A 535,097-nucleotide genomic window follows, 5' to 3' on the forward strand; every position below is an offset into this window, starting at 1 on the left:
TTGTGTGTGTGGGTATGGGGGCCGTGGCCACGTGTATGGGGGCCGTGGCCATTACCGTTTGTGTGGGTGTGTGTGTGGGTATGGGGGCCGTGGCCACGTGTATGGGGGCCGTGGCCATTACCGCTGTGTGTGTGTGTGTGTGTATGGGGGTCGTGCCCGTGGCCATTACCGCTGTGTGTGTGGGTATGGGCGCCGTGCCCGTGGCCATTACCGCTGTGTGTGGGTATGGGCGCCGTGCCCGTGGCCATTACCGCTGTGTGTGGGTATGGGGCCCGTGCCCGTAGCCATTACTGCTGTGTGTGTGTGTGTGTATGGGGGCCGTGGCCACGTGTATGGGGGCCGTGGCCATTACCGCTGTGTGTGTGTGTGTGTATGGGGGTCGTGCCCGTGGCCATTACCGCTGTGTGCAGCATGCGGACGGATACGGTGTCAGGATGACTGACTGATTCTGCCCTTATTTCACTACAAGGAGCAGATCCTGTGCTGGTGTCCACTACACACCTCATCTCTCCTCCTCGCCATATTACTACTGGAGGTCAGCGACATACGTCGACATGACTACCGGTGGGATTGTGGTAAACTGTAACAGCTGCCGGAGCCGTCCTGTGAAAGTATAGATGTAAGAATATAGCTGCGACATCAGACAGTGGCTTTTACTTCTTAGGGCAGAGACACACGGCAGTATTTCTCGTGCAAGGATCGCATCATACACCTCCTACTGGCCGGCCGCCTGTCCTGACCTTGACAGCTGCATAGAGATCAATCACGCTGTCATGCTCAGGTCAGGAGAGGAGCCGGCCAGTGCGTGTAGCGCCATGCGATCATAGTACAAGTTAGCTCTATGCCCACGATCCGAACGTAGCAGCACTTTGGACGCAGCATATTTTTGCTGCGTCCAAAGTGCTGTGTTCTATTGAACGCAGGTAAATCCGCACTTGTTCACTGAACCATGCAGATTCACCACATTGAATACATTGTACTGATCAAATTTCTGTTGCGGAGACTAGCAACACCATAAATGAAATTGACATGCTGCGGGTCTAAAAGACGTGCCGGATGTCAGTGTCCACGGGTGATCCGCAGCCTCTGATGCACATGTGGAACCCCAGGGGTCTGGTTACCACAGTAATAGCAATATTACGTCTGTGAGCAGGTGGGAGGTCTCCTGGTCAGGAATCCTAAGCATGCCACACCTCCTGCCCAGTCCTGGGAGGGGAAGAACTTCCCCTATATAAACTGGGGCTGAGGTGGGGTTAGAAAAGAACACAGACAGACAGAGACATAGTCTGGTCTGGTGTGGAGCAGTTGCAGGGAAAGTGACAGCAGGAGCTCTGTAGGAGCAGGAGTGAGTGCCAGAGGCTGGAAGCTAGATAGCTCGCCTTGGCTGAAGAGATCTCACCGGACACGGAGTCCGAGGCTGTGGGGACTGTTCCATACCCAGCAGCAGAAACCGACCGGCAGGGGATTTCAGGTCCTCTGGCCAAGAAACCCGAAGGCACGGTCACACGCAAGGGACCAGCACCGCCGTCGTGGAGCGGAGGCTACCAGAAGGCCCCGAGTCACCGGCCATACGGGTGAGCACCACACGGTACACTCAGGTACGTGGGCTACTTTTACCTGCTTCTAGCAAGGTAGCCAAGAAGAGTACAGTTAGTTGGGGAGGCCTACAACTCCGCCTGGCCAGGGGAGATCCTGTCTGCTCACGGACTGACCAGACCCCGACCGCTAGCCAGTACTCCCGGGAGGGTCTATCTTTGTCACCAGTAAAGACCCTGAACTACACCGCACCGTCTCTAAGTGGTTCCTGGTGCCTGCGTGCAATTCTACCATCCCCATCATCCACGTCCGCTGCCCTGAGGCCATACCCCTCCCGTTGGGGGTTATACTACCCACGCTGCACAACTGTACCACCGGCCTCAGCGGTCTGCCCTGCAGCGGCGGTTTCGTAACCGCATTCAACGGGTGGCGTAGTCGAACAATATCACATCTGCCACTAAAAACATCGCCACTTAGTTTGACACCCTGGGCACGGACCGGGTCACCGCCACGAGGACTACCACCCCCAACGGATCCGGCTCCGGGTATTCCCCAAACATGGCCCAGGGGGTGCGTCACACACATAGTGGACATGGGATTTCTAGAGATCACATCCACTATGCTGTAACATCTGGACGCTGCGATATTGATGCTACATAAGGAGTACTGTAATGCATGCGATCAGAGTAAAAAATATACAAGTGCATCTCACTAAATTAGAATATCATCAAAAAGTTAATTTATGTATGGGGATGCAATATACAGGTGCTTCTCACAAAATTAGAATATCAAAAAGTTAATTTATTTCAGTTCTTCAGTACAAAAAATGAAACTCATTATATAGAGTCATTACAAACAGAGTGATCTATTTCAAGTGTTTATTTCTTTTAAATTGATGATTATGGCTTACAGCCAATGAAAACACAAAAGTCATTATCTCAGTAAATTAGAATAATTAACAAAAAATACCTGCAAAGGCTTCCTAAGAGTTTATAAAGGTCCGTTAGTCTGTTTCAGTAGGCTCCACAATCATGGGGAAGACTGCTGACTTGACAGATGTCCAGAAGGCAGTCATTGTCACACTCCACAAGGTCCCAGAGTCTGGAGGAAGAGTGGAGAGGCCACAATCCAAGCTGCTTGAGGTCTAGTGTGAAGTTTCCACAATCAGTGATGGTTTGGGGAGCCATGTCATCTGCTGGTGTAGGTCCACTATGTTTTATCAAGACCAAAGTCAGCGCAGCAGTCTACCAGGACATTTTAGAGCACTTCATGCTTCCCTCTGCCGACAAGCTTTTTGGAGATGGAAATGTCATTCTCCAGCAGGACTTGGCCCCTGTCCACACTGCCAAAAGTAACAATACGTGGTTTACAAACAACAGTATCACTGTGCTTGATTGGCAGCAAACTCTGTATTGTCAAGAGGAAGATGAGATACACCAGACCCAACAATGCAGACGAGCTGAAGGCTGCTATCAAAGCAACCTGGGCTTCCATAACACCTCAGCAGTGCCACAGGCTGATCGCCTCCATGCCTCGCTGCATTGATTCAGTAATTGATGCAAAAGGAGCCCCGACCAAGTATTGAGGGCATTTACTGAACATACATTTCAGTAGGCCAACATTTTGGATTTTAAAAACATTTTTCAAGCTGTTGTTATAAAGTATTTTAATTTACTGAGATAATGACTTTTGTGTTCTCATTGGCTGTAAGCCATAATCATCAACATTAACAGAAATAAACACTTGAAATAGACCACTCTTCCTCCAGACTCTGGGACCTTGATTTCCAAATGCTCATAGTCTTCAGCAGGTGTGTAAGGTTACACACCTGATGAAGGCTCTATGAGCAGAAACGCGTTGTGTGATCCTTTTTAAAGACCCCCTTCTCCCTTTCCCTTTTTTTTGTACATCCATGTCACTCATGTGTATTCACGGTTTTATGATTTTTTTAATAAACCTACAAAGATTAATCCCTTGTGGAATATCCTCCATGTGATTGCACCACATTTGGAAGATTCAACAATTTTTTTGGTTACTCTTTCTTCCACGGGAGCGCCTCCAGAATCCATTTGTCTCAACTGAATTATTGTAAGAATTGACGAATGGCACCAGAGAGATCCCGCAGAATCCCACCGCTGCCACCACTTGTGACGAATCCACACCTCGCCACCCGCCTGACGTCACAGTTACGTCAGAGGGAACACGTGATACGGATCTGCCTTTTGCACCAACGTGACGTTCCACACCCGCTCGGGGACGCGTAAGGGGTCAGATTGGTACAGTTCTACACAGACACCCCCTGTCCACACGGGTACAGGAAGGCATCGGGAGTGAGAAGACGTGGCCCACTCCTTCACTGACATGGCACCACACTCTCGCACCCATAACAGGCTGAGAGGCCCCTTCACTAGCCCCATTGAAGCAGAACCTTGTTGGCCTGCTAGAGCTGCCACCAGTTCCTATTAAATATAATTCCCGCTAGCGGACTGGGGGATTATATCGGGCCAGGAACCAGCCCCCGTAGCGTGTTCGTTGGACCGAACAACGGACCTGAATAGTTGTGGATCGAGCTAAAAGAGCAGCCCAGGTTAAATTATATATTTAATTGCCTTAAGGGCACACTAGACCATACACTATATACATAAGGGTTATACACACACAATGGTCAGAGATGCAAACACAATAGTACTGGTACAACAGACATAAGCAGATAGTAAGAGTCGGTTACCATTCAGATTGAAGGCCTGGCTTGCGGGTGAGGAGCTGCCACATGGGAGGCTTGTGGTCCCCTTTGTTGCGGGACTTCTCCCACACGATATGTCGTCGCGACCTCCCAGGAAAAAGACACTGGACTCTAGCTGCAGGAGCTCTTAACCTCTCTGAGTCACTCCCCTTACTGCCCCTAAATATCCACCCCTGGCCTCCCTCAGCAATGAGCTCCAAAAACTAAAATGGGCTATACTTCCTTAATGCACTGTCCTAGGGGGCCAGTTCTGGTGTCATCGGATCCAGCCGGGCCCCTTCTACGTGTGGAGACCAAACACAAAGGCCCTTGGAGTTTCCGAAAGGCTGTGCTGTGTATCGCCCTATCCCTACGCACTAGACTGTGCTGGAAGCCAGGGTGACACTCCTCATGTGCGTGTGATTCCAAAAATCGATTTTGAGTATCACTGGGATGTATCGCATTCCCATAACTCGGTGTTGAATTATACTTGTCCGACACAAAGGGAGCCGCATGGCTTGGGTCCATAGGGGGTCTTCCTGTGCAGTTCCACACCTGCTGGTGGAGTTTTGTCACTCACTGTCCCTCAGCCCCCTCCCTTCTTTAGCTGCAGAGGTGTCCGGTTACAGCTGTACACTGTAGACCAATATAATCCCCTGACAAACAGGCTACAATGATGGACATGGGATTATATCTACAGTATTCTTCACAACTGTAAAAAAATATTCCCAGATTTATCAAAAAGCACTGAGCACCAAATGGCAACCAAAGTAGTCACTAATGTATCCTAGAATTCACAAGTGTCCACACGAATTTACAGTCTGGTCGCTTTTTGTGACTGTACCTGTAGCCACTTTTTTTTTTTTTATAGCTATAGCAAAAAAAAAAAACTCCACTTTTTTGTGTGCTATTTGATGCATTTTTAATTATCATATGAGTGTATCCATGTAATGTGTTTTAGGCGTATTTCTGTTGCAAAAACCAACAGAAAAACACGTCAAACTCATTGTGAGCATACCCATAGAGCAGAATCCTGGTCTTTCTAGAAAATGTGGCCTCTCCTGCTCAGAATGTTAAATTATTTATATACTGAAATAAACCAAAAGTTTTAGTTGGCACCTGGATTTTTCAGTTTAGGATGCCTAACGGCTTGGTGCACAAGACCTCTTTTAAACTGCGATGAACCTGACTATTTTTTCCATGCAGAAGACCCTTCAAGAAACTGAACATGTGGACAGCCAGCGTCGGGACGGGGAGTGGCCAGGGTAGGCATCTGCCTGGGGCGCTACCTCCTGCCTACCGGAGGGGGGCGCACTTTGGGGCAGGGGGACAAATACTTTGGGTTACAAATACTGATGTGAAATACTGAACGTGGCCTTACATACATTAACATAGGTTTCCTTATTGGGGCTCATATCTACATTCCCTATCATTAGGTCTTTGGAGTGTGGGAGGAAACCGGAGAACCCGGAGGAAACCCACACAAACACAGGGAGAACACACAAACTCCATGCATTTGTTGGTAGGATTTGAACGCAGGACCCCAGCGCTGCAAAGCAAAGATGCTACTTACTGAGCCTCCGGGTGCTGAAAGACAAAATGACCTTAACAGTTGTTGAGCCTTAAGGCTACGTTCCCACAATGAGTTTTTCGTGAATTTTTTTATTTTTTATGCACCGTATTTTTGAAAAAAATGCTAGTAACCTATTTTACTTAATGCTTGTAAAAATGGTGCAGAAAATCCACAACACCAGAAGCTTACCATGGGAACGTAGCCTAAAGTTATCAAATGACCTGATGCCCGGGTAATATATGGGTATGCAGAGTCCTCCAGAAGTGCAGTAACTGGGGTGAGATGGGAATACAGAGCCTCATATCTGCTTTCCTTGGGGAGATACACTCAGTGAACACGGCAAGCAGCCACCGCTAGGTATAGTTTATAGATTTATTTTGCCCTGTTGACTTTGAAAGAGTATACTCCTGTTGTCTTGAGCAGTTCATAGCTCTGCAGTCTCCATATTCCTGGTCACTGAGGGGCAGACTTTCCTGCTTGATTGACAGTTCTGATCAGTAGCTGCTCCTGTGACACATTGTCTGTCATTGTTCTGAAGTGAACCCTATTACAACTATATTTACGTATAGAGATAACAGGGCATTTGAACAAGCACACAGCTCAGGAAAGTGAGAGCTGTGATTAGGAGAACTGTACTGCAAACTATGCTGAGGACCAGAGGCTTGTGATTATGTGGCTTTTGCCCAGAAGAGAGTGATAAATATAAGGTCTATTGTCTCATCAAAGTAAGGTCACCTTATTGTGGCTCTCATGAATTGGCCAATTTGTGCTCCAAGTACCTTAATTTTATAAGTATATTCTAAATAACAGTATTAACAGTTAACCCCTTCCCACCAAAGCCAGTTTTCACCTTCTGGACCAGGTCAAGTTTTTCAATTGTGACTGGTGTCACTTTTGTTATGGTAAAAACTTTGGAGCTTCTATATATCCAGTGATTCTGAGACTTTTATGACTCATTGTACTTCAATATAGTAATACATTTATATCGATATGATTTAGTGTTTATGAAAATCTAAAACTTGAAAATTTTTGAAAAGGCCGCAATTTTTAAACTTTGAATTTTTTATGCCCTTAAAACACAGTTCTACCGCACAAAATAATGAATAAATAACATTTACCACATGTCCACTTTACATCGCCGTCATTCATGAAACAACTTATGAATTTATCTAGGGGTGTAATGAGCATTTTAAAAGGTATCTGTCAGTATAATCAACCCTCCTAAGTTGTCTATATGGACATTTAGGTAATAGAAAGTTAAATCAAATTATACCTTGATATAGATGCAGCATTGTATAGGAAAATACGCATGCAGAAACGCACAAGAATTGGTCATGTCCGTATTTTTTCTGCAAGTAAAATCCACGCAGAAAAAATCCTGACCATGTGCACAGAACTTGCAGAATGTCATAGGAAGTCATGGGATAAGGTATGCAATGCGTTTCTGGAGAATTTACGCGCTGCAAATCCGCACCAAAAACGCATCGTGGGCACACAGCCTCAGGTTGGTGAGTTGAGGTGGCTAGGCTTGCCTAAACAGATGTGTTTTTAAAGCATGTTTGAAGACATGGGGGCTAGATATCAGTCGTATCGTTTGGGGCAGTGCATTCCAGAAAACTGGCACGGCACGACAGAAGTCTTGGAGACGGAGGTGTGAGGTTCAGATTAAGGAGGATGTTAGTTTTAGATCAGTTGCAGAACGGAGGGCACGGGAGGGGTGATAGACAGAAATGAGGGATGAGATATAGGGCGTTGCAGAACTGGAGAGCTTTGTGGGTGAGGGAGATGAGTTTGTATTGTATTCTGTGGTGAATGGGTAACCAGTGCAATGTCTGGCACAGGGTAGAGGCGTCGGTGAAGCAGCCTGATAGAAATACGACCCTTGCTGCTGCATTCAGGACGGATTGGAGAGGAGAGTGTTTGTTTAGAGGGAGACCGATTAGAAGAGAGTTGCAGTAGTTCAGACGAGAGTGAATGAGAGCGACAGTAAGAGTTTTTCCAGTATCGAAGGTGAGAAAAGGTCTGCTTCTGGAGATGTTTTTAAGGTGCAGGTGACCCGAGTGAGTGATTGAATATGGGGAATAAAGGAAAGTTGTGTGTCAAATATGACTCCAAGACGGCGAGCGTGCTGCTTGGAAGTTATGGCGGCACCACACAAGGAAATTTTAAAAGTCAGGTATAGATGGGTTAGTAGAGGGAGGAAAAATAAAGAGTTCAGTTTCGGATAGAGGGAGGACATGATGTTAGACAGAGGACAGACAATCACTGGTATTTTGTATTAGAGTGGGGGTGATATCAAGTGAAGAGGTGTATAGTTGGGTGTCATCAGCATAGAGATGGTACTGGAAACCAAATCTGCTGATTAGGAGACCTAGGACTGATACTTGTGGAACCCCGATAGTAAGGGGAAGATTAGAGGAAGAAGAGCCGGCAAAAGATACAGTGAAGGAGCGGTCAGAGAGGAGGAGAACCAGGAGAGAGCGATGTCCTTGAGGCCTATAGAGCGGAGCATAGTGAGGAGGAGCTGGTGATCCACAGTGTTAAAAGCGGCAGAGAGATCCAGGAGAATCAGCAGGGAGCAGTGACCATTAGATTAGTAGAGAACCTAACATCCAGGGGCGGTGTTGGCAGTGGCCCTAGCTGTTACATCAGGAACTCAGCCGAACTAGCGGCAATTGTGTGTGCATAGCTAATGCGCCTGAATAATTGCCAAGACGTACTGGTACGTCCATTTGTGGGAAGGAGTTAAATTTCATTTAGTAAATGCATACATCTTAGCCCTTACAGAATGCTACTCCTGTATTCTTTTGTGTAAAATATATATACTGTGTGCAGAATTATTAGGCAAGTTGTATTTTAGAGGATTATTTTTATTATTGATCAACAACTATGTTCTCAATCAACCCAAAATACTCGTAAATATCCAAGCTTAATATTTTTGGAAGTTGGAGTGTTTTTTTTTTTTAGATTTGGCTATCTTAGGAGGATATCTGTTTGTGCAGGTAACTATTACTGTGCAGAATTATTAGGCAACTTAATAAAAAACAAATATAATCCCATCTCACTTGTTTATTTTCACCAGGTAAACCAATACCAGTGCACAAAATTTAGAAATAAACATTTCTGACATGCAAAAACAAAAACCCCAAAAATTAGTGATGAATATAGCCACCTTTTCTTTATAATGACACTCAACAGCCTCCCATCCATAGATTCTGTCAGTTGCTTGATCTGTTTTCGATCAACATTGCGTGCAGCAGCCACCACAGCCTCCCAGACACTGCTCCGAGAGGTGTACTGTTTTCCCTCCCTGTAGATCTCACCACAGCCTCCCAGACACTGTTCCGAGAGGTGTACTGTTTTCCCTCCCTGTAGATCTCACATTTTATGATGGACCACAGGTTCTCTATGGGGTTCAGATCAGGTGAACAAGGGGGCCATGTCATTATTTTTTCTTCTTTTAGACTGTTACTGGCCAGCCACGCTGTGGAGTAGTTGGATACATGTGATGGAGCATTGTCCTGCATGAAAATCATGTTTTTCTTGAACGATACCAACTTCTTCCTGTACCACTGCTTGAAGAAGTTGTCTTCCAGAAACTGGCAATAGGTCTGGGAGTTGAGCTTCACTCCATCCTCAACCCAAAAAGGTCCCACAAGTTCATCTTTGATGATACCAGCCCATACCAGTACCCCACCTCCACCTTGCTGGCGTCTGAGTCGGAGTGGAGCTCTCTGGCCCATCCATCTGGCCCATCAAGAGTCACTCTCATTTCATCAGTCCATAAAACCTTTGAAAAATCAGTCTTAAGATATTTCTTGGCCCATTCTTGACGTTTTATCTTATGTTTCTTGTGCAAAGGTGGTCGTTTTTCAGACTTCCTTACCTTGGCCATGTCCCTGAGTATCGCACACCTTGTGCTTTTTGATACTCCAGTAACGTTGCTGCTCTGAAATATGGCAAAACTGGTGGCGAATGGCATCTTGGCAGCTTCACGCTTGATTTTCCTCAATTCATGGGCAGTTATTTTGCGCCTTTTTTGGCCAACACGCTTCTTGCGACCCTGTTGGCTATTTGCCATGAAACGCTTGATTGTTTGGTGATCACGCTTCAAAAGTTTGGAAATTTCAAGACTGCTGCATCCCTCTGCAAGACATCTCACAATTTTGGACTTTTCAGAGCCCGTCAAATTTCTCTTCTGATCCATTTTGCCAAAAGAAAGGAAGTTGCCTAATAATTAAGCACACCTTATATAGAGTGTTGATGTCATTAGTCAACACCCCTCCTCATTACTGAGATGCACATCACCAGATTTACTTAATTGGTAGTTGGCTCTCAAGCCTATGCAGCTTGGAGTAGGACAACATGTATAAAAAGTATCGTGATCAAAATACTCATTTGCCTAATATTTCTGCACAGTGTGTGTGTGTGTGTGTGTGTGTTATATATATATATATATATATATATATATATATATATATATATATATATATATATATATATATATATATATATATATATATATATATATATATATATATATATATATATATATATATAATAAATTTATATAGAGATAGCTGAAGAAGCTCAAAATAGTGAAAGCTGTGATTAAAAGAACTGTTCTGAAAACTGTATATACTGGAGGCCAAAGGCTTATGATCATGTAAGACTTATAACAGCAGCTCAGTCATGGGCTGAGAGGAAGGAAAAAAGAGGAGCAGCTAACTGTTGTATAGAAATCAATGTGATGAATCAAGCTGACTGGTTTCTCATGAGTTAACTCTTCAGCCTGGAATTAGGCTGCACTTACTTGGCCAGGCTCTGGTGGTTGATCTCCTTGAGTACACTATATAAGATAAAAGCTCTTAACAGCAGGAGAATGTGGGCATATAGTAAAAGCAAGTCAATTGCAAATGTGCTTATTTTGAGCTAACTAAAGTAATAACGTGAGAACAGGCCTTTGATGGCCGTTGAATAAATCTGTATGCTGTGAGCTCCTCCGACTGGCAGCAGGAGGTAGACAGATACATTTATTGCATGTCGCTGTGATGGGGGCATTCTTAGGCTATGTGCCCACGATGCAGAAATGAAGCAGAAAATTTCTGCAGCATTTCTGCATCTCCCTGGCAGAAAAAACGCATACAGATTGTGCATGCGTTTTTCCTGCAGAATACATGCTTAATACATGCGGATTCACATGCGTATTCACATGCGTTAACGCATGTGTTTCCGCATGCAGACTGACAAGCTCTTTCCAGGCGATAGCATCACTTGGAAAGTGCTTGACAACTAGGTCACACTGTATAAATCCATGCAAACGGCATGGATTTATACAGTGTGACCGTAAAAATAAAAAAAATAAAGCTATACTTACCCCCGATGCCCCGGCGTGTGCTGCAGCGCTGGTCCTGGCTTCTTCCGGGTTGCCGGCACATCGCGAGACAGCCTGCGGTCACATGACCGCGACGTCATCTCAGGTCCTGGAAGGAGAAGCGCTGCCGGCAAGCAGAGAGAAGCCGCCGGACAGGTGAATATAAACTTTATTTTTTAGTTCATTCTTTTTTTACAGGTACAATGGTACCCAGGTCTTGATGAGTCTCCTCTCCTCCAGAACTGGGTACCATCCGCACATAGAGACGCATATAATCCGCTTGTACAAATATACAGACACGGATTCTATGCGTCTCAATGCAAGTCAATGGCGGCGCTTCCGCAAAATTAATGAACATGCTGCGGATTTATTTGCGCTGCAGAAACGCTGCGGAAAAATCCGCAGCATGTGCATTGACATTGCGGAATGCCATTGGGGACCATGGGGTGCGGATTACCATGCGTTTTTGATGCGTTTCCGCTGCGGAAATTCCGCAGCATAAACGCATCGTGTGCACGCAGCCTGAAGTTTGTTTTGTTGTGTTGGCTATAAAATTCTCTACATTCACTCTCTATAGAGCTGCTGGAGAACCCCCTCATCCCTCCCATTTTCTGCATCGGTGGGGGTCCCAGTGGTTGGCCCCATGCAATTAGCAGGTTATCACCTATCCATGGTAGAGTGTAGGTAATGTGGCCTGTATTTGTGCTGAAGAACGTCTGTATGGGGTCTTCAGGTCCTCCACCCTTTCACTGCCAGTGTCATTTATACAATGGAGAGAGATTCCGGCTTTTACACTTGGTTTTACTTTCAGGAGCGCATGCTGCGTCCGCCCGGTGTGTGGAGGTGCAGGACTGCTTCCATGACTGCATCGGTCATTATGGAGAAAAACGTTTGGCGCTAGATGAAAGAAATTGTACTGGAGAGAACATCGCTAATAAATGTTGTAAGAGCTTCTGTGGGGACTTTCCATGTGACAAGGAGATCATCCTAAGCTGTATTGATACTAATGGGACTGAAAATAATCCACCGTGGACTGGTGAGTACCGTACACACCGTCCGTTGCTTTTGTGTCCTTCCCTTTCCACTTGTCACCACTGTGTGTGCACAGGATTTCCATCTAAATGTAACCAAGAAAGTTTCCACTTGCTGTCAGCCAGCGGAGGTGCTGACAATATATCACATATGTTAGAAAGTTGCTTAGTACAGGAATTAATCTTCATTTCTGTAACACAAGAGCCAATTCTTTATTATAATGTCCCGTAAATCTGAGATCCTTGCAGCGTCCTTCCTCCAGAGACTGCGCATCATGTAATAATCTATATACACCCGCTAACTGACACATAGTCACTCCCTACAGTCTGACATACAGGTCAAATTTGCAGAATATGCCATTGATGTCTGATAAGTGGGTTTTTCACCCCTATGGAGGAGAATGGGGTCAGGTTGCATAACAAACACAGGAGTGAATGGACAGCGCTGTATACATGAATGGCCCCCACCCAATTCAGCCTCCTTATCAAGCTTGTCAGGGGTCCAACCTTCCAATACTAGCTGAAACTTTGGGATTATCTTGTGGAGCTGTTAATATCTGAGTTTGGACCAGTCCTATAAGAAGTTATACAATGTATCACCAAATTCTACTGTACATGTAAATACTGATACAATCTGCAGAGCTCCTACTTAGCCAATCAGATCACAGCAGATGATTTCAGGAGTGTGGTCCAATACAACCCCTGGCAAAAATTATGGAATCACCGGGCTCGGAGGATGTTGATGTTCATTCAGTTGTTTAATGTTGAAAAAAAGCAGATCACAGACATGGCACAAAACTAAAGTCATTTCAAATGGCAACTTTATGGCTTTAAGAAACACTAAAAGAAATCAAGATTAAAAATGTGGTACTCAGTTAGGGTAATTGTTTTCAGACCAAGCAGGGGGAAAAATTATGGAATCACTCAATTCTGAGGAAAAATTATGGAATCATGAAAAACAAACACACAAAAGAACACTCCAATACATCACTAGTATTTTGTTGCACCACCTCTGGCTTTAATAACAGCTTGCAGTCTCTGAGGCATGGACTTAATGAGTGACAAACAGTACTCTTCATCTATCTGGCTCCAACTTTCTCTGATTGATTGATGTTGCCAGATCAGCTTTGCAGGTTGGAGCCTTGTCATGGACCATTTTCTTCAACTTCCACCAAAGATTTTCAATTGGATTGATATCCGGACTATTTGCAGGCCATGACATTGACCTTATGTGTCTTCTTTCAAGGAATGTTTTCAGTTTTTGCTCTATGGCAGGATGCATTATCATCTTGAAAAATGTCATCATCCCCAAACATCCTTTAAATTGATGGGATAAGAAAACTGTCCAAAATATCAGTATAAACTTTGGCATTTATTGAAGATGTAATGACAGCCATCTCCACAGTCCCTGGAGAGAGATTTTTGGCGACGAGGGGGTGCAGGGCGCGGACCGGGTCGTGTCATGGATAAGATATATAGATGACATTCTTTTCTTTTGGCTGGGGACGGTGGAGGAGCTCGACGACTTTATGTTAAGATTGAATTCTAATACTCATTCAATTAGACTTACCTATACCCATCATTCTAAGCGGATTGACTTTCTCGATATCACCCTTGCGGTGGATCCGGATGGTCGAATCCAGACAGATGTATATAGGAAGCCTACTGCAACAAATTCCCTGATACATGCCTCTTCGGCTCATGATTATTCCACCATTAGAGCCGTCCCAGTTGGACAGTTCCTCAGGATGAGGCGCATCTGCTCAACTAATTCGTATTTTGAGAAACAGGCTACAGATCTTGCTGATCGCTTTAAACAACGTGGTTATAGCAATCGATGTATTCGCCGTGGCTATAAGAGGGCCCGCAGCACACCCAGGGACCATCTTATTCATCCCTCCCCGGTGCCTAGACATGGGACATCTGAGAGGATCCGCTACATATCCACATTCAACCATGAGTGGGGAGCTATGCGGCGGATCCTCTCTCGACATTGGAGTATACTTCACACGGAGCCCTCCCTTCGGGACTGTCTAGGCGATTTTCCTCACATGACGCCACGTCGATCGAGGACGCTAGGGGACGTTCTGGTTTCCAGCCACTACGTCCCCTCGCGCCCCAATTTCTTTGGATCCCGCGGTCCCACGGTGGGTTCTTTCCCTTGTGGTCATTGCGTCGCATGCGCCAATGTCCTACGTTGTACGTCTTTCTCCAACTCTGATGGCTCCCGCCAATTTGACATTCGTCATTATATATCTTGTGGCACTACACATGTGGTCTATTTTGCCACATGTGAGTGCCAATTAATCTACATAGGATTAACCAGTAGGGAGCTTAGAATCAGAGTTCGGGAACACGTCCGGGACATTGGCGCTGCCCGCACTGCCACGGACCCCCAAGAGCTGAAGACACTACCACGGCATTTTAAGGCCGTCCATAACTGTGACCCCCGCTCATTACGAGTGCGGGGGATTGATAAGGTGTGTCTTGGCTCTCGGGGTGGGAATGCTAAACGCCTCCTCGCCCAGAAGGAGGCGAGATGGATCATCACCCTTAATACCCTGGCACCGCGGGGTCTGAATGAAAACCTTGGTTTTTCACCTTTTTTGTGACATACATTGTCCTTCCATTTTTTGTCCTGTGCCTCTATAGGAGTGATAGTCCCTACATCTTTTTTTTTTTTTTTTTTTTTTTTTTTTGGATATTATGGAGCAATAAATGTTGTCATTCTGACCATATTCCTGTTTATGCGGTCTATACTCCATTTTTGCATGCTCTCCCGTGGCCCCTCCTGTACATATGTTCTCAAGGTAGTGAGCCCCTTTTGCTTTTGCTGTTTTTAATATTTATTAACATTGATTCATTGTTTTTTACTTGTTATCCTTTATTGTCTACTCCTTTATTTTTACCTTTTATTTCTTTTCTAATCTTTTCTTCTTTTGTATATACAGTTTTTTTCTTGTGGACCTTGTATCTATTGTGAAGCCCGCTTCTAGTGATGTCCGCTGACATGGATTGGAGATGGTGAAATGGATGATCACTGACATCTTTGGATGCTGTCTTTAGATTGCCCTTGTGTCGTGGACATTTTTGGCTCCCCTTTCTCTACACATGCATTTGTTGTCTTTTGTGTGTCCTAATTTATATAATTGCATTGTCTGTATATGCTTTAGGCGACACTGGTCACATTTTGATTGGAATGTTATACATGTGTGGACATTAATGTCTTGGTGTGCACAATTGGCCCCCTTGTCTGGCGGTGCGCATGCTCGGGGCTACTCGCCTTCCGGGCGTCCCAGGCGCCTGTCTCCTTGGTGTCGGCGCTACCCCGGACTTTACTCCTTGTACTTCCGGGTTCGCGCCGACGTCATGACGGGCGTTTTGGGGGCGGGACGGTTTGACGATCCCCGCGCATGCGCCGCTTACGCCTTCCGGTTGGCGGCCATTTTCTTCCGGCCTCAAGTGTGCACATGTGACCTATTTTGGGGGCATATTTAAAAAGATGTCGGCGCTTTCACCGTGACGCCTCTTGATAAAGCAAACCCGCGAAACGCGCGTCGAGGCCCGCAGGTTCCACACTGGTCTGCTCCTGCCTTGTTCCCTGACTCCCTCCTTGAGCGCCCCTTGGTGACCTTTTTGGTGAGTGTATCCTATATACGGATTTTATCTACTTTGGCCCCATTAGGGGGAAAAATGGGATATGTATTTACCATTATTTAATGTACTGATATCCTTCTATAGATACCTCTCCTATCTTACCATTTATCAGCATATGCTGCTTTGGGTCGCTCTTTTTCCCCTCCCCCCCCCCCCCCCCTCCTTCCCTCCCCTTTTTCCCTCCATTACACTATCCTACCATTTTGGTTAGTCGTGGATAGTTATTACGTGCCCTTGTGGCTCCAGATTGTCTCCCTATTTGCGCCCTTGTGGCTCTGTATCGTCTCCCTATCTGCATCATTTCATTATATTTATAATATTGTGTATCTATACTTCTATTAATAAAGTCTTTTTTATATGCTGTATACTCAGTTCTCTCTTGTGTTTTTACACTCATTTTGAGTAAGCAATTTCTTGTGCGACCATGGGGTGTGAGTTGTGGTTTTTCCGCACTCCATATTCGTGATTTTCATTATGCTGGCCATAGTGTTTACCTTTACCTGACATGCAGCCCCATATCATCAATAACTGTGGAAATTTGCATGTTCTCTTCATGCAGTCATCTTTATAAATCTCATTGGAACGGCACCAAACAAAAGTTCCAGCATCATCACCTTGCCCAATGCAGATTGGCGATTCATCACTGAATATGACTTTCATCCAGTCCTCCAAAATCCACGATTGCTTTTCCTTAGCCCATTGTAACCTTGTTTTTTTTCTGTTTAGGTGTTAATGATTGCTTATGTTTAGCTTTTGTGTATGTAAATCCCATTTCCTTTTAGGTGCTTTCTTACAGTTCGGTCACAGACATTGACTCCAGTTTCCTCCCATTCGTTCCTCATTTGTTTTGTTGTGCATTTCCTGTTTTGGAGACATATTGCTTTAAGTTTCCGGTCTTGACGCTTTGATGTCTTCCTTGGTCTACCAGTATGTTTGCCTTTAACAACCTTCCCATGTTGTTTGTATTTGGTCCAGATTTTAGACACAGCTGACTGTGAACAACCAACATCTTTTGCAACATTGCGTGATGGTTAACCTTCTTTTAAGAGTTTGATAATCCTCTCCTTTGTTTCAATTGACATCTCTCGTGTTGGAGCCATGATTCATGTCCAAGGTGTGATCACTCCTTTTTAGATGCAGACTAACGAGCAGATCTAATTTGATGCAGGTATTAGTTTTGGAAATTAAAATTTACAGGATGATTCCATAATTTTTTCATCAGAATTGAGTGATTCTGTAATTTTTTCCCTCTGCTTGGTCTGAAAAAAATTACCCTTACTGAGTACCACATTTTTAATCTTGATTTCTTTTAGTGTTTCTTAAAGCGCTAAAGTTGCCATTTGAAATGACTTTAGTTTTGTGCCATGTCTGTGATGAACTTTTTTTCAACAACATTAACCACTTTACAACCCAAGGTGGTTTGCACGTTAATGACCAGGCCAATTTTTACAATTCTGACCACTGTCACTTTATGAGGTAATTACTCTGGAATGCTTCAACGTATTCCCCTGATTCTGAGATTGTTTTTTTTGACATGTTGTACTTCATGATTGTGGTAAAATTTCTTCGATATCACTTGCGTTTATTTGTGAAAAAACGTAAATTTGGCGAAAATTTAGCAATTTTCAAAATTTGAATTTTTATGCCCTTAAATCAGAGAGATACAGTACAGACCAAAAGTTTGGACACATCTTCTCATTTAAATATTTTTCTGTATTTTCATGACTATGAAAATTGCATATTCACACTGAAGGCATCAAAACTATGAATTAACACATGTGGAATTATATACTTAACAAAAAAGTGTGAAACAACTGAAAATATATCTTATATTCTAGGTTCTTCAAAATAGCCACCTTTTGCTTGGATGACTGCTTTGCACACTCTTGGCATTCTCTTGATGAGCTTCAAGAGGTAGTCACCGGAAATGGTCTTCCAACAATCTTGAAGGAGTTCCCAGAGATGCTTAGCACTTGTTGGCCCTTTTGCCTTCACTCTGCGGTCCAGCTCACCCCAAACCATCTCGATTGGGTTCAGGTCTGGTGACTGTGGAGGCCAGGTCATCTGGTGTAGCACCCCATCACTCTCCTTCTTGGTCAAATAGCCCTTACACAGCCTGGAGGTGTGTTTGGGGTCATTGTCCTGTTGAAAAATAAATGATGGTCCAACTAAATGTAAACCAGATGGAATAGTATGCCGCTGCAAGATGCTGTGGTAGCCACACTGGTTCAGTATGCCTTCAATTTTGAATAAATCCCCCAACAGTGTCACCAGCAAAGCACCCCCACACAATCACACCTCTTCCTCCATGCTTCACGGTGGGAACCAGGCATGTAGAGTCCATTCGTTCACCTTTTCTGCGTCGCACAAAGACACGGTGGTTGGAACCAAAGATCTCAAATTTGGACTCATCAGACCAAAGCACAAAATTCAACTGGTCTAATGTCCATTCCTTGTGTTCTTTAGCCCAAACAAGTCTCTTCTGCTTGTTGCCTGTCCTTAGCAGTGGTTTCCTAGCAGCTATTTTACCATGAAGGCCTGCTGCACAAAGTCTCCTCTTAACAGTTGTTGTAGAGATGTGTCTGCTGCTAGAACTGTGTGGCATTGACCTGGTCTCTAATCTGAGCTGCTGTTAACCTGCGATTTCTGAGGCTGGTGACTTGGATAAACTTATCCTCAGAAGCAGAGGTGACTCTTGGTCTTCCTTTCCTGGGGCGGTCCTCATGTGAGCCAGTTTCTTTGTAACGCTTGATGGTTTTTGCAACTGCACTTGGGGACACTTTCGGACTGACTGACCTTCATTTCTTAAAGTAATGATGGCCACTCGTTTTTCTTTACTTAGCTGCTTTTTTCTTGCCATAATACCAATTCGAACAGTCTATTCAGTAGGACTATCAGCTGTGTATCCACCAGACTTCTGCACAACACAACTGATGGTCCCAACCCCATTTATAAGGCAAGAAATCCCACTTATTAAACCTGACAGGGCACACCTGTGAAGTGAAAACCATTTCCGGTGACTACCTCTTGAAGCTCATCAAGAGAATGCCAAGAGTGTGCAAAGCAGTCATCAAAGCAAAAGGTGGCTACTTTGAAGAACCTAGAATATAAGACATATTTTCAGTTGTTTCACACTTTTTTGTTAAGTATATAATTCCACATGTGTTAATTCATAGTTTTGATGCCTTCAGTGTGAATGTACAATTTTCATAGTCATGAAAATACAGAATAATCTTTAAATGAGAAGGTGTGTCCAAACTTTTGGTCTGTACTGTGTGTCACACAAAATAGTTAATAAATAACATGTCCCACATGTCTACTTTACATCAGCACAATTTTGGAACCAACATTTTTTTTATTGGGGAGCTATAAGGGTTAAAAGTTGACCAGCGATTTCTCATTTTTCCAACAAAACCATTTTTTTAGGGACCACATCATATTTAAAGTCACTTTGAGGGGTCTTTATGACAGAAAATACCCAAATGTGATACCATTCTAAAAACTGCACCCCTCAAGGTGCGCAAAACCACATTCAAGAACTTTATTAACCCTTCAGGTGCTTCACATGAATTTTTGGAATGTTGAAGAAAAAAATTAACATTTAACTGTTTGGGCGCACGGCAGGGTGCAGAAGGGAAGGAGCCGCCATTTGACATTTTGAATGTAAAATTTGCTTGAATAATTAGCGGACGCCATGTTGCATTTGGGGAGCCCCTGATGTGCCTAAACAGTGGAAACCACCCACAAGTGACACTATTTTGGAAACTAGACCCCTCAGGGAACGTATCTAGATGTGTGGTGAGCACGTTGAACCCCCAGGTGCTTCACAGAAGTTTATAACATTGAGCCGTAAAAATAAAATTTTCACATTTTTCCCACAAAAATGTATTTCAGCCCCCACTTTTGCATTTTCATAAGGGTAACAGAATAAATTGCACTATGCAGTTTGTTGTGCAATTTTCCCTGAGTTAACAGATACCCCATATGTGGGGGAAAACCACAGTTTGGGCGCGCGACAGGGTTCGGAAGGGAAGGAGCGCCATTTGACTTTTTGATTGTAAAATTTGCTTGAATAATTAGCGGATGTGCCCCTGATGTGCCTAAACAGTGGAAACCCCCCACAATTGACACCATTTTGGAAACTAGACCCCTCAGGGAACGTATCTAGATGTGTGGTGAGCACGTTGAACCCCCAGGTGCTTCACAGAAGTTTATAACATTGAGCCGTAAAAATAAAATTTTCACATTTTTCCCACAAAAATGTATTTCAGCCCCCACTTTTGCATTTTCATAAGGGTAACAGAATAAATTGCACTATGCAGTTTGTTGTGCAATTTTCCCTGAGTTAACAGATACCCCATATGTGGGGGAAAACCACAGTTTGGGCGCGCGACAGGGTTCGGAAGGGAAGGAGCGCCATTTGACTTTTTGATTGTAAAATTTGCTTGAATAATTAGCGGATGTGCCCCTGATGTGCCTAAACAGTGGAAACCCCCCACAATTGACACCATTTTGGAAACTAGACCCCTCAGGGAACTTATCTAGATGTGTGGTGAGCACCCTGAACCCCCAAGTCCTTTACAGAAGTTTATAACATGGAGCCGTGAAAAAACAACAACCCTAACTCTAACCCCAACCCTAACATTAGCACAACCCTAACCCCAACCCCAGCCCTAGCATTTATTTTTTACACCGTTCCTTGTGTGGTATAAGTGATTAGACGACCTTATTCTTCGGGTCGGTGTGACTACAGAGATACCAGAATCATATCGGGTTTTTATGATTGACAGCTGTCACACACTAAAAGACACATATTTTGTAAAATCTAGTTTTTGCATCGCCATATTTTGAGAGCTATAATTTTTCCATATTTTGGCTGACCGAGTCATGTGACGGCTTGTTTTTTGCGGGATGAGTTGCCGTTTTTATTGGTGCTTTTTTCAGGCATGTGACATTTTTTGATCGCTTTCTATTCCAGCTTTTGGGAGGCAGAATAAACCAAAAACAACAATTCAGGAATTGTTTTTTTTTTATTTTTTTTATTCTACTCCGCATGTGGTAAAATTGATAAGGTAGCTTTATTGTTCGGGTCAGTACGTTTACAGTGGTACCACATTTATATCGTTTTTCTATGTTTTGGCGCTTTTACACAATAAAAACTATTTTGTAGAAAAAAATATTTTTTTTGCATCTCCTTATTCTGAGAGCTATAAGTTTTTGATTTTTCGGATGATGGAGCTGTATGGCGGCTTGTTTTTTGCGGGACAAGATGACGTTTTCAGCTGTACCATTTTTATTTATATTCGAATTTTTGACCGCGTGTTATTCCATTTTTTGTTTGGAGGTATGATGATAAAGCATTGTTTTTTGCTTTTTTTTTTTTTTTTTTACTGTGTTCACTGAAGGGGTTAACTAGTGGGTCAGTTTTATAGGTCAGTTCGTTCCGGACGCGGCGATAACAAATGTGTACTTTTATTGTTTTTTTTCATAATATTTATTGATGGGTACGTTTTTATATTTTTATTTTTAGTGGATTATTTTTTATTTTTATATTTTTACAATTTTTTTTAATTTTTTTTTTTTTTTTTTTTTTTTTTTTTTTTTTTTTTTTTTTTCTTTTTCCCCCACTTTCTGAGAGTTTTTTTTTTTTTTTACTTTGTCCCACTATGGGACTTTCACTTTTTTTATTTTGATCGCCTGCATAGCATAGGGATGGAGCACCATCCCTGTGCTATGCAGGCAGTCAGCGCTGCACAGTGAGAAGATAGTTTGGTCATGTACTGCGCATGACCAAAAAATCTTCCCGCTGTCTGGTGACCCGGATGTTGTCATGACGACATCGGGTCATCATGGCAACACCCGGGAAGCGGCGGCAGACAGCGCTGGAGGCCAGAAGAGGAGGTGAGTAATACCGATCACCTCCCCTTAGCCACCGCAATGCTGCGATCGATTTCGATCGCAGCATTGCGGGTGTTAATGTGCTGGGAGCGGTGCGGGACCGCTCCCTGCACATAGTACCGGGTGTCAGCTGTGACAATCAGTTGACACCCGGCGGGGATCGTGCCCGCACAGCCTGTGTGAGTGCGTGATCGCCATGACGTACTAATACGGGTCAGGCTCTTAAGTCCCAGGGCACAGACGCGTATTAGTACCTCATGGGCTTTAAAGGGGTTAAACAACTGAATGAACATCCTCCGAGCCTGGTGATTCCATAATTTTTGCCAGGGGTTGTAGGTGATCACAGACTGCCAGTCAGTGGTAGGAGCAGGATCCCAGCAGCACAGAGTATTTCTGGAGAGGAATGGGCTGATGTTGTGGTGGGAAGCCACCGTACATTCATGTTAGTGAGGACAAGGGCTGGTGGCACGATGCAGATGAGTCCTCTAGCTGCTCAGGTATTTCAGAAAAAAGTAACTTTGTGGTTATAGAAACCAGCTTGTTACCATAAAACATGTCGTGTTTTGTCTTGTCACTGATATTTCCCTGTTTCCTTTCTAGGATGTAAGGAACAAACGACTGTGGCCCCACAGAGTACCACCCAAACCAATGCGGTCCCCAGGAGTACCAGAGTTTTGAATAGTTTATTGTGGGATATATTGGTGTCTCTTTGGCAGAAAGGCAAGTTATACTAATCAGTATAATGGGTAAAAAAACATTGGTGAAGAGTATAAAAAAAAAAAAAGTAAAAGTCCATTCCTTAATGCCTTGTTCACAAATATGTCAGGCACAAAACATGAAAGTATATTAGTGAGTTTTTTTGGGCATGTAGTATTGAAGGAAAACCACTAACCAAGAATCCAGTAATCTCAGGGGCCAAATTTAAAAAAAAAAAAAAAATGCAGAGAGAAATAAAAACCCCCATAGTATTACTAATGAAAATAACCTGTATCCTCCAGCTGAGAGGTGACATGGTGAGTAACTGTGGGGTGCGGTCCAGCCTGGCATGCACTGCTGAAATAAGGCAGTGGAAGTGATGTAGGGCGTTGGTCTAGTGGCTGCTGTGGGTACTGCGGGGTTACACTGTGTGATGGCTGCTGCACAGTGTACAGAGCTCGGCCGTTCAGCTCCATCTAAAGTTTATATTAAATCATCCATCGGAGCTAATAGCTGAGCGGGGGTGGGGTTTTGGTGGTCGCATGTCTACCCATCAGATACTAATGACCTATCTGAAGATAGTTTATCAATATTACGTGTCTAGACAACCCTTTTAAAGGCACTGTCGGCACAGAATGACTGTTCAAACCAAGTGCTCGGTGCTTTGCGGCGCGGCCAATCCGTTATCTACACCTTCCCACCTGCTTGTTTTCCATCTATCTCATACCTTCTCTGACTCTATGAAGCCAGAGCTGTCAATCAAAAATTGTGGGGGGTCATGATGATGGTAAGGTGAACTTTAATGACTGGCAGTGCATGATGCACCGAGCGCCTGTACTTGGTCAGTGACAGAGTCCCTATAACGAAAGTCATCCCAGAATGCAGGGAATGAGGGATTGAGGGAAGAGGTTCTTCTCCATGTACATAATGCGCTGCAGGAAGAGTTTTTAATACAAATTCAGGTTCCTCACATTCAAAAAGATTCATTAGTATTGCTGTAGTGTGTATTTGCCGTGTGTCTGACAGATGCCAGAAGTTTGTGACTTTATTCTCCAATTTCTATTTAAGCAGTAACTTCTGGAGACGTTGTTGCCATCATACTTGTTCTCATAGGCGCGATCAGCCTTATTGTCCGTTATACCATCTGCAAGAGGAGGTAAGATCTTCACTATATCGCTCCGCTCTGTAATATGTGTGACGTTATCAGGAGATTGTCTGACGCCCCCGAGCTGACTAGTCATGACTGGTGGACTCGTGCCGCTCAGCGTAGTATAATGCTACACAGCAAGAAGTGTTCGGCCAAAGGAAACCTCCCCGGGCAAATTCAGCTGGTGGGCGCCATGTCTGGTGGCTCAGAGAATAAAGTACACCCTATGTGACTTCTATGGCTTTACATATCTGGTCTTAAAATGAGGGAACTACATTATTCACCATAACACAGGCCAAAAGGCAGAAGCAGTGTATTGAAAATTAAGTACACCCTGTGAAAGAATGGCTATTAGAACCAGCCTTTGCAGCAATAGCATGCGGTAATGGATTTCTGTATGACCTTATCAGTCTCTTACATCATTCTGGAGGAAATTTTGGCCGCTCTTCTCAACATTCGGCATTTTGTTAATACACTGCTTCTATAGGGTCCAGCCACAACATTACTATTGGGCTGAGGGCTGCACTGTGACTTGGCCATAGCAGCACCACAAGCCTTTTCTTATTCAGTCATTGTGATGTAGGTTTGCTGCTTGGGATCAGTATTTGCTTGCACGGCCCAGTTTCAGCCAAGCTCTATCGTTTGGATAGATGGCCTCACATTTCGCACTAGAACACTTTGGTGTACTAAGGAGGAGTTCATACTCTACTCAATGACTACATGGTGTCTGGATCCTGTGGCTGCAAATCAAGCCCAAATCCGCACCTTTCCACCACCTTGTTGAATAGTCGGTATGTGGTGCTTGTGCTGATAATGCCGGGATTGAGTTTTGCTACATATGGTGCAGGACATTATGGCCAAACCTGTTAACTTTAGTCTTGTCTACCCGAAGGACACTGTACCAGACGTCTCATGGTTTGTTTGGATGGAATTCTGCAATCTTTTGCTGTGCTGCCATGTTCTTTTCAGAAACAGGCTTTCTCCTTGCAATGCTTCCAAACAAACCATACCGCTACAGTCTTTTTCTAATTGTACTATCATGAACCTAACCATTAACATGCTAACTGGGGCCTTTAGCGTCTGAGCTGTAACTCTTAGGATCTTTGCGGTTTCTCGAAGCATTACATGATCTGACCTTGGGAGTGAATTTGCTGGGACATGCTTTCCTGGGACGATTGTCAGCTGCTCTGATTTGTTTTACACTCGTGGATATCTAATATCATTGCTGATGTCTTTCCTCCTTGGCATTGTTACCCCCTGAATGCGCCAAACCAGCAAATTTCCATGACTTCTACTTTTATAGTGGTTCTCACACCTGCTGGTGAACATTTAATTAGTACCCGGCTGGTTCTTAGCCTCCAAATTCCTTTGGAAGTAGTAAGGGTGTACTTGGCTTGCACACACTGCCTCTGCAAAGTCTAGTTTAGGCAGAGTAATAATGGCACGTGTATTTAGTCATGTATTCGTCTGCGGTTGGTTTTACCTAATTTGTAGACCTGTCCATACTACAATCCCTGCAACACGTATTGTGTAGGAGCAGAGATGTATAAGGCAGCGCAGCCGGATGGCGTCATTTGCATTTATTTAAACCAGAATCCCTGATGCCGGTGTGAACAGTGTTTGATGCAATGATGTGGCGCAGGCAGGCGATGGATGTATATCCATTGCAACAGGGCTGTGGAGTCTGAGTTGGTGTTCATTTTGGGGGGAGTCTGAATTGGAGTCGGTATAAAATGGACCGACTCCTGAAATAAATAGTAAATTGGGTACAGTAGTTCAATGCAGTTTGTGGGGAATATTTTTTCATAAGAATTTGGGAAAGTTATTATTATTTATTATAGCGCCATTTATTCCATGGAACTTTTCATGTGAAAAAGGGGTATACATAACAAAAACAATTGCAATAATCTTGAACACAATGTGACAGCGACTGGTACAGGAGGAGCGAGGACCCTGCCCGCGAGGGCTCACAATCTACAAAGTTATGAAATGTCCTATAAATGTCTGTCCTATTCCTGATCTAAAGGTGTAGACTTTTAGCTGAGATGAATCTGTGCTACAGTAAATTTATCACTTAAACATGAGCCGTGTATGAGGGAGTCGTGGAGTCGGTGTCATGGAAATTGAGGAGTCGGACGTTTGGCTTACTGACTCCACAGCCCTGCGTTGCAAGAGTTCAAATACTGCCTGCAATGGCCGGCACTGTCCAACCTGATACTTTTTACTTGCAGAGATGCATTGTAGTAAACTAGTGAAATAAAGGATTGTTCTGCTCATCTAATGGTCACTGACGATTGTCCAGAACTGTACAAACACTTATTTCTTTTATTTCCCGACTCTTTGGTGATTTAGGTTGTTCCCCTGTTCTGAAGCATGGATCTACGGAACTCGTAACCCTCAATGGCAACGGTATATGCCTCCTTCATCACCTGAAAGGAACATTTAATTCTGACCCTGTGGAGATTTCTAGACGTCCTCAAAGTGAAGAGCTAAATCTGTCAGTGGAAAATCCATATGCGGGTTTCCTATTTATGTTCCTCACTTACATAGTGCCATTAATTCCGCAGCTCTTTACAGACATTATCATCACTGTCGCCATTGGGGCTCACAATCTAGATTCCCTATCAGTAAGGTCTTTGGAGTGTGGGAGGAAACTGGAGAAAACACACGCAAACACGGGGAGAACATACAAACTCCTTGCAGATGTTGTCCTTGGTGGGATTTGAACCCAGGACCCCAGCGCTGCAAAGCAACAGTGCTAACCACTGAGTCACTGCCTACATTACACCAATTTTTTATTTTTTTTTTGGGATGGGGGGAGGGAGTTGAGAGAAGCCAATACAAACGTTATCCGTGATCTCAACGCTGCACGGTGACAATTCTCAACACGGACCCTCCTCGCCACGATGCTGCTGCTGAGTGTAGACCCTTAACTCTACTGTAATTATGTATAGAAATGTATGTAAATATCAAAGTTGTTTTTAATTCAGAAAATTCTGTAATTTATTCTCATAAAGAAACAGTTATGAAAACTCTTCTGTCTCTGGTGTCTTTACATTAGCAATTATCTGCTCTTTGCTCTGAAATCTCATGGAAAGGTGAGATTATCTGATCAGGTTATTTGATGACGTTCATTGAACCAGAACAACGGGAGCTTCTCTAGATCAATACCACTACAGCCATTCCAAACTTGTATAGGGTTTTAAATTATGTCAGTGGCTTAAAAATATATATATTTTGATATGGCAAAAAAAAAGTGATAAGGGAGGTGCGGCAACAGGACAAATGACAATTTTGGAGTTTTCCATTTTTATTGATATGGTTTACCTTGAGGGTTAAAGAATTTTATATTTGAAGCTTTATGGACATGATTTTACCAAATATGCACATTTTTAATGGGGGTGGTTCAAGTTTTTATACTTTTTTTTTTTTTCTTCTTTATGCTTAGTTTTAGCCTCCCTAGTGGGCTTGAAAATGCAATTGTTTATTTTCCTATATACTTTAATACTAATCTCTGAAGCTCAGCCTATTGATGGGCTTCACAGGCGTACAAAGATGGCAACTTAGGATGCAACATGTTGCGCCCGTGTGTTCGGAGTTATATACTTTTGACTTTGTTAGTGCAGTGGTAGCTTGTTTTTATTTGCTCTTAGCGGTCTTTGTACACTTTACAGGGGTGTACTTTCCCCACTTGCATCTTTTTTTACTCATGGTTCTTGATTCGTGAATACGCGCGGGTGTTATTGTTATTATATAGAACAATTTAAGGTGCACCAAAGTGTGAAGTGAAGGGGTCTGGACTAGTGCTCTCTCAATCGTCCTGGCCAGAGGAGGATAGTATTAATCCCAGATATTTGTCAATAGGTTATTGTTCTCCTGTGAGTGTGAACACGTCTTCCATGTATCTGTCTTCTGTATACATATCACTGCCAGTTGTACTGCATGCCACGCAGCGCCATCCAGTGGCCGACCAACCATACAGGGAAAAGGCAGGCTGGTCGGCACTCTGTATGGTTCTTGTGGTGCACGTGGAGGAAATGCAGATCAAACAAAGTAGGATCCAGCACTCACATGTGAAATAATTAGCCATTTATTGTTCTCTCAACATACATGTCATCAGATGTTTCAGCCCCTTGTGGGCTTTTTTCAATAATTTTTATTGAAAAAAAGCCCAGGAGGGGCTGAAACGTCTGACTTGTATGTTGAGAGAACAATAAATGACTAATTATTTCACATGTGAGTGCCGGGATCCTACTTTGTTTGACCAACCATACAGCACCTTGCTACATTTTGGTATACAGTGAAGAAAATAATTATTTGATCCCTTGCTGTTTTTGTAAGTTTGCCCAAGACATAAACAGTCTATAATTTTAAGGATAGGTTAATTTTAACATTGAGAGATAGAATTTCCCCCCAAAAAAAGAAAAGAAAATCACATTGTATAAATTAGATAAATGTATTTGCATTTTGCAGTGAGAAATAAGTATTTGATCCCTCTGGCAAACAACACTTAATACTTGGTGACAAAACCCTTATTAACGAGCACAGCAGTTAGATGTTTTTTTTGTAGTTGATGATGAGGGTTGCGCACATGTCGGGAGGAGTTTTGGTCCACTCCTCTTTGCAGATCATCTCTAAATCATTAAGATTTTGAGGCTGTCGCTTGGCAACTCGGAGCTTCAACTCCCTCCATAAGTTTTCTATGGGATTAAGGTCTGGAGACTGGCTAGGCCACTCCATGACCTTACTGTGCTTCCTTTTGAGCCACTCCTTTGTTGCCTTGGCTGTATGTTTTGGGTCATTGTCTTGCTGGAAGACCCAGCCACAACCCATTTTTAATGTCCTGGTGGAGGGAAGGCTGTTATCACTCAGGATTTTACGGTACATGGCTCCATCCATCCTCCCATTGATGAGGTGAAGTAGTCCTGTGCCATTAGCAGAGAAACACCCCCAAAACATAATGTTTCCATGCTTGACAGTGGGGACGGTGTTCTTTCGGTCATAGGCAGCATTTCTCTTCCTCCAAACACGGCGAGTTTAGTTAATGCCAAAGAGCTCAATTTTTTGTCTCATCTGACCACAGCACCTTCTCCCAATAACTCACAGAATCATCCAGGTGTTCATTGGTAAACTTCAGACGGGCCTGCACATGTGCCTTCTTGAGCAGGGAACCTTCTGGGCACTGCAGGATTGCAAACCTTTAAGGCGTAATGTGTTACCAATGGTTTTCTTGGTGACTGTGGTCCCAGCTGCCTTGGGATCATTAACAAGTTCCCCCCATGTAGTTTTAGGCTGATCTCTCACCTTCCTCATGATCAAGGATACCCCACCAGGTGAGATTTTGCATCGTGCCCCAGATCGATTTCGATTGACAGTCATTTTGTATTTCTTAAATTTTCCTACTATTGCACCAACAGTTGTCTCATTCTCACCCAGCGTCTTACTTATGGTTTTGTAGCCCAGTCCAGCTTTGTGCAGGTCTATGATCTTGTCCCTGACATCCTTAGAAAGCTCTTTGGTCTTGCCCATGTTGTAGAGTCTGACTGATTGAGTCTGTGGACAGGAGTCTTTTATACAGGTGACTATGTAAGACTTCTGTCTTTAATGCAGGTAACGAGTTGATTAGGAGCGTCTAACTGGTCTGTAGGAGCCAGAACTCATAATGGTTTGTAGGGGATCAAATACTTATTTCTCACTGCAAAATGCAAATAAATTTATCTAATTTATACAATGTGATTTTCTTGATTTTTTTTTTGTTTTGTTTTTTTTTTTGTTTTTTGGGATATTTTATCTCTCCATGTTAAAATTAACCTACCCTTAAAATTATAGATTGTTCATATCTCTGTCAGTGGGCAAACTTACAAAAAAACAGCAAGGGATCAAAATAATTTTCAACGTATATGTGAATGAGCATCATTGCTCTGTTCTAATGTGTAATGATTAATCCCTTCACAAGTCCGTATAATACAGATTCTGGGAAAATAGTACTGGTGTCATCAGTGTTTTGGATCAGTGTGCTATCTGTTTTTTTTTTTTTTTTTTTTTTTTTTTTTCTCTGGTATTGCTTAAAGCGCACCTGTCAGCAGGATTGTGCTCAGTAAACCACATACACTAAACCACATACACTATCAGGTGGGCGCCATTACACTGATTAATGATACCTTGGTTGATGAAATCCGTCCTGTGGTACTTGTGTAATCTTTACTTTCAGTTTGGAGATAATAATATGCCCGTGCTCCGGGGCGGCCTGTGGGGGGGCGCTCTATTTGGTGCTCTGCTTACATATTCATCTGTACGCTCTTATGACAGCTTGCTGTGCATTCACTGACATGCCTCCTATTTTACATAGCCCCACACTACTAGATGCATTATGTAAAATGGGAGGCAGGTCAGTGAAGGCACAGTATCCTGCCATAAGAGCATATAGATGAATAAGTAAGCAGAGCACCAGATAGAGCGCCCCCCACAGGCTGCCCCGGAGCACGGGCATATCATTATCTCCAAACTGAAAGTAAAGATTACACAAGAACCACAGAACTGATTTCATCATCCAAGGTATCATTTTAATCAGTGGAATGTCACCCACCTGACAGTGTATGTGGTTTGCTGAGCACAATCCTGCTGACAGGTGCGCTTTAAGAAAAATCCATTCTAAAGCTTTTCCTATACTGTGCAATGTTAAACACGTACAGCACACTGATGCCGTGTTTTACACTGCCCATACACTTGTATTGGTCCTTTTCATCTGTACTGCTGGTAAAAAAAAAAAAAAAAAAATGGATATGTCTGTGTGTATCTGTGGTATCCGTGAAAAAACAGATGCCACACGGACATGTGAAGGGGGCCTGAAACAGTTTTTGCTGTTTGCCTAAGTGTTGTTTTTTTTTATTCATATTACAGGTGTCATAGCTTTGGGGAAAAAATAATGTCTCATTTAAGACCATGTGCGCACGTTCAGGATTTGAAGCTGAAATTTCTGCAGGGTTTCTGCATCTCTTCGGCAGGAAAAACGCTGCGTAAAAAACGCGTGTTTTGCTGCAATTTTGATGTGTTTTTTAATGTGTTTTTGTACATCAATGAATGCATTTTGGAGCTAAATAAAGTTATTTGAAAAAAATAAATGTGAGACATTGCTTTAACCTTTTGTATTACCATCAGAACTGGGGTGAGTATATTGGTTTAATTTAAATGATTAAAGAATGTGTCTGTTGTATTTCAAATAAAGTGTGTGCTCTGTGTGTTTTATCTCTCTACTTTAGTTTAATTAGGTTTGGTAATGAAAGGGTCTGATTGACACCTTGTTATCACCACACAAAAGGGATAGGTGTCAGCTAATCCCATACATGTTAATCCCATTAGCATTCCTGTTCAAGTCATTTCTGGGGCAGCTGGGAGCTGCTATTTTTAGCCTAAGAAGGTGCTATTAGGCAAACATGTTCCCTGGCTTTTATAACAGCTCACAGCTGTTTTATTAGCTGCTACATCCCCCCAGTCAGCACTCGGCAGCTCTTTGGACACAGTTTATTTTTGCTGTGTCCAAAATGTGTTCTAATGCCGCACTTTTGTTGACGGTAAATGTGAATTCACCACATATCATGACATTTCAATCGGTCAAACTCTGCAGCGAAGACTGGCGTGTCCACTACAGAAATTGACATGCTGCGGGTGAGTTTGGTTACTTAGCCACAATCGGTAGCCGTAGCGGGTTTGAAGCTGTGTTTATACAACGTTGAACCCGCAGTGTCCAGATGTTACAGCGTAGTGGATGATATTTCTAGAAGTCCCATGTCCGCTATGTGTGCATCTGAGGCTGCGGACCACCCATGGACACGGAGATGCCGCACGTCTTTCAGGAGCGCAGTATGTCAAATTCTCTTGCGGAGTTGCTAGTCTCCACAACAGAAATTTGACCACTAGAATGTATAGAATTCGGTAAATCCGCAAGGTCCTGTGAACACATGCTAATTTACCTGCATTCAATAGAATGCAACATTTTGGATGCAGCAAAAATGTGTCCAAAGCGCTGCTAACCTGAATTTTGGGCACAGAGCCTAAAATTAACAAAAGAAAAAATGGCATGGGCGCCCACGTCATTTTCATAACCAGCAGAGGGAAAGCCGACTGCTGGGGGCTGATATTAGTAGGTGGGGAAGGTGCCATTAGCCAAAAATGTTCCCTGGCTATTAACAGCCCACAGCTGTTTGCTTAGCCTTTACTGGCTGGATTACAGGGGGACCCCAGAAAAAAGTTGACGTAGGGGCCACCTATAAAATCTAACCAGTAAAGGCTAAACAGCTGTGGGCTTATATTAATAGCCAGGGAAGGGGCCATAGATACTAGCCTCCTCCACTGCTAATAATATCACCCCTCAGCAGTCCCAGAGATGGCGCATCCATAAGATGTGCCAAATCTAGCGCTTAGCCTCCGCTCTTCCCACTGCTGTGTAGAGGTGGGGTAATCAGGTTGGGGTTCATGTCAGCCTTGTATTGGTGGCTGATACGAAGCCCAGTAGTAATGGAGAGGCCTCTATAAGAAGCCCCCATTACTAACCCCGTAGTAAAGTTTACAACGCTTTTCAATAAAAGACACGGCCAGAATAAAGTATTTTATTGAAATAAAATAACACACTGTTTTAATAATTTTTTTTTAGTACACGCCCAGTGCCCGAATCCCTCGATCTTCTGTATAAATAAATGATAAAAAACAACCATATCCCTCACCTGTCCAACGTCACGACGTAATCCAGATTATCCCTCGGCGATCCGGGTCACTTCTACAGCAGCCATATCAATGACTGATGTCAGTGCTGTAGAAGACTGCAATGTACACTGACAGGAGTGTAATCACTCCTGTCAGTGTACATGGCTCTGCTGCAGGAGTAAGGTCACATAGGTTCACCAGCTGATCAGCCCCGGTGACCTCGGCATCAGTGGTACATGGGAACATTCTCACGAATATTCCCACGCAGCATCGGTGCTGTAAAGTGAGGTCCTGAGCTCATCAGCTGATCTCCAGCTGTAAACTCACTCCTGCAGCAGTGATGTACACTGCCGGCCGCCGAGGGATCAGGACATCGTGAGGACAGCGGGGGATGCTGGACAGGTGAGCATAGGTGTTTTTTACATAACGCGCACAGTCCCGGCTCGGCTGAGAAGACTACTGCTCCCCTCAGCCGCACCACTCTCGCTGTTATCAGCCGGAGCGGCGGTCGGATGATGGGAGAAGTCATCCCCAGCCGACCCGGGTACCATTCTATGTGCGTTTTTGCAGCGTATTTGACTAATCAATGGGTTAGTCAAATACACAGCAAACAACCGCAGCAAATTCGCAGATATATTTATACCTGCATGTTTGCTGCGGTTCAATTAAAAGTCAATGGACGGGAAACTCTGAGTTTACACTATACAGAATGGCCATGCTGCGTATTTAAACGCAATGACAATCCTGAGCGGAAAATTCCGCATCATGTGCACAACACATCAGGATTGTCATTGCATTAGCTAGCAGAGGGATTTCATACCGTTTTTGATGCATTTCTGCGTGGAAAAAATGCCGCAACAACGCTACGTGTGCACTTAACCTAAGACTTTATTTTTTTTAATAAAAATTTTTGGGGGGGAGGTGGGATGAGTTGTATTTATCAGTGACAGAATTTTGAGGTTCATAAAGATTGTGAAAAGGTTTAATAATCTAATGGCATGCAAGTTTACTGGTATCAATTTTGGGTAGATATGACTTTTTGATTTCTTTTGGTTTTGTTTGTGTTTATGAACAAGAAACCATAAATCTGGAATGTGTTCACCGTGCAGTATAACTGATGTTGAGACGAGAAGAAAAAAAGAAGTATGCAAACTACACTGGGATCACCAAAAATAATAATAATAATGAAAATTTTATTAAGTACATAGATGAACATAGACAATTAAAAACATTTAAAAAGCCAAAATAGCTAAAAAAAACCACTTCATCTGATGTGTCCATAATGGAACAGGCACCTCTCCTCCAATATTACCTGAAACTATGGTAATGATATTGGTCCAAACAATAACCCAAACCTAGTCTGCTTATTAGGTAAAAGGCAGTAACACATGGCAAGATGTTTTCAATTAAAAAGGGCAATAAGCTGGATTCTTCTACGTAGTTCCTGCATCGTCTGCCCAACATAAATCTTTGGGCAAGTGCAAAGTAAAACATAGATGACATTTTTTGAATGGCAGTTGGAATAAAAAAGAGTTTCGATTGTATTGGGAAAGACAGAAGTTGCCATGCTTTTTCCCCCGATATTATGTGGGCAAATATTGCAACTGCCACACGGGTAGGTGCCCACCAATTTGGTAACCCTACCTATGGACCGGGTTGGACGCTGAAAGTGGCTAGAAAAGAGAGAATCTCCCAAAGTTTTTGCCCTTCTAGCAATCAACTTAGGATTCCAATTTAGAAACGGAGCCAGTTTGGCCTCACTGAGCAAAATATTCCAATTCTTTTTGAGAAGCTGGTACAGGTATCCCCAATGGTTGTTATAGTGAGTGAAGATATTGATGGTAGAGTTTGGCCCTTTGCTGTGATTGTAAGAGCATTGTGCAATCGCTCTGAACTGAGGACTGAAAAGTCTGCACAATAACCCTTTTAGGGTATCACCTGGCTCTGAAGCGCCCCGATAGATCTTTTGCTTTGATACGAAAATCATGGGGGTCACTACAATATAGGATGGTCACCCACTTACTGGAGAGAAATATTGGGTATTTGCTGGGACTGTTCTATGTGTTTGTCTGCTTTGTGGTTCAATAAAGTATTGCAACGCTGTTTTACCATCACCCTGTGTTGTCTGAGTAGCGTTACGCCCACGGAAGACCCCGGGTCTTCACATTTTGGTGTCAGCGGTGGGATACTACTTAGCCCAGCAGATCTGGGGGAGCTGCTAAGGGACTGGTGTTAGCACACACCATCAAAAGGGCTCCACAACCAGGGAGGCATGTAGACAGACCCAGCAGGCCGTAGGTGAGGCATACACAGCGGGTTTCGGATGCTACCATGTCCAACCCCACCAGCCCGTCCTTGGGAGGAGGACCGTCGAGGATATAAAGCAACTACAGGAGCTGTGCCAGCTTCAACGGATTGAATACCAGGCCACCGACACTCATCGGATTTAATTCAGGAACCACAGAATGTTGAGGAAGGCATGTGTGAATGCAATGGATACCAGTCTATTTTCATCAATTACGTGTGGAGTTTATTCGCAAGGAAGACATGCAATATGCTCTGAGGAAACTGCCTGTGCTTAAAGACATGCTGATGGACTGTCTCAGAACTGTTCTCAGTGGAGAAGGATGATTGGGATCCTATCATGTCTGGCTAATTAAGATTGGGGGAGCAATGTGACGATACAGCCTATAATCTTAATTAGCCAGATGATTAGATTTGTTAATCCAAGAGAAATACCTTATTGTGTTTTATTAGAGATTGCTGGCTGTGTTTTACTAATGTCCTGCTTGCTTGTCAGTTTATGTACACTATTTTAACTTGTAAAGTGTCCAGCATTCCACTAATCCTATTAGTATCTCAGCCTCTAACCATTGTTCAAAACTCGTCTAGGCCCATTGTGTAAGTGTTGAAAGAAGATCCGGCGGAGCCTTCACCACAGAGACTCTCACATGTAGACCCAGGTGATGAGGTCGACCTGAGAAAGATACCTCCACCAATGCACACTTAGCTGTGGAGGGGTGGGGAGAGCAGTCCTGCCCATTCAGGAGGCTGAGCTCAGAGAAGCAGAAGGGACATGTGTTTTTGTAGCAGTCAGACTTGGGAAGCAGAATCAAGGAGCATCAGAAAGACTTTACAAGGAGAATGAGAGACATCCTTCAGGACAGTAGATGGATTGCATGGCAGCTCCATGCAAAGAGACACAGATTTGGATTCGACATGATTCTGGCTTAAAGGTACGGCCCTGACTGGAAAGATATGGATCTGCTCCATTAACCATCAGAGAGACCATGGATATATTTGGGTGGGACGAGGAAGTCACCTGGCCCCATGGATATGTTGTTTGGGGTTGCCAGGAGGGACCCACTGGTCGCCTGGAACTCATGGAGACATTCGGAGAATCCAGATTGTGACCCGCAGGTCATCTGGCCCCATGGAAACTCTTGGAGAGGCCAGGTTGGGACCCTTGGGTCTCCTAGCCTTGTACCTCGATGGACTGCTAGCTTCCTAAGCTTGCCGCTACCTCCTCTCTGTGGGGGCCCGCCAGAAGCGGTGGGCCACTTGTTGAGGTAGTTGGCCCTGGAAATCTCCAAAGTCGCAGATGGTCTATCCCAGGCTGGCGGAGAAGGAAGGGTGAGACTGTGTAATGTTGTACCATCTTGGGTATTTGCTGGGTCTGTTCTGTGTGTTTATTGTCCGCTTTGTGGTTCAACAAAGTATTGCCACGCTGTTTTACAATCACCCTGTATTGTCTGAGTAGCGTTACGCCCACGGAAGACCCCGGGTCCTCACAATAGTGTCGGTGTACAGGTCATACAGTGATCACCAGTGAAATCATAAACAGGAGCTCTGTGTATAGTGTCTGTGTACAGGTAATACAGGGATCACCAGAGACATTATACACAGGAGCTCTGTACAATAGTATACAGTGTATAGTGTCAGTGTACAGATAGCACACTGACTCAGCAGTGATGTCTGTAGGTGAAGTCCCTCATCTTCGCTTTTCTGCTTCATCCAGCACAGACCGCCATCACTTCTTTCAACCAGGACTCATCTCTGCATAAAATAATAACACACAGTTATCTAGAGCACATTCCCCAACTTCTACACTACGTAGCTAAATACAGACGTGCACCCACCATTAATATATAATTAGTTATTATGCAACCCACCATTCCAAATATAAATAATATAAATTGTAATCCACCATTGCACCCCCAGTAACTATAAATAACCACTTTCCCCACCTAATAAATATATAAATTAATTGGAACCTGTACTCTTTCCCCCAATTCATTTCCAGTCACACTCCGTCATCCTCAACGCCCCCTCTCCCAATTCAGGGAGAAGTCCTGAAGGCAGGAGTGGGAGGTTCGGATTAAAGAGGATGTTAGTCTTAGGTCATTATTGGAATGAAGAGGATGGGTGGGGTGGTAGACCGAGATGAAGGAGGAGATGTAGGGTGGTGCAGAACTGTGGAGAGCTTTGTGTGTAAGGCCGGGGTCCCACTAGCTTATGGCACCTGATGCGAGAGCATTGGATGTGATATGCTAATTATTATTAATTTATATAGCGCCATTGATTCCATGGCGCTGTACATAAGAAGGGGATACTTACCAAATACAGATATGACTTACAGTAAACATACTAACAATGATAGACTGGTACTGAGGGAAGAGGACCCTGCCCTTGCGAGCTTACATTCTACAGGAATGGGGAAGGAGACAGTAGGTTGGGGGGCTGCAGTAGCTCCGCTGTTGTTGAGGTGGCAGCAAGCAAGGTCATGGCAGGCTGTAAGCTTATTTGAAGAGATGGGTTTTCAGGTTCCGTTTGAAGGATCCAGGTGTGGCGGATAATCAGATATGTTGTGGCACAGAATTCCATAGGATGGGGGATATTCGGAAGAAATCATGGAGGCGATTGCGTGAGGAACGAATAAGTGTGGAGGAGAGAAGGAGGTCTTGGGAGGACCGGAGATTACGTGGGGGAATATATCGGGAGATTAGTTCAGAGATGTACGGAGGAGAGAGGTTATGGATGATTTTGTAGGTCAGTGTTAGTAGTTTGAACTGGATACGCTGGGGAAATGGGATCCAGTGAAGGGATAGCAGAGGAGTAGCGAGGCGAGAGATGGACCAGTCGCGCAGCAGAGTTAAGGATGGACTGGAGGGGTGCGACAGTGTTAGCAGGTAGGCCACAGGGGAGGATGTTGCAGTAGTCGAGGCAGAAGATGATGAGGGCATGCACAAGCAGTTTAGTAGATTGAGAGTTGAGGAAAGGACGAATTCTGGAAATATTTTTGAGCTGGAGGCGACAGAAGGTGGCGAGAGCTTGGATGTGGGGTTTGAAGGACAGGGCAGAGTCAAGGGTTACTCCGAGGCAGCGGATTGTCGGTACAGGGGAAAGAGTGATGTCATTTATTGTGATAGAAAGATCAAGTGGGAAAGATATGCGAGATGGGGGAAAGATCATGAGTTCAGTTTTGTCCACATTGAGCTTGAGGTAGTGGGAGGAGAGGAAGGAGGATATGACTGCTAGACATGCTGGGATTCTGGACAGCAGAGAGGTGACATCTGGCCTGGAGAGGTAGATCTGGGTGTCATCAGCGTTTTGATGGTACTGGAAGCCATAGGATTTTGAGCTGTCCCAGGCCAATGGTATAGATTGAGAAGAGTAGGGGTCCTAGGACAAAGCCTTGAGGGACTCCAACATAGAGGGGGCGGGATGAGGAGGTAGTGTGGGAGTGGGAGACGCTAAATGTGCGGTTAGAAAGGTATGAGGAGATCCAAGATAGGGCAAGGTCTTTGACGCCAAAAGAAGAGAGGATCTGTGGTAGGAGGCAGTGGTCAACTGTATCTAAAGCAGAGGACAGGTCAAGAAGGAGTACAGAGAATTGTCTGTTAGCTTTGGCTGTAAGTAAGTCATTGGTGATTTTGGTAAGGGCAGTTTCGATGGACTGGTGAGTGCGGAAGCCGGATTGTCGAAGAGAGAGTTCGATGAGAAGTGGGAGGAAACCAGCGTGAACGTGTTGCTCAAGGAGTTTGGAGGCAAATGGGAGCAGCGATATGGGGCGATAGCAGGACAAGGCGGTTGAGTCGAGGGATGGCTTTTTGAGGATGGGTGTGATTGTGGCATGTTTGAAGGCAGTGGGAAGGTACCAGATGATAGTGATAGGTTGAAAAGATGGGTTAGGGATGGGATGAGTGTGGGGGTGAGGTTGGGGAGGAGGTGGGATGAGATGGGGTCGAGTGCACATGTGGTGAGGTGTGATTTGGAGAGAAGACGAGTAAGGTCTCTTTCCGTGATGTTGGGAAGGGAGGTTATGGGGGTAGAGCAATGGTGTGGAAAACAAAGGGGTTGTGGTGGTCAGACAGTAAAGACTTGCCGTGTTTGGTCAATCTTGTTTTTGAAGTGTGGCAAACGCCTCAGCAGAGATGACAGAGGTCGGAGGGGGCCGTGGAGGGCAGAGGAGAGAGTTAAAAGTGTTGAATAGCTGTTTTGGTTTGTAGGATAGGGAAGATATGAGGGTTGTGAAGTAGGCCTATTTAGCAGAGGTGAGTGCTGATTTGAATGTAGTGTTGCTTGTTTGAATGCAGTGAAGTCATCTTGAGTACGTGTTTTCTTCCAACGCCGCTCTGCAACCCTGGACGCTTGTCGAAGCTGTTTAGTGAAGTTGTTGTGCCAGGGTTGCTTGTTGACTCGTCGCGCTCTGCCATGCATAAGAGGGGTGACCAAGTCAATAGCTGATGCGAGAGTGGCACTGTAGAAATCAGTGGCGCTGTCTGTGTCATGAAGCGAAGATATGGATGTCAGTGGTAGAACAGAGTCAGAGAGTGTGTGGGTGTCTAGATGTGCGAGGTTTCTGCGGGGGTGTGCCAATTGCTGGACATGGGTGACAGGTGAGGAGGACAGGGATGAGAAAGTGAGTAGATGGTGGTCAGATAGGGGTAGGGGGGAGATTGACAGGTTAGACAGGGAGCAGAGTCTAGTGAAGATGAGGTCTAGTGTGTGTCCGTCTGTGTGGGTGGCTGAGGAGGACCACTGAGTAAGTGCAAAGGATGAAGTAAGCGATAGAAGTTTTGGATGCTGCTAACTTGCGAGTGTCAGTGGGATGTTGAAATCGCCCATGATGATTGAAGGAATGTCAGCAGAGAGAAAGTAAAGAAGCCAGGTGGAGAATTAGCCAATAAAGGGAGTGACTGAGCCTGGAGGTCGGTATATGACAGCCACTTGGAGGTTGGAGGGAGAGTAGATGTGGACAGAGTGGACTTCAAAAGAAAGGAGAATAAGGGAGGGAAGAGGAGGAGTAGGGCTAAAGGTGCAGTTGTTAGAGAGGAGAAGACCCACACCTCCACCATGTCTGTTACCAGGGCGAGGAGTGTGGGTGAAGTGCAAGCCACCGTAACAGCGCAGCAGGGGAGGCAGTGTGGAGGGTGTCAACCATGTCTCTGTGATGCCCAGGAAGGAGAGATGACGAGAGGTAAAAAGGTCGTGGAGAAAATGGAGCTTGTTGCACACAGAGCGTGCATTCCACAGTGCTCCAGAGAGAGGGAGCAGGGGGGTGGGTGTCAGGGATACCGGTTTTGTGAAGGAAGGGTTGTGGTAGTTTGTAGTTGGTTTGATGCGATAGGTGGGGCAATTGGTGGAAGGTGCAAGCTGTGGGGGTCCAGGATCAGGAGATATGTCGCCAGCAGTGAGGAGAAGCAGAGAGAGGGAGAGCAGGTGGGAGAAGGAGAGTGTCCGGCTTGTTTTATGTTTAGATAGGATCGATCTGAGGTTGAGGAGAAGGTCTGTAGATGAGGTCAGGTGGGAAGGTAAGAGGGAAGGAGAGATGATGATGTGGTTAGAGGGTGCTGGGGTTTGGAGATAGCGAAGGAGAGTGAGGATTAGTGGGACAAAAACAGTAAGGCCATATGTAAGCATGATGAATGTTAAGTGTGATTGAGAAAGAGAATCTAAGTACAAATAGTAGTACAGTGTCCATTTTAGGACATGATCAGATATCAAAATCAAACATCAGAATGATGTCAGTTTGAGGATAAATACCCTGTCTGACAAGGGATCCTGACAAGTGACTTTTACAACTGTAATAATAATAAAAAAATTCCACGTTCGCTGATGGGACTTGAACCCAAAACTCTACGTCTAGAAGCCAGTGCACTAACCAATGAGCTATAAATTCAGTTGAGAAAAGCTTAGCGTTCTATTTGGTTATATGATTTTCAGTTCAAACCTTGTCTGAAACTGATTCTGCTCTGCTGCGAGCGGGAGGCGAGTGTCAGTGCTCTGGTCCTCTTGCATCAGAGGATTGCAGCACAGCTGCGGTGGAGACGGAGAAATCAATTTCTCCATCTCCTCTGTTGCTGGCGTCGACGGGAATCACACTGCACTCGGGTGATATCCGAGTGCAGTGCGATGTTTCACACGCACCCATAGGCTTATATGGGTGCGTGCGATCCAAATCCAGCATGCTGCGATTTTTTTCCAGCCCAATAGCAATCCGATCGGAGCTGGGGAAAAAAAACACCACTGAGCACACCATCATAGGATTAAATTGGTCCGAATGCAATCTGATTTTTCTATCTGATTGCATTTGTCCGATTTATTCGCAAGAAAGAGCGAGCCCTAAGAGTGATAAGTTTATATTGGATTTTGTAGCGGATAAGCAACCAGTGCAAAGACTGGCACAGGGTAGAGGCATCAGTGTAGCAGCTGGGGTGAAACTGGCACCGGGATCCCCCAGCTCACGAAATAGTTTGGGATGTTTTTTTTAGTGGTTAGGAATTAGGTTATATGTACACCAAAATGGTGATACTAACCACTACAATTCACACTGCTGAAACCAAGCCTCATACAACTAGGAGAATGAAAAATTCAAAAAAATTTCTTCTGGATTGCAATTTTGAAAAAAAAAAGTGTGGACATTAATGGGTTAAGATTATAAGTGATCTAAGTCTATTCTCAATATACTGATATGAACACATTTGATAAATGTATTTATTGTTTGTCATGTATTATTTATTATTTATAGCGCCATTTATTCCATGGCGCTTTACATGTGAGAAAGGGGATATACATAGCAAATACACTTAGAATAATCTTGAACAAAACGAGTCAGCGACTGGTACAGGAGGAGAGAGGACCCTGCCCGCGAGGGCTCACAGTCTACAGGGGATGGGTGAGGATACAGTAGGTGGGGGTATGATACTAATTGTAGCATCATCACTGACCCTTTTACAGGTTAGGGGTGATGTCTTGTTTTAAGGTAGCTGAGGAAGGAGTTGGATCAACTTGGAAACGTGTAATACAATAAAAAAACAAACTTGTCATCTACCTGACTTTGGACATCCTTCATCCATCGCAAGTTTTTACTGATTCTCAAATGGACCCATTACCGGCATGAAGTCTATGTTCACACATGTTGGGTTTTTCAGCATCACAAATCTGCAGCAAAACCTAATCTCTGGCAGGAAAACAGCTGCGTCAAAAATGCAGGTTTTGCTGCTTTTTTTATGGTTTTTGTTCGTTTTTTCAGCGTTTTTTTCACTGTCCTTCTGTCTTTATTTATGTACTTAAAGTCCTGTGAAAAAAAAGAACCCCTTTCTATTTTGCCATCAAAAATGCTGAAAAAATGTTGATGCAAATTTTTGTGCGTTTTTTCAGCGTTTTTTTCCACCACCCATTACTTCCTATGGGTGTAAAACCCCTGAACGAAGTGACATGCTCTATTTTCCAAAAACCCAACCAAGGCACAAAATACTCAATGAAAAAAAAACCATGATGTGCGAACATAGCCTAACTATGAGCTATAAAGTGATCACAATCACCTGCTGAAGTATCACCTGATTAAAAAAGAAACCGACATTTTTTCCAATGTTTTTGCCAATTTTTACGGATTGTCCAGGAATTTCTGGAAAGTTTATATATTTGGCACTGGCAACCTTAGAGCACTTCTAATAGCAGACCATGCAGCCACCAGGCCCTTGAGTCAGGGGTGGAGGAGGCAGTGCAAACCGACATTACCCCCCATGTCCAGCATTTTGATTTCAAAAATATCCGCATACAGTTGAATACAATGGTGGGACCGGGAACCGTCAGCTCTCTGCTCCACCATTCAGCCGGATTGTCTCAATCGCCGCACAGAAGGCGCGGACCTCACTAGATGGTGCCTGCTGTGCAGAGCCTCAGTCCACACACTGCACAGAGTGGCGAAGCGCATCGGGGAAATAGGGTACGTTTTGTTTTATCATTCAATAATTGTGAGGTAATGTACTGTGGGGGCATCATACTGTGAGGGAAATTTGGAAGCCTCATATTGTGGAGGGGCACTGCGGGGGCATCTTTGTTGGCATCATACATTGAGGCTTTCAGTGGGGGCACCACTTCTGTGTGGGTGGCACAATACATGTCCCTCTTCCTATTTTAAAGAGTAGGGAGTTATGGCCTTCTGTGACTATGTGCCATTACCCCACATACTTGGCAAAATATTTGTTTTTTTATGGGATGGAGCCTGTGCTTTCTATCTACTCCCCTCCCTATCAACAATAATTAGCAACCAACGGTCTTCTGGCTTCCTTCCCTACTACACATTCAGGTTGCATAGAGACGAGTGACTCTTTCTACAGTAATTGCTGAGTGTGTGCTGCAGTCAGAATGTGTCTCCAGCTCCTGACAAGGGGGAAAAGCATGAAGAAGCAGAGTTTTACATGAACAATGGTATTCCTTGGCATGTGAGATGGCATTGAAGGAATCCACATTACTTTACATCGGTGGTGAGTGCCCCTTCTTATTTCAGAGCAATGAACATTCTGTTACTAAGAGATTAGATCTCATCCCTCATTTTTTTAAAATTAAAACAGGTTCTGCAGCAGTGGAAGTGCTGTTTCAGGGAAAGTTCCACAGTGCTCTCTCTGTTGCGGCGCTGGTCTGGATGATGGGTGCTTTGCTGTGTCACTGGTCTGGGTGATGGGTGCCCTCTCTGCTGTGGCACTGATCTTGGTGTTGGGTGCTCTCTCTGTTGCGGCGCTGGTCTGGGTGGTGGGTGCTCTCTGCTGTAGTACTGGTCTCGGTGATGGGTGCCCTCTCTGCTGTGGCGCTGATCTGGGTGGTGGGTGCGCTCTCTGTTGCGGCACTGGTCTGGGTGATGGGTGCCCTCTCTGCTGTGGCACTGATCTTGGTGGTGGGTGCTCTCTCTGTTGCGGCGCTGGTCTGGGTGGTGGGTGCTCTCTGCTGTAGTACTGGTCTCGGTGATGGGTGCCCTCTCTGCTGTGGCGCTGGTCTGGGTGATGGGTGCTCTCTCTGCTGTAGCGCTGGTCTGGGTGTTGGGTGCTCTCTCTGCTGTAGCACTGGTCTGGGTGATGGGTGCTCTCTCTGTTGCGGCTCTGGTCTGGGTGATGGGTGGGTGCTGTCTCTGCTGTGGCGCTGGTCTGGGTGATGGGTGCCCTCTCTGCTGTGGCGCTGATCTGGGTGGTGGGTGCTCTCTGCTGTAGTACTGGTCTCGGTGATGGGTGCCCTCTCTGCTGTGGCGCTGGTCTGGGTAATGGGTGCTCTCTCTGCTGTAGTACTGGTCTCGGTGATGGGTGCCCTCTCTGCTGTGGCGCTGATCTTGGTGATGGGTGCCCTCTCTGCTGTAGTACTGGTCTCGGTGATGGGTGCCCTCTCTGCTGTGGCGCTGGTCTGGGTAATGGGTCCTCTCTCTGCTGTAGTACTGGTCTCGGTGATGGGTGCCCTCTCTGCTGTGGCGCTGGTCTGGGTGATGGATGCTCTCTCTGCTGTAGCGCTGGTCTGGGTGTTGGGTGCTCTCTCTGCTGTAGCACTGGTCTGGGTGATGGGTGCTCTCTCTGTTGCGGCTCTGGTCTGGGTGATGGGTGGGTGCTGTCTCTGCTGTGGCGCTGGTCTGGGTGATGGGTGCCCTCTCTGCTGTGGCGCTGATCTGGGTGGTGGGTGCGCTCTCTGTTGCGGCACTGGTCTGGGTGATGGGTGCCCTCTCTGCTGTGGCACTGATCTTGGTGGTGCGTGCTCTCTCTGTTGCGGCGCTGGTCTGGGTGGTGGGTGCTCTCTGCTGTAGTACTGGTCTCGGTGATGGGTGCCCTCTCTGCTGTGGCGCTTGTCTGGGTGGTGGGTGCTCTCTCTGCTGTAGCGCTGGTCTGGGTGTTGGGTGCTCTCTCTGCTGTAGCACTGGTCTGGGTGATGGGTGCTCTCTCTGTTGCGTTGCGCGTCTGGGTGGTGGGTGCTCTCTCTGCTGTGGCGCTGGTCTGGGTGGTGGGTGCTCTCTCTGCTGTAGCACTGGTCTGGGTGGTGGGTGCTCTCTCTGCTGTGGCGCTGATCTGGGTGGTGGGTGCTCTCTCTGTTGCGGCGCTGGTCTGGGTGGTGGGTGCTCTTTCTGCTGTAGCACTGATCTGGGTGGTGGGTGCTCTCTCTGTTGTGGCGCTGATCTGGGTGGTGGGTGCTCTCTCTGTTGCGGCGCTGGTCTGGGTGGTGGGTGCTCTTTCTGCTGTAGCACTGATCTGGGTGGTGGGTGCTGTCTCTGCTGTGGCGCTGATCTGGGGGTGGGTGCTCTCTCTGCTGTAGCACTGATCTTGGTGGTGGGTGCTCTGTTACGGTGCTGGTCTGGGTGGTGGGTGCTCGCTCTGCTGTAGCACTGGTCTGGGTGATGGGTGTGCTCTCTGCTGTTGCGCTGATCTGGGTGGTGGGTGCTCTCTGTTGCGGCGCTGGTCTGGGTGATGGGTGCCCTCTCTGCTGTGGCGCTGGTCTGGGTGGTGGGTGCTCTCTCTGCTGTAGCGCTGGTCTGGGTGATGGATGCGCTCTCTGCTGTGGCGCTGATCTGGGTGGTGGGTTGCTCTCTGTTGCGGCGCTGGTCTGGGTGATGGGTGCCCTCTCTACTGTAGCGCTGGTCTGGGTGATGGGTGCTCACTCTGCTGTAGTGCTGGTCTGGGTAGTGGGTGCTTTGCTGCGACGCTTGATCTGGTGATTGTTGCTCTGCTGCGACGGTGGTGCAGGTGATGAGTGCTCTGCTGTGTCACTGGTCTGGGTGGTGGATGCTCTCTGCTGTGGCACTGTCCTGGGTGGGGGGGTAATCTCTGCTGTGGCGCTGGTCTGGGTGATGGGTGCTCTCTCTGCTGTAGCGCTGGTCTGGGTGATGGGTGCTCACTCTGCTGTAGCGCTGGTCTGGGTGATGGGTGCTCACTCTGCTGTAGTGCTGGTCTGGGTAGTGGGTGCTTTGCTGCGACGCTTGATCTGGTGATTGTTGCTCTGCTGCGACGGTGGTGCAGGTGATGAGTGCTCTGCTGTGTCACTGGTCTGGGTGGTGGATGCTCTCTGCTGTGGCACTGTCCTGGGTGGGGGGGTAATCTCTGCTGTGGCGCTGGTCTGGGTGATTGGTGCTCTGCTGTGGCATCTACTTTTCACGGATCCAGTACTATTATTAACATAGGAAACTGTATTTGATCTAGTAATTTTTTTGCAATTGTCAATATATAAAAACAGACATGCAGGAGACAGCAGGAGCGCATACAAATGGTGGTGTGGATGAAAAAATTAAAACATTTTTGTACCCTTGTGTGAACACTGCCTTAGACCATTAGGCTATGTGCCCACGTTGCGGACCTGAAGCATATTTTTTACGCTTCTCCCTGGCGGGAAAATCGCATGCGGATATTACATGCGGTTTTCCCGCCAGGTAGAAGCGTTTGTGAGGCGTCTTTGCATCCATTTCCGCATGCGGGTTATCAAGCACTTCTCCAATCATCACTTGGAAAAGTGCTTGACAACTTGTTCAGAATGGTAAAAAATAAAAAAATAAACTTTATACTCACCTTCCGATGCATTCTTGGCCCCGTCCGGAGTCTTGAGCGGCTCACGCTGTTGTGTGCAGGACCTGCGGTGACGTCATTGAGTCATGTGGTGGGTCACATGACTCAATGACGTGGCAGGTCCTTCAGACAACAGCGCGACGGAGGGAAAACATCAGAAGATAAGTATAAACTTTATTTTATTCTTTTTTTTTACAGGTTCTTTGGTACCCAGGTCTGGGTGAGAGTCTCCTCTCCTCCAGACTTGAGTACCATCCGCACATTGATTCCGCTGCGCTTCCGCAAAATTAATGAACATGCTGCGGATTTTTGACCGCAGCATATACGCTGCGGAAAAATCCGCAGCATGGGCATTGACATTGCGGAATGCCATTGGGGACCATGGGGTGCGGATATACATGCGTTTTTCAAGCGTTTACGCTGTGGAAATTCCGCAGCATATACGCTTGAAAAACACTATGTGGGCACCCAGCCTAACACAGATTTCCTTTGGACTCCTTTGTGCGTTTTTCCTGTGGTCTCTGACATCTTCTTATGTATTGGGGACACTTTCCCTTTCCTATAATCATCCTGATTTGGTGACTGAGGGTGGTCCTGGTTGTTATTTAGTAGCAGTGGTCTATGTAATTCGTCATTGACCTGGACCGTGACACTTTCAGGTTTTTTATAGCCAGGTTTATGATTTCAGGCGTTTATTCTTGGGGGGTAAATAAACGCAGAACCTTGTGCAGGCCGGGTCCAGACGTCTGTGATGTGCGGCTTCTTACATGGGGATGATGAGCTCGGTGGGATGTGATACCCGGACTCCTGGATTCGGTTCTCTGAGGGGCTTGAAGCTGCAGCCAGTCCGGTAGTGATGGGTAGCTCCTGAACGAGCCGGCTCTTTATAGTGAATCATATGAGTCGGCTCCTGGCAGGGAGCCAATTGAAATTTAAACGGCTCTTTGCCAGTTCACGTTCCACAGTCAGTCCCCTCTGGCCCCTCCCTCCCTCCCCTCTGGCCACACCCTCCCTCCCCTCTGGCCACACCCTCCCTCCCTCCCCTCTGGCCACACCCTCCCTCCCCTCTGGCCACACCCTCCCTCCCCTCTGGCCACACCCTCCCTCCCCTCTGGCCACACCCTCCCTCCCTCCCCTCTGGCCACACCCTCCCTCCCTCCCTCCCCTCTTGCCCCGCCCCTCCCGGCAGTAGTCACTCTGATCTTATCCAGGAGACTGAGAATGGCTGCTCCTCCTGCTGCCGCACATAGCACTGACTCACAGCCCCGCCCCCCTCCAATCTGTGACAAGCAAGCAGCAGTCAGGCACTTTATTAAAGGAACACTGACATCTGGATTTAGCCTGATTATAGTTGTTTACCGCCAGCTTGTAAATCCTCGCTGAGCGAGGGAGAAACAGCGGATGTAAATGTGCGTCCCTTGTTCTCTCTCATTCACTTGAATGGAAGAGAACAAATGATCCAGCGATGCATATGGGCAGGGCAGATAAGGATCTCCTCTGCAAACATACCATCGCTGGATTGAGCATCACTGGATCGCAGGCTCGGGTGCTGCATGGTCCATGCGGTCAGTCAGCGAGCGCTGGCCGACAACATGGTCGCATCCTGTGTGTCTTTTGCTGAATAGGGCTCCGGCACAGGACAACTTCCATGGAAACCCATGTAAACAGTTACATAGGTTTTTATGGAATACCAGCAGGATTGAAGCAGAATTTTTAAAATAAGTATATGGAGAATATACCTATTTTAAAAAGTTCTCTTCAATTAATGGCACTAATGCCCATGTGATCCAACCCCTTTAATGACATTATATTAGTGATGGCAAAAGACATTGGTCCTTGATGGGACACCAAAAAAACAGTCTTTTCCAAAACAGATAATAACAGAAGAAATAAACTGAATCAGTCCATCCAAGCTATGGCACTTAGTTTATCTATCCAATGGGCCCTAAAGACAATTTTAGGCTGCCTTCACACTTTGTGGATTTGCAGCGGAGTTTCCATGCAGATCATCAGCGTGGAAATTCCATGGCATTTACAGAAGCCAACAGTGGCAATGGTATTTATCCAAAACACATTCTCACTTCGTGGAAAAATTCAGAATCTGACATGAGGTGTGAAATTGGCTTCAGCAGCAGCATGTGAATATGTGCAGAACATCCGATATGCGAAATTCATTGCAGTCAATGGACGGGTGAATTCCGCAGCAAATTCCTGATCTAAATCCGCCTGGATGCAGATGCCACAGTTCACACTGCAGTTTTGCTGCAGACTGTTTGCAGCAGACAGCCCACAGCGAACTCGCTAAGTGTGAAGGTAGCTTTAAAATGTGCCACTGATAATTAGTATCTTGTTGCTATTTTGCATGTTCATTTTGTGTTTGTTAAAGTTTTTACAGCAAATAATATAAAATCTGGTTATTCTGGAAACTATTCTGTTTTATGTCATAAATTGGCACATGTGTAGATTTTTACTAAAAGGTAAACAATCATGGGTTAAAACATACCAGAATTTGGCTTCAAATTTAAAGCCAAAGGTAATAGGAAATGAAGAGCCATTTTCGGAGCCAAAAGAGCCGGCTCACCAAAAAATCGCATTTTACCCATCACTACAGTCCGGTGATGCGCGCGATTCCGCTGACGTCACGTGGCCGGCACAGTGTTCTGTAAGGAGCTCGTGCTTTTAGCAGGCAGTGTGTGGCGGAGGTGGCCGGAGGTTGACGGAGGTGGGCGGGGTCTGATGGGTGGAGCCGGCATCGTTCACACACCGGATTGCTGCTGCTGCTGCTGTTAGACGCGGGGATGAAGCTGCCGGTGATCGCTGCTCTGCTGCTCGGGATCCCGCTTGTCCTGGCGGCCGGGGAATCAGGTACCTGCGCTGTGCGGCCGTCCATTCTGTTAGCGGCTCTCGCTGACAGCACATGCTGGGAGTTGTAGTCCTGTCGATTTTGTCTTGTCGTTCCTTATTGGAAGTTTTTCTGCGGCTTGTGTCTTCTGTGACTTGTAGTTCTATCCAAATAGAGTTTGGCTCTGGGATGTGTAGTTATGTAGGTGTCAGATATCACGGGCCGGTGCCAGTTTCCGTGCCCAGCACTGGGAGGAGTGAGGAAGCGACACGTCCGATCCGGCGCTGCCCCGCACATAGGGCCTGCCGCCAGGTGTGGGGGCTCCGGGATGTCTCCTCTTAGTCCGGGAGAGATGACAGTGGAGCAGTATGGGAGTTGTAGTTCCCCCATCCTCTAGTGATCCCGGGTATAGATCTGCTGGGTCTATGAAACCAGGAGCCATTGAAGCGCAGACAGCTGCGAAAGTGCCATCCCCCGGTCCATGCGTCTCACTCCCTGCGGCCACTTTAATGTGATTTTAATAGGACCGGTGATTGCCACTATTATTTCTCTTCTTTCAATTGTCATGGACTTGATGAGATGAGCACCCGGTATCTGTAGGCTGATTGCTCCTTCCAATTACAAGTATATATGGGGAAACGCAAGGTTTTGTGGTGTCGGCTAATATATAATATATCATATAATTTAGGTATAATGTATATGCTAGGATAACTATATGTTTTGGATTATATATAAATATAAAATGTTAGAAATACCAAATTATTAATGTGTAAATATAGATTTCTAATTTTTATGTATTTTATTGTCTAAATTATTTTGTCTAATTTATATATTATATAAACTTAAGTTTATACAATATATTATAATGTACATGTTTATATAATTACGTGATTAAATTGTATAATATAAATACAATTTATATTACATTTTTATATTTACATTTTATATAAACTATAAAATAAATTCTATAATACAATAATAAATCTAAATGTACACACAATATTTTATTTACATGCTTTATAAATATAGTTATATTTAATAAAAAAATATATACATATATGTATATATAACAAATTATATACGCTATTATAAATCTTAAATTTATTTTATATTTAGATATTTAAAGTATAGACATTTGAGAGAGAGAGAGAGAGAGAGAGAGAGAGTATAAATCATTTTAATGTAGCTGTCTGCAATATGAATTGTATTTTTCATATGCATTTGTTTAGTAACTGTCAAACTTCCTTCTGGGTCTTGATCAGTAACTTTTGTTGGTCAGTGGATAAGGATCAAATGTCTTTATATTTTAATATCTATATTTTTATAAAACATGAAAATAAAATATTGTATCTACATTTATAATTTTTTATTGATATATTATAATTTATTTTTATAGTTCTTTATATAAAATGCAAATAAAAATGTATATACTATATAAAAAAATATATAAATTGTATTTACATTATATAATTTATTCTCATAATTATATAAATATGTACATATACTGGTATATAATTTGAAACCTGCATTTATATAACATATAAATTAGTCAAAATAATTTGGGCAATAAAATGTATAAAAATTAGAAATTTATATTTGCATATTAATAATTTGTTATTTCTAACATTTATTTTATATTTATATATAATCAAAAACATAGTTTTTCATAATATATACATGATACATTATTTATACATAATTTATTTATATAATAAAATTGATTTATACTATTCTGCTTTATTCAAATTATATAATATTATTTATATTTTTTTGGGTGGGGGGAGATGTGTATGCAAGGTGAATTGTATTTTTCGTATTTATTTTCTTATGGTAAGTATAACATAAATTAAAAAAATATTACCTTTCTGGAAGAAAATGGACCAAATCCAGTTCTTGCACAGTTTTTTTTATATTATTCATGTAGCATACATAATGTTATCTTTATTTTGCAGCCCATTAAGATTATGACAATATTTAAACTTAATTTTTTTTATGTTTTACTACTTTTACATAGAAAAAAAAAACATTTCTAAATTATTTTTTTAATCTCACCACTTTCTGAGAGCAGTAAAGTTTTATTTCACTTATGAAGCGGTAGACAGTTCGAACTAATGTTTTTATTTGTTCTAATTTGAGTTATTTCACTGTTTAGATCACTTTTAATTCAGATTTTTGCAAGGAGGCGGATGCGCAAAAGAAAGGCAATTCACTTTTGTTTGATCTTCAACAGCGTTTTCTTTGCCTTTATGAATATTTTTGTGAAAAAAACATTGTTTAATAACAGAATATATAAAATGAAATATGAACATTGGTTACATTTTCTCTTGATAAAAACCTGGCACTTTCCTGAGAGGGAGACGATCTCTTCATTTCCTGAATACAGCCCTTTTCTTCTCTATGATTGTGTCCTATGGAAATCACATACTTGCGGGTACGCCTGCCGCTGGCACTGGAGAATCCTCACCGAGGGCAGTATGTGTGATGTGAGGATTCACAAGTCGGTAGTCACATAGAATGACCGCAGAATTGTAGGCTATGATCAGACATCCCCTTTAAACCTTAAGTCAAACCAGTAACTTATTCAAATCAGTACAAAGTTGAAATTTGCTCACTTAGATGCCAGCTTTTTTTGCTCAGTCACCCCTCGGTCAGCCTTAAAAAAAAATAAATAAATAAATAAATAAATAAAAAAAATAAATAAATAAAATAATAATAATAATAATAATAAAAAATGGAATTTTCCTGTTTTGTGTTGTTAAACCAGGACATTAAACCCTTTCAAAACATCAGTTACTTATTCAATTCTGGGAAAAATTGCTATTTTGATGCCAGTTCTGATGCCCTGAACACATTTGGGCCAGGGTGAAGTGACCTGAATGTGATGTGGGGCACCCTGATCTGTGTGTCTGCAGTGTGAGATCAGTGACCCAAAGTCATTTAACATTTTCAATAACCCTCTTTAGTGCCCACTTTGATGCTAATTTTTGTGCCAGTTTTCTCATTTTTATAGCGGTTTTAAGCATATTCACATCACGGCACCTCGCTGCATTGTATTTTATTATTGTGATTTTTGTTGTTAAACCTGTAAAAGACAGAAAAATAATGCCAAATAAGAAACTTCAGCCCCGAATAAGAAACAGACTTCAGCATCATTCAACATTCTGACAGTGAACGGTTTTATAACTTTCTCCTGCAGCAGCTCAGGCACTAGGCAAGCCGATGCTGTCAATCACCAAACAGGGAGGCAAGGGTGTCTAAATTCAGGGGGTGGAAGGGTGCCCCAATACTACTTGGCTATGCCGAGGATGCACTGAGCACACTAATTAGCATATGGGGGGAAAAAACGTCTGTTTTTGCACACTACAGCAACAGATTTACACATTACAGGTAGTTTTATAATGTACTGAAAAACAGGAAAAAATCGTTGAAGTGTTGTGGAAAAAACCCCAACAAAAAAACACAATTCTGCCATTTGTTTATGGATTTTGGTTTTTAGGCTGCGTGCCCACAATGTATTTTTGCTGCGGAAACACTTTTAAAACACTTGGTAATCCGTGCCCCGTGGTCCCCAATGAAAATCCACATGTTCTGTGCACATGTTGCAGAATTTTCCACAGCAGATTTTCTGTGCGGAAAAATCCGCAGCATGTTCATTATTTGTGCGTTTCCACTTGTGGATTTGGCGGATTTGACTACGCAGTGCATTTGAAAAACTCAAGTCAAATCCGCATGTAAAAACACTGCAAAAACGCTTAAACTGCATCATGGGCACATAGCCTCACAGTATTTAAGAAGGGAAGCGTCAGTGCACATGAGCGTATGGAGGAAGGGGAGCATCGGTGCACGCAGGGGAGTGTGGAGTAATGGAGGAAGGGGAGCATCGGTGCACGCAGGGGAGTGTGGAGTAATGGAGGAAGGGGAGCACCGGTGCACGCAGGGGAGTGTGGAGTAATGGAGGAAGGGGAGCACCGGTGCACGCGGGGGAGTGTGGAGTAATGGAGGAAGGGGAGCACCGGTGCACGCGGGGGAGTGTGGAGTAATGGAGGAAGGGGAGCACTGGTGCACGCAGGGGAGTGTGGAGTAATGGAGGAAGGGGAGCACTGGTGCACGCAGGGGAGTGTGGAGTAATGGAGGAAGGGGAGCACTGGTGCACGCAGGGGAGTGTGGAGTAATGGAGGAAGGGGAGCACTGGTGCACGCAGGGGAGTGTGGAGTAATGGAGGAAGGGGAGCATTTGTGCACGCGGGGGAGTGTGGAGTAATGGAGGAAGGGGAGCATCGGTGCACGCGGGGGAGTGTGGAGTAATGAAGGAAGGGGAGCACCGGTGCATGCAGGGGAGTGTGGAGTAATGGAGGAAGGGGAGCAACGGTGCACGCAGGGGAGTGTTAAGTAATGGAGGAAGGGGAGCACTAGTGCACGCGGGGGAGTGTGGAGTAATAGAGGGAGGAAAGCACCGGTGCACGCGGGGGAGTGTGGAGTAATGGAGGGAGGGGAGCACCAGTGCACGCAGGGGAGTGTGGAGTAATGGAGGAAGGGGAGCACTGGTGCACGCGGGGGAGTGTGGAGTAATAGAGGGAGGGGAGCACCGGTGCACGCGGGGGAGTGTGGAGTAATAGAGGGAGGAGAGCACCGGTGCACGCGGGGGAGTGTGGAGTAATGGCGAGAGGGGAGCGCCGGTGTAGGGGATGTGTTTGCTCATCTGTAATATGACCCCATCCTTAATTTGTCATTAATCATTGCGTTTCTGTAGAAGTGAAAATGCTGGTTAGGGGAAGCTGTACAGCGGTGGGGGTGCTGACTGAAGGGGCACCTCTTCTGCAGCACTGGTCTTGGCAGCTTTGAGGCAAAGTAGTATATGGTGGTCCCACTATTTACAATGTTCTTGGGTTAAAATGTTTGTCCTGAGTGCTATAACTATATATTGTAATGATACTGGATATTTTTTTGCCTCTTGCTGTAAACTAGAATTACTTTTTTTTTTTTGGTGACAGAAAGCAGAAGCCTGGAAATGCTGGGTGTAAAAAGAAAGAATACTAGAAACAGTATAGCAGGACCCATGTTGTTGCACTTGTACAGTATGTACTGATACTTGCAGGACAGCAATCAGCCCTTTAGGGAGTGGAGATCTGTGTAGATCATTTGTTTTGTGGCCAGAAATGTAATTTAAATTTGCAACACATAATATTATGTCAGGAAAATGTATCAATCATTTGATATTTATTAGCACCCCACCTCCTCATGTCCGCACGCTGGACATGTCTACTAGACCCTCCTATGACTTGCTGCATGCCTGGGAGGAACAGCTAAGCGGTTATTTTGGTGACATTGTCTCTGTTGTACATAGTAAAGCTGATGATATTTTAGAAATGTAACTGATTTATGGCTAAGAATCGTATAAATATTCCCAAATTTATCCAACCACACACACTTCCAAATATCAACCAAAGTAGTCACCAATTCATCCTAGAATTCACAAGTGTCTACACGAATTTAGTCTTGTCACTTTTTCTAACTGTACCTGTCGCCACTTTTTTCTTTTTTTTTTTTTCTTACAGCTGTGACGCTTTTTTTCGTGGTTTTTGATGCCTTTTTAATTTTTATGGATTTATAAATGTGATGTGTTCTTGTCACATTTCTGCTGCAAAAACCTTGCCAAAAACTGCGATACAAGCAACATGTTTTGCAGCCATTCATGTGGGGAAACATTTGACGACCCTTTTTTTTAATCATTAAAAAGCATGTTTGGGGTAAAAATCGTGACCTGTGTACTCGAGGTCCTTTTTCTCATTCAGATAAATGGGAATACCAGTTACAAGCAAATTTGAAGCATTTTTTTTTAAATTCTTTATGTGGATTTTGGCGCAGTATCTGCTCGAACAGGAAAAACACAGTTTTGTTTTGTTTTTTACTGTTGATTTCTGGTCGTTTTTTTATTTTCGCTCCATTGAATAAGACGACAGCTGGACTTGTGAACAAAACCTAAAAAATTGTCCTTTGGGTTATAACCTTAGAGCTCTGCTCTTAAAGCACCACTCCAGCATTTTTTTTTTTTCAGCACTGGAGTGGCGCTTTAAATCTAAGCCCCCTTCCCCTGGTCACATACTCATCCTCCGGCGTCTATACAATTTTTATTTTTTTTGTGCCGCTCCGGTGCCCCTGCACCATCTTGTGAGCGCAGGTTTTGACTGTCAGGAAGTCTCTACATTTCAAGCTCTCAATGTACTTGTAAGTCTATGAGAGCTAGAACAAGGCTCGCATAGACTTGTATTGAAAAGTGACCTCCGCGCAGCTCCATGAAACACTGTAACTGCTGGCAGGTCACTTTTCACCAGAAGGTAAATATGAGACATGGGGCAGGAGCATTACATTTAAAGCACCACTCCAGTGGCGGAATAAAAAAAGTGCAGGAGTGCTGCTTTAAATGTCCAATCCCAACAAAAACTTTATAGGCAACATCATTTTGTTTTTTTTTCTTGTTTCTCCCACCTTTCCCCAAGGATAGAACACATATCCATTCTGTACTTAGGGCTGGTACCAATGAATGTGTTGTAAGTCCTTGTGATTTCTGTATACAAAATGGTTATCATAAAGACAGTGCACCGACCAATGCACCTCAATGGGGTAGGTCACATGTAAAGACCACAGCATGCAATAGTTTTTTTTTTTTTTAACTCAGACTCTCCTATTAAAATCATTGGGTGCATAAAAAAATGTCCTACAGATATGAAAAAACAGACACAATGATAACAAAGAAAAATAATTTTGTTTTTACAGGATGATTTTTCATGTCGCCTGAATGTGGCTTAAAACTGTCACACTACACCTAATTTAAAACAGACATTGAACATCATGGAATAAATTTAAAAAAGTTACTGCAATAGAATAAAGGAAATAAAAAACAATAGTGCTGTCAAAATTACCTTTATTTTTTTTTAACTATAAAAAAGTGTGCAAAATATAAAGCTCATCTATAAATAATCTGGTATCACTGTAGTTGTACTGGCACAAAGAATAAATTGTCTGGTCACTTTTACCACATGAATAGCGTAAAAATCAGGGCTGTGGAGTCGGTAAGCCAAACCTCCGACTCCTCAATTTCCATGACTCCGACTCCACGACTCCCTCATACACGGCTCATGTGTAAGTGATAAATTTACTGTAGCACAGATTCATCTCAGCTAAAAGTCTAGACCCTTAGATCAGGAATAGGACAGACATTTATAGGACATTTCAAAACTTTCCCAAATTCTTATGAAAAAATATTCCTTACAAACTGCATTGAACTACTGTACCCAATTTATTACATATTTTAGGAGTTGGAGTCGGTCCATTTTATACCGACTCCACCAAAATGGATTCTAACTCCACAGCCCTGAATAACAGCGACAACTCATCCCTCAAAAACAAGTCCCCATTCAGGGTCCATAATCTGCCAACAGTAAATTAGGGGGTGACCACATCACTGATGGTAAATTTTCCTAGATTGTTATTTGGGAGCCATGTTTCTCTTTCAGAGCCTGTGCTCCCAAATTCCCCATAATGAGCCCAAACCACACCTACCACCCACAGGTATGGCATCTCTGTAGTGGGGAGAATAATGTATGGGGCGTGTATCTCCAGAGGCACAAGCCGGGCACTGTGTACTGGGCATTACTATGGCAGATGTGCAATTCTTACTCTGCAACAACCACGATCTTCCTATTTCTGGAAAACGCCTATTGGGGCTAAAATTGTCACTGCACCCATAAATGATCTTTCTGAGGGGTATAATCTGTAACATGGGGTCACGTCTGGGGGATTTCTGCTGTTCTGGCACTTCAAGGGCTTCTCAAATGGCGCCCACAATCTGTTCCAGACAAATTTCCTCTTCAAATGTCACATAGCGCTCCTTCCCTTTTGTGCCCTGCCGTGTGCCCGACTAGAACTGTGTGGGCTGATCTGACACACAACGCCGCAGGCCGCCACCATCGGGTGAATTACTTTAGCATGGTTGACTAAAGCAGCTGCTGTAAATAATAAAAAATCTGTATACTGTGAGCTCCCCCTGGTGGCGGCTGGCGGTACAGATTTGTAATATTTCCTGTTTGATGATGCAGGGGGCACAAATATTTCCTGGGGGCCAGTTCTTAGTCATTTTGATGCATTTGATAGTCACTTTATTTGCTCAGTGGGTAAGGGTGAGACATGTCAGTAAGCCAAAGTTCTGACTTTTATTTTTTCCCCAGACTCCAACCCCTTCACAAATGACCAATAATTGGTAATCACATCTATATATATATATAATCGTCTTATCCCGTCTGTCTGTCTGTCCGTCCAGGAAATCCCGCGTCGCTCATTGGTCCGGCAGCGGCCAATCAGCGACGCGGCATTTCTGAAAAAAGATGGCGGCTGTTAGCGGCTCATCTGCGGGACGGAGATGCAGCCGGGAGATGACCGGCGCGAGGCGCTCATCTCCTGGCCGGTAGCAGCAGAAGGACCTCGACCGCCGGCGCCATCTGCGGGACGGAGATGCAGCCGGGAGATGACCAGCGCGAGGCGCTCATCTCCCGGCCGGTAGCAGCAGAAGGACCTCGACCGCCGGCGCCATCTGCGGGACGGAGATGCAGCCGGAAGATGACCGGCGCGAGGCGCTCATCTCCCAGCCGGTAGCAGCAGAAGGACCTCGACCGCCGGCGCCATCTGCGGGACGGAGATGCAGCCGGGAGATGACCGGCGCGACGCGCTCATCTCCCGGCTGGTAGCAGCAGAAGGACCTCGACCGCCGGCACCGCTGACCTCCATGCGGCTAGGGTGTGAAGGGAGGACTGGGGAGCAGCGCTGTGGGTCGGGATACTTCTGCTGCGAGCAGTCGCTCAACTCCCAGCTTCTCGCAGCGGAAGTAGCCACACAGGCAGCGGCGCTCCCCTCTCCTCACCAATACGATTCCGCTCCCCGGTCCTCACCAATACGATTCGATGATTTGTCGTGGTCTCCGGCCGCGACCAATCACTGACCTTGCCGCAAAAGTTAAACACCGCTGTGCTGATTGGTCGCGGATTCTGCCCGCGACCAATCACCGATTTGGGCGCCACATTTAAATAGCGGCCGCGACCAATCACCGATCTTGGCGCCACATTTAAACACCGCTGTGCTGATTGGTCGCGGGCAGCGTCCGCTACCAATCAGCGATTTTGGACACAAATGTCCGGTCCTTAGTAACACCATGCGGCTACTGTCGGGAGATCAGCGGCTAGCATGTCAAGGGAGGACCGGGGAGCAGCGCTGCGGGTCGGGATACTTCTGCTGCGAGCAGTCGCTCATCTCCCAGCTTCTCGCAGCAGAAGTAACCGCACAGGCAGCTGCTCCCCGGTCCTCACTAATACAATTCGCTGATTGGTCGCGTCCTGCCGCGACCAACCAGAGATTTTAACGCTAAATTCAAACACGCTGTCCGCTCCTTAGTAACACTGCGCGCAAGATTTAAAACCCGCTTCTATGATTGGTCGCGGACGCCGCCCGCGAGCAATCACAGATTTTCGCGACAAATTTAAACACGCTCTCCGGCCAATTACGCAAGATTTCAAATAGCTACGCCACCTTCGGGAGATAGCAGGGCTAACTCCGCCCATGTGGTCATGTGACTCACAAACTGCTCATAATGTACTGAGCAGGTTTTCTCAGTCAGACTGTGCGAGGGACTTCAGTCAGACTGTGCGAGGGACTTCAGTCAGACTGTGCGAGGGACTTCAGTCAGACTGTGCGAGGGACTTCAGTCAGGTTTACTGAACACGTTCTGCCAGTGACAGCGCGCTGAAGAGATACTTCTTTACGCTTCCTGTTTTATAATGGGTCGTAAGCGAAAATACGCCACGGAGGAAGACAGAAAAGCAGCAGAAGCAGCAAGAAAACCACAACGTCGAGAGCAACATACTGCCGCCAGACAAGCCTAGGATGCGGAATCTCACAGACAATGTCGGAAACGGGAGACACCGCAACACACTGCCGCCAGACAAGCCCAAGATGTGGAATCTCACCAAAAACGCAGGAAACGGGAGACACCGCAACACACTGCCGCCAGACAAGCCCACGATGCGGAATCTCACCAAAAACGCCGGGAACAGGAGACACCGCAACACACTGCCGCCAGACAAGCCCAAGATGCGGAATCTCACCAAAAACGCCGGGAACAGGAGACACCGCAACACACTGCCGCCAGACAAGCCCAAGATGCGGAATCTCACCAAAAACGCCGGGAACAGGAGACACCACAACACACTGCCGGCAGACAAGCCCAGGATGCGGAAGCTTACAGAAAAATTCGGCAACAGGAGACACCACGACACACTGCCGGCAGACAAGCCCAGGATGCGGAAGCTCACAGAAAACATCGGGAAAAGGAGACACCACAACACACTGTCGCCAGACAAGCCCAGGATGCGGAATCTCACAGACAACGCCGGGAACAAGAGACACCACAACACACTGGCGCCAGACAAGCCCAGGATGCGGAATCTCACAGACAACATCGGAAACAGGAGGCACCACAACACACTGCCGCCAGACAAGCCCAGGATGCGGAATCTCACAGACAACGTCAGGAACGGGAAACGCCACAACACACTGCGGCTAGACAGGAACACGATGCGGAATCCCATAGACAATGTCGGCTGAATGAATCTCCAGAATCCAGGACAAACTGAGAACAACACGATCGACAAATTTATCAAAAACGAATGCTCTACCAGCTAAGGCAAACCCAGCAGAACATTCAACAACTTGCACGTTACGTAACAGACAATGAAGCTATAATTATTCAACACTACTGTGGGAAGATGAATGTAGTTTGTTCAAAATGCGACTCTCTGAATTTCATTGAGGAAAAACCATCTGACAATCAGTTTACTCAATGCTGCCAAAAAGGAAAAGTAATGCTACCAAGATGTCACTACTCAGATCTGTTTGAGCAGTTGATGAAAGGAACGCATGAACACAGTACAAATTTTATGGAAAATATCAGAAGTATCAACAGTTCTCATGCGTTTGCTTCATTTGGTGCCAACATTGCACCGCCCCCCCTGGATTCGGACTGTATTGTTTTAAAATTCATGGCCAGATCTACCACCGCACTGGAACACTTCACCCAGAACTAGGACAACCACCAACATTTGCACAATTATACATCTTTGATCCAAATGAGGCTACAGAACAAAGGATGAACCAAAAAGAAAATGAAAAGTGTAATGCAGAACTGATGAGCCTAATTGCCGTACATTTACAAACAATCAGCCCATTTGCTGCCGCATATCGCATGCTAAAAGACGTCGAAGCTGAGGAGGAACAGAGAGCTATACAAAATGGGACGGAAATGCCTTCTATTATCATGGCCATTAAACAAGAACGTCAACGAGATCCCCGATGTTACAACAAACCACGTGTAAGTGAGGTCGCAGTTGTTTTTCAAAGCGATGATGGAGAGCCTCATTTTCAAAGAGATATATTAGTCCATCTTAAGCCAGACAAAAACAACCCTTTCTTTCCTAAAACACAACGAATTAGCATTTTGCACAGCAACCTTGATGCTCTTCTGTATCCGTTATTCTTTCCAAGCGGTGATCAAGGGTGGGATGAAAACCTACACCAGCAAGGAACTTCAAGAAGAATTACACAACCACAGTACTACAGTTTTCTTCTGTCTGTCCGAAATTACTTCAATCCTATTTTAAACGGTGGGAAACTGACACAACAGTACTTAGTCGACGCATACGTTAAAATTGAAGCTAATCGGCTCAATTTCATACGAATGAACCAAAAACAACTTAAAGTTGAAGACTACTGTGTTCTTCAAGAACATTTGCAAAAACAATCCATTCAAAAAGGAATTCCCATTGGAAAAACAGTAATTCTCCCGTCGTCCTTTGAAGGTAGCCCCCGCAACATGCAACAGCGTTATCAAGATGCAATGGCAATAGTAACAAAGTATGGAAGACCTGACATTTTTTTTAACAATGACCTGTAATCCTAAATGGCCGGAAATTACCGAAAATCTACAACCCTGGCAGCAAGTTGAACACAGGCCGGACTTAGTTGCACGCATATTTCGACTAAAACTCAGCAGCCTTTTTAAAGACATCAAAAATGGGCTTTTTGGAACAGTCGTAGCAATGGTACACGTCATAGAGTTTCAGAAACGAGGTCTCCCACATGCGCATATACTAATTATTTTAGACGCGGATTCCAAGTTTCGCACGAAGGACGAAATTGACAACATAGTGTGGGCTGAAATTCCTAACCAAGAAAAGTATCCTGAATTGTATAATATTGTAATCTGTAATATGGTTCATGGTTCATGGCCCATGCGGTGTAGCAAATCCAAAAAGACCATGCATGGAAAACGGAAAGTGTACAAAAGGGTTTCCAAAGCAGTTGAAACGGCACACTGTTAAAGATTTGGATGGATACCCATCCTACCGGAGACAACTGATTTGATAACATTGTAATCAACAAAAAGATTATAAATAACTCCTGGATAGTTCCATACAACCCGTACTTATTAAAACGCTACAACTGTCACATCAACGTTGAAATCTGCGCTTCAATAAAAAGTGTTAAATATATTTTCAAGTACATCTACAAGGGGCATGACAAAGCTAATGTCGAAATACAACAAAAAACAGTCAATCACGATGAATCATCACGGTTTGTTGACTCAAGATATGTCAGTGCTCCAGAAGATGCTTGGAGAATATTTGCGTTTCCAATGCAGTCACAGTCCCATTCCATTATACGTTTAGCTATTCATTTACCAAATCAACAGCAGCTTTATTTCTTTGAAAATGCTCAAGTCGAAGATGTCTCAAAAAATTTAGCACAACGTCAACATTAATGGAATGGTTTTTGCTGAACCAACGTGACGAAAACGCAAGGCGGTATTTGTATCGAGAGGTTCCAGAGCATTACGTTTGGAATAAAACTTGGAAGCCAAGACAACGAGGACTTGGCAGAATAATTGGACGCATGTATACTGTTAGTGTCAAGGATCAAGAAAGATATTGTCTTCGGCTGTTACTACTGCATGTCAAAGGAGCTAGAAGTTACGAAGATTTGAAAACAGTTAATGGAGTATTGCACGATACATTTAAAGCTGCAGCTTTGGCTTTAGGACTTCTATTGGATGATACTATGTGGACACTTACTTTAGAAGATGCAGTTACCCTACATATGCCTAAGAAACTTCGTGAATTGTTTGCCTACATTTGTGTCTTTGGACCGCCTACAAATCCGGCTCAACTTTGGACAAATTTCAAAGAACATCTAATTAAAGATTACTGCTTACGTCTTCACAACAAAAGTAGAAATTGTCAAAATTGCGAATCTTATGCCATGCAAGATGTCCAAAATGTCCTACTACTGCATGGAAAAACGTTTTCAGACTTTAATTTGCTACAGCCTGCAAGTCAAGTTGCACAAATTCAAGAGTATGACGAAGCTTATGAATTATTGTTGGCAACAGAGAAGAAAAACTCCTTAAATCAACAACAACGGATTGCATATGACACTATTTTGAGCGCTGTAGAAAACCAAGCCGATCCAACGCCAAAATGTTTCTTTATTGACAGTCCTGGAGGCAGCGGTAAAACATACCTCTATGAAGTTTTAATGCATCACGTTAGAGGGTTGGGAAAAGTCGTATTGCCATCGGCTACAACAGGTATTGCAGCAAACCTTTTACGAGGAGGTCGCACTATGCATTCACTCTTTGGGATACCAGTTCCAGTCAATGAAATCTCCTTTTCCAGAATGAAACAAGACACATTTGCAGGAAAACAGTTAAACAGTGCAAATCTTTTGATACTTGATGAGTGCACCATGGCACCTAAATATGCTTTGAGCTTAATTGACAGACTTCTGCGTGAAGTTATGACTACTAATATTGCAGAAAAAATGAAATTCCTTTTGGAGGTAAAGTTTTTGTCCTTGGCAGAGATTTTAGGCAATGCCTTCCAGTTGTACCAAATGGAACAAGAACAAATATTATCGAGTCAACCTTAAAAATGTCAGACCTTTGGAAAGAGTTTAATAAACTCCAACTAACTAACAACATGTCATCTTCTGACCCAGAGTACCGCAACTGGCTTCTTAAACTTGGTAATGGTGAACTTGGCAATGAATATAACCTTGGAGAAGACATTATTGAAATACCAGAAGACATGTTGTGCACTGACTGCATCGTAAGTGACGTTTTTGGACAACGCGTTGAAAATAGATGTGAACGACCAAAGCAGTGTTGAGAGGGCCTCTTCCTATGCAATTCTCTGTCCCAAGAACGATGACGTAGCTCTGCTAAATTCCCGTGTGATGGATAGAATGCCTGGAGAGTATAAATTGTACAAAAGTGATGATTCGGTGGATGTCGACAATGAAGATGAACGAGAGCATTATCCAGTTGAATTTTTAAATAGTGTTACGCCATCAGGAATGCCATCCCACAGACTACAACTTAAAGTTGGAGCAATCGTAATGTTGCTGCGGAATCTAAATACAAGAAATGGTCTATGTAATCGAACTCGCCTTATTGTTACTGGACTCCACTGTTGCTTGAATTATGTGGGAATGATCACTGGATCTGCAAAAGGAGACGAAGTGTTCATTCCACGCATTGATTTATGTCCTTCAGACACCGGTCTTCCATTTAGGCTTCGACGTCGACAGTTTCCAGTAAAACCAGCATTTGCCATGACAATAAACAAGTCACAAGGTCAAACTCCACACCGTGTTGGCATATATTTACCGGAGCCCGTTTTTGGTCATGGACAACTCTGTTGCATTTTCAAGAGTTAAAATGAGATCCAATGTCAAGGTGCAAGTTTTGGATACCCATTTACAAGGAAAGTTGCTTACAGATAGTCCAAAAGTAGTCACCAAAAATGTCGTGTACAAAAATATTTTAGGTTAATATTGTTAAGAAATATATTCTAGGGTCGTACTTCTTTTGTCCGATGATTTATTTTAAAATGTTGTTAGATATTCATGGAATAGTTTATATATTTCGATCATCTGTTTAATAATTTTGTTCAGTTGTATCAAGTTCTATAAGCAATAATATTTAATAATAAAGTATTATTTTACACAGAAAATTCTGTGTATTCATTGTATTATTCTTAAATCTTCATAGCGGCATCTGCAGCATCTGCTACTAAAGTGAATGCAGATTTGTGCCTCTCCACGCACTTAGTCCCGGCGTGGAAAGCAGCGAATCTACAGACAGCAGCTAATCACGGCAGTATCTGAGAGCGCGTGCTGTGCCTCACATCCTGCGAGGAGCTGCTGAAAACAGGACAGACAGCGCTGGAGCAGAGAAAGGAAACAAGGTGAGGATTAGGGTTTAGTTTTTGAAATGTGCTGTAGAGATGGGGAATTGAGAAGGTCATACAAAACAAGGATTAGGGGGCCATACAAGCTAAAACGAGGAAGTCGTACAATCCAAGATAAGTCAGCCATACAAACCAGGATTAGAGGAATGACGGAGCCATACAAACCACATTGACAGACCGCGCTGTGGATGCTGGATGTGACACGATGACGGATAACCCCGGCCACAGCCCGTCATTCACTGTGGTGCGCGGAGCAGCAGACCCCTGGCTGCAGCCGCAAATAGTCGTGATGTAAACGGAAGCAAGATCCGGCTGCAGGCGGGAGAATTACGTGCTGGCTGTGCGTCGTCAGCGATGTTGTCACAAGCAGGATTGACAACATGACGTAATGACAAAATTCATTAGGGGCACCGAGGGGATACATTGTGAAGTTAATTAAAAGTAGTGCACAACCCATTTAAACGCTGCTTCGCTGATTAGTCGCGCCCGGTCGGCCGTATGCATATTCTAGAATACCCGATGCGTTAGAATCAGGCCACCATCTAGTAATATATATTGATATAAACATTGCTATGAAAATTAAGGAGCTACAGTTGAAACCAGATGTTTCCATACACTATATAAAAAGACACTTCTGCATGTTTTTCTCAATATCTGACATGAAATCAGAATAAACCTTTCCTGTTTTAGGTCAGTTAGGATTACCGTCATTTTTAATATTTGCCAAATGCCAGAATAATGAGAGAGAGAGAGAATGTTTTAAGGCATTTTTATCACTTACTGCAAAGTCAAAAGTTTACATACACTAAGATTACTATGCCTTTAAGCAATTCTGCTAACAAATAAAGCAGCACTCTGCAACGCTAAGTATGTGAACATGAAATATATGAAATGTGAGTAGCATTACTGCTGTAGAAAATAGAAATAATTGAGAAATCTTGGCGCATAAATTGGCCAATTCATGTGTACCTGGTAGGCACAGTAAGGCGTCTTTTGATACTTGGACCCTGTCAATGTGAAACTCCTCTCTAAGGTTAAGTTCACACGATGCGTTTTCGTGGCAGTTTTCCCGCTGCAAAACCGCTTGTTAATAGGTCTGCCAAGTATAGCAATGCTATGCACATGATGCGGAAATTTCCGCTCTGGATTCACATTGTGGTAAAAACCGCAGCAGGACCATTGTTTGGGCGTTTCCACCGTGAAATTGCGCCCATTGACTTGCATTGAATCACAGCAAACCCGCAGGTATAATATCTATACCTGCGGATATGCTGCGTTTCAGTGAAAGTCAATGGGCGCGAATTTGCGCTGGAAACGCGCTGCGGGTGGTACCCGGTTCGGAAGAGGACTACATCTCCTCTCATCTGACCGCCGCTCTTGCTGATAACAGCGAGAGCAGTGTGGATGGGAGGAGCAGTAGTCTGCTCTGCCCAGCCGGCGGTAAAAATAAAAAAATAAACCTCTATACTCACCTGTCTGGTGGCCCTCGGCTGCGATCCTCTCCTCCCGGCGGTATACTGCGGGGAGCGGGTTCGCTCCCCGCAGTATACTGTGCTTCCAGGACCTGCGCTGTCGTCACCGATCAGCTGAGCGGTCTCGTGACAACCAGCTGATCGGTGACACCAGCGATCAGTTCATCGGTCACGTGACCGTCTAGCTGATGCTACCCTGACCCTGGGAACATTCGCAAGAATGTTCCCAGGATGGTAAGCTCACCAGGACTGATCAACCCCTGTGACCTCCTGCAGCATTTACACCCTTGTCAGTATACACTGTTGTCTTCTACAGCAGTGACATTAGTGATGGCTGATGTCACTGCTGTAGAAGTGACCCGGATCGTCGTGGGACAATTGTTGGCGGTATGTCGTTGACAGCGGACAGGTGAGGGATATAGTTGTTTATTTTACGTTTTTTTTCAGAAGATTGAGGGCTTCGCGGACGCAGAATATTTAAAAAAAATTGTAGAACCGTGTGTTTTTTATTTCATTAACCCCTTTACAACCCAAGATGGTTTGCACGTTAATGACCAGGCCAATTTTTACAATTCTGACCACTGTCACTTTATCAGGTAATTACTCTGGAACGCTTCAACGGATCCCCCTGATTCTGAGATTGTTTTTTCGTGACATATTGTACTTCATGATTGTGGTAAAATTTCTTTGATATCACTTGCGTTTATTTGTGAAATAAACGGAAATTTGGCGAAAATTTAGCAATTTTCAAAATTTTAATTTCCATGCCCTTAAATCGGAGAGATATATTACACAAAATAGTTAATAAACAACATTTCCCACATGTCTACTTTACATCAGCACAATTTTTGAAATATCAATTTTTTGTTAGGAAGTTATAAGGGTTAAAAGTTGCCCAGCAATTTCTCATTTTTCCAACAAAATTTTCAAAACCATTTTTTTAGGGACTACATCACATTTGAAGTGACTTTGAGGGGTCTATATGACAGAAAATACCCAAAAGTGAAACCATTCTAAAAACTGCACCCCTCAAGGTGCTCAAAACCACATTCAAGAACTTTATTAACCCTTCAGGTGCTTCACAGGAATTTTTGGAATGTGGAAGGAAAAAAATGACCATTTAACTTTTTTCACAAAAATGTTATTTTAGACCCAATTTTTTTTATTTTCGCAGTGGTAACAGGCAAAAATTGACCCCAAAATTTGTTGTGCAATTTCCCCTGAGCACACAGATACCCCATATGTGGGGAAAAAACACTGGGCGCACGGCAAGGCTCGGAAGGGAAGGAGCGCCATTTGACTTTTTCAATGTAAAATTTGCTTGAATAATTAGCGGACGCCATCTTGCTTTTGGAGAGCCCCTGATGTGCCTAAACAGTGGAAACCCCCCACAAGTGACACCATTTTGGAAACTAGACCCCTCAAGGATTTTATCAAGGGGTATAGATAACATTTTGAATCCAGAGGTACGACACAGAATTTGATAACATTAGGGAATTGACAGTGACTCCCTGGCGCCTGCACAATAGAAACCTGCAGCGCAGAGCACGGAGAGATGAGCCGGGATGAAGCAGAGCGCGCTCTATGTGAGCTCTATGTGAGCGGCACTTTGAGAATGCCCGGAAGTCAGGGAGCACAGTGCATGTCACAGGGCCTTGTGACATGCAGGGGAGGGGGGGGGGGGATATGGTAACTAAGCATATAGGCGGGGATTTCTTGGCATCCCCCAGACGCCAAGCCTGTATTAAGCGGAGTTTATAAAAACACTTTTCTCTGAAATCAGACCTCTACTATGGCCATACAGGTAAGTATAGATTTACTTTTCTATAACCTGTATGCCCATAGTAGAGGGCTGATATCTCCCAGGGGGGTGACATTCCCTTTAAATTATTTACTGTATGTATTGAAATAAACCAAAAGTTTTATCTGGCGCCTACATTTTTCAATTTAGGATTCCAGAGTATTTTATGTGGGACTACTCTTAATTTTAATTATTTTTCCTAAAGTCTTCCCAATAAAACTTTGCTCACTCTTCATTTATCGGCTTTGTGCACACGACGTCTGTGACAAACCTGATAGTTTTTCCAAGAAGAAGAAATACTCTTCAGGAAACTAGAATTTTTTTTTTAATGGAGCAGCTTTTGTGGTTTTATTTTTTGGTCATTTCCTGTGTGTTTTTCTTATGGTTTTCACCCCTGGTGTATTTTTGGAGTTTTTTTTCCCCATGGTTTTTGTGACCTGTGTAATCGGTGTAACAGGAGCACCTAAACAAGTGGTATAACCCAAATTCCCTTCCAATCACACTCCACCACAGAGAGGTACTTAAAGAAGAGGAGGGGGGAGACAAAATAATCAATAGCTCTAGACTTATTTCACATTCATAGTTTGTCGTGGGCCATACCAGATGGAAACATTCTTTTGCCCAGGTAGCCTACTCGTCAAATCACAACCAGCAATTGATATGTCATGTGGACTGATAAAGATAAACGCACTATATATATATATATATATATATATATATATATATATATATATATATATATATATATATATATATATATATATATATATATATATATATATATATATATATATATATATATATATATATATATATATATATATATATATATATATATACACATACATACATACATACATACATACATACATACATACATACATACATACATACATACATACAGCATTGAGAACATTTTAGAAAAAAAACAGATACACCTATCTACGGTCACATACACAAGAGAGACCATCTGTAATCTTGGGTGATCATGATGATACAAACATCCAAAGACAATTTCATGATCACTCAACCAAAATGTAATCATGGGTAACATCAATTAACAATGATAAGAGCGATACGAGCCCTCCACATATCAAAAGGAGGGATAGACTGGAGGGCATATGGCTGTACACTCTCCTGATGAATAAGGGAACCGTGGCGGGAGCCTGTCTGTCGGAACACTGCCACCAATGTAGGGAGAGCTAAGTGTGAGAGACCATCTCCATATATATGGTGAGATTGTTCCAATCTTTCTTTCTATACCTATGTAGATCGTGAGGTCACTTTTTTCATTGCTAAAAGATGTTACCCATGATTACATTTTGGTTGAGTGATCATGAAATTGTCTTTGGATGTTTGTATCAACATGATCACCCAAGATTACAGATGGTCTCTCTTGTGTATGAGCGGGGGTTCCCTGCGTCGGCTGGTGTGGTGTCCTGAAGCGCCACCGCTGGGGTCAGAGGCCTTTAGGGTGTGCGGGGGGGGGGTCCAGACTAAGAGGGAGATGCACCTGTCAGGGCCCCCCGCAGCTGGCTGCGCTGGACCTCCCTAGATGCGGCGGCGCTGCCCGGCGGTGGTCTGGAGCGGAACTTCCGGGTACCACTGCAGGTGCGCCGGGCGCCTGTGGATGACGTGACGCTGCAAGGCATCACAGGGAAACCGGTCTGCGCAGGCACGAGCGTCCCCCCGCAGGTGCGGGGGAGGAGGGGCGCAACGGAAGACCACGCAAGCGCTATGGGGAACAACTTGATGGCCAGCTGGAAGGGGAGGACTCCCAGGGCTTTATAACACAGCTAAGAACGCCAGTAAGTGCTTCTCAGAAGCTCTGGCACACTGTCTTTGGGGGCATGAGTGACCAGGAGTTACTTGAGGTGCGGGCGCTGCATCCTCAGTCACCACCACCGCCGCCAGCTCAGCATAAAAAGAAACGGGAAGAGATGGGACACCAGGACCCGGGCCATCGCCAGGAACTGGATAACAGTGGAAGCGGGCACTCTGTCATCCCAGCTCAGCAAAGACTCCACTACAGCATCTACTAAGAGGGAAACCCCATCTACAAAGATGGCTCCACCTCCTGACCCGGTACCCTCTCTTACCGTCAGATTGGTAAGTGATCTTCCACCTTGTAACTGGCCCCCCCCCCTCTTTTTTTCTCTTATTAGGGAAGAAAGAGTACAGGCAAAACTAAGAATAGGACCTGTGCACTTTGCACAGAAGATTTACCCACTACTTGGGATAAAATACTCTGCAGTTCCTGTATAGAGCAGACCATATGCGAGGAAACTCCAAAATTTGCCTTAGAACTTAGATACATGATAAAATCACAGGTTGAAGATACTATTAAGTCCCTTCGGGGGGTAGGTGGGGGACTTAAAAAAAATTAAAAAAAAACCATATTCCCCGAGTCCGGGTCTAGCAGTTCGGAGAACGACCGAAAATTCAGACACGTCCGATTCTTCGTCATCCTCTTCCTCATCTACGGATAGGGGAGGACAGAGCTGTTTTCCTATTGAGGAAACAGTCTCATTAAGGCTGTCAGATCCACCATGGGGTTGGCGGACCCTCGGCCCAAAAGATCTATCCAAGACGTGATGTTCAGTGGGTTAGAACAAAAAAAGAGGAGATCTTTTCCACTTAGTGAGCAAGTTCACTCTTTAATTAAAAAGGAGTGGAAAAGACCGGAAAGAAAGGGCCTCCTTACCCCAAAAAGAAAGTACCCGTTCAATGACCTTGCGTGTTCCTTTTGGTAGAAAGCGCCAAAACTGGATGTAGCAATTGCTAAAGCCTCAAAAAAATTTCTCCCTCCCATTTGAGGACATGGGCGTGTTAAAAGACCCCATGGACAAAAAAAGCAGACACCTTCCTAAAGGGTTCCTGGAATGCCGCTGGGGGAGGCTTAAAACTTGCGGTAGCAGCTACGTGTACGGCCAGGTCATTAATGGTCTGGCTAGACCAGCTTGAAACGCAGCTGCGAGAGAAAACGTCTAGAGACACAATATTAGAATCCATCCCGGTAATGAAAAGGGCGACTGCCTTTCTAGCTGATGCCCCTGCTGACTCAGATTAGGAGCTAGGGCGACAGGGCTCGCTAATGCGGCCAGGCGAGTCCTCTGGCTTAAATGTTGGCCCGGGGATCTACAAACAAAATCAAGATTATGCTCCATTCCCTGTGAGGGCGAATTTCTGTTTGGGCCCACCCTTGATGACAACTTAGCGAAAGCCGGGGACAATAAAAAGCTTTTCTCTATCCTATCTAACACTGCTTACAGGAAGCTCTTTAGGAGCAAAAGGTTTATCTGCAGGAAGCCCCTAAAGACCAGGATAAGAGGGAGGATAGAAGAAGAAAAACCAAAGGGTTCCCGTTCAGCAAATCCCCCAATGACAGCTGAAAGCCCTTGAAATAAGGGTTTTCCCCAGGCGGGGGGGGGGGGAGGCTATCAGAATTTCTCCCCCCTGGGAAACAATATCCAACAGCTTATGGATTCTGAACCTAATAAAATCAGGTCTAAAATTCCAGTTCCTCTCCATTTCCACATCCAAACTTTATATTATCACCCAAAAGGTCCTCAAACGAGGAGCAGCTGGCCTTGGAGCGGGAAAGCGGTCCTTCAGCAGGTCCCGACGGGGGGAAAAGGCGAAGGCTTCTACTCTCTGTTATTCCTGAGGAAGATACCAGATGGGACTTACAGAACTATCATAAATTTAAAAAAAACTGAACAGGCTATTGAAGGTGCAAGCCTTCAAGATGGAAACAATAAAAACATCAGTGAAAATACTGTTTCCATGACCTTTCTGGATTTAAAGGACGCCTATTATCACGTCCCCGTACACAAAGATTACCAGAAATTCCTCAGAGTAGCAGTTTCCATAGGTGGAGTGGTGAAACACTATCAATACACAGTCCTCCCATTCGGCATTGCCATAGTCCCAAGGGTATTCACCAAGATTATTGCAGAGGTGATGGCACATCTAAGGGAACAGAACATCTTCGTGGTTCCATACCTGAACAACTTTCTGGTAATAGGCAGTTCTTTCCTACACTGCAGAACCCAACTAGAGAAGGTCATGGATTCCTTGACAAACTTAGGTTGGCTTTTGAATCTGAAAAAATCCAAAACAGAGCCATGCCAGATGCAGGAATATCTGGGCATCGTGTTGGATTCAAAAAGACAAGTGTCGTCTCCCCACAGGGAAAATTCACAAGATCATAGACCAGATATCGCGGGCAAGTACCCACCCGTCTATGACTCCACGGAAAGCCATGTCCCTTCTAGGCTCCCTGACTGCGTGTTTCCCTGCCGTCCAATGGGCCCAAATACATACCAGGTCCTTGCAGTGGGAAATCTTAGAGGCAGAAAAATCTCTAAAAGAGCATTTAGAAGGGCAGCTAACGCTATCATCAGAGACCACACTTTCCCTAAGGTGGTGGGAGAAGATAGACAATCTAGCCCGGGGTATTCCATGGGTAATCCCTACACCTCAAATCCTAACCACAGACGCAAGCCCCAGGGGCTGGGGGCTCACCTTTAACAGTCTTGTAGCTTAGGGGGTCTGGACAGAACACCTGAAGCCAGTTTCCTCAAACATGAAGGAGCTTCTAGCCATAGTTTGAGCTCCGGGAGTTCGTACACACAGTTCAAGGTCACCACGTGAGGGTGTTCTCAGACAACTGAGTAGTAGTAGCGTACCTGAACCACCAGGGGGGTACCTGGTCCCATTCTCTGATGCAAGTGACGGAGGTCATCTTTCAGTTAGCCGAGGAAAATTTACAATCCCTATAAGCCCTAGACATAAAAGGGATAGAAAATCGCACGGCAGACTTCCTGAGCCGGACACAGCTAAAGCAGGGCGAGTGGGAGTTGAATCAGATTGTACAGATGTGGGGACGTCCTTCCGTAGACCTGTTCGCCAACAGTCAGAACAAGAAAACAGACACATTCTGCTCTCTAGACCCCAAAAGGGAATCCCATAGCTTTAGATGCCTTCATGATCCCATGGAGTCACCCTCTAGCTTACGCTTTTCTTCCTACTGCCCTGATTCCGGCTGTTCTGATGAAAATCAGGGAAGAGAAAGCAAGAATAATCTTGATAGCCCCCTTCTGGCCAAAGATGATGTGGTTTTCTTGGCTGAGGATGATGTCAATCTCCGACCCATGGGTTCTTCCGGAGCTCCCAGACCTTCTTACGCAGAGTCCGGTACTTTATCCTCCAGTAACAAACTTGCACTTGACAGCCTGGAAATTGAAAGGGCTCTTGAGGGACAAATGATTTTCTCCAAATCTCATCACCACACCACTACTTCAAAGTAGGAAACCCGTGACCACCAAACTTTATGGGAAAACTTGGAGGAAGTTCCTTTCAGTCTCAGGTTCCAGGTCAGGAGGGGAGGTTCCATTAACGGCTATCCTAGAATTCTTACAGAGGGATTTAGAACAGGGCCTGGCCACAAGTACCTTGAAAGTCCAAGTTGCAGCGCTGGGAGCTCTATACAACTTTGACCTGGCCAGGCATAGATGGGTATCTAGGTGCATTGAGGTATCATCCAGATCCTGACCCATCCGCTCTCGAAATACTGCCCCTTGGGATTTAAACTTGGTCCTTTCAGCTTTAACAAAGGCCCCTTTTGAACCTCTGTCAGAAGCGTCCCTAAAAATCCTATCCCTCAAGACTGCACTTTTAGTAGCTCTCACATCTGCACGTAGGGTGAGTGATGTTTAGGCTCTATCTGCAGGCCCCCCTTCACACAAATCTTGGAGGATAGAGTTACTCTTAGAACCAACCCTGCCTACCTGCCAAAAGTGGCAGGAAAAACACATGTACAATCCGCATGCGTTTTTTCTGCCAGGGAGATGCAGAAACGCTCAGGAAAAATCAGGAGCATTTCTGCATCGTGGGCACATAGCCAAAATTTAAAAAAAATTACTGCCTTAGAATAAAGTGAATAAAAAGCAATAGTGTTGTCAAAATTAACCTTATTTTTATTTTTTTAACTATAAAAAAGTGTGCAAAATATAAAGCACATCTATAAATAATCTGATATCACTGTTGTTGTACTGACCCAAAAAATTGTTTGGTCATTTTTACCGCATGCATAGCGTAAAAAGCAGGGTTGTGGAGTCACCACTGAGCATGTACATAAAGTACAGCACAGATTCATCTCAACTAAAATCCGAGATCCTTAGATCAGGAACAGAACAGACATTTATAGGACATTTCATAACTTTCCCAAATTCTTATCAAAACATTTACAGCAAATCCTGCATTGTACTACTGTACTAATTTATTATATACACTGCCCAAAAAAATAAAGTGAACACTCAAATAACACATCCTAGATCTGAATGAATGAAATATTCTCATTGAATACTTTGTTCTGTACAAAGTTGAATGTGCTGACAACAAAATCACACACAAATCATCAATCGCATTCAGGTCTGGGGAACGAGCAGGCCAGTCCATAGCTTCAATGCCTTAATCTTGCAGGAACTGCTGACACACTCCAGCCACATGAGGTCTGGCATTGTGCTGCATTAGGAGGAACCCAGGGCCAACCGCACCAGCATATGGTCTCACAAGGGGTCTGAGGATCTCATCTCGGTACCTATTGGCAGTCAGGCTACCTCTGGCAAGCACATGGAGGGCTGTGCGGCCCTCCAAAGAAATGCCACCCCACACCATTACTGACCCACTACCAAAACCGGTCATGATGAAGGATGTTGCAGGCAGCAGATCGCTCTCCACGGTGTCTCCAGACTCTGTCACGTCTGTCACATGTGCTCAGTGTGAACCTGCTTTCATCTGTGAAGAGCACAGGGCGCCAGTGGTGACTTTGCCAATCCTGGTGTTCTGTGGCAAATGCCAAGCGTCCTGCACGGTGTTGGGCTGTGAGCACAACCCACATCTGTGGACGTCGGGCCCTCATACCACCCTCATGGAGTCGGTTTCTAACAGTTTGTGCAGACACATGCACATTTGTGGCCTGCTGGAGGTCATTTTTCTGGGCTCTGGCACTGCTCCTCCTGTTCCTCCTTGCACAAAGGCGGAGGTAGCGGTCTTGCTGCTGGGTTGTTGCCCTCGTACGACCCCCTCCACATCTCCTGGTGTACTGGCCTGTCTCCTGGTAGTGCCTCCAGCCTCTGGACACTACGCTGATAGACACAGCCAACCTTCTTGCCACAGCTCGCATTGATGTGCCATCCTGGATGAGCTGCACTACCTGAGCAACTTCTGTGGGTTGTAGAGTCTGTCTCATGCTACCACGAGTGTGAAAGCACAACCAACATTCAAAAGTGACCAAAACATCAGCCAGAAAGCATTGGTAATGAGATGTAGTCTGTGGTCCCCACCTGCAGAACCACTCCTTTATTGAGGGCGTCTTGATAATTGCCAATAATTTCCATCTATTGTCTATTCCATTTGCACAACAGCATGTGAAATTGATTGTCAATCAGTGTTGCTTCCTAAGTGGACAGTTTGATTTCACAGAAGTTTGATTTACTTGGAGTTATATTCTGTTGTTTGTGTTCCCTTTATTTTTTTTGAGCAGTATATTTTAGGAGTTGGTCGATTTTATACAGACTCTACCTACACTGACTCCACAGCCCTGGTAATAACATAATGTATATTGATATAAACATTCCTATGAAAATTAAGGAGCTAACTATAAAATATTAATACAATTTTTTTATTTTTTTTTACTGTTGTAGTTGGTTAATTTCTTGTGCCTCCACCCTAAACTGTCTGACTCCCCAGCGGCATGTCCTGTCCATACAAAACCGCCTTTTCTCTGCCCGTCTGGTCTATATGTGGAGAGCCTGACTTTTCCTCTTGCTTCTTCTTTCAGGGGAAAGCGTTGTGCACATCCAGTCTGTGTATCTGGAGACGGGTATAACAAACTACAGGATTGTGTGTGGAGAAAAGGATTTTGAAATAAATGCTCAAATTGCAAATAGCACACAGGATGCCGCGGGTGGATGTTGTTGGAAATTGAATACAAAGTTTGTGTGTGAAAAACCAATCATTGTGGAATTTACTTATTCTAATGGGACCATTATAACACCAGCTTTCTGGACTGGTGAGTATCCGCCATCTGCCGTACAGTCTGTTCCTTCTGCGTCACCGCTGATGTGTACAGGATTTCTGTCACTACATGTTAATAAGAATGTTTCTACTTACTGACAGCAAGCAAAGGTGCTGACAATATCGCATAATATGTTGGAAAGTTAAGTAGTTCAGGGATTAATCTTCATTTCTATAACACAAGCACACGTTTCTTACAAGGTTCCTTCCTCCGGTAACTTTGTGTGCAGCTTCCTGTGACGGCGCATCACGTAATAATCCATATACACCCGCTGCGAGGGCTCCAGGGAATGGAGATGAATGCTTATGGCTGGAGAGCCTCTGTAACATCCAGAATAAGATGTTACCTTAAAGAGGTATTCCCAATCAGACATGTAGGTCATACCCACAGGACTCCATAAGTGTCCGGTAGATGTGGGTCCCTTCTCTGTGGAGAAGTGGGGGCTGCTCAGCAGGTCGCTTCCATGGGGAGTGAAGAGTGCAGCATCCAGGCAGAGGGGACGAATCTGTGGGGGGTGGTGGGGGCCGTACATGTGCACTGCTCTACATTTCTATGGGAGTTAGGGAACGGCCCCCATTTTCCAGAGATGAGACCCTCTGGTATGAGACATTATGGCGCATGGTGTGGACTGTTGGGGGGTCCTGCCACTAGGAGGCTCAATACTAGGTAGAAAAAAAAAAAAAAGTATTTGTTTTGTCTGGTGGTTCCTCAGACACAAAGCAGCTCAGTTTGGTTCCAAAATCAGCAGGAGAACCCGAACCAGAAAACTCCAAGATCAACTTGGAACCAACATGACCTGATGCCGGGGAAGACCATTCTGGGGGGGGCAGACTACGCTCGTTCCCCCGTAGTATCCTTAATGATGTGATGCAGGCGCTTGTCAAATACCCTGTCTCCTACAAAGGAGGGGGTCCCGGACAGGGCCTTTTTGGATGCAGCATTGAGGAGATTCTCCTGAGCTGCCAGAAGGTGAAAGCTGATAAATGTGCTTCTTCCAAGCCGTATAGACTTTGCTGACCCAGGACTTTATGGTGCGCAAGGCCGGGCCTGCAGCAGAAAAAGTCACTTTAGAGAGGAAGTCGACCATCTTCCGCAGCAGGTCCACAGAGGGACATTTCATCAGAGAAGAGAGAGGACGCCGCTCTCAATTCGAGCAACCTGGGGGTCCACTGCAGGAGGTTTGGGGGGGGTTGGCATCCATTTGTTCTGTAAAAAGAGGGCCTCAACCCTTTTGGAGGAAGACATGTGCCTATCTGGATGTTCCCATCCCTTCAGTGGAAGATTGTCAGTCTTCATGGGGAGAGGCCACCTGTTGCTTTAAGTGCTGCCGGAGCGAAACCTCTAACTGGGAAGGTGAGTCAGACTCGTTCTTTATGTCTACGGTGTCCCTCACTGCCCAAATATAGTCCTGCATGGTTGAAGCCAGCCAGTATCCTCCTCGGGCTCCAACTCATAAGTCAAAGGTGTCTCCTGGGGATTTGGACTGGGCAAGGAGAGAAGATCTGTCACCCGCTGTGCTCTGTCATGGGAAGATGGCGCTATGGGATGTGACCCTATGTCTCTTGTGAGAGCACCTGCGAGGAGAGAGATTCCAAAAGCTCTACTATTTAGGAAGAGATGGTGGAGACGAGAAGGAACCAAGGGACCACAGAATGGCGCAAAAAGGGCAGAAGATGTCTGCAGAGAAGCAGGAAAATAAAATGGGAATGAAGAGGAGGTAGGGTCCCTAACCAGCACCCGCGGGAGAAGGTTATGAGGGGTACTTTTACTCTCCTATTACATGTAGGGGGGGGGTAAGAAGGTCATGCCTTTGATGGCATTTCGCTATCGTGGTACTGAGGCTCACGTCTAAGGAGCAAACGGTGTACCCTCCCTGAAATGGTGCCCTAGTTTGGAGAACCACATAGGGAAAAAAAAGTGCAGAAGACCTGATACAGGTAATATCTGCCTCCTATGGACACTAAACTAACACTAAGCTGCTTGGTGTATGAGGAGAGGGGACAGTGCACCAGACAGAGAAAATATATATATTTTTTTTCTTTACCTAGTGTGGCGGGGCTTATAACCCGGTCCTGTGTTTCCCATGATATTAAATAGATTTATTAATTACATGTGTATCATCCATGACTGACCCCGTGCTTGAATAGTTCAACATCCTGCTTGTTACCATGTAACATATCATGTTGTGTGCCGTCTTACTGATGGCTTCTGTTTCCTCTCTAGGATGTGATGATCCGACAAGTGCTCACCCCCGGAGTATCAACCAACCAAGTGTGGCCCCCAATAGTACAGACCTGACGAGTGCAGCCCCACCGAATGCCACAGGTTTGTTGAGGGATATTTTCATATAGAAGTGCAGGTTTATGGTGCTGAGATTTCTATAATGTACGGAGAAATATTACAATAAGGTAAAGGAGGAAACAATCCTTATCGTCTATATATAATCACAGCATGATAAAGGGATTAAAGATGCATGATGGGTGGGAGACGTCATCACCAGAGAATGATAAATATGATGGAAGTCATAATGATCCTGGATATAAGGAAATGGCAGCAAATAAAATGTGGGATTGAATGAATAGAAACAAATTATGGGCACAATGTAAATCTGCTAAGTGCAAAGTGCTGAGATAATTGATAGAACCCAGTAAAATAGATGTATGAAGTGCAAGGTGCTGATCACATGAAATATAGTAATGTGGACGGTCTGCAACTGCCTGTTGTATTGGAAGGTGTAGTGTCTACAAATGGCCACACGAGGGCAGCAGACTAATAAAGTGCTACTTCATAAAGCTGAATTTAATGTGGATTGCCAGGAGACACCACACATGTATATACCATAGCATATAAAGATAAGGCTTTTATACCCAAGCCAAGAAAATGATTTTAATCATTTTATGTTGTGATCTACATTTATATGATAACGTTTGTTTTTGTACGTTATCTTACTTTTAGCCTATTGCCAATTTATTTATTTTTGTCTGTGTTGGCGCGTTATTTTTTATTTATATGCAGGATACCAATTCACAAAATAATAAAGGTGGTCAGATAGGCAAATCCTACAAGAAAAAACGCACTTGAATAGAGAGTAAGATACAATATTTATTGAATCACTATAAAATCACATGGATACATCAAAAGATGTAACAGTTTCCAGAGAAAAATCAGCACAATGAGCGGATCTCAGGGGATTGGAAACGTCAGAAGTGAATTACACAAAATTCATCAAATAAATATATTGTATATACTTGTGTATAAACCGACTTTTTCAGCACATTTTTTATGCTGAAAAAGCCCCCATCTGCTTATGCTCGGGTATATACTTACATTTTGAAAGAAGGTTGTGGTGGGGGGTTGTGGAGTAGCTGCTGCTGCTTCCACGTGTGCCCGCTGCTAAAGAGTGAATATTCGCTCTTCTCCACGCCCATGGGTGTGGAGAGGAGTGAATATTTATTTTCTTTAATAGCGCACAGTGTCAGTCGCAGCTGCCGGCTTCCTGCTGCGGCTCAGCTATCGTGTGTGCCCGCTACTAGAGAGTATGAATATTCACTCTTCTCTACTACCATGGGTGTGGCAAAGAGTGAATATTCATTCTCTTTAGTAGCGGGAATACAAGATCGCAGAGCTGTGGCCGCTGCTGACATTGCACGCTATTAAAGAAAATTAATATTCTCTCCTCTCCACGCCCATAGTCCCGGCGTGGAGAGGAGTGAATATCCCCGCAGCTCACCTCAGCGTCTGAGGGCGCATGGCAGTGACGTCATGCGCTGCTCAGATGCTGAGATCAGCTGAAAACAGAACGCAGTGCTGGAGCAGAGAGGAGGAAGGTGAGTATAAGTGTTTATATTTTTCATGTGTGCAGTGATGGGGGGGGGGGGCATGCATACCAGGATTGGAGATGAGGGGTGCCATGCATTCCAGGACTAGGGATGAGGGGTGCCATGCATTCCAGGACTAGGGATGAGGGGCGCCATGCATACCAGGATTGGGGATGAGGGGCGCCATGCATACCAGGATTGGGGATGAGGGGCGCCATGCATACCAGGATTGGGGATGAGGGGCGCCATGCATACCAGGATTGGGGATGAGGGGCGCCATGCATACCAGGATTGGGGATGAGGGGCGCCATGCATACCAGGATTGGGGATGAGGGGCGCCATGCATACCAGGATTGGGGATGAGGGGTGCCATGCATACCAGAATGGGGAAATTTACCAGTAGCTGCTGCATTTCCCACCCTGGGCTTATACTCGAGTCAATACGTTTTCTCAGTTTTTTGTGGTAAAATTAGGTGCCTCTGCTTATATTCGGGTCGGCTTATACTCGAGTATATACGGTTATCAAAAATTACATATGACATAAGTAAAGTGCAAGTGCATAAGTATATATAAATATGATCCCATGAGGCTATAACATATGCATAATGTTTAACGCCTTCACGACATCTACTGTATATGTACAGCGTCGTGGGAGGTGTTCCCTCAAACCATTACAGTGGGAAGATCGCTTCGGCACACTCAGTCGGTGAGATCTTAATCGGGTGTCAGCTATATATCATAGCTGACACCCTGCAGGAACGCCCATGATCTGTGCTAGCACTGATTGCAGACATTTAACCCATCTGATGCCGCTCTCAATAGCTCCCTCTCTGCTCCAATCAGCATTGCAATCGCATTGTGCCGATGGTCTCCATGGTGATCCTGGGCCGAAAGATGGCCGCGGGGTCACCCAGGTACGGTGGCCTGTAAGGTCCTGCCTTAAACGAGACACTGATCTCATATTCTGCAATGTAGAAGCATTACAAAGTATTACATCAGTGATCAAGGCAGAGAAAGTTGATTTCCCATCCTGGTACAAGGTGGTAAAAAAAAAAAAAAAAAAAATTCTTAAAGATTTTTAATCTAAAAAAACAAAATCACAAAAAAAGTCACACTAGTTAACCCCTTAAGTAAACACCGTAAAAAAAATAAAATAAATGCATTTTCATCATACCACCGAATAAAATGCCATAAAATCTAAAGTAAATAAAAATGGTACAGCTGAAAACATCATATTGTCCCACAAAAAACAGGCGCCATACAGCTCCATCAGCGGAAAAACAAAATGGCTATAGCTCTCAGAATAAAGCGACAACTTTTTTTTTTTTTTTTTTTTTTTTTTTATGAAATGTATTAAAGCAGCAAAATATATACCTTGTTTTTCGGACCAAAAGATGCACTATAATGTGGCGCTTCTTCCTATCTGAGCTTTGCACTGTGCCTCAAAAGTCGTTTTTGATCACATATTGGATACTGGGGCACTCAGGAGAAATTGTGTAACAAGTTGAACCATTCTCTTTCTCCAGTTTTCTGATTGTAAAAATGAAGAGTATGGGCTAAAGCAACATTTTTGTGGGAAAAATGTTTGTTTTTTAAATTTTCATGACTCAACGTTCTAAAATTCAGTAAAGCAACTGTGGGTTCAAGGTGCTCTCCACACCTCTAGATAATTATCTTGAGGGGCAGTTTCCAAAATGGGGTCAGTTATGGTGGGTTTTCCACTGTTCAGGCACATCAGGGCCTCAGCACACGCCATGTCACGGTTGCGATCTGTTCCAGTCTATTTTCCTTTTCCCTTCTGAGTCCTGCCGTGCGCCCAAACAGTAGTTTTCCCCCATAAATGAAGTATCGGCGTACTCAGAAGAAAATGGACCCCAAAATTATTGTGCAATTTCTCCTGTTAACCTTGTGAAAATTAGAAATGTTGGGCTAAAGCAACATTTTTATGGGAAAATTCACATTCATTCTTTCCTTCCACATTTCTTTCATTCCTGTGAAGCACCTAAAGGGTTAATAACTTCTTGACTGTGGTCTTGAGCACTTTGCAGTTTTTAAAATTGTGTCACTTTTGGATATTTTCTGTCTCGTTGGTCCCTCTATATCACTTCAAACGTGATGTGGTCCCTTTAAAAATAATAAAAATTGCTCATCAACTTTTAACCCTTCTAGCTTCCCACCAAAAAAAAAAAAAAAATGTTTTAAAAATTGTTATGTAAAATAAAATGAAATGTTATTTATTAATTATTCTGTGAGACATAGCGCTCTGGTTTTAAGGGCATAAAAGTGAAAAAGTTTTGAAAATTGCTAAAAATTTTAAAACCTTTGCCAAATTTCCAATATTTTCACAATCGCAAAAAATATTGAGCTAAATTTACCACAAACTTGAAGTATAATGTGTCATGAAAAATCAGTGTCCGAATCACTGGGATATGTTGAAGCGTTCCAGAGTTACCACATAAAGTCAGGGCTGTGGAGTCGGAGTCGTGGGGTTGGATTCGGTGTCCATTTTGGTGGAGTCGGTATAAAATGGACCGACTCCAACTCCTAAAATATATAATTAAACTGGGTACAGTAGTTCAATGCAGTTTGTGGGGAATATTTTTTTCAAAGTTTTGAAATGTCCTATAAATGTCTGTCCTATTCCTGATCTAAGGGTCTAGACTTTTAGCTGAGATGAATCTGTGCTATAGTAAATTTATCACTTAAACATGAGCCATGTATGAGGGAGTCGGAGTTGGAGTCGGTGTCATGGAAATTGAGGAGTCGGAGGTTTGGCTTACCGACTCCACAGCCCTGCATAAAGTAACGCTGGTCAGAATTGTAAAATTTGGCCCGGTCAGGAAGGTGAAAACAGGCTGGGGGGTTAAACATGATTTAATAATATAAGGTAATTCATAACCCATTTGATAAATAATAACAATATCGAGTCAATTCAAAGACATTTAAAGGTAGGTAACCATTGCTAACCCGGTCCCCGACTCGTGTTTCGCACATATCTTTCTCAAGGTGATGTGATAACCTCATATGCCCTCCATTTATATGTCCCTAAAATCAATCCGTGTGAAAATCCACACCTGAAAATGATATTATGTCCTTTCCAATTTGTCTCTCTATGTGGATAGCGCGTTGAGACACTGGTACCTGAAGACTGGTATGGGTCCGCAATGGTTACTTACCTTTTTAAATAATTTGTTTTTAAATTGACTCAACATTGGTGTTCTATATTTATTAGATGAGTTATGAATTGCACTTTATTAATCATATTTAAACGTTATGTATATGTTTATAGCCTCAGGGGATCATATTTATATGCACTTGCACTTATTTCATATAAATTTTGATTATATTTATGTGATGAATTTTGTGTAATTCACTTCCCATTGATCATCAGTAATATGTTTAGAAGCCCCTGAGAACTGCACATTGTGCGGATCTTTCTCTGGAACCTGTTACGTATTTTGATGCATCCTTGTGTTTTTATAGTGATACAATATTTATTGAATTTTACTCTTTATACAAGTGCAGTTTTTCTTGTAGGATTTATTTATACGCTGTTGCTGTGTAGCCATTGGTCATTGTAAGGATTTCTATAATGCTCACATCATCCCCACCCCCCATCCATAGAAGATGTGCAGTGGAAGTTGTCTCTGTACTCGGAGGTTGTAACTTTGTTCTGTACTTTACATTTCAGGGTTAAGTGGTGGTGCAATGGCTGGTGTGATCATTGGAGTCGTTGTCATCGTCGTCATTGCTGGGGTCATCTTCATCCTTTGGAAGTGGAGGTAATATTGGACCTTACATCGTTGTATTCTCTATTGTGCTGTAACTTGTGACCTTTTCAGCAGGTCTCAGTTAGTCCTATTACGGCCCCCCTAGCCCATGTGTCTATATTCTTGGATATGGACATCAGAGGGGACCCCCCGACACAGGAGTAGTGGGGGCTATAATACACGGTAATGAGCGCTGCAGCTTTGTGAGCAGAAGATCAGATTCAGTTTTCTGGAAGTAACCAATAATTTTTTTTCTGTACTATATTTGTAAGACCACTGCTTGTTGTCAGTATCATTCTGTCCAGAACATGTCACGCGGCTGCATTGCTTTCTCTTCATCCATAGAATAGGATGAGTGCGCGACACCCTGGTAAGAAGGAGATGGACGTTACATCAGCAGCGCATCTCAACAGGAAGCTGTTGATACCCACTTTAAGATCCCTAAAGGTCTGTTCACACTGCATCTTTTTCCAGAAGTCAAAAAACAATATATATATTTTTTTAATTCTGCACTGCAGAAACACCTGCGATGCGATTTTGAGATCTGCAAGATGTCAATTTCTCCTGTGATTAAATAGACTGGAATGAGCAGTAATGCCCTAAAATTGCATGTAATCTGCACACGACTTTATACATTTTTATCAAATCCAACAAAGCCGTTTATTTAATACATAACGTTAAATCCCATGTAAGTAACATTGCACTGCAACACCAAAAAGGCAGCAAACGCTCATGGTGGCACTTGTCCCAACCTCTCTTTACCACTTCTCCTCTTTTGGAAACCTGAAGAAGCTCAAAACACATCACACCAATTCATTTTTACAAATGTTCATTCTTTTAAGCATTATTTTATTTTTTGGGGTTTGTTAGCGTTTTCCACAGTAAAAGATGTAATGTGAACAAATCTTAAAAAGATAAAAACACTTAAAACTTAGTGTAGATGGCGACTGTGGCCGCGACACAGGGCGTGCAGCTGTTATATCGCAGGTGAACGGGGTCACTTTACCACTGCGACAAGCAAGTTGGCAAAAATCCAACTGTTCCTGACACTGTGACCTGGTTATGGTCGTGGAAGCCTTTGGGGGTCGTAGTGCGCCCCTTATCCTGCGCTGTAGCAGCTGCACAGAGTGATCTTTGACCGCACAACCTGTATTGTGTCCAAAGTTGCCATCTAGCCCCGGCCTAATTGGGTTTTCTGGGTTTGTGAAAAATGACGGACAGCCCTCACAGGCTAATCTGTGTGGATCTAACCTGCAGATCAGCTGACTGATGGGCTGCGGAGCTACAATGAGTGCAGCGTTCCCTTCATTACTAGGTACAGCGCCATCCTTCTCATTGTGGCTCTGTCTGTTACTGCAGGCCTGTCCCATTCACTTTTCTGGGAGTTATGGGAACAGCACATGTCCTGTGGCCGCAGCTTGGATGATCGGCCGACGCTTTACGCTTCATTTATAGAAAACTCAACTTATATAAAACCTATTTGATTTTTCTTCTCTCCATTCAGAAAAATACTATGTGAATTTCCCGGGAACAACTGTCTGCGCCGAAGATATAATGTGGCCGCTCCCCCTGATGTGGAATATGAAGTAGTGGAACTTAAGGTTGAGTGAAACGAAAAAGACCATAAAACAACTTGTAGAAATCAGATCCCAATGGACCAGTATAAAGATGCCAGAAATGTTATTCAACAATTTTAAGGAGCTGTTTAAAGTGTAACTTTTTGTATGATGCCATGCAATTTGGGGCAAATATAATGTATTGAAAAGTGTTTTTACTTTGTTGAAATATCAAAAAGTGTTTTTTTTTCTCCATATATATATAAATTGCATACACATACAGCGAGGGAAATAAGTGTTGAAAAAGTCACCAATTTTCGAAGTAATTATATTTGTAAAGGTGCTATTGACATGAAATTCTCACCAGATGTCGATAACAACCCATCCAATCTGCACAGGCAAAGAAATCACACCATAGATGTCCATAAATTATGTGTAATAATGAGAAATGACACAGGGAAAAAGTATTGAACACACTTACTGAAATGTATTTAATACTTTGTACAAAAGCCTCTGTTGGTGATAACAGCTTCAAGACGCCTCCTGTGTGGATAAACTAGTCGCAGGCATTGCTCAGGTGATTTTTGCCCAGTCTGCTACACAAACACTCTTCACATCCTGAAGGTCCCGTGGGCTCCTCCTATGAACTCTGAGCGTTAGTTCCTACCATACATTTTCTATTGGATCCAGGTCCTGTCATCGGCTCGGCCATTCTAGCAGCTTTATTTTATTTCTCTGAAACCAATTGAGAGCTTCATTGACTGTGTGTTTGGGATCATTGTCTTGCTCAAATGTCCACCCCCGTTTCATCTTCATCATCCTGCTAGATGGCCGCAGATTTTTATCAAGAATATCTCATTACATTTGTCCATTCGTCCTTCCTTCAATCATATGAAGTTTGTCAGTGCCGTATGCTGAAGAACAGCCCCACACCATGATGTTCCCACCTCCAAACTTCACTGTTGGTATGGTGATTTTGGGGTGATATGCAGTGTCTTTTGGCCTCCAAACATGGTGTGTATTATGGCATCCAAAGAGTTCAGTTTTGGTCTCATCTGACCAAACTATATTCTCCAAGTATTTCACAGGTTTGTCTAAATGTTGTTGAGCAAACGTTATTAAACTCGCTTGAACATGCTTTTGGGTCAGCAATGGAGTCTTGTGTGGTGAGCAGCCATGGAGGTTGATTGCATTACTTAAGGCCCCGTCACACTTAGCGACGCTACAGCGATCCTGACAATGATACGACCTGTCAGGGATCGTTGCTGTGTCGCTATGTGGTCGCTGGTGAGATGTCAAACGGTCAGATCTTCCCAACGACGCAGCAAGATGCGGCGACCCCGTAACTATCTGTATAACGATGCACGCCTATGTGTTTCTGTGTCTGGGTCGTTAACAAGGTCGTTGGTAAGGTGTCAAACACACCGATGCATGCTACCCAGCGGGGCTTCAACGATCAAAGAAATGTCCAGACCATTTCGACACGACCAGCGATCTCACAGCAGGGGCCTGGTCGCTGCTAAGTGTCAAACGTAGCGAGATTGCTGCTGAGGTCGTTGTTGCGACACAAAACTTGTGACTCAGCAGCGATCTCGCTTAAGGCCCCGTCACACTAAGCGATGCAGCAGCGATCCCGACAACGATACGACCTGTCAGGGATCGTTGCTGCATCGCTAATACATCGCTGGTGAGCTGTCAAACAGGCAGGCTCACCAGCGATGAGGGGAGCAGCGATATCGTGGAAAGAATCGTTCCACGATGTCCTGCTCCCGTTCCCAGCCTGCTGCTTAAGCAGGAGCAGGCTGGTAACTATGGTAAACATCGGGTTACTAAGTGCGCATGTGCCCCTAGTAACCCGCTGTTTACCATGGATACCACTCTGCTACCGTGCGCTGGAGCCTCCGCTCACCGTAGCAGAGTGGTATCTATGGTAAACAGCGGGTTACTAAGTGCGCGCGTGCCCCTAGTAACCCGATATTTACCATGGTTACCAGCCAGATCGTTGGTCCTGCTGGTCACACACAGCGATGTGTGCCGGCCAGCGGGAGGCCAACGACCAAAAAATGGTCCAGGACACTTTGCAACGAGCAGCGACCTCACAGCAGGGGCCTGATCGTTGCAAAGTGTCACACACAGCGACATCGCTGGTGAGGTCGCTGGTGAGTCACCAAAACCGTGACACAGCAGCGATCTCGCTAGCGATATCGCTTAGTGTGACGGGGCCTTTAGTGTGACGGGGGCTTTAGTTATCTTTGAAACAATTGTACCTGCTGATTCCAGGTCTTTCTGTAGCTCTCCACAGGTGGCCCTTGGCACTTGGACCGCTCTTCTGATAATTCTTTTCACTCCTCTGTCTGAAATCTTGCTCCCGGGGAGCACCTGGTTGTGGCCTGTTGATGGTGAAATTATGTTCTTTCGACTTCCAGATTATGGCCCCAACAGTGCTCACTGGATCCTTCAGTAGTTTAGAAATTCTTCTGTAACCAATGCCATCAGTATGTTTTGCAACAATAAGGTTGCGAAGGTCTTGAGACAACTCAATGGTTTTACCCATCATGAGAGGTTTCTTGTGTGGCACCTTGGTAATGAGACACCTTTTTATAGGTAATCAGTTGAACCAGCTGATAGTTAAAAATAAGAAGTGACAGGATTGCTTTCTTATTACTAATCTTTCTTCGTGTTCAATACTTTTTTCATGTGTCATTTCTCATTGTTGCACATAACTTAATTTATGGACATCTATGGTGTGATTTATTTGCCTGTGTGGATTGGATGGGCTGTTACCGACATCTGGTGACAATTTCATGTCAATACCAGCTTTAGAAATATATTTACGGTACTTGGAAAATTGGTGACGTGTTCAATACTTATTTCACCCACTGTACAGATATATATTTGATATGTATGTGTATATGTATGTGTGTGTATATATATATATATATACAGTTCAGACCAAAAGTTTGGACACACCTTCTCATTTAAAGATTTTTCTGTATTTTCATGACTTTGAAAATTGTACATTCACACTGAAGGCATCAAAACTATGAATTAACACATGTGGAATTATATACTTAACAAAAAAGTGTGAAACAACTGAAAATATGTCTTATATTCTAGGTTCTTCAAAGTAGCCACCTTTTACTTTGATGACTGCTTTGCACACTCTTGGCATTCTCTTGATGAGCTTCAAGAGGTAGTCACCGGAAATGGTTTTCACTTCACAGGTGTGCCCTGTCAGGTTTAATAAGTGGAATTTCTTGCCTTATAAATGGGGTTGGGACCATCAGTTGTGTTGTGCAGAAGTCTGGTGGATACACAGCTGATAGTCCTACTGAATAGACTGTTAGAATTTGTATTATGGCAAGAAAAAAGCAGCTAAGTAAAGAAAAACGAGTGGCCATCATTACTTTAAGAAATGAAGGTCAGTCATTCCGAAAAATTGGGCAAACTTTGAAAGTGTCCCCAAGTGCAGTTGCAAAAACCATCAAGCGCTACAAAGAAACTGGCTCACATGAGGACTGTCCAAGGAAAGGAAGACCAAGAGTCACCTCTGCTTCTGAGGATGTTTATCCGAGTCACCAGCCTCAGAAATCGCAGGTTAGCAGCAGCTCAGATTAGAGACCAGGTCAATGCCACACAGAGTTCTAGCAGCAGACCCATCTCTACAACAACTGTTAAGAGGAGACTTTGAGCAGCAGGCTTTCATCGTAAACTAGCTGCTAGGAAACCACTGCTAAGGACAGGCAACAAGCAGAAGAGACGTGTTTGGGCTAAAGAACACAAGGAATGGACATTAGACCAGTGGAAATCTGTGCTTTGGTCTGATGAGTCCAAATTTGAGATCTTTGGTTCAAACCCCCGTGTCTTTGTGCGACGCAGAAAAGGTGAACGGATGGACTCTACATGCCTGGTTCCCACCGTGAAGCATGGAGGAGGAGGTGTGATGGTGTGGGGGTGCTTTGCTGGTGACATTGTTGGGGATTTATTCAAAATTGAAGGCATACTGAACCAGCATGGCTACCACAGCATCTTGCAGCGGCATGCTATTCCATCCGGTTTGCGTTTAGTTGGACCATCATTTATTTTTCAACAGGACAATGACCCCAAACACACCTCCAGGCTGTGTAAGGGCTATTTGGCCAAGAAGGAGAGTGATGGGGTGCTACGCCAGATGACCTGGCCTCCACAGTCACCAGACCTGAACCCAATCGAGATGGTTTGGGGTGAGCTGGACCGCAGAGTGAAGGCAAAAGGGCCAACAAGTGCTAAGCATCTCTGGGAACTCCTTCAAGATTGTTGGAAGACCATTTCCGGTGACTACCTCTTGAAGCTCATCAAGAGAATGCCAACAGTGTGCAAAGCAGTCATCAAAGCAAAAGGTGGCTACTTTGAAGAACCTAGAATATAAGACATATTTTCAGTTGTTTCTCAGCTTTTTTGTTAAGTATATAATTCCACATGTGTTAATTCATAGTTTTGATGCCTTCAGTGTGAATGTACAATTTTATAGTCATGAAAATACAGAAAAATCTTTAAATGAGAAGGTGTGTCCAAACTTTTGGTCTGTACTGTATATATATATATATATATATATATATATATATATATATATATATATATATATATATATATATATATATATATATATATATATTTTATATATAATACTCTGTTGGTCTCTACGATTATGGAAATGCCAAGTTTCTAAATTGGGTTTATTCCTTTTTAGGTTTTCCTACTTTTATTCAGTAAAATACAATATTTATATATTTTTTAATCAGTTTTGTGTCTCCATAATTCTAAGAGCCAGAACACTTTTACTGTTCCATGGAGCTGCTGCTGTATGGGGATTTATTTATGTTTTTTTTTTCTGCAGGATCAGTTGATCTGTTCGCTGTACAGTAAAGTAATATTACTTTTTTTTATTTTTATAGCTGAGTTGGTCACAAGGCAGTGCAGGTTATAAAGCAGGTTTTAATTTTTCATTTTTTTAAATAAATGTCAAAAGTAGGTCTACGGATTTATATTCCCTCCTGAAAACCTAAAGGAAAAACTACCCTCCTCAAAACTGAAATTGCAAAATTGAGACATTTTCTTCAGTTCCACTCCACACGTAATTTTTTTCCCCCCTGTATTTCTGGATATTTTAGGTTAGAATGAATGGTATCATTTATAACCACAATAAACAAGTTGTCACAGCTTTGTGAATAGAAGGTGGGGTATTATAAATCTTGGAAGAAAGGGAGGAAAAAAATCTAAAAAAAATAAATAAATAAAAAAATGGCCTCTTCAGCTAGTTAAACTTTTTTTCAATTTTTTATTTTTGTCCCCCTTTGTAGACATGAACGGTTCTGCTTTATTACAGCGTATTGTGTGCTGCTGACAGTCTATTACACCAAATCTCCGACTGGGTATAATGGGAGTACCAAGATGGGCAGCCATTATCTCCCGGCTGCCACCATAATGCATTGGCACTTACACCTTTACTCAGGGTGGGGGGTATTGGCTGTAGTATTTTCAGAGCCCCAAGGCTATAGAAATCACATTCACGTGCCATTGATGGCAGCCATGACTGTTTGCATATTTATTTCTTGCCTATATAACGCCTAGATATTTTGCAGCACTGTACGGATGTTGTCATCATTCATGGCTCCTCTTTCACTCTATGGTTAGTTTTATTTTAATTTTTTAGAAGAGAATTTTCTTATTTTTGAAGTGAGGGAAAACGAAGGCAATCCTGATTTGGTATTCCAACATTGCAATGCGACGATGCGCTGTGCCGCTTCCAGGCAGGAGTACTGGGGCTCCCCAAGAGAAAGTGTGTATGTATGCATGTATGTATACAGAGTCAGAGTTTTTACATATGAAAAATATGTATACAATTGGTGCTTTATATATCCCGGTTGTCTGAGCCTGGAGAACGTGAGTGTCTGAGATCAGATTATTTGGTGCTATGGGCTCCGACTGCTGGTGGAGGCTGAACTTCATACAGCAGAGACCCCATGTAATGATGTGACGGTGTCGTGTACATGAAGAACTTCAGGTTCATTTTTGTATAATGGAGTAATCTGTTCTTCTGAATGTAACATTAATTGGACCAAATAAAGTTATGTGATCCAGCTCCTTCCCCCAGTATTGGCATAAGCCTGAGGAACGAGCTGGATCAGCTCCATAACGCATAGCTCAAATAAAGAAGTTCAATACTATGCGCACCTATACATTCATACCTACGGCTCTATATATTCGTTTTCCTCTCTTTTACACTGGTGTAAACTTTTTGATCTATTTGTAAAAATATATATATGCCTTTGGATGTTGGACAGCAATTTAATGACTTTTCTATCTGAATAGATTCATCTATATATATATTGATTTGTCATTCGGAATAGGATACCAAATCCTTGATCAATAAAGTTTGTATATTTTTTCTCCATCACCATTAACCTGGTTGTCGGTTTCTCTTGTTTGATTTTTCGTGATTTCTCAGATGGGTCACTATTTAGTGTGAAATACACATGCACTTACGTTATCTGCATGTCTATTACTTTTGAGTTTTTTCTTAAGTCAGCGTAAAGCCTCATAAGAGGCGTTACTGCTGCGTTTGCAACGTGTCATGTATCTAATCCTATCCTGTGTGATACCGTCTGCTGAGCCGTGTATCTAATCCTGTCCTGTGTGATACCGTCTGCTGAGCCATGTATCTAATCCTATCCTGTGTGATACTGTCTGCTGAGCCGTGTATCTAATCCTATCCTGTGTGATACTGTCTGCTGAGCTGTTTATCTAATCCTGTCCTGTGTGATACCGTCTGCTGAGCCGTGTATCTAATCCTGTCCTGTGTGATACCGTCTGCTGAGCCGTGTATCTAATCCTGTCCTGTGTGATACCGTCTGCTGAGCCGTGTATCTAATCCTGTCCTGTGTGATACCGTCTGCTGAGCCGTGTATCTAATCCTGTCCTGTGTGATAGTCTGCTGAGCCGTGTATCTAATCCTGTCCTGTCATACCGTCTGCTGAGCCGTGTATCTAATCCTATCCTGTGTGATACCGTCTGTTGAGCCGTGTATCTAATCCTGTCCTGTGTGATACCGTCTGCTGAGCCGTGTATCTAATCCTGTCCTGTGTGATACCGTCTGCTGAGCCGTGTATCTAATCCTGTCCTGTGTGATACCGTCTGCTGAGCCGTGTATCTAATCCTATCCTGTGTGATACCGTCTGTTGAGCCGTGTATCTAATCCTGTCCTATACTTTGACTTTCCGTGCGTGCGTCGGCACAATGACAGCGTGTTGGTCTGCCCAGGCTTAGCTGGTGAGCTCGTCAGATCCTGAAGTAGGTGAGTATATGATGTTTTTTATTCTAATTAAAACTTGTGGGGGCATCATAAATAATGGGGGACACTTGTACATTATAGGGATTACTGGGGGAGGGGGGGCTCTTAAAAGTGTGAGCCATTTTACAGTTTGGTGGGCTAATGCAGCGGTCATTATACTGTTTGTGGGCTAAAATGGGGGCCATGATACAGTTTAGAGACTACTGTGGGGGCCATCTTACAGTATGGGAGCTAATGTGGGGGCCATTATACAATTTGAGGACTAGTGCTGGGACTACTGTGAAAGCCATTATACTGTGTTATGGGCCCATCATCCTGTGTAAAGGGAAGGTGTACATTGGGGGACTCAGTGGGCATTGTTAAATGGGCACTTAAGAAGCATTATTGTTATCGGGGCACTAGGATAATGTGGCTGTCATAGGAGCAGAATGTGGGCACCCTTTTCTAGGGCATTTGCACAAGGCATTTGTTTCCTAGGAGGCTATTTCACCATCTAGAGGGAATAAAGGAGTCATTATTACTATGTAAGGATCACAGTAGTGGGCAATATTATGAGGGGCACTAAGATGAGCTGTTATTGTACCACACAGCAGATGCAGTAATAGGGACACATGGCGGCAGCTGCTCAGCATTGGTTATCAGCAGGATGAGTAGTTTGTGAAGGTTGGGTATACATGGGGTCAGAGCTGGAAATGTAAAGTCAATTGTGTCTTTGTTGTAATCTCTGCAGACGAGTCCTGGCTGGAGAAGTTGTCATGACGGTCTGGGTCAGATGCAAAAGATGGGGAAAAATGAACAACTCCATCAGAAAGAAGATCAGCTGTAAGTCACTATAACTGTACTGTAATCTCTTTCATGTTCTGCAGGACTGGTATCAACCACTCTATGGTCACCATATGGCAGTAATATCAGTATTGGTCTTTGTGTCATCTGTTGAGGTTCCGTTATACCCATGATTAGGCAGCGCCAATGTAGTTGTAATTGTTACCTGGTTAGGGGCCAACTCAGATGTTGTGCTGCCCCCACATTTCTCCCCATTTCCTTGAGCTGAACCTATAGCTATGCCTCTGACTTTTGGCGTCTGATCTTACACCACTGGCACACAGATGGGGATGCCCCATATGAAACTAAGGTCACTCCTGTCACTGGGGGTCCCACAATGATACCAAGATTGAAGTGTTTGTGATCCTGTTACATTGATGTCCGATTCTCTGTCCCATATTCCATTCTTTAGTGTTGCTCTGTATGTGAAGATTGGAGACATCACAGCTGGACCCTCACAGCCCCTTGACAAGTCCCCTGTGATGTCAGCAGTCATGTGATGTGTGGCCGGATCACACCGGGGTCTATCTTGAGAGCCGGAAGTTGCCATTGCAATGTGGGTGTATGGAGCACGAGGCTGGACTGGAATATGGGACCAAGAATTAGAGATTTATATGATCACAAGCGCTTTAAATCTTAGGATCGTGGTACGACCCCCAGTGATAATCATGTTAGCCCCTCTTCTATAGATTGGGGAAACCTTCATATTTTGGGAATAACCTTATAACTTTATGAAAACATAAGATATTCATATCAAGAATCAATGGTTGCTGCCCACTTTGACAGGTTATTGCCAGGAGCTGATTTGGATATATGGCATCATTATCCGTGTGGGGGCAGGGTGAGACGAGAGGCTTAACGTCATTTAACCCATTTGATTACTCCCTTCAGTGGACAGTTTGATCATTTTTGTAGCACTTTTTGTAGCTGCTTTTAGGTGTATTCACATCAGGGCCCTGCACCACTTTGTGTTTTATTATTCTGATAGATTTTTAAAAGTTCTAACACAATCAAAAAGTAAGAAGGAGATTTAGCGATTAGAAAACTACCCAGTAATGAGTAATTCTGTGCCTGCACTCATGAAGTAGTATCATACCTGGAGGCGGTAGCGTTAAGGCAGGAGTTCTCCTCTGCTCCCAGGAATTTGCAGTGGTGCATTATTCATTATAGATGATTTTGGGGTGCATTATCCTTTGTGGATGACTATGGGGTGCATTATACTTTGTGCATGTCTATGGAATACCTTAAACATGATGGATGACTATGGGGGTGCATTATACTTTATAGGATGATTATGGGAGTGCATTATACTTTATAGATGACTATGGGGTGCATTATACTTTATATTGCACCCCCATAGACATCCTATAAAGTATAACGCACCCCACAGACATCCATAAAATATAATGCACTTCCATAGTCGCCCTAAGTATAATGCACCCCCATAGTCGCCCTATAAAGTATAATCTATCCTATAAAGTATATGGGGTGCATTATACTTTATGGATGTCTATGCAGTGCATTAAACTTTATAGGATGACTATGGAAGTGCATTATACTTTATGGATTACTATGGGGTGCATTATACTTTATGGGTGTCTATAGGGGTGCATTACACTTTATGGGTGTCTACAGGGGTGCATTACACTTTATAGGATGACTATGGCCTGAGCATTATACTTTATAGATGACTATGGGGTGCATTATACTTTATAGGATGACTATAGGAATGCATTACACTTTATAGGGTGACTATGATAGTGCATTATACTTGATAGCATGACTATGGCCTGTGCATTATACTTTATAGGGGGACTATGGGAGTGCATTATACTTTATGGACGACTATGGGGTGTATTATACATTGTGGGATGACTATGGGAGTGCATTTTACTTTATATGGTGACTATGGTAGTGCATTATAATTCATAGCAGAACTATGGGAGTGCATTATATTTTATAGGGGGACTTTGGGGTGCATTGTACTTTATGGATGACTAAGGGGTGCATTATACTTTATGGACGACTATGGGGTTTATTATAACATTCTTCTGCAGTCACCAGTGACAGAAGTTGTGTGACACATTCACATCTGAGGACTGAATAGAGAAAGATGTCCAGCCTAATACACCCCCTTATACACTAGGCACCCTGTATCCGGTCAGAGAGCCCCCTTATATGCCTGTCACCAGTCAAAGCGCCCCCTTATACGCCACTCACCCTGTCACCGGTCATAGAGCCCCCTTACATGCCAGTCACCCTGTGTCCGATCAGAGAGCCCCCTTATATGCCTGTCACCGGTTAGAGAGCCCTCTTATATGCCAGTCACCCTGTGTCTGGTCAGAGAGTCCCCTTATATGCCAGTCACCCTGTGTCCGGTCAGAGAGCCCCCTTATACGCCAGTCACCCTGTGTCCGGTCAGACAGCCCCCTTATACGCCAGTCACCCTGTGTCCGGTTGGAGAGCCCCCTTATACGCCAGTCACCCTGTGTCCGGTCGGAGAGCTCCCTTATACGCCAGTCACCCTGTGTCCGGTCGGAGAGCTCCCTTATACGCCAGTCACCCTGTGTCCGGTCGGAGAGCTCCCTTATACGCCAGTCACCCTGTGTCCGGTCAGAGAGCCCCCTTATACGCCAGTCACCCTGTGTCCGGTCAGAGAGCCCCCTTATACGCCAGTCACCCTGTGTCCGGTCAGAGAGCCCCCTTATACGCCAGTCACCCTGTGTCCGATCAGAGAGCCCCCTTATACGCCAGTCACCCTGTGTCCGGTCAGAGAGCCCCCTTATACGCCAGTCACCCTGTGTCCGGTCAGAGAGCCCCCTTATACGCCAGTCACCCTGTGTCCGGTCAGAGAGCCCCCTTATAAGCCAGTCACCCTGTGTCCGGTCAGAGAGCCCCCTTATACGCCAGTCACCCTGTGTCCGGTCAGAGAGCCCCCTTGTACGCCAGTCACCCTGTGTCCGGTCAGAGAGCCCCCTTGTACGCCAGTCACCGTGCGTCCAGTCAGAGCCCCCTTATACGCCAGTCACCGTGCGTCCAGTCAGAGCCCCCTTGTACGCCAGTCACCGTGTGTCCAGTCAGAGCCCCCTTGTACGCCAGTCACCGTGTGTCCAGTCAGAGCCCCCTTATACGCCAGTCACCGTGCGTCCAGTCAGAGCCCCCTTATACGCCAGTCACCTTGTGTCCGGTCAGAGAGCCCCCTTGTACACCAGTCACCCTGTGTCCGGTCAGAGAGCCCCCTTATGCGCCAGTCACCCTGTGTCCGATCAGAAAGCCCCCTTATACGCCAGTCACCGTGCGTCCAGTCAGAGCCCCCTTATACGCCAGTCACCTTGTGTCCGGTCAGAGAGCCCCCTTGTACACCAGTCACCCTGTGTCCGGTCAGAGAGCCCCCTTATGCGCCAGTCACCCTGTGTCCGATCAGAGAGCCCCCTTATACGCCAGTCACCCTGTGTCCGGTCGGAGAGCCCCCTTATACGTCGGTCACCCCGTGTCCGGTCAGAGAGCCCCCTTATACACCAGTCACCCCGTGTCCGGTCAGAGAGCCCCCTTATACACCAGTCACCCCGTGTCCGGTCAGAGAGCCCCCTTATACACCAGTCACCCCGTGTCCGGTCAGAGAGCCCCCTTATACACCAGTCACCCCGTGTCCGGTCAGAGAGCCCCCTTATACACCAGTCACCCCGTGTCCGGTCAGAGAGCCCCCTTATACACCAGTCACCCCGTGTCCGGTCAGAGAGCCCCCTTATACACCAGTCACCCCGTGTCCGGTCAGAGAGCCCCCTTATACACCAGTCACCCCGTGTCCGGTCAGAGAGCCACCTTATACACCAGTCACCCCGTGTCCGGTCGGAGAGCCCCCTTATACACCAGTCACCCTATAGGGTCTTCCACCATAATGTCAGTGATCCTGAAGTGACAAGAAGGAAAGCTCCCGGCAGCCCCCGCTGCAGAGCCACCTCCTCTCCTTCAGTCTGTCACTACTTCCTGCAAGGAAATGATGGAGGGGGATTCAAACCCTCACCGTCCATCCTCACAGGTCACATACGGAGCGTCCACCTGCCTGACAGCCCCGGTCATGTCGCCCTAAAAATGAGGCGCCTCAGCCCAGCAACCGCCGCAGCCGCTACCCACTGCCTGTGAGGAGAAGATACGGTACAATGTATCAGCGCGGGAAACCGCAAGGTCACGTGACGCCTCCAAATTTGCCGCGAACCTTCTCTGCTGCATGTGGAGGAGAGAGGAGCTGCTGCTGCTGCGGGTGATGGGAGACTGCGGGGAGGTGAGTGCAGGAGCCCTACTGTGTCACTAATCCAAGAGGTTCTGCAGCAGCACAGGGGTTGCTTGTTGGGGGGAGGGGGTATTCTTACAGATGTTTTTCTGCAGCCAAAACCTGTCCTCCTATATCAGTAGAAATGCTGCGTTCTTTGTGGCGTTTGCAGCGTTTTTGTTGCAGATTACCTGTGTGCTTTGTCTGCAGCTCATGTTTAATACAGTTGATTTTATTTACCAAAAAATGCTGCAAATGTTACATTTTTCACCCCCTCGCTTCTTTCTGTGGGTGAAAAAACGCTGAAGAAATTAGTTCTTCAAAATAAAAAAAACAAAGTGCTATTCTGAATAAGGGTACGTGCTCACTGTCCAGAATGGCTGTGGATTGGACGCAGAGCACTTGCGCTCCCTGCTATCCGCAGTGTCCAGATGTTACAGCATAGAGGATGGGATCTGTAGAAATCACATGTCCACTATGCGTCTCCGTGCTCCTGCGGATCACCCGCGGACAAGGACTAAAACCGAGCGAGTGCAGGAGATCTGACATCTCGCAGCTTTTGCTGGTGCTGTAAAAAGCAGTTAATTGGCATAAAAAAAACTCAGAATGTGAACACAGCCTTAAAGCAGTTGTTATCCTAACAAAGTACACTTTAGTCAATAGATCTTGGAAGAATAATTACTGTTCTAGATTACTGCACGTTGCTTATGTCACCGGCCGCCTCTGCTATCCGTCAGCGGTGGCCGGTCTCCTAGACAAGGAGTGTGGTGCTTGCAGGTTGTCTGCGCTGAAGCTGGCCAACACCACAGGATCCGGTGACCGACCCCTGAGCTCCTCCCGTGCTGCAGAGGTAACGCTGCGTCTGCTGGTAGCAATGGAGAGCGCCCAATTTTGGCCAGGGACGTAACCATGCGGGTGATCCGAACAGTCAATCATGAGTGCACCACCCCAATAACACAAGTTGAGACCACCCCTTTAAGGACCAGGCAGTTAGGGTATGTGCACACGATGCAGAAATGCTCAGGATTTTTTCCTGAGCATTTCTGCATCTCCCTGGCAGGAAAAAACGCATGCGGATTGTACATGCGTTTTTCCTGCCAGGGACATGCGGGTGTGAAGCGTTCTTCACTTGCATTTCCGCATGCGGGTTGACAAGCGCTTTCCAACCGATTTTAGCATCACTTGGAAAGTGCTTGACAACTTCACACTATAAATCCATGCAACCGGCATGGATTTATATAGTGTGTGAATGTCAAAAAATAAATATATACTTTACCCTCTGATGGCCCCCGGTGTCCTGCTTCGCTCGGTCCCGGCTGCCGTCAGTGAAGACTTTAGGACCTGCCGACGTCAGCGTCACGTGACCCGTCACATGACTCTGACGTCAGCGAAGGTCCTTCTTCATTCAACCCCGAAGTGCCGGGAACCAAGCAGGAGCGCTGCGTGGGCCGTCAGAAGGTGAGAATATATATATATATATATATATATATATATATATATATATATATATATATATATATATATATATATATATATATATATAATTTTATTCTTTTATTCTTTTTTTTTTTTTAAATGGTACCTGGGTCTGGATGAGAGTCCTCTCATCCACACCCGGGTACCATCCGCACATTAGACCGCATGAAAAGCGCATCAACATATACAGTGATGCGGATTCCATGTGGTCTAATGCAAGTCAATGGCGGCAAAAAAGCAGCGTTTCCGCAAAATTAATTGACATGCTGCGGATTTTTGACTGCAACGCTGCGGAAAAATCCGCATCATGGGCACAGCGCATGCGGATTTCAATTGGGGAACATTGCTGCCCTTCTACCATGCGTTTTTAATGCGTTTCCGCGGCGTTTACGCAACTGCAAAAGCGCCGCGGAAACACATTAAATACGCATCGTGTGAACTCAGCCTTAGAAAGCTGCAATGAAATAACTCAGTCCTAAGAGTCGGAACATGGTATTTACTGTTGATGTACATGGACACTTTTTTTTTTTATTGGAGACAGAACAATTTATGAAATATTTGTGTCCTCACTATCTTGTCTGTTCTATTGCACGTTCTCTCCTCCACCCCTTAAGTAAGCAGATACAAAATGGATGCTGGGTGTCTTGCTGTGCCATCATGTTAAAAAATCTAGAACATTTCTCTCTGAACATAGTGGGTTTAAAGAGAACCTGCCATCAGGATTTTATACCCCAAACTAATGGCTTGTATATAAAGGGGCATTAATGCTGAGTAAAATACTCAACCTTTCGGACACATTCAGTATTTGTAAACCAAAATCAGGAGCAGATGACAAATGCTGTAATGGGGACGTGTTTCTATTATACTTTTCCTCAGTTTGTCACTCCTTGATTTTGGCTTACAAATACTAATGTAAAATACTGAACGTGTGAATGTGGCTTTCTTGTAGAAATCTGTTTTAGACAAATCCAGTGCTGAAGTTGTAGCTAATGAGTCACTAGTGCTGCAGGTGGACATGGCACTTGCCGCTCTCCTCCTTCCTGCCTCGTGCACAACCTTCACTGACTCATTAGGCTATGTTCACACATTGCTTTTTTTCAGCATTTTTTATGCAAATTTTCAGCTGCATTTTACAGTACCAGCAAAGTCTATGAGATTCCAGAAATCTCTTGCACACAGCTTGATTTTTGTTTGATCAGTAGCTTCTTTCAGTGTTTTTCACCTATTGGAAGTAATGGGCGGTGAAAAAAAACACCAAAAACTCAGGTATCCGGTTTTGCAGCGTTTTTTTTTCTTTGTGCCAAAACCTGATGAAATAGAATGATTTTTTTTTTCACTGAACTTTGTCAATGCATAAAGAGATAAAAGGACAGTGGAAAAAAAACACAGCAAAAAAAACAAGCGAAATCCTGAACAAACCTCCCTGGCAAGAGATCAGGTTTTGCTGCAGAAAAAAAATGCTGAAAAAAACACTGTTAAGATCGCATGATCCAATGGCGTCATACTAATCTGACTGTTAGAGATCAGGGAGGAAACTGAGTCCTGATCGGGGTACATGGGCAAAAGAGAGCCTGGGGTGGTCTCATCTCTGCTTTAGAAGGTGCCCACATCTGTTGGACATGGGCGGAGTAGGGGGCAGAGGACTCTCCGCAGTTTCTATGATGTCAAATAGCAATTTGTGAATATTGCCCTGGTTTACTGTTTACACGTGACTTGTGCTAGGATACAACAAGTACTAGATTCTGGGGGACATAATAAAATTAATAAAGAAAAAGAATAAATCAAAAGAATGAACATAATCACTTATAGGTCCAGAAATATGGAGAGGTATTATAGATTTTTTGTGCATCTTGGACATGGAATGAATATGAAATATATGTCCCATATAAATAAGTATATACAGTACAGACCAAAAGTTTGGACACAGCTTCCCATTTAAAGATTTTTCTGTATTTTCAGGACTATGAAAATTGTACATTCACACTGAAGGCATCAAAACTATGAATTAACACATGTGGAATTATATACTTAACAAACAAGTGTGAAACAACTGAAAATATGTCTTATATTCTAGGTTCTTCACAGTAGCCACCTTTTGCTTTGATGACTGCTTTGCACACTCTTGGCATTCTCTTGATGAGCTTCAAGAGGTAGTCACCGGAAATGGTCTTCCAACAATCTTGAAGGAGTTCCCAGAGATGCTTAGCACTTGTTGGCCCTTTTGCCTTCACTCTGCGGTCCAGCTCACCCCAAACCATCTTGATTGGGTTCAGGTCTGGTGACTGTGGAGGCCTGGTCATCTGGCGTAGCCCCCCATCACTCTCCTTCTTGGTCAAATAGCCCTTACACAGCCTGGAGGTGTGTTTGAGGTCATTGTCCTGTTGAAAAATAAATGATGGTCCAACTAAACGCAAACCGGATGGAATAGCATGCCGCTGCAAGATGCTGTGGTAGCCATGCTGGTTCAGTATGCCCTCAATTTTGAATAAATCCCCAACAGTGTCACCAGCAAAGCACCCCCACACCATCACACCTCCTCCTACATGCTTCACAGTGGGAACCAGGCATGTAGAGTCCATCCGTTGACGTTTTTTGCGTCGCACAAAGACACGGTGGTTGGAACCAAAGATCTCAAATTTGGACTCATCAGACCAAAGCACAGATTTCCACTGGTCTAATGTCCATTCCTTGTGTTCTTTAGCCCAAACAAGTCTCTTCTGCTTGTTGCCTGTCCTTAGCAGTGGTTTCCTAGCAGCTATTTTACCATGAAGGCCTGCTGCACAGAGTCTCCTCTTAACAGTTGTTGTAGAGATGTGTCTGCTGCTAGAACTCTGTGTGGCATTGACCTGGTCTCTAATCTGAGCTGCTGTTAACCTGCGATTTCTGAGGCTAGTGACTCGGATAAACTTATCCTCAGAAGCAGAGGTGACTCTTGGTCTTCCTTTCCTGGGGCGGTCCTCATGTGAGCCAGTTTCTTTGTAGCGCTTCATGGTTTTTGCAACTGCACTTTGGGACACTTTCAAAATGTTCCCAATTTTTCGGACTGACTGACCTTCGTTTCTTAAAGTAATGATGGCCACTCGTTTTTCTTTACTTAGCTGCTTTTTTTCTTGCCATAATACAAATTCTAACAGTCTATTCAGTAGGACTATCAGCTGTGTATCCACCTGACTTCTGCACAACACAACTGATGGTCCCAACCCCATTTATAAGGCAAGAAATCCCACTTATTAAACCTGACAGGGCACACCTGTGAAGTGAAAACCATTTCCGCTGACTACCTCTTGAAGCTCATCAAGAGAATGCCAAGAGTGTGCAAAGCAGTCATCAAAGCAAAAGGTGGCTACTTTGAAGAACCTAGAATATAAGACATATTTTCAGTAGTTTCACACTGTTTTGTTAAGTATATAATTCCACATGTGTTAATTCATAGTTTTGATGCCTTCAGTGTGAATGTACAATTTTCATAGTCATGAAAATACAGAAAAATCTTCACATGAGAAGGTGTGTCCAAACGTTTGGTCTGTACTGTATGTATGTGTGTTCATTCCCCTGTAATCTACATATATTCCATGTTCATTCCCCACCTATCAAGCACAGAGAATATAATATACACCTGTTTATATGGGATATGTGCTCATTCTCCTGTTCAGGGCTGTGGAGTCGGTAAGCCAAACCTCCAACTCCTCAATTCCATGAATCCGACTCCCTCATACACGGCTCATGTTTACGTGATAAATTTACTGCAGCACAGATTCATCTCAGCTAAAAGTCTAGACCCTTAGATCAGGAATAAGACAGACATTTCATAATGTCCTATAAATTCTAGGAAATCAATTAAATTATCCCGGGGCTGTGCCATTCTGGGGCTGTGCAAGGCATCTCTCCCTGGGGCTGTGACTCCCGGGGAGGGAACGCCTGGCACAGCCCTGAGGAGGCACAGGCTGTGGGTTTGGGAGAAGGTGGACTCTGTGCAGTTTTTCATAACATTCTAGAAGGAACATGTGCAGCACCGCCTACTGGCTTCCTAAAGCCAACCCGCGACAATGTTCTGATTGGCTGTTTTGTGAGCCACGCCTCCTCTCTGCAATGATGATGCTCTCGCTCTGGTCTTCAGATAATAATAATCTTTTTATTTATATAGCGCCAACATTTTCCGCAGAGCTTTACAATTAAAACAATTTTACAGACATTATGGGCACTGTCCCCATTGGGGCTCACAATCTACATTCCCTATCAGTATGTCTTTGGAGTGTGGGAGGAAACCCATGCAAACATGGGGAGAACATACAAACTCCTTACAGATGTTGTCCTTGGTGGGATATGGACCCAGGACCCCAGAGCTGCCAGTCTGCAGTGCTAACCACTGAGCCACCGTGCTGCCTGGAAGTTTTCCCGCAAACAAGTCTGTAATATACTTTCAGCTGTGAAGATGCCGGGAGTCGCTGCTGCTTCTCGGGATCCTGGTGGGATCGGGTAATGGTGGTGTGACGACCTTGCATTTTACCTTTGTTACCGATGTGGTTTCTCGCAGTGACTGCCCATGCTGGGAGTTGTAGTTCTTGTCTATGGAGACTGCGTTGCCTTAGTCTTCCTTCTGTCTGTTCTGCCTTTCTGGGACTTTTAGTGCTACCTACACTAAGCCCAACATTGGTTCACTAGAACTTGTGGAATGATTTCATCTACCGCAGGGCTTCCTGACGCTTATGTGTATGGAGCCATGGCCATTCCCGCTGTGCAGCGTGTGGACGGACACGGTGTCTGAATGATGGACTGACTGACTCTGCCCTTATTTCCCTACAAGGGGCAGATCCTGTGCTGGTGTCCGCTACACACCTCATCTCTCCTCCTCACCATATTACTACTTTAGGTCAGTGACATATATCGCCATGACTACCGGCGGGATTGTGGTAAAGGGTAACAGCCACCAGAGCTGTCCTGGGAGAGAATAGATGTAAGGCTGTGTGCCCACGATGCGTTTTTTCAGCGGCAATTCCGCTGCAAAAACGCTTGGTGGAACGTCTGCCATGTTCCCCAATGATAATCCGCATGTGCTGTGCACATGCTGCAGAAATTTCCGCTGCGGATTATTATTGCGGAAAAAAACGCAGCACTACCAATTATTTTGCTGAAGCGCTGCGTTTTCGCCGCCATTGACTTGCATTAGAACGCATGGAATCCGCATCACTGCATCTGTACATGCGGAATCCAAACGTTTCAATGTGCGGATGGTACCCGGGTGTGGAGGACAGGAGACTCTCCTCCGGACCCGGGTACCATAGAACCTGTGAAAAAAGAATAAAATAAAGAATAAATATTATATTTACCTTCTGACGGCCCCCGCTGCGCTTGTCTTCACTTGCCGGCAGATTGCGGTGGACTGAAGGACCTGCGCTGACGTCAGTCATGTGACGGCAGGTCCTTCAGTGTAGTGTACCGCGATCTGCTGGCAGCCAGGACGGAGCGAAGCAAGACTGTGGGGGCCTTCAGAAGGTAAGTATAGATTTATTTTTTTTACCATTCTTTAAGGTCACACTATATAAATCCATGCCGGTTGCATGGATTTATATAGTGTGACCAAGTTGACAAGCACTTTCCAAGTGATGCTAAAATCGCTTGGAAAGCGCTTGTCAACCCACATGCGGAAATGCATGTGAAGAACGCTTCACATCCGCATGTCCCTCGCAGGAAAAAACGCATGTACAATCCGCATGTACAATCCGCATGCGTTTTTTCTGCCAGGTAGATGCAGAAACGCTCAGGAAAAAATCCTGAGCATTTCTGCATTGTGGGCACATAGCCTAAGACTATAGCTGCCACATCAGACAGTGGCCTTTACCTCTTAAAGGGAATGTCAGCAGGATCCCCCCCCCCAACTATATACACATGTAGCTCTTTCAGGGACGAGTCCAGCAATCTCTTTACATGTCCGATCTGTTCCTCCCTTACTCAGAAGTCAAGGTTTGAGTTGAGTTTGAAGTGCTATGGTAGATCTGAAGCCCCTGTCACTCCAGCTCTATTCACCGCCCAGTGCTGCCACCTCCTGCTTACTGACGGCTCCTGTGCCTGAAGTCACACAGCACAGAGGCTGCCAGTCATAGTCCTATAGAGGACTGTGTACAAATCATATCTGTACTGTACACATCTGTCCCTCTGTCTTCCCATATACTAATTGGGGTGCTGGGTGCCTGCTGGACATGGCCAGGCTGTATTGGTGCACTGCCTGTGACTGACAGCGCCTCATTGTCCAGAGCTGTGGCAGGAGGGAGTTCCAGCACTCACTATCGGGGTTCTTAGACTGACAGCTCTGTCCTCTCTGCTGCTCCACCACTACCACAAAATAACATGTGAACAGCGCCATGGACGGTGACACCTGGCTGTAACACACATTGTATGTATAGGACTCTCAGGGCCTCATTCAGACGTCTATCTGCCCTGCAGATCAGCCCCACTCTCTACAGGGGGACTTGTAGGACCCCCGACCCCAGCACGGTGAAGGCCCTTACTGATGTGCCGTAATATATGTGGATCACTTTATTACCACGGTTGTCGAGGCGGAGTCGCCGCCCCTCTGTTGAGCTTCTCTAGAAGTAATCGCCGGGATCTTCCACTGGTGATTGGCTGAGGGGTCCTGTGACGTCACGTATAGGCTCTGGTGCGACTTTAAAATCAGCTGTTTTTCCCCGCTGTTAGTCAGACGCGGGAGATGGCGCTGCCGGTGATCGCTGCTCTTCTGCTGCTGCTGGCCGCCGGGGCATCAGGTACCTGCGTTGTGCATTGTTTCCCGGTTAGCTCGCCCCGAGCTCCCTCCTTGCTCTGACTGCCCAGGCTGGGACTTGTAGGATGGAGGTTTTTGTCTCTAGAGAATCTTTGGCAGGATTTTTATTGCTTGTGCTTTTCTGGGACTTTTAGTTCTACCCCCACTCAGCAGCTGACATATTCCCTGTGTATCTTTGATGCCCATTTTTATAGCGGTTTTAAGCGTATTCGCATCAGGGCACCTCGCTGCGAGGTATTTTATTATTGCGATTTTTGTTGTTAAACCTGTAAAAGACAGAAAATAAATTGACAAATAAGAAACATCAGCATCGTTCAAAATCCTGACAGTGATTGAGCACAACTTTCTCCTGCGGCAGCTCAGGCACTAGGCGAGCCGATGTTGTCAATCACCAAAGAGGGAGGCAAGGGTGTCTAACACCGGAGTGCTGCTTTAAATGTCCAGGAACAACAAGAACTTTATAGGCAGCATCGTTTTATTTTTTTCTTGTTTCTCCCACCTTTCCCCACGGATAGAACACGTATCCATTATATACTTAGGGCTGGTACCAATAAGTCTGTTGTACATACTTGTGATTTCTGTATCCAAATAGTTATCATAAAGACAGTGCACCGACCAATGCAACTCAATGGGGTAGGTCACATATAAAGACCACAGCATACAATATGCCGATCCTTTTTTTTTTTTTTTTTGTACTCAGACTCCGATTGAAATCAATGGGTGCCAATGTGATGCCCTCCCTGAGCTGCGACTTGCGGGGAAGTCTTCACCCGGAGTCGGGCCAATGTTACAGTGCAAGTGGTTGTGTCGTCGTGGCCGTGACCCGGTCCGTGCCCAGGGCTGTCACATGAAAAATGGGCTTATTTGAGTGGTAAAGTTCGACTACGCCACCTGTGGTGTCTGGTGAAGACCACCAGTTCTGCTGCAGTCCTCTGAGGCCGGTGTTATGGCAGCTTTGTTGGTATAGCTCCCCACAGGTGGAGCTAGGCCTCAGGGCAGAGTTTAGTGTACGTAGAGTTGTGGTGGGTGCAGTGCCGCTTAAAAAAGACAGTCGAAGGCAGAAGATGAAGTCATCCAGGTCTTTACTCACGTTAATGAACGGGGCAGCTGCAAAGCTTCTCTGTGCCTCTTGCGGCACGCTGAGGCCACCAGTTACGGGTTCGACACTCTACAGGTAGATCAGGAGCAGGGCCGGCGTCAGCACCCGGGCAAATGCCGGGGCCCTGAGCAGGCAGAGGGGCCCACTGGCGGTCGCGCACCCCGCTGGGCTATGGGCGGAGGAGAGCGGTGTCAGCGCCCCCTCCCCTCTCCCCTCCGCTTGCTCAGGGCCCCGGCAGCTGGATACTTACCTCTCCCCGTGCCTCCGCAGATCAGCTGTCTTCCTGCTCTGCGCTCCCTGTGACGTGTGAGGTCAGAGGGCGCGGTGACGTCTTTACACCGCGCCCTCCCCTGAGCCGTCACAGGGAGCGCTGAGCGGGAAGATGCCGACAACGCTGGAGTTCGGACCCGAGCAGCGGGCAGCAGGCAGCAGGTGAGGAGAAGGGAGGTGAGTATTTGATTTTTTTTTTTTTAATGTATGGAGGCATGGGGCATTATAAGGAGAGGGGGGGACATCCTGCATGGGGCATTATAAAGAGAGGGGGGGGGGACATCCTGCATGGGGCATTATAAAGAGGGGGGGTGACATCTTGCATGGGGCATTATAAGGTGGGGAACAGCCTGCATGGGGCATTATAAAGGGGGGGGGGCAGACTGCATAGTGCATTATGTGGGGGGGGACAGCCTGCATGGAGCATTATAAGGGGGGGGGGCTGTATGGGGCATTATGTGGGGGGGTAACAGCCTGCATGGAGCATTATAAGGGGGGGACAGACTGTATGGGGCATTATGTGGGGGGGTAACAGCCTGCATGGAGCATTATAAGGGGGGGGGCAGCCTGTATGGGGCATTATGTGGGGGGTAACAGCCTGCATGGAGCATTATAAGGGGGGGACAGCCTGTATGGGGCATTATGTGGGGAGTAACAGCCTGCATGGAGCATTATATGGGGACCAGTATCCTGTATGGAGCGTTATAAGGGGACCAGTATCCTGTATGGAGCGTTATATCGGGGCCAGTATCCTGTATGGAGCTTTATATGGGGGCCAGTATTCCGTATGGAGCCTTATATGGGGGCCAGTATTCCGTATGGAGCCTTATATGGGGGCCAGTATTCCGTATGGAGCCTTATATGGGGGCCAGTATTCCGTATGGAGCCTTATATGGGGGCCAGTATTCCGTATGGAACCTTATATGGGGGCCAGTATTCCGTATGGAGCCTTATATGGGGGCCAGTATTCCGTATGGAGCCTTATATGGGGGCCAGTATTCCGTATGGAGCCTTATATGGGGGCCAGTATTCCGTATGGAGCCTTATATGGGGGCCAGTATTCCGTATGGAGCCTTATATGGGGGCCAGTATTCCGTATGGAGCCTTATATGGGGGCCAGTATTCCGTATGGAGCCTTATATGGGGGCCAGTATTCCGTATGGGGCCTTATATAGGGGCCAGTCTTCTGTGTGGAGCGATTCACCGGTTTCTGAGCTATTGTGGAATTTACAATAGATATCACTCATGTAATGTAAGAAGTGAAATCTTTGCATTGTACTATATATATATATATATATAATATTTATTTATTTCTCTGCATCATGAATCGTGGTATGTGTTAAAGGGGCCACTGAGACTCTTTCGCCCGGGGCCCAGAAAAACCTGGAGCCGGCCCTGATCAGGAGCACCTGTCAAGACCCCGTCAGTGTGTTCCTCTCCTTCCTCTCTTCTCCCGTTTGTGTTCTCCCTGGGATCCACTAAGCCTCCGGGCTTTTCTGACTGAGACGTGAAGTGACAAAGTCATATATCGGGGGCCGGTCACCCCTCTTGCGGCAGGAGTCCCTCTGGCTAGGCCAGAGTGAAGAATACAGGTGGCGACTCCGCTCCGTCCGTACCCTCCTGGGATCCTTTTGCCTGTGGAGCCTCTCTCCTCTGCTCCCCTCCTAGGCCTTCTTAGTTCAGGACCCTGACCAGGGTAGAGTGCTCTAGTTACCTCCACCCTGCTCCTCGCCTCAAGGCCAGAGGGCGAGGACCGTGGCTCTTCAGCCAGCTACAGACACCTGCTGGACCCCGACTGAAGACCTCACAATCAAAGACCTTGAACTTAAGATGGCCTCCTATTATATATGGTTCATTAAGTGCTTCCTGTAAGTGTTTCCTCCACCCTCACCCACTACATGGTTCCCCCTCATCCTTAGTTCCCCCTATATCCTCTATCCCGGCCTGGGGCAGCACCCTGGTGCTATCTGGCCCCCTATAGAACAGGAGTGGTGTAGAGTTGAATGTGAAGGTGGGGTCCTGTGTGATGCTCCATCCTTACCTGCAGGAGGAGATATCCCAACCTCTTTATGAAGTGCAGTACCTCTGTGGCGACCGAACCCTCAGGGGCGCCACACATAAAAAAAAGTCTTACAGTATGAGAAAAAGACAGTTACGGATCCGGGTGGTGGAACCTCTGTGCTGTGATGCAAGGAGGGACCAGAGGGGCGTAACTAAGTGCCTACCCGAACCGACCCTGGCCACACGGCAGCTTAGTCGACTCCGTGAACCAGGTGCCACTCTGGGACCGACCTTGTGTGAGAGCAGGCGACTCCCACGGGACTGATGGCTGAAGCTGACAGGCACAGCGGATGAGCACGGCGGGTAGGCAAGCAGGTGGGCACGGCTGATGGACTGGCGGGCACTGGAACCTGAGGGTTGAGGAGAGTGTTAGCACACAAACAGGGCCGGCTCCAGGTTTTTGTGGGCCCCGGGCGAAAGAGTGTCAGTGGGCCCCTTTAGCACATACCACGATTCATAATGCACAGATACGGCGGAGAAATACAGGTATACACCACAGGGCCGAGCCTGCCCCCTCATCCTTCACATATGTAGACATGCACGCACGCGCGCACTACGCAGACACGCACGCGAACACGGTACACACACACACACACACACACACACACACACACACACACACACACACACTTGAACACATTCTTAACGCATATAAAACAGACATAAATATATATACACAGTCATACACACTGACCTACACAGACATTCACATCATACATGCACACACATTAGAAATATTTTTTATATGGGGATTGGGGAAGCTCGCTCACGTGCCTCCTGGCCTGTGTCCCGTCCAGCTCCTCAGTCATGTGGCAATTCAGGGCCTCAGGCGTGTCACAAGGCCCTGGACCATCAGAGGGACCCACTCGTTATCGGGGCCCGAGCCGCTTTCCCCTTCATCTGTGCAGGGCCGCCGCTGCTGTTCAAGCCCTGCTCTGCTACATGCAGCAGCAGTAGTCAGTGTGCGGTCAGTGTGCTGCTGCTCCACCAATCAGGCCCTGTGCTGTCACTTTCCAGACATGGCCGCGCGCTGTGCGGCTGTGTCTGGTAGTAATGACGCAGCAGGGACGACACACAAGCACAATTGAAGGCGCAGTGTCGCCCCTGCCATGTCATTACTACCAGACACAGCCGCACAGCGCGCGGCCATGTCTGGAAAGTGACAGCACAGGGCCTGATTGGTGGAGCAGCAGCACACTGACCGCACACTGACTACTGCTGCTGCATGTTGCAGAGCAGGGCTTGAACAGCATCGGCGGCCCTGCACAGATGCCGGGGAAGCGACCCGGGCCCCGATAACTAGTGGGCCCCCCTGATGGTCCAGGGCCCCGTTACTTGCCCGGGTACGCCAGGTGCTGACGCCGGCCCTGCACACAAACAACAGCCTTGCACAAGCACCACCATTTTGGAGGAGGTGCTTTATATTGGAGCAGTCCTCTGGCCATTGGCCGGGGACTCTGTAGGACAGCGCGCATGGCCTCTTTAAGAGGGAGAGAGAGCGTGCGCCCCTTAAGTACAGTGCCCGGGGAACTGCGCGTGGTGCGCGCACCCCAGACCGATGCAGCAGGGGAGCTGGAGGACGCCGGACCGGGACTGCGGCGATGAGGGGATTGGCGTCTCTGCCTGGCAGGAAGCAGAGACGCCGACGCTACAGACACAATGATAACAGTAAAGAAAAATGATTCATTTCTACAGGATGATTTTTCATATGTCGCCTGAACGCGGCTTAAAACTATCACACTACACCCTATTTAACAGACAATGAACATCGTAGAATAAATGAAAAATAATTGCTGCCGTAGAATAAATGGAATAAAAAGCAATAGTGTTGTCAAATGAACTCTATTTTTATTTAACAAAAAAAAAAAGTGTGCAAGATATATAAAGCTCATCTATAAATAATATGGTATCACTGTAGTTGTACTGACCCAAAAAATAAATTGTTTGGTTACTTTTACCTCAGGAACAGCGTAAAAAGTAATTATAAATCATTTTTTGTATATTTTACCCACCTACCGCCCCTCCATACATCAGAATAAAACGTGTACCAGGATAGCACCAATAAAAGCAACAACTCGTCTCTGAAAAACAAGTCCCCATTCAGGGTCCATAATCTGCCAACAGTAAAGTAGGGGGTGACCACATCACTGATGGTAGATTTTCCTAGATTGTTATTTGGGAGCCATGTTTCTTTTTCAGAGCCTGTGCTCCCAAATTCCCCATAATGAGCCCAAACCTCACCTACCACCCACAGGTATGGCATCGCTGTAGTGGGGAGAATAATGTACGGGGCGTGTATCTCCAGAGGCACAAGCCGGGCACTGTGTACTGGGCATTACTATGGCAGATGTGCAATTCTTACTCTGCAACAACCACAATCTTCCTATTTTTTTCCTCTTGTTTCTACTTTCAGGGGAAAGCGTTGTACACATCCAGTCTGTGTATCTGGAGACGTGTAGAACAAGCTGCAGGATTTTGTGTGGAGAAAGATTTAGAAATGGATAATTGTAAAATTGTATGAAAAGTTTGTGTGAACAACTGATCAATGTGGGATTTACTGATTCTAATGGGACCATTATCAGTCACACTCCGATTTCCTTTCAGGTGCGTCCCGTCAGTGTGTGAAGGCGCTTGGCTGCTTCCATGACTGTATCAGTGGGAATCAATATTTTGACCTAAATGGAGAAGATTGTATTAGAGAGAACACCGCTGATAGATGTTGTAGGATCTTCTGTGGGGACTTTCCTTGTAACGTGAAGACCACCCTGAGCTGTACTTATCCTAATGGGCTCATAACACAGATCAATTACACCCGGACTGGTGAGTATCTGCCGTACATAGTCTCTTCCTTTTATGCCACCACTGATGTGTTTGGGATTTCTGTGACTATATGTTAATAAGAATGTTTCCACTTGTCAGCACCACTGCTTGCTGTCAGCAATCATATAATATGTTAGAACGTTACGTACTTCAGGGATTAATCTTCATTTCTATAACACAAGAGCCCAGGTTCCTTACTCCAACTACTTGGGCTGCAGCTTCCTGTGATGACGTGTCATGTTATAATCCATATGCATCTGTGGCACCCTAGGGGTCTGGTTGCCACAGTGGCATTGCCTCCCTAAAAAGAAGTAATGCTATGCCTGGAAGCAAGCAGGGGTCCTTTTAGTCAGGGACACTGCAAATGCAACACCTTCCTGGCTCCAGACCAGCAAGGGGAGGCCACTCCCCTTGGCAACTGGATCTGGAGGCGGGGTTAGTTAGTTTAGTGTCAGAGTTGAGTTTATGATGTGGAGGAGACAAGAGCTAGGGACTGGAGCTGAGGTAGCTCGTCCTAGCTAGACAAACACAGAGGACCGGACACCGGCACTGAAGGCCCAGCAGCAGATATCGTAGGGCAGGAGATTGAAGGTGTCCTGGCCCCATCAGACGCCCGGAGGCTCAGCAGCACAGAGGGACCAGCACCGCTACATGGGAGCAACGCATGAGTAAGGCCCGAGCTGCCTGCCATAAGGGTGAGCACAGAACGTTACACTCAGGGACGTGGGCTATAGCACAGCTACAAGCAGCAAAGCCAAAGAGTATAGTGAGAAGGGGAGGCCTACAACTTCACCTGGCAAGGAGGACTCTGTTTGCTTCCAGGCTGACCGGACTCTTAATTCTAGCCAGTACTCCAGTCCAGGCTTGTCTAATAGTCATCAGTAAAGACCCCGGGACTGCACTATACTGACTCTGGTTATTACTGCACTACAATACACCCTGCCCTGAAGCTAACTCTTCCTGTGGGGAGTAATAATACCCTTGCTGCAATACCACCAGCTTCAGAGGACTGTTCGGCAGCGGCGGCCCCTTTAGCCGCATTCCACAGGTGGCGTAGTCGGACTCTTTAATAAAACCTATACATATAATTCCCCTTGGATTGACCGCCCTGGGTCACGGACTGGCTTACCGCCACTGTGACTACAACCCCCAGCATCTATCGGCCCGGCAACTGGTACCCCACAGCCCAGGGGGCGCGTCACATCCGCTGCCTGATAATTATACATCTACATCCATGGGCTCCAGGGAGTGGAGATGAATGCTTCTGGCTAGATCCTTTGAGATCCTGAATAAGACGTTACCTTAAAGGGGTATTCCCATTCATACATGTAGATCATACCCACAGGACTCCATAAGTGTCCGGTAGAGATGGGTCCCTTCTATGTGGAGAATGGGGGCTGTTCGGCAGGTCGCTCACATGGGGAGTGAAGGGTGCGGCATCCAGGCACAAGATGAGTGTGTGTGTGTGGGGGGGGGCGGGGAGTCGTACATGTGCTCTGCTCTCCATTCACTTCTATGGAGAATGGGGGCCATTGCATAACCCTGAGGCCCTCTTGTCTCAGACATTATGGTGGTGCATGCTCTGGACAGTTGGGGAATACAATGTATCACTACAATCTACCGGAGGACTAGTTCAGTCAATCAGATCACAGCTGGTTATTTAAGGACAGGAGTAATAGGCGGCCATAGACTGCCAGTCACATAATGGAGGGAGCAGGATCCAGCAGCACTGAGTGTTTTAGGGACCATGTGATTTTTGTTCTTACCGTAAAATATCTTTCTCATTGAATTCAGTGGGGAAGGGGGGGAAACGGGCCCTGAGATATAGACCCTGCTAGTAGGAGGCACTATACTAGGTAGAAAAAAAAGTATTTTCTTTGGCTGGTGGGTTATGCTCTGTCTTCAGACACAAAGCCGCTCAGTTTGGTGCCAAAAGCGTCAAGATAGATCCCGAACCAGAAAACGCTAAAAGCAACTTGGAACCAATATGACCTGTACCCAGGGAAGACAGTTCTGGTGGGCAGATTACGCTCATCCCCCAGTAGTATCCTTGATGATCTGATGCATGCGCTTATCAAATACCCCGTCTCCTACAAAGGAGGGGGTCCCGGAAAGGCCCTTTTTAGTCGCAGCATTGAGGAGATTCTCCTGAGCTGCCGGAAGGTGAAACCTGATAAATGTGCTTCATCCAGGCCTACAGACTTTGCTGACCCATGACTTTGTGGGATGTAAGGTCGGGCCTGCAGCAGAAAGTCACTTTAGAGAGGAAATTAATCCTCTTCCCCAGCACGTCAGAGGGACATCTCATCAGAGTAGGGCAAGGACGCTGCTCTCGATTCAAGCTACCTGGGGGTCCACTGCAGGATATAAGGACCATTTGGCATCCAATTCTTCCGTAAAAAGAGAGCCTAAAACCTCTCTGAGAAAGGCATGTGCCTATCTGGATGTTTACATCCCTTCGGTGGAAGATCGTCAAAGATTTCATGGGGAGAGGCCACCTTTTGCTTTTAATGCTGATGGAGGGAAACCACTTCCAGACTTGTCCTTGATGTCTACGGTGTCGTTCATTGCCCTTATATATTCTTGCATGGTTGAAGCCAGCCAGTATCCTACTAGGATTCACACTTGTAAGTCTGAGGTATCTCCTGGGGATTCGGACTGGGCAAGGCGAGAAGTGGTGTCATCTACTATGGCTCTATCATGGGAAGGCCAAGGTGGAGCTATGGGATGCGACCTTATGTCTCTTGTGCCTGCGGGGAGAGAGATTCCAAATCTCTACTGTTTAGGGAGAGATGGTGGAGACCAGAGGGAACCATGGGACCACAAAAGTCACCTATAGAATGGCGCAGAAAAGGGCATAAGATATCTGCAGAAAAGCAGGAAAATAAAATGGGAATAAAGAGGAGGTAGGATCCCTAACCAGCATCCGAGGGAGAAGGAGATGAGGGGGGTACTTGTACTCTCTTTTTACATGTAGGGAGGATTATAATTGCTCATCTTTGGACACCCACAGGGTCATCCCTTTAGTGGCATCTTGCTATTGTGGTGCTGATGTACACTTCTGTGGAGCGCACGGTGTATACTCCCTGCAATGGTGCCCTAGGGTGAAGAACATCTGGAGCACATAGGAAAAAAAAGTGCAGAAGACCTGATACAGGTAGTGTCTGCCTCCTATGGACACTAAGCTAACACTGAGCTGCCTGGTGTATGAGGAGAGGGGATGATGCAATATATATATATATATATATATATATATATACAGTACAGACCAAAAGTTTGGACACACCTTCTCATTTAAAGATTTTTCTATATTTTCATGACTTTGAAAATTGTACATTCACACTGAAGGCATCAAAACTATAAATTAACACATGAGGAATTGTATACTTAACAAAAAAGTGTGAAACAACTGAAAATATGTCTTATGTTCTAGGTTCTTCAAAGTAGCAACCTTGTGCTTTGATGACTGCTTTGCACACTCTTGGCATTCTCTTGATGAGCTTCAAGAGGTAGTCACCGGAAATGGTTTTCACTTCAAAGGTGTGCCCTGTCAGGTTTAATAAGTGGGATTTCTTGCCTTATAAATGGGGTTGGGACCATCAGTTGTGTTGTGCAGAAGTCTGGTGGATACACAGCTGATAGTCCTACTGAATAGACTGTTTGAATTTGTATTATGGCAAGAAAAAAGCAGCTAAGTAAAGAAAAACGAGTGGCCATCATTACTTTAAGAAATGGAGGTCTGTCAGTCCGAAAAATTGGGCAAACTTTGAAAGTGTCCCCAAGTGCAGTTGCAAAAACCATTAAGCACTACAAAGAAATTTGCTCACATGAGGACCGCCCCAGGAAAGGAAGACCTAGAGTCACCTCTGCTTCTGAGGATAAGTTTATCCGAGTCACCAGCCTCAGAAACCGCAGGTTAACAGCAGCTCAGATTAGAGACCAGGTCAATGCCACACAGAGTTCTAGCAGCAGACACATCTCTACAACAACTGTTAAGAGGAGACTTTGTGCAGCAGGCCTTCATGGTAAAATAGATGCTAGGAAACCACTGCTCAGGACATCCAACAAGCAGAAGAGACTTGTTTGGGCTAAAGAACACAAGGAATGGACATTAGACCAGTGAAAATCTGTGCTTTGGTCTGATGAGTCCAAATTTGAGATCTTTGGTTCCAACCTCCGTGTCTTTGTGCGACGCAGAAAAGGTGAACGGATGGACTCTACATTCCTGGTTCCCACCGTGAAGCATAGAGGAGGAGATGTGATGGTTTGGGGGTGCTTTGCTGGTGACACTGTTGGGGATTTATTAAAAATTGAAGGCATACTGAACCAGCATGGCTACCACAGCATCTTGCAGCGGCATGCTAGTCCATCCGGTTTGCGTTTAGTTGGACCATCATTTATTTTTCAACAGGACAATGACCCCAAACACACCTCCAGGCTGTGTAAGGGCTATTTGACCAAGAAGGAGAGTGATGGGGTGCTACACCAGATGACCTGGCCTCCACAGTCACCAGACCTGAACCCAATCGAGATGGTTTGGGGTGAGCTGGACCGCAGAGTGAAGGCAAAAGGGCCAACAAGTGCTAAGCATCTCTGGGAACTCCTTCAAGATTGTTGGAAGACCATTTCTAGTGACTACCTCTTGAAGCTCATCAAGAGAATGCCAAGAGTGTGCAAAGTAGTCATCAAAGCAAAAGGTGGCTACTTTGAAGAACCTAGAATATAAGACATATTTTCAGTTGTTTCATACTTTTTTGTTAAGTATATAATTCCACATGTGTTAATTCCTAATTTTGACGCCTTCAGTGTGAATGTACAATTTTCAAAGTCATGAAAATACAGAAAAATCTTTAAATGAGAAGGTGTGTCCAAACTTTTGGTCTGTACTAATATATTATATTCCTAGTCTGGCATATACCCCTGGTCCTGTGTTCCCCAATGATATTATCAAGAGTGTTTATTAATTACATGTGTATCATACATGACTGACACCATGCTTGAATATTTCGACATCCTGCTTGTTACCATGTAACATATCATGTTTTGTGCCGTCTTACTGATTTCCTCTCTAGGATGTGATGATCCGACAAGTGCGCACCCCCGGAGTATCAACCAACCAAGTGTGGCCCTCAATAGTGCAGACCTGACGAGTGCAGCCCCACCGAATGCCACAGGTTTGTTGAGGGATATTTTCATATAGAAGTGCAGGTTTATGGTGCTGAGATTTCTATAATGTACGGAGAAATATTACAATAAGGTAAAGGAGGAAACAATCCTTATCGTCTATATGTAATCACAGCATGATAAAGGGATTAAAGATGCATGATGGGTGGGAGACGTCATCACCAGAGAATGATAAATATGATGGAAGTCATAATGATCCTGGATATAAGGGAACGGCAGCAAATGAAGTGTGTATGACGAGAAACAAATAATGGGCACAATTTAAATCTCCAAAGTGCAATGTGCTGAGATAATTGATAGAATACAATAAAATAGATGTATTAAGTGCACGGTGCTGATCACATTAAATATATCATTGTAATGTTGACGGTCTGCGGTATCGATCACTGCCTGATACATTGGAAGGTGTAGTATCTACAAATGGTCATACGAGGGCAGCAGACTAATAGTGCAACCACATAAAGCTGCTTATACACTGTGTTCCAAATTATTATGCAAATAATATTTTCACAGATTTTCCCAAATTACATATATGAATTGCAGTCATTGTAATTTCTCTTTCCCCATGACGGCACCACGGAGAGAGGGGATCCGCCCTTCAAGGACAGGAAACCTACAGATAAAAAGGGCGGCACCTCTCTCCCGCATCAGTTTGTTTCCTGTCCTTGACAGGGACCTACGGATGAAATCCTGAAGAAAGAAGATTTTACTTACCAGGCCCGACCAGTCCGGCTCAGGCAGCGGGGGTTCCCTGCCTCGGCTGGTGCGGTGTCCTGAAGCGCCACAGCTGGGGTCAGCGGGCCTCTAGGGTGGCAGGGAGACGCGAAGCAAGCCGCGGTCTCCTGTGGCGTCGGGCCCAGGCGGTAAGTATAGAAGGCTCAGGGCTTGGGTTGGCCTGAGCCCTGGGTCAGGGTCTGGGCTTTGTGCAGCGCGCGCCCCGCATGCTTGCCGGATAGCGATTCGGCGTTTGGGCGGGTGCGCGCGCTCACCGACGCTCCCCCTCGCGTGCGCGCCGGAAGTGACGCGGCCGCAGGAGCGGCGAATTCAAACGCGCGCGCGGGAAAGGCCTAACATGGAGGACACAGCGGTGTCCTGACCAGAGGGGGCGCTCCCCACAGCGGTGTTGGAGGGGGAGGGGGCGGTCACCTGCATAGCTTAAATTGCCAGGGAAGCAAAGGGAAAATGCTTCCTGGCATACGTGAAAATCAGCAGTATGAGTGACCAGGAGCCCCAGGAGGTGCAGTCCCTGCGCCCCCACTCACCATCTCCATCACCATTGCCTCAGAGGAAACGCACGAAAGGACCCTCCAACGGCCCTCCGCGTCAACATAATCAAGGTGACGGAGGAAGCGGTCGGTCCGGCAGGTCTTCTCAGCGTGGCAAAGATTCCGGCACGGCATCAGCCTCGGCGAAATACCCAGCTACCAGAGCAGGTTCCTCTTCGAATGCGGTATTCCCTCTCTCTCTTTCGTATAGGCGGTAAGTGATCTTCGTGAAAGTTCACTTGTAATTTGGACCCTCCCCCCTCTCTTTTCTTCTTAGGGAAGGAAGAGCACGGGGAAGTTTAAAAACAGGGCCTGCGCACTTTGCGCAGCAGATCTACCCACCACATGGCAAAAGAGACTATGTAGCTCATGCATCGAGCAAACCATCTGTGAGGAGACCCCTAAGTTTGCTACCGAGCTCAGATCCCTGATAAAATCACAAGTCGAAGATACCTTCAAATCCCTCCAAAAGGGGGGGAAGAAGCATAAAAAAACTAGGCACCTTTCCCCGGAGTCAGAGTCTAGTAAATCAGATGAGGAAGTTGCGGGGTCTGAATCATCCTGTTCATCATCTGCTTCCTCATCTTCAGAGGACGGTGGTCGTAACTGTTTCCCTATAGACGGAACAGATAGCTTAATCAAAGCAGTTAGGGCCACCATGGGGTTTGTAGACCCTCATCCCAAAAAGTCCATCCAAGACATAATGTTCAGTGGCTTAGGTCAGAAAAGAAAGAGATCCTTCCCTCTTAATGATCAGGTTCACGACCTGATTAAGAGAGAATGGAAGAAGCCAGAGAGAAAATGGTTGTTGACCCCAAAAAGGAAATACCCCTTTGAGGACCCTGTATGCTCTTTCTGGAATAAAGCGCCAAAAATTGACGTGGCGGTAGCCAAAGCCTCTAAAAAATATTCCCTGCCGTTTGAAGACATGGGGGTACTTAAAGACCCTATGGACAAAAAAGCGGACTCCTTTCTGAAAGGAGCCTGGGAAGCGGCAGGGGGGGGGTTAAAACCGGCAGTGGCAGCCACTTGCACAGCCAGATCCTTGATAGTTTGGCTGGACCAGCTGGAATCTCAGCTAAAAGACCAGGCTTCAAGGGAGGATATTATAGGGACCATCCCTGTGATGAAAGGCGCAGCGGCTTTTCTGGCAGACGCCTCAGCCGACTCCGTCAGACTGGCAGCCAGAGCAGGGAGTTTTTCAAATGCAGCTAGACGGGCCCTATGGCTCAAATGCTGGCCAGGCGACCTCCAAACGAAATCCAAACTGTGCTCCATCCCGTGTGAAGGAGAATTTTTGTTCGGACCTACCCTGGATGACATCCTGGATAAAGCCGGGGATGACAAAAAACGATTCCCGGTCCTCTCCGGTTCATCATTCAGGAAGGGTTTTCGGAGCAAAAAATTCATGCGAAAGAGGCCCCCCAAAGATCAGGACAGGTGGGAAGATAGGAGACAGAAGAAAGCCAAGGGGTTTATGTTCATCAGGCCCCTTAGTGACAGCAAGAAGCCCGCCCAATGAAACGCAGCCCCAGGTGGGGGGAAGGCTGCTCCATTTCCTCCCAGCCTGGGAAAAGATTTCAAATGTGGGCTGGATTTTGGGCCTGATAAGATCTGGGCTAAAACTCCAGTTCCTCTCCACTCCCGAGGAAATTTCACAGTAACCCCCGTAAGGTCCTCAGCGGTAGAACAGTTGGCTCTAGAACAAGAAGTCCTAGACCTAGTGGACAGAGCAGTCCTGCAGGAGGTCCCAGCTCAGGAAGCAGGCGAGGGGTTTTACTCCCCACTATTCCTCAGGAGAAAACCGGATGGTACACTCAGGACTATCGTGAACCTGAAGAAATTAAACAAGTTTCTAAATATACAACCTTTCAAGATGGAGTCAATAAAAACTTGTGTGAAATTACTGTTTCCAGGCTGTTTCATGACGGTCTTAGACCTAAAAGATGCCTACTATCATGTCCCCATTCACAGGGACTACCAGAAATTCCTGAGGGTAGCCATACCAATAAGGGGCACAATCAGACACTTCCAGTATGGGGCCCTTCCCTTCGGGTTAGCAATAGCCCCCAGAGTCTTCACGAAAGTGATGTCGGAAGTCATGGCTCATCTGAGGGAGAGGAACATCCTGATAGTCCCATACCTGGACGATCTACTGGTTATAGGCAACTCGTTCAGCCACTGCAAAGACCAGCTAGCAGTAGTCATGGATTCTTTGACAAGTTTGGGATGGCTTCTAAATCTAAAAAAATCCAGAGTGGAGCCAGTTCAGCTACAGGAATACTTAGGTATCCTGTTAGATTCAAGAAGTCAGGAATGCCGTCTTCCGGAAGAGAAAGTCCAAAATATGATAGCCCGTGTGTCCTATGTGAGGAAGCATCCGGTTATGACACTAAGGGGAGCAATGTCCCTCCTCGGTTCTATGACTGCCTGCATCCCGGGTGTCCGCTGGGCTCAGTTGCACACCAGGGTCTTACAATGGGAGATTTTGAGGGCGGAAAAATCTCTAAGAGGGCACTTAGAAGGGCGACTGACCTTGTCCTCAAAAACTTTACTTTCCCTAACATGGTGGACAAAGAAAGAAAATCTAGGCAGGGGCGTCCCATGGACAATACCGTCACCCCAGATTCTGACGACAGATGCAAGCCCCAGGGGGTGGGGGGCTCATCTAGACGACCGAGTGGCTCAGGGAGTCTGGGCAAAGGGGGTGGAAGGTTCTTCCTCCAACATGAAAGAACTTCTGGCGGTGAAGTATGGCCTCTTGGAATTTCTAAACGTGTTAAAGGGTTACCACGTGAGAGTGTTCTTGGACAACCGAGTAGTGGTGGCATATCTAAATCACCAGGGGGGTACCCGGTCCATCTCCCTTCTTCAGGCGTCAAGCTCCATCCTCCACGTAGCAGAGAGGAATCTAGAGTCCTTATCAGCTCTGCACATAAAAGGGTCAATGAACGTCACGGCGGACTTCCTAAGCAGTACCCAGTTGAGACAGGGCGAATGGGAGTTGAACCAGCTAGTGTTCAAAAAAATCACGAGGGCTTGGGGAATCCCATGTATAGACCTATTCGCCAACTGGAAAAACAAAAAGGTGGACACGTTTTGCTCGATCGACCCCAGGGGAAACCCAGTAGCACTAGACGCTTTTTTGATTCCATGGGGCCACCAGCTAGTATATGCCTTTCCTCCGATTGCTCTCATCCCGGCAGTTCTGAGGAAGATCAGGGAAGACGAGGCGAATGCGATCCTGATCGCCCCTTTCTGGCCAAGAAGGCCTTGGTTTTCCTGGCTGAGGATCATGTCCGTCTCCGACCCCTGGGTCCTTCCGGAAGTTCCGGACCTGCTGTCTCAGGGTCCAGTACTACACCCGCAGGTAACAAACCTGCACTTGACAGCTTGGAATTTGAGAGGTCACTCTTGAGGGATAAAGGGTTTTCCCCTAACCTAATCTCTACCTTGCTGCAGAGTAGGAAACCTGTAACTACTAGGCTCTACGGGAAAACTTGGAAGAAATTCCTTTCCTTTGCAGGTACGGATATAGTAGGGGAGGCCCCCGTGGTTACCATTCTGGAGTTCCTTCAGAAGGGGTTGGAACTGGGGTTGGCCACGAGCACGCTGAAGGTTCAGGTGGCAGCTCTGGGAGCCCTGTATAACTGCAACCTGGCAAGGGATAGATGGGTCTCCAGGTTCATCAGAGCATCTCATAGATCCAGGCCCATCCCCTCCCGGAAGGCTCCTCCGTGGGATTTAAATCTTGTTCTTTCAGCCCTGACCAGAGGCCCCTTTGAACCTCTAGGGGAAGCGTCCCTTAAAATCTTGTCCCTTAAGACGTCCCTTCTGGTAGCCCTCACCTCGGCTCGCCGCATTAGTGATATCCAAGCACTATCCGCAGGACCCCCTTTTACACAAATACTAGACGACAGAGTGACGCTTAGGACCGACCCTGCGTACCTTCCTAAAGTGGGATCCCTTTTTCACAGGTCACAGGAGGTTACCCTCCCTTCCTTCTGCGCAGCCCCAAAAAACAAGGGGGAAGAGGCCCTTCACACCTTGGACGTCAGGAGGTGCATTATGCAATATTTAGAGGCCACACGGGAGTGTAGGAAGGACAGGGCTCTTTTTGTGTGCTTCCAGGGATCTCGGAAGGGACAGAAAGCTTCCAAAGGAACCCTGGCAAGGTGGATAAGGGAAGCCATTTCCCTGGCTTATTCCTCAAGTGGGGAAACAGCGCCGGTGGGCTTAAGGGCGCACTCGACAAGGGCAGTGGCAGCCTCCTGGGCGGAGAAGGCCGGATCTTCAATCGAACAGATATGTAGAGCGGCGACCTGGTCTTCCCCCTCCATGTTCTTTAAACACTACCGGCTGGATCTAACATCATCTTCAGATCTTACCTTTGGCAGAAGGGTTCTGGAAGCGGTGGTCCCTCCCTAATCTTCACTGCTCTGCAATCTCTCCGTGGTGCCGTCATGGGGAAAGAGAAAGAGTAGTTACTTACCGGTAACGAAATTTCTTGGAACCCATGACGGCACCCGTACATTCCCTCCCCTTTTTTCTTACACATGGGTGTGCACAATCGTTACTACCTGTTGTTTAGTCACAGGGTGTGTCTAAAAAAAAAAAATATATATATATATATATATATATATATATATAGGAACGTGCAGTTTGAGCGTTTTATTTTTTTAAAAATATACTGTTATCATAGGCAGATTGTACAAAAACCTTTCAATTGTACTCTAATAGTTATTTGACTGGAAAATTACAATGACTGCAATTCATATAGGTAATTTGGGAAAATCTGAGAAAATATTATTTGCATAATAATTTGGAACACAGTGTAATGCTCATTAGGAGGCGCTCAGGACACCACACATGAAAAAAATACGTAACAGAGTCCAGAGAAAGATCAGCACAATGAGCGGATCTCAGGGGATTGGAAACCTGTTACTGATGATCAGTGGGAAGTGAATTACACAAAATTCATCAAATAAATATAATCAAAAATTATATATGACATAAGTAAAGTGAAAGTGCATAAGTTTATATAAATATGATCCCATAATGCTAAAGTATATGCATAGCTTTTAACCCCTTCACGACATCCGCAGTGTGTGTGTGTGTGTATATGTATGTATGTATATATATATATATATATATATATATATATATATATATATATATATATATATATATATATATATATAATATAATATATTATGGCGCCGCGGGAGGTGCGTTTCCGCAAACCTTCATAGCGGGACGATGGCGTCGGCACAATCTTTATCAGGTGTCTGCTATGTATCATAGCTAAAACCATGCAGGAACGCCCATGATCTGTGCTAGCGCTGATCGCGGCCGTTTAACCCCTCTGTCGCTCTCAGTAGCTCCCTCTCTGGTCCAATCGGCATTGCAATCGCATTGTGCCGATGGTCTCCATGGTGAACCCCGACCGAAAGATGGCCGTGGAGTCACCCAGGTACGGTGGCCTGTAAGGTCCTGCCATGATCTCATATTCTTCCCTGTAAAAGCATTGCAAAGTATTAGATCAGCGATCGAAGGCAGAGAAAGTTGATTTCTCATCCTGGGACAAGGTGGTTAAAAAAAAAAAAAGTTTTACTAAATTGTAAAAATCTAAAAAAAAACAAAATGAATGAAAAATATATAAAATGCACATGTTAATGTAAAAAAAAAAAGACCCGATCTATAAAACTGTTTCTAGTTAACCCCTTAAATAAACACCGTAAAAAAAATAAATCAATGCATTTTCATCATACCGCTGAACAAAGTGCAATAAAATGCGATCAAAAAATCTAACGTAAATGAAAATGGTACAGCTGAAAACGTTATCTTGTACCTCAAAAAACTAGCCGCCATACAGCTCCATCAGTGGAAAAAAAAAAAAAGCTATAGCTCTCAGAATAAAGTGATGCAAAAACAATTCTTTTTTTTTTTTTTTTTTATAAAATGTTTGTTTAAAGCAGCAAAATATAAAAACAAGATATACTGTATTTTTCGGACCATAAGACGCACTTTTTTTCCCCCTCAAATTTGGGCCCGCGGCTTCGTGAGGATGACCACCCAGATCTCAGTCTGCACATGCGCCGGCTCGGTAGCTCACGGCTTCAGGAAGATGGCCGCAGGAAAAGTAGCGCACGCCGTTCTTCCTGACCGCTGTCATCGGCCCTGCAGCATCTCACCGCTTCTGCCACCGCCGGGTTCCTGAGGGAGGGAACCTGCTTCCTGTGATCCCGCTCAACCGCCAACACAACCCCCTGCTGCTGGGGCTCCCCCTTCCCCCACCCAGGGTCCGCAGCTTTCCTCCACTTCTGCCACTGCAGACTTCCTGAGGGACTCTGCCTCCTGTGACCCCCGCTCCACCGCTCACCAGGTAAGATACCTATTCGGACTATAAGACGGACCCTTATCTTACAGAAAAAATTTTTTTTTTCCTATTTTACACCCAGAAGTTTGGGGTGCATCTTATAGTCTGAAAAATACGGTAAATGTGGTATCACTGTAATCGTACTGACCCAAAGAAAAAAAGCTGCCTTTTTACCATATGGTGAACGGCATAAAAAAATAAATCCTAAATTGCTGTTTTTTGTTCATTCTGTCTCCCAAAAATTGGAATAGAAAGAGATAAATAAATATGATGTGCCCGAAAATGATACCAATGAAAACTCCGACTCTTCCCGAAAAAAACAAGCCCTCACATGACTGTCGGCCAAAACATGGAAAAATTCTAGGTCTCAATACAGATCAATGCCAAAACTTGTTTTTGCAAAAAGAAAAAAAAAGCTTTTAGTGTGTGACAGCTGCCAAACTAAAAACCCAATATAAATCTGGTATCGCTGTAATCGCACCGACCTGAAGAATAAAGTCGTCTAATCGGTTATATTGCTCGAGGAACGGCTTAAAAAAATAAATAAAACCAATTCTTCACCTGCTACTGATTTGTTCATTCTGCCTCCCAAAGATCGCAGTAAGGCTCTGCTCACATTTATTCTGCACTGAGCGCTTACACCAAGGTTTTCGTGTAAATCTCTGAAATACGAGATTCACACGGAAACCTCGGCGGAAGATTTCCTGTAATGAGGCAGATGGAGGTGTGGCACCCCAGGGGTCTGGTTTCCACAGTAATGTAATGTTATGTCTGAGAGCAGGTGGGAGGTCCTTTGGTCAGGGATCCTGTGCATGCCACACCTCCTGCCCAGTCCTGGGAGGGGAAGAACTTCCCCTATGTAAACCCGGGGCTGAGGCAGGGTTAGAGAGTTCTGAGAGAAGAAGACAGGGAGCAGAGCTGCTCTATGGGCTTTGCTCCACAGGCAGGCCCTGGCTGGGGCCTGAGCCTGGAGTAGAGAAGAAGTAGAGACAGAGAAACAGCATAGGAAGAAACAATAGGAGCTCTGTGGGAGCAGTGTACAAGGAGTCAGGGGCTGGCAGCTGCAGAGCTCGCCCTGACTGAGAAGATTTCTTACTGGACCCGGAGTCCGAGGCTGTGGGGACTAACTTCTACCCAGCAGCAGAATCCGTCAGGCAGGGGATTCCAGGTCCTCTGGCCAAGAAACCTGAAGGCACGGTCACACGCATGGGACCAGCACCGCCATCGTGGAGCGGAAGCTACTAGAAGGCCCCGAGTCACCGGCCATACGGGTGAGCACCACACGGCACACTCAGGGACGTGGGCTACTTTTACCCGCCTCTAGCAAGGTAGCCAGAAGAGTACAGTTAGTTGGGGAGGCCTACAACTCCGCCTGGCCAAGGGAGATCCCATCTGCTCAAGGACTGACCAGGCCCCGATCGCTAGCAAGTACTCCGGGAGGGTCTATCTTTGTCACCAGTAAAGACCCTGAACTACACCGCACCGTCTCTGAGTGGTTCCTGCTACCCCCATCATCCACGTCGGCTGCCCTGAGGCCATACCCCTCCCGTTGGGGGTTATACCATCCACGCTGCACCATCCTTCCACCGGCCTCAGCGGTCTGCCCTGCAGCGGCAGCTCCATAGCTGCATTCAACGGGTGGCGTAGTCATCAACCATCTACTGCTAGTACTCTGCCACTTAGTCTGACTCCCTGGGCACGGACCGGGTCACCGCCACGAGACTACAACCCTCAACAGATCCGGCTCCGGGTAAGCTCCCGCGTGCGCAACGCAGCGCGACACAGGCCCAGGGGCGCGTCAGAGGCACTGTGGACGCCGTCTGACCTGTGATCCGGCAGTGTCTGTCTTTTTAGGCGTAGATAAAGTGCCGTCGGCCACAATTTTGTGCATTTCTGAAAAGAAGCACACAGCTGAACAGAGGGAAGACAGAGTCCAGAGTAACTCTGCTACCTCATTATATTGAATAGACCCATCAGGGGTCTGAATCGCGTCAATCGGAGATTTAGATGAAAACCCCGATGTAAGTGCTCAGCATAAAGCGTAGGATAAATGTGATCCAAAATGTTATGTAATGTTCCCAATAAAAGCTTCAACTCCATTAAAAAATAAAAAGCCCTCACTCGGATCAGTCATTTGTTATCGGAAATATAGGGGGCTTGCACGTTACTGATAGTACAAAGGCTCTGGAAAAGTGCTATGGCTCCTCGCCCTCCAAAAGAAATCCAGTGAATTCTGCGCTCCCAAATCCAAATCCCCCCCCCCCCCCTTCTGATCCCAGTGTGCCTAAACTGCCGTTAGCGTCCACATGTTTGGCATTTCTGTAGGGATGAAAGCCCTCCTAATTTACCCAGCTCGTGCTTCTGGAGACATGCTTAAACATCATTATGCATATGTTTATAGCCATATTAATGCACTTACACTTCTGTCATATTGTCATTTATAATTTTTGATTATATTTGTGATGAATTTTGTGTAATTCACTTCCCATTTATCATCAGTAATATGTTTCCAAGCCCCTGAGATCCGCTCATAGTACTATTTATACGCTGTTGCTTTGTAGCCATTGTTCATTGTAAGGATTTCTATAATGCTCACATCATCCCTCCCCCCCCCCCCCATCCATAGAAGATGTGCAGTGGAAGTTGTCTCTACTCGGAGGTTGTAACTTTGTTCTGTACTTTACATTTCAGGGTTAAGTGGTGGTGCAATGGCTGGTGTGATCATTGGAGTCATCTTCGTCATTGCTGGGGTCATCTTCATCCTTAGGAAGTGGAGGTAATATTGGACCTTACATTGTTGTATTCTCTATTGCGCTGTAACTTGTGACCTTTTCAGCAGGTCTCAGTTAGTCCTATTACGGCCCCCCTAGCCCATGTATCTATATTCTTGGATATGGACATCAGAGGGGACCCCCTGACGCAGGAGTAGTGGGGGCTATAATACACGGTAATGAGCGCTGCAGCTTTGTGAGCAGAAGATCAGATTCAGTTTTCTGGAAGTAACCAATAATTTTTTTTCTGTACTATATTTGTAAGACCACTGCTTGTTGTCAGTATCATTCTGTCCAGAAGATGTCACGCGGCTGCATTGCTTTCTCTGCATCCATAGAATAGGATGAGTGCGCGACACCCTGGTAAGAGGGAGATGGACGTTACATCAGCAGCGCATCTCAACAGGAAGCTGTTGATACCCACTTTAAAATCCCTAAAGGTCTGTTCACACTGCATCTTTTTCCAGAAGTCAAAAACATCATTTTTTAATTCTGCACTACAGAAACACCTGCGAATGAGCAGTAATGCCCTCAAATTGCATGTAGTCTGCACACGACTTTATACATTTTTATCAAATCCAACAAAGCCGTTTATTTAATACATAACGTTAAATCATTATGTAAGTAACATTGCACTGCAACACCAAAAAGGCAGCAAACGCTCATGGTGGCACTTGTCCCAACCTCTCTTTACCACTTCTCCTCTTTTGGAAACCTGAAGAAGCTCAAAACACATCACACCAATTCATTTTTACAAATGTTCATTCTTTTAAGCATTATTTTAATTAATTTTTTTAGTCAGCATTTTCTGCTCTAAAAGATCTAATGTGAACAAACCTTAAAAAAAACAAAAACACGTAAGACTGGGTGTAGATGGTGACTGTGGCCGCAACACAGGGCGTGCAGCTGTTATATTGCAGGTGAACGGGGTCACGTTACCACTGCGACAAGCAAGTTGGGAAAAATCCAACTGTTCCTGACGTTGTGACCTGGTTATGGTCGTGGAAGCCTTTGGGGGTCGTAGTGCGCCCCTTATCCTGCACAATCGCAGCTGCACAGAGTGATCTTTGGATGCACAACCTGTTTTGTGTCCAAAGTTGCCATCTAGCCCCATCCTAATTGGGTTTTCTGGGGTTGTAAAAAATGACGGACAGCCCTCACAGGCTAATCTGTGTGGATCTAACCTGCAGATCAGCTGACTGATGGGCTGCGGAGCTACAATGAGTGCAGCATGTTCCCTTCATTACTTGGTACAGCGCCATCCTTCTCATTGTGGCTCTGTCTGTTACTGCAGGCCAGTCCCATTCACTTTTATGGGAGTTATGGGAACAGCACATGTCCTGTGGCCGCAGCTTGGATGATCGGCCGACGCTTTATGCTTTATTTATAGAAAACTCAACTTGTATGAAACCTATTTCATTTTTCTTCTCTCCTTTCAGAAAAATACCATGAGAATTTCCCGGGAACAATCGTCCGCTCCGAAGGTATAAGGCAGCCGCTCTCTGATGTGGAACTTAAGCCTATCAATGTCGGTACAGCCAACGTAAAGGACCAGAAAACAACTTCTATAAATCAGATTCCACTTGACCAGTACAACTTAAGGAGCTGTTAAAAACTTTTTCCCCAAAGTTAAACTTTATTTTCTAAATCTGTCCAAAAATTATGTGTAATGAGAAATGCAAAAAGTCAATAGTAGCCAGCTTACCCAGATCGTAGTTTCTCCTTGGTCCGATCATCTGCCAGGGATCCGCACGGAAATTAGGGAGGCACACCCTCCTGCAATCGCTTGGAACCAAAACAAATACAGTCCAGCGGAGGAACCCTTATTTTGGCATTTTTCTTAAAATCTTTTTATTCTTCAACAATCCTTAAAAGAACATAATTTATTTTTGGACCAGGTATGTACATTCAGTGGGCACTTTATGGCAGTGCAAAGGACATAGCTGTCTAGGAACAGACTACGCATTTCCTAGAAGACGTCCTATGCGGTTGAAACGCGTAGTCTGCTCCTAGACAGCTGTGTCCTTTACACTGCCATAAAGTGCCCACTGTATGTACATACCTCGTCCGAAAAGGAATGATCTTTTTAAGGATTGTTGAAGAATAAAAAGATTTTAAGAAAAATGCCTAAATAAGGGTTCCTCCGCTGGACTTTATTTGTTTTGGTTCCAAATAATAATGAGAAATGATGCAGGGACCACGCTTACTGAAATTTATTTAATAATTCTTACAGAAGCTTTGTTTGTGATGACCGCTTCAAGGCGCCTCCTGTATGGAGAAACTGGTCGCAGGCATTGCTCAGGTGTGATTTGGGCCCATTTCTTCCACACAAACACTCTTCACATCCTGAAGCTTCTGTGGGCTCCTATGAACTCTGAGCTTTAATTCTTTCCATACATTGTCTATTGGATTCAGGTCCAGTGATCAGCTTGGTCATTCTAACAGCTTTATTTTATTTCTCTGAAACCAGTTGAGAGTTTCCTTGGCTGTGTGCTTGGAATCATTGTCTTGCTGAAATGTCCACCCTCGTTTTATCTTCATCATCCTGGTAGATGGCAGCAGATTTTTATCAAGAATGTCTTGATACATTTATCCATTCATCCTTCCTTCAATTACATGAAACTTGCCAGTGCCCTATGCTGAAAAACAGCCCCACACTATATGAGGTTTACTCCTCCAAACTTCACTGTTGGTATGGTGTTTTGGGGGTGATATGCAGTGCCTTTTGGCCACATGTGCTGTATATTATGGCATCCAAAGAGTTCAATTTTGGTCTCATCTGACCAGACTATATTCTCCCAGTATTTCACAGGCTTGTCTAAATGTTGTTGAGCAAACTGTAAATGCTCTTGAACATGCTTTTTGTTCAGCAATGGAGTCTTGCGTAGTGAGCGTGCATACAGGCCATGGAGGTTAAGTGCATTACTTTCTTGAAACAATTGTACCTGCTGGTTCTTGGCTCTTGGACAACTCTTCTGAATTATTTTCACTCCTCAGTCTGAAATCTTGCGTGGAGCACCTGGTCTTGGCCAGTTCATGGTGAAATGATCTTTCCACTTTCGGATTATGGCCCCAGCAGTGCTCACTGGTGGAACATTCAGTAGTTTAGAAATTCTTCTGTAACCAATGGCATCCTTATGTTTTGCACCAGTAAGGTTACGAAGGTCTTGAGACAGCTCACTATTTTTACCCATAATGAAATGTTTCTTGTGTGGCACCTTGGTAATGAGACATCTTTTTATAGGCTTCAGTTGAACAAGTGGCAGGATTGCTTTCTGATTACTGATAGATTTCAGCTGGTGTCATGACTTTCCATGGCTATTTGCGCCTCTTCATGTGGTCAATACTTTTTTCCCTGTGTCATTTCTCATTATTACACATAGCTTAGACATCTATGGTTTGATTTCTTTGCCTGTGTGGATTGGATAGGTTGTTACTGACATCTGGTGAGAATCTCATATCAATAGCACCTTTAGAAATATATTTACATAGAAAATTGGCGACGTGTTCAATACCTTTTTCACCCACTCTAAAGATCTATTTGATGCATGTATATATTTTATAATTCATTTTTACAATAACATGTTCACTGTGCGGCAAGAGTGACATGTTACCTTTATTTTATGGGTCCGTACAATTATGGAAATACAGAATTTCTACATTGGGTTTATTATTTTTTAGGTTTTCTTACTTTTATGTAGTAAAATAGAAAATAATTTATTAAGTGTGTGTATATATAATATAAGAGATTATTTATATATATATATATATATATATATATATATATATATATATATATATATATATATAATTTAGTATGTATTTGTAACTATAAATATATATTTGAATCAAAGAGTTTCTATGTATGGAGAATGTGTATACAATCAGAGCTTTCTATATCTCTGAGACGAGATCAGATTATTTGGTGCTGATGGGCACCTGGGTCGCTCCCACTGTGGGGGCTGCACCTCATGGAGCCGGGACCCATGTAATGATGTGACTTTGTTGTATACATGAAAAACTCAGGTTCTTTTTTACAATGCAGTAATGTGTTCTTCTGAATGTAGCACTAATTGGATGAAATACTGTTGTTTTAGACAGCCTATGTCTGTTTTTCCTTCCTTGCACATATAAGGATTAAATAAACATACGTATATTTGGTATTTTGTGTCTTGTTTTATTGTTTGGGGTGGGGGTCAGCGTGAGCATGGTGCTCGGGATATAAAATAAGGCCCATACTGCGACCCAAAGGGGCTAAAACAGAGGGCCTCCATGACTGGCATGTATGTCAGGCCTGGTGTGTTAGGATTCCATTTTGGGGTGGGCACAAGTTTAGTAGGTATTCTAAAATGGCATTTTACAGGGGGGGAGGAGGCAGGGTTACTTTGTGGTGAGGAAGGGGGTCATGTTTCAGATGAGTGCTTACTTATCTGTGCATACCTGATTGGTTAGTGGAACAATGGTATATAGGGCCCCCTGGGCGGTGCTCGGGCAGTCTGTTGGATGCTGAGAGGTGAGGTTCTTGAGGTGGCGCTAGTGCCTCCCAAATGCTCTAGGAGGTCTCTGCCTCCTGAGATGCTTAGTCCTGAAGTGACCAAGTATATGCCATACGCAGAGGAGCCTCACCAGGACCCTCCGGAGACAGGGGTGCGTCGTCCAAGCCAGCTGGCAGCTCAGCGTTCTGGGAGGAATCCACATTGGAGATCCAGTTCATCGGTGAGTGGACGTCGTGGTGTGCTGACTTTACTGCATGTCGATGTACTGACATCCCCACGCGCCGGTGCGCAGGCATAATCTTGTGCCGACACCACTGTCAGCAGTGCGGGCAGCCGAACCTCTGTCACGTCGACTGCCTGGAGAGGCAGGCTGGCTCGGAGGATATTCAAGATGGAGGCAACAGTGATCGGACTGGAACCAGGGCGCCGTCATTGACTCCAGGTGGCTGGCAGGTGGTAGAAGTAGGAGGGTCTCCCGTTTCGGGTGGACGGAGAAGAAAAGATGGAGATGCGGATTGGGTAAATAGCTACCAAGAGAGAAGGATTACTGGCTGCACACAAGCTGCTGAAGGTACCATTACCCGCTCCGGTTCATCGCAGTGGCCAGGTTGTCGTGAAACCAGCGGTCGTCTCAGAAGAAGAGGAATTGGCGTCCGAGAAAGTCTGAATCGGAGCTTCGAAGTTTGCGCGCATCAGCTGTTTCAAAATTGCCTCGCAGTCAGCCTGGTAAGCAATAAGGTCACTGTATGTCTTTGGCGTGTTTTGTGGATGTGGTGGGACAGGTTGCAGATGAGGATCATGTGGGAGAGAGTGCTGTGTTGGAACTATTGCAGGTGTGATGATGGACTGATTGTGCAAGCGGGGTCGAGCCCAGTGGTGGTATGACAAAATGGTGTGTCCCCGGTAAGGTCTACGGGGGTTGTTGCACTGATGGCTGCAGTGGAGGGCCTGATTGTTTCACAAGCCCAAGCGACATCGGTGGTAGGTAACCCCACGGTGCCAGCCATGACCAGTTTGGACTTGGTGCGAATGGACAATAGAACCCGAGGCGAGGTTTATGTATATTTTGAAAGACAAGTTGGGGCTCATCTCAAACAGGAGACAAAAAAAGAATTTGGAAAGAAGAGTATGTGGAGATTTATTTTCTTTGTTGCCGCTTGAGAAGTTTAATTTGCATCATGCAAAGCCAGATAAAAGTAAGAAGGAAGAGGCGGAATGACTGAGATATCACTTGGACTTTTGCGAACTGGCTTCAGATTTTCCAGATTTTGGCAACTGTAATTGGGGAAAAGGCGCCCGAAAATTGTTCGGCCCTTTTTGCTACTTGAATGGGATGCAATAGGTGAAGCCTATCATACATACTGGGGTGTTGGTTACGATACAACGAGCAATTTGGCCAGAAAAAAAGCAGTCAAGCTTAATTTACATTGGGGGGGGGGGGGGATCTTCAGCAGGCACCCCGAAGGGACTGTGTTGGTGTTTCAACGTAAAGGATTGCAATTTTGGAACATCGTGCAGGTTCAAGCACGAATGTTTAGGTTTCGGAGGAGTATATAGTTATTCCAGGTGTTTTAAGAAAGGAAAGGGGAAAACTTGGAAAAGCTGCTAGTAAGAGGGATAACGCCGGTGAAAATTGAGACTATGGCACCATACCTAAATAAATACCCAGATAAGATTGCAGTTGCCTTTTTGCGGGATGGTTTCCTTTATGGCTTTAAAATCTCTACTGTGGTGGAGCAAGTTGCTGCATCTGTACGTAATTAATAGTTCATACCGAGGTTATTTCTGAAGAGTTGGCAAAGGAGATCAATTTGGTAGGGTGGTGGGACTGCCCTCTTCATTTAATGATTTCCCCTTTGGATTTAGTGCCCAAAAAGGAACCTAACAAGTTGCGTTTGATCCATCACTTATCGTACCCGGAGGGGGTCATCTGTGAATGATGGGATTAGACCCGAGTTGGTGCCAGTGTCATACGTTTCTTTTGACAAAGCGATTGAATGAGTTAGTCGGTTTGTAAGGGTTCGTTATTGGCAAAAACAGACATTGAAGCTGCTTTTCATTTATTACAGATTCATCTGGACCAGGGCCGGGACGAGGGGTAGGCACCTCCCCGAGGGGAATGCCCTTCGAGTGGAGAAAAAAAAAGCAACTTTGCTGAATACCTGTGGCCATCTGGCACCTTCCTCCGGCAGCAGGCATTCAGCACAGTGACGGCCGGGCACGGTGTAAAGGGAGCTTGGATTAGGAAAGTATAAACTATTTTTTTTTTGACCAATGAATGGAGGACATTACATGAGCTGCGGCTGCCTGGGAAGAATATAAATGGGCTGGCAGTGGGGGACATACGAGGAGCTGTATGCGGGGGGCATTGTACCTGGGCTGTGGGGACATACTATAATAGGATATGTGGGGGCATCATACTGTATAGGGGCTGTGGGGGGCATTATACTGCTCATTGGGAGCTGTTGTGGATATCAAACTGTTTGGACGGCTGTGGTGACCATCATACCGTGTAGGGGGACAGTGTGAGGAGGGGATACAGTTTGGAGAGGAAAATGTGGAGAATATGAAGGCATATTGTGAAAAAGGAACACAGAATCGATATAGAGAGGGGACAGCGTGAAATGGAGACAGGTTAACATGGTTGGTGGACAGTATAGAGAGTAAGGCCGTGGCCCCACTATCCGTGTTTGGTCAGTATTTTTTCTCATGAGTGGGAGCCAAAACCAGGAGTGGGTGATAAATACAGAATTGGTGACTTGTTTCTATTTTACCTTTTCTCTGACTATTCCTCACCTGGTTTTGGCTCCCTTTCCTGAGCAAAAATACTGATAGTGGGGCCATGGCCTTAAGGAAATCAGTGGAGAGCGGGCAGACATGGTATAGACTCTGGTTCATAAGAGAAGACAGTGTGGTGATTATAGATCATTAAAACGGAGAGTGTGGAGGCCATATACCACAGGAAGCTTATTTAGGTCATATGGACAGATATTTTTATTCCGAGGGAATTTTAATAACCCTTTCTTTTTAAGAGCACACTGTTGGCATGTGTTGCTGAAGACCAGAGAAGAGGGAATCAGCAGAGACGAGCTGTGGATGTGAAAAGTCATCATGGCATCTGGACAAGAGGGAGATGAAAAGATTCAGAGATGTCACCTGTAAGGTACTTGGATGTAAATGTTTACTTGTTGATACTGACTGTCTCATCAGTACTGTGGTTCTGGAATCGTCCGCAGACTGATAACAACAACTCCCAGCATAACCTTACCATTGTTGAGGACATACTGGGAGTTGTAGGTTCATGAGACGCAAATGTATATGGGCCTGACTTGACTTACAATTGATTTCTGTACTAAACATGGTGATTTATTCATGTACTGATGGTGGTTCTGGTGACGTATACATGTACTGATGGTGGTTCTGGTGACGTATACATGTACTGATGATGTTACTGGTGGTGTATTTATTTATGGACGGTGGTTCTTGTGATGTATTCATATACTGATTAATGTTCTGGTGACGCATTAATGTACTGATGGTGGTTCTGTTGATGTATTCGTGTACTAATGGTGGTTATGGTGCTATATTCATGTACTGATGGTGGTTATAATGACCTACAGTACAGACCGAAAGTTTGGACACACCTTCTCATTTAAAGATTTTTCTGTATTTTCATGACTATGAAAATTGTACATTCACACTGAAGGCATCAAAACTATGAATTAACACATGTGGAATTATATACTTAACAAAAAAGTGTGAAACAAGTGAAAATATGTCTTATATTCTAGGTTCTTCAAAGTAGCCACCTTTTGCTTTGATGACTGCTTTGCACACTCTTGGCATTCTCTTGAGGAGCTTCAAGAGGTAGTCACCGGAAATGGTTTTCACTTCACAGGTGTGCCCTGTCAGGTTTAATAAGTGGGATTTATTGCCTTATAAATGGGGTTGGGACCATCAGTTGTGTTGTGCAGAAGTCTAGGGGATACACAGCTGATAGTCCTACTGAATAGACTGTTAGCTGCTTTTTTCTTGCCATAATACAAATTCTAAGTAAAGAAAAATTAGTGGCTATCATTACTTTAAGAAATGAAGGTCAGTCAGTCCGAAAAATTGGGAAAACTTTGAATGTGTCCCCAAGTGCAGTTGCAAAAACCATCAAGCGCTACAAAGAAACTGGCTCACATGAGGACCACCCCAGGAAAGGAAGACCAAGAGTCACCTCTGCTTCTGAGGATAAGTTTATCCGAGTCACCAGCTTCAGAAATCGCAGGTTAACAGCAGCTCAGATTAGAGACCAGGTCAATGCCACACAGAGTTCTAGCAGCAGACACATCTCTACAACAACTGTTAAGAGGAGACTTTGTGCAGCAGGCCTTAATGGTAAAATAGCTGCTAGGAAACCACTGCTAAGGACAGGCAACAAGCAGAAGAGACTTGTTTGGGCTAAAGAACACAAGGAATGGACATTAGACCAGTGGAAATCTGTGCTTTGGTCTGATGAGTCCAAATTTGAGATCTTTGGTTCCAACCACCGTGTCTTTGTGCGACGCAGAAAAGGTGAACGTATGGACTCTACATGCCTGGTTCCCACTGTGAAGCATGGAGGAGGTGTGATGGTGTGGGGGTGCTTTGCTGGTGACACTGTTGGGGATTTATTCAAAATTGAAGCCGAAAGAGCCTCCAGAATGCAAGCCCTAATAATCTCTAGCTTGTCCACAGGGAGGCAACATTCCATCAACATAGTGTCCAACTCAATACCCAGAAAACTCAAAACAGTCGTTGGGTCTAGAATGGGGTTTTGTTAGTTTGAGGTATATGGGAACGCAGCTAATTTTCCGCCCAGTCCGGCTCCTGGAAGGAGATGGTATATTGCCCACATTCCCTTTTGAAGACATGTGTACACTGTGTGCAGAATTATTAGGCAAGTTGTATTTTAGAGGATTATTTTTATTATTGATCAACAACTATGTTCTCAATCAACCCAAAAGACTCAAATATCCAAGCTTAATATTTTTGGAAGTTGGAGTGTTTTTTTTTTAGATTTGGCTATCTTAGGAGGATATCTGTTTGTGCAGGTAACTATTACTGTGCAGAATTATTAGGCAACTTAATAAAAACCAAATATAATCCCATCTCACTTGTTTATTTTCACCAGGTAAACCAATATCGGTGCACAAAATTTAGAAATAAACATTTCTGACATGCAAAACCAAAAACCAAAAAATGTAGTGATCAATAAAGCCACCTTTCTTTATGATGACACTCAACAGCCTTCCATCCATAGATTCTGTCAGTTGCTTGATCTGTTTTCGATCAACATTGCGAGCAGCAGCCACCACAGCCTCCCAGACACTGCTCCCAGAGGTGTACTGTTTTCCCTCCCTGTAGATCTCACATTTTATGATGGACCCCACGTTTTCTATGGGGTTCAGATCAGGTGAACAAGGGGGCCATGTCATTATTTTTTCTTCTTTTAGACCTTTTGTTAAATGGTTAATTATGGAAATTCATTTGGAATGTTAATAATCGATAATCATTTTTCTTAAATCTGAGTTCTATGCCTCAGCCATCGTGTCTAGTTGACATGCGCTATTTGTGTGTGTATTTTTGGTTCACTACCATATGTAGAACAGGTGTGCCATACGACTGGCTATAAAAGCCCATGGTACAGAAAGGGGGGGCTCTCTTGCTCTGCCCACCCCACAAGACACAGAAGAAGAATCTTCATGCTGAGAAACAGACGACATGTAGGCCTGGACACGTGCTGGACAAAGACATGATTTACCAGCCAGGATTCAAGGAAAGATGGGTAAATCTCAACAATTAAGCTAATTATGGACAAATGGACAATTACTTTATAACTAATTATTGTATGTACCTGCTGCAATCTGATTCTTTTTAATGGACAATCCAAGAATAAATAGATACATTTTTTTATAAGAATATCGTGATATTGATACTTTGAGAAGTCCTCAGTAGAAAAAATAATACAGAGAAGAGTATTATTTTACACCTTTACTGGCCAGCCACGCTGTGGAGTAGTTGGATGCTTGTGATGGAGCATTGTCCTGCATGAAAATCATGTTTTTCTTGAACGATACCGACTTCTTCCTGTACCACTGCTTGAAAAAGTTGTCTTCCAGAAACTGGAAGCTGAGCTTCACTCCATCCTCAACCCGAAAAGGTCCCACAAGTTCATCTTTGATGATACCAGCCCATACCAGTACCCCACCTCCACCTTGCTGGCGTCTGAGTCGGAGTGGAGCTCTCTGCCCTTTACTGATCCAGCCTCTGGCCCATTCATCTGGCCCATCAAGAGTCACTCTCATTTCATCAGTCCATAAAACCTTTGAAAAATCAGTCTTATGATATTTCTTGGCCCATTCTTGACGTTTTATCTTATGTTTCTTGTTCAAAGGTGGTGGTTTTTCAGCCTTCCTTACCTTGGCCATGTCCCTGAGTATCGCACACCTTGTGCTTTTTGATACTCCAGTAACGTTGCAGCTCTGAAATATGGCAAAACTGGTGGCGAATGGCATCTTGGCAGCTTCACGCTTGATTTTCCTCAATTCATGGGCAGTTATTTTGCGCCTTTTTTGGCCAACACGCTTCTTGCGACCCTGTTGGCTATTTGCCATGAAACGCTTGATTGTTCGGTGATCACGCTTCAAAAGTTTGGAAATTTCAAGACTGCTGCATCCCTCTGCAAGACATCTCACAATTTTGGACTTTTCAGAGCCCGTCAAATCTCTCTTCTGACCCATTTTGCCAAAGGAAAGGAAGTTGCCTAATAATTAAGCACACCTTATATAGAGTGTTGATGTCATTAGTCAACACCCTTCCACATTACAGAGATGCACATCACCAGATTTACTTAATTGGTAGTTGGCTCTCAAGCTTATGCAGCTTGGAGTAGGACAACATGTATAAAAAGTATCAAAGTGATCAAAATACTCATTTGCCTAATAATTCTGCACACAGTGTATAGTTGTAAATGTACCTTGATGTGTAATGTGTATTGTGACATGCGTTATTGGTGATAGTGTTGTGTCCTGCCCAACAGTAGGGAGAGTTATGGATGTTTGGGACTAGCCCAGAGTTCAAGAGACAAAAGTGAAGGAACAGAAGCGGTTTCCTTTAAGGACGTCAGATAGAGCCCAGTGCGCAAGAGAAGCAGACCTACAGTCTGACTAGTCAGCAGGGTGAGTGGGGACCGAGGCAGTGGATAGCGTGATCCTGAGCAGAAAGAGGAAAAGCGACAAAAAGACTTAAGTGATGCATTGGAGACAGGGAGTTTATAACTCAGACAGTTAACGGGCCAGGACGGAACAGGGAAGAGGAGACTAAGAGCGTGCCCTGGGTGGGAATTCCAAGGGGTCAGCAAGCTGAGAAGCTAAGTATCGGCCATATTGGCAAACTAGTTCCCTTAAGAGGGAAGAGGACGCGGAACCGCGGGTTGAGAGTAGGACTCTCACTAACTGGACTGTAGTACTGTGCTGGGTGTTGATGAAGACAGAGAAACTTGAGTCAGGAACAAGTAAACTTGAAGAGGAAGAGAGACTGTGTGTGAAGTTGCTCCGTGTTGTGAAAGAAACGTTTGTGAAGTATTGCACCCACTATCTATTGTACATAGTTCCCACCAAGTTAATGTTGAGTAAAAGACTATTTTTGAGTGGTGACTTCCCTCATTGAACTGGTCAACATCCGGCCCTGGCAAGACAAAGTCATCAACATCATGCGGCTTGCAAGGTTGTAGCGTTCCCATAGACAATGCCCACATACCCAGCCAGGACCCCAATCTTCATGTAGTGTGTCGTGGCATGGAAGAAGAGTACCTCGCCCACAACTTCCACCCCACGTCATGTTACACTCCTCCTCAATGCCCATTCTGCACCTATTACATAATGGCGGTGATTAATCAAACAGCTTTCTTCTATGGCAGGCATCCCCAAGTGTGGCTCGCAGCGGCCTGCTAGCTTGGTGAGTTAGCACCAGGTTTAGCAAACATTTATGAAGAGAAGGTCTTCAATTGTCCTGCACAGAAAACCAGATCTGGATGTGTGTATACTGGTGGAGAGGAGAGGATACAGTCAGTTAAAGGGGTGCTTGAAGCTGGGTGCGATAGTTTGGTGAATGTGCTTGATGTAAGAATACTGAAAAGGAGTAAAGTGGGAATCCTTGGATGTACAGTACAGACCAAAAGTTAGGACACACATTCTCATTTAAAGATTTTTCTGTATTTTCATGACTATGAACATTGTACATTCACACTGAAGGCATCAAAACTATGAATTAACACATGTGGAATTATATACTTAACAAAAAAGTGTGAAACAACTGAAACTATGTCTTATATTCTAGGTTCTTCAAAGTAGCCAACTTTTGCTTTGATTACTGCTTTGCACACTGTTGGCATTCTCTTGATGAGCTTCAAGAGGTAGTCACCGGAAATGGTTTTCACTTCACAGGTGTGCCCTGTCAGGTTTAATAAGTGGGATTTCTTGCCTTATAAATGGGGTTGGGACCATCAGCTGTGTTGTGCAGAAGTCTGGTGGATACACAGCTGATAGTCCTACTGAATAGACTGTTAGAATTTGTATTATGGCAAGAAAAAAGCAGCTAAGTAAAGAAAAACGAGTGGCCATCATTACTTTAAGAAATGAAGGTCAGTCAGTTCGAAAAATTGGGAAAACTTTGAATGTGTCCCCAAGTGCAGTTGCAAAAACCATCAAGCGCTACAAAGAAACTGGCTCACATGAGGACCACCCCAGGAAAGGAAGACCAAGAGTCACCTCTGCTTCTGAGGATAAGTTTATCCGAGTCACCAGCTTCAGAAATCGCAGGTTAACAGCAGCTCAGATTAGAGACCAGGTCAATGCCACACAGAGTTCTAGCAGCAGACACATCTCTACAACAACTGTTAAGAGGAGACTTTGTGCAGCAGGCCTTAATGGTAAAATAGCTGCTAGGAAACCACTGCTAAGGACAGGCAACAAGCAGAAGAGACTTGTTTGGGCTAAAGAACACAAGGAATGGACATTAGACCAGTGGAAATCTGTGCTTTGGTCTGATGAGTCCAAATTTGAGATCTTTGGTTCCAACCACCGTGTCTTTGTGCGACGCAGAAAAGGTGAACGTATGGACTCTACATGCCTGGTTCCCACTGTGAAGCATGGAGGAGGTGTGATGGTGTGGGGGTGCTTTGCTGGTGACACTGTTGGGGATTTATTCAAAATTGAAGCCGAAAGAGCCTCCAGAATGCAAGCCCTAATAATCTCTAGCTTGTCCACAGGGAGGCAACATTCCATCAACATAGTGTCCAACTCAATACCCAGAAAACTCAAAACAGTCGTTGGGTCTACAGTTTTGTCTGGTGCCAGTGGAATCCTGAATTTACAAGCGACCTGCTCCATCCTCCTTAAAAGCAAGGCACACAGAGAACCAAGCCAGTCCGATGCATAAGAAATCATCAAAATAATGCATAATTGAATGTAAACCAGACTCTTCTTTGACAACCCATTCAAGGAACGAACTGAATTTCTCAAAATAGGAACAGGAGATGGAATATCCCATGGGCTAACAGTCAACGTAAAAACTCCCTTCCCATTGGAAACCTAATAGATGAAATCTGTCTAGATAAGGGCCAGGACAAGGCATTTTTGTGTCCTAGGCAGATGAAGCCAGCTGCACCCCCCAAGTAAATGAATTGGTCAGAGACGAAGGTAAAAAAAACCCTAACGCACCACCCCTCCTCCGATGAGTCAGGGGACAAGCTCTGACAACCACTTCAACGAGCATTGTTACCTTTTTCACCAAAAATACCTGCAAAAGTAAAAAAATAAGTGATGTACTTTAGGGGTGAGGTTCAACAGGGGGGGTGTTTTCAAAGTTAGTTATAGAATCATTCATTGTTTGAGGACCATTTACACAATACAAGGGACAAATAGCAATATTCATCCCTGACATCCTAAATTTTAAATGTAAGACTCAAAGACTGTCATGGAAACTAATATATCTTAACTATAATGGGGGCTGTTTGGTTACAATTGAGGTGTCCATCATCTGGCGTATGCCCTAATGGAAACTAAACAGATCCCATTATAGATAAAGGGATACATATGCATATGATTTTTTTTAAGTTAGTCATGTGACAAATACAGTTTGCAACAAAACTGATGGTGGTTCTGCTGCTGTATTCCTGTACTGATGATGGGTTATTGTGTAGTACTCCTGTATTGGTGGTGGTTCTGGTGATGTATTCCTGTAGTGATGGTTTTTCTGGTGCTGTATTCATCATCAGAACCATCATCATTACATGAATGAGAAACCAAAATCATCATCAGTACATAAATAGAACACCAGAGCCATCAACAGTACATGAATACAGCACTGGACACATAATTAGTAAATACATACAGTACAGACCAAAAGTTTGGACACACCTTCTCATTTAAAGATTTCTCTGTATTTTCATGACTATGAAAATTGTACAGAAAAAAGAGAGGGGTCGCTCACTGGTCTATTCGGGTGCTCTGAAGAAAAGAGTAATATCAATTGCAAAAAGAACTTCGGCACTCCATACATGAAAATATAAGAAATATTGTATCTAGACTAATGTCACTTTGAAAAATGAAGGTTTTTTGCGCATAATTTGGCCAATTTATGTGTGCCCATCAACCACGACAAGGTCACCTTCGTATGATGGGAAACTACGCTACGCTACCACTGGATATGCCACTCTTGGGCTGTAAGCCTGTATGGACAATATGTCTTTGCTTGGGCTTTTAACCTACAATGTATGGGCTGGTAGAGCTAGTTAAAACCACCTGTGACTGAATGGGAGGGACACATGGTCAGAAAAAAGGCTGTCAAACTTCTAATAGTGTGAACACGTACCTGCTGCAATGCTCCAGGAGCGGGATCCCAAAAATGATTAATAGAAAAAATGCTCCTGGAGCATTGCAGCAGGTACGTGTTCACACTATTAGAAGTTTGACAGCCTTTTTCTGACCATGTGTCCCTCCCATTCAGTCACAGGTGGTTTTAACTAGCTCTACCAGCCCATACATTGTAGGTTAAAAGCCCAAGCAAAGACATATTGTCCATACAGGCTTACAGCCCAAGAGTGGCATATCCAGTGGTAGCGTAGCGTAGTTTCCCATCATACGAAGGTGACCTTGTCGTGGTTGATGGGCACACATAAATTGGCCAAATTATGCGCAAAAAACCTTCATTTTTCAAAGTGACATTAGTCTAGATACAATATTTCTTATATTTTCATGTATGGAGTGCCGAAGTTCTTTTTGCAATTGATATTACTCTTTTCTTCAGAGCACCCGAATAGACCAGTGAGCGACCCCTCTCTTTTTTCTATTAATCATTTTTGGGATCCCGCTCCTGGAGCATTGCAGCTGGTACGTGTTCACACTATTAGAAGTTTGACAGCCTTTTTTCTGACCATGTGTCCCTCCCATTCAGTCACAGGTGGTTTTAACTAGCTCTACCAGCCCATACATTGTAGGTTAAAAGCCTAAGCAAAGACATATTGTCCATACAGGCTTACAGCCCAAGAGTGGCATATCCAGTGGTAGCGTAGCGTAGTTTCCCATCATACGAAGGTGACCTTGTTGTGGTTGATGGGCACACATAAATTGGCCAAATTATGCGCAAAAAACCTTCATTTTTCAAAGTGACATTAGTCTAGATACAATATTTCTTATATTTTCATGTATGGAGTGCCGAAGTTCTTTTTGCAATTGATATTACTCTTTTCTTCAGAGCACCCGAATAGACCAGTGAGCGACCCCTCTCTTTTTTTCTATTAATCATTTTTGGGATCCCGCTCCTGGAGCATTGCAGCAGGTACGTGTTCACACTATTAGAAGTTTGACAGCCTTTTTTCTGACCATGTGTCCCTCCCATTCAGTCACAGGTGGTTTTAACTAGCTCTACCAGCCCATACATTGTAGGTTAAAAGCCCAAGCAAAGACATATTGTCCATACAGGCTTACAGCCCAAGAGTGGCATATCCAGTGGTAGCGTAGCGTAGTTTCCCATCATACGAAGGTGACCTTGTCGTGGTTGATGGGCACACATAAATTGGCCAAATTATGCGCAAAAAAACTTCATTTTTCAAAGTGACATTAGTCTAGATACAATATTTCTTATATTTTCATGTATGGAGTGCCGAAGTTCTTTTTGCAATTGATATTACTCTTTTCTTCAGAGCACCCGAATAGACCAGTGAGCGACCCCTCTCTTTTTTCTGTACAATTTTCATAGTCATGAAAATACAGAGAAATCTTTAAATGAGAAGGTGTGTCCAAACTTTTGGTCTGTACTGTATGTATTTACTAATTATGTGTCCAGTGCTGTATTCATGTACTGTTGATGGCTCTGGTGTTCTATTTATGTACTGATGATGATTTTGGTTTCTCATTCATGTAATGATGATGGTTCTGATGATGAATACAGCACCAGAAAAACCATCACTACAGGAATACATCACCAGAACCACCACCAATACAGGAGTACTACACAATAACCCATCATCAGTACAGGAATACAGCAGCAGAACCACCATCAGTTTTGTTGCAAACTGTATTTGTCACATGACTAACTTAAAAAAAATCATATGCATATGTATCCCTTTATCTATAATGGGATCTGTTTAGTTTCCATTAGGGCATACGCCAGATGATGGACACCTCAATTGTAACCAAACAGCCCCCATTATAGTTAAGATATATTAGTTTCCATGACAGTCTTTGAGTCTTACATTTAAAATTTAGGATGTCAGGGATGAATATTGCTATTTGTCCCTTGTATTGTGTAAATGGTCCTCAAACAATGAATGATTCTATAACTAACTTTGAAAACACCCCCCCTGTTGAACCTCACCCCTAAAGTACATCACTTATTTTTTTACTTTTGCAGGTATTTTTGGTGAAAAAGGTAACAATGCTCGTTGAAGTGGTTGTCAGAGCTTGTCCCCTGACTCATCGGAGGAGGGGTGGTGCGTTAGGGTTTTTTTTACCTTCGTCTCTGACCAATTCATTTACTTGGGGGGTGCAGCTGGCTTCATCTGCCTAGGACACAAAAATGCCTTGTCCTGGCCCTTATCTAGACAGATTTCATCTATTAGGTTTCCAATGGGAAGGGAGTTTTTACGTTGACTGTTAGCCCATGGGATATTCCATCTCCTGTTCCTATTTTGAGAAATTCAGTTCGTTCCTTGAATGGGTTGTCAAAGAAGAGTCTGGTTTACATTCAATTATGCATTATTTTGATGATTTCTTATGCATCGGACTGGCTTGGTTCTCTGTGTGCCTTGCTTTTAAGGAGGATGGAGCAGGTCGCTTGTAAATTCAGGATTCCACTGGCACCAGACAAAACTGTAGACCCAACGACTGTTTTGAGTTTTCTGGGTATTGAGTTGGACACTATGTTGATGGAATGTTGCCTCCCTGTGGACAAGCTAGAGATTATTAGGGCTTGCATTCTGGAGGCTCTTTCGGCTTCAATTTTGAATAAATCCCCAACAGTGTCACCAGCAAAGCACCCCCACACCATCACACCTCCTCCATGCTTCACAGTGGGAACCAGGCATGTAGAGTCCATACGTTCACCTTTTCTGCGTCGCACAAAGACACGGTGGTTGGAACCAAAGATCTCAAATTTGGACTCATCAGACCAAAGCACAGATTTCCACTGGTCTAATGTCCATTCCTTGTGTTCTTTAGCCCAAACAAGTCTCTTCTGCTTGTTGCCTGTCCTTAGCAGTGGTTTCCTAGCAGCTATTTTACCATTAAGGCCTGCTGCACAAAGTCTCCTCTTAACAGTTGTTGTAGAGATGTGTCTGCTGCTAGAACTCTGTGTGGCATTGACCTGGTCTCTAATCTGAGCTGCTGTTAACCTGCGATTTCTGAAGCTGGTGACTCGGATAAACTTATCCTCAGAAGCAGAGGTGACTCTTGGTCTTCCTTTCCTGGGGCGGTCCTCATGTGAGCCAGTTTCTTTGTAGCGCTTGATGGTTTTTGCAACTGCACTTGGGGACACATTCAAAGTTTTCCCAATTTTTCGAACTGACTGACCTTCATTTCTTAAAGTAATGATGGCCACTCGTTTTTCTTTACTTAGCTGCTTTTTTCTTGCCATAATACAAATTCTAACAGTCTATTCAGTAGGACTATCAGCTGTGTATCCACCAGACTTCTGCACAACACAGCTGATGGTCCCAACCCCATTTATAAGGCAAGAAATCCCACTTATTAAACCTGACAGGGCACACCTGTGAAGTGAAAACCATTTCCGGTGACTACCTCTTGAAGCTCATCAAGAGAATGCCAACAGTGTGCAAAGCAGTAATCAAAGCAAAAGTTGGCTACTTTGAAGAACCTAGAATATAAGACATAGTTTCAGTTGTTTCACACTTTTTTGTTAAGTATATAATTCCACATGTGTTAATTCATAGTTTTGATGCCTTCAGTGTGAATGTACAATGTTCATAGTCATGAAAATACAGAAAAATCTTTAAATGAGAATGTGTGTCCTAACTTTTGGTCTGTACTGTACATCCAAGGATTCCCACTTTACTCCTTTTCAGTATTCTTACATCAAGCACATTCACCAAACTATCGCACCCAGCTTCAAGCACCCCTTTAACTGACTGTATCCTCTCCTCTCCACCAGTATACACACATCCAGATCTGGTTTTCTGTGCAGGACAATTGAAGACCTTCTCTTCATAAATGTTTGCTAAACCTGGTGCTAACTCACCAAGCTAGCAGGCCGCTGCGAGCCACACTTGGGGATGCCTGCCATAGAAGAAAGCTGTTTGATTAATCACCGCCATTATGTAATAGGTGCAGAATGGGCATTGAGGAGGAGTGTAACATGACGTGGGGTGGAAGTTGTGGGCGAGGTACTCTTCTTCCATGCCACGACACACTACATGAAGATTGGGGTCCTGGCTGGGTATGTGGGCATTGTCTATGGGAACGCTACAACCTTGCAAGCCGCATGATGTTGATGACTTTGTCTTGCCAGGGCCGGATGTTGACCAGTTCAATGAGGGAAGTCACCACTCAAAAATAGTCTTTTACTCAACATTAACTTGGTGGGAACTATGTACAATAGATAGTGGGTGCAATACTTCACAAACGTTTCTTTCACAACACGGAGCAACTTCACACACAGTCTCTCTTCCTCTTCAAGTTTACTTGTTCCTGACTCAAGTTTCTCTGTCTTCATCAACACCCAGCACAGTACTACAGTCCAGTTAGTGAGAGTCCTACTCTCAACCCGCGGTTCCGCGTCCTCTTCCCTCTTAAGGGAACTAGTTTGCCAATATGGCCGATACTTAGCTTCTCAGCTTGCTGACCCCTTGGAATTCCCACCCAGGGCACGCTCTTAGTCTCCTCTTCCCTGTTCCGTCCTGGCCCGTTAACTGTCTGAGTTATAAACTCCCTGTCTCCAATGCATCACTTAAGTCTTTTTGTCGCTTTTCCTCTTTCTGCTCAGGATCACGCTATCCACTGCCTCGGTCCCCACTCACCCTGCTGACTAGTCAGACTGTAGGTCTGCTTCTCTTGCGCACTGGGCTCTATCTGACGTCCTTAAAGGAAACCGCTTCTGTTCCTTCACTTTTGTCTCTTGAACTCTGGGCTAGTCCCAAACATCCATAACTCTCCCTACTGTTGGGCAGGACACAACACTATCACCAATAACGCATGTCACAATACACATTACACATCAAGGTACATTTACAACTATACACTGTGTGCAGAATTATTAGGCAAATGAGTATTTTGATCACTTTGATACTTTTTATACATGTTGTCCTACTCCAAGCTGCATAAGCTTGAGAGCCAACTACCAATTAAGTAAATCTGGTGATGTGCATCTCTGTAATGTGGAAGGGTGTTGACTAATGACATCAACACTCTATATAAGGTGTGCTTAATTATTAGGCAACTTCCTTTCCTTTGGCAAAATGGGTCAGAAGAGAGATTTGACGGGCTCTGAAAAGTCCAAAATTGTGAGATGTCTTGCAGAGGGATGCAGCAGTCTTGAAATTTCCAAACTTTTGAAGCGTGATCACCGAACAATCAAGCGTTTCATGGCAAATAGCCAACAGGGTCGCAAGAAGCGTGTTGGCCAAAAAAGGCGCAAAATAACTGCCCATGAATTGAGGAAAATCAAGCGTGAAGCTGCCAAGATGCCATTCGCCACCAGTTTTGCCATATTTCAGAGCTGCAACGTTACTGGAGTATCAAAAAGCACAAGGTGTGCGATACTCAGGGACATGGCCAAGGTAAGGAAGGCTGAAAAACCACCACCTTTGAACAAGAAACATAAGATAAAACGTCAAGAATGGGCCAAGAAATATCATAAGACTGATTTTTCAAAGGTTTTATGGACTGATGAAATGAGAGTGACTCTTGATGGGCCAGATGAATGGGCCAGAGGCTGGATCAGTAAAGGGCAGAGAGCTCCACTCCGACTCAGACGCCAGCAAGGTGGAGGTGGGGTACTGGTATGGGCTGGTATCATCAAAGATGAACTTGTGGGACCTTTTCGGGTTGAGGATGGAGTGAAGCTCAGCTTCCAGTTTCTGGAAGACAACTTTTTCAAGCAGTGGTACAGGAAGAAGTCGGTATCGTTCAAGAAAAACATGATTTTCATGCAGGACAATGCTCCATCACAAGCATCCAACTACTCCACAGCGTGGCTGGCCAGTAAAGGTGTAAAATAATACTCTTCTCTGTATTATTTTTTCTACTGAGGACTTCTCAAAGTATCAATATCACGATATTCTTATAAAAAAATGTATCTATTTATTCTTGGATTGTCCATTAAAAAGAATCAGATTGCAGCAGGTACATACAATAATTAGTTATAAAGTAATTGTCCATTTGTCCATAATTAGCTTAATTGTTGAGATTTACCCATCTTTCCTTGGATCCTGGCTGGTAAATCATGTCTTTGTCCAGCACGTGTCCAGGCCTACATGTCGTCTGTTTCTCAGCATGAAGATTCTTCTTCTGTGTCTTGTGGGGTGGGCAGAGCAAGAGAGCCCCCCCTTTCTGTACCATGGGCTTTTATAGCCAGTCGTATGGCACACCTGTTCTACATATGGTAGTGAACCAAAAATACACACACAAATAGCGCATGTCAAGTAGACACGATGGCTGAGGCATAGAACTCAGATTTAAGAAAAATGATTATCGATTATTAACATTCCAAATGAATTTCCATAATTAACCATTTAACAAAAGGTCTAAAAGAAGAAAAAATAATGACATGGCCCCCTTGTTCACCTGATCTGAACCCCATAGAAAACGTGGGGTCCATCATAAAATGTGAGATCTACAGGGAGGGAAAACAGTACACCTCTGGGAGCAGTGTCTGGGAGGCTGTGGTGGCTGCTGCTCGCAATGTTGATCGAAAACAGATCAAGCAACTGACAGAATCTATGGATGGAAGGCTGTTGAGTGTCATCATAAAGAAAGGTGGCTTTATTGATCACTACATTTTTTGGTTTTTGGTTTTGCATGTCAGAAATGTTTATTTCTAAATTTTGTGCACCGATATTGGTTTACCTGGTGAAAATAAACAAGTGAGATGGGATTATATTTGGTTTTTATTAAGTTGCCTAATAATTCTGCACAGTAATAGTTACCTGCACAAACAGATATCCTCCTAAGATAGCCAAATCTAAAAAAAAAACACTCCAACTTCCAAAAATATTAAGCTTGGATATTTGAGTCTTTTGGGTTGATTGAGAACATAGTTGTTGATCAATAATAAAAATAATCCTCTAAAATACAACTTGCCTAATAATTCTGCACACAGTGTACACATGTCTTCAAAAGGGAATGTGGGCAATATACCATCTCCTTCCAGGAGCCGGACTGGGCGGAAAATTAGCTGCGTTCCCATATACCTCAAACTAACAAAACCCCATTCTATTCCCTGATGAGCCCAAGGAATTAAGGGGGAAACTGGAAGCGTGTGTTGATTGAGCTTAGCCACGTGTTTACACTGAGGGACAGTTGTATTACGATGCCTTATTTATGTGATTGTATATGACTGTTTGATTATTGTGACATGTGGAATAGATGGTCATGGCCAAAAGTGTTGGCACCCTTTAAATTGTTCCAGAAAAGTTATTGCAAATATGCATGTTTTGTTATACACATGTTTATTTCCTTTGTCTGTATTGGAACAACAGAAAAAAAGTAAATTGGACAAAATTTCACACAGAACTCCAAAAATGGGCCGAACAAAATTGTTGGCACCATCAACATATTTGGTTGCACACACTTTGGAATAAATATCTGCAATCAATCACTTTCTATAACGATTAACAAGCTTCTTACACCTCTTATCTGGAATCTTGGACTCTTCTCTTGCAAACTGCTCCGGGTCTCATACTTGAAGGGCGCCTTCTCCCAACAGCAATTTGAAAATCTCTCCACAGATGTTCAATGGTATTTATATCCAGGCTCAATGCTGCCACTTAAGAACTCTCCAGTTCCTTGTTTCCATCCATTTTTGGGTGCTTCTTGAAGATTATTTGGGGTCATTGTCCTGCTGGAAGACCTATGACCTGGGACGCAAACCCAGCTTTCTTACACTGGACACTACATTGCGACTCAAAATCTTTTGGTAATCTTCAGATTTCATGATTCCTTGCACACAGTCTAGGCACCCAGTGCCAGAGGCAGCAAAACAAACCTAAAACATCTTTGAACCTCCACCATATTTGACTGTAGGTGCTTTGTTCTTATTCTGTTTTTGGTAAACAGTATAATGATGCGCTTTACCAAAAAGCTCTATCTTAGTCCCATCTGTCCACATGACACTTTCCCAGAAGGATTTTGGCTTACTCGCATACATTTTGGCAAACTTCAGGCTAGCTTTTTATGTCTGTGTCAGCAATGGGGTCCTCCTGGGTCTCCTGCAATAGCGTTTCATTTCATACAAATGTCGACATATAGTTTATGCTGACACTGATGCATCTTGAGCCTGCAGGGCAGCTTGAATTTCTTGGGAAATTGATTGGTGCATAAGCAGCACCATCCAGACTATCGTGTGTTGCAACCTTTCTTCAATTTTTCTCTGCCATCCACGTCCAAGGAGATTAACTACAGTGCCATGGGTTGTAAATTTCTTGATAGTGTTGCACATCATGGACAATGGATCATCCAGATCTCTGGAGATGAACTTGTAACCTTGAGATTGTTGATATTTCTCAACAATTTTTGTTCTCAAGTCCTCAGACAGTTCTCTTCTCCTCACACACACACACACACACACACACACACACACACACACACACACACACACACACACACACACACTAAACTTCTCCCCTTTTCATCTGGTTTCGGGAGTGATTTTCATATTGCCCACACCTGTTACTTTCCACAAGTGAGTTTGAGCGTGCATCTCAAGCTTGAAACAAAGTTGTTTACACACAATTTTGGCAAGAGGCAAACAAAGTTGTTTACACACAATTTTGGCAAGAGGCAAACAATTTTGTCTAGTCCATTTCTGGAGCTTTGTGTGAAATTATGTCCAATTTGCTTTTTTTCCTGGTGTTTTTTTTGTTCTATTACACACAGGAAATAAACATGTGTAATTGCAATAATTTTCTGGGAAAAATACTTAATTTTCTGGAATCATTTCAAGGGTGCCAACACTTTTGGCCATGACTGTATATACATTTCTATGATCCTAGTATTGTATTGATATACCTGTACTATTACATGGTGGGTGTGATTAATCAGGTAGCTAACTTCTGGGGCAAAATATATATCCTAGGGGCACAATAGCTCCAGATGTACCAGGGGGCACACTGCCTTTATATGTGTGATATTCTAACTGCACCTCTTCCTTGTGATCTCCCCTTTCTTTCCCTTCCCTCTCTTTGGTCTCTTATTGTCCAGACAGAGTATGATTATTTTAGGGTTACATGGATACATTCGGGGACCTACACCCACATACTGGTCTCTGTAGTCTGTACACAACCTACCAGCTGTTTCTGTTTGGCTACTTATATATTCATCCTCAAAACTTGTGGGGAGTTTTAGATGCTATTAATGAAAGCTAGGCTGTATAATGGGGCTTTCAGGTTTGTCTCTTTGGATTCTGAGCCTTTTGAATCCTCTGCTTAAAGAAGCCCTCCTCCCATCAAACTTTTTATCCTCTTAATATATTGCAATCATCATATTATACAGCACTGTGTACTTACAATTGCTCATTTTGCCTTTCTACCCAGCTAATTCTTCTCTTTTCTCTGTTCTATGTAGAAACAGGAAGTCTCTTGTCCCTGCATTTATCAATCCCCTAATGCCTGACCCAGCTTCGACCTCATTCCCCCTGCCATTGACTTGTGCAGTGACTCATGACTCATGCAGGGAAAATTGACCTCCTATTTCTACATAGAGCTTAGAAGGATTCAGCTACTCAGTTTTTAATCACCTTAAGGCATAGACCTTAAGGAAAACAGAACAATTAGCTGGGTAGAAAGGCAAAATGAGCAATTGTAAGTACATTGATATGATGACTGCAATATAATAGGAAAAAAATGTTGATGGGAGGAGGAGGAGGAGTGCTTCTTTAAGAAAGAGGCGTGCAAAGGGCCTTCGTGTATAACACATGATGTTTGATGCATACTATGAGGGCAACATTCAATTTCTAAGCCTCACACTTTTTTCAACCCTTTTTCCCCTTATTTTCACAGTAGTCTTCAGTTACAGCGTCTATATAGAAAATCTGTATCTGTTCTCATAACTATAAATTAAGGTTCCTTGTGTCACCGTATCTGTGGTTCTGTTACTGCAGCTATGTAGTAAAATTGGTTCTTGGTTCTGTTATCTATTCTCAGTAAGCCTGGTTTTGGTACTGCATCTTTGTCTAAAAGGGGTCACCCCTTTTAAGCAAACTTTCAGTTACATACTGCAGTAGTTCTAAAAAAAAAAAAAAGTCCATATTACTTGCCCTCCCCAGTTTCAGTGCTGAGTATCTGCCATTGTCCACTTGATGTCAGTGCTGTAAACAACAGAGATTGGGGCAGCGAGAAAAGCTGGTGCTGGACCCAGGGAGGGTACGGTTTTTTATAACGACTGCAGTATATAACCGAACATTTACTGAAGCGGATGACCTCTTTAAGTCTGGTTCTGTTACTGCATCCATGTATTAAGCTTGGTTTTGTTACTGTATCTATAATGTAAGTGTCAGATCTTTGGTGAAGAGGCTTCTATATAAAGTTTGATGTATTGAGTCCTCTCTATGGTGAATTTCATATAGTGGTTACCTACTAGATTTCTATTCATGATGCTGATTTTCCATATTTAAGAAACAAGCTCTAAGGTTTGTCCACAGTACATGTTTCATAAAGTTAGTTTTACGCACCAAAAGCCAGAAAAAAAGCTGTAAAAATGCAGTAGAAAATGCATGGTTGCGTTTTTTTGCAATGTTTTTGCATTTCCTCATTGCTTTTTATGAGTGAAAAACTGCATACTAGTAAAACATTAAAATGAAAATCTGTTTTACTACTTTTGCATAAGAAACAACCTTTCCGAATAAAAAATACATTGTTTTTATTTCACCATTTTCTGAGAGCAGTTAATGCCTGTGGGGGCTGCATTAAGCAGCCGGGGGGCTTTCTCTGTATCCGTGGCATCCATTAGGCACATGTCATGTCGCGTGTTCAGCCGACAACCATCTTGCACCCATCCTATTAATTATAATAGGATGAATGTGTGACGCCCTGGTAAGAAGGTGATGGGACTCTGTCAGTAACGCCTCCTAATGACAAGTGAGAAATGTTGGATAACTACTTTTAAATACTTAAAAAATAAAAATAAATAACCCCAAAGGCTCAGGCAACGCGGATATTTGTGTGGCCAAAGATTGGACTGTGCAGCTGCTACATCGCAGCGTCATGCAGGTGAAAGGCAACGCAGCTCCTGGGGGCCGCGACCGCAACCAGCAAAAAGTGCACCTGAACAATCTCAGGAATATCCGGCCATGACGAGGGGTGAGGCGGCCGATCCCCCTGATGTGGAGTCTGGAGGAGTGGATCTTCTCCTAAATGGCGGCCGGTGTAAGGGACCAGAAGTGGTTATTTTTTATATCTATGCAAATTATATACGTTAGTAATTTTTTGTAATATTGATATATTTTATCTTTTGTATCGTAACGACATCCTCATAGAAGATTGACAATTTTAAAACAGACTCCAATATTACAGTATTTTGTAAAGACGACAAGAGGTGACTGACGGACAGAGGCTCATATAGGACAGATTGCAGAAGTGTTGAAAAATCAGGGTCAACACTGGAAATATTGGGACTTTGTATAAACTTCATGTATTTGTCAATAAGTTTTAAAACTTCTGAAATGTTTATAATTGTACTTCAGTAACAATAGAAACATCCGACAAAATGATCTAAAAACACAAACTCTGAAAACCAAATTTTCAGTCTCAAAACTGTTCTGTTTCCACCTTGTCTATACGTCTCAATTGTATATGACACCGCCATCTAGTGGCTGACTAGCTGCACAGCGTGTAATTACCTGCAGTACTTTTATATAATTATATAGAGAGAATGTCCCCCAAAATTTACACTTCAGACTCCCCTCATAGCCTTGTAGATGGGAACAACAAGAAAAAAATGTAGATTACTTATATTACGGCCACGCCAATGTTTATTGACAGCTGTCTGAACATCAACCTCCGTTATGTGGTCACTGTGTCTGTGGAGGAGAGAGCACACAGATCACTCTCTCCTCTCTGCTGACATCACGACACAGCTGTATCCAATGAGTGATTTCTCCTGCACCGAAGTGATAGCAAAGCCGAGGTCACACTCGCCTACCGGCACCCACCTGGATGCAGTGCAGGCGGCTGCACGGTCTGTGCAGGGACAGGAACCATTGATGCCAGCTTACCACCAGCTGCTGCCCATGATTGGCTGCAGCAGTGTGTCATCATAAATCATCCGATGATGGACAGCCCCTGTTAGTACATGTAGATTAGGGTACGTCTCCCCCCTCCATCTATTCTTTGTGCGGCTGTGTTTCGTGTGTGATGACGAAATAAACACATGGATGTTTAATATTCTCTGTGCTCTTCTTATATGTATAGTTTTCCAGTGTTCTGGATATTGTAGGTTATTGCTGAGCCCCCAGTATGGTATAGACCACATACAGCTGTCTCCACTGCGATCAGGACCGGCCATGTACAACAGAATTTAAAAAAAAAGAATACACTAAAACATTTAAAAATTCAACATACAGATTAAAAATTGATGTAAGAGGGGAATGAGTATGTCCCAAATAAAGTCATAAATAAATGCACTTCATAATATACAAGAAAAATTAATATACTGAATGCATGATTCATATTGTCAATTTCATAGATTTCAATGCACTCCTAAATAGGCAACAATATACACTGCTCAAAAAAGGGAACACTTAAACAACAGAATATAACTCCAAGTAAATCAAACTTCTGTGAAATCAAACTGTCCACTTAGGAAGCAACACTGATTGACAATCAATTTCACATGCTGTTGTGCAAATGGAATAGACAATAGATGGAAATTATTGGCAATTATCAAGACACCCTAAATAATGGAGTGGTTCTGCAGGTGGGGACCACAGACCACATCTCAGTACCAATGCTTTCTGGCTGATGTTTAGGTCACTTTTGAATGTTGGTTGTGCTTTCACACTCGTGGTAGCATGAGACGGACTCTACAACCCACAGAAGTTGATCAGGTCGTGCAGCTCATCCAGGATGGCACATCAATGCGAGCTGTGGAATGAAGGTTTGCTGTGTCTGTCAGATAAGTGTCCAGAGGCTGGAGGCGCTACCTGGAGACGTGGAGGGGGCCGTAGGAGGGCAACAACCCAGCAGCAGGACCGCTACCTCCGCCTTTGTGCAAGGAACAGGAGGAGCACTGCCAGAGCCCTGCAAAATGACCTCCAGCAGGCCACAAATGTGCATGTGTCTGCACAAACTGTTAGAAACCGACTCCATGAGGGTGGTATGAGGGCCCGACATCCACAGATGGGGGTTGTGCTCACAGCCCAACACTGTGCAGGACGTTTGGCATTTGCTACAGAACACCAGGATTGGCAAAGTCGCCACTGGCGCCCTGTGCTCTTCACAGATGAAAGCAGATTCACAATGAGCACGTGTGACAGAGTGAGCACAACCCCCATCGATGGACGTCGGGCCCTCATACCACCCTCATGGAGTCGGTTTCTAACCGTTTGTGCAGACACGTGCACATTTGTGGCCTGCTGGAGGTCATTTTGCAGGGCTCTGGCAGTGCTCCTCCTCTTCCTCCTTGCACAAAGGAGGAGGTAACGGTCCTGTTGCTGGGTTGATGCCCTCCTATGGCTCCCTCCACATCTCCTGGTATCTGCTCCATGCTCTGGACACTGTGCTGACAGACACAGCTACCCTTCTTGCCACAGCTCGCACTGATGTGCCATCCTGGATGAACTGCACTACCTGAGCAACTTCTGTGGGTTGTACTGTAGACACCGCCTCATGCTACTGTACCCCTAGGGGTGAGAGCAATGGCAAAATGAAAAAGTGACCAAAACAGCCAAAAAGGATGAGAACAGAGAAATGGTCTGTGGTCACCACCTGCAGAACCACTCCTTTATAGGGGGTATCTTGCTAATTGCCTATTATTTCTACCAGTTGTCTGTTCCATTTGCATTTTCCACTTGGAGTTACATTGTGTTGTTTAAGTGTTCCCTTTATTATTTTGAGCAGTGTATTTAATGACAAAGCCAAATTTTACAATTCTGACCACTGTCACTTTGAGGTAATTACTCTGGAACACTTCAATGGATCCCACTGATTCTGAGATTGTTTTTTGTGACATTGTACTTCATGATGGTGGTAAAATTTCTTCAATATGACTTGTGTTTATTTGTGAAAAAAACGGAAATTTGATGAAAACTTTGCAATTTTCAAACTTTGAATTTTTATGCATTTAAATCGGAGAGATATGTCACACAAAATAGTTAATAAATAACATTTCCCACATGTCTACTTTGCATCAGCATAATTTTGGAACCAAAATATTTTTTTGTTAGGAACTTATAAGGGATAAAAGTTGACCAGCGATTTCTAATTTTTCCAACAAAATTTACGAAACCATTTTTTTAGGGACATCACATTTGAAGTGAGTTTGAGGGATCTACATGACAGAATATACCCAAAAGTTCTAAAAGGTGCTCAAAACCACATTCAAGAAAAAGGGAACATTTAACTTTTTTTCACACAAATTTTATTACTTCAGGCCCCAAATTTTTAATTTTCTCAAGGGTAACGAGAAAATAGGCCACAAAATTTGTTGTGCAATTTCTCCAGAGTAAGCCGATACCCCAAATGTGGGGGAAAACTACTGTTTGGACGCATGGAAGGGAAGAAGCGCCATTTGACTTTTTCAATGTAAAATTTGCTTGCATAATTAGCGGACGCTATGTTGCGTTTGGGGAGCCCCTGATGTGCCTAAACAGTGGAAACCCCCCACAAGTGACACCATTTTGGAAACTAGACCCCTCAGGGAACTTATATAGATGTGTGGTGAGCACATTGAACCCCCAGGTGCTTCACAGAAGTTTATAACCTTGAGCCATAAAAATAAAATTTTCACATTTTTCCCACAAAAATGTTTTTCAGCCCCCAATATTACATTTTCATAAGGGTAACAGAAGAAATTGCACCATAAAATTTGTTGTGCAATTTCTCCTGAGTAAGCAGATACCCCATATGTGGGGGAAAACCACTGCTTGGGCGCACGGCAAGGTTCGGAAGGGAAGGCGCGCCATTTCACTTTTTGAATGTAAAATTTGCTTGAATAATTAACAGACGCCATGTCGTGTTTGGAGAGCCCCTGATGTAGCTAAACAGTGGGAACCCTTCACAAGTGACACCATTTTGGAAACTAGACCACTCAGATTTTAACAAGGGGTATAGTGAACATTTTGAACCCAGAGGTACGGCACAGAATTTAATAACATTAGGTCATCGTATTGAATAAGTTGTCATTAGTCTTGAGCGCAAGTGCTCGTTACTTGAGTTTGCATCGGGTACTCAGGTATGCACTAAGTATCGCGGGTGCTCAAGTGACATGCTCGAGTCCCCGCCCGCATGTTTCACGGTTATTAGACACCCAAAAAAAACATACGGGGATTACTAGTGTATGGCAGGCAATCCCCGCGTCTTTTTTTTGGGCTGCGTAACAACCGCGAAACATGCGGGGAGGGGACTTGAGCATGTCACTTGAGCACCCGCTATACTCGGCTCATACCAGAGCACCCGATACAAACTTAAGTAGCGAGCACTTGCGCTCAACACTGGTCGCCATATCGTCGGCATTTTTTTTTTCTTTACTTTTGAAAAAACTCTAACCCTGATCCCTGGGCCGATGCTAACCCCAACCCTAACCCCTGGGCCAACGCTAACCCTAATGCTAACCAAAAATATATATTTTTTATTTTTAATTTTTATTTACCTGAGGGGGTTTGATTTATTTATTTTGATCACTGTGATAAACCATATCACAGTGATCAAAATGAACCAATAGGGAAAATTCCCTGTTGTTGCTGGGCAGAACTCGGTGGGCGCACTGCGCATGCGCCCGCCATTTTTTTTTTTTTTTTTTTTTTTTTACAGGAAGATGCTGGAGAGCCGGGGGACCATCATGGGGAGATCAGAGAACGGTGGAGGTTCCGGGGGGCTTAATTTCTCCCTCCTCTGACATGTATATCATGTCAGAGGAGAGAGAAATTATTGAAAATCTCGGGCACGCTTTTTTTTTTTTTTTTTTTTTGTGATCGCCGTTATTCGGTGAATAACAGTGATCACGTGATCATATTCTCCAGGGTCTCAGCTACCCCCGGTAGCTGAGACCCCGGAGAATTTACGACTCTGGGGAGGGCGCTACAGCCTTATTCCTCAGCATCGCATTTTCACGGCGCCGAGGAATAAGTACTCTTAACTGCCGCTGTGAAAATACCTTACCACGGTCGTTAAGGGGTTAAATGTCCTTGTGTTTTTGTGTATTCTTTTAAAAAAAATTCTGTTTAATAAAGATTATTTGGTGATATAAGGCCTGTTTGAATACTTTTTGTAGGTTTTCTGTATTTTTAAGTAATCCAGGGCATGGTCTGTAATAATTGGTATTTCCTCCCTTGATAGGATTTCCTGGCCATGTACAAAACTGCAGCGGGAGTCGGCAACCTGCAGCACTCCAGACGCTGGGAGTTGTAGTCTCACAATATCTGACGCTGCTGGTTGTTCTCACTCACGGACAGTAGAAATATCGGAAATGATGAGTAACATACACAACCCCATCGATTACATACAAACATTTTATTCATTCTAGACCGGTATAAAGTTACATACAGACTGGAAATGACAAGACGGGAGATGAAACATCAGAGCGGGGGCCATACAGAGGTCAGCAGCCTGCGGCTGCTGTGACACTACATCTCACAGCGTGCTCAGATGGTTAGTGCATGGCATGCTGGGAGATGTAGTCCTTTATCTACTGTAGTGTCGCCGGTTGCTGACATTTCTATTAGAGGAAAGGCAGCCGGATCTGCTGATATCAGAGGAATGGGTCGACCATTTTATATAGATGGAGGGGTCCAGACTCGCTCCTGACAACAGATGAGCCATTAAAAGTGCAAAGCGGTACAAAGTAACATTGTCAGACTGGTCTCCAGTTGTCAGGAATCTCAGATCTGGGGGTCCGGTACATAATTAGTAATTACATAATGATCACAATGAGGGGAGAAGTCACAATACAAAAAGGCAGTGACATTATATGGAAGACGACCCCAAGGATCCGGTGCACCCTCCTAAGGCTGGGGCTGCACGGCCACAAGAAAGCTGCAGATGTAAATCTTAATCAATGGATAGAGAGTTAAAATGAAAAGTCTTAACAGCGGAGTGATGACTAAGTACAGAACATTTAAAATCCGTGGTAAGACCAGGCACAGGGGCGACTCAGGGCGGTGACGTCACTGGCACCTTCTCAGGGGTGATCTGTTCCTTGAGATTCTCCAGTAATGATAATAGGGGGAGAGTTAACCCATGTAACTGCCTGGCGTCTGAGATCACACTATGGGGGGGATTCACTAAGAAAAATGTGTCTAAATTCTAGTGCCAATCGCCCAGGGGACCACAGACAGAGACGGCTAATCCCCCAGAGAATCCCGGAGCTGATGTACATAGAAGGGCAGGAAAGGAAAAGCACTGTAACCTGACTCCTCAGCAGCCCTCCAGACGCTGGATGCTTGGAGGACCAGGCTGTTGTATGCCCTCATGGGGTGCAGGGAACATTGGGGATGAAACCTGTATCTATCAGACAGATGTGCCGCTGTTCGGATCTTTGTGGCTGCAGATTTGATGACCTCCGTACAATAGGGCGAATAGCCGGCGAATCTCACTAATTACCTGGATACATTTCTTATAGAGAAACCAGAAGGAAATGGAGCCGAGCAACGTTCCAAAAACAGCAGCAATGAACCAATGATGTCCTAAAAGACAAAATTCAGATGTGATCGTACAGATCTATGGCTGCGCTATATGGGGGTCTGGAGACCTGGCAGCTTATAATAGTGTAGCTCATTATAACATGACCGGCTGGATGATATCGGTGGTCACCCATTCATTAACCTCTAAGTGTTAAACCCCTGATGATTGAGAAGAGCCTCTGCTACACATCAGGGCACTGACAGCTTGAGCATTACAGGGGTCCCCGGATGTTAAATGGCAGTATCCCCCCATAGCATATAAGTACTGGAGGACGGTGTCGATGTCTGTGTTGGTTCACCTGGAGTTGTGGTTGGAGAAATCGAGGTTTGAAAAACTAAATGAAACAGAGGAAAAAGTAAAACAATTAAAATAATGGTTTATAGCTCATGCACACAGCAACGCGGCGGCTGGAGCGCACGTAACGGGCTGGGCACCGCGGCACGCAACGGGCTGGGCACCGCGGCACATGCAGCCGTACTACAGACCTATAGACGCTCCATATGGTGACGGACACCTGGGGAATAGAGGCAATGGAGAAAGTCCTCATTATTCAGGGGCACGATATAGAGTTTCTATATGACCGCTGTGCATCAAGCCATACACATAATGCTGATAATATGCCAGATAATCATTAGGAGCCCACGTGGCACAGACATGGCGGATTGTCAGTAGAATCCATAGTCCACCATGTTCTCGTCACAATCAGGAGGCACCCGCACCACAAGGCAGTGGCGGATTAGAAGACTGTTACTGTACTTAAACCCTGATTACCTACTGTGCAGTTATAGGTGATGGGCAGCCTCCTTTTCCTCCCGCTGTCATCAGTTTCTGTCACCGCAAAATCAGACAGAATCCCATCTCTCCAGGTGACGCAGTGATGGATTTCATCATAGAAAACTTTACGGCCAAAGAAATCGCCTTTCTCATCCAGGTTCACAGTCAGGTCTCTGCATTCGATTTTCAGACGGTGGAATTTCTCCTTGTTATAATCCTGCAGACATATAGTGTCCTGCCGGCAGAACAGCGGGACCCCACCTAGGAGAGAGGAGGAATATTATGGATCCATGCTGTGAGCAATACAGATAATAAAAGGGTTGCACAGAGAGAGAAGCCTCATCGCAGCTACCAGAGGACGTGGTCAGGATCTGCAGAGCATTGCAGCTATGATAGAAAGGGGTAAGGATTTGCAGAGCATCACAGCTATCAGAAACGGTCAAGACAAGCAGCGAAGAAAAAAAAAATCGCAGCTATGACGGAAAGGGGCCAGGACGTGCAGAGCATCGCAGCCACGATACAAAGGGGCCAGGACGTGCAGAGCATCGCAGCCACGATACAAAGGGGCCAGGACGTGCAGAGCATTGCAGCCACGATAGAAAGATGCTTCTCTTCTAGATTAGGAAATTAAGATGGATGAGTATTCATATTATGGGAGAAGCAGGTGACAGCGCAGGTGGAGCGGAGATCAGTGATCCCTGCTCACCCATCCTGTCCTGCCTGTGGTATCAATAGTGTGCTCAGTGCATTCTGTTATCAGGTTACTTGTCGCACATCTCTGTGATGCTGAAGTTGGATTCTTATTGAGCAGTTTATTTTCAAAAAAGTTTTTTTTGCAAGTTGCGTTGGGGGGCTGATGTCACTATGCCTCGCTCGTTCATCTGGGAGCCGCGCATGTGCTGTGACGAGCGGCTCTCCGCTATGTGTGGTTCCCAGCTTCACTGCGCGGCTGGCGATGACATACTGCGCAAGCGCGGCATAATGACGTCAGCGCGAGCCGGGGGCAGAATTCAAATGCATGGGCAGCGCCAGCCCTGACTGAATGCGAGGATCACACCCCTATGACTGAACCAGCAGGTAGGATATAAGTATATAAAGTGGATTTTACACGGTATTGGCGCCGATTTTAATGAAAATAAACGTGTTAGTGATGCACATTCAATCACTAACAACACAATGGGGGCAGTTTACATAGTACACAGGACATGACAGGTTAATTTTAAGCTGAAGTTGTTTGGAGATTGAGAAGTTACTTTCTCCGTCTCCCCCGCACCAGAGCTGCGATTCTGTAATGCCAGAGGATCACAGGGCTGAGGGGCATTAACTGTGACTGTGACCGAAGAGACACCAGTGTGAAGCGCCCTCTATGGGTCAGCGGGAGATTGTCACTCGGTGCCGCCCCCTCCTCCTGTCTGTCTCCAGCTTAACATTGTTTTTTTGCCGGCGGTGACTTGTAGCCGACCGGAGATACCGGACTACAACTCCCAGCATCAGTCTGTACAGTGACATGTATCACAGCCTGGAGGAGACAAGAAGCTGCCGGAGCCCGGGAACAGCTGAGCGCAGCCCCCTCCTCTGTCTCCAATAGTCACACTGACATTATCTGTTCTGCAGCCCCCCACTATGGCACCGCCGGGGTCTCAGGTGGCAGTAATAAGCTCCCCAGTCCCTGCGCAGTCACTGCATAGAAACTTCCATAGAAAGTCCGTGCAGACCCCAGTAAGTACAGCTCCCCCATCACCACTGATCGGGAATTAGCGGAGCCCGCGATCACCGCACAGACCAGGAGGACGGACACCGGCATCTCTGCTCTACTCTCTACTTCATGGAGAGTTAACACTTGGACGTAGTTGTGGCGTGGGAGCCGGCCCCTGAATCCTCCCACACATCCACTTTACATCAGCCTCATTCATGAAACTATTTATTTTCAAGCTAAAAGGTTACGTTAGCAGTACTGTACTTTGTCATTTATTTTTTTTGAATGAAACTTACAGAAACTATATCTCTAGGGACCACTTCACTTTTGAAGTGACTTTGAGGAACGTACACGTCAGAAACCAACAAACAAGACCCCATAGTAAAATCTGCACCCCTCAAAGTATTTAAAACCACATTCAGGAAGATTGTTAACCCTTCAGGTGCTTCAAAGGAACTAATGCAGACTGAGGAAAAATTACATTTTTTTTTACTAAAATGTTGCTTTAGCCCCAATTTATCATTTTCACAAATGTAAAAGGAAAGAGGAGACCCCACAATTTGTTGTGCAATTTGTCCTGAGTGCACCAACACCCCATATGTGGTCAGAATCTCAGGGCAGAAGGAGCATTATTTTATTTTTAGAGCGCAATTTTTGATGGAATAGATTGTGGACACCTACTTGCATTTCCCAAGCCCCCAAAGTGCCAAAACAGCAGAAACCCCCCCATAAGTGACTCCATTTTGGAAACTACACATCTCCAGACATTCCTCTTGCAGTGTATTGAGCATTTTAAACCCATAGAATTGTATAACATTGGGCTGTGAAAATGAAAAATTACTATATGCACCTCCATACGGTATAACGTGCTCCCCATAGTCCTCCATATGGTATAATGTGCTCCCCATAGTCCTCCATGCAGTATAATGCACTTCCCATAGTCCATACAGTATGATGCACTCCTCATAATCCATATAGTATAATGCATACCATAGTCCATACAGTATAATGTTCTCCCCATAGTTCTCCATACAGTATAATGCACTCCCCATAGTCCTTCATACAGTATAATGCACTCCCCATAGTCTATACAGTATAAAGTACTCAGCATAGTCCTCCATACAGTATAATGCACAATAGTCCTCTATACTCAGTAGTATAGTGCGCTCCCTAGTCCCACATACAGTATAATGTACTCCCCATAGCCCTCCATATAGTATAATGCACTCCCCATAGTCCATACAGTATAATGCACACCCTATAGTCTATACAGTATAATGTACTCCCCATAGTCCATACAGTATATGTTATGTTAACTAAATACCCTTTATTATTTATCATTATTTATTTTTGCACTGTGCGATTTATCAATTTACGTCCAGTTATTTGGGTATTTTGCTTGTTTTTGTTTTTTCTCTGTCTAGTGGCCTTGTGTGAACATGCGTTTACATTTTGCATGCACATCAATTTACGTTTCAGTTCAGACTCCCAGGTTTTTTCTTTGCAGTTTAGTATGCTTTAGTGCATTTAAGGGTGTGGCCGCCCTTTGTCTCAGCTGAAAGGTTCAATCTGCCTCTTAGGTCTATGCCTCTACTACGAGTTCAGTCTCTCTGCCCTTATCCATATGTATGTCACTTGACAAATGGTAAGGTTTTAATATTAGAGTTAGGACTGTCCCATAAGGGTTACCGTGACGTGGTGGGATGACTTTTACATTATTTTGATCAAAATTATGCTAACTAAATACCCTTTATTATTTATCATTATTTTTGCACTGTGCGATTTATCCATTTACTTCCAGTTATTTGGGTATTTTGCTTGTTTTTGGTTTTTCTCTCTCTAGTGGCCTTGTGTGAACATGCGTTTACATTTTGCATGCACATCAATTTACGTTTCAGTTCAGACTCCCAGTTTTTTTTTTTTTTTGCAGTTTAGTGTGCTTTGGTGCATTTAAGGGTGTGGCCGCCCTTTGTCTGAGCAGAAAGGTTCAATCTGCCTCTTAGGTCTATGCCTCTACTACGGGTTCAGTCTCTCTGCCCTTATCCATATGTATGTCACTTGACAAATGGTAAGGTTTTAATATTAGAGTTAGGACTGTCCCATAAGGGTTACCGTGACATGGTGGGATAGCTTTTACATTATTTTGATCAAAATTATGTTAACTAAATGCCCTTTATTATTTATCATTATTTTTGCACTGTGCGATTTATCCATTTACTTCCAGTTATTTGGGTATTTTGTTTGTTTTTGGTTTTTCTCTGTCTAGTGGCCTTGTGTGAACATGCATTTACATTTTGCATGCACATCAATTTACGTTTCAGTTCAGACTCCCAGGTTTTTTCTTTGCAGTTTAGTGTGCTTTAGTGCATTTAAGGGTGTGGCCGCCCTTTGTCTGAGCTGAAAGGTTCATTCTGCCTCTTAGGTCTATGCCTCTACTACGGGTTCAGTCTCTCTGCCCTTATCCATATGTACAGTACAGACCAAAAGTTTGGACACACCTCATTTAAAGATTTTTCTGTATTTTCATGACTGAAAATTGTACATTCACACTGAAGGCATCAAAACTATGAATTAACACATGTGGAATTATATACTTAACAAAAAAGTGTGAAACAACTGAAAATATGTCTTATATTCTAGGTTCTTCAAAGTAGCCACCTTTTGCTTTGATGACTGCTTTGCACACTCTTGGCATTCTCTTGATGAGCTTCAAGAGGTAGTCACCGGAAATGGTTTTCACTTCACAGGTGTGCCCTGTCAGGTTTAATAAGTGGGATTTCTTACCTTATAAATGGGGTTGGGACCATCAGTTGTGTTGTGCAGAAGTCTGGTGGATACACAGCTGATAGTCCTACTGAATAGACTGTTAGAATTTGTATTATGGCAGGTGCTACTCCAGGTCAGACCCCGGACACGGCTGTTGACCCACACCGGGGAATACAGGAACAGGCAGGTTAGGCTGGCACACAGACTGATGGGTACAGGCAGACACGGCAGGTATGCAGACGGGTGGATGCTGGCAAGCACGACTGGTATGCAAACAGGGAGGTACTGGCAGGTACGGCCGGTATGCAGGCAGGTGGATGTTGGTAAGCACGACTGGTATGCAGGCAGGGAGGTACTGGCAGGTACGACAGGTTGGAGCACAGAGTGGATAGGACCCAGTACAGACTGGGACTCAGGAACAGAACCGCAGATGCAGTGGACAAACACAGCAGAGTGAGGCCGCCCGGAGCGGGAGCAAGAGCACAGGAAGACGAGACCGCCTGGAGAGGTGAGCGAGAGGAGAGCAGGACGAGGCCGCCTGGAGCAGCGAGCAAAGGGTCAGAGCACAGCGAGACGGCCGGAGCAGCGAGCAAAGGGTCAGAGCAGAGCGAGACTGCCGGAGCAGCGAGCAAAGGGTCAGAGCAGAGCGAGACTGCCGGAGCAGCGAGCCAAGGGTCAGAGCAGAGCGAGACTGCCGGAGCAGCGAGCCAAGGGTCAGAGCAGAGCGAGACTGCCGGAGCAGCGAGCCAAGGGTCAGAGCAGAGCGAGACTGCCGGAGCAGCGAGCCAAGGGTCAGAGCAGAGCGAGACTGCCGGAGCAGCGAGCAAAGGGTCAGAGCAGAGCGAGACTGCCGGAGCAGCGAGCAAAGGGTCAGAGCAGAGCGAGACTGCCGGAGCAGCGAGCAAAGGGTCAGAGCAGAGCGAGACTGCCGGAGCAGCGAGCAAAGGGTCAGAGCAGAGCGAGACTGCCAGAGCAGCGAGCAAAGGGTCAGAGCAGAGCGAGACCGCCAGGAGCGGTGAGCAAAGGCAGAGCAGGCAAGAACCGCCGGAGCGGCGAGCAAGGCAGAGCAGAGGGGACAGGGCTCTGTTCACACGGAACAGACAGGATGGGAAAGGCAGAACCAGATACCCACAGGGTACTTGCAGTGAAGTAGCAAGTGGACCACAAACTCACAAACGGAAGTACAGTGACAACGAGCAGGAGTAGGTACGAGTTCAGACTCTGCAGAAAAAGGGAAGATATGGGTGTAGAGAGAAACGGGAAACAGGCTGGAAGATGGTTAGGGCAGGAACAGACACTGGGAAAGGACACAGACAACAGATCTAGGTATGCGGCCCCTAGAGGGCGGAAGGAACAGGCTAAGAGCTTGTTCACACGGGCCTGGAAATACAGCCTCCAGGAAAGGCAGCTAGCAAGAGAACACAGACAGGACTCAGTTCAGAAACGGGAACTGATACCGCAAGGCAGGAAACATAGACAGGACCTGGCACGTCAGCGACGAGAAGCCATAGTCCATACAGTATGAGGCACTCCCCATAGTCCATACAGTATAATGCACTCCTCATAGTGTATACAGTATAATGCACTTCCCATAGTCCTCCATACAGTATAATATACCCCCATAGTCCTCTATATATGGTAGTATAATGCACTCCCTATAGTCCTCCATACAGTATAATGTACTCCCCATAGTTTTCCATACAGTATATTGCACTCCTCATAGTCTATATAGTATAATGCACTCCTCATAGTTCTCCATACAGTATAATGCACTCCTCATAGTTCTCCATACAGTATTATGCACTCCCCATAGTCTATACAGTATAATGTACTCAGCATAGTCCTCCATACAGTATAATGCACCACAATAGTCCTCTATATACGGTAGTATAATGCGCTCCCTATAGTCCCGCATACAGTATCCCTCCATATAGTATAATGCACTCCCCACAGTCTATACAGTGTAATGTACTCCCCATAGTTCTCTATACAGTATAACGCACTCCCCATAGTCCTCTATATACGATAGTATAATGCGCTCCCTATAGTCCCCCGACCCGCAAGCATCGGAAACTTCACTGAATAAAAAGCCATTTCACAGCAACTAGACCTCTAATATGAGGCATACAGGTAGGAATAGACTTACATTTCTATCACTTGTCTGCCCATATTAGAGGTCAGATAAGTGCCAGGGGGTGACAGATTCCCTTTAAAACTACTAAGTGGACTCGTATTTCTCAAATATGTAGGGTAAATTCCTAATGTTGGAGTTCCTCTTATACCAGCTACAACTCTTTAGGCTTTTCAATAGATATCTACTGAAAAGCCTAAAGAGTTGTAGCTGGTATAAGAGGGACTCCAACATTAGGAATTTACCCTACATATTTGAGAAATACGAGACCACTATAGTGGTTTTGTAGCGCCGGCGTCCCTGCCCTCTGCTAGGCAGGGACGCTGTTCCCCTCACCCCTCTGCTCCGAGCCCGGCGTCCTCCTCCCGCTCTGCTGACAGCGCGCGCTCCTTCCCGGCCACTGTGCTTAGGGCGCGCGCGCTCGCTCTCCCTCCCTCTTAAAGGGGCCGCGCGCGCCGTCCTAAGGAGTCCCCGGCCAATGGCCGGAGGACTTCACCATATATAAGGCACCTCCTCCAAAATGGAGGTGCCCGAGCAATGTTGTTGCACTGTTCACTACTCTGCTTCAGCCCTCAGGTCCCGTTGCCAGTTACCTGCCAGTTACCTGCCAGAAACCTGCCAGTTTGCTGTCTGTTTCCTGCCTGACATTCCTCCTACCTGCTTGCTTGCCTGAGGTCCGACGGTCTGCCTTCCTACCCCTGTCAGTCTGTCTATGGACCAGCTTGCCCGCTCACCTGGGAGCGCTCATCTGCTACCTGTCTGTTTGCCTACCTGGAGGCTCCGCCGTCACATGCTGTGACCACCTGCTTATCCAGAGACTCTCGCCTGCTCACCTGGGAGCACTCATCTGCATCCGCCTGTTAGCCTACCTGGAGGCTCCGCCGTCACATGCTGTGACCACCTGCTTATCCAGAGACTCTCGCCTGCTCACCTGGGAGCACTCATCTGCATCCGCCGGTTAGCCTACCTGGAGGCTCCGCCGTCACATGCTGTGACCACCTGCTTTTCCAGAGACTCTCGCCTGCTCACCTGGGAGCACTCATCTGTCATCCGCCTGCTAGCCTACCTGGATGCTCAGCCGTCACAGGTCGTACCTACCCTATACCCAGAGACTGTCCCGGTCACTTGCTGTGACCTCCTGCCCGTTTACCCAGAGACTGCCCCGGTCACTTGCTGTGACCTCCTGCCCGTTCACCCAGAGACTGCCCCGGTCACTTGCTGTGACCTCCTGCCCGTTTACCCAGAGACTGTCCCGGTCACTTGCCGTGACCACCTGCCCGTTTACCCAGAGACTGTCCCGGTCACCTGCTGTGACTACCTGCCCGTCTTCCCTGGTCACCACCCGCTTCCTTACAAGGACCGCCCCCTTGTATAGTAGCTCAGAGGTTCCGCCTCCCAGACCCCTTACAGTTTGCTCGGGCCATGGAACCCGGTGGTACCCAAGCTCCCTCGCTCTCGGACCTATGTCATGAACTGTCCCGTCAGAGGTCCCAACAGGAGTCCATCCTGGGTCACCTGCGGAATGTCAACTCACACCTGGACACTCTGACTGCTCCACCAGCAACCACCGCTAGAGTCATGACTCGCAACCCGGCAGCGCCGCTGCCCACCAATACCATGGTATCCTGCTCCGGACCCCGGCTTTCTGCACCTCCTCGCTTCGGAGGCGACTCCGCTCAGTCTCGGGGCTTCATAAACCAGTGCACCCTGCACTTTGAACTCCTGTCCCACCAGTTTAATTCCGACCGGGCCAAAGTAGCCTTCATCATGTCCCATCTCACGGGGGAGGCACTGGCTTGGCTGAATCCTCTATGGGAGAGAGGAGACCCCCTGGTGTCCGACTTGCCTGCCTTTCTCACGGCTTTCCGGAAAGTCTTCGACGAACCTGGACGGAAGACCTCATCCGCATCGTCTCTGCTACGCCTCCGTCAGGGAAGTCTCACCGTGGGCCAATATGCCATACGGTTCCGTACCCTTGCCTCGGAGCTGGCCTTGGATAACGACGCTCTGGTATCTGTCTTCTGGGAGGGTCTGTCCGGCCGTATTAAAGATGAACTCGCCGGTCGGGACATTCCTACCACTCTCGATGATTTAATAACTCTTGCCACCCGGATTGACCTACGGTTCCAGGAGCGTGCCAAAGAGGTCACCCGTGAGAGGAGGTTTCCACGTCTAGCTCCTTCCTTCCAGAAACCCGTCACTCCCTCCGTTTCTCCCCAGGAACACCCTCCTGAGCCTATGCAGGTCGACCAGACCAAGATGGTCAAAACCCGTCAGGACTTACGCCGTGCCGAGGGGAGCTGCTTCTACTGTGGCAGTAAGGAGCACCGGATCCGTACCTGCCCGGAGAGGTCGGGAAACGCCTGTGTCTAGGTTCGCTCAGAGAGGTCGACCTAGACAAGAATAAATCCTCTCCATCTCTGCTGCTGTCAGTCTCAATCGTCTGCGGGGAGAACCTTATTTCGAACTAGCCCAACTTGACTCTGGAGCAGCCGGGAATCTTATTTCACAGTCCCTGGTAGAGAAATACCGCATCCCCACCAAACCTCTGGCTGTACCCTTGTCTATTGCTGCCGTGGATGGGGGCCTCTTACCACGTCCCATCCAACTCATCACCGAATCCATTACTCTACAGGTGGGAATGCTGCATTCTGAGAGTATCTCCTTTCATGTTCTGCCTGGACTCTCTCACGCCCTCTTGCTAGGCCTACCTTGGCTCCAGAGACATGCACCCGTGCTTGACTGGCAGACCGGAGAAGTCCTTCGCTGGGGACAGGACTGTCATAAGTCTTGTCTGGTTCCCGTCCATCCCGTCTGTCCTTCTCCTACCCCAGCTAATCTACCTGGACTTCCGATTCCTTATTGGTCATATGCTGATGTCTTTAATAAAAAGGAGGCAGAGACACTACCCCCTCATAGACCATACGACTGCCCTATCGACCTGTTACCCGGTACTACTCCTCCCCGTGGGCGTATTTACCCATTGTCCGCTGCTGAGACCCGGTCTATGTCCGAGTATATTGAGGAGAATCTGGCCCGGGGATTTATCCGGAAATCTACCTCCCCGGCGGGAGCAGGCTTCTTCTTTGTTAAAAAGAAGGACGGCTCTCTCCGTCCCTGCATAGACTATAGAGGCCTAAACCAGATCACGGTGAAGAATAAGTACCCCCTTCCGCTCATTCCGGAATTATTTGATCGTCTGAGGGGGGCTAGAATCTTCACCAAACTGGACCTTCGTGGGGCGTACAACCTGGTCCGTATCCGTCAGGGGGATGAATGGAAGACGACATTCAACACCCGGGACGGCCACTACGAATATCTGGTAATGCCCTTCGGTCTCTGTAACGCTCCCGCCGTCTTTCAAGAGTTGGTCAATGACATCTTCCGGGACCTTCTCTACTCCTGCGTGGTGGTGTACCTGGACGACATCTTGGTCTTCTCTCCGGATCTCCAGACTCACCGGAGGGATGTTCGTCAGGTCCTGCTCAGGCTCAGGCAGAACCACCTCTTCGCTAAATATGAGAAGTGCCTCTTTGAGCAGACCTCGCTTCCGTTTTTGGGCTACATAATTTCTCAGACCGGCCTATGAATGGATCCTGAGAAACTGTCTGCCATCGAGAAGTGGCCTCGACCGGAGGGGTTGAAGGCCATTCAGCGGTTCCTGGGCTTCGCCAACTACTACCGCCTCTTCATACCGCACTTCTCTTCCCGGACTGCCCCAATTTCCGCGCTCACCCGTAAGGGCACTAATCCCAGAGAGTGGCCGCCCGAAGCAGAAGAGGCCTTTCTTTCCTTAAAACAGGCCTTCTCTTCCGCCCCGGTGCTGCATCGCCCTGATGGCAACAAGCAGTTCTTCCTGGAGGTTGACGCCTCCTCCTCTGGAGCCGGAGCGGTACTTACCCAAAAATCGTCTTCTGGGAGAATGGTAACTTGTGGCTTCTTCTCCAAACTCTTCTCCTCTTCTGAGCGCAACTATTCCATAGGAGATCGAGAGTTATTGGCCATCAAGCTGGCATTGGAGGAGTGGCGTTACCTGCTCGAAGGGTCTCTTCACCCGGTAATAATTTACACTGACCACAAGAACTTGGCTTACCTCCAGCATGCCCAGAGACTTAACCCGCGCCAAGCCCGGTGGTCCTTGTTTTTTGCTCGCTTTGATTTTGTTCTTCATTTTCGCCCGGCTGACAAAAACATCAAGGCGGACGCCTTATCCCGATCCTTTATGGTGTCTGATCTCGAGGAAGAACCGAAACACATCATCGATCCCGCCAGAGTAATGCAGGTGGCTCCCGTGAGTCTAAATCGTCTCCCTTCCGGTAAGACGTTCGTATCAGTACCTGATCGGGAGAAGATCCTACACTGGGGTCACTCGTCTAAACTAGCTGGCCACGCCGGTCAGAAAAAGACCCTCCAGCTTATTACCCGACACTACTGGTGGTCTACCCTGCACAAGGACGTAATAGACTTTGTTTCTGCCTGTGTGTCCTGCGCCCGCAACAAGGTTCCGAGACATCTGCCAGCCGGTCGCCTCCTTCCGCTCCCAGTACCTGCTGCCCCCTGGCAGCATATAGCAATGGACTTTATAACTGATCTCCCCGTCTCTGCCGGTTGTACGGTCATTTGGGTGGTCGCTGACCGCTTTTCCAAGATGGCTCATTTCGTTCCCCTGCCAGGCCTCCCGTCTGCACCCGAGCTGGCTAAAGACTTTATCCGCTACATCTTCCGTCTTCATGGACTGCCCCTCCACATAGTGTCGGATCGTGGGGTACAGTTCACCTCACGCTTCTGGAGAGCCACTTGTAAACTGCTAGATGTCACCCTGGACTTCTCCTCCGCTTACCACCCACAGTCTAATGGTCAAGTCGAGCGGATCAATCAGAACCTGACCAGTTACCTCCGGCACTTCGTTAATGCCCACCATTCAGACTGGGTGGATCTCCTGCCATGGGCCGAATTTTCTTACAACAATCACGAGAGCGAATGTTCCTCCAAATCCCCGTTTTTTGTTGTCTTCGGTCAGCATCCTCGGATCCCATTTCCCGTCTCCACCTCGGTGGACAATCCGGCTGCGGAATCTCTTGTTAACAAATTTTCCTCCATATGGGAGAGCACCAGGTCCGCACTCCTTCTGTCATCCGAGCGTATGAAAAGACATGCTGACAAAAAACGTCTGGATCCTCCTCAATTCCGTCCCGGGTATAAGGTCTGGCTCTCGTCCAAATATGTCCGGCTCAAGATTCCTTCCTATAAGTTAGGGCCTCGGTTCATCGGTCCTCTGGAAGTCTTCAGCCAGATCAACCCGGTGGCCTATAAATTGAAACTCCCGGCCAACTTGCAGATCCCTAACTCCTTCCATGTATCTCTCCTCAAACCTGTGGTACTTAACTCTTTTTCCAAGTCTACAGGTACGCCTCCTGCTCCGGTTTCCGCTGAAAACGAATTTGAGGTAGAGAACATTCTGGCCACCAAAAGGGTAAGAGGGAAGACCTTTTTTTTGGTAGATTGGAAGGGGTTTGGTCCTGAAGAGAGAACGTGGGAGCCCCGGGAGAACATCCATGCCCCTCTCATCCTAGCTAAATTTCTCTCTGGCCTAAAAAAGGGGGGGCCTAAAGGGGGGGGTACTGTAGCGCCGGCGTCCCTGCCCTCTGCTAGGCAGGGACGCTGTTCCCCTCACCCCTCTGCTCCGAGCCCGGCGTCCTCCTCCTGCTCTGCTGGCAGCGCGCGCTCCTTCCCGGCCACTGTGCTTAGGGCGCGCGCGCGCTCCCTCCCTCTTAAAGGGGCCGCACGCGCCGTCCTAAGGAGTCCCCGGCCAATGGCCGGAGGACTTCACCATATATAAGGCACCTCCTCCAAAATGGAGGTGCCCGAGCAATGTTGTTGCACTGTTCACTACTCTGCTTCAGCCCTCAGGTCCCGTTGCCAGTTACCTGCCAGTTACCTGCCAGAAACCTGCCAGTTTGCTGTCTGTTTCCTGCCTGACATTCCTCCTACCTGCTTGCTTGCCTGAGGTCCGACGGTCTGCCTTCCTACCCCTGTCAGTCTGTCTATAGACCAGCTTGCCCGCTCACCTGGGAGCGCTCATCTGCTACCTGTCTGTTTGCCTACCTGGAGGCTCCGCCGTCACATGCTGTGACCACCTGCTTATCCAGAGACTCTCGCCTGCTCACCTGGGAGCACTCATCTGCATCCGCCTGTTAGCCTACCTGGAGGCTCCGCCGTCACATGCTGTGACCACCTGCTTATCCAGAGACTCTCGCCTGCTCACCTGGGAGCACTCATCTGCATCCGCCTGTTAGCCTACCTGGAGGCTCCGCCGTCACATGCTGTGACCACCTGCTTTTCCAGAGACTCTCGCCTGCTCACCTGGGAGCACTCATCTGTCATCCGCCTGCTAGCCTACCTGGAGGCTCAGCCGTCACAGGTCGTACCTACCCTATACCCAGAGACTGTCCCGGTCACTTGCTGTGACCTCCTGCCCGTTCACCCAGAGACTGCCCCGGTCACTTGCTGTGACCTCCTGCCCGTTCACCCAGAGACTGCCCCGGTCACTTGCTGTGACCTCCTGCCCGTTTACCCAGAGACTGTCCCGGTCACCTGCTGTGACTACCTGCCCGTCTTCCCTGGTCACCACCCGCTTCCTTACAAGGACCGCCCCCTTGTATAGTAGCTCAGAGGTTCCGCCTCCCAGACCCGTTACAGGTTTTAAATTGTATTAAGACCACTTTTAATGTAAGATTAATAAAAGTTATTTTTTAGCATATCCCTTGCAGGGTCTTTTTACCCTTTGGGTAATATGTTGTTTAGAACAGTGAACATGTTGACACCACATGTGTGTCACAGAACTCGATACCATTGGGCAGTGAAGAAAGAATAATTACATTTTACCACTAAAATACTATTTTAGCCCCAGATGTTACATTTTCACACAAGGCAATATAAAAACATAGCCTCAAAATTTGTTAAACAATTTCTTGTGAATGTGGCAATTCCCAGTGGCGTACCACCAATGGCGTCAGTCCACATGGCTGCTATAGGGTCCTTGAGCAGGGGGGCCAGGATGCCGATGCAATTGAAAGCAATGATGTAGGAGAGAGCGTCAGCTCATGCTTCCTCCCTGATCATTCTTCCACGGCGTCTGACCTCTCAGTGCAGCGGGCGCGATGCTGAGATGTGCTGGCGCTTCAGAACACTCGCTGCAGAGATCAGAGCAGCGGAGGAATGAGAAGGAAAGGTGAGCATTATATTTTTATTTTTTTTAACGATGAGTACATTGTGGTGGCCATAATACTGTATAGAGGACTATGGGGAGTGAATTATACTGTATGGAGTAGGGGGAGTGCACTATACTGAATAGAGGACTATGGGGAGTGCATTATACTGTATGTAGGACTATAGGGATATAGGGAGCGTATTATACTACCGTATATCGAGGACTATGGGGGTGCATTATACTGTATTGAGGAACTATGCGGGGTGTATTATACTGTATGGTCTATGGCGAATGCATTATATTGTATAGACTATGGGGAGTGCATTATACTGTATGGACTATGGGGAGTGCATTCTACTGTATGGACTATGGGAAGTGCATTATACTGTATGGAGTATGGGGAGTGCACGCTACTGAATGGAGGACTATGGGGAGTACATTATAATGTATGCAGGACTATAGGAAGAGAATTATACTACCATGTATAGAGGACTATGGGGTGTATTATACTGTATGGAGGACTATGGGGTGTACAGTATACTGTATGGAGGACCATGGGGGCGAATTATACTGTATGGACTATGGGGAGTGCATTATACTGTATGGACTATGAGGAGTGCAATATACTGTATAGACTATGGGGAATGCATTATATTGTATGGACTATGGGGAGTGAATTATACTGTATAGACTATGGGGAGTGCAATATACTGTATAGACTATGGTGAGTGCATTATACTGTATAGACTATGGGGAGTGCATCATACTGTATGGACTATGGGGTGCATCATACTGTATGGACTATGGGGAGTTCAACACACTGTATGGACTATGGGGAGTGCATTATACTGTATAGACTATGGGGAGTGCAATATACTGTATGGACTATGGGGAGTTAATTATACCATATGGAGGACTATGGGTGTAGCGCCGGCGTCCCTGCCCTCTGCTAGGCAGGGACGCTGTTCCCCTCACCTCTCTGCTCCGTGCCCGGCGTCCTCCTCCCGCTCTGCTGGCAGCGCGCGCTCCTTCCCGGCCACTGTGCTTAGGGCGCGCGCGCTCTCCCTCCCTCTTAAAGGGGCCGCGCGCGCCGTCCTAAGGAGTCCCCGGCCAATGGCCGGAGGACTTCACCATATATAAGGCACCTCCTCCAAAATGGAGGTGCCCGAGCAATGTTGTTGCACTGTTCACTACTCTGCTTCAGCCCTCAGGTCCCGTTGCCAGTTACCTGCCAGATACCTGCCAGATTCCTGCCAGCTTGCTGTCTTATTCCTGCCTGATATTCTGCTACCTGCCTGCTAGCCTGAGGTCCGACGGCCTGTCTTACAACTCCTGTCAGTCTGTCGAAGGACCAGCTTGCCCGCTCACCTGGGAGCGCACATCAGCTACCTGCCTGCTTGCCTGAGGTCCGACGGTCTGCCTTCCAACTCCTGTCAGTCTGTCTATGGACCAGCTTGCCCGCTCACCTGGGAGCGCACATCTGCTACCTGCCTGCTAGCCTACCTGGAGGCTCCGCCGTCACGTGCTGTGACCACCTGCCTGTCCAGTGACTCCTGCCCGCTCACCTGGGAGCGCTCATCTGCTGCCTGTCTGCTAGCCTACCTGGAGGCTCTGCCGTCACGTGCTGTGACCACCCGCCTGTCCAGAGACTTCTGCCCGCTCACCTGGGAGCGTTCATCTGCCGCCTGTCTGTTGGTCTTCCTGGAGGCTCCGCCGTCACATGCTGTGACCACCCGTTTATCCAGAGACTCTCGCCTGCTCACCTGGGAGCTCACGTCTACCATCAGCCGCCACAGGTCGTACCAACCCTTTACCCAGAGACTGCCCCGGTCACTTGCCGTGACCATCTGCCCGTTCATCCAGAGACTGCCCCGGTCACTTGCCGTGACCATCTGCCCGTTCATCCAGAGACTGCCCCAGTCACTTGCCGTGATCTCCTGCCCGTTCTTCCAGAGACTGTCCCGGTCACCTGCTGTGACTGCCTGCCTGGTCGCCACCCGCTCCCTTACAAGGACCGCCCCCTTGTATAGTAGCTCAGAGGTTCCGCCTCCCAGACCCGTTACAGTTTGCTCGGGCCATGGAACCCGGTGGCACCCAAGCTCCCTCGCTCTCGGACCTGTGTCATGAACTGTCCCGTCAGAGGTCCCAACAGGAGTCCATCCTGGGTCACCTGCGGAATGTCAATTCTCGCCTGGACACTCTGACTGCTCCGCCAGCAACCTCCGCCAGTGCCATGACTCGCAATCCGGCAGCTCCGCTGCCCACTAATACCATGGTATCCTACCCCGGACCCCGGCTTTCTGCACCTCCTCGCTTCGGAGGCGACTCCGCCCAGGCTCGGGGCTTCATAAATCAGTGCACCCTGCACTTTGAACTATTGTCCCACCAGTTTAACTCCGACCGGGCCAAAATTGCCTTCATCATGTCCCATCTCACCGGGGAGGCCCTGGCCTGGCTAAATCCTCTATGGGAGAGAGGAGACCCCCTGGTGTCCGACTTGCCTGCCTTTCTCACGGCTTTCCGGAAAGTCTTCGACGAACCCGGACGGAAGACCTCATCCGCATCATCTCTGCTACGCCTCCGTCAGGGAAGTCTCACCGTGGGCCAATATGCCATACGGTTCCGTACCCTTGCCTCGGAGCTGGCCTGGGATAACGACGCTCTGGTATCCGTCTTCTGGGAGGGTCTGTCCGGCCGTATTAAAGATGAACTTGCCGGTCGGGACATTCTTACCACTCTCGATGACCTAATAACTCTTGCCACCCGGATTGACCTACGGTTCCAGGAGCGTGCCAAAGAGGTCACCCGTGAGAGGAGGTTTCCACGTCTAGCTCCTACTTTTCAGAAACCCGTCACTCCCTCCGTCTCTCCCCAGGTACACTCTCCTGTGCCTATGCAGGTCGACCAGACCAAGATGGTCAAAACCCGTCAGGACTTACGCCGTGCCGAGGGGAGCTGCTTTTACTGTGGCAGTAAGGAGCACCGGATCCGTTCCTGCCCGGAGAGGTCGGGAAACGCCTGTGTCTAGGTTCGCTCAGAGAGGTCGACCTAGACAAGAATAAATCCTGTCCATCTCTGCTGCTGTCAGTCTCAATCGTCTGCGGGGAGAACCGTTATTTCGAACTAGCCCAACTTGACTCTGGAGCAGCCGGGAATCTTATTTCACAGTCCCTGGTAGAGAAATACCGCATCCCCACCAAACCTCTGGCTGTACCCTTGTCTGTTGCTGCCGTGGATGGGGGTCTCTTACCACGCCCCATCCAACTCATCACCGAATCCATTACTCTGCAGGTGGGAATGCTGCATTCTGAGAGTATCTCCTTTCATGTTCTGCCTGGACTCTCTCACGCCCTCTTGCTAGGTCTACCTTGGCTCCAGAGACATGCACTCGTGCTTGACTGGCAGACCGGAGAGGTCCTTCGCTGGGGACAGGACTGCCATAAGACCTGTCTGGTTCCCGTCCATCCCGTCCGTCCTTCTCCTACCCCAGCTAATCTACCTGGACTTCCGATTCCTTATTGGTCTTATGCTGATGTCTTTAATAAAAAGGAGGCAGAGACACTACCCCCTCATAGACCATACGACTGCCCTATCGACCTGTTACCCGGTACTACTCCTCCCCGTGGGCGTATTTATCCATTATCCGCTGCTGAGACCCGGTCGATGTCCGAATATATTGAGGAGAATCTGGCCAGGGGATTCATCCGGAAATCTACCTCCCCGGCGGGAGCAGGCTTCTTTTTCTTCAAAAAGAAGGACGGCTCTCTCCGTCCCTGTATAGACTATAGAGGCCTTAACCAGATCACGGTGAAGAATAAGTACCCCCTTCCGCTCATTCCGGAGTTATTTGATCGTCTGAGGGGGGCTAGAATCTTCACCAAACTGGACCTCCGTGGGGCGTACAACCTGGTTCGTATCCGTCAGGGGGATGAATGGAAGACGGCATTCAACACCCGGGACGGCCACTATGAATATCTGGTAATGCCCTTTGGTCTCTGTAACGCTCCTGCCGTCTTTCAAGAGTTGGTCAATGACATCTTCCGGGACCTTCTCTACTCCTGCGTAGTGGTGTACCTGGACGACATCTTGGTCTTCTCTCCGGATCTCCAGACTCACCGGAGGGACGTTCGTCAGGTCCTGCTCAGGCTCAGGCAGAATCACCTCTTCGCTAAATACGAGAAGTGCCTCTTTGAGCAGACCTCGCTTCCGTTTTTGGGCTACATTATTTCTCAGACCGGCCTACGAATGGATCCAGAGAAACTGTCTGCCATCGAGAAATGGCCTTGACCGGAGGGGTTGAAGGCCATTCAGCGGTTCCTGGGCTTCGCCAACTACTACCGCCTCTTCATACCACACTTCTCTTCCCGGACTGCCCCAATTTCCGCGCTTACCCGTAAGGGTACTAATCCCAAAGAGTGGCCGCCCGAAGCAGAGGAGGCCTTTCTTTCCTTAAAACAGGCCTTCTCTTCCGCCCCGGTGCTGCATCGCCCGGACGGCAACAAGCAGTTCTTCCTGGAAGTTGACGCCTCCTCCTCTGGAGCCGGAGCGGTACTTACTCAAAAATCATCTTCCGGGAGGATGGTAACTTGCGGCTTCTTCTCTAAACTCTTCTCCTCCTCAGAGCGCAATTATTCCATAGGAGACCGAGAGTTATTGGCCATCAAACTGGCATTGGAGGAGTGGCGTTACCTGCTCGAGGGGGCTCTTCACCCGGTAATAATTTACACTGACCACAAGAACTTGGCTTACCTCCAGCATGCCCAGAGACTTAACCCGCGCCAAGCCCGGTGGTCCTTGTTTTTTGCTCGCTTTGATTTTGTTCTTCATTTTCGCCCGGCTGACAAAAACGTCAAGGCGGACGCCTTGTCTCGATCCTTTCTGGTGTCTGATCTCGAGGAAGATCCGAAACACATCATCGATCCCGCCAGAGTAATGCAGGTGGCTCCCGTGAGTCTAAATCGTCTCCCTCCCGGAAAGACGTTCGTATCAGTACCTGATCGGGAGAAGATCCTTCACTGGGGTCACTCGTCTAAACTGGCTGGCCATGCCGGTCAGAAAAAGACCCTCCAGCTTATTACCCGGCACTACTGGTGGCCTACCCTGCACAAGGACGTAATAGACTTTGTTTCTGCCTGTGTGTCCTGCGCCCGCAACAAGGTTCCGAGACATCTGCCAGCCGGTCGCCTCCTTCCGCTTTCTGTACCTGCTGCCCCCTGGCAGCATATAGCAATGGACTTTATAACTGACCTCCCAGTCTCTGCCGGTTGTACGGTCATTTGGGTGGTCACTGACCGCTTCTCCAAGATGGCTCATTTCGTTCCCCTGCCAGGCCTCCCGTCTGCACCCGAGCTAGCTAAAGACTTTATTCGTCACATCTTTCGTCTTCATGGCCTGCCCCTCCACATCGTGTCGGATCGTGGGGTACAGTTCACCTCACGCTTCTGGAGAGCCACTTGTAAACTGCTAGACGTCACCCTGGACTTCTCTTCCGCTTACCACCCACAGTCCAATGGTCAAGTGGAGCGGATCAATCAGAACCTGACCAGTTACCTCCGGCACTTCGTTAATGCCCATCATTCAGACTGGGTGGATCTCCTACCATGGGCCGAGTTCTCTTATAACAATCACGAGAGCGAATCCTCCTCCAAATCCCCGTTTTTTGTAGTCTTCGGTCAGCATCCTCGGATTCCTTTTCCTGTCTCCACCTCTGTGGACAACCCGGCTGCGGAATCTCTCGTTAGCAAATTTTCCTCCATTTGGGAGAGTACCCGATCCGCACTCCTTCAGTCGTCCGAACGGATGAAAAGACACACTGACAAAAAACGCCTGGATCCTCTACAATTTCGTCCTGGAGATAAAGTCTGGCTCTCATCTAAATATGTCCGACTCAAGATACCTTCTTACAAGTTAGGGCCTCGGTTCATCGGTCCTCTGGAGGTCATCAGTCAGATCAACCCGGTGGCCTATAAATTGAAACTCCCAGCCAACTTACGGATCCCTAACTCCTTCCATGTATCTCTCCTCAAACCTGTGGTACTTAACTCTTTTTCCAAGTCTACAGGTACGCCTCCTGCTCCGGTTTCTGCTGAGGACGAGTTTGAGGTAGAGAACATTCTTGCCACCAAAAGGGTAAGAGGAAAGACCTTTTTTCTAGTAGATTGGAAGGGGTTTGGTCCTGAGGAGAGAACGTGGGAGCCCCGGGAGAACATCCATGCCCCTCTCATCCTTGCTAAATTTCTGTCTGGCCTAAAAAAGGGGGGGCCTAAAGGGGGGGTACTGTAGCGCCGGCGTCCCTGCCCTCTGCTAGGCAGGGACGCTGTTCCTCTCACCTCTCTGCTCCGTGCCCGGCGTCCTCCTCCCGCTCTGCTGGCAGCGCGCGCTCCTTCCCGGCCACTGTGCTTAGGGCGCGCGCGCTCGCTCTCCCTCCCTCTTAAAGGGGCCGCGCGCGCCGTCCTAAGGAGTCCCCGGCCAATGGCCGGAGGACTTCACCATATATAAGGCACCTCCTCCAAAATGGAGGTGCCCGAGCAATGTTGTTGCACTGTTCACTACTCTGCTTCAGCCCTCAGGTCCCGTTGCCAGTTACCTGCCAGATACCTGCCAGATTCCTGCCAGCTTGCTGTCTTATTCCTGCCTGATATTCTGCTACCTGCCTGCTAGAACAAGAGACAGAGCCTGCAGAACAAGCAGAGCAGTCAGAGCCTGGAGAGGGAAAGTGAGAACAGGAGCTCTGTAGGAGCAGCAGCTGAAGGCCGGGGGCTGTGAGCAGAGATATAGCTCGCCCTGGCTGAAGTTACTAAAACCGGACACAGGAGTCCGAGGCTGTGGGGACTGATATATACCCAGCAGCAGAAACCAGCTGGCAGGGTATTCCAGGTCCTCTGGCCATAGAAGCCCGGAGGCTCAGTCACAAAGAAGGGACCAGCGCCGCCATCCAGGAGCAGGGGCTAGCAGAAGGCCCCAAGTCACCAGCCATACGGCTGCCCTGAGGCAATACTTCTCCCGTGGGGGAAAGGGAGGAGAGCCAGGCGGAGGTGACCGAGCGGACCGGGAGGACCAGTAGGAGGCGACCGGAGGGACGAGCGCAAGAGAGCGCTGTGGCAGCGTGCAGTGCCGGCCAGCGGAGGGTGCCAGGTGGTGGTTACCAGGAGGTGATCAGGAGGACCGGTAAGAGGCGACCGGAGGGACAAGCGCGCTGTGATAGCGTGCAGCGTCCCTAGAGGAGGTGAGTGAGGGGCAGGAGGCCGCGATAAGCGGCCCTACTGAACCCAAGTGTGTACTGTACTGTATTGTATTTGTATCTGTATTGTAATTGTATTGTATTCCCTAGTCCATATTTAATTGATTACCCCCCCGTCCATATTTAAATTGATTCCCCTGAACACCCCCGTCCATATTTAACTGATCCCTCTGACCACATTAAATTGACCCCCCCGTCCTCATTTAATTGATCCCCGACCACCCCCCGTCCATATTAAAGTGATCCCCCTGACCACATTTAAATGATTGACCCCCCCAGCCCATAATTGATTGATCCCCCTTGTCCTATTTAATAGATTCCCCTTGTCCACTTTTACTCATCCCCAGTCCCTATCTATTTGCCTTATCCCCCACCATATTTAATTAACCCCTGTCCATAATTAATTGATTGATTCCCCAGACCACAATTAATTATTTCCCCAGTCCATATTTATTGATATTATTGATACTTATTGATCCCCAGTCCTTCGTTAATTGACCCACCGTCCATACCTATTTTTTTGCTTTACCCCCCATCCTATTTAATTAAACCCCCTGTCCATAATTAATTGATTGAATCCCTAGTCCACAATTAATTATTTCCCCAGTCCATACTTATTGATCCCAGTCCATAGTTAATTGACACACCGTCTACACTTAATTAATCCGCCTGACCCACTCAGCTGATCCCCCGTCCATACTTAATTGATACTTAATTGATCCCCCGTCCATACTTAACTGATCCCGCGCCGATATCTAATCGATACACTTGCACATCCCTAATTGATCCCCGTCCATACACCTATATATAAATAATTGTGTTTTGTACTTGTACATATATACTGACTGTATCCCCATATTTAGAATGACGTCCATGTTGGCCGGAGCCGTGCAGTGTACATCTTGCGCAATGTATGCATTCCCTGAGCTACCGCTCAGGGATCCATACTGCTGCGAGAGATGTGAGCATATCGTGCACTTGGAAGCCCAAATCCTGGATCTAAGTGCTCAGATAGCGGTACTGAGGAGCATCGACAACATGGAACGGAGTTTGCTGCTCACCGAGCAGACACTCAATGGGTCAACACTGGGGGTGGAGCTTAGTGGGGAAGCGCAGGCTGAACAGGCAGGGAGCTGGGTAACGGTTAGAAGGGATAGAGGGAAGAAGTATAGGAAGGCTGGTTCAGAACCGGCATTATTGGAGCACGACAGATCCTCTGACCGCCGGGGGAGTGTATGCTCCAGTAATGAGGGGGAGGGGGGAAGTGTAGGGCAGGCTAGACAGGTCCTGGTAGTGGGTGACTCTATTATTAGGGGGACAGACAGGGCAATCTGTCACAAAGACCGGGATCGCCGAACGGTGTGCTGCCTCCCTGGCGCTCGAGTCCGGCACATCGCGGATCGGGTTGACAGGTTACTGGGTGGGGCTGGCGAAGACCCAGCGGTCATGGTCCACATTGGCACCAATGACAAAGTGAGTGGTAGATGGAGGGTCCTTAAAAATGATTTCAGGGATCTAGGTAGGAAGCTTAGGGCAAGGACCTCCAAGGTAGTTTTCTCAGAAATACTACCAATCCCGCGAGCCACACAGGAGCGCCAACGGGAGGTTAGGGAGGTGAATAAGTGGCTAAAGAGTTGGTGCAAGGCAGAAGGGTTTGGGTTCATGGAGAACTGGGCCGACTTCGCTGTCGGCTACAGGCTCTACCGTAGGGACGGGCTGCACCTCAATGGGGAGGGTGCAGCGGTGCTGGGGAAGAAGATGGCTAATAGGTTGGAGGAGTTTTTAAACTAGAGACGGGGGGGGAAACCAAGGAAATAGGTGGGATGTGAGGCAAGCAAGGGGGAAGGGGAGAAGTGAATATAATGAGGGTGGAGAGGGGGGTGGGGATAGTACAGTTAGATCGTTAGAGAAGAATAGGATGCTAAATAACCCCAAAGTTTTATCTTGCATGCTGACCAACGCAAGAAGCCTGACCAATAAGGCGGATGAGCTGCGGGCGCTTATATCGGAGGAGAGGTATGACATCATAGGTATAACAGAGACTTGGCTAGACGATAGCTACGACTGGGCGGTAAATTTAACAGATTATAGTTTATTTAGAAGGGACCGGAAACAGGGGAAGGGCGGAGGAGTCTGCTTATATGTAAAGTCACGTCTAAAGCCCAGACTAAGGGAAGATATAGGAGAGGGAGAAGAGGGGGTCGAGTCCATGTGGGTAGAGATAGAGGGGGGCAAAAAATAATAATAAAATATTACTGGGGGTCTGCTATAAGCCACCCAATATAACAGAGGAGAATGAGAAACTGCTATTAGGACAAATAGACAAAGTAGCAAAACATAATGAGGTGATTGTAATGGGGGACTTCAACTACCCGGATATTGACTGGGAAACAGAAACCTGTAGATCGCAGAAAGGAAAAAGGTTCTTGACAAATATCAAGGATAATTATCTCTCCCAACTAGTGCAGGAACCAACGAGAGGGAAGGCAGTGTTGGACTTAATATTGACTAATAGGCCTGATAGAATAACTGAGGTACAGATAGGGGGGCACCTAGGTAATAGCGATCATAATATTATCAATTTCAAAATGCCCTTCAGTAGGGTTATCAATAAGGGAACAACTAAAACATTAAACTTTAGGAGGGCGAAGTTTGATCAGCTGAAAGAAAACCTTCAACTTATAGACTGGGACAAAGTTCTTAATCAAGGAAATACGAATAGTAAATGGGAAACCTTCAAAAGAATTCTGAATACTCAGTGCGAGAGGTATATACCGTATGGGAATAAAAGGGCCAGAAATAAGAGGAAACCAATATGGTTGAATAAGAACGTAAAAGGGGCGTTAAATAGCAAAAAAGAGGCATTCAAGAGATTAAAAGAGGAAAACAGCAAGGAGGCACTAATGTGTTACAAGGAAAAAACGAGAACCTGCAAAAAACAAATAAAAATAGCAAAGGAGGAAACAGAGAGACGTATTGCTAGGGAAAGCAGATCAAATCCCAAACTGTTCTTTACGTATATAAATAGTAAAAGGATTAAATCGAATAATATTGGACCGATAAAAAGTGATGAAGGCAAAATCATAGAGAAAGATGAGGATAAAGCTAATCTATTAAATAAATTTTTTTCGTCAACTTTCACAAAGGAAAAAGAACTAACAGGCGAAATGAGAAGTGACAAGCTTAATCCTCCACTAAGTATGACAAATCTAACCCAAGCTGGGGTACAGAAACGCCTCAGTAACATTAAAATAAACAAATCACCAGGACCTGATGGCATACACCCACGGGTACTAAGGGAACTAAGTAATGTGATAGACAGACCGTTATATCTTATATTTAAGGACTCTGTTGAGACTGGGTCTGTACCACTTGATTGGCGACAGGCGAATGTAGTGCCAATATTCAAAAAGGGAGCAAAAAGTGACGCCGGAAACTATCGGCCGGTGAGTCTGACGTCCGTTGTGGGCAAAATTTTTGAAGGCTTTATTAATGAGGCAATCATGGAGCATCTTGACGCTAATAATCTATTAACCCCGAACCAACATGGATTCATGAGGAATCGCTCCTGCCAAACAAACCTGATTGACTTCTATGAGGAGGTTAGCTCTCGAGTAGATCAGGGGGAACCAGTGGATGTCGTGTATCTCGACTTCTCAAAAGCGTTCGATAGCGTGCCACATAATAGGTTGGTATACAAAATGAGAATGATGGGGCTGGGGAAAAATGTCTGCAAGTGGGTAGCTAACTGGCTAAAGGATAGAAGGCAGAGGGTGGTTATAAATGGAATATACTCAGATTGGGTAAGCGTCACTAGTGGGGTACCACAGGGGTCTGTACTAGGCCCAATGTTATTTAATATCTTTATTAACGACATAGTCAACGGGATAAATAGTAAAATATCAATATTTGCAGATGACACAAAGTTATGTAAAACAATTAATACAAAAGAGGATAGTGAAGACCTTCAGAGGGATTTGGATAAGCTGGGTAGGTGGAGCATTAAATGGCAAATGAGGTTTAACGAGGAGAAATGTAAGGTCATACATATGGGAAGGAAAAATGGAAGTCACCAGTACTCACTGAATGGGAAATCATTGGGGAATTCAGAGATGGAGAAGGACTTGGGCATCTTGATTGATAGCAAACTAAATTGGAGTGCCCAAAGTCAGGCCGCTGCTGTAAGGGCAAACAGGGTAATGGGATGTATCAGAAGAGGTATAGCTGCAAAGGATGAGAACATTGTTCTTCCACTGTACAAAGCACTGGTCAGACCACACTTGGAATACTGTGCTCAGTTATGGGCCCCAATATATAGAAAGGATATAAATGAGCTTGAAAAGGTACAAAGGAGGGCAACAAAATTAATAAAGGGAGTGGAGGGACTGCAATACCCAGAGAGGTTGGCAAAACTAGGACTATTCAGCCTGGAAAAGAGAAGGTTGAGGGGGGACATAATAAATGTGTACAAATATGTTAGGGGACAGTATAGAGACCTTGCCCGGGATTTGTTCAAAAGGAGGGATATTACGGTAACAAGAGGGCACTCACTAAGACTGGAAGAGAAAAGGTTTCAGCACCAGCATAGGAAGGGGTTCTTTACGGTAAGAGCAGTGAGAATATGGAATTCACTGAGTGAGGAGACGGTAATGTCGGATTCACTACACCAGTTCAAGCGGGGACTGGATGCTTTTCTAGATACCAGGCACATTTCTGCATATACTTAAAAATAGAATAAAATAGTAGGTTGATACAGGGATTTATTCTGACTGCTGGTTTCAGAGTCGGGAGGGAATTTTTCCTCAGGTGAAGATTGGCTAAATCATTTGGGGTTTTTGCCCTCCTCTGGATCAACTTTAGCAACTACAGAACTTACAGGTCGAACTTGATGGACGCAAGTCTTTATTCGGCTTTACAAACTATGTAGCCTGAGGTCCGACGGCCTGTCTTACAACTCCTGTCAGTCTGTCTAAGGACCAGCTTGCCCGCTCACCTGGGAGCGCACATCAGCTACCTGCCTGCTTGCCTGAGGTCCGACGGTCTGCCTTCCAACTCCTGTCAGTCTGTCTATGGACCAGCTTGCCCGCTCACCTGGGAGCGCACATCTGCTACCTGCCTGCTAGCCTACCTGGAGGCTCCGCCGTCACGTGCTGTGACCACCTGCCTGTCCAGTGACTCCTGCCCGCTCACCTGGGAGCGCTCATCTGCTGCCTGTCTGCTAGCCTACCTGGAGGCTCTGCCGTCACGTGCTGTGACCACCCGCCTGTCCAGAGACTTCTGCCCGCTCACCTGGGAGCGCTCATCTGCCGCCTGTCTGTTGGTCTTCCTGGAGGCTCCGCCGTCACATGCTGTGACCACCCGTTTATCCAGAGACTCTCGCCTGCTCATCTGGGAGCTCACGTCTACCATCAGCCGCCACAGGTCGTACCAACCCTTTACCCAGAGACTGCCCCGGTCACTTGCCGTGACCATCTGCCCGTTCATCCAGAGACTGCCCCGGTCACTTGCCGTGACCATCTGCCCGTTCATCCAGAGACTGCCCCAGTCACTTGCCGTGATCTCCTGCCCGTTCTTCCAGAGACTGTCCCGGTCACCTGCTGTGACTGCCTGCCTGGTCGCCACCCGCTCCCTTACAAGGACCGCCCCCTTGTATAGTAGCTCAGAGGTTCCGCCTCCCAGACCCGTTACAATGGGGAGTGCATTATACTGTATGGACTATGGGGAGTGCATTATACTGTATGGAATATGGGGATTGCACACTACTGAATAGAGGACTATGGGGAGTGCATTATACTGTATATAGGACAATAGGAAGCACATTATACTACCATGTATAGAGGACTATGGGGGTGTATTATACCGTATGAGGACTATGGGGAGTACAATATACTGTATGGAGGACCATGGGGGGATATTATACTGTATAGTCTATGGGGAGTGCATTATACTGTTTGGACTATGGGGAGTGCATTATACTGTATGGAGGACTATGGGGAGTGCATTATACTGTATAGACTATGGGGAGTGCATTATACTGTATGGACTATGGGGAGTGAATTATACTGTATAGACTATGGGGAGTGCATCATACTGTATGGACTATGGGGTGCATCATACTGTATGGACTATGGTGAGTGCATTATACTGTATAGACTATGGGGAGTGCATTATACTGTATGGAGGACTATGGAGGTACATTATACTGTATGGATGACTATGGGGGGTGCATTGTACTGTATAGACTATGTGGAGTGCATTATACTATATAGACTATGGGGAGTGCATTATACTGTATGGACTATGTGGACTACATTATACTGTATGGAAGACTATGAGGAGTACAATATACTGTATGGAGGACCATGGGGGGGTATTATACCGTATAGTCTATGTGGAGTGCATTATACTGTATGGACTATGGGGAGTGCATTATACTGTATGGAGGACTATGGGGAGTGCATTATACTGTATGGAGGACTATGGGGAGTGCATTATACTGTATAGACTATGGGGAGTGCATTATACTGTATGGACTATGGGGAGTGAATTATACTGTATGGACTATGAGGAGTGCATTATACTGTGTGGAGGACTATGGGGAGTACATTATACTGTATAGACTATGGGGAGTGTATTATATTGTATAGACTATGGGGAGTGCATTATACTGTATGAACTATGGAGAGTGCATTATACTGTGTGGAGGACTATGGTGAGTACATTATACTGTGTGGAGGACTATGAGGAATACATTATACTGTATGGAGGACTATGGGTAGTACATTATACTGTATAGACTATGGGGAGTGCATTATACTGTATGGACTATGGGGAGTGCATCATACTGTATGGATTATGGGGAGTGCATTATACTGTATGGAGAACTATGGGGAGTACATTATACTGTATGGAGGACTATAGGGAGTGCATTATACTACCATATATAGAGGACTATGGGGAATGCATTATACTATATGGAGGATTATGGTGAGTGCATTATACTATATGGAGGACTATGGGGAGTGGGTTATAATAAATGGAGGATTATGGGGAGCGCATTATACTACATGGAGGACTATGGGGAGCGCATTATACTATATGGAGGACTATGGGGAGCGCATTATACTATATGGAGAACTTTGGGGAGTTCGTTATACTATATGGAGGACTATGGGGAGCGCATTATACTATATGGAAGACTGTGGGGAGCGCATTATACTATATGGAGGACTATGGGGAGCACATTATACCATATGGAGGTGCATTATACTATATGGAGGACTATGGAGTGCATGCTGGTCTTATCTACTCTATCAAGTATATCAGCCTCTTGATGAACCGTGACATGGGTAAACGCGTCGAGCCTTCGCCTGGACAGCAGCAATGCTTTTTATAGAGCTAAGTACCCTCTACTCCATCTGCTTGCTTTATTGGGAGCTTACCCCTAGCATGTGAAGTTGTTTTTGCTAACTTTGGGGTGTTATTTATCTACCAATTATTTGGATAATTCTTATCAGCAGAATAAATTAATGAACAGTTGAAGGCTTATGCTCATGTTTTTTTGCACTTAATCACTTTATGTCTGCACATTTTTAAATATTGTTTCTGATACCCGTTTTGTACATTTAGAATTCGTTGAAGCTATCTGCCACCCCACCGTAGTCTTAGGGATATCGAGGGTTGCGGAGGGAGTGCCACAGAGGAGCGGGGGCGCCATTTTCGTTGAAAAAATAGAGTGCCAACAATGCAGACGAGCTGAAGGCTGCTATCAAAGCAACCTTGGCTTCCATAACACCTCACCAGTGCCACAGGCTGATCGCCACCATGCCACGTCGCATTGATGCAGTAATTTATGCAAAAGGAGCCCCGACCAAGTATTGAGTGCATTTACTGAACATACATTTCAGTAGGCCAATATTTCGGATTTTAAATCATTTTTCAAGCTGTTGTTATAAAGTATTCTAATTTACTGAGATAATGACTTTTGTGTTTTCATTGGCTGTAAGCCATAATCATCAACATTAACAGAAATAAACACTTGAAATAGATCACTCTGTTTGTAATGACTCTATATAATATAGCAGTTTCACTTTTTGTATTGAAGAGCTGAAATAAATTAACTTTTTGATGATATTCTAATTTTGTAAGAAGCACCTGTATGTCCACAGATTCTGCCGTACGGATACATATTGCACTTACATTTCTTGCAATTGATTAATTATACTAATTTGCTATTGCAGTAATATAAGCTTTTATAGGATATACCATATGCCTGTTCTTATTCACATAAACTCTTTTGAAATAAAAATGTACAGAGCTTGCAGATGTTATGTCCGCCTTTGTACCAGCCTTTGGTCTGGAGCCTCAGATGGTCTGTATCTTTCTTTGCTTTGGAGCATACGAGGTGATAGCTCCAGAGACAGATCTGGGGCGTTTTACGAATTATGTTGCTACTCGCATCTTCTTGCCATCCGAAGCACATTAGATCCGTGATTTTTTTAGGATATAATATGTGGAAGGAGCGGGGGCTTTAGAAAAAACTTTTTAGCAGGGATTGTTTGTACGTGTCAGACATCTATGACCAAGGAATTATATTCCAAAATGCATGAGATGGTTTGAAGATTTTACTGTCATTTGTGCACATGGATTTCTAAAGTGTTGGAATGAGAACAGAGTGTCGACTTTCTACTGCTTTGATAGAATTCCTTTAATCTGGCACCAGAGGGAACACGACAGGAGCCGGATTATCGGATACTCTTATTACATGCTTTAGTTCTGGAGTCTGCTGAACACAGTCTTCCATTTTGAATGCAAACTTTATTAGTCATAGATGCAGGTGTACTTCATGGTATTTGTAGTGCCACAACCTTTAGTGTTTGCTAGACCACAATTAGTTGGGAATCTCATATGCACGTCTGTAATGGATGGAATTCACTGTATAACTACATATCAACACATTACAAATGCTAAGGAAACACTATTGCTATCAAGTTTCTATGGAAACCAAGAAGACGACTGAGAGAAGAGTTACTTCCGCGTTCGTCCCTCCCTAAAAAGTGTCCGGGCTGCGCAAAGTGTTAGGTAGAAAGGTTCCGGGTTAGGTAAAACGTACGTGGCGTGTACAGACCAAGAAGCCGGTGTTGAGACAAAGTGAGTATATGAAGGAGTGGGGAGCTCAGGGCTGTAGTGGGGGTTCCGGGGCCTTGTAGGATGTGGAGGCGGGAGAAGCATAGTATTAAATACCTGACCAATATGGCGGGGGAGGGAGCTGCTGCCGAACTGCTTACTGCAGTCTAGCCCAGGATTTACCTCAAATTTGCCGTTTTATGAACATTTTACCTCAGGTTTGCCATTGTTATGGAAATAACATTCATAAAAATGGCAAATCTGAGGTAAAACATTCATAAAACGGCAAACATGAGGTAAACTATTCACAAACATTGTTAAATCCCTCAGATTTGCTGTTTTTATGACCATTTTACCTCAGATTTGCTGTTCTTATGACCATTTTACCTCAGATTTGCTGTTCTTCTGACCATTTTACCTCAGATTTGCTGTTCTTCTGACCATTTTACCTCAGATTTGCTGTTTTTATGACCATTTTACCTCAGATTTGCTGTTCTTATGACCATTTTACCTCAGATTTGCTGTTTTTATGACCATTTTACCTCAGATTTGCTGTTCTTATGACCATTTTACCTCAGATTTGCAGTTTTTATGACCATTTTACCTCAATGTCTCTTGTCACCGGTCTCCTGTCCTGTGTTGTAATGTAAGAGATGTGGATATGGCACCTGTGAGGGATCATTACGTCCCTGGCGATATTCGACAGCAATGTGACAGACTTTTCCATCTGACATCCAAAAAATGCCAATAATTATGTTGTATAATCTGTTTCTGGGAAAGTTGGATAAAGACCAACATGGCCGTCATTACTGCGCCGTGAGAGGTAGTTGCCTACAGAAATCCCTGCTTCATTGCCGTGTATGTGCTTAATGTTCCCTACATGGTTTCTGTTCAGGAATCTGAGAAAGCTGGGTGCCCTCTCCTGTAGGCGGCCGTGTTGGGCTGTCACCCATATATCTGGATTGTACTGTAGAGAAGAATGTCGGCTCCACAGATTGTGGAGTATCAGTGTCTGGGTCATGTTCCCACCTCACTGACATCAGTACATGCCTCTCCTGAAATGCTCTGTGCTGCTGGAGGACCCTACGTTGGCTACATGCCTTTCGTGACAATACTCCCCTCACATCCACCCTTGTCATTACCCACAGCAACACTCTCCTCTCCTAAAATACTCTGTGCTGCTGGGAGGTGGGGCTAATTCTCCTCTATGCCTCATGTGTGGCTCTGTCTTCTCTAACAGCAGCCCTTTGCTCTCCTGAAATACTCTGTGCTGCTGGAGGACCTCGGCTTCCGCTTGATACTTTTCATACATTTTTAGGGACGTGTCATACGTGTCTCCTTATATGCTCTGTGCTGCTGGGAGACCCTATTTCCAGTATACACCCTGCCCTTGTCACATAGAGTTCAGTCCTCACTAACAGCATCATATGAGGACGTCCGGTACAGCCGGGGACCATATTCAGCTGCATTCATGACTGTACTGGATGTTATTGGAAACAGTCAGCAAGCTTGTTGTAGACACGCTCCTGTAATGCAGGGGGGATAGCTGGCTTATTCTATATCAGAAGACAACTTTCCTGGATGTGAACCACCAGAACAAGCTCTGATTAAGCTGGGAACCCTGGAGGATTTCAGCTCTGAAGCCTGCAGAATTATAACTGCTCCTTTTTATCTGGTGTGTGTCTATAATCTCTGGTCAGGTCTGCAGGGATCACATTGTAATCACTAATGATTTCTCTTCCAGAAGGACTCCGTAACGGTGAAGAGTCCGGTGGAGCAGGTAGGAGTTTCTAGTCTTGTATGTGATGATGGGAGTGGTTGGTCTTCAGTCCGATGCTTGTAAATATGAGATTACTGTATAATGGACACTGGACCCCTTATTGTGCTGCTCAGTGAGCTGCCCAAGACCCCTCCCAAACCCCTTTCTAGTAAATCCCTTCCTACTGTGCTGTAGGACTGGGCAATTTTGCCTAAAAATAAAACTGTATTTATTTTTTTTATTTAAAGGATTATTTCAATTTTCATACTTGAGAAATAGTCGGACATCGCCTATAAATATAAAAACTTTTTGTAATTTATTGCTTATTAAAATTTTCAGCCGTTCTTGAGATATTAACGTTTTTCCTTTGTTTACAGCTGGTTGCCTAAGAGACCGACCACCGCTACTGTCTCGCTTGTAAACACTGTGCTGACGTTGTGCAGGTTTGGGAGGTAACTACTTGCTCTAACGATCCTAGTTAGCTTCAAACGATGCTTGCAGGCCCAATAAAAGAGAGCTTGTAGACACTGTACATGTTCTGCTGTCTAGCAGCGGTGGTCGGCTTCCAAGGCAACAAGCTGTAAACAAAAGAAAAGTGTTAATAACTAAAGAATGGCTGAAAATTTTAATAAGCCGTAAATTGCAAAAGTGTTTGTTTTTACATGTGCTATCCAACAAATGCCATCTATGAAGACGGGAATAGCCCTTTAAGGGGAGAGTATAAGTATTTTAATACATTCCGTGCTGTTTGATATTTTTTTTAAGTTCTGGACAATTCTTTCAGGAAATTAGTGTGCATGCATTTCAGTTATGTAAATCAATGGTGCCCTAAAAACACCCTTCACAGACACTGGATCTTCTGGTGTATACATGTGATATAGGGGAGACCAGATTGTGAGAAATACCGGACTGTTGGAAGTCTGTTGTACTTGGGTGTTCTTTTGCATATTAATTCAGACACGTATGTTCTTATCCTGTTATCCCTGGCATCTTGGCTGTGTCGCTTGGCACTTGAAGGGTTTGTTCGGTGCCGCTCACTCAGAATTGTGCAGACCCCATAGTGCCCGATGCTGCCGTGTGTTATTAGAGTTCTTATAGTCTTTCTTCTACATCTGGTGCACAATTCTTACTGTGACCTCTCCATCTCCCACAATGCACAGCAGCAGGACATGTGCTTTGCAGCTTTCAAGTTCAAAGCCTACTACACCTCTCCTGGGAGCCAACAGAAAAACTGTAAATGCAGCTATAGCTGTGACTGGAGTACAAAAAAGCCAAATACTTGTATAGTGACACCCCATCCTATCATTTTTGCTTTGCTATGTAGGTTTTTGGCATGCCTATTTGCATTGTCCTCACTTGCCAAAAATTAGCGCAGTGTAAGAGAACTGCATCTTGCTCATTTATTGCATTTCTCCAGAGGAGACAGCTCAGGTCCAGACCTCTCTTCTCATTGGATTTACCTGTGTTACATTCCATGTGTTATTATATTAGTATACAAGCAGGTTTATAGTAAGGGTTATTGTTGTATAAAGAAAATATTCTTGTCACATTTTATTTATACAATTGGTGTTTGCTGTATTCAGCATTTGTTCAGGATGCTGTTTTTGTATTTGTCACTAGAGGGCAGCATAGGCCTGACAATATTGTGATCAACGTCGTGCTGTATACAGTGCGCCCAGTCCACTGCTGGTACTCGCACTTCTAGATTTCAATATTCGTTCATCTTAGGTAATTGTAGTTGACTATAAAACTTCTTGGCCTAGAAACATCTGTAGATGTCTGTACATGTATAGGTCAGTGGTTTCCATCATAAATCTGTCTAGACTGCAAAACCACAAGTCCCAGCATTCCACAGGCTTTCGTAACAGCTAATGTACACTAGGTATCACAACTTTGGGGTAGAAACACCAATGATGTATCAAGCAAAGGAAGATTGGAGTAGTTGTCCAATCCGATTAAAACGCTCATTTTTGGATGAAAGCTGAAACATAACTGATTGCTGTGGGTAACGGCACCACTTATGATATTGTATCTTCTATAGTGTCCATGTTCACATGGAGATGACTGATAACCCTGTATGGTGTATGTTGCAAAATGTCATAATTATTTTTTTATTTGGGTACATGATTAGAAGCACTCAAATTGAGCAATAGTGTAATACCGAACACAACCATGACCAAGGGAGGGGGCACTGTTTCTAAGCACAAATAACCAGATGCTCCTGGATGATTTTCCTTTTTCCCCTGAGCACTTTCCAAGTAATTTTATTGCTCTCATTACAGCACTTACTGCAGTCGCCTCTGCATTTAACCCCCGTATCGTCATATTATCCATTCCCTCGCTGCAGTGTATCTGTAATTGTCTGTTACGGCATTGGAATGTGACATGGCGGCGTCCTGTGCAGCAATTACCTCAATCTGCGTAAAGACTTTGTTTCTCGCCAGCGACTGTCTTTTGGGATGAGATAACTCAAAAGGAAACTATTTTTCCGTCCAGATACTTCACTGTGATATCTGATCTGTGTTCATTTTTCATTGTCTCCCGGGTGGAGAATCTGCAGACAAATAGTTTTTATAGATTATTTTCTGGTATCATCCGGTAAAGAAATGAATGTGAAATGTTGGTACGCAGAATTAATCATAGTCATAAATGCTGCTCGTCATTGAATGGGCACAGTTTGGCCAGTCAGATGTAAAGGCTTTGTCTCATCTTAATAACTTGGTAAAATGGCAAAATGCTTGTAAACACAAGAAACTTTGCAATTTACCTCTTATTAAAAATCCTCTACACTCTCAATGACAGAGGGATTTTTAATTCTGTAGTTTACTTCGCGTTGCCTACCACCTCTGTATTCTATCAGAGCTGGGCAGTTTTCTGGGCAAGGAGCGTGTGCTTGCAAGCTCTTTTCAATGCAGTTTGGAAGCGCTGCTCTGACGCTTGATCCAGATAATTTCAGTCCCACTGCACTCCTCCGATGCTAGAGAGGGTTCAGCCATGCCTCCAGCCCAAACAGTCAGTCATCAGGAGCGCACTACCCCCCGACAAGCAGGAGGCAGGGGAGCTGGGCGCTCCAAAAGATTAATAATTAGAAAAAACATTTAATCCCTTTTCTGTCACTTATATACATTTTAATCAGCTTAGATTTTTTTTTTTTTTACTTTTTTATATACTTTGTGTTACTATTATCAGGATCTTTGCTTCACCTTCCACCTGTGACTTTCCAGCTGATACAAATATACATTGTCCATCATGTACTGGCAGCCCAAACCCAGCAATGTAAAGGCCAAAATTTCATACATAGATAATACTGTCTGGCAGCTGATAGAATTTAAATAGTAAAAAACTACAAGAGGGATATTACATCCTTTGACGCAAGCTGATAAAAACTACATCTCCCAGCCAGCCCTAGCCCAGCATGCTGAGCACTGCATGTTTGCTACATCTGTGAAGTCTCTTTTTTTTTTTTTTTTTTGGAATTCAGGCTGATTATATTGATTTTGTAGAAAATCTGCAATGAATCCAAGATGAAACCACCAAGTGGTGGTAAGGATCTCAGTAGACCCTGTATTTTCAGACAATTTGATCTCATTTAATAGATATTGTGACAAATATCTAATCTGTAAATCTCTTAAGTTAAAAATGACCTCTGAGAAATTCTGTCAAAGTAAAGCACATGAGCTGGCTCCCTCACTGTTAAATGCCATGTATATAACCTGCCCTTAGCAGTAGAGACACCAAGATGGTGTGACGCTAGTCACTATTCGGATAAGCCGTGAGGCTTGGTACTCAAGCATTCAGAGGTCAAATGCCAAGAGAGAACATCAGAGACAGAGGGATGAGACAAAGGCGTGGTCAGGAAACAGTCCGGGGTCAATATTCCAAGAAGGTAGCGGATCACGACAAAAGGGCTAGGCGGACAGATGTTCAAGACAAATCCTAGGTTGAGCAGCAAAGATCAGAATACCAGACGAGGAGCACAGAGCAAACACATACCTCATGATCAAAGGCAGAGAGCTGGCTACATAGCCAGGTAATTACTCTGGACACGCGACACATGGATGAAGCCCTGACACACCCTGGCACTGATTGGACGGCTAAACTGTCACTCCTGACACTGACAGCTCAGCACGCTCCAACATCCGATTGGATGGCTGAGCTGTCCATCAGCATACTCAGCTTGCCTCTGGCCTAGATTGAACACCAGAACTGTCATTCACTGCACCCAGACCCTCTGATAGGAAGAATCGTGACAGATGGGTTACAGGAAGAGAAGGGTAGCTTATTTGCCAGTAGTGGGGGGCAGGCCTTTTTCACCTGTGTCAGAAGGGGTAGGGTGGGCCTTTTTCCCTTTTGCCAGAAGTGGAGGTTCCCTACAACTATGCTTTTGCTCTCCTCTCTGTCTGTTTTACGTTCCGTACAGGCAAGGCATTGGACAACTGCAGGAGTAATGCATGCTGGTAAGTGGGAGAAAGGAAGTTCTTGTACCTATAGTGCTTGCAGAATTCTGATGAAGAATATCCCATTTAACCATAATCTGCAGTGAATCTTTGTGAGCAGGATTAGATTGGAATGGGATTTTAGCCTTTGAATGTATACAAGAATATTTCTATTCGTTCACAACAAGCAGAAATCTTAAAAATAAGCAATTGCAACAGAGAACATCTAAGAGAAAGTTGCCAAACTTTTCCTGATATAAGTAAGGTTTATGTGAATAAAGGTGAGATTTGGATCAGGCGGCAGAGGCCTTCAGATGTGAGACCTTCGTTTAGTTGTGCCTGTGGTTTTTCTCTTTTTCCTCTTATGCGACCACAAATCACTTCTTTTCTTGTTTGTTTTTCTCATTACTGCCTCATGTCTCATCTTGATAGTTAATTAAAGCCTGACTTCCCCTTCCCAGATCATGGCTGAAGCAGGACCCCTTTTTCCTTGAAGCCAGGGTGATTTTGCGGGGGTTAATCTAAATTCCGTGCTGTGTGTGTGTGTGTGTGTGTGTGTGTGTGTGTGTGTGTGTGTGTGTGTGTGTGTGTGTGTGTGTGTGTGTGTGTGTGTGTGTGTGTGGTTTTTGCTCTTCTGCAAATGCTTTTTTTCTTCGCCAACCGCAGATCTCTTTTTGTCTGATTTATGGGATTGATCTAGACATATCCCCCTGTGGGGAGTCGTGAGTTCACCAAAACAGCTCTCTTGTCTTCCAGAGAAAGATACAATCTGTAAGTGCCTGTAAATGTTGGGACTGGAGGAGGGGGCCCAATTCGCTCCCCTGAAGGAATTTGTTTTTTGACTTATTGGACTTGTAATGTGGAGGGGTCATGCACAGTTGGATGGACTCAAGACAACTCCTCATACAGAGTACAGTCCCCTGACTCCAGTCATTTTTATTGTTGTGCTTTAAACCAGAGTTAGTCAACTTGGGGCCTCTTGGGTTCATGTAGAACTAGAAGTGTTAGCAGGCTTTTTCTTATTGATATCTTCTGTCTCTTTGAGGACTAGAAACTCCAGAAGAGGTGTCATATTGGTATCTTAGGTCTCCACTGTTCGTCTTGAACTATAACTCTCAACAGATTCTTCCATGTTGATGGCAGTTCTTTGGATTAGATGTAGGAGGACTATAACCCTCAGCAGTTCTTGCGTGTTTATATCTTAGGCCTCAGGGCGCATCAAATTGATCTTTTAGGTTTCTCAAGTATTATTATTATAGCACCATTTATTCCATGGCGCTTTACATGTGAAAAAGGGTATACATAATAAAAAACAAGTACAATAATCATGAACCAAACGAGTCAGCGACTGGTACAGGAGGAGAGAGGACCCTGCCCGTGAGGGCTCACAATCTACAGGGGATGGGTGAGGATACAGTAGGAGAGGGCAGAGCTGGTTGTGGAGCGATATGGTGGAGCGAGGGTCACTGCAGGTTGTAGGATTGTCGGAAGAGGTGGGTCTTCATGTTCCTTTTGAAAGTTTCCACAGTAGGCGAGAGTCTGATATGTTGGGGTAGAGAGTTCTTGTATGCAATTGTGGGAAGAGGATCTAAGAGGGGAGTAGAGAAGGAGATCTTGTGAGGATTGGAGGTTGCGTGCAGGTATGTACCGGGAGACTAGGTCACAGATGTATGGAGGAGACAGGTTGTGGATGGCTTTGTATGTCATGGTTAGGGTTTTGAACTGGAGTCTCTGGGCAATGGGGAGCCAGTGGAGGGATTGACAGAGAGGAGAGGCCGGAAATAGCAAGGGGACAGGTGGATTAGTCAGGCAGCTGAGTTTAGGATAGATTGGAGGGGTGCGAGAGTGTTAGAGGGGAGACCACAGAGCAGGAGGTTGCAGTAGTTGAGGCGGAAGATGATGAGGGCATGCACTAGGGGTTTTGCAGATTCTTGATTAAGGAATGTATGGATCCAGGAGATATATTGAGATCTAGATCTACTACTCAAAAATGTCATCAGGTCCTTGGAGTTGTCGTGAATAGATGTAGATCTAGAAGTCTCTGCAGTTAATAATATGTTGATACTTTATTTTTCACGAACCAGAGGTCTCAACAGTGTCATCCTTGTTGATGTGTAAATGTAAGAGCTCGCTCACCCAAGCATATAAATCAGACAACTGCAATCCGATTTAAAAAAAAAAAAAGGGATTGTACTCGGACCAATCTTATTCTATGAGGCAGTGCAGATCTGCATTTTTGTTCTCAGCTGTATTCTGCGTGAGTAACAATTTGCAGCATGCTGAGATTTGACTCCGAAATTGGTTCTGTGCGAGAAAAAAATCTGATGCCGTACGGACCATCAGAGTGGCATCCAATTTTTACAGATACATTAGAATTCTGTAACATGTGAGACTGTAACTAGTAACACGGATGACAAGCACGGCTGTGGGTTTGGTGTCGGAATCTGAGTTGGTATAAAATGGACCAACGACAACTCCTAAAATGTATAATAAATTGGGTACAGTAGTTCAATGCAGTTTGTGGGGAATATTTTTTCATAAGAATTTGGGAAAGTTATGAAATGTCCTGTTCCTGATCTAAGGGTCTAGACTTTTAGCTGAGATGAATCTGTCCTACAGTAGATTTATCACTTAAACATCAGCCATGTATGAGGGAGTCAGAGTCGTGGAGTCGTAGTTGGAGTCGGAGGTTTGGCTTACCGACTCCACAGCCCTGATGACAAGTGAGAAAAATATCGTCCCACTTTTCTGGATGAGAATGGGACCCATTTTATTTTATTTTATTTTTTTCTTTAATATACACTCGTATGACCCCAGCCTAAGGATACGTTCAGTGTTTTACATCAGTACTTGTAAGTTAAAATCAGGAGTGAAACAATCAGAGGAAAAGTGTAAGACTATGTTCACACATGTTGGTTTTTATTACACAAACTTCTGTGAAGAAAAAAAAACAAAAAAAAACCCTTTCTATTTTGCCATCAAAAACCCTTATGCAAATTTTGGTGCGTTTTTTCAGCGTTTTTTTCACCACGCGTTACTTCTTATGGGTGAAAAAAGGCTGAAAAAACACTGAAAAAAGTGACATGTTTTATTTTCCAATAACCCAACCAAGGCACAAAATACACAACAACTAAAAAAAAACATGATGTGTGAACAGAGAATTCTGGTTTCTCATAGACTTTGCTGGTACTGCTAGACGCAGCTGAAAAATTGCATAAAAATCTGCAGCAAAAAACGCTGAAAAACCCAACATGTGTGAACATAACTTAATAGCAACCGGTCACCACTTCTGCATTTTTCACCCACTCCTAATTTTTATCTTATAAATACTGATACTGACCAAATACTGAATGTATGAATCTAGCCTAAGGCTGTGTGCCCACGTAGCATTTTTCAAGCGTATATGCTGCGGAATTTCCGCAGCGTAAACGCTTGAAAAACGCATGTATATCCGCACCCCATGTTCCCCAATGGGATTCCGCAAGTTCTATGCACATGCTGCGGATTTTTCCGCAGCGTTTATGCCGCGTTCAAAAATCCGCAGCATGTCATTTAATTTTGCGTTTCCGCAAGCGGAATTGCCTTTGTCCAATGCATAAAAAACGCAAGGCAATTCCGCATGTGGAAAACGCGTGATAAACGCGCGATAAATGCGTGATAAACGCGTGCGGAATTCCGCATGCGTTTTTCCGGGAGAGGACTTGCATTTATGCAGCAGAAATTTTCTGCTTCAGAAATGCAACGTGGGCACATAGCCTGAAACTGACTGTTATGCAGATGCCTTTAGGGGCCTTAAATAGATCTAAAACCAGAGGTCTCAGCAGTTCCTTACACGTTCATTGTGGTGTCTTCCGTAAATGTAAAACTATACTTCTTACCAGATCCTTCAATTTTTGCTAAAAGATTTCTTGAGATGAGAATACAACTAGAACTTTAAGCAGATATATTCGTGATGACATTTTCAGTGTTTTCAGATTTGAGGAAGATGTAGAAATGAAAATCTCATCAGATCTTTTTGATACCAAGTAATAGAAGGCCAGAAATTTCAGCAGATTCTTTTACTTTACAACTAGAACTTTCATCAGATCCTGCCACTTTAATACCTAAGGTCCCTTGAGTAAGTGTAGAGCTACAACTCTCATCAGATCCTGCCATGTTAGTCTGTTGGCTTTCTTATAATTTGGGTTCCAACTCTATATTGTATCTGGTCACGTTGAAACCTTGGGTCTTTTAAGTGTAGAATGAGAACCCTCAACAGATTCTGTCATGTTGTTAATTAAGAAAAATATGACAGGTCTGATCCTTACCATTACCAAGAAACCTATCTGGAGAATTTGGCTATGTTCCTTCCCTTAAAAAAACAAACAAAAAAACAGTGTCCACTGACAACACCAAAGCGCCCGAGTGCTAGTCTATGGCCCTGTAATTGGACTGTAAATTTCTCTTGTGCAGGCTGCTGCAAAAGTGTAGTGCCAAATAATAATAAAGTTGGCACAAAATAATAAGAACATACAATCTTCTGCCCTTTACCATCTGTCTTTCATGGCACTACCCTAACTACCCATCTTTTGCTGATACAGTGGTTAGCATTGTACTCGTCCAGGCTGCACAGCGCGTATTCACACGCAGCTTCTGTAATGTCCTCTGTCTGTGACTTTCAAGGCGGGGAGGTGGGGGCTGTAGTCTGTTTAGTTATTTTCTGTTTTTAATATCTCCCACTGTTTAGTCTGTAGCGGGGACCCCTGGGGATCATTGCTCCGAGCCATCTGTGATGTTTTAAGACTCTCCGCTGAACACAATGAGTTTATGTCTGATACTATCCCATCTCTCACAAGGACTGGGACCCTGAGCATTTCTGACATTGGGTCAGGAAAGGAAATTTGTTTTGTACATCTTTTTGATGAAGCCACACACCTCTAGTATTAAATTAATGTACAGGTGCCCTAATACACTATGTGGCCAATACACAAATATATACATACACAATGCATCAGCACACTGCGGCTAATGAATTCATGGACTCGAATATTGCTGCAAAAAAAAAAAAAAGGAAGGTACTTGGCCTTATGTGGGAAGGATGGGTGGATAAGGGTGCTGAGCCCTTGACGTGGTTGGATGGCTTTTCCCTCTCTGATCAAAACACTAAGTACCTTTATGTGTTTAATGTTTGCAGCAATATTGTAGTTCATGTATTCATTAGTCGCAGTGTGCTGATGCATCGTGTATGCATAGATCTTGTTGATGGAGTTAGACGCATCTATATATTATTATGTTGCTGATTAAGGTATGTTGTCCTAAGTGTATACAGCGGCAGCATGTGTATACAGTAACTTGGGAGCCAGCGTCCGATCATTGTATCAGAGCCAATATGGCCCTACTGGATTTGGTGTCTTTTAATTAGAGGGAAATCAAAACTTTATCATTGCACATTAAAGTTTTGTCTTTTTCTAACACTTGGTGGTTCAGTTCCTGGCCATTTTAAGTTCTTTGGAACCTGTCATGTATAAAAAAATGCTATAATCCTGCAAACTAACCCTCATATCTGTAGGTTAATTGCGTTTTTTCACATGACAGGTTCCCTTTTAATGACTGGGAACATTCTTATTTACATCCAGAGGCTTAAAACCTGTGCAGACCTAAGGGTATGTGCCCACGATGCTGATTTGAAGCAGAAATTTCCTGAGCGTTTTTTCCTCTCCCTGGCAGAAAAAATGCATGCAGTTTTTGCATGCTTCTTTTCAACCGGTTTTCCAAGCGATTTTGAGCATCACTCAAATGCATTTGGAAAAGGGCTTGACAATATAAGTTGGTCACACAATATAAATCCATGCGACTGGCATGGATTTATATTGTGTGACCAACTTATGAGGAGAGTTCTGCTTTCAAATGGTGCATCTATACTAAAAAAAAAATAATTAAAAAGAAAAAAGAAACCTTATACTCACCTCTCCGGCGGCCCCCGATCTCTTTCTGGCGGCGATCCTCTCTCCTCGGCGGCCCGCGGTGTACTGGCAGGACCTGCGGTGACGTCATTTAATCAGCTGGTGGTCACTCGACTGCTGACGTCAGCGGTCAGGTGATGGTCGCGTGACCACCAGCTGATTAAATTACGTCACCGCAGGTCCTGCCAGTACACCGCGGGCCGCCGAGGAGAGAGGATCGCCGCCGGGAAGAGACCAGGTGAGTATGAATAATTTTTTTTTATTTTTTACTTTATAAATTCTTTTTTTTTACTTGTGGGTATGATGGTACCTGGGTCGGATGAGAGTTGCCTCTTCTCCAGACCCGGGAACAATCCGCGCATTGAACTGCATAAAATCCGCATGTATAAATCTATGCATGCAGATTTTATGCGGTTCAATGCAAGTCAATGGGCGCAATTTCACTGCAAAATCACGCCCAAATTGGTTGTGCTGCGGATTTTTCCGCAATAATAATCCGCAGCACAACCAATTTGGGCGTGTAAAATGTACACAGCACATGCGGATTATCATTGGGAAACATGGTACATAGACATCCTAACAAGCGATTATAATGCGTTTCCACAGCGGAAATGCCGCGGAAACGCATTAAATCTGCATCGTGGGCATACAGCCTAATGCTACTTACAGCTGTAGACTTGTCACAGTTGTATCCAGTGTAGACAATCCTTTTGTGGACTACAGTCTGATACATTTACCTGCGTTGATACATTGTAATAAACTGTCAGGACAGGGATGAGCTTTGTTGCTAATGGTTAGTTCAGACAGAGCATTGTATTGACTGGATACAGTTGTATCAAGAAGTCCGTCTAACGTCATATTAGTGATCTACAATTGATGTGTATGCCATGAACAGCTCTCAAAGTGCCCACTAAGAACCTACAATGCATTGTTGAAAGTATTTGGCCCCCTTGAACTTTTCTAACTTTTGCCACATTTCTGGCTTCAAACATAAAGATATACAATTCTAATTTTTTTGGGAAGAATCAACGACAAGTGGGACACAATCGTGAAGTGGAACGAAATTTATTGGATATTTTAAACTTTTTTAACAAATTAAAAACTGAAAAGTGCCAAACACTTTCACAATGCACTGTACATAGTATTCCATCCACCTGACAGGCCCAAAAAGTCACCTGTTGACCTCTGTCAGGCTGGTATACCTCTGTGGAAAGCTTGTACTGTATGCCAGGGCTCGACAAACCCAGACGCCTGGTCGCCAGTGGCGCCTAGAAAATGTTGTCTGGCGCCTAGAAAATGTTGCCTGGTGCTCACTGTCGGGGCCCTGGCCGCTTCCTCGGCACCTGTTCAGGGACGCTTGATTGCCGGCACTTCCCCCAGACATGGCCGCGCGCTGTCCGGCTGTGTCTGCTAGTAATGACACGGCAGGGTCGACGGCACTGCACCTTTAATTGTGCTTGTGTGTCGCTCCTGCCGCGTCATTACTAGCAGACACAGCCGCACAGCGCGCGGCCATGTCTGGGGGAGTGCCGGCAATCAAACACCGTCGGAGCGGAGGTCCTGCACAGATGGGCGGGAGGGGCCCGGACCCGACCGCAAGTGGGCCCCTCTGATGTTCCAGGGCCATGAAGTCTGTGACACGCCGGGGGCCCTGCACTGCCCCATACCCGAGGAGCTGCTGGACAGGACACTGGACCGGGGACAGGTGAGTGAGGCTTCCCCAATCCCCATATTAAAAATATTAGTAATGGGTCTGTGTGAGTGCATGTATGTGAATGTCAGTGTATATGACTGTGTATATATATTTGTCTGTTTTATCTATGTGTATGTCTGTATGTGTACATATGTCTGCGTACCGTGTGTGCGCACGCATATGTCTGCGTACCGTGTGTGCTTGCATATGTCTGCGTACCGTGTGCGCGCGCGCATATGTCTGCGTACCGTGTGCGCGTGCATATGTCTGCGTACCGTGTGTGCGCGCGCATATGTCTGCGTACCATGTGTGCGCGTGCATATGTCTGCGTACCGTGTGCGCGCGCATATGTCTGCGTACCGTGTGCGCGCGCATATGTCTGCGTACCGTGTGTGCGCGCGCATATGTCTGCGTACCGTGTGTGCGCGCGCATATGTCTGCGTACCGTGTGTGCGCGCGCATGTCTGCGTACCGTGTGTGCGCGCGCATATGTCTGCGTACCGTGTGTGCGCACGCATATGTCTGCGTACCGTGTGTGCGCGTGCATATGTCTGCGTACCGTGTGTGCGCGTGCATATGTCTGCGTACCGTGTGTGCGCGCGCATATGTCTGCGTACCGTGTGTGCGCGCGCATATGTCTGCGTACCGTGTGTGCTCGCGCATGTCTGCGTACCGTGTGTGCGCGCGCATGTCTGCGTACCGTGTGTGCGCGCGCATGTCTGCGTACCGTGTGTGCGCGCGCATATGTCTGCGTACCGTGTGTGCGCACGCATATGTCTGCGTACCGTGTGTGCGCACGCATATGTCTGCGTACCGTGTGTGCGTGCATATGTCTGCGTACCGTGTATGCGTGTCCATATGTCTGCGTATGTGAAGGATGAGGGGGCAGGCTGGGCCATGTGTAATAAATATATATATTTATTTATATATATTTATTTCTCCGCCGTATCTGTGCATCATGAATCGTGTATGTGTTAAAAGGGCCCACTGAGACTCTTTCGCCCGGGGCCCAGAAAAACCTGGAGCCGGCCCTGGGGGGGAAGGATCGCTGTGGCCGGGGGCCCGTTCTCAACTCCCGCTACCTGTGTAAGTACATACAAAGGCCGTGCTCCCCGAGGAGACGCCGTGTGTGAGGGGGTCTATATGTACAGTTTGTCAACAAAAAAAATTCTGGCTCCTAAATTTTTTGGCTGGCTCCTAGAGTCTGAACAACTTTGTCGACCCCTGCTGTATGCCTATACCGTAAGATGCGTCATAGCCTAATTCAGAGTTATACTTCAGGAGTTTTTCCAAGAGAAGCTGAAATGGTGATGTAATAAAGCCCTAACATCTCTCCTGGTTTTCAGTCTCTGAATTGTAACTTTTTTTTTTCTGTAATCACTGGACAGTAAGCAGAGATCTTTAAATTGTTAGAAATTAGGACAAAAAGTAAAATACAAAAATTGCCAAACCTCTTATTATGCAACATTTTACACTTAAATGACCTAAAACTTGAAAAATGTCATTAAATTAATTATTTGAGGAGTCTGTGTTCTTGTGCTTTCTTGTTCTGTTTCTTGAAAGGCTGTGTGACTGTATGGTCTCTTATGCCCTTTAGTAGTGGTCACGCTGCTGTACGTTCCTGAATGGTAAATCCACCTAGATATACAGAGACTTGCCACCTTGTGTGCGTCATCAGTTGAGCCCTTTAGGAAGAGCTGTCTTGAAGTTGCCTCTAAGTAGCTCCAGAGGGGTTTGGGGCACTTAACCTTTATGCTGCAGCTTTTTATTTTAGTCTACAAACCCCCAGTGATGCTATTGCCTGACATAGAAAAGGTGAATGTTCCCTTTAAGGAACACCAGCAGTACGGTCGGCATTGTGCCCTTTAAGAAGGACGTGTCTGCACATTTTGCTCCTTTTTTTTATTTTTCGCTTTGTTCAAAAAAGTTGTTTTTACTTAAAAGTCCATGGAGATAGGAATTCCAGTGTTGTAAGTCTGGGAAAAGCTGAAAATAATCTCCGGCCGGTGTCACTTTCCTACCATTTTTTTCCTAGTTTTGTTTTTGCACTAGTATTTGTCTTGCTGGAGAGTTGACCCGAATTGACTTCAGTTTTCCAGGCAGTGTTACGTTCTCTTCCATTGTTCGTGTGAGATTTTACTACAATTCCCAGAACTGTTGATGAACTGTCTGACGCACCTCTTACAGTCCCGGGCTGCATGTAGACTGTATACACCCCAGATAGGATTCACCTGTTGGGGTGCCTGGTTAATGAATGTAGGAAATACACTCAGATGTAGGATTAGGACCCTAGTGTATGAGTTCTGGGTCTTGGCAGGATTATTAAAATTTGTTAAATATCATCAGAACCTGCTCTTTTATATTTGCTAAATGCATATGCGTAAATAGCAATTCCCTTACATACTCCCATTTTTTTTAAATAAATAAATATATACATACAGTTATATGAAAAAATTTGGGCACCCCTATTAATCTTAAGCTTAATGTTTTATAAAAATTGGTGTTTTTGCAACAGCTATTTCAGTTTGATATATGTAATAACTGTTGGACACAGTAATGTTTCTGCCTTGAAATGAGGTTTATTGTACTAACAGAAAATGTGCAATCTGCATTCAAACAAAATTTGACAGGTTCATAAGTATGGGCACCCTTATCATTTTCTTGTTTTAAATACTCCTACCTACTTTTTACTGACTTACTAAAGCACTTTTTTTTGTTTTGTAACCTCATTGAGCTTTGAACTTCATAGCCAGGTGTATGCAATCATAAGAAAAGCTACTTAAAGTGGCCACTTGCAAGTTGTTCTCCTGTTTGAATCTCCTCTGAAGAGTGGCATCATGGGCTCCTCAAAACAACTGTCAAATGATCTGAAAACAAAGATTATTCAACATAGTTGTTCAGGGGAAGGATACAAAAAGCTGTCTCAGAGATTTAACCTGTGAGTTTCCACTGTGAGGAACATAGTAAGGAAATGGAAGAACACAGGGACAGTTCTTGTTAAGGCCATAAGTGGCAGGCCAAGAAAAACATCAGAAAGGCAGAGAAGAAGAATGGTGAGATCAGTCAAGGACAATCCTCAGACCACCTCCAGAGAGCTGCAGCATCAACTTGCTGCAGATGGTGTCACTGTGCATCGGTCAACTATACAACGCACTTTGCACAAGGAGAAGCTGTATGGGAGAGTGATGCGAAAGAAGCCGTTTCTGCAAGCACGCCACAAGCAGAGTCGGCTGAGGTATGCAAAAGCACATTTGGAGAAGCCAATTTCTTTTTGGAAGAAGGTCCTGTGGACTGATGAAACCAAGACTGAGTTGTTTGGTCATACAAAAAGGCGTTATGCATGGCGGCAAGAAAACACAGCATTCCAAGAAAAACACTTGCTACCCACAGTAAAATTTGGTGGAGGTTCCATCATGCTTTGGGGCTGTGTGGCCAATGCCGGCACCGGGAATCTTGTTAAAGTTGAGGGACGCATGGATTCCACTCAGTATCAGCAGATTCTTGACAATAATGTTCAAGAATCAGTGATAAAGCTGAAGTTACGCAGGGGATGGATCTTTCAGCAAGACAATGATCCAAAACACCGCTCCAAATCTACTCAGGCATTCATGCAGAGGAACAATTACAATGTTCTGGAATGGCCATCCCAGTCTCCAGACCTGAATATCATTGAACATCTGTGGGATCATTTGAAGAGGGCTGTCCATGCTCGGCGACCATCAAACTTAACTGAACTGGAATTGTTTTGTAAAGAGGAATGGTCAAAAATACCTTCATCCAGGATCCAGGAAATCATTAAAAGCTACAGGAAGCGACTAGAGGCTGTTATTTTTGCAAAAGGAGGATCTACTAAATATTAATGTCACTTTTCTGGTGAGGTGCCCATACTTATGCACCTGTCAAATTTTGTTTGAATGCAGATTGCACATTTTCTGTTAGTACAATAAACCTCATTTCAAGGCAGAAACATTACTGTGTCCAACAGTTATTACATATATCAAACTGAAATAGCTGTTGCAAAAACACCAATTTTTATAAAACATTAAGCTTAAGATTAATAGGGGTGCCCAAACTTTTTCATATAACTGTATATACACAAATATTTTATATGCTCTTCAACTCCACTAGCTGGGGTGTTCCTATTATAAAGTAGGGGCATCTTTGTAATTCAGATTACCTACATTAATACAGAAAGTTAATGCAATCATGGGTGAAAGTGTTGGCACCGTTGAAATTGTTCCAGAAAATTATTGCAATTACAACTGTTTTGTTATACACATGTTTATTTCCTTTTGTATATATCGAAATAACACAAGAACAGAGAAAAAAAAAGGCAAATTGGACATTAATTTCACACAAAACCCTAAAAATGGGCAAGACAAAATTGTTGGCAACTTTCTAAAATGGTAGGTAAGCAACTTTGTTTCAAGCATGTGATGGTCGTCAAATTCATCATTGGCAAGTAACAGGTGTGGGCAATATGAAAATCACACCTGAAACCAGATAAAAGGGGAAAAGTTGACTCAGTCTTTGTATTGTGTATCTGTTTGTGTGCCACACTAAGCATGGAGACAGAAAGGGGAGAAGAGAACTATCTGAGGACTTGAGAACCAAAATTACTGGACAATATTAACAATGTCAAGTCTCCAGAGATCTTTATGTTCTTTTGTCCATACAATCAAGAAGTTTATAACCCATGGCACTGTGGCTAAAATCCCTGGACATGCACAGCAGAGAAAAATTGATGAAAGGTTGCCCACGCAGGATAGTCCAGATGTTGGATATGTAGCCCCAATCACGTTCCAAAGAAATTGAAGCTGTCCTGCAGGCTCAGGGTGCATCAGTGTCAACGTGAACTATCCGTTGACATTTGTATGAAATGAAACACTATGTCAGGAGACCCAGGAGGACCCCACTGCTGACACGGAGACATAAAAAGGGTAGACTGCAGTTTGCCAAAATGTATGTGAGTAAGCCAAAATCCTCCTGGGAAAGAGTCTTGTTGACAGATGAGACCAAGATAGAGCATTTTGGCAAAGCACATCATTGTACTGTTTACTGACAAAGGAAAGAGGCTTACAAAGAAAATAACACCGTACCTACTGTCAAATATGGTGGAGGTTCAAAGATGTTTTGAGGTTGTTTTGCTGCCTGTGGCACTGAGTGCCTTGACTGTGTGCAAGGCTTCATGTAATCTGAAGATTAACAAAGGATTTTGGGTCGCAGTGTAGTTCCCAGTGTCAGAAATCTGGGTTTGCGTCCTAGGTTATGGGTCTTCCAGCAGGACAATGACCCCAAACATACTTCAATAAGCACCCAGAAATGGATGGAAACAAAGTGCTCGAGAGTTCTGAAGTGGCCAGCAATGAGTGTGGATCTTAATCCCATTGGACGCCTGTAGAAAGATCTTACAATTGCTGTTGGGAGAAGGTGCCTTCACATATGGGAGACCTGGAGCAGTTTGCAAAAGACGAGTCCAAGATTCCAGATGAGAGGTGTGAGAAACTTGTTGATGGTTATAGGAAGCGACTGATTGCAGTTATTTATTCCAGGGTGTGCAAATAAATATTAAGTTGAGGGAGCCAACACTTTTGTCCGGGACTTTTTTGGGACTTGTTGTGAAATGTTTGACACAATTTCAAGAGTGTCAACACTTTCAGCCAAGACTGTTGTGGTAAAGCGACTTGCTCTGCTCTCATAGAGGCAGACACAGGAAACACTTCTTGAGTTAACTTCCTGAAGGTTATACGGCATAAACCACGTCAAGGGTTCCACAAAATAAACATGGCCTCTCCGGGATAACGGGAAACAAAAAGATAAAGTATAGTATAGTTCATAGGTGAGCGGGTTTTACCTGCTCTGGGTAACACAAAACAGTTCAGCAAAGTCCTTCTGTGGAGCTCTCTGGCTTCAACTTAGTCTGGAGACTTCCTTCTCCAGACCACAGCAGAGGGGAAAAAACAGTGACTGAGTATTTAACTTCCCCAGCCACACCCTTGAGGTGGAGATATGGTGAATTACCTCCCTCTTGTACTATAGTCATTCACAAAGAACTAGACCCAAGATGGCTGATTAACCTCTTCAGCACCTAACATGCTGAAGAAACTTCCAGGTTCAGTTCCCTGAGGCTAGTAGCCGCAGGGAAACATATCTCCCCTCACATACATCACCAGTGACTCTGTCACACTGTGTATTTATTGATCAATAGACATTTTCCTATCATAGCGTAATTACAACCAAATGTCACGCAAGGTGTGGGAAAGACTTAGTGCAACACAGAGGGAAGAGGGAAAGGGAGCTCATAGACAGTAGGGAAAGGGGGGAGTGGAGACCTCCTAGTCTGGTTTAGTGTCACCCTGTCTCAACTACTGTCCCTATATTGGTTCTTCACCAATAGCCGCACGCGTGCCTCACCCTGACTTTCCCTCGCGTATGGCTAAGGCTAGGGAAGGAAGGAGATGAGCACTAGTCGATCTCCACTAAACTCTATAGACAACAAGGGTAGACAAACGGGAGAATTGCTTAGCTTTAATTGACTCCAAACAAATGCGCACACGGCCTCAAGCTCCAGAGAGGACGAAGTACTGCTCTTGCTAAAGCTTCACAAGTAGTAATGATTATCGTCGGCACCTCCCTCTCAGACACACCAGGTATTTGTACACCCAGGCCAGGGAGCTAATTAGCCAGAGGGAGGTAGCTGCTGGGTCCTAGAGACAGCCAACCTCTAAGAAGATGTCTAATGCCAAACGTAGATATCTCCTGCAACTGAGTGCAGGGCGACTGTATGTCACCTCTGACACACCCGTGACACCAAAATATTACAATGATAAAGGTTCAAAAGCTTTAGCAATCTTCCCTCTACCCCCCCCCCCCACACACACACACAATTTCTTAGTGTATATGTTGTCTTACATGTGACAACTTTAGCATCTTGATTCTTACCTGGTGTTATGTGTGTAAATGGGGGAGTGGGTGTCAGTATTAAATAAAAACAAATAAAAAAATCCTGTCTCCTGTGATTGACAATTTACGAAGCAGCACCACCATCAGTGTCTTATAGAATATTGCACCCCTGTGCTAACAGCCTCCCTGCAGACTTTCATGTCATTGTGTGAGTTCCAAGACATCTGTCTTGTCCTCTCGGATTAGCTTTTTTTGTGTCCTTGTCAGTACAGATATCGTTAACTTGAGTTAACTTTTTCTTCACATCCACAAAAAAAACAAAACATGTCACATAAAATCCACTACACCCTCTCCACAGTTATAACTTAGTGTGTGTGTGTGTGTGTGTGTGTGTGTGTGTGTGTGTGTGTGTGGGGGGGGGGGGGGGGGGGCGTTTTACCCCTAGTGTTAGTCAACTTTTAGTTTGCCGCTATTTTTATTATGTTGGGTAAATGGACACGTAGCAATTCCATTAATCTTTTTTTTAATTTTTTTTTATTTTGTCACTGCTTTATATAAAAAATAAGCAATCCATTTAAATCTGTGACTCAGGCACCGGGCTCTGCTTCTTCCTTCCCCCTAAGTTCGGCTCTCTGTGTGCTGGGCTGTGCCAGGTTATCAAAGTAATGCATTTCTGTTGTCATTGAGCTGGCCGTAAAAGGCCTTGGATAGGCTGTTGTGTGCCTGCTCAGGTGCCCGTAGGCTGTCTGAGTATTCTGGTAGTAGCGCTTGCTGCTACCATTTTCTATCCTAGAGTCAATTCATAAATCCTATCCAAATGCCTGATAGTCTTCCCTGTTCTGCTGTTCCTAAGTGCTGTCTGCACTTGCAGGTCCCCAAGTGCCTAATTATCAACTTAGCTCTGACATTCCTGAGTGCTGTACATGCATCCAACTCGGTTACATCAAAGTAGCTGCCAGCCTACTCATCTCTGCTATTCCAAGTTGCTGTCCGCACCCTCCTCTTTGCTGCATCAATGTATTTGTCAGCCTACTCGTCTCTGCTATTTCAAGGTGCTGTCCATACACTCCACTCTGCTGCACCAGGCACGTCCAGCTTTGCTGATCCACATACTGCCTTGCATATCCATCTTTCTTGGTACGTGCTTTACCATATGTGCTGTGCCATGCAGTTACTCCAGCTCCGCTGCATTATAATCTCTGGTCTGTGTTACTTGCCCTGATGTACGGCTTAACAAATCCACCTTTATGAGGTGAGCGCATAACAAAATCCCTGCTGTGGTAGCCAAGAGTGTGGAAAGGTGGATGGTGATACCAGGCGTACTGGAATAAGAGCCAATTGCAATCTGGGGTGGTAGTGAATGCACTTAATTGACAAATGTATGCAAGTTCCCGTTCATTGAGTAACGGCAGTACTAAAAACATTTACTCCTGACTGTTCCCTGGCAGAGTACCAGCTGCATCACATGCACCATGTCCCACATTACTAGGGTATATAGGAGATTTCCTGTGCTCTGGATGAAGGTACTGGATATGGCGTTTTTTTTTTTTTTCCCCCCCTGTGATCCATAAAGAATACATTCCCTACCTGGTGAAGCTTTTAATTTTTTTTATTTTCCCAGAGGTCGAGACCTTAAAAAAAATTTAATCGGAAGTTCTCGTCCGCATTCTGCTGGGATGACTGTGAAATTACTTTCCAGTAAATATTTTTACTGGCGTCTTTTGCGACGTATTCCTGTGAAAGACATTTGAGTGAACAAGCAGAATTCCTTGCGTGTAGTAACCCTACACTCGCAGCGCTCCTGAGAAAGGAGTGGGGGCGAACACCGGCTCCCCTTTGCTTCCTGTCCCTTGAGATGAATTGGTTTCATACATCTGCCTTTCCAGTACAGAACAGCACAACTTATTTAGATACTTTGTTTCTGCTCTTCTAGGCTATTCTCACTTTTTAACATTTGTATCTAATGCACACCTGGATATCAGCAGGTGATTTATGGCTCACCATAAAGACTAGGGACATTAGGTTGTAATTAAAATATTACCTACAAACCACATTTGACACTGATAACATGGTCCATGGTGATGTGCCATCTAGCGATCACTTGATGTAGGCTACTATCCGTATTGCATTGCCATTGACTGATGACATGACCTCTCTATGTGACATCACTATCAATGACAGGTGACAGCGAGGGTGTAACTTGCATTTCTCCAGGGGTTCATGGTGGATGTAGAATTAGGAATAGCAGTTAATAATAACCTATAGGTAAGTTCATTCCCCTAAATCAACTCAAGTGTGAGATATCTAGAAAAGTTTAAACTAGCAGTTTGCCCAGGTGTCGTGGACAATCATGCTGTGCGCAGGGCTGTATGCGGGGCCAGCATGCTGTGCGTAGGACTGTATGTGGGGCCAGCATGCTGTGCGCAGGGCTGTATGCGGGGCCAGCATGCTGTGCGCAGGGCTGTATGCGGGGCCAGCATGCTGTGCGCAGGGCTGTATGCGGGGCCTGCATGCTGTGCGCAGGGCTGTATGCGGGGCCAGCATGCTGTGCGCAGGGCTGTATGCGGGGCCAGCATGCTGTGCGCAGGGCTGTATGCGGGACCAGCATGCTGTGCGCAGGGCTGTATGCGGGGCCAGCATGCTGTGCGCAGGACTGTATGCGGGGGCCAGCATGCTGTGTGCAGGGCTGTATGCGGGGGGCCAGCATGCTGTGTGCAGGGCTGTATGCGGGGGGCCAGCATGCTGTGCGCAGGGCTGTATGCGGGGGGCCAGCATGCTGTGCGCAGGGCTGTATGCGGGGGGCCAGCATGCTGTGCGCAGGGCTGTATGCGGGGGGCCAGCATGCTGTGCGCAGGGCTGTATGCGGGGGGCCAGCATGCTGTGCGCAGGGCTGTATGCGGGGGGCCAGCATGCTGTGCGCAGGGCTGTATGCGGGGGGCCAGCATGCTGTGCGCAGGGCTGTATGCGGGGGGCCAGCATGCTGTGCGCAGGGCTGTATGCGGGGGGCCAGCATGCTGTGCGCAGGACTGTATGCGGGGGGCCAGCATGCTGTGCGCAGGGCTATTAGGACTTTGGCTACGGGACCCCATGATTTCTTTTGTACGCCCCTGGTGGCTGCTTAATCCACTCCAGACCAGCAGTCAGCCGCAGTGTGTTGTCGTTCCTGCCACAATCTGGGTCACTGGGTGAGTTTGTATTCTATCCCAGCCCAGAGACAAATTTAGTAAATTTTAAAGGGGTTGTGCACTGCTTTAACATTGTTGACTTATCCTGAGGATAGGGCAGCAATGTCTGATCTGTGTGACTATGACACCTGGCACCCTCGCAGATCAGCTGTTCTCGGTGCCGGTGGGAACTTCTCAGTTATGGCACAGCACAGCTCCGCCTACTGTATAGTGGCCGCAGCCAGGTACTGCACATTTGTCACCTATTTAAATCAATAAGGGGCGGATGTGCAGTACCTGGTTGCGGCCACTGTACAGTAGGCGGAGCTGTGCAGTTCTGTAACTGAGCAGTTCCTGCTGGCACTGAAAACAGCTGATCAGCGGGGGGTGTCAGGTGTTGTACCAACACCGATCAGACATTGATGACCTATTCAAGGGATAGGTCATCAGTGTTAAAGTAGTGCACAACCCCTTTAAATATTCATGTTTCTCTCCTCTGGACCAGAACTGGCTGGTGCCTGACTTTTGGGGCACATAGTTTACGTTTTCTCCCTACGAAAAATGGCCAGTCCTCCTGCCAGTTTTGCTCTAGGAGCTTATTTGTCCAAGAACATATGATTTCTATATTGGCTGGATAATCAGTCCCTATATAAATCATATCTTCTTGGCCAAATAAGCTCCTGGTGCAAAACTGTCTGGAGGACTGGCCATTTTTAGTAGGGGGACAACCCCTTTAATGTTTTCTTTATGTGGTGATAACATTAAGGGCTTGTTCACATGATTGATGATAGCCAGCTAATCAGATCGATTATGGTAATGACATTGATCACTCTCTGATCAGAGGTTGATCAGTGTCAGTTTACTGTGACCTTATTCTCTCGCATAAGTGTTGTATCACATTGTCTGTGTCCGCTTACATCAGACTGTAGTTGAATGACGTCCGAGTGCAGTCCGATCTTTTACCCACACCCATAGACTTGTACCGGTGATCCGAGCTCCGGATCCTCTCACAGATTGCTGCAAATGTTTTTTTTTTTTTTTTTCCATAGACCGATTTGGTGTGTAGAAAACAACACAGATTTGCACTGCCCATAGTATAACATTGGGCCGAGAGCTATCTGATAAAACATTGGATAGCATTCAGCCGTGTTATACGCCAGTGTGAACGAGGCCTCACTGAGAATGTGTTTGGCAGATCACATACTTATGGTCACATGACAACTGGCTGAACCGCCTGGTAAAGCCAAACCCCAACATTACACTCTGTTAGTCAGCAGTGCAGCTCGCTGAATACTAAAAATGTGCACTGGGTGGAAAACCCCTTTAACGAGGTGAGAGAATGGACTGAGTGTATAAATTATAATATCCACTGACCTTAGGTTCTCCGGCAGCTAGGGGCATACATAGAAGGCATGGGGCCCCATAGCGGAAGTCCTAATTATGGTTCACCTTTCCAAAAGTAAAAATTCTCAGTGGGGTCACGGGGCATAGGCACAGTCACAGAATGGTGGATCTCCCTTCTTTTAGGGAGAGGGACATGTATTGTCATTTTTCCCATATTAAACTCCCATAGTGTCGTCCGTCCCCCCCCCCCCCCAAGGGATTGCAAAGAAAAGATCCTCTCCTGTTTGAAAACAGCGATTTGCATGTGGGCTGCCTTGTTTTGTGTGCCAGGGGTGATATTCAGTCCCAGTCCGGCCCTGGTGGACATGGCAGGTAGCACACCAAGTGAAGATGTCCTCCTTTTTGGTTAACTGTACCCTAGGCCTAAAAGAAACATACCTGGTTATATTACTCCATATACTTAATCAACTAGGATCACTTCAATCAAAAGTTGGATGGATTATGACTAGTGATGAGTGAGCATGTTCTGTTAACCCTTTCGGCGAGCATGCTCGGGCGAACACCAAGTATCTTCAGCGTGCTCGGGTGTTATGTTTCAGTCTCTCTGTGTGCATGATTTGCGACTGTTTGACCGCTTTAATACATGTGAGGAATGTCTGTTTCTTAAGCATTCCTCACATGTATTAAAGCTGTCAAACAGTTGCAAATCATGCACGCAGAGAGCCCAGGATGGGGACATTACTATAAGATCAGATGATTACTATAAGATGGGACCTGAATGGAGACATTACTACAGGACAGGGGACATTATTACAGGCTGAGGGACAGAATTACTATATGGGGCTAATTATTAAACTATATTACTGTATGGGGCCAATTGAGAGCAAAAAAAAAAGCAACACTTAAGGCCGTGTGCCCACGTAGCGTTTTACAAGCGTTTATGCTGCGGAATTTCCGCAGCATGAATGCTTGGGAAACGCTTGGTAATCTGCCCCCCATGGTCCCCAATGACAAGCCGCACTTTCAATGCCCATGTTGCAGATTTTTCCGCAGCGTTTATGCTGCTCAAAAATCCGCAGCATGTCCATTCATTTTGCGGAACCGCGGCGTAATCACCGCCACTGACTTGCATTGCAAATGCATGAAAAAGCGCTTCACAAATACTTCTACCTGGCGGGAAAACCGCATGCGTTTTTCCTGCCAGGGAGAAGCGTAAAAAATGTGCAGCATTTCTGCATCGTGGGCACATAACCTTAAAAACAAAGGTAAAACAGAATGAAAAAATAATGGAATACTATTGGGCCACTAAAAATGCTGTTTTATGTAAAAATGTAAATAAAAGAGAAGACCTGCAAAAATAAAAAGATGATCAAAAAGTAATTTAGAAAAATAATGGTATCACTGAAAACTTTTTCTTCTCCCTAAAAGAACGCGGCCCTTCATATTCAATTTTTTTTCAATGTGCGGCCCATTTACCCGGCTGAGATTGAGACCCCTGATCTAGACAACCCTTCCCTTGATGTTTCCTTAAAAGTATGCCATTCTGACTTACCAACATACTGTAAGGAGACTCTTTCCATCTTGCTAGTACAATGGTTAAATACTACAAACGGCATGGAAATAGTTAACTGAGGGTCCGTGGAAGTGGCTTTGCTTGTGGCCATTGGGTTAGCACCCTTTGATCTGGTATTTGCTTGTGGTTCGGACCAGCAGGAGATGGCGGAGCTCAAGGGGAGCTGGTGACCTGATGACAATGTGCTGGAAACATTTTGCGTGCACTAGCTAATCGTTGTTTGTGAAAATCACAAAGCATCCAGGAGATTCCTTGCCAAGTGCTCCGAGTGAGAGTATGAGACCCAGCTGGCGTCCGGCAGGAGCTACTCTTGTTTACATGCTGTGGCCGGGACTGTTCCGCCGGTAATGAGGTCTGCATGGCGTTCCTGACTCAACTTTGCCTTACACTCTTGTCCATTCCAGATATAATACTGCAATTTAACTGTTTTACAGACTCAAGTTTTCCTAACTGATAAGTTATCCATAATATGACCTGCAAATAGTTGTTACTTTTAACTCCTTCACCCCTGAGCCTGTTTTCATCTTCCTGACCAGGCCAAATTTTACAATTCTGAGCAGTGTCACGTTTATGTGGTAATAAGGCTGCGTGCCCACTATGCGTTTTTCAAGCGTTTTGCCGTGGAATTTGCGCAGCGAAAACGCTTAAAAAACGCTTGGTAATACGTGCCCCATGTTCCCCAATGATAATCCACATGTGCTGTGCACATGCTGCGGAAATTTCCAATGCGGATTATCATTGCGGAAAAATACGCAGCATGTCCATTAATTTTTGCGGACACGCAGTTTAATTGCCGCCATTAACTTGCATTGAAACGCATAATATCCGTATGAGCACATTTGCACATGCGGATATTATGCGATTCTATGTGCGGATGGTACCCGGGTCTGGAAAAGAAGAGACTCTTTCTCCAGACTCAGGTACCATAGAACCTGTTAAAAAAAAAAAAAAAAAAAAAAAAGAAAAAAGAATTTAAAATAAAAAACAAAGATTATACTTGCCTTCCGATGGCCCCCGGTGTTTTCTCCGCTCCGTCCGGTCTGTTGTACGGCTCGCGATGGTCTAAAAGGACCTTCCATGACGTCATGTGACAGGTCACGTGACCACCGACGTCAGCAGTCGCGTGACCTGTCACATGACTAAATGACGTTACCGCAGGACGGAGCGGAGAAAACACCGGGGGGCATCGGAAGGTAAGTATAATCTTTTATTTTTTACCATTTTTATATTTTTTTTAACTATTAACTTGGTCACACTATATAAATCCATGCCGGTTGCATGGATTTATATAGTGTGACCAAGTTGTCAAGCACTTTTCCAAGTGATGCTAAAATCGCTTGGAAAAGCGCTTGATAACCCGCATGCAGAAATGCATGCAAAAACGCTTGACAAACGCTTCTACCTGGCAGGAAAAACGCATGTAAAATCCAAATCTGTTTTTTCTGTCAGGGAGATGCGGAAAAAAATCTGCAGCATTTCTGCATCGTGGGCTCTGGAACGCTTCAACAAATCCCAGTGATTCTGAGATTTGTTTTTTCTCCTGATGTCTGGCGTGAGCCCGGGGAGGGGCCACCATGGGAGGGGAAGCTCCCCAAGCAAGACCCAGGCTTCCAGGCCTACACTGGGTGGAAACTACCAAGTTCTTTCTAATGTGGATGTAAATCCCAAAGTGACTTCTAAGTAAAAGAGAGCTCTGAATGGAAATAACAGCAGCGACTAAGACAACGTTTTGAAAGTGAGTAAAGTGAAGTAAGAAGAAAAAGCCATTGTCAGGAAGACATCGGTAGGACCATACAATATCCCACCCCTGCCACCAATTTGTCAGGGTCGACACCGGCAGGACCATACAATATCCCACCGCTGCCGTCAGTTTGTCAGGGATTATGCACACGCACGATCCCTATTATTCACTACGTAGCTATTGGCAAGCGAGCAGTGAGCTTATGGCGTACACCCCTCCGAATTCCAACGCATGGAATATGTTGTAATGCAGCGACTTGCTGGCATTACGGTAATGGTCCAGGATGTGTTTTACCTGACCATGTACCTTTCCCCTCAGGTGACTGGTCACATGATTGTGACATAGCACAGGTCCTGCACGCACAGAATGTCTGTCTGATCACATGACTGTGACATCAGCAAGGTCCTGTCAGTATGTGTGTGTGTGTGTGTGTGTGTGTGTGCGTGCACGGGATGCATATATAAACCCTGCTTGATGGGAGACAGGTGTGTTCTGTGAGAGAGGCGTAAGGCCTGTTCCCGTGTGTGTGGGACACCGACCGTGTGAGGCCGAGTGAAGCCTGGCAGCCTGAAAGGTCGAGACTGGATCCTGTGTGGATGCTAGTGGCCTTGGAAGGCAGAGGCTTGAGGAAGAGTCCTGAAAGGCAGAGCCTGGATCCTGTGTGGATGTCAGTGGCCTTTGAGGGAACGACGGCTAGAGACCCCCACCTGGGAAGCCGCAAAGCCACAGTGGTGGCGGATTATTGGTGAAGAGTCCTGAAAGGCAGAGCCTGGATCCTGTGTGGATGTCAGTGGCCTTTGAGGGAATGACGGCTGGAGACCCCCACCTGGGAAGCCGCAAAGCCACAGGGGTGGCGGAGTAATGGACTGAGACAGCTAAACCCGGCAAAGGTAATACCCTGTGTTATATGGACATTAATAGGGACATTGCTATGTTATTACCTTGCTGAAGGTTGTACCTGGAGCAAGTGGGCCGGTGTGTCACTTGGTTCGTGAATATTATATATATATGTGTGTCGGCGTGCCACTGAGTTGGACCCGGTCATATGCTGTTTATGAAGTGCAATAAACTGCAGCGTTGTGAAAAATGGAAAGACATTGCACGTGTGCATTGATTGTTGCAGCGAAGCGAGTATCCCCCATTATGATGACTAGTGCTGCCTTACAATGTGTATAGGTCCCCATATGATCACTGCCAGCTTCACGATAGCCCAATTAAGATTATTCGCTGCCACCACCGATCAGTTTTAAAATATAATACAGGCCTGATCAGACGCATGCTTTCTGGTAGCGTATGGCTTCGATGAAGGAACGAGTGCAGAGAAAAAGAAACAGGACTATTAAATTTTATATTTATTCCAAAATTGAGGCAGTGTTTATGAAAGAATATACAAAAGGTTTTACAAAGGAGGACAATACAGTACAGAATATACAGTTACACAAAATAAAAAGGGATTAACAAAAGAAACTTAGTAGACAGATCGCAGAGACGATGCAGTTTAGCTGGAGGGGAAGCACTCCAATTCTGGCCGTTATTGAATGGGACCCCTGCTTATAAAATATATAACTCCCGACATGAGTGTAGATCCATCTTCAGCTGGATCTTTTATGCCGAAGGGGGACCCTGCGCACACACTCCCCTGGGATGACCTCACGTGGGTTCGGCTCCACCCTTCATGTTTTTATTAAAATCTCTAACTTCTGCAATAACTTCTCGCTGGTTGATCATAGAAGTTAGCAAGTGCCGCCATATTTTTTATTGCGAATTTACCTTTCTGTAGAGACCAGACATGACATGGCTGCTGTCCATTATTTTGGTACTTTTGCGCCACAGCTCACCGGAAGGCTCACAGATCTGGAAAAATGTGCATATTGTTCCTTAGCTAGCCCCTCTGCTAAAAATGAGGGGCCCCTCATTATCAGAATTATAGTACTACCGATATTCCATATTTCGTGTTGGTGCCTAGGAGACTGGTGAATAAAAGGAGTTTGCAAATGAGGATGACCCTGCTATTGTACAGAGTGTGATAGAATTTCTTTGAAGCTTAATGAGCGGTTTCCTCTTTCTTTCAATCTCTGGTCCCTGTTCAGGTGTCTATTTATCACAGCTACACTTGTATGGTAATTAGTTTGCCACCTCTTCTGTACACTGCTAATTTGCATAGAAGCAACTGGTTAGAGCGTAAAGCCCCCGTCTCACATAGCGAGATCGCTGCTGAGTCACGGTTTTGGTGACGCAACAGCGACCTCACCAGCGATGTCGCTATGTGTGACACTTTGCAGCGATCAGGCCCCTACTGTGAGGTCGCTGATCGCTGCAAAATGTCCTGGACCATTTTTTGGTCCTTGCCCTCCCGCTGGTCAGCACACATCACTGTGTGTGACCAGCGGGACCAACGATCAGGCTGGTAACCATGATAAACAGCGGGTTACTAGGGAGGGGCACACGTGCACTTAGTAACCCGCTGTTTATCATGGTTACCACTCTGCTACGGTGAGCGGTAACCCGCTCACCGTAGCAGAGTGGTAATCATGATAAACAGCGGGTTACTAAGTACGCGTGTGCCCCTAGTAACCCGCTGCTTATCATGGTTACCAGCCTGCTCCTGCTTCAGTAGCAGGCTGGTAACCAGGAGCAGGACATCGTGGAAAGATTCTTTCCACGATGTCGCTGCTCCCCTGATCGCTGGTGAGCCTGCCTGTTTGACAGCTCACCAGCGATCACTTAGCGACGCACCAGCGATACCGGCCAGGTCACATCGTTGTCGGGATCGCTGGTGCGTCGTTATGTGTGACGGGGGCTTTAGCTCTTGCTCCTTTGACAAATAGTATAGGGGAGGGGGGAAGAGGGTCTTGGAGGGAGAGAGATTCTTATTATTTTCTATGACAGCCATGATTGTGTGTAAGAAAGTTGCTGTAAAGCTTTCGGGCAGCCAAAGTAAACGGAGTGCAGTGCAAGTAAGAAAAATCCAACAGGAATCTTCTGCTGAGACTCTGAATGGAGGAAAGCAGCATGTTACACAGGACTTAAGGCACATCCCATCACTGGCCTCAGGTGTGCAGCTCACAAAAAAAGGCCGAGACGGATATCACTGGAGAGACAGACACTCCAGAAGCACCTGCAGCAGAAACAGGTAATGACTAGCATGGCGTGCTCTGGACGCATGAAGTCGCAGTCAGGCGGCAACAGTAAAAGAGATGTGGAGCCTGGAGTCATGAAACCAGCCATGGTAAAAACCAAGGGGACATCTGGGTTCAAGCAGCCGGAGACATTACTGAAAGCAAGACCCCAGAAGGAGACGGCACGTGCACCTGAGCTGCAGCTCGCTGAGATCTCGGGACTGGTCAAAAGGTTCGATGAGTTATAGCAGCAGAAACACCTAGTGCAGATGGCAATAGACTGCATCTATAAGGTAAACAAAGTTCATGTCAGACCACTGCAGGGCTGTGGAGTCCGTATAAAATGGACCAACTCCGACTCCTAAAATATATATAATAAATTGGGTACAGTAGTTCAATACAGTATGTGCTGTAAATGTTTTCATAAGAATTTGGTAAAGTTATAAAATGTCCTATAAATGTCTGTTCTATTCCTGATCTAAGGATCTTGGCTTTTAGTTGAGATGAATCTGTGCTGCACTTTGTATACATGCTCAGTAGCGAGGCAGGGCTGTGGAGTCGGAGTCAGGGAAATTGAGGAGTCTGAGTTGGAGGTTTGGCTTAACGACTCCATAGCCCTGGTATACTCACTAGATGTGGAGCTAGCAAATATGATGATGGACATAGGCTGGGTCCTGGAGAGGATGGGACCTTTGGCAGAGAACGACAGGAACGAGGAACGGTTTGTCTTACAAGCTGAGCTCTGCTGATTCCAGGTCAGACATTGTCCCAGGTCGGCCCTGGCAGCAGGTACAGCCAGTGCTGCAGCCTTCTAGCTTCTGCTTCCAGAATGGTCAAATACTGCATCGGCGTCCGCATCAGCCTGCGTCAGACCCCCAAGCAGGAGCGGGGAGCCCAGATTCCAGCAGAGGTATCACAAGTCCCAGGATTCCCAGAGCAAACAGCAGGACAGTGGACATGAAGCAGTATTTACTGATGGTGTCCATTTACTGATGGTGTTCAGGAGGGCTCTAATACTGGGGATAACCATAGTGTGCTGTGGGGTTGGGGGCTGGAAGGAGCATAGAATCTGTGGTGGATGTTGCACAGTCTGATAATAGCATAAATTTTGATAACAATGTGCATAATAATGTCTGTGATTTCCCTCCTTTTAATTGCAAGCATACCAGGTGTGACAGGCCCTTCTGCAGTGAACCCTCACCCCGTCAGTCAGCCCAGTTTGACCTGTCAGGTTCCCCCCAGTAATGCCTGGAGCTGCGGTGCTCCGTCTTTTACCTCTGGCGCCAATTATACCGGCCTGAACTTCAAAAGGAGGAACATCGTGCGTAGCATAGAGGTGCCAAGGAGGAGCTGTCAGACAAGTGGTTCATGGTCAGGGAACTCCTGAGCCACCATATAGGATTTGCTCCAGTTAAAAATCTTGGCAGTAATTGATCTACCAGACAGGCAGGGCTACGATGTTGGCTTTAAGTGCATGTCACACCTGGTCAGATTCTGGACCAATTTCCTGAAGTTCAGGGACACTGAGCACAGGATGAAGTTCAGCTTTATTCCTATCTCAAAGCCTGATACTGCTACTGTTAAAGGGGTTGTCCAGTCTAAAATTATAAGTCTTCAGTCACTCTGTGTGACTGCAGACTTATGAATCCCCCCCAGCGCACGCATTGGACGCTACGAGGACTCGCCAGTTTCTGAGTCGGGAACAGCGGTGATATATGTGTTATGCAGACTTATCGTTTTAGACTGGACAACCCCTTTAATGTCATCTTTTGGAATGATTCTGTCCCCCCGTAGGACATAGTGGTGTGGCTACGGAAACATTGTGACCTTGTCTCTGACTTTTCCAAAAGCAGAAACGATGATGGTATCTGGAAGGGAGGGAGGAAGGTCCTGGTGAAGCTGTGCCAGTGTAATTTCACTGCCCATATCATAGAATCATAGAATGGTAGAGTTGGAAGGGACCTCCTGGGTCATCTGGTCCAACCCCCTGCTCAAAGCAGGATTCACTAGATCATCTCAGACAGATGTCTGTCCAGCCTCTGTTTGAAGACGTCCATTGAAGGGGAACTCACCACCTCTCGTGGCAGCCTGTTCCACTCATTAATCACCCTAACTGTCAAAAAGTTTTTTCTAATATCTAATCTGTGTCTCCTCTCATTTAGTTTCATCCCATTGCTTCTAGTCTTTCCTTGTGCAAATGAGAATAAAGATGATCCTTCTACAATGTGACAGCCCTTGACATATTTGTAGACAGCTATTAAATCTCCTCTCAGTCTTCTTTTTTGCAAGCTAAACATTCCCAAATCCTGCAACCGTTCCTCATAGGACATGGTTTGCAGACCAGTCACCATTCTGGTCGCTCTTCTCTGAACTTGCTCCAGTTTGTCTATGTCTTTTTTAAAATGTGGTGCTCAAAACTGTACACAGTATTCCAGATGAGGTCTGACCAAAGAGGAGTAAAGACCGATAATGACTTCACGTGATCTAGACTGTATGCTTCTGTTAATACATCCCAGAATTGTATTTGCCTTTTTTGCTGCTGCATCACACTGTTGACTCATGTTCAGTCTATGATCTATTAGTATACCTAAGTCTTTTTCACATGTATTGTTGCTTAGCTCTATTCCTCCCATTCTGTATATGCTTTTTTCATTTTTATTGCCCAGATGTAGTACTTTGCATTTTTCCCTGTTAAAAACCATTCTGTTGGTTGCTGCCCACTGCTCCAGTTTATTTAGGTCTTTTTGAATCCTCTCTCTCTCTTCTCTAGTATTAGCTATCCCTCCTAGCTTTGTGTCATCAGCAAATTTAATCAGTTTACCCTCAATTCCTTCATCTAAATCATTGATAAAGATGTTGAACAATACAGGTCCCAGGACGGAGCCCTGTGGTGGTACCCCACTTGAGACATTCATCCAGCTGGATGTAAAGCCATTTACAACCACCCTTTGAGTCCGATCACTAAGCCAGTTATGAATCCACCTAACAGTTGCCTGGTCCATTGCATACTTGGTCATTTTTTCAATAAGGATGGTGTGAGATACTTTGTCAAATGCTTTGCTGAAGTCAAGATATACTATATCTACAGCATTTCCCTGATCCACCCAGTCAGTGATTCTGTCATAGAAGGAAATTAAGTTAGTCTGACATGACTTGTTAGTTACAAACCCATGCTGACTCTGGTTAATCACTTCATTCTTATCCATGTACTTACATACATGTTGTTTAATAATTTGTTCAAAGATCTTTCCTGGTATAGAAGTCAGACTCACCGGCCTATAGTTCCCTGGGTCCACCTTCTTCCCCTTTTTGAAGATAGGAACAACATTTGCTCTTCTCCAGTCTTCTGGGACTTCTCCTGTTCTCCAAGAATATTCAAAGATTATGGAGAGTGGTTCTAAAATTTCTTCTACGATCTCCTTCAGTACTCTGGGGTGTAATTCATCTGGACCTGGAGACTTGAACTCATTTATGTTAGCTAAATATTCCCTCACAATCTTTCTGTTTACAGATAACTTGGATTCCTCTATTCCTTTAAAAGGACAGTGAAGATCAGTTGATGTTACATTTTCTTTCTGAGAGAAAACAGATGCAAACTAGGAATTAAAAAGTTCGGCCTTCTCAACATCCTCCTACCATTTCTCCATTTTCATCCTGTAAAAATCCTATAGCATCTTTGACTTTTCTTTTACTTTTGACATACCCCCAAAATCCTTTTTTATTGCTTTTGACATCTCTTGCAAGCCTTAATTCATTGTCAGCTTTAGCTAACCTGATACGTGCCCTGCAGGATCTGCAGACTGCATTATAATCTTCTTTAGATATGCCTCCCTCTTTCCATTTAATAAACATTTCTTTCTTTCTTTTTAGCATGTGTTTAAGTTCTGTGTTCATCCATCCTGGTTTCCTTAAATGCTTCCCATTCTTCCTACTTTTCGGGATTGTTAACGATTGTGCTTTGAGAGTCTCATTTTTAAAAATTTCCCATCCTTCCTGGACATTTTTGTCCTTAAGGACATCCAGCCATTGGGTCCCTCCTATTCTCTTTCTGAGTCTCTTAAAATCAGCCTTTCTAAAATCTAACCTTGAAGTTTGAGTCTTCACATGTCTTCCTCCTCTAGTTATCCAAAATTCTATAATAGCATGGTTGCTGCCTCCTAGGGTCCCAGCCACCTTTACCTCCTCAACCATTTCCTCCCTGTTTATAAGGATTAGATCCAAAGTAGCAGATCCCCTTGTTTTCTCCCCTACCTTTTGGAAGATAAAGTTGTCAGCAAGAGAGGATAAGAATTTGCTTGACCTGTTAGCTTTACTTAGTTTATACCCAACTCGTTCATTGGGAGGGAGAAGGGTGTTTGCTTCTATCCAGGCCAGCCCAGAAAGTTCTTCAAATGTGGCAAGGCAGGTCACCTGGCGAATACTTGTGCAGTGGTGAAGTGCAGCTTGTGCGGGAAAGTCAGTCATGTAACTGTAGACTGCCAGAACATCAGGTGCAACCTCTGTGGGAAGATGGGCCACTTTCACAGGGACTGTCTGGATGTCTGGCTCAACATCTGTAAGGACTTTTTTTCTGATGACTATTTGGCAGGGGCAGAGGCTCAGGAAGAGGCGGCTTTACTGTCTTGGACAATACTGACCAGGTCAGAAGTCCACCAGTCATGAAGCACCAGAGCAGCAGTATTCAGAGTGAGCATAGGGGAACATGGAGGTTGTCTCTTAGGACCAGCAGTCACAGGTAGACTCTATTTCAATATTAACATTTATATCTGAAGAAAATAGCAATAATCAAAGTGAAAGAAAGAAAAAGAACAAGATCTCCTGTAAACCTGAGAAGGAGTATGACACTGGCCAAAGTGCCAGGAAAAAAGTTCAGGTTAAGTGCACACTGTGCATCTTTGATGCGTTTTCGCAGCGTTTTTTTCACTCGGAAATGCACCAAAAATCCGTCTGCCAGCTAATGCAATGGCAATCCTGATATGCTGTGCACATGATGCGGAAATTTCCGCTCAGGATTGTCTGCAGCGCAAAAACTCTCAAAGAATGGTACCCGGGCCGGAGAAGAAGACTACTCCCATCATCCGACCGCCGCTCCCGCTGGTAACAGGGGGCGTCTTATAGACGCCTCTCCATTACTAACCTGGGCTTTATGTCAGCCGCCAAAACAAAGCTGACGTGAACCTCAACCCCATTACCCCACTCACCATTGCTACAGGGCAGTGGGAAGAGCGGAGGCTAAGCTCCGGATTTGGCGCATTTTATGGATGCGCCATTTCTGGGCCTGCTGAGGGGTGATATTATTAGCCGCTGAGGGGGCTAGTATTCATGGCCCCTTCCCTGGCTATTAATATCAGCGCTCAGCTGTCTGTTTAGCCTTTTATGGTTAGATTTTATAGGGGGACCCTACATCAATTTTTTTTTCTGCGGTCCCGCTGTAATCTAGCCAGTAAAAGCTAAGCAAACAGCTGTGGACTGTTATTAATAGCCAGGGAACATTTTTGGCCAATGGCCCCTTACCCAGCTACTAATATCAGCCCCCAGCGGTCAGCTTTCCCTCTGCTGGTTATAAAAATGACGTGGGAGCCCGCACCATTTTTTAAAGTTTTTTTTTTTTTTAGGCTATGTGCCCATGATCCGGTCGTAGCAGCGCTTTGGATTCAGCATATTTTTGCTGCGTCCAAAACACTGTGTTCTATTGAATGCAGGTAAATCCACATGTGCTCACTTAACCATGCTTGTTTACCGCATTCAATACATTCTAGTGGTCAAATTTCTGTTGTGTAGACTAGCGACTCTGCAAAAGAATTTAACATGCTGCGGTCCTGAAAGACGCACCGCATGTCAGTGTCCACGGGTGACCCGCAGACTCAGATGCACGCGTAGTGGACATGGGATTTCTAGAGATCCCATCCACTATGCTGTAACATCTGGACGCTGCGGGTTTCGCTGCATAAACATGCAGCTTCAAACCTGCAGCGGCTCCTGATCGTGGCCACGTACCCAAACTCACTCGCAGCATGTCAATTTCTGTAGCGGACACTCTAGTCTCCGCTGCAGATTTTAACCGAATGAAATGTCATTATATGCGGTTGATCCGCAAGTATTGACAATAAAACTGCGGCATTAGAACACTGCGTTTTGGATACAGCGAAAATACGCTGCGTCCAAAGCTCTGCTAAGTGCTGATCGGGGGGACGTAGCGGCTAATGAAACAGCTGTGAGCTGCTATTAATAGCTAAGGAACATGTTTGCCTAATGGCACCTTCCTAGGCTAAAAATAGCAGCTCTCAGATGCCCCAGAAATGACTTGAATGGAAATGCTAATGAAGATTGGGTGTATGGGATTAAAAGATTAAAAATCTTTGAAAATGAACAAATGAAAGTCAGACATTGCTTTTCAACCCTGCTTCCACAGAATTAAAAAAAAAAAAAAAAATTTAACTCATGAAATAGGCCTGGACAGAAATGATGGTACTCTTAACTTAATATTTTGTTGAACAACCTTTTGAGGCAATCACTGCAATCAGACGATTCCTGTAATTGTCAATGAGACGTCTGCACCTCTCGGCAGGTATTTTGGCCCACTCCTCATGAGCAAACTGCACCAGTTGTCTCGTGTTTGAAGGTTGCCTTTTCCAGACAGCATGTTTCAGCTCTTTCCAAAGATGCTCAATAGGATTTAGGTCAGGGCTCATAGAAAGCCACTTCGGAATAGTCAAATGTTTTCCTCTTAGCCATTCTTGGATGTTTTTAGCTGTGTGTTTTGGATCATTATCCTGTTGCAAGACCCATGACCTGCGACTGAGACCAAGCTTTCTGACACTGGGCAGCACATTTCTCTCTATAATCCCTTGATAGTCTTGAGATTTCATTGTACCCTGCCCTGCACAGATTGAGGACACCCTGTGCCAGATGCAGCAAAGCAGCCCCAGAACATAACAGAGCCTCCACCATGTTTCACAGTAGGGACAGTGTTCTTTTCTTGATATGCTTCATTTTGCCATCTTTGAACATAGAGTTGATGTGCCTTGCCATAAATTTCCATTTTTGTCTCATCTGTCCATAGGACATACTCCCAGAAGCTTTGTGGCTTGTCAACATGTAGTTTGGCAAATTCCAGTCTGGCTTTTTTATGATTTTGTTTCAACAATGGTGTTCTCCTTGGTCGTCTCCCATGAAGTCCACTTTGGATCAAACAACAATGGATGGTGCGATCTGACACTGATGTTCCTTCAGCTTGAAGTTCATCTTTAATCTCTTTAGAAGTTATCCTGGGCTCTTTTGTTACCATTCGTATTATCTGTCTTTGATTTGTCATCAATTTTCCTCCTGCGGCAACGTCCAGGGAGGTTGGCTACAGTCCCATGGATCATACATTTCTGAATAATATGTGCAACTGTAGTCACAGGAACATCAAGCTGCTTGGAGATGGTCTTATAACCTTTACCTTTAAAGGGAATCTGTCCCCCGCCTGGGCGATATCAGACCACTACTATGGCCATACAGGGTATAGAAAAGTAAATCTATACTTACCTGTATGGCCAATAGTAGTAGTCTGATTGCTGAGAGATCTTCTTTAACAAAGTCCTTTTTGCAGAGGCTTGGCGTCCGGGGGGGACGCCAAACCAACCCCTCCTATCTGCTTATTATACACATAATTCGCTGCCTCTTTTGGAAATGAACATATCCCCCCCCCCCCACCCGTCACATCACAGGGTCCTGTGACAGGCCCTGTGACGTTCCCTGCGCTGACACCCATCCCGCACTCCCGTGGAGCCGCTCTTTGTTTCCCTCTGGTCCTGTTTGGCTGCGCACTTGTGAGTCTCAGTGACTCCCCGGCGCTTGCGCAATGCGAGGCTGCGTCAGCATCACACAAGTGCGCAGCCAAACAGGGCCGGAGGGAAACAAAGCGTGTATAATAAGCAGATAGGAGGGGTTGGTTTGGCCAAGCCTCTGCAAAACAGATTTTATTAAAGAAGATTTCTCAGCAATCAGACCACTACTATGGGCCATACAGGTAAATATAGATTTACTTTTCTATACCCTGTATGGCCATAGTAGTGGTCTGATATCGCCCAGGGGGGTGACAGATTCCGTTTAACATGCTTGTCTATAGTTTTCTTTCTAATCTCCTGAGACAACTCTTTCCTTTGCTTCCTCTGGTCCATGTTGAGTGTGGTACACACCATGTCATCAAACAGCACAGTGAGTATCTGTAGCCCTATATACAGGCTCACTGACTGATTACAAGATTGTAGACACCTGTGATGCTAATTAGTGGACACAACTTGATTTAACATGTCCCTTTTGTCACATTATTTTCAGGGGTACCATCATTTCTGTCCAGGCCTATTTCATGAGTTTCATTTTTTTTTTTTAAATTCTGTGGAAGCAGGGTTGAAAAGAAATGTCTGACTTTCATTTGTTCATTTTTATAGATTTTTAATTTATTATTACTTTTGTCAGATTCAAGTTATTTCTGTGACCATTGTGGGTTTTTCTTTCATTAAACGAGGTGTACCAACGATTTTGACCACATGTGTAGCTGACACCTAGCCCTTTTGTGTGGTGATGACAAGGTGTCAATCAGACCCTTTCATTACTATAAAAGTTAATTAAAGTAAAGAGTTAAATAAACTCACACAGAGTAAACCATTTATTTCAAATACAACAGACACATTTTTTAATCATTTAAATTAACCAATATACTCACCCCAGGTCTGACGGTAATCCAAGGGTCGAAGCAATGTCCCACGTTTCTGTTTTCAAATATCTTTACTTACCTCCAAAAAGCATTCATCGATGTCCAAAAAAACGCATCAAAAACGCGCATTTTTTCTGCAGTGTTTTTCCTGCCAAGAAATGCAGAAACGCTGCAGAAATTTCTGCATTCAAATCCTGAATGTGCACACACAGCCTCAGAGTTCTGCAGGTGTGATGATCGTGTCTAATAGATATGATGTTCTGTTAAAAGGGGATTTTGAGAGAGCACTAAAAAGAATAGAGGCAAAGTGTGACAGGGATGTAGAGGAACATCCTCCGCCAAAGCGGATGCCCTTATTTGTAGACACTTGAGTAGAATATGTCATGGACACTGGTGGTGGACAGAATAACTCTGACCTATGATGACTGCCTTTACTTCTCTGCTCCTCTGTTGTTGTGTTATGATAGCGGGGTTCTCTTTAAAAAATGACATCTAGTAATGTGAACAGCATTAAGGTTTGTAGCGTCGGAGTCCCTGCCCCCTGCTAGGCAGGGACGCCATTCCCCTCACCTCTCCGCTCCGTGCCCGGCGGCTTCCTCCCGCTCTGCTGGCAGCGCGCGCTGCTTCCCGGCCCCTGTGATTAGGGCGCGCGCTCCCCCTCTCTTAAAGGGGCCGCGCGCGCCTTCCTAAGGAGTCCCCGGCCAATGGCCGGAGGACCTCTCCATATATAAGGCACCTCCTCCAAAATGGAGGTGCCCGAGCAATGTTGTTGCAAAGCCTTCACTCTGCTTCAGCCCTCAGGTCCCGTTACCAGTTACCTGCCAGATTCCTGCTTGTTACCTGCCAGTCACCTGCCTGTTTCCTGCCTGATATCCGCTTACCTGTTTACAAGCCTGCGGTCCGACTGTCTGCCCTCCGACGCCTGTCAGTCTGTCTATGGACCAGCCTGCCCGCTCACCTGGGAGCGCTCACCTGTTACCTACCTGCTAGCCTACCTGGAGGCTCTGCCGTCACTTGCCGTGACCACCTGCCTGTCCAGAGACTCTTGCCCGCTCACCTGGGAGCGTCCACCAGCCCGCTGTCCTTCTACCCAGAGACTGTCCCTGTCACTTGCCGTGACTACCTGCCCTTCTACCCAGAGACTGTCCCTGTCACTTGCCGTGACTACCTGCCCTTCTACCCAGAGACTGTCCCTGTCACTTGCCGTGACTACTTGCCCGTCTTCCCTGGGAGCCACCCGCTTCCTTACAAGGACTGCCCCCTTATATAGTTGCTCAGAGGTTCCACCTCCCAGACCCATTACAAGGTTAGGAGGACGACACGCGGTGTATGACCTTCTCGGGTGTCTAGACGCAGATGTCCTCTTCCTGCAGGAGACACGACTGACAACTCAAGGGCTTATGAGGGGGGCTGAGAGGGAATTACGGTCCGGTCCATCTTTCTGGTCACTGGCTGTGGAGCCTTATGTCGGTGTCGCTATCCTTTTTAACACCTGCAATGTGATGGTACATAGGATGACAAAGGTTTTTTATGGAAAGTTGTCTGGTTCTGGAAGTCACTGTCCATGGTAGACGACTCTGGCATATTAACATCTATAGGCCACAGTCGGTGAGTGACAGGGTCCAGTTTTTTAATAATGTCGAGCTGTATCTCTTCACCTCTCTTCCTATGGTAGTGGCGGGGGACTTAAATGTCGTTATGACATCAGGTGACAGCTTTCAGGCAGTACTGTGACAAGGGATGTTAAGGTGAAAATCATTCTGCAGGCCAGATTAGGTGACGTTTTTACGTCGGGAGGTTGAAAGCCAAAATTCACCTATTTTTGTTCCAATAGAAGCTGTAGGATTAATTTGGCCTTTGTGAGTCCCATGGAAGTTGCCAATGCCATAAGAGTCCTCCCGTACTCAGACCATCTTGCCCTATATTTCTCCCTGGGGGCCACTAAACTTTGTTAGAGGGATGTGGAAGCTAAATACCAGCCTCCTGGATGATGTATCCATTCAGAGAAGTGGCCACTCCATTTCTGGGTCATTTACACAGAGTGGACTTCTAAACATGGTCGACTGGTGGGGGGACATCAAGGATGATATCAGATCACTCTTCAAGAGACTGTCAGTTAATAAGGGAGGAGTAAGTATAGCCAGTACTTAAGGCTGCGTAAAAAATTGGAGTCACTGTGTTCAGCTGGTGGGGGTGACAAAGAGAAGATTGACTGGCTGAAATCTGAAGTAAGACAGTACCTCCCTGGTTCTTGAATGGAATTACAGATTTTTATGGCTACCTGATCCCTTTGAGAATTGCAGAGAATGGGTGGCCAATAAATCGGTCGCAGGTCTCACTGACTCTCAGGGTTTATTGCAGAAATCAGGTAGGTATCCTGGGGGTGGCAAGATCTTTCTTTGCATATTCGTTTCAGACAAGCTTTGGATAAAGACAAGATGGCTCAATTCTTGGAGGCAACTCCTGTGCCTGATGCTAATGATCTGGACTTTTCTCTTTCGACAGCAGAATTAATGCTAGAGGAAGTTAAGGCGGCCATTGATAAGTTATACCTGAAGAAGACACCAGGTCCACATTGTATAACAGCAGAATGTACAAAAATTGTCTAGAAAATCACATGATGCCTCCATCTATGAGAGTGTTCTTGTTAATTCTGCTATCTAAAGGTAAAGAGTAGTGATGAGCGAGCGTGTTCTGTTAACCCTTGCGGCGAGCATGCTTGGGTGCTCGCCAATTATCTTCAGCTTGCTCAGGTGTTATGTTTGAGTCACTCAGTGTGCATGATTTGCGACTTTTTGACATCTTTAATACATGTGAGGAATGCCTAAGAAATGAGCACGCTGAAGATACTCGGAAAACACCTGAGCATGCTCGTAAATCTCAAGTAACGAGCATGCTCACTCATCGCTAGTAAATAACCGAGCGACATCCAAGAACTAGAGGCCAATTGCCCTCTTGAATGTTGTCAGGAAGATTCTGGCAAAGATCCTATTTTCTAGGTTAGTGTGTCTGCTCCCGACACTGTTTGCAGGCTTACAGTAAAAGGGCAGAACATCTCTGGAGCAGTCATTTCGATACTGGAGATGTTTGAGAGATGTAAAGCTCTGTGGTGTGGGAGATATGTCGTCAGTCTGGACAAGGCTAAAGCCTTTGACAGAGTTGATCACAGTTATCTGTGGGCCACTTCGTCAAAGTATAGTATTCAGGGACAATTTTTGGATTGGCTGAAAAGAGGCGGTGAGCTTTCCTCTAATGCTTGGCAGGGTTACACTTATGGAGCTGAGGCAGGGGTGAGACAGGGCTGCCCACTGAGTCCATTCCTGTACGTTTTTGCCATAGACCCATTTTTGAGGTCCCTGCAGGAGTATGGCTTTCAGGGGCTGCCGGTCCCCCACTGCTTGCCTCTGAATGCTGTTGCCTTCACAGTTGATGTGACTTTGGTAATATCTAATCCTCATGAGGTGCAGATGTTATCTGAGGCCATCAGAAGTTACTCAGGGGCCTCCAGGTGTCTGGTGAACCTTGAGAAGAGTCAAGCTCTGTGGACATTAGATGCTGATGCTGGCTTTGATCTGCCGCAGTTTGCTAAGGCCTCCACCCATATCAAGATCTTAGGGGTTAAACTTGGTAGGGAAGATAATGGCAAGATAAATTGAGAAGAAAAGTTGGAAACCGGAAATGCAAAGGTTCAGTGATGGAAGAACTGGAGGCTGACCTACAAAGAAAGGGTCGCCATGTTGATTGTTGAAGACTTACCTGGTCCCTGTCTTCTTGTATGTCTCTGTTGTTTTTCCTTTGCCAAAATCCTTCTTGGGGAGGCTCTTCAGCCTGTTCATCCAGCTCTTGTGAGGGAATAGGTTGAATCTTGGGTGTGAGGCGACAGTCTCAAGAGGAGGAGATGGACAGGTGACTACCTCCCCCAGTACCGGGTGTACGGACTGAAGTGTGTAAGGAAGTGGAGACTGGAGAAATATTACAAACAAGAAAATGCCTGCATGTTCATGTATGTACAACTTTCTTCTACTCGTCACTGGCTCTGAGAGATTGTGTCACCACTACCCTGCAAGAAATCCTGAAGCTTCTTAGTAGGAAAGACTTCCTGCTTAACTTTTTGACATCTCTTGGCTGTCACTACATGGAAGGATCCCTGACATTATCTATGGTGTCCCATCTACTGATGGCAACATCAATAGGGGGACAATGTACCTGATAATCACCGTTATCAAATATTATCACTGGCACACAAGAATTAGAGTGTCCCTACATAGCGAGCCCTTCTATCACATCACTGCTGTCAATCACATAATATACATTACAAACTCGGGTGGATAAAATCGATAGAAATTAGGAAGAGTCAGAAAAATGTAACATTATGTAAGAATGTAAACATTGGGTTGAAATAATATGATTTTATTTTGCAAAGTGTTTATTTTTCACCCCCCCCCCCACCCCACAGGTGTGGACTTTTTAAATTAACTTTTATATGTATAATCTGAATATGTTAAAGGAGCTCTATCAGCACAGAATGACTGTTGAAACAAAGTACGGGCGCTCGGTGCTTCATGGTTGGGCCAATCATTTGTATACACCTTCCCATCTGCTTGTTTTCCATCTATCTCTGCCCTCTTCTGGCTCTATGAAGCCAGAGTTGTCAATCAAAGAAGAGGTGGGGTGGAGATGGGTGGGAAGGTGGATATAAATGATTGGCCCCACCGTAAAGCACCGAGTGCCTGTACTTTGTTTCAACAGTTTTTCTGTGCTGACAGAGTCCCTTTAATGGAGGAATTTTGTTCATTTTAATTGTATTTGTTTTTTACAATAAAAATATCCCACTATGTACAAGAATATAATTGCTATAATACTGCTCCCTATGTGCAAGAATATACAGTGCCTTGATAAAGTATTCCTATATACCCCATGACCTTTTTTCTCTTTACACCCACAAATTTAAATGTATTTTATTGGGATTTTATGTGTGTTGTAGAGAAAAATCAAACCCCATAAAGACCTCTCCAGAGAGGGGACATATAAACCTCACATTGAACACATGAAATTAATTATAACTGGGGAAGTGAGAGAGAGTTGACACTTCAACTTCAATTGAAGTAGGGCCTCCTGTCATATACAGGTAATTACAACAGAAGATCTGCTCTGAGAACCGGACACCAAGGTTAGGATTTGAATATTCAGAGATGGAGAGGTGCACTTTCGTGACAAAAGCTTCCTCTATTCAAAGGCCTGGTCTCAGACTTTTTGGAGCCAGTGGTCAGTGATGAATATTGGAGTTTGCATCAATCCAATATTTAGGGGAGATATATTTTCGGCGTCGTAGCGAAGGGATGAACATAATGCATTCACTCATATCACCATAAGACCAACCCAACGCCTCCAACTTAATATCAGGTAGATGGATGATGCTATCCATGCCATGTTCCATCTCTATAGAAAGGTAAAATCATGACAGATAACATAACAATACCTCCCGCCTGGGACCTCCAGGGTCGAAGATATCCTGAACGTTGGAGTTCTCATAAACTTCTAAAAGACCTAGCACATCCCACCACCAGCCCTCATATAAGCTCGCCAAGGGGAGGTATGTGAACGTAACCTTAATCTAATAAAAATCAGAGTTTTGGTTTTGGTCTTTTGGCAGTCATGAAAAGTACAGCCTGCAGTAGTTTTGTCCATTTTCCTAAGGAGTGCCTCCTTCCGCTAAGCTTGGAGTCATTTCCGTGACACAGGTTTAGTACTTTTTTTTATTTTGTTATCCCTTTTTATCTTATGTAATTGTATAAAATGTATTGTTTTGTTCACATTTTGTATCATCTTGTGTATTTTGTATAAACACTGCTTACCTTTCCTGATTAAATATATCAAATTTAATAGCTGCATTCTTCTTGCTCTGTAAACCGCACCCCTGAAGCTAACTGTAAGGCTATGTGCCCACAATGCAGAAATGAAGCAGAAAATTTCTGCAGCATTTCTGCATCTCCCTGGCAGAAAAAATGCATGCAGATTGTGCATGCGTTTTTCCTGCAGAATACATGCGGATTCACATGCGTTTTTCCTGCAGAATACATGCGGAATACATGCGGATTCACATGCGTACCCACATGCGTTAACGCATGTGTTTCCGCATGCGGACTGACAAGCACTTTCCAAGAGATAGCATCACTTGGAAAGTGCTTGACAACTAGGTCACACTATATAAATCCATGCAAACGGCATGGATTTATATAGTGTGACCGTAAAAATAAAAAAATAAAGCTATACTTACCCCCGATCCCCCGCCGCGTGTGCTGTCGGCGCTGGACAGGTGAATATAAACTTTATTTATTATTTTATTCTTTTTTTTACAGGTACAATGGTACCCAGGTCTGGATAAGCGTCTCCTCTTCTCCAGACCTGGGTACCATCCGCACATAGAGACGCATATAATCCGCTTGTACAAATGTAGAGACACGGATTCTATGCGTCTCAATGCAAGTCAATGGCGGCCATTCCGCTGCGCTTCCGCAAAATTAATGAACATGCTGCAGATTTATTTGCGCTGCAGAAACGCTGCGGAAAAATTCGCAACATGTGCATTGACATTGCGGAATGCCATTGGGGACCATGGGGTGCGGATTACCATGCGTTTTTGATGCGTTTCCGCTGCGGAAATTCCGCAGCATAAACGCATGAAAAACGCATCGTGGGCACGCAGCCTAACGGTTGTCCAACCGGCCATTATAAACTATTAGTGGTGGCAGCTAGTAGTTCTTTTTGTTGCTGTTGAGTTGGCAGTGATCGTATCGTGGTATATGTATATATGTGTATTTGTGTGTGTGTGTGTGTATGTATGTACAATAACTGGCCTAGTAGTGGCCACTGCCTCATCCATCACACGTCAGTCAATTGTGTAATTGTCCTGATGATTGGAGATGGCAGCATTGTTTCCCCTGACAAATTGGTGGCAGTTGTGGGATCTGCACGACTACCCCTGCTGTTTATTCTTAACAATGTGACATATCAACATTCGTTATCCAATGATTAGGCTGCATATAAGACAGTTTCATCCCTTTTTAGAGGTTCATTCCCAAAAGAAACATGTTATCCTGTATCCAGTGGATACGGGATAACTTGAGAATTTATGGAGTTCAGATTACTGAGATGTTCAACAATCCCAAGATTGACAACTGGGCTCTGGGTACCAGAAAAAGAGCATAGCGGTCAGCTTTTGCCTGCAGTACCATTGACAATGAATAGAGCGGAAGTCGAGCGTGTTCATTTGCTTTTTTCAGAATAGGGCAGCAAACCCCCATTTATTTATTTCTTTTTAAATGATCAACCATTTAATCACTTGTTATTACACATACGGCACAACTTCTGCCCCAGTGATGTACAGGATCTTTCATCAGTTCCGATGTGAGCCGGCAGTTAATCTGATATTTTTCCCTTTTTCTATTTTCTTCCTCACATTTTTGATGTTTAGTTCAGATTCCAGTCATGGCATGACACGGCCAGATCTGATGGTTATAAGCCAGTTTGGAGCAGAGGATGGGAATTTGGCAGTGATAATAGCGTGTAAAAGGGTGAGAGGCAAAGGCGAGGAAAGACGCCAAAATCCCAAGATGCTCTCTCCTTTCTTTCTTTCCTCCTGTGTTTGTTTAAATAATTGAATAATTTGCCAATTTTTGTTTTTTTTCTTGATTTGTTCTTTGACTGCTTTGTGCTATTGCTCATTGTACTGCAGTGAGAGCCCATGATGGGGGTCTGTACATGTGTCTAGAGATGCATCGCAGTGTGCTAGCAGTAAAGTGCGATTATATACATTTGTCTGTGTTCCCATTTATCGTGTATCTACGGAAGTGCGGTCCGCGTCATAAAGCCACACACATACAGCCACTTGTTTACTCGGAGCTCATGTAAACAGCAGACTGGACAAGCTGACAACACTCAGTTATGTCCTCCCCCACCAATATCCTCCTTCTTTAGCAGGGAATGTAAGATTTTTCAGCAATTACTTGCATGATAAAGTTGTATATGGGGCCACCATTCACATCTCTGCCTTGATATCAGCAGTGAAATTTGCTGCTGATTAGTAGAGTTGACCCAATAGGTGTTGATGGTGGACTTTACTAGTCTCCCTAGGAGGCCTCCAATTTCTACACTCCTCAGGACTCTGTACTAAGTTTTACGTCTTCATAATACAGCCCCCACCGAAGTCTATGATTGTGCTGTATCTTCTTTTTTTTTCTGATTTTATACACTGGTTTTTGTAGCACACGCCATTGTAAACTATGTACAGGTATTCTCTCCTAGAATTATTAGAGACACTATATAGCAGCACAGAGGGTGTCTTCAGCTCCATAAGGATTTTTTTCTGTTGCCATACGTCCATCCTCATGGGGCCCATGCACCTGAAGGCTGTCCCTTCCAACTTTCCCATACTCATGCACAATCTGACGGGTGTTCATGTGTTTTCTGTAGGGAGAAGGGAGTTAGCCGAAGCCACATACAGTACAGACCAAAAGTTTGGACACACCTTCTCATTTAAAGATTTTTCTGTATTTTCATGACTATGAAAATTGTACATTCACACTGAAGCATCAAAACTATGAATTAACACATGTGGAATTATATACTTAACAAAAAAGTGTGAAGCAACTGAAAATATGTCTTATATTCTAGGTTCTTCAAAGTAGCCACCTTTTGCTTTGATGACTGCTTTGCACACTCTTGGCATTTTCTTGATGAGCTTCAAGAGGTAGTAACCAGAAATGGTCTTCCAACAATCTTGAAGGAGTTCCCAGAGATGCTTAGCACTTGTTGGCCCTTTTGCCTTCACTCTGTGGTCCAGCTCACCCCAAACCATCTCAATTGGGTTCAGGTCTGGTGACTGTGGAGGCCAGATCATCTGGCGTAGCACCCCATCACTCTCCTTCTTGGTCAAATAGCCCTTACACAGCCTGGAGATGTGTTTGGGGTCATTGTGCTGTTGAAAAATAAATGATGGTCCAACTAAACGCAAACCGGATGGAATAGCATGCCGCTGCAAGATGCTGTGGTAGCCATGCTGGTTCAGTATGCCTTCAATTTTGAATAAATCCCCAACAGTGTCACCAGCAAAGCACCCCCACACCATCACACCTCCTCCTCCATGCTTCACAGTGGGAACCAGGCATGTAGAGTCCATCCGTTCACCTTTTCTGCGTCGCACAAAGACACGGTGGTTGGAACCAAAGAACTCAAATTTGGACTCACCAGACCAAAGCACAAATTTCCACTGGTCTAATGTCCATTCCTTGTGTTCTTTAGCCCAAACAAGTCTCTTCTGCTTGTTGCCTGTCCTTAGCAGTGGATTCCTAGCAGCTATTTTACCATGAAGGCCTGCTGCACAAAGTCTCCTCTTAACGGTTGTTGTAGAGATGTGTCTGCTGCTAGAACTCTGTGTGGCATTGACCTGGTCTCTAATCTGAGCTGCTGTTAACCTGTGATTTCTGAGGCTGGTGACTCGGATAAACTTATCCTCAGAAGCAGAGGTGACTCTTGGTCTTCCTTTCCTGGGGCGGTCCTCATGTGAGCCAGTTTCTTTGTAGCGCTTGATGGTTTTTGCAACTGCACTTGGGGACACATTCAAAGTTTGCCCAATTTTTCGGACTGTCTGACCTTCATTTCTTAAAGTATTGATGGCCACTCGTTTTTCTTAACTTAGCTGCTTTTTTCTTGCCATAATAGAAATTCAAGCAGTCTATTCAGTAGGACTATCAGCTGTGTATCCACCTGACTTCTGCACAACACAACTGATGGTCCCAACCCCATTTATAAGGCAAGAAATCCCACTTATTAAACCTGACAGGGCACACCTGTGAAGTGAAAACCATTTCCGGTGACTACCTCTTGAAGCTCATCAAGAGAATGCCAAGAGTGTGCAAAGCAGTCATCAAAGCAAAAGGTGGCTACTTTGAAGAACCTAGAATATAAGACATATTTTCAGTTGTTTCACACTTTTTTGTTAAGTATATAATTCCACATGTGTTAATTCATAGTTTTGATGCCTTCAGTGTGAATGTACAATTTTCATAGTCATGAAAATACAGAAAAATCTTTAAATGAGAAGGTGTGTCCAAACTTTTGGTCAGTACTGTACCTCCAGTGGACCCTCTGTTGTGAGGAAATGTATTGTAAATCAACATGCTTGTTCCTTTTCTTCTCCAACTGAGGAGAATCTAGAGATCCCACTACATATTAGATGTTTGTCTGAACTTCATTTAACATGTATGGCAGGGCCTTTAGGCTACTGTCTTCTCCAAACGGTGTAGAAAGGTCTTCCCCTTAACACCTTTACCCCCGAGGGTGATTTGCACGTTAATGACGGGGCCAATTTTTACAATTCTGACCACATTCACTTTGAGGTAATAACTCTGGAACGCTTCAACGGATCCCACTTATTCTGAGATTGTTTTTTCGTGACATATTGTACTTCACGATAGTGGTAAAATGTCTTCGATATGACGTGTTTATCTGTGAAAAAAAACTGAAATTTGGTGAAAATTTAGCAATTTTCAAAATTTGATTTTTCATGCCCTAAAATCAGAGAGATATGTCACACAAAATAGTTAATAAATAACACTTCCCACATGTCTACTTTACATCAGCACAATTTTGGAACTACAATTTTATTTTTAATAGGAAGTTATAAGGGTTAAAAGTTGACCAGCGATTTCACATTTTTCCAACAAAATTTACAAAAACATTTTTTTTAGGGACCACATCACATTTGAAGTGACTTTGAGGGGCCTCTATGACAGAAAATACCCAAAAGTGACACCATTCTAAACACTGCACCCCTCAAGGTGCTCAAAACCACATTTAAGAAGATTATTAACCCTTCATGTACTTAACAGGAATTTTTGGAATGTGGAAGAAAAAAAATAAACATTTAACTTTTTTTTTCACAAAAATGTTACTTTAGACACCAATTTTTTTATTTTCGCAAAGGTATCAGGAAAAAATGCACCCCAAAATTTGTTGTGCAATTCCCCCTGAGCACCCCGATACCCCATATGTAGGGGAAAACCACTGCTTAAATAATTAGCGGACGCCATGTTGCATTTGGAGAGCACCTGATGTGCCTAAACAGTGGAAACCCCCACAAGTGACTCCATTTTGGAAACTAGACCCCTCAGGGAACTTACCTAGATGTGTGGCAAGCACCTTGAACCCCCAGGTGCTTCACAGAAGTTTATAACATTGAGCCGTAAAAATAAAATTTTCACATTTTTCCCACAAAAATGTTTTTCAGTCTCCAATTTTGCATTTTCATGAGGGTAACAGGAGACGTTGAAAACCACTGTTTGGGCACGCGGCAGGGTTCCAAAGGGAAGGAGCGCCATTTCACTTTGTGAATGTAAAATTTGCTTGAATAATTAGTGGATGCCGTGTTGCGTTTGGGGAGCCCCTGATGTGCCTAAACAGTGGAAATCCCCCACAAGCGACCATTTTGGAAACTACACCCCTCAAGGATTTTATCAAGGCGTTTAGTGAACATTTTGAACCCAGAGGTACGACATAGAATTTGATAACATTAGGTCATCATATTGAATAAGTTGTCATTAGTCTTGAGCTCAAGTGCTCGCTACTTGAGTTTGCATCGGTTGCTCTGGTATGCACCAAGTATTGCGGGTGCTTGAGTCCCCGCCCCACATGTTTCACGGTTATTAGACACCCGAAAAAAAACATGCGGAGATCGCTCGTGCATGGCAGGCAATCCCCGCAAGATTGTTTTGGCTGTATAACAGCCGCAAAACATATGAGGCGGAGACTCGAGCATGTCACTCGAGCACCCGCGATACTTGGTACATACCCGAGCACCTGATGCAAACTCAAGTAGCGAGCACTTGCACTTAAGACTAATGACAACTTATTCAATATGATGACCTAATGTTTTTTTTTTTGCAAAGACTATAGTTTTTGCATCACCATATTTTGAGAGCTTTAATTTTTCCATATTTCGGCTGACAGTCATGTGACTGCTTGTTGTTTTGCGGGACAAGTTGATGTTTTTATTGGTACCATTTTCGTGCACGTGACATTTTTTTATCGCTTTCTATTTCGATTTTTGGGAGGCAGAATAAACAAAAACCAACAATTCAGGAAGTGTGTGTGTGTGTGTGTGTATGTTTTTTTTTTTTAGTTTTGTTTTTTATGCCGTTCTGCGTGTGGTAAAATTGATGAGGCAGCGTTATTCTTCGGGTCAGTACGATTACAGCGGTATCACATTTATATAGTTTTTTTTATGTTTTGGCTCTTATCCGCAATAAAAACTATTTTAGAGAAAAAAAATTTTTATCGCTTTATTCTGAGAGCTATAACTTTTTTATTTTTCGGCTGATGGAGCTGTATGGCGGCTTGTTTTTTGCAAGACAGGATGACGTTTTCAGCCATTTTTATTTAAGTTCGTCTTTTTGATCTTTTTATTCCATTTTTTTGTTTGGCGGTATGATGATAAAGCATTGTTGTTTTTTTTTTTTTTTTTATCGTGTTCACTAATGGGGTTAACTAGTGGGTCAGTTTTATAGGTCAGGTTGTTCCGGAAACGATACCAAATACTTGTTTTTTTTTTCTTCATAATAATATTTATTTATGGGTACAGTGTGTGTATGTACAGTACAGACCAAAAGGTTGGACACACCTTCTCATTTAAAGATTTTTCTGTATTTTCATGACTATGAAAATTGTACATTCACACTGAAGGCATCAAAACTATGAATTAACACATGTGGAATTATATACTTAACAAAAAAAGTGTGAAACAACTGAAAATATGTCTTATATTCCAGGTTCTTCAAAGTAGCCACCTTTTGCTTTGATGACTGCTTTGCACACTCTTGACATTCTCTTGATGAGCTTCAAGTGGTAGTCACCCGAAAAGGTTTTCACTTCACAGGTGTGCCCTGTCAGGTTTAATAAGTGGGATTTCTTGCCTTATAAATGGGGTTGGGACCTTCAGTTTTGTTGTGCAGAAGTCTGGTGGATACACAGCTGATAGTCCTACTGAATAGACAGTTAGCTGCTTGTTTCTTGCCATAATACAAATTCTAAGTAAAGAAAAACGAGTGGCCATCATTACTTTAAGAAATGAAGGTCAGTCAGTGCGAAAAATTGGGAAAACTTTGAAAGTGTCCCCAAGTGCAGTTGCAAAAACCAAAAAGCGCTACAAAGAAACTGGCTCACATGAGGACCGCCCCAGGAAAGGAAGACCAAGAGTCACCTCTGCTTCTGAGGATAAGTTTATCCGAGTCACTAGCCTCAGAAATCGCAGGTTAACAGCAGCTCAGATTAGAGACCAGGTCAATGCCACACAGAGTTCTAGCAGCAGACACATCTCTACAACAACTGTTAAGAGGAGACTTTGTGCAGCAGGCCTTCATGGTAAAATAGCTGCTAGGAAACCACTGCTAAGGACAGGCAACAAGCAGAAGAGACTTGTTTGGGCTAAAGAACACAAGGAATGGACATTAGACCAGTGGAAATCTGTGCTTTGGTCTGATGAGCCCAAATTTGAGATCTTTGGTTCCAACCACCGTGTCTTTGTGCGACGCAGAAAAGGTGAACGGATGGACTCTACATGCCTGGTTCCCACCGTGAAGCATGGAGGAGGAGGTGTGATGGTGTGGGGGTGCTTTGCTGGTGACACTGTTGGGGATTTATTCAAAATTGAAGGCATACTAAACCAGCATGGCTACCACAGCATCTTGCAGAGGCATGCTATTCCATCCGGTTTGCGTTTAGTTGGACTATCATTTATTTTTCAACAGGACAATGACCCCAAACACACCTCCAGGCTGTGTAAGGGCTATTTGACCAAGATGGAGAGTGATGGGGTGCTACGCCAGATGACCTGGCCTCCACAGTCACCAGACCTGAACCCAATCGAGATGGTTTGGGGTGAGCCGGACCGCAGAGTGAAGGCAAAAGGGCCAACAAGTGCTAAGCATCTCTGGGAACTCCTTGAAGATTGTTGGAAGACCATTTCCGGTGACTACCTCTTGAAGCTCATCAAGAGAATGCCAAGAGTGTGCAAAGCAGTCATCAAAGCAAAAGGTGGCTACTTTGAAGAACCTAGAATATAAGACATATTTTCAGTTGTTTCACACTTTTTTGTTAAGTATATAATTCCACATGTGTTAATTCATAGTTTTGATGCCTTCAGTGTGAATGTACAATTTTCATAGTCATGAAAATACAGAAAAATCTTAAAATGAGAAGGTGTGTCCAAACTTTTGGTCTGTACTGTAGGTACTCCTGTATTTCTGGGATGAGGGAGGGTAGTTGGGGATTATTCTGTTAAATTGTTTTCTGTTTTTTTTTTTTTTTTTTTTTTACTGAACATGATATTCAAAAATCTGGAATAATACTATTGATCAATGATGTTACCTTTGCAAGAGATGTACCTTAATGTATCCAGAGTCAAATACTTGAAGTACAGTTGTATAAAGTGAAAATTTCAATAAAAGTATTGTTAAAAAAAAACAAAAAACCTTTTCACAGGTCCTGCAACTTTTCAAAGAGCTAGTTGTCTTGTAAGACATTAAAAAAAGGTTGGATTCAAGTGCTGGGCTCTTCTTTGTCTTTTAACTTCAAAAGAGGTTCCTACTTTTATAGTGCCCTGTCCTCTGTCATTGTGTTATTTTTCTTTTTTCTTTCATGGTTTTATATTCTTGTTGCTAAAGTATACTATAAAAAAATGCAAAATGTCCATATTTTACAAGTTTTAATAACATTTTAAAATTTGTACAGAATTGTTATTTAAACTATATCAGTCAGCAGGATTTCACACTCAGAGCTATTTACATGCACATGTAGGTCTTTCAAAGACAAGTCCAGCAATCCCTTTACATTGCCAGTCCTATCCTCCCTTACTCAGAAATCAGTGTTTGAAATTGATATACAGATGAGGCTGAAGGGCTATAGTAGATCTAAAGCCTCTGTCACTGCAGATCTAGTCCCCTGCCCAGCGCCGCATCCCCCATCTTGGCTGACTGTCTCTATGCTGTGTGACTTCAGACAAAGGAACCTTCAGTCAAATAGGAAGATGCGCTAAGCAGGGAATAGAGCTGGAGTGACAGAAGCTTCAGATCTACCATAGCCCTTTTAGCCTCATTCGCATATAAGTTTCACACGTTGATTTCTCAATAACAGAAGATTGGACTGACCATGTAAAGGTCATGTGAACGAGCTACATGTGCATGGGTGAAATCCTGCTGACAGATTCCCTTTAACAAGGGAACAGCAGAAAGATCCAGTGTCTGCGAGGTCTCTACAGGTGTGGCATAAAAGGTGATGACCACAGATATTAAATCTTTCCTGTTGATATCTCTAGTAAACATATGGCCTCAAATGTCCCCATTTCAGCCAGAATCAGTGGAACATTATTTTTTTTTTTTTAAGTCGACCTTGTGGTTTTCTACTAATTAATCTGATATACTGTATGAGACGATTATACACATGTTCCACACAGAGCAAAAGATTCAGTGTTTGTGTGTACATTTACTGCCCCCTTAAAATTTCAAGGTTTCCATTTTATACGCAGCTGAATACGATTTATTATTTTCTGTGATCAGCCATTTAAGGCCTGGAAAAGGTTCATTGTATTGTATTGGTAAGACTGACGAAATGCAAAAAATAACCCCTCCAGACCTGCACTCCACTATTCTCCTGGTGCAGTCACTGTGTACATACATTATATTACTTATCCTGTACTGATCCTGAGTTACCTCATGTATTATACCCCAGAGCTGCACTCACTATTCTGCTGGTGCAGTTACTGTGTACATACATTACATTACTGATCCTGTACTGATCCTGAGTTACATCCTGTATTGTACTCCAGAGCTGCACTCACTATTCTGCTAGTGCAGTCAATGTGTACATGCAATACATTTCTGATCCTGTACTGATCCTGAGTTACATCCTGTATTATACTCCTGAGCTGCACTCACTATTCTGCTGGTGCAGACACTGTGTACATACATTACATTACTGATCCTGAGTTACATCCTGTATTGTACTCCAGAGCTGCGCTCACTATTCTGCTAGTGCAGTCAATGTGTACTTACATTACATTTCTGATCCTGTACTGATCCTGAGTTACATCCTGTATTATACTCCTGAGCTGCACTCACTATTCTGCTGGTGCAGACACTGTGTACATACATTACATTACTGATCCTGAGTTACATCCTGTATTGTACTCCAGAGCTGCACTCACTATTCTGCTAGTGCAGTCAATGTGTACTTACATTACATTTCTGATCCTGTACTGATCCTGAGTTACATCCTGTATTATACTCCTGAGCTGCACTCACTATTCTGCTGGTGCAGACACTGTGTACATACATTACATTACTTATCCTGTTCTGATCCTGAGTTACATCCTGTATTATACTCCAGAGCTGCACTCACTATTCTGCTGGTGCAGTCACTGTGTACATACATTACTTATCCTGTACTGATCCTGAGTTACATCCTGTATTATACTCCAGAGCTGCACTCACTATTCTGCTGGTGCAGTCACTGTGTACATACATTACATTACTGATCCTGTACTGATCCTGAGTTACATCCTGTATTATACTCCAGAGCTGCACTCACTATTCTGCTGGTGCAGTCACTGTATACATACATTACTGATCCGGAGTTACATCCTGTAGATCTTTTATTATAAAAATGAAAAACATAACAATAATAATAACAGAAACATAACAAAATTAATAACCAGAAAATAAACAGTGTAATGAAACTGGTCCAGCCGCTCTCTCTCTCCTCACACACATATTATACATATATACACAATAATAACTACCTACACCATGACATCTGGTCCGGTTACCAAACAAATAATAACAATATAATAAACAATAACCGACAAATTATATACATACTAATATATACATTCTTTTTTTTTTTTTTTTTTTTAAATAAATAAAATAAAATAAATACTAACTATACAAATATATACAAGACAAAACAAAACACCCCACACTCAAGCCCACCAGTCCCTCCCCGGCACTGACCTGAGAGCTGGTCCTGCGCTTCATGCCTCAGTCCAACGTCCATAGGCCAGATCAGGCAGTGCCAGTTTTTCCCCCAAATAACCGGTGTCCCACAAGATGAACCCACCTCCCCCCTTTTCCCTCCACCCAACCTAACACCTACACCCAAACCCATATATACAGAAACAAACAATACAATAACCACAACTGACAAAGCCCAAGTTCGGCGCCTGCAGCCCTACATCACTGTCTACTGATCAATAAAACAAAAATCTATGGTGTCAGCAGCAGCCCACCACCAGGAGAGGAGATGACCAGACTAGGGCACACTAAAAGAAAAGCCCCTCTGGAGGAGAGCGGCCCTCCGTGTACCCAGTCTCTCATACTCCAGAGAAAGCACCTTCACCAGGTCACCGAGTATGGTCCTAAACACATCGTCCACTGGGAGGATTTTCCGCTGCGTCGATACTAAGCACCGTGCGTTCCACGTGTGATACCTAACCACTGCGCTAACTAGAAATAAGGTGCAGCGGTCCCGACCACCCAGGTCCCCGAATGCTCCATAGGCCCATTCCGCATAAGAGAGACGGGCCAGCCGATGGAGGCGCCCACCCTGTTGTACACCTCTGTGTTAAAGGGACAACGAAGCAGGAAGTGGTCCATGCTTTCAAGCATGGTACCACAATGCTCCCGAGGACAGTTCCTGTCCTCAGAGCTCCTACACTTCAGATTGTCCCTCACACACAGTTTCCCATGGAAGCAGCGCCAAGCCAAGTCCCAAACCTTCGAGGGGATCCTGATAGAATTCAAAAGATGCAGACCCACCCCAAGATCCCGACTTGGGCAATCCCTGAGCGCCAGAGGCCTCTGAAAATGGGTCAACAGAACCCTTTTGTCAAGGAGCTTCCTTGGCAGAGTCCTGACCTCCCACATACCCAGACCCCACCGGCGAATTACCTTCAGAACCACGGTAGCGTAAGCCGGGAGATGTCCATGCGGTGTGCGGAGATCCTTCACTTGCCCTCCTGTCTCCCATTCCTGGAAGAAAGGCTGAAACCATCACTTACAGGAGAATACCCACGGAGGAGCCCTCTCTTTCCAGAGGTTTGCAATATTGATCTTAATGAAGGTATTCACAAGGAATACCACAGGGTTGACCATACCCAACCCTCCTAGTCTCCTCGTACGGTAAGTAACCTCCCTCTTGACCAGGTTCAGTCTATTCCCCCATAACAGTTGAAAGAACAAACTGTAGACCCGAGTCCAGAGAGGCTCTGGCAAGATGCACACACTGCCCAGATAGATCAGCAAAGGGAGCAGGTAAGTTTTTTGATCAGGTTTACCCTTTCCCTTAGGGTCAAAGACCAACCCTTCCATTGGTTCACCTTCTGATTGGCGATCTCTAGCCTGCTGTCCCAATTTTGTTTGGGGTAATCCCCCTGGCCAAATTCGATGGCAAGAACTTTTGCAGAGACTTTGGGTTCTGGAAGGGTGTCCGGCAGATCAAAACCAGGATCTCCTCCTCCCAGCCAGAGACTCTCACACTTATCCCGGTTGATCTTAGACCCGGATGCCTCCGAGTAGCGATTTACCTCTGACATCAGCCATTCTGCCTCCCCATCAGAGGAAACAAAAACGGTGACGTCATCGGCATACGCCACCACTCTCAGAGTGGCTTCCGGTGCTGCCCGGTCCATCCCGATCCCAGCCAACGGTCCACGCTCCACCCTCCTAAGAAGTGGGTCAATCGCAAACACGTACAGTAGCGGGCTCAAGGGACAACCCTGGCGAACATCACACCCAACCTCAAAAGAGCTGCCAATCCAACCGTTCACAAGCGGGAAACTCTCTGCCCCAGAGTACAAGGTCTTAAGCCAATCAACAAACCCCCCCGGCAGGCCATACCTCAGAAGGACAGACCAGAGGTACTCATGATTAACCCGATCAAACGCTTTTGCCTGGTCCAATGACAGCATGTACCCCTTCCAGTGGCCAGCCCTACCCTGCTCCACCGCCTCTCGGACACAGAGTACAGCACTAATTGTACTGCGGCCCGGAACAGAGCAATGCTGGGCCCCCGAAAGGAGCTGTGGTGCAAATTTCACCAGCCGATTAAACAGCACCTTTGCCAAAACCTTCCTGTCTGCATTGAGAAGTGCTATGGGACGCCAATTCTCAATGCAAGATGGGTCCTTACCCTTTGACAAGATGATCAGGGCAGACCTCCTCATTGACTTTGGCAGAGTGCCCGAGGAAAGACACTCATTGAATACCTCAGTCAAGAGGGGAACCAAGGCGTCCTTAAAGGTCTTATAGAATTCAGATGTTAAGCCATCCTGACCGGGAGATTTCTTCAGGGCAAGCCCTTCAATCGCCAACTTAACTTCCTCTTCCCTGATCATCTCTGTCAAAACGCCAAGAGAGGGGTCTACCCCTGGTTCGGGGACGGCTTCAGCCAGAAAAGCAGACATCTCATCCCAATCCAGATCCCTCTTCCCCAAGAGGTGCGAGTAGAAGGATCTGACGACCTCCAGGATCCCTGATCTGGATCTTTTCATTGAACCCGCAGTGTCAACCAGTCCTGTAACAACTTTACTATTCACTGACATCTTGCAGTTTCTATAAGGGTCGGGCGAGCGGTACTTCCCGTAATCCCTCTCAAAAACCAAAGATGCGTGTCTATCATACTGACACCTCATTAGCAAAGATTTCACTCTGGAGATCTCCTCGCGGCTACCTCCAGTTGAGACAAGATGCTCGAGTTTCCTCCTCAGGTCCTGATACAGGCGGTACCTGTCCAGGCTCCTGAGGCTCGAGAGCTGGCGGAAGAATCTCGCCACCCTTTTCTTAAACATCTCCCACCACTCTGACTTACTACTACAAAGATCCAGTAAGGGTACCTGGCTCTGAAGAAAATCCTCAAAGGACTGTCTTATCTCCGCTTCTTCCAAGAGAGACGAATTGAGCCTCCAAAAGCCTCTTCCCATCCGGGGGGTCTCTGTAACATTCAGGGAAAACAAAATCAAACAGTGATCGGAGAACTCCACCTCAACAACAGATACTGCTGAAGAGACGGCTTCCTCCTTTAAATAAAACCTGTCTATCCTGGACCTACAGTTACCTCTATGATAGGTGAACCCCTCGTGGCCTGCGGTGTGCCGGATGTGGACATCCACCAGGTGAGCCTCACTAGCTATACTATTAAGGGCGACGCTATCATAAGTCAGCTTGTCTCTGGAACCTCCTCTATCCCGGGGCCTCGTGACAGTGTTGAAGTCCCCTCCAAAGACGACCTGCCGACTCGTAAAAAGGTAGGGCTTGATCCTCATAAAGAGACACTTCCGGTCCCATTTAGATTGGGGACCATAGATGTTAATGAGCCGAAGCTCTTGTCCCTTCATGAGGACATCTAATATCAAGCACCTCCCCATTTCTAACTCAATAACCCGTCGGCATTCTACCGATGCGGTAAAAAGGACCGCCACTCCGCTGTACGGCTCGGCCGCAAGAGACCAATAGGAGGGCCCGAGTCTCCACTCCCTCTTAGCTATAAACACCTCTGCCATATTTGGCAGCCTGGTCTCTTGCAAAAAGAAAATGTCAGCTTCAACCCGGCTGAGAAAATCAAAGGCCGCAAATCTAGCCATGTTTGACTTAATGCTGGCGACATTAATGGACGCCAGCGTCAACGGAGTGGGTACCGCCATCATTGGTGATTGAGTTAGATGGCTTTCTTCTTCCCACTCCCCTTATCCTCTGCCTCAGAGGAGGAATCCTTCCCCTTCTTTAATGACACAGAGGTGTCCATTCCCACATTTTTCCTTCTTTTTTCGTCCTCGTCTCCGGACTCTGGGCCAGTCCCTCCTCCCAAGGACCTTGCATCCCCAGGAGAAAGAGACTCGGCGCCCCCTGTAAGCTCCGCTGAAGCCGGAACCTCACCCTCAGCCTCCTCCTCAGAGGAAGAGATGTTATCAAGGGCTTGGAACCGGTTAGAAAGACCAACTAGAGGGGAGTCGGTTTTACCTTCCTTAGGTACCTTGGTCAGAGCGGGAGAAGATGTTTTATCTCCCTTCTTTCTCTTCTTTTTGGTGCCGAGCTTACGCTTGTGCTCTAGCCACCGCTTATTATCCTCATCCATACTTTCATAATGGGAGGATTCTGAAGCAGAGGCAGTTTCCTCCCTGTGGATCCTCCTGACCTCCTCATCCAACTCATCATCCCTCGGGGCCTCAGCAGCAACACTGGCATCCAGGACAGGGGCTGCCCCGGTAGTCTGGGGCTCGCCCCGCTCCCTCTCCTGTCTGCGCTTGTCTAGACGCCTCAGCTGGGCAGGCGTCTTTTTAGTGCTTTTCTTCCCTGGCCCCTCAGCTCCCCCACCCCTGCTAGTCCCCTCCCCAGCAGAATCGGCCTCACGGCTTTCTCCCACCGGGGTCTCGACTGCATTAGCAAAGGAGCGAGGACAACGGCTGAATGGGTGGCCTAACTCACCACACAGGTGGCACCTAATCTCCACACAAGAGGCGGCAAGATGGCCGACACCCCCACACAACGCGCATTTCTGCACGGTGCAGTTTGCACTGAAGTGTGTGGGGTCGCCGCACCTGTGACAGAGCTTCGGTTGCCCCTGGTAGAAGACCAGGATACGATCCCTACCCAGGAAGGCAGACGATGGAATGTGGGCAACCGTACCACCTGAACGCTTAAGTTTTACCATAAACGTCCAGGCCCCTGACCAGATACCAAACTCGTCGCGGTTTTTCTTTGGCATCTCCACCACCTCTCCATACCGACCAAGCCACGTCATGATGTCATAGCAAGAAAGCGACTCGTTACGAGTCATCACGGTCACTTTCTTGATCTGGTTTTGGCGAGACACTGCCTGAACGGCAACGTCTCGCCAGCCGGGCTCATTTTTTGCCAATTCATAATTCGCCCAGAAGAGCTCAAGCCCCTCCGGCCGAACAAAGCTGACATCAAACTCAGGCGTGGAATAGGGATGTATCAAGGCGTAGATGTCAATCGCCTTGAAGCCCATCCTCAGCAGGAGCTCCACAACTTTAGACCTTGGCGGACATGCATCACTGCCCCTCCACCGAAGACGGACCACATTCCTACGCACAATGCCTCTCTATCCAGAAGGATAGATCAACCTCTCGACCCTCTACCATTAGTGATCTCTCCCCCTTCTTTAGAGCCTCCAGAAGGCGCTGTTGCAACATGCCGTCCCCAAAGCCCGGAGACGAGGAGGATGCCCTATTTGCCCCGGAGGTGACACTGGCATAACTCTGGACAGGTGTTGCCACCCCCGGGGGGGCAACCGGACCAGTGACCACATCAGCCCCAACAGTATCACCATTACCCACCTCCATCTCGCCCTCCACCAAACCAGCAACCACACCACTAGACAATGAATTATCCTCATTCACCTCCACCACCACATTCATTCCTGCTGGACCAGTAACAATGGTGGATGACCTTTTGACCTATGCATCAGGCACAAGGGGCTCAGTCACCTCCATAGAACTGGAGGCGACCTCACCCCCGGTCTCATGTGTGCCCTCCACATCATCGGTCGGTAATTTCCGCTGTTTGGCATTTGGTATAATGTGCCGCTGATCTCTAGCTGCAGTTAGGCGCCGCTGATCTTTAGCATCAGGATCTTCCGGACCAGCGACGCCAACACAAAATAGCACTTTCGTGGGAGGACCGGAACGCTCAGCCCCAACTGCCCCCTCACACTGCCGCCGCTTCTCAACTAAGTGATCAGCGGCAACAGCATTCAGAGGCGCCGAGGCTACTGGATCTGCCCCCGACACAGGGCTGCTCCCCCCTCCCACTGAGGAGCGCACCACAGCATCGTGGCCTGATGGAACGCCCGCCGCTGGGCCGCCCTCACTGTCCAGCCTCTCGGCTGATGCACCTCCTGCTACGTCCCCACTACTACAAGCAGAGACGGAGCTCTGCGCCTCACTACCGCGCTCTGTAATCTCCCCGCGCCTTTGCACCGGATCCACAGCAGAACTCGGGCTGGGCAACGGGGCTTATACAGCGAGCTGAGCCTGCCGCCGACTCAGGGGGTACAGGGAGGGGGGCATATACGTATCTTACCGCTTCCTGCAGCTTTGGCTTGGTCTTCTTTGCCTTTTTGTGGCCCCCAGGTGCCTCTTCTGGTAGATCGTCACCAAGATGGAAGTTTTGGAGGCACACTGGGGACTCCAGGAGCTTAATCTCCGCCATTAGCGCCCCTCCCTGGCCGCTGCTGTCACTGTCCTCCCCAGAGCCGGCAGAACTGCGACCGGATGTCACTGTCGCCTGTCCTGCAGGTGACTTTGCAGGCTGCCAGGTGGGGCTTGCTGCTGGTCATCATCACTCTCATCATCCACCTGGCTCTCAGGCTGCAGCCCTATCTGCCTTTGCTCTCTGGTATCAGCCATTTCTCTAAAGCGGTCTTCATTTATAAGTTTTTCTTTGAAAGGACCACTCTGCTCCCTGATGGTGGCTTTCCTAAGTTCCAGGCGTTGAATTTCACTGCTCAGTCTTTTTACCTCGGCTTGGAGTTTTGCCTTCCTTGGTTTGGAGGCCCTTGGCGCTTGTGCAGCGCAGCTGCTCCCGGAGCCTCCTGATGAGCTTACTGGCATCTTCATACTCACGGAGGCGGATCATGACCCGGGAGGCATTGGTGGACACAGACTCCCGGGGTCCCTGCAGCGCCCATTCCCCCTCAGGGAGGTCGGCCTCACCTCCGTGAGCACTCAGCTTTCCTCCGGAAGGAGCGCCATCTTGCACGCCGCTGTCAGGCTTTTCCTCCATGCTGGAAGCCTTGCGGCTTCTGGGGGTCTCCACAATCCCGGGGGGAGTAGGAGCCACATTGCTGCGACTCCTGGTGCAGCGTCTCACCCCCGAGTCCTCTGATGTGCAGGCCGGTTGCTGGTTTCTTCTGCCCCCCGCCGGCCTGGTTCGGAAAGCAGAAGCCTGGGACTTGGCTCCATCACTCATCCCAGAAACCCGCTCCCTCCCTGGGAAAGAGAGAAAGCAGGTCCCCAGGTGGAGAAGTGTTGGTTTCTCAGAGATCAGGAGCTCACAGCAGGATCTGCAATCACCACACTGACTAGCAGCTGATCAGAGCTGCACTCACTATTCTGCTGGTGCAGTCACTGTGTACATACATTACATTACTTATCCTGTACTGATCCTGAGTTACCTCCTGTATTATACTCCAGAGCTGCACTCACTATTCTGCTGGTGCAGTCACTGTGTACATACATTACATTACTTATCCTGTACTGATCCTGAGTTACATCCTGTATTATACTCCAGAGCTGCACTCACTATTCTGCTGGTGCAGTCACTGTGTACATACATTACATTACTGATCCTGTACTGATCCTGAGTTACATCCTGTATTATACGCCAGAGCTGCACTCACTATTCTGCTGGTGCAGTCACTGTGTACATACATTACATTACTGATCCTGTACTGATCCTGAGTTACATCCTGTATTATGCTCCAGAGCTGCACTCACTATTCTGCTGGTGCAGTCACTCTGTACATACATTACATTACTTATCCTGTACTGATTAGGTCTTATAATACAGGATGTAACTCAGGATAAGTAATGTAATGTATGTACACAGTGACTTCACCAGCAGAATAGTGAGTGCAGCTCTGGAGTATAATACAGGATGTAACTCAGGATCAGTAGTGTATGTACGCAGTGACTAAACCAGCAGAATAGTGAGTGCAGCTCTGGGGTATAATTATAAGGGGCAATTAATTTCTTTTACTTTTATTGTCGCCTGCATGTATAGGGTGTGTTGATGGGAGCTGTAGATCACTAGATGTTATTAGCCAGTGATATACGGTGTGATGATGTAATATGGAGTTCCTGTTATTAGGTCATGCACTGTCTGACCTTCTGCTAGAAAGACCTTGCAATCATGGCAGCTTTGCTAAGCTGTTCTGCAGCAGGATTCCCCTGGTGGGGCCAGGGGAAGTGTGTGAACTGAGGGGAAGTGTCTGCCTAGAACGACACTCATATGTTGTGGAATTGACCTTCAATCCTCTGTCATGGAAAAAGTAATGGCTTTTAAAGCTGGAAACAACCAACTTGTCTCCATTTCCCAGACCTACCTGCTTGTTTTACAGTAAAAAGAAATAGTTTTTTTTTCCCTTCCTCCTATTTCCCTGGTTATGACTGTAAGGACTACATAGGGTTAGCAATGTACTGTTTTCTGCACTTAAGTCAGAGTGCTGATCTTTATTTGTACTAGAGCTTTGTGGAAGGAGAGCGACCAGTGATATATATTTGTGTTAGATAAATAGTAATACTGTAATATATACTCTTACTATTGGAATACAATGCCTCCCAGCACAAGTCTTCTGTGGAGTATACAGTAGGAGATGTGATTCTGCTGCTGTGGTTATCTGTGAGGATCTGGTTTGGCCTCTGATGCTCCTTTTGGGTCCCATGTCTGTCTGTTCAATAGTCATGGATGCTTTTATTGCCTTTTGCTGATTTGCCTTACTGGAATAAAGCTTTCAGACACCGTCTACATCAACTCTAATAAAATATTTGATTGTATCTATTGTCTAGCAACTATTTTACAAGCACTTTGCAATTTATTTTTTAAGCAGATGAGAAAACTCATTTAATTTACTCCAGGCTCTTCTGCACCTCACTACTAGATCAGGCATGTAGGTTTATGCAAAATGGACCCATTTGCACCAATGTCCAGAAATGCTAACCTTTGCAGTGTGCAACATTTACCCTTAAAATAGAGCTCTGTGGCCCCCGATCCCAAGTAAACCAGATCCTGACACTGTGACTCTTAAACATCTGGTTTGATGAAGCATGGCCTTGGTTTCCAGTAGTCAAAATGGGGTTAAAACTAATGGAGATTTTACGGAGGGAGGGAAAGGGGAATCGCAAGCTGCAGGAAGCTGTTTGGCTTTAACAATTTGTACAGATGGTTTCATTTTGCCCAGATCCAGATCATCGTCTATTCCTTCCCGGCTTTTAATTTGTAGCAAACAATGATGCAGATATCTCCACATTGCTGCTTTGTCTATTTGCACACACCATCTCCATGTACATACGTGCAGGCGTCGCTCTGTCTGTCTGATATCTGCACACATGTGTACATGCCACATCACCGTAAACAACTGCAAATATGCCACAGATGTCATTTATCCACCATATCATCCAGATTGGTCCCCAGTGAACCAGCACTGTCACTTTCTTCCCACCCGTCAGAGTAGAAGGGATAATAAAGAAATTAACGCAGAGGGCAAATAAAATAAGAGCCACGAGCAAATGTGTGCTTGTCCCTGTGGAGCACTTAAAGGGAAGCGAGCGATTAAAGGGAAGCTCTGCCTTCAGCTGAAAGCCTTCGCTCACCCATCTTAGTGATCTGTGTGGGTTTCAACACCTGGATTCCCACCAATGAAATTATTTTGATATATTTCCAAAAGTTTTTCTTTTTAAATGATAGGTAAGCTTTAAAGTTTGTCCCAGCCTAAAAACTCGTTCTTAGAATGAAGCCGTCACCTCAAGTCTAGGTATAGTCTAATCCCGAGCGATCTGCCCTTCTCGCTAAACTGTGTGCAGCCATATATTTGCAGGGGTGTGTAGTACTACATGGCGCCCATTGATGGTCAAGTGATCTATGGGTTTGCAGACTAAAGGCCCCTAGTTTTATGCAATAATGGGCAGCACGGTGGCTCATTGTCCCACCTAGGACAACATCTGCAGTTTGTATGTTCTCCCCATGTTTGCGTGGGTTTCCTCTGAGTTTCCTCCCACACTCCAAAGACATACTGATAGGGAATGTAGATTGTGAGCCCCAATGGGGACAGTGCCAATAATGTCTGTAAAGCACTGGGGAATTAATGGCGCTATATAAGTGAGTAAAGTAAATAAATATATAAAAATAAATACTACAGGAAATTCAGATGTGAGAGCCCTTTGGCTGTAGTTAGTCGGTAACTTACTGGTGACAACCCGCCTAAGGATTTAAATAGAACCTGTCATTTATTACCTGTTCTAAATGCCGCAGTTCTCCTAAATCTGGCGCAATATTTCTTACCTTTCTGTGCCTCTCCATTCCTGAGATATGACCCTCTTCCCTGTACATAATTGGCCAAATGGGTGTGGTCTTTACAAATACATCCACAGAGGTTAAGTACGATACCCAGTTATTATTATTTTATTATTATTATAGCGCCATTTATTCCATGGCGCTTTCCACGTGAAAAGGGGTATACATAATAAAAAACAAGTACAATAATCTTAAACCATACAAGTCACTGACTGGTAGAGGAGGAGAGAGGACCCTGCCCGCGAGGCCTCAGTCTACAAGGGATCGGTGAGGATATGTGCAGACGATCCGGAGCCGCTGTGGGTTTGACGCTGCAGACTTACGCAGCGTCAAACCCACAGCGGCCTGATGTTACGGCATAGTGGATGGGATTTGTAGAAATCCCATGTCCACTATGTGTCTGTGGATCACCCGCGGAAACTGACATGCAGCGCGTCCTTCCTGACCGCAGCATGTCAATTTCTCTTGCGGGTCTGCATGCGGCTTTCCCCATAGGCCTATCCTCTGTGGGGAAAGTCCGCATGTGAAAAAGAAAAGTCGCCACTCATTTGCATATCCGCTGGCGCTCTTCCGCAGCGTGGGCACATACCCTCAGAATACAGTATGTGTGGGGAGAGCTGGTCGTGCAGCGGTATGGTGGAGCGAGGGTTACTGCAGGTTGTAGGCTTTTCGGAAGAGGTGGGTCTTCAGGTTCCTTTTTGAAGGTTTCCACGATAGGCTAGAGTCTGATATGTTGGGGTAGAGAGTATGTACCGGGAGACTAGGTCACAGATGTATGGGTTAGACAGGTTGTGGATGGCTTTGTATGCCGTGGTTGGGGTTTTGAACTGGAGTCTCTGGGCAATTCGGAGCCAGTGAAGGGATTGACAGAGGGGAGAGGCCTGGGAATAGCGGGGGGGACAGGTGGATTAGTCGGGCAGCAGAGTTTAGGATAGTCTGGAGGGGTGCGAGAGTGTTAGAAGGGAGGCCGCAGAGCAGGAGGTTGCAGTAGTCGAAGCGGGAGATGATGAGGGCGTGCACTGATGTTTTTGGAGATTCGTGGTTGAGGAATGTTTGGATCCGGGAAATATTTCTGAGTTGAGGTCAGCAGGAAGTGGAAAGGGCTTGGATATGTGGTTTGAAGGAGAAATCAGTTTGTTGAAAAGACTAGATTTATATAAAGGGAAGAAGAGTCCATATCTCAGCAATGAAGAGACGCAGAAAAAAGGGAAAAACACTTGATTCAGGAGAACCATGGCATTTACACAAAATAAAAAAAAATACATGTTTATGGCAACTAACTGTTTTTGGGTTTTTTTCAATTAGCTTTACACATTACAGATCCATTCATGTCAATAGAAGGTCCTGATGATCTTGCAATCTATAAACCACCAAGATGTCAGGTGTATTTTATTTTAGAGTATGAATCTTCCTGACCTTGGATATGTTGCACGTTAAGACTGGAGTGTTACTTTAAGATGGCCATAGACCTATTATATTAATTTGCTGATCTCCAATTTTGATGAGGTATCCTTACAAACTGAATTTGCAATTTTATTTATTTTTTTGCTTCAGATGCAGGAACTGTGATTCTGGGCCATAGAAGAGTTAAATGGCAGATTTTTGCAGCAGAAAATCTATAATGATTGGCTTCTCTCCTGGAGGTCTGGCTGCCATGAAAGGGTTAAAAGGTTAAATTCCAATGCAGTATAATCAGGGCCCCGGCTGCAGCCTCCGTGCATATTTCCAATCAATGTCCAAGAGACCGTGACATACTAATCTGGAGGGTCTGACACTCAATCCATGACCAATCAGCAATTTACAGAACTAACTTCCTAGATTCGGAGACTCCTCTGTTACAACTTCACATGAAGCCTCATGGGGGAGTGAGTTCCAGCAGCCATCACCCATTACTTGCTTTCCTTGGTGGATAGTCAAGCCCTTTTTATATCGGATACAGCCTTAGTTTCTCTGAGAATTCATGAAGCCCCCGCCCCTCCCCCCTTTTATATGAATTCGGAGTACCTCATTTTTTTTTTGGGGGGGGGGGGGGGGTTATTCTTTCCTGTAAATCTTCTCACCCCCACCCCCAGAAGTGGTGCCCCTCTTATCCATGGGCTGTGACTGGTATTGCAGCCCAGTCCAATTAATGTGAATAAGGCTGAGCAGCAATCCCTATCCCAGCCAAAAGACAAGGGGGCGTTATATATGTTTTTTGTTGTGGCCCTCTTTTTATAGGAGGTGCAGTCTGCTGCGCTTTCCTAATGATGTTAAAGTGCACATCGAGAATAGCTCCTGATATATACTTTCAACTAAGTGCACTTATACTTAGCTTCTTCCAGCATTCCTGCACTAGTCTGGTCCATAGATCGGGCCATAGATGTCATTGCTGCAATTCTCTTTTTCACGCAGACCGCTGTTCCATGTGGAAAATTGGCCATGTGCACTGGCATACTGGCTGTAATGGGTGCGTGGGCTGTTAGTGTGCAGTTCATGGCACACCCATAACGTGTCTGCCTGGGGTGCCAAAAGCCCACCAGTAACCAACTCCAGCGCCCAACTTTTCAACTACATGGAAATGTGACATTATCCTTAATCACAAATTTATATAACAGTGACCGGGTAGATTGTTAAATGAATAAGATGCTGCCTTTGTCTGTACATAGTGATTCAAGTATATTGTGCCAAATACTGCTCCTATAAGAGGGTGGTCGCCTACTCTTACGCAGGGGTCCACCGGAGGATTCTCCTGTTCCCCTGTAGGCCAGTCCAAGCCTGTACACATTCATATAATACAATCGTCTAAACGAGCCCTTATACAGTATTGTTCAAAATAATAGCAGTGTGTTCAAAAACCTGAGTTAAGCACTAAATCTTTAGACTAGTTTTTATTTCCAGCATTGAGAACATTGCACACTGTTTTCTAATTCAAAATATGAAGAGAAATGTATATAATTTTTAACTACTTTACAAAAATAACAAAAAATGGACATTGGGCTGTTCTAAAAATTAGTAGTGTCTGCATTTGCCTTTACAAACTCACAATATATCCTCTTTTTTTGAGGATTTAGCATTTCTGTGAATCACTAACCTAATATTTAGTTGTATACCCACAGTTTTTAAGAGCTGCTTCACATTTATGTTGCATAGAGTCAATCAACTTCTGCCACCTGTCAACTGTTAATCCAGCCCAGGATGCTTTGACTACGTCCCATAATTTTTTGGCATCTGTTGGCTTTTCCTCAGAAACTGCATTTTTTATGTCACCCCTCAAGTGTTCTATCGGATTAAGGTCCGGGGATTGGGCTGGCCACTCCATAACCTCAATTTTGTTGGACTGGAACCAAGACTTTGCTCATTTACTGATGTGTTTGGTGTAGTTGTCTTGTTGAAACACCCATTTCAAGGGCATATCCTCTTCAGCTTAAGGCAACTTGACCTCTTCAAGTATTTTAATATATACATTACAAGCAAAGTTGATGGGATTTCAAGAAATTCCATGCCCACTATGTGTCTCTGTGCACCTGCGGATTCCCCGCGGACACAGGACATGCGGCACGTCTTTCCAGACCGCAGCATGTCAGTTTCTCTTGTGGAGTCCTTAGTCTCTGCACGAGATATTGGATCAGTGCAATGTATTGATTGTGGTGAATCTGCACGGTTCAATGAACACATGCGGATTCACCTGCGTCCAGCGCTTTGGACACAGCATAAAGTATAGTGCATTCAAAGCGCTGACAGTACAGATTATGTGCATATACCCTGAGGGGTGCAGTGTTTAAAAAGGTGTCACTTTTGGGTATTTTCTGTCATGTGGACCCATCAAAATCACTTCAAATGTGATGTGGTCCCTGAAAAAAAAAAAAAAAGGTTTTTAAATTTTGTTGGAAAAATGAGAAATCGCTGGTCAACTTTTAACCCTTATAACTTCTTAACAAAAAAAAATTATGTTTCAAAAATTGTGCTGATATAAAGTAGACATGTGGAAAATGTTATTTATTAACTATTTTGTGTGACATACAGTACAGACCAAAAGTTTGGACACACCTTCTCATTTAAAAATTTTTCTGTATTTTCATGACTATGAAAATTGTACATTCACACGGAAGGCATCAAAACTATGAATTAACACATGTGGAATTATATACTTAACAAAAAAGTGTGAAACAACTGAAAATATGTCTTATATTCTAGGTTCTTCAAAGCAGCCACCTTTTGCTTTGATGACTGCTTTGCACACTCTTGGCATTCTCTTGATGAGCTTCAAGAGGTAGTCACCGGAAATGGTTTTCACTTCACAGGTGCGCCCTGTCAGGTTTAATAAGTAGGATTTCTTGACTTATAAATGGGGTTGGGACCTTCAGTTGTGTTGTGAAGAAGTCTGGTGGAAACGCAGCTGATAGTCCTACTGAATAGACTGTTAGAATTTGAATTATGTCAAGAAAAAAGCAGCTAAGTAAAGGAAAACGAGTGGCCATCATTACTTTAAGAAATGAAGGTCAGTCAGTCCCAAAAAGTGGGAAAACTTTGAAAGTGTCCCCAAGTGCAGTTGCAAAAACCAAAAAGCGCTACAAAGAAACTGGCTCGCATGAGGAACCCCCAGGAAAGGAAGACCAAGAGTCACCTCTGCTTCTGAGGATAAGTTTATCCGAGTCACCAGCCTCAGAAATTGCAGGTTAACAGCAGCTCAGATTAGAGACCAGGTCAATGCCACACAGAGTTCTAGCAGCAGACACATCTCTACAACAACTGTTAAGAGGAGACTTTGTGCAGCAGGCCTTCATGGTAAAATAGCTGCTAGGAAACCACTGCTAAGGACAGGCAACAAGCAGAAGATACTTGTTTGGGCTAAAGAACACAAGGAATGGACATTAGACCAGTGGAAATATGTGCTTTGGTCTGATGAGTCCAAATTTGAGATCTTTGGTTCCAACCACCGTGTCTTTGTGCGACGCAGAAAAGGTGAACGGACGGACTCTACATGCCTGGTTCCCACTGTGAAGCATGGAGGAGGAGGTGTGATGGTGTGGGGGTGCTTTGCTGGTGACACTGTTGGGGATTTATTCAAAATTGAAGGCATACTGAACCAGCATGGCTTCCACAGCATCTTGCAGCGGCATGCTATTCCATCCGGTTTGCGTTTAGTTGGACCATCATTTATTTTTCAACAGGACAATGACCCCAAACACACCTCCAGGCTGTGTAAGGGCTATTTGAGCAAGAAGGAGAGTGATGAGGTGCTTGTCCAGATGACCTGGCCTCCAGTCACCAGACCTGAACCCAATCGAGATGGTTTGGGGTGAGCTGGACCGCAGAGTGAAGGCAAAAGGGCCAACAAGTGCTAAGCATCTCTGGGAACTCCTTCAAGATTGTTGGAAGACCATTTCCGGTGACTACCTCTTGAAGCTCATCAAGAGAATGCCAAGAGTGTGCAAAGCAGTCATCAAAGCAAAAGGTGGCTACTTTGAAGAACCTAGAATATAAGACATATTTTCAGTTGTTTCACACTTTTTTGTTATGTATATAATTCCACATGTGTTAATTCATAGTTTTGATGCCTTCAGTGTGAATGTACAATTTTCAAAGTCATGAAAATACAGAAAAATCTTTAAATGAGAAGGTGTGTCCAAACTTTTGGTCTGTACTGTATCTCTGATTTAAGGGCATAGAAATTCAAAGTTTCAAAATTTTTGCCAAATTTCTGATTTTTTTTTTTTTTCACAAATAAATGCAAGTGATATCGAAAAACTTTTACCACAATCATGAAGTACAATATGTCACGAAAAAACAGTCTCAGAATCAGTGTGATCCATTGAAGCGTTCCAGAGTTATTACCTTATAAAGTGACAGTGGAAACATTTAAAAAATTAGGCCTGGTCATTAACATTCAAAGTGATTCAGTCCTTAAGGGGTTACTACAGTTTGTGATATGAAAAAAAAAATAGAAATGTATACATATATATATTTTGTTGCTATTTTTTCTGTTAACAAAACATATATTCACATTTCTGTTTTTAAAGTAGTGCACAGGCCTTTAGGCTATGTGCCCACGATGCAGAAATGGAGCAGAAAATTTCTGCATCTCCCTGGCAGAAAAAATGCATGCAGATTGTGCATGCGTTTTTCCTGCAGAATACATGCGGATCCACATGCGGATTCACATGTGTTTCCCCATGCAGATTGACAAGCGCTTTCCAGGCGATGGCATCACTTGGAAAGTGCTTGACAACTAGGTCACACTATATAAATCCATGCAAACAGCATGGATTTATACAGTGTGAACCGTAAAAATTAAAACAAATAAAGCTATACTCACCCCCGATGTCCCGGCGTGGCTGCAGCGCTGCTTCCTGGCTGGTTCCCGGCTGCCGGCATATCGCGAGACAGAGCGGTGAAGGGCCTGCGGTCACATGACTGTGACGTCACCGCAGGTCCTTCAGCGATGTCGGCATTCAGAGAGAAGCCTTCGGAAAGGTGAATATAAACTTTATTTGTTATTTTATTCTTTTTTTCACAGGTACAATGGTACCCAGGTCTGGATGAGAGTCTTCTCTCCTCCAGAACTGGGTACCATCCGCACATAGAGACGCATAGAAGCCGCTTGTACAAATGTACAGTCGCAGTTTCTATGCGTCTCAATGCAAGTCAATGGCGGGAGTTCTGCTGCGCTTCCGCAAAATTAAATGACATGCTGCGGATTTTTGTACGCAGCATAAACGCTGCGGAAAAATCCGCAGCATGTGCATAGAACATGCGGAATCCCCTTGGGGACCATGGGGTGCGGATTACCAAGCGTTTCCGCTGCGGAAATTCCGCAGCATAAACGCTTGAAAAACGCTACGTGGGCACCCAGCCTTAGGCTTCATTTCTGCATCGTGGGCACATAGCCTTAATCTACCTAGAATTAGACTGGATTCCTTTATAATTTCCCATGTTTAAAATGACAAGTGCTGGTCTTGCGGTGCATTGTGACAGTTTATATCTGGAATAAGAGCAGGAGCGTTGCGGGAATTTACCATATCCTGAATAACGCAGATGCCACCTCTGCAGACAGGAGCGAGCGACAGTAGGACCCGGCTCGTCTCTGCTGCTGCAGCCAATCCAAAATACCTATTGCAGTTTGTAAATGAACCTCAGCCATGCGGCCAGGAGTAACAAACGTATCGCCGGTCCCAGCTGCCCATGGATGCCATTTGGCCTCATTACCCTGGGCCATTCCAGGAACAGATTGGAAGCTATTGTGTAGACAATTGGCTGCAGATTATTCCGATCTAGAGGGAGGGAGCGCTGGTACGTGTGTCAGGGAGTTCAGATATGTGCTGTGATCCGAGGCTTCCCCATCCTATAATTCACATGATCTGGGGCAGCGCTGCTAAACTAAATGCCACAAAATTATGGCTGAATTTATTCACGTGTCTTGTGCTAGATTCATTAAGCCTTTTAAGCACTTTTTGTGCCTTCTAAAACAAAGGGCTTGGAAACCAAGGTGTGAGCGAGTGGATTAAAATGTGCCACATTACAAAAAAAAATTTGGCTTAAAAATTGCTTGTCTCTGCAGGGCCAACTGTTGTAATCCCCACCGATCTCAAGGACCTATATTATCCACGTGTCAGCCAATGGACACAGAACGGCGAGGGATCGGCTTGTTTATGCCCACAAACAATGAGATGTGATGTGGTAAGGTGGACAGAACATATTAACCATCGTTCTGTTTCCCTTCGAGCTATGTGATCAGACCTATTACAGAGCCACAACTTGTTTATTGGATCTGCCCCACTAATGGGTCAGGATTGTCCCCACTAAATGCACCTGTTATTCACAATGTCAGCCCCCCATAACAATAAGAGATGAGTACAAGTCTCTATAGGTCTGAAGAAAAGGCAGAATGACTCCTAACTGATAGGATTAGATACACAGCTCAGCGGACAGTATCACACATAGGATTAGACACACAGCTCAATAGACAGTATCACACATGATGTGATTAGATGCTCAGCAGACAGTAACATACAGGATAGGCTTAGATAGGGTTGATCAGCAGAAAGTATTGTGCATGATAGGATTAGATACAAGAGCTCAGCAGGTAGTATCACACAGGATAGGGTTATATATGGTGGTTCGATAGCTAGTATCACACAGGATAGGCTTAGATATGGTGGCTCAGCAGACAGTATCATACAGTATAGATTTAGGTACCGTGGCTGCCCTTTTCCTGGCTCTGTGCCCCCCCCCCTCACCCGACTCTCCTTGGTAATGGCAGATTTGCATTAGTGACTATGTGGCGTTCGTCTCAGGGTCTCATAAATGGCCCCACCTTGGCTTGGCTTACAAAGCTGCTTGGTGTCACTTTGGGCCCGTGGTCCAGGGAGTGTGACAGATGAGACATGGTGGTAGCGGGGGTCAGGGGAGCATCATCCAGCTGCTCCATACAAGAAAGGAGGCAAAATCCCATCCTGCCAATATTTACAAAGCGTCAGTCCCAGCAGAGCGGGCGGTCTCCCTGTGACTGGGGGCACTGTTTAATTAGGCAGAGCTTGGGTAACGGATTACTTAACACAGTTCAGCTATGGAGGCATCTGCTCGCTTCTTGTGTACGAGGCCGCACATTAACATAACTGTAGATGCCTCAGAAAGCTGGAGAACAATTAGGGGTTTCCTTTTCTGCTCAGCGTCCTCAGGCATCCGGCCACCATCCCACCTCTGCCTCGTGGGATAGGCATATTTCCTGGAGCGTGCACCCAATACAGCACCTACAACCGGCCGTCCAATCTATGGTTTTCCCTGGCTGTTGGAGGGGGCTTCACATTGAAGATCCCTTTTATGACTTAAAAGTCCAGGACAGACCCTTTTTAATAAAGAACAGCTTTCTGGATGCCAGCTTGTTTCCTTACTCGTAAATTGCGTAAGGCCCCGTGTTTGATCTCTCCGACCCCTCTTCATTAGTCATCCATGTAGCATTTCTTTGTCTTTCGTCATTTCCTTCATCATCTTATCCTTCATCAAATGCGAAATTTTTTGTTTGCTTTTCCTTTCCATGTGCAGTAGTTACAGATCATCTTTTTATGACTTGTGACTAGTGTTTAAAAGGCGATGTGCAGGATAAGAAAACTTCTTTCAGAAACAGCTCCACACCTGTCCACTGGTTGTGTTTGATATTGCAGATCCGTTCCATTGAATTTAATTATGCCGAGCTTCAATACTGCACACAGCCTCCTGACGCTGTTTTCGGAAAAATTAAGCCATTATTTTCTCATCTTGAATATTCCCTTGTATGACTACACAGCAAATAAAAAGTGCACATAACATTGTGGATTATAGATAATTTAGTGGCAAAATGTATAATTAGTAGAGAAAGGTTCAACTTGATGGACCCAGGTCTTTTTTCAACCTTTGTAACTATGTAATCTGAACCAGCAGCGCTGCAGTATGAAGCATGGAGGCTACATGTACAATTCGATAGTGGCGGCTGCTTTTCTTGTGCCGCAGGAGACACTCGTTTGCAAATAATTACCTGGCTTTATGTAGCTTTCTGATACACTTCATGTACACTCCTTACAAGTTACATCATCTCTGCTTGCTGGCAGTAAATGGAATAATGCTTTTGATATTTTGGGGCTATTAATTTGTCTTAAAAATATCATGCCTGCTTAATATGGTCTGTCGTAACTGGAGTGCCAAACCGGCAGCTGCAAAAAAAAAAAAGTGCGAAAGAAATAACTATCAGTTTTGGTTAAAGGGATGTCCACATGAAAAAAACCTTAGTAAATGGTGTATATTTCTATTTTTAAAATCTCCTATATACTTAAATTTAGATCTTTGCTCTGATCACAAGATATAATCAAGGATAACATGACCAGCAATGTGTATGAAGGGGGCTGGCAGAGAGCTCAATTCATTAGCTAAGCCAGCTTCCTCCTCTTATTATGCAGTGACTGTTATTTTCTGATGGGGGCACTCTTTTAGTTAAAGTATATTAGTAAATTGTATTTATTTTTATTTTAAACACATTTAAAATGATGACATCCAAGATCCTGCTGCCAGTGTGTGCAGGGTTGTGTGAAGCTGAGGAGTCTTCTGATTACCAGAGCACAGGTGCAGCACAAGAGGAGTCCTGCAGAGACAAATTACTTGGTTAAAAGAATTTGAAAACAGAGTTTTTCTAGTATCTATCAATAATTTTATTATTCCTCATTTAGGGTACAGTAGAGAAAGTAGGGCTAAATATTGTAATATTTACTTTCATTTTCAGACATGAAAGCCATCTCATTGGCTCCCATACCAGTAATGAGCACAATTCCTTTCTGTTTCTGTATCACACCCGTTCCCAGTATCTCTTGCATGAGCTGTTATCATTTTCTTTACAGATTTAGGAAGTTTTTGTGTCTATCTGGAAACCACAGGACGTGTCGCACTGTAAGTGATTTCACTTTTTCCTCTCTTTTTAATCACAAATTTTGAGTGACTCTTCACCCACTGGAGAAGTGGTAGCCTCAAGTCCTCTGCTGATGACTGTATTGTGATTACATGCCGCCACCACCAGAGGGAGTTTGGGAGCTGTATGCTCCTTGGCTCCCCCTGGTGGAGACAGCAGACAGTCAGATTTGTGTCATTTAACTCTGTGTATACTAAGGATTTGGAGCATTGTTTTACTAAAACAGAACCTTCACTCCTACTAACCTGAAAACAACAAGGTGGCAATTCACGTCAAGCCACATGTGCACGTGTATGTGCTACCCCGAGATAGCGACAATATCTGGGAATCAATGGGAGAGTTTCTGATTGTATGTATTATCATGTTGCAGTTTCCACAGTCATGCACCAATCACATTTGCAATTATTTTTTATTATAGCAGGACTTGGATCTTGTAAAAGTTGCATTTTATGAACTGAGTTGCAAAAATTAGACGTTCAAAAAATTCAGAAATTCATCTTTGCACCATAACAGATGACTTCATATCACATTCAGTTGTTGATTTCAACTATAAGTTAAGTGGGTGAGGTGACAGTAGGTGTCACTCAAGAGAAAGCTCTGATTTTTTTTTTTCTTCCTCCAGATAAAGTGGCAAATTGTAGTAATGTGTGTGATCCAGTAGAGGGCACTAAATCCTAGTACACTTTGTATGTCATTCACCAGCATGGACCCTTATACTTCAGGTCCTCAACCTTCTGTACCCTGTGAGCCGCTTGCTGCTAAACAGTGGAGGAGAGGCAGTGCAAAAAATAGAAAATATTGAATTTGGCAAAATTTGCCACTTTTTATATTAGTGTGTAATTGTCTATCCAGATTGGCACAGTCCTGTGACTGGAATATGTCTGCAGGAATGTGTGTTAATTGCCATTATACAAGATATATTCAGGACATCCTGTGCTAATGGTTGGAACCAGTGCTGTATACGGCGGGTGTTGTGGGGTGTTCCCGGTATACGGCAGATGTTGCGGAGTGTCACTGCTATACTGTGGGTCTTATTGGGTGTTCTCTTATACAGCAGATCTTGTGGGGTGTTCTTGGTAAGCGGTGGGTCTTGTGGGTCAATAATGTCATAGTGAGCTAAATCTTGTATGTTGTGAGAAAAGACTAGCCTGTCTTGTCTAATCTCACAGAATAACATCTGTAATCTAAGTTACTGTTAAATGTCTCTCTAGTTATGATAGAAAGGTGTCAGGATCTGCAGAGCATCGCAGCTATGATAGAGAGGGGTCAGGACACGCAGAACATCACAAATGTGATAGGAAGGTCATACATGAATGCAAAAGTGAACAACTTTATTGAAAAATAGATAAAATGTATAAAAAATACAGAACAAGAAATCCATTCAAGGTTAAGAACCAGATAAAAGGAAAAATGGGCAGGGAAGTTAAAGGCCCCAAGGGATGGCACAATGTAGATGGGCATGTACGAAGAAAAGATGAGTAGATGAATAAAGTATGTATAAATAAAAGACGGTGCAATCAAAGATGAATGATATCAGCAATAATAATAAGTGCCTGGCCAACCCAACGCGCGTTTCACACATTGTGCTTCATTGGGGGATGCGTTGCACGGCCTGACACCTTTCTATCAAAGTAATACTGGGGAAGATGAAGCATGCTGGGAGAAACGTGCATCAGCTTGGACGGGTACTTGTAGTCCCCCTTTACTTTGGTTGGTACCAACATTGTTTAATGACATTATAGTTTGGGTGCTTTTCTCTGCAGTGTGTGATTCCAGTCACCCCTTTATATATGTTGGATATCTAGCATTTCTATCTTTATTAATGCTTACTGATTATAACTGCCACCACTATATATGGCGTATACTTGTACTTTATTATTATTACTGGTATCATTCAACTTTGATTATTGCATCTTCTTTTTATGTATGGTCTTAGTCACGCTTCTCATGTTGGGGTCTTTATGATATGCTGCATGTGACCTTTACTTATACATGGGACTATATTGATATCACTATGATAGGTGTCAGGACATTTTGAGGATCTCAGCTGTGGTAGTAAGGTGTCAGGACCTGCAGAGCATCGCAGCTTGCTTTGCAGCCCTTGCACAGACCCATCCACGACTGTAAGTGCCCATAATGAATCGATCCTCAGACCTGCACCATGAAGCGATGGATAGAGGTGGCCATGTCTGATGGAGCGATGGATGGAGGCGGCCATGTCTGATGGAGCGATGGATGGAGGCGGCCATGTCTGATGGAGCGATGGATGGAGGCGGCCATGTCTGATGGAGCGATGGATGGAGGCGGCCATGTCTGATGGAGCGATGGATGGAGGCGGCCATGTCTGATGGAGCGATGGATGGAGGCGGCCATGTCTGATGGAGCGAATGGAGACTGCCATGTCTGATGGAGCGATGGATGGAGACGGCCATGTCTGATGGAGCGATGGATGGAGGCGGCCTTGTCTGATGGAGCTATAAAGATGTTTCTTGTTTTCCTCAGGACTGGGGTCAATTTTGTGAAGTCCTGATAGGATGGAGACTGTGGAAAGCAGCACAGCAGGTGAGTGTCGCCATGTTTCCTTCTCCACTCTCAGTTACTTGTAGATGGTTCAGCCTCCTCTACCCCTAGATTTTTTATTACAATAAGTGGTAGCCAATGTGGTCGGATGTTTATCCATCCAGAGGGATAGATAAACACCCAGCTTCCATGTATTCACCAGGAACCCAAATCCCTTTTCTGTCTTGTCCCTGTTTGTTACGTTTCACCTTTGCTGATACAATGTATCAGACTGGAGTTCTGGATTGTCTGGACTGGATACATTTATAGTAAGCTGCACCATGCACTGAGTGGTATTTCTATCTAGCCGTATAATGTTTCCTTTCACTGACCTCAAGCAGAGATCTTGAAAATAGTAAAAAATGTAAACACAAAATGTATTAGAAAGTTTGAGAGCAATGACTGAGCTTTAGGCGGAGATACTTTTTCTGGCTGAAGTAGCACAAAGCAGTATAGTTTTTGCCTTAATTTTTTCAAAACCACTGCTGTTTTGCTGTGACTTTGAAAAATCACAGAATAAAACATACCGCACCTGTGAACGCAGTGTTATAGGCCTAAAAATAAGAAGACACCATTAATTGGGAGCCTCATAGCCACATCCTTTGTGTCCAGGTATAACTACAGCCCGTATGGATTTCAAGGACCCTGGCGACAGGATGCAGAGTCTCCATCTATAAATCAGGGGATGTGATCAGTGACAGTACATCCCGTCTGCCTGTTTACAGTAGGGCGTCTGCGGTGTAACCTGGAGCCTGTGGATTGATCATTTATCAGCACTAATATATTTGTGAGATCGGCCACAGATCAGTTGTGTTTACTGACCCCACGGCCTCTGGATTTAGTGGAATTTAGTCTGTCCGGTCTGTATCTCTTCCTTGTCTTCCCCTCTGATCCCGGAATAACGCAACTCACAGTGGATAAGGATAGTTCACTGTGATCAGGACTATTACGGACAATTTTTATATTTGCATGGTCTTTCCTCCCCTTCACCCAAGCACCATAACTTTTATCTATGTCCATTCCCATAGCCGTTTGACTACTTGTTTTTTTTTGCGGGACAAGTTGTAGTTTTGAATGACACCATTAATTTTACCATACAATATACTAAAAAACAGAAAAAGTTCCAAGTAGAGTGATGTGTTGAGGAAGATGCCATTGTTTTTTGGGTTTGTTTTTACAGTACCATATTCATTGTGTGGTAATACTGACCCTAGTATCCTGATTTTCCGGGTCAGTCCAATTACAGCTATAACAAACCTGTATAGTTTTTTTTGTTTGTTTTTTCAGTGGTGAATTTAAAAAAAAATAAATAAATTGGTTTGTATGACCATTTTTTGAGACGTGTAACTTTTATTCTTCTGCCGATGGAGCTGTGTGAGGGACTGTTTTTTTGCGTTGGGTACATACAACATTTTTTTTTATTGCTTTTTGTTTCCAGATGTGTGATGACCAAGAAAAGAGAATTCTGTCTTTTTGATTTTTTTTTTTCCAGCATTTACTAACAGGTTTTCTTTTTATTTGCTAGATCAGACTTTTACACAGTCGGCCATAACAAACATGTCTCTTTCTTTTTTTTTTTTTTAACTTCTTTATTTTTAAATTGGGGGGGGGGGGGCGAGGAGTAAAGTAATTCCAATTTTTATACAAACTATTTCTTTTGCTTTACTTTATAAAATCCTTGAACTTGTGATAGCTTGTTTTGTAGACTGCAGTTCCGCAGTTTTGCAATAAAAATTGAAATTGATGTTATCCCATGAAGCTCAGCCACAGGCTGGGTTTCATAGGAGGATTAAGATGGCAGTGACGGGCAGGGCTGTGGAGTCGGTAAGCCAAACCTTCGACTCCGACTCCTCAATTTCCATGACACCAACTCAGACTCCCTCATACACGGCTCATGTTTAAGTGATAAATTTACGGTAGGACACATTTTTCTCAGCTAAAAGTCTAGAACCTTAGATCAGGAATAGGACAGACATTTATAGGACATTTCATAACTTTCCCAAAGTCTTATGAAAAAATAGTTGACTGTTTGCTACAGTTGTATCCAGTCTAAGCAATGCTCTGACACTGCAACAAATACTTTTCCCTGTCCCTATAGGTATCTGACATGTATCAGGCTGGAGTCCATGATGTTTAGATCACAGGAGTTTGCATAAATTGGAAACAATTATTCCCTAAAAACTAATAGGAAGACCCTACCGGTCTACCATCCCTGATACTGTAGCCACAATGACGCAGCGTCTTGCAGCCACAAGATCACCTTGTCCAACGTCTACCTAGTGTGAGGTTCTTTGATAACCTCCTTTTAAACGGGGTTTTGTGTCATGTAGGGTATAATTACTAATCCATAAATATATGGGTCATTCAGCAGTTTCTCTGCACAATATTAAACCCAATTATTTAATTAGTAGTATCACATTTTTTATTTTTCATCATATTTATTTTATATTTAAGTTATTATATATATTTTTTTTACAGACCAAAATCTGATCCTGATTGTATCTGCAGTGAATATAGCTTGGGCACAGAAAGATTTGCAGCAAGTGAGTAATACACTGAAGAGTTACAGTAAATCTTGTATTATACTCCAGAGCTGCACTCACGATTCTGCTGGTGGAGTCACTGTTTACATACATTACATTACTTATCCTGTACTGATCCTGAGTTACATCCTGTATTATACTCCAGAGCCACTCTCAGTATTCTGCTGGTGGAGTCACTGTGTACATACATTACATTACTGATCCTGTACTGATCCTGAGTTACATCCTGTATTATACTCCAGAGCTGCACTCACTATTCTGCTGGTGGAGTCACTGTTTACATACATTACATTACTTATCCTGTACTGATCCAGAGTTACATCCTGTATTATACTCCAGAGCTGTACTCACTATTCTGCTGGTGCAGTCACTGTGTACATACATTACTTATCCTGTACTGATCCAGAGTTACATCCGTATTATGCTCCAGAGCTGCACTCACTATTCTGCTGGTGCAGTCACTGTGTACATACATTACTTATCCTGTACTGATCCAGAGTTACATCCGTATTATGCTCCAGAGCTGCACTCACTATTCTGCTGGTGCAGTCACTGTGTACATACATTACTTATCCTGTACTGATCCTGCGTTACATCCTGTATCATACTCCAGAGCTGCACTCACTATTCTGCTGGTGCAGTCACTGTGTACATACATTACATTACTGATTCTGTACTGATCCTGAGTTAGATCCTGTATTATACTCCAGAGCTGTACTCACTATTCTGCTGGTGCAGTCACTGTGTACATACATTACATTACTTATCCTGTACTGATCCTGAGTTACATCCTGTATTATACTCCAGAGCTGCACTCACTATTCTGCTGGTGCAGTCACTGTGTACATACATTACATTACTTATCCTGTACTGAACCTGAGTTACATCCTGTATTATACTCCAGAGCTGCACTCACTATTCTGCACTTATCCAGTACTGATCCTGAGTTACATCCTGTATTATACTCCAGAGCTGCACTCACTATTCTGCTGGTGCAGTCACTGTGTACATACATTACATTACTGATCCTGTACTGATCCTGAGTTAGATCCTGTATTATACTCCAGAGCTGCACTCACTATTTTTCTGGTGCAGTCACTATGTACATACATTACATTACTGATCCTGTACTGATCCTGAGTTAGATCCTGTATTATACTCCAGAGCTGCACTCCCTATTCTGCTGGTGGAGTCACTGTGTACATACATTACATTACTTATCCTGTACTGATCCTGAGTTACATCCTGTATTATACTCCAGAGCTGCACTCACTATTCTGCTGGTGCAGTCACTGTGTACATACATTACATTACTTATCCTGTACTGATCCTGAGTTACATCCTGTATTATACTCCAGAGCTGCACTCACTATTCTGCTGGTGCAGTCACTGTGTATATACATTACATTACTTATCCTGTACTGATCCTGAGTTACATCCTGTATTATACTCCAGAGCTGCACTCACTATTCTGTTGGTCAATTCACAAGTCAATCCAGAGATTGGTAATGGCAGAGCCCAGTTCTTGCGTATGACATATCAGTCTTATTTTGGGACAGGCGTCCGGATTGAACCCAGGACCCCAGTTCTGCAAAGCAATAGTGCTTTACCACCGAGCCACTGTGCATATATGCTTAGAAATGTCGCTTTCCTGGTTGCTGACAACTTCTTGTGTTTTCTTCTTTGTGAATCTTATCACAGATTAAGAAAAATGTGAGTGAATTCATCTCCACAGTGGACGACCCGATGACGTCTCTGCTAGACTTGCTGGAGCACTACAACACAACGAAAGGAAAAGTGAATTCTTTGGCAAATTTAATTGCCTGTGAATTTCAGAAATGGCTGAATGATCATCCAGAAATCCAGCAGGTTGAGTGATGAGTGTGCAATTTATGCTAAGGACACACAGACCAAATCCTTTTACTAGAGTAATGGATAATAAGTTGCTGACCCGGCTGATTGCTTACCACAGCTCGCATGTAGATGCCCATGGGTGCCCCTGATATGTCAAGTCATCTGCTCCCAAGACTGTGCCGATATTACAGCAGAAATTCCTGTACCGGCCCTATGTGCTTTTCTGCCAGCGCCATAGAGGCCACAGTGGGGTGGGCGGTCACGTAGGTTAAGCATGAATAGAGTGGTCTATTAAGACACCTATGGGCACCAAGGGGCTCCTACATCAGGGGCTGTGGTAAGCGACGTGTTGCTTCATTTGCCATTGCATGTTTTCTCATAATGAAAACTATAAGTGATAAATGTTCGATTGCTGGGACTCCAGTTATTTTCTCACTTCAGACTCCCGCTCCTCAGCCTAATGCAGCTGATACCAAGGATATACTGTATGACTAGATATGACTTGGCGTCTGTTTTTAATGGTCCCCTTTTTTATTTCCCTTTTGTATATTAGTCTGGTTTGAGACTGAAGAAGCTGCAGGCCCGCGCTTTCTCTCTGGTCAGTGAAGGGAATCTTCTGGACCTCCTTTTCTCCATCTACAAACTGGAGGAAGCAGACCGGTCGTTTCTACTGGGACACGTCACACATCTTCACCAAATGGGAAAATATAAAGAGGTGTGGAAGTTGTGGCGGGATAGCAACTGTAATTATGTACATTCAATTAAAAGAAATATAGCTCTTGGGAAATGCAAGATGGCTTTCCCGATGCCTGCGCCGTCTTATGGTAAAGCAGACAATGGTGGAATTCAGAGCAGGGCAGAGTCTCATATACTGTGCTGCTATTCTCCAAAGACCCCCTGAATGGAACAGGCGGTGCTTGGGAATAATAAGGGGTAGGCAGAAGGCTGGCTAGTGTTTCATGGCCGTCTCATGTTACACTTCAGCCTTTTGAAAGAGTGACTGTGGCAGGCTGAATGAGACTTTCCTGCACTCCAAAAGGCAGGGAGTGGAGCACAAAGGTGCCTCTTGTCACAAGCGGGCCCCTCCCGCTGAGAACGGCCATTGTCACAATCACAGAGGACCAGTCTGGCAATCTCTGCATGCTCCACTGCTTTCCGATTGTGCAGCAAATGCATTCATTCTCTTGTCAACTTGGATTAGCAAAGGGTCCCTTGAATGAAAGAGCTGCAATGTATTTTGTGTGTCAGAGTGGCCTAGGTATAGACTGGGTGTGCTCACTTTTTGTGCGTACCATATGCAGTAGCTCCTGGTATGATAAGTGGGCACAGCTCTGTATGCCTAAAAGTACCTGTGTGCCACACTGCTGAGATACAACCTGATGACCCGGCACTGTCTGCCTCTGTACATGAGACTCTATAAATTAGTATTTTACATTGTTTTTTTTTTGTGTATGTAATCGTGCAGATCCCACCGCTGTCACCAGTTTGTCAGTGGAACGCAACTCCGGTGCCTCCAATTCTTCAGGACAAGTATGCAATTGACTGACAAGTGATGAATGAGGCAGCGTCTGCTTCCACTCCTAGGCCAGTTATTGGGGAACTCGAAGTGAGAGTATGGTATATACACCTCCGATTCCAGCTCATGATATATACACTGCTCAAAAAAATCTGAATGAATGAAATATTCTCATTGAATACTTTGTTCTGTACAAAGTTGAATGTGCTGACAACAAAATCACACAAAAATCATCAATGGAAATCACATTTATTAACCAATGGAGGCCTGGATTTGGAGTCACCCCCAAAATTCAAGTGGAAAAACACACTACAGGCTGATCCAACTTTTTTGTAATGTCCTTAAAACAAGTCAAAATGAGGTTCAGTATTGTGTGTGGCCTCCACGTGTCTGTATGACTTCCCTACAACGGCTGTGCATGTTCCTAATGAGGTTGCGGATGGTCTCCTGTGGGATCTCCTCCCAGTCCTGGACTAAAGCATCCGCCAACTCCTGGACAGTCTGTGGTGCAATGCGACGTTGGTGGATGGAGCGAGACATGATGTCCCAGATGTGCTCAATCGGATTCAGATCTGGGGAACAGACGGGCCAGTCCATAGCTTCAATGCCTTCATCTTGCAGGAACTGCTGACACACTCCAGCCACATGAGGTCTGGCATTGTCCTGTATTAGGAGGAACCCAGGGCCAACCGCACCAGCATATGGTCTCACAAGGGGTCTGAGGACCTCATCTCGGTACCTAATAGCAGTCAGGCTACATCTGGCGAGCACATGGAGGGCTGTGCGGCCCTCCAAAGAAATGCCACCCCACACCATTACTGTCCCACTGCCAAACCGGTCATGCTGAAGGATGTTGCAGGCAGCAGATCGCTCTCCACAGCGTCTCCAGACTCTGTCACGTCTGTCCCATGTGCTCAGCGTGTACCTGCTTTCATCTTTGAAGAGCACAGGGCGCCAGTGGCGACTTTGCCAATCCTGGTGTTCTGTGGCAAATGCCAAGAATCCTGCACTGTGTTGGGCTGTGAGCACAACCCCCATCTGTGGACGTCGGCATAGAGTCGGTTTCTAACCGTTTGTGCAGACACATGCACATTTGTGGCCTGCTGGAGGTCACTTTGTAGGGCTCTGGCAGTGCTCCTCCTGTTCCTCCTTGCACAAAGGCGGAGGTAGCGGTCCTGCTGCTGGGTTGTTGCCCTCCTACGGCCCCCTCCACGTCTCCTGGTGTACTGGCCTGTCTCCTGGTAGCGCCTCCAGCCTCTGGACACTACGCTGACAAACCTTCTTGCCACAGCTCGCATTGATGTGCCATCCTGGATGAGCTGCACTACCTGATCAACTTCTGTGGGTTGTAGAGTCCGTCTCATGCTACCACGAGTGTGAAAGCACAACCAACATTCAAAAGTGACCAAAACATCAGCCAGAATGCATTGGTACTGAGATGTGGTCTGTGGTCCCCACCTGCAGAACCACTCCTTTGTTGAGGGTGTCTTGATAATTGCCAATAATTTCCATCTATTGTCTATTCCATTTGCACAACAGCATGTGAAATTGTCAATCCGTGTTGGTTCCTAAGTGGACAGTTTGATTTCACAGAAGTTTGATTTACTTGGAGTTATATTCTGTTGTTTAAGTGTTTCCTTTATTCTTTTGAGCAGTGTATATACACCGGTACGGTCACTGCCAACTCCACGATTACAAAAGGGAATTATAGCTGCCACCACCAATCATTTATACAGGCCAATTGGACACTTGTTACAAGGTAGCGCATGGCTTCAGGGATGCGATGAACAGAGTTATTACATTTTATATATTTAATCCAGAAAGGTAGACAGTAGTTATAAAAAAAATATACAAAGATGTTACAAAATAGGAACAAAACAATACAGTATAAACAATTACATAAAAAAATGGACAACAAAAGAAAATTAGTAAACCTGTGTCACGGAAATGGCTCAGATCTTAGCGGAGAGAGGCACTCCTTAGGAAAATGGACAGAATCCACAGGAAACTGTACCTTCCAGGACTGACAAAATGCAAAAACCTAAATTCTTCTTTTTATTAGACCAAGGTTACGCCGACAGACCTCCCCTTGGTGAGCTCATATGGGGGCTGGTAATGTTAGGTCTTTTAGCAGTTTCGGAGATCCCCAACTTTCAGAATATCTTCGCCCCTTGAGGTTCCAGGCGGTCGATATTGTCGTCCTGTTTCCTACTGCGATTTTACCTTTCTATAGAAATGAAACATGGCATGGATAGCATCTTCCATCAGACCAATATTAAGTTGGAGGGGTTAGAATGATTTTACAGTCATGTGAGTGAATGTTTTATGTTTGTCCCTTCGCTACGACATCGAAAATATATCTCCCATAAATATCAGATGAATGCAAACCCCAGTATTCATCACTGACCACTGGCTCCAAAGTGTCTTAGACAAGCCCTTTGAACAGAGGAAGCTTTTGCCTCGGAAGTGTACTTCTTCACCTCTGCGTAAACTAATCCCAGTCTTGGTGGCTGGTTCTCAGAGCAGATCTCTGATGTAATTATCTGGTCACTGTTGGTGGTCTCTACTTCAATGGAGGTTATAATTAGTTTCTCTATTCCCCAGTTATAATTAATTCCATATATTCAATGTGAGGGTGATATGTCCCCTCTCCGGAGATGTCTGTATGGGTTTTATAATTTTTTTTCTGTACGACAATATGTATAATCTGACAATACCCTGTGGTATGCAGGTCAGCATCTCTGTAGGAATTTTCTATGTCCCTGAGAAGTTCTTGTCCTATAAAATGTACAACTTTATCCTACGCTCATACAATACATTAATAGTGAACATCCAGGAGGTATGTAAAGTGCAAAAAAAGAAAAATTATATTTAGGCGCCTTTTAAGAAACTTCTTTACATGTGTAAGCGTAACAACAGTTTTTTTTTTCTTAGGCAGCCATTCTGGGTATAAAGCTGAATCTGCAGCCTGACCTAGACCTGGAGCAAGTAAGTAGTGACTGTTACTGCACTGCAGATGTGCATGCTGGTGGGGAGAACGCCGCCTGGTCTGTATCTGGAGGCCGCTGCCAGTTTGTAGGACACGGGACTTATATTTCGCTACAGATCAAATATATAAGAAAACCCTGAAGCCAGGCAGCAAACGCAAAGCAGAGTAACGTAGGCAGGGTATCTGGTGATGGCTGTGATGTCATCCGCTTAGAGGCTTAGAATTGTGGTGACGTCACTGGCCTCTTTTGTTCCAGGCTACTCTGAAGTATAGGAGCCAGGTGTAATTGGGCTTTCCTAACTCAGGTGTGAGACTGCTGACCTAGGATGATGCGTGCCTACTGTTTTGGGATCATAATCAATAAAAAAAAAAAAAAAAAAAAACTAATTTGAATATTGCTTTTACAGCAACGTGACACCCATTTTTTTCGTAATAGTACTATAAAAGTGGTTTCCATTTGGACTTTCAAGGAGTTAGCCAGCTTCCCTTCACCCATTGTTCCTCATCAGGGTACATTTCATATCTAATTCTACTCTCCGTCTCCCTTCTTGAAGATGTGCGCTCCTTTGCTGCTGTTGGACAGATTTAATCTTCTGGAGGCGTATGTGTCCGGCTACCCCGAGCTGCAGAGCCAGCTGCTCCAGATGTTGGATCGATGGAGCGATTCCAGTTTCAACCCCAGGAAACTGAGCAAGTAAATACAATCAGTAGAATCTCTTTCATCAAGATCTCGGAGCTGATTGTTGTCAGGCCGGGTTCACACAGGGAATGTACAACTGCAGTAATCATATTACAAGATCATAAAGCTTCTGCTGTTTAATCTCCAGCTCCGTTTGATGATTATTTCCCTTGTATATATTCCTTATTTTTTTCTGTAGGCTTAATTGCTTGTTGTTTATCATTTTCTGACCTTTCTATAATTTAAACATCTCCTTATAGCCACGTGAAGCTCAGCTGGAAGCAGATGAGCAGAGCTGCAGTGTAAAGCATGAAGGAGTGTGATTGAGTCTGACTTCATCTTACACCAATAAACAATGCAGCTCAGCTGGAGTCTCTCAGAAAAGCATAGACAGTGTCTAAAACACATAATGCAACAAGTCATGGAATACACTTTTAGCTGGATAAAGCCCCAATGTCGTCACTTGTGATTTTCATTTCAGAGAGTATCTTGGTCTTCCTCCTGTTAAACCTGACAAACTAAATTTGAAGACTTTGAGCAAGCTGGCATTTCGGTTGCTGGAAACCTATAACCTGGATCCAGGTGAGCAAGATGACGTCACGTCTGGACCTTCTATTGGGTGTATATGTCAGGAATATTACCTGATCTGTATCTGCCGTGCATGGCTCCAACATGTGGTACTGTATACACCCAGTATATGGTTTTTTTCAGGATTCACATATGTGATATTGATGTGTCCAGAAATGTCCGATGTAACGGAATATAAAATTAATTAAATCGATCGGTAAATACAGTAAAGAGAAAAACTAAATGGAGAAGCCAGAATTGCAGTTTTTGGGCCATCGCAACACTGCAAAAAAATGCAAAAAAAAAAAAAAATGCAAAAAAGCGATCAAAACTAATTTACCCCAAACTGGTATGAATAAAATGTAGCAGATTGTCCCTATACGTCCTGATCTATGGATATATTTTTTTATTTTCAGCTCTCTGCACAAACATAATAAACCAGCGTCACCTGGGCACCCTGAAATACCTCATGTACAAGAGGTATGTGGAGGTAAGTTTTCATCTGGCATCCCGCCTGCACACACACGTACATTTACTGGAGGAATGTGCATACCAGGATTGGGGATGAGGGGTGCCATGCATATCAGGATTGGGGATGAGGGGTGCCATACATACCAGAAAAGGCATGAGGGGTACCATGCATACCAGGATGAGGGGTACCATACATACCAGGATAAGGGATTGGGTACCATACATACAACTCATTCAAAATCTGGTATACATGGCACCCCTCATCCCCCAATCCTGGTGCCATGCATACCAGGATTGGGGATGACTGAGCCATGCATACCAGGATTGGAGATGAGGGGTGACATGCATACCAGGATTGGCGATGAGGGGTGACATGCATACCAGGATTGGGGATGTGGGGTGCCATGCATACCAGGATTGGGGATGAGGGGTGCCATGCATACCAGGATTGGGGATGAGGTGTGCTATGCATACCAAAATTGGGGATGAGGGGGCCATGGATGCCAGGATAGGAATGAGGGGTGCCATGGATACCAGGATTGAGGGTGAAGGGTGCCATGCATACCAGGATTGGGGATGAGGGGTGCCATGCATACCAGGATGGGGGTGAGGGAGCCATGCATACCAGGATTGGGGATGAGGGATGCTATGCATACCAAAATTGGGGATGAGGGGGCCATGGATGCCAGGATAGGAATGAGTGGTGCCATGGATACCCGGATTGAGGGTGAAGGGTGCCATGCATACCAGGATTGGGGATGAGGGGTGCCATGCATACCAGGATTGGGGATGAAGGGTGCCATGCATACCAGGATAGGATGGTGGGGACAGGATGGGGGCAGCAGAAATACCAGGAGAGGGGCAGCACATACCAGCATGGGAGACCATATATTAATAAAAATGCTCGCCACCTGGGCGTAGAACGGTTTCAGTAGCTAGTGTAATATATGTACACAGTGACTGCACCAGCAGAATAGTGAGTGCTGCTCTGGATAATAAGGCTATGTGCACACGTTGAGTAATGGATGCAGAAATTTCTGCACCATTTCAGAATTGCTTGGCAGGAAAAATGCAGCTTCAAAAACTTGCATTTTTTACTGATTTGAGTGAAGTCAATGGTGAAAAACGCAGACAAAAACACCCAGAGAATTGACATACTGCAGATTATTTTCTGCACATGATATGCAAATCAAAAATAAGCAGTGTGTGCATGACCCTGCCGGCTTCTCATTTACTTAGCTGGCATCAGGATTGCTTCAGGTGTTGTTAGCAAAAATTAATTAGCCCTAATGTCCTATGGATTAAGGTGCATGGATGATTTTCTAAGATCTTTGCTTGTATGTCACATCTGGACAATAATACTGTAATGAGCCAGTGTGACGATGCAACTACACGTGAATGATTGGATTTGGCGAGAGACAAGTCTATATGTAATGCGCCATAGCTTTACCATACAGCTCTATAGTCAGCACGGTGTTGGCCATTTTTTGGACAGCTGCATTGAATTCCTATGTTTGGGTGGAGCTCACAATGGATGTAATTTGCAGTGTGCTACATAATGTCATATTTCTCTGATTCCAGAAAACAATGACACAAGAAAATTGGGCCGACCATGTGCAGGTAATGCTGCTTTACTTACATTTGGGGATTTTAAACTCTGGGGTCTTTTTACTCTCTTAAAGGAAGCAAATACTGGAAATTGAAAAGTATCTTCAAACAAACTTTATGATGGGGGTATTTGCTGAATGCACTGTTCCTTCATCCTTTTTGCTCAGCTTTCTGAATATAGACAACTGGTATTCACAATCGAACTGCTTGTTTTTTTTACAGAGCACAGTGTCCGGGAATCTCTGGTTGCAGGAGCAGTGTATCGCTCTGTTGTGTCGTTATAGTGGTCTACAAACAGCCGGGTTCTGGGCTCTGAAATTCGGGATGCCCAAAGAATCTCTTCCTCAAAATGTGGCAGATATCCTCCAGGACATTAGTATTCAGGAGACGTGAGTGAGATCTCAGTCATATTATATACGTAGATGCAGCCACAGCGATTTTCATGGCTGTGGGTTTTTTCATTGCATTTGACCTTTTGCGGGACGCGATTACCGCTGAGCCCTACGGTGGTCCCGGCCTGTAGCTGTGTAGACTTGCATATTGGCGAGAACAATCTCACATGTATGAGAACTACATGCTCTTAGTGAGCTCACTTTGCAAAGAAGGATTCTCACATCCTGTGTGCCAAACAGGTTCCCAGCGCTCAGGTACCGGGGCCAGGGCGTGTGAGAAGCGATATTCCCAGGCCCGGAAGCCGCAGTGTAAATAAGTACCACCAACCCCACTTGGCACTCCGGACTCATCCGGATCAGAATCCTCTCTGTGCTCCATGAAAATGCACACCATCGCTAAATAGGCAGCACAAATATTGACAAAATGCCGCATGGTATTTGCACAAGTGACCTTAGAGTGCAGAGCCCCGGACAGGTCTTCTATATCCCCATTTATAATGCAGCGTGGGAAGCAGAGGTCCTCAAAAGAGCCATGATTTATTTAGTTTTTAGAAGATTTTTACAAGTTTACCTGTCTGTCTGAGAACCGTAGAAGCCGCTTTCCACAACTTAACACATTCACTGCCACGCATGAGTTCACAGGAAAAGTGTTGTGTGTGTTTGGAATCCATCCAATTCCCATGAGAAACGCTGAAAGACACTTTCTCCTCAAGTCCTGGGAATATCTGTCTGAGCAAGTCTGCACCCATGTCTCCCTCCAGGTCTCAGAAATAAGACTGGTGGGTAGAAGCTTTTTTTTTTTTTTCTGTGCATAAAATTATGGAAATTTAAGTTTTGCTATAGGAAAAAAAAAAATCCAAAAGTATTCGCTACAAGTTACTGATTCGTTCAACAGCTTTTCCTCCTGATTCTCCGATATTCATATACACTTGCTTTAGCTGCATGTGTTTTTACTGAGAACTGTGGCCAGACACCTGTTGCAATGGATTGGCCAACAAACTTGATTCTTCTGTCCCCCCCCCCCAGAATCTACCATTGAGGGGGAGCATCATGGAAAGGGTAAAATGAAGCTATAAGTGTTTGCTGAGTGCTATTCCCTATATAATAAATATAAAAAATATATATACTCTCCATTGAGTCCGGCACCCTTTCAGCAATTTCAGCACTGTGTCTGACTGCGCTCCCATGACGTTATATCACTTGAGCGCTGCAGACGATCAGTGGTCATTGATCAGCTGCAGCCTTTACACTTTCCTCTGAAGGAACTGTTCCGTATAAGGGAGCGGTGAAATCTGCAGCTTTTCAGTGGCCGCTGACATGACGTTATGCCAACACCGGCAAATACAGGGCCAACACCACTGGAACAGGGCTGGTTCCTGAGGTGATTATATGTTCTTTTTTTATTTTACATGGGGGTCTATAACATTTAACATGGCATTGTCTAAGTAGTAGAGAACCTTTTTTAAAAAGCGAAGAAAAATTATCACCTATCTATAGGATATGTGATTGTTGGGGGTCTACACTGATCAGCAGAATGGGGCACTTTTATTCCCGTTAAAATAGAGCAGAGGTGTATACACCCGACCACCACTACATTCATTTTTTTATGAGGCTGTCGAAAAAAAATGCCAAATGTAGCTCTTGGCAACCCAATATAGAATGATTGGAGCGGTGGTCGGGCGTGTGCACATCAACTCCATTCTATAGGGGATACAATTCTTATACTACCGATCGGTGCGGAGCCATATCCATCTATAAGTTGTCACCTTTCCACAGGATAGGAGATAACTTATCTTCATTGACGAACCCCTTTAAGATGCATCTGAATAGAATTTTTTTCTACTAGTAAAAAATATTTTTTTTATTTTTTTTCCAACTATCCCCTGTGTCTGTAATTTGCCCTGCTCCTCTAGTAATTGACAGTCCCATGATGTTATCTGCAGATTTCCAATTGTCTTCTAAGTTCATCTGGAAGGAATCAACATCCCGAGTTTATTGCCGTCCTTAAATTTGGCAAATGACTGCACACTCACAATGAAAGTGTTATCTGTGCCCGTCTTATCTACCATATCTCTACCACCCTCTGCTATTTGTGTAATTGCAAAATCCTTCTCAATTGCTGTAGACAGATCTGTGCTTAATGAAAAGTGACACGTCTCTTTCCTCCCAAGAGTTTCTAGAGATTTCCACAGTTGGGTATTGCAGAAGAGAATGTAAAAATATTTTGTAAGATTTTGGGGGTTTCAGTGACTCCTTAACACCCGTTCATTTTCATGTTCTTCTTGATCATTATTTATTTATTTATTTTTTTAACCAATTAACATGTTTAAAGTCCAAATAAGACTGTAGAAATTATGACCCAAGTCATGAACAAAAGTTTTGCGCCAACCCCTTCAAAGAATGCTTAATTGTTAGCAAATCGGTGTTACACATCTGAAAACTGTCAACTGAATGATCCAAGAATTAGAAATAAGACAGAATTAAATCTCTAATTGAAACTTTTATCAGGGTGAGTCAAACCCTTTCATGCTTTATATTGCAGAATTAAAGGGGTTGTCTTACCACAAGGATGCCTTCTTGAAAAGAAACTGGCACAGTGATGATAATGGCTTCTGAAATCCTCAATGGGATCTTTAGTGTTACAGGGCGGCATTCAAAGGAATGACGGTCCCTGTAATACTTGGATATTCTGGGTTCATCAGAAATTAATCTGACAGCAAATATCTATTATTTTCAGCCACTTTTACATGTACTGAGGATTGGTCTTCATCTGTGTGTCTGATATTGGATCTCATGCAATTAAAATATAATAAATACATTTAAAAGTTTTGGAAACCATTCCCTTTTCAACCTGGGACCTGACCCCAATAACTCCTCATCCGCCTGTCACATTATTTGTACACTTCCCAAATGTTTCACCTTGTCTCTTGACTTCCTCTTGTCCTCTCCCGACTTACATTTTTCAATACTTTTATTAATGATTTCCCCCTCCTTCCCCAGCTTTCCCCATCACCAGCTTCTGTTCAATGTTACAGGCTGTCGGAGAGCGAGAAAAACGCTGGAGATTCACAAGCCAGAAGAAACCACTTCTACCAGCTTCCTATTCCCAGGAGCAAAGTTCATTTCCTGCAGAATCGCACAGAGCTGTCCGGCTGCAGAGACGTGGTCCTGAAGGTAATGGGAAGATCTCCCAGCGTTGTCCGGAATGATTAATATCAGAACATGAGGCCTTTTTCCTGTGTCATCTCTCATTGCATGGAGAGGCTCTGGACTAACATGGCTGGGGGTCAGGGTATGAAGGAAACTGTCAGCAAAACCTAATGAAAAGTGATGTTAAACATCATGTGGCTGATTTGCTCCATATCTTTATTGGCTGCTCTGCCATGAACGATATGGAGTAAAACTAACATAAGGGATGCTAAAGTATGTAGTGCTAAATTATCCAGAAATGATGTCTCCACATTGCTGCCGAAGCTATAAACTATTGTCACCAGCAGGCAGACTTCCACATGAAGGCTGGCATATCTGCTGCCCCTTTACATTTATTGACCTGTGTCACAAGGTAACATCAAAAGTGACCAGCACCAATTTCCTTTGTTAAGGGTCTGTAACTCTGGCCAGAGTTACAGGGGAACTCCCCTTCCCCGGCTTTGTTGTGGCTGCAAATTTCTAAAATTTTGCCTAACTTCTGTTCGTTAGCTTTACATTAATATATTTTAGCTGCACACAGCCTCCACTAGGGGGAGCCTACAAAAGACATTTATTTAATAATAATACTTCAATACTAATCATTATTAAATTAATTCTAATTTAATTATTTATTAATGATTTAATAATAATAATTTTATTTAATAGGCGCTTTTTAGGATTTCCATTTCTCTTATCCCCAATTTTTTTTTGTTTTTGCCTGCAGCAATCGCATATAGCTGGAGATAGAAAAGATCCAGCTTACTTTAGAGCAGCGCTTACAAGCTCTATAATAAAGAGCTTGCAAGAGCTGCACTACTGCTTGGAGCCTATGCAATGAGATGTAAACTATAGAATTAAAAATCTCCCGTTCTTGAAAACAGAGAAAATTTTTAATAGGTAAATTTTGTTTTTCCAAGAAATTTTTCAATTTTCCCCATTTCAGAAGTTGAGAAAACTCCTTTAAGTCCTGGGGAGTTAAGGAAAAAGCCAAGAAAGCTCTGCCACTTTTTCATTCATTCTCCTGACATTGGCTCCTGCTTACTACTTGTTGTCTTCCAGGATGGACAGATCGTGGGGGTAGACATGGAGTGGAGGCCATCATTTGGCGGACTGGGGAAGCCGAACGTGTCTCTTATTCAGCTGGCAGTGAAGGATGAAGTTTTCCTGTTGGATGTTTTGCAAGGAAACTTGCTCCAGAGCAGCGATTCAGGAGGAAACTCAGAACTTGTCACTTTCATCAAGGACCTGTTTTCTTCTACCAAAATTAAGAAACTGGGTAAAAGAATTGAACTTTTATGGTCAGTGGTCGGCGCCTCTTGAGTAGATGTGTCATATACTGTATGTTGGGTTTCATTGGAAAGCGCCAACTGACTTTACAATACGCTCTGATATCATGCGACACAATTGGATGTTGTATTTTGCTGCAATTTTTTGCCATCATTGTTCACGTGCTCCCCCCACCCCTTAAACATTGATTTTTGGTCTCTTCACAAGGAGAACTTATAAATATTTTGCATTACTACTTTTTCTCTTTGTATAGGTTATGGGATGGTTGGAGATTTTCAAAGCTTGGACGCAACTGATGCCGGCTTTCAAGGACTCGTGTTGCACAATGTGGTTGACCTCTGTGAGGTGCATAAACAAGTAAGGGAATAATTTCTATAAAGAGCGATCAGACACAAACTGCCTGACATAAAGAAGTCCCAACTTTTGGAATTAGAAAGAAAACTATTTTACCAAGGTTAGGACTTCACAGTCTATAAAAGCTAAACAAGTAGAGATAGAAAAACAATGCTGGTAAACTAGAGGTAAAGTGACAAGGTCATAAGGAGATATGTGTTTTACCGCTGTCAATTGGGTGTGTGAATATTATTTTCCCATCTGAACAGATTCAGCGTAATCGCAGTCGGCCAAGAGGGTCCAGTGAGCCAGTCGACGTCCTGGAGGATTCATCAGGGAATGACTCTATCCGACAGCCAGAGAAGGGGCTAAGTTTGCTTGTAAAGGATGTCTTGGGAAAACCCTTGGATAAGAAGGAACAGTTATCGAATTGGGACAAGCGGCCGCTTCGAGAAGATCAGATTGTCTATGCAGGTATTTTAAGTATTTGCAAATATAAAAAGCAGAACGTGAGCCCAGGGGACAATCCAGATAGTAGATGTGGTGCACGTATTACTCCAGGCCGGCACCTGAGTAATGATATAGGCGGTTAAAAAAAAGTGATATGGTCCAGCACCAACAAAAATTACTTAAAACATCCTCGTTATGTTTTTATGTGGTGAAACACATTTTGTTTTGTAGACTGATGTTAGTGCTGGTATGTTATTGTCAGCTTTTGTAGAAGGGAATAGAGAGACGCGCTTGTGTGATCACAGCAGCGTGGGGTCGGCAGGTCTCACAGGTGGGATCCGATTCTATCAGACCTTTATGGCCGTGAATGTCTGAGATGGGAAGACCTCCAAAGTTTCAAGCAATCTTAGCCAATGTGTGACTGATGTCCATGAGGTGACCTAGTTATGAGCTATGGATGCTCATATAGTACAATATTTTTAAAAATGAGCATCCAGCCTATTGGTATTGTCTATAGTTCAATTTCCACAGTGTGATTGATGGGCGTCTGATCCCGGGACCTCTCCGGATTAGTAAAGTGCCTTGATGCTTGAACTGCATACATTACACAGGCGATGTGGCTTATCCTTATGATTAGATTATCAATGTTTGACACTTTGACAACTCTATAGGGGTACCATAAAACGTGACCTCTTCACACACTGTATTAATTTCCTGTCTTGTCTTTTACTCCAGCTTCCGATGCCTACTGCTTACTGGACGTGCTCGAGACCCTTTGCCGTACCCCAGACAAGTTTGGCCTAAAACCAAATTTCTATGAATTCCCCAAAGGCAAAGTTTCACTGAAAAAAGATGTAGGAAGATCTCCACGCCAAAATGAATCTGTACTCAAGAACAAAGTACGAATCTGGGGCACAAGCTGGACAGATGTGGTGTCCTATCATGTTCCGTTCATTGGTCGGGCCTTTTACATATCAGCACGTTCTACCCCTTAATCATCTATGGGACGTTTTCTATTATCGTATGAGTAATTGCCTCCAACATCAGAAGGTTATCGGGAAGTTAGCTTTGGAAGTGCAGATATATATACCATGCTTCCAGCTGCTCAGTGACTCCTCTGCATTACCTTCTGAGATGCAAACATAAACGAGCTTTGATTTATGAAGTGGGTCGTGACATGGTAAAAGCCTGAACAGACATTTAATCTCGACCACCTTTGTGGTAGTTTCCTTTTGCTAGGTCATTGAAGAAGACTGTGTAAAAGTGGCATCTGCAGACCACCACCACCAGATTTTATATCTGTAAGGCTGTGTGCACACATTGTATATTTGCTGCGTTTTTTTTCAGGGCAGATCTGTCACAAAACCTTAAAGGTTTCGTTATGCAAGCAAAACTAATAAGAATCCTGAAGTCTCATGCACACATTGCTTATTTGTGACTTGCAGATTTGGTGCAGATTTAAGTCTGCAGCACGTCAATTCTTTCTTTTGCTGCAGATTTCACCTATACGAAGTGGGGAAAAATCTACAACTAAAAAACATGCTTTTTTTCCTGCAAAGAGATGCAGAAATGGTGCAGAAATTTCTGCATCAAATACTTAATGTGTGCACATCCTCTTCTATAAACTATAAATACCACATAATTAATTTTTTAGCCTTCTGTCATGCATTACATGGACTTACAAGGAAAAGAACCTAATGGTAATCTATTGTCTCATTGTCCTAGAGGTTGCAAACTCCACCTAAAGCGATTCCTCCGCAAAATACTCCTCTAACCAAACCTCTGACTCCTCGGGAGTTCAGCGTCATCTGTGACAATATGCTGCAAGGACTGGGGCGATATCTGCGATGTTTGGGCGTTGATGTTTTGATGTTGGAGAATGATGACGACCATAGGAAAGCGTCAGAGGTAAAACTCCTCCAGACATCTGTTAGGATGTAGCTGTGATATATTCTGCACTACATATTGCGTACAGATGCTGCCTTAGTGGGGTCTCATCAGACGGCACCAGTTGTTGGCTCATTAATACCCGGACCTCATCTCTACCATAATGAATTATTGCTATGGGAATTAATCCCTGGCTGCATAGATCCTGCTCATTGTAAGAGTTTGTTACATTAGACCACTTGGTTTTATAGTTTGGTGATCTTATACTATTGCCATTGTTGATTTTGTCTTGTAGATCGCCAGGCGAGATGGAAGGGTTATCCTTACCTGTGGCCTGCCCTACCAGACGGTGAGTTTTACAAGACTGTAGTTTCTAAAATGCATTGACCAAAAATATTCATGTTTAGAATGAGACTCATTGCCAGTTATGATAGCTGTCAGACATGACATTTGAAGACCCACCGATTCCCCCCCCCCCTTAGTGATAAGATAAATATTCCTTAATAAGTAATCTTATATTTTATCTATATCCACCTGATAGTAAGAACAGAATTTTATGTTACATTACTTATCCTGTACTGATCCTGTGTTACATCCTGTATTATACTGCAGAGCTGCACTCACTATTCTGCTGGTGGAATCATTGTGTACATACTTTACATTACTTATCCTGTACTGATCCTGAGTTACATCCAGTATTATACTCCAGAGCTGCATTCACTATTCTGCTGGTGCAGTCACTGTGTACATACATTACATTACTTATCCTGTACTGATCCTGAGTTACATCCTGTATTATACTGCAGAGCTGCACTCACTATTCTGCTGGTGGAATCATTGTGTACATACATTACATTACTTATCCTGTGCTGATCCTGAGTTACATCCTGTATTATACTCCAGAGCTGCACTCATTATTCTGCTGGTGCAGTCACTGTGTACATACATTGCATTACTTATCCTGTACTGATCCTGAGTTATATCCTGTATTATACTCCAGAGCTGCACTCACTATTCTGCTGGTGCAGTCACTGTGTACATACATTACTGATCCTGAGTTACATCCTGTATTATACCCCAGAGCTGCACTCACTATTCTGCTGGTGCAGTCACTGTGTACATACATTACATTACTTATCCTGTACTGATCCTGAGTTACATCCTGTATTATACTCCAGAGCTGCACTCACTATTCTGCTGGTGCAGTCACTGTGTACATACATTACATTACTTATCCTATACTGATCCTGAGTTACATCCTGTATTATACTCCAGAGCTGCACTCGCCGTTCTCCAGGCCTGTGATGCTTTGCTTTCTTTGTACTTTCCCATCACGTTCCCCATCTCTTCTCTCACAGCTTCGTTCACAAATTGGAGAAGGAAAATGTTTTTGTGTGAACTCTTCAGAAAAAGCAAAAGAACAGGCGATCGAGGTGCTGAAGCATTTCAATGTCAGCGTTTCCCTCTCTGATGTCTTCAGTCGCTGTCAGGTAGGATATAATCTTATGCACTGATCTGTGCTGAAGGATCGTCAGAGGCAGGACAAGGCTGTGACGCTGTGTGTTATGTAGAAATCTGCCCCTCGCTGTCGGCCCTCCGCCACGTAGTGATGTAATGTTATGTGACCATGATGTTCTGGGTCTGTAGGCCGCAGTGTGGTCGCGCCCATAGGAAACTCTGGGACTGAAGGGTGACCGAGAACCTCGGCACAGTGGAATTAAAAATCCTTCTGAGGAAAGGGTGGAATATTTACCTAGAGTACTGTCGGACCACTCACCCCTGATGATGAGCCTATGTCTTTTGCCCAGATTGGAAGCTACCCTTACTAGATGGTCCATGAATCCATTTTGGTTGCAAATCATAGACACAAATTTGATTACATCAGCTCTTCAAAACTATTTTATAGAAAATAACGGCTCTGTGATGCAGAACTCACTATGGGACGCTATGAAGGCCTGTCTGAGGGGAGTCCTGATACAAGGTATAAATAGATCCAAGACTAAAACTAACCAATTTGGGGAATTCTTGCAAGACAGGGTTAGACTCATGGAAAATAAATTTGTCCAATCGGGTAGAGAGGAGGACCTAATGACCTGGAAAGAGGCGCAGGAGGCATGCTCCACACACATTAGGGAGAAGGCCAAGAATAAGCGACTATTTTCCCAAACACATTTTTATGAAGAAGGGGAAAAGGCAGGGCATTTACTGGCTATGATTGCAAGGGCTCATATAGGGACATCCTTTATAGGCGCTTTAAAAAATAAGGAAGGTGCAATGGTTAATCAGCCAGATCAAATATCAAATACTTTCAGAGAATTTTATCAGGACTTATACAAAACCAAACAGGGTTTAGCAGAGAACAAATCCTGACTTATTTGGAGGGGATTGATCTTCCATCTATCTCTGAAGCAGATAAAAAATACTTAAATAGTCCCCTGCAATTAGAGAAGTTACAAATGGCCACAGCTTCAATGGCCAATAATAAATCACCAGGGTTGGACGGGTTCCCTATGGAAATATACAAAAAATTTGGGGATATATGACTACCTCAATTGCTGTGCACCTTCCAGGAGGCAGCCAGGGAAGGCATTCTGCCCCTCTCAATGAGAGAAGCAGTTATCGTAGTGATACCCACACCGGGTAAGGATCCATTGCTTCCCGAATCCTATAGGCCTATATCCCTGCTACCTACGGACATTAAAATTATAGCAAAAGTTCTGGCCTCCAGGTTAAATAACATAATATCTAATGTTATACATAGTGGTCAATCGGGCTTTATGGCACTAAGGTCTACAGCCGTTAATATCCGTAGACTATTTCTTAATCTTCAGCTGCCAGTGGACAATGCAGGAGACAGGGTTATTTGCTCGCTAGACGCTGCTAAAGCATTTGACTCTGTTGAATGGGAATATCTATGGGTAGTTTTGGAGAAATTTGGTATGGGCGCTGGATTTATTTCATGGATCAAGCTACTATATGAGAGGCCATTGGCACGATTAAGGGTAAATGGGCGTCTTACTTCAGCCTTTGAACTGGGGAGGGGTACCCGGCAGGGCTGCCCGGTGTCCCCTTTAATGTTCGCACTGGCCATTGAACCACTAGCTGCGGCTATCAGGATGCACCCTGGCATAATGGGATTCGCAGAGGGAATATAGAGGAGAAAATTGCACTTTATGCTGACGATGCACTACTATTTTTAGCGGAAGCCTCCAAAACATTATCTGTAGCTATGGAGACAATCGAGAAGTTTGGGAAAGTTTCGGGTTTGGTGATTAATTGGACTATGTCAGTATTGCTTCCTATAGATAATGGGAACTTTAATGCACCTCACTATACTGACTCGGGCTTACAAGTGGTCAATGAATTTAAATATTTGGGTATTAATGTCACTGACTATGAGAGACTAAACCTCAACCCAATACTGGCCAGATTCAAGTGTAAACTGGACACGTGGTCTAAATTGCCACTGTCAGTGGTGGGCCGCACTAACTTGGTCAAGATGATCTGGATGCCACAATTGCTATATGTATTGCATAATTCTCCAATATGGCTTCCCCATAGTTATTTCCTTAAAGTAAACAGCATGTTCAGGGACTTAATCTGGGGAAAACAAGCTCCAAGAATTAAACTGGAAACTTTGCAAAGAGATAAAACAATGGGTGGCCTGGCTGTCCCAAATCCGTGGGTTTATTATATGGCAGCTCAGCTCCAGCACATTCGTGGGTTGGAAGACCCTGGAGGGGGAGGGGCTCAACGCCTTCTACTCCAATTACATTTTAAATCACTCAGACTCTATGAAGCATTGGAGGCTCACAAATTTATGACACCCTCTTGTAGAACCCCAACTACGCTGTTAATACACAAACTTTGGTGGGCAGTGAGGAAATTACAGGGGATACAAGGGATCTCACAATTTACATCACTGTGGGAAACGCCATGGCTCCCTATCTATATAAATTGGAAGGGTTTAAAAATTGGAGTCTGAAAGGACTAGAAAGATTCACTCTTGTTTTAGCGGGAGATTCACTCAAGGAGTTTTCACAGATACAAAATGAATATGGACTGCCCAACACCGAATTTTATAAGTACCTTCAGTTACGACATGCATATCAGGCAGAGGGTCTTGTGCTAAATAATGGAGTTCCTCAAAATGCTATAATACAGAGAATGGCTGGCTCACATAATTCTGGGGGGCTATCTCATTGCTTTATAGGGGTCTGCTGGACCTGGTATTAGCAAAACACCCCATAAGATCAAAAGAAAAATGGGAGGGCTTGATGGGCCCTATTGAAGAGGGGCTGTGGTCTGAAATACTGGAAGGAGTTCCCAGTTATGTCTGAGTGAGTCCCATAGATTCTCCCACTTACAGGTGCTGCACCAGTCATATAGAACACCCCAATTTGTCCACGATATAGGGCTTCGACCAGACTCCCTATGTGCTAGATGTAAAACATCCCCAGCTAACATGCTTCATATGATGTGGACCTGCCCTGCTCTGGAAAACTTCTGGAGGGATGTAATAGCGATCATTGATAGAACATAGTCAGTCGATTCAGATCTCTCACCATTAGTATGTATACTGGGATATATAGAAGATCTGAGCACTGACGAACATGGCAAAATAGCGGTGGCACGAATGTTATACATGGCTAGGAAACTAATAGCCCAACATTGGTTATCAGAGCAGGAGCCCAAGGTGACAGAATTTATAAATAAGATTAATTGGTTATTAAATCTGGAAAAAAGTATAGATTTGAAAAGGAAGGCCATCTCCAAAAATATGGGCTCCATGGATTGACGGCTCCGGCCTAGCATCCAGAGAACTGCATAGATTTCCACTTGGTCTGCTATGATTGGTGTATAGATTACTTGACAGGTGCAAAATCCTACATTGGGCTGCTTTAGACACGTATATAACTGCTCCAAAGCAAGAGTTAGATACCCCTCAATACAATTGTGACTATTCATACTGTAAGATTGTTAATTTGCTGTGGACAGAACTGTGGAACATTTAACTCAAAATGTTTTGTTTGAAAGGGCGATGTGTTGTGGGGAGAGGGACAGAATAGGGACTGGGTCCCTTCTTTGGTTGGGTTGTTTTATTTGTTTCGCTGTTGTGTTACAAAAAAAGTTTTAACAATAAAAAATATTTGATTTAAAAAAAAAAACCTTCTGAGGTGAGTTGCAAAATTGTTTGTTTTTACAAGCACTTTGCAATTTAAATGGATGTGGTGTACGATACCTGTCCGTCGTGCATGAGATCTGCCGATGCCTGACAGGCAGCAAGCAAGTACTGATGCCACGTCTTAAAACCTTTAAGGCCTCTGTTATGGCAAATGGTAAAGTGAAGAGTATTAAAGGAGTTCTCCAGGGCCGCAGTAAATAAAGCTTGACTCCTAGAGGGCAAAACAGTAGACATAGTGCATGCTATGATTGGGGTCTGCATCTGCGGGGGCTGCAGCGTTGGTTTACATATAACATGGCTGGGATCTTGCTATACACACATGAATCCCTCTCTTATTTCCATACAATATGGATTGTGAGCCTTTTACCCTGCAGTTTGGTGACCAAAGAGGCTCCAAAGTCAGATCGTTTGCTTGTAACCTACTGTAGTATGTGAAGAGAGGCACAAGTAAGAATACTGCCCTCTCCTGGCCATCATCAAAGGTGCAAATCCCTATATAGCACTCTCGTCCAACTTTTGCATATCTATTGGCACACTTGGGATCCACTGCATTAGTGGAAGATAAGTCGTGATTTGGAAATTTATATGTGTCTGAACATGATGGCAACCAGTGACCAGATAAATGATGTCAGAAGCCTCACATTTGTCAAGTGTCTGGAAGAATCGCTTGTGCTAAAGCTTCCGCCGATAGTTGGATTTTAGGGACTATCTGTGCACCTTAAGGGTTAAGAGGTGTCTGCTGCGGATCACAGAGCAGTCAGTCCACTTAGTGAACAATGGCACCTTGTGTGGGTGTTTGTACACAGATTACTTGTGTGACCTGCTCAGTTTGTATAATGGTTTTTCCTTTTGCTCTTCAGCTATATTACTCCGTGCACCCAAATACCGTAATGGCGATGAAAAATCACGAGACGTAGGAGCAAACTCATCCTTTGCATGATAAAAAGAATATCTGCGAATGATCCCCTGGAGTTAGTCAATTAAAGGGAATCTGTCAGCAGGTCTTTGCTACCTCATCTGAGGGCAGCATGATATAGGTAAAGAGAAGCTGAATCCAATAGTGTATCACTTAGATTACTGGGTGCAGCCGTCCTCACACAATCAGAGCTTTTAGATTTAGAATGAAGCAGAGCTGAGAAAGCTGACTCCACCCACACCACAGCTGACCCCGCCCACTCCACAGCTGACCCCGCCCTCACCAGGCTCTGTATGTACAAAGCCCATAGACAGTGAGCTGCTTATCACAGGAGGGGGCGTTGCTGGACCAGTGTAGTCCTGTAATGTTCATCTCTTAGTGATAAATCCTTCACAGTTAGCAAACACCAGCACACACTCTGACAAGTGACACATCCCTGAATTTTGTATTTCATCCTCTATCTCCTGCTGTCTTCAGATTACATAGCAAAAACCTGCTGGCAGATCCCTTTAAGCTGAGAAGTTCTAATAGTAAGCATGGTAAATTGTGTGCTGAAATCCTCTGTGCTGGCCTTCCTGTCATGATCCTATCCTTCTGACATACTTCCACTAAACTAATCATAAGCAAGTGGACAAGTCACCACCTCCTACAAAGTCAGCATTGATGATCCTGAAATACTCTGTGCTGACTTTCCCCCTTTTCCTATCATAATACTATCCCATCTGACACTCAGCCCTGTTTTCACAAAGCTAATCATAGCCAAGCGGACAAGTCATTGTCTACATCTCTTCTCCTGAAATACTCTGCGCATCTGTGGATATTTAAATGGTCTTTTTGGCTAAAAAACAATTAAAAAAGAAAAAGGCCAAAAATTTCTGCGAAGAGGAATTGTGCTTTATCCGTGTACATTTCATCATACTGCCACATGGTGCTTCTTCTCTATCAGCCTAAAACTTTTTTTTTTATTTTTTGTAGGGAAGGTGCAGTTGACCTGTTCGTGTGCATCTCTCTGCACCATACCACCATGCCGTTCGTGTATATCACATTATTTTTAACTGGCGGTAAATGATCAGATCTGAATTTAAGAATTTGCTTGGAAATAATGGAGTCATTCACTAGAAGTAAGCAGAGATCTTAAAAAAGTAAAAAAATCCCTTTACTCGTTCAGCCCGGATTAGCGTCTTGATGATGCAGATTTTTTGCTTGCACTCTAGGGGTTAAATCATATCCATTTTTTTACCTTTCACGGGGATCTGCGCTCTCTGGAACGCATCGAGCCAGCGAACTAACACGAAATCTATTTTGTAGAACAAGTTTTTCCAGTTTGTAACTCAAACTTTATTGTTCCGCGCACTAGAAAGCCAAGATAAAAGTGAGAGGAGCCGGTGAAGGGGGTCGTACAGGAAAATGATCACAGCTTTTGTCCGATTCATTGTGTACATACAGGGAAGTTTTGATGGTTTTCTTACCTTCAGGTCCTAGGTACCAATAACTGCAAATAAAGTGAAATTTGTAAAAGGCTGAGCATTGTACAAACAGGGGCTAATAGTGCAGAATAACCTCTTTCTATAGGAGCGGACAAGAGGACAAGCTGCACTTTTGACCCTCAGTTTATTAAGGATGCAATAAATATAAGGGCGCAAAATATGTGCAGAGTAAGTGGGCCGAGTAAGTTGCCTGTTGTGGCAGCTCCGAGCACCTGGAATCTCTCCGCATATTGTCATAGCCTTGACCAGCAGGGAGGTCATGATCGTAACTGGCTATATACAGTGGTTAGTTATCTGTTGTTCACTCATCAGTTTCCTGACCACCATACACATGCTGAGAACATAAGGATCAGACATGTTGGATTTTAACATGCCCCATCCTTCTTTCCTCTGACATCAGCTTTTGAGGAGCTTTGAGAGGCCCCCACACACATTACATGATTTGAGAATTCAGACTTAAAGGTGTTTTTCCCAATTATTAAACCATTGGTTCTGTGATTACTGAGGGTTTGACTAGTGAAACCCTGCAGCAATCGCATGAACATGAACCTCCGCTCCATTAATTCTCTATGGGACTGCCGAGTACAGCTCCATCCTTTATTCATACGGGAGCTTTGCAGAACCCCATTCACCAAATTACTGGAGGGCCGACTGCTGAGCCCCCCAGTAATGCCGAGAACAGGGATCCCCTGTAGATAGGGAAAACCTTTCAAACCCCCGTGAGTCGGAAGTCTCTGATCACTACTCCCGGAGGAGGAACTGCGACAATATACAGGCTTTGTGCATGAGTATAAGCATGCTGGGAGTTGTGGTTCTCCAACTGATTCAACTAATTACCTGATGGTTATATGCAGCACAGAACTGCTGAGTAATCTGGAATGTCTGATGATTTATACGTGAATTTTTTCAATACCGTCTGATTGTCCAGAGTATCTCAGGTCCTCTTGATCTCAGATTTTTATTGTATACATGTATTTTTAGCTGTTACATGCTACTATTTTTTTAGCTTCCCTATGCATGTTGTACTGAGGCAGGAGGCCGCCTGCTTGATACCTCATGGGACTGGATCAGGTCTAACCCGTCTGAGCAGAATGTTGTCCGGGGTTGCGTCCGAAGCGTACTCTCCATATTGCTGCTCCCTAATACAGAGGTTAAAAAGCCCTCTGCATAGATCTAATACTAAGAGCTGTGTGACTGCCCCAGGATATGATGCCAGGGTCTGTAGATGTGACTGTAAAGTGCGGTGTAACACGCTGATCCTGTTGCCCTCAGTTACTGTACATTTTGGCCTCAACTGAAATTCTCTATTTATTCCTGTGCCATCTGAATACGGGGCTTAGCCCTGGCCCGGCGGTCTCTCCAAGGTGACACTTGTGCAGGCTGACCCTGGCGGTACAGTCCTGTAGCCCTGGCTCCTTCCCACAATCTGTCTCCTTCTTCCCTGCCAAGATCTCAGCATCTTCAGAAATGCAGCCGGGCGGTAAGGTCAGGAATGGAGGAACGCAGCCAGAATCAGGGGGTCTTTAAACTTTGTCCTGTATTCAACCCCCAATCTGCTTCCCTAGAGAATAATTCCTGTACCTCGGTTCCTGTCCTAAGTGCAATATGAGGACGGCTGGATGACCCTGGTGCCGACTGTATGCAGCGAAACTGAAGGGTTCATCCATTTTTATTACCAAGAATAGTAGTTGCTTATCTGTGGCTCTGCAGGATGTCCAGCCATACTGGGAGTTGTAGTTTTACAAAAGATTAGAGGACACAGGTTGGAGACTTCTTACCTGGAGGATGTCTGGACAGCCATATAGACCTTCACTATAGCTCCAGTGATGTGTGTATTGCTGCACAGCTAGGCAGATCTGTCATTCCTTTTTACATTCCCTTAGTTTACCATAATGCTTTTGGATCAGACAGTCATACAAGTTGGTCACAGGTGGCAAACTTACCCTTACAAGTACATTTTAGAAAGTATCTAGAAGGAACAGTAACCCAAGATGTAATAATATCATTAAATATCTGCTGATGTAAATTCAGTGCAACTTCATGGATTATCAGATGCAAGTTGTCTAGAGAAGGGAGATGGTGGGCTCTGGAGGAGGGAGACCAGGGGAGGTGTGGGATTCTGGAGGAGGGAGACCAGAGGCTCTGGAGGAGGAAGACTGAGGGGGAGATCGGGAGCTCTGGAGGAAGGAAATGGGGCTCTAGCGGAGGGAGACTGAGGGCTCTGGAGCCGGCAGGCAGGAGGGATATGGGGGAGGGAGAAAGAGGGTGGTCTCTGGGGAAGGGAGACAAGGGCTCTGGAGGAGGGAGACTGAAGGGGGATATGGAGAACTCTGGAGGAGGGAGACTGGGTTCTAGGGGAGGAACATGGAGAGCTCTGGTGGAGGCTGACAGGAGGGCTCTGGGGAATACGGGAGTCTAGAGGAGGAGGACAACAGGGGTCTGGAGGATGCAGATGGGAAGGTCTCTGTGGAAGGAAGACGGAAGGGTTTGGGGGATGGAGGAGTCTAGAGGAGGAGGACAGGGGATGGACAGGTCTGGAGGACGAAGACAAGGGCTCTGGAGGAGAGGAAGGAGGAGGAAGGCTGAGGGGCCTCTATGAGAAGGAGGAAGTCTGAAGGTTCTTGAGGAAGGAAGGCAGAGGGGGGAGAGAAGTTTAATGAAGTTGTACAGTACTGTATATTACCCCCCTCCCCCCCAATGTATCCCCCCGGGGCCCCTAAGACTTTTGTTTACCTTACGTTGCCGATAATGCCTCTGAGCGGCGCTATTGGTGGCCGCTCACAGGCATCACGTGACCCCGCACTGACGTCACGACAAGTGAGGCGTAACTCAGCACTGGGGTCCCTGCGGTGGCTGCCGGGTTGTGGTCGGGTTTGCCCCCCGCATCACACCCAGCATCCACCGTGCGCTTTTCCAATGAATGGGGAAAGGCAGAGCGTGCGGTGGATGCCGGGTGTGACACGGAGGGGGGGGGGTCGTTGTTAACCTGGAACGCGGAAGACAAAGACCCCCGGCTGCTGCCATTACTTGTCATGACATCAGAGGATGTCAGAGCCAGCTGCAACCGGGGGTCATGTGATGCCTGTGAGCGGCCAGTGATAGCGCCACTCACAGGCTGTATCTGCAACGTAAGGTAATTACAAAAATCCTTAGGGGCCCCGGGGGGATACATTAGGGGGGGGAGGTGTAATATAAAGTACTGGACAACCCCTTTAAATGGGGACAATGAGGTCTGTAGAAGACATAGGTGTTTGGCAGCAGCTTTCACACCTTTCTCCATTGAAAACCTGTACTGCAGAGTTGTATCTATTAAAATGTCTGGGATCCATGAGAGCATCCGGATGTACCCCATTGTAGTCAGTGAAAAACACTCCAGTTCACTTGTCCCTGGCCAGAAATGTCTGATAACAGGGAGCAGTAGTGTGCCCTGCACTTGGTTCAGGTAAGTGTGTTGGCTGTGTAGAGCTCAGGACATAAGACAGGTCTGTAAACATTGCAGGCTGGATAAAAGCCCATTTAGACGTGCTTATAATCGGGTCAGGAACGAACACTCTTTCACCTTTTGTATTGGCTTTTGTAGTCATGCTGACATGATTGGATCGGTCATGCTGGCATTAAAATCATCGTTCTCAGCAGCACATCATGTGTGTAAACAGTACATGTGCTGCCGATAGCGATGATATTCTGTACAGACAGGGCGAACGTTCTGTGCGTGCAGATTTCTGCTCCGCCGTCTAGGCAGGCCATGAATGACCACCGTGTGTGTGCACCCGATCGGAGGACAGTCCATGTACCCGTGTAGCAGGTGTAAATGCACCATAAGGCGCTCTGCAGACTACAGCTGAGCCTTTCTTCGGCGGTTTATGTTGGTATGATTTCCTGATTGTAGCCACCATTGAGGCGCACATGTCCATCTGTCAGACATATAGAGCACTGCAGGATATGAGCTTTGTGGCCCTCTGTGTGGTAAAGCACAGTCTTCTGGGCCAACAAAGGCCAAAGAGACCCTGCCAGTATGCACCTCAAAGCGAACCTCTCTATTACACCTGGAGCTCCAATGTGATCGCCCGGCAGTACACGTGGCGTGTCAGCGGAGCCTGCAAAGGTATCTGCTGAAAGTGGTATAGGAGTTAAGCTGTGACTTGTAGTTCCACCGTGGTTAGAACAAAAGGATCTAGACTGAGATCCTAGAATGTCCAAATAGTAGAGACCAGTAGAGAAATGACTGCTGCGCAACCGCTAATCGCATCCATGAAATCGACTCCTATTACTGCAAAACCTGATCACTCACCAACCGAATAATTCCGTGCCAGAAACTGGATTCATCTGCCGCATGACAGCCCACAAACGTAAGCCAGGCCTGCGCACACTGCCACTTGCTCATGTCCTGTGTGTATTTGGACATGTCCGTTAGAAAGGTCAGCTCCATATAGTAAATCTCCGTGTGACACGTCTCTGGCTGTCCTACGCTCAGGTCTGGCTTCTGTTTGTCATCATCTGGCGTGTTCATCCCAGCAGGAAGCAGCGGCAGAACTTCTCATCTGCAGAGTCCTGTCCTCTGCAATCAGCGACTTTGTTAAAAGTTTTGCAACTTTCTGATACACTTCTGTTACGTTTCCATGGCTGCTTGCTAACATTGAATGACATTTGAAATATATTCAATTGGCTGAAACCTTTAGGGGCACTGTAAGCGTGGTTGATACATTAAAGGGGATTCTGTAATATTAAAAAAAACATGGCTTCTTTCTTCCAAAACTGCACCTCATCTATCCGCTGCTGATGCATGCTATTGTAACTCGGCCTCATCTGCTTCAGAGCTGAGCTGCTGTACCAGACACAACATGTAGACGAGTGTGACGCTTTTTTGGAAATAGAGCCACCATGTTTTTCTAATTCTAAGGCTATGTGCCCACGATGCGTTTTTTAAGCGTTTATGCTGCGGAATTTCTGCAGCGTAAACGCTTGGGAAACGCTTGGTAAGCCTTCCCCCATGGTATCCAATGCAATTCCGCACTTTCAATGCACATGCTGCGTATTTTTCCGCAGCGTTTATGCTGCTCTCAAAATTACGCAGAATGTCCATCAATTTTGCGGACATGCAGCGTAATCGCCGCCATTGACTTGCATTAGAATGCGCCAATTCCGCAAGACTGCATCTATACTTGCGTAATTGGCGCGTTCTAATGTGCGGATGGTACCCGGGTGTGGAGGAGAGGAGAGTCTCATCCAGACCTGGGTACCATAGAATCTGTAAAAAAAAGAATTTAAAATAAAAAATAAAGATTATACTCACCTAAGGATGTCCTCCCGGTGTTTTGTCCATGCTGTCCGGTCTCTTGCAATGCTCGCGCTGTTGTGAAGGACCTGCCATGACGTCACTGAGTCATGTAACCCATCACATGACTCAATGACGTCACCGCAGGTCCTTCACAACAGCGCGAGCATTGCAAGAGACCGGACGCAGCAGAGATGACACCGGAAGGTGAGTATAATCTTTTTTTTTTTTTTTTAACCATTCTTATTATTTTTTTTAACTATTACTTGGTCACACTATATAAAGCCATGCCGGTTGCATGGATTTAGGCTGCGTGCCCACGTAGCGTTTTTCAAGCGTTTACGCTGCGGAATTTCCGCAGCGTAAACGTTTGTTAAACGCTAGGTAATCCGCTCCCCATGGTCCCCAAGGGGATTCCGCAAGTTCTATGCCCACGCTGCGGATTTTTCTGCAGCGTTTATGCTGCATTCAAAAATCCGCAGCATGTTCATTAATTTTGCGTTTCCGCAAGCGGAATTGCCTTGTGCAATGCATTAAAAACGCAAGTCAATTCCGCATGTGGTAAACGCGCGATAAGCGTGCGATAAACGCGCAATAAACGCGTGCGGAATTCCGCATGCGTTTTTCCGGGAGAGGACATGCGGAAATGAAGCAGAAATTTTCTGCTTCATTTCCGCAACGTGGGCACATAGCCTTAGGCTGTGTGCCCACGTAGCATTTTCCAAGCGTTTATGCTGCGGAATTTCCGCAGCGGAAACTCTTGTAAAACGCTAGGTAATCCGCACCCCATGGTCCCCAAGGGGATTCCGCATGTTCTATGCACATGCTGCGGATTTTTCCGCAGCGTTTATGCTGCGTACAAAAATCCGCAGCATGTCATTTAATTTTGCGGAAGCGCAGCGGAACTCCCGCCATTGACTTGCATTGAGACGCATAGAAACCGCGACTGTACATTTGTACAAGCGGCTTCTATGCGTCTCTATGTGCGGATGGTACCCAGGTCTGGAGGAGAGGAGACTCTCATCCAGACCTGGGTACCATTGTACCTGTAAAAAAAGAATAAAATAACAAATAAAGTTTATACTCACCTGTCCGGCGTCTTCTCTCTGAATGCCAGCAGCGCTGAAGGACCTTCGGTGACGTCACAGTCATGTGACCGCAGGCCCTTCACCGCTCTGTCTCGCGATATGCCGGGAACCAGCCAGGAAGCAGCGCTGCAGCCACGCCGGGGCCTCGGGGGTGAGTATAGCTTTATTTGTTTTAATTTTTACGGTTCACACTGTATAAATCCATGCTGTTTGCATGGATTTATACAGTGTGACCTAGTTGTCAAGCACTTTCCAAGTGATGCTATCGCCTGGAAAGCGCTTGTCAATCTGCATGCGGAAACGCATGTGAACCCGCATGTGGATCCGCATGTATTCTGCAGGAAAAACGCATGCACAATCTGCATGCGTTTTTTTCTGCCAGTGAGATGCAGAAATGCTGCAGAAATTTTCTGCTCCATTTCTGCATCGTGGGCACATAGCCTTATATAGTGTGACCAACTTGTCAAGCACTTTCCAAGTGATGCTCAAAATCGCTTGGAAAACTGCTTGAAAAAACGCATGCGAAAGCGCATGTAAAAACGCTGAAAAAACGCTTCTCTCTGGCAGAAAAAACGCATGTAAATCTGCATGCGTTTTTTTCTGCCAGAGAGAGGCAAAAACACTGCATCAAATCTGCTACGTGGGCACATAGCCATAAGGCTATGTGCCCACGTTGCATAAATGAAGCAGAAAATTTCTACTTCATTTCTGCAAGTCCTCTCCCGGAAAAACGCATGCGGAATTCCGCACGCGTTTATCGCGCATTTTTCGCGTGTTTATCACGCGTTTTCCACATGCGGAATTGCCTTGCGTTTTTTATGCATTGGACAAAGGCAATTCTGCTTGCGTAAACGCAAAATTAATTGACATGCTGCGGATTTTTGAACGCAGCATAAACGCTGCGGAAAAATCCGCAGCATGTGCATAGAACTTGCGGAATCCCATTGGGGACCATGGGGTGCGGGTTACCAAGCGTTTTACAAGCGTTTCCGCTGCGGAAATTCCGCATCAAATACGCTTGAAAAACGCTACGTGGGCATGTATATCCGCACCCCATGGTCCCCAATGGCATTCCGCAATGTCAATGCCCATGCTGCGGATTTTTCCGCAGCGTGTATGCTGCGGTCAAAAATCCGCAGCATGTTCATTAATTTTGCGGAAGCGCAGCGGAATCAATGTGCGGATGGTACCCAAGTCTGGATGAGAGGAGACTCTCATCCAGACCTGGGTACCAAAGAACCTGTAAAAAAAAAGAATAAAATAAAGTTTATACTTATCTTCTGATGTTTTCCCTCCGTCGCGCTGCTGTCAGAAGGACCTGCCACGTCATTGAGTCATGTGACCCACCACATGACTCAATGACGTCACCGCAGGTCCTGCACACAACAGCGTGAGCCGCTCAAGCCTCCGGACGGGGCAGAGAATGCATCAGAAGGTGAGTATAAAGTTTATTTTTTTATTTTTTACCATTCTGAACAAGTTGTCAAGCACTTTTCCAAGTGATGATTGGAGAAGTGCTTGATAACCCGCATGCGGAAATGCATGCAAAGACGCCTCACAAACGCTTCTACCTGGTGGGAAAACCGCATGTAATATCCGCATGCGATTTTCCCGCCAGGGAGAAGCGTAAAAAATATGCTTCAGGTCCGCAACGTGGGCACATAGCCTTACAGTTGAAGTATACAGAGCTTTTATTACTGCCCTTCCTCTCTATTCCAGGCATCCAGCTCTAGTGAGGAGGATCGGTAAGAGTTGGGGGGTGGTGAGCGTCATTCACCTCTCTGGTAAAGAAACCAATGCTTTCCTTTTGAAGGCTTAATTACCTTTCAATTAGTTAATGAATAAACCTTCCCACACAGGAAAACCTCTTCTTGAACTCCCAGAGGCATGGAAGTCTTATTTCACCTCCTCCCCCCCAGTGCACCCCATCCTGACCGATCTGTTTCAGGATCATCTTAATTCAAAGGCTTCTTAGTGCAATGCAATTTAATCCTGATGTCCTCAGGGCGGAGGGGGCGGAGGGTATCCTGTAGACGCATCCCTCCCAGGTGTGCTAACATCACCTATGCACAGGTTTACCACAAGAAGATGTAGACCTTGTACCACAGATGAAGACATAATTGCTCTCCTCAACACTGACATTGCAATACTGATCTGTAAATGACAGAAAATGGAACAAAATTATTAAAATATCTCCATGTATTCAGTCTGGAGTCTGAGCCTCCTGCAGAAATCCCAGCACTTCTAGCCTTGCCAGCTATCACTGAGGTGAATGGTCGTTTGAGGAAGGTTCTGCTGTTGAGGAGTGTGTATAATTATATAAAGGAGATACCCAGGTTATACCAGCTGTACATATATAATTATATACAGGAGATGCCCAGGTTATACCAGCTGTACATGTATAATTATATACAGGAGATGCCCAGGTTATACCGGCTGTACATATATAGTAGCATACAGAGGATACCCAGGTTATACCAGCTGTTCATATATAATTATATACAGGAGATGCCCAGGTTATACCAGCCATACATATATAATTATATACAGGAGATGCACAGGTTATACCAGCTGTTCATATATAATTATATACAGGAGATGCCCAGGTTTTACCAGCCGTACATATATAATTATATACAGGAGATGCCCAGGTTATACCAGCTGTACATGTATAATTATATACAGGAGATGCCCAGGTTATACCAGCTATACATATATAGTAGCATACAGAGGATACCCAGGTTATATCAGCTGTACATATATAATTATATATAGGACATACCCAGGTTATACCAGCTGTACATGTATAATTATATACAAGAGATGCCCAGGTTATACCAGCTGTACATGTATAATTATATACAAGAGATGCCCAGGTTATACCAGCTATACATATATAGTAGCATACAGAGGATACCCAGGTTATATCAGCTGTACATATATAATTATATATAGGACATACCCAGGTTATACCAGCTGTACATGTATAATTATATACAAGAGATGCCCAGGTTATACCAGCTGTACATGTATAATTATATACAGGAGATGCCCAGGTTACACCAGCTGTACATATATAGTAGCATACAGAGGATACCCAGGTTATATCCGCTGTACATATATAATTATATATAGGACATACCCAGGTTATACCAGCTGTACATGTATAATTATATACAAGAGATGCCCAGGTTATACCAGCTGTACATGTATAATTATATACAGGAGATGCCCAGGTTACACCAGCTGTACATATATAGTAGCATACAGAGGATACCCAGGTTATATCAGCTGTACATATATAATTATATATAGGACATACCCAGGTTATACCAGCTGTACATGTATAATTATATACAAGAGATGCCCAGGTTATACCAGCTGTACATATATAGTAACATACAGAGGATACCCAGGTTATAAAAGCTGTACATATATAATAATATACAGGAGATACCCGGGTTATACCAGCAGTACATGTACACTACTATTCAAAAGTTTGGGGTCATTTAGAAATGTCATTATTTTTGAAAGAAAAGCACATTTTTTTTCAATGAAGCTAATATTAAATGAATCAGAAATCCACTCTATCCATTGTTAATGTGGTAAATGACTATTCTAGCTGCAAACGTCTTGTTGTTATTGCAATATCTACATAGGTGTATATAGGCCCATTTCCAACAACCACCACTCCAGTGTTTTAATGGTACCTTGTGTTTGCTAACTGAGTAAGAAGGCTAATAGATGTTTAGAAAACCCTAGCACAAGTATGTTAGCCCAGCTGAAAACGGTTTGGCTGATTTGAGAAGCTATAAAATTGACCTTCCTTTGAGCTAGTTGAGAATCTGGAGCATTACATTTGTTTGTTCTATGAAACTCTCAAAATGGCTAGAAAAAGAGAACTTTCATGTGAAACTCGACAGTCTATTCTTGTTCTTAGAAATGAAGGCTAGTCCATGTGAGACATTGCCAAGAAACTGAAGATTTCCTACAACGGTGTGTACTACTCCCTTCAGAGGAGAGCACAAACAGGCTCTAACCAGAGTAGAAAGAGAAGTGGGAGGCCGCGCTGCACAACTGAGCAACAAGACAGGTACATTAGAGTCTCTAGTTTGAGAAATTGATGCCTCACAGCTCCTCAACTGGCAACTTCATTAAATAGTACATGTTAAACGCCAGTATCTACGTCTACAGTGAAGAGGCGACTCCGGGATGCTGGCCTTCAGGGCAAAGTGGTAAAGAAAAAACCATATCTGAGACTGGCTAATAAAAGGAAAAGATTAATATGGGCAAAAGAACACAGACGTTGGACAGAGGAAGATTGTAAAAAAGGTTTATGGACAGGCGAATCAAAGTTTGAGGTGTTTGGATCACACAGAAGAACATTTGTGAGACACAGAACAAGTGAAAAGATGCTGGAAGAGTGCCTGACGCCATCTGTCAAGCATGGTGGAGGTAATGTGATGGTCTGGGGTTGCTTTGGTGCTGGTAAAGTGGGAGATTTGTACAAGGTAAATGGGATTTTGAATAAGGAAGGCTATCACTCCATTTTGCAACACCATGCCATACCCTGTGAACAGCGCTTGATTGGAGCCAATTTCATCCTACAACAGGACAATGACCCAAAGCACACCTCCAAATTATGCATGAACTATTTAGGGAAGAAGCAGGCAGCTGGTATTCTATCTGTAATGGAGTGGCCAGCGCAGTCACCAGATCTCAACCCCATTGAGCTGTTGTGGGAGCAGCTTGACCGTATGGTATGCAAAAAGTGCCCATCAAGCCAATCCAACTTGTGGAGGGGCTTCAGGAAGCACGGGGGGGGAAATGTCTCAAGATTACCTCAGCAAATTAACAGCTAGAATGCAAAGATCTGCAATGCTGGAATTGCTGCAAAGGAGCATTCTGAGGCGAAAGCAAAGTTTGAAGGAGAAAATTATTCTTTTTAATAAAAATCATTATTTCTAACCTTGTCAATGTCTGGACTATATTTTCTAATCATTTTGCAACTCATTTGATAATTAAAAGTATGAGTTTTCATGGAAAACACAAAATTGTCTGGGTAACCCCAAACATTTGAACAGTATTGTATAACTATATCCGATACCTGGGATATACCGGCTGTACATGTATAACCTGGGCATCTGCTGTATATAATTATATATGTACAGCCGTTATAACCTTATATATAATTATACATGTACAGCTGATATAACCTGGGTATCTTCTGTATGTAATTATACATGTACAGCTTGTGTAACCTGGTCATCTCCTGTATATAATTATATATGTACAGCTGGTATAACCTGGGCATCTCCTGTATATAATTATATATGTACAGCCGTTATAACCTTATATATAATTATACATGTACAGCTGGTATAACCTGGGCATCTCCTGTATATAATTATATATGTACAGCTGGTGTAACCTGGGCATCTCCTGTATATAATTATATATGTACAGCCAGTATAACCTTATATATAATTATACATGTACAGCTGGTATAACCTGGGCATCTCCTGTATATAATTATATATGTACAGCTGGTATAACCTGGGCATCTGCTGTATATAATTATATATGTACAGCTGGTGTAACCTGGGCATCTCCTGTATATAATTATATATGTACAGCCGTTATAACCTTATATATAATTATATACAGGAGATACCCAGGTTATACCAGCTGTACATATAGAATTATATACAGGAGATGTCCAGGTTATACCAGCTGTACATATAGAATTATATACAGGAGATGCCCAGGTTATACCAGCTGTATATGTATAATGTATACCATGCTACATATCGCTGTATAGAAGACCAGAGGGGGCTGCCCTAGTGGGGGGTGATGAGGACGGCCCTGTCCTTCTCCCACATTCCTGAGCCCATAGTGGAGGCAGCCGCCTCTCATTCTTCGCTTTGTCTTATTTCTCTACAAATGTATCAGCCATGAATACGAGTTATAAATTCCTCGTCCATTCTCTTGGCCGCCATCTTCTCCTCCCCTCTGTTTCCTCCTCCAGGTCCACAATCCGTCTCATGAATGTGGTCAGTTTTATAGCGCCCCCTCATTTCCATCCACAAGCAGTCATTATCTGACCACACCATTCAGTTGCATGGAGAATTTAGTGCCCCCGGGGTGCAGTGTTGTGGACCTCTTGTTTTGCCAGGGTCATTGAAATCAAGAGGTTTGACCACCAAGTGGGTAATTGTGCAGTGCTGTAAATATAGAGACCCTCTTTATTAACCTGCCTCTTGTCATGCAAAAGCCCCTCTTAACTCCTGACCCTTTACAAAATGTTCATTAAGAGCATAGGCATTTTATAAAATTAAGCATCTCTCCGACAAAGAGGTCAAATCTGCAGTGATTGGGAGGGAAGAAGTTACATGGAGTCATCAAGAAAATGTGAAAATTGTTTTTTGTCACTATTTGCATATCTTGGCAAGAACACTAAGGGTCTGATAATTTATTTTCACTTTTCTTGTCTAGAAGTATTGGTTGATGGTTTTTGCACAAAACTCTTCAAAATGGCGCGTAGTTCATGAATTTTGCTCAAAATCAAAAATGATTTTTTTTTTATTCTTGAACCTTTTTTTTTTGCGACTTTTTTGTGTAATTAGTTGACTGCTCCAACACAATGTTGAAAAATTTTCCAAAAAATTACCAACGTACATAAAATCATTCCTGCAGATTTCATCACTTTTGTGAGGGTTATATCGACCTCGCCATTATTACAGCGGAAACGTGTTAAAAAGATGAGGATCATGTGTACGAAAAGAAAAGAAAACAAAACGCAAAGTCAGAAACTACACCTTTTTAAACTGCATCCTTTTGCGATGAAACAGATATGGTTCTGCCATGCTGTAATTCACTAACACTTTAGTCGCTAGCCCACCCATTTCTGTGGTAAATCTGTAACCTCCTCCATTATTGCAAACTACAACCTTCGATTTTACTAACAACCATGAGTAGTAAAGGATTTAATCAGGAAATAATACGAGAGCGGCGTGCACGGTCTCGTGTGGGTGCAGCTGCTGCCCATTAATGGCCATTCACATCAGCTGGAGAACTGCAAATTCCATCACTCTGGATAGCCTGCAGTACCACATTGTGTACAGAGGGGGCAGCTTTACCACATAGCTGATACAGTGCAGATATTGCATAATTAGTGTTTTGCCCAAAGACGAGCTGAAGCTACACATTTAAATAATAAATATTTTATTTCTATAGTTCCAACATATTTCTCAGCACTTAACATTTCAGAGGGTACTTGTACAGAGAATAAAGACGTAACCGAGTAAACACATATAGTGGCATGTAAAAGTTTGGACACCCCTGGTAAAAATTACTGTTATTGTGAACAGTTAAGCAAGTTGAAGATGAAATGATCTCTAAAAGGCCTAAAGTTAAAGGTGACACATTTCCTTTTTGTATTTTAGGCAAAAAAAAAACCATTTCTTACATTTTAAAAATTACAAAAAATTAAATGGGCTGATGCAAAAGTTTGGGCACCTTTTGGAGACTTGTGCTCAGATAACTTTGACCAAGGTTTCAGACCTTAATTAAGCTGTTAGGGTTGTGGCTTGTTCACTATCATTGTTAGGGAAGGCCAAGTGATGAAAATTTCCCAGCTTTATAAAAACGCAGCCTCCTCTAACCTTGTGCCAAAAAGCAGCAGCCATGGGTTCTTCTAAGCAGCTGCCTAGCACTGAAAATGGTGGAAGCCCACAAAGCAGGAGAAGGCTATAAGAAGATAGCAAAGCGTTTACAAGTTGCCCTTTCCGCAGTTAGAAATGTAATTACGAAATGGCAGGTAACAGGAACACTGGAGGTCAACATAAGGTCTGGAAGACAAAGCAAAATTTCAGTGAGAGCTGCTCTTAAGATTACTAGAAGGGCAAATCAGAACCCCCGCTTGACTGCAAAAGACCTTCAGAAAGATTTATCAGACTCTGCAGTTGTGGTACATTATTCTACAGGGTGGGCCATTTATATGGATACACCTAAATTAAATGGGAATGGTTGGTGATATCAACTTCCTGTTTGTGGCATATTAGTATATGGGAGGGGGAAAACGTTTCCAGATGGGTGGTGACCATGGCGGCCATTTTGAAGTCGGCCATTTTTAATCCAACTTTATTTTTTTCAATGGGAAGACGGTCATGTGACACATCAAACTTATTGAGAATTTCATAAGAAAAACAATGGTGTGCTTGGTTTTAGCGTAACTTTATTCTTTCATGAGTTTTTTTCAAGTTTATGACCACTTATAAAATGTGTTCAGAGTGCTGCCCATTGTGTTGGATTGTCAATGCAACACTCTTCTCCCACTCTTGACAAACTGATAGCAACACCTCAGAAGAAATGCTAGCACAGGCTTCCAGTATCCGTTGTTTCAGATGCATCTCTTATCTTATCTTCACAGCATAGACAATTGCCTTCAGATGACCCCAAATATAAAAGTCTATGGGGGTTAGATCGGGAGACCTTGGTGGCCATTCAACTGGCCCACGACAACCAATCCACTTTCCAGGAAACTTTTCATGTAGGAATGCTCGGACCTGACACCCATAATGTGGTGGTGCACCATCTTGTTGGAAGAACTTAGGGAACGTGCCATCTTCAGTGCATAAGGTGGGCAACACATCATCATGTTGCAATTTCAGATATCCAGTGGCATGGAGGTTTCCATTGATGAAGAATGGCCCCCTATCTTTGTACCCCATGTACCACACCATACCATCAAGATACGAGATGTGCAGCATCTGAAACAACAGATACTGGAAGCCTGTGCTAGCATTTCTTCTGCGGTGTTGCTATCAGTGTGTCAAGAGTGGGAGAAGAGGGTTGCATTGACAATCCAACACAATGGGCAGCAAAATACTCATGAAAGTATAAAGTTACGCTAAAACCAAGAACACCATTTGTTTTTCTTATGAAATTCTCAATAAGTTTGATGTGTCACATGACCCTCTTCTCATTGAAAAAAATAAAGTTGGATTCAAAATGGCCACCATGGTCACCACCCATCTCGAAAAGTTTCCCCCCTCCCATATACTAATGTGCCACAAACAGAAAGTTGATATCACCAACCATTCCCATTTAATTTAGGTGTTTCCATATAAATGGACCACCCTGTACTTTCAGAGACACCTGCACAAATATGGCCTTCATGGAAGAGTCATCAGAAGAAAACCTCTCCTGCGTACTCACCATAAAATTCAGCGTCCGAAGTATGCAAAAGAATATCTAAACAAGCCTGGTGCATTTTGGAAACAAGTCCTGTGGGCCGATGTGGTGAAAATAGAACTCTTTGACCACAATGATCAAAGGTCAAAGAACATCTCGCCAACCATTAAGCATGAGGGTGGATCAATCATTCTTTGGGGTTGTGTTGCAGCCAATGGCATGGGGAACATTTCATGGGTAGAGAGAAGAATGGATTCAATTAAATTTCAACAAAATTTTGATGTCAACATAACACCATCTGTAAAAAGCTGAAGTTGAAAAGAGGATGGCTTCTACATATGGATAATTATCCTAAACGTGTGAAAATCCACAATAAACTACCTCAAAAGGAGCAAGCTGAAGGTTTTACAATGGCCCTCACAGTCCCTTGATCTGAATATCATTGAAAATCTGTGAGTAGACTTCAAAATAGCAGTGCATGCAAGACGACCCAGGAATCTCACAGAACTGGAAGAATTTTCCAAGGAAGAATTGATGAAAATCCCTCAAACAAGAACTGAAAGACTCTTGTCTGGCTACAAAAAGCATTTACAAGCTGTGATACTTGCAAAAGGGGGCGCTACTAGGTACTAACCATTCAGGGCGCACAACTTTGCATCGGCCCATTTTCCTTTTTGTAGTTTTTAAAATGTAAAAGATAAAAAATATATGTAACTTTTTTTTTTTTTTTTTTTGCCGAAAATACAAAGTAAATGTGTCATCTTTAACTTTAGGCCTTTTAGAGATCATTTCATCTTCAACTTACTTAACTGTTCACAATAACAGTATTTTTTTTACCAGGGTTCCCAAACTTTTATATGTCACTGTAATTTAACAGATACCAAGAGGAGTGAGGGCCCTGCTCGCAAGTTTACCATCTATGACGAAATAAGGGAGACACGAAAGTTAAATGGTAAAAAGTGCTTGTATTGTATTGTCCAGCTGTCAATATTATAGGGTATTCAAATATCACTGCATGAACCAGTCACCAGCCAGTATCTGTATAAGGACAGATACTGAGGGCTGTTAAGTGCATGGAGGCTGTGTAAACAGATGCTACGAGGGACCTTATTTGGACAAAAATTTTGCAAGGGCAAAACGGGAATAGTTAGATATGTGAGGTGGGGCGATAGACCAGTCTAAAGAAGTGTGTTTTTAGGGCACGCTTAAAACTGTGGGTATTGGGAATTAATCGAATTGTCCTGGGTAGTGCATTCCAGAGAATTGGGGCAGCTCACAGGGTAAATAGCATTGCGCCATTAGGCTGGGGCTTTAAAGTCATCACTCTAAAGGTGGTAAGAGAAGGTACTACCTTCAGAGTGGTTACTTTGAAGCCCTAGCCTAATGGCGGCAATGGTATTTACCCTGTCTCCCCTGATGAGTATATGACGAAACGCTTCGGGAGTCATAAGGGGCACTTTGCTTTCCAGGCTTCCTATGGGACTTTGGGGAAATGTGTGGTATGCTTGTGATAATGCCCCCACCTTCCCTATCCAGACCAGGCATCTGATTTAACTGCTCTACCTGGACTCTACCTGGATTTACCTGCACAGGATGTCCTCTTGGTGAGACTGTTCCATTTTGTATTTCCTTATATGATTGTTTATTGGTGGACCAAGTAGGTCACTGTTTTTATATTGTTTTGATTTTATATGGTTTTTTTAGGAGCCATATTTTATTGATTAGAAATTAAAAGTTATATTTTAATATTTAATATTACCATTTACCCTGCTGACCAATATACTCCTTGACTGGTAGACCGCTGAACTGTCTTATATTGGACTCTGTAGCGGATGGGCAACCAGTGCAACGGCTGGCACAGGGTAGAGGCATCAGTGTAGCGGCTGGCGGGGATTATGATCCTGGCTTCTACGTTCAGGACGGATTGGGGAGGGGAGAGTTTAGTAAGAGGGAGACCAGTTAGTATAGCATTGCAATAGTCCAGACGAGTATGAATAAGAGCGACAGTTAGGAGTCAGAGGTAAGAAAAGGTTGAATTCTAGAGATGTTTTTGAGGTGCAGGTGACATGAGCGAGTGAGTGATCGGATGTTGGGAGTGAAGGAAAGATCTGAGTCAAATATGACGCCAATACAGCGAGCGTACTGCTGGGGAGTAATGGTAGAACCACATACAGCAATGGCAATATCGGGTATAGGAAAGTTAGTGGAGGGAGGAAACACAAGGAGTTCAGTTTTAGATAGATGGAGGACATGGTGTTAAAGACAGCGGAAAGACAATCACTGATATTTTGTAGTAATGCAGGCGTGATGTCAGGTGAAGAGGTGTATGATTGGGTGTCATCAGCATAGAGATGGTACTGAAAACCGAATCTACTGATGGTTTGTCCAATAGGGGCAGTGTATAGAGAGAAGAGGAGGGGGCCTAGGACTGAACCTTGAGGAACTCAGACTGTAAGGGGAAGAGGAAGAGGAGCCAGCAAAAAATACAATGAAAGAGCCGTCAGACAGGTAGGAGGAAAACCAGGAGAGTACGGTGTGCTTGAGGCCGATAAAGCAGAGCACCGTGAGGAGGATCTGGTCTTCCACTGTGTGAAGTGCTGCAGAGATCCAGGAGAATCAGCAGGGAGCAGTAACCATTAGATTTAGCCAATAGTAAATCATTAGAGACTTTAGTGATGGTCGTTCCAGTAGAGTGTAAAGAGCGGAAACCGGATTGTAAAGGGTGAGAGGAGAGTGATCTGAGAGATAACGGATTAGAGGGGAGTGGACCAAATGTTCCAGGAGTTTAGAAATGAAGGGAAGATTAGACACAGGTCTGTAGTTAGCAGCACAATTCTGGTCGAGGGATGGTTTTTTAAGTAATGGGTGTATGTTGGGGTGTTTGAAGGAGGAGGGAAACATACCAGATGAGAGAGAGGTTAAAAATTTTAGGTGAGGGGTGACAGCTGGGGAAAGGGACTGTAGGAGATGTGAGGGAATAGGGTCACTGGTGCAGGTTGTAGGGCGAGAAGATGTGAGGAGCCTGGTAACTTCTTCCATGACCAGTTCAAAGGCAGAAAGTGAGTTATATGAAAGAGATGTCCAAAAGTTTGAAAGAAAAAATAGACAAGCTGCAAACCGTTTTCACTTCTTCAAACTGAAGCCCAAATGACCTAGTTGGCCCCCTCTGGTTTGTATTGTTATATGACCACTGCAACCAATCAATGGCCTGAACGGTCACTCGCTGTACTCCTGGAATCACTGTAATGACAATAACTGCGACATATGGCAGCTGAGATTCTCAGTGCAGTCATACGTTTCCAGGAGGAATAACAGAGGAACAGCACATTTTAAGAAACTATGCTTCACGATTGCATTTTTTTTTCTTTTTTGCAATTATTATTTATTGAAATTTTAGATTCATTACAACCGATCAGATCCACTTAAATTCAACATCTCAAGGGCTCGGTTATAGAAAAGCATGCACATAAGGCCCCCAAACGTAACATTTGCTGCTCCCCCTTCATATTTCATGAGCCTAAAGATCATTTTGCCATTGTATGCCGGATTATTGGATAGCTCGCATGACTCCTCTACTTTAAGCACATTATGGTAGAGTCACACACGAGGTATTGGACCTCTTTTATTGAGGGAGTTGAGGGGTCGGCACTCGATACAGATGTTGTGTATCACGGGGATTAAATGGAGACGAGGGATCTGGGTTTCTGCGCCAACTATTAAAAGGTGAGACCGAGGGAACCAGGTGGTCTGTGTCTGCCATCAGGCTGTAAATTCAGGCCCCGTGCGGTTTTGTGAGGCTTTATGTGGCAGATTGTCATTTGCCAAAGTGTTAGCAAGAAAAATGTCCACTAGAGCCCACCAGGAGGATGGGAGATTCGTGTAACCTCAGCAGGCGGGCTATAAAAAAAAATATTATAATGGACAAAAAGGGGGGAAAAAAATCCTAGAAATTTTGGTCTGGCGTCTCATTTGCAACACATTGTAGAGGGGGGAGGGGGGTTCATGCTGATTTCTTGGCGTTGGTTCATTTTAGGCAGCGGAAATGGCACATTGAGGGTTAAGCGCCGCAGTCCGCCGGCGTTTAATTGGAAAAAGGGGAGAATTAAAACACAAGGGAGCAGGAGATCGGAAGGGAAAGTGTCAGAGACCATCTCGCAGCTGCATGTCATAAACCAAACAGCTGGATCTTCTCCGGGTGCTCGGGATGTAGAGCTGAACGGGTCGGAGCTGCACATAGCACTGAAAACTGCTGGCACTGATAACCTACTAGAGCCTCCGAGACTTGGTTGTTAAAAAAAGCACCAAAAATATCACGGATTCCTTATTAAAAGGAAACCTCAATATCATGTCGTCAGTCCCCATCTACTTTACCAGTGGGATCGTGCAAGCAGTTGAGTGAGCCAAAGCCAGAAGTGGATCCAGCAGGAAGGAGAAGTTGAGCACTTTCTTCATGTTTCCAATATATTCCCTCTGCCAGCTATGACTCAAAAACTGCCAGACAGTCTATGAAGATAAGTGGCTGCCAGACACATCTGACTTTGCTTATCTCTACAAGAACCAGTGTATAGAGTAAGTTAAGCCCCCATCACACTAAGCGAGATCGCTAGCGAGATCGCTGTTGAGTCACAAGTTTTGTGACGCCACAGCGACCTCAGCAGCGATCTCGCTACGTTTGACACATAGCAGCGACCAGGCCCCCGCTGTTCTTGTCGAAATGGCCTGGACCATTTTTTGATCGTTGAAGTCCCGCTAGGTAGCATGCATCGGTGTGTTTGACACCTTACCAACGACCTCGTTGGCGACTCAGAACTGAAACACATAGGCGTGCATTTGCGTTGCATCGTTATACAGGTCGCTACGGGTTGCTGTATCGTTGCTGCGTCGTTGGGAAGATCTGACTGTTTGACATCTCACCAGCGACCACACAGCGATGCAGCAACGATCCCTGCCAGGTCGTATCGTTGTCGGGATCGCTGTAGCATTGCTAAGTGTGACGGTACCTTTAGTTTTATTCCTAACATTCAAGGTCCTCAGCCACCAAAAGAGGACTTGCGGGTTTGGTGAAGGTCTGACTGCTGGGACCTCCATCTGATCCCGAGAGCAGGGTTCTGAAATGCCCCATCGATATGTGTGCCACCACTCCATTCATTCTCCATGGGATCACAAGAAATTCATGCATAGCTGCAACCAAGAATTTTAGAGCCTCGTTTTCTGGATCCATGGGGATTCCAGCAGCCGGACCCCCACTGATCTGCATATTATCACCCATCCTTGAGATCATCTGATTGACCTCGGTTTGGCTCCTAGTAGCCATGGCGGTGGGGGACCTCAGTGTCAGCCATATATCCTTATAGTTTCCTTTTCGAGATCCACCCTTATGACTATGACTTACATGAATTTTTATGCAATCTCACATTGAGTTAGATACTTTGTGGTTTGCCCTGTTGATGCCTCTTGGATATGAGTGGCGTGAGATTTTTCTGGCAGAAGCCTATCTTGCCTTTCCCTTCTTCACAGCAGAGCTGGGGAACCATTCAATATATTATTGTTTGAGTCATCTACTTAAAATTTAACCATTTCTGGGGGGTTTTTTGGCAAAAAGTAGAAACTTGCAGCTGATGCGACAGGTCACATGACTGTGAAAGAAAATGTAAGGCATAATACAAGTGATGCCCCTAATATATTTTTGACAGTTCCGTGACTTGCACCATCCAATAGAAGTGACCGGAGGGAGTTGCGCAACAGTCTTGTCCGGAACCTTCCAGCTTTCCTACAAGATTTATCTATTAGGATAGGTTGCAAGAATGAAATCCTAATGATATCCCGGTAAAAATCTGTTTGTGATATATTTAATTTCGGAAGTCCAGATAATTTATTCTTTTCCTCTCGTAGTTGGGGGAGGTGGATGTTCCCAGAGTGGGAATGGAGGTATCACATGAAGAAGGAACGCAGACACCTGATATAAGGGGCTGTCTGTCTCTTTTCCCATGTGTGACATTTTCCAGACCTGAGCTCTGTGTCCAGCAGCTGGAAGCTGCATCCATGGGAGAGGAAGGGTCCTCTCTCCACACCAAGCTCCCTACGTGCATGATATGTGACCCCCCCCCCCCCCCCCTCCGTCTGCCCTCGGGGCCAAAGTCATAGTTCACAAACAATGTCACCCCATATGGGAGCCACCGTGTCATAATCCAGCCGTCCTGTCCGTGTTATCCTGGCTTCTGCCATGGAGTAGGGAGCAGGAGCTGCCCGAGTCAGAGAAAATCTAATAGTAACTTTGAGAAATCCTCTACATGCGGGACTTCTGCTGCCATTATTACGTCTTCATGTCTAAATTATCGCCAATTGTGTCCACTATGGCAAGATATGCACCGTGCATGACCGCTGACTGCACTATACAAAGAAGTGAAACCATCAAAGAAAACAGCATCCTTCTTATGTAAAAGTTAATTTTTCCTTTTAATATGCTCCTTGTCTATTTTTTTTTTTTTTTTTAAATCAGTTAAGATTTTTATAGAATTTTTCCAAATACAACATAAACAAGCATTAACAGAAATTCCCATATACTTCCCTCCCCCAACCCCCACTCTTCATTCATTCTAGACCTTGTTGGTATGATTTAAGAATTAATGGTACAAAAATTAGAGGCTGCAATATTTTCCAAAGTTAATTACACTTACCATATTTTTCAGACGATAAGACGCACCTAGGTTTTAGAGGAGGTAAATAGAAAAAAAAATGTAAGCAAAAAATGTGGTCATGATGCCCTGTTAAGGGGGAGGGGACTGCTGCTGACACTGTTATAGCAGTAATGTCCCCCATCCCGGGATATATGGCCACCCCTCCTGCCTCCTGTGCCCCGCTCCTCCACCTCTGCCGCTCCACCCACATCCTCCACCAGCGTGTGTGTGTGTGTGTGTGTGTGTGTATATATATATATATATATATATATATATATATATATATATATATATATATATATATATATATGTATGTATGTGTGTGTATATATACATTACAGACCAAAAGTTTGGACACACCTTCTCATTTAAAGATTTTTCTGTATTTTCATGACTATGAAAATTGTACATTCACACTGAGGGCATCAAAACTATGAATTAACACATGTGGAATTATATACTTAACAACAAAGTGTGAAACAACTGAAAATATGTCTTATATTCTAGGTTCTTCAAAGTAGCCACCTTTTGCTTTGATGACTGCTTTGCACACTCTTGGCATTCAAGAACACTCAAATAACACATCCTAGATCTGTATGAATGAAATATTCTCATTGAATACTTTGTTCTGTATAAAGTTGAATGTGCTGACAACAAAATCACACAAAAATCATCAACGGAAAACAAATTTATTAACCAGTGGAGGCCTGGATTTGGAGTCACTCCCAAAAGTAAAGTGGAAAAACACACTACAGGCTGATCCAACTTTGATGTAATGTCCTTAAAACAAGTCAAAATGAGGCTCAGTATTGTGTGTGGCCTCCACGTGCCTGTATGACCTCCCTACAACGCCTGGGCATGCTCCTGATGAGGTTGAGGATGGAACTGCTGACACACTCCAGCCACATGAGGTCTGGCATTGTCCTGCATTAGGAGGAACCCAGGGCCAACCGCACCAGCATATGGTCTCACAAGAGGTTTGAGGATCTCATCTCGGTACCTAATGGCAGTCAGGCTACCTCTGGCGAGCACATGGAGGGCTGTGCGGCCCTCCAAAGAAATGCCACCCCACACCATTACTGACCCACTGACAAACCGGTCATGCTGAAGGATGTTGCAGACAGCAGATCGCTCTCCACGGCGTCTCCAGACTCTGTCACGTCTGTCACATGTGCTCAGTGTGAACCTACTTTCATCTGTGAAGAGCACAGGGCGCCAGTGGCGACTTTGCCAATCCTGGCGTTCTGTAGCAAATGCAAAGCGTCCTGCACAGTGTTGGGCTGTGAGCACAACCCCCATCTGTGGACGTCGGCCCCTCATACCACCCTCATGGAGTCGGTTTCTAACCGTTTGTGCAGACACATGCACATTTGTGGCCTGCTGGAGGTCATTTTGCAGGGCTCTGGCAGTGCTCCTCCTGTTCCTCTTTGCACAAAGGCGGAGGTAGCGGTCCTGCTGCTGGGTTGTTGCCCTCCTACGGACCCCTCCACGTCTCCTGGTGTACTGGCCTGTCTCCTGGTAGCGCCTCCAGCCTCTGGACACTACGCTGACAGACACAACAAACCTTTTTGCCACAGCTCGCATTGATGACCATCCTGGATGAGCTGCACTACCTGAGCAACTTCTGTGGGTTGTAGAGTCCATCTCATGCTACAACGAGTGTGAAAGCACAACCAACATTCAAAAGTGACCAAAACATCAGCCAGAAAGCATTGGTACTGAGATGTGGTCTGTGGTCCCCACCTGAAGAACCACTCCATTATTGAGGGTGTCTTGATAATTGCCAATAATTTCCATCTATTGTCTATTCCATTTGCACAACAGCATGTGAAATTGTCAATCCGTGTTGGTTCCTAAGTGGACAGTTTGATTTCACAGAAGTTTGATTTACTTGGAGTTATATTCTGTTGTTTAAGTGTTTCCTTTATTCTTTTGAGCAGTGTATATATATATGTGTATGTATGTGTATATATATATATATATATATATATATATATATATATATATATATATATATATATATATATATAATACACACTGCTCAAAGAGGGAACACTCAAATAACACATCCTAGATCTGAATGAATGAAATATTCTCATTGAATACTTTGTTCTGTACAAAGTTGAATGTGCTGACAACAAAATCACACAAAAATCATCAATGGAAATCAAATTTATTATCCAATGGAGGCCTGGATTTGGAGTCACCCCCAAAATTAAAGTGGAAAAACACACTACAGGCTGATCCAACTTTGATGTAATGTCCTTAAAACAAGTCAAAATGAGGCACAGTATTGTGTGTGGCCTCCACGTGCCTATATGACCTCCTTACAACGCCTGGGCATGCTTCTGATGCTTCCTATGAGAGACAAAATTAGAAAACAAATCCTGAAAATCACATTGTCTGGTTTGGAAAGAAATTTTTTGCAAATTTTGGTGGAAATTAAGTATTTGGTCAATTACAAAAGTTAATCTCAATACTTTGCCAACAAAGGATATATAACAATGACAGAGGTCAAACGTTTTCTGTAAGTCTTCACAAGGTTGGCACACACTATTGCTGTTATGTTGGCCCATTCCTCCAAGCAGATCTCCTCTAGAGCAGTGATGTTTTGAGACTGTCGCTGGGCAACACAAACTTTCAACTGCCTCCAAAAGTTTTCTATAGGGTTTAGATCTGGAGACTGGCTAGGCCACTCCAGGACCTTGAAATGCTTCTTACGAAGCCACTCCTTCGTTGCCCTGGGGGTGTGCTTGGGATCATTGTCATGCTGAAAGACCCAGCCATGTTTTATCTTCAATGCCCTTGCTGATGGAAGGAGATTTGCACTCAGAATCTCACTATACGTGGCCTCCATTCATTCTTTCATGTACATGGATCAGTCGTCCTCGCCCCTTGGCCGATAAACAGCTCCAACGCATGAGGTTGCCACCCCCATGCTTCACAGTAGGTATGGTGTTCTTTAGATGCAACTCAGCATTCTTTGTCCTCCAAACACGACGAATTGTGTTTCTACCAAACAGTTCTACTTTGGTTTCATCTGACCATATGACATTCTCCCAATACTCTTCTGGATCATCCAAATGCTCTCTAGCAAACTTCAGACAGGCCCGGACATGTAATGGCTTAAGCAGGGGGACACGTCTAGCACTGCAGGATCTGAGTCCCTGGTGGCGTAGTGTGTTACTGATGGTAGCCTGTGTAACGTTGGTCCCAGCTCTCTGCAGGTCATTCACTGGTCCCCCTGTGTGGTTCTGGGATTTTTGCTCACCGTTCTTGAAATCATTTTGACCCCACCGGGTGAGATCTTGTGTGGAGCCCCAGATCGAGGGAGATTATTAGTGGTCTTGTATGTCTTACATTTTCTAATTATTGCTCCCACAGTTGATTTCTTCACACCAAGCTGCTTGCCTATTGCAGATTCAGTCTTCCCAGCCTGGTGCAGGGCTACAATTTTGTTTCTGGTGTCCTTCGACAGCTCATTGGTCTTCACCATAGTGGAGTTTGCAGTGTGACTGTTTGAACTTATCAGTATAAAAGACACCTGTCCGCAACCTCAAACAGGTGCCAGTACTACAGGTAATGAGTGGAGGACAAAGAAGCCTCTTAAAGAAGAAGTTACAGGTCTGTGAGAGGCAGAAATCTTGCTTGTTTGTAATTGACCAAATACTTATTTTCCACCAAAATTGTAAAAAAAAATTTTTTCCAAATCAGACAATGTGATTTTCAGGATTTGTTTTCTCATTTTGTCTCTCATAGTTGAGGTCGACCTATGATGTCAATTACAGGCCTCTCATCTCTTTAAGTGGGAGAACTTGCACAATTGGTGGCTGACTAAATACTTTTTTTCCCCACTATATATATATGTGTGTGTGTGTGTGTGTGTGTATATGTGTGTATATATATATATATATATATCTACTGTATCTATCTATCACATTCGGACTATAAGATTTTTGGAGGAAAAAAGTGCGTCTTTATAGTCGAAAAATACAGTATAATATTTATCACATTATCAATACAAAGATAATGAACATATACATAGAAATGGAGGATCATGGGAGCAGATTGTTGTACTCTAGCATTTTGTGGTGTGCTCATATCTAGATAGAGAGCTACATACCCAAAACGTGTAAAATATCATCGGGACCCATCCCACACCTTTGACATACATCATCTCCTCTCACTCCTATCTATGGAGAAATTTAGGAGTTCTATATAGCCGGTGTAATAGGTATTAGGCCAGTTCCACACGTCCGTATATTTCCAGTACCGGAAAAACCGGTACCGGAGTTATCCGTGTCCGGTGTGTAAGTGTGTGTCACACGTACCGGCATCTGGGAATCAGCGCTACAGTTAGTGCTGTTCCCAAGCGCCGGTGCTGAACGCTGCCCTTGTCATGGTTCCCTGCCGGCGCTGCTATCAGCATCAGCAGGGACAATGATGAGGCTAGTAGTGTCTGCTCCCTCAGTGTCCCTGTTTAAAAATAAGAATAAAATAATAAAATCCATATAATCACCTGTCCGGAGATGTCCCCGCTGTAATCCTCTGAACGCTGACGCCGAGGAGCCGGGAAAAATCAGCCACTCCAGCAAGCGGGCCCCGGAGCTGAGCTCAGGAGTGTCCGGTCACTCACTGAGCGCAGATCTGTAGCCGCTCGCTTTTGCGGCTCATTCTCCCCGACTCCTCTGCAGCAGCGGTCACATGGATTACAGTGGGGGACATCTCCGGACAGGTAAGTATATGGATTTTATTATTTTATTCTTATTTTAACACAGGGACACTGTGGGAGCAGACACTAATAACCTCATCATTGTCCCTGCTGGTGCTGATTGCAGTGCCAGCAAGGAACCATGATGAGGGCAGCATTCAGCACCCGGCGTTTGGGAACAGCGCTAACTGTACCGCTGATTCCCAAGCACGAGAACGTGTCACACTGATGACACTTTTGCAAACAGTGCATCAATTGCAACTCTTTAAAATATTACAAAATTTGTTGCAAATGTACTCCAGTCTCCCTCTGGAGTGATTTTTAGATACACCATAATTTTTTTTGGGGGGGCAAGATTTGCTCTTGTTTTGTGAAACAAAGTAGCCAAGCAATTTAAAGGCAAAAATAAAGAGGTTTATTTTTTTTAGGAGTTGTCGTGATGCGATCGCCCATTTGTACCCTAAAGCTGGGCTGATCACCAGGGATGAGGATTCTGGCCTTGACGTATGGTGAAATCCAAAGGCAACTACCGGATGTATTATATAGGAGTCCTGAGAGTGGGAACTACTCTTTTAAAATAGGGGGGAGTCCTCATGGGACAACCCCTTTTAAAGAGAACCTGTCCCTAGCAGCTTAAACTCACCGGCAGGGTTCATCCTTACCTTTGCCCACAGAGTACCCACCATTAGCTATCCTCCTGTTCCCATCTCTCTGTGTCTGTAGACAAATCTTGTGTCCATGTGGCTTAAAGAGGTGGCCTTATCAGCAGTGCGCCACTGAAGGGGGTCTCCTACAAAATCCCAGCCGCCTCATCAGCGTAATCAGCGTTTATAGTGTTGCTATGCTACAGCAATTTTTCACTTTTTTTCCTAAGTCTCCCCTTATGTGTGTAAGGCTGTAGAGTAATGATCCCGCCATATGGTGCCCTCCGAACCTTACTCAGGGCTCTCTGATAGCGTTCAGTGGCTCCCATTGTTCCCTGTCATCCTACACTCCTCAGTGATACGAGGCATCTGCTGGGCTGTGATTGTATGTGCCATTCTCTGCTCCGCTAACCTGCCGTGACCTCTCACTATTATTTCTGCCTCTTTGATGCCATATACCGGTTTCTAATACCCACTACATCTTAGAGCCAGGCATCGCCATCTGACAGGCTGGGAGGGGGACTTCAGTCCAGCTAAATGCAGGATTCGATGTCTCTGTATAAAGCCTTCAGTACCCTAGTGGGATTGCAATATAAGCGATTGCCTGCTAAAATGAAATATTCTCAATCTGTTATCTGATCATCCTGGTGTGCAGGGAACTATAGCCTTGAATGGGGCCACAACGCAGCTCCCTGCACAGTCAAGTGGCTGGGGACCACTGCGCAAGAGAAAAGGGACATCCCAAAATCAGTACCGCATCCTTCATTCTCGTGTTCGGTGAGGTCTCAGAGGGCGGAGCCCTACTTGATAAGACTAGAACATCCCTTTAAGATCCCAGATGCTCTGCCTACTTATGCAATAGTGTATTAGCTAGGAGTGTGTTGCTGCTTATTGGAGCACATTTGCCATCCAGTACCCTCAGTGACAACTCCTAAAAGACATTGTTCCTCCCTCCCCCACACATTTTACCGGGAAGTAGCCTGTAATTTATAGTAATCAAGATTAATAAAACATGTCCGTTTTTTTTCCCCAGAAACAGCGCCACACCGGATTATAGGTTGTCTCGTATTGCAACTCAGCCCTATTCACTTCAATAGAGGCGCAGTACCAGGCACAACCTATGGATAGAAGTGGCGCTGTTTTTGGTAGAAAGTTGCTTTGTTTCTCTAATTCTTTAACTACTTAAGTGACTAGGGCCGACTGGGCTGTAGATTCTTGGTTCTTTCCAAGCCTGGCCCCTGCGGTTTTGGAGGTTAACAAGTCAGATCAGTATTTTTAACCCTCTCCCTGCCTGGTGTTAACCCCTGGGGCATTTGCTTTGCATTGGCATGTTAATTCTGGTCCTTCCCTGGTATTTTTAGTGCCATTTGCATTGTGCTGTGATTATGGAAGCAGGGGCTGTATAGAGTCCGTGCATTCATCTCAGCAGAACAATGCAGCGCATTTCCTAATCCGGGAGCTGAGCAAGAAAAGTGTTCCAGCAGGGGTTACACAGACACAATGAGGATGGGGAAGTGAGAATGGTTTTGGGCAATAGCAGTGCCTGTTTTTGGCTGGAGATCCTGGGGTAGGGCTCAGCCCGTGAGAACCACAGTCACAGACAAAGGCAAGAGAGAGATAGTGGTCAGGAGACGAGAGACCCGGGTCTCAGTGTGGGAACTGCACAAAGCTGTCAGGAGGATTCAGGCATAAGGGGGCAGCCGAGACCCCTGGGTGTTTTCCGGCAGCGGTCAATATTTGTCATCTGCTTGAGGAACAGCTCATTCAGCGCTGCTTCATACTGTGTGAAAATGTTAATCTGAGATGCCCATGGCTCATCTTGCCGGCTGTCCCTGGACTACAACTCACAGCAACTCCAGTCAAAGGTGCATAAAGCACATGGAGTAACAGCAGCTTTTTATTCCCTGTGCTATTATGCCTAGTTAGGAGTCTGGGTTTCTGATTTTCACCAAATTCAGATCTCTGCTTTCTATAAAAGCTGGTCACATCCAGAAGCTAAAAACTTCTCCCCATTTACTCACAGCTGAGGTTTAGTCACAGTTGTATTCAGTCTACACAATCCTGTGTGAGTACTAGCAGCAGGACAAGGCGTCTCCTGTCCCTAGAGCTTGCTACTGTTACTCAACTGTGCCAGCTACATCGCTGGGCTCTGCATCCTCCTTCCACAGTGACAGGCTCACTTTGCTCCCATGGTAACCCAGCGCAAACCTCTGATTTTACATACATAAGCCCCCGTCTCACATAGCGAGATCGCTAGCGAGATCGCTGCTGTGTCACGGTTTTGGTGACGCAACAGCGACCTCACCAGCGATGTCGCTATGTGTGACACTTTGCAGCGATCAGGCCCCTGCTGTGAGGTCGCTGATCACTGCAAAGTGTCCTGGACCATTTTTTGGTCGTTGCCCTCCCGCTGGTCAGCACACATCGCTGTGTGTGACCAGCAGGAGCAGCGATCAGGCTGGTAACCATGATAAACAGCGGGTTAATAGGGGCGCACGCGCCCTTAGTAACCCGCTGTTTATCATGGTTACAAGCCTGCTAAAGTGAGCGGTAACCTCCCGCTCACCGTAGCAGTGGTAACCATGATAAACAGCGGGTTACTAGGTGCGTGTGTGCCCCTAGTAACCCGCTGTTTATCATGGTTACCAGCCTGCTCCTGCTTCAGCAGGCTGGTAACCAGGAACAGGACATCGTGGAAAGATTCTTTCCATGATGTCACTGCTCCCCTGATCGTTGGTGAGCCTGCGTGTTTGACAGCTCACCAGCGACCACATAGCGACGCAGCAACGATCCCTGACAGGTCGTATCGTTGTCGGGATCGTTGCAGCGTCGCTAAGTGTGACGGGGCCTTAAGGCTTTATAGACTGGCTCAGGCTACGTACACCACCTGAGTATTCAGGAAACTTGGTGTCCATGCCACTACCACACCGCTGGCCTTTGCTTTTCTTTACATGTGTACCATCTGACATACCCCGCTTTTCTAAAACCACTGGACTCTTCTACATCGCACCTCTTTAATACTGAAGTGCCGCCTGACGAACCCAACTCTGCTACATCGCTGGTCTCTGCTATATTACCACACGGGTGTCTCCTGTTGTACCTCTGCTACATGACCATAAGTGTCTGCTGACAATCTACTGCTGCTACTTTGCTGGGCTCTGCCACATTTCCACAAGTGTGCATCCTGACATACCCAGCTCTGCTATAACACTGAACTGTGCTAAATTTCTATAAATGTCACCCAGCTCTGCTACATTGCTGGGCTCTTCTACTTCACCACTGATGAGTCTCCAGTCATATCCACCTCTGCTATTCTGCTGCTACTCTAATACTTTTCTGAGTCTCTGGCTTCCCTGTGACACACTTCAACCTCCATTGCTCCGGCCAGTTCTCCTCTCTGCACCAATGTCTGTCCATGCTGCATCCCACCTGCTCATCTGGAGGTCTTGGAGGATCCACATCACCAGGTGAGACAAAACCGCTACAATGTATCCGTCAGCAGAATTCAGACTGCTTAGCTGAAAAGATACATCTGTAAAAAACCTTGGGAGAACTCTTATATCTGTTCAGGACTCCCAGCTTTTGCATGTCAGCAAGCATAGATCTTGAAAATTATAAGGAATTAAAATGTAAAGTAGAAAAAAAAAAGTTGCAAAAAGTCAATTTTTTTTTTTACTTCTTCCCCATTTTTCAGGTGCATTTTGTATAGCTGCCATTATTCTCACTCCTCTTTCCTAAAGTCCTGAATGGCAAATCTCTCTATTTTTTGCTGCAATGCCTCCTCTGCTTCCATATTGCTGCATTTGTAGGCTGATTTGATGGTCATGAGGGGCAGTATTGGTTACCATTCAGCTTTTCCATAAAAGCCCTATCTTTACAGATACAGGTATACCATGACTATAGAAACAAATGCAAACAATGGAAGGCCATGCCTGTATATTCGGACAGTTTTTTTCCCCCAATATAAAATTCCTGCACTTAACCCTTTGATGAATTTTTTTTCCCAATAATGACTTGGTTGTATTGTATAGTAGATCCTTTATTGGATCCTACATAAATGCGAGCCCCAGAGCCACGTAAAGTTGGTGTCTGCAGGCATGTTCTTACATTTGTGTGTAGACGGTGTACTCCGATTACGTATGCTCCCTGTTTGGATGATAAATGACTGTATTTCCAGCTGCCGATGCCTTAGGGATTTCTGCTTGAAATTAGCAACTGTGTCCAATGCAAACTTTTGTCCAGAGGCGATAATTCTCCGGGGTGAGGTGGAGAATCCAGCATCTTGATATATTAAAGCTGGACATAGACCCCCCCTCCCATTAAATATCTAGTACATGTTATTTCTATGCCTATTGAATCCTTGACCCTTCCGTTGACTAGTGGTCTCCATCAATTGGTAAACTACAACTCCCAGCATTAATTTTGTAACCACAGGAGAGCTACAGGTTGGAGACTGCTGTTGTGGACGGATTTTGTAATCTAAGGCTTGTTCCACTTGAGACGTGCCATATTGACAGGCTAGGCCATAAATGTCTGATGGATCCAGGTCTATCTGCTGGTGTCCATATCTTTCTTGACAACCAGCCCCATTGCAAGCCGTCAGTAGAGAGTTGGCTATAAATGTGCGGTTCTCCCTATTCATTACTTTAGGAGATCTGTAAATTGGCGAGCGCGCTTCCTCTGCAATTTTCAAAACTCCCATAAGAATGAATGGAGAGAGCCACACTCCAATTCTCATCGCTCCCATAGAAATGATGTGAAAGCCGATTCCCTCTTCATTCCTAATGGCACATGATGGGGTCCAGTTTTCAATATAGATGCAGGTCCAGGCATATCCTGACCCAGATGGGAACACCCCTTTTAAATGAACACTCCATTCAAAACTGATACACTTATGCCAAGTGAAGGGACCAAAGGGGCAGAGTATGACACTAAAGGGAGATGTCGTGCACCAGCCCCTCAGAACCTGCACTAATCATCATTCAGGATCTCAAATTTTTTGGGGGACTCTCATGCAAGTGACCCTGCCTGTAAGCGACCAGAAGACGAAGGTTATGGGACCCCTATTTTCAATACAGGTGCAGTCCCAGAGTTTACACCAGCATATATATTGTTATTTTTTTGGCATAGCTGGGAAACTGTAAGTTATTACCTAGAGCTGTCTGGACAGTGCCATAACTTAAAGCTCATGGGCCCCAATGCTAAATTTTTCAACAGGTCTCACAACTATCACAGGTCTTTAAGAGTATCATATGGCCCAAAATGACCCCCCCCCCCCCCCCCCCTATACTTCAGGGCACCCATTATAATTACACCCCTGGTTACTGAGGTCCCAGCACTGCCTAATATTACACAGACACCCATAGATTTTGATAGTGGCACCAATATCAGGACAGGGGACATTGCAGAATGGTCTTCAGCATTTTGATAAGACATTCTACGAAGTTAAAGTTTGCAGAATCAGAGCTTGTATACCCAGCCTTATTATTGCTTATTATTGCAGATATATTCCTCTGCTTGTATGATGGGGGGTGGTGATTGTAATCAGCATCATACTGTTAGGACCCCTATCCAATGCCAGCACACAAAGGCCCCCCTCTCCTATTTCCAGCCCACAGTCCCTTTTCCCACCCGTCTCTCTTTCTCTATCTTGGCCTGAGTTTTCCCATTCTGCCGGAGGTCAGCCCTCTGACCCTACTGGTTCACCATTATTTCTGTCTATTCCCTGGAGAGCTACTGTGAGCTGCTGAGAGAGGGTGGATCAGTGTTCCCCAGGGCGGATGGGAAGTGGCTGCCGGACTCATAGCTTAAGGGTTAACTAGAGAGTAGGAGCAACTTCAATGCTGCAAGACAATAGGGGTGATCCTCCTCAAGGGCTGAGGTGTGCATGATATGGGGAGTGGTGACAGGTATATTAAATAGCAGGTGACCAAGCGAGACAGAAAAGAGCAAGAGGGCCATATCCTTTGCCTTGGGGGCAAGAAGATTCATCCTTGTTTACTTATAGCTTTAAAAAGACCATCAGTTGTCCCCTATCCGTGGCTGAAATTATTATTTTTTCTGCTTTTACTGGGAAAGATGCGTCACAACCACCATTACATTTTTCAAGACCTTTCTAAACTTCTTTCTGAAACCTCTTAGTGGTGCATGAATTGTCGTCCATCCTTCGCAGGAGCTGAGATAACAACCAGCTCACTATGTGGCAACGATCTCACCAAACAGGGAATATTGATTGCAGCAAAATAATTCCCTGCTATCCCCAATAATAGGCGTCTGGCAAATAATGTGTGTCATGGATATTTCCAAACCTCTGTGTCCTATGCAGGATAAATGATAAAGGTTTGATATTGGACCCCTACGCCAAGCATAAGAACGAGGGTCCCATAGTCCTTTGTTTGAAGCGGTAGTGAGCATGTGCGACTCCTACTCCATTCACTGTCTATAGAAGTGGTCTCACATGTTCACTACCGCTCCATACATACAAAGGACTTTAGGACCCCCTGTTCTCAGGACGGGTAGTTGTTTTAACATCTAAATCTCAATCACAATGGCTTGCGAAAGTATTCACGCTGCTGGGCATTTTTCGTGTTTTGCTACCTTGCAAGCTGGAATTTCACTGTTTTTTTGAGGGTTTACATCAGTTCATGTAAAGAACATGCCTACAACTGTGAACATTTGTTTTTCTTTTTATTATGAAACAAACAACAAATAGGACAAAATAACTGAAAACTTCAGTGCGCATAACTATTCACCCCCCTAAAGTCCGTACTTTGTATAGCCTCATTTTGCGGCAAGTTGCGGCTGCAAGTCGCTTCGGATAAGTCTCTATGAGCTTTCCACATCTTGCCACTGGGATTTTTGCCCATTCCTCAAGGCTAAACTGCTCCAGCTCCTTCGTGTTAGATGGTTTCCTTTGATGAACAGCAATCTTCAAGTCTGACCACAGATTCTCTATTGGATTAATGTCTTGACTACGCCACTCCAAAGCATTTACACTTTTCCCCTTAAACCACTCGAGTGTTGCCTTAGCAGTATGCTTTGGGTCATTGTCTTGTTGCAAGGTGAACCTCCATCCCAGTCTCAAATCACTAACAGACTGAAACAGGTTTTGCTCAAGAATATCTTTGTGATAATTTTGCCTGTCCCTGCTGACTAAAAACATTCCCACAGCATGATGCTGCCACCACCATGTTTGACTGTAGGGATGGTGTTCTTGGGGTGATGAGCTGTGTTGGTTTGGCTCCAGACAATAGTGTTTACCTTGGTGACCTAAAAGTTCAATTTTGGTCTCATCTGACCACAGCACCTTCCTCCGTACATTTAGGGAGTCTCCCACATGTCTTTTGGCAAACTCAAAACAAGCCTTACAATTTTTGTGTGCAAGTAAAGGCTTTTTTTTCTGCCCAGTCTTCCATAAAGGCCACCTCTATGGAGTGTACGGATTATTGGGGTCATATGGACAGGTACTCCAGTCTCTGCTTGGGAACTCTGCAGCTCCTTCAGGGTTACCTTTGGTCTATGTGCTGCCTCTCTGATTAATGCCTACCTTGCCCGGCCTGAGAGTTGAGTTTTGGTGGGTGGCCCTCTCTTGGTAGGTTCGTTGTGGTACCATGTTCTTTCCATTTGATGATAATGGATTTGATGGTGCTCCAGGGATCATCAGAGATTGGGGTATCTTTTTATAACCCAACCCTGACTTGTACTTCTTAACAACTTTGTCCCTGACTTGTTTGGAGATCTCCTTGGTCTTCATGGTGTTGTTTGGTTAGTGGGGTCTCTCGCTTAATGATCTTGCAGCCTCTGTGGCCTTTCAGAAAAGGTAAAGTGTATATACTGACAGACCATGTGACATTAGATTGCACAGAGGTGGACGTCCTGTCACTAAACATGTGACTTATGAAAGGAATTGCTTGCACCAGAAATTTTTAGGGGCTTCATAGCAAAAGGGGTGAATACGTATGCACATGACAATTTTTAGTTATTTGACTAATGTAATTTATACCTATATTTTTCTCACTTCACCAACTTTAGACTATTTAGTGCTGATGAATCACACACAAATCAGATTACAAAAAATGTAACAAAATAGGTAAAAAGCCAAGGGGGTGAATACTTCCACAAGCCACTGTATCTTCTATCCTGTGGGTAGGCTACAAGTGTTGACCGTAGGTCCCGTTTAAGGGGACTTTGCATCCATAAATATAATTGTTTAAAGGGGTTGTCCAGGGTTACAAAAACTTGGCTACGTTTTTTCAGACCTTGACCATGGGTTGCATCTGGTATAAAAACTCTGCTCCATTGAAGTGAATGTAGCTAAGTTTCATTACCACACACAAAGGGTGGCGCTGTTACTGAAAAAAATGCAGCCATGTTTTTCCTGGACCGTCCCTTTATTTCGATAAGCTTCTTTTCACTAAAATTTGACCACCAGGGGGCAATACACCAATTTTAACAGTTTTTATAATGAAAAGTTCTGTTATTTTCTCTTATACTTTGAATATGAAAAAAGAATGATTCCTTTGAATGACAATAGGCAGGGATCTTAAAAATAAGGAACCCCAAAAAAATAAACCAGGCTGAATATTTACGCACAACTAATACTTCTCACAATACAGAGTTTGCTACAATTGTATCCAACCTAGACCATGCTTGAACCCCCGGCTGATACATTTTACCATCACTGATACATTGTAGCAAATTAACGGCTGGCTGCAGTTGTAACAAGTTGTGCAGTGAAGTAAGAATTGCTCTGTTTTGGGTTTCAGTTTTGAGCTGTAAACCGCTAATATTCCTATTAATTTACAGCAAGCAGAGATATTGAAAATGGTGAGAAATTGAAATGCAAAGTGTATAAGTAAGTAATAGGAACTTTTGCTTTTATTTCGATGAAGCCATGACAACCTATCATCTATTAGCACTAGATCCGCACCCTGCCTTTCATCCAGTGCCTCTGGAGGCCTCAAAAGCATCTAGCAGACTCCTCATGTCCTGGAGGAACCTGCATAGTGCCCTGAAAAGCAAGAATTGGGGTTCATCATGTGAAAAGCGTAAATGCACACTGCAAGCATTATATTATGTCATTCCTATCTCATAAAGTGGTGGTATCTCGCTAGGATTTGCCATTACTTCATGAACAAGGGGATTCAAGACTAAGAGATCTGAAACCATCTAGACAACACAGGGACCTTGATACCTGCAGCTGACCGTCGATGCTGGACAGCCCAGTGCCTTGCTTGTACAGCATCTGCTTGTGGCATTGCTGTGCAGGGAAATACTGTGACAAGGCCGCTGCACTGCATCTCTGAACGGTGAAGTCAGTCGCTGACCGAGCTTTATGAGATTATTATTTCTGACTGTAACTTAAAAAAAATTCTCATCCCACCATCTGAAATTCCCATGCCAAAAGAGCTCATTTATCTTCCCAGCACTGCTAAGATTCCCCTTTATCCTATTAGAACTGTTTATTTTTTAGGGGAAAAAGAAATAAAATAAATGGCTATGTCTGATATTTAGAAAACTAAATGATGTGAATGAAAATGAAATAACACGGCAAAATCTTTCCAGAGTAGTGACGGGGATTGCGAGAGTTTCTATACATCCACAAGACAGACACATACAACCCCTGGCAAAAATTATGGAATCACCGGGCTCGGAGGATGTTCATCAGTTGTTTAATGTTGTTGAAAAAAAGCAGATCACAGACATGGCACAAAACTAAAGTCATTTCAAATGGCAACTTTAGGGCTTTAAGAAACACTAAAATCAAGATTAAAAATGTGGTACTCGGTAAGGGTAATTTTTTTCAGACCAAGCAGAGGGGAAAAATTATGGAATCACTCAATTCTGAGGAAAAAATTATGGAATCATGAAAAACAAACACACAAAAGAACACTGCAATACATCACTAGTATTTTGTTGCACCACCTCTGGCTTTAATAACAGCTTGCAGTCTCTGAGGCATGGACTTAATGAGTGACAAACAGTACTCTTCATCTATCTGGCTCCAACTTTCTTTGATTGCTGTTGCCAGATCAGCTTTGCAGGTTGGAGCCTTGTCATGGACCATTTTCTTCAACTTCCACCAAAGATTTTCTATTGGATTGAGATCCGGACTATTTGCAGGCCATGACATTGACCTTCTGTGTCTTCTTTCAAGGATTGTTTTCACAGTTTTTGCTCTATGGCAGGATGCATTATCATCTTGAAAAATGATTTCATCATCCCCAAACATCCTTTCAATTGATGGGATAAGAAAACTGTCCAAAATATCAATGTAAACTTGAAGATGTAATGACAGCGATCTCCCCAGTGCCTTTACCTGACATGCAGCCCCATATCATCAATGACAGTAGAAATTTGCATGTTCAAACAAAAGTTCCAGCATCATCACCTTGCCCAATGCAGATTCGCGATTCATCACTGAATAGGACTTTCACCCAGTCATCCACAGTCCACGATTGCTTTTCCTTAGCCCATTGTAATCTTGTTTTTTTTTTCTGTTTAGGTGTTAATGGTGGCTTATGTTGAGCTTTTCTGTATGTAAATCCCATTTCCTTTAGGCGGTTTCTTACAGTTCGGTCACAGACATTGACTCCAGTTTCCTCCCATTCGTTCCTCATTTGTTTTGTTGTGCATTTCCTGTTTTAGAGACATATTGCTTTAAGCTTCCGGTCTTGACGCTTTGATGTCTTCCTTGGTCTACCAGTATGTTTACCCTTAACAACCTTCACATGTTGTTTGTATTTGGTCCAGATTTTAGACACCGCTGACTGTGAACAACCAGCAACTTTTGCAACATTGTGTGATGATTTACCTTCTTTTAAGAGGTTGATAATCCTCTCCTTTGTTTCAATTGACATCTCTCCTGTTGGAGCCATGATTCATGTCAGTCCAGTTGGTGCAACAGCTCTGCAAGGTGTGATCACTCCTTTTTAGATGCAGACTAACGAGCAGATCTAATTTGAAGCAGGTGTTAGTTTTGGCAATGAAAATTTACAGGGTGATTCCATATTTTTTTCCTCAGAATTGAGTGATTCCATAATTTTTTCCCTCTGCTTGGTGTGACAAAAATGACTCTTACTGAGTACCACATTTTTAATCTTGATTTCTTTTAGTGTTTCTTAAAGCCCTAAAGTTGCCATTTGAAATGACTTTAGTTTTGTGCCATGTCTGTGATCTACTTTTTTTCAACAACATTAAACAACTGAATGAACATTCTCCGAGCCCGGTGATTCCATAATTTTTTCCAGGGGTTGTAGATGAAGGGCTAGTAACCAAAATGACCCTCTAACCCTGCTGCCATTGGCGTCTCAGAGACCCAGAGTGAGCAGCTATATACTTTCTATGGAGGGAGATAAGCAGCTGCCAAACACCTCGCTCAGTGGTCTCTCAAGGACTGTTGGGGGGGATACACATAAATTGGAAACCTAATGCAACCACCATGGATGAAACTGGGGTTGCATGCATCTAAATCATCACTGCATCTATCTGCAGAAATCTACCAGGACACAATTTGTGCACTAACGACAGGTATTCTCCAGCACTTGACATTACACTAGGAATGACTGGTTTTATAGTATGGTATTTGCAAATGATTGTCTCAAAATCAAATATGCCAGCATTGCGTCAAAATCTGTGCCTACTAGAGAATCCTCTGTTACTTTTGTGTGCCAGAAGGGGGAAAATAATCACAGGAAAATATTGTCGCTTCCAGTGGAGCCCTTTTCTTTTTCTCAGTAGTGCGGCTGAGAGTTCAGAGCGGTGTCATGCAGAGTGAGCGTCCCGTATCGTTTGCATCTTTTGAGCATACACACCTTAAAGCGGTTAACCCCTGTGACAAATCTACACCCACCCTCTCTGCGCCACCTAGACACCTCTCTGCCTCCACCTTCCTCACATTCACTCCAAAAGCTGCTGGGAAAGAAGCTTGAGCTCAAGGTTAGGCTTGTTGTGCCGTTTGGCGCAAGTTCAAAAACCGTGAGAACAGCCTTGGCCAGACACAATAACAAATACGTCAGCCAGGGGAAGCGCTTCCTCCCGGGGCCTCTCGCGTTCCGAAAGCTTTTTTTTTTCTTCTTCTTTTTTTGTGTACAGTGAGAGCGTCTCTCTGAGAGATGAGGAGCTGTGCATATTGGCAGGAAGCATGCGAGCTTCTGGGTTACAAGAGATGTGAGCCTCCATCTCAACAAAGTATACAGACCTGTCTGAGACTGCTCCAGACTTCCTCCGCTCTGCAGATATTCCCTGGTACCTCCGTTCCAATTTTTTTTTTTATTTCCCATTTAAAGCTTTTCTTTTTCCTGTCACCTTGCTGGATTAGGGATAATTATTTGCTGAATATATTTTTGAAATTGCTTGAATAGCAACTCCATAATATTGTTATTGGCAATGAGCAATACTCCCACTGCTGTTATTACTGTAGTTCAGACAGCTTTTAGAAAATCACCATTCAGAAAATCCCGGTCACAGTTTGTTATATATATAAAAAAAAGCGCTTCACTCACCCTCCTGGGTCCAGCACTGAGTCTCCGCTGCCGATCCCTGTGCCTGTTATTGTCTGCTGCGCTGACATCACATAGTCTGCTCGTGTAGATAGAACGCCCCTCTCAGAGCCGCTGAACTCACTGATTGGCTGCAGTGCCATTGACATGATGTAAATGCCGCTCTTCTCCTGAATCCGGCGTCACTTTTGCTTTTATTCCTGCGCCTCTCCATTCCTGAGATTTTGCCCCCTCTTCCAGGTATATAAATCTAGTTATATTTTTATCCACGAGGTCGTGGTCTGCATGAACACGCCCAAGTGGAGGCCACTTGTTCACACCCATTTGGGTATAAATGCAACATTTACATACAGGGAAGAGGGAGCCATATCTCGGGAATGGAGAGGAGCAGGAACAAGAGCAAAACAATGTCAGATTCAGGAGAACAGCGGCATCTACCAGTTTAGATAAAAAAAAAAAAAATGACATTAACGACAATTGACAGGTCCCCTTTATAGGGTTGACCACATGGAACAATTGATTCCTTTTTGTAAAAAGCATCCTGCAATTTAGGCCCTAAGTCATCATCCTTGATGACAAAGCACAGAAGTGCTGCTTCTATGGTGCATGTGCCCTTGTATTCTGGAAGGGCTTAATCAGCACCATGGTGACAGCAGCTTTATATGCAATCATTTCCTCAAAGATTTTGCATAATTTTCCATGATTATTGAAAAAATAATGTGGGAAAGAAAATCTGCAATAATGCCGTGTTGCCTCCGTGTCGCTGGCAGCTCTTAAGTATGGGGACGCTTCATGCAGCATCTTATATCTCAGCTTCCTGGACTCTACCAGAGCTACATTAAAGGAGTGGGAGACTGGGAGATGACTGCACTCATACTGGAATGTCTCCAATTCGAGTGGAGCTTTACTTTAAAAGGGATGTCCTAAAAACATGTAGGACCGATCCAGAGGATGGCTGATAAATATATAATCACTGGGCCCACCCCTGCTGATCACAAGTTTTACATCCCAAAGGCCCCCATATGAGTGAAGCTTTGCACTGTCTATAGGAGTAGTGGTCTCTCATGCCCACTAATGCTTTAGACTCTGCATTCTCAGTTTAGAGGGGTTCTCATTTTCCGGTCTCCCAGTACTCATACATTTATCGTTTCACCTGTGGATGGTTGATAAATGTTGTGCGTGGGAGGAGAAGTGACCCATATGTCCTCTTCAGTCTCACTGATCTGTTTAGGGGGCTTGAGAGGGTTGTAACAAGTATTAAAGGATTATTCCCTTGATTGCAGGCTATGGCTATGTACACACAGAGGCATTTTTCTGAGTTGTCAAAGCAGAAAATGAGCGGAAACTCAACGTTTGAGGATTTTTTAGATTTGGAGAGTTTTCACTCCTCAAAAAACTCTGTGTGCACATAACCTATGTCTATAAATCCATAGGATAGGTGATAACTTGCTGATTGGTGAGGGTTCAAATTATTGGACACATATAAACCTCAAAACATGGCTATGGAGTAACCTGCCAAAACGAAGCCTTGACCATGCATTTCATGCCAAAACTTGCTTCTTTGAGACTGATGGAGGAAGCCTTCGCTGCACTCTGATCTCCAGCAGTCCCATATACAGTGAATGGTTTGGTGGTGACCCCCAAACCAATCGGCCCCTTATCCTCGATCCCGTGGATAGGCAGGAATGACTTGCAGTTTTGGGAATGACCCTTTCAGTTGGTCATGTTCAATCCTGACATAAAATATGTGTTTCTTTATAGTGTGGTGAGAATCATTTGTTGGTCTTGCTTTACCCCAAGTCCTTCACAATTGCCCGGGATTCCAAGATCTTTCTTGGATTTAGACGTCACCCTGACTCCTTATCTTTTATTTTGATTAGCCGCTTCCAACACCCTCAATCGTAAAGGGGAAGCAGTTTTCGGGGGATATCCTTTTCTCTCATCCCAGCCACGTGTTTCCTGGTGGGGGGCTTCCGCTCGTTAACGCCTCTCCTCTCCTCTCCTGCCCTGCGTCCGGCGGAAGGCAGCAAGTAAACACGGTGCAGCCCGGAGTTCAGCATCTGGGAAGCCAGAGGGACAACTTGCAGCCCATTTCCTCCATTACTACTGAAGGCCAGCTTCCTGCCACCAACATGATCTCTCACTTGGACATAAAGACAGTCACACGCTCACACACACATAAAACCACAAACGCTTTCTTGTACAAACATGGACATGCTGATGGAGACAGACACTCTTCAGCTCAAGCAGACAGCACATGAGCCAGGGACTGACGGGTCACACACTGCGCAAAGCTGCGACCACAGAGCAGCGCAGAGTTTACCGTGCCGTGACCCGTCCAGATGACTTCTATTGCGGTGCAATGTATTGGTGGCATGTGTCAGCTCACACATCTGTGCCGCTGTGTACTTCAGAAATGTACAGAGCCAATGCACGCATTGGTTGCATCACGTCTCGTCATGGCTACAAATATTACACATTGATTTCTGATGAAAAAGGATTGCAATGACATGAAACCATTTACAATTGCCGCACTAGGGTATTGCACAAAACTGCAGCCTGTTCTTAAAACTGAACAGACCAATTGTCAGGAGAAATAAGGATCAAGACAGTTAAGTTAGAACCTGTAATTTTCCCTTAGGAGATCAATGGCGTCAAAGGGAACTGGCAGCCACTTATCCCCTTTGTTCTAGTAAAACGACACGTAGACTCAAATGGGGACAGTAGCTGTATATACACTCCTTAGTCACCTTGTATCTGGGCAAGCCGGTTAGCCATTATAGTCGCCCCAAAAGTTTGCGAGGGAATATCCCACAGGAGCTGCAGTAAACTTTCTATGTGATGAATGCATATCGGTCTGTTTTCAGTTTATTCCCTTCCATGGAGGTGATGGAATTTTGGGATATTCCTCGGATTTGTTTCATGTGGTTCCCTGCCTGCAGGGGGAGGTGGGATTTGTACTCGTTGGGGTGGGGTGAGGTGAGCAGATCGGTAACTAACATTCCCAGGTGTCTGCGATCCAATACTGCAGATCTTGTGGCCACATGCCCACAAAGCCCAACGAAGAAGGGGACACCAGGCTGCTTCTGATGAGAATTGGTCCCTCCAATGTTAAATACCGCCACGGCAGACAACCGACTTTCACAGAATCCCTGTAAAAAATGGCTGAATAGATCATAAAACAGCACTATAGGAGCGGACTACTCCAAAGCTTAAGCATAAAGGCCAATATGTATTTTCACAGCAGAAATTTTTGGATTTCTGCTCCAGATTTGCTGCAGCTCTGCAGATTTAGCCCCATTGTCATTGAATCGGGGCTAATCCTCCACTTTTCTGTGTGAAATCCATGGAAAGGAAAGGTAGCAAACTACGTATTCTGCAGCTGAGCTTCCTCCGCGCCAGCACAAAACTTTTAAATGCTGATTTTTGGCTTGTAATCTGCAATGAAGTCTGTTTCAAATCTGCCACATGTGAATGAGGACTTACTGAGGATTTTTTTAAATAAATATTTGAGTGGGAATTGAGTCATTTTTAATAAAAGGGTGGCAATATCAGCCCCTGATATCGTTACCGTCATCTGACCACAGACAGACAAAGGTGATTTGATGCAGGAGTCAAATAGGGCGGCTCTTAGTCATGGCGTTCGGCCTACCACATGTTGGTCAGATTTGTACATTGAGTCGGTCCAGCGAAGACTGACCGAAGTATGGCCGACCCATCCCACATTGTTGACAGGTGCAAAGTCAAAAATCTACAGCGAGGGATATTCTCAGGGCAACATCATTAATTCACGTCCTCCAAGCTGTAAGTCCGCTGCCTGACACTAAACTCTCCCCATCTGCTCTCATCGGAGTCACGGGGACCCTCATTGCCGCAGGTAATGGATTAGCCGCATAATTCCCAGCATTCTTCATTGCATTCTCTATGAGGGAGTGACCGCTTGCAGAGAATATGTCTCCAGAGCAGCTCGGGTGTGTTCTACCTGGCTGGCCTCTCTCCAGGAATGTACTACCGGACGGACAGGTTTTATTTCTCTCCCCTGTTTGCAGCCGGCGTGCAGCGCGTTTTATAGTGTCACCTGAAGGTTTCCATAGGCAGTGTCTATGCCACGGCTATAATGGATAATAATAATAATCTTTATTTATATAGCTCCAACATATTCTGCAGTGCTTTACAATCAAGAGGTTCATATATAACGGTCATAAGTAACGTAATTAAAGATAATACAATATTTAAAGCAAAAATAATGACCACCCTGCTCGTAAGAGCTTACAATCTACAATGAGGTGGGGGTGACACAAAGTACAGGTACATATATGCATTGATGGTCCAGCCATCTTGAGCGGATGAGGGATAGATAAAGGCTACATGTGATAGTCACCAGCCAGTATTTGTAGTTCATTTGGGTGCGGTGGAGTTTGATGGAGAATTATGTTCAGAGAAATAATGAATGGGCTAAATATAAAAATGAATTTGATTAAGGAACATGATAGGCCACCCTAAACAGATGTGTTTTTAGGGAGCACCTAAAATTGCCAAGTTGTGGTTCGTCCTAATTTCTTGGGGTAGAGCATTCCAGAGAATATGTGCAACTCGGGAGAAGTCATGTATTTGGGAGTGGGAGGTACGGATTATTGCGGATGAATCCAGGCTAGTTTATAAGGCTCAGAGTAGTTGGTAATTCAGCCTCAATTCTCACCAGGCTGCTGCGCTGACTCTCCTTCATGCCTTACACTGTAGCGTGGCACTTCTGTAAGATATATTTTGAAATATAAGTTGGAGATCCAGCATCATCGTACTTTCTCTTGTAATGAAACATGGGCAGTGTTTGAGGCCTTTACCTTCTCGATCACTTTTTAATTTGAGAGCTATTTTTATAGTAACTGTAGTGTAGAAAGTCACAGACTTTGCTTCATCCTCCGATCGGAAAGTGCTGGCTGTGATGATTCATGAGCAATAATCGCCATGGTGGTACAGAGAATTACCATACAGAGAGCCACTTTGCATCAAGCTCCAGTGAGTTTATGGCACCTTATGAGTTGTAATAAGGAGGAAACTATTGTGGTGATTATGTTGTCACAAAGTCGTCTTACACAATATTATCACAATGTAAGTTCAGAACGAGGAAATGACACGTCATAGACCAGAGATGAACCAACTACATCTACTTGTAAGACTGAGGTATTGAAGAACGTTCCCATGAGAAAGTTGCTGCATTATTAAAATTGGAATAGTGACACTGACACCCTGGGGACGAGGTAATGACACTTGGGTTACATATTAATGACGCTGACACTCGGGTACTGGATAATGACCCTCAGGGTATGGGATAATGACACTCGGGATACGGGACAATGACACTTGGGGTACAGGATAATGACACTGACACTCGGGGTACGGGATATTGACACTGGTACAGGATAATGACACTCGGGCTACAGGATAATGACACTGACTCTCTGGGTACGGGATAATGACACTGACTCTCTGGGTACGGGATAATGACACTCTGGGTATGGGATTGTGAGACTGACAATCAGGGTACGGGATAATGACACAGGGTACGGCATAATGACACTCGGGGTACGGGATAATGACGCTGACAATCAGGGTACAGGATAATGACACTGGTACAGGACAATGACACTCGAGCTACGGGATAATGACACTGACTCTCTGGGTACGGGATAATGACCCTCTGGGTACGGGATAATGACACTAGGTACGGGATAATGACACTGACATTCGGGGGACGGGATAATGACACTCGGGGTACGGAATGGTGACACTGTCAGTTGGGGTACAGGATAATGACACTCTCGGTACGGGATAATACTGACACGCGGGATACGGGATAATGACTCTCGAGGTGCAGGATAATAGTTCTGAATGTAATTTTAGTCGTACAGTTGCTCCCTCCTTCCTATTGTATGAGTGATGTTTATCCATGGATGGTGGCCACTATCTCCGCCGTTGCTATCGAGCATTTGGAAAGAGAGTAATAAGGCAGATAAGCACAGGAACGTTCCTTGCAGACCCAGGGACTCCTGGGGGGGCTTTTCTTTACAATCTTTCCTTTTTCCTGTAGAAAGGGCAGCAACCAAATATTAATGATTAAAAATACGGAAGATAAAATCGCTCTGATGAGGAGGACAATGGCAGTGGTTAACCTTTTGTCTTTCTGGATGACGTGGACCAGTCTGGGAATAGCGGGAGTTTTCCCCAGACTGCACCGAACAGATAAGGGCCATTTTGGTCCATAGAAAAACAGGACGTTAACCCTCAGAGACAAGTGCTCCGGATCTGAACGAAACAAACGCTTCCAAGTATTAGAAGGATTGTACATTGTGGCAAACAGTCAGGTTCTCATCCTCCATCATCCTTTTACCCTATGATCGAGTATAAGGCTGACTTCTCTTCTAGGTGCCATCAAGAAGTTAGTCCTCATCCTATATTAAGAGAGCCGATGAATATTGGTTTCTGCTTTCAATATAAGGGGGCATCAGCCTACTTAACACACAAGCCCCTGTCCTTTCTCAGAAGGGTCTGATCTGAGCAAACTGTCGCCCTCCATAAGTATAAGTGTAGGTAACATTCACACTGCGCTGCCTCCACCGTGCTGTTATTTTAGTATCTGAACATTGATCTATAGGCACCCGACATATGCTAAAAAGGTGCATGTTGTGGATGGCTATGTTTTGTGATATAGGAAAGTGTGCCCATTTACGCACAATCTATGCTTTTCCACAGAGGGTCACAATATAAACATATATATTATGCAGTGTTCATTTTTCAATAATGTCTGACTTTGCCAGTTTGCATCTATACATTGGCATACATCTGGGATATACTGTACAAAGGGGATTTCTCCCACCAAATAATTCAGATGGAATCAAAATACTAGAGGTGGGCAGAGCCTGATAGGTAACACCTCCTAAAATAGCCCCTATTTAAAGCCTCCCTTTTTAAAGATGAAACCCACCTATAAGTCTTGTTAGGCCCTTATATAGGTGGAGATTGATAGGCTGCCACATCCTCGCCCCTTTATTGAGCTGGAGATTGATAGGCTGTCACATCCTCGCCCCTTTATGTAGGTGGAGATTGATAGGCTGTCACATCCCCGCCCCTTTATATAGGTGGAGATTGATAGGCTGTCACATCCCCGCCCCTTTATAGAGATGGAGATTGATAGGCTGTCACATCCCCGCCCCTTTGTATAGATGGAGATTGATAGGCTGTCACATCCCCGCCCCTTTATGGAGATTGATAGGCTGTCACGTCCCCGCCCCTTTATAGAGATGGAGATTGATAGGCTGTCACATCCCCGCCCCTTTATATAGGTGGAGATTGATAGGCTGTCACATCCCCGCCCCTTTATATAGGTGGAGATTGATAGGCTGTCACATCCCCGCCCCTTTATAGAGGTGGACATTGATAGGCTGTCACATCCCCGCCCCTTTATAGAGGTGGACATTGATAGGCTGTCACATCCCCGCCCCTTTATATAGGTGGAGATTGATAGGCTGTCACATCCCCGCCCCTTTATATAGGTGGAGATTGATAGGCTGTCACATCCCCGCCCCTCTATAGAGGTGGAGATTGATAGGCTGTCACATCTTCGCCCCTTTATAGAGGTGGAGATTGATAAGCTGTCACATCCCCGCCCCTTTATAGAGATGGAGATTGATAGGCTGTCACATCCCCGACCCTTTATAGAGATGGAGATTGATAGGCTGTCACATCCCCGACCCTTTATAGAGATGGAGATTGATAGGCTGTCACATCCCCGACCCTTTATAGAGATGGAGATTGATAGGCTGTCACATCCCCGACCCTTTATAGAGATGGAGATTGATAGGCTGTCACATCTTCGCCCCTTTATATAGGTGGAGATTGATAGGCTGTCACATCCCCGCCCCTTTATATAGGTGGAGATTGATAGGCTGTCACATCCCTGCCCATTTATAGAGGTGGAGATTGATAGGCTGTCACATCCCCGACCCTTTATAGAGATGGAGATTGATAGGCTGTCACTTCCCCGCCCCTTTATATAGGTGGAGATTGATAGGCTGTCACATCCCCGCCCCTTTATATAGGTGGAGATTGATAGGTTGTCACATCCCCGCCCCTTTATATAGGTGGAGATTGATAGGCTGTCAGATCCCCGCCCCTTTGTATAGATGGAGATTGATAGGCTGTCACATCCCCGCCCCTTTATGGAGATTGATAGGCTGTCACATCCCCGCCCCTTTATAGAAGTGGAGATTGATAGGCTGTCACATCCCCGCCCCTTTATAGAGGTGGAGATTGATAGGCTGTCACATCTTCGCCCCTTTATAGAGGTGGAGATTCATAAGCTGTCACATCCCCGCCCCTTTATAGAGATGGAGATTGATAGGCTGTCACATCCCCGCCCCTTTATAGAGATGGAGATTGATAGGCTGTCACATCCCCGACCCTTTATAGAGATGGAGATTGATAGGCTGTCACATCCCCGCCCCTTTATAGAGATGGAGATTGATAGGCTGTCACATCCCTGCCCCTTTATAGAGATGGAGATTGATAGGCTGTCACATCTTCGCCCCTTTATATAGGTGGAGATTGATAGGCTGTCACATCCCTGCCCCTTTATAGAGGTGGAGATTGATAGGTTGTCACATCCCCGCCCCTTTATATAGGTGGAGATTGATAGGCTGTCACATCCCCGCCCCTTTATATAGGTGGAGATTGATAGGCTGTCACATCCCCGCCCTTTTGTATAGATGGAGATTGATAGGCTGTCACATCCCCGCCCCTTTATGGAGATTGATAGGCTGTCACATCCCCGCCCCTTTATAGAGGTGGAGATTGATAGGCTGTCACATCCCCGCCCCTTTATGGAGATCGATAGGCTGTCACATCCCCGCCCCTTTATAGAGGTGGAGATTGATAGGCTGTCACATCCCCGCCCCTTTATATAGGTGGAGATTGATAGGCTGTCACATCCCTGCCCCTTTATAGAGGTGGAGATTGATAGGCTGTCACATCCCCGCCCCTTTATATAGGTGGAGATTGATAGGCTGTCACATCCTCACCCCTTTATATAGATGGAGATTGATAGGCTGTCACATCCCCGCCCCTTTATAGAGATGGAGATTGATCGGCTGTCACATCCCCGCCCCTTTATAGAGATGGAGGTTGATAGGCTGTCACATCCCCGCCCCTTTATAGAAATGGAGGTTGATAGGCTGTCACATCCCCGCCCCTTTATAGAGATGGAGATTGATAGGCTGTCACATCCCCGCCCCTTTATAGAGATGGAGATTGATCGGCTGTCACATCCCTGCCCCTTTATAGAGATGGAGATTGATAGGCTGTCACATCCCCACCCCTTTATATAGGTGGAGATTGATAGGCTGTCACATCCCCGCCCCTTTATAGAGATGGAGATTGATAGGCTGTCACATCCCCGCCCCTTTATAGAGATGGAGATTGATAGGCTGTCACATCCCCGCCCCTTTATAGAGATGGAGATTGATAGGCTGTCACATCCCCGCCCCTTTATAGAGATGGAGATTGATAGGCTGTCACATCCCCGCCCCTTTATAGAGATGGAGATTGATAGGCTGTCACATCCCCGCCCCTTTATAGAGATGGAGATTGATCGGCTGTCACATCCCCGCCCCTTTATAGAGATGGAGATTGATAGGCTGTCACATCCCCGCCCCTTTATAGAGATGGAGATTGATCGGCTGTCACATCCCCGCCCCTTTATAGAGATGGAGATTGATAGGCTGTCACTTCCCCGCCCCTTTATAGAGATGGAGATTGATCGGCTGTCACATCCTCCCCGCCCCTTTGTATAGATGGAGGCGGCCTTAAATCTTGATAGAATTATATCATTTATTCTTGTTACCTGTGATGTGATAATGCTCTGTCTTATTCATAAATGACGACTAATATCAGAATCGTCTTCCTAGTACGGACTTTTGACCCTTGTCCATTTATAAATAGTGAGAAATATTCAAAAAATGCATTGGGCCTGTGCTGAAGAGCTTGCACTCTACGGTAGACTCTAGTGCTCGGCTTCCATACAAGGACTTGCCTGAGCTCGGTGCATCCTCTGTGTCACTGTCCCCATTTCTGCCATTAACCACATCCCTGCCTCCGAGACCTGCTCAGCATCTGCGTGACAGGGAGAAGCACCCCTATCAGCAAGGAGAGGGTTAACTCGTGCTAAACTTGGGGTCATTCGTCAAGCGTGCCTTAATCGGTTGGAAAACTGGGACCCTAAGGGCTGCCCCTGTTATAAATGGAGTGGGAAAATGTCCCTGAGAGGCAAGCAGTGCCCTCGGAGAGAGAGTTCCCACAGAACCGCCACGCAGATCAGCTTAACCCTCATCGGGGTCACCCAGGCTGTGTCACTGAGGAGACGGGAGTGAGAAGCGGGGGGATCTCCCAGTGCAGATCCCGGACTGATCCCAACATTAAATTATCAATATTCCTTCTCCTTGCAAATATTAGGTGAAAAATGAGAAATGTAGGAGATTATGCTGTCATTTAATGAATACAATTCCAGTCTTGTGAAAAAACCATCTTCAGATTTGATCACTTTGATCTGTTCAGAAACATTTGGACATTTTGTTCCGCATGTGGCGCTGCTAGAGCCAGAATAATGAACATGTCTTTATGGAGAGGTCGGCTTCATCAGTGAGTATTTAGTATGCCATGTGTTCCATCTGCTCACTATTTTCAAAATCTCTGCATGCTGTCAATGAATGGTAACATTTCTATTTACATCTGATGGCGATGAGTGTTCTGCCAGTATTTTCTATTTATTTGTGCTCATTTCTTTAGCCATATATACGTAGGAAAGGGACCAATGAAAAACCCTTTGAGATCAGCGTAACACTTTAAAGGGTATTGTTGTATGGCTACAATTCTAGATTCCAAATGTGAGGAAACCACAGGACCTGGAAGGGACTCTATCAATCACAGGGAGAACAAGCAAACTCCATGACCCCAATTCTGCAAGGCCACAGTGCCAACCACTGAGCTGCCATGTGTACAGCCCCGTTACTCTTTACCCTCGGGGTTGTGCAAGTAGGGCATATGAACATCAGTTGTATTTATGAGGCAACCCATTCACTAATTCCATTAAAATAATATTTTAATTACCATTCTTCTCTACTAAAAATTACTTAACCCCTCAGTGACAGAGCCAATTTTAACCTTAATGACCGGGCCAAATTTTTTAAATCTGACCAGTGTCACTTCATATGGTAATAACTCTGAAACACTTCAACGTATCCCAGTGATTCTGAGACTGTTTTTTCGTTACACATTGTACTTTATGTTAGGGGTAAATTTAGGTCGATATGTTTTGCTTTTTATTTGTGAAAATATCGGAATTTTGAACCAAAGTTTTGAAAAATTTCCAATTTTCAAACTTTCAATTTTTATATCCTTAAACCAGTTAGTCATGCTGTACAAAGTAATTAATACATAACATTTCCCATAACTCTACTTTACATCTGCATCATTTTTCAAACATCATTTTATTTTGTTAGGATGCTAGAAAGTTTAGTAGAAATTTCTAATTTTTTCAAGAAATTTACAAAACCGGTTTCTTTAGGGACTTATTCTGATTTAAATGGACTTTGTGATGTCTATATATTGGAAACTGCCCAAAAGTGATAACATTTTAAAAACTGCACCCCTCAAATGCTTTAAAACTGCTGTCAGGAAAATGTTTAACACTTCAGGTGTTACACAGGAATTAATGCAAAGTGGAATGAAAAAGTTGTAACCTTTCCTCTAAAATGTTGCATTGGCTCCAATTTTTCCATTTTTACAAGGAATAGCATGAGAAAATGGACCCCACAATTTGTTATCCAGTTTCTTCTGTGCGTGCTGATACCCCACATGTGGTCAGAAATCTCAGTTTGGACAATCGTCAGGGCTCGAAAGGGAAGGAGCAGCATTTGAATTTTGGAACACAAATTTGACTAAAATATGATAGATTGTGGGCACCATGTTGCATCTGCAGGACCCCTAAGGAGCCTGAACAGCAGAAACCCCAAACAAATGACCCCATTTTGGAAACTACACCCCTCCAGGATTTTATCCAGGGGTAAAAGCAAGCATTTTTTAACTCGCAGGATTTGATAAAAATAGGATGTCATATTGAAAATTTTCAATGCTTTAGCGCAAAATTTCACCCAGAATGTCACTGTTGCAAGAGGTATGATGATTTAGTGAATCCTGCTTTGAGCAGGGGGTTGGACCAGATGACCCAGGAGGTCCCTTCCAACTCTACCATTCTATGATTCTATGATTCTAAGGTGGAAACCACAGTTTGTCAAAACAGAAGTTTTTGACTACATGTGGGGTATCGCTGCGCTCAGAAGAAAGTGGGTAACAAACTGCAGGGCTCAGAAGGGAAATGGCAACATTTGGTATTTGGAATGTAAATTTGTCTGGAATAGTTTGCAGACACAATGTCTTTATTTGCAGAGCCCCCATGGAACCAAAGCAGCAGAAACCCTCACAAGTGACCTCATTTTGGAAACTAGACCCATCAATGAATTCATCTAGGGGGTATTGAGCTTGTTTAACACGTAGGTGCTTCACAGAACTTTTTAGAATATGGATGTGAAAACGAAAATTACGTTTTTCCCTCTAAAATGTTTTAGACCTAAATTTGTAATTTTCCCAATGGATAGTAGGAGAAAACGGACCCCATAATTTGTTACCCAATATCTCCTAAACGCGAAGATACCCCATATGGGGTTAAAAACTGCTGTTTGCCACATGGCAAGGCTCGGAGAGGTAAGAACGCAATTTTATTTTTGGAACATTAATTTGTCTGGAATAGATTGTGAATGTCATGCCGCATTTGCAGAGCCCCTAACATGCTAAAGCAGCAGAAACCCCCCACAAGTGACCCCATTTTGGAAACTACACCCTTCAAGGAATTCATCTAGTGATGCATCACGTAACCCCCGGCTGCAGCCTGCTCTGACATCCGCTGATGTCACATCAAGTTCCTTGAACCCAGAGGCGTTATCCACTGACACGCATCCCCCCGATTGACTGGGCTGTGGGCTGTGTTTCACCGCACTTCACAGCCCAGTATCCAGCGCGCACTTATGGGCAATGAATGCAGAGGAGAGGGAAAGCGCGCTCAGGATACTGGGTTGTGAGGTGTGGTGAAACCCTGCCCACAGCCCAGTCAATCAGGGGGGTGCGCATCACTTGATCACTCCTCTGGGTTCTCCGAACTTGATGTGACATCAGCGGATTTCAGAGCCGGCTGCAGCTGGGGTCACATGATGCCTGTGAGCGGCCAGTGATAGCGCCGCTCACAGGCAAAAAGGACAATGGAAGGTATTTGCAAAAAGACTTCTTTCTACTGATTAAATTGATTATTTATTGTAGTGGACAACCTTTTTAAGCAAGTTTGAGTTGAAATTATGTCTAAAAGGCCTAAAGTTAAAGATGACACATTTCCTTTGTATTTTAGGCAAAAAAAAAAGATATAGCTGCATGGTTAGTACCTAGTAGCGCCCCCTTTTGAAAATATCACAGCTTGTAAACGCTTTTTGTAGCCAGACAAGAATCAATTCTTTGAGGGATTTTCATCCATTCTTCCTTGGAAAATTCTTCTAGTTCTGTGAGATTCCTGGGTCGTGTTGCATGCACTGCTATTTTGAGGTCTAGGCACAGATTTTCAATGATATTCAGATAAGCGGACTGTGAGGGCAATTGTAAAACCTTCAGCTTGCGCCTTTTGAGGTAGTCTGTTGTGGATTTTGATGTGTGTTTAGGATCATTATCCATTTGTAGAAGCCATCCTCTTTTCAACTTCACCTTTTTTACAGATATTATTTTGTTTGCATCAAGAATTTGTTTAAATTTCATTGAATCCATTCTTCCCTTCACCCGTGAAATGTCCCCCGTGCCATTGGCTGCATCAAAACCCCAAAGCATGATTGATCCACCCCCATGCTTAATGGTTAGTGAGATGTTCTTTTCTTTAAATTCTGTGGCCTTTTTTCTCCACGCATACCTTTTGATCATTGTGGCCAAAGAGTTCTATTCTAACCTCATTGGTCCACAGGACTTGTTTCCAAAATGCACCAGGCTTGTTTAGATGTTATTTTGCATACTTCTGACTCTGAATTTTATGGCAAGGACGCAAAAGGGGTTATCTTCTAATGACTCTTCCATGAAGGCCATATTTTTGCAGGTGTCTCTAAAAAGTAGAACAATGTACTACAACTCCAGAGTCTGCTAAATCTTTCTGAAGGTCTTTTGCAGTTATGTGGGGGTTGTGATTTGCCTCTCTAGCAATCCTACCAGTTGCTTTCACTGAAATTTTGCTTAGTCTTCCAGACCTTATCTTGACCTCCGCTGTTCCTGGTAACTGCCATTTCTGGACGCCACAATTTATTGCTCCATTTCTCCTGGACGTGGTGATGTCCTACATGTCGTCGGAAACTATTGTCTGGCCACACGTCAGGACTGAGAAGCAAGGAGCGCTACTTGGCTTTTGGAGCACAAATTTTGCTAGAATAGTTTGCGGGCGACATTTGCGGAGCCCCAAAGGTGCCAGAACAGCAGAAAAAAGACAAAAGTGAACCCATTGTAGGAATTGCACCTCTCAATGAATTCATCTACGGCTGCAGTGACTATTTTGAACATCCACACCATGCTTTATTCTGGAGAATTGCAAAACTGACAGTGTAGTGCCCATACATTGTGCCCAGCTTGTGCTTCTCGAGACACACACCCCATAAACTGGGCTCTCCCCACTACAATAATACCACACATATGACCGCTTACTGCAGTTTAGGCATTGTAGGGCTCAGAAGGAGGGGGGCATTTGGATTTTGGAGTGCAGATTAGACTGGTTTTTAGTTGGGGTGGGGGACCTTGTGGCTTTTGAGAGTCTTTGTTCTACCAGTAATGTGGGAACCCCTACATTTCTGGTGACAGATGAAGGGCCTGAGTGTGGTCTGGATTTGTGTGGCATAGGTTAGGGTTTTTGTTGGTAACATTTTGGGGTACATAACATTTTTAGATCACATTCTTGTGTTCTACACTGAGCACTGACATGTGGGTTTCCGTGTAAATCCCACAAAAATGTGTTTCAGACGAAACCCCAACGCAACCACCCACCATAATGAGGCAGCTAGAGACACTTTGGAGTCAGTTTGACATCTGTTCTGGTGATATCCATATTTTTAGCCGTTCACAGATCTGTAGTCGTCCACACTTGTGCGCTAAAAAGACGCCTAAAATGATGGGACACTGCCGGAACAGTGACAAGATGGAGTCCAAAGGGACTCCAAGTGCCATAACTGAGTGGTTTCGTTGGGATTTCATCTGAATCACATTTTTTGGGATTTACACGGAAACTCTGATGTAAGCGCTCAGCGGAGAGCACAGGATAAATGTGAGCTGAGCCTTGTTCCAATTTTTGGGAGGCAGAATGAACAAATAGACAGCAGTACCAGAATAGTTCTTATTTTTATTTTTGTGTGGTTCAATAAGCGATTAGACAGCTTTATTCTTCGGATCGGTTTGATTACAGCGATACCAGATTTATATTGTTGTTTTTTTTTTTGTTTTGCTTCTAACACACTGTAAAAATGCTTTTTTTTATGAAAAAAATATTTTTTTCATCGCCATACTCTTGAGAGCTGTAACTTTTTTATTTTTTGGCGAACAGAGCTGTATGAGGGCTTATTGTTTGCGGGACGACTTGGAGGTTTTTTTGGTACCATTTTGGGGCACATAACATTTTTTTAATGCATTTTTAATCAGATCTTACCGACGCAGAATAAACTAAAACCAGCAATTCAGTTATTGTTTTTAATTTTTGCGCTATTCACTGTGCAGTAAAAGTGATAAGAACGATTTGTTCGTCTAGTCAGTACGATTACAGCGATATCAGATTTATATAGTTTTTTTTATGCTTTTCTACTTTTACAGACTAAAAATAATTTATTACAAAAACTAATTTGATTTTGCATCATCATAGTCTGAGAGCTGTAACTTTATTTTTTTGTTTTTGTCAAATAAGCCATATTAGGGCTTGTTTTTTGCGGGACGGTTTGACGTTTTAATTTATACCACATTTTTTTATATGTGACTTTTTGATCGCTTTTATTAAATTTTATGTGTATCAGTATGATGAAAAAGCGACATTGTTGGTGTGTTTTTACTTTTCCTTTTACGGCGTTCACCGCACGGAATAAATAACGTGACAGCTTTATAGTTTGGGTCCTTCCAGACTCGGCCGATACCAATTATGTGTACATGCTTTTGTTCATTTTTGTTTTAACGCAAGCACTACGTTTTTAGTGGCGAAATAGCTTTTTGTGATTTTGTGTGTGCTTATTTTGTATTTTTTTTAACATCTTTTATTTTACTTTTTTTCACTTAGTCCCACTCTGGGGCATGTATATTTTTTACCTTGATCGCTGGTCTCATGCACTGCAATACTCGTGTACTGCAGTGCCGGAGACTTGTCAGTGACTCACTGACACAGCCTGTAAGACCCTGCTTATAGCTGGATATTACAGGCCATCGTACCCTGAGCTCATCAGATGACCTCAGGGTACCATGCCAACGATCGACTCGATCGATCGACACGATTACGATCGCGGGGAGTTGATCCTGCCAAATGGGGTCTTTAAATACCTTTGTAACCACTTAGATACTGCTGACAGCGGTATTTAAGAGTTTAATCAACTCCGATCAGTTCCAAAACAAGACTGGGCCGATGCTGCAGGGTGTCAGCTGTCATGTACAGCTGTCACCCACAGGAATTGCGCCTGCTGGGCAGCGCTATTCGCATATTCTTCAGCAACGTTAAAAAGCTGAGGAATGAGCCCCCTTTATGACCGCTGATAAAAGGCGTATCAATGGTCGTTAAGGGTTTAAACCTTTCAGGGTGGCTGACTTCTAAGTCGCAGGCCAGATTCTGATGGGGGGGGGGAATTGGGTCTTCAGGCCAGCTTCACACTTCTGACATTCACGATTTGAGTATGGACTGCAAAGTACGGACTGGCTGTTAATCATTAGACCCGAACTTGACTCGTAAGCCTATGAGTTTGGGTCAGGAGAACCATGACCAGTCCATACTCGGTGTGAAGAACTTCGGCAATCGTTGCAGAACTACTCGTATAACCAGCATATAAAGTGTCACCCGTGTGGAGACTTGGTTCTCATTGACCTTATACTCCCAACTTTGAAGCTCCCCCAAGGTGCTTGACATGCTTTCTCCAAGATCTGATCAAACACTGAAGGTCTTTGAGCCCAGGAGCCTCACCCCTCTGACTTTGACATTAAAACTTACCGTAAGTGTTTACTCAGTTGCAGTTCTCCTTTAATGTATCTACTACAAACAGCCGGCTCTGCACCTATCGCTCCATCTCTGGGTTATTCCTTTCAACCTTGAATGTCCGTCAATATTTGCTCACAAAAGCTGTAGCTCTCAGGGTGATCTAGGTAATGTGCTTAACTCCAGTCACTGGCAGCACACAATATACCGTATATTCCGGCGTATAAGACGACTTTTGAAGACTGAAAAATCTTCTGTCTAGTCTGGGGTCGTCTTATACGCCGGTAATGTTTTTGAACTTTCAGAAATTGACATGCGGGGATACTCTGGGGGTGTTAATAAGCTGCCGTGGCCGTATCCCTGCCATGTGGGAGTTAATATAAGGTGGAGGGAGTTAAAATACGGCGGCGGTAGGTCCAGACAGTCAGCGCTTCTGTGCTGAAACTGACACATCGCTGCGCTGTGTCTTCTCAGGCCTGGGACACAGCGCAGCGTATTCCCAGCAGCGGAGACACAGAACCTAGCGAACTTTTCTGACACATCGCAGTGTCTTCCCAGCTCCGGACACAGCGCAGGGCTTCTGTGCAGACAGCTTTCACTTGTCACAGAAGCGCTGCGCTGTGTCCGGAGCTGGGAAGTTCGCATCGCTTCTGTGACAAGTAGTGTTGAGCATTCCGATACTGTAATATCGGGTATCGGCCGATATTCGCGGTATCGGAATTCCGATACTTAATTCCGATACTTTTACAATATCGAATACCGGAATCGGAAGTTCCCATAATGCCTGCGCTCTGCAGTGTCTCTGAAGGATGACAAGCTGGATGGCAGCGCTCAGCTGAGATCCAGCCTGTCATCAGAATGCCATCCCAGCGTGGGAGAATTCTCCTGATTGTTTAAAAGCCGGCAGGCGGTAAAAAGCCGCCGGCTTTTAAACAATCACACAGCCCCATACTGCTTCCCCGCAGCCTCCCACCCCGATCCTCCGCTCCCCTCGCCACCTCCCATCCCGATCGTAAGTTAGGACCGGGCGGGGAGTGCAGCACAAAGGAGCGGGGAGCGAAGGACCCTGGCGGGGAAGCCGGCAGTGAAAAGACTTCACCGCCGGCTTTCCCGTTCTGTGCTGCGCTTTCCCGCCGGTTATTTCAAATGAACAGCTGAGGTATCAGGTGATGCCGATCAGCTGTTCATTTGAAGTCGCCGTGGTGCCCTCAGAGGGTTCATGTGAGTTCATGCTTGACTGCATTGCATGAACTCACATGAACTTTCCCACGGTCTCACAGGTCAGCCTCACCTCCCAGACCCGTCATGATTGGTGTGTGCGGGTGTCTGCGTGTTTCTGCGAGTGTGTGTGGGGTGTCTGTGCGATGTCTGCGGGTGTGTGCGGTGTCTGTGCGATGTCTGCGAGTGTGTGCGGGTGTGCGCGGTGTCTGTGCGGTGTCTGTGCGATGTCTGCGGGTGTGCGCGGTGTCTGTGTGATGTGTGCGGGTGTGTGCGTGCAGGCAGACATAGGCCGATGTGACACTACTACTCCCATCGGCCTATGTCTGTCCCCCGTCCACTCCTGTCAGCAGGATCAGCTCGATGGGAGCAGTAGTTCCCATCAGCCTGATCCTGCTATATAAATTGCCCTACTGTGTCCCCAATACATTTTAAATACATGTCATTGGTGGCCAGTGGTTACCTACAATAAATTAGTTCATACATTACCTGTCCCCGCCGATCGCCACCTAAAATAAAGTAAAAAATAAAAAACTACACCTATACTCACCTAGACACCTAATTCCCCGAAGCCATCGATCTCCTGTAATAAAATATAAAATAATAAACCACAACCTTATCCTTACTCCTCCGTAGTAGTCCACGAGTGTCCCACGAAGATCTCCAGTTTAGAGCAGCCACATAGAATGTGACCGCTCTGAACCGCTGCCGCCGCTAGAATGACGGGGCCGTAAAGCAGCCCCGTCATTGCATAAGCGGGTTCGCCGGAGTTCAGGCAGCGCTGCTCCGGTTAGCTGCTTTACGGCCCTGCTGTATCGTGAGAAATTCCCACGGTACAGCAGTGCCGTAAAGGAGGTCTCCGGAGCTGCGCTGACTGAATGCACTCCGGTGACCTCAGTCAGTGGCTCCCGCTGCCGGGAGCGGACGTGTTCCCGGCAGCGTGAGCTTACAGCAGCCATGCACAGCTGTCACCATCTCCAGATGTGACAGCTGTGCATGGGAGATCAGCGCAGGAACGTGGACAGGTAACTATTTATTTTTTTTTTTAGTAAACTAAGAATTAAATAAAATGGTGTGGTTTATTTCAAATAAATTATTTTTTTCTTGGTGTAGTGTGTGTTTTTTCTTTTTAACACTTTGTAGGTTAGTAATGGGGGTGTCTTATAGACGCCCATCATTACTAACCTGGGCTTCATGGCAGCTGGCGCTGACATGAACCCCAGCCCTATTACCCCCTGCCACCGCACCAGGGCAGCGTGGAAGAGCGAGGCTAAGTGCCAGAAATGGCGCATCCCATGGATGCGCCATTTCTGGGGCGGCTGACGGCTGGTGTTTCTAGCCTGGGAGGGGGCCAATATTCATGGCACCCTTCCTGGGCTATTAATATCAGCCCCCAGCTGTCTGCCTAGCCTTTGCTAGCTATTAAAATAGGGGGGACCCCACGTCATTTTTTTGGGGGGGTCCCCCATTTTAATAGCTAGTAAAGGCTAGGTATTCAGCTGGGGGCTGATATTAGTAGTCTGGGAAGCTCCGTGGGTATTACCCCCTTCCCAGGCTTCAAACATCTGCCCCAGCTGTCTGCTTAACCTCCGCTAGAGACTAAAATTACAGGGAACCCCACGCCAATTTTTTTTAAAATAAATCCTTTATTTTAACACTAAATGACAAGTACAGTAATCAACACTGTCACTGTACTTCATATATATGTGACTGACATGTTTCTATCTATCTAATCTATGTATGATTCTCTATTCCTTCTATTCTAAATTGTCGGGTACAGATGCTGAATTGCCGGCCGGCTTTTTTAAAGAGACGGTGCATGAAAACACTATTATTTTTTTAAATAAATCCTTTACACTAAATGACAAGTACAGTAAGCAACACTGTCATTGTACTTCATATATATGTGACTGACATGTTTCTATCTATCTAATCTATGTATGATTCTCTATTCCTTCTATTCTAAATTGTCGGGTACAGATGCTGAATTGCCGGCCGGCTTTTTTAAAGAGACGGTGCATGAAAACACTATTATTTTTTTAAATAAATCCTTTACACTAAATGACAAGTACAGTAAGCAACACTGTCATTGTACTTCATATATATGTGACTGACATGTTTCTATCTATCTAATCTATGTATGATTCTCTATTCCTTCTATTCTAAATTGTCGGGTACCGCTGCTGAATTGCCGGCCGGCTTTTTTAAAGAGACGGTGCACGAAAACACTATTATATTTTTTAATAAATCCTTTACACTAAATGACAAGTACAGTAAGCAACACTGTCACTGTACTTCATATATATGTGACTGACATATTTCTATCTATCTAATCTATGTGTGAAGCTCTATTCTTTCTGTTGTAAATTGTCGGGTACCGGTGTATGCCGCTGATGAAAATGGATGATAGTAATGTTGTTGTTGTATGCCTTATGTTTATGAGTGACAGTTTTCCTGCTATATACCTGCATGTCATAAGAATTTAAATTAAAAAAGGACCATGTTAAATTCAAATCTGTTTTTTTTAAATTTTTACCGGTGTTTGGTATGCGTTGGAAAAGGGGTAGTCTTATACGGTGAATATATCCTAAACTCTATATTTTAACAGGAAAGTAGGGGGGTCGTCTTATACACCAGGTCGTCTTATACGCCGAAATATACGGTAATCAGAGGGATGAGACGCACCCGCAACCCTCTAGTCGTGTGCTTGGCTGTCGCTGGTTACAGTGAACAACCCTATACTTAAAAGTGGACCCTACGTTTTTACTTCCTCTGCTTGTAGTACAATGTCCTGTTTTTCTTTCTCATCCTTTTCGATTTTACAACCTTTCAAATATTCCCTTGATCTATTCTTTTCTTTTTTCTTTTAAATGCTTCCTTCCTCTTTTTCGGGGGCTTCAAAGGCTCTGATAAAGCAATCGACTATGTCGACAAGTGACCATCAGTGGTCCCTGCTGCCTTAGACTAAAAGCATTTAGAATGGAAGTACCGTGAACAGCCGTAACATTTAAATATTGATCGACTTTGACAATTGCACCTATAAGTGGCTGGGATACGTTGTATAAAGCAGCAGGTGAACAATCAGTTCCTGAAGATGATGTATTGGAAACCGAAATAATGGGCAAGCGTAAGGCTCTGAGCTGTGTGACCAGGGCTAAATTGTGATGTGTTGATTAGGTCAGAACATCTCCAAACAAACAGGCCTTGTGGAGCGTTCCCCATATACAGAAGGTCTGGTCAGGTGCTCCTGTTATACAGAGGGTCTTTGGGGGATGCACTTGGTATATAGCAAATTTAGCAGGGCGTTCCTGTTATATTGCATGTTTTGTATTCCTGTATTGCTCACTTTTTATTGGCAGCTCCCGGTACACGGCACATCTTGTTGGCTGCTCTTGGTATACAGTTAGTCTTGTTGGGTGCGCTCAGTATACTGATAGTTTTTGTTTTGTTTTCTCAGTATACAGCTAGTCTTGTTGGCTGGTCTCAGTATGCGGATAGTTTTGTTTTGTTCTCTCCGTATACGGCTACTCTTGTTGGGTGCTTTTGGTATACGGCTACTCTTGTTGGGTGCTTTTGGTATACGGCTACTCTTGTTGCGTGTTCTCCGTATACGGCTAGTCTTGTGTGTTCTCTGTATACAGCTATTTTGTTGGGTGCGCTCGGTATATTGCTAGTCTTGTTGGGTGCTCTCGGTATACTGCTTGTGGGGTGGCATGTCTTGTGGGGGGGGGCCTTGTGGGGTGGCATGTCTTGTTGGCTACGTCTGGTATAAGGTAAGCCTTGTGGGCTGCTTTTGGTATGCAGTGGTTGGTTAATATCAAACAAAGGACAGCCAGCGGATTGGCAATAGAGTCATGGGTGCTAAAGTCTCATTGATGTGCATCTAATTCATGAAGGCTCCTTCTCGCAAGTTAAGTTTTGTTTGGTTGGTGTGGAGACCACCATGGATCAGTCAGATGAAGTGGCAGAAGTGCTTAGCTAAGTCGCTGCTCTTCTTCTAGAATGAAGATGAACTTGAGACCCAAACTACACAATATTAGGCAGGTGGTGGTATTATGGTTAGAACCAATGAGTGTATAATAGGGTAAACTTTTTGCAGGGTTCATATATATAGATCTATGTCCAATATCATTGCCCGTTCTTTCACTTCTTGTGATAGTATCCTGTTATCTCCAAAACCCAGGAACTGAAATCCTTTTTATCCCAATGGGATTAAATAGCCTTTTAGCTCTGCTTCCTCCTGAAAGTTCTTGTTTGGAAGGGACCTTGTTGGAAAAGGGGAGGACTTGAGTTCAAGTAAAAAATTTCCCACCAGAAAGTTGAGAAACCTATTTTGGGAGACCACAGATGACATCAGTCCTAGCCGAACCTTTATCTGTTTGTGTGTTGGCTGGTTATGAATACCAACCTCGCCGGCCTTTATCTTACTCGCGCTGTCTCACACACTGAGCCTCACAAATGCAGACCCTGAGCTTTATAGTCTCCAGAAATCACGAACACTGATGGCATTTAGACAAGAGTTGTGAAGCTACCCACTATTTCCTTGCGCTCTGAGCAGACACATGTCAAACGTCCTTCCTCTGTGAATTTGCAAGTTGCAAGGATAGTTCGTCCCAAAAACATCATTACTATATATGTTTTAAGTTATGTAGTTTGAATGAGGAATGAGGTAAAAGGACATGACTGGGCAAAGGGAAGTTCCAGTCAAAAATTCAGATTTGAGATTACTGTTCCCACATGATGTTCAAACATTCCCATTATAGAAAGACTTATGGTCCTTTTCGTTATATAGTTTCTATAAGATTACCCCCTAGGTACAAGACTATAACTAGTATAATTCTGCCCCCTATGTACAAGAATATAACTACTATAATACTGCTCCCCAAGCACAAGAATATAACTACTCTAATACTGCCCCCTACGTACTAGAATATAACTACTATAATACTGCCCTATGTACGAGAATATGCTATAATACTGCCCCATGTACAAGAATATAACTACTATAATACTGCCCCCTATGTACAAGAATATAACTACTATAATACTGCCCCCTATGTACAAGAATATAACTACTATAATACTGCCCCCTATGTACAAGAATATAACTACTATAATACTGCCCCTATGTACAAGAATATAACTACTATAATACTGCCTCCTATGTACAAGAATATAACTACTATAATACTGCCCCCTATGTACAAGAATATAACTACTATAATACTGCCCCCTGTGTAGAAGAATATGTATGAAGAAATCCTAGGATAAGCCGTGCACATTGAAGTGCAGCAGTATTCGGTTCCTGTATATTCTGCTCACCAGACGTGTAGGGACTTCTGTGACCATACTATACTGTGAATATCCTTCGTTCTGTAGGCAGCATGTGTTTCCTATCAGGGTGTGAGCCTGTCACTTACAGTTTGACCTTTGCACTGCTGCTGAGTATTACTGTGGTAGGGATTGTATTATTATCTTTTATCCACAATGAGTAAAAAGTTTCTCCTAGAAGGTAACCTATGCCTCTGAGATGTCCCTTGCTCCATGATAATAAGCTGCATTGCCATGCACACGGGGTCTTCCTCCACAACGGCTGCTGCTGCGGTCTGTGTTGCTTTCTCTCCTCTTCTCCATGCTGTCACATTGCTGCATTATATTCTTTAATAGCGCTAAGACATATTGTTTCTATAAATGGATGTAGCGGCAGGTGGGTTCAGCTACTGTTGCTTCTGACTTCATGGGAGTAATGGTGAGATTATTAGCAGTGTTTACGGTCACATATGAGAAAGTAGTTCAATGAACCCTCATTTATATGTTCCTTTATAAATCTCCTTTAAATTGTGATCTGATAGGTATTTCATTGAGTTGTGTGGGGCAAAACATATCTGCGATGTCCTAGAAGCCTCCCAATAACCATGGCTTATCCAATACTTCCTTCGCGGCTTGGCCATTTACTACTGTGAATTATTTTATTTCTAGGAGCTACATATCGAAGGAAATGAAAAAGAATGAGGGGAATGCATGTGCAGGTTTTTTGGGCGCGCTGCGCAAAGACCCACACTCTGGGTATACTGTCGGCAGAGGGCTAAAATAGCAGAAGGCTGTGTGGGAAAATCTTCTATTTAAGTGGTTCTCAGAGCCTGATGCTGGTAGTGTCTGGCACACATAAGCTATTCATGACATGGTTCTGCGTTCCCATGACTAATTCTAAATGTGGCTTGAAAATGCACCATGAAGTCGGACAGTTTTGCTCCTGTGACCCGGCCATGAATCTAGGCAGAGGGAGATATGTGAGATGGAAACATGTAATTTCCTTATTATCTGCCTTGGGACACCTAGAACCTGCTCACTACCTGTCTAGGTACAGGACATCCTTTCCTCATTAGGGAATTTTCTCTACTGTTGGATATCCAGGATACCCCCTACAATCCTTCTTCCTTGTTATACATTCGTTTAAAGTTGAGCAAAAACAGATGATTTAAACCAAAATAATCATCCTTTGGGTGAAATTCACCCACAAATGAAAGTTTTATATGGTTGGTGAGAGATCGCTCTCGTTTGGAAAGAAGTCGGCCATGATTGGCATTTTCAGCCAAGTTCCTTAATTACATGAATGATATTTCAAAAACAAACGGTCAAGGAAATTTCTGCATAGTTCCCATAAAGTTCATTAATTTTGCGCTCAATTTCATTGACCACGATTGGCCAGTTTAGTGATTTAATGGCCACTGTGGGCTAAAATGTGTATGGCTACATCTGCGAAACGGTCATTCAGCAGTTGGTTGTTGTTCAAACATCAGCTTCTTTTTGTGTTTGGCTACTTGACTTGAAGAATATCCTTAAGGCCCCGTCACACTTAGCGACGCTGCAACGATCCCGACAACGATGCGACCTGTCAGGGATCGTTGCTGCGTCGCTATGTGGTTGCTGGTGAGCTGTCAAACAGGCAGGCTCACCAACGATCAGGGGAGCAGCGACATCGTAGAAAGAATCTTTCCACGATGTCCTGCTCCTGGTTATGAGCTTGCTGAAGCAGGAGCAGGCTGGTAACCATGATAAACATCTGGTTACTAGGGGCACACGCGCACCTAGTAGCCCGTTGTTTATCATGGTTACCACTCTGCTACGGTGAGCGGGAGGATACCCCTCACTTTAGCAGGCTCGTAACCATGATAAACAGCGGGTTACTAAGTGCGCGTGTGCCCCTAGTAACCCGATGTTTATCATGGTTACCAGCCTGATCGCTGGTCACACACAGCGATGTGTGCTGACCAGCGGGAGGGCAACAACCAAAAAATGGTCCAGGACACTTTGCAGCGATCAGCGACCTCACAGCAGGGGCTTGATCACTGCAAAGTGTCACACATAGCGACATCGCTGGTGAGGTCGCTGTTGCGTCACCAAAACCGTGACACAGCAGCAATCTCGCTAGCGATCTCGCTATGTGAGACGGGGGCTTTATTGTGTCTAAGATAGTGAGGGGGGAGTAACATGTTTAACCATGCTGAAGGTTCTAGGTGTATCTACATGGCTGGTGTCCGAATCCCCGAATAAACTATCGACACTCTCCTTTCATGCTTGATAAAATGTATTGTTGCTCCCTCACCCCCTTAGTATCTGATTCAAGTTGTCTCCAAATCAGTGTATTGTCAAATGTGAGGGTGGTGAGTTCTGAACATGTTCTGTCCAGTGTTTAATATACCTAGAAACTTCTGCCCTCCTTTACTTCTTATCCCTGTTCTATGCTTGCCTGCTTATTTGCTTGTCTCCTCCTTAGATTAAACCTAATGTCCACTATGTATAACATTTTGAATGCCTCTTCAAACTTTGAGGTAAACCTACACTGCTCAAAAAAATAAAGGGAACACTTAAACAACAGAATGTAACTCCAAGTAAATCAAACTGCTGTGAAATCAAGCTGTCCACTTAGGAAGCAACACTGATTGTCAATCAATTTCACATGCTGTTGTGCAAATGGAATAGACAATAGATGGAAATTATTGGCAATTATCAAGACACACTCAATAAAGGAGTGGTTTTGCAGGTGGGGACCACAGACCACATCTCCGTACCAATGATTTTTGGCTGATGTTTTGGTCACTTTTGAATGTTGGTTGTGCTTTCTCACTCTTGGTAGCATGAGATGGATTCTACAACCCACAGAAGTTGCTCAGGTAGTGCAACTCATCCAGGATGGCACATCAATGCGAGCTGTGGCAAGAAGGTTTGCTGTGTCTTTCAGCGTAGTGTCCGGGGGCTGGAGGTGCTACCAGGAGACGTGGTGGGGGCTGTAGGAGGGCAACAACCCAGCAGCAGGACCGCTACCTCTGCCTTTGTGCAAGGAGGAACAGGAGGAGCACTGCCAGAGCCCTGCAAAATGACCTCCAGCAGGCCACACATGTGCATGTGTCTGCACAAACAGTTAGAAACTGACTCCATGAGGGCAGTATGAGGGCCCGACGTCCACAGATGGGGGTTGTGCTCACAGCCCAACACTGTGCAGGACGCTTGGCATTTGCCACAGAACACCAGGATTGGCAAAGTCGCCACTGGCGCCCTGTGCTCTTCACAGATGAAAGGAGGTTCACGCTGAGCACATGTGACAGACGTGACAGAGTCTGGAGACGCCGTGGAGAGCGATCTGCTGCCTGAAACATCCTTCAGCATGACCGGTTTGGCAGTGGGTCAGTAATGGTGTGGGGTGGCATTTCTTTGGAGGGCCGCACAGCCCTCCATGTGCTCGCCAGAGGTAGCCTGACTGCCATTAGGTACCGAGATGAGATCCTCAGACCCCTTGTGAGACCATATGCTGGTGCGGTTGGCCCTGGGTTCCTCCAAATGCAGGACAATGCCGGACCTCATGTGGCTGGAATGTATCAGAAGTTCCTGTAAGATGAAGGCATTGAAGCTATGGACTGGCCCGCTCGTTCCCCAGACCTGAATCCGATTGAGCACATCTGGGACATCATGTCTCGCTCCATCCACCAACGTCACGCTGCACCACAGACTGTCCAGGAGTTGGCGGATGCTTTAGTCCAGGTCTGGGAGGAGATCCCACAGGAGACCATCCGCAACCTCATCAGGAGCATGCCCAGGCGTTGTAGGGAGGTCATACAGGCACGTGGAGGCCACACACAATACTGAGCCTCATTTTGACTTGTTTTAAGGACATTACATCAAAGTTGGATCAGCCTGTAGTGTGTTTTTCCACTTTAATTTTGGGGTGACTCCAAATCCAGGCCTCCATTGGTTAATAAATTTGATTTCCATTGATGATTGTTGTGTGATTTTGTTGTCAGCACATTCAACTTTGTACAGAACAAAGTATTCAGTGAGAATATTTCATTCATTCAGACCTAAGATGTGTTATTTGAGTGTCCCCTTTATTTTTTTGAGCAGTGTATTTGATAGAACATCTTCATGAACCCACTGAGATCCCACCAGATAGGTCTACTGAAACTACATTGAGAGGCACCCAGAACCTTCTTCTGGTCTGAAGGATTAAACATGTCTTTACATCATCAGCTATTGAGATACTCCTAATATCTTCTGTGTACCCCTTGGATAGAGAATATTGTTTCTTTAATATCCAGTTGGATGCACCTAGAATGTAAAATGTAACTTAGTATCTCACATAGGATACACCCATCTCCCTTCTCTAATCCTTGCAACATACCTTGTCCTTGCCTCATCATCCATGAGCTGAGCATGTCCAGAATTAATTGTTCTATCTTTCCTTTGTGTTGTATAGCCTTTGTTACCTAACATTTACTTTAAATATTTCTTGACTTTAGAATGGAAGATATGGGGACCATGTTTGGTTTCTGCCTTGAATACACATTTGGGCAGCAGAAGAACTTGTCTGAAGCTCTGACTTCGGAACTGGCTGCTCATCACATGGTATGACTACTGCTATGACTGTGTTACTGCTTTCCCCGCTCTCATCTCTGGCGGCCAGTTATCCTTCTCTAAGTCCCATTATGCTACTGGGGGCACAGAGTGAGCGGCGGGAAAGAGGATGAGAGCATGGGATTAGAGAAGGACCAGCTTCCACACTTCCTCTCTCTCTCCTCTCCTTATCTTTCCTCTGCCTCAACTGGAAAATGCTACGAGCCATCTGTTCCCACGGAGCCATGGGAAAGAGATGGCACTTGTACGCTCGTGATCCAATGAACGCGTCCTCACATACAACCTATCTACTTTTTTTTCTGTCCCTGATAAACTTGAAGCTGACGAGAACGTTCACAAGTTCCCAAGCAGCGATTTCCATATTTCATAGCGTCCGCTGTATTTGTCAGTTTTAGCTGTTATATTTGGACCCATCTGTTAGTTTTTGTTTTCATTACAGTCGCCAAAAGCTTCCTGGAAACTAAAACATAAGAAAGAATTTCTTTTAAATTATTTTTTTGTGTGACTTTTTATTCAGTAGTTAATTTCCCCTGAACTCAGAATGTGATAGTTAGAGATGACCGAACCCGAACTGTAAAGTTCGAGTTCGTACCGGACAGCAAGTGTCCGGTGCTGAACTCCTAACACTGACTTCTCCCGGAAGTCCATTGTACTATTCAGGTTCAGATGCCGAATAAAGTTGGTTCAAAGGCTGCAGCGCACGCAGCCAATCAACAAGTTTTTATACTGTGGGCACTTCCGGAGCCATCACAGCCATGCCAAGTATTGGCACGGCTGTGATTGGCTGGCGCACGGATGTGACCCGGGCTGCATGAACGCCGGCTCACAGGTGGTGCTGCCATTCTATTCTGAGTCTGGTATCCCAACAGAGCCAGGTGCAGAGTGCCCCAACGGAGCCAGGTGCAGAACAAACAAAAAAACAGTGTTGGCTGCCTCTGCCTCTTCCACCTACACCACCACGTCCACCTCCTCCAATTGGACCTCTGCCTCCTGGTTCAAGATTATTTTTTCTATTCTATGTTATTTTAAGTCATTTCCCTATCCACATTTGTTTGTAGCACAATTGTCCTGCACTTACCCCCATTTTGCTTTCTTTTGAAGCCCCCTTCCCCTTACTACCACCATTTTACAGCACAAAAGTTAGAGTCCTCATTAGCTTCTATGGGGTTCGGGTTTGGGGTCAACTTCTGGTACCCGAACCAAACTTTGGACTACAGTTCAACCGAACTCGAACATTCACAAGTCTGTTCATCCCTAATGATAATCCTGTGATATCTTCATTTTCTGCATTTCTGTATAGATGTAAGGGGTTGGAATTTTTTATGAATGCCTTGTGTTTTTGTAATGATGCAAGGACGCCCAGTAGGAGATTCTGCACCTGTGGCCACAGAGTGAGTGCTCTCCTTCTCTATTGCACTAATATTTGCCTTCAGTCTATTTTTCCTGGCTAAAAGGCACAATCCAGATGAAACTAATCCACAGTGTTACTGGTACAAGACCTGAGGGACAGTGCATGACTAAAAAGAACAAGTGATATTGAGTTAAGAAACCAAGGCATGCCCCCTTAGTAAAGAACATAAATATTGGTTGCCTCAGCCCCTGTTTTCGAAGTGCAGGATGCCTCAGTCTGTTTTCAAAGGCCAGGATTCCCCAGTCCCTGTTCTTGAAGGGCAAGACTCCGTGGTTCCTGTTCTTGAAGGGCAAAGTGCGCCAGTCCCTACTCTTGAAGGGCAGAATGCTTTGGTCTCTGTTCTCAAAGGGTAGGATGCTGCAGTCTCTGATCTCAAAGGGCCACTGTCATTGTTCCGATGAGCAGAATGCTACAGTCCCTGTTCCCGATGGGTCGGATGCCCTGGTCCCTGTGTTCGAAGGGCAAGATGACTTGTTCTCTGTTCATGAAGGGCAGTATGCCCCAGTCTCTGTTCTCGAAATGCAGGATGCACCTGTCTGTGTTCTCGATTGGGCAGGATGCAACAATACCTGTTCTTGATTAGCTGGAAGTCACATTTCCTACTCTGGAATGGCAAGATGCCTCTGTCCCTGTATTTGAAGGGAAAGATGCCCCAGTCCCTGTTCTCTAAGGTCAGGATGCCTCGGTCCCTGTTCTCTAAGGTCAGGATGCCTCGGTCTCTGTTCTCTAAGGTCAGGATACCTCAGTCCCTTTTTTCGAAGGTCAGGATGCCCCTGTCTCTGTTCTCAGAGGGCAGGATGCCTCGGTTTCTGTTCTCACAGGTTAGGATGCACCGGTCCCTGTTCTCGAAGGTCAGGAGGCCCCGGTCTCTGTTCTTAGAGGGCACTTGCCATATTACTTGGATTCTGTCTGTTATGGTTCTCCTAGTTCCTTGTGGCGTGTGGCTTTATAGTCAGAGTTTGTTGGTCCTGGCTTGGTAACCAAGTTTCTTGGAGTCTTGTTGGTTTGGGACCTTGTGAGTCGAGTGGTTTCATGCCCCATATGTTATTGTTCATGGGGTACTTTCTTGCACGCTCAGTGATAATTAACGTATAACAAGAAGGCACCAAACATTACCATCAGAGAGGATGCTCCTCGGGATTTATTACATAATATTATTAAAGGATATAGAATGTGGTGTTTTTTTTTAATTTTTTTTATTTCATTTCACGGGGGTGCACATTTTGTGGGTGATCACCTGAAATTCTGAGGTACACAGACGGTACAGTGAAACTGCGAATGGCTCATTAAATCAGTTTGGAAGAACAAAATCCTTGACCTATTGCATCTTTCTTCAGTGGCTTTTCACTAAGCTTTTACCTTAAAGTAAGTTCTGGGAAAGCAAAATAATCTTTATTGCAGCTTCCATAAGGGTTGCCACCCCCTCTTTTCCAAACTCTTGAGCAGCAAATCAACCTGATTTTACAATGTCCACATGCTAACTCCCCCCTTCCCCCCCAAGTGAATTTTAATGGTGGATAGAATCTGAAAAAAAAATCTTTTTTTTTTTTTTTTTTTTTTTTTGAGTCTTTTATGTATGCTCCAGTGTTTTGCAAGTCAGTGGCTTAGAGCATTTCAATAGCAAAAGACCTTGGTGGCCTCAGATTTTTATCGGGGTCATGGGACCGATGGGTTTTGATGGTAAAAACAGTGATTGTGGTTCCAAGTACCGTGTGAAAATAGAGATTAACTTGTCACGTACAAGGCCTCAGAGCGCAGGTGTCCTCACCACAAAGCCACGCTCGAGATAGCGAAACCTGGTTGTGACATGAGCAGGACTAGGTGGGGACGGTGTGATCAGGCAGAAAACATGACTAAACATGGGACTGACTTCACACAAAAGCCACCAGTTTCCTCATCTGTGAAAGGCAAGAAGGTTTATGCAGCTCCCAGGGTACATGAGAACTCTAACCAGGGACCCAGGTACAAGGCTCTTTCTCAGGGACCAGTTTTATAGAAAATGGGACCCTAAGCAACAAATAAGTAGCATTTCCTAACTTGACTTTTTACATATATGTTTATACCATGAAACTGCGATATCATGCATTATAATCCATACATTCACCCCAAAATAATGCCATTCATTGCTTAAACAATGTTTCCGTACAATGCCTAAAAAGCATGTACGTAGGGGTTAGTGAAAGGGTTATTGGAAATGTCCATGGTTGTATAGGGTAGTGAAGGGGTTATTGGTAATGTCCGTGGTGATCTAGGGTAGTGAAGGGCTTATTGGCAATGTCCCTGATGGTGAAGGATAGTGAAGGGGTTACTGGTAAGGTTCCTGGTGGTCTAGGGTAGTGAAGGGGTCACTGTTAATTTACCTGGTGGTGTAGAATAGTGAAGTGATACTCATAATGGCTCTGGTGGTCTAGGATAGTGAAGGGGTTATTGATAATGTCCCTAGTGGCTGAGGATAGTGAAAGGGTTATTGGTAATGTCCCCGATGGTGAAGGATAGTGAAAGGGTTACTGGTAATGTTCCCGGTGGTCTAGGGCAGGGTTCCCCAACTCCAGTCCTCAAGGACCACCAACAGGTCATGTTTTCAGGATTTCCTTAGTATTGCACAGGTGATGTAACGATTGCCTGTGCTGATGATGGAATTATCACCTGTGCAATACTAAGGAAATCCTGAAAACATGACCTGTTGGTGGGCCTTGAGGACTGGAGTTGGGGAACCCTGGTCTAGGGTAGTGAAGGGGTTTTTGGTAATGTCCCGAGTGGTCTATGTTAGTGAAGGGGTTATTGGTAATGTACCTGCTTGTGGTTGAGGATTGTGAAGGTGTTACTAGTAATGTTCCTGGTGGTCGAGGATAGTGAAAGGTTATCAGTAATGTAAATGGTGGTCTAGGGTAGTACAGGGGTTACTGGTAATGTACCTGGTGGTCAAGGGTAGTAAAGAGGTTACTGGTAATGTTCCTGGTGGTTAGGGTAGTGAAGGGGTTATTAGTAATGTCCCTGGTGGTCGAAGATAGTGAAGGGATTATCGGTAATGTAAATGGTGGTCGAGGATAGTAAAGATGCTACTGGTAATGTTCCTGTTTGTCTAGGATACAGAAATGGATATTGGTAATGTCCCTGGGAGTCTAGGAACGTGATGGTGTTTTTGGTAATGTCTCTGATGGAATGGGTCAGTAAAGGGATTATTAATGATGTCCCTGTTATTCTTTGATAGTAAAATGGTTATTTATAATGTCTCTGGTGGTCTATGACTGTGAAGGGAATTATTGGTAATGTCTGTGATGGTCTATAGCAGAGATGGGACTATTGATAATATCTCTGGTGGTCAATGCAGTGAAGGTTTTTGTACTTTAATCTCAGTGGACGTTCCTTGAGGGGGGGAGGTGGGCATAGATATTGAGGCCCCGGGTAGTTTCCTGGTTTGCCATCTCCTAAAACTGGAACTATGATCTATACAGCTGGGGTTATATACAGCGGCAGAGCCTGGAGGGTGGCGATTATAGCCAGCACCTACTCACTGAAGGTTTTATACTATAGTGGTGAATATTCAGTCATTGCTGTGGAGCCTGGGTGACTCTGGGACTATGTGGGGGCTCCGCAGGTTGGGATATGTTTGGTGGGTACAGGGATAGGACATAATGGACCCCCAGGACAGGAAGATCTTTTTGTGCTTAGGTTCCATAGACGACTCTTTCAGGAGCTGTAATCGAGGCCACGTTGGTCGACCTTCTGCATCTCTGATCTCTGTGGCCCCCTGATCGCTGTGGTTTAGTAATTACCAGTCAGGCGTGCTAATTGCCACCATTTTAATATATTAAATTCAGAAGTTTGTTCAAGTGGCAGCAATTACATCGACATCTCCAGAAGCAGTTAGTGTGGCTTTATCACAGAAACCTAAGCTGCTCAGAAGCGGTTAATTCAGCTACATAATAAGAAATCCTAGAGGTTCCGGCCCAGATAGAGGTCCATTCATCACTGTCCCCAGCCCTGTAAGGGACAGACGAGCAGTGACAGCCCAAAGCCCGTGTGACAGTTTATAGACGTTCCCACAAGGTTATTCCCCCTGTGTCCCAATGAGAATCGGAACTGGTTTTTTTCCCAGAGACCAGGCTTCCTCTTTTAAGACTGGCCGGGCTGGGAGATCTGTGCTACGCAAAAGCCCGTGGGAAGCTGTTCCCAGAAGACCAGAGGACACATCTAATAACACCAGTGGCAATCGCAAGGGTGACTTCAGGGGTTGTGTTATCCCAGTTATGCAGTGGATATTATTGGAGCCAAAAATAATAATTAAAAAAAAAAAATGTTTATTTTTTTTTTAACCATTTAACTTTTTTCTTTTCTTTTACATTTCATTTTTATAGATATATTTATTACTTTTTGATTTTTGTTTTTAATAGTTCAATTTTACTTTTTTAATCTACTTATTGATTTACAGAATCTTTTTCTTTTTCCTATGAAAATAAATAATCACTAGAGATGAGCAAAAAAAAATTTTTGCAGGACTCTTGTCCAGCAGCCATGTCAATATTTTGTGGCTGCTGAACGGCAGCCTTGGGAGCAACCTCCTACCTGCCGGCGGCATCCAGGGCTCCTCTTTTTTATTAGCCAGCTTGGCTTGCCATCATCAATGCAGTGTGATGCACACGGGATGTCGCTTCTCATCCACCTAATCAAAAGAGGAGCCGGGGATGCCGGCAGGTTGGAGATGGTTCGCAAGGGCTCATTTTCAGCAGCCACGAAATACTGACAGGCCTTCTGGTCATTGGGCCTGTGAATCGATTCGCTCATCTCTAGTTAACATCTATGCACCGGATAGGTGATAACTTAAGGATCTTTAAGAGTCTGACCTCTGGGACCCGCACCGATTGTGAGAACGAGGCAGTTTTATTCCCTTTGCAATGCGGCAGCCGTGTGCATGCCTGACCGCCGCTCCACCGCCTGGCAGTCCCATTGAGAATGAATGGAAAGATGATGTCAGATGTGCAATGCCGCTCCATCTTAAGTCACCCATTCTGCCGATCAGTGCAGGTCCCAGTGGTCGAACCCCACCGACCTATAAGGCATCAAGATAACTTCTCTTCACCGGACAACCCCTTAAATAGGTTCATCACTTGTTTATCTTTTTTTTTTAATTAACTTTTTTTTATTTTTAATGTTTTCACTTTCCATTTTTAAGTTTCACTTTTTTTTTTGGGGGGGGGGGGTGCAATATGGTCCATATTGTCGAGCAGCGATACACAGGAAAGCCTTGCAGTGGCTTTATTCACTTTTTCCACAGTACCTAACTTTACAGCTTCTCTAATTCTACAGGGTAGGGAATCCAGGCCACCCCAGTGCCAGTGGGTTTCTCCTATCAGCTCCCTCCATCTACATGTTTTTACTGGTATATACAGAGATCTAATGAAATGTGTTTAACAGGTGTAGAATTTCCTGAAATCGGACACAGTAGTAGTGTTTTCATAGCCCCTCGGCAGTAAGGGGTTAAGGCATGTTGACCCTGGTTTTATATTCCCACTAACTTTAGGTATAGGCCCCAAACCTCCCCCTTTACAGATACCAGCGCTCATTTCTCAGGCATCCCATGTTATTATAAGGTCTGGTACCTTAAGATAAGATTCCCATCATCAGCCCGGAGCGGAGGGCTTACGAGGGTCCATGTTTTGAAGGAAGTTAATGCATCTAGAGTGCATCTTATCTGGGCTGTTGACACAAGCATTCCTGCAAGATTTTTTGTGCAGCTATAGGTAACACCCTGGGGCTCTCACTATAGACTATAGGATTTCACAGGGGCACCGAGCGTCTGTCGTAGGTCAGGAAACATTTTTCTGAATATTCATCATTGACAGATTCAACTGTAATATTGCAGCCCTGGGAAAACGACACATTACTGACCTTAGCGCCACCTGGTGTTCAGGCTTTCGGGAAAAACAAAAACATATTGGAAGCAGAAGACCAGAGTGAATGCTATATTAGTGCAGTGATTATTTGTACCACTAGATGGTGGCCCGATTCTAACGCATCGGGTATTCTAGCATATGTCTCCCGACCCTCCTTTATAATGCCCCATGCAGGAAGTCACATCCCCCCTATATAATACCCCATGCAGGATGTCACCTCTCCCCCATATAATGCCCCATGTAGGATGTCACCTCTCCCCCCATATAATGGCCCATGCAGGATGTCACCTCTCCCCCCATATAATGCCCCATGCAGGCTGTCACATCCCCCCTATATAATACCCCATGCAGGATGTCACCTCTGCCCCATATAATACCCCATGCAGGATGTCACCTCTCCCCCATATAATGCCCCATGTAGGATGTCACCTCTCCCCCCATATAATGCCCCATGCAGGCTGTCACATCCCCCCTATATAATACCCCATGCAGGATGTCCCATCCCCCCATAGTGCCCCATGCAGGTCCCCTATGGCCCCATACAAAAAAAAAAAATCCAATACTCACCTCACTGCTGCTCCGGACTCCAGCATAGCCGGCATCTTCACGTTGTGCGCTGTGACCGGTTAGGAGAGAGCGCGGTGTAAAGATGTCACCGCGCCCTCTGACCTGACACGTCACACAGCATCAGCGGAAGACACAGGAGCTGCTGCGCAGGCACGGGGAGCGGTACGTATGACGCCAGGTGCTGGGGTCCTGATCGAGAGGAGAGGAGAGGAGGGGAAAGGAGGGGAGGGGAGGGGCGTCACACTTGTCCTTGGGAGATAAGCGGCCATAGCCGCTGATCTCCTGACGATAGCCGCATGTAGGTCAGCGACGCCTGCGGTCGGGGGACTTATGCTGCGAGCAGCCGGCTGCATCTCCCGGCTGCATCGCCGCTGACCTCCGTGCCGCACATGAGCCGCTAACGGCCGCCATGTTTTTCTGAAATGCCGCGTCGCTGATTGGCCGTGGCCGGACCAATCAGCGACCCGGGATTTCCAGGACAGACAGACAGACAGACGGGATAAGACAATTATATAGATAGATTCCCTGCAGGTCCACCAAGCTTGCCGTGTGGTCACACCTTTGGTGCAGAATAGTTTATAGGATCGTCAACAGTACCATATTTCACCTTATGACGTCAATGACTGTATTATTACATTTTGCTTTAGAAGATACACTGTAGATAATCACAGAAGTCCGACCAAAAGGGGAAGTGAGGCTGATCAGTGGACTATGTCAAAAATCTAAGCGAGATGGGGGTACGTCACAGAGACTGCAAATATGGGGGGCTCCCACTGTTCCTGTGAAGGTGGGATTTTCATAGAGATTAATGGAAGAAGCTGTAGACAGGAGGAGCAGAAAGTCTAATGCCTAAGGGTCCCTGATGAGGAAGTATTGGGGGACCATCACTTCCGGGTAGCCAGACATCATATTTGAGTAAGTCCAATCCTGCGAAGATTTGCTCTTAGACTTTCACAGAGCCACATAAAGGTGTTTGTACCCACCTAGTAAGATGCCACAATTATAAATTGCTCGTGGTAGGCAGGGGGCTCTATTACACATTTTGCATTGGCCAACTTGGTCCGTATTGTCAGGCAGGATGACCGTACAGTGGCCCAAGAGCTTCATCTTACACATGTGGGGACATCGGTATTGCATATGGTGCCTCCGTAGAGCACCGTATTCTGGAGATATTATTCCCCTGGAAGCAGCGCGGGTCGCTCGCAGCATTGTGGGAATATTCCCTGTGATCTTTTATAGAGCAGTTTGGTTCTCCAGGGCTTAAGCTGATCCCCCTGAGAGACTCTCCGCAGTCTATAAACACATATACAGTTTCATACAGGTTACAGGTCATCCAGCTTGACCTCCAGCAAACTGTGTTAGGGTTTTTTTTTTGGTTTTTTTTCCGTGAAGTATTTTATATTTTTTGTGTATTTTTAAACCCCTTTTTTTTTCATTTACAAATTGATTTCCTGCAATTTTTTTAAATATTCCTTTTTTTTATGTGTGTAACACATTATTGACATCTTTTGAAATTTTACAATTATTTTTTTGGCAATTGCAGAGCATGCAATTCCATAATAGACTCCTATAGTCAAAATCGCTTCCTTTATGGGATAATGGAGAAGGGCAACTTCAAGGAGATCATATCCCCCCCCCCCCCCCAGAGTCTCTGATTTTCATCTGATTTTCCATTTCTGCCCACTAGAAGTGAGCAAAAAGATTTGCAAGACCTTGGTGCAGCAGCCATGTTGGTAGTCCATGGCCACCCGATTGGAGCCCTCAAATCTCCTGCCACTTGATGGCACGCCCGGTGCCTCTCCTGATCATTTGGCTTGGCGTTACGTCAACAGGGCAGCAGGACGCACTCATGACGTGGCTCCGAAGAGATGACAGGCTGACGGCAGGTGTGATGAGGTTCGCAGGGCACTGATCCTGTGGCCATGGACTATAGCCATGGCCGCCAGACCAGGGTTTTATGAATCTTTTTGCTCAACTATGCTGTCCTTTACTCTGGAAAGTGCTACAATCCAGCAGACGCCAGATAAGAAGCCATCAATGCCTGTCCGATAATCTGGACAATCTTAAACTCCAGCTCATATCAAAGATCATTGATATCTCTCCAACCATCCAGTAATCCAGCACGTCAGGTGACATCGACGCTGAATTAAAGCAATTTGCAGTATTTGCAATTTTAATATTTTTATTTGAAAAAACTTTTCGGCTAAATTGCACTGCAAAATGTTTCTGCAATCTCATCTGGAGTCACCAAAAGCCCTTCTGCCACTTAGGAGGACGCCACAATCATCGCCCCAGAATTTGATGCGGAACGCTCTTATAATCTGGAATTTGAAGTATAAAATTAAATATAGCAAATTAGATGAACTGATAAAGTACTTTAATTGGTTAAAACTTCATTTTAATTTACTTTGTCCAATTATCTGGAAAGTCTCATCTGGTGCATGTAACACTGAAAATGTCACCCAGAGAGGCACAAACTGATGTATGCACAATGAATTAGATCTCCTTGATCGCTGATTGTACTGACGGAATCTGGGCTCTCATCGTTTCTGAGAAATAGTTAATTATGGACATTTTCCAGACCTCTCTGGCCTGGGGGTCAGGGTCCATAGGCTCCGATGGGAGGGAAATTGCAGCTTAATTTGCCTGGTGAGAACAGCCAGGCCATAGGGTTCCCTTGCACCGCTCTCCCTCTTGCTATTTTCTGACCACACAGCATCCTGTTTGCTGTGATAATGCGGAGAAAGGCTTTATTCACAGAGAGTGAGGGGAAGCGAGGGGAGGGGGGGACGCCGCTGTTGGGTATGCATGGCATGACAAGTACATATGACGGTGGATAGAGGTGACAGATTGTTGTCCGGCTGGGGATGATCACCAGTATATGGCCGCCAGCTCAGCTCACATGGGGGACATCACCCTTTTATCGTCTCACTATAATATTGATATTTTGGGGCTCCTGTTTGTACAGAACAATGCACCATTTCTGCACCAAATCTTCATAGGCGAGAGTGCTACAAACTTCTTATATCCATATCCTGCAATATCATCTTGGGCTTTTTAGAAGTTAAAGACCACAACACCGCCAAATAATTGGACCAACACTGTTTAGGAACTAACAATTTTATAGCCCAGATACCAAAAAGAAAAGGAATGATCAAGTTGCTCTAACTATAGGTGCTACCAAAAACAGGTGCTTTATTATATTATATTACACTCCTGCGCTGTATTAGGCGGCTTTATATTATACGACGTCACATTTTACTCTGTTCTCTTATACTTTGCTATATTATACTCATGCCCTTCTATTTTATACTCTATTACACGTTATGATACTTCTCTGCAATATTATGCTACGTTATATTATATCAAATGTTTCTGTTACATTATACCTCTATTATAGTACTGAATTACACTTTACTATATTATGCTACTGTACATTATATTCTACTTCTTTGTTTCTATTCACATGTTGCATTTTTGCCATGGACAAAAAACCCTGTAGTGTTTTTCAGCACCAGCAAAGAGAACGAGGTTTCTGGAATCTGCTGCACGTGCGGCTTATTTTTACTTTACAGATTTGAACCTTCAAAGCTTTTTTTTTTCCAAATCTGCAGTTTGTGAATTCTTTCAGCGTTTTTGCAGCGTTTTTTACTCATTCAAGCAAATGTGAAAAAAGCGAGAGTAACATTGCATCAAAAACACGCATAAAAACTTGACAAAATCTGTATTTTATGCAGCATTTTTCCTGCCAACACTGTTTTGTTTTTTTTTTCAGCATAAAAATCTGTTCCAAATACTAAACTAGTGCACGTAGCCTTGTGCTCCATTACATTGTGACATTAAACATCTTTATTTTATGCTGTTTACTGATATTGTTATATTAGAATCTTTCCTACTTTATCCTATGCCTCTCTGCTATATTTTGCTACTTTATCTATAAGCTTGCTTTGTTATACAGCATTAAACATTACTATCTTCTCCTTTTGTGTATTTCTTGCTCTATTCCCTAGTTTTGTACTTCTGTCTAATACTGCATGCATTGGACTTTACTGTAAAAAAAATGTAATATTTGATACTTTATATCTACTTTGTACTTTATTATACTGCATTATATCATATCATGTTCTGTTATATTGTTTTAGCTGTATATCTAGTAGTCGTCTATGACATGAGGACTCCCCTCGCTGTGCCATCAGTAGGACCAGTGCTTCTTTTGTGGTTTGTGGCGTCTTTTTTTTTTTTTCTCCTCCTTCTTGAAGAGGCATCAAGAGCCAGCACCTCCTCCCCGTGGGAATTTTTGTTGTGAGCTGGTTTGGTGGAGGAAAGTTCCCTGTGAGTCAGTGCTGGTTCATTGTGTGAAGACACCTGATCGTTCGGCCAGAGATAGGGGGTGTTAGTTATCCGGCTCTCATTCCTCACATTCTCCCAGTCTGCTCCTGGCTGATATTAGATTGCAAGCTTCACAGGTCACTGATATCTTATTCGATTTTACACATGTGAACTGTGTTTTCACTGTATCCTATTGCATTTTGTACTTGAGCCTGATTCCATATAACATGTAGGACTGTGTGCACGCACCGGTCTGGTCACACATCTCCACACCACCTCGCAGGAACCGTTTTTATCAATAAAACTATGCTGAGTCGCACAGGGTCCATCTGCTTCATGTAGGGGGAACCTCATCCCCTCTTTACCTTAGAGTTGAATCCTTTTACGCCAACATTTTGTCATCCAGAAATCTGCGTGACAACCTGAACGGATACTGTGACAGCTCTGACAACCGAATTTTCTACGTGTTTTGAGCAGATTTGCAAGCAGCGCTCATCTGATAGTCCAGAGCGTCGGCTAATACGAGACCCCCTATGTTGTATGACCTCATGGAGCCTTGCTGGCACAGCGTAATGCAGGTTAATGAGGTAATATTGTGACCAACTGTATACTGCCAGAAGGAAGTCACAAAAAGTTGGACCCACCTTGATTTTTTGGGGCTTGCTTGTCACGGGTTCGATACCTTAGGGGGTCACAACGAGAAACTGCAAAGTAGCAGCTACACAGAGAGATTTATCGCAGCACGACCGTGTCAAGTACATAGTCGCCATCTAGCCTCTGTTGTTGTATTATTATGTTTTACTAGTCTTTTGGGCTATTTTATAATATCTGAGAATGTTATACTATGATATAATATTGTACTATCGTAGTATATCACTATTTTAGATTATGCTCTTAGTATTATGTGCTACATGGGGGAACAGTTTTGATTATTGACCTTTATTGGCAAAGCCCACTTAGATCCCATGGCCCATAGGAACAATACTTGTCATGCTTTTGTATTTGGGTCTTCAGGGAATCTTGCACAAAGCATCCCCATGGCCAGGCCCGCATCCCCCCAGTGGTTTGTGTGGTTTTGTTCCACCTCAGCAGGATTTAAAGAATTCCACAATAAACAGGACGGTGCATTGAACCTTATGTATTATTTTAGTGATGTGACAGAGAGGAACACCTGTCTCACGGGTTGGGTTGTGAGAACCGCTGTGCCTGGGATCTGGAGCCACATCTCACCCACTCCTATACACCTGCCAGCAAGTACTCACCCCTCCCAGGTTAACTCCTTCCTGATGCGCTCATCTCTGGGACTGTCATTAAGGTTCATGCCCATCCTCCCGCTTTCCCACACTCATTGTCCTATCCCTACACCCTGGCTTAGGACCGGGGTCTGCAGGCAACTTAGTCAGTGCACAGGCCGGGGGTTTGAATTCTTTTGCAATGAGAACCCTGATGTTTCTTGGAGGCCAAAAATGTTGAGATTCCCCATCTAACAATAAAGTTAGTAGTCACTGTTTTTGGGAAATATTCTGAATTTTAATATAAGTGGAATAAGGGATTGTTAAACGTTTCACATCCAGAGTGCCATATGCACTACAACTCCCATCATTACCTGCACTATTAAACATGCAGAAAGAAAAATGCTCATTCTATGGTGAAGCCAGTTAAGAAAATGATCAAACCTACTCCCCTACAGTAACTTGTTTTCTCAATGGTTCTTTTATAACTCCAGGATCAAAAAAGATAAAGGTTTATGGGAAAAAAATATTAGCAAAAATTCTCCAAGCACAGAGTCGCTTTACTTAAAGGGACAAATCTGATATCTGTTTGGCTTCTTTTAACCCCGTTATCAGCTATTTGAGGTTGCAGACAAGCTGACTCTTGTACTGTTATTTTATACATTATATGGCTTTTGTTTAATTATGTATAGAAGAAAATAAAGTGTGCGTGTGTGTATATATGTATATGTATGTATATGCATGTGTGTGTAATATAATAATATAATTTTACTAAAATTCTGTTTTTTTTATTTAAAGTTAAAACTATAAAAAAGGACTAAGACACAAAAAATATTTCAATAACATTCTAATTATTTTGCCCTATAAAGCAATCTTTTTTTATTTAGTGGCTTAGGTCTCCCATTATCCATCAGGTTTGCACATTTTGCGCATTTACTAGTTAATTCTGTGTCCATATTAAACAAATTTGTTCACACGAGTGTGCTTTCACCAGTACAGCATCCCGTGACTGGAGTTCATCATGTTAGCCGGGCCTGGGAACAGTGGGGCACTAAGTGCTGTCTGTAAGGAGATCTCACAGTCTGCAGATGAGTAGAAGGCGAGAGAGCCCTCCTTAACCCCAAGGTCACCTTGTAGACAATGGACAGCTATTGAAGATCCTAGCTTCCATTTTCTTTTGTCATGCAGATTGCTGCCCCCCATTGTTAGGAAATCCCATGCCTCCTCCCTATATTCTACTGCTGGAGGTTCCTATGGGTGAGAGAAGCCGCCTGAATTTTCCCACCGTACCTTTAATTTTGCCCAGTTCCCACAAGAAAACCTATCATACAGATATGGAAAGTAACGCTGCTGTCAAATATACATGTCTCATATCACCACCCCCAAGCATCTACTTATTGCTGGCCTGACAGCTCTGGATAATGGTAAATGTGGAAATTGGGAAAAAATAATGACATCAAAGATGAAAAAATAACTTAAATTGTGTGTTTGTGTATATATATATATGTGTGTGTGTGTGTGTGTGTGTGTGTGTGTGTGTGTGTGTGTGTATATATATATATATATATATATATATATATGTGTGTATATATATGTATTTTTTTTATTTTTTGTATATATATGTGTGTGTATGTGTGTGTGTATGTGTATATGTATATATATATATATATATATAATATAAATTGTAAAATATATTTTTGTATTTTTTACTCTTTGAAATTTTCTTTGTGTGTCTGTGTATATATATGCAATATCTCATCAAAGATTTAAAAATATATATGTATTTTTTTATTCTTTTCTTATCTTGGTCAAAAAAATGTGTGTGTTTTATTTTTATATATATAGGTATAGTGATTTATCTGTTTAAATAATTTTTTTTGTTAAATTTACATATCAGTAGTAGAATTTCTATCACAAATTAATAAAATGTGGTTTAGGATTTATATGAAAATTTTTAATAAATACTTTATTAATATTTTTATATTTGTTTATATTAGTAAAATTGTTTCAAAAACAAAAAAAGCTTTGATTTTAAAAAGTTTATTTTTTTTAAATATTTAATACTGAGTAGTAAGTAAAAAGTATAGTATAGTAAAGTATAGTTTATTCCAGCATGGAATTGTCCCCAAAGTCTGATACTTTGATCACATATCCAATAATCATTATTTTTGTTTTTTGGATCTGTTTTGAGATAAAAATAAAAAAAAATACCAAAACAGAAATTAAAATGTTCCAGTCCAGGGTCCATTCATTTGAATGGGAATAGAAGTGTCATAAAATGTCTCTCCTTTGCCCTTTTTTCAACAGTTTCCCATTTTTCTCCTGGATTAGAAAAAAACGCAGTCTGTGCAACTTTTTTGTCTGGCATAAAACGGATAGCAAATGTATACAATTATTTTTTTTTACATTGATGCTTACGGGCAACTGATCAAATCGTATGGTCAACCATTATGTCCTCTGTTAATGGACCCGATTTTCAGCACTGCACATGCCCAGAACGCCGGAGCTTTTTAGAGGCCCCTCTAGTAATAACATATATTCTGTAATAGGAGCAAAAACTGATCCATTTTTTTTAAAAGAAGGATCCGTTCATGAGTGGAAACTTTAATTTCCTTTTTTTACAACCATTTTTGCTCTGTTCATGGATTGCATCAATTTTTTTTTTTGTATACTGGATCCATTACAAACGGATGATAACTGGATATGTGAACAGAGCCTAATGGGCAGGTCATCAGCAGAAAACTGAGCCGAAGCAAGTGTCATCCAAAATAATGCAAAACTTTTATTATTTTCTGACCATGTGAGTTATCCTTTTACAAAGGCAACTTTGCATATAAAATACAAATATCACGAGTGATCTCCCCATGGACTTTTTATTCTTTATTTTATTTATTTTTGCATTTTCTCTTCTTTTTTTTTGCTGATCTCTAGTGAGGTGGATGTGATCTCTGTATCAGTTCGTGCATAACAGGAGATTACATCTTCCCAAGCTGCTTTCTATATGACAAGCGGAAGCTTGTTCCCAGGCCACATTAACATGTGTGACAGGAAGATTCTCCAGTCACACCCAGCCTTCCTGTGAATCTGTCACCAAGAATCACTTTGTCATGCTCGTCAGTAAATCATGGCCTCAGATCTGCTCATCCTGAATGGTTTCACTTATCAAAGCAGGGGAGTGACGGTAGAAAGAAGATGACACTGCGAGACCTTATATTGATCGTTTTAGGTGTTTTTTTTGTTTGGGTTTTTAGCAAATACTTTTAATGTAAAATACAATATATTGCTAACGGGAGTATAAAATAAAGGATTCCACATCCCAAACACTTTTGCAGTATTTGTGCGTCTAACAAATGAATTGAGCTAGGTTGCAGATGAGGACAGGAGAGTTACTGTGCAGGTAAAGTGCACATTGCAGACTGCACTCTTCTTTATAAAGGGCCACTGCAAAGAAATGTATATTACATTGAGTCCTTATGGGTGGCAGTATCCATCTGGACAGTGGTCATTGTTGGGCGCATATCTCCTGGGCGTAGGTACCCAACTGTACCCATGTGCTCTTTTATTCAGAAGGTAAGTGGGGTCCCCTTTAACTAGATGAATGAACAGGTGGTGATACTTTATCCCAGTGTTTGAGCATTTTTTGCAATGGTTTCACAAGATTCCCTGCAGGTTGTAAAGGTGGCCACACACATTAGATAGAAGTTGGTTGATGGATGATCAGCTGAGCAGATGATTATGACTCCATCGCATCCATACTAAGTCTGTTGTAGTCGTTTTAACCCATTTATTAACCCTGCAACTTATTACTTACAGCCTTGTCGGCCAAGTCAATGTCGATGGGCTTGGCCGACAGTCTAATGTGTATGTGGACATCCTACAGATGATTGCCGGGGAAGGGAATCTGTCATGTTTTTACTATATAATCTGAAGACAGCAGGAGATAGAGGCTGAAACACAGAATTCAGGGATGTGTCACTTGTCAGAGTGTGTGCTGCTGATTACTAACTGTGAAGGATTTATCACTAGATGTACATGAGATGAACATTGCCAGACTACACTAGTCCAGCAACGCCCCTCCTGTGATAAGCAGCTCACTGTCTATGGACATTGTACACTAAGACCCTGGTGTGGGCGGGGTCAGTTGTGGTGTGGGCGGGGTCAGCTGTGGTGAGGGCGGGGTCAGCTGTGGTGTGGGCGGGGTCAGCTGTGGTGTGGGCGGGGTCAGCTTTCTCTGCTTCTTTCTAAATCTAAAAGCTCTGATTGTGTGAGAACGGCCGCTCCCAGTAATCTAAGTGATACATCGCTGGATTCAGCTTCTCTTAACCTACATGATCTTCTCTCAGATTGGGTAGCAGAAACCTGCAGACAGATTCCCTTTAAGGAACTGACGTATCTGATTTTGGATTTCCAATCCATTTATTCTCTAGAATTAAACTGCTGCTAAAAGAGTCTGTCATCTGCTCTCATATAGAACACGGGAGCGCTCAACCAAGAGAGCGCACCTGTGTATGGGAGAGTCGGGCTAGACCACTGCGGCCGATATCTGTCCAAAGTGTATATGAGGCTTTGCGGTCTTCTAGAGCTTTCTAATATACCGTAAATGCATCTCCATTTTCAAGACCTCTGCTTGCTGAGAGGTTGCTAGCGTCAGGGGCAGGTGCTGACCCCTATTGCCTTGCTCCCCAGATTCCCCAATATCCATAACCAGCGCATCCACTTGTTCTGTTTCTCCTTCTTCCCCCTCCTCCAGGTTTCCTAAAAATTCCCCAAGACATCTACTGCTTGCTGTCGGTGAATGCAAACATTATTGTTTACATCGACAGGTTTTCAAAGTCCTTACAGCTGAGGGTTTGTTACCATGTGTCTGTATAGAGCTGACCATCTATTTTAAGTTTGAAGGTTTAATCCCAACATTTAAAGTTCTCACTTGTAAATCGGGAAGGCTCCGACCAATTACTTGAAAAGGCCTCTGGCGTGTCCCGTTGTTGGCATAGTATTAATTACCTATAGGACTTGTGAAGATAGCGGAGTACAGCTCAAATTTCTCAGCTGTTTAGCTACAATATATCAGTGCATGTTAAACCTGCTTTGGCGCACATAGGATCACTTATATGGCAAACATTGTACCAGACCCTCTGGATGTAAATAATGAAGCTTCCATTACCAGAAAGCAAACGGAGATCTTGAAAAAACATTTGCAGAACTTTTTATTGTGCGATGGCTAGTTTCATCAGACAGGAATCCCCTTGTGTCCATATATTTAGATGTTTATGTGAGGCAGGACAGTAGCTCTGGAGCTGTCAGCACTAGTCCTGGTGGCCACAGTGGTGACTAGTGATTTATGGAGGTGGTAATTGTGGAGCATTGTGCAGGAAGTGGCTAAGAATCATTAGTGTTGGGTAGAGCCCCATGATCGCTAACCCAGTGGTCCCCAACCTGTCGTCCTTTCAAATCTCCCACTTCCAGCATGCCCTGAAATCCGCTGATATCAGGAGTTGTAATTTTTCCCAGCCCTACCAGATATATAAATTAAACGAGTGCCCTTTTTTTTTTTTTTTTTTTTTTTTTTTTGCGGGGGAGGGGGCGGGGGCAGGGAAGGAATGCCCCTTTAAATTCTGCCCACTCTGAACCAAAAGTGGTGGTAAGATTTGTTTCCAATACAAGGTGTAAATGGCGCTGCGGGTCTAGGATTGTAACACACTTTAAGAGCTTCATTGTGTGACCTGAAGGGATCAAAGCTCAGGTGATGATGTGATGTGAGAATTCTCCAGCTCGGCTTTCACACCCAAACTGGCAGCATTGTTTAGAGATTCACCAGAAATTTACGGGAAAATTAACATGTAGGAATGAAAAACACAGCATTACGAAAAAAGAAAAAAATGTCGCGTTCAAATCTGATTGTAATCATCTTCCCATGAAAGGGTGAGGTCATTGAAGGAATGTTTACAGACATTTTTGTATTCAGTCTAGTGTCACACAGCTGATAAGATCTGAGGGGCAGAAAATGTACCTAGGATTAGGTCTCAAGGGAGGTCATGTGTGTCCAAAGCCACAGAGAGAAGTGATGCAATGCAGCCCATTGCTTCCCATATGTCACCTTTCAGAGAGCATTTATACATAGAAGTAATCTATATATAAAGCCTGAATTATACTCCAGAGCTGCACTCACTATTCTGCTGGTGCAGTCACTGTGTACATACATTACATTACTTATCCTATACTGATCCTGAGTTACCTCCTGTATTATACTCCAGAGCTGCACTCACTATTTTGCTGGTGCAGTCACTGTGTACATACATTACATTACTGATCCTGTACTGATCCTGAGTTACATCCTGTATTATACTCCAGAGCTGCACTCACTATTCTGCTGGTGCAGTCACTGTGTACATACATTACATTACTTATCCTGTACTGATCCTGAGTCACAACCTGTATTATACTCCAGAGCTGCACTCACTATTCTGCTGGTGCTGTCACTGTGTACATACATTACATTACTTATCCTGTACTGATCCTGAGTTACCTCCTGTATTATACTCCAGAGCTGCACTCAGTATTCTGCTGGTGCAGTCACTGTGTACATACATTACATTACTTATCCTGTACTGATCCTGAGCTACATCCTATAGTATACTCCAGAGCTGCACTCACTATTCTGCTGGTGCAGTCACTGTGTACATACATTACATTACTTATCCTGTACTGATCCTGAGCTACATCCTATAGTATACTCCAGAGCTGCACTCACTATTCTGCTGGTGCAGTCACTGTGTACATACATTACATTACTTATCCTGTACTGATCCTGATTTACATCCTGTATTATACTCCAGAGCGGCACTCACTATTCTGCTGGTGGAGTCACTGTGTACATACATTACTTATCCTGAACTAATCCTGATTTACATCCTGTATTATACTCCAGAGCTGCACTCACTATTCTGCTTGTGCAGTCACTGTGTATATACATTACATTACTTATCCTGTACTGATCCTGAGTTACATCCTATAGTATACTCCAGAGCTGCACTCACTATTCTGCTGGTGCAGTCACTGTGTACATACATTACATGACTTATCCTGTACTGATCCTGAGTTACATCCTGTATTATACTCCAGAGCAGCACTCACTATTCTGCTGGTGCAGTCACTGTGTACATACATTACATTACTTATCCTGTACTGATCCTGAGTTACATCCTATAGTATACTCCAGAGCTGCACTCACTATTCTGCTGGTGCAGTCACTGTGTACATACATTACATTACTTATCCTGTACTGATCCTGAGTTACATCCTGTATTATACTCCAGAGCTGCACTCACTATTCTGCTGGTGCAGTCACTGTGTACATACATTACATTACTTATCCTGTACTGATCCTGAGTTACATCCTATAGTATACTCCAGAGCTGCACTCTAGGGTGAGAGTTTATTATTTATAGGATAAGGCTTATTTCTACCCTGTGAGACGTCCTTTTATTTTTTAATGCATTCTAGATTTGATTGGTTGCTGTGAATTCGAAATGTATTTTGTTGGTGGCCACTCCGGTTCCTAATTGTCTCAAACATCTTCTCCCTTTTGACAGATCTGTTCCGAGTAATTGACATTCCTTCTTTAGCAACAGTGGCAACCATAGAAACAATGGATTTAATGCTGAAGTAATGCACAGTACCACTTCTCTCCTCTTTGTCATTGGAGGCATGAACAGAGTGGTATTGTCCCTGAGGTCATGTCACTATAGGGGGTAAGGACTCTATAGTACTTAGTGTGAGGCTTTCCAGAAAACCTGCATCGGATTTACATTACTACTGTAGCTCGTTTTTTACAACTTCCTTCTACCAAGTAAACTGAAGAAGATCAAAAATACCTAAAAAGTAGAAAAAAATAATCCTACACAACCATATGAAGGGGTTACAGGATCACTTCTAAGCGCCTCACCTATCAGTACAAGGTGGCAGTCCGGCCGGGGTCTGAGAAGATGAGGCCCTATAGCTAACATCAGTATGGGATTTACTTGAGCTTCTTTCCTCCTAGTAGCGGGCACTCCTGCCACCCTTCTTGTAAAATAGAAGTCACTTCTGCCCATTACAGGGTTATCCCCTTCGATTGTTATTGGTCGGACTGCTGGGTCAGTCCAAGAACAGGGCTCAGAAATGCCTCATTGGAATAGAGCTGCGGCCAACACTTAATTCTCTGCCTATAGGACTGATGGAGATAGCACAGGGCTCAGACTATGAATGGAGCATTGGGATCAGTAGGGGTCCCATTGGTGGGACCCCCAGTAATCGGCAAGGTATCACCTAACCTGCTTGGTAAGATGGCAAATAACCTTTTACCCACTTGTCCCTTTCTTGAGGGGACTGTTCATAGAACAAAATAATGGGGTGAATCCTGGCTACAAAGACCTCCTCCCTTATGCTTTAAGTAAAACATGTCAAGTAACTGTTCCCCCATCACAGAACAGTGGGATTTTTTTGGTGATGGTCACTTGTACTTTAAGTTGTATCATGATTTGCTGTAATCCCTGATATTACCTCAAGAGCGGCGCCATTGCCATTTTCATATGCACATGAAAATATGGCATCAGTGGGGTTTTGAGCACAGACCTTTGCATCTGATCTGTGCCCTTTAAGTTTTCACAGTATATCACATGCTGCGATTGTACGTGACTTTCCCTGGCAGTGAAGGTCATCTTACCCCGCCGTGGCGTCTCCACCCTTCTGATTAAAAAAAGTTGATCAGGGTTATGGATGCTTACACTACATACACAAACCAGTCTGACAAGGGCAGCGCACATGTCACATTCACACTGGAATGTGTGCAAACCTGCTTAACCCTTTCACTGCCTGGTACTTAGCGGGGGCGTTCGCCTATTAATACAACACAGCCATGAGCATTGTTCTGATTCCTGCAGATATGTATTCAGTCCCTTTTTTCACCTAGACACCCTGCTCTCTTCCCAGCCCTTTCCCCTCAGGACAATAGGGTGTAGGGTGTGAATATTTGACCACCCAGAATGCCATCTGACCCTATGGGGAATCCTAAAGGCTGGGAAGTTAACCCTTTAATTGCACACCCTCTCCACTTCCTTTCCTGTAAAGAGAGAGTGCAGATATGGCAAAAGCACGTAGACAAAGGGCCTTGCCTTCAGGGTGTCTGCCAAATAAAACTTGCACATTGCTAGGGTGCCATGACATTAGCGTGCCTATAGGATACATTGGGCAAATCAATATAAACTCAGGGCACCACACTGAGATATCACATGCTATAGAAAAGGGGTTGCCCAGTTTGGACACAGAGAACCCCTGATGATCGATTTTGGAAGTGTTTGGACAATACATATTTATTTTACTGAAGTATTAAACGGGACCAACCCAGGGAATAGACCCCATGTGTAGCAACTCTTGCCCTGGTTTATATAAGGTGGTCTGGAGTGGGAAACCTCCTCTACCAAATCTATGTACAATGCTAAAAATAGGAGATCTCAAAAGCAGGCAGCGCCTTTACAGTCAGACTAACCTGCCAGGGAATTGCCCTTTGTACAAAGTAGGAGCGATCCTACCTACAAGGACAGGTGCTGTTTTTTGGCAGCCCCTATCCTTCCAGTGCAGCATAAGTCATTGCACTGGTGAATTGTAGGATTTTTTTTATGGGAATGGTGACTGAATCGTGTTTACAAGAAGTGATGACCCGTTTTCCTGATTCTTGCATGTCCCCGAAGGAGAGGACAAATGAGGAGATAGATGACATAGTAAATGCTGTATGTGTTGCCTTTTTGCCTGGGGCCAAGCACTTGAACATTGTACAGGCAAAGTGTAAATCCCCGCTGTCTCCCGAGACGGCCTGATCGGGGGCTGCCGTTCCATGTGTCTCTCATTTCCAGCAGATCCTGGAATTCTGGAGCGTGCGCCGGAGACTTGGCTCACATCCTGGGTTTAAATGATGCTATGGGGTGTTTATGATGGAATTAAGGCCGCTGTTTCCTTTAATTTGAGAAAATAATTCAGTCTCCGGACAGAATTCATTATCTCTTGCAGTACAGGATGTGTAGGTGAAGTCACAGAGCAGTCCTGTCTCACAGGCGCCATAATCCTCACACTTCATTTTTTTCCATACAAGTGAGTTTCTGCCATACAGACGAGCAACCTGAGCAGCCTTACAAGAAAGCCGGGAAATGGCGAGATTCCATCTATTAAAGGGGTTTCATGTGTTGTACTGAAGTGCACCATCTGGGCCAAACTGCGGAGGCTGGCACGGACATCGACGTGTTAATCTGGGTGAACGTGCTTTATATTTGGCAATGCGAGGGTGAAGTCAGTCGACTCCTGGAGCAAGTCCAGGGCAAGTTAGTCGCACCCAAACCCAATGCCCTGTGGTACGAGAGAGGGCGACATTTCATTAGATGCCTTGCCTTGTTATGGTCGGTAGGGTAGGGTGCCAGCATTTATGTTGATTGATAAACTTCAGATCATACCCTTGTGCTGTGGTAATAGTGGTAGCCACCATTGTTTAGACCCCAGAGCTGTGTCCAGTCTGTAGGGCAGTGGACACATTGTTACTGTACTCTCACCTATAGGAATGCATGGAGTCATACATTGCGGCTGTGACTCCGGGTCACACCGACGTTGCATGCCTTAGAAGTGACCTCCATGGCTGTGCAATTTACTCCAAATAAAATGGGACTGAAAATGTTTGTCCAGTTTTACAAAAAAAAAAAAAAACATGACTGCCTTCCAAAAACAGCACCTCGCTTGTCCATAAGTTGTTTGTAGTATTGCAGCATTGCACTCGCCACTTTAATGGAGCTCTGATGCAATATCAGTCACAACCAGTAGACAGGGGGGTGCTGTTTTTAAAAGAAGCAGCCATGTTTTGTTTTTTTTTTTAATCTGGACCACCTCTTTTAAAAAGACACATCGCAAGTCCTCAAATTGTGCAAAAATTGTATCATGCAATTTGGGTTTGTATGCCACACGCAGCCAGCACACACTCTGCCGGATTTTCCAGAACAGGTAAGCTAACCATATGGGGTATATAAAGAGGGCAGCACCGATTGGCACAACATACGGCATTACTTACCGCTACTATTTTCTCCATAAACACCCCCTGCTCCTACAGGTGTGTACATTATCTGATATGTTTCTACTCTTTCCTAAACTATATTGTAAACCACTAAGGGGATCCATTATACTATGTTTCACATTGAATGGTGACCTTAGATTTCTGTGAGACTCTCTATTTTTTCACTACTTGGTAGAATTGGCAGTGCTATGCTGCCATGCCTCTATATACATTTTTTTCCCTGAGACATATTGACTAGCCAATGTTATATGCTGATGTGTTAGCTTCTTATCCCATATCATGTGTGTATAGATTCTCAGTTTATACCTATACAATGAGATCTTCTTTATACTTTGATGCATGTGGCTCACATTTTTGTATGATTTATTTCCTATATTCTGTTTTTTGCCTACATTTAGCAAAAGGCCTTGACAAAGACCATAAAGGTCGAAACGTTGGCCGCTTTTTCTGTTGTGGGGTTAATAAATAAATAATCTTTGCATTCACATTGGAGTGCCGGAGTTTCTTTTGGAACTGAATTTGATATAACTCACTCCAGAGCCCCCACTCTTTAACAGTGAGCGACCCCTCATTTGACTTTATATTGGCTTTGTATGCAGCCACGACTGCTCACATTGCTCTGCATGTCTTAGGGAGTTGCTTTTTGATCAATTCTCTAATATCGGCTCATAATTTCCCAGCAGGCCATCATTGGTTACTCCTCTGATAATATCATTAGGGAGTATTTGCAGCCATAAGGTCTGAGACAAACCTCACGTTTGCTCTAGAACAGTAAAGGGGCTTAAGAAATGTGAGGTCTTAATAGATGTGTCCATTAGTGACAGTCACTTATTTCAAAGGCATTTCACAGCTCTCTGGTCTGGAGTCGGAGCCGCTGTGATTTTCCCACTGACCTGCCTCTCATCTTCCCACTTGTACAACTGGGGCTTAGCAAATTGCTGCCAATTATATGTTCCGTCCTTCCTTCTGCTGCTACACCTGTCAGTTTCCCAATCACAATTTGGCTACAATATGTTCCCCAGAAAGCGCAGCCACCCAAATAGCCAAATGTTGCTTCATGATACAGCATGTCACCAACTTGTCAATGCTTTCTCAGGAGAGAAAATGGAGTAATGTGCAGTTTGTTGCATTGCTGAACAGGCTGTAAATGAGTTCATAAGTAAAACTTCAAAGGGAACCTTCCCCTAATCCACAAGAGTCAAGGTGTAAAAAGAAAGATACCAAAAATCACACCTTCACAAAATGAAGATTATTGGGGTTCCTGAATAATGGCATAAGGCATACCTGATTGGGGTACAGGATAGTGGTACTGATACTTGGGGTACAGGATAATGACACTAACACTCAGGGTACAGGATAGTGGCACTGATACTCGGGGTGCAGGATAGTGATACTCACCCTCTGGGTACAAGGATAATAACACTTGGGTATAGGAGAATGACACTCACACTCAGGGTACAGGATAGTGACACTGATACTCGGGTACAGGATAATGACACTGACACTTGGGGTACAGGATAGTGACACTGACACTCGGGGTACAGGATAGTGGCACTGATACTTGGGCTGCAGCATAATGATACTCACCCTCCGGGTACAAGGATAATAACACTTGGGTACAGGAGACTGACACTCCCATTCAGGGTATGGGATAATGATGCTGACACTTGGGGTACATGATAGTGACACACTCAAGGTGTTGGATAATGACGCTGACACTCGGGGTGCAGGATAATGACGCTGACACTCGGGGTACAGGATAATGACAATGACACTCGGGGTACAGGATAATGACACTGACACTCGGGGTATGGGATAATGACACTGACACTCGCTGTAAGGGATAAAGATGCTGACACTGAGTACTGGAAAGTGATGCTGACACTCTGGGTACGGGATTATTCTGACACTTGGGGTACAGATTAATGACACGCTGACATCCCAGTGCCTTGCACTTCCCTTACAGGTGCATATTATTTCTGTAGGCGGTGAAGATGAGCAGCAGTCTGATTCCTCAGTTGTCGCTGAGATCCTTTTAGATTCTCTTTTTCTCCAGCAGGTAATTGCATATAAAGCAATTCCATAATACAAGTTAGAAAAAAGAACAACTCCCTTCATGAGTGTGACCCTGCAGGTCCAGCACTGCTCTCTCCTGGGAAGCTCCGCAGTCTGCCCAATGTGAGAAAGTGCAGAGCAAAGTGACTTCCTAATGAGGGGTAATGAAGTCGTATTTCTCACACCCCAGAGGCTGGAGAAGGGGGGTCAGGACAGACATTCAGGACAGACAGCACTTAACACCTATTCCCTGGGAAAGTCTCTCTGCTTCCAAGTCCCTTTTTTGTTTGTTTGATGACTGCCAGAAATACAGTAGCAATACATTTCAGGGACGTTTGCCCCCCTCCTCTTTCTTTCCTCATTAACTCATTCATTGCAGAGGAAGAATTTATCCCTGCAGTGCATAGTTTGCTTATGACCGTCCTACATGGTAATTGGGGGAGATGAATGCCTGAGATTACAGTCCTAGAAAGCTGGGTGGCCACCAATATAGCGTTCATCGTCCCAGGCTCCAGGATGAACAGTTACGGTGTCAAGTCCTCTTTGCTTGTTCAGTCATTTTAGGTTTAGTTATTTCGTTAGTCATTAAGGGTAAGAACGTTTTTGTTTTTTAACTCTTTCTGGTCTGTGAGATGCCAGAGAATTTGATCTTTTTATTTATTTTTTTTAATCCAGCATTTTTTTTATTTTTCCAGACTAATAGCATTCCCTTTTGAGAATTGAGATTGTAGGAACTTATGGAAAAGACGATACAATGGGATCCCCTACAAACCTGCAGATGTTGCAAAACTATTAGCGAAGGCAGTCAGGGCATACTAAGAGTTGTAGTATTGCAACAGTTGTAGACTATGGCTTTACAGAGTAATAATATATGAAAATTACAGCCATTATTTCATCTTTTGCAGCCGGCGGATCCAATAGACTTTACAGCCCTTGAAATTGTTAATAAGAGTCCCACACCTTCCGTTCTTTACTTTCCTGCCTGCTCCTCACACCCTCTCTCCAGCCAGCAGAACACCCCTCATCCTGCCTTGCTCTTGTGCTGGGGGAACCGGTTCTTCTTAGTGAGTCCTTTGTTCCCTGCTGAGCTGAATTTCTGGCTGTAGGGCTACCTCTGATTTCCTCTTCTCACGCTTTCTATATCCGTCCGAGGCATAAATATATCATCAGTGAAGCCATACCTGTGACCATGAACTAGATAGGCAGGTATTATAAATATACATATAATCAGAGGGTGACAATAGGCTGGGTACGGAGGCAAAAGTCCTACACAGGCATTGTATTCACTGGGCATTTCCCCTTTACATAATAATAAAATGAACATTTATACAAAATGATAAAGGAGAACGCATTGGTTACTATTTAGTTGTATTTTTTCCTGTAAAACTGTGTGATGATCATCACAGCCACTGCTCCCGCACATAGCTTTTCTATTCTCCTATATAAGAAATCTGCATAGTTAAAATACCAGGAATGCAGTCACTGAACTAGCAGAGAATGCTAAAAGATTTTAGCTCTGAAGCCTGTAGAAAAGTGAGTGCAGCTCTGGAGTTGTTAATACAGGGTGTAACTCAGGATCAGTACAGGATAAGTAATGTAATGTATGTACATAGTGACTGCACCAGCAGAATAGTGAGTGCTGCTCTGGGGTATAATACAGGATGTAACTCAGGATCAGTACAGGATAAGTAATGTAATGTATGTACACAGTGACTGCACCAGCAGAATAGTGAGTGCAGCTCTGGAGTATAATACAGGATGTAACTCAGGATCAGTACAGGATAAGTAATGTAATGTATGTACACAGTGACTGCACCAGCAGAATAGTGAGTACAGCTCTGGAGTATAATACAGGATGTAATTCAGGATCTGTACAGGATAAGTAATGTAATGTATGTATACAGTGACTGCACCAGCAGAATAGTGAGTGCAGCTCTGCAGTATGATACAGGATGTAACTCGGGATCAGTACAGGATAAGTAATGTAATGTATGTACACAGTGACTACACCAGCAGAATAGTGAGTGCAGCTCTGGAGTATAATACAAGATGTAACTCAGGATCAGTACAGGATAACTAATGTAATGTATGTACACAGTGACTGCACCAGCAGAATAGTGAGTACAGCTCTGGAGTGTAATACAGGATGTAACTCAGGCTCAGTACAGGATAAGTAATGTAATGTATGTACACAGTGACTGCATCAGCAGAATAGTGAGTGCAGCTCTGGAGCATAATACAGGATGTAACTCAGGATCTGTGCAGGATAAGTAATGTAATGTATGTACACAGTGACTGCACCAGCAGAATAGTGAGTGCAGCTCTGGAGTATAATACAGGATGTAACTCAGGATCAGTACAGGATAAGTAATGTAATGTATGTACACAGTGACTCCACCAGCAGAATAGTGAGTGCAGCTCTGGAGTATAATACAGGATGTAACTCAGGATCAGTACAGGATAAGTAATGTAGTGTATATACACAGTGACTTCACCAGCAGAATAGTGAGTGCAGCTCTGGGGTATAATACTTTATGCAGTATGCATGCAGTTTAATTCTATATGTACGCTGGCGATCAGAGGTGACTATATTTGTTCCAAGAATCCACTCCTATTGTCTTCCTTGTCCTCCTCGCTGTAGCTCCTGCTTTGTGGCCGCACCCTGGCGAACAATATGAAACACAATAATTTATACAATGGTACATTTACTTCTGTTCTTGTATAAATGATTGGTGATATCACTGGTGAATGATGTAATAAAGCTGAAATGTAACAACATTCATATTATATGTGGTTAGGTATAATATACGATTGTATGTTGTTGCCACTACCTTTTATATAATCGACTCCAGGACATTGATGACTGCAGTCTGCTGAGCTGGTGTACCTTACGCTGATCAATGCTCATACTGTCTGCAGAGCTTGAGTATCTCAGCTTGGTGTGTGAGCCTCATGTGCTTACCTGGCTACAGGTGAAGTGGTGGCCAGTGCATCTATCAGTCTGGGTTCCTTGCTCTGCCTGTCAGTAATGATTGGTTTCTGCTTTCTTTCAGGTGTGTAACTGTAACAAGTATCTGCACATTTCCCAGGACCAGATGATACAGCTCATGAGACACCGTGACTACCTAGAGGAGACCTGCGGCAAGCGAGGTGAGGGGGTAAACTAACCAATGTCCTAATGTCCGTAATGCAACTGATTACGCTACTACTAGAACCTGCAAACTGCAGTTGCCTCAGAAAGGGTTTGTATACTTTTGCAACTTGAGATTGCACTAATGTATCTAAAATACATAAAAAATTTAAGCAGCTTAGCCTTGTTTAAAAATCTCCTACCGTTTTGAGTCTGCAGATCCTGTGAATCCCTATGTGTCTCTATGGTAACAGACTACAAGCAAGCCGTCCTGTGTACAGTCTGATCTTGTATTCCTATGTTACTCTCATCAGTCTCCATCCTGCAGAGGGGAGTAACCTTTGGATCTGACTTCACAGGGTTTGTTTGTAGTCTGTAACCACAGAGACGCATAGAGTTGCAGAGGAGCTGTATACACAGCACAATAGGAGATTTTGCTTTTAATAGAAATTGGTTGCAAAAAATGTAAATTGACTTTTAACTCCTTGGTTTATTGTGACCTACATGTAGATGGGGAATATACGAAGCAGGCCAGAAGCTGAGCTCGTTCATACGCAGCGGCGGGCATGCAACTAAAATGTGCTTGCAACTGCCGGGATCAGAGAGGGAGAGCTTGGTGTGCTGCAGTTTAATGCTTTAGATGCCCTGGACAATAGTGATTGAGGCATCTAAACGATTGAGATGGGGGAAAAAAAAAATCTGCCATTATTTTTCCCATGACAAACCAAAGTATTTCAGAGCAGCACTCAATTGACATCTGGAAAATGATCCAGTAGAAGTGTAATCTTACAGATAAAACATGTAATATGTTTCGTGCTCTTGCCCACCACTGGTCAATAGCTGGGTGGCACAGCTCCCCGCACCACCTTTGTGATGTGACTTGCAGCCATTCAATAGCAGGCACATTTACAGAGCATGGTGTCCTGGCAGGACATGAAAGGGTGCTGGCAGATTACACCTGTCCCCAGGTTCTTTTCTTGGCTCTGTGCTGTTTATTCAGTCTGCAGGTAAGTGTGAGAACGCTGGGCGTTTGCCTGGCAGTGAAGGTGTGTCCTCCCTCTTGCCAGTTTCCCATCGCCCTTCCCTCCCTGTCTTTTCTCACCAGCTGAGGTGAAAACAGGCAATTTCCTTAAGGAATCATTAGTGCTCAGCATGAAAGTCAGAGAGATAAGGCCTGCAATAAAGCTCCAGGTCTGACCTACCCCCCCTACTGGGTTATGTGCTGTGGAGTTAGATGAAAATGAAGCCTGCAGTACACAGGATAAGGAAGAGGGGTGAGCACTTTCTTATAAAGTGCATCTGCCAACCTGGAGAAATAAATACTGCTTACATAACTGCTCTGATGCACCTAGAATGGAAAGACGAAGCTACTTTTAAAATTATCTGCATGGAAAAAAAAAATTTCGTACCGTTTTATGTATAGAGCACCTATTCAGGGCTATGTGTCTCCATCGTTACAGACTACAAATAAGCACGATGTCGTCTGATCCTGCTACTTCCCTCAGTCACTCTCCTCTTCTAATGCCTGTATGATATCATGAACGAGTGGAGTAACTTTTGACTGCAGGATCTGTAACCATGGAGACACATCATTCTGCATGAGAGCTGTAGACACAAAATAGGAACAGATTTAGTTTCTGTTATTTGGCAATAATTGTAAATGGCGAGTAGATTTTAACCTGTTGTGATGAGTTTTGCCGCAGGTGTAGACGCCGCTTGTCTCCTACCCTCTATTTGAATGTGGAGTGGGAGGTAGGTTGAAATCATTAATTTTTTTACATTTCTATGGAGAACCCTCTAAACCCCCAGATGTGCCCGTAAATGGCCGATAACTGTCCGCACACATCCACACCCTTGAAGCCGGAGACTCTGCCTCCTTCTTGATGAAGCTTTGGTTAATGTCACACCAGACTTTATCTATATTGCAGCATGGAGGGAGGAAATCGCAGGGATTTACATACCTTGATAAGGTCTTTTTGAGGTCAGTTCTAGAAAAAGCAAACAAGCCAGTAAATAGATTTGTAATGAACAGGCAATTAAACTGCACTAATTGCCAACGTGACAACTTGCCCCTGACGATCTACAGGGCCTATGTGCAATTATATCAGGTAATCGGTTATGTAGCTATTCCCTAATGATATTAGCCCACATGGGAAAGCTTGTGCTAACACATTGCTGCCACAACTAGGCCTGTATTTTGCCCCCTGTGTTTTAGTTCCCCATGTAGGACCTTACAGTCACAAGTGTTCAATAATATCATATCAGGGAATCGCTCTTCATGGCCTTCCCTTATTAGGCCTTGTTCAGTATTCGGTCAGTATTTTACATCAGTATTTGTAAGCCAAAGTCAGGAGTGGAACAATCAGAGGAAAATAATAATAGAAACACATCACCACTTCTGTATTTATAACCCACTCCTGGTTTTGGCTTACAAATACTGATGCAAAATGCTGACCAAATACTGATAGTGTGAACGTGTCCTTAGAAGGAGTCCGCCCCCCCTCTCTCCTTCCCGATGACTTCTTCAATATGTTGTAAACTACAATACAGTGAAAAGAAATTCTTCTAGTGGACCCTGGTGCCTGGAGTTGGGGGTGTCAATCTAAAGCCCTCATTCAGCTTCCACTGTGATGTAATTTATCTTTTGAAGTCCAGTGATGAAAGGGTGCAGGAGAGATCCTCACGTCCTCCAACATCCTGCACCAATACTACTCTCCACCAATCACTCCACCATCACGTCTCGCCATATTTTCTTCAACATTTTTTTTCCATTTTATGCATTGATCAGAGTTTCCGGACTTTCTCTTACTTTCTTGCTACTTTTGCGATTCACTTTCATTGCGCTGGACTGTTGTGTGCGATGCCTTGTGCAAAAGGTGCAATTGTTTCCGACTTCAGTGCCGTCATGTTAAAGGTTTTGCAGTTTAGGCCGTCCTGTTCGTCTCAAAGTTTTGGATGTTGCTTTATCTCTGATACTCGAGCAATGTCTTGTGGGAGCCCAATGGCCCCATCCATTGAGTAACATGTAATGGGCCCAAATACAGAAGAATTAATAACCACATAAAGGATATATAGATCCATAGGTAATTCATAAGGAGTACCCCAAATTGATATAACTTCTATACACTTCCTCCTTACAACATAGTAGTCAATTAATAGAAAATAGTCATCTGTTATTTCATATTGTTACTTTATTGCAATTATTTAAACACAGCAAACAGAGTAAAGATAAAAACCAGCCCCTTAAAAAAAATCCCATAAAAACACAAGGGTGGTGTGATCCACCACTATCTTATTGGCAAGAGGTAGTATTTTGTATAAGTTAACTCAATATACATTAGTATTACCAACATATATACTGCATAGCATGATTTAATACATTTAATCAGATTACAAAAAGGTCTATTATACAATTCAGTAACTTCTGTAATGCTTTTTACAAAATAGCTCGATATATAACACTATTGCCAATATATAATGCACAGTATAAATCAGTTAATTGGCTAAGTTGTAATCAGGGTATATTGCACAATTCCATCAGGTACATAATCACACCTTATAATGCAGTGTATGTATCAATTGGTTGGCTAAGTTATAATCAAAGACATATTGCACGATTGCATCAAATATATAATCATATGGTTATTATGTATAATACCTAACATCAACCATTTAGTAACACATGTATATTCCTCAGCATAAGCCGAATGTGTAATGGCTAAAGATACAAACCAGATGCCAAATACAGAAGAGCCTGATCTATCTAATGGGCACCTGGACTGTACCCCGCTCCTTGCAGGTGATATGATGACCCCACACATATGCACAGGGTGCAGCCATCACTTGAACAGCAAGGTGCCCAGTAAATGGATCCAGACCTGTTACATTCAGTCCCATTGCCAAAAAGTCTGTTCTGGCAGATTTCTTGACTGCTAAATTGTTGGTTACCTTGGATTTAGAGGGAACACTCTATTTAATCCAGGACCCAAAATGCAAAATTGCTACCAACTACCCTTCTGTCACTTGCAGTAGCTGCACTCTGTGTAGGCCTTGCCTTTGTTGCTAAACCATCCAACCTCTGCGAGCTCAATTGTAACAGTATTATAAAATATTCATAGCAGTCAGGTGACGTTTTAGATTTTGCATTAAGACTCCGTAGCCTAAAATGTACCGTACACCTTTGACCAATGGTTCCCCCCTGGCAACTGCATCCTCTGCATCCCTCTATAGCTGCAATCATATTTGCCTCCTTCTTATGGTTTTCTAAAATAGACACATAGTTGACCTCACCCCCTCCCTCCTAAACTAGAAATCCACATTTCCCCTTGTGACCTGCTCTTCATTTATATTTCTGAGGAAATCTATTAACTGCTCCACACTTATTACAATGTATCTTTTATTGTAACAGTCTCCCAGAAAAACAGGAAGAAAAAAATAAAAAAAAACCCCTGCTATCTTGTCCTGGTGACGTCGCCACCAACCTCGCAGGGCTCCGTCCTTCTACTGAGATGCCTTGAAGGAGGGAAAAGGAGGAGGGGTTGGATGGGGGGGGTAACGGAATACCAAGCATTCCTTGAAGTGTGCAAAAGGTCGGGACACAATGGGCAGCCCGAACAATGCCTCATATTTTCTACTCTTGGCTCCTTTCCCAAAGTTTTTCTTACTAATGGGAAAGTAAAGGAGGGGAGGACGAGCGACTGTAACTTATGTTACAGTGGAGGTGAGAAGTAAGAGTCTCCAGATACATTGTCTCCAGTGACGTGGAACTTGGCCTGACTTTTTGGGTATTTTTTTCTGCTGATGTCACATTGCCCAATTTTGATTTTTTGTTAAATGACTTCTCACCTTTTACCTTAGGCCCCTGACTCTCACCCTAAGCAGAGACTTTCCTCTATCTGTATACGTCGGCCCAGGCAAAGCATCTTGTTAGGCTATGTGCCCACGATCAGCCTATAGCAGTGCTTTGGACGCAGCGTATTTTTACTGCGTCCAAAGCGTTGCGTCCGATCACGCGGGTAAATACGGATGTGTTCATTGATCACATGCGGAGTTACTGCATCCTATACATTCTACTGGGGAAATTTCTGTTGAATGAACATGCTGCGTCTTGTATACCCGCGTGGCCAGTGAGTTTACACTGCATTAAATATAAGTACAGTGGGCATGGGATTTCTATAAATCCATCCACTGTGCTTCTGATGTTCAACGCAGCGTCCAAAACCCTGCTATTACAGATCGTGGGTACGCAGCCTTATTTTCCCCCTTGATACCCAACACCTGATTGCCTTTCTCTGTCCTAAGTCAGATCACCAAAATAGGTACATAGGAGACTTGCACCATACACAGGGCAATTTGGCCCCAATCGTCCTGGTGTTTTTCAAGCGCACAGATTTCGGTACTATGATAATTATACATAGACTTAGTATTTCCCAGTTTACAGACTAACAGGGGAGATTTCCATTGGTCAAGTAAGGCTATGTCCTCATGTCCAGTAGTCGTCCATTAGAACGGATCCTTCAGCAGTCCGTCTAAAAAAAAAAAAAAAAATAATAATTGATTTCAACTGGATCCTTTTTTTTAACATTGAAGTTTATGGACAATGGACATGCTAAATAGCCATAGATTTCTCTTTTATTTGAAAAGGATTCATTTTTTGCTTACTGGATCCGTTTCAAATGGATGGCTAATTAAGCTTAGGCTTCATGATAAAAGCTAGTACCTTCACTAATACATTGTAGCAAACCCTCTGGGCTGGAGAGAGACTTTTGCTCATCCAGGATTGTCTAGCCTGGATGCAATTGTAACAAACCCTCAACTGCAAGAAATTTTAGGGCAGGTTCACACATCACCCCATTCAGTAGTACTTCTAACCCGATGGCTTTTTCATGCAGAAGCTTTTTGCTGCAGCCTAATAACCAGGGAAGATTTTTTTTTTTCCCTAGTTCATGTAAACAGCGTTGTAAAAATCCCATTCACATGCCTTGGATGGCGATTGTTAGCAATGGAATTGTCACCAAAATAATCTTGACTGGGGACTTCAGCCTGTTCAGCTTATTAGTTCTGATTTGTAACCAAGAATGTTTCCATTCACTGACTGCAAGTCTAGTTCCTGGAAATAGATCCACCGAGCGTATTAATAAGTCTCAGACATTTTCAGTATACATTATAGGGGTGATTAAATTTATGATCGCTTGGACCCTGATCGATCCAGAGGTGCGAGTTGAGTAGGTGCAGCCACCACTGATATAGACAGTGGATGTAGCAGGAGCGCACAGGCTCAGTACTGCTCCATACGCTCAGGGGACTCTTGTTTTTGTGATCATACACTTTGGAGAGTTGATAAATGTCATTTATGGGACATCCCTTCATTTATGCGAAACCAGAAATATTTTACTGTGGCGATTTTCAAGATTCAGGGCTGAGGATTTTTCCATTCTGCCCCTTGTGCATTTTTTATTACATTTTCCTTCCAGACTCCCACCAGCGAGCCGCGAAGGTCCCTGTTGCATTCGGCGCGTGTCTATCACGTTCAGAACTGGACACATAACTAGTCCCATATGGGGGACTAAAGTCTAATTATTTAGACATGTCCTCAATAAGCGGCAGACGTCGGGGGAGGTATATTGTGTCTGGTCGGCATATAGAAGGGGCTGAAGCACTGTTCTGCACTCGCGGGTAGTATTCATGGCTGCCATATTGGTTCTCGTACAGCTTTCCCTGTATTTTTTGGCATACTTGGTGTTACAATTTTTGTGTTATTATCCACAGATCCCCCACATGCCAGCAAGATGGAGCGGGTATGCGAAAATGTGCAATGGATGGAGGAAATGGGCATCTCCTCGGAATCTCTGCTCCTTGCCAACGGTGCCCCCCTCCAGCTGGACACTGTACCCCCGGGACTCTTAGACAAGGTGCCCCTGTTCTTCTGTTGCAGTCAATGTGGCAAAATCTTCTGGGAAGGATCACACTTCGGACGGGTGGTCTCACAATTCAAGGAAGTGCTGCAGGGCAATGGAGAGTGTATCTACCAGTCTGCCAACCAGGCTCTCTGAAAGGGGAAACTGGGGGACCAGATCGGATCAGGCGTTTCTTTTTCAGTTCTGCCAAAATGGCATGCTTTGGATAAGCAAGGGTTAACGGTTGTAACAGTCCTAACACTTATTTTACTAATTTTTAATGATTGGGTGATGGTTCTGAAAATGGCGGCATTAGAGAGGGGGATCAGAACAATTCCGCAACATTCAGGGTTTTTTGGGGCTTTTTTTTTTCCTGGCGGATATTTAACCAAGGAGAACACATTTGTGTTTCTAATAGCAATCAATCAATCAATATTGATTTGTAGAAAATGGTTCTGGCATCTGATTGGTCTGTATGTGCTGTACCGCCATTTCATCCGCCCCTGGTGGTCTCACTTTGTTTTTATTTCTTTTTAAATTTGATTATTTTTTTTGTTTTTAATGATCTGTTTTAGCATTTTGCAATCTCTCACCGATGTTCATTCTAATTCTTTTTTGTATATAAATAAAATAATAAGCTAAAAATAAAAAAACTTTCATTCCTTTTAAAGTCCTGAAGGAAGTGAGAAGGAGAAGAAGACTTTTGTCGCAGAGGTGAGGACACTGCGCTTGTGAGTAAAGGACGGTGTGCCGGGCGCCAGATCATATCTGCAAGCCTTACTGACATTTATCAAAACCATCTGACAGAAAACTCGTCTTGTTGCCTATAGCAACCATCAGATTACATTTCTTCTGCTGCACTGTTATTACTTTGCTATGGCGACAAGATGGTTTTCATATGTTGTGAAAGGAGAAGACCGATGGGGCCAAACAACCCACATGTCCCAAAATGCTCATATAGGTTGCATGCAATTTCACTTTTGATAAAAGTGGCACAGAGTGGGAAAGGCTGGGTATGACCCAAGGGGGCTTCAGGTGCTTGAATGATTCGCTGTGCCGCCCTCAGTGACATACGGGGGAGCCCCAATCTGAAGATGAGCACCAACCTTTTCCATATTATCCTATACTTTTATGAAAGCTACTGTCTTGCTTAGTAAAACGATCAGAAACTTTCTGATACATTGTGTATTACTCTGATTACTATCTGTGAATGGAAACAGTCGCATACCAAAAGCCCTTCCTGAAAATAATTTTGCCGACTTGTTGCAATAAATCAGAATGCTTTTGTGTCCGTTTCAGAATATTGCAGGATTTTTTTTTCTTTACACAAACAAGGACAACGTTTTAAGTTCTGATGATGAGACGACCTGCTCTGGCCGGCGTACTCTGCCAGTTGTGACCAGGGAAAATAGCACTGTACATGGAAAAGATGAATAAAATGAGAGGTATTCCTCCTATGGATATGTCTGTATGGGCGTACTGTGCCACCCATCGTCGCCCACAGGCACCTAAAATATCTCGAGCGGTATAGGGGTCTTATTTTTTTTCAGGATTTCCTTGTATGGAACAGTACAGCAGGAAAAAGGCATCCCGACAACTCAGTCCTCACAGAGGCCAGAATGACACTTTTTCTGTGTTTTTTGAGGGGATGTTGACGCATGGCATATGGAAAAATGGGTGCTGAAAATCGCAATGTGTAAGGAGAGGTTAATCTCTGATATTAAAGAGGTCTTCACACTATCATCAGGATCCCACCATTCCTCTGCCTCCAGGCTTCCTGCCTGCCTGTGGGGGCAGAGCGCTCCTGAAGATTACACTGTTAGAACGAACTGTGCTTCAAACATGTTCTCTGCTGTATCGGAGGAGCATAAGATCCAGCGATATAGCAAAGAGCTTGTAAGCGCTGTGTTCCTTTTCTGGTTGACCAATCACCACTTATACATGGCAAAGGTGGCCGGTAACCTAGGCAATGAGAGGTAAGCTATAGAATTAAAAATCCCTCCTGTTGTTAGATGTTTTTACCCATCTATGATGATGAGAAATCCCTTTTTAAGCCCTTCAGGACCATTACATAAAGGGGGCTGCTATGATTCTGTGGGGTGTGCACTGCAATATAAATGTTCGTACAGGGCAGAATGGTTCTCTAATCTGAATTACAGCAGTATTATATCACTGAGGAGTCTATTGCTAATATCGGCAGTGAAACCAGCCCTGATCAAGTGCATGTAGATTCCTTCCAGACACTCGTCCCAGAAGCTTGCCATCACTCTGGATGGCCGCAGTTCTTCCTCTCCGCCAGCTTGTTATTTCCTAGCAGCCCTGGTCTCCTCCTTTTTCTCTCTGAGCCTTTTGTACCAGACTCTGCTGGGAAGAAATCCTGTCCCTGTTCCCACGCTCCGACACATTTTAATGAATCAACGTCAGACCACTCCCTCTCTATTTCATCCACCTTCACCGCAGACAGCTGATTGGCTGGTCCCAAGCTCCGCCTTTCCTCACTGCTTAAACTACTTTTTTTCTTCTGTGGTTGTGGGAGCCCCAGGAGAGATGATCACTTTATTGAGTCAGGTGTCATTAACCCCATGGCTGCCAAGGAGGCTGCGACTACCTGCCCAGGAACTGTTGCATTTTCGCTAAGATGTGAAGGTGTACGTTTAATTTTTTTGCTTCTTATACAGGTATTACTGTAGATGTAGTTTTATGGAGTCTAAGGAAGATGTATGCAGCAGCGCTATAGGCAGATTTATACATCTGGAGCATAGGTTTGCCATATTTGACAGAGATAATGTGTAACTGTGACAAAAAGTTAGTATTTCCTTGTTTTTAAAGCTTTTAATTTTCTTTAAGGTAGTTCCCAGGACTGGCAAAGTATAGCCATTGTCTTTCAGAAACATTTTGTGTTCACACGTTATATGCAGTATAATACATCTGACCCATTCTGCAATACCAGACTCAACCTGGGGGCAGGTGTGGCACTGTTTTCGGAAGAAATTAGCCATGTTTTTCCAATTCTGGGCATCCCCATTAAGCAAATAAGAAGTTTTTTTAAAACATAGAAATATTCACTTTTCCTCACAAAGCTTCTAATATGCTTAAAGGGTGTGACCACGATTGGAAAAAGTAGGCAGCGTTCTTCAAAAAATGGCTCCACGTCTGACCTTAGATTGTATGTGGTGTTACATCTCTGAACTATGCTGTAATACCCGAGTCAGCCAGGCATGGTGCTGTTTATGGAAGACTGAGGCCATGAATTTCCAATCCTGCACAACTCCTTTAAAGATAGTCGTCCTGGGCCACCCCTTTAAGGGATAGTGGTCCTGGACCACCCCTTTAAGGGGTAGTGGTCCTGGGCCACCCCTTTAAGGGGTAGTGGTCCTGGGCCACCCCTTTAAGGGGTAGTGGTCCTTTCTACTTGATTCACTGGAAATCTCAAGTGTATCAGGGATGCAATGTTCTTAAAGAGGTAAACCAGAGAATGAAAACGGTTAGTCCGCTATTGGTCTCTTATCTGGGACCCCCTATGGCCCAGCACCCACGCATACTTCTTCTCGTCTGCAAGCCTGCAACCAGGAGGAAGTGAACAGAGCAGCCAGGCGCAGATACGCCATACAGCTGAACATAACACCATGGACTGTGAATGGAGCCGTGGGGCACATGGGTGAATGGCTCCTCCAGTCTGCTCATCCAGTGGATAGCAGATAAATATATTTTTAAAGACTGAAATACCCCTTTAATTTCAGCCTAACATCTTAGCTTGATATGTCTGGATGTTTGCCCTAAGAAAAGCGCCGTCAGCTCGTTCAGCCGACACTTTATCTCTACTAAAACAGAAATAAGGCCACGTTCACACGTTCAGTATTTGGTCAGTTTTTTACACCAGTATTTGTAAGCCAAATCTGGAGTATATCAATCAGAGGAAAAGTATAATAAAAACACGTCACCACTTCTGCATTTATCACCCGCTCCTGGTTTTGACTTACAAATATTGATGTAAAATACTGACCAAATACTGAACGTGTGAACGTGGCCTAACCCACACACCCGTCCGTTCCGCTGGGGAATCACTAGTTAAGCAGTTTCCTAATACATCCGTGCAGCCGTAAAACTAAACTTTAAAACTTTATTAAATTGGAGAACTCAATGTGATCCTTAAAATGACAAGGCAAAAGTATGATCTATATTTCTCAGGGTGACGCAGGGTAACAACCCCCATCATCCATCTCTGGTACATTATGACGTGTGTGTATAGCAGAGATGTGATATATATGGGATATTGTGACAGTCGGGATGACTCCTGCGGTTGGGAATTCCAGACTACTCCTGCTTAGTCACAGGTGAGACATCACGTGGTATCATTCTGGTAACCGGATAATATGAGATTCTGCACCTTTAGTGGTTCCCATGGGTAAAATGTGTGCGTGCAGCAGTCAGACGGGTTGGATTTTAAGGCTATGTTCACACAGGTCGTATGCAAAGCCGGGAAGGAAATTCATAACAGCAGTTGTGGATTAGATGTAGCAATATCTCATTCACTCGCCGCAGGGAAAATCCACAACGTCAATTGACTGGTGCTGCAGATTTGACATCCACAAGCTGTTGGATTCCTGCTGTGTGATTATTGTTCCCTGTTATCTGCCATTTCTGGCTGGAGAGAGGTTGACTGTAGTGCTCTTCAATGAGATGAATGGCTGGCAGTGCAGAAGACTCCACGCGCTCCTGATCATCAGTTTGTCACATATCTCCAGTGATGATGACCTCAATTTCTACATATAACACTCCAGTACTATTATAAGCTTTCTATTTAAGAGTGTGTGGCTCTTTAAGACATCGCCCTTATTAACTCCTATGAATGATAAGTAATTAAAATCAAGGTGATGATTGAGCCAGACCACATCACAGAGGAGCCGAGTGCTCTCCCTGTGATTACTCATAAGTCTCTTATTATTTGGTGTCTCACGTTCGGGGCCCTTGTCTTCTTCCCAGGCCGTCCCCACAGTCAGTGGCACCCTCTAATACTTAGCAGGACAATGGCGACTGAGGGTCCTCGGGAGACACTCTTTAATTGTATGTCTGCAACTAAGGTTATATATCTAAAGCATTAGAGTGTTTCCTGGGAATAAAAGGGAAGTCTTTAAGGGCTCCAAGTGCAACGTTTGCTCTTAAAGGGGCAGCGCGTTCACTTTGGAAATGCCCCCAGCTAATAGCTGGAAGGCATTAGGTATTTAAGGCACACTCCCCTGTAGGAAGGTGCCTGTACAACGTGCTCTTTAGATTTAGTTTGAGTTTGTCCCTGCTAGTTAGTTGTCAGGTCCTTGAACCTTTCCTGAACTTGTTCCTGAACCTATGTTGTTAGAACCTGAACCCGTTGTTGATCCCGCTTAGTCTGAACCTGTTCCTGTTACCCGTGTTATCTGAAGCTGCTCCAGCGATACGTGAACCTGAAGCCGCTCCGGCGGTATCTGAAACTGCACCAGTGAACGTCCTGTGAAGTGTTCCAGGATCCGCACTGTCTGAACCTGCATTAGTATCCGATCTAGCCTTAAACTCCGGGACTGCGTCTGCGATCCTGACCCTTGGGACTGCGCTTGGAGTGGTTCCTGGTGCAGTGGTCCATGATCCATGTGCTTGACAGTTTGTACAGGCTATGGACCCTGCTGATCCCAAGAGCCCGCCGCCCTTGGAGTTGTAACAAAAGTTGATCCGTCAGCGAGATAAGCAGGAAAAAAAATTTGTCCCATCTGCGGAATGAATACCCATTTGGATGCCCTGACAACAGCTGCTTCTTCCTCTCCAGCACAAATTGCACCAACCTCGGCAGTTTGTACTCAGCCTGCAACTTATGTACCTAGAACAAGTCCTGATTTCCCTGGCAATCCGGATCGACCTCAGGTTCCAGGAATGGTCCAGAGAGGTGATTCGGTAAAGGAAACCGTTGCATCTAGCGCCGTCCTTCCAGAGGCCGCTTGTTTCCCAGCCTTCTGAGACAGCTGTCTTCTCTGAACCTATGCAAGTCGACCGTGTGAAGCTGGCTGAGCGCACCAGGAACACCGTCGTACCAAGGAATTGTGCTACCTTTGTGATAGGACAAGAACAAATTAAATGTTCCGTGCTGAGTAGTCGAAGAAACCCCAAAGTCTTGGGTCTGTAGGAGAAGTTACCCTGGATGGGAGTAATTCCTCTCCACCGTTGACCCTGAAAGTATCTGTATCATGTGGAGGTGCCCGGTTTGTTTAGACTGCTTACCTTGCCTCAGGTTTGGCGGGAAATTTCTTGCAGCAAGCCGTGGTGTACCGGTATCAGATTCCCGTCCAACGCCTCCAGAGGCCCTTGATGGTGTCCAAAGTCGTCCAAGTTATTACTGAGCAGGTAAAGCTTCTGGTAGGAATGCTGCATATGGAGAAGCTCGCTTTTTATGTGCTGCCTGGCCTGTTGCACCCACTACTCCTTGGTCTTCCATGTCTGCATACTCATGAGCCCGTCCTAGGCTGGAGATCTTGTGAGGTGCTTCGTTGTGTACAGTCCTGTCACAACAGATGTCTGTTCCCTGTACGTCCAGTCCGGCCGCCGGCGATGTCATCTTCCCCACCAGGTCTGCCGTCTAATTGTTGCTCGTGTGCTGACTTCTTCAATGGGAAGACCTTGCTTCCGCACAGACCTTACGATTGTTCCATTGACCTGCCTCATCCCGGACACCAAATTGAAGTTCGACCCGGAGAAGGTATCTTCAATTCTTCCCCTTGAACAGGTCTTCTCTTCTACTCCTGTGCTCCTAAGGCCTGAGGTTAAAACTTGTTTCCAGTGGTCTGGAAAGAATTCGGCCTCAAAGAGAAATCTGTGTCCATTGACCTGTTTCCGAGATCCTCACCACTTCAAGGATGTATCATCTCGGCTACCGAATTGAAGATGGACCTGGGGAAGGTATCTTCAATTCTTTTCATTAAACCGGTTCTCTCTTCTGCTTCTGTGATCCAGGGTAAAACCTTTTTCCTAGTGGTCCGGAGTGGATTTGGCCTTGAAAACACATTGTGGGAATCTTAAGGATAATGGAGAATATTTGTTCCCCACTGCTTATGCAGATATTTCTAGTGGGCTTGAAGAAGAGGGGACGTAAGGGAGATGTACTGTAACACTAATGCCGGCGTCCCTGCACGTTCCGTCTCCGTCCTCAGGGCAGGGACGCTGACATATTCATTGCCTTGGCAGCTCAGCGGTGTCTCCCTTCCCTGCACGGCTTCCTGGTCCACTGAGCCTGCGGAGGTCTCCTGGCGGTGTGCCTAGTGCGCTCACGCTCCTCGATTCTTAAAGGGGCAGCGCGTTCACTTTGGAAATGCCCCCAGCCAATAGCTGGGAGGCATCAGGTATTTTATACAATTTTATATACACTCCTCTGTAGGGAGGTGTTTGTACAATGCCTTCTTTAGTGTTAGTTTGAGTTTGTCCCTGCTAGTTAGTTGTCAGGTCCCTGAACCTGTTCCTGAACATACTCTGTTAGAACCTGAACCTGTTGTTAATTCTGCTTAGTCTGAACCTGTTCCTGTTACTAGTGTTACCTGAAGCCGCTCCGGCGGTATCTGAACCTGCACCAGTGTCCTGTCAAGTGTTCCAGGATCCGCACTGTCTGAACCTGCACTAGTATCCTGTCCAGCCTTGAACTCTGAGTCTGTGCCTGCGATCCTGACCCTTGGAGTCAGCTGGCGCAGTACCAGGGACTGCCCTTTGAGTGGTAGCTGGCAGCCACCAGCAGCTCAAGCCTAACTCCATTGTCAGGATCTCTGGTTAAGACCAGATGGCTGCTTAGCCACGCCCCTCCAAAGGTAAGCCTGGATTGTGGCGCAGTGGGTCCATGATCTACGTTCGTGACAGCTGTCAGCTTGTGGTTTTTAAGGCTGGTAACTGATGAACTTATCCTCTGCAGCAGAAGCAATTCTTAGTTTTCCTTTCCTGGGACTATCCTCATGACCAGATTCATTATTGCAATTGATAGTTTTCATGACTGCACTTCAGGATACCTTCAAGGTTCTTGCAATTTTCCGGATTGACTGACCTTCATATCTTAAGTAATGATGGACTGTCGATTGTCATTACTTAGTTGTATGCCTCCTGCCATATCCTGGCTTAGAACAGATGTGGAATAAGCTCAGCACTATGAAGCTGTGAACCAACACTGCCCCTGCAAAACTTGATGGTAGAAAACTATTTCTAAAGATGGTGATTCCACCAATGAACTCTTTGAGGCGACCCGATCATTGGAGCCATTACAGTTGACGGCCTGATGAAGCTACAGAGAGAAGGATAAGTGGGTGTAAAGCCATAATCTTAGTAAGGGTGCCTTCACACTGCGTTTTGGCACCCGTTCATTGGTCCCATCGGAGCTTACATCTGAGCCTACCGCAAAACTGGATTCAGGTGTATGTGCCGACGGAGCTATAGACTATAATGGTGCTAACAGAGTGAAATGTGATCTGTTGTGCATCATTTTCGGGTGTGACACCTACTAGAGATGCAGTATACTACGACTGAGTGTCCCCCTCCAGTAGGCGTATAGGCCCGAAAATGATGCATTACTGTTCACACGTTCACTCTGCCAGCACCATTATAGTCTATGGCCCCATCGACGCATATGCCCAAATCACATTTTGTGGGGGGTTCGGACGTAAGCCCCGACGGGTCCAACGAACGGGTGCCAAAACGCAATGTGAAAGAACCCTAAAAGAGGGGACTAAGGGGAATCTAAGATGTAACACATTCTGGTTTGTTTCACACTTGGTTTTTTTACTCCTTATTTCCATGTGTGTTCTTTGGGGGTTTTGCTGTCTTCAGTTTGAATTTACAATGTGCACATTCCAATAAGAACATGGAAAACCATTGCATGAACAGGGTTGTCCAAAGTTTTGTCCGGTAAGTATAACACTTAGTGAACAGTATTCAGTATGGCGGTAGGGTATTCAGTTCTATATTACACTTGACAGTTACCTGGACAGTGCACGTAAAGATTTCACACAAAGTGCAAATATTGACTTGACCAAATTTACTGGGGAGGAGCAGCTAAAAATTTCTAACAAAGATTTTAGTTTTACATTTTTAGATTTCAGGCTTTGACACCCACATGACATATGCTGCCTCCACCAGCTGGCAGCACTCTGCTGACATTTGGCATGTTTTCTATACTGTCATGCAAGAACCCATATGGTGCATGAAGCCTGATGGCAGAGGAAATTGAGGGGATCATTTATATTGCTGGTGGTTTTGTTAGAATCTACCAAACCAGGCAGTAGTACAGTAATTATATTAAACAAAGGGGGCAGAATTACATTAGTTACATTCTTGTATGTGGGGGGCAGAATTACAGTAGTTATATTCTTGTACACAGGGGGCAATATTATAGTAGTTATATTCTTGTACATAGGGGACAGTATTATAGTAGTTATATTCTCGTACACAGGAGCAGTATTATAGTAGTTATATTCTTGTACATAGGGGCAATATTATAGTTATATTCTTGTACATAGGGAGCAGTATTATAGTAGTTATATTCTTGTACATAGGAGGCAGTATTATAGTAGTTATATTCTTGTACATAGGGGCAATATTATAGTAGTTATATTCTTGTACACAAGAGCAGTATTATAGTAGTTATATTCTTGTACATAGGAGCAGTATTCTAGTAGTTATATTCTTGTACATAGCGAGCAGTATTATAGTAGTTATATTCTTGTACATAGGGGCAGTATTATAGTAGTTATATTCTCGTACACAGGAGCAGTATTATAGTAGTTATATTCTTGTACATAGGGGCAATATTATAGTTATATTCTTGTACATAGGGAGCAGTATTATAGTAGTTATATTCTTGTACATAGGAGGCAGTATTATAGTAGTTATATTCTTGTACATAGGGGCAATATTATAGTAGTTATATTCTTGTACACAAGAGCAGTATTATAGTATATTCTTGTACATAGGAGCAGTATTCTAGTAGTTATATTCTTGTACATAGCGAGCAGTATTATAGTAGTTATATTCTTGTACATAGGGGCAATGTTATAGTAGTCATGTTCTTGTACAGTAGTGTTCAAAATAATAGCAGTCCAATATGACTAACCAGATTAATCACTATTTTTTGGTATAAATTAGATTACCACATGTCAAACAATTTACCAGTTGGTGCATAAATTGTCAGAAAACCACCAGACTCGGCATTCATGATCTGCAGGTTTTTGAGTCTGTGTATTTGAATAATTAATTGAAAGGGGATGTGTTCAACATAATAGCAGTGTGGAGTTCAATTAGTGAGGTCAATCATTCTGTGAAGAAACCAGTGTGAATCAGGTGGCCCTTATATAAGGGTGAAGCCAGCACATGTTGTACATGCATTTCTCCTTGAAAGCCTGAGAAATATGGGCCGTTCGAGACATTGTTCAGAAGAACAGCGGACTTTGATTAAAAATTTGATTGGAAAGGGTAAAACTTATAAAGAAGTGCAGACAATGATAGGCTGTTAAGCTAAAATGATCTCCAGTGCTTTAAAATGGAAAGCAAGACCAGAGAGACGTGAAAGAAAACCGAAGACTACCATTCAAATGGATCAAAGAATAGACAGAATGGCAAAGGCTCAGCCAATGATCAGCTCCAGGACGATCAAAGACAGTCTCAAGTCACCTGTGAGGACTGTGACAGTTAGAAGACGCCTGTGTGAAGCTAATCTCTTAGCAAGAAATCCCCGCAAAGTCCAACTGTTATAAAAAAAAAAAAAAAAAAAAACTTGTACTGAAGCAGATACAATTTGCCAAAGAACACATCAACTGGCCTAAAGAGAAATGGAGAAACATTTTGTCGGCTGATGAAAGTAAAATTGTTCTTTTTGGGTCCAACAGTTCATCAGTCGACCCCCAAACTCTGCATACAAGCCACAATACACTCTGAAGACAGTGAAGCATGATGATGCAAGCATCATGATATGGGCATGTTTCTCTTACTATTGTGCCGGACCTATTTACCACATACCAGGGATCATGGACCAGTTTGCATATATTAAAATACTTGAAGAGGTCATGTTGCCTTATGCTGAACAGGATATATCCTTGAAATGGGTGTTTCGACAAGACAACAACCCTAAACACATCAGTCCAGCAAAATTGAGGTTATTGAGTGGCCAGCCCAATACTCGGACCTTAATCCGATAGAACACTTGTGGGGTGACATGAAAATTGCCGTTTCTGAGGCGAAGCCAAGAAATGCCAAAAAATTGTGGGATATAGTCAAAGCATCCTGGGCTGGAATAACAGGTGACAAGTGCCAGAAGTTGGTTGACTCTATTCAACATAGATGTGAAGCAGTTCTAAAAAACTGTGGGTATACAACTAAATATTAGGTTAGTGATTCTCAGGAATGCTAAATCCTCAAAAAAAAAAAAAAGAAGTACATATTGTGAGTTTGTAAAGACAAAAGCAAACACTGCTATTTTTTAGAACAGGCCAATGTTCATTTTTTATTTTCTGTAAAGTAATTAAAAATTATATACATTTCTCTTCATGTTTTGGATTAGAAAACAGTGTGCAATGTTCCCAATGCTGGAAATAAAAACTAGTATAAAGATTTTGTGCTTAACTCATGTTTTTGCACACACTGCTATTATTCTGAACACTACGGTACATAAGGGATACTATTATAGTAGTTATATTCTTGTATATAGTGGGCAGTATTATTATCAGTTATATTCTTGTATATAGTGGGCAGTATTATAGTAGTTATATTCTTGTACATAGCGGCAGTATTATAGTAGTTATATTCTTGTACATAGGGGGCAGTATTATAGTAGTTATATTCTTGTACATAGGGGGCAGTATTATAGTAGTTATATTCTTGTACATAGGGGCAGTATTATAGTAGATATATTCTTGTACATAGGGGCAGTATTATAGTAGTTATATTCTTGTACATAAGGGCAGTATTATAGTAGTTATATTCTTGTATATAGGGTCAGTATTATAGTAGTTTATTCTTGTACATAGGGTGCAGTATTATAGTAGTTATACTCGTGTACATTGGGGCCGTATTATTGTAGTAGTTCTATTCTTGGACATATGGGCAGTATAGTAGTTATAGTCTTGTACATAGGGGGGCAGAATTACACTGTGTGCAGAATTATTAGGCAAGTTGTATTTTAGAGGATTATTTTTATTATTGATCAACAACTATGTTCTCAATCAACCCAAAAGACTCATAAATATCCAAGCTTAATATTTTTGGAAGTTGGAGTGTTTTTTTTTTCGATTTGGCTATCTTAGGAGGATATCTGTTTGTGCAGGTAACTATTACTGTGCAGAATTATTAGGCAACTTAATAAAAAACAAATATAATCCCATCTCACTTGTTTATTTTCACCAGGTAAACCAATATCAGTTCACAAAATTTAGAAATAAACATTTCTGACATGCAAAAACAAAAAAATTAGTGATGAATATAGCCACCTTTCTTTATGATGACACTCAACAGCCTTCCATCCATAGATTCTGGCAGTTGCTTGATCTGTTTTCGATCAACATTGCGTGCAGCAGCCACCACAGCCTCCCAGACACTGTTCCGAGAGGTGTACTGTTTTCCCTCCCTGTAGATCTCACATTTTATGATGGACCACAGGTTCTCTATGGGGTTCAGATCAGTTGAACAAGGGGGCCATGCCATTATTTTTTCTTCTTTTAGACCTTTACTGGCCAGCCACGCTGTGGAGTAGTTGGATGCATGTGATGGAGCATTGTCCTGCATGAAAATCATGTTTTTCTTGAACGATACCGACTTCTTCCTGTACCACTGCTTGAAGAAGTTGTCTTCCAGAAACTGGCAGTCGGTCTGGGAGTTGAGCTTTCACTCCATCCTCAACCCGAAAAGGTCCCACAAGTTAATCTTTGATGATACCAGCCCATACCAGTACCCCACCTCCATCTTGTTGGCGTCTGAGTCGGAGTGGAGCTCTCTGCCCTTTACTGATCCAGCCTCTGGCCCATCCATCTGGCCCATCAAGAGTCATTCTCATTTCATCAATCCATAAAACCTTTGAAAAATCAGTCTTAAGATATTTCTTGGCCCATTCTTGACGTTTTATCTTATGTTTCTTGTTCAAAGGTGGTCGTTTTTCAGCCTTCCTTACCTTGGCCATGTCCCTGAGTATCGCACACCTTGTGCTTTTTGATACTCCAGTAACATTGCAGCTCTGAAATATGGCAAAACTGGTGGCGAATGGCATCTTGGCAGCTGCACGCTTGATTTTCCTCAATTCATGGGCAGTTATTTTGCGCCTTTTTTGGCCAACACGCTTCTTGCGACCCTGTTGGCTATTTGCCATGAAATGCTTGATTGTTCGGTGATCACGCTTCAAAAGTTTGGATATTTCAAGACTGCTGCATCCCTCTGCAAGACATCTTACAATTTTGGACTTTTCAGAGCCCATCAAATCTCTCTTCTGACCCATTTTGCCAAAGGAAAGGAAGTTGCCTAATAATTAAGCACACCTTATATAGGGTGTTGATGTCATTAGTCAACACCCCTCCTCATTAGGCTGTGTGCCCACGATGCGTTTTTTAAGCGTTTCCGCAGCGGCAAAAACGCTGCAGAAACGCTTAAAAAATGCATGGTAGAAGGCCTGCCATGTCCCCCAATGATAATCCGCATGTGCTGTGCACATGCTGCGGAAATTTCCGCTGCGGATTATCCAGCTGTGTCTTGCCACCAGGCAGCCTGTATTGAGAAGGAGCCCCTGGTAGTTGACTCCAGGTGGTCCTGCTCTGTTCCTCATGTCCATAGCATATAGAGGATTGCTGGTTTAGAGCCCTTTTTGGAATCCAGCAGTCAGTAACACAAGCTGTGACCTGCCCAGTATGTTGTCTGCTCCCAGCCTGCAGGATTTAACCTTTTCTCAGCCAGATTTGCACACAGACTATGCAGCAGGATGTTAAATTCTTCCTCATTGCCTATAGCAGAAAATTGGAAATTCACTGCCACAGGGAGACGCTCGTACTTAATTTTATTGCATTATTAGTACATTTCATTGTGCTGTCCCATTGGGGTTTATGATGTGATTGCTTGTGAAATGAAATTGTTGTGGTTTCTTAGGGAATTGCTATTTATGCCAAGGATGTTCAGCAATTTAATGGTCTAGCAAAGTGCCAAAAGTAGCTGTACCGGGTTGTAGTGTCACCATGTCCTCTTTCAAGATGTTGAATGACGCAAGCAAATGTATGGGCCCCCTGTGAGCTGCCCTCCACCAGTGAAATGCCATTTTGCATGGTAATACAACACTTGTAAAATTTAAAGTTCTGCAACTTCTTAAAGTACTTTGCAATTTCAAATCTCTGCTGGCTGTCAGTGAATTGGAACATTCTTGCTTTCACAAGGGGCGGACATTTTTTTTAAACCTCTCACATCTGCAGGGGTATAACACTTCTATCCAGTCTTGACTATTCTCGGGGAGAGAACATTGGAATCGATTCATCAAGCAGTTTTCAGCAGTACTGTGGCATAAAACTGCTTAATGAGTTGGAATTTTTTTTGCAGTTGCACCAAAAAATTGCAATTTTGCAATTGTTACGGCATTTGTACTTAGTTTTGGCAACTTTTTGATAATTTGACTCATCTTACTTCAGTGGATACTTCATAAAGACTGGCACGCAAATGTCCATCTCGTGTCCTGATACATTGTAGCAAAATATCAGTGTAGGTATAATGTATCAGATTGGAGTCCAGGCATTTTGTCTTGACTGGAAGCAGCTGTAGCAAACCCTCAGCTGTGTAGGTCTGTACAAGTTTTCAGTTTCCTTATGTAAAAGCAAAAGTTCCTATTCACTCACAGCAAGCAGGAATGAGCGAAAACTGTGCAGAATTGAAAACAACAGTATTTGTTTTTGCACCACTTTTTGGTGGGAATGAATTAATCTGCACCATTGAATAAGATGTGCTAAACTCGGCAGGGCCTCCCACCAGATCCAAAAGCAATAAGGAAATTTCAGGAAAGCTGAGGCACCAAAATAACAAGTTCTTGATAAAAAAAAACTATATATATTTTTTTATTCCATGTCAATTAAAAAAAAAAACATCACAGGAAGACAGCTACGTTTCGACCATGAATGGCTTTCTCAAGCCTAGAGCTGTATGAATCTTCTTTGGGCTTGAAAAAGTCCAACCATGGTCGAAACGTAACCTGCTGTGTCTTCCTGTGATGTTTTTCTTTCCTGAAATTTCCCTACAACATTTTGTGGGTTCACCTTAGTTTTAACCAGGGGTAGTAAACGTGACTGGCCAGATATACCCCAAGAGTCCTGGAATAACATATTGGTTTTTATACGTGACTACTTTTATAGGATTTGAACCCTCGGCCCCGGGTGAAATGTGATAACACCTGTGATACTGTACATGTCCGTTATGGTGTCACGTACACACAGCTCCTTTGCTCCAGATCTTACCGTCCCTCTCCTCTTACGTAAGATACAAAGGTGGCAGATTTTATAGACCTGTTTATTGTACTGCCATGATCTAGTCCGGGGCCCGCAGATCCTGATAAAATGATGATGATAATTGGTCTCCAGTACTACAACTCCCACAATTCCTGAGAGTTTTCCACAGGCTGGGAACACTCTTCTTCCATGTGTCATATTTTTGCCGTCCAGTCTATATCTGGACCATCTGGCCTAAAGATCCATGACCTTGACTGATTATAGCTTCATTTACCATTTTCCTGCATTCTGCCCATACCCCTAAGGATATGAATTATTTGGTCATGCCACCCCTTAATGACTGGTTCAGTCTTCAAAAGGTTAAAGGTCTGACAGGTGATACCTTGTGTCCTGGGCCTTTTCTCACCCTCTGTCTCTTTAGCACCTTCTTGTCTTTAAAATTCTCCTTTTGATGCACAATTTGGTGTCTTGAGGATGAAGAAAGGAAGGGGGGAGTATGGTGGGCTTTGAGTCCGCTGGATGGGTGGCTCTCTGTCCATTACTGCCCTCTATCTTTGAAGAAAAGAAAGACAGGCTCTCAACCACTGTCCTTTCAAATACAACTGGAGCAATCAATCCAGGAAGGGAATCTGTTATAAAGGGGAAAAGGGACTTGGCATCTTCAATCTCCTGGAGTCCTCTGCTCCCTTGTGTCTGAAAATGTGCTGATATGACAGGAGTCATGGCACGGTGGTATCACCGGACCTTGGCAGCTAAAAGGCTGCATTTTATATAGCTGGATGATACATTGGGCACATTTTAAGACACTTGTCTAACTTTACACCACCTATTACTTGGCTTACTTTGGTTCAAATTTTTGCCATAATTTCAGTTCTCATTGGATGCATTTTAGACCATTTCTCCTTGTAAGCCGAATCCCTTTTCCTTTGAAAGGAAAAGTTTTTCTTATAAGTTCAATTTTGAGCTAAAGACAAATCGAAGACATGACTTGAATCACATTTATTATATGTTTTTGACACTTTTTGTTCCTTACAGGGCATATCTTAAAGAAAAGTTTTTCCTACAAGTAGTAAAAAAAAAAAAAAAAAAAAAACCCTTCCTAACTTACTCTGTCTGGGTCCAGCGCTGACTCTCTGTCGCTCTCTGTTGTCTGACTGCAGCGCTGTCGACATGACATCAGTGCTGCAGCCAATCACTGGGCTCAGTGGCTCATGGAGTCTTCATAGTCAGAGCAACTGAATTGAGTGATTGGCTGCAGCACTTTCGACATGATGTCAGCGCATATACAAGTCATGTCTATTAGATTTTTTTAGCTCAAATTGAGCAAGAATTGTTGTGTATTTACTAAGAAGTTCCTCCGATTGCTTTTTTAAAAAAAAAAAAAAAAATGCATGTATTCACAGTGGAATCCACTTTGTGCTGACGGTCGGATTTCTACCTTATTATTTGGTGTTTTATCTTCCACTATCCTGCATGCCTTATTCAGGGCAGCTTATCTGTGTGTGGCTTCCTTGACAGCCGTATTAATGGCAATTTGATTGTAAGCTTGGGAGCAGGGTCCTCACTTCTTTTGGTATCTGATTTATGTGTTATTCTGTTATGTCTTTATTGTCTGTACAAGTCCCCTTTAAAATGTAAAGTGCTGTGGAATATATTATTGCTATAGAAATAAAAATTATTATTATTCAATGTGGGTTTCCTATTGCCAACAATTGGAGGTTCTTGTTAGGCGGCTTTTAAGTATATTTCGGCACAGAATATGCACTTCATTCAGTGTTGTCTTTTCTAAATGTGTGGGATTTCTTTCTCCTTTTTTTCTAATGGAAAGCTTATACAAAGTACATAAAAATGTAGTACCCATGCAGCATTTGGCTCGAAACACCAAGAAGTGTAAAAATCGTAGTAAAAAAAAAAATTGCACCTACTAGCCTTTTTGACTCATGGTCAACATCTGGAAGGTGCAATTTTTGCAGAAATTTAAATAAAAAATGTTTAAAATATTTGCAGACACACGCGAGGATGCAGAGTTTCGGCCTAGGATGAAGGTGCACTAGTCTGGCAGCCAGAATAGAGCATCCTGAGGTCCATGTGGGACATAGCCATGTGTACTAGCAGATAGGCTATCACTGGCACCCTTGCATTTACATGCTCCCGCCCCGCATCTCTTTTACCCAGGAGATTATTCCTGTCTCCGGGAATAACATGTTGTAAATTGCAAAAAATATATATGTTTGTATTTCTTTTACTGAACTGCTACAAATTTGAAACGAAGATTCTTTCTGGACAGTTCCATCTTGTATCGATTCTGAAGAACCACACGTCCCTATAGAACCACTGCCCAGCCCCTGAAGACTGTGCAGAGAGGCGCAGGTTAGGTGAGCCTGCCCTGTGTGACAGCCCAGTGTCTGGGGGTGAGGGGGGAGGCAGCTACAGGGGGCGCCCCCTCTCCTCAGTGCGTGAGAACTTTTGTCACTCTCCCTAAACTCAAACTTTTACACCCCGCCCAGATTCTCAACGTTCCACTGTTATGGGTTGGCTCAGGGGGTTGGCCCCACGTGGGCTCTTGACCAATAGGAGGCCAGGACGGCGGAGTATTGTGATGCAAATCAGTGTCTACCTAAAAGGGGCCGCACTGGCCGAAGCTGAACCGAGTCAGACCTGCACTTTCCTGCAGCAGCAGCAGCAGCGCTTTGTGGACCCAGCTCTCCATGCCCTACCAGGAAGAAACCGTGCAAAGTCCCGGATTAGTCCCTGCAGGAGCCTGTGCAAGCACTGGATCACTAGTCCGTACCGTGCACGCACTGGAATACTAATCGGATCGGATTGGATCAGCAGCAAGAAAAGCCATATTTAGATCCTTTGTAACTGTAGTGCAAGACTTGGACCTCTGGCATAACAAAAAAGGAGGTGAGCAAGCTTTTACTGGTGGAGTGGTATTCCTTGCATCCTTGTCTTGAAACTGGGATTACTACAAGTGCTCCCTTCCAGGCCTCCTGCGTCCAGCTGTGCACACTGTGGAAGGAGTTACACAGTGCAAAGAGAGAGAGGGGAGGTCTTGGATCTACTGCAACCCTTCAAGAGACTGGCCACCAGCTTGTGGATCTTGGCAACTGGAATAGCACTTCCTGGGCTATCCTCTTCTGCTAAAAGCCACCACCTGATCTACAAAAGCCTTTTCTCCTGTTCCATCTTCAGTGTAGGCAACTGGAGCCACCATTCTCTGAAGAGTCCTTTCCACCTGGGGCCCCACCATTCTCTGAAGAGTCCTTTCCACCTGGAGCCCTACCAGCCATGAGCCAGACAGAAGTATCCACCTGCTCCATTCCCCACACCCAGCGGGTGTTCCAGGAAGCCGTAAGGAAAGGGAACACTAAGGAACTCCAGTCCCTTCTCCAGAACATGACCAACTGTGAGTTTAACGTCAATTCCTTCGGTCCAGAAGGTCAGACCGCCTTGCACCAGTCTGTCATCGACGGCAACCTGGAGTTGGTGAAACTTTTGGTGAAGTTTGGCGCAGACATCAGACTAGCGAACCGAGATGGCTGGAGTGCCCTGCACATAGCGGCCTATGGTGGCCACCAAGACATTGTCCTCTATCTCATCACCAAGGCCAAGTACTCTTCCAGTAGCCGGTGACCTCCCATGGGACACTTATAGACCTTTCTATCACTTCCTATTTTTTGGGGGTTTTAATCAAATATTTTTGTGTTCTTTATATGTCTTAATTTTTGTGTTCCAGTAAAGAGGCTGCTCTGTGTATGACTTTTTTTAGGGCGAAGCTCAAGATTTGAAAGTGGGGGGTGGGGTGATCGCCCTTCCAAAATTTTTGATCATTGGATCCCCTATTCCTTTTGGTTACCAAGTCATCTAGACTTTTGGTTTCTCACGTTGGCTTTTCTATGATTTTTCTGCCACGTCAATGAGGAATTTGTTTTTAGGTACAAGTGACAGATTGTGTTTTTCTATGACTATAACAAGTCCTGCCTCTTCATTTGTACATGTATGTTGTATTTTCTAATTGACATGAAAAGCTGCTGTTGGTCTCCAGGTTTTAGGAAGTTTGGGGCCCACAAAGACATATTCATTACTATTATTTTGTCCTTTTTTTCTTTTTTTTTTTATGATCCTTTGGTCATCTACCTCGACTCTTAGCACAGTATTCAAAAACAGCACCAGATACTGTATGCTGCACTTGTAGGTTATCAGTTCTGTGTTCTTTCATTCCCATGTAATACAAATAGATTTCCTTCCCCATTTTCCTAATATATTTAACATAACATTTCAGCAGTAATGTCCCCCCCAAGACACCCACTTCAGGAACCCATAAGTGTTCAGGCAGACCCCCTTTTTTTATAAGGCTTATTTCCAGTGTTGGTCATTCCAACAGATTGTTTCCCTCTCTACTCCCCATTTTTAAATTTAAAAAATATTCACCCCCTTTTTTTTTATTTTTTTTCAATAGATGTAAAGGAAACCTTCCGCTGTAGAGTTTTGGTGGACAGAGAAGACTTGAATAATGAAATGACAATTTTACAATCTAGTAGATTATACATGTGCCGCATGTGCAGATCTATATGCAAGAGCGTGTAAAATTGCCATATTCTGTTTTGCACAGGCGATAGCGCAAGGGCTCCCCCTGCTGTATGGAAAGTGAGTTGCAGGATTGTGAATTTGACCTGTTGACTACTGACTTTAGATGTTTTAGAACCACATTGAGGATTTTTTTTTATTTTTGCAAAGTTGACATTTTGACTTTCTATTTTTTGAAGCGCGAGTGATTGAAATCGGACTAATGCTGCTTTAAACAATTTGCGTTGCAGATGGATCTGATTATAGGTTAGAGATGAGACGTGTGTGACATGTTGCGTGTCGGATGTCTTATGGTTTGTCTGCACTAAAGGTTTTCGTCGGATTCCCATTCACCCTAAAGCCATTTTGCATTGTTGTGATTGATGACAAGGCCAATATATATATATTATTATGGAGAGATCCATTGCCTAAAAATCCAGAAAATTGTGCAGGAATTGGACACGCAACTTTTTGGCTGCAAAATAATTAATTTTTCTAAGTTAAAACTTTTTTTTTTTTTTAAAGTGTTTCCTAAGCCATTTTGAGGTCCTATTGTGTTATTTTAAATAGTATCTCAAACGTTTCTGTCCAAGGTTTGTATCCGGCAGCCATGAAGTAGCGGTGTTAATCACAGAGGGTGACTTTATGGGGGGATGGTTTAGTGTAATATCTGCTGTTTGGTCACTGTCCTGCAGAAAAGTTTTAAGGCTCAATCCCTGCATTTAACAGCCATCTACCCTAACCGATCGCCTGAATTAGACCCATGGACAGAGACCCTGCAGCCACAAGAACCACATAATCCTTGCTCTGGATCAAGGCGTTTTGTATAGAGTAGAATAAAGTCGAGGTGTAAACTTTTTCTTTTTAAGAAAAAAAAAGTCCTGTTGTGCTGAATTTTCAGCATTCTCTTTCCTATTTAATCAGTCTACGTTGTTAGGCTGGTGTATTACTTGGCACCGATACTGCTTCTGTGCGATAGATTCAAGTGGGGGTAAGGTTGGGGTGGGCTAGGGTAAGGGGGGGGGCAGCTGGAGAGAAAAAGATTAAAAAATCAAATTTAAAGGGTCTGTGGGAGAAAGGGATAGTTTGTATTAAAAGAAAATGGAAAAAAAATATAGAGCTCGTTGCACATATTCAAGTGAATCTGCCACCAGTAATGTCATAATATTTATGATGTAATTACTCCTGAGTTCATCCCAAGGAATTTTTTTAATTTTGTTTTTTCTTATTTGTTTTAAATGCAAACGTTTCTGTTCTTAAAGGAACACGCATCGTATTATTATATCTGACTGTGAAACTTGGATATGATTTGCAAATTAATTTTTTTTGTGGCTGGGATTAAGATATTCATGGTTGCCATATGTTCCCAAATTCAGCTCCGATCCCAACCACACCGCCCCCCAGATCCCACTCCCATTCTGTTTGTTGCATTGACCCTGCATGCCACCACTGGACTCGCTTTGAGTAAGGAGCAGGTGCACAGGCTGACTTCTGAATGGTCTGTCCTATTTCACTTTGTCTCTTCTTTTTGCATTGTGCTCACCCTTCCCACCCTACCCCCTTGCCCCCCACCACCCACCTCTTCTTTTTTTTTTTTTTTTTTTTTATTCTTGGGATGAACAGGACGGCGTGTGGCTGTAATGTGCTCCAGAAAGGAGTTGTTCTGTGATCAATTGTGTTCTAGATATGGAAACATTTTTTTAATTATGTTAATTAAAGTTATAGGCTTATATTGAAGCTGTGTTTTGAGATCGCCATGTTGTAACTGGATGTAAAAAAAAAAATAAAAAAAAAAAGAAACACAAAGTCTGTAAAATACAGCATATTTGCAGTGTATTATATAATCTGTAGCCCCTGAAAGATTTGTTTTATAAAAAAAAAGAAAAATTGGAAAAAAAAAATTGTCTTGTCCTTTTTTATTTATGTTTATATGATGCTCTACAGGATTGGAGCAGACATATTGTGGGCTAATCGAATAGTTAACTGGTGGATTTGTGACGAAGTAAAGACATTGCTGACAAGTAAGGCACTGTATACCTCACACCTTCATCTGAGGTCTAGTTCCTAGTGAGTACATAGGCTGCGTATCAACCTACAGTAATAACAATTACAAGAAGTAATACTCTAAGCCATACATGCCAAACTCTCTGGCCCGTGGGCCAAATCTGGCCGCAGGGCGATTATATTTGGCCCACGATACCAGAACCGCCTCCCCATTATTCTATATGGAGGAATATGTGGGGCCCATTATTTTGTATGGAGGACTATGTGGCCATTATTCTGTATACTGGTTGGCCCACGACTTTGTCCAAGTTTTTCATTTTGGCCCTCTGTGTGTTTGAGTTTGACATTCCTGCTCTAAGCCCTGACTCAGTTTCTATTGGATTGTGGCTTGTTTTAAGTATGACTTATTTTTTAAAAGGGGCTTTTGACAAATTTATATCTGAGGTCAGCATTTGATAGATGGGGAGATACTGGGCTTGGGGATATGTCATTTTCTATAATTTTGATTCAGCATTTTCATGTAAGAAGCTGGCAAATTGCTGCCAGGACTCCTATGGAAAGCCTTTGAGTCCTGCTTCTTCAAAGTGATACAGGAGAAACCTGCCAATCACTCTGTGTGGGTGGAGTTAACAGGATTCACAGGCTTTTTAAATGAATCCAACAATTTATCAGCTTTTTTAGCAGAAAATGCTAAATCAAACCATAGATAACTTTATACCATCTATACTCAGCACCTCCTCCTCTATCCTAGGCTGCCTTCGGATGGAGATCTGATAGAATCCCTTTAAAGTACTATATCCTTGTTTGTGGCTTGTTTCTGCTTGCTGTTAGGGACACTTGTGCTTCTGATTGTCCAGACTGGATACAATTGGAATAAACTCTCCACTGGGAGAAGGACGAGGACTCTATGGATTTTCGTCCTCTACGGCCTGTTTTACGCATGCTGACTGGCTTTGTCTATTAGGAAAATTGGGTGAGCGCTGTGGAATCTGTGGCTGTTTGATGATTGTCACCCAGCTTTGCCAGGAACAGAGAGGTCTGTCCTCGCAAAGTAAACATATACGCATCAGAAAAATTAAACTTCTGTTTGCTCTGGCATTGTGGCAAAAACTCAGGTTTCCAGGGCAGACTGGCAGTATAACCTGTGAGGGGTCCTGACACGTTATAGCCCCATTTAAGGGGTCATATCTGCTTGTGGCTATTAGGTGCAGTTTCGGAGATTAATGTGCCCGAAAACTCTTTAAATAAAACATCATTTGGAAACTGTGCCATGAAAAAAAAAAAGAGGAGGGACAGTATGGTTGACAACACAGTGGACACACACATTTTATAGGAATTGATTTGGTTGAGAAAATATCATTTTCCACTCCATGCCTTTAAGGCTATGTGCTCACAGAATCTTTTTTTTTTTTAGCAGATCTGCTGTAAAAGAAGTCTGAAAAATTAGTTAAAAAAAAAAAACGCCTGAAAGATGGTTCCTATTCCTATTTATTGTAAAAACCACTTTGCTGCTCATCTGTTCAATACATTGGGTGTTTCTTTTCCTCTTCAGGTTTTCTAAAACGCCTGGCTGGGAAACAAAAGAAAGTGCACTTCATTTCTTTGAAGCGTCTCCTAGTGGAAAACGCTCCAAATTAGGCATTCTCCAAGCAAAGGCTGCAAAAAAAAACTTTTTCAAAACTGTTTCAAGAAAAAAAAACTCCTCCAAAAGAACCCAAACAATTCTTGAAGCGATTTCTCAAGAAAACGCGTTGTTTTTGCCCGACTCAATAAGATTCTGTGTGCACATGGCCTTGGGGTAGCTCCACACATGGCCTTGGTAGCTCCACACATAACATAAGAGTTTTGCAGCAAATTTCACTGGAAACTTAGTTAAAATGGGTGAAACACGCAGTGAAAAATCGAGGAAAGGTTGTCAAACTGCTAGTAAATTTCTGTTTGCCTGTGGATGAGATGAGACTTGTTTATTTGGCTGATGCTGTAATCCACTGTGAATTTTCCATGCTCAAATCTGCACAGAAAATCCACATTTAAGACATGTATGGACATACCTTTAATGTAGTGTTTTATTGTGGCCTTTGCCTCTTACAATAACTTTCCCGTGGATCGCAATGATGATTGCTATGAGATAGCAGGTTGGAATTTACTGCCACTACCGCTATGCCAGCTACGATGCCTCTATGACCGGTCTAATGTGGCGTGGCGAGGGTTAATTTGGGAACAGCTCTTGTCTTATTCGGTAGTGCGCCTAACGAAGACCGTAACACAACCGTGCCTCAGGAATTCACAATGTCAGGACTTATTTGGCTAGAAAACCAGAGAGAGATTCTTTGTCATCTCCACGCTGAAAAAAGAAAAAAAAAAAGAGAAAAAGAAAAAATCCCTCTTGCAAAGATTTGCAGTGGGAATGGAAGCCTGGCACCCAGAGCCGTCTGCTCAGGCCAGTTCCCAGTCCACAACGTAAACTCTTGGCGCGCTTTCCAGCCCAGATTCCCTCACCCTGCGCCAGATTGTAACATGACATCTCCAGCATGTGAATGGCAGATCAGACGAGTGGCACAGACTAAGTCCTGTTTAGTCACTAGGCCCGCCGAGTCCTCATGCCTGTCTACACTTATGACCAAGGTATGGCATTAATGACGGTTTAATAGGAAAGAAATATGGCCGCCCCTCCTTCCTGGCTTGTTGGGGGGGGGGTAGAAGTTGCGCTCGCTGTCACTGGGAAGAGATGCTGAGAGTTGAGCGTTGCGTTCCTGCCAAGATCTCTAGGAGGAATTTCGGCTTAAAAGCATTTCCTTGTATTGTCCTGGCTGCAGAAGGACCTCAGACTGCAGAGCAGATGGATATTCTCTTGCTCAGTCTCCCTCCCTTATGTGCAAGCTGGAGGAAAGAAGAGAAGGGGGGTTGTTAGAAATTAAGCAGGCTGTCAAAGGCAAGTCTGTGCCCCCCCTCTTTCTTTACATGCTGCTAGTGGGGGTCATGAGAATACAACCAGGCTATATAGACATGTGAGGCTGACAAGGTGCGTCGGAGGAAAAGTATTATTGTGAGGTGGCACAGAATAAAATTTTGGCAACATTTTTCTTCCTTAATTTTACTACAGATATTTGGATGCTTGACTCATTGCTTTGTGCAGTTAGGACTGTGTGGGTGGGAGTCCCCCTGTAAAAGAGAGATTCTATGACTTGTTGGGGGTCTGTGAAAGATGCCCCAGCTCAGGTTGACCCAATCTTTCTACCACTTGCTGCACCGGGCTCCACAGTTCCACCTCTAGATCTGTCATGTGCAAGTGCCCATATAATAGATTAAATGCCTTGTAAATCGGGACACACAGTTACCTGCAAAGCTGGAAAAAAAAAAAACCCTATGTAATGTTTCCTTACAGGTTGTTCCGGCCTTTTATATTGGCAGCTTTTTCTAGTAGTATTATGTGTCATGATTTATAAAACACCAGCATCACGCTCTTACTCATGACATCACTATCTCACCCCATTATAAATCCTGATGCCCACCAGATACTTTCCCTTGAAAAAAAAAAAGTTGCCTCTCAGGGGAGAAGTAATCCATTAAATCCGCAGACGGCCATGATTAAGGTGACAGGGCCACAGACCAAATACGGGGGTACATGTCCATAGTATACAGTGGGTGTGAGGAAGGGTGATGGTGGTGGGTCACAGGAAAAATACAAAGGGGCACCTTAATGGGGCAGGACCGGGTGCCATGACAGAGCCGTTCTCACACCTGCCAACCCTGCCCCCCTTGCCCTGAATCCTTAACACAAGTTCAAGAAACTAAAGGAAGCCTAATATGCAACCAACCCCCCTTTTCCTCTACTCCTCCCTTCCCGCAACACCCTGATCCAAGACCATTCTTCCCTGCCTCTCCGAGCCTTTATTTCAGGTCGCCTCAGCCTATTCATGGCCTGTACAGCCGAGTCCGTCTCTTGTTGCGAGGGCCTCATGCAGCAGCTGCTATGGTAATGAGTGCCCCGCAGAAAAGCCCCCCTCGCTTCTCCAAATGCACAATAAATCCAGCGGGCCTGGGCAGTCACAAAGGAGGCATCTCACCCCAACACTGCCTGCCTTTCACATTCAAATGCATTAACCAGTGGGTAGAATAGGTTTGGACTGTATAAAATAGATGCATAAGGAGACTCCCCCCAAACCCCCTCCTCCGTCCCCCAATTTCCAGACACAGCCCAGAATTCAGCACTCCCCCCCTCCTTGCACACACACATACTCACAGATTGTTGTGTCTGCTGTGGAATTTGTGAATGCAATATGTGTGCGCAGGTCCACGGGCCTCATAAGTGGAGCCACAGTGTAGATATATACAGTGAGGAAAATAAGTATTTGATACACTGCAAGTTTTCCCACTTACAAAGAATGGCGAGGTCTGTAATTTTTATCGTAGGTACACTTCAACTGTGAGAGGCAGAATCTTAAAGAAAAATCCTGCAAATCACATTGTATGATCTTTACATACTTAATTAGCATTTTATTGCATGAAATAAGTATTGGATACAATAGAAAAATAGAACTTAATATTTTGTATAGAAATCTTTGTTTGCAATTACAGAGCTCAGACCTTTCCTGTAGTTCTTGACCAGGTTTGCACACACTGCAGCAAGGATTTTGGCCCACTCCTCCATACAGATCTTTGGGGCTGTCTCGGCTCAACATTGAGTTTCAGCTCCTTCCAAAGATTTTCTATTGGGTTCTGTTCTGGAGACTGGCTAGGCCGCTCCAGGACCTTGAAATGCTTCTTACGGTGCCACTCCTTAGTTGCCCTGGCTGTGTGTTTTGGGTCATTGTCATGCTGGAAGACCCAGCTACGACCCATTTTCAATGCTCTTACTGAGGAAAGAGGTTGTTATCCGAAATTCACACGATACATGATCCCATCCATCCTCCCTTCAATACGGTGCAGTCGTTCTGTCCCCTTTGCAGAGAAGCAACCCCAAAGTATGATGTTTCCCCCACCATGCTTCATGGTTGGGATGGTGTTCTTGGGGTTGTACTCATCTTTCTTCTTCCTCCAAACATGACAAGTGGAGTTGATACCAAAAAGTTCTGTTTTGATCTCATCTCACCACATGACCTTCTCCCATGCCTCCTCTGGATCATCCAGATGGTCATTGGTGAACTTCAAACGGCCTGGACATGTGCTGGTGTGAGCAGGGGGACCTTGAGTGCCCTGCAGGATTTTAATCCATGATTACCGTTAGTAACACACTACGCAATGTTTGAGACTGTGGTCCCAGCTCTCTTTAGGTCATTGACCAGGTTCTCCCATGTAGTTCTGGGCTGATTCCTGACCTTTCTCAGAATCATCCTTACCCCACGAGGCGAGATTTGGCATTTAGCCCCAGACCGAGGAAGATTGACATTCATCTTGTTTTTCTTCCATTTTCTAATAATTGTGCCAACAGTTGTTGCCTTCTCACCAAGCTGCTTGCCTATTGCCCTGTAGCCCATCTCAGCCTTGTGCAGGTCTACAATTTTGTTCCTGGTGTCCTTAGACAGCTCTTTGGTCTTGGCCATGGTGGAGAGGTTGGAGTGTGATTGAGTGTGTGGACAGGTGTCTTTTATACAGGTAACAAGTTCAAACAGGTGCAATTAATACAGGTAATGAGTGCAGAGTAGGAGGGCTTCTTATAGAAAAACTAATAGTTCTGCGAGAGACAGAATTCTTGCTGGTTGGTAGGTGATCAAATACTCATTTCATGCAATAAAATGCTATTTAATTATGTAAAAATCATACAATGTGATTTTCTGGTTTTTATTTTTAGATTTTGTCTCTCACAATTGAAGTGTACATATCATAAAAATTACAGACCTCTCCATTCTTTGTAGGTGGAAAAACTTGCAAAATCCACAGTGTATCAAATACTTATTTTCCCCACTGTGTGTGTATACGATATATATTAGCACGTAGGATTAAGGACACTAATCAGTGTCTCACCTGCGCTGCGTCCAAAACACTACGTTCTACATTAGAAGCACAGTGGGCATGGGATTTCTTTAAATCCCATGCCCACTGTGCTTCTATTTGACGCCGCATAAACTCACCAGCGGTGCGGCTTTAAGAGCTGCAGCACGTCAATTTCTGTTTCGGAGACTCTAGTCTCCGCAACAGAAATTTCCACAATAGAATGTATTGAGTGCGGTAACTCCGCATTTGTTCAATGAACACATGCCAATTTACCTGCGTGATCGGACGCAGCACTTTGGACGCAGCGAAAGTACTCTGCGTCCAAATCGTTGCTTATAGCCTGATTGTGGGCACATAGCCTTATACTCCAGAGCTGCACTCACTATTCTGCTGCTGGAGTCACTGTGTACATACATTACATTACTTACCCTACACTGATCCTGAGTTACATCCTGTATTATACTCCAGAGCTGCACTCACTATTCTGCTGGTGCAGTCACTGTGTACATACATTACATTACTTATCCTGTACTGATCCTGAGTTGCATCCTGTATTATACTCCAGAGCTGCACTCACTATTCTGCTGGTGCAGTCACTGTGTACATACATTACATTACTTATCCTGTACTGATCCTGAGGTACATCCTGTGTTATCCTCCAGAGCTGCACTCACTATTCTGCTGGTGCAGTCACTGTGTACATACATTACATTCCTTATCCTGTACCGATCCTGAGTTACATCCTGTATTACAGAGGTCCCCAACCTTTTTTGCACCAGGGACCGGCTTTAAGCAAGACCAGTTTTCCACGGCCCGGTGGGGGTGGGGGCGGGGCTTTGGTCATATGGGGGTGGGGTTATGGAGGGGTTTTGCTGTATGGGGAGGATGCTGGCGGGACCTCGGTGTACAGCGCTGCTAAGTAGCAGCATTGTACATTGAGCGTCAGTGTATACAGCGCTGCTGCTTAGCAGCGCTACACACTGAACACCGGTACCGGGAGCCGCGTCACTGAAGCCAGTCTGCTGCCCCAGCACGCCCCACATAACATGTTCTGCCGGGGGCGTGTCAGTGAGGAGAGCCTGCCGCCCCACCCCGTCAGGAACACACCATGCTGTGCAGGAGGGCCGCGTCACTAAGACCCGCCCGACGCCCCACCCCGTCAGGAACACACCATGCTGTGCAGGAGGGCCGCGTCACTAAGACCCGCCCGACGCCCCACCCCGTCCTGCATAATGTTCTCTGCTGTCAGCGGCGCCGCGGACCGGCTGAAAAACCCCAACGGCCCAGTCCTGGTCCGCGGACCGGCGGTTGGGGACCTCTGCTGTATTATACTCCAGAGCTGCACTCACTATTCTGCTGGTGGAGTCATTGTTTGCATACATTACATTACTGATCCTGAGTTACATCCTGTAGTTCTTTTTATTATAAAAATGAAAAACATAACAATAATAATAACAGAAACATAACAAAATTAATAGCCACAAAATAAACAATGTAATGAAACTGGTCCAGACGCTCACTATCTCCTCACACACATATTATACATATATACAGAAAAATAAGTACTTACACTACAGACTTCTGGTCCGGTTACCAAAGAAAATAATAATACAATAAATTAAATAAACAATAGCTGGCAAAATATATACAAATATATACAAACTAATATATACTTCTTTTTTTTTCATTTTAATATAAAATAAACACTAGCTATACAAATATATACAAGACTAAACTAAGCACCCCACACTCAAGCCCACCATTCCCAACCCCGACACTGACCTGAGAGCTGGTCCTGCATCTCATGCCTCAGTCCATGTTCAACGTCCATAGGCCAGATCAGGCAGGCAGTGCCAGTTTTTCACCCACAAGATGAACCCACCTCCCCCCTTTTCCCACCACCCAACTTAACACCTACACCCAAATCCATATCCTTATATACCATATAGACAGAAACAAACAATACAATAACAAACAATACAATAACCACAACTAACAAAGCCCAAGTTCGGTGCCTGCAGCCCTACATCACTGTCTACTGATCAAAACAAAACAAAAATCTATGGTGTCAGCAGCCCACCACCAGGAAAGGAGATAACCAGACTAGGGCACACTAAAAGAAAAGCCCCTCCAGAGGAAAGCGGCCCTTCATGTACCCAGTCTCTCATACTATGTAGAGCGCACCTTCACCAGGTCTCCGAGTATGGTCCTAAACACATCGTCCACTGGGAGGATTTTCCGTTGCTTCGATACTAAGCACCGTGCGCTCCACGTGTGATACCTAACCACTGTGCTAACTAGAAATAAGGTGCAGCAGTCCCGACCACCCAGGTCTCCGAAAACTCCATAGGCCCATTCCGCATAAGAGAGATGAGCCAGCCAATGGAGGCGCCCACCCTGTTGTACACCTCTGTGTTAAAGGGACAACGAAGCAGGAAGTGGTCCAAGCTTTCCAGCATAGTACCACAATGCTCCCGAGGACAGTTCCTGTCCTCAGAGCTCCTACACTTCAGAATGTCCCTCACACACAGTTTCCCTTGGAAGCATTGCCAAGCCAAGTCCCAAAACTTCGAGGGGATCCTGATTAGCATTCAAAAGATGCAGACCCACCCCAAGATCCCGACTTGGGCAATCCCTGAGCGCCAAAGGCCTCTGAAAATGGGTCAACAGAACCCTTTTGTCAAGGAGCTTTCTCGGCAGAGTCCTGACCTCCCACATTCGCAGACCCCACCAGCAAATTACCTTCAGAACCAGGGTAGCATAAGCCGGGAGATGTCCATGCGGTGTGCGTAGATCCTTCACTTGCCCTCCTGTCTCCCATTCTTGGAAGAAAGGTTGAAACCATTCCCTACAGGAGAATACCCACGGAGGAGCCCTCTCTTTCCTGAGGTTTGCAATATTGATCTTAATGAAGGTATTCATGAGGAATACCACAGGGTTGACCATACCCAATCCTCCTAGTCTCCTCGTACGGTAAGTAACCTCCCTCTTGACCAGGTTCAGTCTCTTCCCCCATAACAGTTGGAAGAACAAACTGTAGACCCGAGTCCAGAGAGGCTAAGGCAAAATGCACACACTGCCCAGATAGATCAGCAAAGGGAGCAGGTAAGTTTTGATCAGGTTTACCCTTTTAACTTAGGGTCAAGGACCAACCCTTCAATTGGTTCACCTTCTGAGTGGCGATCTCTAGCCTGCTGTCCCAATTTTGTTTGGGATAATCCCCCTGGCCAAATTCGATTCCTAGAACTTTTGCAGAGACTTTGGGTCCTGGAAGGGTGTCCGGGAGATCAAAACCAGGATCTCCTCCTCCCAGCCAGAGACTCTCACACTTATCCCGGTTGATCTTAGACCCGGATGCCTCCGAGTAGCGATTTACCTCTGACATCAGCCATTCTGCCTCCCCATCAGAGGAAACAAAAACGGTGATGTCATCGGCATACGCCACCACTCTGAGTGGTTTCCGGTGCTGCCTGTTCCATCCCGATCCCAGCCAACGGTCCACGCTCCACCCTCCAAACACGTACAGCAGCGGGCTCAAGGGACAACCCTGGCGAACACCACACCCAACCTCAAAAGAGCTGCCTATCCAACCGTTCACAAGCGGGAAACTCTCTGCCCCAGCGTACAAGGTCTTAAGCCAATCAACAACCCCCCCTCCGGCAGGCCATACCTCAGAAGGACAGACCAGAGGTACTCATGATTAACCCGATCAAACGCTTTTGCCTGGTCCAATGACAGCATGTACCCCTTCCAGTGGCCAGCCCTACCCTGCTCCACTGCCTCTCGGACACAGAGTACAGCACTAATTGTACTGCGACCCGGAACAGAGCAATGCTGGGCTCCCGAAAGGAGTCGGGGCACAAATTTCACCAGCCGATTAAACAGCACCTTTGCCAAAACCTTCCTGTCTGCATTGAGAAGCGCTATGGGATTCCAATTCTCAATGCAAGATGGGTCCTTACCCTTTGACAAGATGATCAGGGCAGACCTCCTCATTGACTTTGGCAGAGTGCTCGAGGAAAGACCCTCATTGAATACCTCAGTCAAGAGGGGAACCAAGGCGTCCTTAAAGGTCTTATAGAATTCAGATGTTAAGCCATCTGGACCAGGAGATTTCTTTAGGGCAAGCCCTTCAATCGCCAACTTAACTTCCTCTTCCCTGATCATCTCTGTCAAAATGCCAAGAGAGGGTCTACCCCTGGTTCGGGGACGGCTTCAGCCAGAAAAGCAGACATCTCATCCCAATCCAGATCCCTCTTCCCCAAGAGGTGCGAGTAGAAGGATCTGATGACCTCCAGGATCCCTGATCTGGATCTTTTCAGGGACCCCGCAGTGTCAACCAGTCCTGTAACAACTTGACTATTCGCTGACATCTTGCAGTTTCTGTAAGGGTCGGGCGAGCGGTACTTCCCATAATCCCTCTCGAAAACCAAAGATGCAAGTCTATTATTTCACTCTGGAGATCTCTTCGCGGCTACCTCCAGTTGAGACAAGATGCTCGAGTTTCCTCCTCAGGCCCAGATACAGGCAGTACCTGTTCAGGCTCCTGAGGCTCGAGAGCTGGCGGAAGAATTTCGCCACCCTTTTCTTGAACATCTCCCACCACTCTGACTTACTACTACAAAGATCCAGTAAGAGTACCTGTCTCTGAAGAAAATCCTCAAAAGACTGTCTCCTCTCCGCTTCTTCCAAGAGAGACGAATTGAGCCTCCAAAAGCCTCTTCCCATCCGGGGGGGGGGGGGGGAATCTGTAACATTCAGGGAAAACAAAATCAAACAGTGATCGGAGAACTCCGCCTTAACAGCAGATACTGCTGAAGAGACTGCTTCCTCCTTTAAATAAAACCTTTCTATCCTGGACCTACAGTTACCTCTATGATAGGTGAACCCCTCGTGGCCTGCGATGTGCCGGATGTGGACATACACCAGGCGAGCCTCACTAGCTATACTATTAAAAGCGACGCTATCATAAGTCAGCTTGTCTCTGGAACCTCCTCTATCCCGGGGCCTCGTGACAGTGTTGAAGTCCCCTCCATAAACGACCTTCCGACTCGTAAAAAGGTAGGGCTTGATCCTCATAAAGAGACACTTCCTGTTCCACTTAGATTGGGTACCATAGATGTTAATGAGCCAGAGCTCTTGTCCCTTCATGAGGACATCTAATATCAGGCACCTCCCCATTTGTAACTCAATAACCCGTCGGCATTCTACCGGTGCGGTAAAAAGGACCACCAATCCGCTATACGGTTCGGCCGCAAGGTACCAGTAGGAGGGCCCGAGTCTCCACTCCCTCTTAGCTATAAACACCTCTGCCATATTTGGCAGCCTGGTCTCTTGCAAAAAGAAAATGTCAGCTTCAACCCGGCTGAGAAAATCAAAGACCGCAAATCTAGCCATATTTGACTTAATGCTGGCGACATTAATGGACGCCAGTGTCAACGGAGTGGGTACCGCCATCATTGGTGATTGCTTTAGATGGCTTTCTTCTTCCCACTCCCCTTATCCTCTGCCTCAGACGAGGAAGCCTTCCCCATCTTTAACGATACAGAGGTGTCTATTCCCACATTTTTCCTTTTTTTTTGTCCTAGTCTCTGGACTCTGGGCCAGTGCCTCTCCCCCAAGGACCTTGCATCCCCGGAGAAGGAGACTTGGCGCCCCCTGTAAGCTCCGCCGGAATCTCACTCTCAGCCTCCTCTTCAGGGGAAGAGATGTTATCAAGGGCTTGGAACCGGTTAGAAAGACCAACTAGAGGGGCGTCACTTTTACCTTCCTTAGGTACTTTGGTCAGAGCGGGAGAAGATGTTTTATCTCCCTTCTTTCTCTTCTTTTTGGTGCCGAGCTTACGCTTGTCCTCTAGCCACCCCTTATTATCCTCATCCATACATTCATAATGGGAGGATTCTGAGGCAGAAGTGGTTTCCTCCCTGTGGACCCTCCTGACCTGCTCATCCAACTCCTCATCCCTTGGGGCCTCAGCAGCAACACTGGTATCCAGGACAGAGGTCGCCCCAGTAGCCCGGGGCTCGCCCCGCTCCCTCTTCTGTCTGCGCTTGTCTAGACGCCTCAACTGGGCAGGCGTCTTTTTATTGCTTTTCTTCCCTGGCCCCTCAGCTCCCCCACCCCTGCTAGTCCCCTGCCCAGCAGAATCTGCCTCACGGCTTTCTCCCACCGGGGTCTCAACTGCATTAGCGAAGGAGCGAGGACAACGCCTGAATGGGTGACCTAACTCACCACACAGGTGGCACCTAATCTCCACACAAGAGGCAGCAAGATGGCCTGACACCTCCACACAACGCACATTTCTGCACAGTGCAGTTTGCACTGAAGTGTGTGGGGTTGTTGCACCTGTGACAGATCTTCGGTTGCCCCTGGTAGAAGACCAGGATACGATCCTTACCCAGGAAGGCAGATGATGGAATGGTGGCAACCGTACCACCTGAACACTTAAGTTTTACCATAAACGTCCAGGCCCCTGACCAGATACCAAACTCGTCGCGATTTTTCTTTGGCATCTCCACCACCTCTCCATACCGACTCGTTACGAGTCATCACGGTCACTTTCTTGATTTGGTTTTGGCGAGACACTGCCTGAATGGCAAAGTCTTGCCAGTCAGGCTCATTTTTTGCCAACTCATAATTCGCCCAGAAGAGCTCAAGCCCCTCCGGCTGAACAAAGCTGACATCAAACTCAGGCGTGGAATAGAGATGTATCAAGGCGTAGATGTCAATCGCCTTGAAGCCCATCTTCAGCAGGAGCTCCACAACTTTAGACCTTGGAGGACATGCATCACTGCCCCTCCACCGAAGACGGACCACATTCCTACGCACACTGCCTGGCCCGGCTGTTGGGAGGGACCACACTGTACCCCCCCCTTTTTGCTCTCGGAAGGCCCCGAGGCCATGCCTCTCTCTCCAGAAGTATACATCAACCTCTCGACTCTCTACCATTATTGATCTCTCCCCCTTCTTTAGAGCCTCCAGAAGGCGCCGTTGCAACATGCCGTCCCCAAAGCCCGGACACGAAGAGGTGGAGGATGCCCTATTTGCCCCGGAGGTGACACTGGCATAACTCTGGACAGGCATTGCCACCACCGGGGGGGCAACCAGACCAGTGACTACATCAGCCCCAACAGCATCACCATTGCACACCTCCACCTCTCCCTCCACCAAACCAGCAACCACACCACTAGACAATGAATTGACCTCATTCACACCCACCACCACATTCATTCCTGCTGGACCAGTAACAATGGTGGATGACATTTTGACCTCAGCATCATCAGGCACAAGGGGCGCTGTCACCTCCATAGAACTGGAGGCGACCTCACCCCTGGTCTTATGTGTGCCTTCCACACCATCAGTCGGTAATTTCCACTGTTTTGCATTTGCAGCGATGCGCCGCTGATCTGTTATGAGGCGCTGCAGATCTTTAGCATCAGGATCTTCCTGACCAGCGGCGCCAACACAAAATAACACTTTCGTGGGACGACCGGAACGCCTCTGCTTGGAGTTCCGTCTTCCTCGATTTGGAGGCACCTGCAGCTTTAGCGCTTGTGCAGCGCAGCTCCTCCCGAAACCTCCTGACGAGTTTACTCGCATCTTCATACTCACAGATGTGGCTCATGACCTGGGAGTCGTAGGTGGACACAGACTCCCGGGGACTTTGCAGCCCCCAACCTTCCTCAGTGAGGTCGGCCTCACCTCCGCAAGCACTCAGCTTTCCTCCGGAAGGAGTGCCCTCATGCACGCTGTCAGGCTTTTCCTCCATGCTGGAAGCCTTGTGGCTTCTAGAAGTCTCCACAGTCCCGGGGGAGTAGGAGCCACATTGCTGCAACTCCTGGTGGAGCATCTCACCTCTGAGTCCTCTGATTTACAGGCCAGTTGTTGGTTTCTCCAGCTTCCCGCTGGCCTGGTTCGGGCAGCAGAAGCCTGGGACTTGGCTCCATCACTCATCCCAAAAAACCCACTCCCTCCCTGGGTAGGAGAGAGAGCAGATCCCCAGGTGGAGAGGTGTCGGTTCCCAGAGCTCAGGAGCACACAGCAAGATCTGCAGCCACCACTCCTACAATCACCACAGTGAGCAACAGCTGATCTGAGCTGCACTCACTATTCTGCTGGTGCAGTCACTGTGTACATACATTACTGATCCTGTACTGATCCTGAGTTACAGCCTGTATTATACTCCAGAGCTGCACTCACTATTCTGCTGGTGCAGTCACTGTGTACATACATTACATTACTTATCCTGTACTGATCCTGAGTTACCTCCTGTATTATACTCCAGAGCTGCACTCACTATTCTGCTGGTGCAGTCACTGTGTACATGCATTACATTACTGATCCTGAGTTACATCCTGTATTATACCCCAGAGCTGCACTCACAATTCTGCTGGTGCAGTCAGTGTGTACACACATTGCATTACTGATCCTGTACTGATCCTGAGTTACATCCAGTATTATACTCCAGAGCTGCACTCACTATTCTGCTGGTGCAGTCACTGTGTACATACATTACTTATCATGTACTGATCCCATAGACAGGAGGTTTGTTAACCCTGACATTGCTGGATATAATTGCACTTCCATGCTGCGTTCAGCTTCTCTGCCAGCGCATGTGAAGTGTAGTCTTAGGGACACATGTCATATAGGAGATGACGAGGTCCCATCCTAGTCACCCCACACCCTCTTCTGTCACGGCTTCTTAAAGCAACAAATCATTTTTCCTTTCTGGTAGGGATGGGGTTAAAGGCCCAGCCCTTCCGCACAATTCTGTCCTCTCCCCCTTTTTACCAACTTTTCAAAGGCTTCATTCACCTTGTGCAGCCACACAGAAAATGCAGGGATGGATTGATGCCTGTATAGAGTAGGCCCAGCTTGGATGGAAGAAGGGGGAAGGGGGGTATTTGATGTTGTAATCTCCCATCCCCCAATAGGCTTTTTAGAGAGCTTTGTAACTCTGGATAAAGAGGTTTGCACCATAGACATTGTAGCCAAGGATCCACTATTGGAGGTGGCTAACCACTGAATGCAATTGTATGGGGGGCTGTTATTTTGCAGTTAATGACCAATTCGGAGACCTGGGGTTTATAGGTATTTAGAGCAGCAGGTTAGTGACTGGCAAAACTGAAGGGTTAGGGCAAATATGAAGAATATAATGAGTATAACATATTCCAGAAATCCAATTTTATGTTCTCCCAACTTGAAAAATTACAGGGGTTTGTTTGTACTCACAATTGAAAAAGCAGGGATTTTCAGCAGCACAGAGCATTTCTGGAGACAAGTGTGGTGAGCACTGGGGGGCAATGATGATTGTGCGGTCAGGGCTGCTAGTATAAGGCTACGTTACGCTCCAACGATGAGCTTTTGGTGAGTATTTGATGTTGCAGAATTTCTGCACCTATTTAAATTATGTTTGCGTTTTTCATTGCATTTCTGTGCGCATTTTTCTCTGGTGTGTCATTCTTTAAAGCTTTATTGATATTGATAGACATAAGTGTGGATTACATGCGTTTTTGAAAAACGCACCGCAGGTCAGTTTACGCAGCGTATATAAGAAGCACCGTGGGCATGAGATTTCTAGAAATCTCATCCACTTTCCTGGAACTGTGAGACTGTGTTTTTCACGCAGGGAAAACTCGCAGCGTCAAAAACGCAACAAAAGCTCATCGTGGGAACATAGCCTCAATGAATTGATGGGATGGGTGGACCTGAAAGTGCAGGGGTTAACCACCCCCAGGGTAGAGTGTTTCAGAAATGTATAGTGGATGTTAAAAAAGGCGACTGGAATGATATGTGAGAAATAAATGTGTATGTATTCGGATGCCAATAATATTAACTGGTAAAAGAATATTCGATTTTCACACCAGCAGGACTTAGTGATTTATTTATTCATTTGGAGACAGAATACATTAAATATATTGTAGAGGGAAAAAAAAGTTTTTGAAAAAGTTTTCAGGAAGTTGTGATTGCTAATGTGATCATTTGTCTTTTGCTGGCATCTGGTGGCCATAATTTAGTATTACAACACTGTCAAAGGGACACAGAGACTGAATGGTCCAGCATAGATTTGGATGAGTTTAATAAAGTAGTCAAGACATTCACCACTTTCTCCATCCCTTTCAACAATTTTTATAACACTTTCTGAGCAATCGATAAAAATGTTTTGTCTGTAACGTTGAAGACTTTATAGACAATTATATTAAAGTTATAACAGAGGTTGTGCAGCTCTCGCTGTCTCCTGCTTCAATTACATCATATTTATACATAGCGTTCTGTAGATTAACCCGGTTACATCGAACGACACAATAGCAGAAATTCCCCTCAATTGCCGATGTCTAGAAATTCTTCTTCATCTGAAAGGTAGAAATACAAAGGAAAATAGATTTTGAGCTCAGCTCTGGCATCTGACGGGTGAATGTCAGTGATTGATGGTTTAGTAGATGAATCTTCTCCCCCATACTTACCATTTGTAGGTACCCCACAGTACTCCTTGCACTCCTTCTCCGTGTAGAAGTGATTACCATTTCCTTGACAGCCGCCATATTGGAAGGTGATGCACTTTCCTTCAGTGGCATCGAATGCCCAGCGGGACTGAACCCCTCGGCAAGGGCCTTTGACGATGGGTAAGCGGCAGGCAGCTAGAGGAAAGAAGACCAGTGGATGTAATGGGAAATATGACCTTTATTTGGTGCATTTTGTAGGGTTGAAAATGGTGTCATTGGAGCCCCCTAGCTCGGCTCAATCCAGATTGTGAGTGCAGTGCGTCAATCTGCTTGCAAGGGAAGGAGGGCATTGCTACTAGTGGCGGGGCAACAAGATCTTAGACGTTTTCAGGGCCACATTGGACAGAACGCCCTGTTTCATGGTGTGCTACAATATTTCTATGCCCATCAGACATGGTAGGCCCTATAACATGCTCACCTTCTGTTCTGCAGGTCTGGAGGCAATAGCGCTCTGTATCAAAGTTGTTGAGATTTCCAAGGCAACCGCCATACTGGAAAATCTCACAGGCCATGGAAGAAGAGTTGTAGAAATGGCGCTTTAAGGATCCCAGACATGGACCAGCAGCCGGGGCCAAATGGCAGGAGCCTGTGGGGGACGAGAACAGGTACATCCATCACCATCTGTGCACGTCCATAAAGGGGCTCCCGTTCTTATTGAAGAGCCGCTCAGGACTGGGCTACGAAAGTATCACTGATTTTACATATAGTGTATTTTTGTTTGCTGTCATTGAATGGAAACATCATTCTAAAATCTGATATTAAAAGGGTGGTCCCTGAGCTGGAGTTTGTTACAATGTATCAGAGTCTAGTACTCAGATATTTATATTGCTTCGGTGCTTAGCAAAGAAATGCAATGTAACAAAACATCAGCTGCACGACAAATAGAGACTAGCTAAAAGATTTGCAGGGCTCTGTTCCAGTCTCCTCTTTGATACTCTGTGGCAGCCGGATCAGGACACTGGGAGCTTCCTCGTTGAGCATCCTGGTCGACTCCTGCAATCGGGGCCGGACTGGTCATTTGGCAATTCTGGCAGATGCCAGATGGGCTGGTCCAGCCGTGGGCAGCATCTATTGCAACTCTGTGCAGGCTGGATTAGGTAAGTATAAGGGTTTTTTTTTTGAGCTGTGGCGCCCATAATACTGTGGGGGCCATCATACAGTATTGGGGCTGTGAGGGGGACCATCATACAATATTGGGGTTTTGAAGGGATCCATCATACTGTATGGGAGCTGTAAAAAGGGGTCCATCATACTGTATGGGGGCTGTGATGGGGTCCATCATACTGTATCGGAGCTGTGGTAGACCATTATACTGTATTGGGGCTTTGAGGGGACCATCATACAAAATAGGGGACTGTGGGGGGACCATCACACTGTATTGGAGCTGTAGGGGACGATCATACTGCATTGGAGTTGTTGGGGACTATCATATTATGTTTGGGGACCATCATTCTGTTTGGGGCGATGTGGGTGAACCATAATACAGTGTGGGGCCAGTGGAGACCATGATACTGTGGTGGGACCATCATACTGGGTGGGGGAACAATCCTACTGTGGGGGGCTGTGGAGACCATAATGCTGTGGAGGGGAACCATCATACTGTGTGGAGGCCAGTGGTGACTATCATTGCGGGGTGGACCATCACGCTCTTTTGGGGTTATAGGAGACCATCATACTGCATTGGGGCTGTAGTGTAACCATTATACTGTGTGGGGGGGCTGTGGATACCATCATGCTGTGGAAGGACCATCAAACTGTGTGAGGAGCTATGGAGGACATTATTGTGTGGTGGGTCAGTGATTGCCACCATAATGTTGTATTGAGACTGTGGAGGGACCATGATACTGTGTGTGGGGCTGTGGGGTTAACCATTATACTGTGTGAGGGACTGTGTGAGAACCATCATACTGTGTGTGGGGCTGTGGTGTTACCATTATACTGTGTGTGGGGGGCTGTGGATACCATCATGCTGTGGAAGGACCATCAAACTGTGTGGGGAGCCATGGAGGACATTTATTGTGTGGTGGGTCAGTGATTGCAATCATAATGTGTGGGGGGCTGGGGTGACTATCATATTGTGTGAGGTTTGTTATATGTTATAAGGAGGCGCACTGGGGAATCATTATCATTATAGGGAGAGCAAACGGGGCATTATTATTGTAATAATAATTCACTGGGGAGTTTGTATTATTATAAATAGGTTTGTGGTCATTATTATGAGGGGTATTATTATTATAATGGTGCTGTATAACTGAAAGGAGGCACAGGGGAGCATTATTACTATGAGGAAGTACAGAAGGAACATTATTACTGTGTAGGAGCACAGAGGGGGCACTGTTATTGTGTGGGCCACAAATGGAGGGTACTATTACTGTGCAGGGCACAGTGGGGCATTATTACTGTTTAGGGCACTGGTTATAGTTCTATATAGTTTTTGTAGAGGTGGGGGAATGTGATGAGGGGACTGGAAAAGCTAAGCTAAAGATGTCTCTGTGTTACATTTTGCAGGGACAAGTTATGGATGGAAGAAGAGGTCATGGAGGTCTGAGTAGAATGAAAATGAAAAGGGAAAATGAATGTCTACAATCAGCAAGAATGTCTGGTCTGCAGAGCACTGGCGTAGAGCTGATATTACCATTATATGGTCACTATATGGTGGTGATATCAGACCTAGTACAGTGGTTTTATTTAAAGAAGCACTCCCATCTAATATATACAGTACAGACCAAAAGTTTGGACACACCTTCTCATTTAAAGATTTTTCTGTATTTTCATGACTATGAAAATTGTACATTCACACTGAAGGCATCAAAACTATGAATTAACACATGTGGAATTATATACTTAACAAAAAAGTGTGAAACAACTGAAAATATGTCTTATATTCTAGGTTCTTCAAAGTAGCCACCTTTTGCTTTGATGACTGCTTTGCACACTCTTCTGTCAGGTTTAATAAGTGGGATTTCTTGCTTTATAAATGGGGTTGGGACCATCAGTTGTGTTGTGCAGAAGTCTGGTGGATACACAGCTGATAGTCCTACTGAATAGACTGTTAGAATTTGTATTATGGCAAGAAAAAAGCAGCTAACAGTCTATTCAGTAGGACTATCAGCTATGTATCCACCTGACTTCTGCACAACACAAGTGATCGTCCCAACCCCATTTATAAGGCAAGAAATCCCACTTATTAAACCTGACAGGGCACACCTGTGAAGTGAAAACCATTTCCGGTGACTACCTCTTGAATCTCATCAAGAGAATGCCAAGAGTGTGCAAAGCAGTCATCAAAGCAAAAGGTGGCTACTTTGAAGAAGCATGACATTGAGATTCTGGACAGTGGTGACATCACTGAGAAGAGGAGCAGAACGGTGCTGGATCCTGGAGAAGGTACTCGAGTATATTATTACACTCGCACTACAATACATGCACATATACACACATTTAATACAACATATAGATGGGAGTGCTTCTTTAATAACCAACATGACGGTAACATTACTACTGTATATGCTGGTGTTATTTGTTCGTTATAGTACATTATTGTTGTTATTATAATTATTATTAAATCTTATATAGCGTCATTATTGGAAATATAGGTAGTAGTAACTCTTGGTTTCTCGCAAAGAGGATAATTTAAGTATTACCTCAATTTGGGGAAAGGGACGGAGCCGGTATGTGCCTGTGTGTTTTCACATGCCAGGACTGAATGTTAGTCCCAGTCCGTCCCTATTGTGGGGGCCCAGTAGTCGCAAGACACCTCCTGGATGCCAGATGAGGAAACTCTCACTGCTCTGCCCTGGCTGCCATAGAGTATCAAAGTGGAATAATGTGAGACTTATTGATGATCTCTAATGAGAATTGTTACAGTATCTGTGTAACCAAACGCCATCTTCTGGATCTTCACAAAGATTCTTTCATTCACTGGCAGCAAACAGGGTTTTTAAAAATAGTAAATAATTGAAACACTGTCTATTACAAAGCTAATGAAGTAAAAGCTTAATATCTCTGCGAAGATGGGGTGACACTCACCCGCCCTGTTATTTATAAATGGGGTGTCAGCTCCTGAGCCCTCCTCTTCCTCAGCAGCCACTGCTCTCTGAGATCTCTGAAAAGTAAAATCCAGGTGAGTGATAACCATAGCAGCAGTCCCGAGTGTCAGCCATTGTAACATGTAAGCATGTAGGAGGGGTGGGCACTGATGGGCATTTGCCCAATCCCTGTTGACAGCCATAAGTTATTGGACGCCATTTGAAACCTATTGAGGGTAAATAGAACGGTGGTCAGAGATCAGCTGCGCCAGAAATATCCCTCTGGCCTAACGCTGAACACAAATCTTGTTGATGCAATGCTGCTGGAGCAATAACACTAAGGAGGCAGTGTCATTCAAGATCTCTGCTTGCTGAAAGTGAATGGAAAATTGCTTGTTTTCATCTGTAAAAGGAATACTGATGTCCCGATCACTCTGCTGCCAGGCTTGGTGCAGCTCTCCATTGTGTATGCAGGACATAATCACGATGAGATTTCAGCATCTGGATGTGAACAAGAACAAGAATGTTCACATTCACTGACAGCAATCAGAAATTTTGAAATACTGGTTCATCTCACTAAATTAGAATATCATCAAAAAGTTACTTTATTTCAGTTCTTCAATACAAAAAGTGAAACTCATATTATATAGAGTCATGACACACAGAGTGATCTATTTCAAGTGTTTATTTCTGTAAATGTTGATGATTATGGCTTACAGCCAATGAAAACACAAAAGTCATTATCTCAGTAAATTAGAATACTTTAAAAAAAAAATTCAAGCTGTTATAAAAATCTGAAATGTTGGGCTACTGAAATGTATGTTCAGTAAATGCACTCAATACTTGGTCAGGGCTCTTTTTGCATCAATTACTGCATCAATGCGGCAATGTGGCATGGAGGCGATCAGCCTGTGACACTGCTGAGGTGTTATGGAAGCCCAGGTTGCTTTGATAGCAGCCTGCAGCTCGTCTGCATTGTTGGGTCTGGTGTCTCTCATCTTCTTTTGACAATACCCTATAGATTCTCTATGGGGTTAAGGTCAGGCGAGTTTGCAGCCAATCAAGCACAGTGATACTGTTGTGTGTAAACCAGGTATTGGTACTTTTGGCAGTGTGGACAGGTGCCAAGTCCTGCTGGAGAATGACATTTCCATCTCCAAAAAGCTTGTCGGCAGAGGGAAGCATGAAGCGCTCTAAAATGTCCTGGTAGACGGCTGCGCTGATTTTGGTCTTGATAAAACACAGTGGACCTACACCAGCAGATGACATGGCTCCCCAAACCATTACTGATTGTGGAAACCTCACACTAGACCTCAAGCAGCTTGGATTATGGCCTCTCCACTCTTCCTCCAGACTCTGGGACCCTGATTTCCAAATGAAAATTGGAACTCTGGGACCTTGTGGAGTGTGTCAGTGACTGCCTTCCAGACATCTGTCAAGTCAGCAGTCTTCTGCATGATTGTGGAGCCTACTGAAACAGACTAAGGGACCTTTTTAAACGCTTAGGTGTTATGATCTGCTACAAGCACTAAGGAAAGAAAGGAGATCTGTCCCTACAAAAGAACTAAGCTAGACCCCTACGATGTAACGGGGAACCTGATCCTGCGATCAGACCCGCTAAAGTCCTAGGCTAGTCTGTACGAAGACCTATAGATGCAAGGGAGGGATCCCTACAAGAACTAGGGACTGGGATAAAGTTGGGCACCTCCTAGCAGAAATTGTAGCAGTAAAAGACAAACACACAACATAGAACATAAAGGTCCGAAGACCTAGCTAAACTGACTAAGAAAGGAAACTAAGCACCAGGCTAACTTAAGAGTAGAAATTACAATGAAGTCCAGCAAGGCCAGGAGGGCGGAGCAGGATTAAATAGGCAAACAAGGTCATGTGACCAGCAAGATAGAAAAAACCTAACAGGAGAGTTCTAACAGTACCCCCTCTTCTATGAGGATCCTCCGGATCCCCTAGGCCCAGGCTTATCAGGAAACCTCTTGTGAAACGCTCTGACAAGTCTGGAAGCAGAAACATCATCCGCCCTCACCCATGAGTTATCCTCGGGTCCGAAACCTTTCCCTCAGGAATAGTAAGATTAAATAAACGACTTTTAGGAAGAGTCGCTACAGGGACAAATTCAATGGTACAATCATAGTCTCTATGGGGAGGCAATATTTGTGACTCCTCCTCAGAAAAAACTCTCCAAAAATCCTGAATAGGTACAGGTAATTCCCCTTTTTTCACCGCAGCAATACGTCCGTTACAACACTTGTCATAACACTTAGGACTCCAGGACTTAATTTCATTGGTAGACCAATCTAGTACAGGATTGTGCAATTTTAACCAGGGTAACCCCAAAATTACTGGAGAAGGCAAATTATTTGATACCACCAAATCCAAATTTTCTTGGTGAATACCATTAATAGTGAGGGGAAATTCACAGACCTTGTGAGTAACACTCTTCAAGGGGGAGCCATCGACAGAAACCACAGCAATAGGGGATGACAAAGGTTTGGGTTTTAATTTAAGTTTTTCCAAGCATCCCCCATCAATCACATTCAGAGTAGAACCACAATCCACAAATATCCGAAATTCAATTAATTCTTCCTGAGCAGCAGTAGTAGCAGAAAGAAATACCCCCTTAGAATTTAAACAGGCAATACGGGCGTAACTGACCTTTTTTTTTTCTTTGTTCATACGAAGCACACAGTTCTTAATAAAATGGTCAGATTTCCCGCATTAAAAGCACAAACTTTCAGAAGATCTGCGGTCTTTTTCCTGAGAGCGGGGTGCCATCGCCCCAATCTCCATCGGCTCTCCAATGTCAGTACAGACCCTCTCAAGACTCGGAGCTGACATGGCAGAGGATTTACTTTCATTAACCCTTGCACGCAGTCTCCTGTCCACCCGTATAGCTAATTGCATAGCCTCCTGCAAGTTTCCAGGTGTGGGATAAGCAATCAGCAAATCCTTAACCCTTTCACCTAGCCCCGCAAGAAACAAAATTTTCAAAGCTGAATCGTTCCACCCCACCTGAGCAGACCACCGACGGAAGTGAGAACAATATTTTTCCACATTACCTGATCCCTGCCTCAAATGTCTTAATTCAGTCTCAGCTGATGAGACACGATCAGGATCATCATACAACAAACCCAAAGCAGAAAAAAAAACTATCCACTGATCTAAAGCATGGATCACTAGGTTGGAGAGAAAAGGCCCATCCCTGAGGTTCTTTGCGCAAAAGTGACATTATGAACCCTATGCGCTGTGATTCATCACCAGAGGATCTGGGTCTAAAACGAAAATACAATAAACAAGCATTTTTAAAGGAAAAAAATTCCTGTTGATCACCAAAGAATAAATCAGGCAAACGTACCTTAGGCTCCACAAAATGTGCTCCAGAACAGCTACTCACGTGTTGTTGGAGCTCGGCCACCTCCAGAGAGAGTCCCTGCAGGCGTTGAGCCAAATCCTGAACCGACACCATGATGGAAACTGGAAGTCTTTCCTTAGAGATATTTTTGGGCTGGACTTACTGTTATGATCTGCTACAAGCACTAAGGAAAGAAAGGAGATCTGTCCCTACAAAAGAACTAAGCTAGATCCCTACGATGTAACGGGGAACCTGATCCTGCAATCAGACCCGCTAAAGTCCTCGGCTAGTCTGTACGAAGACCTATAGATGCAAGGGAGGGATCCCTACAAGAACTAGGGACTGGGATAAAGTTGGGCACCTCCTAGCAGAAATTGTAGCAGTAAAAGACAAACACACAACATAGAACATAAAGGTCCGAAGACCTAGCTAAACTGACTAAGAAAGGAAACTAAGCACCAGGCTAACTTAAGAGTAGAAATTACAATGAAGTCCAGCAAGGCCAGGAGGGCGGAGCAGGATTAAATAGGCAAACAAGGTCATGTGACCAGCAAGATAGAAAAAAACTAACAGGAGAGTTCTAACATTAGGAAGCCTTTGCAGGTGTTTTTCATTAATTATTTTAGTTTACTGAGATAATGACTTTTGTGTTTTTTCACAATTGAAATACATCACTCTGTTTGTAATGACTCTATATAATATGTGTTTCACTTTTTGTATTGAAGAACTGAAATAAATTAACTTTTTGATGATATTCTAATTTAGTGAGATGCACTGTAAGTCTGATAATCTGTAAATCTTTGTCACCGTTATCTTAGCTTTGCCATAACAGTCCATGATTTCCTGTAAAGGATCTTACCCTGTGAGTCACCTCAATATCCCCTGGGGTACATTCACCTGTTCAGGGAGACAAAATAAGCCTTTAATCAGTTTTCCCTTCTTCACCGTCTCCATCTATCTACCATGTTGGAATAAAAATTTTGCCATAATTTTCCCGGTGTCTGTTTAATTTAACTGTCTGTAATAGAGCAGAGGGGACCCCCTGCTGGTGCATGCTGTTTTTTTATTCATTTATTGTTCATTTGCTTCCTAAATACAAAATTTGGCAACTTTCCAAAAATTGTTCATTAAACATGTCTTATTTTGTTACTGTAGAGACTGTGTGCCTCTACATAGCTGGCTGTTCTGTTGATCTGGCAACACACTGGCCTTGGCCTTGTCAGTGCTCTATCTCCTCTCCCTTCCCTAATACAGTGTTGTAGATAGCAGCAGGGAGGCCAAGACAGAGAGTGGAGGGAGTGAATCCCAGTGTTCCAGGAGAGCTGATCACACATGCACATCATGGGGGGGAGCACACATCACTTTGCAGGGAGAGGGTGAGCATTGTACAGAGCACTTTGGAAGCACTACCGAATACAAGCTAATATATTTTCCCAGTGAATAGAAAGAACCCTTTGGAAGTGCATTGAGCTGTAGGTTGGATTGCTGCTAAAGGGGGGGGACTCTTTAAATCTTCTTCCTTAGCGAGTGTGAACGGAGCATAAGGGCAAACGAAAGTAAGTGTGTGACTTGTTTTACAGTGAATAGGTAATTGGGAATCCTGCAGAAAATACCTGTGTGAATTGCTGTGAGTTGTTGAATTGTGAACTGCTGAGTGCTTTTCTACCTGTTTAGTTTTATTGGGCTTTTTAAAACCTATTTTCTCTCTACAGTTTTACAGTCTCTTATTTTACTACCTGCGTATTTAAGGATTAACTACATTGCACTTAAATCCTGAGGTGTAGCTATACTCACAAGGGGTTAATTAAGGGTGAGGGGTCATAATTAAGGGTTTATAAGGGACAGCTGGTTGGGGCATCCAGTCCTTTGGAAGTGCATTGAGCTATAGGTTGGATTGCTGCTAAAGGGAAAAAAAAACAAAAAACTAAATGTTCTTCCTGTGTGAACGAGCTGAGTGAGACAGGAGTGTAAGTGCAAACGGAAGTAAGTGTGTGACTTGTTTTTCAGTGACTTTAGATTCAGGGAGTTTAGAATGGAGGAATTTGGACTGAATTTCTGTCTGTATTTTGTTAATTCTTTACATTTCTTTTTACTTAACATTTCTGTCTAGTGCAATCCCCATTAGGAAATGAGCTCCATTATTGACAATGCTATCCAGTGCACATCTGGCCACATGTATGTATTCCTTGAACAGCCGGTTGTGGGTGCATACTGCTGTGCGAGATGGGTGCACGTTGTGCGTTTGGAAGCCCAGGTACTGGATCTAAATGAGCAGTTGGCAACACTGAGATCCATTGACAATATGGAAAGGAGTCTGCTTCTCACTGGGGTAGATGTTTGTGTGGGGGGGTGGTAGTAGGGAGATGCAGGACAGTGTGGCAGCTAGCTGGGTGACAGTTAGAAGGGGGGTGGGTAGAGGGAAGAGTGCCAGGGAGGCTAGTCCTGATCTGGCACACCCCAATAAGTTTACTAAGTTGTCAGATGAGGGGGGTGTCGGTACAGGGGTAGCAAGGCATGTCCTCTGAAAGCCGGAGGAGTGTCAGCTCCAGTAAGGGGGGAAATAGGAGAGCAGGGCAGGCCAGTCACGTGCTGGTAGTGGGGGACTCAATTATTAGGGGAACAGGGCAATCTGTCACAAAGTCAGGGATCGTCAAACCGTGTGCTGCCTACCTGGCGCTCGAGTCTGGCACATCGCTGATCGGGTTGACAGATTACTGGGAGGGGTTGGTGAGGACCCAGTGGTCATGATGCACATTGGCACAAATGACAAAGTTAGAGGTAGGTGGAAGGTCCTTAAAGATGATTTCAGAGAATTAGGCTGCAAGCTTAAAGCAAGGACCTCAGAGGTGGTATTCTCTGAAATACTGCCTTTACCACGTGCCACGCCAGAGAGGCAACGGGAGATTAGGGAGATAAATAAGTGGCCCAGGAACTGGTGTAGGAAGGAGGGATTTGGGTTCCTGGAGAACTGGGCCGACTTCTCAGTTGGCTACAGGTTCCACGCTAGGGCCGGGCTGCACCTCAATGGGGAGGGTGCAGCTGTGCTGGGGGAGAAAATGTCTAGAAGGTTGGAGCAGTGTTTAAACTAGGGATTGGGGGGGGCATTCATTTTATAGGTTGGGAAGATAGTGCAGATCGTGACCTGGGCACAAATAAAGAAATTGGGGGTGGGGTTAGAATAGTCAATATAGTAAGAAGGAATAGAGGTACAGAGAGATACATAAAATGCATGTACACTAATGCCAGAAGCCTCACCAACAAAATGGAGGAATTAGAATAAATTTTGTTGGAAAATAATTATGACATGGTGGGGATATCTGAGACATGGCTGGACGAGAGCCATGACTAGGCAGTTAATTTACAAGGCTATAGTCCGTTCAGAAATGACCGTACAAACAAGCGAGGGGGGGGTGTTTATATGTAAAATCATCCTTAAAACCCATCTTGCGTGAGAATATATGTGAATCTAATGAAAATGTAGAGTCCCTGTGGATGGAGATAAGGGGAGGGGGGAAAAATAATAAGTTACTGATAGGGGTTTGTTATAAGTCTCCAAAAATAATGGAAGCAGTGGAGAATATCCTCATAAAGCGAATAGATGAAGCAGTGACTCAAGGAGAAGTCATTATTATGGGGGACTTCAACTACCCTGAAATACATTGGGGAACAGAAACCTGTAGTTCAAGCAAAGGTAATAGGTTTTTGACAACTTTGAGAGACAATTACCTTTCACAACTGGTTCAGGACCCAACAAGAAGGGGGGCACTGCTAGACCTAATATTAACCAACAGGCCAGACCGCAGATCAAATATACGAGTTGGGGGTCACTTGGGTAATAGTGATCACAAAATAATAATTTTTCATGTATCCTTTAATAAGATGTGTAGTAGAGGGGTTACAAGGACACTAAACTTCAGGAAGGCAAATTTCCAACGGTTGAGAGATGATCTTAGTGCAATTAACTGGGACGATATCCTGAGACATAAAACTACACAAAGCAAATGGGAGACATATATTAGCATCCTGAATAGGACCCGTGCACAATATATACCCTACGGGAATAAACATGCTAGAAATAGGAGGAAACCACTGTGGCTAAATAGAGCTGTAAGGGGTGCAATAAGTGCCAAAAAAAGTATTTAGAGAACTAAAGCAAGTAGGTAGTGATGAGGCATTAAATAAATACAGAAAATTACATAAATTCTGTAAAAAAACAAATCAAGGCAGCAAAGATTGAGACAGAGAGACTCATTGCCAGAGAAAGTAAAAATAACCCCAAAACATTCTTTAACTACATAAATAGTAAAAAACTAAAAAATGATAGTGTTGGCCCTTTTAAAAATAGTCTAGGTGAAATGGTGGATGAGGATGAGGAAAAAGCCAGTATGCTAAATGATTTTTTTTCAACAGTATTTACACAAGAAAAACGCATGACAGAAAACATGATCAGTGATGACAAAAATTCTCCATTAAATGTCACTTGCTTAACCTAGCAGGAAGTACGGCGGCGTCTAAAAATCACTAAAGTTGACAAATCCCCGGCACGGATGGGATACACCCGCGAGTACTGCAGGAATTAAGTAACGTCATAGATAGACCATTGTTTTTAATCTTTAAATTTTCCATAATAACAGGGTCTGTACCACAGGACTGGCGTATAGCAAATGTGGTGCCAATATTCAAAAAGGGGACAAAAACCGAACTTGGAAATTATAGGCCAGTAAGCTTAACCTCTACTGTAGGTAAAATCCTGGAGGGTTTCCTAAGAGATGCTATACTAGAGTATCTGAAGAAGAATAACCTTATGACCCAATATCAACATGGGTTTACGAGGGACCGTTCCTGTCAAACTAATCTGATCAGCTTTTATGAGGAGGCAAGTTCTGGACTGGACCAAGGAAATGCAGTGGATGTTGTGTATATGGACTTTTCAAAAGCTTTTGATACGGTTCCACACAAAAGGTTGATACATAAAATGAGAACAATGGGGATAGGGGAAAATATATGTATGTGGGTTAAGAACTGGCTCAGTAATAGGAAACAAAGGGTGGTTATTAATGGAAAACACTCAGACTGGGTCTCAGTTAACAGTGGGGTACCACAGGGGTCAGTATTGGGCCCGCTTCTTTTAAACATATTTATTAATGACCTTGTAGGGGGCATACAGAGTAGTATTTCAATATTTGCAGATGACCCTAAACTCTGCAGGGTAATCAATACAGAGGAGGACAATTTTATATTACAGGAGGATCTATTTAAACTAGAAGCTTGGGTTAATAAATGGCAAATGAGCTTTAATGGGGATAAATGTAAGGTAATGCACTTGGGCAGAGGAAATAAAATGTATAATTATATGCTTAATTGTAAAACACTGGGCAAAACTGTAACTGAAAAAGACCTGGGTGTATTGGTGGACGACAAGCTCATGTTTAGTGGCCAGTGTCAGGCAGCTGCTGCAAAGGTAAATAAAATAATGGGATGCATTAAAAGAGGCATAGATGCTCATGAGGAGAACATCATTTTACCTCTATACAAGTCATTCGTGCGACCACACTTAGAATACTGTGTACAGTTCTTGTCTCCGGTGTATAAGAAAGACATAGCTGAACTAGAGCGGGTGCAGAGAAGAGCGACCAAGGTTATTAGAGGACTGGGGGGTCTGTAATACCAAGACAGGTTATTACACTTGGGGTTATTTAGTTTGGAATAACGCAGGTTTAGGGGTGATCTTATTACTATGTACAAGTATATGAGGGGACAGTACAAAGACCTTTCTACTGATCTTTTTACTCTGAGGCCTGAGACGGGGACAGGGGGGCATCTTCTACATCTGGAGGAAAGAAGGTTTAATCATAATCACAGACGGGGATTCTTTACTGTAAGAGCAGTGAGACTATGGAACTCTCTGCCGCATGTGTTGTAATGAGTGATTCACTACTAAAATTTAAGAAGGGCATGGATACCTTTCTTGAAAAGTATAATATTACAGGTTATATGTACAAGATTCCTTGATAGGGCGTTGATCCAGGGAACTTGTCTGATTGTTGTATGGAGTCCGGAAGGAATTTTTTTCCCCAATGTGGAGCTTAGTGTTTGCCACATGTTTTTTTTTTGCCTTCCTCTGGATCAACATGTTAGGCTATGGGTTGAACTAGATGGACTTAGTCTTCCTTCAACCTTAAAAACTATGTTACTATGTTACATGACCTAAATAGTTAACAATAGGACTGGTGCCAGAGGAGCTTTACCTATTTGACTTCACTGTGCATTGTACAGAGCACCTACAACAGAAGACGAGAGAGGAGAAAGTACATACACAAACTAGTGTCTGTCAGAACAAGGGAGAAACCAGTCCAGTAATGAAACTGTGCTGATACCCGAACATAGATCTTATATCCAGCCTATATTACTGGGAGGGAGATTCCACAGGAGAAAAGAGTAAACCCAGTGGCTTCCTGCAAACTGCTTTACAGGAGGCTTGAAAATAAATGAAGGATTGGAGACTGCAAACTGACTGAAGCTCACGGTCACTACTAATCACTCTGCTTTTCATGTAAAGGATCTTATATGTATGGGACAGTAATGACAGTACAATAATTACCTTTATTCTCAAGGATGAAAATGGAATCCTCTGCAATTCCTTGCTCCAGAGTAAACTGCTTGAAGTCATCGATGAGGCTCTGCCTAAGCTCCGGGGTTCGCCCTGTCCTCAGAGAGAAAAGTGACTGTTATCTTCAAACATTGAAGAGATCCCAAAAATCTTGTGTATAGGTGGTAAGTGTCTGATCACTGAGGGTCCCACCGATCACGACCATTACCCCGTGTAGCAGTTCTGCCTGGAGGGCTCTTTTATATGACTGGTCAGATGTAGTTTGTGGCATCTCGCACCATCTTCCTGTGCACTCACCGTAAAGTTTGACCGTCGTGGTGGTCTCCCCTCTCTTCGTCTTCCTCATCAGCATAGTCGCGTACTCATTGTAGTTGGTAAAAACAATGTAATTTACGACTTCAGCACCATATTCTACAGTGAGGGAGGACACAGAGGCTGTTATCGCGGTGGTCACAACAGCAGGGCTGTGGAGTTGGTAAGCCAGACCTCTGAATTTGACTCCTCAATTTCCCTGACTCTGACTCCACAGCCCTGCACAGCAGGCCCCTTAAGGAAATCTATAGGCAAACTTACTGTCACTGAAGTACTTAAATTTCCCTGGGACGTCGGTCTTCTGATAGGTACCGGAAATTGGTGTGCATGTTCCACGTCTATTAGGAAATAATAGTATGTGCTTTAAGGTTGCTGTATTCTAAGTTTGCCACTAGGGGGCAGTAAAAGAAATAAGCACTCCTAGCAATTGCAGAGGGCACCAGTGCAAAATCCGCACACCCCTCCTCCATTCAGCTTTCATGACAAATATTCAGGATCCCTTTTTGCATCTCATAGTCTCCATATACTAATGTACCTCATCCTGGTGCTGAGAGTCTGGATCTCCTTGTCTGTCTCGCCTTCACTGAGCTCCATTGTCCCCATGTCATATTTGCTCTTGTACTTCTTAAGCCATTTACACGTGGAACCGATGGCAATGTCATACCACTTACCAAAAATCTAAGAAGAGCAGAGAGAGGGACGTATGGTTAAAAAGAAATATTGGCACATACACTTTGTGAATCAGGTTTACCAGGTCCACGATTGGCAAATGCAAAGTCAATGGAGGCAAATGATGATTGTCCAGGAGACCTCAAAGTAATAATAATATAATATTTTTATTAGTAATTAGTAGTTTATAGAGTCTCACCCCATTCACATCGAAATTCTCCTGAGTTGGGATGAAGTCTTCTTTCTGTACAGGGCTCCCGGTCACTATGGCCAGGATAACCGGCAGGAGACACAGGCAAGTCTTCATGGCCACGGTCCGCTCACTGACGCCTCCGTTAGCTCCTAACTGTGTGATGGGAAGAAATGACCTGGGAGATTGACTCAGGGTTTCATCACAAAATCTGACCAATGGCAAAAAAGGTCTATTGATCTGAACTTCAAATAAAGGCGACACGGAGATCCCTCCCACCCTGCGGGGCCCCAGCGAGGCCAGCAAATCAATAAAACGCATCACCTATGAAAGTCAGCGAGTTTAGAAGACCCCCGAACCTAAAGCTATCTGCAGAATATAGGTCAGGATCAAGAAAGACAAGCACAGTGACACTGACACAGAATAATGACCCTGACACTCAGGGTACAGAATAATGACGCTGACACTTTGGGCACAGAATAATGACGCTGACACTCAGAATACAGGATAAGGAGACTGACACTCGGGGTACAGGATAATAATACTGACACTCGGGGTACAGGATAATGACGCTGACACTCTGGGTACAGGATAATAACAGTGACTCTCGGGATACAGGATAATTATAGTGACTCTCAGGGTACAGGATCATGAGGCTGACACTTGGGGTATTGGATCATGAGGCTGACACTCTGGGTACGGGATCATGAGGCTGACACTTGGGGTAACGGATCATGAGGCTGACACTTGGGGTACGGGATAATGACGCTGACACTTGGTGCGGGATAATAGTGACTCTCGGAGTACAGGATAATAACAGTGACTCTTTGGGTATGGGATATTGACGCTGACTCTCGGGGTACGGGATAATGATGCCGACACTTGGGGTACAGGATAATGACTTTTACACTTGGGGTACAGGATAATGACTCTTACACTCGGGGTACGGGATATTGACAGTTACTCTTGGGGTACGGGATAATGACGCTGACACTCGGGGTACAGGATAATAATAATGACACTCGGGGTACAGGATAATGACGCTGACACTCTGGGTGCAGGATAATAACAGTGACTCTCGGGATGCAGGATAATAACAGTGACTCTCGGGATACAGGATAGTAACAGTGACTCTCAGGGTACGGGATATTGACACTGACACTTGGGGTACGGGATAATGACGCTGACACTCGGGCTACGGTATATTGACGCTGACTCTCGGGGTACAGGATAATAACAGTGACTCTTGGGGTATGGAATATTGACACTGACACTCGGGGTACGGGATATTGACGCTCTCAGGGTACGGGATAATGACGCTGACACTTGGGGTACAGAATAGTGATACTGACACTCAGGGTACAGGATAATGACGCTGACACTCTGGGTACAGGATAATAACTGACTCTCGGCGTACAGGATATTGACACTGACACTCGGGGTACGGGATCATGACGCTGACACTTGGGGTACGGGATAATGACGCTGACACTTGGGGTACGGGATAATGATCCTGACACTTGGTGCGGGATAATAACAGTGACTCTCGAGGTAAGGGATAATAACATTGTCTCGGGGTACAGGATAATAACAGTGACTCTTGGGGTACGGGATATTGACACTGACACTCGGGGTACGGATAATGACGCTGACACTCAGGTTACAGAATAATGACGCTGACACTCGGGGTATGGGATAATAACAGTGACTCTCGGGGTGTCTTGGTACTTGTGTCAGCAGCTTTCAGTATATTGAATCTTCCCCACGTTCTTCATTTCCTCAGTGGACGGTTTGGCGGTGACTTTCTCTCTGTCACTTTCACCTTTGAACATTTACTTCTATTTACTCAAAATCATTAACCAGAAAGCAAAAGTTTATCCCAAAGATCAAAAATTAGATGTTCTCCTTGTTTTTCACTTCACCAATATAATAGAGCTATGCCTAGCTACATACAGCCAGTGATGGGATTAGGTACACGGCTCAGCAGACAGTATCACACAGGATAGGATTAGACACGCGGCTCAGCAGACAGTATCACACAGGATAGGATTAGATACGCGGCTCAGCAGACTGTATCACGGGATAGGATTAGATACGCGGCTCATCAGTCAGTATCACATGGGATAGGATTAGATACACAGCTCAGCAGACAGTATCACGCGGGATAGGATTAGATACATCTCAGCAGTCAGTATCACACTGGACAGGATTAGATACACTGCTGATCAGTCAGTATCACACAGGATAGGATTAGATACACAGCTCAGCAGTCAGTATCACACTGGACAGGATTAGATACACGGCTCAGCAGACAGTGTCACGCAGGATAGGATTAGATACACAACTCAGCAGACAGTATCACACAGGATAGGATTAGATACACAGCTCAGCAGACAGTATCACACAGGATAGGATTAGATACACAGCTCAGCAGACAGTATAACACAGGATAGAATTAGATACACTGCTCAGCAGACAGTATAACACAGGATAGAATTAGATACACTGCTCAGCAGACAATATCACACAGGATAGGATTAGATACACAACTCAGCAGACAGTATCACACAGGATAGGATTAGATACACAGCTCAGCAGTCAGTATCACACTGGACAGGATTAGATACACAGCTCAGCAGACAGTATCACACAGGATAGGATTAGATACACAGCTCAGCAGTCAGTATCACACTGGACAGGATTAGATACATGGCTCAGCAGACAGTGTCACACAGGATAGGATTAGATACACTGCTCAGCAGACAGTATCACACAGGATAGGATTAGATGCACAGCTCAGCAGACAGTATCACACACAATGGGCTTAGATACATGATACAGGAGACAATTCTTTGCTTTCTTTGGTTTTATTTCATTAGCATGGATCTTGAAGATGAGGATATAGTGGGGTGCGGGGCGTGGGGTGTGATTATCGGGGGATGTGAGGGGTTTGCTTGGTGCAATCTCTGTAAAACATAAACAGGACAGAAGGTCAGAGGTGGTTGATCCTGGAGCTGTTCCCTTCACACAGTCAATATTGGTAGAAGCCGTGGACTCAGATGCACATCTATGATAGAGCCCTGTAGGATGACTGTAAGGGGTGCTACAGGTGAGGGGGCTCTAGATTAGTGCTGGATCATGCCACTACCCCACAAGCCCCCGGTACCAGAGGTTCTTCTGTTTCTTTACCCCTCGCTTCTGTGATTTTGTGTTATTTCCTACTCCTTGCTTTTCTAACATCCCAATACCAGGGGAGGAGAAAAGCCTAATTACATATTTGTTGGGCCCTTCTCTCCAGGGGCCCCGTAGCTTCCAGCGGTGGCCTCCTGTTATAATGACTGACGATCTGCTGTCCCAATCACCGGACTCTCATCATTGTCTCTCCGCTTCTGACACTGTAGGATTCTGATGTATATTCCTCCCAGGACAGACGTTCATTCATAAACTTACCTAATATCCTTTCAGCTCACAGTCAGCTGAGAAAAGAGGAAAAACAGAACAGACGGTGTCAGACATTGTGAGATGAAGGCTGGGTCTAGAGGGCGACGCGCTGTGCGGCTGCTACATGGCGTAATGCAGGTGAATGAGATTGCATGGCAGCCCCTAGGGGACCACCGCCGCGAAAAGCAAGTCACAAAAAAGTCCAACTTGTTCAGACTTTGCGACTTGCTTGCCTCGGTCCAAGTATCCCAGTGGTTGCTGCACAGAGCAACCCGTGTCACAGCCAAAGTCACATCTAGCCCCAGCCAAAATAGCCGCACACCCACAATCTTATATGCAAGAGAAGATCCCTCCAAATCCTATATCCTATGTAGTCCCTTATCAAAATCCTCTAGACCATACATCCCCATATTACTGTCCTACAGGCGCGACCAAAAGTTTTGCATTTTTTTAATAGTGTGATTACTTCTGTCTGGTTGTTGTGATGACATTTCACTGATGAATGGAAAGTGCACGAAGTTGTCATCATGCAAGACCTTAATTTTAATCATATTACTTTCCTATATCCCATATATTCCCATATTACTGTCCTATATCCCAGCTACAGCTTATATTATCATCCTATATCCCAATTTCCACCCATATTACCATCCTATATCCCAGTTACAGCCCATATTACAGTTCTATATCCTAGTTACAGCCCACATTACCATCCTATATCCCAATTTCCACCCATATTACCATCCTATATCCCAGTTACAGCCCATATTACAGTTCTATATCCTAGTTACAGCCCACATTACCATCCTATATCCCAATTTCCACCCATATTACCATCCTATATCCCAGTTACAGCCCATATTACAGTTCTATATTCCAGTTACAGCCCATATTACAGTCTTATATCCCAGTTATAGCCCATATTACTGTCCTATATCCTAGTTATAGCCCATATTACTATCCTACATCCCAGTTACAGTCCATATTACCATCCTATATCCCAGTTACAGCCCATATTACCATCCTATATCCCAGTTACAGCCCATATTACCAACCAATATCCCAGTTACAGCCCATATTACCATCCTATATCCCAGTTACAGTCCATATTACCATCCTATATCCCAGTTACAGCCCATATTACCATCCTATATCCCAGTTACAGCCCATATTACCAACCAATATCCCAGTTACAGCCCATATTACAGTTCTATATTCCAGTTACAGCCCATATTACAGTCTTATATCCCAGTTATAGCCCATATTACTGTCCTATATCCCAGTTACAGTCCATATTACCATCCTATATCCCAGTTACAGCCCATATTACCATCCTATATCCCAGTTACAGCCCATATTACCAACCAATATCCCAGTTACAGCCCATATTACAGTTCTATATTCCAGTTACAGCCCATATTACAGTCTTATATCCCAGTTATAGCCCATATTACTGTCCTATATCCTAGTTATAGCCCATATTACTATCCTACATCCCAGTTACAGTCCATATTACCAACCAATATCCCAGTTACAGCCCATATTACCATCCTATATCCCAGTTACAGTCCATATTACCATCCTATATCCCAGTTACAGCCCATATTACCGTCCTATATTCCAGTTACAGCCCATATTACAGTCTTATATCCCATTTATAGCCCATATTACTGCCCTATATCCGTACATGCCATATTACTGGCCTATATTCCATATTACTGTCCTATATCCCAGTTACAACCCATATTACCGTTCTATATCCCAGTTACAGCCCATGTTACCGTCCTATATCCCAATTATAGCCCATATTACTGTCCTATATCCGTACATCCCATATTACCATCCTTTATCCCTGTTACAACCCATTTTGCCGTTCTATATCCCAGTTACAGCCCATATTACTGTCCTATATCCCAGTTACAGGCCATATCCCCATTTCCTCTGTACCTCCTCCTGGTAACACCACTGCATCCTCGTCCGTCAGGCCCATAGTGTGGATACCGGTCATGAATGTCTTTTTTATGATCTCTGGCAGCTCAGTTGTTCTTCCTGAGGAAAGAAAACCATGAAAACCAGTTACACCGCAGCATCAGACACGTCCGTCCCAGCAGCTCCCTGCTATTTCAGTATTGATTTCTGTGGGTGCACTACAGGGCAGTTTTATTCCTGGGCAGATGCCAGGGCTGAGGGCATGCACCTTGCGTCTTCAGCTGCAGCTGGGGGAGAGCCGGGTCCTTATACCGGATTTAACCTCTTAATGACCAAGGGTCAGTGGCTTGTACCACTGCTGTGGGTCCCTTACCGTACAGCTTGAGGGTTATGCATTGATGTCCGTCATGGATGGTCTTTGTGTATTCCATAGCATACGATGTGTAATCTGTTTTCAGGATCATGACCTCATTATCTCCATGCACTGTGCAGAAACGATGGGAGTCATTATCATGTGCAATGCACCAGGATGTCACAGTATGCTCCTAATTACAATTCTAGTACTATATAACCACAGTAGATAATAGAGATGAAAATGATAATACAAGGCTGAAGAAATTAACCTGACGTGTGTTTGTAGTGCCCGCTGTCCACAATCTCCATAGTGGAATCCATCTGCTGGCAGCCCTGAGCTCTAAACGAGATAAGGAAATAAAGAAATTTGGTAGTGATACATCATCATCATCATCAATGGATCCACAAATGATTCTTCTACGTCATTGTATAATGACCACTTACGTTTTGAAAGCCACGCTGCTTTTCATGGTATTGCCATCCTTCTCAAAACCGATGATCGGCATAGTCATGTCCTTCTTCATTAGATTAAACACAGGACAGTTTGATACTGCGATAATACCAAACCACTTACCCATAAACTGTGGAGACAGCAGCAGTAATGGTTGTTATTGAATACATGAAGGCAGGGGGCAGTATTATAGCACTTATATTCTTGTACATAGGAGGCAGTATTATAGCACTTATATTCTTGTACATAGGAGCAGTTTTATAGTAGTTATATTCTTGTACATAGGGAGCAGTATTATAGTGGTTATATTCTTGTACATAGGAACATTATTATAGTAGTTGTATTCTTGTACATAGGGGGCAGTATTATAGTAGTTATATTCTTGTACATAGGGAGCAGTATTATAGTAGTTATATTCTTGTACATAGGGGTAGTATTATAGTAGTTATATTCTTGTACATAGGGGGCAGTATTATAGTAGTTATATTCTTGTACATAGGGAGCAGTATTATAGTAGTTATATTCTTGTACATAGGAGCAGTATTATAGTAGTTATATTCTTGTACATAGGGAGCAGTATTATAGTGGTTATATTCTTGTACATAGGGGGCAGTATTATAGTAGTTATATTCTTGTACATAGGAACAGTATTAAAGTAGTTATATTCTTGTACATAGGGAGTAGTATTATAGTGGTTATATTCTTGTACATAGGGGGCAGTATTATAGTAGTTATATTCTTCTACATAGGGGGCAGTATTATAGTAGTTATATTCTTGTACATAGGGAGCAGTATTATAGTGGTTATATTCTTGTACATAGGAGGCAGTATTATAGTAGTTATATTCTTCTACATAGGGGGCAGTATTATAGTTGTTATATTCTTGTACATAGGAGGCAGTATTATGGCACTTATATTCTTGTACATAGGGAGCGGTATTATAGTAGTTATATTCTTCTACATAGAGGGTAGTATTATATTAGTTATGTTCTTGTACATGGAAGCAGTATTATAGTAGTTATATTCTTGTACATAGGGCCAGTATTATAGTGGTTATATTCTTGTACATAGGGGGCAGTATTATAGTAGTTATATTCTTGTACATAGGGAGCAGTATTATAGTGGTTATATTCTTGTACATAGGGGGCAGTATTATAGTAGTTATATTCTTGTACATAGGGAGCAGTATTATAGTGGTTATATTCTTGTACATAGGGGGCAGTATTATAGTAGTTATATTCTTGTACATAGGGAGCAGTATTATAGCACTTATATTCTTGTACATAGGAGCAGTATTATAGTAGTTATATTCTTGTACATAGGGAGCTGTATTATAGTGGTTATATTCTTGTACATAGGGGGCAGTATTATAGTAGTTATATTCTTGTACATAGGAGCAGTATTATAGTAGTTATATTCTTGTACATAGGGAGCAGTATTATAGTGGTTATATTCTTGTACATAGGGGGCAGTATTATAGTAGTTATATTCTTGTACATAGGGGGCAGTATTATAGTAGTTATTTTCTCGTACATAGAGGGTAGTATTATATTAGTTATGTTCTTGTACATAGAAGCAGTATTATAGTAGTTATATTCTTGTACATAGGGCCAGTATTATAGTGGTTATATTCTTGTACATAGGGGGCAGTATTATAGTAGTTATATTCTTGTACATAGGGAGCAGTATTATAGTGGTTATATTCTTGTACATAGGGGGCAGTATTATAGTAGTTATATTCTTGTACATAGGAGCAGTATTATAGTAGTTATATTCTTGTACATAGGGAGCAGTATTATAGTGGTTATATTATTGTACATAGGGGGCAGTATTATAGTAGTTATATTCTTCTACATAGGGGGCAGTATTATAGTAGTTATATTCTTGTACATAGGAGGCAGTATTATGGCACTTATATTCTTGTACATAGGGAGCAGTATTATAGTAGTTATATTCTTGTACATAGAGGGTAGTATTATATTAGTTATGTTCTTGTACATAGAAGCAGTATTATAGTAGTTATATCCTTGTACATAGGAGGCGATATTATACTAGTTATACTCTTGTACATAGGGGGCAGTATTATAGTAGTCATATTCTTGTACATAGGGGGCAGTATTATACTAGTTATATTCTTGTACATAGGAGACAGTATTATAGTAGTTACCGTGGGTATGGAAAGTATTCAGACCCCTTTAAATTTTTCACTTTTTGTTTCATTGCAGTCATTTGGTAAATTCTAAAAAGTTCATTTTTTTTCTCATTAAAGTACACTCTGCACCCCATCTTGACTGAAAAAAAAAAACAAATATAGAAATTTTTGCAAATTTATTATAAAAGAAAAACTGCATTATCACATGGTCATAAGTATTCAAACCCTGCTCAGTATTGAGTAGAAGCCCCCTCAAAAGCTCAAAAGCTAGTACAGCCATGAGTCTTCTTGGGAATGATGAAACAAGTTTTTCACACCTGGATTTGGGAATCGTCTGCCATTCTTCCTTACAGATCCTCTCCAGTTCCGTCAGGTTGGATGGTGAACGTTGGTGGACAGCCATTTGCAGGTCTCTGCAGAGATGCTCAATTGGGTTTAGGTCAGGACTCTTGCTGGGCCAGTCAAGAATGGTCACAGAGTTGTTCTGAAGCCACTCCTTTGTTATTTTAGCTGTGTGCTTAGGGTCATTTTCTTGTTGGAAGGTGAACCTTCGGCTAAGTCTGAGGTCCAGAGCACTCTGGAAGAGGTTTTCATCCAGGATATCTCTGTACTTGGCCGCATTCATGGTTCCTTCAATTGCAACCAGTCATCCTGTTCCTGCAGCTGAAAAACACCCCCATAGCATGATGCGGCCACCACCATGTTTCACTGTTGGGATTGTATTGGGCAGGTGATGAGCAGTGCCTGGTTTTCTCCACACATACCACTTAGAACTTTTTGGTGATAATTCTATCTTCATCTCATCAGACCAGAGAATCTTATTTCTCATAGTCTGGGAGTCCTTCATGTGTTTTTGAGCAAACTCTATGCACGCTTTCATATGTCTTGCACTGAGGAGAGGCTTCCGTCGGGCCACTCTGCTATAAAGGCCCGACTGGTGGAGGGCTGCAGTGATAGTTGACTTTGTGGAACTTTCTCCCATCTCCCTACTGCATCTCTGGAGCTCAGCCACAGTGATCTTGGGGTTCTTCTTTACCTCTCTCACCAAGGCTCTTCTCCCACGATTGCTCAGTTTGGCTGGATGGCCAGGTCTAGGAAGACTTCTGGTGGTCCCAAACTTCTACCATTTAAGGATTATAGAGGCCACTGTGCTCTTAGGAACCTTGAGTAATGCAGAAATTCTTTTGTAACCTTGGCCAGATCTGTGCCTTGCCACAATTCTGTCTCTGAGCTCCTTGGGCAGTTCCTTTGAGCTCATGATTCTCATTTGGTCTGACATGCACTGTGAGCTGTGAGGTCTTGTATAGACAGGTGTGTGCCTTTCCAAATCAAGTCCTATCAGTTTAATTAAACGCAGCTGGACTCCAATGAAGGAGTAGAACCATCTCAAGGAGGATCACAAGAAAATGGACAGCATGTGACTTAAATATGAGTGTCTGAGCAAAGGGTCTGAATACTTATGACCATGTGATATTTCAGTTTTTCTTTTTTAATACATTTTCAAAAATGTCTACCTTTCTGTTTTTTTTCAGTCAAGATGGGGTGCAGAGTGTACTTTAATGAGAAAACAATTAACTTTTTAGAATTTACCAAATGGCTGCAATGAAACAAAGAGTGAAAATTTGAAAGGGGTCTGAATACTTTCCATACCCACTGTATATTCTTGTACATAGGTACAGTATTATAGTAGTTATATTCTTATTCTTGTACGGGAGGAAAAAAAGATAGTAAATATCCCTTACCTTGTTCTCATCAAAATTTTCTTGTTCCTTTATATCTACAGCCTGGCACTGGATGCAGAGAAGGAGTACGATGGCTGCTGTGACTTGGAGCATGATTGCAGTTGTGATGATGCTTTGATGTGAGGTTCTTGACACTCGACATTGCTATTTATACACAGATTGGTAGCAAGAAAAATAATCAAGAGATAAAAAAACAATTGTTGAAGGTAAGTACGTTATGTAATAGGCGACTTGAAGTCTTTGGTTGTGCTTCTAATGCGGGATCAGTTTCAGTTTATGTAGCAGCAGTTGCCAAAACCTTAAAATTAACCCATTATTTTTTTATGTTTAACTATATCCTTACAATAAGTGCGATATACTGTGTATATTTCTGTATTTTAACTTTTAGCCGTAAAAATACAATTTTATTTTTTTATGTATATCTTTAACCCCTTTACCCCTGAGGGTGGTTTGCACATTAATGACCGGGCCAATTTTTTCAATTCTGACCACTGTCACTTTATGAAGTAATTACTCTGGAACGCTTCAACGGATCCCCCTGATTCTGAGATTTTTTCGTGACATATTCTACTTCATGATAGTGGTAAAATTTCTTCCATATGACTTGCGTTTATTTGTGAAAAAAATCAGAAAATTTAGCAATTTTCAAAATTTTAATTTTCATGCCCTTAAATCAGAGTGACGTCACACAAAATAGTTAATAAATAACATTTCCCACATGTCTACTTTACATGAGCACAATTTTGGAACCAATTTTTTTTTTGTTAGTAAGTTATAAGGGTTAAAAGTTGACCAGCGATTTCTCATTTTTCCAACAAAATTTACAAAACTATATTTTTAGGGACCACATCACATTTGAAGTAACTTTGAGGGGCCTTTATGACAGAAAATACCCAAAAGTGACACCATTCTAAAAACTGCACCCCTCAAGGTGCTCAAAACCACATTCAAGAAGTTTATTAACCCTTCAGGTGCTTCACAGGAATTTTTGGAACGTGGAAGAAAAAAATGAACTGTTTTTTTTTTTTCACAAAAATGTTACTTTAGACCTGAATTTAATTTTTTTTCGCAACGATAACAGGTGAAAAAGGACCCCAAAATTAATTGTGCAATTTCTCCTGAGCATGCAGATACCCCATATGTGGGGAAAAAAACACTAGGCGCACGGCAAGGTTCGGAAGAGGAGTGCCATTTGACTTTTTGAATATAAAATTTGTTTGAATAATTAGTGGATGCCATGTTGAGTTTGGGGAGCCCCTGATGTGCCTAAAGAGTGAAAAAAAAACACAAGTCACCCCATTTTGGAAACTAGACCCTTCAGGGAACTTTTCTAGATGTGTGGTGAGCAACTTGAACCATCAGGTGCTTCACAGAAGTTTATAACGTAGAGCCGTACAAATAAAAAAATCTAACTTTTTCCACAAAAATGATCTTTTAGCCCCAAATTTTTTATTTTCGCAAAGTAAAGAGGAGAAAATTAACTCCAAAAACTGTTGTGCAATGTCTCCCGAGTACGCTGAAACCCCATATGTGGGTAAAATGCACTGCTTTGGCACTCAGCAGGGTTCAGAAGGGAAGGAGCACTGTGTGACTTTCTAAATGCAAAATTAGCTGGGATCGAGAGTGGACGCCATGTCGCGTTTGGAGAGCTCCTGATGTGCCTAAACAGTGGAAACCCCTCAAAAGTGACCCCATTTTGGAAACTAGAACCCTCAAGGATTTTATCAAGGGGTATAGTGAACATTTTGAACCCAGAGGTATGACACAGAATTTGATAGCATTAGGTCATCATATTGAATACGTTGTCATTAGTTTTGAGTGCAAGTGCTCGCTACTTGAGTTTGCATCGGGTACTCAGGTATGCACAATGTATCTCAGATGCTTGAGTCCCCGCCCCACATGTTTCACGGTTATTAGACACCCAAAAAAAACATGCTGGGATCGCTCGTTGCATGGCAGGCGATCCCCGAAAGGTTATTTTGGCTGTATTACAGCCGCAAAACATATGGGGCAGAGACTCAATCATCTCACTCGAGCACCCGCGATACTCGGTGCATATCCGAGCACTTGATGCAAACTCATGTAGCGAGCACTTGCGCTCAACACTAGTCGCCATATCGTCATCATTTTTTTTCTTTGCTTTTGAAAAAATCCCAACCCCAGCACAACCCTAACCCTGGCAGAACCCTAACCCTAGCACAACCCTAGCGTTTATTTTTTACGCCCCTCCTCGTGCTGTGTAAGTGATTAGACGACTTTATTCTTCGGGACGGTGCGATTACAGCGATACCAGATTCATATCAGGTTTTTATGATTGACAGCTGTCACACAGTAAAAAAAAAAACAAAAACTTTTTTTTTGCAAAGACTAGTTTTTGCATCGCCATATTTTGAGAGCTATAATTTTTTAATATTTCAGCTGACAGTCAGGTGATGGCTTGTTTTTTTGCGGGACAAGTCGATGTTTTATTAGTACCAATTCAGGAATTGTTTTACTTTTTTATGCCGTTCTGTGTGTGGTAAAGTTGATAAGGCAGCTTTATTCTTCTGGTCAGTATGTTTGCAGCGGTACCACATTTATATCTTTTTTTTTTATGTTTTGCCGCTTTTACACAATAAAAACTATTTTATAGAAAAAAATATTTTTTTTTGTATCGCTGTATTCTGAGAGCTATAACTTTTTTATTTTTCAGCTGATGGAGCTGTATGGCGGCTTATTTTTTGCTGGGCAAGATGATGTTTTCAGCGGTACCATTTTTATTTACTTTCATCTTTTTGATCGCGATTTATTCCATTTTTTGTTTGGCGGTATGATGATAAAGCATATTTTTTTGCTTCGTTTTTTATTTTATTTTTTTACGGTGTTCACTAAAGGGGTTAACTGGTGGAACAGTTTTATAGCTCAGGTTGTTCCGTAAGCGGCGATACCAAATACCGGTATGTATACTTTTATTGTTTGTTTGTTTTCATAATATTTATTTATGGGTGCAGTATATTTTTATTTTTTTTGGATTATATTTTTTTATATTTTTACAATTTTTTTTCTTTTTTTTTTTTTTTTTCACTTTCTGATATTTTCTTATTTGTATACTTTGTCCAGCTATGGGACTTTCACTTTTTGCAGTCTCATCGCCTGTATAGCATATAGATGCAGCACCAGCTCTATGCTATCCAGGTTGCAGCCCTGCACACACAAGTTAGTTCGACTGCGCACTGCGCATGATCAAAGTAACTTCCTGCTGTCTGGTGACCCGGTTGCTGTCATGACGACATCGGGTCACCATGACAACCACTGGGACCCGGCACAGACAGCGCGGGACCCCAGAGAAGAGGTAAGTAAGCAGCGCTTACCTCCCCTTGCTCCTGGAATGCAGCGATCGACTTCGATTGCAGTATTTCGGGAGTTAATGTGCCGGCAGCGGTGCTTGATCGCTCCTATTACATAGCACCAGGTGTCAGCTGTGAGAATCAGCTGACACCTGGCGGCGATCGCCCTGCACCACTTGTGTGCGGGCGCGATCCTGTGATGCGTAATAATACGTACCTGGTCCAATAGGCCTGGGCCAGTGCGACGTACTATTGCTGATCACGTCAGAAAGGGGTTAATCACCATTTCATAGACATAATGTACATAGAACAGTCAGTTCACTGTGAACATATAAATGTGGTCAAAAGTTTTGAGGCTGACACAAATTTTGTTTTTGACAAAGTTTGCGGCTTCAGTTTTTATAGTGGTAATTTGTATTAACTCTAGCTTGTTATGAAGAACAATCAAATGAATTTCAAGGTAATTCCTTGGCATAAAAAAATTCATCCATGGAAGGGGGTTCGCTTACAATTTTGCCTAAGAAGACTGCCATGAATAAATAATGGGATCTAAACCTCTTCTCCCAATGATCCACGAGCAATGTGGTGATGTTTTTTTCCAGCATAATGGAGACAATTTCACAGGCAAAAGTGATAACTAAGTGGCTTGGTGAACAAAACATTAACATTTTGGATCCATGGCCAGAAATGTTCCAGATCTGAATCCCTATGAGAACTTGTGGTCAGTCATCAAAAAGCAACAAAGAAAAATACAGAAATTGCAATAAACTCCCAGCACTGATGAGACAAGAATTGGGTGGTCATCAGTCATGATTAGTGTTGATTAGCATGCTCGACACTGCTCGGTACTCGCCCGAGCATCACGCTACTCGGGATGTTTGGCGAGCACCGAGCATTTCCGGGTTACTCGGGCGGGAGCTCGGGTCTCCGCCTTGCACGTTTGGCGCTCTTTACAGAGCCAATGAACATGCAGGGATTGCCAGCCAGTCACTGTAATGCCGCAGCCATGTTGTTTGTGGGCATTACAGTGATTGGCTGGCCGCACAGCGTCACCTCGAGTATTTAAAACCGGGCGCCTCCATCTTGGACACAGTCACCCGGGATCAGACAGTGTAGGGTCAGTGCTGCCAAGTTAGGGAGAGATATATAGTGCGAAATAGGTAGTGTAGGGTCTCTCAAGCCTGCCAAATCAAACAAACAGTCCTTCTCAGGACTAATATCCATCCCAGATATCAGACAGGCAGGCTGTATAGGAGACGCAGTGGTTATACCAACAAACTCCTTCTGGTCAAATTGCTAGACTTATCCCCCGGTTTCAGGGGCCAGGAAAAATCCTTTTTTTTTTTCATCTAAATCCTGTATTTTTTTTTTTCCTCAGTCAGACTGTACAAATACACGTCTTATTAACCTTTTGGTATCCCCCCCCCCTCCAAAAAAAAACTTGAGTGTGTCTGTGACTGTTCAGACACCAATATATCTGTTTAAAAGAGTCCGGTGTAGGCCAGATAACTAGAACTTTGGTTTTGCAGTTCCACAGTTAAAATCTCTGTATTATCCTGCTTTTGGCTGTTTTTCCGTAAAAAAAAAAAACAGTAATAGTGTCTCGCTGACTGTTCAGACACAAATATATCTGTTTAAAAGAGTCTGGTGTAGGCCAGATAACTATAACTGTGGTTTTGCAGTTCCACGGTTCAAATCTCTGTATTATCCTGCTTTTGGCCTTTTTTCCGTAAAAGAAACAGTAATAGTGTCTCGCTGATTGTTCAGACACAAATATATCTGTTTAAAAGATTCTGGTGTAGGCCAGAGAAATAGAACTGTGGTTTTCCTCTTCCATGGTTCTAATCTCCTTTTTATTACCCTTTTTCCATTGATAGTGCGAGTGTAAGCTATTTTACTTCATTTACAATGGGCAAGACGCGTGGCAAGGGACGTGGAACTGGACGTTCTGGTGATGGTGCGTGTAGAGGACGGGGCCGTGGCCAAGGTGAAAATGTGCCACAACCAACAGCCACATCTTCTCGCTCCCACATCTTGAACGAATTACTAGGGAAGCACACTACAACACCAGTATTGCGAACTGGTCAGTGTGAACAGGTTATTAATTGGATAGCAGATAATATTTCCAGTTACCTGGGCACCACCCCCTCCGGTCTGTCTTCCACACGGTCAAGTTTTAGTAGCCATGAGTCTCGACCGCATACTCCTCCTCACCCTGATGCTCCTTCCTCCCACCATGCCGACTGTCGTCAGACAGCAACTGATCCCATAGTTCGACACTCTGAAGAGCTGTTCACTGGTCCATTTCCATATTTGTGCCCCTCGCCTGCTCCGCTTGAAGTGGCGGAAGAGGAGATCCCATGTAGCGATGCCCAAATATTTGAACAGCCACGGCCAGAGGAAGTCGACGCTGGTAATTTGTCACAAGGGCTGGATGATGACGAGACACAATTGCCACGAAGTGAGGAGGAGGATCGTGGTGCGCAAGTGGAAGAGGAGGAGGTGGTGGATGATCTAGTAACTGACCCAACGTGGCAGGAGGACACGCAGAGCGAGGCCAGCAGCACACAGGGGGAGGGAGGCAGAGTACCCCAACAGGCAGGAAGAAGCAGTGTGGTAGCCGCTCACAGAAGGCGGGCAACAGTTCCCCGTAACACCAACACGAGGGACGTTGCCAGTACAACCCGTAGGTCTTCCAGAGTCTGGAATTTTTTTAAAGACTCTGCTGATAACCCCAAAAAGGCCATTTGTACCACCTGCCATGCCAACATTAGCAGGGGTGACAAAACTACCAGCCTGACCACCACCAGCATGATCAGGCACATGTCAGCAAAGCACCCGACTTTGTGGGACGAACCCCAGGGTCCATGACCAGTGTCAGCGGGTGTCACCACTGCTTCTTCTGCTGTTGTGCGTGTAAGAGAACCCCTTGTTGTGAGTGCAAGGCAGTCCCCTGTCCATACTGCATGCAAAGATGCCCCCTCCTCTCAGTCTTCACTTGTTATGGCAGTTTCTCAAGAAACAGCATCAACGTCCACATCCCACCGCAGCGTTCAATTGTCCATATCCCAGAGCTTTGAACAAAAGCACAAATTCGCGGCCAACATCCCACAGGGCACAGTCCTAAATTTGCACATTTCACGACTGCTTGCGTTGGAAATGCTGCCTTTTAGGCTGGTGGAGACGGAATCCTTCCGCAACCTTATGGCGGTGGCCGTCCCTCGGTACTCGGTCCCCAGCCGACACTATTTTGCCCGGTGTGCCATCCCCGCACTACACAAGCACGTGTCCCAAAACATCTGCCGTGCCCTCAACAACGCAGTTACTGGGAGAGTCCACCTGACAACGGACACGTGGACAAGTGCTTGTGGCCAGGGACGGTACATCTCCCTGACGGCACACTGGGTAAACATAGTGGAAGCTGGGATCCAGTCGGACCTTGGGACGGAACACATCCTCCCCACACCGAGGATTGCGGGCCCTATGTCAGTCAGAGTTGCCCCCACAGTGTACAGCTTCTGCGCATCCTCCTCCTCCTCATGTTCAGCCTCCATCTCAGATATCACCACATCAGTTACAAGCTGGAAGCACTGCAGTACTGCCTCAGCCAAGCGGCAACAGGCTGTGCTGAAACTCATAAGCTTACGTGATAAACCTCACACTGCTTGTGAGTTGTGGACAGCTTTGAAAGAGCAGGCAGATCTGTGGCTGAGACCACTGAACCTACATCAAGGCATGGTCGTGTGTGACAATGGCCGTAACCTGGTGGCGACTCTGAGGCGAGGCGAGATCACACACGTACCATGCCTGGCTCATGTGCTTAACCTCATGGTTCAGCTGTTTCTTAAATCGTACCCCAAGTTGCCAGATCTGCTCGTCATAGTACGCCGCCTGTCAGCTCATTTTCGGAAGTCGGCTACAGCTTCCACCGCCCTTGCTGTGTTGCCGCAGCGTTTGCAGCTTCCTGCACACCGACTGGTGTGTGATGTCCCCACATGTTGGAACTCTACCCTCCACATGTTGCAAAGGATTTGTGAGCAGAAGAGAGCAGTTGTGGAGTACAAGCTGCAACAAGGCCGTCGATATTCAGGTCAGACTCCACACATAAGACCTCAGAAGTGGACTTGGATGTCTGACATATGTACCATCCTGACAAACTTTGAGGAGTCCACCAAGATGGTGAGTGGCGATGACGCCATCATTAGCGTCAGCATTCCACTTGTCTGTCTTTTGCAACGCTCTCTGCAGAGAATTAAAGAGGAGGCATTGCAGCCAGAGTATGATGAGATGGATCAAGAAGCCGTAATGGGTGATTACACACAGCCCAGCCTCATCTCATCCCAACGTGCATTGGGGACAATGAGCGAGAGGAGGAGGAGGAGGAGGAAGAACAGGAGCTGGTATCATGCGCTGTAGACGGTAGTACCTGTACAACTGTCATACCGTCGGTTCAGTGAGGGTGGCCTGAGGACAGGGGGTGAGGAGGAGGAGGAGAGCATGATCAGTCGTCATCTTGGTGAGGACACGGAAGTCTTGCCCTTTACCAGTCTGGCACGCATGGCTGACTTTGTTACGCTGCCTTAACCGTGACCCTCGCATTGTCAAAATGTTGGGTGACAGTCATTACTGGTTGGTGACACTTTTAGACCCCTGCTACAAGGAGAACTTTCACTCTCTTATTCCTGAGGTGGAGAGGTCTACAAAAATGGGGCAGTACCTGAAGGCCCTTGCTGCAGAACTGTTAAAAAATTCCCATCTGAACACTCTAGCGGCAGAGGTCACAGTTCGTTGACCAACCAAGGCGTACAGGCGAGAGAGACGCAACTTCAATCCAGCAGAGGCAGGGGAACACTGTCAACATTCTGGGACAGTTTTCTGAGACCCGCCCAGCTTGCAGGCCCTGAGGCGCAAGGTACTCTCACAAGGAGTGGAAAGTTTCAAAAGATGGTGAGGGAGTACCTTGCCGACCGTACCAGCATCCTCCGTGATTCCTCTGTGCCTTTTAATTATTGGGTATCTGAGCTGGACACTTGGAATGAACTCGCTCTGTACGCCTTGGAGGTCCTGGCCTGCCCTGCCGCTAGCGTGTTATCGGAGCGTGTTTTTAGTGCCGCTGGGGGAATTATAACTGATAAGCGCACTCGCCTGTCAACTGACAATGCTGACAAGCTGACCCTTATCAAAATGAACAAGGGCTGGATTGGGCCAGACTTCTCATTACCACCAAATGACAGCAGAGTAACATAAAGTCAAATCCGCTGTGTTATTTCAGGAAGTGTATTCCCATGCACCGCTTCACACCCACACATGGGTATACGCTTCCTCATTTCGGCTGTATTTCGCTCTTCTCCTTATCCTCAGCCTCCACCACCACTATACCACCAGGGTGACCGTGGTCCGTGTTGCCAACATTGCAAGTTCCTCCGTCCTAATTTTTGGCAGCTTTTGCTTGGAAGGCATAGGCAAAGACTATGGGACACCCACTCCCCAATAATGGGAATAATGTTTTTAATATGCTGTACTGCATGGCTCTTGTAAGGGGCATGAAAACCGTCTTGTTAAGCTACTCTGAACTCCACGTCTCTTGCAAGGGGCATTAAAACCGTCTTGTTAAGCTACTGTGACCTCTACCACCCTTCCAAGGGGCATTAAAACTGTCTTGTTAAGCTACTGTGACCTCCACGTCTCTTCCAAGGGGCATTAAAACCGTCTTGTTAAGCTACTGTGACCTCCACGTCTCTTCCAAGGGGCATTAAAACAGTCTTGTTAAGCTACTGTGACCTCCACCACTCTTCCAAGGGGCATTAAAACTGTCTTGTTAAGCTACTGTGACCTCCACCACTCTTCCAAGGGGCATTAAAACTGTCTTGTTAAGCTACTGTGACCTCCACCACTCTTCCAAGGGGTATTAAAACTGTCTTGTTAAGCTACTGTGACCTCCACCACTCTTCCAAGGGGTATTAAAACTGTCTTGTTAAGCTACTGTGACCTCCACGTCTCTTCCAAGGGACATTAAAACTGTCTTGTTAAGCCACTGTGACCTCCACGTCTCTCCCAATGGGCAATAAAACCGTCTTGTTAAGCTACTGTGACCTCCTCGTCTCTTCCAAGGGGCATTAAAACCATCTTGTTAAGCTACTGTGACCTCCACGTCTCTTCCAAGGGGCATTAAAACCGTCTTGTTAAGCTTCTGTGACCTCCACGTCTCTTCCAACGGGCATTAAAACTGTCTTGTTAAACCACTCTGAACTCCACAGCTCTTCCAAGGGGCATTGAAATGTTGTTTTTAGTTACCTCTAACCTCCACGACTCTTCCAACGGGCATTGCATTTCCTCCTAATTTTAGTTAGCTTTTGCTTTTCAATGCATAGGCGAACACTAAAGGAGACCCACTCCCCAATAATTGGTAGAAGGTTTTTAGTACGCTGTAATCCACGTCTGTTTCAAGGGGCATTGCAGTTCCTCATAATTTTTGGAAAGCCTTCCTCACTGCTTAGGCCAACAGTGTACAGGAGACCCATTTGCTATAAATGGAAAAAACGCTTTAGTTTAGGCCCTCTGACCTCCATGTCACTTCCAAGGGGCATTGGACTGCCTCGAAATTTTTGGTACGCTTTGCACTCACTGTATGCCCTATAACTGTGTTGCCGAACCGCTCCTTTTGGTACAAGACGTGTGGTTGACTGGCCTGATATTGATGTGAATGGTCCCTGTTCCTCCTGCTCTTTCTCCTTTGCCACCACCTCATCCATCATTCATCACCTGAAGCTTTGTTTTAACGGGAGTCATAGAACTGGGATAGTAGTAGGAAAACATCCAGCAATCCTCGGAGGAGGTAGGATATGCGCCAAAACTCTGACCACCTCAGGCCTAGCCGCTACTACATACATGCGCTTGCATTCCAAGGAACAGAAAGCTAAGGAGATGGATGGCCTCATGATCATGAATAATTTACTCATTGTGTAGGAGGCCGACCACTGCTGCTGTCTACCTTCTGAACTTTGTGTTGAAGCCTGATTGACCCAGGACCCTCAATCCTCTATGTCTGCAGGACGTGTTGCATCCCAGTGTCCAACTGTGTTCCGGCTTCCACAATATTAACGGCGTCAGTCAGATGGACCATCCCTGGCCACATTCACTTGTCCACGTGTTTGTGGTTAGGCTGTCCTTCAAATAGGGGCGGCTGGGGACCGTTTATGGACACCCGACCGCCCCCTGGCGGCTGGGGACCAAGCGTGGACACCCGGCCACCCGGCGGCTTGGGACTGAGTATGGATACCAGGCCGCCGGCGCAGCCAAGGCCCAATTTCAAGTGCAAGCAAGCAAGCAGTATGGTATTGCAGCCTGGGGGTGGCTGTATACTTGCGCTTGCATTGCAAGGAATGGGGGAGGTACAATTGAACACTGCCTTGGGACAAGGACTTGCATGGGGATAGTTGCAAGTCAGCATCTTCTGATGCGGCAAGGATCACTTCTGATGGGCACACTTTTAGGCAGTGACCTGGTTGTCAGAGATGCTTCCAGGGGTCTTCCCCATGCTGTTCCCATGTCTTTTCAGCACTGTATGCATGTGCCACACAGCACATGGGCAGATAAGATTGTAAAATGTTAAAATGACATTTCCCGGTGAGTGCATTTGTCACGGTTGAAAGCAATACAAAAGTGCAAAAACGCATAAAAAATGCTACTTGTGAACATAGCCCAAGGTGTGGAGGAGTATTTTTGTTTTTGGTTATTTATTTTACCTTATACACAAGTCTTTACCCTGGAAAGGAAGTTCCTTAACATATTTCACAGGAAAACCGTTTCAGTTTAGTTTTTGAACGTTTTCTTGTGAGCCCGTAAAAGTGGCTTAATTCCTCTGACCTCGTTGTTGACAGCAGTGACCTGGGGGTCAGAAATGCTTCCTGGGGCGATCCCCATGCTGTCCCCATGTCATTTGAGCACTGTCACTATAGTTTTGGGCACTTTTTAGGCTTTCTACAGACTGCCGGGGGTGCCACCGCAAAAATGCTCGGGTCTCCCATAGACTAACATTGGGCTCGTTGCTCGGGTCCAGCACCCGAGTATCACAGTGAGCTCGGCCCGAGCTTCGAGCACCCGAGCATTTTAGTGCTCGCTCAACACTAGTCATGATCTGGCCCAGAAACTGATATCCAGCTACGGGGGCAAAAGGCAAAAGTCTGGGAAATCAGGGTCAACACTATAAATGTTGAGCGTTGCATTAACTTGGTGTATTTTGTTAATAAAAGTTGAAATACCTCTGAAAAGTTTATAATTGTACTTCAGTAATTATAGAACATCCAACATAAAAGATCTAAAAACACTGAAGCCGCAAAATGTGAAAACTAAAATTTGTCTCATTCTCAAAGCTTTTGGCTACGACTGTACATTACATTACTTATCCTGTATTATACTCCAGAGCTGCACTCACTATTCTACTGGTGTAGTCACTGTGTCCATACATTACATTACTGATCCTGACTTACATCCTGTAGATCTTTTATTATAAAAATGAAAAACATAACAATAATAATAACAGAAACATAACAAAATTAACAACCAAAAAATAAACAATGTAATGAAACTGGTCCTGCCGCTCCCCCTCTCCTCACACACATATTATACATATATACACAATAATAACTACTCATATTACAGACTTCTGGTCCGGTTACCAAAGAAAATAATAACCACAAACAATAAAAAAAATAAACATAAACAAAATAAACAATAGCTGCCAAAATATATACAAACATTTTTTTTTAATTAATGTAAAATAAATACTAACTATACAAATATATACAAGCTAAACAAAACACCCCACACTCACACCCACCATTCCCAACCCTGGCACTGACCTGAGAGCTGGTCCTGCGTCTCATGCCTCAGTCCATGTCCAACGTCTATAGGCCAGATCAGGCAGTGCAAGTTTTTCACCCAAATACCCAGTGTCCCAAAGCCCCACAAGATGAACCCACCTCCCCCCTTTTCCCACCACCCAATCTAACACCTACACCCAAATCCATATCCTTATATACAATATATACAGAAACAAACAATACAATAACAAACAATACAATAACCACAACTAACAAAGCCCAAGTTCGGTGCCTGCAGCCCTACATCACTGTCTACTACTCAAAACAAAAATCTATGGTGTCAGCAGCAGCCCACCACCAGGAGAGGAGATGACCAGACTAGGGCACACTAAAAGAAAAGCCCCTCCAGAGGAGAGCGGCCCTTTGTGTACCCAGTCTCTCATACTCCAGAGAACTCACTTTCACCAGGTCTCCGAGTATGGTCCTAAACACATCGTCCACTGGGAGGATTTTCCGTTGCGTCGTTACTAAGCACCGTGCGCTCCACGTGTGATATCTAACCACTGTGCTAACTAGAAATAAGGTGCAGTGGTCCCGACCACCCAGGTCCCCGAATGCTCCATAGGCCCATTCCGCATAAGAGAGACCGGCCAGCCGGGGCCAGCCAATGGAGGCGCCCACCTTGTTGTACACCTCTGTGTTAAAGGGACAACGAAGCAGTAAGTGGTACCACAATGCTCCCGCGGACAGTTCCTGTCCTCAGAGCTCCTACACTTCAGTTTGTCACTCACACACAGTTTCCCATGGAAGCAGCGCCAAGTACCAAAACTTCGAGGGGATCCTGATAGAATTCAAAAGATGCAGACCTACCCCAAGATCCTGACTTGGGTAATCCCTGAGCGCCAGAGGCCTCTGAAAATGGGTCAACAGAACACTTTTTTTAAGGGGCTTCCTTGGCAGAGTCCTGACCTCCCACATTCCCAGACCCCACCGGCGAATTACCTTCAGAACCACGGTAGCGTAAGCCGGGAGATGTCCATGCGGTGTGCGTAGATCCTTCACTTGCCCTCCTGTCTCCCATTCTTGGAAGAAAGGCTGAAACCATCTCCTACAGGAGAATACCCACGAAGGAGCCCTCTCTTTCCAGAGGTTTGCAATATTGATCTTAATGAAGGTATTCACAAGGAATACCACAGGGTTGACCATAGCCAACCCTCCTAGTCTCCTCGTACGGTAAGTAACCTCCATCTTGACCAGGTTCAGTCTATTCCCCCATAACAGTTGTTAAAACAAACTGTAGACCCGAGTCCAGAGAGGCTCCGGCAAGATGCACACACTGCCCAGATAGATCAGCAAAGGGAGCAGGTAAGTTTTGATCAGGTTTACCCTTTCCCTTAGGATCAGAGACCAACCCTTCCATTGGTTCACCTTCTGAGTGGCGATCTCTAGCCTGCTGTCCCAATTTTGTTTTAGGTAATCCCCCTGGCCAAATTCAATGCCAAGAAATTTTGCAGAGACTTTGGGTCCTGGAAGGGTGTCCGGGATATCAGAACCAGGATCTCCTCCTCCCAGCCAGAGACTCTCACACTTATCCCGGTTGATCTTAGACCTGGATGCCTCCGAGTAGCGATTTACCTCTGACATCAGCCATTCTGCCTCCCCATCATCCCCATCAGAGGAAAAAAAAACGGTGACGTCATCGGCATACGCCACCACTCTCAGAGTGGCTTCCGGTGCTGCCCGGTCCATCCCGATCCCAGCCAACAGTCCACGCTCCACCCTCCTAAGAAGTGGGTCAATCGCAAACACGTACAGCAGCGGGCTCAAGGGACAACCCTGGCGAACACCACATCCAACCTCAAAAGAGCTGCCAATCCAACCGTTCACAAGCGGGAAACTCTCTGCCCCAGCATACAAGATCTTAAGCCAATCAACAAACCCCCCCGGCAGGCCATACCTCAGAAGGACAGACCAGAGGTACTCATGATTAACCCGATCAAACGCTTTTGCCTGGTCCAATGACAGCATGTACCCCTTCCAGTGGCCAGCCCTACCCTGCTCCACCGCCTCTCGGACACAGAGTACAGCACTAATTGTACTGTGGCCCGGAACAGAGCAATGCTGGGCTCCCGAAAGGAGTCGGGGCACAAATTTCACCAGCCGATTAAACAGCACCTTTGCCAAAACCTTCCTGTCTGCATTGAGAAGCGCTATGGGATGCCAATTCTCAATGCAAAATGGGTCCTTATCCTTTGACAAGATGATCAGGGCAGACCTCCTCATTGACTTTGGCTGAGTGCCCGAGGAAAGACACTCATTGAACACCTCAGTCCAGAGGGGAACCAAGGTGTCCTTAAAGGTCTTATAGAATTCAGATGTTAAGCCATCTGGACCAGGAGATTTCTTTAGGGCAAGCCCTTCAATCGCCAACTTAACTTCCTTTTCCCTGACCATCTCTGTCAAAACACCAAGAGAGGGGTCTACCCCTGGTTCGTGGACGGCTTCAGCCAGAAAAGCCGACATCTCATCCCAATCCAGATCCCTCTTCCCCAAGAGGTGCGAGTAGAAGGATCTGACGACCTCCAGGATCCCTGATCTGGATCTTTTCATTGAACCCGCAGTGTCAACCAGTGCTGTAACAACTTTACTATTCGTTGACATCTTGCAGTTTCTGTAAGGGTCGGGCGAGCAGTACTTCCCATAATCCCTCTCAAAAACCAAAGATGCGTGTCTATCATACTGACACCTCATTAGCAAAGATTTCACTCTGGAGATCTCCTCGCAGCTACCTCCAGTTGAGAAAAGATGCTGGAGTTTCCTCCTCAGGCCCTGATACAGGCGGTACCTGTCCAGGCTCCTGAGGCTCGAGAGCTGGCGGAAGAATCTCGCCACCCTTTTCTTGAACATCTCCCACCACTCTGACTTACTACTACAAAGATTCAGTAAGGGTACCTGGCTCTGAAGAAAATTCTCACAGGACTGTCTTATCTCCGCTTCTTCCAAGAGAGATGAATTGAGCCTCCAAAAGCCTCTTCCCATCCGGGGGGTCTCTGTAACATTCAGGGAAAACAAAATCAAACAGTGATCGGAGAACTCCACCTCAACAACAGATACTGCTGAAGAGACTGCTTCCTCCTTTAAATAAAACCTGTCTATCCTGGACCTACAGTTACCTCTATGATAGGTGAACCCCTCGTTGCCTGCGGTGTGCCGGATGTGGACATCCAGCAGGCGAACCTCACTAGCTATACTATTAAAGACAACGCTATCATAAGTCAGCTTGTCTCTGGAACCTCCTCTATCCCAGGGCCTCGTGACAGTGTTAAAGTCCCCTCCAAAAACGACGGGCCGACTCGTATAAAGGTAGGGCTTGATCCTCATAAAAAGACACTTCCCGTCCCACTTAGATTGGGGACCATAGATGTTAATGAGCCGGAGCTCTTGTCCCTTCATGAGGACATCTAATATCAGGCACCTCCCCATTTCTAACTCAATAACCCGTCGGCATTTTACCGGTGCGGTAAAAAGGACCTCCACTCCGCTATACGGCTTGGCCGCAAGAGACCAATAGGAAGGGCCGAGTCTCCACTCCCTCTTAGCGATAAACACCTCTGCCATATTTGGCAGCCTGGTCTCTTGCAAAAAAAAAATGTCGGCTGAGAAAATCAAAGGCCGCAAATCTAGCCATATTTGACTTAATGCTGGAGACATTAATGGACGCCAGTGTCAATGGCGTGGGTACCGCCATCATTGGTGATTGAGTTAGATGGCTTTCTTCTTCCTACTCCCCTTATCCTCTGCCTCAGACGAGGAATCCTTCCCCCTCTTTAATGACACAGAGGTGTCCATTCCCACATCTTTCCTTCTTTTTTCGTCCTCGTCTCTGGACTCTGGGCCCGTCCCTCCCCCCAAGGACCTTGCATCCCCAGGAGAAGGAGACTCGGCACTCCCTGTAAGCTTCACCGAAGTCGGAACCTCACCCTCAGCCTCCTCTTCGGAGGAAGAGATGTTATCAAGGGCTTGGAACCGGTTAGAAAGACCAACTAGAGGGGAGTCAGTTTTACCTTCCTTAGGTACCTTGGTCAGAGCGGGAGAAGATGTTTTATCTCCCTTCTTTCTCTTCTTTTTGGTGCCGAGCTTACGCTTGTCCTCTAGCCAACGCTTATTATCCTTATCCATACTTTCATAACGGGAGGATTCTGAGGCAGAGGCGGTTTCCTCTCTGTGGATCCTCCTGACCTCCTCATCCAACTCATCATCCATCGGGGCCTCAGCAGCAAGCCTGGCATCCAGGACAGGGGCTGCCCCAGTAGCCCGGGGCTCGCCCTGCTCCCTCTCCTGTCTGCGCTTGTCTAGACGCGTCAGCTGGGCAGGCGTCTTTTTATTGCTTTTCTTCCCTGGCCCCTCAGCTCCCCCAAACCTGCTAGTCCCCTACCCAGCAGAATCGGCCTCATGGCTTTCTCCCACCGGGGTCTCGACTGCATTAGCGAAGGAGCGAGGACAACGGCTGAATGGGTGACCTAACTCACCACACAGGTGGCACCTAATTTCCACACAAGAGGCAGCAAGATGGCCGACACCCCCACACAATGCACATTTCTGCACAGTGCAGTTTGCACTGAAGTGTGTGGGGTCGCCGCACCTGTGACAGAGCTTCAGTTGCCCCTGGTAGAAGACCAGGATACGATCCCTACCCAGGAAGGCAGATGATGGAATGTGGGCAACCGTACAACCTGAATGCTGAAGTTTTACCATAAACTTCCAGGCCCCTGACCAGATACCAAACTCGTCGCGGTTTTTTTTTGGCATCTCCATCACCTCTCCATACCGACCAAGCCACGTCATGATGTAATAACAAGAAAGCGACTCGTTACAAGTCATCACGATCACTTTCTTGATCTGGTTTTGGCGAGACACTGCCTGAACGGCAAAGTCGCGCCAGCCGGGCTCATTTTTTGCTAACTCATAATTCGTCCAGAATAGCTCAAGCCCCTCCGGCCGAACAAAGCTGACATCAAACTCAGGCATGGAATAGGGATGTATCAAGGCGTAGATGTCAATCGCCTTGAAGCCCATCCTCAGCAGGAGCTCCACAACTTTAGACCTTGGAGGACATGCATCACTGCCCCTCCACCGAAGATGGACCACATTCCTACGCACACTGCCTGGCCCGGCTGTTGGGAGGGACCACACTGTATCCCCCCGTTTTTGCTCTCGGAAGGCCCCGAGGCCATGCCTCTCTATCCAGAAGGATAGATCAATCTCTCGACCCTCTACCATTAGTGATCTCTCCCCCTTCTTTAGAGCCTCCAGAAGGCGCCGTTGCAACATGCCGTCCCCAAAGCCCGGAGACGAGGAGGAGGAGGATGCCCTATTTGCCCCGGCGGTGACACTGGCATAACTCTGGACAGGTATTGCCACCACCGGGGGGGCAATCGGACCAGTGACTACATCAACCCCAACAGCATCACCATTACCCACCTCCATCTCACCCTCCACCAAACCAGCAACCACACCACTAGACAATGAATTGGCCTCATTCACACCCACCACCACATACATTCCTGTTGGACCAGTAACAATGGTGGATGACATTTTGACCTCAGCATCATCAGGCACAAGGGGCTCAGTCACCTCCATAGAACTGGAGGCGACCTCACCCCTGGTTTTATGTGTGCCCTCCACATCATCAGTCGGTATTTTCTGTATGGCATTCGGTATGATGCGCCGCTGATCTTTAGCAGCTGTGAGGCGCCGCTGATCTTTAGCATCAGGATCCTCCGGACCAGCGACGCCAGCACAAAATAGCACTTTTGTGGGAGGACTGGAACGCTCAGCCCCGACAGCCCCCTCACACTGCTGCCACTTCTCAACTAAGTGATCAGCGGCAACAGCATTTAGAGGCGCCAAGGCTACCGGAGCTGCCCCCGACACCTAGCTGCTCCCCCCCTCCCACTGAGGAGCGCACCACAGCATCGTGGCCTGACCGAACGCCCGCTGCCAGGCCACCCTCACTGTCCAGCCTCTCAGCTGATGCACCTTCTGCTGCGTCCCCGCTACTACAAGCAGAGACGGAGCTCTGCGCCTCACTACCACGTTGTGTAATCTCCCCGCGCCTTTGCACCCGATCCACAGCAGAACCCGGGCTGGGCTGGGCAACTGGGCTTATGCAGCGAGCTGAGCCTGCCACCGACTCAGGGGGTACAGGGAGGGGGGCATATACATAGCTTACCGCTTCCTGCAGCTTTGGCTTGATCTTCTTAGCCTTTTTGTGGCCCCCAGGTGCCTCTTCTGGTAGATCGTCACCAAGATGGAAGTTTTGGAGGCACACTGGGGACTCCAGGAGCTTTATTTCTGCCATTAGCGCCCCTCCCCGGCCGCTGCTGTCACTGTCCTCCCCAGTGCCGGCAGAACTGCGACCGGATGTCATTGTCGCCTGTCCTGCAGGGAGCTCGCAGCATGTGGCCTGCGGGTGACTTTGCAGGCTGCCAGGTGGGGCTTTCTGCTGGTCATCATCACTCTCATCATCCACCTGGCTCTCAGGCTGCAGCCCCATCTGCCTTTGCTCTCTGTTATCAGCCATTTCTGTGAAGCAGTCTTCATTGATTAGTTTTTCCTTAAACGGACCACTCTGCTCTCTGATGGTAGCTTACCTTACTTCCAGCACATGAATCTCACTGGTGAGCCTCTTTACCTCCGCCTGGAGTTTAGCCTTCCTCGATTTGGAGGCCCCTGCAGCTTTGGCGCTTGTGCAGCGCAGCTCTTCCGAAGCCTCCTAACGAGGTTACTTGCATCTTCATACTCACGGAGGTGGATCATGATCCGGGAGGCATAGGTGGACACAGACTCCCGGGGACTTTGCAGCCCCCAACCTTCCTCAGTGAGGTCGGCTTCACCTCCGTGAGCACTGAGCTTTCCTCTGGAAGGAGTGCCATCATGAACGCTGTCAGGCTTACCCTCCATGCTGGAAGCCTTGCAGCTTCTAGGAGTCTCCACAGTCCCGGGGGGAGTAGGAGCCACATTGCTGCGACTCCTGGTGGAGCGTCTCACCCCTGAGTCCTCCGATGTGCAGGCCGGTTGCTGGTTTCTCCTGCCCCCTGCCAGCCTAGTTCGGGAAGCTGAAGCCTGGGACTTGGCTCCAGGAATCCCACTCCCTCCCTGGATAGGAGAGAGAGCAGATCCTCAGGTGAAGAGGTGTTGATTCTCACAGACCTCAGGAGCACACAGCAGGATCTGCAGCCACCACTCCCACAATCACCACAATGAGCAACAGCTGATCAGAGCTGAACTCACTATTCTGCTGGTGCAGTCACTGTGTACATACATTATTTATCCTGTACTGATCCCGAATTACATCCTGTATTATACTGCAGAGCTGCCCTCACTATTCTGCTGGTGCAGTCACTGTGTACATACATTACATTACTGATCCTGAGTTACATCCTGTATTATACTGCAGAGCTGAACTCACTATTCTGCTGTTGCAGTCACTGTGTATATACATTACTTATCCTGTACTGATCCTTAGTTACATCCTGTATTATACTGCAGAGCTGCACTCATTCTTCTGCTGATACATTACTTATCCTGTACAGATCCCGAGTTACATCCTGTATTATACTCCAGAGCTGCACTCGCTATTCTGCTGGTGCAGTCACTGTGTACATACATTACATTACCTATCCTGCACTGATCCTGAGGTACCTACTGTATTATACTCCATAGCTGCACTCACTAGCTTGTTTACAGACCCCTACCATTTTTGCTGAGCTCATATAATGCAGGGGAGCATTTTTCCCTCCATGAGATTAGTGTTCACACTTTGGTGTAGTAAATACAGAATATAAATCTCTGCAGACACTGACTATGCAGTGAATACTGGGAGATTTTAGCTTTGAAGCCTGATGTATTCTTAATGCAGCTGTGGCTTTCCATACAGGCTACAAGGCACTGACTTTATAGCAGGTAGTGCACATCTTGCTGGTGTTAGGAGTGTCGCACTCAGACAGCGGTGCCCACTGGTTAGGAATGGTTACTTTTAGGTCTGTAGATGGATATTGAGGCTTCTTGCCTTTTGCCTCATATTCCTGATAAACTACTTTTCCTTATTGTTGATTCAGTTATTTCTTAGGGTATGTGCACACGATGCAGAAATGCTCAGGATTTTTTCCTGAGCATTTCTGCATCTCCCTGGCAGGAAAAAACGCATGCGGATTGTACATGCGGTTTCCTGCCAGGGACATGCGGAAATGAAGCGGTCTTCACTTTCATTTCCGCATGCGGGTTGACAAGTGCTTCCCAAGCGATTTTAGCATCACTTGGAAAGTGCTTATCAACTTCACACTATATAAATCCATGCAACCGGCATGGATTTATATAGTGTGTGAATGTCAAAAAATAAAAAATAAATATATACTTTACCCTCTGATGGCCCCCGGTGTTCTGCTTTGCTCGGTCCCGGCTAGCGGCAGTGAAGACTGAAGGACCTGCCGACGTCAGCGTCACGTGACCTGTCACATGACTCTGACGTCAGCGAAGGTCCTTCTTCATTCAACCGCGAAGTGCTGGGAACCAAGCAGGAGCGCTGCGCCTGCCGTCAGAAGGTGAGTATATATATATTTTTTATTTTATTCTTTTTTTTTTAATGGTACCTGGGTCTGGATGAGAGTCCTCTCATCCACACCCGGGTACCATCCTCACATTAGACCGCATGAAAAGCGCATCAACATATACAGTGATGCGGATTCCATGCGGTCTAATGCAAGTCAATGGCGGCAAAAGAGCAGCGTTTCCGCAAAATTAATTGACATGCTGCGGACTTTTGAGCGCAGCGTTTACGCTGCGGAAAAATCCGCATCATGGGCACAGCACATGCGGATTTCAATTGGAGAACATTGCTGCCCTTCTACCATGCGTTTTTCATGCGTTTCCGCGGCGTTTACGCAACTGCAAAAACGCCGCGGAAACGCATTAAAAACGCATCGTGTGAACTCAGCCTTACTCTCTTTTTTTCTTTCTGTTGAGTTTGTGCATGAATATAGAAGCCAATCAGAAGAAACAAAGTTTGCGGCTTCAGTTTTTATAGTGGCAATTTGCATTAACTTTAGGTTGTTATGAAGCACGATCAAATTAATTTCAAGGTAATTCCTTGGCGTAAAAAAAATTAATTTAATCACAAAAAAAATATTACCACTGATTTTAGCCATGTAACAAAATAACCTGCTTACATCATTTCAGTGATCTCGTTAGCTCAGGAGAAAGTATAAGGCTATGTGCCCACGATGCAGAAATGCTCAGGATTTTTCCTGAGCGTTTCTGCATCTCCCTGGCAGAAAAAACACATGTGGATTGTACATGCGGATTGTACATGCGGATTGTACATGCGTTTTCCTGCCAGGGACATGCGGAAATGAAGCGTTCTTCACTTGCATTTCCACATGCGGGTGTCAAGCGCTTTCCAAGCGATTTTAGCATCACTTGGAAAGTGCTTGACAACTCGTTCACACTATATAAATCCATGCAACTGGCATGGATTTATATAGTGTGACCCGAGAGAATGTCAAAAAATAAAAAATAAACCTATACTTACCTTCCGATGGCCCCTGCAGTCTTGCTGCGCTCCTGTGCTGGCTGCCGGCAGATTGCGGTACGCTGTACTGAAGGACCTGCCGTCACATGACTGTGATGTCACCGCAGGTCCTTCAGTCCTGCGCGATCTATCGGCAAGCACAGGGAAGGAGTCCGGAGGCCGTCGGAAGGTGAATATAATCTTTATTTTTTATTTTATTCTTTTTTTTTTACAGCTTTTAATGTTACCTGGGTGTGGAGGAGAGTCTCCTCTCCTCCAGACCCGGGTACCATCCGCACATTAGAATGCGCCAATTACGCAAGTACAGATGCAGTCTTGCGGAATTGGCGCGTTCTAATGCAAGTCAATGGCGGCGAAAACGCAGCACTTCCGCAAAATAATTGGGAGTGCTGCGTTTTTTTCCGCAATGATAATCCGCAGCGGAAATTTCCGCAGCATGTGCACAGCACATGCGGATTATCATTGGGGGACATGGCAGGCCTTCTACCATGCGTTTTTTAAGCGTTTCTGCAGCGTTTTTGCCGCTGCGGAAACGCTTAAAAAATGCATCGTGGGCACACAGCCTAAGGGTATGTGCACACCATCAGGAATGGTAGCGCTTTGAACGCAGTGTACTTGATACTGCATTCAAAGCGCTGCATACAGGTGAAGCCGCATGTGTTCATTGAACACATGCGGTTTCACCACATTCTATCCATTGCACTGGTAGAATTTCTCTTGCGGAGACCAGCTTCTCCGCCAGAGAAATAGACATGCTGCGGTCTGTGAAGACATACCGCATGTCCGTCTCTGCGGGTGACAAATCCCATCCACTATGCTGTAACATCTGGCCGCTGCAAATTGCATGCAGCGCAAGTGTGCTGCGTCCAGTCTGCAGCGTTTACTGATCGTCTGCACATACCCTAAGCCAGGACAAGACAGGTGATATCACTCTTGTCATTTAGATTGAACTATAATAGACAACTTGCTTTAACTGGAGGCTGGTGCTTGAAATCGTTGTCTTCTGTTAACCATGGTAGCCTCTAAATAAACACGTGCAGTATCATTTCATGGCGTAAAAAAGGCTTTACAGGCAAGAACATTGCTGCTTGTAAGAATGCCCTATGTCATAGCAACAGTAAAGCTTTCTGAGACCATTCATGTGTGGGATCGCTTTTCATCCATGGAAGGGGTACACTTACAATTTTGCCTAAGAAGACTGCCATGAATAAATAATGGGATCTAAACCTCTTCTCCCAATGATCCACGAGCAATGTGGTGATGTTTTTTTCCAGCATAATGGAGACCATTTCACAGGCAAAAGTGATAACTAAGTGGCTCGGTGAACAAAACAATAACATTGGATCCATGGCCAGAAATGTCCCCAGATCTCAATCCCTATGAGAACTTGTGGTCAGTCATCAAAAAGCAACAAAGAAAAATACAGAAATTGCAATTGTGACACCCCAGGGGTCTGGTTGTCACAGTGATAGAGATATTACGTCTGAGAGCAGGTGGGAGGTCCTTTGGTCAGGGATCCTGTGCATGCCACACCTCCTGCCCAGCCTTGGGAGGGGAAGAACTTCCCCTGTATAAACCCGGGGCTGAGGCAGGGTTAGTGAGTCCAGGAAGAGTAGAGACAAGAGCAGCATAGGAAGCAGCAGAGTCACAAGGAGTCAGGGGCTGGCAGCTAAAGAGCTCGCCCTGACTAAGAAGATTCTTTACCGGACCCGGAGTCCGAGGCTGTGGGGACTAACTTCTACCCAGCAGCAGAATCCGTCAGGCAGGGGATTTCAGGTCCCCTGGCCCAGAAGCCCGAAGGCCCGGTCACACGCGTGGGACCAGCACCGCCATCGTGGAGCGGAAGCCATTAGAAGGCCCCGAGTCACCGGCCATACGGGTGAGCACCACACGGTACACTCAGGGACGTGGGCTACTTACATCAGCTTCTAGCAAGGTAGCCAGAAGAGTACAGTCAGCTTGGGAGGCCTACAACTACGCCTGGCCAGGGGAGATCCCATCTGCTCAAGGACTGACCAGGCCCCGTTCGCTAGCAAGTACTCCGGGAGGGTCTATCGTTGTTACCAGTAAAGACCCTGAACGCTACCATACCGTCTCTGAGTGGTTCCTGCTACCCCCATCATCCACGTCGGCGGCCCTGAGGCCATACCCCTCCCGTTGGGGGTTATACTATCACGCTGCACCATCCTTCCACCGGCCTCAGCGGTCTGCCCTGCAGCAGCAGCCCCCTGGCTGCATTCAACGGGTGGCGTAGTCATCAACCATTTTCTACCGCTAACAGACTGCCGTCCAGTTTGACTCCCTGGGCACGGACCGGGTCACCGCCACGAGACTACAACCCTAAACAGATCCGGCTCCGGGTAAGCTCCCGCGTGCGCAACGCAGCGCGACACAGGCCCAGGGGCGCGTCACAATAAACTCCCAGCACTGATGAGACTAGAATTGGGCGGTCATCAGTCACAATCTGGCCCAGAAACTGATATCCAGCTCCCAGGGCGAAGGGCAAAAGTCTGGGAAATCAGGGTCAACACTATAAATATTGAGTGTTGCATAAACTTGATGTATTTGTTAATAAAAGTTTAAATAAATCCGAAAAGTTTATAATTGTACTTCAGTAATTATAGAACATCCAACTAAAAGATCTAAAAACACTGAAGCAGTCTACATGATACTTTTTTAGCAGTTGCTCAGAAGAGAATGAGCTGCAGTGTAAAGCATGGTTTATAGATGAAAAAGCTGTTACTGATGTAGATTTTAGATTCTGGCAACCTTGCACTAATATAAGACATTTTCTGCCTGTGGATTAAATCCTATAAACCGCAGGAAGGCGCCTTTTACAGCGCTGTATTATGGCCGTCGCCTCCGTGCTGCCTCCTATCTACAAATCCTAAATCTCAGTACAAGAGCTGCGCTCTGCAGATAAGAGCAGGACTGGGGCTCTTCTTGACTTGAGAGGAGGCGGGGGTCACAGGACTCGAGTACAGATTGTATTACCTCCTAATAGTATATCATATCCTTTACATTATCAGAGGGCTGATCCTGCCAAATCCAGCTCAAGAAGAACATCTCCTTAGTTTTACCCTCCTGTTACTGATAGCACCTGTAATTTAAAATACCCTTTGAGGTTACAACGAGGTCATGGGTCTATTTAAAAAAATAATAATTTTCATTAAAAAAGACCATAAAAAGTTATTTGACTTCATGGGGTTTTCACTTTCAATGTAAAAAAATAAAATAATAATAATAATAAAAAATAGGCTTTCACGGCAGCAGAGTATTTCAGGGGATACGTGTGTGTGTTGATCTGGTATTAGTGGGCATAAGGCTGGAGTCACACCATCGTATAAAAACTCGCTCTGATTTTCAGCCCCGAGTGTTGTCCGAGTGCAATCCGTATGTTATTACGTGTAACGGGTCTGGGGGGTGGAACCTCTGAGTAACTATACAAGGGGGCAGTCCTTGTAAGGAAGCGGGTGGCTCCCAGGGAAGACGGGCAGGTAGTCACGGCTAGTGACCGGGACAGTCTCTGGGTAAACGGGCAGGAGGTCACAGCAAGTGACCGGGACAGTCTCTGGGTAAAGGGTAGGTACGACCTGTGACGGCTGAGCCTCCAGGTAGGCTAGCAGGCAGATGGCAGATGTGTGCTCCCAGGTGAGCAGGCGAGAGTCTCTGGATAAGCAGGTGGTCACAGCATGTGACGGCGGAGCCTCCAGGTAGGCTAACAGGCAGGTAGCAGATGAGCGCTCCCAGGTGAGCGGGCAAGAGTCTCTGGACTGGCAGGTGGTCACAGCACGTGACGGCGGAGCCTCCAGGTAGGCTAGCAGACAGGTAGCAGGTGGGCGCTCCCAGGTGAGCGGGCAAGAGTCTCTGGACTGGCAGGTGGTCACAGCACGTGACGGCGGAGCCTCCAGGTAGGCTAGCAGACAGGTAGCAGGTGAGCGCTCCCAGGTGAGCGGGCAAGCTGGTCCATAGACAGACTGACAGGTGTAGGAAGGCAGACCGTCGGACCTCAGGCTAGCAAGCAGGTAAGCGGATAACAGGCAGGAATCAGACAGCAAACTGGCAGGAAACTGGCAGGTAACTGGCAACGGGACCTGAGGGCTGAAGCAGAGTAGTGAACAGTGCAACAACATTGCTCGGGCACCTCCATTTTGGAGGAGCTGCCTTATATACGGGAGGTCCTCCGGCAATTGGCCGGGGACTCCTTAGGACGGCGCGCGCGGTCCCTTTAAGAGAGGGGGAGCGCGCGCGCCCTAAGCACACTGCCGGGGAAGGAGCGCGTGCCGGAAGCAGCAGGGAGAGAAGCGCTGGAGGACGCCGCGTCAGGAGCGGGGAGGTGAGAGGGACGGCGTCTCTGCCTAGTACAGGGCAGAGACGCCGATGCTACAGTACCCCCCCTTTAGGCCCCCTCTTCTTTTGGCCAGAAAGAAATTTTTCAAGGAGAAGCAGGGCGTTGATGTTCTCCCTGGGTTCCCAAGTTCTCTCCTCAGGACCAAACCCCTTCCAATCTACCAGAAAAAAGGTTTTTCCTCTTACCCTCTTGGAGGCCAGAATACTCTCTACCTCAAAGACGTCATCAGCGGAAACCGGAGCAGGAGGGGCACCTGGATTTTTGGAAAAAGAGTTAAAGACAACGGGTTTGAGGAGAGATACGTGGAAGGAGTTGGGGATCCGTAGGGTGGCCGGGAGTTTTAATTTGTAGGCCACAGGGTTAATTTGCCTGAGGACTTCGAAGGGACCGATGAATCGAGGGCCCAACTTGAAGGAGGGTACTTTGAGCCGCACATGTTTGGACGAGAGCCAAACCTTGTCTCCCGGACGGAATTGAGGCGGATCCAGACGTCTCTTATCAGCATATCTCTTCATCCGCTCAGAGGACAGAAGAAGAGCGGACCTGGTACTCTCCAAAATAGTAGAAAATTCGCTGACAAGAGACTCCGCAGCAGGGTTGTCCACAGAAACGGAGACAGGAAGTGGAATCCGGGGATGTTGGCCACTGACTATAAAGAACGGGGATTTGGAAGAGGATTCGCTCTCATGGTTGTTGTAAGAGAACTCGGCCCATGGTAGGAGATCCACCCAGTCCGAGTGGTGAGCATCAACGAAGTGCCGGAGGTAACTGGTCAGGATCTGATTGATCCGCTCCACTTGACCATTGGACTGTGGGTGATAAGCGGAGGAGAAGTCCAGGGTAATGTCTAGCAGCTTACATGTGGCTCTCCAGAAGCGTGAGGTGAACTGAACCCCACGATCCGACACAATGTGGAGGGGCAGGCCATGGAGACGGAAGATGTGGCGGATAAAGTCTTTAGCCAGCTCGGGTGCAGATGGGAGACCAGGCAGGGGAATGAAGTGGGCCATCTTAGAAAAGCGGTCAGCGACAACCCAAAAGACAGTACAACCGGCAGAAATAGGAAGATCGGTGATAAAGTCCATAGCGATGTGTTGCCAAGGAGCAGCAGGTACGGGAAGGGGCAGGAGATGGCCGGCTGGTAGATGTCTGGGAACTTTGTTACGAGCACAGGAAGAGCAGGCCGCGACGAAGTCTACCACGTCCTTACGCAGGGTAGGCCACCAGTAATGCCGGGTAATGAGTTGGAAGGTCTTCTTTTGGCCAGCATGGCCAGCTAGTTTAGAAGAATGTCCCCAGCGAAGAACCCTCTCCCGATCTGGTACAGCTACAAACGTCTTACCGGGTGGGAGACGAGTCAGATCCAAGGGGGCCACATTCATCACTTTGGAGGAGTCGATGATGTGCGTAGGCTCCTCCTCCTGATCGGAGGACAGGAAGGACCGGGACAAGGCATCAGCTTTGACGTTCTTGTCCGCCAGACGGAAATGAAGAATGAAGTCGAAGCGGGCAAAAAACAACGACCACCGGGCCTGGCGAGGATTGAGTCTCTGGGCATTTTGGAGATATGCCAGGTTTTTGTGATCCGTGTAGATAATTACCGGGTAGAGAGCCCCTTCAAGCAGATAGCGCCACTCCCCCAGTGCCAATTTGATGGCTAGCAATTCACGGTCTCCAATGGAGTAGTTGCGCTCAGACGAGGAGAAGATCTTGGAGAAGAAACCGCAGGTTACCATTCTCCCGGTGGAAGATTTTTGGGTGAGCACCGCTCCGGCTCCGGAGGAGGAGGCATCAACCTCCAGGAAGAATTGTTTATTACAGTCCGGACGGTGCAGGACGGGAGCAGAGGCGAAGGCTTTCTTTAAGGAAAGGAAGGCCTCCTCGGCTTCAGGCGACCATGTCCTGGGGTTAGCCCCCTTACGGGTAAGTGCAGATATGGGAGCAGTCCGAGACGAGAAGTGTGGGATGAAAAGACGATAGTAATTAGCGAAGCCCAGGAATCGCTGTATCGCCTTCAAACCTTCAGGACGAGGCCATTTTAGAACGGAAGAGAGCTTCTCGGGATCCATCTGCAGGCCTGTCTGGGAGATGACATAGCCCAAGAACGGTAGGGAGGTCTGATCGAAGAGGCACTTCTCGTATTTGGCATAGAGGTGGTTCTGCCGAAGCCTAAGCAGGACCTGACGAACATCCCTTCGGTGTGTGGAGAGATCCGGAGAGAAGACCAAGATATAGTCCAGGTATACCACTACGCAGGAGTACAGGAGGTCACGGAAGATGTCGTTGACTAGTTCCTGAAAGACAGCGGGAGCATTACAAAGACCGAAGGGCATCACAAGGTACTCATAGTGACCGTCCCGGGTATTGAATGCCGTCTTCCACTCGTCTCCTTGACGGATACGGACCAGGTTATATGCTCCTCGTAGATCCAGCTTGGAGAAGATCCTGGCGCCCTTGAGGCGGTCAAACAATTCGGAGATGAGCGGCAGGGGGTATTTGTTTTTTACAGTGATGAGATTGAGTCCTCTGTAGTCAATACAGGGACGTAGCGAGCCGTCTTTCTTTTTGACAAAGAAGAATCCGGCTCCAGCCGGGGAGGTAGATTTTCGGATAAATCCCCTAGCCAGATTCTCTTCAATGTACTCAGACATGGCCCGGGTCTCGGCTGCAGACAACGGGTAGATACGCCCACGGGGCGGAGTGGTGCCAGGTACCAGGTCGATCGGGCAGTCATATGGCCTATGGAGTGGCAACGTCTCTGCTTCCTTCTTACCGAAGACGTCCGCATAGGGCCAGTAAGGAGCCGGGAGACCAGGTAAATTGGCTGGAGTAGGCGGAGGACGAAGTGGGCGGACCGGGACCAGGCAGGTCCTATGGCAGTCTGGACCCCATCGGAGTACTTCACCGGATTGCCAGTTCAATACGGGTTCGTGTGTCTGGAGCCAAGGTAGACCTAGCAACAGGGAGTGAGAAAGTCCGGACAGCACATGGAATGAGATCTCCTCAGAGTGCAGCATTCCCACCTGCAGGGTTATGGGTTCAGTGACGAGCAGGATGGTCTCCGAGAGAAGTCTTCCATCCACGGAGGCGACTGACAATGGTTCAGCCAGGGACTTGGTGGGAATACGGTATCTCTCTACCAGAGACTGGAAGATGAGGTTTCCAGCAGCTCCGGAATCCAGGTGGGCGAGTTCAAAGTGGCGGTTCTCTCCCCAAGCAATAGAGACCGGTAAAGTCAGAGACGGAGAGGGCTTACTTTTGTCTAGGACGACCTCTCCGAGCGGTCCTAGACACTGGTGTTTCCCGGCTTTTCCGGGCAGGAACGGATGAAGTGCTCCATACTGCCACAATAGAAACAGCTTCCCTCGGCTCGGCGAGATTCTTGGCGAGATCTGACCATCTTGGTCTGGTCGATCTGCATAGGTTCAGGCGAGAGCGCCCGCAGAGTGACTGGTTGAGAGGCAGGTCTCAGGGAAGTAGGAGCAGAGCAAGCAAAGTCTTTCTCCCAGGTAGTCTCTTTGGCACGCTCTTGGAACCGGATGCCAATCCGGGTAGCTAATGACACGAGGTCATCCAGAGTGGAAGGAATGTCCCGACCAGCTAACTCGTCCTTAATCTGACCGGAAAGACCCTCCCAGAAGACGGACACCAGAGCCTCATTTTCCCAGGAAAGCTCAGAAGCGAGGGTGCGGAACCGTATGGCATATTGGGCCACGGTGAGACTCCCTTGGAGGAGACGTAGCAGGGAGGAGGCAGAAGAGGTTTTCAGTCCAGGTTCATCGAAGACTTTCCGGAAAGCAGCGAGGAAAGACGGCAGGTCGGACACCAGGGGATCCCCTCTCTCCCACAGGGGATTTAGCCATGCCAGTGCCTCCCCAGTGAGATGGGACATGATGAAGGCCACCTTGGCCCGGTCGGAGATGAACTGGTATGCTAATAGCTCAAAGTGCAGGGTGCACTGGTTTATGAAACCCCGAGCTAAGGTGGGTTCACCGGCAAATCGTAGAGGTGCCAGAAGCCGAGGTCCATAGTCGGGTACCATGAAGGGACTGGATTGCGGTACCGCAGGAATGGGCACGGCTGGACCAGAGGTAGACAAAGACGAGTCACACAATGCGCCTAGACGAGAGTTAACAGACCGTAGATAGGACAGTACCAGCTCCTGCTGAGTTTTCTGACGCAAGACTTCCTGGTGCAGATCGGAGATCTGGGAACCACCGGGTTCCATGGCCCGAGCAAACTGTAACGGGTCTGGGAGGTGGAACCTCTGAGCAACTATACAAGGGGGCAGTCCTTGTAAGGAAGCGGGTGGCTCCCAGGGAAGACTAGTGACGGCTAGTGACCGGGACAGTCTCTGGGTAAACGGGCAGGAGGTCACAGCAAGTGACCGGGACAGTCTCTGGGTAAAGGGTAGGTACGACCTGTGACGGCTGAGCCTCCAGGTAGGCTAGCAGGCAGATGGCAGATGTGTGCTTCCAGGTGAGCAGGCGAGAGTCTCTGGATAAGCAGGTGGTCACAGCATGTGACGGCGGAGCCTCCAGGTAGGCTAACAGGCAGGTAGCAGATGAGCGCGCCCAGGTGAGCGGGCAAGAGTCTCTGGACTGGCAGGTGGTCACAGCACGTGACGGCGGAGCCTCCAGGTAGGCTAGCAGACAGGTAGCAGGTGGGCGCTCCCAGGTGAGCGGGCAAGAGTCTCTGGACTGGCAGGTGGTCACAGCACGTGACGGCGGAGCCTCCAGGTAGGCTAGCAGACAGGTAGCAGGTGAGCGCTCCCAGGTGAGCGGGCAAGCTGGTCCATAGACAGACTGACAGGTGTAGGAAGGCAGACCGTCGGACCTCAGGCTAGCAAGCAGGTAAGCGGATAACAGGCAGGAATCAGACAGCAAACTGGCAGGAAACTGGCAGGTAACTGGCAACGGGACCTGAGGGCTGAAGCAGAGTAGTGAACAGTGCAACAACATTGCTCGGGCACCTCCATTTTGGAGGAGGTGCCTTATATATGGGAGGTCCTCCGGCAATTGGCCGGGGACTCCTTAGGACGGCGCGCGCGGTCCCTTTAAGAGAGGGGGAGCGCGCCCTAAGCACACTGCCGGGGAAGGAGCGCGTGCCGAAAGCAGCGGGGAGAGAAGCGCTGGAGGACGCCGCGCCAGGAGCGGGGAGGTGAGAGGGACGGCGTCTCTGCCTAGTACGGGGCAGAGACGCCGATGCTACATTACGTGTGTACTGCGAGTGCAATTCAAGTCTGCGATTTGTTTCCTCGCATGCATGGTGTATGCCATCCGTATGCAATGCGTTTTTACCTTCATCTTTTACATACCGTAATTCGCTATGTAATTTAAAGCTAGTTTAAAGAACTAATAAAACAATCTTATATACAGATATAGATAGATAGAGGGCAGTGGGAGCCAGCGACGCTGATGAGCGTTGTCGCCTCTATCCTGCGCCTGTGAATAGCAGCTGGGCCGGACGGGGACAAAAAAAGCAGCCTTGCCACACAAACCCCACCAGCCCACATACTATAACACCCATCAGCCCCGATAAGTGAATTTTGCTTTTACGTTGTCGTGCCCCTCACCACTCTCTTAAAGTGAACCTGTCAGCAGGATTTAGCCCTATAAATTAAAGGCATGGCTATAATGGCACTGTGATCCTGATTAATCTGATAATCAGATAATCGGCGCCATTTAGACCCTGCCCCCATGTCCCGCACCGAAGCACACAAGATGTCATTTTCTGAAAACTTCATAAGGTGAGTATTAAACAACCACTGAGCGGATCCCTTCACATCAGGTATCAGATTAGTCAGCACTGCGGTGCGATTATGGCCATGCCTTTAGTTTAAAGGGCTAAATACTGCTGACAGGTTCTCTTTAAAGGAATCATGTGAATGGCGCCGCGGTGCGTATGACCAACCACAGCTGCATTTACATGGTGCTCTTCAAAGCTACGTTTCTCAGGATCGTGGGGGCCCCAGCAGTCAGATCCACAGCAAACGAAAAGTCATCCCCCTATTCAGAAGAAACTTGGGATAACCCATTTAAACAGGCTTTTCAAGATTTATTTTTATTTGCCCATAGGAATGTAGAAAATAATAAACCAATAATCACAATCCAGAAGTCCAGTGTTGCCAAGGGCTCATGCAAACAAGCGTACAAATCAGGCAGGTGCTATCTAATTTTTTATCAGATCGCACACTGACCGATGTTATGCAATGATGCCGTGCAGAGAAACATTTTTTTCTCATACTGATTGGGTGTGAGAAAAAAATAGCAGCACACTGCGATCTGACTCTGGGTGCGAGAAAAAATTAGGATGCCACTATATGGAGCCACAGTACACTTCCAATATGTACGGATACATTACAATTCTGTAGCTTCAGAAACTGTACATGTTTAATAGCTACTGAGAAAAAAAACTGACTGCACACGGGTGACAAGTAATGATGAGTGAACATGCTCGCCTTACTCGCCCGAGTATCGCGGTGATCAACAAGCTCTGTGAGTATTTCCTGGTTGCTCGGGCGGGAACTCGGGTCCCCACCCTGCATGTTTGGCGATCTTTAGAGAGCCAATGAACATGCAGGGATTGCTTGCCACACACTGTATGTTATATACACTGCCCAGTACCACTTCTGTCCTGTACAGTGGTGGCCAAAAGTATTGGCACCCCTGCAATTCTGTCAAATAATACTCAGTTTCTTCCTGAAAATGATTGCAATCACAAATTCTTTGGTATTATTATCTTCATTTAATTTGTCTTCAATGAAAAAACACAAAAAGAATTGTCCTAAAGCCAAATTGGATATAATTCCACATCAAACCTAAAAAAGGGGGTGGACAAAAGTATTGGCACTGTTTGAAAAATCATGTGATGCTTCTCTAATTCGTGTAATTAACAGAAACTGTAACTTACCTCTGGCACCTTAATAATAATAATAGTTTTTATTTTTATAGCGCCAACATATTCCGCAGCACTTTACAAATTTTAGGGGGGACATATACAGACAATACAGAATAAGCATATCTCATATCGAAAGGAGTGAGGGCCCTGCTCTCAAGCTTACAGTCTATGAGGAAGTGGGGGAGACACAAAGGGTAGAATGTACATATATTGTATAATGCAGCCTTGATATACTGAATAGGATAAATAATAATACATGGACTGGTCGCCAGCCAGTATGTGTGCAGTCCTGACAGAGGCTATTATGTGCATGGTTGGTATGAACCCGAAGTTGAAGAAGATTTTAATATGGGGGAAAACTGGGACGGACAGAGTGTGTTTAGGCGATACGCCAGTCTAAAGAAATGTGTTTTTAGGGTTCGCTTGAAACTGTGGGTATTGGGAATTAATCGAACTGTCCTGGGTAATGCATTCCAAAGAATTGGCGCAGCACGCGAGAAATCTTGGAGACGGGAGTGGGAAGTTCGGATTATGGAGGATTTTAGTTTTAAGTCATTTGCAGAACGGAGGGCACGTGTAGGGTGGTAGACTGAGACAAGGGAGGAGATGTAGGGGGGTACTGAAGCATGGAGCGCTTTGTGGGTAAGCGTGATAAGTTTAAAATGAACTCTATATTGGATGGGCAACCAATGCAATGACTGGCACAGGGAAGAGGCATCGGTGTAGCAGTTGGCGAGGAATATGATCCTGGCTGCTGCGTTCAGGACGGATTGGAGAGGGGAGAGTTTAGTAAGAGGGAGACCGATTAGTAGAGCATTGCAATAGTCAAGACGAGAATGAATAAGAGCTACAGTAACAGTTTTTGCTGAGTCAAAGGTGAGAAAAGTCCTGATTCTTGAGATGTTTTTGAGGTGTAAATGACATGAACGAGCGAGTGATTTGATGTGAGGAGTGAAAGAAAGATCTGAATCAAAAATGACCCCAAGACAGCGGGCTTGTTGCTGGGAAGTAATGGTTGAGCCACACACGGGAATGGCAATATCGGGCACAGGTAGGTTAGTGGAAGGAGGAAATACGAGTAGTTCAGTTTTTGACAGATTCAGTTTTAGACAGAAGGAGGACATAATGTTAGACACAGCAGAAAGACAATCACTGGTATTTTGTAGCAATGCAGGGGTGATGTCCGGAGCAGAGGTGTATAATTGGGTGTCATCAGCATAGAGATGGTACTGAAAACCGAATCTACTGATTGTTTGTCCAATAGGAGTGGTGTATAAGGAGAAAAGAAGGGGGCCTAGGACTGATCCTTGAGGAACCCCGACAGTAAGGGGAAGTAGGGAGGAGGAGGAGCCGGCAAAAGACACAGAGAAGGAGCGGTCAGAGAGATAGGAGGAGAACCAGGAGAGAACAGTGTCCTTGAGGCCTATAGAGCGGAGCATAGTGAGGAGGAGCTGGTGATCCACAGTGTCAAATGCTGCAGAGAGATCCAGGAGAATCAGCAGGGAGTAGTGACCATTAGATTTAGCTGTTAGTAAATCATTAGAGACTTTAGTGCGGGCAGTTTCAGTAGAATGTAAAGAGCGGAAACCAGATTGTAAAGGGTCAAGAAGAGAGTTGTCTGAGAGATAGCGAATTAGACGGGAATGGACCAGGCGTTCCAGGAGTTTAGAGATAAAGGGAAGATTGCAAACAGGTCTGTAGTTGGCCTTGCAGTTCTGGTCGAGGGATGGTTTTTTAAGTAATGGTTGTATGCTGGCGTGTTTAAAAGAAGAGGGAAAGATACCAGATGAGAGGGAAAGGTTGAAAATTTTAGTTAGGTGAGTGGTGACAGCTGGAGCAAGGGACTGAAGGAGATGTGAGGGAATAGGGTCACAAGTGCAGGTGGTAGGGCGAGAAGATGTAAGGAGCCTGATCACTTCATCTTCCGTGACTGGTTCGAAGTCAGAAAATGAGCAGATATAATGTGGTGGGGGAGAGCATGCATAACATTTGGGGATTGGGAGAAAATTTCCTGTTGGATATGGTCAATTTTTTCTTTGAAATAATTGGCCAGATCGTCAGCGCTGAGGTCGGTGGTCGGGGCCTGTGTTGTTTGATTGAGGAGAGAATGAAACGTGTCGAAGAGTCGTTTAGGATTATTGGAAAGTGAGATTATGAGGTTGTTAAAGTAGGTTTGTTTGGAGAGGTGAAGGGCAGAGTTATATGTTTTCAGCATAAATTTATAGTGGAGGAAATCTTGGGGTAGATTTGATTTTCTCCACAGCCGTTCAGCGCACCTGGAGTACCTCTGGAGAAGACGTGTTTGAGGCGTGTGCCAGGGTTGTCGCCGTCTATGCCAAATTTTTCTTTGTGTAGGAGGTGCGGCTTCATCCAGGGCGCATAGCATTATTTTGTTATAATGCTTCAATGCAGAGTCGGGACATGAGAGGGAGGAGATTGGGGCCAATGATGATTGCAACCTTTTTATAAATTTCTGTGTGTTAATGGCGCATAAATTTCTATAAGTGTGGACGGTGGGAGTGTCTTGAGTAGAGTCACAGTTCTTGACAGAGAATTAAAGAAGATTATGGTCAGAGAGTGGAAGGGGAGAGTTAGTAAAGTCATGTACTGAGCAAAGCCGGGAGAAGATCAGATCTAATGTGTTCCCGTTCTCATGTGTAGGAGAATTAGCAAGCTGTGAAAGGCCGAAGGAGGAGGTTAGTGATAAAAGATGCGTGGCAGATGGGGAAAGAGGATCACCAATTGGGATGTTAAAGTCTCCCATGATTATGGTGGGGATGTCGCAGGATAGAAAATTTGGAAGCCAGGCAGCAAAGTGATCCAGGAATTGACGGGGGGGGGACCTGGAGAGCGACCTAACAGATGTTGGCAATAACTAAATCACACTTGCAGCCAGTTAACATGGATTAAAGTTGTGTGTACCACATTGAGCATGAAGAAAATAAAGAAGACCAAAGAACTGTCTGAGGACTTGAGAAACCAAATTGTGAGGAAGCATGAGCAATCTCAAGGCTACAAGTCCATCTCCAAAGACCTGAATGTTCCTGTGTCTTCCGTGCGCAGTGTCATCAAGAAGTTTAAAACCCATGCCACTGTGGCTAACCTGCCTAGATGTGGACGGAAAAGAAAAATTGACGAGAGATTTCAACGCAAGATTGTGCGGATGGTGGATAAAGAACCTCGACTAACATCCAAACAAGTTCAAGCTGCCCTGCAGTCCGAGGGTACAACAGTGTCAACCCGTACTATCCGTCGGCGTCTGAATGAAAAGGGACTGTATGGTAGGATACCCAGGAAGACCCCACTTCTTACCCCGACACATAAAAAAGCCAGGCTGGAGTTTGCCAAAACTTACCTGAGAAAGCCTAAAACGTTTTGGAAGAATGTTCTTTGGTCAGATGAGACAAAAGTAGAGATTTTTGGGAAAAAGCATCAACATAGAGTGTACAGGAAAAAAAAGAGGCATTCAAAGAAAAGAACACGATCCCTACAGTCAAACATGGCGGAGGTTCCCTGATGTTTTGGGGTTGCTTTACTGCCTCTGGCACTGGACTGCTTGACCGTGTGCATGGCATTATGAAGTCTTAAAACTACCAACAAATTTTGCAGCATAATGTAGGGCCCAGTGTGAGAAAGCTGGGTCTCCCTCAGAGGTAATGGGTCTTCCAGCAGGACAATGACCCAAAACACACTTCCAAAAGCACTATAAAATGGTTTGAGAGAAAGCACTGGAGACTTCTAAGGTGGCCAGCAATGAGTCCAGACCTGAATCCCATAGAACACCTGTGGAGATATCTCAAAATGGCAGTTTGGAGAAGGCACCCTTCAAATATCAGGGACCTGGAGCAGTTTGCCAAAGAAGAATGGTCTACAATTCCAGCAGAGCATTGTAAGAAACTCATTGATGGTTACCGGAAGCAGTTGTTCTCAGTTATTTTGGCTAAAGGTTGTGCAACCAAGTATTAGGCTGAGGGTGCCAATACTTTTGTCTGGCCCATTTTTGGAGTTTTGTGTGAAATGATCAATGAATTTATTTTTGCTTCATTCTCTTTTGTGTTTTTTCCTTGCAAGCAAATTAAATGAAGATAATAATACCAAAGAATTTGTGATTGCAATCATTTTCAGGAAGAAACTGAGTATTATCGGACAGAATTGCAGGGGTGCCAATACTTTTGGCCACCACTGTATATATATATACAGGACAGAAGTGGTACTGGGCAGTGTATATATACAGGACAGAAGTGGTACTGGGCAGTGTATATATACAGGACAGAAGTGGTACTTGGCAGTGTATATATACAGTGTAACATACCTGGCGGCGTCCTTGCATAGTGGTCCATCTCCCACTGTGCAAGAGCGCGCACTTGATCTCCAGTCCAGACTATCACTCTGGCTTCCCTCCATGCTGTCTGTTTGCCTCTGTTTCTGCTGCTTAAGGGCAGCACCCGATCACTTCCTGCTTTTTGTACCTGCTGCAGGCACACCCCTTGTGCGTCCTCAGCCTATTGCTGTCTGTCACCTGGTATTTAACCCAGCTCCTCCCTGGAATCCCTGCCTGAGCATTGTGTTCTGTCAGTTGGCGTCTAGTCACTGATGTGCCAGGTCCTGTCTATGTTTCCTGCCTTGGGGTATCAGTTCCCGTGTCTGAACTTTGTCCTGTCTGAACTATCTTCTAGCCTGTTGTCTTCTGCCTATCCTGGAGGCTGTATTTCCAGGCCAGTGTGAACATGCTCCTAGCCTGTTCTTTCCGCCTTCTAGGGGCCGCATACCTAGACCCGTTCCTGTATCTTGCCTGTTCCTGTCTGAACACGCTCCTAGCCTGTTCGTTCCACCTTCTAGGGGCCGCATACCTAGACCCACTCCTGTATCTTGCTGCTGTGTCTGTTCTTGTCTGAATACTCTCCTAGCCTGTTTCCTGTTTTTCTCTATGTCCGTACCTTCCCTTTTTCTGCAGAGTCTGAACTCGTACCTAACTCCTGCTCGTTGTCACTGTACTTCCGTTTGTGAGTTTGTGGTCCACTCGCTACTTCACTGCAAGTACCCTGTGGGTATCTGGTTCTGCCTTTCCCTTCCTGTCTGTTCCGTGTGAACAGAGCCCTGTCCCCCCCTGCTCTGCCTTGCTCACCGCTCCGGCGGTTCTAGCCTGCTCTGCCTTGCGCACTGCTCCGGCAGTCTCGCTCCGCTCTGACCCTTTGCTCACTGCTCCGGCAGTCTCGCTCTGCTCTGACCCTTTGCTCACTGCTCCGGCAGTCTCGCTCTGCTCTGACCCTTTGCTCACTGCTCCGGCAGTTTCGCTCTGCTCTGACCCTTTGCTCACTGCTCCGGCAGTCTCGCTCTGCTCTGACTCTTTGCTCACTGCTCCGGCAGTCTCGCTCTGCTCTGACTCCTTTGCTCACTGCCCCGGCAGTCTCGCTCTGCTCTGACCCTTTGCTCACCGCTCCAGGCGGCCTTGACCTGCTCTACTCTCGCTCACCGCTACTGGCGGTCTCGTCTTGCTCTGCTCTTGCTCGCCGCTCCGGGCGGTCTCACTCTGCTGTGTTTGTCCGCTGCATCTGCGGTTCTGTTCCTGAGTCCCAGTCTGAACTGGGTCCTATCCACTCTGTGCTCCAACCTGTCATACCAGCCAGTGCCTCCCTGCCTGCATACCAGTCGTGCTCGCCAGCATCCACCTGTCTGTATTCCAGCCGTGTCTGCCTATACCCACCAGTCTGTGTGCCAACCTAACCTGCCTGTTCCAGTATTCCCCTGTGTGGGTCAACAGCCGTGTCCGGGGTCTGACCTGGAGTAGCACCTGGTCCCTCTGCCCGGTTCCTCCCTGGTGCACTGGCGTCGTATGCCGTCGTGCGACCTTGGTCGGATCGGGCAGATACTTAGTTACGCCCCTCCAGGCACTCTCTGGTTCATGGCACAGTGGAATCACTACATACACACGCACACGCCACTCAGCCCGGGCGTGTGCATTACATACAGGACAGAAGTGGTACTGGGCAGTGTATATATACAGGACAGAAGTGGTACTGGGCAGTGTATATATACAGGACAGAAGTGGTACTGAGCAGTGTATATAAACAGATACTTACATTTACATCCCACAGGCCATATATATATCACAACTGAGCACCACCAAATATTAAGCAGTGGGTGAAAAGCTTTTAGGACACATACCCTTAAAGGGGTTTTCCCATCTCCAAGATCCTATCCCAATATGTAGTAGGTGTAAAAATAATAATATTAGCAAATACCTCCAATTAGAAATGTAGTAGATTTCTTTCTGATTGGCTATGTCTCTTTCCTCATGTGCAGGCATTGCAGGACCTTGGGAATCCATGGTTACGTCCACTGATAAAGTGACAGTTAGTTAGCTAGCTGGTAGTGGTCTTAACCATGGATACCTAAGGTCCTGCAATGCCTGCACATGAGGAGAGAGACAGAATCAAGAAAACTACACTACAGTCATGGCCAAAAGTATTGAGAATGAGACAAATAGTAATTTTTCCAAAGTTTACTGCTTCATTTTTTGTAATGGCAATTTGCATATACTCCTGAATGTCAAAGAGTGATCAGCTTAACAGCAATTACTGTACTTGCAAAGTCAATATTTGCCCAGAAAATGAACTTTAACCCCCAAAACACATTTCAACATCATTGCAGTCCTGCCTTAAAAGGAGCAGCTAACATCGTTTTAGTGATTGATCCATTAACACAGGTGTGGGTGTTGATGAGGACAGGGCTGGCGATCAATCAGTCATGATTAAGTAAGAATGACATCACTGGACACTTTAAAAGGAGGCTGATTCTTGGTATCATTGTTTCTCTTCAGTTAACCATGGTTATCTCTAAAGAAACATGTGCAGCCATTATTGCACTGCACAAAAATGGCCTAACAGGGAAGAGTATCGCAGCTACAAAGATTGCACCTCAGTCAACAATCTATCGCATCATCAAGAACTTCAAGGAGAGAGCTTCCATTGTTCTCAAAAAGGCTCCAGGGCGCCCAAGAAAGACCAGCAAGCGCCAGGACCGTATCTTAAAACTGTTTCAGCTGCGGGATCGAACTACCAGCAGTGCCGAGCTTGCTCAGGAATGGCAGCAGGCTGGTGTGAGTGCTTCTGCACGCGCACTGTGAGGCGGAGACTCTTTGAGCAAGGGCTGGTTTCAAGGAGGGCAGCAAAGAAGCCACTTCTCTCCCAAAAAAACATCAGGGACCGACTGATATTCTGCAAAAGTTACAGGGAGTGGACTGCTGAGTCATTTTCTCTGATGAATCCCCTTTTCGATTGTTTGGGACATCTGGAAAACAGCTTATTCGGAGAAGAGGTGAGCGCTACCACCAGTCTTGTCTCATGCCAACTGTAAAGCATCCTGAAACCATTCATGTGTGGGGTTGCTTCTCAGCCAAGGGAATTGGCTCACTCACAGTCTTGCCTAAAAACACAGCCATGAATAAAGAATGGTACCAGAATGTCCTCCAAGAGCAACTTCTCCCAACCGTCCAAGAGCAGTTTGGCGCCCAACAATGCCTTTTCCAGCATGATGGAGCACCTTGCCATAAAGCAAAGGTGATAACTAAATGGCTCATGGAACAAAACATAGAGATTTGGGGTCCATGGCCTGGAAACTCCCCAGATCTTAATCCCATTGAGAACTTGTGGTCAATCATCAAGAGACGGGTGGACAAACAAAAACCAACAAATTCTGGCAAAATGCAAGCATTGATTATGCAAGAATGGACTGCTATCAGTCAGGATTTGGTCCAAAAGTTGATTGAGAGCATGCCAGGGAGAATTACAGAGGTCTTGAAGAAGAAGGGGCAACACTGCAAATATTGACTTGCTGCATTAACTCATTCTAACTCTCAATATAACCTATTGGTAGTCATAATATGATTGCAATTATATTTCTGTATGTGATATAAACATCAGACAAACACTAATAAAAACCAGAGGCCAGCAGATCATGTGAAAATATAATTTTGGTGTCATTCTCAATACTTTTGGCCATGACTGTATAGAGAGAGAGAGAGAGACATAATTAGAGCAGATACTGAGAGTTACACCATGTATACAGGACAGGGGAATTATGACGTGTACAGCTCCACAATGTATACGGTGTTCAGGAATATAGAGTTGAGCTGTGTATATAGTATATACCAGGGGTCAGGAACCTTTTTGCCTGAGAGAGCCATAAACGCCACATATTTTAAAATGTAATTCCGTCAGAGACATACAATATTTTTAAAACTAAATACAAGTAAATGTGTGCATTTTATGCAAGACCAACACTTTTAAAGTAGAATAAGTCTCTGAATTATTTTTAATAACATTGTTATGCTGTTGCTAACCAGTGATGAATAAAGTACTTACCATTAATGTGACTTCTGGTGCTGCATGGTTTCGCTGATGGCTTTGTAGTCTGGTTGATACGTGGTGAGGTTGAGCTTCATGCAGGCGTTGAGACTTCCATCCGTTAAACGTGATCGTAGGTTGGCCTTAATGTTCTTTAGATGTGAGAGAGACTGCTCACATGCATACGTAGAGCCAAACATTGTCAGTACAGCAATACTCACGCTGCAGTGTGTGGAATGTGACGGGAAGCATGTTCCAAGTTTTGACAATCAGCTGGTCCACGGGTTGAAGCTTTTTCATTTCTCGCCACTTGCGTTTGCTCGCCAACTCTGTTTGCTGTCGTGCAAGTCTTTCCAAATCTTCATTCAGTGACTTGAGCTTATTCACCCACATGTCTGAGGCCTCCAGGTCAGCAGCTTGTAGCTCAAAATCTCTGACGGAGACACCGGGGATGTAACTCAGGTCGGTGCTGTCCACTGCACACTCGTGTGGATGGGTGATTAGCTTAAAATGACAAGTGCGCTCACAAAATTCTCCAAAGCGCGCTTTGAATGACTGCAGGAGACTAGATGTGAAGCCCGCTAGCAGCTGAAGATCAAGATGTTGAGCAGGGTCACTTGCTGTGCATGAATCTTTAAACTCTCCCAGTTTTTCAAAGTGTAGTAAACGACCTGTTTCAATGTTGGCGATGAAGAGTTCTAGCTTGTTTTCAAATGCAAACACTACTTGCTGAAGGGATAAGACTGTATTTACAACGCCTTGCATTTTCACATTGAGCTGGTTCAGATGTTCAGTCATGTCCACGAGATAGTAGAACTTCAGGAGCCACTCGGTGTTGGCTATCTCGGGATGCTCGACGTTTTTAATTTCAAGAAAAGTGCGGATTTTGCTCAGACAAGCCAGGAAACGGCTGAGCACCTTCCCTCTTGACAACCAACGCACATTGCTGTGTAGAAGCAGACCAGGATAATTATTCCCAACTTCATCCAGCAGTGTATTAAACTGGCGATCATTTAAAGCTCGGGCAACAATAAAGTTGACCACCTGAATGACCAGCGACATCACCTCACCAACCAGCTCGCCACACATCTGAGCACAAAGCGCCTCCTGATGTAGGATGCAGTGAAAACTTAGGATAGGTCTCTCTTCATGTTCATGAAGAAGCACTACGAATCCTCTGTTTTTCTCCACCATGCACGGAGCACCATCAGTACACACCGAAATAAGTTTATCCATTGGTAGATTTATTTCTTTAGCGAGCTCAGTGAAAGACTTGAATAAATCATCCCCTCTTGTTGTCCCTTTCATAGGCAAAACAGCAAGACTTTCCTCACATAGTGTGTCACCGGCAGCATACCTTGCAATCACACTGAACTGGGATAAATGGCTTACGTCTGAGTCATCCAAAGCGAGAGAAAAGAATGGTGCTGCATTTATGTCCTTCACTTGTGTTGCCTCAATTTGATTTGCCATCATGATGGTTCGATTGTGAACAGTTCTTGCCGACAGAAGCATGTCTTTTATTCGTTTGATTATCTTGTCTTTATCCATCTGGCATACTCTCCATCTGTGAATGGCTTTCCGTTTCTCACAATTGCTAAAGCACCAGCAAAGCTAGCCGACTTCCAGTCGCCTTGTTGGGTCCAAACACGGAGTTGCTGCTGACTTGCTTGCACTCTGCACAGTAGCTCTTGACATGTTTTCTTCCTGCTGTCCCCCGCAGGATATTTCGATGCAAATGTAGTATGGCGTGTGCCGCTTTATATTTGACCGTTCATCTATGCAATTTTATCATTGCATATTAGACACTGCAGAACCTGCTTTCTCCACAAAGGTGAATTCTTCTGTCCATTCCTGCTGAAAAGTATTGTCGTCACTGCATTCTGGGTCTTCTATCCTTTGGATTACGATATCGGAGAGAATGAGACACAGGACAGGATGTTTGTGTCTAAACATGCTCTAAACTTTATTACAAAACACTGGGCTAATATACACTCTGAAGGCAGGAAACGGATTTTCCATATATGGTTCGATTATACAGTTTAGCGGAACAAGCGAAAAAAGCTAGTTTCTGTATGCTTTAAAATATTTAATTAGACGTATCTGGTTAGCAAGGCCACATTATTTTCTTGCAAGAACACATTATTGCTACAAGAAGAAACATCTGGCCAGGAAGGACACTTTATCTTCTTAGCAAGGACACGCTATTGATACAAGAAGGAACATTTCAGCTTGCTGTTATTTTCACCTAAAATAACTGTCAGACTTATATAGCATAGATGGGGCCTTTAAACTTAAGGGGCCTCATCTTCTGCTTTAACATTCCATCCTTTTGTTCCTTCATTTATTAATACGAATCTCTATGTTTTCTTTTAGTACAACGCTAAATACACATTAGAAAAAGCTTAAAAACCAAATAAACCGCAAGACACATTAGCAAAACCTGTAAAATAGCTTGTACTATACAAGCCAACCACCCACCGATACCTTTAAACCAATTTGCGGGATTTAGAAAGGAAAATCTCTGTGTGGAATTATTGGCCAAAGTATCTGAACAGTTCACCCAAAAGTTTATCTCTTCCCATGAGACTGGGACAGCGAGAAAGGGTATGCTAGTGGACGCCACAGGGGCATGTGTACATATCCAACAATTAGCAGTAGTCTGGTTTTACTCCTTTAGTCCATCGATTAGAGCAAGATGGTGTTTAATGAATCTATTGTGATCTCCATCCATGGTGCCTAACGTAGTCCATGCGCCTGTGGTTGTAAGTATGCAGGTAAGTATAAACAATGTCATCATTCTTTGTCCGCTGGTTCTCCTAGTATCTTTTTGCAATGAGATGCGTGGATCCAGGTCTCTTTTCCCTCTAGCTTAACGGCTGTACTTGTGGTCAGCAGAACTTGAAAGGGTCCGTCAAACCGTGGATCTAGGCTTTTCCTCACGTGTCTTTTTATAACCACCCAGTCTCCAGGTTGCAGCGTATGGCTGCTAGAGTCTTGATCTGGATCTGGAAGAGAACTAAAGACATTATCATGTACTTGCTTAATCTTTTTGTGTAAAGCACTCACGTAGGAACTTAGCACATGGTTGTTCATTTCTAATGCTTGCGGATAGAAACACCCTAGGCTGGGTACATTGCCAAACAATATCTCATATGGAGAGAGTCCAGTCTTTCTATTGGGCGTGTATCTTACTGAAAACAAAGCAAGCGGTAAACAGTCCGGCCATGGTTTTCCTGTCTCAGCCATGGCTTTCTGAATTTTTAATTTCAATGTCCCATTCAGTCTTTCCACTTTACCACTACTTTGTGGGTGATATGGGGTGTGGAATGCTTGTTGAATTCCTAGAGCTGACATGACTTCATTCATTATTTCACCTGTGAAGTGTGTACCTCTGTCACTCTCAATTAACTTTGGTACCCCATACCTGCAGACCACCTCCGCAAGCAGTTTCTTTGCGGTTGCCGCAGACGTGGCTTTGGCAATCGGGAAAGCCTCTGGCCATCCTGAGAACAAATCAATACAGACCAACACATATTCCCATGATCCTGACTTTGGCAGCTGAATATAATCAATTTGCTGTCTCTGGAATGGATAGAGGGGCCGGGGGGGGGGTTGTTTGGGTGGTGTTTTAACTACTCTACCCTGATTATGTGTAGCACATATCATGCACCCTTGTATCAGGCTTTCAATACAGATGGAGAATCCTGGTGCCACCCAATGTTTCTGCATCACACTCATCACACCCGTTTTAGATTTGTGTGTCGGCCCATGTAGTATCTGGGCAGCTGCTGGGTACAGTGCTCTTGGAAGGCATCATTGTGTCCCTTTCCCCCATACCCCATTTGCTTCATTCAGGCATGCACCTTCCTTTAACCACTTATCAACCTCCTCCTTTTGAGCCTGAGCCTGCATTTGGGATAAGATGTCCTCCGACACAAAGGGGTTTTTAGGGGCACTTAACTGACGTACTGTTGGCCCTTGTTGCGGCTTACAGGCTGCTGTTTTTGCCGCTGCATCTGCCATCGCATTTCCTCTACTCACCTGGTCGGTGCGTCTGGTATGCGCTCCTACCTTTATGACGGCTACTTTTTTGGGTAGTTGTAGTGCATCAATTAACTGCTGGACCGCATCAGCATTCTTAATGGGGTGTCCTGCTGCCGTCAGGAAACCTCTTGACTTCCATATGGGACCAAAATCATGCACTATACCGAATGCGTACCTAGAATCTGTGTAAATGTTAACAATACTAACTTCTGCTTGTTTACAGGCCTCGGTTAGGGCCCTAAGTTCAGCTTCTTGAGCCGATTGGTGTGGGAGCATTGGTTCTGCCTTGATTACTGCATTGAGGGAGACCACTACATATCCAGTATGGAAGGTACCTGAATCGTCCTGATGACGGGATCCATCTACAAAAAATTTAAAATCTGCATTTTGTAATTCATGTTCAAATACAGTAGGTAAACCTGACGTTTCTTGTGCCATCATTTGTACACAGTCATGAGGAACTTCCTCTCTTGGATCTTCCTTAAAAAGCACAGTACCTGACCCCTCCTTTAGATCCGAGAGAGGTAACAAAGTTGCTGGGTTCAGAGTAGTACACCTCTGTAAAGAAACATTGGGAGGCATTAACAGTGCACATTGTAACCTGAGATGACGTGCTGCTGAGAGGTGAGCGGGTTGCACTTGGTTCAATATAGTGTAGACATCATGAGGTGTTAGCACGGTGAGCGGGTGGTCAAGAACAATGTCTGCGGATTTATGGAGTAATAGTCCAACAGCATGCATAGCACGTACACAGGATGGTGCACCTCTGGCTACCGTATCTAATCTGCCACTAAAGTAGGCAACAGGTCTCTGATTATCACCGTTTGTTTGAGTTAAAACTCCTGCTGCATGTCCAGCTTGTTCATGAAGGTACAGAGTAAATGTGAGCTCATAATTAGGGGTACCCAAAGCTGGAGCGGCCAAAATACGGTTCTTGAGAGAATAAAAACAGTCTATTGCCTCTGGTGTTAGTACAAAAGGTGTTGGAGTAAGACAGTCATAGAGGGGCTGCATCAAAATAGAGACGGCATGAATCCACTGTCTGCAATAGGAAACAAGTCCAAGAAAAGTTCTGAGGGCTGCAACATTAATGGGGACGGTGAATACCTGTACTGCTAGTTTACGTGCATTTGTTAAATGACGAGCTCCTGGTGTAATGCAATGTCCCAAAAAGGTGACTGAAGATTTACGAAACTTGCAGCCAGCGTGATAGAGAAACAACATAAGCGATATAGTTGCACTATGACATTGTTTCCTGGAGGGGGCACAAATGAGCAGGTCATCGACATATTGCAAAACAACGATATGTGGTTCAGACCATCCCTCCAGTATTTCCTGCAGACTTGCAGTGTACATTGTGGGTGAATTCTGGGCACCCTGTGGCAACACTGTCCATGTATATTGACTGCCCTGGAATGTGAAAGCAAACAAGTACTGGCAGTCAGGATGTAATGGTACACTGAAAAATGCATTTGCCCAATCGACCACTGAAAAACAAAGAGAGTTAGAAGGTATCTGTGACAGAAGAGTATGCGGGTTGGGCACAACTGGTGTTAGAAGTTCTGTGGCTTTGTTAACCAACCGGAGGTCATGGACCATTCTATATGCGGCTGGTTGTCCTGGCACGCTCTTTTTCTTTACTGGGAACTGGGGAGTGTTGCAAGGGGACTGGGTTTTGACTAGGACTCCTCTCTGTAGTAATTTTTGGACTTGCTGGGCTATGGCATTCTCCTGAGCCGAGCTAAGGGGATACTGCTTCTGTTGAGGCAAGATGGCTCCTGGTTTTAATTTCACCATTACTGGTTGAACTCTTAACCTACCAACATCTGTTTTGTCTGAGGCCCAAAAATCATGTGGCACAGCCTGCTCTAATATCGGGGGAAACTCATTTGTCTCTTCTATGCTGGCAATATCTAGTGACATAATTTTGCAAAGGGTACTTGGTTTTAAACCTGGGTTCATGGTGACAGTGCCATCGGGATGATACTCAATATGTGCTTGCAATTGGGACAACACATCATTTCCCAAAAGGTTACATTGGCCTTGGGGCGATATCATGAGCTGGCTATGTACAGTAGCTCCTTGAATTTGCAGGGGAATTCTCTTGGTGACAGGGAGCAGGACAGACGGGGAATTGAAGGGGGTGGCAATGACATGATGTGAAAAATCAGTGTCAGTGTATGGCCAATCACCTTGCGTAATTATTGAATTGTCGGCCCCCGTATCTACTTGGAAATCGATTTCATGTCCCCCTGGTAGGTTCACCTGCACTATACAACTGGGAGTTGGGGGTAAGGAGATGAGGGGGTTCATGTGCAAGCTACCCTCATCCTATGGGGGCGTTGTTTGGTTGGCTGAAGGACCCGTACTCTGAGCATTTAGATACGGGTTGGTCCTATAGTCCTTTCTAAAATGTCCTGGCTTTTTACATCCGTAACACAGTTTCTGTCCTCCTCCTTCAGTCCGTCCTTTGCCTCTGTTGTTTCTGGGGGTCGTCTCTACTATATGTATTCTGGCAGCTCTTTTTGCCTGCGCTATGTCATGCTGTGCCCCCTGAGTTATTCTAGCTAAATCTTCTGCCTTCACTGATCTCCAGTCCGGTCTACTTGCTTTTACCTTCTCTGCAATCTCTTTCTTTAGTCCATTCATGAAAGCACTTGCTAATACCCTCTCACTAGTCTTATTCCCGGGGTTGAACCCCATTTCTGACCAGGTTTTCTTTAGTGCATAGAAATAATCCTTAGGATCTTCCTCCTTCCCCTGCACTCTATCTTCTAGTGTAACTTGCTTTTCTGCTTGCCTGTCTTTACATGCTTTTACCAACGCTTTTGCGTACAGAACCCCCGCTGCTGCATCATTAGCCTCCGCTACATCAGGGCCCGTTCTACTGTCATATTGTTTATAAGTTTCGTCCGTCAGTCTGTCATACCGAGCTTCATCTGCCAATTTTCCCTTAATTACCCCCTGTAGATCTATTCTAGTGGCATGGTACGTATCCTGTATGGTGTTGATCATTCTAGCGAAACCCATGGGGGACTGGGATGGGTCTGGCAGTTGGGAGATCAGTGCTAACTGCTCTGAAGGACTCCATGGTCTATACATTAACATTGTGTGAGCTTCCTGACCTGGAACCACTGCATCCCCCCCTGCTGCTGCTGCTGCTACTGCTCCTGGTGCTCCTGGCACAACTACCGTCCTCATTGGGAATAGTCTAGCTGGGTGGGGTCTCAGTCCTCCACATGCCACACAGATGTCTACTGTCAAGGGGTTCTGCTGTCCACATCTGGGGCCAACCCAACATTTAGGTTCCTGGGAATTCTGATACTGGGGTGGGGGTGACGTCGGGAGCGGACAGGGAGGAAAATCTGTCATTCCGGTTTTTGTCAGTCTGTAACGTCCGTCTCCTAATTTTTCAATCTTTCCTTCAAAATGAGTGCATGCATTTATCCATACATCTACTGTCCCTAACAGACCCTTAGCTTTCAGCCATCCATGATAGGAGTTAAAGAAGGATTTCCATTTCTCTCCATTCATCTCTCCATTCTCATTCATTCCCACTTTACACAATATTTTGTCAATTCCAATCAGTGTCTGTTTCCCTTCTCTGCGTACCACTAAGTCTTTGGCTATAATGCCTTCCTTGGCATTTTGGTTTCCCATTCTTTTGGTTCTCCTCACCTAGAAGAGACTCCTCAGTCACTTAGACAATGGTCACTTAGACAATGGGCCACAAAGGTTTCTGAACCATTCCATTACTAGCCTCTCTAGGACTTATACCCAAGCCAGAAAAACAGACCAAAAACATCAATTCCGAGACACACCCACACCACAATCATCGGAACCATACTTTCATTCTTAAATTCTCCAAAGCATAGAAGGCAGGACTGTCAATTTATCTGAGGGATTCTACTGGTTCAAAGGGACCTGAGCCAGACAACAATCTGTGAATTACCTGGGGAGCCGACCGCTCGGGGGTGAGGGAGTCTCTTCTATGCAGTGATATAATTAGGTAGAATATAACAGTTATTCTTACCTCAGCGCTGTATATATCACCAACAGAGAGCTTCACTCGTCCCACGTCTCAGACCGGTCGAGCACCCCTGGGTAGATTAACTCAAGGTCCCTGTTCAGGCGCCTGCTGTCGTCACTGCATTCTGGGTCTTCTATCCTTTGGATTACAATATCGGAGAGAATGAGACACAGGACAGGATGTTTGTGTCTAAACATGCTCTAAACTTTATTACAAAACACAGGGCTAATATACACACTGAAGGCAGGAAACGGATTTGCCATATATGGTTCGATTATACAGTTTAGCTGAACAAGCGAAAAAAGCTAGTTTCTGTATGCTTTAAAATATTTAATTAGACGTATCTGGTTAGCAAGGCCACGTTATCTTCTTGCAAGAGCACATTATTGCTACAAGAAGAAACATCTGGTCAGGGAGGACACGTTATCTTCTTAGCAAGGAAACGCTATTGATACAAGAAGGAACATTTCAGCTTGCTGTTATTTTCACCTAAAATAACTGTCAGACTTATATAGCATAGAGGGGGGCTTTAAACTTAAGGGGCCTCATCGTCTGCTATAACAGTATGATACTCCTTTTTCTTTTAGCCTTCTTCTTCAATAAAAGTGTTTCTGCAATTAGTTAGCTGACTACTTGATTAAAAGGAGGGAAGTTTACTTCCATATGCTGGAGGTGTCCCTGGCTGATTCCATGTGGGGAACAGAGATGGTTCTTTGCTCTTAAGAGGAAGGGCAAACTGTAGCCCCGCAGTACTGTGTATATAGATAACTGGCGCCCCCCCTAATTGACTGGTGGTATGAAGTAAGAGCGTTACCTGTATTCAGGCACTCTCTGACTGACTGGCGCGGCTGCTGATTTTTGCCAGTGGAGTTTAAAATGGCGCCGCCGCTTCTGATCCGCACCACAGGAAGGTCTCCTTACAGCTAGAGCGGCACTTGAGTGAGCAGAGCTCAGTTGCTGCTACTCTGACTTGAGGAGAATGATGGCTGACAGCGCGGGAACTCTCTATACCTGCTGGTGAGCTCACCGACAGTCTGCGCTTAATGATGACTCACCCCAGCGTAGCAGCAACTGAGCTCCACTCGCTCAAGCGCCGCTCTAGCTTTCAGGAAAGCGAGCGCCTTATATCCCGGGTGACAGCTTCCTGTGGCGCGGATCAGAAGCGATGGCACCATTTTAAACTGTCATTGGCAAGTAGAGCGAGCCACATGCTGCCTTCAAAAGTGCCACATCTGGCTCGCGAGCCATAGGTTCCCGACCCCTGGTATATACTGTAGAGATGTGCCAGTGTATATAGTGTGGATTCCACACTATATATACAGCACCATACTATATAAACATCTGTACTCTATATACACACAACACTACATTGTACACTATATTAAGACAGCATTACACTATATATTAGACTACAATATATCTACTAATAACAATAATTACAATATATCTACAATTTCCCTCAGGATCAATAAAATGTATTGTATTGTATATTATGATGCATACATCACATAGGAGAAACACATACAGTATATATCATATAAGAGACACTGTGACTGCTGAATATATATCAGAATATATATCACATTGAGACTGCTGTATGTACCCATATATACTTTGATAGCAGCCTTCAGCTCGTCTGCATTGTTGGGTCTGGGGTTAAGGTCAGGCGAGTTTGCTGCCAATCAAGCACAGTGATACTGTTGTTTGTAAACCAGGTATTGGTACTTTTGGCAGTGTGGACAGGGGCCAAGTCCTGCTGGAGAATGACATTTCCATTTCCAACAAACTTGTCAGCATAGGGAAGCATGAAGTGCTCTAAAATTTCCTGGTAGACGGCTGCGCTGACTTTGGTCTTGATAAAACACAGTGGACCTACACTAGCAGATGACATGGCTCCCCAAACCATCACTGATTGTGGAAACTTTACACTGGACCTCAAGCAGCTTGGATTGTGGCCTCTCCACTCTTCCTCCACACTCTGGAATCTTGATTTCCAAATGAAAATTGGAACTCTGGGACCTTGTGGAGTGTGTCAATGACTGCCTACTGGACATCTGTCAAGTCAGCAGTCTTCCCCATGATTGTGGAGCCTACTGAAACAGACTAAGGGACCTTTTTAAATGCTTAGGAAGCCTTTGCAGGTGTTTTTGTTAATTATTTTAATTTACTGAGATGATGAATTTTGTGTTTTCATTGGCTGTAAGCCATAATCATCAACATTAACAGAAATAAACATTTGAAATAGATCTCTCTCTTTTTAATGACTCTATATAATATATGAGTTTCACTTTTTGTATTGAAGAACTGAAATAAATAAACTTTTTGATGATATTCTAATTTTGTGAGAAGCACCTGTATCTATGAGAACTTCAGGGCAGCGAAGACATGCAGAAATCATCAGGAATTACAGAAATAATGTCTATAGTGAAGGTCCTGCTTCTTCCTCCAAGGTTATTGCAGTGACCACGTCATCTGCGTGGTGGAGACCAACTACGATGTATATATGACGCGCCCCCTGGACTGTGGGGTACTTGGTAGCCGGGCCGGTCGATGCTGGGGGATGTCACAGTGGCGGTGACCTGGTCCGTGACACAGGGTGGTCAATTAAAGGGGTAAAGTAAAAGAGGAATATAGTTTTTAGATATAATGTTCATGACGCCACCTGTGGTATGCGGCTATATGGGGCCGCCGCTGCGGTGCAGATCCTCTGGAGCTGATGGTGACGAAGCAGAGTTGGTTCAGCTCTCCACAGGCAGAGCTTAGTCCCAGGGCAGGAAATAGTGATGTTGTGAGGTAGATGTTGCTGGTGCTGTGTAGTGCAGGGCTGGTGATGGCACAGCAATAATTTTAGGACACAGTGGGGTGCAGTCTTCAAGGTTTACTCACAGTTGTTCAAGACTCCAGGTTACCAGCGCCAGTGTGTAACCTCCCACGTCGTCCTGCGTTCACCAAGTAAGGGGTTCAGCAGCTCTCAAGTATTTCAGGAGTACTTAAACGGGACCCCGTTCTATGCTCCTTTCTCGGTTGTCTCACTGCGCTGGCTCTCGCCCTCCTGCCCTGCGCCTCACAATCAGTGTCCCAAGCCAGTAGCCTTGGATCTTGTCCGGCGACTTACAGTCCCCTGGACCCTATGCAGACACCTTTTCAGCGATGTAATTGTGGTAGTTGGCAGCTGCACCTTGCGAGTACAGTAGCCTCCGGTTATCTAGCTGAGCCTGATTCTTCTCCTCTAGTTTAGGGGCCAGTCCCCTCTGCGGCCTGATCCCTCCACGTCCATGTAGATTCGGGCGCACGGGTGACTTCTGCACTCGCCGTGCCCCTGGGATCCCCTCTGTTCCTCCTGGAGCCTTCCTCTCTTCCTTCTTCCTCTTCCTCAGACTGACCTGACTCCTTCTAGATGGTTCTCTTCTTATACTCTTTCTGACAGTGCTCACCTAATCTACTTCCTTCACCCACACCCACTACATGGTTCCCCCTCTCTTGGTTCCCTCCTTCCAACCAGGGACGGGGCTCAGCACTGTACGCATGCATCTTGCCCCTCCTGCTGGTCTGGAATGGTGTAGTATTGGATGCAGGTGGGTGGGTCCCGGGCAGTACTCCATCCTTACCTGAGAGTGGGGCACCACACCTCTGGGTGAGATGCAGTACCTCTGTGGCGACTGAACCCGCAGGGGCGCTACAAATACACTTTGATGGATGCCATCAAGACCAAGGGCAATGAAGTTATCACCATTATGTCTCTGCATGGTAAGTGTCCCCACCTCCCCCCGAGGTCACAGGTCAGGTTTCGCCTGTGAGATCATGTGATGTGAATATGTCTCGCTCCACATTTTCAGGCAGAAAGCAGGACCTGAGACCTGAGCTCCTGGAGAAGTTCAAAGAACTGGCAAAGGAGCAAGGACTGACCGACGACAACATCATCATTCTGCCTCACACCGGTAATGTATCTTATATTCACCATATGGCATGCCAGTAATGTGCCGACACCTGTGCCACTATGTCCGTATACATAGAGTTTCTCTACAAACACAGTGCCCCCATGACAACTATTACATATACGCACATAGATTTGCAGCACCCAATGACAACCTCATAATACCAGCAATAGTAGTAGTACCCCCTAAGTTCCCTGTGCTCCCAAGTATGTAAATGATTTATGCCTTCCTCCACACTCTGGGATCTTGATTTCCAAATGAAAATTGGAACTCTGGGACCTTGTGGAGTGTGTCAATGACTGCCTTCTGGACATCTGTCAAGTCAGCAGTCTTCCCCATGATTGTGGAGCCTACTGAAACAGACTAAGGGACCTTTTTAAACGCTTAGGAAGCCTTTGCTGGTGTTTTTTGTTAATTATTTTAATTTACTGAGATAATGACTTGTGTTTTCATTGGCTGTAAGCCATAATCATCAACATTAACAGAAATAAACACTTGAAATAGATCACTCTGTTTGTAATGACTCTATATAATATGAGTTTCACTTTTTGTATTGAAGAACTGGAATAAATAAACTTTTTGATGATATTCTAATTTAGTGAGATTCACCTGTACATTATATAGATGATACTTCGATTATACACGGCATTCTATATATATTATATAGTCGATATTTGAACTGCTGTATATACATTATATAGTTGATGCTGCAACTGCTGTGTACAATTGCAGTATCACCTATATAATGCATATACATACATACATACTATACATGTATATACATCAGTAGAAGAATCGCCTGTATAATGACTGCTGTATATACAATATATAGGCGATACTGCTACTACTGTGTATCATTGCAGTATCACCTATATAATGTATATACAACAGTAGCAGTATCACAAACAGTATATATTGTATATACAGCAGTCTATATACATTATACAGGTGATACTGCGACTGCTGTATATACATTATATAGGTGCTACTGCTGTGTATAATTGCATTATCACCTACATAACATATATACAACAGTCTTTATACATTATATAGGTCATGCATATACAGCAGTTTTACCTGTATAATGTATATGGACTGCTGTATATACATTATATAGGTGAAACTGCTATGTATGATTGTATTATCATCAACATAACATATTCATATGTTATATAGGTGATACTGCAATTTTACACAGCAGTAGCAGTATCACCTTTATAATGTATACACAGCAGTCCATATACATTATACAGGTAAAACTGACTGCTGTTTATACATAAACTAGATGGTGGCCCGATTCTAACGCATCGGGTATTCTAGCATATGTCTCCCGACCCTGGTTTATAATGCCCCATGCAGGAAGTCACATCTGCCGTATATAATACCCCATGCATATAATACCCCATGCAGGATGTCACATCCCCCGTATATAATACCCCATGCAGGATGTCACATCCCCCCTATATAATGCCCCATGCAGGAAGTCACATCCCACTATAGTGCCCCATGCAGGATGTCACATCCCCCCTATATAATGCCCGATGCAGGATGTCACCTCTCCCCCATATAATGCCCCATGTAGGATGTCATCTCTCCCCCCATATAATGGCCCAGGCAGGATGTCACCTCTCCCCCCATATAATGCCCCATGCAGGCTATCACATCCCCCCTATATAATTCCCCATACAAGATGTCCCATCCCCCCATAGTGCCCCATGCAGGTCCCATATGGCCCCATACAAAAAAAAATCCAATACTCACCTCACTACTTCTCTGGACTCCAGCTTAGCCGGCATATTCCCGCTGTGCGCTGTGACCGGTCAGGAGAGAGCGCGGTGTAAAGACGTCACCGCGCCCTCTGACCTGAGACGTCACAGAGCTGCAGCGGAAGACACAGGAGCTGCTGCGCAGGCACGGGGAGCGGTAAGTATGACGCCGGGTGCCGGGGTCCTGATCGAGCGGGGGGGAGGGACAGGAGGAGAGGAGAGGAGAGGAGGGGAGGGGAGAGGAGGGGAGGGGTAAGTATGACGCTGGGTGCCGGGGTCCTGATCGAGCGGGGGGAGGGACGGGAGGAGAGGGGAGGGGAGAGGAGGGGAGGGGAGGGGCATCACACTTGTCCTCGGGAGATAAGCGGCCGTAGCCGCTGATCTTCTGACGATAGCCGCATGTAGGTCAGCGGCACCTGCGGTTGGGGGACTTATGCTGCGGGCAGCCGGCTGCATCGCCGCTGACCTCCGTGCCACACATGAGCCGCTAATGGCCGCCATGTTTTTCTGAAATGCCGCGTCGCTGATTGGCCGCGGCCGGACCAATCAGCGACCCGGGATTTCCAGGACAGACAGAAAGACAGACAGACAGACGGGATAAGACAATTATATAGATAGATTTTCTATATTGGACTCCCCCAGATCCTTATGATGGGGGGGAGGGTGAAGAGCTGCAGCGTGTCCAGCATCAGGCCTGCAGATGAGCGGATTCCTGGGGCCGGTGAGCGAATCACTGGGGCCAGTGAGCAGATCCCTGGGGCCGGTGAGCAGTGCGCGAACTCCGCCCCCCTAAAAAGTTCTGACACTGGTACAGGCCAGCGTCAGACAGAGAGACCTGTGCGCGTCGCGGTGACCCTTTAAAACTTTTGACTACGCCCCTGTGTGCATGCGCTCTCTCTCCTGCATGTGCTGAGAAGGGCTGCTGCGGCTCACACAAGCGCTGACAAGGGCCGCCGCGGTGCGCACACAGGGGCTTAGTCAAAAGTTTTAAAGGGCCTGCGGCCCACATTACAGCTCAGAGCCGTCGACTCACCGGGCATATGCCCGCCTTGGCCTGAATAGCAGGAACTTTATTCCTATTCCCAGTCTCTGGACACAGATTCAGGAAATGCGGACTACATCGGAGCTCCGTGAGAACATTTTTACAAATAAATCGGTGAACAAGGAGCAGTCTCTTGTGTTTTTCTGTCTTTTTATATCTTTCAGGCTTCCATTTCTGGACTACATCGGATTTGTCAGACCTGCATGAGATTTTTTTTCTTCAATAAATTGGTGAAAAAGGGATAGTGTAGGAGAGCTTTTATTCAAATCAAGTGGTTTTTTTTCTGTGTGTTTTTATTTTTATTACCGGGTTAGTGATGGGGGTATCTGATAGACACCTCTCCATTACTAACCCAGGGCTTAATGCCAGCTGTGTTTTTGCACAAATCACAGCTGTCATCAACCCCAAAATTACCCCAATTGCCACCACACCAGGGCAATTGAGAAGAGTCGGGCAAAGTGCCAGAATTGGTGCATCTAATATGATGCGCCAATTCTGGTGGCGGCTCTAGGCTTGTATTTTAGGCAGAGAAGGGTCCAATAACCAGGGACCTTCCCACCCTGATAATATAAGCCTGCAGCTGTCTGCTTTACCTGGGCTGGTTATCAAAACTAGGGGGGACCCCATATCATTTTTTTAAATTATTTGTTAGGTTAAATAAGGCTAAACACACTTTAGTGCCACATGAAAGGCACAAAGTATGCACGTTTATTATATGAAGGGGACTGGTGAAATTATATATCTACAGGATATCTGTATATTCTATTTTATTCTGATGGTTCTGGCTGTTAATTTACTGTCCCTGGCTGATGAAATGTCGGGTTTCTTTGAGATGTGTGCATCGAAATCGGATGACATGCGCATGGTCCAGATGCAAACCAATTTTTCTCTCACACCCACTGACTTGCATTGGCGAGTGTGATCCGATACTCGCAGAATGGCTGCAATTTTTTTTTTCTCACTCCGATTAGAGCAGAGGAAAATTTTCAGATGAGCAGTGACTCATTTACTAACATTGGTCAGAGTGCAATGAGATGTTTTCTCGCATTGCACTCGTCCGATTTATACGCTGGTGTGAGCGAACCCTACAGGTGCTGATCTTCTAGTAGGCAGTGATCTGATGTTCGAGAGGACAGTGCTGCATGTAGAAGAGCGTGAGGTCATACATTTATAATGGTGTCTGCAAGGTCCCCCAGCAGCACAGAGTATTTTAAGAGTGGTCGTGCTGACTTTGCAGGGGATCCTGTCCACTCATATGATAGTGCTTCATGTGAAACATTGAAGACATGGGAATTGAGACAAGTATGAGCTCACTGAGTCTTGATAGGAGAAAGGTCTTCAGCAGCACAGAGTATATCAGCAAATTAGAATTATCATTGTGTGGGAGATCTGAAAAGTGTCCACTCATGTGGTGATGTGATATTAGACTGGACAGTGCTGCTGGTGCACAAATAGTAGGTCAGAAATATATACTGAGAGCAGGGTGTTCAACAGCACAGAGTATTTCAGGAGAGCAGTGTTCTGATCATGTGGGGATCTATGGCCTATTCACTCGTGTTTTGATGTTGTGATGTTAGAGAGGACAGGACCGCATGTGTTCAAATGGTAGGTCACACATATATAACGGGAGGAGCCGGGTGCTCAGCAGCACAGAGTATTTCAGGAGAGGTGTGTTCTGTTCATGTGTGGGGTAGTTGTCTGTCCACTCCTGTGATGATGGAAGTAAGGACAGGACTGCATGTGGCAGGGAGGATGGAGGCAAAGTGGAGCTCACAGAGTAATAGTGGAAGAAGCAGTGTCTCCAGCAGGGCAGAGTATTTCAGAAAATGACTATGCAGAAATTGCCTGAGTCAGCAAATGCATCAGCTCCTGATAATGTTGCCACGGTATATACCCAAATAGAAGTAAAACCATGTCAGGTCAGGGACCTAGATCTCCTAAGACAGGTAGCGGTCGGTCGGGGGTGTGGATTGACCCGACCAGAGCAATGCCTATTACAGTGTCCAGCCAGTATTGGATGGACAAGAGGAAATAGCATTCAGTAAGAGTAAACCGGTATCAGATATAAACTCTCAATGTTGTCAGTGGACACACACAGCCAGAATACTCACAGATTTAAACAAATATAAGCAGTGCTAGAAAACTAGAAAAGGAACATCTCTCTAAGAGAATTTTGAATCAAACTGAAATGGGGGTCCTGAGTAAGGGTCTATCCTTTATACCTACCTCCAATTCTGATCTTTTCAGGGCTAATAAGGACCTCCACCTGTTCCTCCGGAAATTAAAATGGAAGAAACACTTTGCCTGACAGGACAACCGTATGTGTTCAGAAATGGGCATCTCGAGTGAGATCCCAACCTGAGAGGTATGGGTGCGTTTACTACTTTAAAAAATAAGCGCACAAAAAATCCACCTCCTTCCAATGACATCTCTGCAGTTGACGTTTATAGTAATCTTGTCAGTAGGGATCTCAAGAAACATTCTGGTCAATTTAACCCCTCGGTTTTCAACTGCACTAAATTAGAGATAACAGCTCTGAGGAGTTTGGAACAGGACAGCCATGTTGTGATCAAACCGTCCGATAAGGATGTCAGCGTGGTTGTCCTGGATACTCCTCACTACAGACAAATATGTGAGAATCTTCTAAATGATCCCCAGGGGTACGAAGTGTTACCCTATAACCCTACCGCACAGTATGCTCAGGAACTTAAAGTGATACTTGATGAGGGACTGTCGAACAAGGTAATCAGTAAAACTGAATAGGATTTCCTTTTACCGACACATCCGGTCACTGCCACATTTTACTGCTTACCGGAGGTCCACAAGGGTCTTTGACCCCTTAAAGGGAAGACCCATTGTCTCCGGGATTGACAGTCTGACTCAAAATATTGGCATTTATCTGGACCAGATTCGAAAACCTTTTGTCACATCCTTACAATGATATGTTCGTTCTGTTGATCTGTTACGTAAACTAGAGGGCCTCTCCGTTGAACCTGAGGTAATGATTGAAAGTATCGATGCAGAGTCCCTCTATTCCTCTATACCCCATAAGAAAGGCCTGCATGCTGTGCAATACTTTCTGGGTACAAGAGGCTGCCAATACCAAATTCACAACAAATTCGTGATTAAACTGTTGGAATTCTGTCTGACAAGAAACTACTTGCTCTTTGACCGTAAAGTGTACCACCAGCTCAGGGGCACTGCAATGGGCAGTCCATGCGCACCCACTTACGCAAATCTGTTCCTGGGCTGGTGGGAGGACATTATGGTCTTTGGGGGAGATATGGAAGAGCACACCTCCAGACTCGAACTATGGACACGATATATTGAAGACGTGTTCTTGGTCTGGAAGGGGGATCAGCAGAATTTCGATGATTTCATCAATTTACTGAATCACAATGACATCGGGATGTACTTCACATCGGTACTTGAGAAATCCACACTTCCAATCCTTGATGAGGTTATCACCAAAAATGAGACTGGTGAATTGGCAACTCAAACATACAGAAAACCAACAGCAACGAATTCACTTTTACAATGGGACAGCAGCCACCCCAAACATCTAAAAATGGGCATACCCAAGGGGCTGTACCTAAGGCTAAGGAGGAATTGTACCAGCACAGCCATCTTTGAGGCGCAGGCCAGAGACTTGAGGGGCAGATTGAGGAACAGAGGATATCCTGATTTTATGTTAAAGAAGGCCCACCATGTGGCAAAAGGCATGAATCGCTCTAGTCTATTGGTATCTAAGATTAAATCCACCCGTACCTGAATCGTTTAGATTCGTAACAACTTTGGATAATGGGGCCAAACAAGTGAGGGAAATCCTCAATAAGCACTGGGCCATTTTGCGCATGGACTCTGACATCGGAAACCTTCTAACTGACCGCCCCCAAATCACTTACAGAAGGGGTAGATCCATCAATGACAGGCTGGTTCATAGTCATTACGGAACACCTAGAACTCCTACCTGGCCTGGTTGAACAATCATAAAGGATGTTACAAATGCCATAACTGCGTCGCCTGTCAATATATTCAAACTGGCACAAGTTTCAGAAACAATGTCACTGGTAAAAGCTATGACATACGACAGTTTATTAACTGTCGTACTCAAGGGGTGATATATAAAGCCACGTGCACCTGTGGCCTCAAATATGTAGGCAAAACCATCCGCGAGTTTACGCGCAGGAGAGGCGAGCACATTGGCAATGTGGAACATCAAAGGGATACCCCCCTGGCGAGGCATCTGAACTTATGCCACAATAGCGATACTAAACTCATCAAGTTCATGGGGATTGATCACATACGGAAACCACAGAGAGGAGGGAATTGGGACAGGCTGATTCTGCAGGCAGAGACAAGGTGGATTTTCTACCTGGACACAGTGTCTGGTGATTGATTTAGCTTTAATTCTGGAACAGCCCCTGCCAGAGGTAACCCTTTTATTCTTGATATTTTCACCACTTATACAGTGTCCACCTTTTGCAAATATTTTACTGAATCTGATATATACTTATAATTGGTGGTGTCTCAATGCACGTGTGTCACCCAGTGTCTCTCCTCTGATGTCCTTCTGACAGTCGTTTGACTGACGAAACATGTGTATTGTGAGTCCCCTGTTAATTGCAACTATGCAACTTCAGTAACCAGCCCGGACGCCATGTGCGGTGACGTCACAGGATATGACCTCACTGGTTGTGATGCACCTGCGGTCCATCAGGCTGGCTTGCGTTTCACCGTCTGTTTCCGGCCGGTACGTGCGGCCAGATGTGACATTATCGGATGTCGCGTCACCGGAAGTGACGCTGCTGCGGTCCACACAAGCGGACGTGCGGTTCATACACTGGACGTGCGTTCCACATGCTACCCTAGGGCTTTTTGCAGCGATATAGACACCCGGTATATGGACCTAATGATACACAGCGGTGGTTATTAGCATATTACTTCTTCTATTGGACAATGAAATCATTGCATTATGCTCTTGTTACACCTTATTTTCTATATAAACCCTGTACTATGACTGATAATTGCTTCACCAGAGTAGTGGAGACAGTCATGCTCTATGAGTTAGAGAACAGCCTAGCTCTATGTGTGCTATAGTTCAAGTTCCCTGATGACTCCGGTTGGAAGAAACGCGTCGGGTCTATAGGGAAAACACAGAGCTTAAAAGTGTGGACTGCCCTTGTAAGGGCAGGAGTAAGCGGTGTCAGGGGTAGCACAGACCCTATAGGGAGATAATAGGGGCAAGATATACTCGCCTCATGCCTGGAAGCTGACCTGCCTCCCTTTCTCGGAGAACTCCTCTTGGTACCATAGATGTTCTGCAACTCATGGGTGAGGACTTTCCTTTTCTAGTTTTCTAGCACTGCTTATATTTGTTTAAATCTGTGAGTATTCTGGCTGTGTGTGTCCACTGACAACATTGAGAGTTTATATCTGATACTGGTTTACTCTTCCTGAATGCTATTTCCTCTTGTCCATCCAATACTGGCTGGACACGGTAATAGGCATTGCTCTGGTCGGGTAAATCCACACCCCCGACCGACCGCTGCCTGTCTTAGGAGATCTAGGTCCCTGACCTGACATGGTATTATTTCTATTTGGGTATATATTGTGGCTATCTTTTTAAATGGTGCTATATAAATAAATAATAATAAATTCTATTTTATTTTAACTAAAGGCCCCGTCACACTTAGCGACGCTGCAGCGATCCCGACAATGATACGACCTGTCAGGGATCGTTGCTGCGTCGCTATGTGGTCGCTGGTGAGCTATCAAACAGGCAGACTCACCAACGATCAGGGCAGCAGCGACATCGTGGAAAGAATCTTTCCACGATGTCCTGCTCCTGGTTACCAGCCTGCTGAACCAGGAGCAGGCTGGTAACCATGGTAAACATTGGGTTACTAGGGGCACACGTGCCCCTAGTAACCCGTTATTTATCATGGTTACCACTCTGCTATGGTGAGCGGGAGGTTACCGCTCACTTTATCAGGCTCGTAACCATGATAAACAACGGGTTACTAGGTGCGCGTGTGCCCCTAGTAACCCGATGTTTACCATAGTTACCAGCCTGATCGCTGCTCCCGCTGGTCACACACAGCGATGTGTGCTGACCAGCGGGAGGGCAACGACCAAAAAAAGGTCCAGGACATTCTGCAGCGATCAGCGACCTCACAGCAGGGGCCCGATCGCTGCAAAGTGTCACACATAGCGACATCGCTGGTGAGGTCGCTGTTACGTCACCAAAACCGTGACACAGCAGCGATCTCGCTATGTGAGACGGGGACTTTAGTCTATTAAAGGTTAAGTATTGTCTAGTTTACCCTTGCTGCAACAGATTATTTGACTGGGTATTCATTGTGTCTGATTTAAATCAGTCTCTTTGTGCTGTATTCTGATAATGTTGGTAAGAACAGGGCTGTACATGACTTGATGTAGGGTGGGGGAAAATGGAGGCCATAGAATGGAAGGATTGGGGGGCTCCACAGGACAGAGTGTTTAAGACTGTCATAATCTAAGTAGAGTAAATAAAAAAGTGGGAGTAATAGTGGGTGAATGGTCCCACAGTAGCACACAGTGTTAAACTAAGTAACTGTTCTCTCAAAGATCCCCTGAAAACAAACTGTGTGCAGTCTGCTTGTGTGCCCAGTGCTGTACAGGAAGGAGGGGTAGAAATCACACAGAGGCGGCTGTGGGGATCATGCAGTTCATTATGCGCAGACTTTTACAAACATTACAGTAGAGAGTTAACTCCATCTATAACATAGTCGCCATCTAGTGGACACTGATGGTACTGGATCTTCCCTCTGGGGAGAAACACAATATTATTATTATTTATTATAGCGCCATTAATTCCATGTCTCTTTACATGTGAAAAAGGGGTATACGTAGCAGACAACAAGTACAATAGTTTGAACAAAAACAAGTCACTGACTGGTACAGGAGGAGAGAGGACCCTGCCCGCAAAAGCTCACAATCTAGAAAGGGGGGTGAGGATACAGTAGGTGAGGATATGAAACAATTAGGAAACAAAACATTCATGAGATGAAGGAAAAATCATTACAGGAGCAAAAGTGTCTGCTAATATTTACAGTCCTATAACTGCCCACATAAACTGTGCTGACGAGTGCTTTACTGGGGTCCACATAGATAGCACAGACAAGTGTTATACTGAGGTCCACATAGACTACTAACAAGTGTATACTGGGGTCCACATAGACTGTACAGACAAGTGCTATACTGGGGTCCACATAAACTGTACAGACAAGTGCTATACTGGGGTCCACATAGACTGTACAGACAAGTGCTATACTGGGGTCCACATAAACTGTACAGACAAGTGTTATACTGGGGTCCACATAGACTGTACAGACAAGTGCTATACTGGGGTCCACATAAACTGTACAGACAAGTGCTATACTGGGGTCCACATAGACTGTACAGACAAGTGCTATACTGGGGTCCACATAAACTGTACAGACAAGTGTTATACTGGGGTCCACATAGACTGTACAGACAAGTGCTATACTGGGGTCCACATAGACTGTACAGACAAGTGTTATACTGGGGTCCACATAGACTGTACAGACATGTGCTATACTGGGGTCCACATAAACTGTACAGACAAGTGTTATACTGGGGTCCACATAGACTGTACAGACAAGTGCTATACTGGGGTCCACATAAACTGTACAGACAAGTGTTATACTGGGGTCCACATAGACTGTACAGACAAGTGCTATACTGGGGTCCACATAGACTGTACAGACAAGTGTTATACTGGGGTCCACATAGACTGTACAGAGAAGTGCTATACTGGGGTCCACATAAACTGTACAGACAAGTGTTATACTGGGGTCCACATAGACTGTACAGACAAGTGTTATACTGGGGTCCACATAGACTGTACAGACAAGTGCTATACTGGGGTCCACATAGACTGTACAGACAAGTGCTATACTGGGGTCCACATAAACTGTACAGATAAGTGTTATACTGGGGTCCACATAGACTGTACAGACAAGTGTTATACTGGGGTCCACATAGACTGTACAGACACGTGTTACACTGGGGTCCACATAAACTGTACAGACAAGTGTTATACTGGGGTCCACATAGACTGTACAGACAAGTGCTATACTGGGATCCACATAGACTGTACAGACAAGTGCTATACTGGGGTCCACATAGACTGTACAGACAAGTGTTATACTGGGGTCCACATAGACTGTACAGACAAGTGCTATACTGGGATCCACATAGACTGTACAGACAAGTGCTATACTGGGGTCCACATAGACTGTACAGACAAGTGTTATACTGGGGTCCACATAGACTGTACGGACAACTGCTTTACTGGGGTCCATATAGACTGTACAGACAAGTGCTATACTGGGGTCCACATAGACTGTACAGACAAGTGTTATACTGGGGTCCACATAGACTGTACTGACAAGTGTTATACTGGGGTCCACATAGACTGTACGGACAACTGCTTTACTGGGGTCCATATAAACTGTACAGACAAGTGCTATACTGGGGTCCACATAGACTGTACAGACAAGTGTTATACTGGGGTCCACATAGACTGTACAGACATGTGCTATACTGGGGTCCACATAAACTGTACAGACAAGTGTTATACTGGGGTCCACATAGACTGTACAGACAAGTGCTATACTGGGGTCCACATAAACTGTACAGACAAGTGTTATACTGGGGTCCACATAGACTGTACAGACAAGTGTTATACTGGGGTCCACATAGACTGTACAGACAAGTGCTATACTGGGGTCCACATAAACTGTACAGACAAGTGCTATACTGGGGTCCACATAGACTGTACAGACAAGTGTTATACTGGGGTCCACATAGACTGTACAGACAAGTGCTATACTGGGGTCCACATAAACTGTACAGACAAGTGTTATACTGGGGTCCACATAGACTGTACAGACAAGTGCTATACTGGGGTCCACATAAACTGTACAGACAAGTGTTATACTGGGGTCCACATAGACTGTACAGAGAAGTGCTATACTGGGGTCCACATAAACTGTACAGACAAGTGCTATACTGGGGTCCACATAAACTGTACAGACAAGTGTTATACTGGGGTCCACATAGACTGTACAGACAAGTGTTATACTGGGGTCCACATAGACTGTACAGACAAGTGCTATACTGGGGTCCACATAGACTGTACAGACAAGTGCTATACTGGGGTCCACATAAACTGTACAGATAAGTGTTATACTGGGGTCCACATAGACTGTACAGACAAGTGTTATACTGGGGTCCACATAGACTGTACAGACACGTGTTATACTGGGGTCCACATAAACTGTACAGACAAGTGTTATACTGGGGTCCACATAGACTGTACAGACAAGTGCTATACTGGGATCCACATAGACTGTACAGACAAGTGCTATACTGGGGTCCACATAGACTGTACAGACAAGTGTTATACTGGGGTCCACATAGACTGTACGGACAACTGCTTTACTGGGGTCCATATAGACTGTACAGACAAGTGCTATACTGGGGTCCACATAGACTGTACAGACAAGTGTTATACTGGGGTCCACATAGACTGTACTGACAAGTGTTATACTGGGGTCCACATAGACTGTACGGACAACTGCTTTACTGGGGTCCATATAAACTGTACAGACAAGTGCTATACTGGGGTCCACATAGACTGTACAGACAAGTGTTATACTGGGGTCCACATAGACTGTACAGACATGTGCTATACTGGGGTCCACATAAACTGTACAGACAAGTGTTATACTGGGGTCCACATAGACTGTACAGACAAGTGCTATACTGGGGTCCACATAAACTGTACAGACAAGTGTTATACTGGGGTCCACATAGACTGTACAGACAAGTGCTATACTGGGGTCCACATAGACTGTACAGACAAGTGTTATACTGGGGTCCACATAGACTGTACAGACAAGTGCTATACTGGGGTCCACATAAACTGTACAGACAAGTGTTATACTGGGGTCCACATAGACTGTACAGACAAGTGCTATACTGGGGTCCACATAAACTGTACAGACAAGTGTTATACTGGGGTCCACATAGACTGTACAGAGAAGTGCTATACTGGGGTCCACATAAACTGTACAGACAAGTGCTATACTGGGGTCCACATAAACTGTACAGACAAGTGTTATACTGGGGTCCACATAGACTGTACAGACAAGTGTTATACTGGGGTCCACATAGACTGTACAGACAAGTGCTATACTGGGGTCCACATAGACTGTACAGACAAGTGCTATACTGGGGTCCACATAAACTGTACAGATAAGTGTTATACTGGGGTCCACATAGACTGTACAGACAAGTGTTATACTGGGGTCCACATAGACTGTACAGACACGTGTTATACTGGGGTCCACATAAACTGTACAGACAAGTGTTATACTGGGGTCCACATAGACTGTACAGACAAGTGCTATACTGGGATCCACATAGACTGTACAGACAAGTGCTATACTGGGGTCCACATAGACTGTACAGACAAGTGTTATACTGGGGTCCACATAGACTGTACGGACAACTGCTTTACTGGGGTCCATATAGACTGTACAGACAAGTGCTATACTGGGGTCCACATAGACTGTACTGACAAGTGTTATACTGGGGTCCACATAGACTGTACGGACAACTGCTTTACTGGGGTCCATATAAACTGTACAGACAAGTGCTATACTGGGGTCCACATAGACTGTACAGACAAGTGTTATACTGGGGTCCACATAGACTGTACTGACAAGTGTTATACTGGGGTCCACATAGACTGTACAGACAAGTGTTATACTGGGGTCCACATAGACTGTACTG

The 535,097-nt window shown here is 44.9% G+C and overlaps 4 protein-coding genes and 1 long non-coding RNA gene across 7 annotated transcripts; 3 read left to right on the forward strand and 2 right to left on the reverse strand.

Annotated features, from left to right (window-relative positions):
- Positions 1-96,952: 96,952 nt before the first annotated feature.
- LOC141153144 (uncharacterized) lies at positions 96,953-129,264 on the forward strand. The gene is made up of 5 exons (XR_012247244.1): positions 96,953-97,270; positions 111,547-111,762; positions 116,835-116,936; positions 127,282-127,366; positions 128,801-129,264. It is a non-coding gene; the product is annotated as an uncharacterized lncRNA (long non-coding RNA).
- Positions 129,265-191,278: 62,014 nt separating this feature from the next.
- Positions 191,279-405,031, forward strand: EXD3 (exonuclease 3'-5' domain containing 3). Of its 3 annotated transcripts, XM_073640587.1 has the most exons (23): positions 191,279-191,415; positions 193,136-193,171; positions 269,247-269,295; positions 271,817-271,876; positions 274,352-274,416; positions 276,118-276,285; positions 276,824-276,985; positions 280,721-280,774; positions 281,330-281,469; positions 281,936-282,036; positions 282,438-282,511; positions 284,074-284,112; positions 284,323-284,489; positions 287,528-287,666; positions 288,741-288,957; positions 289,222-289,325; positions 289,571-289,775; positions 290,487-290,650; positions 291,477-291,659; positions 291,934-291,987; positions 292,997-293,128; positions 397,406-397,502; positions 404,251-405,031. In XM_073640587.1, the coding sequence occupies exons 4-23, from the start codon at positions 271,849-271,851 to the stop codon at positions 404,532-404,534; spliced, it is 2,577 nt and encodes an 858-aa protein (XP_073496688.1). In that variant the 5' UTR covers positions 191,279-191,415; positions 193,136-193,171; positions 269,247-269,295; positions 271,817-271,848; the 3' UTR covers positions 404,535-405,031. The 3 variants fall into 3 exon arrangements, with proteins under 3 accessions (XP_073496688.1, XP_073496690.1, XP_073496689.1); XM_073640589.1 differs by lacking the exons at positions 269,247-269,295; positions 271,817-271,876; XM_073640588.1 differs by lacking the exons at positions 191,279-191,415; positions 193,136-193,171; positions 269,247-269,295 and adding an exon at positions 270,950-271,024.
- A 17,395-nt stretch (positions 405,032-422,426) lies between these two features.
- Positions 422,427-426,272, forward strand: NRARP (NOTCH regulated ankyrin repeat protein). The gene has a single exon (XM_073640586.1). The coding sequence runs from the start codon at positions 423,116-423,118 to the stop codon at positions 423,458-423,460; it is 345 nt and encodes a 114-aa protein (XP_073496687.1). The 5' UTR covers positions 422,427-423,115; the 3' UTR covers positions 423,461-426,272.
- A 15,925-nt stretch (positions 426,273-442,197) lies between these two features.
- On the reverse strand, positions 442,198-458,345 carry AMBP (alpha-1-microglobulin/bikunin precursor). Its single transcript, XM_073640593.1, has 10 exons — positions 458,019-458,345; positions 457,686-457,828; positions 457,412-457,488; positions 457,136-457,249; positions 456,830-456,931; positions 451,088-451,125; positions 446,863-446,938; positions 443,252-443,419; positions 442,795-442,968; positions 442,198-442,683 (listed from the first exon to the last, which is right to left on the reverse strand). Exons 1-10 carry the CDS (start codon positions 458,328-458,330, stop codon positions 442,652-442,654), a joined length of 1,236 nt encoding a protein of 411 aa, XP_073496694.1. The 5' UTR covers positions 458,331-458,345; the 3' UTR covers positions 442,198-442,651.
- A 2,546-nt stretch (positions 458,346-460,891) lies between these two features.
- On the reverse strand, positions 460,892-487,445 carry LOC141154531 (olfactory protein-like). Its single transcript, XM_073640594.1, has 8 exons — positions 487,183-487,445; positions 468,079-468,222; positions 464,178-464,314; positions 464,003-464,073; positions 463,753-463,863; positions 463,398-463,499; positions 461,460-461,485; positions 460,892-460,975 (listed from the first exon to the last, which is right to left on the reverse strand). Exons 1-7 carry the CDS (start codon positions 487,246-487,248, stop codon positions 461,460-461,462), a joined length of 657 nt encoding a protein of 218 aa, XP_073496695.1. The 5' UTR covers positions 487,249-487,445; the 3' UTR covers positions 460,892-460,975.
- Between the last annotated feature and the right edge of the window lie 47,652 nt (positions 487,446-535,097).

This window comes from Phyllobates terribilis, unplaced genomic scaffold (assembly GCF_046119375.1).
Source record: "Phyllobates terribilis strain yellow unplaced genomic scaffold, ASM4611937v1 Scaffold_7__3_contigs__length_470593459, whole genome shotgun sequence".
Taxonomy (NCBI): domain Eukaryota; kingdom Metazoa; phylum Chordata; class Amphibia; order Anura; family Dendrobatidae; genus Phyllobates; species Phyllobates terribilis.

What these genes read in the sequence shown, in the direction of transcription:
- NRARP (XM_073640586.1), top strand. Translation starts at nt 423,116, where the DNA reads ATGAGCCAGACAGAAGTATCCACCTGCTCCATTCCCCACACCCAGCGG.
- EXD3 (XM_073640587.1), top strand. Translation starts at nt 271,849, where the DNA reads ATGGAGACTGTGGAAAGCAGCACAGCAG. An exon ending in AGATCAGATTGTCTATGCAG is followed by an intron (nt 289,776 to 290,486) that starts GTATTTTAAGTA and finishes CTTTTACTCCAG; the next exon opens with CTTCCGATGCCTACTGCTTA. An exon ending in GGAGACCTGCGGCAAGCGAG is followed by an intron (nt 397,503 to 404,250) that starts GTGAGGGGGTAA and finishes TATTATCCACAG; the next exon opens with ATCCCCCACATGCCAGCAAG.
- LOC141154531 (XM_073640594.1), bottom strand. Translation starts at nt 487,248, where the DNA reads ATGTGGCTCCTACTCCCCCCGGGACTGTGGAGACTCCTAGAAGCTGCA. An exon ending in AAAATTTTGATGAGAACAAG is followed by an intron (nt 464,315 to 468,078) that starts GTAAGGGATATT and finishes CTGTCTCCACAG; the next exon opens with TTTATGGGTAAGTGGTTTGG. An exon ending in AGCAGCGTGGCTTTCAAAAC is followed by an intron (nt 464,074 to 464,177) that starts GTAAGTGGTCAT and finishes TATCTCGTTTAG; the next exon opens with AGCTCAGGGCTGCCAGCAGA.
- AMBP (XM_073640593.1), bottom strand. Translation starts at nt 458,330, where the DNA reads ATGCGTTTTATTGATTTGCTGGCCTCGCTGGGGCCCCGCAGGGTGGGA. An exon ending in ATTTAAGTACTTCAGTGACA is followed by an intron (nt 457,250 to 457,411) that starts GTAAGTTTGCCT and finishes CCCTCACTGTAG; the next exon opens with AATATGGTGCTGAAGTCGTA. An exon ending in CCAGACCTGCAGAACAGAAG is followed by an intron (nt 442,969 to 443,251) that starts GTGAGCATGTTA and finishes TCTTTCCTCTAG; the next exon opens with CTGCCTGCCGCTTACCCATC.